General features: G+C 30.2%; 25 protein-coding genes and 1 long non-coding RNA gene across 30 annotated transcripts; 4 read left to right on the forward strand and 22 right to left on the reverse strand.

Moving 5' to 3' along the window:
- The first annotated feature begins 45,982 nt into the window (after positions 1-45,982).
- LOC114929163 (zwei Ig domain protein zig-8) lies at positions 45,983-126,612 on the forward strand. Its single transcript, XM_029300590.2, has 6 exons — positions 45,983-46,809; positions 103,241-103,352; positions 106,896-107,068; positions 119,971-120,126; positions 120,912-121,245; positions 123,555-126,612. Exons 2-6 carry the CDS (start codon positions 103,295-103,297, stop codon positions 123,692-123,694), a joined length of 861 nt encoding a protein of 286 aa, XP_029156423.1. The 5' UTR covers positions 45,983-46,809; positions 103,241-103,294; the 3' UTR covers positions 123,695-126,612.
- Positions 126,613-147,703: 21,091 nt separating this feature from the next.
- SpdS (Spermidine Synthase) lies at positions 147,704-152,426 on the forward strand. Of its 2 annotated transcripts, XM_029300719.2 has the most exons (7): positions 147,704-147,839; positions 148,128-148,388; positions 149,970-150,140; positions 150,239-150,359; positions 150,974-151,220; positions 151,349-151,578; positions 152,114-152,426. In XM_029300719.2, exons 3-7 carry the CDS (start codon positions 150,010-150,012, stop codon positions 152,264-152,266), a joined length of 882 nt encoding a protein of 293 aa, XP_029156552.2. In that variant the 5' UTR covers positions 147,704-147,839; positions 148,128-148,388; positions 149,970-150,009; the 3' UTR covers positions 152,267-152,426. The 2 variants fall into 2 exon arrangements, with proteins under 2 accessions (XP_029156552.2, XP_085340527.1); XM_085484401.1 differs by lacking the exon at positions 148,128-148,388.
- Positions 152,427-168,816: 16,390 nt separating this feature from the next.
- On the forward strand, positions 168,817-425,691 carry Dop2R (dopamine D2-like receptor). 2 transcript variants are annotated; one of them, XM_029300702.2, is made up of 8 exons: positions 168,817-170,285; positions 182,577-183,640; positions 382,627-382,736; positions 384,215-384,467; positions 412,944-413,044; positions 418,786-418,980; positions 422,354-422,844; positions 423,243-425,691. In XM_029300702.2, exons 2-8 carry the CDS (start codon positions 182,921-182,923, stop codon positions 423,449-423,451), a joined length of 2,079 nt encoding a protein of 692 aa, XP_029156535.1. In that variant the 5' UTR covers positions 168,817-170,285; positions 182,577-182,920; the 3' UTR covers positions 423,452-425,691. The 2 variants fall into 2 exon arrangements, with proteins under 2 accessions (XP_029156535.1, XP_029156543.1); XM_029300710.2 differs by having other exon boundaries at positions 418,804-418,980.
- Positions 385,222-389,196, reverse strand: LOC114929208 (uncharacterized). Its single transcript, XM_085484238.1, has 6 exons — positions 389,053-389,196; positions 388,341-388,790; positions 387,867-388,016; positions 386,054-386,245; positions 385,754-385,945; positions 385,222-385,646 (listed from the first exon to the last, which is right to left on the reverse strand). Exons 2-6 carry the CDS (start codon positions 388,661-388,663, stop codon positions 385,454-385,456), a joined length of 1,050 nt encoding a protein of 349 aa, XP_085340364.1. The 5' UTR covers positions 388,664-388,790; positions 389,053-389,196; the 3' UTR covers positions 385,222-385,453.
- On the reverse strand, positions 389,476-396,453 carry LOC146722567 (uncharacterized). The gene is made up of 5 exons (XM_085484400.1): positions 396,166-396,453; positions 391,447-391,525; positions 390,737-391,180; positions 390,239-390,388; positions 389,476-389,973 (listed from the first exon to the last, which is right to left on the reverse strand). The coding sequence occupies exons 2-5, from the start codon at positions 391,503-391,505 to the stop codon at positions 389,523-389,525; spliced, it is 1,104 nt and encodes a 367-aa protein (XP_085340526.1). The 5' UTR covers positions 391,506-391,525; positions 396,166-396,453; the 3' UTR covers positions 389,476-389,522.
- Positions 396,639-401,700, reverse strand: LOC114931002 (uncharacterized). The gene is made up of 8 exons (XM_085484399.1): positions 401,620-401,700; positions 400,295-400,373; positions 399,591-400,034; positions 399,112-399,267; positions 398,400-398,849; positions 397,926-398,075; positions 397,039-397,228; positions 396,639-396,929 (listed from the first exon to the last, which is right to left on the reverse strand). Exons 2-7 carry the CDS (start codon positions 400,351-400,353, stop codon positions 397,144-397,146), a joined length of 1,344 nt encoding a protein of 447 aa, XP_085340525.1. The 5' UTR covers positions 400,354-400,373; positions 401,620-401,700; the 3' UTR covers positions 396,639-396,929; positions 397,039-397,143.
- Positions 401,833-409,899, reverse strand: LOC114929171 (uncharacterized). Its single transcript, XM_029300655.2, has 12 exons — positions 409,856-409,899; positions 408,498-408,576; positions 407,793-408,236; positions 407,313-407,468; positions 406,601-407,050; positions 406,126-406,275; positions 405,419-405,862; positions 404,945-405,094; positions 404,233-404,679; positions 403,523-403,672; positions 402,489-402,680; positions 401,833-402,377 (listed from the first exon to the last, which is right to left on the reverse strand). The coding sequence occupies exons 2-12, from the start codon at positions 408,554-408,556 to the stop codon at positions 402,182-402,184; spliced, it is 2,838 nt and encodes a 945-aa protein (XP_029156488.2). The 5' UTR covers positions 408,557-408,576; positions 409,856-409,899; the 3' UTR covers positions 401,833-402,181.
- A 10,855-nt stretch (positions 425,692-436,546) lies between the features above and the next one.
- LOC146722568 (uncharacterized) lies at positions 436,547-437,003 on the reverse strand. Its single transcript, XR_014925086.1, has 2 exons — positions 436,737-437,003; positions 436,547-436,635 (listed from the first exon to the last, which is right to left on the reverse strand). It is a non-coding gene; the product is annotated as an uncharacterized LOC146722568 (long non-coding RNA).
- An 18,035-nt stretch (positions 437,004-455,038) lies between these two features.
- Positions 455,039-479,456, forward strand: LOC114929261 (1-phosphatidylinositol 4,5-bisphosphate phosphodiesterase). 3 transcript variants are annotated; one of them, XM_029300744.2, is made up of 20 exons: positions 455,039-455,322; positions 463,378-463,432; positions 465,509-465,737; positions 465,868-465,927; positions 467,238-467,375; positions 468,847-468,926; positions 469,361-469,496; positions 469,585-469,685; positions 470,158-470,324; positions 470,682-470,892; positions 471,360-471,618; positions 472,217-472,417; positions 472,525-472,723; positions 473,148-473,305; positions 473,391-473,597; positions 474,319-474,691; positions 475,054-475,212; positions 475,285-475,462; positions 475,835-476,285; positions 477,594-479,456. In XM_029300744.2, exons 3-20 carry the CDS (start codon positions 465,567-465,569, stop codon positions 477,663-477,665), a joined length of 3,321 nt encoding a protein of 1,106 aa, XP_029156577.2. In that variant the 5' UTR covers positions 455,039-455,322; positions 463,378-463,432; positions 465,509-465,566; the 3' UTR covers positions 477,666-479,456. The 3 variants fall into 3 exon arrangements, with proteins under 3 accessions (XP_029156577.2, XP_085340676.1, XP_085340677.1); XM_085484550.1 differs by having other exon boundaries at positions 472,217-472,411; XM_085484551.1 differs by lacking the exons at positions 455,039-455,322; positions 463,378-463,432; positions 465,509-465,737; positions 465,868-465,927; positions 468,847-468,926 and having other exon boundaries at positions 467,270-467,375.
- On the reverse strand, positions 478,649-479,991 carry LOC114929215 (uncharacterized). Its single transcript, XM_029300715.1, has 3 exons — positions 479,766-479,991; positions 479,239-479,512; positions 478,649-478,918 (listed from the first exon to the last, which is right to left on the reverse strand). The coding sequence occupies exons 1-3, from the start codon at positions 479,775-479,777 to the stop codon at positions 478,812-478,814; spliced, it is 393 nt and encodes a 130-aa protein (XP_029156548.1). The 5' UTR covers positions 479,778-479,991; the 3' UTR covers positions 478,649-478,811.
- Positions 479,992-481,076: 1,085 nt separating this feature from the next.
- LOC114931911 (uncharacterized) lies at positions 481,077-482,910 on the reverse strand. The gene is made up of 2 exons (XM_029304096.2): positions 482,654-482,910; positions 481,077-481,845 (listed from the first exon to the last, which is right to left on the reverse strand). The coding sequence occupies exons 1-2, from the start codon at positions 482,666-482,668 to the stop codon at positions 481,165-481,167; spliced, it is 696 nt and encodes a 231-aa protein (XP_029159929.2). The 5' UTR covers positions 482,669-482,910; the 3' UTR covers positions 481,077-481,164.
- An 831-nt stretch (positions 482,911-483,741) lies between these two features.
- Positions 483,742-485,568, reverse strand: LOC114932386 (uncharacterized). The gene is made up of 3 exons (XM_029304585.1): positions 485,489-485,568; positions 484,499-484,783; positions 483,742-483,975 (listed from the first exon to the last, which is right to left on the reverse strand). Exons 1-3 carry the CDS (start codon positions 485,498-485,500, stop codon positions 483,832-483,834), a joined length of 441 nt encoding a protein of 146 aa, XP_029160418.1. The 5' UTR covers positions 485,501-485,568; the 3' UTR covers positions 483,742-483,831.
- A 2,647-nt stretch (positions 485,569-488,215) lies between these two features.
- Positions 488,216-489,630, reverse strand: LOC114928943 (uncharacterized). Its single transcript, XM_029300309.2, has 4 exons — positions 489,583-489,630; positions 489,160-489,286; positions 488,796-488,965; positions 488,216-488,616 (listed from the first exon to the last, which is right to left on the reverse strand). The coding sequence occupies exons 1-4, from the start codon at positions 489,592-489,594 to the stop codon at positions 488,473-488,475; spliced, it is 453 nt and encodes a 150-aa protein (XP_029156142.1). The 5' UTR covers positions 489,595-489,630; the 3' UTR covers positions 488,216-488,472.
- Positions 489,631-494,226: 4,596 nt separating this feature from the next.
- Positions 494,227-495,509, reverse strand: LOC114930635 (uncharacterized). The gene is made up of 5 exons (XM_029302516.1): positions 495,498-495,509; positions 495,144-495,273; positions 494,823-494,942; positions 494,479-494,588; positions 494,227-494,409 (listed from the first exon to the last, which is right to left on the reverse strand). Exons 1-5 carry the CDS (start codon positions 495,507-495,509, stop codon positions 494,227-494,229), a joined length of 555 nt encoding a protein of 184 aa, XP_029158349.1.
- Positions 495,510-497,148: 1,639 nt separating this feature from the next.
- Positions 497,149-499,337, reverse strand: LOC146722569 (uncharacterized). Its single transcript, XM_085484299.1, has 3 exons — positions 499,279-499,337; positions 498,450-498,912; positions 497,149-498,104 (listed from the first exon to the last, which is right to left on the reverse strand). The coding sequence occupies exons 1-3, from the start codon at positions 499,288-499,290 to the stop codon at positions 497,806-497,808; spliced, it is 774 nt and encodes a 257-aa protein (XP_085340425.1). The 5' UTR covers positions 499,291-499,337; the 3' UTR covers positions 497,149-497,805.
- Positions 499,338-501,578: 2,241 nt separating this feature from the next.
- On the reverse strand, positions 501,579-504,524 carry LOC114930717 (uncharacterized). The gene is made up of 4 exons (XM_029302595.2): positions 504,461-504,524; positions 503,614-503,684; positions 503,273-503,514; positions 501,579-502,249 (listed from the first exon to the last, which is right to left on the reverse strand). The coding sequence occupies exons 1-4, from the start codon at positions 504,476-504,478 to the stop codon at positions 501,915-501,917; spliced, it is 666 nt and encodes a 221-aa protein (XP_029158428.2). The 5' UTR covers positions 504,479-504,524; the 3' UTR covers positions 501,579-501,914.
- Positions 504,525-510,502: 5,978 nt separating this feature from the next.
- On the reverse strand, positions 510,503-512,009 carry LOC114930810 (uncharacterized). Its single transcript, XM_029302688.2, has 5 exons — positions 511,992-512,009; positions 511,468-511,701; positions 511,145-511,341; positions 510,757-510,994; positions 510,503-510,595 (listed from the first exon to the last, which is right to left on the reverse strand). The coding sequence occupies exons 1-5, from the start codon at positions 512,007-512,009 to the stop codon at positions 510,503-510,505; spliced, it is 780 nt and encodes a 259-aa protein (XP_029158521.1).
- A 2,016-nt stretch (positions 512,010-514,025) lies between these two features.
- Positions 514,026-515,463, reverse strand: LOC114930890 (uncharacterized). Its single transcript, XM_085484501.1, has 5 exons — positions 515,333-515,463; positions 514,887-515,120; positions 514,588-514,784; positions 514,267-514,504; positions 514,026-514,118 (listed from the first exon to the last, which is right to left on the reverse strand). Exons 1-5 carry the CDS (start codon positions 515,348-515,350, stop codon positions 514,026-514,028), a joined length of 780 nt encoding a protein of 259 aa, XP_085340627.1. The 5' UTR covers positions 515,351-515,463.
- A 732-nt stretch (positions 515,464-516,195) lies between these two features.
- Positions 516,196-519,497, reverse strand: LOC114931042 (uncharacterized). Its single transcript, XM_029302995.2, has 4 exons — positions 519,492-519,497; positions 517,833-519,147; positions 517,134-517,628; positions 516,196-516,782 (listed from the first exon to the last, which is right to left on the reverse strand). Exons 1-4 carry the CDS (start codon positions 519,495-519,497, stop codon positions 516,196-516,198), a joined length of 2,403 nt encoding a protein of 800 aa, XP_029158828.2.
- A 1,618-nt stretch (positions 519,498-521,115) lies between these two features.
- Positions 521,116-528,142, reverse strand: LOC114931746 (uncharacterized). Its single transcript, XM_029303929.2, has 2 exons — positions 527,984-528,142; positions 521,116-525,506 (listed from the first exon to the last, which is right to left on the reverse strand). Exons 1-2 carry the CDS (start codon positions 527,996-527,998, stop codon positions 521,511-521,513), a joined length of 4,011 nt encoding a protein of 1,336 aa, XP_029159762.1. The 5' UTR covers positions 527,999-528,142; the 3' UTR covers positions 521,116-521,510.
- Positions 528,143-530,323: 2,181 nt separating this feature from the next.
- On the reverse strand, positions 530,324-536,489 carry LOC114929684 (uncharacterized). The gene is given in 4 exon segments (XM_029301361.2): positions 530,324-531,757; positions 532,528-532,717; positions 532,719-534,149; positions 536,429-536,489. Coding segments are annotated over 4 exon segments (2,238 nt in total). The 5' UTR covers positions 536,450-536,489; the 3' UTR covers positions 530,324-531,161.
- A 1,907-nt stretch (positions 536,490-538,396) lies between these two features.
- On the reverse strand, positions 538,397-542,670 carry LOC114929764 (uncharacterized). Its single transcript, XM_029301465.2, is given in 9 exon segments — positions 538,397-539,038; positions 539,124-539,347; positions 539,970-540,362; positions 540,572-540,810; positions 541,140-541,410; positions 541,748-541,990; positions 542,506-542,573; positions 542,576-542,628; positions 542,630-542,670. Coding segments are annotated over 9 exon segments (1,602 nt in total). The 5' UTR covers positions 542,656-542,670; the 3' UTR covers positions 538,397-538,953.
- An 8,103-nt stretch (positions 542,671-550,773) lies between these two features.
- Positions 550,774-552,930, reverse strand: LOC114931116 (uncharacterized). Its single transcript, XM_029303108.2, has 2 exons — positions 552,913-552,930; positions 550,774-552,222 (listed from the first exon to the last, which is right to left on the reverse strand). Exons 1-2 carry the CDS (start codon positions 552,925-552,927, stop codon positions 550,774-550,776), a joined length of 1,464 nt encoding a protein of 487 aa, XP_029158941.1. The 5' UTR covers positions 552,928-552,930.
- A 3,331-nt stretch (positions 552,931-556,261) lies between these two features.
- On the reverse strand, positions 556,262-559,577 carry LOC114929547 (uncharacterized). The gene is given in 3 exon segments (XM_029301141.2): positions 556,262-556,909; positions 556,911-558,092; positions 559,496-559,577. Coding segments are annotated over 3 exon segments (1,350 nt in total). The 5' UTR covers positions 559,508-559,577; the 3' UTR covers positions 556,262-556,753.
- A 6,102-nt stretch (positions 559,578-565,679) lies between these two features.
- Positions 565,680-568,472, reverse strand: LOC114932246 (uncharacterized). Its single transcript, XM_029304435.2, has 2 exons — positions 568,324-568,472; positions 565,680-567,705 (listed from the first exon to the last, which is right to left on the reverse strand). The coding sequence occupies exons 1-2, from the start codon at positions 568,348-568,350 to the stop codon at positions 565,804-565,806; spliced, it is 1,929 nt and encodes a 642-aa protein (XP_029160268.2). The 5' UTR covers positions 568,351-568,472; the 3' UTR covers positions 565,680-565,803.
- A 3,311-nt stretch (positions 568,473-571,783) lies between these two features.
- Positions 571,784-573,310, reverse strand: LOC114929627 (uncharacterized). The gene is made up of 2 exons (XM_029301232.2): positions 573,106-573,310; positions 571,784-572,258 (listed from the first exon to the last, which is right to left on the reverse strand). Exons 1-2 carry the CDS (start codon positions 573,118-573,120, stop codon positions 571,995-571,997), a joined length of 279 nt encoding a protein of 92 aa, XP_029157065.1. The 5' UTR covers positions 573,121-573,310; the 3' UTR covers positions 571,784-571,994.
- Positions 573,311-576,201: the final 2,891 nt, after the last annotated feature.

Consider the following 576,201-nt stretch of genomic DNA (forward strand, 5'->3'; position numbering starts at 1 on the left):
GGTTTCCGCAGTTTATGCGGGTATGAACGGGTAAAGCGAACTTCAAATGTCACTAATACGTCAAAGATAGGGTTAATTTGCTCCAGAATCTCCGTAGAACGAAATTATAGAAGTATTATAAATATTCGATTATTACGGTGTAAGAATATATAAAAATTAATTAAAAATGGACATTATATAATAAATGTTAAATGTTATAATAAATATTTTTCTTCTTTGTTCAATATGTCACGAGAGTTTTTAGTTAAACCTTGTTATGTATTTTATTAATACTGATTCATTATATTTTACAGTCGTACATGATACTTATTAATCTGTTTCGTCTAAAAAAAATAGAGGCAAGGAAATAAAAGGAATAAAATATTTATTTGCATATTTAATAGCCTCAGTGTAGAATAGTTATATTTATTTTACAAATTTTTTATCATAAAATTATATCTAATAATTTAAATTATTTAATTAAAAAAGAAATTTACAGGCCATTAAATTACATTTTATATAATGAATATGCAGAAATGTAGAAAGAAATTATAAATCGAAAAATTTTTTTTATTTTATGACTTCTGTCGCCATGTAATCTACGTAATGCGGTATTTAATTTCGAAAGAGTGTCTATCTATTTTATGAAAATGAATTTGAGTGTCAACGTGTACTTAATATAGCTTAATAAATTAAAGCTTCGATTAAATCGTGTAAATAAGCGAATTACGTTTTTTAAACAGACAAGAATGCAAATTTTCTCTTCCTTAAACGAGATATCATGGATCATGATTTCTTCTTTTGCGAAGAAATTTGTTATCAATAACGAGCTAGATGTTGCAGACATTTACGATCCAGTGAGATGTTTTCTATTCATGCTCGTAACAATATGTTATGCAATTGATGTTATCTTTTTTATTTCATTACATTTACATAACTTTTTTATTGTTTATTGTATCACTTGACGTAACATGTTTGAAATTTAAAAATATGTTTTGTAGGTGGCATATTTTAATATTTCTTTAGTCTACTCTTTTTAAAATTATTTATTGCGAAAGTAAGAAAATAAAAATATCTATCATAAACGATACGATCTTTTTCAAAAATATGTAGCTTTGCAGTCAATTTTTTTGAAATTTAAATTTAAGAAAAATTTTAGTTTAAGTTTAAGAGAAAAATTTAAGTTTAAGAGAATTTTTTTTATTTTGTTATCAATTTATTCACACAAAAAATAGTATATTTCTTCGACAAGAGAAATTTTTTTCCATATTTTCGTATAAATTAAAAATTTTATACATTTTTTTCTTATGAAAAAAAACTAAATTTGCATACAAAATATAAGAATAAGAATGTAACGAAATTTTTCGGGGACAGTTTTTTCGGGAACTAACGTATGCTCGTAAACTGCAAGTGAGGAAAAGTGTGCTGTTACGTGCAAAAGCGAACTCGACGACAAGGTTTTTCGGCGATACCGTAGTAAAAGATGTTGTAGACATTTACGATCCAGCGAAAGAAAAAGCGCAGTAGGTGATAAAAAAATTTCACATAAAGCGGTAGTTTATAACACTCATATTATTCTCGCTTGCATGCGTTTCAGGAAGATGTCACAATGATCCGCTGCACATGAAATAGTAAAACGATATATATCTCTTCTCTGAGAGTAAATCGTTACGTCACTTAGATAATTAAGAGACGTAGTACATGCATAGTGTACGTTCCTTAATTATGTAAGTCCAATAATGACTTAATTAATCTCGCTGATACCCCGTATATCGACTATTTGAATAAGCTGCGCGGATGTTTGAACAATCATTGAGAAATGAAAACATCGTCGATCCATATAGTATCGGAAACTGAAATTGTCACAATAATACGATATGATACGATATTCGATTAATTTATAAAGATATACAATTTCGAGTTTTACTGTTAAAGAAGACTTTGGTGTTTAAGCGAAATTTATTGGTATTATTCTTAAGTTCCGTATAATTTAATGAAATTACCTGAGAGAGTCGAAGCAATTAATGATAAAAAGTCATGATCTCTATTGCAAACGAACATTAATACTTCTTATTAAAACTGGTTTTTTCTCATTACGAATAATGTGCTAATTAGACGCGCATAACAAGAGCTTGAATTCGCTTAAACTTTTAATTTTATGAAGCTTTCATCTTTTATACAATATACAATAATATGGAAAAAATACGTATATTAGAATATATATATAAATAATTAAATAATACAACATTATATGTATAAATCTGTATAAAAATCGACAATTCAGTAATAATATCTATAATATATATATATATATATATATATATATATAATAATACAAAGTCGTGCCGTATCTTTTACAAATCTTTAGAATAAAATTCTACAAAGACTGAAATTATTAATTTCAATGTAGGGTCTCTCTCCTGAATATTACGTAATTTTTTGCGAATCAATTTCGAATACTTTGACTGATAAGCCACATTAATTAATCTGACGAACAAGTTGCTGGTAAGATCTTTCGCGGGGAGATTAACACCGAGACATTGTCCGCACTATTCTCGATGCCAGCAAAGGAACGACGTCTGGCTGTGTCTACAAGTGCATTTGTGTTGTTTCGATAGTGGTAAAAGGGACAGGAGAGAGAGAGAGAGAGAGACTGGTCTTGGAAACCACGATTGCCACAGATAAGTAAATGCAACGGAGGAGACTCAAATACACTTCTAAACGGAACCTACACACTCCAGTCTCTCAGTCTCCTTTCTTTTTCCTCTTGTTTTCGAGACTTGTTTACCGGCATGCGGTTGAGGGTGCAAGCTGGGAACGGCGGCTTTACTCTCCAACTTTACAGTCTTTCCGTTTTACTCGCGATGCTCCGTTGCCGGTGAGCTTCCACTCGTAATTATTCAACGTTAGAACTTAAGGAACATTCGTTGAATTGTAACAAATATTAAATTTACCTCTCGCGAGAGCTTGCATACCGCAATTTTTCCTCGCGAATAATTGAAATCGTACTGATTTTTCTCATTATTTAATTTCACGATTTTTCATGTTGTCATTTTAGAATTAATAAATGTCATTGATATAAGTAACATATTATATGAATGTATAAGTATTAATGGTAACCATTGTTATAAAAATGTCTTAGGTATAAACCTGAAAAGAAGGTAAGAAATTGATAATATAGAATAAAAGATTATTTTATTGAACCGCAGATTTTTTTAATATCAAATAACAAATATTAAATTTATCAAGTAACAAATATGATTTTTTTCATTATTTAATTTCATGATTTTTCATGTTGTCATTTTAAAATTAATATATGTAATTGATATAAGTATTATATGAATGTATAAGTATTAATGGTAACCATTGTTATAAAAATGTCTTAGGTATAAACCTGAAAAGAAGATAAAAAATTGATAATATAGAATAAAAGATTATTTTATTGAACCGCAGATTTTTTTAATATCAAATAACAAATATTAAATTTATTAAGTAACAAATATTAAATTTACTTTTTGCGAGAGCTTGCATACCGCAATTTTTCCTCGCGAATAATTGAAATCGTACTGATTTTTCTCATTATTTAATTTCATGATTTTTCATGTCGTCATTTTAGAATTAATAAATGTCATTGATATAAGTATTATATAAATGTATAAGTATTAATGGTAACCATTGTTATAAAAATGTCTTAGGTATAAACCTGAAAAGAAGGTAAAAAATTGATAACATAGAATAAAAGATAATTTTATTGAACCGCAGATTTTTTAAATAAAAAATGCGCGAGATAGATTTAAAAATAAAAAATAAAAAAAAAAAACAATATCTTGAAAATCTGAAAATCATAACAAAGCAGCAAATTTGATTATATTTTTCAATCTTTTTCTATAGAGAAACTTGCTGGGAGAAAAAAGGAAGATACGACGACATAAGTGCTGTGCCAAGATAGTTTGGGGAGAAAAGGGGATACGCACACACACACACATACATCCACATATACGCGCGAGGGAAAACATGACAAAATAAACTTCACCGTAACTGTTATACCCGTTGCTGTTCGCCAACGTGTTAAATATGAGCAAAAGTCACGGCATCGTTATCGTGTATATGCAAATTCGCTCGGCGGAATAGACGAACGCTGGGACGTAACGGCCAACATCCGGTTCCCTCATCTCTCGTATTGCCGTATACATACATACATACATATGTATATACACATACGCACATATACATGCACGCGCACATATGGCGCAGCTTCCACTCGGCCACGCTGTCTGCATTCGCACGATTCGCCTCCGCTCGTTTCGTCAGAGATTCCTACAACCTCCGTTTTTCCGATACACCGGATATGTCACGCTCCGGTATCGATTTCCTTCGTCGGTCCCTCATGATCGATCCTTTTCACCGTCGCCTTTCCTGCTCCTTTCCCTCGTTATGTCATCTACTTTTCTTCTTCTCTCTTTGTCTGTCTTTTGTGCCGGAATTCAATATAATCAAATTAGATCTCTAGATGGTACATCTGTCTCTCCTGTATCTCGTCCTAACACGATGGCAATAAATCGGTCGTTACCGAGAAAAAATTCGGAATAAGTGGCGAAATTACATTATTGTTCGTTCGCTATTCGAATTTCGAGCGACGATCTGAGACCTTGGTGACGTTCTCTTACGCAATCTTCACTTGACTTTGAAGACGAACTCTCGTATCCAAGAGTACCGGGGCAATTGAGGAACTCTCGAGACGTCTGAGCACGTTTGAACGATACTAAAGTCGGATCGTAACATACAGTCGAGCTTTAAATGCCTGGCATGAAAGACAATAAAATAAATCTAAATAAATTACAGAGAGTGGTTTTACCAATTTTCCAAGAGTAATAACGGTACTAAGTGAACGATTGGCTGATTTGGGAGATCCCTGAGTTTATCAATAATTAATGATAATTAGGCGCAGAATCACGTCGCGTGAAATAAGATTCTACTGTACATACAGATTCAGCAAATGTTCACAGGACGTTTCTGAACTTATGTTAGAGATTTTAAGAGCGTATTCTAGGAATTAAAATAAAAAAAAGAATTCCTATAAACATGGATCCAAAAATGAAAATTACCACTCCTCATATTTCCCTCTCAAAATTGGATTAAATTGTCAAAATCACATAAAAATGAAGTATTCGTTACTAATTATTATGTTGTGCAAATTTCCACGATTTGTCTCGGTCTGAAAAAGTCTCCAAGAGCGATACAATTTTAGGAGACCATAACTCGGAGGAAAAGCATTTTTGGACTTATAAGAACTTTTTCTTATTTTGACCCCTAGAACACACTCTTAAAATTTCTGATATAGGTTTAGAAACACCCTGTATATAAATACAAACAATTCTTTTCTTTCTGGAAGTGAAACTTTCGAATTTATTTTCTCTGTTATAGAATTTATAGAGCAATTTATAATAGTTTAATTCACAGGAAAAATTAATCGATTTTGAAAATGTAATCTAGAGTTGAATATATAATGCGTTTCTTCGTATCGCAGATATACATTTGTCTTGTTCATCCGTCGTGTCGGTTAAATTTTTTGACAGTTACATTTTTGCGGATATATCAAACCCGATGTCAATTCCATGACGCTGCATATTTTCGTGTTATCTTTAGGTACAGTGTGGCGAAATATTATTGGTACCTTGCAGCTTAGTGACATGTGTGCGGAAAGTCCCTTGTTGGTTGACCATGCATGCGATTAGAATATGCCCATCATATTGACGTTTTCAATGTAAACTCCGTTATATGCACAAGCGCCTTTTTTTAATAATAGAAGATACGGTGAGAGAGTAAAAAAACGCGATGATGTGTATGCGGTATATTTTCATTTATTATCCGACGTGTAATTTTTTTCAGTACAGAGTAAAAATGATGTAATTACTTCTGATACAAATATTTTTCTTTCGGTTCTTTCTCAAGCTTAATATTTTTACCTAACAAATTTAACCATGTTTACAACTTCTTTTTGATATTAAAATTATACAACAAAAGATATACTTAAAAGATATAGAACACATATTGAATAGTCGCATAAGAGAGGGATGAGTTTTTCTCTATAATAATATTTATTATTTCAATATTCAGATTTTCGGAACAAATTTTTTTCATATAAGTATCTATATCGCTATTTTGAATAGCGATGAAGCTTGCAGCTCTCGTATATTATAGAGGCGTATAATTATAACCACGAATATACATTATGAATGACTCAATCACATTCATTTCATCTCCATGATTGCGTGATAGCTCGTAACAGTAATAACAAAGCATGTATATGCGATCAAAGCTGTGTGATATACGAGTTATATCCGTTGTACACAAAGATATGTACATCGGCATATTGTAACACAAGACACATACTTATTTAACGACTAACGTACTGTCATACCATAAGAATGTCTGCTACACCACGCTGTGTTGCAGTTTTGGACTAGGTCATGCAGTGTAATATGAATTATACATGACGGATTATACAGAACATTAGAAAGTTCCATAAATTTATCATTTTATATAAGATTGATAAGTTACTAGGTGCTGCAACTTGGAATAATAGAATTAAATTGAATGAATTATTTATATTAATTTCTATATTCACAGTTTCGATTATGGCGTGAATAAAAAATATTATAATTTTGGGGGACGATGGTGCAAATGTTATTTATATAGGGTGTTCGGTAACTAACGGACCAATGATTAAGGGCGGATTCTCTGGCCAATTTGGAGACGATTTTTCCTTAGCAAAAATGTTGAGAAGTCAATAATTTTTGAGTTATAAGCGATTGAAAAAAATGGATTTTTTGAAAACTAAACGTTTTGGAGTTAAAAGTCTAACATAATTACATTCTTCAGTTAATTTCAGGTAGAGTTTACTATAATAAAATTTTAATTTGAGGCTTAGTTATAAAGATATATAATGACAAATATTGGAAAGTTGTAAAAAATGATGACCTTTTTCGACATTTTCGCTGAGGAAAAATTGTTCCCAAATTGACCAAAGAATCCATTTGTGATCGTTGGTCCGTTAGTTACCGGACACCCTGTATACTTAATACGATATGATAAAAATAACAATGTAAAGAAATATTATTGATTGACCAGTATATAGAACAAAAAATTAAAAATGGAAGTAGAAAATAATTTTAAAACGACGTGTAAATATAATTTTGAAAGAAGTATGAGAATCTGCAAAACATTTTGCGATGATCATTCGTGCGTGTATGTGTCGTAATCGGGATCGATGCATGCGAAAATTCCGATCAATCTCGACGTTACGTTTAAAATGCGTGCAATCCGGCAGATGCATTGACACCACCGTTCAAATCCGTTGAAGGATCGCACATATATGTATGCGAGATTCGCGCATCTTACGATCGATAGGACGAGAAATTCACGAGAAGGATCCCGTTTCAATACGCGCAGACTCAATCATGCATCATACAACAACTATCCATATCCTTCCATCTCCATCGTAAATCGTGCGCGCGAATCAATAGTTTTGCATACTTGACGAATAAATAATACGACGACGTCGACGCGCGTTAAAATAGCAACGAAACAATAGCAAAATTCGACGTGCAATAATAATTAATTTTTATTACGGTAATGTCAGTTTATGAAACCGTTATTCAATTTTGAAGAGTCACGGTGTATATGAAAAAATGATTTCTCTAGTCTCGCGAGAAAAATATGTTCTCAATTTTAACCTATTTTTTCGCCAATTTAGTCCGTTTTCTAAATTCAAAATTAAAATCAAAATTTTGTAAATACTAGAAAAAATTAATATGGTGAACTCGTTAAATAAATATTACTTTGAAACAATCATTTATTCAGGGGGATTATATTGTTATATCTTATTGTCAGACGTTTCAGCGTAACTGAATTGAATTTACGAAATTGAATTTTCTGCAATATTATATTATCATTGTGATATGCATGTAGAAAATTTGTCAGTTGAGTTTTTCATTTTCTCGTTGGTAGAATTCAACTTGCGCTTGTCAGTCGTCCGTTTCTTTCTCTTGATCACTCTGAGCGACGTGATGAGCAACTCCAAGAAAGTTATTCGATCCTTTCGCGATTCTGCTCATAAACAAAGAAGAAATACAGCCGGCAGCAAGAAGATAGAATCTTTGTTTATTTTGCCTTTGTGTGGCGCAATTACTTAGTAGCATCCCGAAGTAATTTAAATATTTTTAACTATATATATGTCAGAGATGATTATTTCGAGAATTATAACAAAAGAAAAAAAGAAAAGATGAACAATAAAGAAAACAAAATATAGGAATAAAAAATATATAATATAATTTGTAACAGCTCTTTAAAAATTAATATACATATAAAAGGCAATAAGAGTTAATTAAGTTCTGTTATTAATATTTATTTGTGGAAAAAAAATTTTTAACATAGAATATTAGACAAAAAAGTTCGAACGTTTCAGTTGCCTTTTTCAATCTTCTTCAGCGCATCATTTAAAATTAAAGATTAATAGAAATTAACAATAAATATATATACAGTTAAATACATACAAAAGAAATATATATACAGTTTGTTGTATTAGTATGAAATAAAGGCTTCTATAAAAGCATTAATTGTCAAAAATTTTGTATTTTATGAGGAATTTAAAGGGACAATTAAGTCGTATATTTTTTAAAGCATAGAATTAAAATACTTCGTCTTTTCTTTTTCTCTCACACATATATTTCTTAGTTGTATCATGCCCCTCTTGATTTTCAACGATGTTATTGACGACGATATATGTAGTTTGATGCTTGTTATTGACTTTTACGGTCAACTGTTCTTTTCTCGATGACTCGTGTCGTGATATTGGACGATGATGTTATATATTCCGGTTAGCTTATTCCGAGCTTCCTGCAACCGTTTTCGTTCGAGCTCATTTAATAGACCTGTTTCGTAGATTCGCGTCATCAACTTCCTGTCGGGGACTCGCATACGCTCCTCAGATCCGTCCTGCTTCTATCCTCGATGATGAAACGCGACGAGGAAAAGTTATCTGATCTCTTCAAGACGCTCTTGTTGCAAACTAACGATTCGCAAAATGTGTGCCGCTTGCCGGTGGAAGTAAATATTTCCTCGCGAAAAGCAGTTTTCCCTCGCAGACGTTCTTGCATCGTTTATCATTTGCCCTTATCTCGTAATGGATACTTTTATTACTGCCACGATTCACCCCGAGCGATTTAGGATATATATTTCATGAATCCATCAACACACCTGATATTATATTGTTCTCCGATTATAGGAAGATTCAATAAATTATAAACTCATTGATATAATTAAAACAGTTATCAAATTCGTTTATCAAATATATTTAAATATATAATATATTTTGTAATAAATTTTAAATATATAATATATTTTGTAATAAATTTTAAATATATAATTCAGATATATATTTAAATATATAAATAATTTTTAATTGTTCTTTATTTAATTTAAAATAATTCTTTAATACTTCTTTAATACTGCTTGTCTGATAAAATTTGAAATAAAATAAGTGAAGATAGCACGTGTGCAATCTTTATTATTACTGCCACGATTCACCCCGAGCGATTTAAGATATATATTTCATGAATCCATCAACACACCTGATATTATATTGTTCTCCGATTATAGGAAGATTCAATAAATTATAAACTCATTGATAATTAAAACAGTTATCAAATTCGTTTATCAAATATATTTAAATATATAATATATTTTGTAATAAATTTTAAATATATAATTCAGATATATATATATATATTTAAATATATAAATAATTTTTAATTGTTCTTTATTTAATTTAAAATAATTCTTTAATACTTCTTTAACACTGCTTGACTGATAAAGTTTGAAATAAAATAAGTGAAGATAGCACGTGTGCAATCTTTATTATTACTGCCATGATTCACCTCGAGCGATTTAAGATATATATTTCATGAATCCATCAACACACCTGATATTATATTGTTCTCCGATTATAGGAAGATTCAATAAATTATAAACTCATTGATAATTAAAACAGTTATCAAATATATTTAAATATATAATATATTTTGTAATAAATTTTAAATATATAATTCAGATATATATTTAAATATATAAATAATTTTTAATTGTTCTTTATTTAATTTAAAATAATTCTTTAATACTTCTTTAATACTGCTTGACTGATAATATTTGAAATAAAATAAGTGAAGATAGCACGTGTGCAATCTGTGAAATTGTTATTTGCTGTATTCCTGAATAATATCTTCGTTATATATTCGCGTTGCAATACGACTACGATTGCCGAGAAAGCTCTAACAACGTGGATCTTCTTTAATCAACGCATAATTGTAGCATAATTTTGGACTCGGGAAACTCTCGGATGTAGTCCATTGCAGAAGGATTCATAAATCAACCTCCCAGAGAATTCTAAAGCAGAAATTTATGGAACAACAAAGAGGAAAATGCGTCTCTTACGCTCTTGCTAACGTATTGCACACAAGGAATTATTGACACAGACGAAGCTTAATTTTCATACGAGAGATGAGGCTCTTATTGGACTTCAAGAGTGAGACATTTAATTCAATAATATTTTACGTTTTTTAGTTTCTCTCTGTTAATTTCTCCCTGATTCCTAATTTTTTTTTCGAGAAAATTTATCCAAACTATTTTTTATTTATTAATTTTCGAAAACATGGCTTGACTGTTGCGCAAATAACAAAGTCTCGATTGCATTAGGAATTGCAAACTGTGCTCGTGCGGAGAACAAAGTCGCAAAGTTTGACCGGACTTTTTTTTACACATTCGCATTCACACTCTCTAACTTCCGATGACATAGTCTCGAAAAAGTTCTAGGATCTTTTGAAGATTATTCGTGGATTGATCGCTCATGAAACCCGTATTCTACAGGTGGTAATATATATATATATATATATATATATATATATATATATATGTGTGTGTATATGTTAAAAAAAAGTTTTGGCAACAATTTTGTCTTCTTGTATTTTCATCTACTTTATCATCTCGCAATATGAATTTATACGTTTCCTCTGTTATTTATTCTCTCATTTAAAATTTTCAATATACATAACTCGCTGCAAAAATTTTTTAAATATAAACAAGAGAGCTTTATTTCTGAATAACTTTTGTTTGAGAAATTTCAAGTTTGTACCAATAAATCATTTCTGTATTAAATCATAAATTCGCATATGATATACGGATCGGAATAAACACGTTGAAATGCAGAGAATATATTTTTGTTTACCACGTAATCACGGATAGACTCTTAAAAATCTCTGGCTCTAAGCCCGAATTCCAGAATAGATATACTTAATAGATATAAGTAGGCTTGTCAAGATAAGGAGCGATTCTCGTTCGTTTTACGATACCGCGATTTGTCATAAAACACACGCATAGTTGCTGTTTGTCGTTTCAGCCAGGTAATAACGTGATTTTTCACTGATCGATCTGGCGTATATTTTCGCGCACGATTCACACTATCTGAGCGATCGCACAATTTGGTCGTTATAACGTTTCTCTTTTTTTCGCTTCTTTCTTTTTCTTTTCTTCTTCTCCTTTTTTTCGTGTGAATAATATTGTATAGATTTCCAATAAACATTTCGTGCACGTTTGTATCGAGACAATTGGATTTTTGCGCTAAATAACTTAGTACTCGAATGTTACACATTATATATAGTTTTTCAGATATAAAATTTCTCTTTCTTTTTCTTCTCTTTTTTCGATTGTACCTCGGATCAATGTTTGGAGTTTCGTTATTTATTAGAAACTTTAGTTTGATAATTTGTGAAGTATGTCGTTTGTTGGTATCATGATAAAACTCAAAGAGTGAGTTTTATCATGATACTAAAGTTTCATTTGTTGCTTCATTTAGTTCAGTGTGTGTTAGAGGCTATAAATATATGTACACATATACACATACGCATATCTACTAATTGTAAAACAGATATAATTATTCTTCTCATCTATTTATGCTATCGCATCATATCATCTTTTTTTATCGAAAATACAATTATCTTAATAACTTTATTTTCGAAATAACAAATAAGGAAACACTATAACATGAACATTATAAATATTAAATAAATAATAATTATTATAAATATTAAATGAATAATAATTATGCCTATTTCTCGTCATATATTATTGGTTATTGCAATAAGTGCTATTTTAAGATAACATAAATATGAAGTAAAATATCTGCAAGGTTCAACGTCAAGGAAATTATTAATAAGAAACGATCGCGTTAACGAGATAGAAATAAAAATATAACAAAAAAAAAACAATAATCGAAAACGTAGGTATTTACATCTCTTACTCTATTTATTACGCTATTTTATGAGACATTTTCACTCGTATTTTTATAACTTCTACTTTTCTAAATTGAGACATAAATATCCACAAGACACAAATTCTCCACGGTGTGTCGAAAATTGTATCTGAAATTGTACTTTTAATCGTCAAACAAAACCTGGATGAATACATCAAAATTTCGTTACGACAATCAAGTGAGGTTCGAAGTTGATCGCGAATGTCGAACAATCAATCGGATGCTGACTTTCGGGATTGGCGAGTTTTTCCTCGAAGAAAAAAAGAGCACGCGCCCCCGGTGATGCATCGACTTTCAAAGAAAGCCCTCCTATTTCGCTTCCGGTCTGCGTGAAAAGGCTAAGGGATGTCGCACTTAATAAACTGCGAGTTAGAGTAGAGAAGGAGAACGGGTGGCCAATAACTTCCGGTCGGTCGTTTATTTGCGTTCGTTTTTCCACCACCGTGAGAAGGAAACAGCGCAACACCCCGATTTTTCTCCCTCTTTTTTTTCTCTCTGCCTCTCGCTTCCTCTCGCGTGTGTGCTTTGAGTTTCCGCAATGTAATCTATGGGGCGTGGCGAAATAGTTTTCGATTTCTCGGCCTTAGAACGACGGAATTTACGACGCCCGACGTTTTAACTTCCAGTTTCTTCCCGCTGACGGTCGGCCCACATCGTCCACCTCTATTCGCCCGAGTGTGGGGGTGTCCTGGTCTTATCCTCTTCCTGGCGAAGAAAAAGGGAACAAGCGCGCGTGTGTACACACGTATATATTTGTGTGCGGCGAAGCTGAGCCGCCACCGTCTGCCATAATTCTAAATTGTATCGAGGCGATTTAACCGATCTACGAGCCTCGTAATTTTAGGATAATGTACTGCGCATTCATGCCCTTTTATTGCTTCTCTCTCATGTCTGCCTGACGTCTTACGTGCAGCTGCGTATCTCTTTTGCAGGAATAATAATCTCCTGACCTCACTCTAATGCAACATGATAATTTAATTTTCCGCAGCGTAATCAATATTTGGATGGTAAATATGTATTTTAAAAAGATGTTGGCAATATTTCAGTATTTGTAATTATATAGAGAATATAGACGGTTGCAAAAGTGTTTTTTTTTGTAGAAATTTAAATAATTGTTTGAGAAAATCAATACCCTTTAATAAATATTGTATAAAAGATTTTTATTTATTAATTTAAAGAATTTTTTTAATATTTAATTTTATATATATTTGATGCTTGGCTTGGATCAAAATAGCACATCATAAAAAAAAAACAATTTTCTTTATCCTTTTATCAAAATTAAATTTAGATTTAGTATTAAATATTTTTTTATTATAGTAAGCTTTTTTAAATTGGCTTTAAAAACCTTTATTTTAAAGCTTTTTATTATCTATTAATATTGTTGATGCTATTAATTTATATTTCAATATAATTATAGAAATGTAGATAAGTATGTAACACATGCTATTTCTTACTTTAGAATATGTGTGTCCACTTTTGAAAGTGCTCATATAATATTAGAAATTAATCTGTAGGAATTGAACATGCAGATAAAAATTTATTTTATAACATGGTAACGTTTGCTAAAAAAGTTGCAAAAATATGTATTTATTTATGGACGTCAGATCTGACAATGTAATGGCAAGATAAAATAGCTTCTTTCAAAGGTAGTCAAGCGGAAATCCGCTGATTTTGTCAATTTTCGAATGTAGTAAATAGGTTGTAGTTTGAATTTGATCTTTCAAAAAGCATAGAGGAGATATATCCTTTGTCCATAGACGCGGTATTCTATTTCCTCGTAAGTTATGTATATCGCTGTGGATGACGCGCATGTATCCATATAAAACGGATTGCACTCGAAGTTGACATGGCAAAAATAACTTTCAACTTTGAAAAATATTTTTAGAAACAATAGTTTATATAGATCGTTTTGAAACAAAGGATTTTTGAAATAAAGTAAAAATAGTCACAGGAAGAATTTCAGGGGATGAGCGAAAATCAATCTATTTTTTTAAGTTAAAAAAATTACAGAAAATTTATATTTTTATAATAAATTTGATAAAAGGCTGTTAAGAGCAGTAAATATAAAAATTCAAATTATGTTAGAAAGTAAAGTCATATATAAAAATAATATTTTTTAATCTAATGTCTACTAATGAATTACAATAAAAGGTGACAAAAAAGAATTAAACCTGAGTACTCTTTAAATACAAATATAAAGCGAACGTACTATATTTTTATATTAATTTTATACTAATTATTAATTTATATTTTAATTTTACAATTTTTTGTTATAAAAATAGGTTTACTGATGATGATTTTTAACCCTTTATTTAATAAGATTATCGCATCTCTACTTGTGTTTATAATTGTTATCAAATTTTGGTTATATTATATTTAGCGCTAGCGCTTATCTATTGTTATAATCTAATTTTAAATCAAATATTGTAATAATTTTATTTAATTAATATATTGCATTAAATATAATATATATCAATTTAGCAAATATCAATATTTAGATAGTATTTTTTATTTTAAATAATTTTTAAATATATGCTATAATATATTATATTTATTTAAATATAATTATCAGTTGTTGTAATTATTTAACAATTCTATTTTAAATAGATAAGTGTTAAATAAATAAAAATACTATTGAGCGCAGAAATATATATGTATTTTTTATTGTTAAGCTCGTTTGTTGAAACGATTGACAAAACTTTTAATTAAAACGAAAAAACAATATAATTGACCCGCTTTTCAATTGAATGTTTGCATAACAAGACAAGGATTTAACAATTGCTGTATAATTAACTTTGTTGATAAAAACATAATTTTTTCTTTTTACAAAGAATTTTAAAAAAGTTAGAAGTCTAACTGAATTATTATATTTTAAATAGTTTTTTGAAATGCCTCGTTTAATGGATATAACCACACGTAAAATTATTGCTACAAAGATCGAACAGTAATTATATATCAAAGAATAAAAGTTTGTTATTCGAATGTGTTCATGCGTAAACAGAGAGAAACATAACATAGAAAATAATTTCTGCTGTTTCTATCTATATTTTTTACTTATTGCTTCATTCCTGTTTTTATATTTCTTTACTTTGCTTTCTTTGAAATTAAGTCATTGTAATATTCTTACATCTCGATTGGAATCTAGGACGACTTATTGACACTAAAGACAATAAAGAAATATAAATGGTGATATTATTGCACATTGTTTGAGACGATGAGAACGTCCCTTTATTTGAGATAGAATCGTTTGTTGGAGAATGCTCAAGCAGAATACACGATAGCGTTAGATTTATGAACGATCAAAATTCAGTGTAGCACGTACATATAAGTCCGTAAGCTCGTAAATCTTAATGCAATTATCCGGATACAGTTTTCAATTTACACGGTAAGAAAATTGCATGGTAAGATGTATCACATAAATAGATTAAAGTTTTTTAGAAAAATTATATATATAAAACTTGTACAGAACATTTTGTGTGAGAATAGTACGAAAAATTGGTCAAGAATAAAATGTAGTGTCAATTTACTCTACTTTAATTAAAACCTGTAATAAACAAATGGCAAATTCATGCTACTTCTTCTGTATTACTTTATTGTATAAAAAAGTATATAACTATTCAAATATAAAATGAGAGAATTTTTATAAAAATATTTATTAAAATTTACTATTACTAGTTTTAACGGTTTTTATTTTTAGCTTCCAGAATTAATGAATGAAACATTATGTCATTCAAGTCTTTCTTTAAATTGGCTTCATAATTTATTTAACCAGATATTCTAATATTATTATATTCAGCTATGCGATCTTTTTTTATCGTTTTCCGCGAATATTTTTATAATCTTCATTTATAAATAAAGTATTTTTTAAAAGTCTCTTTTATTGAAATATAAATATTGATACATAGTATAAATTTGCCTTATGTCATGATACTTTTATTTACAAAATCACTTTAAATAAAAATAATCAAGACATCAAATTCACGCGTCTGTTTAGGAAACTGTCATACAAGAACATATTTCTTTAATGTACATTTAAAACCACTTAACAACGAAAATGTGATATATAATATAAAATTTCTTTTATTACACATATATTACTATCAAAATTGTTTATAAAATTTTTATATATATATATTACTCACGTGTATACATGAATTAAAATTTTTTCATATACTTGCTACATTTTTCCATCTTCCCTTAGAACATATTGTTGCATTACTCTATATGTGGCGAGCTGTTGCTGTAGGAATTAAGAGATCATCCGGACAAGGCAGGTGATATGAAGAGTCTAAGTACTCCTGCTTTAATGGACAAGCTGAGTGGAGGTGAATATATAATTAGAGCCGCGAGATTAGCCGCTTTTTTTCAGACAACAAATTTTACGACGGCGAAAACTCCGGCGATGCTGGCGATGACATCAGCAGTAGATATAAAAATCCACCTTTCTGAGATGTCTTATAGGAACGATAGAGAACGTTTGGCAATGCGCCCGTGTTTGTTGACTTGAAATTTAGCGGCCGGCGATTGTTTTGGCTGGATGCCATTATCTGTTACGCGAATCGATTCGCGCGAATACTATACGGAAAGAGAGAGAGAGAGAGAGAGAGAGGGAAAAGGGAAACTGGACAAGCTAGAGAATCTGCCCTTTATGTCTTTTTGGAACGGGAAGAATGTTAAATCGCATTAGCATCCGGCATGGCGACATTATTCATTTGCATTATTATTTTTCGCTCGAAAGACTCCGAGATCACCCTTCGTCAGTGATGCACAACTCTCCATAGTTTGTGGCATTTTAATAAACTATTCGTGCAAATTGCCCTATCTTAAACATATTTAATAATGATAAAAAGAGCGTGCAATCATTTCCAATTCTTTCACATCCTGATCATCAAAATGTTTGAAGTTTGCTTAGACGTTCTAATCTTTTGACTAATTTTTTGTATCTTTTTTCTAGAAGTAAACTTGAGAAGAGATATAATGAATGAAAGCGATGAAGTTGGACTTATCTTTTTTCGAAATCTATAAAGTATAAAGATCTGGAACACTCTGACATTTGAAGGAGACTTAATGATTGGTTGGAAGTTTCGCGTCACTGCTTTATATTCAGCTCCATTTCTTCCCTATTGCCTGGCATGTCGTATCGACAATCTTAGAGTACTCACGTTTTCAAACTTAACACATTGCGACAAGGATAGATTTGCGGCTTGAAAGCGCGTTCCCGGCTTCGTCTGTAATTTTTCTCGAATATTTGTTACACCATCTGCGGTACCACGCGTAGATCAGAAATTTTCTACCATCGATAAAGATTGAAAAGCAAAAGAAAAAGAAATTTTTTTCGCAGAATAATTACAAACAATTTATTACAAGCTTTACTAACGATTCTGTGATAAATAAAAAAATCGAACAGTTCACGATCTCTATCGTAAGTTTCATATTTGCAGATTAAAGACTCTATTAAACTATAAACAAGGTCCCTCCTTTTTTAGGGGAAAATCGCATAAAGGTTTCGCTTTATAAAAGCAATGTGTGATTTTTCACGCGTCATTCTATGTATAAATACATTTTTACGATGCTTATTATGCTCCCCTTTCGTAATTTACGCGTAAGTTTATCGGATCTCCTCGAATATATCGGTGGATTTTCTACCACGTATGCCCGATGTATGCGGCACGCGTAGCGCGATAATGTTTCACGTATCAATGCAATATAGCCCGGTGGTCCTCGCACGCTTCCGATCTCTCGCTTCAACCGCGACGGCGACGTAAATATTAAAGATAGCGCGCTGGCGCACGAGGCGCGCCGTCTGTCAAGATTAGACGCCACCCTCGGCGCGCTGAATATAATGCTGCAAAAAGCAGGGGACCCCGGCGCGTGTAAAAAGGGCGAGGAGAGACGAGATCCTACAAATTACTTCTCGCCTCGAGATCCGCCGCGGCGGAGCGAGCTCGTTCGTTTGATTTCATCCTTGTCTGGAAAGCGCATTTTTTTGCCCGCCATTCTCTCTTTTCTCTTCGTTGTGTCTCCCTCGACACTTCGGAGAGGGTTACGACAAAGGAGCACGTTTGACGAGTCGCGACAGACGTTACCCTCTTTTTCGAGAACTTGCTTTCTTCGTGATCTCGTCGTACTCCGACACGCTCGGATTATCGGCGTTTCAACTAATAATTTTCTCAGGAAGAAATATTTTTATCGGCTCTCAATATTAAGAATATAAATATGATGATTTTTTAAATCGGCAAACAGAGCCAAAGCACGAAAAATTAATTATTCGGAACTGTATCTCTTGGTTTGAGATCACTAAGTTTCATATATAAATTAATCTCGAAATTTACATATGGAGAAATAGGCGCGAAAAATATAGGTCCGAAAAGTTTAATAATTTTCTACCCAATGCGTTGCGCGAAAACGGAAGAAAAATTCTTGAAAATAAATATTGTCGAGGTATTAAATTTCATTTTTTACAAATCAGTTAATTGCATATATCTTGATTAACTTTGAATTTGCAATAAGTGTGATATTTCTTATTGTCTCTTCTTTTCTTAGTTATAATTATAAGTTAAAAAATCGAATTGAAGATAAAATGATAAATTGATCGATATCGGTGAAATCAATTTTTAAAGTATTAAAGACAAGAGAAGATGTTGTAGATGGGAAAACATCAAATTTATATAAAATACGTAGAAACTATTAGGTGATATGCATTTATAATATTTATATTTTTAATGTCTCACAAAACCCTTCTTTTTTATTACACATTGTTAAATGTGAAAGGATTACATTTAAACCAATTTCTTGAGTTAAATTTGTTTAACTACCATATGTTTCAAATTTATTATTTTAACGAAAAGTATATAGTTAAAATCATTTTCTATTAAGTCAAAGAGTTACATTAACTTATACATTAGTAAATAATAAACTAAATTTTAGTCAAATTTAACACATTTTTTAAATTGAATTATTTAACTCCATTGTTTTAGTTAAATTAACAACATATTGAGTAAGAGCAGTGACGACCTGTAGGGATGGTTAAAAATAACTCAAATTAGGTGAAATTTAACACAATAAATTTAACAGTGCACTTCTAAAATTTAGAAGAGTGTAAGAAAGTTAAATTTTTGATCAAGAGATTTTACACATAAGAAAGAAAGAGAGAGAGAGAGAGAGCCAAAAATATCTTTAAGCGACAAATATTTATCGTGTGTCAAAATGATATAAAATGTCTTTCCGTTAAGAGACACATTGTTACGGAAATTATGATGCCCAATGTGTCGACGCATACAAATGAAAAGTTGCTCTCACTATATATTTCAAACTTTGTGCAACATTGATGCACACGTCAAGGCGAAGTTATATCGAGGAAAATGTCGCTATCGGTTTTGCCCAGGAATGACTTGGAAAGCTCTCTCTCAGCGGATTTCAAAATCGTCTTCGGATTGCGGCGTGAAATCCATTACCGTCCTCATGAGGTGGCGTCGCGTACATCATATTCCTTTGAATTTCCATAAGTGCGGACACTTCTCAACGCCGCAGCTCTTCGGACGAGATGCAAATGGCTGAGTACGTAAATGCAAATCTGCGAGTGCATCGCACGGACACAACGAGGGAGATAGCGCTTCCTCGTTCGATGTAGATTCTGCTACGCTATTACGCTAGTTTGCTGTCATTCCACGAATGACTAATTCGTCAAATCCTCCCTGTACTCGCGCATACCGTAATTAAGTTTGTTTTAATAAAGCCAAGAGGATGAAAATTATATTTTAAAAGCTTCTACACAGATATCATCATTTCTATCTAAAAAAAAATAAAATGGAATTTTTATTTCGAATTAGCTCGAAAAATCGTTCTGTATATACATTATTTTAGAGAAATATTTATATAAAAAAAATTAATTTTTTTATTGAATTATGTTATTTTAATACGTATTGTGTCATAAATTTTTATACATTTTTACAAAGAAATATCAATTCTACATATAATAATCTGCCAAATGCATTGATGTAAAATTATTGTTTGTGCGAGCGCTTTATAAATTAACTGTTCAAATTATGCTTTTATAAAAAACTTACAAATTTTTGTATTAATTTTTTAAATTACAAATTATTAGATTATATTTCTTTATAACTTATATATAGCAGAATTTTATTGTATAATCTTGTAAAATAATTCAATTTTTCGAAATTATTTGCAACATGTTTGTGAGAAACACGTTGCGTTATTAGGGATTCTTTTAGCCGAAAGCGAACGCGAAATTATTATTCGCATGAAAAATGGAATTTTAAGCGCCGGCAAGATCGGAGGCTCGCAGAGAGTTCACCTCAACTTGTAAGTCATTGCCAACAACGCCAGGCATACGAAACTACGAAGGCGGTTATATATGAGCGATGTGCCGAACCACGTTGGATCTAATCCAGCGTGCATGCTGAGGCATACATCAGTGACTACTAATGTACCGGCGTATGCACATGCCTGCAGTATGGGAACTCGCGCACGTATGCATGCGGTAATTCCGATAACTCCACTTTGGAGGTATCCACGGCTTGTAAATGGATGGAACGATCGGGTGCTGTCGTTATTAGGGTACTCGTGAATCTCGTGTTGTCCGCGATAATCAAATGTTAAGGGAATCGACTCTCGAACGCGTCGAACGCTTCCCACGCTTTGCATTTTATCTCCTCTTTATATAATGTATATATATAATATATATATATATATATATATATATATATATATATATATATTGTTTATTTGATATAGAATATATAATATATAATATATTATATATATAATATATATATGAATATATATTAAATTATATATATATATACCTGTATATATATATTTTTTTTTTTCTCTTCTTTTTATAATTATGTGTCCATAATATTATATATTTTTGTTTTGTTAATTTAGACTACAAATGTAAGAAATTTTGAAAAGAATTTTGGTGCAAAAAATATTTCCAAAATAGCTAAAAGTCAGTATAATATTCTTTTATTACTTATAATTGTATATAATGATGCTATTTTTTCTATTTCAATATTCGACTTTTATTTAATCATTTAATTTACTAATCAATTTGTCGTATTTCAGATGTGATTTAAATTCTCTATATTTCTCATCTGTCAATAGTAGTATTAATCGAAATAATTTAATTTGTAAACGTGCCGTGCAACTCGGTTTAATCGATCGTCTAGAATAGTGAAGCCTTCCGTATTGAATCCGGAAACGGGTTTTACGGGTTTCCTCAACAAGTTTAACGATACTGCGGTCTCGACACATGAACGGAAACATCTGGCATCATGTAGCGAGTATAAGAAATACTATTGTTTGCGCGCCGTAATAATGGAACTCCATATCATTTGCGTATAAAGGGATATGGGAAAATACGCGATCTTATAGCAAGTCATTGTCGCACTTGCGCCCGGAATATTTACTACCTTTGCTTTCTCATAAATCTTCTCGGAAAGGTTAACGATCCTCTCTGCTATCTCGTGAAACTGCGAGACTCTTGATATTGCTCTTGATATCACACAAGCTCATGATTTATATATAGTTAATTAATATCCTCTTTTATAATTTTATTTTCATCTAATATTTGTTCATTAACGTTTCTATGTATTTTATATGTCTTCGAGTTTATTTTCGTATATAAAATTAAATATAATTTACTCAAATCAAGACAAAAATTTTATACTCTGAGTGTAATTTAATATACTTTGCATATTATTACGAGAAATTCTTGTGAGATTTGCCTTTATTTTAAAGATAGATATTTTAAGAACGATAGATATATTTTTCTCAAGCCATTTATATTGGAATAAGTAAATTATAGAAATAAAAACAATACCACAATTTACAGAGAAATATTTAATTTAAAGGGTCTTTGAGAAAACAACAATTAAAGAATTTGAGCCATCGCAAATGATGACATAAAGATTTGCAAAAATATTTTTAAAATTTATAAAGACATAGATCTACATAATTTCTTGTTATTTTTTAAAATTTATATTAATAAAAAATTTTAGTACATAAATATAAAAGAATGTATTAGATTGATATTCTACAATAGTTTCTAATTCCAAAAAACAAATAAATATTAAATATTGTTTAAAATATTGTAAACTGCATTCTTAAATTATTATATTATAAAAGCAGAAAGTCTCGAGTAGAAGAAGACGTTATTCCAACAATGACGTTAATACATAATTTCCGAATTAACGCATTCTCTATATCGCCATAATGTTTCCTGGATGTTACATTAGCTTTAATGATTTACGATGCGCCATACATCTTACATGTGCTCGCTCAAAGGAGGATCGATGCAGGCGCATATAACGTCGCGTCCGAGCGGTGTCGTAAACGAGGCAACTGTTTAACTGCAAGATGCGAGTTGTGTATCTCGTGTTGTGCAACATACTTGCAGTCAAAGTGAGTCATTATTGGACGCTTTGTCCCACACGACGAGAAATCCATGGAACTTTACTTACTTAGGTAAGCACTCTTCCCCGTGGAAAGTTTGCGCTCCTGAATGCGTCAGCCCGCGGATTTTTTTATTTTTGCCGCGCTGCCGCAAAGTTGAGAATTCGTTATTGATGCATAAACTCGACGGGAGTTTACTGCATATCACGGAGGATAAATAAACTGATGCAAGTATAGTTGTGCAAGAACAGTGATTCGCGTGTCTCATTATTCCGATCTTGTAACTAAATTTTTGCAATTATGTGTGTGTGTGTGTGTGTGTGTGATTAAGTATACATATTTAAAAAAATATATGATTGTCTTTTCCAACACAAATAAGTTTGTCAGAAATACAGAATGAATTGAAAAACGTAGCCGACCGAACGGAAGATAATTTTCATGGAAAAAGTCGAGAGTGTAGTATACAATTTGAAACTTTCTTTTCGACAAACTTGACTTTAAAAATTGGAAAATTTATTTATTTATTTATTTGTTTAAGTTTAAGTGATTTCTTAACTTTTTATTATATATTATCGAACTTATCCTGTGAAAAATAATCATTAAAATATGTATAAAAGGATACCTGTTTTTTATTAAACAAAAGTTTATCTTGATATTTTCAACTTTTTTAATATATCCGTAATTTAAATTATTTTGAAATGTTTTACTAAATAAAATAATATAAATTAATATATAATAAAATAATATACTTTTATATTTATAGTCGCAAGACGAATTGGAAGATTATTTAAACTCGAAGAAACTTTTTTTTTTTTAATTTCAAAGTTTTTTCCTTCAATTTTTGAGAAAAATTTAATTCTACATTCTTAAAATTAATTAATATATGTAAGAGTTGTATCTGGAATTATATCGTCGATTAGAGAAAAGGTTAAAATGTACTTAACAATTGTATATAATAGAGAGAATATTGTGCGGTATATTAATAGTCTTTATTTCTCTGTGAAAAGATTGGGGATAGCGGGTGAGAATTGCTTTCGGAAACGCAGCGCACGAATAATCCTTCAGCGTCAATGGATAATGATGATGCCGGTGTACGCTGACCCGCGGAGATTTATCAAGCACGCAAGTATAGCGCGGCGGGGCCACTCGGCCATTTTTTGAGACTTTATTTCGCCCGACCGGTCTCGGTAAGCTCGATATCGCGTGACGAAACTTATTGGAAAAGTTTTACCCACCTCGCGGGAATTCCGCAGTCGCGGAGGTACGATCGCGGGGATTTGCCGGTTGTTAAGGAATATATAGCCGGAGACGGTGAAACACTTGAAATGTACAATGTCGCGGTAATAAAGATGGAGCGTCTCATAATGAAACGTTTCGTACGCATACCCGATTTCTCTCTCTCTCTCTGCAAAAGTTCGAACCGGATATTGGAAAAGTTTACTTTTCGCCGAACAAAAACCTCTTAATTTTCGCGGTGATTTTTCATTGGCAGGTGCTAACTTAATAATCTCTCTTCGGCTTATCGGAATTATGATATGGATTAAAACATTAATTCCGACGTATTGTATCAACAATAAGAAAAAGTTTGAAATACGATTGTGGCTGTCCAGCGGAAATCACTGAATTCCTTCTCTCTTAACTGCTAACAGTTTCATTCTATTCTCCATCATTAATTTTTATATCTCCAACATTTTTTAATGGTTTATTTTTTTCTCCTCTTTTTATTACTCACACTAAGGAAATATTTTTAAATGTAAAATTTGATATATATTTTGTATTCATCATTAAATGCAAAACATGAGAGAATGTGCAGTTGTAATATTTTTACAGACACTTGTTCATTTAAATAACGTATCGACTCTTGTAATTATATATCAGGGCAACAGCGAGACAGTTTTCTTCATAAAATAATCATCAGAGTTTTGTGGAATCTCTATTCAAATTAAATTAAGATCGCGTGGAAACATAGAAGTAATTTATTGTGGTTTACATCAATATTGCCTTTGAATAAACATTTCGCGGATTTGGAGTAGACGAAGTAAGCAAACTTTATAAGAGATGATGGAATGCAGACATCAAAATAACAAGTCGTGGTGTCGAAATGAAATTTGAATCGACGGATTGTTGGAGATTATAAAAAAATAAAAGAGAGAATCGCGTGTGTAGAAGAGGAAAGATATCCGCGACTATTGCGAGGATAGTTTGGACAACGCGCGAGGGAATATTAATGCGTTTTAGGTCGGACTTGGCCGGAGGGAGTGAGCAACGCTAACCGAACTTCAATCGAATTAACATACTAATGGCGCTCGAACCAATTGCAAAACTTTCATTTTAGTCGAGCAACATCCAAAAAAAATATCAGTCTCTCTTCGTTTTCTATCTCCACGAATACTCCGTTGCGGAGTTTTGTGTACCAACTTCACGATCGTTTGCCAGGAGACATTTACTTAACGCGTTTCAACACGAATAACGCAAAAAGTATAACGCATATACATATATACATATACACTGAATATTGGATCAGTCTACACAGATTGGAGGAATAATAGCCGATGGGATGATCATTAAGTACATTTTAACCTTTTTTTTCTAATCGATGATATAATTCCAGATACAACTCTTATATACAAAAAAGAAATAGAAAATGTAGAATAAAATTTTTCTCGTAAAGTTTTTGAAAAAAACTTTGAAATAAAAAAAAAAGCTTCCTTTAAGTTTAAATAATCTTCCAATTTGTCTTGTGACGAATTTTATTGAGATATAGACGAAATACGTATACTTATTAAATGATAAAAAATAATTTCTATTGACAAACTGATATCGAATGTCTATTCGAATAGAGATTCGATATCAGTTTGTCAATAGAAATTATTTTTTATCATTTAATAAATATACGTATTTCGTCTATATCTCAATAAAATTCGTCACAAGACAAATAGGAAGATTATTTAAACATAAAGGAAGCTTATTTTTTTTTATTTCAAAGTTTTTTCAAAAACTTGTCAGTTGTTATCAGACGACAAACGGATATTGAACATATACATTTTTTGTTCTTCTCTAATAATGAGAGATCAAAGTTGCTAAATACCGTTAGAATAAGTGTGGATAGAAGCAATAAAAGATATAAGTCTGATACTAGTCTGAAGAACGAGCATACTACGCAAAATAGATGGCCAATACTGACCAGAATTGTGGCGAGAAATAAAGTATCTTTGAGGACAAAGTACCTTTTCTCGTATTTTATATTTTATCTACCTGCAATAACACGTAATCGGAAATGCTACTGGTGCATTCATAAATCGAGATTAAGGTACACTCCACAAATCTCGGGTGATTGTGGGTTTCCGTTGGTTTAACCAGCAAGTAGAGCAGGAGATAGTAAAAAGGTGTATTGGAGATAGTAAAAATATATAGAAATATAATTGAACGATATTGATCGATTAATGGATTACTAACAAGTCGCCTCGCCCTAAATATTTGATTCACTAATTAAAGTAGTTAAAGTTAATAGCGCTTTGCAATTAGATTGTAATATAACAATTCTTTATTCAATAACATTTTGTTTTTGCGATGGAGTGCAGGTATGTAATCTCTATTTTTAACTGCAAAATGAGTCATCAAGGTTAAGCACGTGGATCCAATACCGTCTTTTTTTCTAAAAATGGTGGACGCTTCATAAACAGAAAACAAGTCTTTTACAAACTATCACATCTTTACTGTCCGCGATGTACAATATATATGACGGCATCAAGCTAATGTTCTGTATTAAACGAGCTTATATGCGCGATAAAAATAGCTTACGCGCGAAAAACAAAAACTTATTAAACGTGTTGTACAGGACAATATCTTCGCTGTTTTTTTAAAGCGTTCATGAAAAAGTATTCATGCTCTACTGTTCGAAAAGAATTTGCAAATTACATTATGATACAAGTTAAAATTAGAATTTAATATTTATACTCTCTTTTGTTAACTATATATCAGTTTTATATCGAATTAATGTAATTATATATATTTGAAGCATAAATAAATAATGCATATTTAAACTGCAATTACAATCCCGCAACAGTTAAATTTTCCCGCGTATTATATAATAATTACCACATAATAGCGAATTAAAATCGGTTATTCCGTATTAGAGAAATCGATATCTTAATAACAACATATGTGTATATTAAGCAAATTTGATAATTAATTTAGTTAGTTAATGAGGTTTACTAATTGACATATTAATGTATTTTCATAATGAAACCAGTTTACTTTCTCTAATATAAGCATATTTACAAATTGATATGTGGATACGTTTCTACGTTAATCAAACTAAACAGTGAGAACTGAAATTTTATCAAGGTTCTTATTGGTTAATTTTATATATTGATAGATCATTGTGTGTAAATAGCGAATATATATATTGGTAATAATTTTGATTAATATCATCATTATTTTTATATTTTTCAATATTATTTCATGTTATTCATAAAATCAGCAGCTACATTCTTACGTGACGTAATTTTGATTAAATCGGTTTTTGAAAACCATTTTGTCGCGATCATATCGAAAATCTCACTTACATATATATGCAAGTAAATAAACGTTTTAGACCGTCGGAAATATCTCTTTGATATCTCGACAAAAAATTCAATAAATTGCATTTGATGCAATATCCCTTTGTTTTTGTCGCTTAATTGTTAACCGCATACTATGACATATCGCTGACCAGAATATATACGTCTGTAACTCATATATTGTTATTTAAAAAAACATTATTAATTTTTCTTACAAATAAAATTGTAATTTTTTAGAGGATATTTGAAAAAATCATTAAAATATATTTCTCGTCTATTTTAATGCACATGATCTGTTTACACATTCTGTCTTAAGCGTGAAAAGCAATTTTTAATGAAAAAAATGTGTTAAACACGATTTATGACTGCTCGATACTCTAATAAATTTTATCATTTTAGGACGAAAAATATATCATTGCTACACCAGTATCGTCGTATTTACGGGTTAAGAAGGGACAGAAATTATTCAAATCCTGAATGGGCTTTGTTACATCTCCTCTGGGTGAAACCTTGTTGTTGGGCTCTCAGAAATTCCGTTATTGACGCGAGCGACGTGCGAACTGGATCGTCGACTCTGCAATTTCTTCTTTCATCCTCATTAGCCTTTGCTCGCATAATTTACACCGCGATTTATTTAATCCGCATTAACGAGCGCATTATTAATCGCTGCTGGCACGGCGCCACCGTTTACCGCTCGGCATGTTTTCCTGCCGGCATGTAAATCCTCTCAGCTTGTGGCTCTCTCTCTCTCTCTCTCTCTCTCTCTCACTCTTCTCTCTTTCTCTTTCAACGCGGCAGCGCGAAAGAGGGTGGGAAACAATGGAAATGCATGAGCGATTTTTCGCGACGCAAGCCGGGGCGAGCTCGCAGGATTTGTGACACTAAAAGGATTTCATTGATATTAAATGGCCGCTATACTTGCATTTATTACGCGCGCACACTTTTCGCTCGCGCCCGCGTCGACTGAAAATTGTCCGTCATTAATAATTCGGTCGGGCGTCTGTGCGTAAACGGAGAATAACTCTTTAAAAAAACTTTCTCTCCTTTCTCTTCGATACTAATTTAATTTGTGCAAAATTAATTCTTTCATTTTTAGATGCTTTTTTTCGCGAGAGCGTTTCGCTTTCACGACGCTCGCGACAAAAATATCCATCCCTCAGAAATTATGCGCGAAATTAAAGCAATTTACTCTAATTACATTGCCATTTCTGTGAAATTTAACGTCGGAAAAATCATAGAGTCATGCTACTTTTCATTTCTTGAAAAGCTTGACTGTTTAAGATATATCTGTAATTAAATCTCTAGAAGCTTAATTAAATTAATTAATTGATTTAAGATAATAATCCTACTTTTCATGTTTTAAATAATTTAATTTTTCAAAAAATATTCACAATACATATTTATATAGCATAATATATTGCTTAACTAGACGTAAAAAATAGAAAATAAATAATATAAATTAATAATAATTAATTTATATCAATATATTTCGACAATATGTTTTATTTTCAAAGAGCAAGCTATAGATGCATATTTTAGCAATTGAATATGTCTGCGAGTTCGCTTTTAATAGAAGGTTGTTATCCTGTATGAGAAAAAATTATCTCCGATTTATTATTCATCGATAGCTGTTTATTGTTGCGGTTTGTAAGCTCGAAAGCGAAATAGTCAAGTGAGTTAGACTTTAAAATCGTACTTTTAAAACTTTATCTTCTCTTCTATCTATATATATATATACGTATCGAACGTAGAAAACGTAGCGAGAAAAAATTGCTCTCCGTGCGGCAGCGTAACCGGAGACGCACACGTAGCGATAGATTCAGTAAATCTCTCCGCTACCATTACAGTCTCCCGCTGTATATACAAGCGTGGAACGTGCGCGTTACGATTTAACGATCGCAAGAAGTGCGCGCGGAAAGAAAGTTGCTCCTCAAAACTTTCGACGAAAGTCGACTGCAACTCTATCACGGTCTTACCTGTCCATTCGACGTTCACACGATACGGGGTTATACAGCCCGGAACATGGATATACTCTTCCATTATTGCGCAGTGGTTTTTGGAGCTGAATTTAACTCGAGGGATCTCGAATCGCGTCGTTTAGCCCGAAGATCGGATCTGTCCTAGTTTCGAGTCTTGAGTTCTGGGTATTATAGGGTATCGTGGCTTTCCGATTTCAATCTTTAGTTGGAACTTGTAGAGAAATGATGTGACTTTGAAAGCTGTTGTATAACATGAATGATTAATCGAATAATTAATCATCGAATATGGTCAACGGAAATACAAGATATGTATTATTTTTTTTTTAATGATAGACCGATTAAAATAAATCAGAATTTTTAAATTAAAAATTAAACAGATTAACTTTTATTACGCTCCATCAAATTAATACTTCAATTATTAGCTTTGTATTCAATACATAATTGCGGGTAAAATTTAGATAAAATAAGGATAACAAAAGATTAATAATAATATATGCATTGTATAGTTTAGGTAAATATTGAAGCGATTTAAAACACGTTTAATTCATATTATAAATATTTTATCATTATTGTATTATAAATTATGATTTTCTACAATACTAAACTACGATAGAATATTCTAGTATTTTTTTGTCAAATACGCACTAACTACATGTTTATATATGAAAATCAATGCGAGAACGAAAACACGTTCTCATAACGACAAAATAAGAGCGACCCGCGGCCATTATTCCGGCAGTAGATGAAATTAGGAGCGGTTGCCGTCTCGGAGCAAATTCCAAGACGGGATTCCTTAGAGAGGTACCCTTCTGCGGTTGTGTTACCACATAAATTCGTGTTCTGGCGTAGATGTATTTCTGGTTGTTGGTGTGTGCGAGAAACGTAAAAGCCGAAGCTATTCACGCAGACGTACGACTTGCGAAATCCGTTCGAATCTCACGATGATCTGCAACGAGTTTCGCACCGTTTTCAGGAATTCTTGGCACATTCCAAGAAGCGCCATCATTTTCATGTAATATATATACATACATACGTCCACATACATACATAAATACATACATATAAATACATGTATATAAATATTATATAATATGTACATGTAGGATGTATGGCGGACAAATTTGATTTTTTACTATTTGACTTTGGAACGTCCGTCTCTTAGTTAGAAGCACCACCATTTTGATGTAATATATACATATATATACATCTACGTACATATATAAATATATATGTACATGTACATATATTTAAATATTATATATATGTATGTATAGGATTATGGCGGACAAATTTGCTTCTTTACTACTTGTTTCAGAATGTTTGTTTCGTTACTTATTGTTAGTTAAAAATGCTACCACTTCGATATGATATATACATTTACATACATACATACATATATATAAATAATAAATATCATATATGTATATGTAGGATACGTATATGACGGACAAATTTGCTTTTTTACTACTTGTCTTCAGAACTTCTGTCCCTTAGTCAGAAGCGCCATCATTTCGATGTAATATGTGATACATATATATACATCTACATACATAAATATGCACATACATGCACATATATTTAAATATTATAATATATGTATGTATAAGATATGACGGACAAATTTGCTTCTTTACTACTTGTTTCAGAACATTTGTTTCTTTACTTACAAAAAAATGTCACCATTTCGACATGATATACATATACATCTATATACATATATAGATATACACATACATGTACATATTATATATAAATATTACATATATGTATGTATAGGATATGTGGCGGACAAATTTGCTTTTTTACTACTTATCTTCGAGATGTCCGTTTTCTTACTTAGAAGTGCCGTCATTTCGATGTAATCTATAATATACATACACATATATATATATAAATATATATATATATATAAATATTACATATACACATGTGTAATATATATGGCAGACAAATTTGCTCCTCTACTACTCGTTTCAGAATGTTTGTTTTGTTACTTATTGTTAGTTAAAAATGCTACCACTTTGATATGATATATACATTTACATAAATACATACAGATATATAAATAATAAATATCATATATGTATATGTAGAATACGTATATGACAGACAAATTTGCTTTTTTACTACTTGTCTTCAGAACTTCTGTCCCTCAGTCAGAAGCGCCACCATTTTGATGTAATATGTGTATACATATATATACATCTACATACATAAATATGCACATACATGTACATATATTTAAATATTATAATATATGTATGTATAAGATATGACGGACAAATTTGCTTCTTTACTACTTGTTTCAGAACATTTGCTTCTTTACTTACAAAAAAATGTCACCATTTCGACATGATATACATATACATCTATATACATATATAGATATACACATACATGTACATATTATATATGAATATTACATATATGTATGTATAGGATATGTGGCGGACAAATTTGCTTTTTTACTACTTATCTTCGAGATGTCCGTTTTCTTACTTAGAAGTGCCGTCATTTCGATGTAATCTATACTATACACACATATATATATATATATATATATATATATATAAATATTACATATACACATGTGTAATATATATGGCAGACAAATTTGCTCCTCTACTACTCGTTTCAGAATGTTTGTTTTGTTACTTATTGTTAGTTAAAAATGCTACCACTTTGATATGATATATACATTTACATACATACATACATATATATAAATAATAAATATCATATATGTATATGTAGGATACGTATATGACGGACAAATTTGCTCTTTTACTACTTGTCTTCAAAACTTCTGTCCCTTAGTCAGAAACGCCACCATTTCGATGTAATATGTGTATACATATATATACATCTACATACATAAATATGCACATACATGTACATATATTTAAATATTATAATATATGTATGTATAAGATATGACGGACAAATTTGCTTCTTTACTACTTGTTTCAGAACATTTGCTTTTTTACTTACAAAAAAATGTCATTATTTCGATATGATATATATGCATATACATTCATATACATATATAAATATACACATACATGCATATATATTTAAATATTATAATATATGTATGTATAAGATATATGGCGGACAAATTTGCTTCTTTACTACTTGTTTCAGAACATTTGCTTCTTTACTTACAAAAGTATCACCATTTCGACATGATATATATGCATATACATTCATATACATATATAAATATACACATACATGCATATATATTTAAATAATTTAATATATGTATGTATAAGATATGGCGGACAAATTTGCTTCTTTACTACTTGTTTCAGAACATTTGCTTCTTTACTTACAAAAAAATGTCATCATTTCGACATGATATACATATACATCTATATACATATATAGATATACACATACATGTACATATTATATATAAATATTACATATATGTATGTATAGGATATGTGGCGGACAAATTTGCTTCTTTACTACTTATCTTCGAGATGTCCGTTTTCTTACTTAGAAGTGCCGTCATTTCGATGTAATTTATAATATATATATATATATATATATATTACATACAGGTATATCCATGTGTAATATATATGGCAGACAAATTTGCTCCTCTACTACTTGTCTTCGAGACGAATGAGTGTTCCTTCCGACAGAAAGCTGGACGTTCCGACGCTGGCGGCGGTTTATCAAAACGGAAATCTCCGGATGGAGCCGTTTCTTCGAGTCTGCGGGTTTTGAAACTTTGATCGCTCACGGCTTTGTATAAACTACGCAAAGTTCGCGAACCGCATAGAGCGCGGCGTAGATATGAGCGGTGCATTTTGAGTTAAATGTAATGCGGAAAGTTGAGATGCGAGACGGATTTAAGTGCAGAGAACACTGAAACGGATGAGAAAGAGGGGGAACAGATTTTCCCCTCGTATAATGAATCCGGAGAATTCCGAAGGGAGTGTGTAATTAGACATGTACCTGATATTTAACTCTCTAGATGAGACTGAATACTTGCGGACCAAATAAAGCAATATCCGGGACGTAACGTATTCTCAAGGAACTAATCTTTCATAACACTTAAGTGCACTCTTAAGAGCTCCAAGAAGCTTGTTTTAATCCTATTGATCTCGCAATATTATAACTATATAACATACAAACCAGTTAAAAATATTGTTAAAAGATATAAAAATATAGAAATATAAAAAGTTTAGAAAATAGCAAGTTAATTACACAAAATTACATATAAACTTGAGTCAACATTTTTCTTTTATTTTTTATTTCAATTTTTTAATATCTTTTTGATCTAATATTACTTTTAATCTAATACCTTTAATAATTTAAATAGTGGGATCATCCTTTTCTGAAACTACTTTATACATAATTTTGCTAAAAGTTTCTTTTTAAATTTCTAATTGAAAAACTGTTTGTTTGTTGTTTACTTAAAATATAAAACAGAAACTTTAAAACTGAATATAGAATACCTTCAAAAATTTTACAACTCCTTAACTTTAAAGTTAACATTAATATTAATAATATCAATATTATTATTATTTAATATATATATTAGATTGGCTGCATCAATTTTATCTAATAGTTTTTGGATGAAAAGGATTAAAAAATTCTTTTCCTACATTTTTATGTAATAAGTTATGTTGATTCTTCCGTTCGAAAACGGATGCAGCTGTCGGTTCTCCGCGAAATTTCATTTTAGAATACCGCGACTACGAAAACAGAATTCTTCAAAAATAAAAATATTGGAAAACCATTTGTAGCGAAAATCCATATTTCAAGATGAGATTTGAAGATGGAACTGTTTTGATAAAGTTACGTTTGATGGATTTGACTTGACATAATAGTAAATACACCCACATTTCTATATATTCTATTAATAATTTCTTCGTAAAAGAGTAATTGTGATTTCAATATAATAATATTATATTAATAATTTATTTATAAAATATAAAATAATTTATAAAATATTATTTTATAATAGGATATACCGTTTCGGAATGTTTCAATTAAAATAAAAAATTATACACAACACACACACACACACACATTACGTTTATATAATATATGTGCTTTAAAAGTTTTTATGGTTCTCTTTGCGACAGACATATTTATAAAAAAATCAAAAACAAGTTGAAATATGATAAAAAAAAAAATATATATTATTATTATTCATTTAATGACGCGTTAAATAAAATTATAATACTACTACGATCACATAACATATGATCACTTGGTCTAATATCATTCAGTTATCAGCGCTAATGGAAATAGGGAACGCTATTAACTCGCTGTCTTTCTCCCTCTCCCTATCCTTTCATAAAAGATTATGCGATACGACGATATGGCGCGATCTATTTTCGGAAATTCTGCATTTGCATATTAACCATAGCTATTTTCATCGCCGGTCACTCGTTCTTGCTTTACGATAACGTTCCGGTCGTGCCGCGTGATGCACCTCATTAGTAAAGCAAAAAAGAAGAACAAAAAGTTGAAGGGTGAAAAAAAAGAACAGATACGTGGTTTAGGAAGCGTTGTAAAGCTGCGAATACCGCCGGCGCTCGCTTGCATACTGCATTAATGTCTCCCACGTGTTTAGCCTTCCATCGATCAAGCCACGTTGCAGTTTCGCGTGACAATGTCCTCCGCTTCAAAGGGTCCTTTGCCAAAATGCGGTTACCAGTTTCATCAAAACTTCGGTCCCCCTCCCACTGTCACGTAGTCGTGATAGGACCGCCGGCGGTTTTATAGCGCAGAGACATTGCCTTCCTCCGGGATGATAGTTTGGAAGATGCGCACATCACCTTTAATATCGTACATTTTAATACAGCCCTCCTTTCGCGCGGGCTTGCGCCGCCGTTAATGAACGCGCGCATGTTTTATAGGCGAACCTTCTCCCTCCCACTTCCACCTCGCACTTCCGGCGCGCGCGCATGCCCGAGAAGAGCCGCATGATTAATTTTGCGTCAGACGAAACCCCGATCGTACCTCCCGAAAATTGCTAATTAACGATTGCGAGACGTAGCCGGCAACGAATGGGAGAATTTCGCGGTGGTGTAAAACATATTATATACGAGCCTGTTTAACATTCGTGATTATTGCTCAAGTTGTCATGAGTAGTCGCTTGAATCTTCTGGCTGTAAGAGACAGAATTCGATTATAATAATATTATTCGCTTTATATTTGTATTTAAAGAGTACTTATGTTTAATTCTTTTTTTGTCACCTTTTATTGTAATTTATTAGTAAACATTATATTAAAGAATATTAATTTTATATATGACTTTCTGTCTAACATAATTTGAATTTTTATATTTACTGCTCTTAACAGCCTTTTATCAAATTAATTAGAATTTAATAAGAGCCTTGACTTACTACGATTTAATATTATTTTAGTTAGTTTTCAAGTATGACATTCGATTTTTTTTGCTAAAAAATATTTATTGAATAAGTATTTATTTCAATGCTGCTAAAAACATTATTTATTTGAGACTAATAATATTGATTCAATGTGAGAATATTTATTCGATATAAGAAAATCTTTTTCAGAACAAATATATATTTATTTGTTTCAAATAAATGATTTATTAGGCAATATTGAAATAAATATTTATTCATTTAGTTATTTTTTTCAGTGCACAAATGTAGATGAGAACGATTTATATAGAAAAAAAGAAACAGATATAATAAAAATCGTTCTTTATCAATAATATACATAGAATATATATATATATATATATTTATATCAGTTTCTCTGCCAACCAATATACGTTCAAGTAATATTTTTAATCCCTCGGAAGAGTGAGAGATTATTCTGACGGAAAATCGCCGTGTGCCATTTATATATAATCATTCGCACCGTAAATAATTTCGACATCAAAGTGGGCGGCCATATTTCGCTAATTCTCCGTGAATACGTCAATCCACCGGGAAAGCCGACCTCGAAAAAGACCGATCCTTAATTCTGATAAACTGGAAAGGCGGACCGAGTCGACCGGGGGTCGTTCTTTCAAGGATGGTACCGGCTCGTTAATAAATTTGTATTTACGATGTCTGCAGTTCCTAGCGTGGGTTATTTTTACCTCACAACCGTGCAATTCTCTGTTGCGGGCATAAATATTCTGTCGCCGGCGCGTCGGGAGTGGTAGAGCTATAATCTCGACATTATTCGCAATCTCGGTGAACGAAATAGCGGTTCAGCGGAGTTTAATCACGCTACTAACAATGAATGACACTTTTATACCCTGTACGCGCGGCTTTAATTCTTTTCTCTTTACTTGTGATTTTACTCCGAAAGATGTTGCTTTCAGTAACTAATTGAATTTAATTGGATAATGTATTAATTTTTAATTCCGCACGCAATTAATTTGAATGGAAATACGAGATCTTTATACGCTAATAATTTATTCATTATTAATACATTTTTTTAAAGCAAAAGTTTGATCGTATTGATAGATTGGTTGGCCGGAAGCTGATCGTGCAAATTTATATAGTAGGCTAAGCATCAGCGATATCGTAAAGTTTAAGAGGCTTAACTCGTATCAGTTTTAAAAGTTACTTAGGTTAGAGGCTTGTAAGTTATATTCTTGGATGATGAGTTCGTGCTCTTTCCCCTTGTTTAGTAAGAAAGCTTAATGCGCGCGACTTTATATGAATATGTATATGTATTCTGTATACGCGTATGCAGGAAAAAATGTTTTACAAAAGAATAATATGTCGTAAGCGTAGATGTGGAGAATGAAATTTTTTCCAGTCGAATAATTTAGATTTACGTTAAATATTTGCGTTTTATCGCACTCATGCACAGTATTGTCGGCCAAGTCGCGCGTATAATTGGGAAAACGTACAATTATGAAATTGTGTTATCAATACACACGCTCTTCTTCATCTCTCTCTTCTCCCTCGCCCATTTATTTAATTAGTCGAAATCGATTGGTGTCGTAATAGGTCGTGCAATATTGCGTTTCGTTAACTACACTCGTCCGAATTTAATGGTGAGTCGCATGAGGCATAATTTTGCAGTTATCGCAATATGCCCCCTTTATCGGGCATATCGAGCCGCGATAATCCCGACTCGTTCGAAATGAACGAGGTGGACGAGCCCGAGATTCCGCAATCGCGAATCTCGACACCGCCGAGAGTCCAATCGTTCGCATCCTTTGCATTGCGAGCGAGTTAATGCTCGAAGTCTCGCCGCGAATCACCATCTGTCGACTGGTTAGGACTTCGAATTACAGTGGAATAGCACGAGAGACAGCCAGACACGCGACACGGTTGCTTAATTGATCCATGCAGCGAAGTGCTCGCGTCAGGCATCTCTTTGTGTGTTGCACACTTGCTATACGTAAACTGTCGATTCCTCCGGTAACATTTGAATGCGACGTCGCACAATAGTTGCAATTTTTTATAGGAAAATTATAAAATTATTTCTTTCAAAAATTATATTGTTCAATTAAATATTATAAAATATATATTATATTATATTAAAAATTAACATTATATTTTCATACAATAATATAATATGATAATATAAATAATAAATATTTTATTTATAGAAAAATTATAAAATCATTTCTTTCAAAAATTATATTATATTATATTATTCAATTAAATATTATAACATATATATTATATTATATTAAAAATTAACATTATATTTTCATACAATAATATAATATGATAATATAAATAATAAAAATATTTTATTTATAGAAAAATTATAAAATTATTTCTTTCAAAAATTATATTATATTATATTATTCAATTAAATATTATAACATATATATTATATTATATTAAAAATTAACATTATATTTTCATACAATAATATAATATAATAATATAAATAATAAATATTTTTTATTTACATATTATATAACATGCATAGTTGTGCAGTTGTACGAGTCGAAGATAATGTACGTGTTACAAAACATCTCGATTGATAAATGTTCGATCAGAAAACGATCGACTTTATTTTATTTTGCAAAAGGACAGCTGTATGTAAGAAAGAATGACGCCTATCTGTGAAAACCAAGCCGTGGATCAAAACTATCGATCAAAACTGAACAGATGAAATTTTTCATCGAGCCCTTTTGTTCCTACGATCATCGTAAAGTGACCCATCTCGTGTAAGAAACGACGGAAAAACGTGAAAGGAGAGTGACATTTATCCTACATTTCTTATTTTCTGACTGGAAAAAATTAACATTGATAAATATCTGAGTCAAACAGACTTTTATTTGTGTTTTCACGCGCTCGATGCACTTCGGCGAGATTTTACGAAAACTTTTTCCGAAATGTAAAACTGTCGGAATCACTGAAAACAGATAGTATGGATACAAATAGTTTCCGCTATAATGCGATAAGATAGATAGTTTGCGTACCAAAGTTCCTCCGACTTGAATGTCAAGCAGTAAAACAATTCGGGCAAACACCTATTACCTTAAGCGCACTTTAACTCATATAAAATAGATAATTTGATGATACTATTGTGAAAGTTTGCTGCATCCGCTTCACCTGCTCCAACCGATATACTTCCGATCTGTGCGTAACTTAAGCTCATAGTCTGCAATGTTTAGATTATGTATAAAGATATGAAGTATAAATAAAGTTTGAGGGAAGAGAAATGGAGAATATAAAAAATATGTATATAGTATATTATTCTTTTTAAATTCCTTAAAATTCAGTTTCAGTGTTGTGCTTAGATAATTTAAAAATTAGCTCGATAAAAATGAGATAAAAATATGTAAATTCATCTTACAATTAGATAAGATAAAAATGATTTTGTTTTAAGTATATCTACTTCAGATAATATTATTTAAAAAATTCTTATGTAAACGCAATTCTAAAAAATGTAAATTATATTGTAAAAGAGATATAAAAATATATTCTTTCATTTATACTTAAATATATTTTTATTTATAAATCTTTATCGCTTACTACTTAAGTTTTTACTTATATATTTTTATGTGCTAGGCTCTAATCAATATTATCTGAACATTATCCTCGATACTTTATTAAAGTTAACACTTTTGATCTGAGACGCAGATATAGAATACATATTTTTATTATCTACATAAAGATAAGAGGACGCCAAAACTTCATCTGGAAAATCATCTCTATAATTTTATTTAGATACCAGCAAACACTGTTCAGTTTGTACATTTCATATATATTAATATATTAAACAAATGCGTGTACAAATAATTCTCGTACTTATTACGTGTCAATCACGGTTAATTTCAGCATTCAATCGACTCTTTTAAAGATACGTGATTGATGATCTCATTCTCGTCGAGAAGAGTGAGCTTTAAATCTCCAGTGTTCCATGAAAAAAATTGATCAGCCGGCTGGATAATCCGTTGGCTTATGCGCGACGTATCGTCGACTGCGGGAAAGAACCAAATTGGCCATTAGTATCGCTGACACAACACACCGTCGCCATCGAACGTCTCTCCCGCGAACGTCTTCGAATCGGTTCGACACTTTGATTTAGAAACTCACCGCCGCCTGAACTTTCCCATTAACCAGTTAATTTGGATCCGTCTCGCGCCGTGGCACATGACTAACGATCGAGCTCATTGATCTCGGTCTTGACGCATCGGGCCGTTTTAAATGCATGAGGATGGCACGACCTAACCTAGAAAAGAAAAACGCGCGACGGCCTTTCTCCCACTCTGCCTTCCTTCCTTGACTCTTTTGACATTTCGGGGAACTTTGAGAATTTTCTTTCGCAGCTGTGTTGACTTTTAATTAACGCTCGTCGTCGGATGATTATCAATTATTAACAAGTACATTTTTCCCGCCAAATTTTAACTACTTCTATGCACACTCTGGTTTCTCACCAAAAATATCTCTCTCGGAGAGCTATTTATATGAGCTTTATCATCAATTATTCATTCAAATAGCGCTGAATAATTGATTGTGAATATTCCTGCCATATTTTCGGCGTAAAATTTATTGTTACAGCTTGCAAGATAGCAAACAATAAATAGCAGTATGTCATAATCAGATAATTACCGCATTATATTTATATAATAACGAAATTTCAGTTCGGAGTTTGTCCCAGTGTTGATAATCATTGGAGTATCGCCTTCATATCAAATTTATGAATTTTCGGCCGTGTTCGGCTACGTGTTTGTTAAAAATGTTCAAATCATCGAAATTATCACAATGGGAAAGTGATAATAAGCATGTACGCAAATATTCACATGTTTAAATATGCATATAAACTATTGCATATAAACCATATGACGTGATGTACTGATAAATCTATTAAATTCAATGCGATAAAGTTACAATAATATTTTGTTAGAAATGTAAAAAAAAAATTCTATAAATAAGAAATATATGTCGGCTCTCAATATTATTAATAATAATAATACATGAATTTTTAAATCGGCCAATAGAGCCCAAGCGCGAAAAATTAATTCTTCGGAACTGTATCTCTTGGAACTTCCATATGTAAGTTCGAGATTAATTTATATATGGAACTTAGTAATCTCAAACCAAGAGATACAGTTCCGAAGAATTAATTTTTCGCGCTTGGGCTCTATTGGACGATTTAAAAATTCATGTACAATAATTCTATAAATGTTTAGCATTTAAATAAATCTTCACTCGCGCAAATTCAATAGAGAACCAATATATCTCAGATATTAAAGATTTGCTAATGCGCAGAAACAACGAAAAATCTCTATTTCCTAATCGTGAAGTTGCGAGACTAAGACACATGAATCAGTTGAGTAACATTAGATACATGCGAGTTCGAGATTGGACTGAAAACACTCGCTACGAAGGTGGCGTGATAATGAATTCGATCATCGTGAAGAATTTCAATGAGGAAACGTAGCAAAGGTAGATCAGCCATGTGAGAAGGAAACGAAGATAGACAAATAGAGAAAGAGAGAGGCAGACTAACGTAAAAGAACTTTTCAATCTCTCTTCGTGGTCCTTCGAAGAGTGAAAGGATCTCGTAAATCGTACGATTCGTTTTGCGTCCTTCGGAGCCTAATGTTCTGCCTCTCTCTCTCTCTCTCTCTCTCTGTTCCCTTTCCTTAGTCATCCCATCCTCTCGGGAGAACTGCAAAGCCTCGCTCGGTGTCACGCGAGGATAAGAAGGGTAAATCAGCCCCAGGCACTCACCTTAACGAAAGTAAACGTGCTCATTTTCCAAGTACAAGATGTCCCTAAAACAGCCTCTGTTCGGCTATTTTCGGTTGACTGTAATATGAGAAAGTCATTAAACCGATTCGAAATTTTATGGGTCCTTGAAACTTTAGAAACAGATAATATATCTCATTTATATATTTGCATATAATTTCCATAAAATTGAAGGTAGAAGTGAAATATGTGCATAATTTTTTTTTATTATACCGAATCGATTATTAAAACGTTTTATATCAATTTTATTGAACAAAGATATATAAACAAGGGAAATTACTGTTGGAAGAATTTATATACTAGGAGAGTTTTTATTATAATAATTGTGAAAGAGAGAAACAAGGTATTCCTTATATAAGTTGTCACATTTTCCTTTCTCTTTTAAATTAATTTTTCTGATTTATATACAATATATACATATATAAAGTGTTTTTACGAACATTGCAAAGTGTATAAAATATAATACGATGTGGTGCGTAAAGTGTAACAATGTTTTTCATTTAAACAAAAACCTTTTCTATCTCATTTTTTATAATAATGATATCAATACATCTCTTTTGTGAGATGATGCTAAATTAAAGGGAAGCCATTAAATACAATAGATAAATAGTAAATAGAATACATTTAACATCCAGCAGCTGACGATTTTACTTAAAGAATTGCTTAACGATTTACTTTGTTACGATCTCGGGATGAGAAATGATCGAGGGTTCTTTGGTCGAGAAGAGAACAGAGAGAATTTAGTTAATCGGGGAAGAAAAACATGTCGAGCAAAGGGTGAAGAATAAGTGCAGACGGAAAGAGATAGAAATACAAGAGAGGCATCTATTACTAATACTCGCAGCGAGCGAATCAATAGGCTCCTCGTAAAGAGATCTTCAGTAAAAACACGTCGAAAGCGAGGTGTTATTCTCCATGATCTCGTAATTGGAAGAGAATTGCGGCTCTCGAGCGCAAACTTCCGATTTTGAATTATTCCGGAATAGAGTATATAGTGACGGCGTATTAAATTCCTCTTTAATCCCGTGTTTTCTCCCGAGTGTAAGAGCCTCGCATCGCGCGAAAAAAAAAAAAAATATATATATATATCGACGATAAAACGACCCGCCGTTCATTCTCGTTATCCATGACAAATAATAATCCCGTACCGCAATGTCCGATGTATAAACCGAGAAAAAGACCGCTGAAACGAATATATATATCATATATATATATGTATACATATACATGCCATATCCGTTCTATATCGCGCCGGCGTTACCGAAACACGACACACGCTGCAACCCACAATCAAACTGCGAAGGGAAGCGCCATCGTAAGAAATATTAAGGGTCGGTGAAAAAAAAAAATAGCTCGCGCCGGATATTCGAATGGTTCATAAAATACGATGGTTGAATTGGCCCGAATTCTATGACGCGCGCCGGAACGGCGATGTGAAAAATGTTCCGCGCGATCGAAATGAAACGATCGCATTATTACTTGGGTGTGGTGGAAGTTATGCCGGGAGAATTTTGTTCGGGTTCGCCGCGAGAGAAGACTTTTTGCTCTTACGAAGCTTCACGTTCGATCTTTAGAGTTTTCCGTCTTGACGAATGTATCGATGACTTGTCAATTTCGAAATTTCGGTACAGTTTTTTAAAACAATAAAAATACAAATCAACGCGCTCGTGTAAAATTTAAAATTAATAAAACATAATGTCGACATATATGTCTTTAAAAAAAAGAAAAAAATGGCGACGTAGATTTAATACAATATATTTTTTAAAAAGGTCGAATTGCGGTTATAAAAACAGAATCTAAGAAATACATAATTTCGTGCATATAGTTTTCATGATTTGTTCTGTTTTCTTCCCGTTAAAAATTTGAAATATATAAATTTCAATCAAATATTTATACCAAATATATGTCTTTAAAAAAAAAGTAGGCCAAATATACGAGTCAGAATAATTTAGATGTAAGAATAATTAAAAATTATTTATTCATAATATAAATGTAGACGTTTCGATTTTACTAACAAGTCTTTATCAATACAATTAACCGCATGTATAAAATTATAAAATATAAAAAAGAAATTTGGATTGTTTAGAATTTTAAAACAATAAAAATACAAATCAACGCGCTTGTGTAAAATTTAAAATTAATAAAACATAAAATGTAGGCCAAATATACGAGCCAAAATAATTTAGATGTAAGAATAATTAAAAATTATTTATTTATAATATAAATGTAGACGTTTCGATTTTACTAGGTCTTTATCAATACAATTAACCGCATGTATAAAATTATAAAATATAAGAAAGAAATTTAAACATAATCTCGCAAGCTATGTAAAGACGAAACTTCGATTATCATTCGATTTAATTACAATGGTTGAAACAATTATTCTTAGATGTCTAGTAAGGTCGAAACGTCTAACATTTATATTATGAATAAATAATTTTTAATTATTCTTACATCTAAATTATTTATTCGTATATTTGGCCTACTTTTTATGTTTTATTAATTATAGAATTTTAATTCAATTTTTATTTCCATACCTCAATTAAGATAATATTAGGAAATATATGTCTTTAAAAAAAGAAGGAAAAAATGGCGACGTAGATTTAATACAATATATTTTTTAAAAAGGTCGAATTGCGGTTATAAAAACAGAATCTAAGAAATACATAATTTCGTCTATATTTAGATATATGTCTTAAAAAAAAAAGAAAAAAATGGCGACGTAGATTTAATACAGTATATTTTTTAAAAAGGTCGAATTGCGGTTATAAAAACAGAATCTAAGAAATACATAATTTCGTGCATATAGTTTTCATGATTTGTTCTGTTTTCTTCCCGTTAAAAATTTGAAATATATAAATTCCAACCAAATATTTATACCAAATATATGTCTTTAAAAAAAAAGAAAAAAATGGCGACGTAGATTTAATACAATATATTTTTTAAAAAGATCGAATTGCGGTTATAAAAACAGAATCTAAGAAATACATAATTTCGTGCATATAGTTTTCATGATTTGTTCTGTTTTCTTGCCGTTAAAAATTCGAAATATAGATTTCAACCAAATATTTATACTGGTAACCTACTGTTTGCGAGCGTACGCTGAAAAATGAAAACTTGTTTTAGTTTATCCCGTACAGCACAGCTTTTCTAGCCGTATGAGAAGTATTTTCCTGGGAAGCGCGACATTTTCAAGAAATTACCCTGCGCAATTTTCTATCTTTTGCTCGTATTTTTTACTACCTGGACGGAAAATGTTTTTATATTTTTCTGACAAATTTATGCTACGACATGGACTGATACAATGTCAGCTTTATTCAGTATTGGATGACGATAAAGTCTATAAATTCCATTCATAATAAATATATCTTCAAACAGGAGTATATTTATACTTTTATAGTTATATCATTTACCTAGATTTTATTTAGTTATAATTTATTATTTATATCTTAATTATACGCGATTTTTTTTCTTACAAATTTAGAATAACATTTTTTGAATTCGTTAATTAGTTTTGATTAAATACAATTTAATTGCTTTGATTTGATTATAATATTAGTTTTAAACTATCAATAAATAATTTATGAAATGTATACTTACAAACATATTTATTAATTACACACCTATTTAGAATATTGATTATAATAACCTTAATAAAATATTAATGATTTTCTAGAAATAGAAACAACAAATATACTGCAAAATATATGATTAAGTATATTTATATTATAATTACGTTACATCACATCTCTTTACTCCTCGTCAGATATAACATCTTTCGAAATTTCTTTAACGCGAGCATAGAAAATTGCGAAGCTATATATATTATAGATCGCACAACTCCGCCTTTAAATTCCGCAACATATTTCGTGAAAAAGTCATTATCTGTTATACAAATTTTTGCAATATTCAACATAAATTATCTTTATACCTGAATCTCAAATTGAAGTTCTGAAGAAAAAGGATTACTTTAATTTAAGCGAGCAAAAGAGAGTCATTCTTTATTCATTTCAGAAGAGTGATTAATTAGAGAAGCTTTCTCTACTTTCGCCGCGTAATTCAGGAAAAAAAAAAAATATAAATGCGATTGAAAAAAATTAAAAACCAAAAAAATAGAAATCAAAAAAAATTCGACGCAATCTCTTTTCGAGAACACGGCGAAAATGAAAAAACCGAAAAGAATTCTCAAGCATACCGCGCATACTAATCCGAAAAAGGCTGTTACGACGCAAAAATAGAAAGGGGTGGAGATAAGTGGAGATGGACGGTGTTACATGCATACACGGTATATAAGGACGCGAAGGAGCGCGAAAGAAGAGTGGCGGTTTCCACCCTCGTCAAAAAAGATGAAGTCAACGCGGTTTTGGGGAAGGGATGAGAGCGAGAGAGAGTAGCTGCACAAGCCGCGAGGACTCGAACGGGGATGCGAGAACGGGGGGTGGTTGGGGGGGAGGGGGAGGTGCGTTCTTTAAGGTAGGGGGCATGCGCGGCGTCCGGGGGTGCAGAGCGGTTCTCGGAGGTTAGTCGCCCGCCAACATCACGACGTGTCGCTCGCGCCTCGCGAACGTCGGATTTACACGCAACTCACCCTACCACCCTACGTCGCGTCATCGCGCTGTCACTCGTCGGTGTCCGCGTCGATTCCGATCGAGAAGTAAGTCGTGAATCCGGAAGTGAATTTTGCGAATTTTTTGCCGGTAATATAATTCGGGTTTTAATTTCAAAACCCCGTCACAACATTTGTATTTTTTTCCCGAAGTGCGGCATTAGTGTATTACTCTAATAATGTGCTCCGATCGACTCGTTAAAATACGGATCGCGCGATCGCGAATTAACGACGATTGATCGAATGGCGGGTTCGTTCGATTTTTGACGTGTCCGATCGGAGCGAGACGTTTCTCGCGATCGATGGAGCGGATCGAAGTGACTGATCGTTGTACTGACGTAATGATACAATAATAATAAACGTGCGTGTCCCACTCGTGATTCCGGATAAAAGAGCGGTGCCTGGTGAGGTGCTTCTCTTCTCGACGAGGAGAGGCGCCGTGAGATACCCTATGCGACGGGGACATGGACCGGAAGTGACTGCGTGTCTCGCCGTCATTGCGGTAAACGGCGCGTAAAAGTGCGCGTAACCAGCGAGCCGAGCACGAGGTGTATATTTGGGGGTTTTCCCGAATCTATTGTGTGCCGCGAAGAGAATTCCCCTACGGGAGAATCCGCCGCAGAGATTTCGGAGAAGACCGCATTGCATTCGCAGCGAGACTCGGATGCATTTCGGGGAGCGGAATCCCTCGTCCTGGGAAATTCATACGCAGTGTGTCCTTAAAGTGTAGTTCCGAGATCGAGTAAGTGAAATTTAATCTCGCTTTTTCTTCATGTCGCGAATATATGTTATGTGCGCGAATGATAACGTTGAGTATCTTCTGTGAAGTGATAAGGTATACGCAAGTAGAGGGATCTGTACCCTGAATAATTTACAATGGAATCATGGGGTACACCATGATGGATTAGCTATTACTTAAGTCGTACTTTTAGCAAAGCTAATCGACAAGTTTTATTTGTGAATAATAGCTCCGCAATTTTTTCTCGTGAAAAATTAGATCTCTTCGAATGTAATAATTCAACTGGCGCGTGAAAACCGATTAAATGGAATAGAAGAGAGGCGAAACGAAAAATTCTCTAATTTGATAAATGAACATACAAAGATAGTTTATGTTTTATTGATTTTTTAAGTGTTAAAGTCAAGAATTTCTTATGCAATTAGAGTATGAAAAATTAAACAGCATATTTATGACTGATAAAGCTATAGAATATCAAAAATTTTCAACTTTCGATTAATTCTGATATTATTTATATTTTGTTTATAATTATGTTACGTGTTCTTATACAGTTCTTCTTATACAGTTTATAATCATATTTTATAACAAAATAAATTTAATCAATATAGTTTAATTTTGTTTCACCTAAATAATTTTATTAAATCTCATCGAACTCTTTATAAAACATTATTTATTTATAAATACACATATTGTAAGACTATAATGAAACATGTTCAGTGATTAATTAATAATTAATGAAGAGAGTGCAATTGACGTTGCTAATAACCGTGCAATGAGCGTACATATATATATATATCCGCATAAGGGATTAACGTGTGTGCTTAACATCGCACAATAATAGTAACACAATAATTTTGGTGGCATTTTGGTCATAATAATAACAGTAGAAATTATTATATAATAACTTAGCGATGCCAGACAAACCGGCCGATAAATCGAACATATACATTATTTTGTTATATATATTATCGCAAATATACAATGAGCAATAACGGAAAATTTTCGCTGGATTTTCTAATTGGGACGACGAGATGATGAGAGAGTAGGAGGCGAAAGTAGGGACTTCGATTTGCACTCTAGACAAAAAAAAAAAAAACGTAATACAATTTATTAGCGATGCCGCGCGAATTTTGGTGCCGAATATGCAATCGACTGTACACGCTGAATATGCAATGCGTTCTCCAACTTATATATCTCTGACGGAAGGATTTTTATTGGACGGTAGCTCTCCCGGACGCTTTTGCGCTCTGTTAGGTAATAAAAATGCTCAAAGTTAATCGATTATCCCTATCGGGCCGAGTTGTAGGGTCTCGTTTTTAGCTTTAAAGTTTAGTTTGGGAGTTTACTTACGGACTTTTTGCGTAAGCGATACGCTGGCTGAAATTATATCAACTGCGCGCAGAGGAAAACCTAGAATATTCAGGACAGGACAGTCTAAAACTTTACTTGGTGAACGTTTGTTATACCAAGTAATCTCTACATTTATTTATTAACGTAAAAAATTTTTTAGTTTAGTACCATAAAGCTTAACAGATCAAGTATTCTTCTAGTTCATTTATCGAAATAACATATTTGCTAATAATAATTAACATCTATTTTATATTTATATTTTTTTCAATACACACATATATATTTAAGAAAAAATAATATTTGATAAATAAAAAATAAACTTTATAATATAATTAATAGCCTTTAACGCACATATCATATTTGGAAAAAATATTTCACACATGCAGCTCGAAGCGCATTTCGGAGCACTGGAAATAGGTTGGTGTTTCAACGACACAGGATCATGGTTATTGTCGCAATTGCGACACGTGTATAGGAGTTTCGGCTCTCGTGAACAGACGCGAAATAGACGATATTCCGGTAGTCAACTATTCGTCTTCATTCACGAGGCGTAATTTCGTGCGAATTGCCATCAATCGATCGCCAACTGTTCCATTTCGGATTTACGCTCCATATCCCGGAGAAATGGTCAGTTGTATTTTTTTTTTCCGACGCAGATAGAGAGAAAAGAAAAGGAGCGAGACGCGGTGAATTCGATAACGCGGTTTCAGTTCGCGCACATTTGCGTGAAACTTTTCCGTCGATTCGTCCACTTTTCGAGGAATGTTTCCGTAATGAATCGTCCCGCTGGGTGTCGCGAATCCATCAGCGACGCGCGGCGGACTTGTTAAATCGAGTAATTAACAGGTACCCATTATCGGCTTGTTGTGCGGCGCACTCTGGGATGTCAGCGATTCTTCAGCGACACAATTGAATCATCCGCATTACATGCTTTATTCGTTGCCCTTTCTATCGTAAAATAAATCAATTTACGTAACCCATAGGCCATATCCCATAACGCTTGGATTAATACTCAGATGGTATAAAGCGTGCTCATCAAATCGGTACAATTTAACGAGTGCAAATAGTATAGGTATGTATAGACGTGTGAGGGATTAGTTTAGCTTCAATAGAATTTTCGCTTTTCTACGAATATACCTATATATTTTATACGTATCGCTATAAGCAAAAAATTGTCATTCATATGTGTTTCTATTTATCTGATGAAAAGCGGTCGGCGAAATGAATGGATTTGCGAATTCACTGCGGAATGAATACTTTCCGGAAGCCATTGGTGATTCAATATTCTGGAAACGCATATACAGGGCGCTGATGGAAAATTGCGTGACTTCATTAATTTATTTTTTTTCCCAGTATCCGGCAAAAAATGAATTACTGATTTAAAACAAAGTACGTTAAGCATTATTATTTTCACACAAAATGTTTTTTTTTTCTCAAATAATAATAAAAGTTATTATTAATACTGATAAAAGCAACAAGACACATTTTTTAAAATGAAAATGAAAACTCCATACAACGGAACATTTTAAAACTGAATTAAATTACACACGAAGAAACTAAGTTAATTTACTAAGTAAAAAGCACAGTTCTACTATTTCCTTAAGACGTGAAATATTTAAATACTAAGAATGATAGAGCATAAAATTCCAGCTCTAATTTGACTTACGTTAAAGACGTACTTTACATTCTCAGGAAAATCTCTGACTGACTAAAAAACTCTTTTCTTTTTTTACATTATTCTACTCACTTTGCCGTGCATTGCAAATTGAATTAATAATAATAATACTGCAAATCTACGTAGGATCATGATCTACTTGTTTCGTAGATTTCGTAGGTCATACCGATGACAATTTGTGAGAACGGATAGCGTGGAAGGCAATTAATTACTTTGATTATAATTAGTCGTGCGTTATGCAAATCGCTTAGAGAGGTCGATGCGCGACCGATAATCGGCCACTTCGCTAATTGCTCTTCGATTTGTTAGTGGTTTTAACGCGTGTGAAATTACGCGAATATAAAACTTAGTTTGATTCTATTAAGTGTGAACATTATATGTAAATGATCATTGAAAATATAATCGTCACTATAAAATCATCACACCGAAAGTACATAAATTGTGACACTTGATGACTTTATTAACAAATTTTACAATTTAATAGTTATTCGATTAAAAAATATTTGATTATAAATGTTATATGTATATAATATTTAAATACAATAGCTGCATTATTCTCACTATGCATATTTGTAAAGATTAAATATCTATTATAAATATTTTATTTGATTTGTTATATGTTATTTTGTTAAAATAACATTTATATTTATAAATTTATAACACGCAATTATATTATTTATATTCAATTAAAAGATATATTAATTCAATGGGAACAGAGAATATTTTAGACAGATTTATACAGATTATTTATAAATGACATATATTTTCGTTGAGCTTTGTATCACATTGATGTAAAGACATTTTTGGAAATTACACAAGCAACAATTAATAGCAAGTAATTTAATCTCAAACAGTTATAATCCGACATTTCATAATTCTATTTCGATCCCCTCATGGTTAATCGATTATTCACTATAGGTTGCTAATCCCATTCAATATGTATATATCGTTGTGATTATAATTCAAAGCATTATCGAGTCGCTGAGCGAGTAACTTACGGCATGACAGCCAAGGTAATGCAAAATGAGGAGATGATCGATTAAGCTATTTTCAAGTTCCCGATATGGGAGCGCTTGGCAATTCAAATTGCGCGAGATGCCGTGTTTCGTTCTCCAGGATATTCGATGATGATCGACTGTGCTCTGCCATTTTCCTTTATTTGTTAATTCTCGTGCACGAGTGTGTATATATGTGCCAACGGACCGCTATATATGTGTTTTCCTGACCGAATTAGAATCTGTCCGTTCTTCCAACTCGACACGAATATGCGACCCACAAGGGTTGCCTGTGTGTCATAAAAAATTCCATTTCACGCTGGCACGAGAGGAGCAATAATGGGCATACCGACTCCCCTTCGCGCGGATTTCTTTTTTCTTCTCCTTTTCTCCTTGTGACGGAACGGATAAATTACAAGAGTGTCCGTTTTTATACGACATTCCGTCCTGCCCGTCATTTCGATGATCCGCGAGATCGCGCGAGGAATGTCTGTCATTTTCATTAATTTAATGCGCGACTAAATATATATAATCGGCGTTTTATTTATAAAAAAAGTTTACTATATAGATCCTTGATATTTTATTATTCAGCATAAAGGTGGAGACGAAATAGCGTTGCCAACAACAAGAGCAACATTCGTGACATTTTTATACGTACAGTCGTTAACGCTCTCTATTTTTTTTTTTTTTTATAATAGATAGCTATACATTAATACATACATACATCGTGTATCATACGTTAGCGAATATATATACCGACAATGTAAACGGGGATGAAAAGTTATCGCAATGAAAAAGAGAATTCACTTTTTTTTACATCATAAAAATAAATTTACCGCGAGTGAGTGCACAGTTTGCAAATTTATTCGCTTTATGAAAAATCCATAAATTCTGTATCATCGTGATATATCATGTTTCCGACCGCTTGTTTGTGCGTTGAATATTCGTAGCTAGTTAATAAACTAACATTTGATATTAAACAGCAAATATAAACTCAAAGTTACAAACTACATATATATATATATATATATATATATGCGCATGTCAAAATTGTCACGTGCACTATAAGCAATTTCGACCCTCGATACATTTCCGTGTTTCCGCGCGCATTCGACATTGAAATGAAAATCACCAAAGTCGCCAGCTCCAATAAAGTAGAGCAGGGATTGAGCTTCAAACGGTATCCCGTCGATGAGAGTGCCGTGTATGTCTGTCGTTGGTACTGAATTCCTAAACAAAACAGAATTCCGCTGGGAAGAGCGGAACGATAAAAATTACAATACATGTTGGAACATGGCGCGACTAAAGTTTGCCGCGCGGACATGTTAAAAATTATACGATCCGCGCAACGTTGCAATCCTTTAGAGGAAAATTATCAAGAATAATAGCTTATTCGTATATAATATTTATGTAGTTTGTGTTAGTTTTACGCGAGACTATTTCTTGTTCTTTTGCATCTTTAAAATACGCGAACATTCTCTTCGTTGACGCAAATACAATTATATATTTGTAATCGTTAAACTTATATTTGTTTAAAAGTTTACATAAAAAATTGAAGAATTAATTAATTCACTCCTTAGTCGTGTACATGTTTTGAATAATATGATATATTCTCAAATATTTAAACATTAGAATTAAATAGCTTATTAGAATAGCTTATTCGTATATAACATTTATGTGTATTATAATTTGTGTTAGTTTTACCTGCGAGATTACTTTTTATCCTTTTACATTTTTAAAACACGCAAACATGATTTTCTTTGTCGGCAAAAATATAATTATATATTGTATAATCATTATACTTGTAATATTTGTTTAAAGTTTAATATATTCTTAAATATTTAAGATTAATGTATTCTTAAATATTTAAACATTAGTACTTATTTGAATAAATTAATTGAACAATTTTCTAAATTCAAAATGACATTTTTTAGTAAGAAATTTTCCAAGGACCGTAATATTCCATTTTTATCTGACAATAATTCCTTCTGAACGAGTGCACACAAATATGTTGCAACTTCTACATATATTTTATATATTATATTTGGTCGATTGAATTATTACCATTTTTTATATATTATATTATATGTAAGCGTACTCCAAATGTCATAATTCAATTATCGAAAGTCTCTCAGTAACTTAAGCAAAATTGTTCGCAAAAGTTTGCGTTTAAAGTTTTGTCATATTTTTGTTTTATACCATAAATTCTCGTTTCAGGTTTTCAATACATTGGCATTTCAAGTTACATTCCTGTCTCGCTAACATAACATGTACTATTAACTCGACATAATTAACCTGTAATTGCAACTAAGTTAGATATCTATCCAAAACATTAGGTTTGCATATTTAATTAATTAAATTACTGCTTCTACTGAACAATCTACTGCATATACAGAATTCCCTATAGGAAGCAGAATATTCAAAATAGCGCTGAAACATACGTTTCACTGTATTTGTCAGATGGATTCTGTATCATAACAAGTATTTAAACCAGTGCTTAGTTTCTAGGTTGCATAATATTTACCATTGATAATGTAGAGATTAAATTTTTGGCAAGAGTATTTGAGTTCAGATATGAGAATTAAACTTTAGTAGTAGTACCTTTCCCGAGACAACATTATTTGCTTAAGCTTTTCATAGGCATATACTAATGTTTACCTCAATTTTACGCTTTTGCAAGAGAAACACCGGAGACGTGCTCTCAAATTGAACAGAAAAAAATATTGTATATATAAATACATACAATTATTTGATTTCATTTTCCGATCATCATTATTATTCATGCATTCAATTAATTTAAAGTAAAAAGTAAAATAATTTTTTTCGTATTCCCGCGCAATAAATGATCGAAATTATTGAACAGAAGCAATCAAATCCGCGATTCCTCGGCGATTATTCGTCGAAGGCTGACTATTCGTTCATTTGTTCGCTCGCAAAAGCAGGCAACAGCCGGTGTTAATACTTACAATCCGGACTAAAGCACGATTTAACAATAAAGATTACCGTTAATACACATTGAGGGTAGGGATTATAGTGCCGACTCATAAAACGGAATATTCAGAGTGGGAGGACAACGTCGAGTCGTGGGGCGGAATTGCTCTCGTCTTTGTATAATCAAGCTTCGTTGCCTGAAGCACTCGGGAGAATGCGCTGCGGTCTCCGAAGTAGTGGGGTGCTAAAGGGGGATGAAATGGTGAGCGGAAGGGGAGAAAAGGAGAATGACTTTATCAAAGGTACATTACTTATTCCTGGCCCCATTGAATTAAACGCTTTGGACGCGACGCGCCCAAGTTGCGACACTCTCGGATGAAACCGCGGTGTACCATTTGTCTCTCTCGGGAGAAGAGAAATATCTCCAATCTTTCGTTAGTTTGCCGCACGCAACTTTCTTTTAATTGTCGCGAAAAGTACCGAGGAAGAAGCGCCGCGGGAATCGAATTCGCGAGATAACACGATTATTGTGTACGTCAAAGCAAGTTAAATTCGCATAGTCTCTCTAATTCTTATCGAATCTTTATTGTTATAGCACACAGCTTAATTTCTTCCAGAATAGATGGAAGGATGCGAATTGTAGACAAAAGAATCGTTATAATTATCATTAATAAAAGTGCAATTTTATAGGCGCGATTTTATATATTGTTAGATAACCGTCAAGAATCAAATATCAAGGATTCTTAATGTAAAATTTAATAGATTCGTCCAAAAGATAACGTGTTCTAGTAAAAGGCGAATCAAATTCTATATCGAGCAAGAGAATCGTTTAAAAGCGGGGCGAACAATTGCCGATGATAATCGAAACTAATCGTTATCGAGCGCAATAACAATTCAAGATTTCAACGTCATTTTCCATGGGTTCATAGCAATATTGGGTTACTTAAAATATTTTTATTTTTGAATTAAAATAAACACTGAAATGGAATACGAATTAAAATGTGTTCTGTACATTGCAAATGTTCTTAATCATGTTTTAACAAGTTAAAAATGTTATACCTGAGATTTTCAAAAAATAAAACGTTTTGGAGAGACATGGTAGAAATATTTAATATTTTTTAAACATCGCGAAATTTATATTAGAGAGAAAATAAAATATTTTATTCTGTAAAATAATATAAAATATGTTTGAATGTAAAAAAATTAGTAAAAAGTTACACAAAAAAATAAAATAATAATAAAAAAATAAAAATTAATAAAACAATTATTTTTTCTTAAAAAAAAAAAAATCATGATTATAATAAAATTATGTCTAGATTGCAAAATTATATATAATAGGTAAACAATAAATTTAAACATCTCTATAGAGAAATGAATGTTGATAAGCAAACGTTTTACATTCTTTTATTTTGATCGCATCGAAATTGGCTCATCTGTTTTGCGTTAACATGAAACATGAAAGAAAAAAAATTCCAATATTGTACATAATTGATCATATGCACTGAAAGCATCAACATCTCTAATGTACAATGAGCGTCGCACGGATTACGGATATAATTTAAAATTTCTTTGATTTACAGCAACAGTATTTCACGTTGTATTTACCAATGTCCAATAACTGATGACAAATGATTCTAAAATACGGCGATATTTCGTTCCAGACATATTGTTTGTAATTAACAATATTGATCGATGTATCACTTGTGTTGATGTATTACGTGAATTCTTTGACCCATGTAAAACGTTAATCGTAAACGTATTCTCAGCTAATTGATTTAAAAAGAGTTTAAAAACAATATACGCGAAAAATTCCATATTATAAACTGATAGAGATCAACTCTTTCTTTCTCTCTCTCTTTCAATCTTAGAAAAAAATGAAAATTTATCAAGTTCAAAGATTACGTCACATTGCACTGGATATATGTATATTTCATTATATAATTCATTATATAATTTTATGATAATGCTAAAAAATGTAATGACAAATATGACGTACATATTAATTATTAAAATTAAATTTATTAATGTTTACCTTAAGAAGAGTTGGATCTTTAATTACTTTTCTTTTGCGCTAACGTATTCGCGGAATGACTTTGTGTTTTATTCATGAAAGGTACTCGCCACTCACATTGTAGGCGTGGGAGGATTTATACCCGAATGAAGCATAAGTAAAGGAGAACCGGATGACGAAAGAGGGTAGAATTTATTATGCTCGGACACATCCGGGCGCCGCGACGTGTCCTCAAAAAAAGTGAAATATATAGCTTGTCCAACCTCGACCGCTGATTCTACAAATGGAACGACGGTGTTACAGTTTTATTTTAATTATCATGTTGGACGATCCGCATGCATAGTTAAATGTAAACTCTTGGGAAGAGAAATTTGGTAATAACGATAGCAGCAATTTAAATTCTTGAAATTGAATTATTGAACAATGCAACATCTCATTGTCAATCTTTCACTAATGGTATCGTATTCGGGATTGGAAATAGCAGTATCATTACGTTAATTGCGAGGCAAAACGGAATTGTAATATTAATTATATAATAATAATTTTATGAAAAAATCTCTGTGTTATTAAACTGTAAAAATAAAAAATTAATTTGAATCAATGGTACCAATCATATGAGACGAATAATATTTTTGCGTGTATGTACATATAACAATACATGTATACATATGATAATAAATAACAATTTGTTCTTTAAAAGCTTGACAGAGTTTCTTGAAGCACTGTTCATGTTTGATACCGCAAGAGAAACACGAGTATACTCTGTTTGTTTACACGGAAATGGAACACGGCACGATGTTTGCGATTCTATTTGATCTGGGCTTTGCTAAAGTGTATTTCTAGAAATTCCGTTCGTAAGTGTAAAAAAAATATTACAGCATGCGTAACGCGAAACTTTTATTATTACATTATTAATAGCGGATATTATTATTACATCATTTCTGAAGGATACTCGAATGTACGAATCGCGTTCAATTTGCAGAGTATGAAGATGAAGTTTGCTCTCGTGTTAGGTATTATAGTGCTATTGCACGTTCGATATTCTGCATTCGCTTTATTAGTTGTTGCTCTAAAACGGGAACTCTTCGATATCGTTCGTACATGGATTAAATATTGCAATTAAAATTAAAGTATAGGAAAACGATAACTATATTTGTAGTGACGTAATTCAAATAAACGAAGCTTCAAAACTTGATTTCGGAATTTAAACAAATCACGTTCCAAATTTAAGATTAAAAAATTTAAATTTACAAATTTCAATAACATTCCGATTTATTAATTTAAATTTCAGATTTATTATCAAACAAATGTTTATTTCCTTGATTCTCGCAAAATTATATTGATACATGATTTATCTTGATTATTCCAAATGCACGGTTGAAACATATTTTTCACATTAAAATACAATTTACAATTAAAAATAACAAATAAGTAGCATTTTCTAATTTATAATTTAACATTTTTTTTAAACGAACAAAAGAAATATAATTATACAATTTTAAATTTAGATTGTATATAATAGAGAAAACAAAATATTTTTAAATGATATTATTTTTTTTATTATTTAAGTATAAACTAAGATATACAAATATGTATATATTATACAATATTGATGCTTATACAATACATATGGATAAATCAACATATTCTGTCAAGCTTATATAATCGTAAAAGTAAAATATAAAGATTATAAAACGATTTTTTCTTGTTATATACTTTTCTCATTTATTGAATGGCGCGAGGTATGTATATTTTTTTTCATATTTTTATTACACTCCTTTTTCTTTTCTTTTGTAGTCTACATTTCATTTTCTTAGTTTGTATAAATTCGCAAGACATAAATTTTTTGAGAGCTCTGTTTACAAACAAACCAACATAAAATGCGAACACTTTCTTTGTTCTAGAGAGAACAGCACGATTATCAAAAAACACTCGTCCTTGCTACCGTTTCAGTTGGAATGTCACGTATATTTATGCGACTACAATTTCTTTGTACTTTTTGTCGACGAGTCGGAGAATAATTTTCTTTTTGGTTTTGTCTCTATTTTACTTTTATATGTATATGTTTTACGTAAAATAAAAAAAAACAAACAATTTCATGGAGATTGTGTGTTAAATTATGTTGAAATTTATAAGCAGCTTTAGTTGTATTTCTGTATCAATAGAATTAAATACATATTAATAGTAACGTAGACATTGTAGGCGTTTTACGAAAGCAATTATAATGTTAAATGAGCTAAAGAGAACGTAGCCTAGAAAACATTTAATGTGCTTATTTCTGCAAAATAGGATTTAATTCTTTTTGCAAATTTATTTTTCTGAATATTCAAGAAACATATTTTATAAATGTAATTTAAAAATGCACTAGAAAATAACTCTGTAACATCATAATTTCTTATCATAAATCTCTTTAATGTTGGTATTTTCGCAAATAAAACGTGCTTGAGTTAAATATAGCAGTTTAAAGCGTGCTGCAAATTTCATTATATATCTTCCAAGAATTAATAAGGATAGTACACGATTAAAATTAATATAAATACCCGCTTTTAATTTTTACCTCTGTTAATTAATCTCAGTTACATCTGAAAATTTCGGGACGTTATATAGATATGTAGAAAATTAAAGGAAAAGTTATCAAAAATAATGTATAAGTTTTTATGACACAATAATTAAACTCGTTCTTTCCGTAATTATAACGATTCCGTAATTATAACGATAAAATGATCTGTTTTAATACTTTTTATGCTAATTTGTTCAAGAAATATTGCAAACTGTAAAAGTAGTTCTTTCTTCTCTTTTTGCAGAAAAATTCCTATGCGCAGCTTCGATTTTCTTTCTATTCATTTGATATTTTAAATTATATTATATAAATCGGTCCCGCTAATGCTTTAGCAATACTTTATTCTCTAAGTGAGAGAAATTGTCTTATATTTGCGCAGAAAGAAAATAAAATTCACTTCGAAAATTTTTTATCTTTTATACTACGTCCTTTAATATCCGATTGCTATATTTGCATTTGACAAGTTGTCAAGGGAACTTGAAATACTTTCTTATTCGCTTCGTTTCTGTTAAAACGATAAATGCGGCAGTATCTAGACATAATACTGAAGAAGCATTATCACATCTATCGAAACATAAATGCAACAAAAAGTCTTGCAAGGATAGGGGAAAGTTTTTTTTCAGATTAAAATAAAAATGCGTGAATAACTAGCTTTTATAAACTTTTCTTGCAGAGATAGGAGGGAGATTTAATTATGAAATAATTTTATATTACTTTTATTATATACAATCATTTTTGCGATTAAATATAGATATTAATAAAAACGTGTACAATATTAATATACCTATAAGTCAGATACTAGACGCAAAAATACGTTAATTATCTGACAAATGCAGTATTATAAATTTTATTAAGAGATACTAATTTTTCACAAAATACAAATAAATAATATGTTGAAAATATATTAATATTTTAATAAATAACAAGAAAATGGGTGCACTTAAATCATTTTAATCTTGATAAATAAATGCAAATAATTCACCATTTTCTCTCTCTCTCTCTTTCTCTCTTTATCAAGCAATATTTTATATCTTTATATATCTATTATTATTGAACACAATTCTTTTAATCATGTAAATTATTCCATTTTCTTAAATAATCGAACGCAAAGCAAACAAATGCATTCAAATAAATATGTTCGACATAGCATATGTTAATGAATACCGATAATCGCAAGGGAGACAAACAGCATTCGTAATTACAAATTTGCGGTTGAGGTATGAATGAGTGAAAACCAACAGACACAAAATTGTAGTGGAAAGGAAGGAAATTGGATTGGGAAGAAGACGGGAGCTAGCATCTGACAATGAGAGAAAGAGAAAGAAAAAGAGAAAAGGAGAAGGGAGAGAAAATATATATATATATAGAGAGAAAGAGAGAGAAAGAGAGAGAGAGAGAGAGAGAGGAAAAAAGAAAACTGACCTCATCGTACGTAATGGGCAATGCCGTTGTTGCGAGAAAGAGAACGTAACGCAAAAGAGCAAAGGAGAGAGAGAAAGGAAGTACGGAAGAGGCTGCCCTTTGTATGGCCCTGCTTGCCCTTATAGCGACCTACGTGTTCGCCAGGAAAACGTATTATTGCAATTTCGCATGCAAAAGTTATTACACGAAATTGTCTGAAAATTGCGCTCCGGTTCAGCTCTCGCGTCCTCTCTTCGTATCCGCCTCTTTCCAAAATAAACCGCGCTAACGTCGGTTTATTTTGGAAAGAGGCGGGTTTATCTGCCTGGCTTGTAAAATATACATGAAACAGACTTATCTTGCGAACTTACTGCGATTCAAGTCGCGCTTAAATCCGGCGGGAAATACCACCGCGCGAATCTTCTATGATGACATCCGGTAGCGAGTGACGTTTACAGGAATGGATCTTTTGTTCGCAATAATTCCAGATTCATGGAAAAAGTGTCTCGCGTGTTACACAGAACGCAGTTACATTATTTAAAGCAGCCGCTCGGCGAATTTGATCTATTTAATGCAATATATTTGATCAAGATACAGAAAGATTATATAACATTAAAAATGTGTGACGTGAATACAGATAGTCGAGATTCCGAGAATATTTTTGTACGTATGAGGCAGATTTAATTTAATAAAAAACGCGATATTATAATATTACAAAATTTATAATATTTTCACAGTCGAAGGTTTGATGATGTAATTTCATTAAATTAATGAAATGATAGAATTTATATTCGATGCATATATATAAGGTAATTCTGACAGATAAATTGCATCAAAGAGACTAAAGGGAGTACTAGAAGTACTAGAGTGTTCTTAAAATATGACACAGATTGCATCATTAATAGGTTTATTATTATTTAAATTACATTTAATTAATTAAATATGTTTTAATATTGCCAAGTTTTATATACTATTATAATGTATAAAATTAGTGTTTAAATCACCCAATGTTTAAATTTTTCACAATAATAAAAGAATGAAAAGAGCATTAAATCATATGCATTGTATTTTTTATAATATATATTATTAAAGTATATTAAATGGTTTAAGTTCAAATAATTTGACCACTTGTAATTAATATTATAAATATTTTAAAGCAATTTATCTATCCTTTGAAAATTAGAAAATTCAATCAACTTCAATTATGATAGAATAAATAAATTAGTTTTTAAATAAATTGATCTTCTAAGTCAATTATATTAAAATATTTTGTATAGAAATATAAATATAGTATCAATAAAAAATATCTATCAAGAAAGTATTCATATCAATAAAATGAAAGTAAAAGAGGCTTGTAGATATTTTTGGCATATTTGTAAATTCTAAAAAAGAGATATTTTGATAATAAATAATAATTTATTTTTTAATATAAAAAAGTTATTTGTGCACTTAAAACTAATCTATTGAGGATTTTATTAAAATTTCATTTTACTTTCTTTCGAATAATTGTGTTACAATCAAGTTTACTGTTAAATTGAATAAAATCCGGTAGTCTCAATGTACAAGATAGAAGTCGTAATATTTGCACATATTACGTCCCTTGCGGCATCGATTATTTTCTTGGTCGACTTGACTTCGCGGCGCTATCTTTCACGAGGGGGATCTGAGATATAGCAGATGGCGTGACGAATATCGCGTTCGACTTGTAATTATGAGCACCGGGGTATAACGTGGATAATCAAACGGTCAGACGTTCCTATTCCCAGTGGAAAATCACCCTTTCGGCGCTACCGCCGAAGGCAGCATACACATGACGATTCCATCTTCTAAATCAATGGGAGGGGAACAATTGCATCATAGATCATTGCTGAATATATATATATATATATATATATATATATATCGGAGAGTTATATGTCTCTTTTATCTAAACATTTTGATCGAATCGCTATTTGCCGTCTCGCACTACGTATATAATATAGTTTTTTTGCGTCATTAACATACATTATTATGGATTCGTGGTAAACTTTAAACGACATAAGTGATGTAGCTGCTTGCAAAAAATATAGGCGACTAGGGTACAATAATAGCCGCGCGATTCTTATCAGTCCTTCATGCTTAGTTGCCCGTACGCAATAGGCAATTTGGTCTGGTCCCGAGAATATTGTCTTCTTATACAATATGTTGTACACGAAACGGCTATTTCGCAGATAAGAGCACGTGATAAACGAATTACCTCGAATGTTTTTTTTTCTATAATATTAAAAATAATTTTGTCTCTCTTTCTGATAGAGTTATCAGGGTTATTAAATATTTAAAAACATTTTTTTAATTGAATATTAATCTGATATAATATTTTCGTGCTATTCGAATTGACAAAAAATTTTGACATATTTTATAGTCGAGAATTTTATATATTTAATCATTTTATCGCATATATTACGCAAAATAATACACACTTTTACAATAACAGTTTTACATTAATGCAACGTATACATCTAATATATATATATAAATGGTGTTGACAATAATAAAATAATTGATAATCATACTTTATTTAAGAATTGCATGACAATCATTTTTTCTTCGCGATGTATAGCTATTATATTGTAGGACAAGTAAGTTGTAGTCTCTGTGCATGTTTTATTTCAGTACACTGTACAACTCTTCTCCTTATATCGTAATAAAAATAGACTTTACAACACTTAGATCATCTAAGAATAAACATGTTGCAGAGAAAAGAAAACATTGCACTATATAACGTAATGGTTATGCAACGCATTTCACATATCGGGAAATACTCAAACTTTGGCTAGAAATATGGATATGTCCATATGAGTACATCCATATGTCTATGGGTTTATCCATAAATATTGATTGCACATAGCACACACGGTAGATCAATGTAAGGGCATATGTTGTAGCGATATTTCATTTTATGTCATACAGTCATAGAGTCATTGCACCGCAAGGTTGATGAGTATAGTTAAATGATATTCATTTAGTTCGTGTCAGATTTAATAATATTAATTATAAATTAACAGAGGATTATAAATTACATACATTATATAAATACAAATAAATTTTTAACATTTTGCTAAAGACACAGCTTTAGAATTGATATTTTTCCGAAGCGATTTCATTAAATTAAACGTTTCTATTGAAACATTTATAATGGAAACATATTCTTAAAATTTTGCGAAAGGTAACTATTACATAACGCGTCTATTTTTATAATTTTGCACTTGTATTTTTATATACATTTTTTGTGAAATATATAGATTTAATTTGATTATTTTTTGGAAAAAACCGAAAATTTAAAATTAAATAAAAATAAATAGAAATTACAATAAATATAGAATTTATTCCCAATTCAGCGACTTTCGAATCTATATTTTTCTCTCGCATTTATTTCCTTAGGGGGAAAGAGGGGATGTATGGAATTAAATCTCTTGTAGAGATTATTCCAATTTTAAATCTTGACTGTGACCAAGTAAAATTTGGTGCCTTGTGCACAGGTAATTAATTCTAACGGAAAAAAATTTTAGTTTCGTTGAGATAACGCACTGTCATTCGCGATTTGGCTCTTATTGCCTGTCTTACACTTTAAATTTATAAAATTTATTGTTGACGTAAACTTTTAAACTTGTGTAAATAAGTCATTTGCATTATTTCAAACATGAAAAAGGAGATAGTTTTGTTAATTCGAAAAAATAAAAAAATTATTGTAAATTCTGCTATTTATAAAACATTTTCCCATGAATTTTTTGTAAACTTTATGAGATTTTGAATTATTGTTAATGTGGTTATTTTGTCGGCACACAAATCAAAATGATAATGCGCAACGTGTGAGCGATAAACGATTACATTTGGCAATAAATTATTGTTTTGCCTGCTCTAATTTTCCGGTTGATGCACCCGTAATAATTCGCGGTGTCATGACTACTGAAATATGAACGCTTAAGTATTTAAAGACTCGTTTAGATCGCAATAAAAGTATCTGTCACATTCAAAACGGGAATTACTTGACATGAATTCTCCAATTATTTAACGTTTAAAAAATAACCTGAGTTGGAAAAGAAACACTGGTAAAATTGCTTCTATGTTATAAATATGTGATCCGTGAAAAAATAAACAGGATCATTCAATAAGAGTTATTTGTAAAAACACTTCTCAATTATCATTTTAATTAAAAAAAATTTGTAATACTCAATATCAAAAGACTTATAATTTTGCATAATTTGAAGAAACATTTATAAAATAAAAAAGCTTTGAAAATTTACTTATTCGGCTTAAGTTTTATGGACGGTAGTTTATTTTCTTTCGCATTTTGAGTTAATCTTTTAGAAAAAAATTATCATAACTCGTATTTTACGATTTTTTGAATTTACATAAAGGAATGACCTAGTTTCTCTTGAAAAAATTGCTCGAGAATATTTTATAAAACAACTATTCCATAATACATAATTAAGGAATTTCCTGATTATTCGCTTTATTGAAATCAAAAACACGTATAATGTTCAATTAAACAATATGCAGCGTTATAGTTTAGAGGAACAATAGCAAGAAAATGATTAGAAAGCAGCTGTAAATGAGTAAATATCAGGTTGCAGGGTTGGATACCGCGCAACCACAAACACAATTAATAGCGCAAATGTGTGAATGTAGCAAATTTTCCGGTTGCACGCACATAAACAGGGCAGGTTTCAACATAAATAAGATATTCATAAAGGAATCATAGTGAAAGAGCATTTGTGTAATGCACCTATGTATAGCGGCTGCTAATTATCCGGTCGACGATTTTTCTCTTTGCCCCCGCGTTATTACATTTCTCCAACATACGCACAGCATAGTAGTCCGTTGAATTAATGCAAATTTATGCTTGCACGCTTACGCGCAGATTCCGTTGTAAGCTGATCGGCTTATCGTGGAGTTACGGACCGTAGGGACAAATAAAATGCGAAAATTAGCACAATTGTTACTTGTAGAATCGCGTCCTTCACGGTGAAAATTTCTGTGAATCATAATCTTTACTTTCGAATTTGAATCACTTGTGAATGTTCATTTATCGCACATTTACGTATCATAAAGTTTTCCTTAACATAATACAGACTATAGTTATTTTTTAGGATATTTATGTAATTTTTTATCTTAATTAAATTTAGATTTATCAAAATTTGTTTAAATGTTTATTTTATTTACAGCTTTTTATGTGCGTGTATGTATAGAATTTAATTCCCAAATTTTGTTGTGATTTAATTAAAATAAAAACAATTTTCGCATTTTCAATCGTACATACATCAATTGCACTCATAATTGGAGAACTAAAAATGATCATATTCTAATGCTCTTTGAACATTCATTCTTCAGTGAAGAGATCAAAATAGTTACCAATTTACGTCGTCAGAGATATCAAAATTATGCCAATAATTTCCATACTAATTTTCAAATAATATTTAATGGAGTCTCCTTCTATTCCAGTCAGTACCACATTAATGTACAATTTCATTAGCAAAGAATCAAGAATTTACAACTCTCTCTCTCTCTCTCTCTCATCAAAATGCACTCATATAGACTCCGGCCATAAAAACATATAGCCGCATCAATGAGAAACGAGCACAGGAGAATATAGTTGAAAGCACACGCGACGTACATATCATCGACGTATCATCAACATGGGAGAATCTAATTCGTTGCACGGTTCGACCCGAGTTTAAGTTCTCGGTACACAATCACACGCGTCATAAAACGCTCCCGGGATCGTGCTCGCAGTGGTTAATAAAACGACACGCGCGGGCTGGGATTTTGTGTATTTAAAGGATAATCCGCGAGAGCGCGCATCTGTCGGCCTCATAAAGTATTCCTTGTCGCCCCGTGAGGGCGGTAAGCCGTGATGCGCGAGAGCTGCGGTTAGTCATCCGTGTCAAATGGGCGAACCTAAACAGATTACACGCTGATTGGCCGCCGCCTTGTCGCGACCCTTAGAGAAGCTACCCCTCTATCTCGCGGCGGAACGCGAAGGGACGACAGATGTGCCGGCTAATTTCATTCTCTCTCTCTCTCTGGCTTTTTTTTCTTCCTCGCGACCGTGTCATGTTTCTCGCGCGTGGTATGCATTTAATGGCGCACCGCGACGGATTCCGCAGGGGTGGATATGGGGTGGGGGTTGTGACGACGCGACGCCGCGTTCTTCGCAGGCCGTTTATCGCAGGGGGCGAGGTTATTAAGGGCGAAATATTTGCGTATATATCTTCCGCGTTGCTGCTCCCCCGACGTACGATATTGCACCGAGATTCGAAGAACGAAGACAGATTCTCGCGATTTTGTTTAAACCCGAAGGGAGACAATATATCGTATCACGCACGCCTTGTCAGATTTTATGTAATATATATTTTGGCTTGAATTCGTATTAAACATTCTACGAAACTGGGTTTTAATGTATGTTTATTAAATTGGAAGCTTTAAAAGCTATCTCGAAGTGAGATAGATTTTATATTGATTTAACGCGATTAATAATTCATGGAGCGAAGTGGTATATTTAATTTAGCGCCACATAGGCTCCGCTTAAGTGAATAATGTATTATTGCGATACGATTATGATGGTTACGTTTGTACAATTTTATTTATATGGGATTCGCAAAGCGTCACATAGTTGTTTGTTAGGTTGTTAAGTAATTATAATAGAGGCGTTAATTTATAATGACATGCAACAAAATCTAGGCATAATGACATTCAATTATGTTGACGCTATTATTTTATTAATATATATTTATGCTGGATAATATTTTGGTGAAAATAACGCATATATTTCATAATACTTTTATTTAAAAAAATAATAATAATAATGTTAATTTTTTAATTCATTCATTTAATTAATTGCTTTCTTTCGTTGAAATGTTTGTGGAAAACACAAAGGTTAGTTTAAAAAAAAATTTAATTAACCAAAATTTTTCAATTATGTTAATGCCATTATTTTATTAATATATATTTATGCTGGATAATATTTTGGTGAAAATAACGCATATATTTCATAATACTTTTATTTAAAAAAAAAATAATAATGATGTTAATTTTTTAATTAATTCATTTAATTAATGTCTTTCTTTCGTTGAAATGTTTGTGGAAAACACAAAGGTTAATTTAAAAAAAAATTTAATTAACCAAAATTTTTATAAAGAAATGTTCCGATACAAACAATGTTATTTGTAATCTGAAAATATTACAAACTTTATTTCTATTTTTGCTGATGCAAAAGTATAATGCATGTAAACATAACGTTATTTTTAAAAAATTCTCATTTTAAACATGTAAACATAAAAATTACACAATTTAATTATTTAGAATGAGCGAAGAATTATTCACTGTTAAGCCCCTGAAGATTCGAATTGTCAAAATACACAATCTCTGTAATGCTGGGTATTCATTAATGTAAATTCAACAAGAGCGTATTACGTTTGTTTATGTTCTCTCAAAAGCAATGATATTATACACGTATCAAATAAATAAATTTACTCACACATATTATATTAACCTATATTATATTAATTACGCTACTTTTATGCAACGATAACTTCCCCTCTCACTCCTTCTCCCCGCCTCGTCAATGCATATATATCAAGATAATTAATTGACATTGCAGAAAAGAGGTAACAATGCAAATAATAAAGTCTTTATAAAACAAATAATTTTATAATAATATATGATATTTTAAACTTGGTTTGAGATTACTAAATTAATCTCGAACTTACATATGGGGAAAATAGGCGAGAAAAATAATTTTATATTTAAACTCTATGTATAATTTATCTCTCTCTCTCGACACTTATAACATTTCGTTAAATGTATCGCAAAGAAAAACCCAACATATTTTAGAGAAAGGACATCGGACATGGTTAAATTTAGAAATCTCATAGGCAACCCTACACTCATGTAATATTAATGATCTCATTCCTCTTGTCCTTTTACTCCAATTTCTCCCTCCCGGGAGTCTCGTCGGACCTGCAGTTAAATTCCCAAGATATTCCCAAGGATTTCTTTAGGAATTTGATTCCAATGTTGGCGTGCAATGTGGCCGTACTTTTGCTGAATAATTTCTGAGGCGGAGTTAGTTGATGTCTGCTCGGGTGAGAAGAAAGATGTTACATCTAGCTCTCCGGGCCTCATACGATATTCTCTTTGACCCCGCTCGTGATACTCTCGAAATATAGGCAGCCTCGAGTACTTTCGTGACATGCGCGACGCGCACATACATATCCGTCAGTTACTTATGTAAACGAGAAGAGGACGGTGTGCGCGCTTCGCTTCAGGATCAAATGGGAGAGAGAAAACTACGAGTTTTACTGAGGAAGACAAGAGAGTGAGTTGCCGCTTTGTTGGGCGAAACACTTACAAGTAACCCTACCCAAGTGTTACACTCCGATCTTTTTCAAATTTGGTACAAATGTAGTACTATCAAAAATAAGTTATAAATTAGAAGGCGAACTTAACGAGCTAATTAATTAGGTATTAACAATTTATTCTACGTCATGAAAATAATACAAATGATAATTAGTAAACGTTTCAACTGTACGACAGTCTTTTTATCAATACAAATATCGCTTTGCTAACGTATTTATAAATTAAATAATTTGGAAAGACAGAACTTATCATACATGTAAAATATATAGACTTATAATATGAAAAAAACGCAGTATAACATATTATAATTGTTGGCTTGAATTACGGCTGATCGTTCTATCAAAAATATTTGACCCGTATTTTTTTATTTGTGCCCATACGCAGTTTTACGAGTAGTTCACAGACCTTTAAATTCGAAAAATATTAAATTTTCTATTTTTATCTCTTTATTTTTTTCTCTATCTTTATAGGTATAACAAAAATAATGTAACATGTAGAAGCTTTTTGGATCGCAAATTATGAGTGTAAAGTAAAATTTGTAAAATTATGTTTACAATGTAGAATAGAGAATTGTGAATGTTTCCGTTGCTCATTACATATATTATTGACACACACACTATATACATTTTTCTTTAATATTATTATATAACATACTAATTATTTATATATAACATATTATATATTATTTATTTTTTTTATTTTATTAAATAAATTTTTTGTTTTATATTTATATTTTTTTGTAAGTTTTTAAAGAAAGAATTCTTTTATATCTTTTTTATTCTTATTTTTTTCTTTTAACTATTTTAAATCTTAAATTTTGAATTCCTCGAAACATATACATAGATAAAAATATGTCAATAATATATATGTCAATAATATATGTAATGAGCAACGGAAACCTTCTCAATTCTCTATTCTACATTGTTTTTTCTATCTTTTTGCTATTTTCTTGTGTCATCTTCAATAACTTTTTCAAAAAAACGTGGTTAAAATTGTCAGGAAGAACGATGTCAACGCCTACGGAACGTATTAATTTCTCGTATATTAACGATAAAACTTTTCGAGATTTGATTAAAATCAAAGATCATATCGAGGCGAACATTTGTTGGATATGACGGATTGAAACACACTTTAACTGCTCATGCTTTAAATTCTCAACTCTTATTGAAGAACTAACATTAATTTTCGATATTATGTGGAATTTTTGTATGATTTTGTATTTTTTAATAATTACTGTAATATAATACTGAGGAAGACCGCGTGCGGTTGAAACGTTTATTTTATAATAATTGTAATTTTCGCTTAAATTTGAGTATAGAATGTTTGTAGTTTTCACATAATGTTTTATGTTTAGTTTATACATGGAATAAATTTTATTTGACAGAACAACTCTAATAATTGCTCGATAAGTTGGCCTTTTTATCTATCACTAAAAAATAAAAAGATAAAGATAGAAAATTCAATATTTTTTGAATTTAAAGGTCTATGAACTACTTATAAAACTGCGTATGGGCATAAATAAAACACGGGTCAAATATTTTTGGTAGTACTACATTTGTACCAAATTTGAAAAAGAATGGAGTGTAACACTTGTTACTTGTTAGATTTGATGGGTAATTTACGTGCCGACGCCTCATCCCGTGGAAAGACGTCCTTCCTCGGATCGATGATAACGATTAATTGCTATTTATCGTCGTTATTGGCCCCGTTGTCGTCTCGGGGCGATTCATAAAGCAATTCCCGCGATAGGCGAGCGTGCATTAAGTGTATCGATTCGTTTGATATACCGGCCTAGAGATGGAATACAAGATTGCGGGCGAGTGTTCGCGATCGCTGCGAAATTAAAAAATACGCTCCACGAACGATTATGAGCGACTATTATTGCTTCTGGAATTTATACGCGATGCGAAGCTTCCTCCCAGGATTTGCATACGCGATATGTATCGATGCCGCGCCACCATTGTCGATTGTAATCGTTTTTTTTTGTGTTGGATGGCGTTCCTATATTATCATCAATCAACGGTCTGTATCAGCAAATGAATATGCAAAAAAATAACAAAAAATAAAAAAACTGCAACTATGTGTCGTAAGCATTCAATGCTAATTAACGAGCGAGGCCGGCCTGTCGCGTTACTGTCATTACGTTGCAATTTTCAGCAGGAGAGTTTGCGGCGAAACCATGGAAGTCAAGTTCAACAACTCGCATAAGACAGTGTCGTAAAAGCAGATTACTATGCGATTAAGTAAATTATTAAGTGCACGCGTAATGTGCATTACATTGAGATAAAAATTATATAATTAAATTATATCTTTTTATTATTAAGTAAAATTTTTATACCTTTGTGTGTGTTTATAAGTTTTAAAATATTATATTACATAGGGATGTGCCGGATATCCGGTAAATATCCGGTATCCGGCCTATCCGGTTCTATTTTTACTATCCGGCAATTTATCCGGCAAAAATTTTATATGAAGTATTAACTGTTTAAATTTTGAATTTTTGATCAACTCTCTAGTGTACGCTACATTTGGGGCCCTGTGGCACTCATACATGTGTTGCTACAATTAGTTTATTCTGATAATCGAAATAAACTATCTCCGCAAAATGCTGAGATGTTATTATTTATTATGAAAAATTTATTAATATTAAATTATAACTATTAAATTTTAACATTTTAAAATTTTAACTGTCTAATAAGCAAATATATAATAATAAATAAATATTTAAATTTAAATATGTTTGTTTTTTATGTTCCTAAGAATGTTTCCTAGAAATAGTTTTTTGTTTCCTAGAAATTATTGCCAGATATCCAGCCAGATATCCGGTATCCGGCAAATTTAACATCCGGCACATTCTTAATATTACAATCGCGTAAGGTATAAAATTATGTGTTTAAATTATATTTTTAGACTAGTTTAATTTATAAATGGAAAAATTACGCGCTTACGACAATTATAAAAATTGCAATAAAAACAATAGATTCATTATCAAAGTGCTATTGTTTGATGAAATAAATGAAACATGAATCAATGAAACATATGGAAACGTTTGAAAACGAGTATTTGTCATCATAAAATGACGCTTCTATTTGATCACGGGTTCGATATGTCGAGCAATCCGTCAAGAAATGTACGAAGTGAGAATGATTTGACACACAAAATGGATTTGCGAATCGTGCGTCTTATTTGGAACATTTCGTTGGAAACGAGTTTTGCCGCGACATAGTATGTGTTTGTACCATATATATGTATACACGCACATACAGACACCTGTTTTCTCTCTTGATTTTTCTTTTTATTCCTTTTACTTTTTTCTTTTTTCTACAGTATAATAAAATATTTCGCCAAATATTTTCTTAGACACAGAAAATATCATACATTCTCATTTTTTAAAAATATATATTAAACTATCGATAATTTACCTAATTTGACGTTAAGATTTTTTAAAAATATATATTAAACTATCGATAATTTACCTAATTTGACGTAAAGATTTTAACACAAAGCAAGCTTTAATAGATTGTAAAAGCACTTAATCTTAATTAATTTTAATATTTATTAAATTTAATATAAATATAAATTCTACTTGTAATATAATTGCTGATTAATTAATAGAAAGTTATTTAAAAAGTTGTTACAAATGATAATTTAATTTTATTTGCTTTTACAGAGAAAAAACAACTCGATCGAAACATTTGATTGAAAAGAGAAATACGTTTAAGCGCGGCTTAAGACATTCTGTACATAAAAAAATATAAAGTAAAATATATATAAATAATTTTTTTTCCTCTTCGCTGCTCTCGAATTCATGTGATTAAGGAGAGAGAAAATTTTTGCGGTTAAAACACATTGGAGAAATTTTAATGGCTTCCCGTAAGAGCGAACCTTTCGGCGAATATGCGGCGAAATTGATACTCGTTCGTTACTGTAATTCGGCGTGAAGAATGGACCAAGGGGAAAGAAAGGGAGGTGGCACTGACGATAACGAGAAAAGGCTCGTTGAGCACGTCGGTCTGTTCCAATTATGTAAAAACAATCCCGTAAATTCGAGTTTGCCAGCAATCGCCGAACGGGCCGACGCGCTCGGAAAAACGATAAAATTCGCCTCAACGATCTAACCGCTGCAATTTTACTCTCAGACTCTTCACTTTACGAATTCAGCCACTTCTGGTCTATCACAGAGTGTCCCTTTTAATGACGGATTCTTTGGCCGATTTGGAATCGAATTTTTCTCGGCAGAAAATGTCAAAAGAGATCATCATTTATTACAACACTTTTCAAACTTTTGCATTCTTGCATTTTTGTGACTAACAATAAGTTTTAATTAAAGTTTTATAGAAATCAGAGAGAACAAAAATATAGTTTTGCTGTTTACTTGACTTCTGAAAATTTAATTTGCGAAAGAAAGCCCTTTTGTTTTTCAATCGCTGTCATTCGAATATTGATGCTTCGATATTTTCCTTAAAAAAGACTGATTCTATATTAGCGATTAAAAAAACATTTAATATGATAATTTTAGGAAATCATTCTTAAATCGATAGTGAAGAAAAACGTATTCTTAATATTATAATGCATTTATTAAGTTAAATAGAAAATATTAATCATAATTGTATAAAGATCAATATTAAACCCTATTGCCACATTCTGAAAAAAAAAAAAAAAAAAAAAAAAAAACCAGCAGAATTTGTTTTGTATTCTTTCTTTAGAATTAAAAATTTTCAGTACAGTGTTTAAAGTACTAACTCGCGGAAAAAAACGCCGTTAGAACATTAACAATAATGTCACGTCGCAATAATGGTTCTATGGGGTAGGAAAAGGAGGGGACAAAAGAGAGATAGAGACGAAAAACGAAAGGTAGGAAACGTTCAAAGGATTTTCATTTGGTCGTTGAAAGGATTCGGCGCCCACCTGTGCATCCCTGAAGTCGTTAAGTACCACCTCGGGACTGCGGGAAAGTTTCGAGAGCAATAAGCGAAATTTGCCCGAAAAGCGCTCCCTCGAGCTCGTTGTAAATAGAGAAACTGTGTCAGTAAAACAGAGGTAGCGTTTGATAATAAGTAAAAGTGAATTTTACTGAATATAGAGCGAGTCTCTGTTACGCGGTGCTTTTGTAAATCAGATACTGTACATTACATGTAATATACGCGGATATTCGATTTTTATATATGATATAATAATAGCATAGTTTACAGGAATGCGATGCGGATATTCAATTACACTCACATTTGTTTAATTAACTAATATATTTTAATTTCTTTCTTTAGTTGATTGTAATTTAATACAAATATTGCGCGGTAAAATTTATTTCTGTTTCCTTACGCTTTTATATATTTCTTTCTTCTTTTTAAATAAAATCAAGTAATTTTAAAACACACGGGTGAATGCGAAAAAGACGCAAGAGTTTTACAAAATGTAACTTTTATCCGTCCATTTTAGCTTGAGACAAATTACATGGCGACGTGACTTAAATTACATGACTGAGATTATGCTTAGGATGAAAAAAGTTACGTCTTTTTTCTTAGCTACATTGCATATGGTGTGTGTGTGTGTGTGTATCTTAAATAAACAGTTAATATATATAAAGATGTCCCAGTTTTAATCATTTCACATAATTATCTCCCCAAGAAACTAAATTAAAATGAAAATATATTTACAAACACATATTAAAAAGCATTTAACAGTATATCTCGCGATAATTCATAATTTCAAAAATGTTGATCGTGATTTCAGAGAATATGCAATCATTAAAGAATCCAAAAATAGAAAATAATAATATTAGAATTTAATATAAAAATAATAACGATAATGATAATAATAATAATAAAAAATATGAATAGTTGATCTTATGTAAGATAATCTCATGCTGGGTTTCACAACGGAAGCTGCTCTTCAGCATCTGACATTATGTAACGAGTAGCGCATAACGATGTGGTCAAATATTCTGTATTTACGGAAGACAAGCATCGTTATCATTATGTGTAATTGGGAACTGTATGCGGTCCGAGATTCGAGAGTTCAGCAACTTGACGTAATCGGTCGCGTTATGTGAGTCTATTCGACGCGTTGACGGTTCACCGGCCAATTATCGCAATCCTTAATTAACGATGGGGCGAAACAAGTATCCAAATGAGAGGGAGACGACGTTGAAGCTAAGTGTTACACGGATCTAGAAACTGCGCGGAACGTAAAATCGGCACTCTCGTGAGATGAAATCTATACTTTTTCGTACTACTTACAGTTAAATATCAATCATTTTTATCAGTATTAATCATAAAACTATTGTGTATTATGATGCCGATTTTATTTCTGACAATGACAAATTGCCATAATTAATTGGGACTTGGAGTTTTACGAAGTTTTCGATTCGTATGAAAAAATGCTTTCACGTCATTGAAAGGAGAAACTTGTCTTGGAATCGGAATAATTATCGCGCGCGGTTATAGTTATATACCGGTTCTCCAATAAAATAGACGTTTAAATTTTTTACCACAAACTAACGAACAAAACAAACGTAACAACTCTTCTTTAAAAAAAAAGTAGAGAAAGCATTTAAATTCCAATTATCCTGGCGAGGTTTAATGAATCACTACTTTACTTTGACGGAAGCGCATCATTAATTAATTCCCCGGCAGCTGCAATTTCCGGAATGGAGCAACATCGGGGTTTTTTTTTCGGGACCAGACCGACTCTCTCGAAGTGTCATGTCCAGATATGGATAATGAAAATGGATCGTCGCGTGGCGCGAGGTTTCCCGCAGAAGCGGAGAAAAGGCGGAGATGCGCAAACGTGAGAGATCCGGCAAATCCGCCAACAGAATCTTGTTAATTGAACGCTTAAGCGACCCATCGTGCCAGCATGTGCAGCTGGTCGAAATCGATCCCGGGACACGGGAATTGAAGTGATCGCGTTCATTTCGTTCTGATTCCTAGCGATCGGATCCGCGCGACTCTCATGTTCGTCGTTTCTCCTCGGGGCTGGTCGACACACACTCACACACACATGTAGATACATATATGTATATAGATCGAACTAATCCCGGAACGGGTTACGGGTAACCGAAACGTGCCGCAGCACAGGATCGGTGAGTTTATCGCGTTTTCTTGCGCGATTTCTTGTTCTGCGCGCGACGTCCATAACCCCGGAGCCATGAAAAATGTTCCCCAAATCTCGTAACGATCTCTCGGAACGTGCACATTGGAAAGCTGTAGATATTTGGAACTTGGGAATGTAGAGCTCCGCTCGCTTTGTACGTTCGGCGAGATATACTCGCTGTTCAGACAATTTTCACAATCGAAGATCGAAAAAGGCGACGACGCGAAATCTTGCCGTTTCGTAAGAAAATTTATGAAGAAAGGGCATCAAAGTGTTGACACCATTTTATTTTTCGATTCTTGCTTCTAGTTTCTTGGATCTAAAAATTTAAAGTAAAAACGTATGTATATTTGTAGATATTTGTTAAATCCCCGTCAGATTGTATTATAGATCTTGACAGTATTGTTCCAGATTTTCGAGCAAACAATTCTTTTTTTAAAGCAAACAGAAATTGAAGTCTGAAAAATAGCTTTCTAGAATTATGATATATTTACTGAAACAGAACTATAAAAACATTGATATGTCAATAAAAAATAAAGGAACAAATTAAACTGATTTAAAACCTTTCTATATCTTTTCTTTGTTATATGAAATATAATGCTGCATATTTTTACTCGGGTGATGTTTGTGAATTTTGAATCAGGTTTTCCTAAATAAATTATATAAATATATATTTATCCTTAAAGAAAATATCATATATATGTGTACGTGTGTGTAACAAAATAAAAGCTGCCGCATTGAATACGATTTGAAATAAAATTCAAAAATCAATATCTGCATGAGAACATCATAATAAATACATCGGAATGTTCTGTTCATTAAGCTTCACCGAGCAACTTCCCAGACAATGGTTTACGTGAGCTGGTTGATTATAGCAAAACGCGAGCGAAATTTCGCATAGAACCTCGAAGGCATAGTCGACGGTCCGGCATAATGACATCTCTATTAATCGGATGCGGCGCATCTCCCGAGTATTTGCTCAGTCGCGGGAAACCGAAATTCTCTCAGATAATCTCGAGGATAGGACTTGGAAGTTTCGCCCACCGCATAGAAATCTTGCGAGAGCGAACGTAACCAGAATCCGGCCTCCATCTCTCGTGGCTTATGCCGTGACAAATGGTAAGGTTCGTAGATAATAGGTAGTGCCTCTCCGGATTCGTATCTTGGCGACGATCGATCGGTTTCAATTCGAATCCTCGCTGCAGAAAGACCCTGTCTTCTCTCTGGCTCTTATCGGCAAATGGAATGTATATATATATATATATATATATATATATATATATAACATAAATACGACAAACACGTTCGCTGAAGCACCAACACACTTTGTGTGTGCGCGTCAGTACGATGGTATATTCGAAAATGCCAGATTGGAAAGAAATGTTCTGGGAAGAAATACTTATTTCTCGCTTCCGCGAGAATAAGGGGCTTGTGCGATATACATTATAGGAATTTGGGGCTTAGGGACGCTCGCCTCGATTAATTTTTTTTCCTCGGGATTTCAGAAATCCGGCCTTCGGTGCAACAGACATATTTGACAGAGGCGAAAAAAAGGAGTAATTCTAATAAAAATGTTATTTGTTCGATATGTTGCAAAAATCATAGAAACTTTTATTAAAGATCTATTGATTTACATTTTAATATGCACGTATGTTATATGTATATACATTTTTTTATTCTATTACATGTATAGAAAAACTGTGTAAAAAGGGTATAAAGTAAATATTGGTTTTTAAAAAAACATGTGGTTATTTATCAAATAATTCCGATTGAACGATCGGATTAATATTGAAAAGTCTGTCAAGAGAGAAAAATTAATGCCTGATTATTTAAAGCTGATTTTAAACATTTGGTCTTCAGTGCAACAGACATATTTGATAGAGGTGAAAAAACTAAGAAATAAAAAAACAATTCTAATAGAAATATATCATTCTTTCAATGTGTTGCACAAATCATAGAAACTTCTATTATAAATCTATTGATTTACATTTTAATTTCTTTTATATACGTACGTAATATATAATTTTTTTATTCCATTACATGCATAGAAAAACTGTGTAAAAAGAGTATAAAGTAAACACTGGTTTTCAAAAAAACATGTGATTATTTATCAAATAATTCCGATTGAACGATCGGATTAATATTGAAAAGTCTGTCAAGAGAGAAAAATTAATGCCTGATTATTTAAAGCTGATTTTAAACATTTGGTCTTTAGTGCAACAGACATATTTGATAGAGGTGAAAAAACTAAGAAATAAAAAAACAATTCTAATAGAAATATATCATTCTTTCAATGTGTTGCACAAATCATAGAAACTCCTATTATAAATCTATTGATTTACATTTTCATTTTTTTTATATACGTACGTGATATATAATTTTTTTTTATTCCATTACTAATAGAAACTCCTATTATAAATCTATTGATTTACATTTTCATTTTTTTTATATACGTACGTGATATATAATTTTTTTTTATTCCATTACATGCATAGAAAAACTGTGTAAAAAGAGTATAAAGTAAACACTGGTTTTCAAAAAAACATGTGGCTATTTATCAAGCAGCTCCGATTGAACGATCGGATTAATGTTAAAAAGTCCGCCGGGAGAAAAATTAATGCCAGGCTATTTAAGGCTGATTTGTTTGCAAAACCAATCGCACGATTTATTCCCATCGGATACTAAATCGAACGTTTCACGTAACCCAGCAGAGGGCGAGCTATCCGCTTCTGGACGACCTCGCACTATACTTCGTTATTGCTTCACTTGTAGTTTAAGCCGAAATTTGTATTGACCGTTAAGCGGGTATTACGAGGGTGGCTTATCGTTTAGCTGTATTTAACGAAACGGCTAGCGAGAGGCCAGGCCAGACTGTGTCTGGTCTGAATCGACGGAGGAAGAGGATCCGGTTGTAAAGGGCTTCCACATTCCAGTTATTAGACCGTAACATCCGGCGACTTAAGTGCCTCGCGCGGCATAATTCACTTCTTGGGAAAGCTTGGATTCTCTTCTCTCCCAGAGGTGAAATTTCTCCGTGTGCGTCTTCTTTTACTATCGCCTGGCACCTCCTACATACCTCTTGGAATTCCGCTGATGCGACATATCGTTTCCCCTGCGGATTCCCCGGCGAATTTCATACGTGACGAGCGTAATTGCACGAGCTCCTCGCGTAATCCGAAATAATCCGTCGGGAGAACACGATTCCGTGCTAATAGAAACCTAAGATTGGCCTCGTTGCCTCCCGAGTAAAATACTTTCCAGATGATCGTTCGCCCGCATCGATCATCTCGAGGTGAGTTTGCGTTTCGATATCTTACAACTACAATCAAATAATCTGTTGTAGATTTTGAGGTAAAAAACAGAAAACGAAAAAACCTTTCTTTTTCCTACAACTTCGGTATATTTTTTTTATTTCCAAATCAGAGAATAATATCGTCGTTCTTGTTTAAAGCAATTAATTTCATTCTCGTTTGATCCAATTTATTAAGGCATATCACCGTAAAATACCTTTAATATATTGTCGAGATGTGAAATTGACAAAGTATTTCCGATATTTTATTTTAATATACGATTTATTTTTTAGCTAAAAGGTTCAGCAACATATTTAATTGATATATCTTTAAATTCTTCTCTCGTATTAAGTTCATAATTGATCGCATAAATATTTCAAATATATAAAAAAAAATAATACTTACATAAAATGTAAAAAAATATACTAGCTAAATTTTATTCTATAATTTATAATGCTTATGGTATCTTTTATAAATGCGCTCGTTAACGCAATGTAATGCTTTACGTGTTACGTTATTTAAATTGCAAGCGGCGTCTACACCAAAATTGCTTTATCACGATGCCAAGCTTAGCCTAGATTTCTTGTCTTTCGAAAATGAGAAGTGACATTCTTAATTGAATGTCGAAGGGAACGATCATTCCTTAACGATAGAGAAATACCGGTGTGAAGAAAATTATTAATCGAAAACTGACACTTATTTTCGTAGTTAAATTTAAAAAAGCTTAAATATGTTATTAAAAATTTTTAAGATCAATTTTCTTAAAAGCGAAAATAAGTCTCTAAATTTTTCTTCCATGATTTATAATTCTATATTAATTTTTTCTATATTTTTCACTTATTTTTATACGAAAAATAATCTTTTTTTTAATTGCATTATATTTTTTGATCTATTATCTGTATATTATTATAAAAAAGATATGCTATATGAGCCGAATATTCTGTTCCCACCGTTCAAGAACCTATTGATTTAGATACTGGTTTCAAGAACCGATAACTATCGATGAAGCTATGCGAACATCTACACCACTCCAAGAGTGATGAACAATCACCGGCTAGCTCTCGTGACACGTCATTAATTGCGCGTAGTTCCGGCAACGAGAGCGCGTGACATCAATCAATGAACGTACAGTCGGACAAACGTGAAGATAAGAAATGTGTTCGCAGTTCGTGTGCTGGCTGGAAATCTATTAAAATAAAGATTAATCTGCGTGATTGAAATACGAACGAGAGAGAGAGAGAGAGGAGATTCGTGACGATCGTTGGCGAAATTGAAATTGGCGTGATTTGTCGCGACAACACCGGTCTACGTCGTGATTTCGGCGATTTCATTCCATGAGTGAACAATCGCAAGCAAGCAAGCCGTGTACTTCCTGCTGCTGTATGTTATGAAATATCGCTTTAATTTTCTATTGGAATCGATGCGAGTAATTGTACAGCGCGTTTTCTGGCAAATCGACATAGACGAGAGATTATAGCGAAAAACTTAATTCTGTATTTTCGTCTACTTATTTGACACATAATAATATAATAAATGAAAAAATGTTTTATTGGATATTTAAAAAAATTTTTTTTTCTTTTTACATAACAATAAATTATTATAAATATAATGATTGCAAGTAATAATCAAATCGATATCTTATTTAGCAAACTGCGTAGCTAATATATATTTGGTTATATTTTTTAATTAGATATAAAATTTATTACATAAGACTCTCCTAGCCAATTTTTATAAAATTCAAGAAGACGCTATACTTCAACCGAAACCAACAATTCCTGATTGAAACGTTACATGTTTCACACGATTGATAAATGACGTTCGTTGATAAATGTCGCTATTAATTGATTATCTCTCTTCATGCTTGTCTCTCTAGCTTGTCAAATGTCGACCCTGAAAGCGATTGATTGCAATCGTATAGAGATGAGAGATGCACTCTGGCAATTAGTTTAAGACTGATTATACATTGTTATAGTTTGATATATAAAAAAATGATAAATCAGAAGAGTTTATTTTAATTGCTTTACAAAATTGTTATTTAATTCCTCTGCTGTTTGTAGTATTAGGTCAAAATTATTTGTATAACGTGTTCTCGCATTTAAAGTTTTTGTTACACTGGATATAAATTGTTGAATTTAATATCTAGCGCGTGCTACGTGGTTAGCAGATATGAGCAAGCTATAATAATAATTTATTAAATATTTCTGCGGTTCAAGTTGTACACATCGGAAAAACTGAAAGTATCAGGACTGCGATATTTCATTTTCCATAGTTCCAAAAACAATGGTTCAAGAATCTGAGTAATAAAACAAATTCCAAAGTGGTTTACAATTTAAAAAATTATCAATATTTATGAACAAAAAATTGCAACACCTTATATTTGAGTAACTTATTAGAATAAAGTCATAAAAACTCAAATAATTCAATATTTTAATCGTTAATATTAATTTTTATCATTAATATCAAAAAAATTTTAGTATTTAATAATAATAATAATGTTCTCCACATCTTTTGTTAATTTTATCTAATTATATATATATAACTTTAAAATTATATAACGCCATATAAACACAAGTCATTGATTTACAAATAAATAATGTCTGTCAAAAAATCTGATAAAATTGATTTTGTCACCGGGTAACTAAATCAAATAGATCGAGTCATCGGCGAAAATCTCGGATCAGCTTTGCGTCCAAAAAAAAACGCGGGCTTAGCGTCGCGTCAATTCTACAGCCGCGCTACTCGCGGCGCAAGTAGATAGATAAACGGACAGTCAGACATCACGCGCGCGCGCGCGCTCGCGCGCGTGTATACATATATTCGCGCGCGGAAATAGTGTACGAGATTACGGGAGTCGGTCCTCTCTCGATACTCGATTACGACGCAATCTCTTCTGCCTTTGTCGATACAATGATCGCGCCGTGTACGCTGTCTGTTCTCGGTGTTCGCCGTTCTCGGTTACCGTTTGTGCCAGGTCGTTCGCACAGATTCGAACGTAGTATTGCGGGAAATACGATGATTAATAACGACGACGGGGGGCTTGAAGGAGGGCGGGGATTTGTTCCATTGTACCCCCGCCGGGGATTTTCATTCTCCGAGGGATGCAATAAAACCTATTAGAGCCTCCGGTGCTTACAGCACCGCGCATGATCTGCCTTGTCGCGGTGACCTGCATATCGCTTCGCCCAATCTCCGTTTTTGATCCTATCACTGGCTCCGCGATAGCTCTATTCTCCGCTGGCGCGACGCGCGATACAATGACGCCGGGATGAAGACCTCGTCGATGGATTATGAGCGGGAACGGAATTTGAAATATCGGGGGAGTAATGCTGGCAATGATGGGAGGGTATGTAAAAAGATGCATCGCGTCTCGTCGAATATATTTCGACGCGTCGCCTCGTCTGCATTTAATCAATATTATATGGTACACAAAAAGATTTTCCTCGCTTTTTTTAATATATTTTAATATTAATTGATTTATGTATTAATTTTAATATATATGATAATAATAATATAGGTACAATATATATAAATGTTGAATATATAATCGTCGATGACTCGATCTATTTGATTTGATTACCTTATTAGGTAACAAAATCAATTTCATCAGGTGACAGGTACTATTTATTTATAAATCATTGACTTGTGTTTAGAATATAATTGTCGATTTTAATTTAGTTTCAAAGTTATATGGCGTTATATATTTGAAAGTTATATGTTTCTTTTATAATTAGATAAAATTGATAGAAGATGAAATTTATTACTATTAAATATTAAAATCGAATATTGGAATAATAAAATTATTTAATATTAAAATATTAAATTATTTGATTATATTGCACAAATTGCTGCAATATAAGCTGTTGCATTAAAAGTATATATATGTATATAATATTGGTTTAATTTATAAGCAGACGACGCGTCAATATATTTAACGCGACACATCTTTTTATATTTTTCATATTTTTATTTAAATTGTAGAAATCTGAAAAAACTTATTCTAGTCTAGTTAAAAACTGGACAAATTTTGAAATTCTATATAAATTTTATACAAAAAAATATAATTAAAAAAACACGCAGCAAACATTTAACTTGAAGATTCAAACGAAATATATAGATATAATCTGATTTCTGTATAATGATAATATTTCAAATAATTTGACATATTTATTGTACTGTTAAATTTCTCGTGTAATTTCTCATTAAATTTTCGAATGGAATTACATAAGTTGTAAAAAGAAGGATAATGAATTTAACTATGCTCCTTCTGCGCGAAATGTTACGTGATGCTTAATATATCCTGGACTGAATTAAACAGCGAATATACGCAATTCACGCGCACAGTAGGTGCCTCTTTTCAAAGAAACTCGTTTGAGTTGCTACGCTGCATCAACTTTGCGTACTTGATCGTCGTGTTTCAATATATATCCACATTTTCAAATGCAAATTTGTAATAACGAGCGCTTATCGCCGATTATAATGCGCCAACGTCGGATTAGACAACACGTTTGCAAAAGAGAAATGTAAATTCGTCGTAGCATCAATGTAAATGTTATTTCCGTCATCAGACAGTTCCAACAATTTTCTTCATCTGTATGTTTATATTTCAAGATTCGAACCGCGAAATGTCAATCCTTTTCTTTATAGAAACGCGAGATTAAATAATTAAGATTCACAGCACTATTCAAACAAGAATCAACGTAACAAAATTAAGAAATAGTAAAACTATACATGTAAAATAAATTTTAGCTTGTTTATATATAAAATAATGAAATGATTTTATATATAAAATAATGAAAAAAATAAATTTTTGCTCGTTTGCTAAGTGAATATAAGAATATATATATATATATATATATATATATATATATATATAATGTATTAAAAATAATGGAGTAATATATGAATAATATATATATTTATATGCATATATATATGTGTGTGTATAATATAGAATAATATATTATATTATAATTCGCGCATAAAACTGTAATTTTTCCTTTCCTACCTTTAAGCATAAAACAGTATTTTATCGATCTCCTTTATCTATCCGACCCAGATTCAGGTTTGAACGGCAATTTTGCAAGGCCGGACGCATCGTTCTAAAATCGTCAAAACGTGCAAATCACGTAGGTAGTTATCGATAAATTCGACGACATCGGCACGCGTTCATCGATGAATCAACCCTTTATAGGATCGCATGATCCTAAGTGCGTTCGCCTGCCTAAGCGGCGATGGCCATCGCAAACTTCACGCGATCGCAGGCAGTCCGCGACCCAGCGAATATATGAATCGTTTTTGCGTGCGCGACCTCGCCGTGGCACCTTCTTTCATAATGGATGAACTGCACACCGAGACGAGTTTGCCCGAGAATACGGTTAGGTAAAGTGCGACCTGATTTTTTTTTTTCTCGAAAAGTTTGAGTTTACCGAACGCGCGACTAGTAATCAAATTCAGTATCGCGCATTGCGATATGTAATTGTGTGTCGCGGTCATGTGTTGTGTGTGTTTCATTATGTCGCGAAGTAGTTTTGATCGCGGAACAGATACTTTTCTAAATACATTACACGTGTAGTAAACTCGCTTGAGCAGAAAGGGCAGGAAATGAAAGCGGACTATATCTGAACATTTGATAAGCAACGCAACATATGTATACAGATTGTTGTTTTAATAGGTCAGTAGATAACAACGTAATATGTCATGTAAAAATGTACAACGGTGTGCGTACACATATGTATCACTTGATTTAAATTTATTCGATGAAAAAGTTTAAAAAAATTAAAGTTGGATAAAAAATGATTAAAAAGATGCGTTAGTTGATACAAAATGCTTGATGCGAGACGCTGCGTCGCTGTCTCCCAATGACAAAAGAGTTTAATAAATGTTTAATCGCGTTTAATATGGCGCAGCATTTTATGACATTTTGTTCCTATTGTCGTATGTGTCGAAAAGTCATTAAAAAGTTATTTCATTATATTTAAAATGCAGCATAATAGATTACATTGTCCCCTTCATAGATTTTTGCTGCATTAATTAAAATTTTTAAATGCTTGACTATTGTTTACATGTTTTTTCTTTTATTTGTGAATCAATATAACAGGGCGAGTGTAGAGCGGGTAGACCTCACGGGACTGTTTTTATAAAATAAAATGTAAAAACGTCATCAGGTATACAATTCTTTATCAACCAGAATTTCATAAAGCTGGTATTAAATAAAGCGTGTGCGTTATAGCGAAGATCAAAGAAATTATTATCTAAAAGAGGCCTTTTTTAGCCGGTTATATTAGAGATTTTTCATATGTGTGTTTAATAAAATTGCTGACAGGGCTTTTGATGTCTCCATCATTTGCACGTTTGTGTCAGCATGATAAATGTGCATTGTAAAATCTCTCTCTCGTTCAAGCACAAAGGTTGAGAAATTCTATATATTTCTATGTTTTATAAATTTGAAGTCAAAAATATACACAGCGCAAAAAAAGATTCTATAATACAATAACATTTAAATATATCTCTTTTCCCTTTTTTTTGTCAAGCTATTTTATCTAATAATCTATATATATTTATTTAAAAATATTACAATTGAAGAAATTTCAATGTAAATATTATTAAAATTTCGTTGTGAGATATCTTTACTTTTTACTATAAATTTCTGGATGAAACTGCTCGCACAATGCCCGTGCCGATATTTGGTATTCGAGTATCCGAGTGGTATGTTTCAATGGAAAACCACTGTCAAATCTTGCGAGGCGGCAAAAGTTTGCGCTTTACAATAAAGTTATAGATTCATATCACGCAGAATGCATTACGTGCATTCACCGCACGGCGCGTTTTCTCATGCGCTACGAAGAGAAAATATCAATACACTCGATGTATCGGTCACAAGTATCGCGTACGTGTGCGATAGGAACATTTCAAACTGATTTACAAGAGAATCGTGCGATAAAAGCTTTCGTTATAATCTCTTTTCCCTTTTTTTCGTTGTTATTCAGGCTAAAAAGATTGCTTGTTACGTAAAATATTTGCAATATGTGTGCAATATGCAAACACTTGCATATTGTATCTAACTACAGCTTCAACTAAATATGTAATAATATTTTTTTTATTACAAATACATGTAAATATATTTATTTATTTATGAATATTCATATCAATTCTTTGAAAGAGAAAGAGAAAAAAAAATATATTCCCGTTTTTCTCGATCGAACTGTATCACTATTAATTATTTGTCGTTCATTGGAAGTAGAATGACGTAAAAGGGTAGACATTTGAGAGAAAATAAACACACAAGTAGAGACATTCGAGCTGAGAAACCTCAAAGTGTTAATGTAATTAAAGTCCTAATCGCATACGGATTACATGATAAAAGTTCTTTGCAACGCGCACACCTTTATCAAGATAGCGTCATAAAGCGCAAAGTGCCCGACAATCCCGAACAGTTATTACAGCTGTGAAAGAGTTAAACACAGAGACGTGGCCTCATCCAGTCCGGCGGGGATCTTAACGGGGGTGTGCTCTGGTCTCTGTGTAATATATGTCACCAGCATGCCAAGAGTGCAAGTCACTTAATCCGGACGCCTCGTGCACTAGTCACGCGGATGCAATTAAAGGGTGATCTTTTAAGTCGCGCGCGATTTTAGGGGGAACAAAAATTTGTCAGGTCCGCAAAGACAGTCGCAATATTATCTCTGATAACAACGAGATCGTAAGATAATGTTCGGAGCGACAAATGTTATCCTGACACGCCGACCGGTTGTTTCACTCAATTAAGCACTTTCTACAATTCACTAATTAATCCTCTAATTTCTGAGATTTGTTTTCAATTTGTTTTCGTCGCACGGAATTTACTTCTCTACAGGATACAGATAAATCAACAGTATACTTTTCTTTTAATAATTAATCTTCGTTTTTCTCTCCTTTATTTCACCTCTATTTATATTTACTGGAAATATATATATATGTATATATATATATATATTTTTTTTTTTCGAATATTGTGATTTTGCGATACTTTTTATTTTATCGATGCATTGTCAGATTTTTATTGTTAAAAACAACATTGCATATTGAAAATATTAAGCTTTTAATTTCTGGGACGAATCGCAACAGTTTTTTCTCTCGTCGTATTGAATTTACTTCGTCATTGAACAGATCAATACTTTTTTTTTTAAGAATTATATTTACTCTTTTTACTAAAAACGTATATTTTTCTATAATTTTGCAAAACTTTTTTTATTTTGCCAATGTACTTTCACGCTTTATTCCGTTAAAAATAACATTAGTATATTGAAAAGATTTTTAAACCAATATATTTTCTCTATGCATGTCTACAATAGCATTAGGTATAAAATTATCATTACTCGCATCTCTCTCTGTCTTTCTTACATATCCTAATTCCTTTGTGGATATAGGCTTATGAACGTAAGTGATTATGACGACGCGTCATTCTCCGTTGCAGTTAATTGTCACACGTCACAAGTAACAGGCAGGACTGGAAACGCGATATGAGCCTTGTAAACGTTCCACATAGACGTTGACGTCGGTCTAATGCTTGACAATCTCCTACGGAAAACACACCGGCAGGCATTCCGCGCTTTGCGATCGCGCTGTGCTTTTGCCGGTAGCTTGGCGTAAATGCGCCGTCACAAGTAACGTATGCAAGTCCTGGCTTGTAATTAGTCCGCAGGATATCTATGTCGGTCTAAGAGCCGAGGCAGCGAGAGAACTGTAACATTACGCGCGTCGTAAGTGTGTAATATGTATGTGTGTGCATAATACATATATATGTAATATATGTAATATGAAGAAGTTATGTGTGCGCGCTAGAGATTTTCTATTACTTGACAAGGATATTTAGAGAGACGGTTAAGAAGCGAGAAATTGTAGGTATGTGTCAACTGTGGCGTTCGTTTTACGAATATTATGCGTTGGAGAAAATTTCGATTAGTGATATCAATAAATTATATTTGTCTCATAGGTATATATTGTAACCAAAGAACTTAATATTAATTAAATATTTGTTTTTTTTTTTGCTAAAAAATAAGTATTTTTATTCGTGTAACATATAGCAAATGAAATATATTGTAGAAATTTAAAATGCAATAGGGACAAGGTAGAAGCAACATAACATTATATCAAGGTTGAAATTTTATTTCTTCCTTTTCTTTTCTCTGCAGAGGATAAAACATTTTTTCATTGTTAATTTTTTGTTTCCTTGACATGATAGTACGATTAATATCACTTTGTGTCACATTTTAATTTTTATTTCCTAACTTACTTTAAGTCTAATATATATCTCACACATTTAAAATTACTATTACAGTATAAGAAATGTCTCCAAAAGGAATCTGAAATGTATATAATTAGCGATGCTTAATGTGTGATAAAGTTTTCATTCTTTTTATAAAATTAATATTTGATAAAAAAGAACATAGAAAAAGTCGCTGCTACAATGTTTTTATATTTTAGTTTGTACGAAACAACGATAAATAATTTATAAGTCTTTATAGAATATCTTGAATGCAGTTTTCAAGCCAAGTCTCTTATTACACAAATCAAGATTTGAACACTCAATAGCTCATTCTTTCGCTATCAGCAGCCGCGTCGATCGGGATAAGACTCCAATTAATTTCCTCCTATCATTTACTCAGAAGAAACACAAAACAATGAGCTGTTCACGATTAGCTTCTTGGAACTTCGTTTTTTTTATTCCTCTTTTTATCCATATCGAAATGCTCCAGAATAATTTCCACTAGAAATAAAAAGCTATTAATCAGTTACGATAATCTGTTAGATTACCATCACGAGAGCAATATATATATATATATAATGTAAAAATTAATTAATATTTTATAAGATACTCTTTTCAAGCTTGTTTAGAAAGACAAAACATTTCAAGAGGCATTAATTTGCACCCCTGAACATCGAGTTCTTAAAACAATAGCACGAACGAGCATATTGCCTCCCTGCTGAGTTATTTAAAAATTGTATTATAGCTTCCTGTGCTTATTTTCCCGAAGAAAAAACAAACACAACGGCGATATTTTCTTGTAGAGCGGACAATTTGCCGATAGCGGCTGAAGCAATTCCGGAATTAATTAAATCGCGCGCTCTATCTCTTTCTCTTCGGTCGACTCGGTCACTGGAAGGAAGATTCTCTCCGAAGTTCACCTATAGCGTCCGCAAACTCTTTGCTTTCAATTCGCCACATTTTGTTTCCGCGCGGAAACTTGTCCCTTTAATTACGAAAGAGAGCGCAGAGGATGAAGGCGAACCGAACGCGCGCAAAGTTCCTCTGCAATTTCGAAGTCGCGGGCAAAGGTTCATCAGCTTGAGATTAATAGCCCATCTGTTTGTTTTACTTCGCCGACCCCGCTCAAGTACGATAAAGTTCTTCCGTGATTAATCGTGCCCGAGTCCGCGAATTTAAAACCCCCGAAGCGCCGTCGTCGACGACATTCCGGTTGTTTCAATGGTACTGAAGAGGCGTGCGGCATTAACGTGGCCTTAACGAATTTTCCACTGGGAAAGATAACGAATTCAGGGCTTGTTCGAAGAGAGCCCCGGTTGGCCCCTAAGTCTCCGAAGGGCACTTAGAACTTTCCAGCGCGAGCGCGCGACCAGAAGTTCGCGTTCCTATTTGCGAGGACATTTTAATTCTCGTGCAGGTTTATCTACGACGAACGGAACTGCGACTGTACACAAGTTTCTTATAGATATTTCAAAGCAGCCCGTACTTTCGTAGTTCATTAAACGCGAAGTCAAGTTTATTATTCTCGTCTTATGACCGCGATATTCAAATAGGATAAATAAAATAAGAGAACATAGATATTTGAGAATCGTCAGACAGAATTGAAAAAAGGTAAGAATCTTCTCTCGACCGTACTGGCAAATATTTTTTATTCAATCACAACGTTTCGACCCTTCTTTGAGTCTTTATCAAGTGATCTAGATATACATGGACAGAGATTAATACAATGAAAAAACCAAAATTACTTCACTAACAATATTACAAAATGATAAAAAGAAGCGAAACATACTTGTAAAAATAAAAATCAAATTATAATTTTAAGATGTCAAGAACGAACATAGTGTCGGTTTGACAACACGTCAAGACTCTTAGACGAGTTATTGGAGACTAAAACGACCTTAGGATAAATAAAATTTAAATTCAAAATATTAAATAATAAAATGAAAGAGCGTATAAAAACGCGAATGGAATAAGATATAGAAAATAAAATTTAGAATATAAAAACTGATGAAATATTTAATTAAGTAGGGTGATATATTTTATTGAATGCATACAAAGAGTTTGGATATCTTTATTAAAGTGTAAACGTTTTCGAGCGCGTGATGAAACTTTAGACTGTAAACGTATAGGAAGAAAAGTTTATAGCGAAGAAGGTGGAGGAAGCGGAATATAGATGAGGACAAGGACGCAATTTACCGCTAAGATAGACTAATAAATATCTATCATAGTCGCGAACTGGTGATCTAAAAAAGCAGCGCAACTGCGTCCTCCGCGATAATTTGTCGTCGTTTTCTTTTTCGCTTGCACTTTAATACGTGAGACCAATTCTAGTTTATCATCTTTCTCATGCCCGTGCTCGCCATTTTGCTCTTGAAATATCTTTTTGCATGTACATGTTTAAAATATAGAGATTTTTAGTAACGAGATGTCATATTTCAACAAATAATACGTACTATTCTTCCTTCTATTTTATTCTGCTCATAAAATATTCTTTTACACGTGTAATAGGAATAAATGTTTCAAAAATAAGAATTTCAGTAACAAACATAAGCGTCCGCAGGCATAATAAAAATTTTTTTGTTTTTTATTTCTTGTTCTTCGTTAATTTTTTTTAAATTTAATTCTTTTTTGTTATTTTATATTTTAATTTTTTTATATTAAATGTGCAAATAAATTCCAGTGTTTATTCAGCAAAAGGAGGGCAAATGCTTCGTTTTTTTTACTGATTCCAAGAGAGGCAAACGCCCCTTCTTGCCTTCCTTTGTGGACGCTCATGGTAACAAAATACATATATTATCATATTTTAATGCAGCACGTATTATTTCGAAATTTGTATTATATGCAGATATTAAATATTCCTCGTAGAAAAATTTCCCGAGTCTATATCACACACACGTAATACAAAAAATTAATATTCTGTTTTAATAGCAATTAGTTGTTTAATGATAGAAATAAAGCGATAATTTTTTCTACCTCTTCCGCGTGCGACCCCAGCGTGATTCTCTCGCATTAAGAACTTCCTGAGGAAGCTCTCGGCCTTTTCGCTCCGATTTTCGTGCAACTCGGAACACGGATTAAACCCGCACGCCATCACGCTCTCTCCGATACACGCGGCCAGATACGATAAATAAAATTCTCGGTAAAAATCGCATGTGCGAATTTAGCGGGAAAAAGGAAAAGTCACACAAACAAACGATTATATATATATATATATATATATATATACCGTCATAAATCTCGCGATGTATATATCCTCCCTGTCATCTTATTATATATACGCGTCCATCTTCTCTCGCGCTTCCATCCTTCCCATCTTATCGGAGTCTAATCGCGGGATATAGGGAAACGCGCATCCATCTGGCTTCCCTAATCTATTAAAGTACATCTCCCTCTGCGCGCGCGCAGTTTAAGCCCCATCGCTAACCCAGCATTTCCTCCCCTTTTGCAGTCAGCCACTTCGCGCACGCGAGGTCATCCGACAACTTCATCAGCTCTCTCCCGGTTGAAGTTGTCGGTACGCGCAGGGCTGTTGTATCTCGTTTACGGCATCTGCGGATCGCATGACGTATACTCTCTGCCCTGTTTTCCTCTAGCCGCGGCCGTTACCAATTTCATATCCGCCGTTCCGTGAAAGCGCGCTTGGCGAAACGCGTAGCATGATAATGTTAGCGAGAGAGACGAGAACTCAATTTACAAGAAACAATTTTACGCGCGTTTTTCCAGCTTCAAGAGCGTGGCAAACAGGAAATTGCCGCTTAGGGTAAAAAAAAAAAAAGAAGTCTCGCAGCAGTATCGCCTAATTATTGTTTAGCGTACTCGGCAAAAAATAGAAGAAGAGCCAAGCGTGTGTGTTTTTTGCTCGTGCAACGACTGTCCCGAGCGTAAACTGGTAATATTCGCAAAACAAAATTGTGTTTCACGTGTGGCGTGAATTGCTCGCTTTTTATAAACGATGCAATATCCTTCTTCTTCAATAATTGTTTGTTAATATAAAGATGTAATTATTTCCTCGTTTACGAGACTACTATATCAATATTTTTTCGATTTTTTGTTCAAACAATTTAAATTTAAAACTTTTTTATATTACTAATTGTTTTATTTCTATCTGTTTTTCAATGTAAAACATTTACAGATCTCTTTTTATTTCGAAATTATACTTTTGAATATTACACATTTATGAAGAATTCGAATAATGCGTGATTATACAAAGTGGAACGAACGAAAGCAGATTCAAGAGCGCAATCACGGTGATTTACTGAAATAAAATGTAATTAGCGCAAGCAAATTTCGCACTATGTATATCTGGTGCATATGCAAGAAATTTAGGATATTGCGCACCGCAAGATATAATATCCGAGAGCGTGAAACGTAATCTTAATAAACGATAATAATTATAAAAGAGCTGACAATTGCACCGGTTTCGTCTGTATTTGCCGGGATACACGTTATTTCGGATGATACCTAGATTATGCCGAGGTATGCACATACCGACGCATCATTCTCTGAATTTTGTACATCTAACGCGCAAACTGCTGAATTACACAGGCAAGAACAAATTTAATTAGCTCGCAAGAAGCGTAAAAGCGCAACCAACGTATGTATAAACCCACGTTTCTCAAACTTTGTTTTGTACGTGTTGGTGAAAAATTTGTACATTTTAGATTAATTTTCCTTCACATAAAACTAATTATTTTCTTATAGTCGAGAAACTTATCAGAGATCAAAAGAGAAATCTTATCATTGTGCGAATTATCCTATAAAATATTTTGCACCTGCATGGATTCACAAGGATGTCTCTATTTCGATCAATTCAGTAAGGATGATCATACACAGGATGAGTAGAGAAATGTAGTATAATCATTAAGTGATTTCTTGTACAACATATAATAAGTGGAAAAATATTAAACCATATTTTTTATATGATTATTTTTTGCAAAAATTAATTTCAACATTTGACTAATCTCTAATATCATACATTGTCGAATTCATTTAGACAACCATTATTGTATAAATATTAAAATGCAACATACACATATTGTAATATATATATATATATATATATATATATATATATATATATATATACAGAAAGAAATTATAAGGAAAAAAATATAAAGACAAATAAAGACTTATATAAAATAAATTTTATTTTCTAATGAATATTGTAACTTCTTATCTACATATTTTAGTAGTTATTGCCTAAACATGTCATATAAAATTATTAGAGATTATTTAAAAAGGCATAAATTAATTATTAATCTAATAATCCAATTTTTAAAGTCAATGTTTTTCAAAAATAGAACGTGCGAAAAGATATATTATGACATCTTTTTAATTTTTAAATTGATCTTCCAATTTTTGTGAATGTTCTAATTGTATTACATTTCCTGGCCTAAGTATGTACTTGTAATTTATTAACTTCTAAATTATGTCTTCTGGGAAATTTGTTCAAGTAGATTTATCGATTTCTCGCAAAAAAAATCGACTTCTCTCAGAGAAATTAATGGAAGATAATAATTTGTGGAAATATATATAAATATCGACTTCTCTGAAAGAAATTAATGGAAGATAGTAATTAGCGGAAATTAGTGAATCGATACTTATCAAAAAGATAACACGTGTGCGATATTTTGCGAGGCCATTTATCAAACCAGTTATTATAAGCGTTAATATTAGTCCTACTAAAAATAAATGCAAAGTCAAACAAATTTAAATTTTATTTCCATTTTTTGATTATATTTATTTAATTTATTAGTGATTTTAATTAACAGTTTTTATCACTCACAGTTACAGCCGAACTGATTGAGTAAAAATATATACAAATTAAAAGTTTGTACCGTAATTTTTAACACGAAAGTTTGATAAATGATTCGCACACATATGTTAATGTTACTCTCTCTCGACTATTATTAGGTTGTTCGATGTTATATATGATGGGTTAATGAAATATCGGTATTGCGTAATGTTATTAACAGTAAAATTTATTATTCATGATGCATTTATATGCAGATCTATAAATCATCCGCGCTCTATGGCTGTGGAACTGTTGGGGATACATTGCGGAAACAAACAATTATGATAAAAATAGAACTTAATATTGTCTCATACAATATGCATTGTGTGTGCGAATTCGCACAGCTAATACTCGGTTTGCACTTCCGTAATAGCACTGTTATACTGTTTTATCAGACTTTAGTCTTAATCTCTTGTATGTACATAGTTCTGCAAGTGAGATTTCAATGGAATATATGATGACACTATAGATAATCCAAGAAGTTCACGCAGACAATACACAGGTTTAAAACAAAAAATGCATGAAAATTTAATTAATTAATTTGTTTGATCTCTAAAAATACTATTTAATTTACATTACATTGACATTTTGCATTGTTCTTCCATTTCTTTTCTTTCTCTACTTTGTTCCCGTTTCATAAATTCAGCGTTTGTAATTTTTTTTCTTTTACAAACACTACGTAATAAATAATAATTTATTTATTTTTAATTTTCTATTTAAAATATTTTTGCAAAAATATATATTTATTTTTATAAATATGTCACATATGTCGCGCGAAAAAGGACGACGTGACAGTTACATTGGTCTAAATGGAATTAATGTTTTCTCGTCTGCTCCGACTGATGATCCTCGCGATAAATAACGTATAGTGTTTTCTACCCCGAGTAGATCTATCGGCCAGGATTATTTAAGGATGATTATCAAGGAATATATCTGACACAGTCCCGATAATAGAGAGACATCATCCGTGGTAGTAGTGCGAACATAATATCAATGCGCGGAAACCGCACAAAAACCTTGCGGATTTCCGCGGGGTTGGGGAACCAGAGAGATTAAGGTAATCCCGTCTAACTGATGACGGTAGTTCCAAAGGCTTCAGCAGATTAATTGGAAGATCGATCGACACTTCTTCCCAGGGAAAAAAAACGTAGCAACGTTGGCGAGTGCGCAATATAATGTTACTTTCTAAAGAGCATTATAGAATGTTGCCGCACGAATCATGAACTTGTATAATCTGTGTTTTGTGGCTTCCTAATTCTTCTTTTGACGTTATCGAGTAGCACGATGAATAAATATTGCTATCATTATTTTTATATGCCTCAATAATATTTATGGAATTTTTGCTGTGTATTAAAATTTAATACCTTGTTTAATATTTGGCGAACAAGTATGATATGACTAATTGAACAAATGTCACTTGCATACAAGCAATGGATTTTACATAATCAACTTTTTTCGAGGTATAGGACAGCACTCTCTGCTTTTAATCATGTAAAGTATTTTCCAGGATTATGTAAGCATTGTACGAGCAGCGTGTACACGTCATTCGAAAATTGTCTTCTATAGAAAGAGGGAAATAAAGAAAGCAATTTATTTTGCCAAGCGAAATGATTATATAGTAAGCCACTGACACTACTAGGCTATTGTAATAACGATATAAATGTCAGAGTTTGATTTATGGATAACAATATTACGTTACATTATCGTAAAAATATTGTCAAAAAACAAGATGGTATAGATATCAAATTTGCATGAAAGAATTGTAGCCCTATTGTCGCGACATAATCGATTTGTGTGTCCAACATCTGACTAATTTTATTTTCTATTAATTCCATCGAACGTCATTGAATATAAAAGAAACTAATCTACCAACAAAAATGTATTAATTATTATATAGATATACAATTTATTTTTAATGCTAATTAAATAATAATTAATTTTTAATTATATTAAAATATTGAAATAGTTGAAATACATGAATGACGTACGTTAATATTCCAGCTAATTTTTATATGTAGGACAAATTGAGAATATAATATTATTTCACATCAATTAATTTAAGCAATTATTAATTTTTATATTAATTAATTAAATTTTGATTTTTATGAAATTAAATATTCAGAGAAAAAGAGAAATTAATGAAATACTGTTTTCATAATACAAAAAAACATTGCGATAAAATCAATCATTTTGCAATTATTTCTATGTGTGTAACTTTTGATAATAATAAATATACATACAATGCTGATAATAATAAATAATAAATATAGATATGTTATAAATTGTCTTCAATCGTAAAAATAATATTTTTAGAAATAAATCCAATTTTAAAATTGTTTTTACAGAAAGAAAGTGAAATGATAAATGAATATATTTTTGTTTTTACGATTTGACTAGACTAATCATAAAATATTAATGGTTTGTTTCAATTGTTTCTTCACGAGCTGACGTTTTTAAAATACATCACTTCGAATCTTTCGTTCCATTCCAGACCTCGCTTAAATTATTCAACGAGCGAAAGAAACGAGGGGCTAATCCGAGAGGTCGAGAGAGTCGCAGAGGGCGACGAAAGAAAAAAAAATAAAATAAAAGGACGCAGCTGTTTAGTCTGAAATCAGCTTAGTTCGCTCTCGCATCTTTGTATTTTTTCGCAAATCGTTTTTCTCCGTATGTTACACATGTAAAGTACTTCTCTTTTGCATCCATCGTGTAATTTCATACGTGATTCTCTTCCTCTCGTTTTTCTTCGCAACGTGATGATTATAGAAACTTTCATAATATTTCATATCAGTGTAAAAAACGAGCGATTATTTTTTGTTCGACTTGATGCACATGCATCATTCCTAACGTTGTTTAAAATTTCGATGGTAGAATGTACGCGAAAAGTTGAATAGTAAAACTCCATAAATCTTTCTTGCATACATACCAAAAATAGCGGGAATCAAAATTACGGTACATTAACTTTTGTGTAACAGACATAAAAGCGCTCGATTTTAAACAGAGTGTGATTATAAAGAAATTCTTAACAGATTATTAATACATATATAATTATAAATACGTGTTTAACCGGTTATTAATATAAATGAATATATTAATATAAATAAATTTCACTTTTTTGCGTAATACTCTTAATTTAACTCTAATTTCTGTCTGCTGTACGGTTGAAAAATATTTTCTGTTACAGTGACATATTATTTTCTGATGAAAGATCTATTATATAAGTGATAATTTCGTAAAATGGTCATAAAATGGGTCGTCTCTTATGAAACGTGGAAAAATATCGAAAAATATAGACCAGCCAATTCTCGTAACCTCGAGCTATTTTAATTTAGATTGTGCAAATTACGCTGTTATATCGCGGCGTAAAAACGTGGCCGTGAAAAAGTAATTTCAAGATTTACGCGCTGATTCCTAGATACATTCAGATAAAATGTCGCAAGCGCGAGCGAAATGGTAATTAACATAGTTACAACGCCGCGATATGGAATGAAATGGCCTTTGGTATAAATTTGAGATCGCGCACAAGAATACGCGATAATGTGAAAAAAAAATGAAACTTATAGAAAATCACAATAAAACTTATTAACGGCAGAATATTTCCAAGCATCGATATGGCAATATTTGCTAAATCGTCGACGAAGGAAGAGAGGTGGAAGAAGAGTTTTTGTGACGATATAAAATCAAAGCTCGAAATTGATTATAAAAGCGAAGCTCGAAAATTGTTTTATCTCTTCGTTGCACGAGAATATCGTAATGCACGCACGTTTTCGATTAAATATATGTATGTATGTTAGCTCAATGTTGCGAAATGTGTGACGTAAATAGCGCTGTGTTGATTTATCGTTTAACGTCGGCGGCGGTGATAAACATATTAATTATCATTACCCTCATTTTCCGAAAGATATATAATGGCAGACTATTTGAAATATGTCGCGGTTCAATAGGCCCTCGAATAGGGATGGTTGAAGTTGATTATCCACAATCTACCAGTCCCTCGCGAGAATTGGAGCGCATATCCCGTAGAACCGTGAGCAACATTTCATCCGACCTATTTTCCAATTTCCCGGCCACTTAAAAACAAAGAGAACGCGTTTAATCACGTGCTCCCTCGACATACGGAGGGAAAATGCCAAGGGTTTCAAGTAACGGCTGTTCCTAAAGCCTCCATTACGTGCTGCTATTAAAGATTTGCGCTTGATTCAATCGGTTGGATCAAATACGAGAGAAACGTTGCGCTCCTTTCTCGCGTGATATCTAAAATATCAGTTTAGCTTCTGCGCGAAAGAATTTCCATTTAAAAAAGCTCAATCAGCGAGACGTTCCGATTCGCGCGTCTAGAGTGAAATCTGCCATTGAAACGCTATGTACAGCCGATTCCATCGATTTGCATATAGCTTTCTTTCTGCCGTTCTGTTGTTGTTGTTGTTGTTGCATTCATTCCTTTGATTCGCGCAATTTTACTCGCTTCTTTTGCCTTTCATTGTCGACTGTTCTTGCTTTCCAGTGAAACCGTCACATTTCTGACAATGCCGGAATAATTCGGTCCTCGTTGCGCACAAATTTAATAATGCATTCTGTTGCATTTAAGCCAATTTAATGCGGATAAAATTTATAAAAAGTATTATTGTTCCATGGTATTTTCCTGTTCTTATAAACATGCACCTTTATTGGATAGGATTTTATTATTCCGCTTATGACATTAAGTTATCTAAAATGCTAATCGTAAAAAGTGTGATAACTTTATTCTCTTATTTTGTCACTTTTTTTCCGTGTAATTATAAATTTAAATTGTAATTTTTATTTTAATGTTTATATCTAACATCTTTTACAAAGAATCGGGTTTTGATAGTTTAATACTTGAATATTTCTGAATTATATGTAAATTTTAATTTTGCTACAATTGTATTTATTATTTTAATTATTTATTGTGAATTTATATTTTTTCCATTCTATTGCCTTTCGGCTATTCTCATTTTATAGACGGATTTAAAAAAAAAAACGACGCATTTTGTCGCACATACAAACAACATACATATATATATATATATAGTTGGCTGAGTAAAAAACATAAATTTTTGTTTCACTAAAATTAAAAAATTTTTTTATTAATACTTGAATATTTCTGAATTATATGTAAATTTAATTTTGCTACAATTGTATTTATTATTTTAATTATTTATTGTTAATTTATATTTTTTCCATTCTATTGCCTTTCGGCTATTCTCATTTTATAGACGGATTTAAAAAAAAAAACGACGCATTTTGTCGCACATACAAACAACATACATATATATATATATATAGTTGGCTGAGTAAAGAACATAAATTTTTGTTTCACTAAAATTAAAAAATTTTTTTATTAATACTTGAATATTTCTGAATTATATGTAAATTTTAATTTTGCTACAATTGTATTTATTATTTTAATTATTTATTGTTAATTTATATTTTTTTCATTCTATTGCCTTTCGGCTATTCTCATTTTATAGACGGATTTAAAAAAAAAACGACGATATTTGAAAAGTCAAAAAAGTCGGTTTTGTAATCTGTTCATAGATGAATACGTTGAATGACTATAAGTATAACATATGGAAATTTATACTTTTATTATCCGGAAGTAAGATCTAAATATCTGTATGTATTTCGGGAGATTAGTCGCGTATTCGACTTTAAATAGAATCCATTAATGCAGAAATTGGATCGCGGTCTAAAATCTATCTAACTTGAAGTGTAGTTTTAGCAAAATATGAATATCCTCTCCAAATATACTCGGGCGCGAATCGCGTACGTATCAAGTCTCGATATTCGTTACACTGTTTGTTGACGAACCATGACAGGATCGACACATATATACGTACGTGTATATAAATACTCGTCGGACAACTCGAGTAATCACGTACGATACTCTAAATAAGCGCGAGTGCCGGCTTCGAGGCACGCGATTGTATTTTCGGAGCGCCTGTTAAATATTGAAATGCCGAAAGCGGAAGCGAGTCGCGTATTTCGGGAACGGAAGAGTGTTTTGAAGAGAGAGAATTTCTAAGATTTCCGATCCGCTGCGAGCTCGCGTGACTGCCTCCGCGATTTTGTCCTCTGGAATGTCGGCCGAGAAGAAGGAGGTGGATGTCGCGCGTTCCATAAATCCTTTATCGATTATAGCTTTGGGGACAAATACACTCGTGCTCGTTAACCTGTCCGAATAATGAACTTCCCTAGTATGACAGGAAATAACACGGTCGTTTGTCTGCGAGTGCGGCTCGTCGTAAGCGAGACACGCATGCGAGGGTGAAACTACCCTGGCTTTCCTCTCTCGGCATTGAAACTAAATGTCAATTTTATGCATGAGATGAAGAAAACATTTGTCTTCATGTTTCGCAGCCACTTTCCAACAATTCTGCGCGCTAAATAAGACTGCATTGAATCTTTGCTCTTACACGACGAAATCATTTATATAACTTATATATAGATTTTTTGCAATAAAGATGTTTAAAAGATAACATTTATTGGTTAATATGACATATAAAGAGTTATGTGTTTTTCTACGTTAATAAATTTCATGATTATTCGTAAATTAAATCAAGAAGCAACACAAATTATGTCTCGTATAAAATTGGTATAAATAATACATTCACTGTATACAGAAATTTCAGTCAAATGAAAAAATTTAAAATATATTTTTTACTTGTCGATTGGGAAAAACGTGCGGGCGCTTGCTTTGAAAATTCTAACATATATGCCGACTGGGAACATATGGCGTTCGTGGCTGGTTTACGAATGGTCGAATCACAATCTGCGAGGAGTGTAACGTATCGTGAGTCTGTAGTGGTAGAAGAAAAACGTGAATATCGAATAGCGTTCGTGAATTAGAAAACTTGCCAGTCTCGTTTTTGCAAAATCGATATAGATTTAGCGGTGCGTATTGCGCCTAAAATGATCAAGATCTTCTTGTTGGTTGGTAGAAAGCAATTTATATATTATTGGTTGAGAAGTAAATTTAAATATTGCATTTAAATGCAATTCAAAAAATAATATATATATATATATATATAATATTTTGTATTGCATTTAAATTTGTATATATATATAAATGAAAAGTTTAAGAAGAAATGTATGTAAAGAGAAGTACCACTCTACTTCAACTTTATTTTTTATTTTTTGGGATATTGATTGACTTCTTCAATTTTAGAAAATTTTCATGCTTTATTTATATCAAAGTACCTCTCAAATTATTTGTTACAATTGAAATAACTAACACTGAAAATTGAAGTAACAATAATTTTCCAGAGTCGAGAAATACTGTTAATGCTATATTTATCTTTTCAAATAATAATCTTGTGTTTCATCGTTATGTACAACGATCCCCACACAATAATTATGCGAATATACAAAAGCCACTTCGGAATGTTTCTACTTCGACCATCCCAGGAGATCGCGGCGAATCGCGATACGAATAATATTCTGGCCGAATATTTATTGAACTGACAGGATCCAGCGAGATATCTCGGCGAAATATTATCATGCTCGTCCGACCATTGTTTCGTCTCGGGAATTCGTCGAATACTTTCGAATGTTTTCTCCGGTATCTCCCGCGCGATCGCGAATTTCCATCTTGCAGAGTCTTCCCGTTTACATGTATCTGTTTCGTCATTGATTCCCAGTGGCAACGCTCAATGTTCTCTCAATGCTCTTAGTTTTTCCGCGAGCCATTCTTCCCATCGCGTGCAAACTCCTTCTATTAACTTTTTTATCGTTATTTTTATTCGGTTCGTTCAAACTCTTGGATGCTTGGCTCTAATGGCGTTTCACAGTTCATTTATTACAGATATTTTGATGTTACAAAGAAGCAGTTTTTTAGCTGGGTATCTTTCATACTATAAAATTTCAGCTTTTAACTTATTTCGTTTTTAAAGAAGCATAGATCCTTCTTTATACATATATCTTATCTTACATGTAATTAATCTTTACTTCTTTCTTAATTTTTTTAACTTTTATATTATTTATACAATTTATTTTTATATAATATTTTTGTATATCTATAATTGATTTATAAAAGAAAAAATAAAATATATTATAAGAAAGTGCATATAAGGACAGAGGGTTAAAAATGGATAAAAGTTTAAGTGAAGTATATTATCCTCACGCGTACACAATGTAATACCATATATCTTATACAATTCAATAAAAATGGATAATCAAGGTGCCAAGGGGTGTTAAGAAAAACTTGCACGTAATCTCGCAAAAAGCCCAACATTTTTTATTCAAGGAAACTAGTTAATACTACGTTAGGGGCACCTTGCGCATAGTTTTGGAACACGCTACAGTTACTCCCGTTTTCCGCTTTTGGCCTTAATTTCTCTCGCAAACGCATATGGTTTCGCAGGCTGTGGGTACAAGTGCCAAGAAAAAAATGTATAAAAAAAAAAAATTTTTTTTAAATTAATGAGAAAATATAATATTTTATATTGAAATAAAGAGATAGAGAGAAAAACGCGCGGAGGAAGAGAGAAAATAAAACTTTCACGGAAGGAAATAATGCGATTGTGGTGTATAAAAGGAATAAAAGTCGATCTTTGCAAACGGTTGCTTCAAGAAATGCTTCGTTTAACACAATTTCTTTAATTTGATTTTTTTTGTATCGTATTTGCTTTACAAAAATTTACTGTTATTTTATATTTATATCTACTGCGCATTTTACGAATTACGAGCGTAGTTCATAAATGAAAATGTCATTGGAGAGAATTTATTTAAAAGCACCGTAGAAATTACAATTTTCCGTTCGCATATTTTTGATCACGAATTAAATTCTTCAGGTCCGTTAGTACAATTTTTGATCGAAATTATTAGTTTGTGTTTGGCGACAACATGCGAATAAGCAAAGAGAATCAAATATGAAGCAGAAAGCAAAAAGCATGGATAAAATCGAATCGCTGGCGGGATAAAAAATCGATCAATTTCTTATGTTGTATATACATGTGTTGTACATTTCACAGAATGTTTTAGTATTTGATTATTGTTATTTTTTAGTTATAATAATATTTTCTTTGAAAATATTAAAATTTGGAAATTATATATAACGTTAAGAAGCTTAACATATGGAATATTATTGAATATTTTGAATAAAAAAAGTCAAATATATATAATGTACATTTTTGCATAGTCCCTATTATACAATAGGACACAATACTTCGCAATTTTCTTTTCAAACAATAGCATTATTTTATGCAGGGCAAATCACTTTTTTGGGGTCATAGATTTGGATGCAAATAAAATATGTTCATTGTGTAAGTACACGGTAAAATTTTAAACGGTTAATATAATATTTTATTTGCATCCAAATTTGACTTAACTTAAAAAAATAACTTTTTTGGAATAAAAAGACTTCTGTAAGTTTGTGCCTATATTTATTTAGATATTTTGTAGACTTACGTATAAATATGATGAACAATTAATTGAATTAGTGCAATATTCTGTACTGTATGATTTATCACATTCGAAATGTATGGACACTTCTTTCATACTCATTTGTTTCCTCTTTAACCAAAATTATAGCAATTAATTCGTCCGTATAAACTAAACTATCTCGAAAAACACTGAATCCAAACTGTACGAATATGTATGTAAATATCACTGATGTCGCTGATACGTCATGGATATGTGTAAATAAACTTTTAATTTTCATATTTTTCTCATGTTTCAGATATTTCGAAAGAGATGTATGTCTAAAGAAAGGGCTCGAGTCTAACTACTCATCATGAGGATACTCTGGATCGTGGTGGGCATTTTATTCGAGATACACTTGTACTTTACAGGTGAGTTTGGAAATAAACTCTAAATGCGTAAACTTGCTATAAAATATTTGTAATATTTTCGTACTATTAATCATAGGCGAACAAAATTTAAAAAAACTCTTATTTTTTTATTTCCGATGAAAATTTAATTAAAACACATTAATCCGCGTTTCTAAAAAAAAAAAAAAACAAAATAAATATAAAACAAATTTCACCAGAAAATATAAAATAATCCTTTCAACAAACAACACTTTTTAATTCTCAAAATGTTACTCTTATTTTACATTTCTAAATGATCTACATTCATAATTTTATTTAATAACAATAAATACTGCCCTTCAGTTTAATATCGTCCCTTCGATGACATTTTAGAAGCTCTATATGACTAGCGTTAGAAACTGAGGAAATGACATTTCTCGGCACCTCGCACGTTTTCGTCTCGCACAAATCACGCGTTTAAGTAGCGACTCTTCTCTTAGCCTAAATAATTTTGTTCGTAATTTTGCTACGCTTCTCTCTCGTCGACATTCGCATCACGGCGGCATACAATTTGCAACGGTAATGACGCTCTGCCGCCTGAAGAAACATAAGCGTTTTCCCTCTCGCGCGTTTACTCGCGGCACGCCACGTTCTTCCGCGCGAGTTATTTTCGTGCCGGCTTAAGGAAGAAATACTTAATTCGACGGCTGACATGTAATTTCCGGTTATCGCGTTACTGAAAACTCGCGGCGATGCTCTCGCCTCGTTAGCGTCGAACGTCTCTCGACGGGTGTTGAAACGGAGTCGATCACCGACCCCTATCGTTCCGTCTTATACACCTTGACGATTCTCTTCTCCGGAGGAGACGTTTCTCGGCGAGAAAGTCGTCGACGCTAATATTGTCGGCGCGACGGACGAATTCGTATAATGTCTTCTTCCCGAACGAGTCGCGATGCGGTACTGAAAATTTAGGTCGTCGTTGGCCGTAACACCTCCGAAGCTTTAGATCTAATTGAAAGTTTAATTAAATGCACACCGGCCCCCTATTACCAGGCCGTTTTACGATTCTCGATTCGGCAAACTTTCTGAAATTGTGCCAGATTAATCTCCGGTACGTGCTAGTACTAATCACTGGTAAATTCAATTTAGAAAATTGTGTCAGTTCCGCGAGAGGTTTTACACACACACACACACACTCTCTCTTTTTCTCTTGCTCTGTGTCGTCACTTAAGTCGAAGACAAGTGTCTCAGATTTTACAGGTTTATGTATAATAAATCATGTTCATTTCTCATTACGATATTCTGTTGTGCATAATTTTCGAAAAAGCTTCTCGCGCATGCCGTACAGCTATTTCAAATATTCATAGCTTATATTTAGAGATTTCATCATTGCAACGGAATAGTTTCGTATTTATGTACGTGGATAATTCTAGACATTTCATTTTCGGAAAAGATATTTCATCAAAATAACGAAATCCGGATTTTTCACTGAAATGCTGAATAAATCATATTTTAATTAAACGGTGGAATCTCAGTACACGAATGCAAAATATTATTAATATTGTAACACGACAAAATCTATAATTATTTTTATAGTAATTTTTAATGCTCTATTAACTTTCAAATTTTATGTTTACAAATTTTACGTGAAAAAGTAGAAAAAAAACATGAAATTTTATTATCGTATTTGATGTAATATATACACAATTTTTTGAATTTTATATTTCGTTAAAATATAACATACATCATACAGGTAGGAGATATAAAACTCTATAATTTTTATGCAAGATGGAAATACCCTAATAATCTCAAGATGGTTTATGCTTTTTTTTTATTAATTCCGATCACGAAAAATTCCAGTATTTTACCAGCGGAAATTTTTGGTAGTAATCACTTTGGAGTACCATCGATGGCAACAACAACGTTAATTCATATCGACAAGAAATTTCAAGTACGATATTGTCTCTGATCAATATTGTTTGTAATAACCTCTTGTGACAAGATTTATTCTCTCTTATGATCAAGTATTTTTTCAATCTACACAAAAAATTATTGTTTTAAGCATTTATCAGTATCGCTTGTTATTGTAAGTTAATTAAAATAATTTTATTAAAATAACATATATAAATTCTCTTCTGCTTTCTTTGCGAGGGCGATGCTAAATAGAGAGTAATGTATATATGTCATAATGCAAATTATATCTTGTAATTAATATTAAACAGAAGTTCTGTGTAATATAAATTAAGTAAAGAGACAATATTCAAATAATATAATAATATTTTGATAACTGATTGATTTGCATTGCGATCAATTAGAATACAGAATTAGGTCAAATCATATATTTTCTTTTATACCGTGAAAACGTGGATAAAAAAAATGCAAAATAAGATTTTATATTCAGATGTAATTAAAAATGAAATGCAGCTCTGACCTTTAAGATTCAAAATATTCATACATCGATAAATTGGATAAATTTAGATTTGCATATTTATAATTATTCATTATTTGAGAATATTTTTTCGTTTTTCCGACCTAGCGAAATCCAAAGTAAAAATTGCGCTTCCTTCTGTGAACGAAGGTCGACGTAAGCAGCGAATATCACCGTAAACATATTCGCTTATGTTTTAAAAATCAACTTGAGAGCGCATGTATCTACTAACAAAGTATTCTACTAAACATCGAGAGTTTTGAGAGAGAGAGAGAGAGGGAGCTTTCAATTCAAATAAAAATAAAAACGAGGTGCTCTCGAGAGAAATTTTTTCCGCCAAAGTTCGGCGATGCGCGCAGAAACGAGCGAATGATTAGAGTTCTCTCCTCTCGAGCGAGAGAGGGCAAATGAGGGCACACACAAGGGGAAGAATTTCCGGTTGAATATCCGCCGGAATTCGCCAGGTTTGGCGCCGGTAAACGCTCGGGCCGAACCATCGTAATTGCCGTGACTAAGTTATTCACTTAAGCTACTCTCGAGCGACGCGAACCCGGGTTATGCGTTATCGTCGCGATAGCGGCTGCATTAATCTCAGAACCTGGGGGACGATGCTTCTCTCGTCGTTCTTCGTAGTCCTTCGTCGACCCAGCAGCCGTAGAGAAATTGCTTTTAATCTTTGATTATAGCCGGTTTTATATACAATAGAATCTCCCTCACTCCTGCAACAATTTTCGGAGGGATTTATTATAAATGCGAGGGAATTTATTATAAATACGGTATCGAATTTTCCAATTTGTGAGAAAATATGCCTTACATTTTTCTATAGCGTCTTTTGACGCAATTTTTATTTAATTAAATTCTCTGAGAAAGATAATTGATTATATTTGACAATTATATTTTTTGAAAAATTGTATCTTAATTTTAATTTTATTTTAATTTTATCTAAATTTTATCTTATTTTATTTTAATTTTAAAACAACAATTGATTTACAGAATATTTTAATTAATCATAGTCCAAAGAAAAACTTTTGCTTTACAACGCTACGGGAAAAATTGTCATTAATTTGTTGACACGACACGTGTCGTATACAGACTTGATTTTATAAATCGAATAAAATGGTTCTTACCTTTAACATTGTTGTAATTTATGTTCTCAGTAAGCCAGGCCAAGCATCAGCAGAACTCAAGTGCCAATAATGCAATCGCCCCATCGAATCTCGCGGAGGGTAAAAATGAAGATGTTCTTGAAGGACCAGTTGGAGAAGTGCTCGCTCAAAGTGGTGGCACGGCAGTTTTGCCGTGTAAAATCACCGATCCTGGAGCTGGAACCGTAAGTATCTCACATTGTAGTTCATTAAACTTTTGGAGTGCCACACTGTTTACACGTGTCAATTGTCTTTTCGATTAAAAATATTACGATACACATAAAACAATTTATTTATCTATATTAAAAAATAGAAAGACAGTTTTACTACTCGCTTTGTATTCCTGTCGTATTACTCATATATTAATATTATAAATGTTTAAAATAATTTGTATTGTACTTTATTCTAGCATACAGTTCGAAAGACAATATATGAATATTACGATACACATAAAACAATTTATTTATCTATATTATCTATATTAAAAAATAGAAAGACAGTTTTACTACTCGCTTTGTATTCCTGTCGTATTACTCATATATTAATATTATAAATGTTTAAAATAATTTGCATTGTACTTTATTCTAGCATACAGTTCGAAAGACAATATATGAATATTACGATACACATAAAACAATTTATTTATCTATATTATCTATATTAAAAAATAGACAGTTTTACTACTCGCTTTGTATTCCTGTCGTATTACTCATATATTAATATTATAAATGTTTAAAATAATTTGTATTGTACTTTATTCTAGCATACAGTTCGAAAGACAATATATGAATATTACGATACACATAAAACAATTTATTTATCTGTATTATCTATATTAAAAAATAGAAAGACAGTTTTACTACTCGCTTTGTATTCCTGTCGTATTACTCATATATTAATATTATAAATGTTTAAAATAATTTGTATTGTACTTTATTCTAGCATACAGTTCGAAAGACAATATATGAATATTATGATACATATAAAACAATTTATTTATCTGTATTATCTATATTAAAAAATCGAAAGACAGTTTTACTACTCGCTTTGTATTCCTGTCGTATTACTCATATATTAATATTATAAATGTTTAAAATAATTTGCATTTTACTTTATTCTATCATACATTTTTAAATACAATATATGAATATTATGATACATATAAAACAATTTATTTATCTATATTATCTATATTAAAAAATCGAAAGACAGTTTTACTACTCGCTTTGTATTCCTGTCGTATTACTCATATATTAATATTATAAATGTTTAAAATAATTTGCATTGTACTTTATTCTACAGCATACAGTTCGAAAGACAATATATGAATGAAGAATATGACTTACAAACGCAATTATCAATATCACATATGTTGTATAATACATTATAACAGAAGGATTAAAATTCTTGTGTCTGTATGTTGCGTATAAATGCGCTACTATAAAGAACAGACATTATTCATACGGAATCTTTGATGCTTCGTAATATCAATTAAAATACAGGAGTGAATAATTTTAGACACTAGGGGAAAATTATTTCTCTGGACGCGCCCATGTATTGAAATATTAATAGCATTTCTCTCTTTAGTCCCACTTGATTCTTCTCTTGTACCGTTTCTCTGTTCATTTCAATGCCGTTTGACTTTTTTCCATTCACACCAGATTTTCCAGATTTTCATTTCCGTTAAACGGACTGGTTCGAGCGATTTTCATTTAATTTCCGTTTCCTATCATGCACATGCCACGCGCGAGTGATCCATAAAGAAAGGAATATGTGCGCTGTTTCTAATATGGTTGGCTTTCGTGTTCTCTAGCGTTGAAGCGACCATTCAAATGGAAAACGTTGAATGACAAGCGGGGATCAGATTTGAAATATCAAGGAAATTTCTTTTGCCATCACGTCAGCCCATATCTTTAAAGATTTGAAGTTATAAATTTTCTTTGTAATGTGAGTTTATTTCTCTCGACATCGCATGCGCCAATGATATATTCTCGGACGCGCGTTTTATCTTCATCTCACTTGTGCTTCGTATGAAAAAAATAAATTACACAACGCGCTAAGACAACGACATGCGTGACTAATTTCAGCGTCGAGCGATGATGACGTTGATATATTTTCCTACACGTCCGCAGATGTTCTATTCAATGAAGAATTACATAATCTTTGTCTTTTTTTCTGTCAAAAAGAAAACAGGGGATTATTCTTACTAAAGAACTGAAATATGAAATCAAATGATTGAAGTTTTAATTTTAACGCAAAAATTGCTTCTTTTATAGAAACATCAGATGTCATTTTCTTATGCTTACTGCAACAAAAAATGTATAATTTCACATTGCAAGTTATGTATTGTCTTCATCGTGTGTTTTTTTATCTTGAAAAATAGAAATGATAAAAAAATTAATAAATTATTCATTTTATGAACGAAAGAACAATAGGACGAAAATTGAATTGGGCAGAGGTATCAACAAAATTCGGAGCATAAATAAGAACATAAAATGAGATGTAAAAGGGAAAGGAATGGGAATCAACGAACGATCGGTCATCTCGCCCGATTAAGCCCGGATTTTAATAACTGTTTGTAAAGCCCGGTGTTTCCGATTTGTCGAGTTTGCGATTGGAAGTGCAAACAGATGCTTCGTCTCTTACGAGGATAGAGATCCCTGCGTAAACCGTGCAAACATACGCGCTCTGAATACCTTCGCACGCGATATTGAAAGCGGGAATGAACGCGATGCGTCACACACAAACACACACTAGGAGATACAAATGATAGATCGATATAGTATTTTTGCACACGGGGATTGCACACACAGGTTGTTTGTTTTTCTCTTTTTTTTTTTTTTTTTTTTTTTTTTTGCGGCCCTCGCTATATACGTACTTTAATGCTATAGCCTTCGGTCCAGCAAATTGCCCCAGTTTACGATCCGCGATGGCGCACGCTCATCCGCGATATGCCGTTATGCTTTTTGTCTTACTTATCAGCGCAGCAACCCCATCCTACTCCGGAATGGACGCGCGTGGAAAATTAACCGACAATCTGCGTAAACAACGAACGCGTCTACATTCGAGTGCCGTCCCGAACTATTTCCGTATCGTCGATTTTTATCGCCGAACGTAAAAAGCTGATTGCGAGAAAGATCAATGCATATACAACGTTGCGTGCGCAAGTTGGAATTTCACCCTCAGTGGAGGGTTATGACTTTCTCTCTCTCTCTCTTTCTCCCTCGCTACATCTTTCACGCTATAACTCGGTTCTTTTTCTCTCGTCGGAAAAATCCAAGATTATATACCCTGCATCGCACCAATCGATTCGTATATTCCGAATATGTATATATATATATATGTCTTTTTGCGCACAACGTCGTTGAAGACCAGATGCCCATTACGCATCCTCCTTCCGCGAGAGAATGTCGAAGTTCTCTTGGGGAATATTTTAGAATATTTTAGCGAGTTTCAGCGTTAAACTGACGCGCCAGATGCCGCGTGACTGTATACTTTTTCTTTTCCCCGGGAAAAGCGGAGTAGGAAGCGAAAGGGCAATCCGTATATGCGCGCTATCGCGAGATGGCGAAAACATTCTTTCTCTCTCGCTCTCTCGATACTCTCTATGGAATATATATATATATATATATATATACTTGAGAAATCGGAATGGAATTCCGAGAGTCGACAGATTCTCTTCGGGCGACAGGCAATACACGTTTCCATGAAATTCCGACCTACGGGTTTCTCATACCGACGTGAATGAGACGTAAGCCGACTTTAAATGCGCCTTTTCTGACATTCTGGAGCCTCTACTCTGGTCTGGTGTCGTTTGAACACGCGGCACTTCGGCTGTCATATCTGGATTTTTTTTCGCACAAAGACATATTAGAAAAATTATATACGCCACTATCTCGTATTAAAATTACGGATGTTTGGATTAAGTATCGTTGTTGCAAATACACTCGCGGCACTTCAGCTGTCATATCTGGATTTTTTTTTACACAAAGACATATTAGAAAAATTATATACGCCACTATCTCGTATTAAAATTACGGATGTTTGGATTAAGTATCGTTGTTGCAAATACACGTATATATATTCTTTATTTTACTAAAATAGAAATATACGTGAAATAAAATGCCTCCTCTGCATTATAATTCCTTTGGGGGTTTTCCGCATTTATAAACATATATAATCCCCTTGAATTCTCTCGCGCGCGACATTTTTCTTCAGTTTTTAATAAATTACGTTTCTGTAGCGTCGGGTAAGAAGAACAGATGCCGCCGCTTTGACATAAATCGTAATCGCGTTTCAATAATCGTTCAAGAAACAAATCGATACACCAGACTCGACGCTAAAGTCCGCGATTGCTGGAAAAACGGATGCGAATACTTCGAAACGCCTTCGCGGGAAAGCGCGGCATGTTTATGCGAACATCAACGGAGAAAGGTTTACCTCTCTACATTTGATTTCTGGATTTTACAGCTCCGCTGGGCACATAGAGTTCGGGGGCTGTAATTTACTTACGACGGGACTATTTCACGTCTCTATACTCACTTTACGCATCGAGCGGAGAATCCCTACAGATATATAAGCAAAGATTCGCTTTTATTTTCAACGCTTTTATTTTCCCTTCACAGGACTTTCATTTTAATAAGATTATTGCTTTCGGTGGAATCAATTTTTCTCGTTCCCTCTTGCTCGGTTACACAAAACAAGTTGTATCTCTCGATTGGAATCTACTTTAATTAAAATATCGGTGTTATAAATCAAAGTTTTAAATGATATTTGATTCAATGATATTTACTCTCGATTGCTTATTATTTCTCTCCCCTATGTGAATTTAATATGTAGATTCTCTCACACACATTTCCGTATCTTGACGTATTTATTTATATTTGTGCACACATATAAATTTATTAATAAATAAAATAACAAAATTTAATATTATTAAAAATAAATATAAACGTATAACAATGTATGAAGAATTTGTCAATAAAAATATATAGAAATTAAAAATAGAGAAAAATAAAAATATATATACTTTACATATAAGCTCCTTTAAATTTTCAATTCCGGAAGAATTAAATTAAAAAGTCGGGATATATCCCTCGAGTGTTGTGGAGAGGAATCGATAGCTTTTTCATTTATTTTTCCTCGCCGCTCGGTATCGAATGATTGTTCGCTGGCGAAATTTTTGTTCTGGACGATACGAAAGTTGCAAAATCTAAGGCCACTTATGCAAAACTGTCTGTCACGAACCGCATATAACCTCGGCGGATCCCGCACCGTCGCTGACTATGAATAAAAGATGAATTCATGCGCGTCTTGTGTACTACACAGAAATACAGAAACAAGAAACAAGGCCTCCGCCTTAGGCTTCTTCTTTGCTGCGGCCGAGGCAAAAACAAGTAAAAAAGTGCAGCTCGGTTACCGAGGGAAGAGTAAAAAGGGTAGGAAACGAAGAGGGAGGGCAAAGCGCATTACGTATCTTGTCTAAGGTAACTGCTACCACACGGAAATTTATTCTTTTTATGATGAGATAATATTTCATGCACTTTTACAATGGCAACTTTCCCCCACGTAAACGTTATAAAATGTTTACAAGAAACGAGTAGATCATATATATCTACACGTTTACATATAAGATATAATTTACTAAAATAATATTATGTGACGTAATAATGACGAATGAAGAATATAGGTTGGTCTTTTCTTTTTTTTTTATATAAATTGAAATTTCACATATAGAGATTCATTGCTATTTTAATCTGATTCGATTCCTATATTCTATTCATATGATTTTATTACGTTAATATTATACGAAAAATTGATAAGTTTTATATCGGAGAAGACATAGCAGATCTTTCCGTCAAATAAAGCTACATTCTTTCTAAGAGCACACTTTGAGATAATAAATTAAGAATGAATCTTCTTTTATATTATAGATACTCCTCGATATTCATTTTATATATTTTTTGATATGTTTAAGTGCAAAACTGGATCATAATAACGCAGTATAAATTCTTACACGTAATTCTACTTATAAAATATCATATAAATTATCAGCAGACTTCCTTTCGTGTTTTATCAACGAGAGCTCGGATTCCTCAATTTAAAACGCCATTTATCTTCGCCCGGAGCACGCCGAAAAAGTTTCGCGTAAAAGTTGCGCGCGCGGAAATATTTAAAGTCGTTTTTATTCCATATATAAGTCTTTTATTCTTCATTCTCTCAAGTATCCGGTTTTAAATATAGAGGAAGCCTGAGATAAAGAGAAAGAGAGAGAGAAAGAGATATCGAAGAGCGAACGCGTTTCCTCTCTTTATAGCGATCGTATCTATGGTTGGTATGTATTTAAAAGGAAATTAATCTTTTCTTCGCTCGTGATTAAAAAGTACCGGAAGCCGAGTAGTTTGATCGTGAATTACCAACTGTCGAGAGATACAATAATTCGTTTTATCACGGAAGGAGAGATCCCTCTTAATATTGCTTCCTCGAATGAATTTTACTTCGGACATCAGACGTCTTCAGACCTCTTCGATTAATTAATCATTATGCCCGGAAGTTGCGCTATTCACGCTCGGAAGGGTCAAACCAGGTTGACCAGGGGTCAAACGCGGCTCATATATAACTGCGAGCCTCCGATTTTTCGCTGGGTGTCGTCGACGTTGAATTTGTGCCCCGGCTAGCAGTTTGGCCATATCAATTTATGCGCATAATGTTACGCGACTTTGTATAATGGAATTAACTTATTCCGTCCGGATTTATTCGCGTATTGAACGTACGAAATATCTCGTTCCGCCTCGAAACAATGCGTCAACGCGCGTTATGCAGATATGTTTTCGTGTATACGATGGAAAATGGAAGAGGAAGGGCAGATTTTTTGCCGGATCCTCTAGAAACGCGAATGCGAACGAATTGCGATTGTAAATCACGCTATAAATGTCAAATCGTGCGACGAGACCTTACGACGTTTTAGCAATGCGTGATTCCTTTTCAACTTCGTCTCGCTGAAGAAAATAAATGCGTGAGTTATCGGTTGAAAAGCAAAATCCTTTTCTTCAGAAAAAAAAACCGTTCTCGGCCGCACGATGAATCTTATAGGATAAAATGAGCAAAGGTATAATGGAGGATATCCGGATAGTGAGTAAAAGAGTAAAAGTCCTTTGAGAATACAGATGGAGCGAATGAGAGAGAAATTGGAGGAGAGCGGAGGAAGAATTATCGGAAATGAAAAAATTCAAGAGAAGAATTCTCTCTCGTAGGATCGAGACATTAAATTTCTCTTCCTTCTTAAAGCATCTCTTCAAGTATTTGATTGCTTCTTCGTTCTCTGTAAAGTTGCTCCTTATCTCGCGAGATGATACGAGTCATTTTTCTGTTCGGGGCGTCGAAATTGACATCCATTAATGAAACAGAAGGCTTCGAAAAAGCTCCGATCCTTTCTCGATGCCGAAAAGCTTTCGGTTGCATTCCGTTTCCGTCCTGTGCACGTGATATAATTTGTTCGGGCGAATGTCTGTGCCGAATCGAGAAAGTACGTTTCAAAAGCGCCCTTTTGTACGCGAACTAAATGAAACGTATCGCGGTGAAGCGCGATTGATATCACAAATAGATGGGATAGATTGAATGGCGCGTTGGATGGAATCGACTTTATCATGAAACGATGACGCGATAAATTAATGCTTTCTCATCAATATATATATATATATATGTATGGAATTACGGGATCTATTTAGGGAACTAATATAAACCGTAAACGTAATATCATCATTTAGCTTTCAATTTCTTATAAAGTATCTTGATGTTTTGTCGAGCAAATTGGAATATATTCATACATCGTATCTGTTGAGGAATGAATAGTTTGTCAAAAGTGCCAATGCAAATTTTCAAGTTTTATCGTTCACGCTGAAATATTTGTTTGCTGCGAGGAAGAAACCATGATGCGCATTGATTTGTCAATTATTTCTGAAATGATAACGTCACGATTAGAAGTAACAGTTACAGTGATTGAGCGATGGATAGCAATTGACCATCACTTTTTACACTTCAATGCATCAAAATCGACATACCGATTATAATCGTTTTCAAGCTAAATCTGATCAATCGTTCTATTATTATGTTATATAATTGATATACAAACTCACTTGTACACATGTCAAGCTTTCTTGCAAATAATTGATTTTTATAGTCATACATCATAGAAATTAATTGGAATAACTTTACGCAAAAATCATATCTAGATATTTTGAAATTATAAAATAAAGCTAATATAAACATAAATAGTTTTTAATAATAAAATGTATGCTTTTATAAAAAAGTCTATTTTCAATTATTTAATTAAAACAATATATATAAATTATTCTTTTTTTTTATTTTTTTCTTCTCCCACAGAAAAAAAATGACATTTTATGTTTTTATTTTTCCCACTCTATCTGAGGAAAATTCGATAAAATTATTTGATAAAATTAAATCGTGATATTTATGAAGCAAACTTTATATGCAATAATATACCATATTTGCATTCACAATTGCTCTCTGCGGAATATTCAGTAATAAATCTTCACACCATACACATTCTATGCGAACTAAATGCTAATTAATTATCTTAATGCGTTTAGAAAAGCATTATGCAAGTTATCCCAATTCTCCTTCGTTCTGCGAGTAATATTATTCCTATATAGCTATTAGCTTTCGAAATTACGCATATAAAATGCGACGTACGTATATAAAATGTGATATCGTATAGTGATAGATCTGCTTGATTCCCGCGAAGCGCGAATAGGGTGAAGGAACTTTCCTCATTACAAGAATACTTTTAAAACGGTTCGCTTGATAAACGAATGAACTTTTGGCGTTCCTTATCAACCCGATACTATATCGAGCAAGAGTCGAAAGCGATCGTAGCAGGAGCGATAGAGCAGGGCGGCCTTTAATTTCCTTCCTACCTTCGTTGCTGGTGTGGCTTCGTTAATACTGGAAATGTTCTTATCGCTGCGAAACTTCGCTTCTTTCTTTTTTTTTTTTTTTTGTTAATCGAGCAAAGTTTTTATCCATAATGAAAATTTTTGTAACGCCCGCGCGGGATTCTGTAATTGTGGAACGTTCCCTTTTATTTTGCACGCGAGTCCCCATTAATCGTTCCATTAACTCCTTGTCCCATGCATTTGTGTTTAAACCCAGCTTCTGCGTCTCGCTGCAGCAAACTTGTATAGGAGTATCCACAGAATGTAGCAGCATAAATTACCGATTGCGGCAATTCCCTTGGTCGACAGACAAAGAATGCATGCGGTGCGGGTCGCTTAGAGAGAGCGCCCGGCAAACCGGGATATTTCCCAATTAAGCTCTCCCTACGAGCGAGTGGTGCATCTTAGCTCGTGTATACCGCGTGTGTTGATGCCATTACTTGCTCGCTACTACTGGTACAAAGTCTTTCTCCCGGGCCACAGCGATCCCCACGAGGCACGATTTAATAGCTTGCTCACGGGAATTCTCTGGGACTATCGGTTACCCAACACGCGTCTAATAAGACTGATGATGATCGAGTCAGGCGAAACAACGTAAGAGGAAATTAAGTACGTAGGTCCGACGCGAGTCAGACATATGCTACTCCAATTTGCATTTCGTTCCAAGTTCTAATTGGTTTTAATCCTTTGCGGCCCGCCTCGCGCTTCGTACGAAACTTTTAACCCTTTCCACTCGAAAGCCAAATAGACCCGCCGCCCACAAACTTCAACAGTTTCGCTCTAAGCCAGATATACTTTATGTGTTTAAGCTAAAAATAACTTCATTAGCATCTTATCTAGAAATCTCGGAAAACTTCTTTTTCTCTCTTTGTATATATTATATCGAATTTTACTGAATAAGTAAAATATTATCATGAAAATTATATAATAATGCACAGTGCAAACATTTTTCGTACAATTTGCTCATCAGTAGTTAGTTTTAAAATAGTTATTAAAAGAAAGAGAGAAATGATAATAATTGGAAATAATAAATCGATAAAGCAATCGATTATATTCTCGTTTATGCACTTAAATCTCTGATTTAATTTAACTTCGCAAACGAGAGAAAAAAGATAAAATATTTGAACTTAAGTATGCTAACTTTATTGACAAGAGTTTTACTGTGGCCTCAATCTTGTTTAAACTTTTTTTTATAGACGTAGAAGTTTTTTTTTTTTTTAATTGATCGCACAAGTATCTCGAGAAATAAAAACGCTCTGTCTCTGCGGTGTAAGACGAAGAAATACCACTCGTCTTAACAATCCACGTGTGTCCGTACCTGGAGTTGGCTGAAACTGAACGACGAATGTCCAAGGGATTTGAGTGTCCTTGTCTTTCCCGACTGCTCGCAAAGACACCGCCAAGTTCTTGTAACTTCGTGCCGATTGCGGCAAACTCCACCACCCGATAACTTATACCAGTCAAAGGCCAGCAAATGCGCGCGCGCACACACATGCACATGTACATCGTACTCTCTCACCATATTGGATTCGCCATTATATGTCGGTGTGCCGACTAGATAGGCCCTCTTTTCAGAATTGGATCCAGGATTACAGCAAGTATCCTGGATTACTGGGTTTGGCAGTTACTAGAGATGTCATATCCTGGGGAATTGGTTTCGCTCGGGATATATTACGCGAAATCGGCCTAATTACGTTCTGTTTGGTCGCACTAAGACATTTATGATGAAGCTTCTCTATCTCGGATCAAGAGGTAAAAAATTATTAGTTTCGTGATGTGACGGATCTTCATCCGTCAGTTCGAAATACTGGAGATTGATAATCTTTGTTACATTTTATTTTTAGCAAACTCTGAAAGCGTGAAAGAATTTAAAACATTTTTAATATTCTTGACTTATTGAGTCTTATTAAAAGTTTTCCGTTTCTCACAATCAATCAAATTAAATATCTTTCTGCATTTTTAATATTTTCACTATTTTAAAGAGATATTTCAGAGATGCAGCTAATAAAGACATAGGTCTATACATAAATTCATAGCTAATTAATCAATATATTAATTAAGATTTTTAATTATAGCTCCGTTAGATACGACACATGGTTTAATATTGTGCGCATTTTAAGCAAAGTCCTTGTGACATTCGAGTTTTTGCATTAGTTTCATGTTCCGAGAGTTTCTACTCAACTACTGCATAAATCCTTTGTGGTTCCATGTCGAGGTTGACTCGACATATTGTTTTGCGGCGATCCTTTACATAGTTCTTCAAATACCCTTAGGTAAAGCATAATTGTAATCCGAAAACTACATTTCTGTAATACGAGAAACTGCATCAATGTAAATAAATTTATCTGATACTTATTAAGTTATATTTAGCTGCTTTTTAATCTACGCTATTTGATCAGATAAACAAAGAATAAAAAATTGATATGTATATACGTATGTAACATATTTAATTAATTGGTATTTTATTCGTTGAAATTCATCCGAACTGTGAAGTAATAAGATCCACGCGATTAAGAATACGTGCAGCGAATCGTTATGCAGCTCTCCAGATAATTCAAGTGGCAGCAATATTCTGGCATCTTGCTTTGAGTATTTACATTGGCATAAAATATCTACGGCTTTTAATTCAAACACGACAACTCGAATTTAGGATAGGAATTTCCTAATTGGAAGCGAGTTTTACTATAAAAGCTGCAGGTTGAAAAGGCGAAATAATATTTTCGTTATTTTTAGAGAAAATGTAATTATACGCTTATTTATATGTCCTTGTAACAAATGAGAAAAAGCATTTGAATGCTGTATGCTCGGTAATAATAATAATAATTGTTCACATTTAAAATGTGTATTTTTGACGCTCACATAATGATATTTTATAAAAATATATTTGATAAAAGTGGGAAAATGTAAAAAGGAATAAATTGATAATCACGAAATATATATGTGTTATGTGTGCGCGTGAAACGAAACGTAAAAGCAATGTCTGGTCATATGGCCAATTTGCTATAGGTTTCTAAATATAGCTACGATTCAGATAGGCGATAAAATATACGTAGTTTATTTATTCACGTGCATTATATATAGTGGCCAGCAAACGAGAAAAAATTGTTGTTAAAAATATATTGACAGAAAAACAATTAAAAAATTTTGAAACATGTTAAAAAAACAAATTTTTTAAAAAGATATTCTGAACAGAAATTTTGAAGAGTATATTTGATATAAATATGAAATATTAAAAAAATTTTAATTAATAATAATTTTTTCATTCAATTCTCTAATTTAATTACTTTTAATATATGTACGTGCAGTTCAAACCTATGTAAATAATTAGACAAATGTTTTTTTTATTGTTCAAAAATGGAAATTGATAATATCGCTATGTGATTAAAATACCATGTGATGTAGCTACTAGCCAATATATTGAGCATAGTTTCGTGGTTAGCTCGCTGGGGAACGAAAATTAGCTTGAAATTAGGGTACTCTAATGGCCGTGATAATTGATATTCGATGCGTGTGTCGAGGCTTCGCTCTCATATAACACATACTGTTGTTTCCTATATATATTGTTAGCGTCAATGGCTTAATTCAATGACTGCTTTCAAGCCATATATATCATGCAAATACATAACTTTCATTATTTATCATTTGTTTCTACTTCTTGTAATCAAGGTTACTTAAATATAATAATTATAATTATATACATATACATATATATATATTTCTGCGAATTATAGATATTAGATATTTTTTGATATTTTATAAAATTACATAAGGTTTATAAGTTCTCTTTTTTTGCACTTATTTTTGACTCTTGTTGTGTACTTTGTTTATTTAGAAATCGACAATAACATTATGTAATATTACTCAAATGCAAGCAATCTTTTAGCTAAATTTTAAATTATTTATCCAAATATATATCTCACACAAGTATAAAGACACATGACATACAAATGGAATTTATACAATAATTTACTGCTTTATTACGATTATACGTTCTTTAATTTTATATTTATCCGATATTTTATGATGAGATAACATATAATAATATAAATATTTTCTTTTATGACTTATTATCAATTATTCCTTATAAAATGTTGACAAATGTTCTTATATTTCTCGTTCTTCTTTTGTTATAGATTACATGGGTGAGGAGAAGAGACAGGCAGTTGTTAACAGTTGGTACCAGCACGCATTCCATCGACAAGAGATTTTTCGTTAGGCACTCAAGCACCGATTGGCAGCTCTTGATACGTACCGTAACAGTGGACGATGCTGGCATCTACGAATGTCAGGTATTTCGACGCAAATCGGTTATTTCTCCTATAATACTTTTAATTTTTGTTTTATGCACGGCCGAAAGATGTGAAATTAAATGTTTTTCACTTTAGATTGATTAAAATAATATTTCGTTTTCAACTATATCTGGCAAATCAATTCCATAATAATATGTAGTTTCGTGACACTTCGTTAAAGGTTTCACATGTCGAAAATGTCAGTTGAAATGTCAAAGCGGTCGACTACAAGCCAATGCTTAAGGTCTGCGCCCTGATTAGCCACGTCTTTAACCACAATAGGGTTACATAAAGGATAATCAATGTAGCCTGTTCGACAATGAATAGAATTTCCAATATACCTATATTATAATATAGATTAATGGAAAATTGTTATAAAAACTGGCTATTATATTTACAAAAAATTGTAATAATCTTTCTTTTTAATATTTTAATATTAAAATATTTTTCATATTTCAATGTTATATCATTAATATATTATACTGTACAATTTAATATTATTATCTCGTATTGTATAATTTATTAATTCTATACGAGAGATTGTTTCTAAATTATTTTAATTAAAAAAGAAACACCATGTTTGCTTGTAATATTTTCTGTTCCGCAATATTCTAAACATTTAAAAAATAAATTTATTACATATGAAGAGAAAATATAACATATGGATGATTACTGTAATCACATCGGGAAATAAAATTACTGAAACATTTTATCTCTCCTTCGAACTGTCGTTCCCCCCTAATGTATCACGTTAAGTTAAAGGTGTTGTTATATCATGATCGCAGGTGACGTCGCATCCGGTGCAGCAAAACTTTGCTCGCCTGAAAATCACGGAGGCGTACTCGATAATACCAGGTGCACCTGATCTGCACGTGAAGCAAGGCTCGAGTCTCAGCTTGGAATGCCAACTTATGGCGGCCACGGAAAAGCCTCTTTACGTCTTCTGGTATCGTCAAGGCCGTATGATAAATTACGACGAGGAGCCCGGTGTCGACGTCAAGCTCACGCCAAGCGGCTCCATTTTGACGGTGAACAAAACGAAGCTTACGCACAACGGCAACTACACGTGCGCGCCTAGCAACGCCAAGGCGGCGTCTGTCATGGTCCACGTGATTGAAGGTGAGAGAAATGTAGCGTCATGCTGTGGAGTTCCGCTTAAATTTAATTCGAGACTTGATGTTATTGAAAACAATCTCTTTTCCCTCTCTCTCTCTCTCTCTCTTTTAGCGACCAAGATTAATCCGAAATGTTATTTTGTAGAGATGAAATATTTTCTTGTATATAAACTACAATTTAATATTTTAATAAAATAATATATACACAAGAAAAATATCACATATCCTTTAATTATTAGTTTGGTAAAATAAATATTTATTTATTTTAATTAAATATTTTAATGAAAAATATCTTCTCTCAATATTGCTAAATAAAGCTTTTTTATAAATCTCGTATTAAATATGAATTAGAAATTGGAACACTGATAAATTAAGCCAAATCATTTTCTCTACATCTAATATTTGAGTAAATCGTGGCGGTGCACTTAAAACGATCGATCTGAAAGCAAATTCATCAGATCGCAAATAAGTCTGTCATAAACAGGATCTTACGATTCTGGGATATAATATGATAGTAATTGACTCGCTTCAGTTATGTCGGCAAAGATCGGTGCCGATCAGTGGTAGGAACTTCCGAAACTTGAATATTCATCAGAGTAAAAGCCGAACAATTAAACGGTTGTAGGAAGCTCATTACGATCGGATTTAGCGGCTCTCGTAGACGCATTCATTCCCTGGCGTAGCTCGGCCGCGATAACGACGAGAAGGGCGATTCAAAATTGTACGACCGCTTCACTAACGATGGAACTTTTACCCTCCGAGTTCGCCGCGAGGACGAAGTTCGAGACGCAATTTTTCGAAAGTACGGCGTAACTTTCTCTCGGGCCGGCCTTACCTATACTTTAACGCGCTTAGTAACTACGTAATAACGCGATAGTCTGCGAGACATTATCAAACTTATCTATTATTTTCTCTTTACAAGACGATACCTGATGATTTTATTTTAATTTCTTTTTTTTCTTACGCTCGTTCTACGACGCCTTCGACATCGCCGGTCGTTGAAAGTTTCCCCGAGGCATTAATGTGTACATATATATGCCGTATCGAGTCTAAAGTTTTACTTATTCTGTTTTTATGAAAAATAAAGAGAATAATGTATGTCGAGCGCTAAATAAAATTCAGTAGATGAAAATTCTTCTTGTTACATAAATTCAAAGCTACTGCTATATGCGATTAATATTTGTGGGTTAAATATAAAATTTTGAAAACTTGCGTTATATAATGTAATACATATACAAAATTTTGTTATAAAACAAATGATTTATAATTCCAATTTTTCTTATTCTCATAAATGACGAGATAAAATAATTTTTTAAATAAAAAAACTATTTTTTAGATTATTTTAGATGTTAAAATATTACTGACTATTGATTTATGTTTTTGTGGCAATTTATTGAAAGGCACGACATAAAATTATAAAAAATTAACTTACTAGATTATTATTTAGTTGGAATTAATAGATTTGTTTAGAATTAAATTTTAGTATCAGTAGTAAAACTTGTTTTAACGGATTGTAAAATAATATAAATATAAAAAGAGACGGACGTCTTGGGAAAAATTCGACAAACATTTATCCAATGTTTGCCATGTCTCTATTGACGTGACAACTAGGAGAGCTTCACGAACGTGACCAGATTGTCAAGAGGTATTTTCTACAGGAAAAAGTGCGAGAAGCGTTCCATCTTATATCTCAACTAGAAACGTCGGACGGGCTGAGATAATTTAAAACATTGTTTCTCCTCTCACAAAGGGGAAGGTTTTTTTTATTATTATTATTCTATTTGAGGGAAACACACTATCTTGCTTTTCTCACAACGTAAATTCTCTCTACGATCTGATATGTATTCATACAGGGCGTCCCAAAATTAATATAGTAAACCTGTTAATGGTAGATCATTTGGAGATGATTTTTCCTCAGCGAAAATGTCGAGGGAGGCCATCATTTTTTTGCAAATTCCTAATTTTTGCCATCATGTATCCTCGTAATTAAACCTTAAATTAAAATTCTATTAAAGTAAACTCTATGAAATAAATAAAAAAATGTGATTTTGTTAATATTTTATTTCGACACGGCTTACTTTTATTTTCAATCGCTTATAATTATCGATGTCCCGACATGTCTTTTCGTTGAGGAAAAAGCGTCTCCAAATTATCGTAGGAATCTGCCATTAATAGGTCTACTAATTTTGCGGCGCCCTCTATACACACGCAAAGTAGAGAGCTAATGCAAAACGGAGCGTCCTGCACACATTTATTCATCGTTCATCTCCTGCCTCTTCATGATGAAAACGCAGCTTTCTGATCTCGTTCCAGAGGAGGAGAAGCCGGCGGCGATGCACGGCGGCGACAGGAGGAATCTCAGCCCGGCAATTTTGGCGAGCAACTTTCTAGTGTCCCTCCTAGCGGCCGTCAGTTGGAGGATACCGAGTTTCACGAACCTTTACCCGACGTGAATTACCGCCGTCCCTCCGGCGGCGGCGCTTTACTGTCCCTCTGCGACGAGGGTTCCACCGTCGAGGAAACGAGTTCCCGGGTCGTCCTGCCACGCGGCGACCTCAAGAAGAAGTTCCCGTTCGCGGGGTTACATGTGCGCAATGTGGTACCCACAAACTCGGCGATACCTCCTTACTCGGTTTACCTTGTAAAACGTGTGTTTTTTCTTGCGTATATTAAATAAACGCAGTTCGCGGCGGTGTTTCTTCGTTTTCCGACAGTGTCCCGTGTGAGCTCAAAAGGTTGTCAACGAGTCTGTTGGTTTGTTCAATGCACGAGAGAGAAACCCTCTCTCGATTCAAGCTCCCTCTTTCGTTTCTTTATCAACTTGGCCCGTTCTCGCGCGCGAGTGCCGCGTAAATGTGCTTGGCCGGACTTATAATCCGTTTTGGAATTGAGCTAGCGATTTACGTAGGGTATATTTTATTCTGACACACGCATACATACATATATACACAGACACACAATTTCTCGTGTAATCTCCGTCTCTCATTGCGTGCGGGTTTACAATCCAAGCTCCTGTCCACGCGACATTTCCATAATAAAGATGGCAAGTAAGATTTGCAGCATATGTAAATACGCGAATGCAATTTCTTCTGTTTTATAGATTTCTTCGAGATGACATCTTTGTATGAAACAACGATAATCGAAAGATCTCTCAACGCTTTAAGAAGTTGATCCTTTTGATTAACATACGTATATGTGTATTGTACGAGAATATATAACTTCGTATATAAATTTTATCGCGTACAATATATCCATATTTTTATTTCACAAGCAATAATATTCTGTTTTTGAAATCATTGTAAATTTGTCTACGGACAGCGTGAATCGCAATGAGAGACGAGAAGATTATCGAGCTATGGTACTAAGGTACTTTGTAAGGTACGCGTTTGGTGAAAAAAAAGTTCAGCGGAAAGGAAATATATATTGTCTCGGTTTACTTGGACAAGAAACTCGGTTTCTCGCAGGAAATACGTTTTCCCGATGAGAACCCTTCCGCTCGATATGCAACTCGTCGATAACTTTGAATGTGCGTGAGTCGGCGAGTCATGCATTTCTTCAGTATGTGCATTCTATACATAGACATACATATAATACATACACTTATATATTCGTTACGTACACAGAAATACATATATGTATACGGCGGGAAACTCGATTTATCGTTCTTCCATTAATTAATCGTTTCGTGTATACCATTCATATATTTTTCGAATCCCCAAAGTGATTTGTATCGCTTATCGTTTGCCGCGTATTCATTAATTGCGCTGATTGTTTTCCGTTCGGGTACAAATATCCCCCGAAAAACGGTTCGATCGAGTTTTCGTACCGTATACGATACGTTATTACATAACGTAGAAGTTGTTGCGGAAATCGTGTTTGTCGTGACCAGCACACACGCGGTATAATAATAATAATGGCGAATTGTGTTCTACGAATAAATCGTCTGCTATCAAGACCTTCTTTACTTCATAGGACGGTTCGATAAATATAAAAGAAAAAAATCTATTAAAAATTTGTACTTAAAAAATAGACGACTAAGCACGGAAATTTGAATAAAAAATAAATTCTATGTGAGATTAGTATATATATATATAAATAGAAAAATACACACACACACATACATATATATATATACATATACATATATATTTCGAACGAAAGAGCTGATTTCGCATTCAATGTAATTTCGTTGTCATCGGTAGCAGAGGATTTAAATAAAAATGTTTCTCCTCTCTCGAAAGTCGGATATATGCGCCACTTTTCGAAAAATCACGATGGTAAGACACAAGCAAGGATTTCTTGCGACAACTTGATTACGCGAGCCTGAAGTGGATGAGCGACGTTCTTTCCGCGCTGTAGAAAGCCTTATACCTCAATTCCCGTCGACTCTCACAGTGTCATTTGTGAAGAGGTTCTTCCCTCCGCGATCTCTCTCTCTCGAATGGGTATACATCGAGCACCAGCCTCGCAGTGTTTGTTCGTTCGCAGTGTACACCTATCTTTAAATAAATGATAAACGCAAACGTTCGAATGTTTGAACGTGAGGAAGGAGACTATCTCGCGATGGGTTTGCTCTCTCTTTCTCTCTGTTCGTTCGATCGTTCTTCTTTCGCTCGGTGTATACCTATGTATACTTTCGTACGTCTTCAAGATTGAAGAACGGTCCAAAACCTTTCGGATATACGGTGCGTCAAACGAGTGATCAAGTCTTCTTCGAGAAAAAACGCGTAAACTACACACTTCTTTTTCTCAATTTTCAAATCGGAATCTATTCGAATATATTCCAACGACATCACTCGACGCACACCTCTGTATACACGCGGCTCCATTTCATGATTAGTAAGTCTCCGTCTCTAATCGTTCTCTCATTTCGTTAGAACAGCGAAAACGTAACGTAAATAAGTTCAGAAGTTCTCTAAAAGGTGTCTACTGGAATGCTTGAGAAAAAAAATCTCTTCCAGACATCTCTTTTAGATACTTGTCGTATAGATATCGAGCACCAGGCTGTTTATGGATTGTAAAGTAATGAAGATAAAAAATAAAAAAATAAAAAAATAAAAAAAAAAAACAGAGAGATGGCAAGAGAATGAGAGTGTAAGAGGTTTTCGGAAGGATTCTCCTCCCGTTTGCACGACGGTTCGCGATGTTTCAGCGCGATCAACCCTGATTTTGTGACCCTTTCGTGCCCGACGGGAAGAGAAAACACGTGAGCGTCACGGTCTTTAAACCATACATCGAGTTTTATGCGCGGCACGCAGGCGATGCGGCCGCGGACACGCGCTCATCAACGTTATTTATCTGGATACGTGGAATCAATGTAAATATTAAACATTCTAATTACGCATTCAATAAAACATTAATCGTGACTATATATACGAACATGATGATTCTCATTTCCTGTCTCTCGAGAGAAATGTATATCCCCAATTGATTATTATTATTATTGTGAACAATTTCGAGAATTGTGTTATTCACATACAAATTATAATGTTTAACAAATATCGTGGAATCTTAAAAAAATACATTTTTGTAATTAATAGTACGAGTTTTGAAAATGTTGAAATTCTATACACATGTATACATATATGTACACGTAAAATATAATATAATTAGTATTATTTATGAATTCTAAGTTTTAATGATTTCTTTTATTGAAATCTCATATGATACCAAAAAGCTAAGTAATATTTGGAAAATAATTGAAGAGTTTAATCTTTATGTGAGGCTGTTAAATATATCTTTTTATAATAATTCTTTCTATATGTTTCATAAGAAAATTTTATTGTATTTATAATAAGATAATTTTCTATATTTATGCGCATGTAAAGTCATACATCAACAAAAAACAAACATATACGTAATTATTTAAACATACAATAATTGGTCTATTGATAATTCTAACAATAACTTATTTTTTGTACATTGCACATTTATTTTATAATTTATTAAATATATCTGGTGAAAAAAAAATTTTACGGAGCAGAAAAAGTTATTGCGTTCATTTATAACCCATTGATTTTTCGACGATGTCAAAAGTTTTACGATACAGGTAAGATAAAATTGTAGTTTTATCGCATCCATACATTTTGACAGATTATTTAGCATTTCTTTCTATAAAAAATGGAAGCAATAACGGGGATACTACGTATATTTTTAACGTTTTGGCTCACATGCAACACATTACATATTACGACATATTGTGCATGAACACGTACGTTCGCGTGTTTGCTGTCTAATCATTTGAACGATATCTGTGTAAACGTAAACGCGTGTTTTTATTATATTTGTTGACTTGAGAACGTTTGATTTTATTATATGTATCTAAGTATCATTACCAACAAGAATTTGTTAATTAATTGTGTGTTATGACTGTTATGCTATTTTTAATATTTTTAATAATAATGAACGTAATTTACATGCTGTTAGAACAACGAGCAGTTAAAAGAATAAATTGTAAATAGAAGGATTTATATTTTATATAACTTTGAATATTTTTTAGAAATAATTATAGAATAGTAATATAAAATTATATATAACATTTAAAAAAGATTGTATCTTTTAAACATCTCTTTTTTCGAAATTTATGTTTCATAATATATATTTAAAAAAAAAATTACTTTTATTTATGAATAAAACATGAATTCTATTCCTATAAAATGTTCTATAAAATATATTAGTTATTGAATTGCTTTAATAATACATTTTATTTTACAAAAGTGAGTTCTTCAAACAACTATACGACTAATATGAAATCTTTAACAATTTTTATTCAGTAGTCATATTCATTGTTCGAATATAAATAGACAACGGAAAACGCATAATGCAAAATGAAGCAATTGCGACATCGATAAACTACATCTTTCAGAAATATTCTGTATTTTTATTTTATGTAATAATCGCAAATCCTATATATTTTGATCTCTCACTCGACTTATATCCGTCGTATCCACTCATTGAGCTTGACACGACAAAAGTTAGCAAGAGAAGGTTAAGATTAAAACGAAATAGGATTTGATCCACGTTCTTGATAAAAGGAAGGAAAAGGTGAGAAATATAAGGACAAGATAAAATCATCGACAAAATTTCACGTTAGTTGAATACAGAATCGTATACGACAAGTCAGTGTTCCATTAATGTAATAAGAAGTCAATTAGTTGACGACGACAGAGAGAGATAATGGAATCCCGCCACTGAGAAGAAATTACGAATATACTCAGAAAGCCCTTTTCTCAATTATATTAGTGTCAGCTAGAACGACCCGAGTGGTCTCGGCTGAAAATTAACGTAATAAAAACTTAATTTAAAAGAACGCTAATCAACTCGGAATATAATACGTTAGCACTTAAATAAGTTTTTTTTCTGAAAGTCAACATGGTAAGATTGCTTTCTTTATCTTCATAACTTTTTCTAATCTTGCTAAACATGCATCTTTTTTAATCTGCCATTTTTCAGATTTTACTCTGAGAGACATTATTAATAAATTTAAAAGAAAGAGAGATCAACACGTAAAAAACTAAATTATCAGATTTAGTTGAGAATTATACAATTTAAGTCGTAGTTACAAATTATTCGGATGTAAAATTGCTAAAAAAAATTGCATAAAAATATTTTATAGTATACATACGTAGTAAGAATATTTAGAAAAATAATATATTGCACGCAGCTGTTTATATTTAAATTCTGATCAATAATATACGGAATGCAATATTTGTAATTGATATTTTGTGATATGTTGTGACAGCTCTACTTTTCTATATTTCACTCGTTATTTTTCCAGGGCTGCTTCACACGTCTCCAATTCATCCTTCTTTTATTTTCTACTTTCGCCGAATAAAAGTTGCGTGATAAAAGTTTCGAAACTCTCACACAGCGGTCGCTAAATTGAAATACTGTCGAAATAAAATGAACGTTCTTATTTTTGCAATTCACGGATGCAGATATACCTCTCTTATGCTCGTACATATACAAGACACGCTCCGATTTGTAATAAAGATTCCGACTTCTTTGCCGTTTCGTGGCTGCATTGCGTACATACATAACGTACGTGTACTCGTGTATTTCATGGGAATACAACCGATGAAAAGAACGTTCTTGCACTCGGGGAGAAGAGAACAAACAGGGAAAGAAGAAAAAGCACGAACTCATTACACGGACGAAATTATTCGGTGCTTCTGTTGCGAAATAAAAAAGACGAGAGTATGTACAATTTTAACATATGTAACATATACATGTATATCATGAATTTATATAATTTTTATTGTCATCAGTATCAATTAGTCACAATTATTAATCCATATACTTTTTTTTGTATCACAACCATTTAAAAGTAATTTTAGGTATTAATATACAACTAGTTATATACTAATAAATACTTACAAATCCAAATAAATAATACATTTTTAAAGAAATTATTCTATAATTTTATAATTCTTTTTTACATTATTGTTTAATAATTGACATTTTTCTGAAATCACTTTTTTATATATGTTTAAAGATAAGGCAGAAGCTCTATGTATGCCGACCTTTTCAAAAAATTGGAAATAGTATACTTTATTGGCAGAGTATATTGCAGGATCAATATATCGTAAGTATGTTCATTCGCATTCTTTCCCTTCCTTTCTTTACCAAGCATAGAAGGCTCCTTCGCGTTGAAAGAACGAGGAGAGCGAGAAAAGAGTAGAAAGAAGACGTAAGAGGGATCAGCGCATAAAGCCGAAAGGATATGACGATATCAGATGGTAAACATGGCGAAATAGGATGATCGATGTAGTAATCTCAATGGATAGCACGTTCCCATCTATACTCCAGTCATTATTTTCTGACATGACTAAACACAATGCAAAATCTTCACTCTAATTTTATTTTTACCTCTAATCCTACTAGTTTTTTTTTTTCCATACCTGTCCTCGTTTATCATAGAACGTGTGTACTTTCATAAGCCAGATCGAAAATCACCATCTATTCCGATATAAAAAAATAAATGAGATCGATTGTTTTTCTATGAATAATATGTACGAATAATATCTATAAATAATATATATAAAAGTTAGTAAAGGATAGTTATCATTTTTGATTAAAGAGCGTTTAGCGATCGATTCGGCAGATGTAAATCAGCGTTTGAGAATTGAATAGAACGAGCTTCTTCCAGCTTCCATTTATAATGAGCCGGAATATCTTATAACGCCAGAATATAATCGCCATCGCGGCCGGGATATTTCTTTCCACTGAATGTTCCTCGTCTCGTTTGATTGCAGAGAGAGAGAGAGAAAGCGAGAATTATTATAGGTGTGTAACTTTTGTATTTGTCGCGACCTATATTCCATTCTCGAATAAGCACACGATGTTCGCGGTCTCGATTTACACAACGATGGTACGTATATAGGGAGCAGTAAGCGCTTTATAGCGACAACTAAATCTTGTACGTACAAACGAGTCGTCGAGTGCTATGAGAGATGACGTAGTGTTTTGGCTCACTGGCATCCCGCGTTTGCCAAAACTTTCTTCCGTGGACGAGGAATACAAGGAGCGCCAAGTTCTACGCGTCTCCTTCTTGAGAGTCACTCGTTCCGGTCGTCTGCACATAATACATATCCGTTGATAGGCTCATTATGGAATTCAGAATTCTTGCTCGCGAGCAATTCCACGGTTCTCGACAAAATTTTACTTTCAGAGAAATCAACGAAATTTTGTGCACTGAAACGCATACATGCATGTATACTAGGGTGGTCGTTATATAGGTTTTTTTCAGAATTTTAATGTTGGATGGTCGTAAATCAGCTCTAAATGTAGAAAAAAAAAATCTCTAATTTTTTCAGATTTTTATTTTGAGTCCTGAGTCTCCCTGTTGGCATGTAATTTTATTAATAATTTTATTAATACCACAGTTCTGCAGCTGCTTCTGTCATCAATTTTTGTTGTAAATAGTTTGAAATTTTAGTGAAAAAAAGTTGAAACTATTTGAAAATACCGAAAATATAGTATAAAATAATATAAAATAGTTAAATAATATAAATAGCGGAATAGCCCATATAATATTTATGACTATCTTTTATGAAAAATTAAATAATTTTGTTCACTACTTTTGCAGCTGACTCCATCTAGAACTGAAGTAAATTAAGTATTTTTTCAAATTATAAAAAATATAATATAAATAATATTTAAATAACATATAATTAATGAATAAATAAATGAACTGATATAAGAATATAACATAACACGTGTAAACAGGGAGACTCAAGGCTGAAAATAAAAATCTGAAAAAATTAGAGAATTATTTTTTCTACATTTGGAGCTGATTTATGACCATCCAACATGATGTTCAATTTAACGACTACCCTAATGTATACGTTTCAGAAATATTCATTTGTGAGGAGACCGTTTTTTTAGCTGGAACGAGAAAAATCATCGTAACTTCTTGTTCCAAACAAGTCGCAGTAATAAACCTGACTTTTCTCTATTGATCGCTTCTGTCAAATGTTACGAAAATTGTTCCGCGTTTTATTCCGCGAAAAAAATTGAACCTGTCGCCGCAGAAAAAAAAAAACGGAATTTTCAACGGCAATTCGAGAATCGTGAATATATATAGTATATTGTGGCGATATATTCGCGAGTTAAAAATATGCTCGCCCAGTTTTTCATAAATTCAACGATAAATGATTTCACGCTTTTCATTTGATATATACATATGCAATGTGTGTAAAACGCGAGATCCTCGAGAATATATAAACATCGCATCTGTAACGAGCGAAGCGCATCAAAGTCGACGATGCAATTTAACTTCACCGTGTGTTTGCTAACACGTATATATACGTATGCTACATCGTGTCGCGATTATACAGATAGATCCAGTCGGTATTTTGCGTGACGAGATGTGAGGGGAAAAAAGCGTTGTTCATTCGTGCCACATGACTCGGTCGTGTTGAATCCAGAGAGGAAGCCCTATGGCTATCAGCGTTGAAAAAGTGCACGTAACAGCCAGATCGTAAAAACGCCGCAGGTCGATTGCGGTTGTAACGTTAACGCAACGATTTTGTTCTGTATTGATGGCTTTAACGCATCACGATATTGTGTTTTGATGACGTTTTATAAGAGACAAAAATGTTCGCTAAATATGAGTCTGCCCATTTATTTACAATGTCCTCATTTTCATTCCTAATTGAATTTCGTGCATTCTTATGTATGATTCAAAGAGAAGCAATCGTTTTGCTAAGAATAAAGTTTATATTTTCTATATTTGGTAATTTTTAAATTTTATTGATACACTGAAAAAAAATGGGTTATAAGTGAATTTTTTAATCAGAAAGATATATATGGTAATGTAGAATAATTAAAAAGTTAAAAAGTTTCTTCTATAAAAAAAATTTTTCCATTTCTAAAAAAAAGTTTAACAATTATATATTCTAAAATATATTTTATATGACATAATTTATTCGAGCATAGAGAACTATATTTAAGTATGAAAATATCTAAGTGTATTCTTTTGTTTTACACTTTTTTTAATAAAAAAAAAGTTATTTAATATGTCCGTGAAGCACTATAATAACAATTGTGATGCTCTATTTAAAAAATTTGTAATGCAGATAATGTGCATATAATTCAATATCTCTCTAATATGAATGGAATGTAATTTAAATTCTATGAATTTTTCTCACTTATGTATACAAAGTAGCGGCGCTCACGCAATATCGAATCTGATAACGCATTCATGTCGAATGATGGGAATATTCATATAAAGAAAAAATAGTGCAAAATACCAAGATACAAAATACGAATCTTTTGATGCTGGCGGCATAAATACATGGGAGACCACAAATTTTCATCGCATCGAAGAATTCTTATACGAGAGATTACATTCATTCGCGCCGTTGCAATGAATAAATCCCGATTTGCCAAAGTAATAACGCCGTTATATTTACATGTACTTGAGAAAACGACAAGAGGGAGATTGAGTGTCGCGTAAAAGGCTGTTACAGCGTTTATATAGCGCATGAAGTTCCGCTCGCATTTAGCAACTTTTAATGGATCGTAACGCAGACGTCGCACAAACGATATCATCGAAGAAACTTGTGCGACGCCAGAAATAAATTGATTCCAAGTACCACGCTCGTTTATGAAAAACATCTACTCACGAAGTTATGTATACGCACTTATGCGGTATTAATAAATGATATGATGAGAAGCGCACGCAATCCAAAATGTGTTAATTTAAATATATAATATTGTGAATAGTAATAAATTTGATAATAGGCTGTTAAGAGCAGTAAATATAAAAATTCTCTATGACGTTTTTGATTATGCTTGATGTATATGTTACCGTTTATTATTTTTTTAATTCAGAATTTAATCAGCGTTGATAATAGTCAAAATAGTGACCGAAACGTTCGCTTTGTATTTGTATTTAAAGAGAACTTATGTTTAATTCTTTTTTGTCACTTTTTATTGTAAAGAATATTATCTTTATATATGACTTCACTTTTAAACATAATTTGAATTTTTGTATTTATTGCTCTTAACAGCCTTTTATCAAATTTATTATAATTTAATAAGAGCCTTGACTTACTACGATTTAATTATGAATAGTATTAAATATAATAAAATGTGTTAATTTAAATATATAATATTATGAATAGTATTAAATATAATAAAATGTGTTAATTTAAATATATAATATTATGAATAGTATTAAATATAATAAAATATAATTTCTTATGATACATTTTTTCATCTATTTAAATTCTATTATTTTCCAGCAAAAATATCGCATCCTTAATTTAAATTTTTCAAAATTTTTATAATAATTATTTTATAAATCTTAAATTAAAATCCCCTAGATTCAAATCTTTCGTGATATGCATTTTATATTGGCAGATTGACATGATTTCTTGGAGAAATTACTATGTATAAATTGAATTCTAATATTACACATATAGATTCTTTTATTGGCACATTATTGACATAAATCACGGGAAATAAGAATTTTTATTTTTACTATAGTTAATACATCAATAAAAATAAGATTTCACAAATACATATGTATTTCTTCTTTCAGCTTCTTAAATTACACTAAATTATCCGAAAACGATAAAATGCCTCAATATCTTTATTGAGAAAAGATCAGCTTTAAAATAATCCAGTGGAAGATACCGATGATATAGTCAGACGTGGAAATCAATATGCGCTATAATATATACCTAATCATGAATCAATCTAAAAATTTGTCTATTTACAGTCCACAGTTTTCACTTCACTTTTCGGACTTTAAACAATATATGTCAATCTCTAAATGTGAAATTAAAAAAAAAAACTATTCATCTTAGAGCTTTGATTATAATCTCGAATGAAAATTTGATAGACACGTGTACGGACGCGAGTGTATATAAATTATCGAAACGATCGCGCAATATGTCAGCTTCCCATGGAACAACCTTGGCCGTTATCTGACGGACGAGAGAGACCCCTTGTCATTTTAGCGTTACCGCGGGCGCGAATATTATCGGCGTGTCACGCATATCTCGGGCGTAACAGGCGGAATTACGATGGGGGGCACCGGACGTCGTGGGATTCCGCTGAGCTTTCACTTTCGACGCGTCTATATAGCGAGCTATCGTGTTAGTTTTACGGGCATCCGTAACCATCCCTCCGGTAATGCGGTTTATCGCTCTCGCGAGAATCCCGCACTTTCGGCGAACGGAGTTCGTTGGCAACTTTGAGATCATCTTTCAACGTTGCACGTAAAATGGCGTGAAATATGGCGTTGGAAAATCTGTTTAAAGATTGCGGATCAGTGGATACATACCGCATATGTGTCTCATAATATAATAAATAATTACACAAACTACGCTAAAATTTTGTTATTCCTCTTTTTTATTTTTCATCTATGAAAAAAACATTTTTTACGCGAAATATTAATAGGACGACACGAAGGTGACGTTTTTTTTGTTATAAAAATACAGAATGGGTTTTAAAGTTTAAAAAGAACGAATCGGTAACCGTGAACTATCCTGGGTAAAGTGAAACGAAGTTGAATTCATCCTCTTGCCCGGCCAGCTTCTGCACTATCGAGTACTATGTATCACGGATTTTCGAGATGAGAGATAGTCGTTTATTCCGACGACGCATGAAATTCGAATGTGTACCGAATTATCGAAAGACACGCGCTGGTGTTTCTTTCAGATACAGGACGTGATATGCTTAATTCGCGCTGCTTCGGATGATTGTTCAACGACGAGATAATCCGCTATGGCTTGGAAACTTATTAACGAGATAATATTGTACACGCGTGAGGCAATCATGTGCCGTATATACATATACATATATACCAAACGTGTATATATATATATATTGTATATACATATATATATATATATACAGGTCGTGCATTTTCGGCGAGGAAATTATTTAGATCGCCGCCTGACACCAATTATCGCGTAGATCATTAGCTCACGCATATTAATCTTTGTTACAGCGGTATATCTCATTGCCGTTTTGCGCTACAAACACACACACAGGCGCAAAATACTCTGTGATAAATTTATGAACTGACGAAGGGATTATGTGTAACGTGAGCGTCATACAGAGAGAGAGAGAGAGAGAGGGACAAGAGTGAATGTGAATTGCTCAAATAATTACGGTTCACCCAAACTTCAATTACATCCCGTTTCGCTGAATTCCGTGGTTATATAATTTTAACCAAAGCCGTATCTCAATATTAAGTGTTGATTTATATATATCAAGGAAAATGGAATTTCAGTTATCCAATAAAGATAGGATTATATCTATATTTTCTTTCTTTTCGCTGCAAACAATAAAATGGAAACAATGAAAGGAAAGTAGTTGAAAAGACACTTGAAATATTAAATTAAAATACCTGTGAATAATCGAAAATATTGCAGTATTAATTCTCGAGTATAAAATTATACAGGTTTATAAATATTATAAATATGTGACTCGCAAAGAATGTAGGTATGTATACATAAGAAATATAATAAATTGTTAAATTATTGTTACATTACATTAAGAACGTAAATGTTAGATTCTTGGAAGAAGCCATTTATTGATCCTTTAATTTAGTATCGAAGAATCTTGGGTCTAGAATAAGTAACGTTAAATAACGTCGTAAATAACGAGGCTTTTTATGGAATTAGACCTGAATCCACGGACGTATATTTGTACAGCAAGAGTATGTGTGACACTACAACATTTTATGATGAAAGATGTCTTGTATTACTTGGCTGCCAGGATAGTTTAATACAGTGAATCATGAAACGCACGTGAACGACTAGATTTTAAAACGTCAGAAGACTGACGATAAGTCCCAGTATTACAACGTTGAAAAACTTTCTTTTCAACGCAATAATGTTCAAAGAAATTTATGATGTACTGACGGATCTGAATCGCAGTAATTTTTGCATTGTTTCTTGTCAAGAAGATAAAAACAATTGTTAAATAATGCCAAAATAATCCTAATAAAATACCATATAAAAAGAATCTTTATATTCAAATTCTTTTTCCATAAAATATGAAACATATTTTATGGAAAAAGAATTACATTAATTAATAAAATAATACAAATACAATAACATTAATGCTACGTGTAACAATAATTGATAATTAATTAATCGTTTCGCTCACTTTGTTCAAAAATCGTGGGAATACAAGATGATATATGTGAAATAGCTGTTACAAGAGTATTATTAAGGCATGTTACAATATATTATATATTTCCTATATATATTTCGTACGTATACATGTTCCCTTTCCGTACGCGTTCATCGAATATCAAGGTATGCATTGTTTAGCATCATTCCTGAATGTAGCTGACTATACAATAGTAATTACCTTTCATGCAAACTATGCGCTCCTACATACAAAGGCACGTCCGTAATCAATAGCTTCGACTGCAACAAGTAGATATATACAAGTCAGTTGAAAACGAGAACGGCAACTTTCGTTCCAATTCACTCGAGGATCGTTACTATACGGGCAATCTACTTCCGAAACAGTAATAGCCGCGTACATCTCGATTGTTCAATTGTCACAGACCGGCCGACCATGCGTAGCTTTTTCTACTCGCTGAGTAACGTTCCGATCATTGTCCTTACGAATTTGTCTGCAAAATTGCAAAGCACAAAAAAAGAAGAATAAAAAGATATTTATCTATTCAAGTCGTGCAAATCACGTCTGTTAATTTTAAATTTTTTGTAATGACAAAATTTGTCTTTAGTAAAGTCATCACTTATTATATGTATATATATCATTTTTTAACTAACTTTCTTATATTAAAATTTTAATTCTATACGTAGAATATATACGTATAATCATGAGCGTTCGCAGGATTTTTTTCAGAGAAGGGGCGTGATTAAAATTTTTTTCTTTCTTATTAGGTATTATTTGTCTTTAATTTCTTTAATTTAATTTTTTTATGATTTTGCTATTTTAATATTTTTATATTAAACACAAGTGCAAATAAATTTTAGTGTGTACCCACAAGGAGAGTGCCCCTCTGGATGCGTATAATATTGAATATTTCTTTTAATACTTTATAATTTTATTTAAAAAGAAAACTTTTCATAGATCGCGGAAACATGAAATATCCCATTTGAAATAATATTATACATATCATGAGATGAAACTTTCCAAACCATATGAAACGCGGTTTCTATCTACCATTCTCTACGAGTAAAATAATATTAATGTAAATCGTAGATAATCACCATAAGTACCTCGTCTTGTATATCCTGCTTACGCGTAAAGTAAAGTGCAGAGAATCCCTTCGTTGGAATTTAATGCATCTCTCTATAAACAGATAAAATCCAACGATTGCTACGTAACAGAAAAATTTAAATGAAAGTCTCTGAAAAAACTTTCCGCTTTCGCTGCATTCTGCGCGACTGGATTCATGCCTTCATTTGATCCAAGCTTTCTTTCAGATCTCATCTCCTTTCAATGTCATCGCCGTCGCAGTTAAGCGATATTTATTATAGTTCACTACTTCGGCATAATATCGCTTTTCAAACATTTTCCCCCGTGGCCTCTTTCAAAACACATTCTCCAGCCGAGCAATTAAAATACGCACGACCGTCACCGGATTGTCCTTTTTTACGACTAACCGCTCGTCATTACTGCGATTCTGCCCGAACGGCCGCCATCGCTCCGGCCGTCGACGTTAAGCCGCGTGTGAAAATGGCTTTTCTTCTATCTCTCGCCACTTCTCCCGACTTACTAATTAAATAAAGGGGTCGACAGGAGAAAGGAATCCTGCTTTGCCAGCCATAAGCGTGCACATGAAAAGAACTTAAATGGGGAAATATCTATAAAGACGAGACTTATGCCTCTTCTGCGCTTTCCTTCTCTTTTCTCATATTTTTCTCCCCTATTATTCTATTTTCTCATCGGGCAAATAAGTTCGCGCTAATTCCTTCTAATGCTCGAAATTCTCAAGCGTGTTTGAATAGTTCGAGCGATTCAAATTTTTAGGAGAAATTTTAGGATTAAATCTTAAATAATTTTTAACTGTCTTAATTGTGCGAATCTGTCCAAAGGGACGGTATATGAATATTAATACGTAAATGGAAGCTTTTTATTTTTCATTAGCAATGACCATTATTTCTGTTCAAATATTTCTTTATGTTCAAACGGCTCGAAAAGTTAAATTTTCTATTTAATCGAATCGATCAAACAGACTGACAATTTATTCTTAGTGTTTCCTCTATTGGTATTGAAAACTTTCCATCTTTCTCTTATCATTCATATTCATTGCCTTTTCATTCAATATATTATTTCTAATGTGTTCACATGTTATTTTAGTATATTATTTTATATATCTCTGTAACAGTAGTGTATGTGCTGAATACTTTAAATCAATTGTTATTATAAATTAACATTGTTTTTATAATTGTAATTTTTATATTAACATAAAATACTTTTGCCGTTGATTTATAAAAAAAGTCACAAATATTTATCATATCAGATATTCTTTAACAAATTTCTATATTAAAAAATAATTTAACCAAGACATTTTATTTAACAAATATCCAATTGTTGAACAATTGAAGGTGCTGGATAAAATCGAGAAATAAAACTTAATTTCCACGAAAAGCTCTTTGTTATAATAAAATCCAGATATTAATTTATTCATATTATTTTATTTACGCATCTGGACCAACAAATTTGGATTGTCAGATATATTCGAAAGAATTGAGTGGGTAAAACACACCGTGCAAAATACGGTTTAAAATATCATTTTGTAATATATTTTTATTATTATTTTTTCTTCTAATTCTCAATTGCGCGCGAAGATTTTTACATTACTGCATCGAAGGACGAGAGGAACAATATATGAATTGTGGCGCGTTTAATATTCATGGTATTTTCGCTTAGTAAAGTGTAGAGCTTACTTAGAAGTAATATAAATGAAGTAATATAATTTGCGCCATTGTTCTTACTTGCCGACTCGCAGCATTAACAATCATCAATATCAAATGAGAAAATCGCACGTGATTCTGAGCAACCCTTGTAGGAGAATATCATTCCTGTAAAAATATGAAAATTCATATATACGAAATTAATTGGGCGACAAATAGTATCTAAGAAAAATATCGCTACTGCGAACATGGTGAGTATTTTCTTACTCATTAAGAGTTTGCTTGCAATCTGAAGTTGCGAGAAAAGCGTGTTTTTAAGTATTTGTTTGTTTGATTATATAAAGTATCAAATTGCACAAAAAGGACAGTAAATATGAAATTATAAGCGCAAATTTACAACATTATTATGACTAAATATAATGTGCTGTAATAAGCAGCTGTATATGTAAATTGAATATATTATGCTGTTTTTCATTTGATATTTATGTTGCTGTTTAATTTAATTTATAAAAATATAATGTAAAATAAAAATTAATTTATTGTTGTTGCAAAATATTTAATGCAAAACAGAATAAATTTATGTGCAATATTTTATTTCCTATGCACTTAATATTTAAATTGAAAAATTTAATTATTAAATGATTAATATATCACTACTTTGTGTTATTCTTTACTTTTTTATTTTTTATTTTCGACATGAAAGAACTGTGTCGCGTTACAATTATTTATCAAAAATTAATTAATCATCAATTGTAATAATTATTGCGAATTATTTCCCAACATTTCTCGTATTTTTGGAAAGGAATTGTACAATATATAACACTATAACTTTATTACTCGAGTGTCGCGAATGACAATATACGCTGAGCACCTATTACATAATAACACATCGTAAAGGCCAAATGTTACACACGAGGCCATGTGTTGCAGTTAATTTGCTGTTGTTTCGAAATATTTACAACATCTTATATATATATTACATCTATAAATTAATGCTGAATATTGTGTATTTTAAATTAATGTTTCACCTTGTATTGTCCATTAATGTAATTAGGCTATCATTGCAAACAATATTTATTTTATTAAGCAAGAAAAACATTTGTGTAAATTTAATATTATTATTTTAATATTATTATTTAGCTTATTAAAAATTTAGTTACCGACAAGATACTTATAACTCAATAATATACTTACGATTGGACGGCTTTAGATATATGTACATATATTATAATATAGATAGATTCATTGCTGCTGATTTAATAGTAAGACATTATACGTTGTCTCTTAATATGGAAAATATTTCGCGAGAGTTTTATTGATAAGTTTAATAAACGAAAAAGGATAGGAAAAGTAAAATTTAAAAAATTAAAGAGTTCGTGAACTTAAAACGTTTGTTATATCGAGAGCTTCGAGCAATTCGCTTTGCAGGCTATAAAATGTCCTATTAATTATAAAATAAATTACAAATACATACGTATAACTATATAAATATCTAACATTTGAAATAGAAATAAGTATTTCGAAGTTCAACGTATATCTCAGATCAACAAAATAATAAAACGTTGCGTGTGCAATTAGTAAATATAATTCCACGTTCCTAAATCTTAAAAGCCGCTCAATTTACAAAGTCAGATTAGCTCAGCGACATTGACCGCATGTCCGATCGAAAGATCAGAGAGTATTAATTATATTCCCCTCAATTCAAAAGCGATTAAGGATCATTGCCATAATCACGGTATTACCCCTAGATGCTGGTCATATACCAGCTCTTCCAGAATGCCTCACGATCCGACTCTTTTTCTTGAAACAACTCTCTCTCTCCCTTTCTCTTTTGTCCTCAAATAATTCCTTCCAGTTTGGGCGAAGTTAATCCCGCGGGATCATATCGTATTACTTCGCTCGAGCTTAAGGGAGTGGCCCGGTGCGGACCCGGTGACAGTGGTACCAGAATATAGGGAGAGAATCGAGGGAGGGAGAATAAGGGATGAGAGGGAGAAGCGAAGAGGGTAGGCAGCTGAGGGTGACGCGACGGTGGAGAATTCCAGAAGATCCTCGCGGATTACGTACGTGATTGTACGACAGTGACGTCACCGCGTGGCCATTGTTCCCGTCGTAATATACGAGCGGGAGTAATCCTCAAATTACGTTCCCGTAACGCGACGCTTCCGTCCATCCGTTTGCCGCCCGTCCAGGTTGCGTATACGCGCGCACGATAATAGTTTCCTGCATAATAGTTTACTAATGACGCCTTCATTATCATATGGGCCATCGTCGGACGCACATATAGCTTGATATCTATAGATTAACGCGTTTCGACTCTCTCTCTATCTGTCTTTCCGTGAGCTTCTCTGTAGCTTCATCCCTTTCTCTGATCCACCATACTCGCGACGATCTTGTTCTGGACATCGTTGCCAGCAGTTTCGTATCGCACAGACGTATGTAAATCCACGGAAATCCACTTGGACGATTATGAGAAGTGTCGCTGTAATGCCCGCAGCTTCTGATTTGCTTATGGTTTATACTGATCAAAGTGTCAGCTTCTATATTCATTCTTTAAATATATTCAAACTGTAAATTTATTACTATAATAAATACTATAATTACTATAATTATTACTATAATAAATACTATAATTACTATAATTATTACTATAATAAATACTACAATTACTATAATTATTACTATAATAAATACTATAATTACTATAATTATTACTATAATAAATACTATAATTACTATAATAAATTTACAGTTTATGACCAAAAAAAGATAGAGATAGATGAAACAATTATAAATAAATTTAAAATTAATTAGAAATACAAAAAGTTTTAAAATATAAAAACAAAAGCTAAATTTTAAATTTCAAACTAACTTGAAAACTAGCGCAATTAATATTTTATTTTTCTCATTGAATCTATTATTTCCGATAAATCTTTGTACGGAATGAGTACTCTTCAAAGCTAATTGTAAAAGCTGTCTACGGCAAGGGTTGTATCAATCACGTGGAAAAGTGCTCCAAGCATCGATTAATGTCCATAGACTTTTATTTTCTTTTACTTTCTTCTACCTCGTCACTATCAGTGATTTGTTGTTTCTATAAGAACAAGTGCAATCTATGTCACAATCAAGGATTCATTGATGAGTTTTTCATTGCAAAACGTAATTTCTTTTGCGGGAAGTGTAAAATCATACGTTGAATTTCCAATAGCGAAAACTATTTTTTTCACAAGTCCAACAGTCCACTTCAACAATAGAAATTGTTAATGATACATGAAAAATAATCTTAATCTTTTTTTTTTAATTAAAATTGATCGTAAATAATCTTATATATGTATATAATTGATATGAGAATGAATGAGATACTCTCTAAATATTTTTATTTTCATACGTCGAGCTCATATACCCCTAACATGATATAATGGGCGCGATAAAACGGGCCATTCGCGATTTTACCATCCGATGCCCATCGATGGCACGTATTCGGACAGCTGGTTGATGCGTAGCAGCACGCTTTGATAAACGTCGCATCAAAGCGTTTTACGTCAAGAGTAAATCGACATTTTCATCGAGAGAGCGCGGACATCAGCTTTTACCATAAAAATTTGCAAATATATATATACATATATAGACGCGCGCATATATATATATACATATATACACACGTACAAAACACTGATACATTCATAACGCGCCACGTAAAATTGCGTGAGGGAGAAATTTGCGTTCCGTAACACTCTTGCCTCGTTATTGTCTCACGAGAGCTTTCCGCTCCGGATAAAACGGCGTTTACTGATAACGAGGCGCGTGATTGTGAGATATTGTCGGGCTAACGCTTTTTGAAGCGCGCACATATTTCACGTACGCCGACGTAATTACGATCGACTTTAACTGATGTATCTAACGTCGTTTCTCCGCACTCCGGATAGCGTAAATCTGATAGCGTACGTTTCCGACGTATTGCTCGACGTATTAGTTTCCGCGCGGAAATATATTGATGCACTGCGCGAGCACGAAGGGGATATTGATAGCCGTAGGAAAAAGTCGACATTACCTACCTATTGTTATTAAGTTAACGTTTCTCCAAGTCTTTTGCGGACCTTATCGATCTCAGGGTTAGATGTATTACATTATTATATGACATATACATTCTCTGTTCAATTTTCGAATTTTAAAGGATTAAAATAAGATAATCTCTCATTTTATTAAATTTAAAATTTTATCTTCCTAAACCTTTTATAATATGATTTTATATCGTAAATATTGCAGATTATATTTAAGATATATAGAAACATTTAAATTAAATATTGAACAAAATGTATATTTAATTTAAATATTAATATATAATATGTTCAATTAACAAAATACTAGTAATTTAGTTGAACGGTTTAGTCAAGTTAACAATTTTTTCTTTAGTGTACAATTTTGAACAATTGATTTACTTGTGTCTTGGCGAAATATACAAATTTTATTTGAAATATACGAATAAATGCGTCATTTTTGGTATCAAATTTATTAATTCAGAATCGGTATAATCGGATAAATATAGAGAATCGGATTATATATCAAATTTAAATTGTAAAGATATAAAAAAAAAAAAATATTAATTTTAATCTCATTGATCTTTATGTCATCGTAGATTTGACTTAAAAATATAAATGTTTTACGCCACTTCCCGCCCGAAAGAAATGGCAAATTCAACAAGCGGATCTGTGAGAAAGTCTTAATGGGGAAAAGCTTCGTTTAATTTTTCCAATACCTGGTTTATTAGTTACGCAAGGAAGCAGAAACCAGGCCGGGTTGATCGCGCGAGAAAGAAGAGGGAGAAAGAGAGCGAAAGAAAGCGAGATTATAATCTTGGTAGTGCCTCTACTCACCTTTGTAATTTCATAAAAGGAGGGAGAAATCGGTGGCGCCACTCCCTCGTTGCTCGAAGAGGAGGGTTGTTGAGATTTCTATCTTTGTTTTCGTCTCCATTTACGTCGATCCTCGCGCAGTCGCCAGATCGCAGTCGCATGACCTAAAAATAAGTTGAAAGCGTTGTAAACCATGCAGTAGGTTTTCAGTCTGTAACGTACGACAACCGGGTTGTGGGGTTAATGGAGTGCTTTGATCCTTTGACCCTGACGCACTCAGCGCGATGCGTTATTAAGAGTGCAGTCGCAATTCGAAGATATTTCGCGTTTATACAAAATACGTTCCAAACTTTAGCAGTATCGCGTGATCTTTCAATAAGAATTAATAGAGATAATGATTGACTTGTGATTACAAAATCTGCAATATTTACGATATAAAATCAGATTATAAAAGATTTAGGAAGATAAAATTTTAAATTTAACAAAATGAGATTATCTTATTTTAATCCTTTAATATACTGGTTCATTTTTAATATTGGATGTGTGCAATCCTTATTATTATACGTAGATATTTAAGAATACTTTAAACAGAAATAAACGAGTACAAAATATTTTATGTTTACTTAAAAATAGTAAAGATTTATAAACTGTTAATAGCACGTTAGAAATAAATTGTTGAAAATCGTAAATTATAAAATTACCGAATTTGTTTCTCTGAAACTTAATACACTGAAGTAAATGCTATTTTGTTAATTGAATATATAGAAACATTTAAATTTAATATTGAACAAAATGTATATTTAACTTAAATATTAATATATGTTCAATTAACAAAATACTAGTAATTTAGTTGAACGGTTTAGTCAAGTTAACAATTTTTTCTTCAGTGTACAATTTTGAACAATTGATTTACTTGTGTCTTGGCGAAATAGACGAATTTTATTTGAAATATACGAATGGCTTACGAATGTCTGAGGAAACTCTCAAGCTAATACGGCAACACTTGCAAGTGGTATTCTGCAGAGGTATTCTAGTGAGATACATAACTAACTTCGAAATTACACGACTAGTCGGATCCTTGATTTCCACGGCCTGAGTTCATCTGGAGCTACGCGTATCTAGTTTAGCTTTATCGAGTTGTAACACTTTTGGCAAAATAGCCAGCAGTTTTATACATTTTTATTTATTTCTCATCTTTATGCATTCATTGTTAGTTAACTCTCTTAAATTCAATATACATAAAGATATTTATTTTTTAAATGTAAACCGCTTGTGATTTTATGCATTAATCTTGGCAAAAAGTTAAAGCAAAATGCGACTTAATTAAATTTATTTTTAATTTTAATACATTTTTTAATTTTTTTATTAATTCTTTTATTAATATTGTGATGGTTATTATTGTTATATAAAATGGTTTAGAAATGTTATCTATTTGAGAAAATTAATGGAAGAAAAATAACTAATGCAATCATATATTTTAATAAAATATAATACAATGTTTTACGATTTATTTTAGCATAAAAATATAATTGTCAAATAAAAAAAGAATAAAAATATATATAAATTGTATTGTATAACAAAGCATATCATTTTCAATAAAATGTAAATAATACTTTGTCTTCAAATATAAAATCAATTTTTAATATTAATTAATTTAAAAAAATTATAATTTTAATTATTTTTATTACTTTCTTACTTCATATAATAATATAAGTCTAATCTTTTTCAAAGATTTTATTTTACAATATTTTTTTTATAATAAGATGTATAAAGAATGTATAGAGACGATTTTATATATTTCAGAAAAAATTTATGTACAATATATTGATTATTTAAATAAAATTTAAATTTAAAAAATCTAATAAATTGTGTGATCTATTCGAACAATTCAAAGTTAAATGTTTGCCTTCCAAATTCAGTTTTCATAAATTTAATGATCGATCTATGCTATCAAATCGCTTTAATTCATTTTCTATTTACAATATAGTTAAACTCTTTGTAGGTATACGTAGCCTGAAGTTAGTTAAAAAATGGATCTATTTGTGAGAAAATATTTTCAGGTTTGAATAATTTTAGATTCAATCTTGAAATTCAAACAGCTCAAAGTTTTTGATCACTTAAACTTAAAACTTTCGAGCATTTATTTTGAAAGATAAAGTATGAAAATATTTTGAATTCTGAATTCTAAAAGTAGCTTATCGTCAGATGAAACAACAGATTTCTATTATAACAATAGCAATAATGTAGGAAGCAAGAAAACAACGCAAGATAAAAGATATTATAATTATCAAAAATTATAGTAACCGTGAATAAATTGTCGTTAGACAGCTAATATAGTTCTCTTATCTTATTTACGATAACGAATAAATTTAATAAATCACTACATTTATTATGGAGTAACTTATTATAAATATTTATGGATTAACATTATTTATGAAAATTATTTATGGAAAATCAGGCAAAAGTATTTACATTTAATTTCTAAATTCTTTGCAATAATATAAATAAAAAATTATAATTAAGAAAACGTTTTTTATAAGAAAATTTTATATTAATCTTCATGGGTAAAACATTAATTATATAATTATCTGAAAAGTGAGAAGAAATAAATAAATTTTTTTACATAACATGGTAACAATTCGACAGATCGACGTTACGACCCGAGGGTTAAGTAGATACGATGGAATTCCAGGGATAACTCAAAAACTGAAAATCGATAGTTGGTGACTAACGCAGTATTTCGAACGCGTATAAATAAACTCACACTTAAACATATTTTTGAAATAAAAAATTATATTGTAAAGAGATTTTATCTTTTCAAAGCATATAAGACTTCCTGTTTGCAGATTGTATTTGTAAATTTTTTAAAAATGATATTTTTCTCTTTTAATAATGTTATTTTAATCATTATTTTTACAAGAAATTTTACTCTTGTATTTACATAAGTTTAATTATTATTGTAAAAATTCTTTAATTTTAGAACATTTACAACATAGCCAATGGCTTGACTTTCAATTGAAATAGAGTATAAATTAAAATCTACCTGAATACATGTAGAACACAAAAAGCAATTCGTCAAGAGTCCTAACTGCCTAACTTCGAATTTAAAATACAAAGGAGGCAGGTAGCTGAACATCCGCCCCATTTCTCCTATACAATAAAAAGGATTTGATTGCATTCTGTTCCCAGTGGCTCGCTCTGTTGGGAGCACGCATTTCTTTGGAAAGAAAGTGTAAAGTTCAAGAATATTATTTATTTTCTAGTGATCCGCGTTAAAGGTCTCCTCATACTAGCTACGTTGTTTCTCTTGTGAGAAATATTTTTCAGTAAGATCTATGCAGCAGAGTGATATACACGAGAGAAAAGCGCTACATTTTCAGCCAGTAAGTATATATAATAATTCTGCATTAATTCGATGCATTTGTATTTATATGAATATTTTAGACACGTGTCAATTTTTTCTGTTTCTTACAAGAAGCGCGTCATATGGAATCGTATTGTCTGTACATAAAAAATAATTTTATTCTTAAACATTACAGAGAACATTTTTATAATGCAAGCATATTTAACATCATTATAATGTATCCATGTTTAAATCACGTGAATATATCTGTATGTAAACATGTTGTTCGTCTAGTGTGAATAAACCTTTATTCTCATCGCATTATCAGGCAGCGTGTTAGCAGACGATAAACAGTCCAAACAGTTAAGTTAGTTATAAAGAGAAACCGTGGGGCCTTCGTCTCAGTTTAACTCAAACTTCCTTCGGGCGAGCTACGTTCGTTAGACAAACAATCATTTCGCATGCTTGGAAGTAGACATACTGCATGCGTATCATGAGAAAATACGTCGCAAATCTCTTCAAACTACGTACAAATCTAAAGGATACCTCTTAGACGTTTAATATTAGCACTGTATCATCGATAAACAGAGTAAGTCGTAATATAAATTATATTGTGCGTTGTATTCTCAAACACGTGGTCTGTTAAATTTACTAACTGTTAGGTAAAAGTTAAGTTTCTATTATTTATACCGTACATTTACTACCTCCTAAGTAATTTAAAAATTTTTGTAATAAAATTGTTATAAACAAATTTAAACATTTATGCAAAAAAATTTTTAAACTACGTTTGAAAAACAGATTTGTTAACGAACATGTCACAGATATTATTTATAAAATTTATTATTTATAAACTTCGAGAAAAGCAATATATATACATATAATATAGGTTAATGTAAATTTCTACTAACAAAATAATTACCAGAGAGAGAGAGAGAGAGAGAGAGAGAGAATTAAAAATGTTATAAATTACGTGCCAAAAGTATCATATATATTATGAGTCAAAATTTAAATATCAAATAAATATTAAGAGTCAAATTTTAAATATTAAATAACTATAATACAGTAAAATTCTTAATTTAATATTTTAATACACAAAAGCATAATTATATATTTCTAATTATTTATCGTAGGAATTATACAAAATAAATATTTTATAAAATCTTTAATTTATAAAATTATATTGTACAATTATTTACTTATTAAACAAGAAGCAATCGTAATTTAAGTCTGAGATATTTTATATAACAATAAAAATAAGTTTTATGTCAATATTTCGTTATGTTATTTTTGCTATTTCAAGAATATTTTTTAAATGTTACATATGTGACCAAATGTTATTGCAGAAATATATAAAAGAAAGAAAGTAGTTATTTAATAATAATGTGGTTTAATAATAATTGTTGTTGCCTAATTTTAAATTAATTAGTAAAATCAATAAAATTATATAAAATATAATTCTTAAAAATTGGAGTATTGGAGTATTTTTTCCGCATATTATTAATTTCAATAATTTGCCTCGTGAATATATGCTTGTTAGTTTGTACTTATGTCAAATTAAATTTAAAAAATTATTAAATATAATCCTATGAATATAAACATCATAAATATATCATTACAAAACTTATGATATGGTTTTACGTAACAATCTCAAAATGTAAAATAAGTATTACTGGTGTATATAGAAGAGAGAGATTATATTTATCAAGAATTATTTTCATGAAATTTTTCGTTTTAGTTGCTTCAACAATTTATTCACTCTTGTACATATACTTATTAATATTTTATATTATAATATTTGCCAAAAATTAAGAATTAAATAATTTAAATAAATTAGATTACAATGTAATGTAGAAGAAATGTTTTATTATTGTAATCAAATTTATATATATATATATATATATATATATATATACATTAAATCATACATCGCTGTATTAGTTTTAAACAGCTCTATAACTTTCAATATATTGAAAGTTATAGAGCTGTTTAAAACTAATACAACGATGTATGATTTAATATATAATAAATATTTTACGTATTATATGAGTTTTATAGGCTTGAAATATCGCGGGTAATATGACGTTTCCGGAATCTATATGCGCTTTATCTTTATGTACACATTTGATGTTTGTATTAACTTAATTCTCACGTTTTGGATTTTTTCATGCAGAGCATATTTGTGGGCAAATAATCAAACAAATTACGCCAATATGAATGTTTTGAAATCGGACTGGTTCAGCGAAATAAGCGATCTTTGGCCTGGTGTTGCACTTTCATTGAAGGTAGAAGAAATTCTGCATTCCGAGCGTTCTCAGTTTCAAGAAATTCTGGTAGTAAAAACGTGAGTAAATTTCTTTCCTTTTGGTAGCGTAAAATAATTCTTAAACTGGACTTTCAATATAAAATAAAACTCGTTAAATAAATATGTTGCATTTACAGACAATCACATGGGAGGGCTTTGATGCTCGACGGCGCGATACAATGTACAGAGAAAGATGAATTCTCCTATCACGAGATGATATCATATTTGCCACTCTGCAGTCATCCTAAGCCTAAAGACGTTAGTTGGCACGTATTCATTTTTTTAGTTAGCTATACACATACACGAACGAGGAGAAAATGTTGCATTAATTTTACACTCAAAAGCATTATCTAGATGATAATAGTAATGCATGATAAGAAGTAATACATATGTACATAAGATAATGCTGTTTTTTTGCAGCTCGTATGTAATTAATCTTGAACTTGCCATATTACATTTTAGACTTACAACTATTTATTTAGAATTTATATTGCGTTTGTTTATACACAGAAGTAATATTAGACAATCAATAACCTTTTATTGTTAATTATTAATTCTCACGTATTATTATTATTAATATTAATTAATAATTAATCCATTATTTAAGTGCAATTAATGAATAGCGGAGTTACATAAATTATTTGTCGTTTTTAATAAAGATAAAATAGAAATAAAATTCAGATAAAAATTCCTTCTGTGCCTTATAAAATTGATTATATAAATGATTACATATTAACTCAACTATTATACAATTGTATATTACATATTATTTATTATTAATATTTTAACTGTATGTAATAAGAAATGTCATATATATATAATTGATATCTTTAGGCAAATAAATAATTTTCAATTTCTCTGTTACATTATAGATTTTGATAGTCGGAGGTGGCGATGGTGGAGCTGCTCGAGAAGTCGCGAAACATCCGGATGTGGAACGTATTACACTAGTGGACATCGACAACCGAGTTATCGAAGTGTGCAAACAATACTTGCCTCGTTTGAGTCTGGGTCTTAATAATCCTAAAGTAACCGTTTCTGTTGGCGACGGTTTCGAATTTCTAAGAAATCATTGTGGACAATTCGATGTCATTATCACTGACAGTAGCGATCCCGTAGGCAAGTGATCTCATAATTCTCGTGTCTCTCTAATATTTTACGATGGAAAGAAGTGCATGATTTCTTAAAGAAAAAATTGCACATTATAAATAACAGTGTTACAAACAAATTTTTAACATTTTATTTAGGTCCCGCCGAGCATCTTTTCAAACAACCGTACTATGAATTATTAAAGGCTGCATTGAAACCTGATGGAATTATTGCCAGCCAGGCTGGCACGGTATGGGAGAGCATGCAACAAGTACAAAGTACATTCCAGCATTGTAAAACCGTGTTTCCGGTCGCCTCCTACGCAGTAACAGCTGTACCGACATATCCCACAGGTCAAATCGGTTTTGTCCTTGGGAGCTTAGACAGCGTTAGTATTAAATACAGTATAACATATGACAATAAGTGAAAAAAATTTTATTTTTTCTATTTTTCTATAAGGAAAAAAAAATTTAATTGTGAAAGTGATTAATAAGGAAGAAAGAGGAGTAGGAGAGAAAATCTGATGCAATTTTTGCAACATCTGGAAGTTCACATGGTTTTTAACATGAATTTATAATAATTTTATAAATGTTTACGACTATAAGATCGATTATAAATGAGCCTTGATCATTCGAGTAAAATAATAATTATAAAAATTATACAAATATAATAAAATTATTATGTTTCATTAAATATCTAGAAGACTTAGATGATCGGTAAAAAATTTTTAGTACATTCGTATTTTTTATCTATATGCTTAAATTAAAGATTTTACCATTTATAAATACATTTCTTTCATTAGTAACTTCACAAATTTCTTTTTATATCTTATGTTACATCAATTTTTATATAATACAAAAATAGATTTACCATTGATTAAAAAAAAATAGATTTAATAAATTTTTAATTGTTCTTTTTTTCAGCAAAAAAATTTTGCAGAACCGATAAGGATATTCAACGATGAAGATCTCGATCGAATGGAAATAAAATATTATAATGATAAGGTACATCGGACTTCTTTTGTTTTACCAAGATTTGTGGAAAAGAGTTTACAAATTGCTCAACGTACTAACTAAGTACTTAGTAATATTTACTTTAAATATTTAATTTCAATTTTCAACAACAGAGCTTAAAAAAATTTAATTTTTATAATTTTAGATTGTAAGTAATGCTTCCTATTTTTTGTAATTTCTATTATGAAAAAAAAAAATAATAATAAAAACATAATTACATATATTTATGTACAATATATTATATGATATGAATTGCATATGCAATAACCCAAACTAATTATACTGAATAGATATAAATAAAATCTTTTATGCATGTATACGTTGATTAATTTCTTTATAAATAACCTCACATAAGTACATTTTCATGTTTTATACATACATACATATATATATATATATATATATATATATATATATACAAAATTTTATTTTTTATATTAGTATACAAAATTATATTTTCCATATTTAGGGAATTATTAGCGCTCTTTAAATTATTTCTGAACCTACTTTGTTATTGAGACAACAGTTTATCTAAAGTCGGTGGTTTTTAATATATAGCTCATCGATGTATGATATTATTTTATATTTTACCAGCAATAGATAAAATCAATTTAAATTCGAATAGCTTTTGTATAAAAAGAAGTGGTTATTATAATAAAATAATTCAGAATTTTGCAATATAGTAAATGAAGTAGAATTTAATAAGCTTTATAATGTAATTTATGTACTTTGACTTTTAATATATTACTTTATGGTATATGATACATCAAAATAGTTCTGCACAACCGATTACTGCTAACATGTCGACAGATGTAAAACCTCAGAAAATAGGATTCAATATTGCAGCGTAACAGAAATAATATAAAAATTATCAAATATGTGTGTATTTCTTTACAGAATTTATGAATATAAAATATTTTAAATTATTGAGTATTTTTAAGATTCAGTAAAATAAAAAAAAAACTATTCTTATTCATATACAAAAACAACACAGAAAATACATTTTCTAGCATTTAATAGTCGAAATATTTATGTATATATTAATGATAAAGCATTTAATAAAAAAAATGTATTATCTATTATTAGTTGTATTAGAAGAATCAAGAGATTTTATCATTTTTCTCTTCTTTTTACAAAATATTGCTTTGAATAATTTTAGTATATTCCAATTTTTGTTTTAAATTTGAAATACAATTTACAATTAGCTTTTACTTTTTTAAATTTTAGATTAAAATTTTCGAAAACTTTATTTGAGGTCTAAAAATAAACAGAAATGATTAAAGTTTAATTATTTCGGATTAATACAGGAGAAAATAAAGTTGGAATGAATAACTTTATCCTTGAATTGTCACGGCTATCCGTTTCTTCGAAATGAAATAAAATAAAATTAAGGAGTATAAAAAGGCTTGTAAAAGCTGTGTAAATGGCAATTAAGTTTACTAAGAATCGACGCATATAATAAGAAATTATAAGACACAAGCAAAAAATTAAATAAAACATGGATAATCGCATATATGGAAATTAACAATTACCATAAAATAAATTAAATAAATAGACTCATAGCGGAAAGTTAGAACGAAGTCAGAACGGACGTTTCGACTTGATTTTTCAAATCGTCTTCAGCGCAAAATATAAATAATTACAAAAAAAATCAACTAAAACTCCGTATCAAAACTAATAACCTACAGGAGTCATAATGTGTACAAAAATATTTTACAATAACCAGATGTTAAATACGTTAGCAATAGACAGTCAATTATGTTTAAAAAGAAGTTATAAGTAAATAATTATTCAAAAACTAAACGAAAAAGTAAACCGCAAGCGTTGTGGGAGTCGTGAAGGTATCTGCTCTGTGCGTCATCTCATGAATACTTATTTCACCTCTAATTAACTGATTGGGATGAAATAAAATAAAATCAACCTGTATTAATGTGAATAATCTAAATTATTACTTTGGACACGATTCCATTAATTACATCAATTGCTGGTTGCAAGTCGAGAATAAATAACGACGGCGGCGCAAAGACTCTCCAGCTGCAGAAACGATGACGGTGCAATCGTGGAGATTTTCTCGCGATCTCATTAATTCTCGGTTCTCTATCGGATCTTACAATTTCGACAAACGCGCGGAGAACGACGACGCATTTTCCCATTATCAGGAGCGTCCGCGGAATCGCACGATAATCAGCATATTCATGAATTAGCTCGCGCGCGCGAGGTGGCTCGACTGGACATAGCAGCAGAGCTATTTCAAAGTAAAATGAGGCGAGAGAAGCGAGATACATTCGGAGTCCTCTCTCTCTCTCTCTTTCTCCCGAAGAGAGGGAAACCCTCTGTAAACATCCGATTTGCGGATTTTATTACGCGAGAAGGGCCGCGCGATTGCGAATTTCGCAATTCCGAGATCCGATGCTCGCGATATCCGAGCAGAAAGAGCGTCCCTTTAATCCGGCGCAATCTTCCCTTCTCGGTTAAAGCTGTGAGATTGAAAGAATATTTAGCGCTTCCTCCTACGAGGTGCATCCTCTCGCTGATGCACTCCCTGGAGCGCATTCACTCCCTCGCATACGTCACACGCCGGTGAGATTAAAGAAGCCGTATACCAGGTGTTCATCGACGACTCGGTCGGAATGATTATACCAGGTGTAGGCGCAGGTATTATACGCGTCATCCATATCGAGTTGCTGGCTTTTTCTTTTTCTCCCATTCTCTTTCGCTTTTCAGAAAATTGTATTCGCGAGAAAATGAAATATTGCTCGCGCATTTGATGTACATATATATATATATATATATATATATATATATATATATCTACGCGTGTATATATATATGTATATGCAACGCTTGCGTCACAGCTTCGCAGCTCTCCCGAGTTATTCAGGACCCCGGTACACTTCGGCGAACGCGATCGATTTTTTGGACATCCGACGCTTTCGATTCGCACAGAATACCCGACGCAGTAGAATGTCAGAATATAGGTCAGACGCCTATATCGTTAGCGATATGGATTACAAAAGAATGCATAACTCTCACTGTTGTTTACATGTCTGTCAAACGTGACAAGTTTTTTTTTCCAAACTGATTGGAATTACCTTATCGCATTCAGATTGTCCGTAAAATCGGCGATTGACTTATAGCAAAAAATTTTTAAAATAGAAAAAATAGATGTGCGATACACGATATTTACAAACGGTTCTTTCTTCTTAATCATTGAAACTACGCAAACTGATTGATTATTTATATGTAATTTGATACTTTTGTTATACAAATCGCAAAACATATTCCCTTTGTCAGTTTACTTGTGTCGGCTTTTTTTGAAATTTCTTAGTGATGCTGATGAAAATACGACGTATATACGCAACAGGCAGCGAGCAATACTAATATTCCGTTTTATTCGACAAATGATATGACACAAACGGCATCATAAAGTAACAAAGTTATCATATTCTGGACCCAAGCCACTCGGCACGTGTGTTTGAAAATGGATGTTGCGTGCCAATATTACTAACACTGGCTGATCATTATATGCAGATTGTACGTGTTATGCGTGTTTTGCATTCATCTGCAAAATTTGATTATGCCAATGCAAGTATCGGCCATTAGGACGGAATGAAATGTGCGGTCGCGCTTGTTTTTGACATGACACACGCAATCACGCAAATACTTTAATACATATTAACAAGAAATATTTTTTTTATCAATTTCTATTTCTATATCATTCCCAAAAAAGAAAAATTGCCGTTTATTAATTTTCCGGTTTATATTGTGCGAATTTTTTAAAATAAAATCAGTCTACATCGTAAATAAATGTATATCGTATAAGGATACCTGTAATGATATGACGTATCTATCAGATTGAATCAAAATCCAACTAATTATACAATTTATCAAAGCAAGTTTAATTATAGCGACTTCGCGTACACTGGTTACTTCAGAGAAGCTTATGGATCGTTAACTGCGTTTAATCTCCCCAAACGATTCCTCCTCGATGTTCCCAAACTGCATCTCGCAAGCCGCAATGGTCTGACCGTCTGTCTGTCTATATGGCATTGCTACTTATTGGTTAACGTAGAGCGAAGCAGCGGACCACTCGCTCTCGTGGGATCCATAAATTATTGTTCCCACGAAAGTTAAAAAGTCTGTTCATAAATCGTGTTGTGCATCAGTGTTGTTTAACCACCAATATTTTCTGCTAAATCTCTGCTTTATTTCTTCAGGGACCTTTGCAAACTTTTTTATAATTTTAGACATTTCACTTTGACATCTTATCCATTACAATATTTAATAACTAATATATCATAATTTATGAAAAATATCTCGATAATAAATTTTAATCGTATCGTAACATTAATTAGTAATATAAAAAAGATATAACGGAAGAGTAAGGACAAATAAATACATTGCATAAATACAAAAATATTTATCGGAAACTTTTTAAACAAAAAATACAAAAAATTTACATGTCATTGCATCACAGACAAAATGTATAAGTATTAAAATTATAGTTTCTTTTTTTTCTTGTCGTTGCATATTGTCTGTATCAGTGAGACGGAGCAGAAGAACGATACTATGGCTCAGATATTTTCAAAAAGTACACATCTACGGACAATTTGTAAGTTTAGGGACACGATCGAAGGTTATGAAGTGATTTTCGAACGAGTTCTAGGAAAAGTCTGGAATTCTGGCGAAGAAAGTAACTTTCCTATCTACCTTATAAGTTCTATTACAGCGCCGCGAGGCTATATCGTCCCCTGTAACTTTTCAGATCGCACAATACGCGTTGAGGTTGCAGCCGAATTTATTCGTCGGAATATTTTCTACCTTGCGAGAAACTTTATCCCGTAATCCGTGATTGACCACAATATATTTGGTGAGGATTGAAAATGACAATGAATTATATTGTTAAGTAATAGTTTTTTAAATTAATTATAAGATTTCGGACCTGATACAAATAATGATATGAATATAATATTGTAGTAAAAAAAGTAATTTTGGTAGATTATAAAATTGTTACATATTTTTGTTTTAATTAAATAATTTATGCGTTAAACTTTCTTAATTTCCTAGATTGATTGTATTGAATGTGACAACTATGACATTTCTCAAAAATTTTTGAAATAAATTATGTTACAGATGGAAGCATATTTTATTACGCTTCACTTGTTACGCTATTCCAATTATAAAAATGAGGATTAAAATGACAATGAAATATATTGTTAAGTAATAGTTTTTTAAATTAATTATAAGATTTCGGACCTGATACAAATAATGATATGAATATAATATTGTACTAAAAAAGTAATTTTGGTAGATTATAAAGTGTTACATATTTTTGTTTTAATTAAATAATTTATGCGTTAAACTTTCTTAATTTCCTAGATTGATTGTATTGGATGTGACAAATATGACATTTCTCAAGAACATTTTTGAAATAAATTATGTTACAGATGGAAGCATATTTTTATTACGCTTCACTTGTTACGCTATTCCAATTGTAAAAATGAGGATTGAAAATGACAATGAATTATATTGTTAAGTAATAGTTTTTTAAATTAATTATAAGATTTCGGACCTGATACAAATAATGATATGAATATAATATTGTAGTAAAAATAGTAATTTTGGTAGATTATAAAATTGTTACATATTTTTGTTTTAATTAAATAATTTATGCGTTAAACTTTCTTAATTTCCTAGATTGATTGTATTGAATGTGACAACTATGACATTTCTCAAAAACATTTTTGAAATAAATTATGTTACAGATGGAAGCATATTTTTATTACGCTTCACTTGTTACGCTATTCCAATTGTAAAAATGAGGATTAAAAATGACAATGAAATATATTGTTAAGTAATAGTTTTTTAAATTAATTATAAGATTTCGGACCTGATACAAATAATGATATGAATATAATATTGTAATAAAAAAAGTAATTTTGGTAGATTATAAAATTGTTACATATTTTTGTTTTAATTAAATAATTTATGCGTTAAACTTTCTTAATTTCCTAGATTGATTGTATTGGATGTGACAACTATGACATTTCTCAAGAACATTTTTGAAATAAATTATGTTACAGATGGAAGCATATTTTTATTACGCTTCACTTGTTACGCTATTCCAATTGTAAAAAGGATGAGGATTGAAAATGACAATAAATTATATTGTTAAGTAATAGTTTTTTAAATTAATTATAAGATATAATTGTTACATATTTTTGTTTTAATTAAATAATTTATGCGTTAAACTTTCTTAATTTCCTAGATTGATTGTATTGGATGTGACAACTATGACATTTCTCAAGAACATTTTTGAAATAAATTATGTTACAGATGGAAGCATATTTTTATTACGCTTCACTTGTTACGCTATTCCAATTGTAAAAAGGATGAGGATTGAAAATGACAATAAATTATATTGTTAAGTAATAGTTTTTTAAATTAATTATAAGATTTCGGACCTGATACAAATAATGATATGAATATAATATTGTAATAAAAAAAGTAATTTTGGTAGATTATAAAATTGTTACATATTTTTGTTTTAATTAAATAATTTATGCGTTAAACTTTCTTAATTTCCTAGATTGATTGTATTGGATGTGACAACTATGACATTTCTCAAGAACATTTTTGAAATAAATTATGTTACAGATGGAAGCATATTTTTATTACGCTATTTCAATTGTAAAAATGATCGGCCGGTCGGCAATAAACCTACGATCCATCGGATTCAAATCGGTTTCAGATCATTATAATCTGCACCATATTAACCTGAGAGAGACACTCACCCGATCCATTTCTGGGTTAATGAATTATCGATGAAATAGCAAATCGACACTGCTGCGGGGAATTACGTTGAGATCGATATCTTCGCAAAACCCGAATCCCGCAATCGCAAAATTCCAGACGGATCTAGCGAGCGGGAAACGCTGCATTGCACAACGCTGCGTCTGATAAGCGCGCGTGTACTGACATTGCGCCGATCAGCGTCGAAAAATTTGGAAAAGGAATTTTTATAGTTGGCCTCCTCCTCTCTCTCTCTCTCTCTCTCTCTCTCTCTCTTTCTCTCTCTCCTCTCTGTACATCGCGCGCGTCATCCGATTTTGATGGATGGATTTTCGGGTTGACGAAGATTTTACGGATATATGAAAGCTGCTAAAATCCGTGGAGCGTCGATCAATTTCACGGTGTTAAAAGGAAGAGGCTCGAATATCAAGCGCTTTAGCTAACGCGCCAAGTTGTAGCTGCACCACCGGAACCTTACTTTTCGAGACACGTCGACGATCGTCGATGACGTTCAATGGCAGATTATGCTATTTAACAAAAGTGCAATTTCCTTTACTGTTTAAGTAATTTTTAACTCGCACATGTAGAATTCTCATTCGCGAATTTATAAAATTAAATTATTAAAAGATACATCCGCAATAGCGGAGGATCTCTAGAGAGAAGAAAGTTTTACGTTCTCTTCAATAAAAAAAATCTTTAATAAAGAGGAATATATATTTCACGTATTTTACGTAGGTTGCATTATGTTTAACAATTTTATTTAAATTTTAAATGCCATTTTAATGTAAAATTCAAAGTTTTTTAATAGAAATAATTCAATAATTTAGCGGAAAGAATTAAATATATATTTCCGCTGGTAAAGCTTTCAGAATTTCAGGAATGGATGATATTTCGTCGCGCGATATTCGTAGAATATAATAAAGCAAAATCTCGCATTTGTCTGTTGTGTGATTTCTATTAACATATGCAACAATTTACAATTTAAAGAAAAAATTGAAGTTATATAGAAAAGATTTTTTACACATAAAAAAAAAAAAAAAAATAAAAAAGATCTCAATTATACCATTAAAATTTTATCATTTTCCAAATGAACTGCCAAATGCTTTCATCTGATGGGACATATTTAAAATGATCGATAATCGTCATTCTTCAACAGTGGTCCACGTACGAGTTCCATTATAACGCACAGCCAATAACGCAAACAAGTAATAATCGATTTAGCGGTGGTCAATGACGCCGCCTATTCGCGATGCCTTGCGTGCGGGAAATATTAATCGAGACATAGAGAACCGAACTGACCCCCCCAGGCAGTGTCAAGATTTAGTTAACGGCTAACAGGCACTCACCGCGTGCTCTAAATTTAGATACTCTCTCTCTCACCTCGCGATTGACCGTTATCAGCGCAGCCATACATTATCGATGCGTGCAAGCTACTGCAATGGCATATGTCGCGATGAATATGTTATTAATCTATGCCGCTATCCGTGTTGAGAGTAGCAATTGCGTACAAGACTAAATAATATATGTCCGATAAATTCGTTGATTTTCTATTCGAATCTATATTTCATTCTCGAAATCAAGATGTGCGACAGCATAACGTATAGATATCTCGAAATCCATTTGTATATCCTTTGCGATTAAATGTAAATGATGGATTAATGCTGAACATCAATGCATCATACAAATTGTTTACTTGACGGATCGTTTGTAGACGGCACGTGCAAATAATATTGCATTATATCCGCCAATATTGTTAATATTGACTAATAAGCATACTTCGATTGCCCAAGTTTCGGATCATATGAAACCGTAAAATGCAAGATTATTGTGATAGTAGACACAAGTGATGATTTTAATACATAAAATATACTATATGTGCAAATAATTATGCAAACTTTTTCGATTAATTATTAGTTCAGATTTATTATTATATGCGAATAAATATTTGAATTTTTTACCTATGTTATACTAATAAAAGTCAAATTTTAGAGTCAGTTAAAATAAAATTTTATACATTAATATCGATATTTTTTTTTCGTGATATTGTCTTTATTTGTCTAAATTTACCTTTCGAATTATATTTGTTAAATCTTGCGTATTAAACTTTATTTTAAAATAAAATTTTTTTTGTGGATGATAATCTTAAAAAAATAGAAAAAAATATAATTAAGCGAAAAGCAATGATAAATCGCAAACTACATCATGATATACATTTTTCATGTCCAACTCTCGTTTATGCTGTTTAATGACGATAGTTTAATCAAGAAACCTCCGCTTCACCACATGAGCAGTTTACGCGATGAATTAGTGAGGCTGCACCTTCCTCAAGGCTATCTGTAAATTGTAGCGGTATACGACGGGATGGGCTTAACTAAATGAGGATATCTCAAGGGAGGATTACCCAACTGTCTGTGCGCGACCATAAGCAACGGTATTAAGATTCCCGATTATATATATAATGTTCATATTGTAATAGTAAATAATAAATAAGTCGCACACATACACATAAATCTTAGAGAACATTGCATGAATACATGCACATATAGTGAGCGAATATATTATTATCAGTTATCTATTTATTTGGAATATATTTTGGTATCTGTGTCTCGAGACTCTTCAAAAATTTGAACAACCGAAGATAGTAATTTATTTGTCTAATGCAGAATTAATAATTTTTATATAAGTTTTATTTTTTTCTTATATATTCTGCAAATTTTTTAAATACTTTATTTAGATACCTTTAAATACCTTTTCACAAAAATTGTCTATTACAAATATTATTATCCAAGTAATGTAAAATAATAATTCGTTCCATTTCCCGGTAGCATGTGAAATCTAGATAAGATTCGAAGACTATATATATTATTTTTCTGCATGTATGATGAAACAAATTGAAACAATCTAAGTAGGAAGACGATTTTTTTTCCGACGAATGTCGCGGTTGCAGGATAAGCGGACGGTTTCGTCTGCAGCTATTCTTCATCGGATGACCGGAGCGCGCAAACATACACCGGAGACAAAATCCATGAATATGCAAGCTCGATCTACCGCGGCGCTGTTCATTTCTGAATATCCGATGAATTTACGCGTGAGTGTTTTCCCTGCATCGCTCACGACTGTCTCGATGGAACCGCGGCGACCACGACTGAAACGAGAGCGGCGCGAACGTTGGTTACGGGTATGTTGACCCGGAGCAAAGCTATGGGGAATATACGAAGGCGTATGTCCTCGCCAAAAATTTGGCTCACGTGAAAAATATTCGTCAGAGATGGAATGAGAAGTACGACACTAGACGATATTAATTTTTTTCCAGACGACCGACCCACGCTCTTTTATTCCGTCTCTGTAATACGCAATTGTACATATACAATTAAAGTTCGTAACTCAATATTATTATTTCCATTCCTGAAAATATTTTCATTCATATTTAATTATATATTTCATTCAAATATGTATATTGATTTTTATATTTAAATATTGCAATATTCGAGAAGATTCGAAAAATTCTAAAAACATGTAAACTGAAAATAATAATAATTCTGTCATTTATATTTCTTTATTCCTCGATAAACATTTTTCTTTACCCAGTTACGTGTATATTTTCAAAAACTTTATAATACTGATTTTCCACATTCGCTACAATTTCCCAAAGTTCGCCCGTTTCATCAAAACACGATTTACATTACCAGTTTTACTGGTATATGTGCTTTGCTTTTTCAACTGCGAGGTGATTGACGTATCTCGCGGGCACGGTCGAAAATATTGTATGTCGTTGCATTACGTATCGACGTATCGTTCCCTCCAGCGCGAAAGCGCGGAAAACCTCGAAAATGGGGTAGAAAGAAACGAGTTTATTTAAGCGTGAGCGAACGCGCGCTTCTCTTGCCGCTCACGTAAGTCGATTATCGGTATCGACAGAGCGATACGGATAAGTATCGACGCGGAATTCCAAAACTGCACAACGGCAGAATCTTCTCAGATTCTCTCTGGGCAGACAAATATTCGTGATGTCTCTTCCTTATTGAAAGACGGCACATGTCTCGCGAGTTTGCGATGCCTGAAACGAGCCGTGAAGGCGCGCGATTCTCTTTGACGAAGTCTGACTTTTGTTGAGTGAGTAAAATGGCAGCGTATAGAACTAAGAAGAGCTATACAGACGTGTTAAATTTATTTATTTTTTTTTTTAATTATGCTTCACTGAACAATGATAATTGTAAATATAGCATATGTCATTTATATAATATCTGTCTGTGAATTCATTATTTAATTTCAGATTGTTAAATTGTTTTCACTCAAAGTACTAAGGTACATCAATCTTTCGTTTGATGTTTTATATTTGAAACACGAACAAGAATGTTTTTGTTCCTTTTTTTTCTACCGAAGAATATTGAAGTTGAAAGAGTTAAAACAGAAAATGCATACATCTTCAGTTCGAAATTTGTCGACAATGGATAATGCACCAACGTTCGTGGGAATGATGGATGATATTTTTTGCACAAATTATGCGCATGTAATAAGAAACTCGCGCCAAGGCACGGTGAAATGCGTCAATATTTGAACCGGATTGTTGATACAAGGATAAACTGAGTTCCTTGTCATGAATCGAAAATAGAGATACTCGCAAAACGATCAAATACAAACGTTTAGACGTTTAAATCGTGCAAACAATTTATCTTGCTTATTCTTGATGCAACCGATAAGAAATTTGTAGTTGAAAAACAAATAAATGTACAAATTTCTGATGTATCACCATTAATTCACATTCATAAAGAAAAATAACTTATATTCTTATATTCAATATTTGTTATTTCATGCATCAATCAAATAATGAAATATCTCTACACTGAAAAAAAATTATTGCTCTTAACAAAATTTGCGGTCGAATACGTGCAAATAAATATCAATGTAATAAGAACTAAATATTTTGTTTTTTTTTTCAGTGTAGATATTATATCTTAAAAAATATTTGAGATTTTATAAATATAATTTGCATTAAACTTAAAAATCTTAAATAATATGTATCTTCCACATATAAATGATGTTATATAAATTGGTCATCAATTTACTCCAGATAGCATACATGCGAAAACATTGTAATTAATATTTCAGATCTTACGAAATGTACCAATAATTAGAATCTACAGCAGAATTGACAGTGGCTTTCCATATTATAATGGAATATATATCTATATTAACGAACTCAAAGAAGTATATTATTAAAGCGGGAGCTTTTAGTGATTGTCGCCAGTTGTCACAATTATCATTCATCTAATCCATTAATAAATACAAATGATTACATCTGCGTCTGGTTTTTCGGCATTAATATGACCATGTCGCGATATTGCACATATAACGCGTTTATATATTACTTGCATGAAGTAAATCGCGTTTTATCCAGGCGCTTGATCTGGTCCACACGTTAATACATGCGACGTATAGTAATTATAACTTTATTAATCTAGACGGTCAATCATGGGATAATTGCTGGCACAATATACTCTAGTGTTCGTATACGACGCTGAAACTCGATCATTCTCGACAGATTGAAAGCATACCCTGACTGTAACTTTGAAATAGACTTCCGTCTCTATGTTTGAGGAGTGAGACTCGAGATCAAGTGAATCAAGTTCTGCCGAGTTGTAAGCAATAATGCATATTAACACATTCTGTTACTGGTCTCCTTAAATATATCTTATTGCTCATGCTTTCTCATTCGTTTGATAAAAAAAGAATTAGAATTTTATAGAAACTAACTATTTCGTAACACTATTTGTTTATTTAAATTTGTTGTGCCTTTGTTTTTTTTTTATCATAATTTACTATTTATTTGTTTAAACGGATGTATTTTTTAAAATTTACGTCATTTTTATATAATTTGAATATCGGTACGCGTTTGTTTTAAATTAATGCATCTGTTAATTTACTAATTATTATTCTTCAGCAATTTAATTATAACACGTTCTCAAACAATCTATGGACATTTGATGCTCCAATTGGATCTTGTGAATGTATAATCCATCTAATACGTTGTATCGTATGCAATGATATGTAAATGAGCAATCATCAAATGTTGACGCAAAATGTAGGATTTCTGTGTAAGATAATGTACCGCTAAATGTGCATCAATGTTGATTATTGTATAGCGAACGAGTTAATTTGCCTAATTGATTTTATTCGTAATGACAGTAAATGATTTTTCGTACTAATCTGCTTATTTCGTATGATTGAATCATAAGATATCGGATATTTTGCGTTTCATTGCATCACTACTTCATTGACTTCACTGGCTAATCTCTCCAACAGAAGAGCGACCAAATTGCGTAAAATTATATCATACAAATTCGACCGATTTATCTGCATTTACAAATGGACATGTGCTACATTCGATTCTTGCCTTGACACGTTGTAATAATTGATTAATCGCTAATCAATCCAACGTATCGACGCGACGTATCGACAAATAAATAAATACACTGATGGCCTTTCTGCTGGCATAATTGTATAGCATTTGAGGGATGTTGAACAGCATTGTAGGATGAAACAAATTATATCAATGTCAATTTGTAACAGTAAATATATTATTTACATCAGTTCTCTTGTGTAGAATTAGGCGCAGTCGGGATTACCAGTCTTTCATCCGTTAATCAATATCTGTTTTGCTAAATGACGATTTATCTTTGTCATTGTCCAATATATATATATATATATATATATATATATATATATTGTATAAATTGGGAAAGAGTGAGACAAAAATAGATGCATATAAAATTGCTATAGAGATATTGGAGAAAGTAATCAATCATTTGATACATACATATATATAAAACTTGTTTTGAGGAAAACATCTGTATTTTGAGTCATGTATGGAAAACGTTATACACGTGCCTGAATTTATAATTTTATAATTTCACGATAAATCACGAGGGATCATAAATCTTTTAAAATTGTCTTCTTTTGTAAAAAGGAACTTGGGAGTTTCTTTTCTAATTTAGGCAGTTTTCATCGTGCCTGCCTCGATGGAGTTGCCAAACAAAGGGGTCAGTAAGAAACTTTTTCTTTAAAGTAAGTAAATACAGAATGTTATAAAATGCGAACGTTTTTAATAAACGCAAAAATGATAAAATATCAATTATAAAATATAAGCGTTCCCAGAATGCAAACGCATGTCAACACATAACACGTGGCAAAAGTAACAATATTAATTGGACAATAACAATGCAAGCAAAATTTCTGTTTATTCAAATAGAAATGTAACGTTACCATTCATTACTCTTTCATTTCGATGCAAATAAATATTAATTTTAGTCTATCTTTTGTAAAAGTTTATTACGCTCTAAAAGATTGTCGAATACGTTTCATTTGCTTCTGCTGTGCAGTGACATGTACAATACAATCGTACTACGTTATCGGGAGTCTATGGTCTATCGATCATTGATGATAAAAAATCTTCGTGAAAGAGAGAGTGAACGTATTTCATCTTTTTTCAGGAAGCATGTCATATTGGACGAGTTAAATGAGAGAATGCCTTATATACGATTGCGTCCTGCGTGTCCAGACAGATGGAAAATTGAAAACTATAAATTTCTTTGCTTTCTCCCACCGACATTTCCCTTTTCCTGAACGTCGTTCAGCTACCTGCGGGATTCTGGCTTTTATAAGACAACTTTTATGAACTTGTATCATTTGAAATTCAAAAGAGAATTCGACCTGATGTTATTTAAACACTCTTTTTAATATGACGAGCAGTCACATGACGATATTGCGAATTCTGTCATAAACAAAAATAAACTTTTATCAATATATAAGAATAGAATCTCTCTTTCTTGGTCTCAATTTTTTCTTTCTCAAATCGCGTAAAATGTGGACTAGTAACAAAATTAAAACAATAAAAATTGCAAAGTATTTATTAAACGTAATATAATAGTATTATTATTTTGTTTTTTTTTCTAAGAATAATAGATGTTGTTTATTATTACAAAATTAAGAAAATTTTCTCAATTAATAAAAATATATATCGCTTATATGTGTATAGAGATAAAATGTATGAAGCAATTTTTTTTCATCAATAATTATAATGTTGAAGTGACACTGAATCATGCGCTTTCTGGGCATCACAAATTTATATTGTTAAATTAATTTTTTAAAATATATAATATATATGTATAATATATCACGATACATCTATTTGACATAAATTACGAAGATATTCCGTTTTCGTTATTCTAATATATTAACTGTAATTGACGTAATTCTGACGAAGACTGATTATAATGTTAATTTGATGTGTTCAGAAAACAAGCATGTCGATGTTACTTCATCCATTATGAAAATTATACGGCTAAAAAATTATATAGGTCAAGCGATCGCGAATCAAGGGGATATGACTATAGATTATTGATTTTTGCTGCAGCTTAAGCTACTACGACACTTTATTATCATAACTGTAACTTGCAGAATAACGCGGATGATTAATAACAATTATATACGATAAGTATCTGCATAGTAATAATACATAATTTCAATGTTGTGAGCATTATGCTAATTATTAGAATAAATTTAATATAATTTAGCTTTAATTAATTAGTTAATAAGGCAGAACAGAATATCAAAATTTCCAGCTAGTATTTGCGTGGAATATATTTCAATATATTTAGATGTAATGTTAATTAAACATTAAAATTATTTTTGACGTAATTATTTTCTTTGACAAATACGAAACTTGAGATATTATAAGCTAAATATATGTATGTCTGCGAAACATAGAAATGTAAAATATTCACGTACATGTAAATAAAATTTTCAACAAATTTTTTGTTGCACTAGTTCTATGTTAAACTGTGTACACGAATTTCCACGTCATGTTACGAGTATGAATAACATTGAAATAATCACAAACTTATATATAAGCGTTTTTTCTTTATTTTAAATGAAAATTTTAAGTTATAATAAAAAATTAATAATACTTCAATAATAATACCAAAAATGTTATATTTCTAAGTTTTATTTTATTTTAAATCAAAAATAGAAAATAAACTCCTCTAGATCTGTATAATTACTAATCACATTTTGGCAAACGACAATTTATATTTAATTTTTTTATTTTATTTTATTTTGATTTTTATAATAATAAAAATATATAATATATGTAAGAAGTTATAATAAAGTTCCTTCGTTAAATTTCCAAATTGTATTTGAATAAATATAATAATTAAACTTCTTCAAAACCTTCTTTCTTTCTCCCAACCTTAATATTTGCACAATATCATGTGAAGAATCCACCAGATTGTGAAAAGAAAAGCTCCAGCGATAAAAAAAAAAAAAAAAAAGCAGTCGAACTCATTAAAGCAACCGACAGTCTTCTTATAACGTGCAATTCCCTGCGCACTAATAGTATCAGATAGCACGATACAGACGCGCCGTAATCAAAGCTTCGGTGTCGTTACAGCTACCTGGAGTAGAAGCAACCTGAGGAAGACCTGCGCTAACATATTTAGGCGGAGTCGGTCAGGCAAGGACTGCGAAAAGGACGTCGCGAGGAAAGAAAAGAAACGGAATGGAAAGGACGAGAACGGCCGAGCGCCGTGACAGAGGAAAGAGAAGTAGAAGAGCTGGACGGAAGGAGGGCTGAGAATTAGGGGTTGGTCGCAGGCAGCGTGCGCGCGAGAGGGCTCCGGCAGTGAGGGAAAGGGTGGAGTCCCCTCTCGCGCCTTCTCTCTTCCACTCGCACCCTCTCCCTCTCTTTCTCACACCCTCTTCTCCTCCCTCGCATATCTCCAACCCCTCTCGAGCGCGCGCGAGCATTTGGGATGGTGTGGAAACTCGAGCAGACAGCCAGTCGCTCGCCGTACGTTTCACGACGTGGCTCGAAAGTGCTGCCTGGATCGAGAGATCAGCGACGACGATGATGTGACGCTACCTCCTGGACAACGTCGCCAGTCCACGTTGAGACCAGCCGGCAATAGACACTTGACACTTGGCGATCATCGCGCCAATCGTGTTCGATCGTCGTTCGCCGGAATCCACAGGTATCTCGGGCAGCATTGCGAAGGTTCGACTGTTGGTTTTCGCGCGACGTGTTGCAGGACCTAAATCTGGATGATCGTTTCGTGAATCGATCGGGATTTCGAAAGATGTTGTAGGATCCCTCAGAGATTTCATCGTGTGTCGTGCGCGTTTGTGCCGAGTAGAGTGATCCCGAGAACGAATATTAAGACTGGACTATATAGATCGGAATCGACTGGTCTCTGAACGGTGATTCGATCAAGGACCCGAAAATTGTTCGTCGATCGGTGACACGCTTTTACGGTGACCAGCGTGCGTGCACGCGTTTCACCGTCAGGACTGAGTTTCGATAGTTCCGCGAAGGACCGAATTTCCTGGCAGGAAATTTCACGTCGATCGAACGTGAGCCAACGACGGGGCGAAATTAGCCGGAAGTATCCGGTGGATCGGATTAATCGTGGTGTCGTCGTTCGTTCGGACCTAAACTGCAGTTACCGCTTAATTGAAAAGGGATCAAAGAACGGCGGTGAATTAATCGTGAGAGGGAGGATATAAAAAGAAGAGAGCAAAACTGTGAAGAGAAGAAGTTAGAGAGTGCGATCGAGCATACGTAAACAGAGTCTACGAGAAAGATCGAGGAAACGTTTCCTGAAAGAGAACCAAGGAAGGAGCACAAGTGCCGTTTCTATGGGGAATTTAATAAGCTTCTGCCGGTAGAATGCCGTCCCGCAGATCGGTTACGACGTCGCCGGGGTTTCCGATGCCGTCGCAAAATATCTCAGCCAATCCGCCGACGTTGAATGACGTAGCTTAACGTGGCTTCTTGTGTGTATATCACCGTCGCATGACGCGGATAATCCAAACAGACTGAAGAAGAAGAGGTCTTCCCTCGTCGCGTGGTTAGGTTGTTGCATCCCCACTTTCTCGCGTTTTTTCCATTCCCCGAACATATCCTCACTCTTGCTCTCGAAAAGTCCGCTCGATTTTAGCGATCACGAGAAGCGCTTCGCCATGTACGCGTGACATCATGTCGACGACGTCTGTGCGTGACACGTCGTTGGGTGGTGACTACGTCGAAAGTGACGGTATACTTGCGTCGAGGGGTGTCGATGGATCGGGTACACTCCGATATGCCGAGTCCAGGACAACGCGGACGCGGAACCCCATAGACCACCGCGCGACGTCGCGATTCGATGGATCGATCGCGCGCAAGATCCGCCGCGATCTGGGAGCGTCCCGTCGCGGATAATCGTCGATCGTCGTCGCGCGACCGCCGGGATGGACGGTAAGTCGGACGTGTTGCTGGCACGCCAATTTCGTTTTGGACCCAAGGTCCTTCATGTCGGCGGTGTCAAGGGTGTAGTCACGTGTGCGATTTGAATTGCTAAGCAGGCCTGGATCACCTGATAATTAAAATACGACGCGAGCGAGAGAGAGAGAGAGAGAAAGGCAGCGATTTATTATCTACGAGGGAAATAACGCTTGAGACTAGCGTCAATTTTATGCTTCGCCTGCTTTGCGAGCCATACGTTGGGTTTAAAAACATGCCAATTTTTTTCGAATTTATTAAAAGATATTTATTCAAGATATAATAAAGTCGGATTAAATCTAAATCGTAAAATAAGATTGAAATCAATTTCTATATGTATAATAATTTTGCTTCTCTTGTAAAAAAAAATACAGAAATTTATATATATACATATTTGTGACACGTAAGCAATAAGTTGTCGGCATATTTTTGAGTGTTAAGTAATATTGTCACAAGTTTTGTTGTTTACTTTCCTTAGCATGAAATGCCTTTTTTAATGTGCTCGTAACAACGATAAGGCAATTTCACGGAGATAGACAGATGCTAGGCTTCAGACTGGTGTCGTGTCGCACGAATTAAGGGCTATAAATGAGGAGACCACGAAGAGAGTACAGGGGGATGGAAAAAGGATTCTTTTACTGCCCTTTTACCTACGTTCCGGCATCGACTGTACAGCAAGTTTTTCCTTCGTTCCTTTCTCCCTCGTTCTCACTTTCCCCTCCACCTTTTACATCATCCCTTGATGTATTAAAGGGGCACGTGAAATATTCCGAAGGCATTTTCATTACCGTCCTCTCTCGAAATGCATGTGGGTTGATAAGCCTTTCTGTACGAGGGTGAGTAAGCAAAGTGGATTGCGAAGAGGGAAATCAAATGTATTTTACCAGTGTGTTTTTTTATATTTTTTTTTGGCAGAGGGAAAATTACATTATTTTTATATTAAATTTATGCAGAACACAAATGCTTTTATTCAACGTTATAATTAGAAAAAAAAAAAATGTTTTTCGCGGTATGGACACTTTTTAGTAAAATGCCCATTAAATGCAAAATTAATCTCGACTGTTATCAATGTTGGTTTTTGTCTAATCTATTTCATTTAAATTGGCTTTTAACCGAAGCGAGTAAATAATTACGCACCAATTACAAATAAATAATTTAGATTGGATTCTATGCATAATAATTACAATAATATTTATAATTACAGATGTATGATTAATTAGATGTGAACACAGAGAAATAAATTTATATCTATTATCTTTCATGACTAATTGGTTTTTCTTAACTACACGTCAATCTTTTCAGAATTAAAGAATTACATGTTGTAAAAAACTAATTTGGTTTAACAAAAATATAAAAAAATATATCTTCTTTGTTATAATTTAAATATACAGTAACAGTTACTTATCTATTTTTTAAATTATATAAGAAAATTTGTAACTCGCAATAATTTGCAGGCAAAATATGTTTATGACAATTGTAGAACCAAAAATAATTTCCGCGTGTCCATCACAAAAAATGCAGACTATATGTTATAATTTTAAAAAAGAAAAGAGCTGTAATATCTCTCTCTGAATATTTTTAAAAATTTCATGTACCTCAGAGATAAACTAACGTAGCAAAATATTAAATACGCACACATGTATACGTATGCACGTATTTTATCAATTATACTATACAAATAAAATGCTGCATCTGAATATTATATGGAAATTTATTTGGATAACTAAATAAAACGATTATGAATTGAAATCATGTAAAATGACTTCATTTTTTCGGGCAAAGTTATTATTCGCTTATTATGTTTGCGATATCGCGGGATAAGGGCGTTTTAAACCGTCTTCGATGTTTCGAAATTACACGGTAGCATAAGCTGTAGGACTAGCAATCGGAATTTTGTGCAAATGGGTTCTCGGTAGACCACTCTGCTTTTTTAGGCGCAATTGAATCTGCTCCGGCAGTTCTCCAATCCACTAGTTGACAAGGTAATTTCAGTAATTCCCCGAATGTACGGTATTTTACAAATTCCTGGCTACATTTACAATCTGTGTATTTAGCCTATTGAATCATTGCTGAGCAGATCTATCCCGCGATTCTTTTTTTAAAGGTAAATGAATTTTCCTCAATAATTAAACGTAACAAAAATTAAAATATTGTAATTAATCTACATTTTTTGTTCTATAAATTAATGTTAAATTAATATTAATAAAATAGCAGTAAAGAAAAATGCTCCCTTATTATTTATTTAAAATAAAAGTTTAGAAAAAATATCGAGTCATAAATAAAATTTAAAAGTTAATAAAGATTTTAATAACTTTATGTAATTGCTCAAATAATTAGCTAATAATTGCAAGGACATTTTGTAAGTGTATTTTAGTCATCTGATTCAAGTATGTAAAATACTCTTTACTATTATTCATAAATATGTTTGTTCCATCCATATTGACAATTTTTTCATATTATAGTTATACTTAAAAATTTTTAAATATATCATTAATGCATTCATATCTTATTGTTAGTCTTACTCTAAAATAAAACAGATATTTCTAAAATTGTTTCGTTTTTGTAAAAAGTACTTAGGAGTTACGATATATACAGAAATTTCTACATATCTTTTTGCTTTTTTCTTTAGAAACTTTTATTAATAATTTTTAAATCAAATGAATATTTTTTTATTTGCATATTGTACGTAATTTTATATATGTCACAAAGCCATTTTTCAAATTATCGCTTTAAAAACATACGGTTTTTCCGACAAAAAATCATATTACAAAAAAACTTTTCTATTTGTGCTTTTTTGTGGTAACGTTATTACATATTAAATATCACTAAAAAATTTATTAATGGTATCGTTTCACACACGCGCACCCTAAAATTATATAAAAATTCGATACAGATATAGCTATAACCAGAAAATATTCAATTAAAAATCCATGCTCTATAGAATTTTTTAACAAAAGAAACAAAAGATTTTTGCGTATAAACGATTAATCAGAAATTATACAGGTCACTTCTTGCTCGTTTCGCGCTTCTATGATGTGAGAAACGAAAAGTTATCGGAAACAGAGAAAAGAAACTGAAGCAATTCTCAGATATGTATGCAATTTTGTAGCATTATTAAAGAACTTGATTGAATGCGGCTATGCAATAGGAAAAACAGAAATCTTTTTCAGCTAATTTAATAGAGCATGTTTTGCTACCATTACCTGTTGCGTTATTATATGTGTGTCAGTATAATGTTGACGAAGAAAAATGATAATTGTGTCGACCGGAAAGAAACATTTCTTATTTATCTTGTGTTATTATGCATGTCTCTTTAATATAAAACATAGCATACGATTATAATTTTTGTTCAAGAGAAGATAAATATTTTGAGAATATTAATTTTAATTACTATTAGTTTTTCTTAATTTAAAAAATGTCAATTACTTTTAACAAATTTGTTCCAATTTCATATATACATATATACTATTTCATAGTTATATTATTTGATTGATGAATATATAAATAGTTATATAAATATATAAATTATAAAATATAAAAATATATTAAATATATCATATATTTTATGCGAAATGTTATATTTTCTCTTCAAACAATCTTTATCTATTTGATTAAAAACAAAATCACTAAACAATTTGAGAGACTGATATTATATTTATAGAGGCTGATATTAAAATCACAAGCTGTTTTATCGAAAGTTATGATACATTTATTTATAGCTTTTGAGAAAATAATTTGTTTAATAACTTGTATATAACTAAGATATATTTTTATTCAAATAATAATTATTCACAATTTATATGTGATATTAAAAATTATTAGCATGGGTCAAATTTTTACTTTTTGGTTAATTTTATTAAATTATATATTATTTACCAATACCAATATTTAATTGTCACATACGAATATTTATTCCGCTGTACATTTACAGTTAATAATTAGCACGTATTATTCCAAACTAAATTATAATTATTCAATAGGAGATGGCGTGTATAAAGTTAATACAACAGTCTTTTATAATTGTAAATTAATATTGAAAATTCTATTATGCCGCAAGAGACAGAATTACATATTTACAGACAAATGTTATACTGCACACACACACACACACACATACACTATTACAATTTTTGTCATAAGGTATAAAATTAATTTTCGTATATCGAATATTTTATTTTTTATCGAATGTAGTTATGAATTGAATAAAATAATATTGATACCATGTTTGTAATTATAATCGGTTTTATTAAAAACTAAAGTCCTTCTATCTCAATATATTGTAAATACGAAAAAACAATTTAGACAATTATTAAAGTTGTTTGAATTATTTATTATATTTTCAAATTAAATATTAAAAATTTTCATCTTTAAATACATATTGCAATACTCGAGATAATTCCTCTAGATCATTTCTCATCCAAATGGCGCACCAAATGTCTAACAGAATAGCAGGCAGGAAGGAGTCCCGCATTAGCGAAGTTCTGTGCTAATTGTACGTAATTAATTATATCATTATTTCGCCGATTAATCTAAGTCATTCGCCGGTGTGCATGTGTGTGTGTACTTTTAATATCATATTTTTCTCTCGTTCTCTCTTTCACTACAATGTATAGTATTCTTTACCGCAACTGCTGCACAAGAACGATCAATCTAGGGCAATATGGTTTCATTTTTTGAAAGACAGAAAACAACGTTATGTACAAAGGAGAAGAGAAAGATGTTGCCTTTCTTGGCAAGATAAAAATTGCCAAGAATATATTGCGGGAATATTTTTTGGCGGTATCACGAGAGAAACCATTACTTGTGACGATTTAATATTTGAAAACAATTCCAAAATTTTTTCCCTATCCATTTGAATATTTCATAGAGTGTGGAAGCGCGTCTTGACAAATGTGAAATTGATAAAAGCATATTGAAAATTTATAAATAGCAATGTGTGCGTAGAATATCCATTTTATTTCTGTGCAATCCAAATTATATATGATGTAATTCGTAAAGAATGAATCGTGTAATAAATCGTTCGAATTTAACTTTAATTGCACTTTTTTTATACAAAAGCGTAATTGACCAGGTAACTAATAAACTGTGAGATTCATCGAACAAATAGTGCAGCAATATTCTAGCTTTATTAAACAGGCGGCTTTTAGATATTATCTTTTCATCAAATTGGAGATTGCAGTCCTAATGACGCTTTAAATATCAAATAGAAAATTACAAGTGAGATCACCGTATACATCGTACGGGTCAATTAGCGCCGATTCACAATTAGCGCGACATTTTCATTTCTCAAACTCTCGTTCCACTGATGACTGTTGCGTGCAAATAGGATCGTTCATTTTTCATTTATATACTATATTCGTGTTTTATATTATTGCATATAACTATATATAACTTTCAATAAGCTTCATATAACACACGTCACACGAACTACTATATTACATTTATGAGAAAGAAGGGTAAATTGTTAGAATATATTGAAAACTCGCGTGATATACGATCGAGTTGATGAATTTAACTCATTGTCAATTCTTATAAAAGAAAAGATTATATATTTTACTATGCTACGTTCCAAAATCAATATCTAGTTTTTATTGCAATCTCAACTGTTTATTTTATTCATTATGAATGCAAGCGTAGTAATGTCTTCTCATTGTCAGTCACAGATTTCAAAAATTTATGTTGCTTTTCGCAATAATTATATATCTTGAAATATTACATGCTACGTGATATTAATATTGTTTCATACTTTATATTTTTATTTTTATTATTTAAGAGCCGTAGAATAAAATACCTATTTAGATATGTATTCCATCGTTGACATTTTTACACGCGCATTTTAAATCTACCGCGCGCTGCATTACACAACACGTTTGCAATCAACAACGAATAATAACGTTCTTACGCTTAATTCTCACAGAGGGACGGATCAGAGTAAAGTTGTGCTGAAGGCATGTTTGCATGCTCGCGAAAGTTAGCTCGCTGACAACAGAATCCTTTGAGACTAACCTACGCGAGTGTGGACGAACTCGCATTACTCACGCTTGCGAGATTTCCTGCGTACACGTATCTTTTTATATATTCCGCATGTTCTTCTCTCTTGTGTGTAGCATTCACCTCAAAACTGGATCATTTTTTACTAGAACGCACACGTGTGTATGCATCTCTCATAGTTGAAGCGTTTTTTTTTTTTATTTATATCGCGTTGTCATCCAATCTTTCTCGATTGGATAGATTTAACATCAAAGCATAAATTATGCCATGCGTATGCAATTTTTGATGGAAAAATTTTAAAGTAAATTTATGATACCGAATAATATAATACATCACAAATATTATAAAACATTTGAGATTATTGAGAAAAAAGTTTAAAAAAAAAATCAATTAAATAAAAAATTAAATGCAAGTTTCAGGACAAGATCCAGTACAATTGTTTTGATCTGGAAAATGGTTAAAAATAATATGTATAATCTATTTTCAATGATTTATGTAATTAACTTTAATAGAAAATATCGAAAAATTGTTGCTGACAAGGCAGCGTTAATTGAACAAAATAAAATAACTAATATGACATTTCAGCTTTTCTAATCAAATGTGAGATGAATAGATAATATTGTCAAATTAATAGAATATATGCAAATGTCATTAAATTAGTAATAACGAATTAATTAGTTATAATATATTTGCCTTCAATTATATGAATCTATTTCTATCTTTATTTAATAATAATAATTAATCTTCTGATTGACTATTTGCTCTTGTCATATATATTTAATATATATAATCCATTATGTAATTAATCTGAAAGACAGAAAAATAAAAACTTTTGTATTACTCACGTTTAGCGCGTGTAAAATTTAAAGATATTTATAATATAAAAATTTCTGTAAAAATGTGCGGCATTTTTTAATTAATTACGTCAGTTTAAGGCATTGGACTGTATTTATATATTTGTAACATATTTCTCCAGGTACTTTTTCGTATGCAGATAAATATTACTGAGCTTAAATTTTGTTCTTGCTCAAGTTTTATTAATTTATTTTTTCTTTATATATTACTTTTTTAACGTGACCACAAGTATAAAATTTATCTACACAGAAGCTTTTACTTTAATATTATAATTATTCATACACGGGATTATCTAATAAAGAATTGAGAGATAAATTCTAATAAATTGTTTCCTTAATTTTTTGTAAAATTATTTAAACCTGCATAATTTTTTTTTTCATTTAAATGTAAATGCTTCTTAACACTGAAATATTTTGAGACTTATTTGAATTTGTAGCATCCATTTTTTTCATAACGCGCATAGTACATCACCTTTTGAGGAAATGAAATGTCAAATTTCGGTACTTTTTCTTTTCTGTGCATCAGCGCGGAATAATGCATGAAGTTTTATAGAAAGGAGCAGCGGGTAGCAACAACGACGCCAAATGTCGAGAACAAAATTTCAACACTGTGTTCTCTTCACTAGGGATTAATATCGCTTTGCATATTTGCATATTCAAGTAACGCCGCATTTCTTGTCGGAACAACGAAAAGAATATCATTATTAAATCCACTCATTATGCTTGAATTGGCGTTAATGGTTGATGCAATAATTATGTGTAAAGATTTAACAATATGCAATTCTTATTGTATAACAGATTCAGTATATATGTATATTTTTGTAGCATCAAGAAAATTTGTAATATATACTATATGTGTAAATTTTGGGGGAATATATCTTTAAATCGTTTTATACGGTTTTTTATAAATATAAATATTTCAAAAATATAGTTTACATTCAATTCATGTGTGTTTGTTTTTATATACACATATATATATATATATATACATAAATAATAGATATAAAACAATAGATACCCAGCCAGAAATGATAGTTGAATCGACGTCGAATCGATGGCGAATCGATGGCGAATTGGTCGAATCGATATCGATTCGACGTCTTTTCGACCGATCTTTTCTAACGGTATAAAAACAATATAAAATAATGGATATAAAAACAATATAAAACAATATAAAAGTATCTAAAAAATTTTATCAATAGAACATATAATGCCAGTAAAAATAATTGTGTAAGCCTTTGTCATTTAAGATATTATAAAGAAAGCTTTTAACTTCTTTTTAAGCTCAGAGATTGCAAAATAATACACAAATTTATAAGAACATTTATTTGTAAATATTAATTATAATTATTAATTATGTGAAAGATAAAAGAAAATTAAAAATATTATCCTCAAAATGTAAAATTTATATGTAGCTTGGAATTAAATCGCCGAACCACCAATAAATTAAATATGTTGAATTATGGGACATTATATTAAGAAGAAAAAGCAAGCTTTTAAAAGCAACTTGTGTCATCAAAGCAATTTTACAAAATGAAAACAACGAACGACGAGAAACAAATACCGTTTTATGGCGTATATAAAACACTAGCGACGTGGCATTTCGTTTATTTTCTTTAAATTCACGGAAGAACGGAGTTAGGAATGGCATTCGCGAACATTTCCAGAATGTCGATATCGAGGAGACAGTCTAAAATGTCGGTGGACTCGGAACGATGTTTGAGATCTGACGTTCGCAGTAGGTATACATTCCTCCTGATAAAATTCAGTCACCCTTCTTCAACACTCTTACATTTTTGTCGTATCCGCGTGTTGCTCGAAGCGCGGATAAGTATGAAGGGTCGCGATACACGCGCGAGGCAAAAAAAAAGCGAAGGATGAAGGATAGCGTGCTGACGGAGGAAGGAAAGAAGAAAGAGAGAATACGGGGTGAATTACAGGATGCGTGACTGTTTCCCTCCGGCTCGTCTCCGTTCCACATTTTTGTCCCAATAGCTTTTCACGAGGCCAGATACTGTATTATGCGCGAGTATCATAAAAGCGAAGAAAAATCTCTGCCGTTTTTGTTATTGGCTTTAACAAAATTGATAAGTATATTACTTTTCGTCAGAGATTTGATAAGCAACGAGTATTAATGTAAATATATTATCGAATATATACACGCAACATACCAAGCAAATACTTCAAAAATACATCGTAAAACTTAAACTAACTTGATAAGTGTTTATAATGTCAAATCAAATAAGTATCTATTTAATTAAACTCGTTTTTAATTTAAAATTGTTACTTGTAATTAATTTAAAATCTAGAAATACATATATATATTTATTTATGTATGCAACAAGTGAAATAGTGAACTTAAAAAATTGTTGCGATAGATTTTAGCATGTTAATGGCATGATCAAAGATTATTTTCTTTTTGATGTTTTCGTTTTAAATAGATTTCTCGTAGTTTCTTATAAATATGTATACAGTAGATAGTTACTTTTTAAAAAATTCTGCCCTTAATTTCCTTTTATTCGTGTCGGTTTTACAAAATATGTCAGAAGTTCTCATAAATATGAATTTCATATAAATGCAACTTTTTATAAAAAAAATATAGCTTTTTCCCAGTTGTTTCCGGTTACTTCCGCATTGTTGTTTCCGGTTATTTTCATTCTAGTTGTGTTTATTTATTCATTTATATTATTGTGTTTTACACTTTATTTCTCTGTTTTTATTTATTTGTTTATATTCAAATAATTACAAAATTCAAAAAGTTGCGCGTAACTATTAAAATACTTTATCAAAAATGGATATTCTCTGTTTGAAACAAAAAAATAAGGATTAAAGTTTACGTCTTTAATATACTTTCTGTCGCGACTTCTACTTTTCTCGATATACAGAAGTATGAGATTTCGAGATTATTTACAACCAAGTTTATACAATCTAAACAGCTCTATGTTCAAGCAATAATTTACGAAACGCGCGTATAAATCCATTTTATGGATATAAGGCACTTACTCCTATAATACGGCAAATATATTTCTTCATATTTATACGATAATCGTCATTTCGCCATCCCATATATTTTCTTGCATAAATTACTCGGAGCGTGAGTAATAGAACGATTTAGGCTATTTTTATATCACAATAAAAATATAATACAAAATCACCTAATCTGTAACAATGTTTAAGCTCGTATATAAACAAACACAATGATAACTTATTAACTATTACGAGGCCATGTGTAACGAGCAAATAAAAAATTATTATAAATCTTGGAAAAACTTTAATTTAAAAAAACCAATTACAAACGTTTCGAACTATACTCAGTTTTCTTCAGTGCGCAAAAAAACATTATAATAAATAAATAAATATAAATAAAAATTCTAGTAAAAAGTCGCAATACAATGTCAAAATAAATTAAATAATTATGTCAAAATTAAAAGGCGAAATAACGCTAACAATAAATTTAAATTATTAAAAATAGTTCAACCCGAACAGTCCCAATTAGATGCAAAAATCGAATTAAAATAATTTATCCGGCTAATCAATATTATTTTAAAAATTATTATTGAGAACTCGGAGTGGCACTTAGACATTACTCCAAACCAACCGCTCATCGTTAGTCGGCGAAAGGCTATCAGTTCGTATTTTTATATCGCTGATATGACGCGATAAATAAACGCGTTAGAGCTTTCTGCGGCGCATTCGCGCGATCACGTGCGAGGGAAATAAAAAGTCGCGCATTTGCAATCCAAAACAGTACAAGTTCGATACGTCGGTTCGGCATATCCGGCAAACTCACTCACTCTCTCTCTCTCTCTCTGCCGCGTTTAATGCATTAAATGGGCGAATCGCCGCGGTCGCCTGCAAAACAGCCGCCGCAGAACAGAATTCAATTTTCGCAGACGTGAACACGAATAGCCCGCGTCAATAAAGAATAGATGGATGATCCGTCCGTTAGCGACGGATGGGAAGGAACGAGAGAGATGAACCCCAGGTTTCGGAGCACTGTTTTGTCTCCCCACGCTTTCCATTCCTCAGGTGCAACTCTCTCCTCTGGTACATTGCCTGCGCGAACTCCACGACCGGGAATTTAGATAGCATCCGGATACCGGATGCTATTACGTCCTCTCTCTCTCTCTCTCTCTCCTTCTATATGTAGATGTATGTATGTATATTCTGCGAACTTTACAGCCTGTAGACTGCGATACTTTGAGAAATTTACAGTCTGAAAGATATTGCCGCGCGATATATACCGACCTTCCAGCTTCTCGTTATGTAGAAGAGGGAATCAGCGAGGACGAAAGGTCCTTCTGGGGATAAGAAGATGATTTCTGTTCTCGAGAGGGTCCACAGAGGGTAGCTGGCGGCTTTCGAGGCCTATTCCTTCTCTCTTTTTATTTCTTTCACCGCTCGCGCCAGAGGAGAGAAAAACATTATAATGCTTATCCATCTGTCAATCCAATTCTCCCTCATGTATACCTTCGATCTTTTGTCTACCAAGAACGAAAGTATTCTATTTCATTTTAATCCGTAAATGGATTGGAGTGGGGATAGTCGTGAGTTTTCGCTTAATTCTGAGATTGCGCCAACTAGACACTCTTTTCGAGCGGCGCGACGATCGCAGATGGGACTCCGCGAGTTTTTCCTTCCGTGTTTCATTAGAAAGGAGATACTCGATAGCCCGGATGGTTTTCTTGCGTAAATTTATCGCCCCGCTTGGAAAGTTTGATCGCGATTAAAATCATCGCGCGAACGCGAGAGTAATGGAGCGCGTTTGTTTTACTTAAAAGAGAAAGAGAAAGAAAGAAAGAGATTGTATTTAAGAAAATCGCCATGTTGACATATTTTATAGAAAAGAAAAATGATTTTATAATTTATGATCATCAAACAATTACGCCAAATTTTAATAATAAATATTTTAACTTAATAATTCGGGATAAATATTACTCAAATAAAAATTTTTGGAATATTATAGAAAAAGATTTTCAGTAAATTCCTATCATTTCAATTGCAATTAGATAATAGAATTTCATATAAGAATAAACAATAATTTTTTAGATGTTAATTTCAATAATGCAACACGAAAGATGATAATCTTTTAAGTTATATCTAAAGAAATTTCCTCAAAGTATTCTACTAGCTTAAGCGACGAATAATCCACCGAACGTCATTTTGACAACTAAAAGTGAGGTAGTTCTATATATTGCTCGTGCCTTCATAAATATTTAAATTAAAAAGTTAGAACCGCGCCTAATTTAACCTCGCGTATATATTCTCGGTTGAACGTTGTTAGTTTCGAGTCGCATTTTTGAAAATTTTCGTTCAACGTCAATTTGCAAAAATTTGAAAACAAATTTATGCTCCCGTTATTACACATTCTTTCGCAGAAGCGAACGCTAATAGTAACCGTCAACCTTTTTCTCCATTACAGAAATCCTGGAAGAAGAATTCAACTGATACGCGTCTAAGCCAGGGGATCTTAGAAACTGGGTGACCGGCCAAAGGGCCGATTAGAAACAGAACCTCTCTTCTTGCTCAACAAAGAGGATCAAGAAGCCTTATCGTACTTGCTATCCAATTGACAAAAAGGATCAGAAAAGAGGAGCAGAGATAGAGACGGAAAGCGGAAAAGGTCGCGGAACACTTAAACGTAGCCGAGAGTACATAAGTCGAGATGTCGAGCGCAGGTAGAAAGATGGAATTCCAGGCGAGACGCTCGAAAATCTCGTGATCGGTGTTAGCGCCTGGCCGAGGAGATAAGGAGGCGATCGACCGATGATGGAGGCGAGAACAAACGGTTCGTTCGTTAGGTCGATCTTCCGGAACCTAACCTCTCGCGAGCACCGAGCCTCGAACGAGGCATCCGAAAGCGAAGAAGCGGATCCCAACAACGTTATCAATGTGGTCAACGCAATCGTGCGGGAGGAAAAGATGGCGGACCTTCTGGATGACGCTCTTTCGAATAATAATAGCGACGTTATTGACGGCAGCATCGAGTCGAGCTGGTTCAACGACTCGACGACCGCCGTCTCGACCGTGTCGGATTCCTCCTCCTCTTCCTTTCTCGCGGAATCCTCATCCTCGTATTCTACCCCGAGCGTGGACAATTACACCGGCAGCGTGTCCGATCTCTTTGTCTTTGACGATTTGAACGACTACATCAACCGGCTCAACTACAGCGTCTTCGTGAACCTGACGGCCTATTACGGCGACGGGCTGAACCTGAGCAGTGTGAACTGCACGTCGTCGATAATCGCCGGAAATGCTGTCAGGGGTGAGTGCGATACGACCGGCGTCGACGAAAAGTCGAACAGTTGGTGGGCCCTGATACTCGTGATCGTGCCGTGTTTAACGCTCTTCGGTAACGTGCTCGTTATCCTGGCGGTAGTGAGGGAGCGGGCCCTGCAGACTGTCACCAACTACTTCATCGTCAGCCTGGCGGTCGCCGATTTACTCGTGGCGGTGCTCGTTATGCCGTTCGCGGTCTACGTACTGGTGAGTCGATTTCTCTTTGCAAATTCCTATGTAGACATGGGCGTCCGCAGAGGAAGGCAAGAGGAGGTATTTACCTCTCCTTGGATCAATACACAAATTAAACATTTGTTCTCCTTCTTAATAAACACTGGAATTTATTTAGTTGGCATATTTAATAGAAAAAAATGAAAATAACAAATAATTTCATTTTGAAAAATTAAGAAAGGATGAATGAAACAAATTAAACATTTGTTCTCCTTCTTAATAAACACTGGAATTAATAATTTCATTTTGAAAAATTAAGAAAGGATGAATGAAACAAATTAAACATTTGTTCTCCTTCTTAATAAACACTGGAATTTATTTAGTTGGCATATTTAATAGAAAAAAATGAAAATGACAAATAATTTAATTTTGAAAAATTAAGAAAGGATGAATGAAACAAATTAAACATTTGTTCTCCTTCTTAATAAACACTGGAATTTATTTAGTTAGCATATTTAATAGAAAAAAATGAAAAATAACAAATAATTTCATTTTGAAAAATTAAGAAAGGATGAATGAAACAAATTAAACATTTGTTCTCCTTCTTAATAAACACTGGAATTTATTTAGTTGGCATATTTAATAGAAAAAAATAAAAATAACAAATAATTTAATTTTGAAAAATTAAGAAAGAATGAATGAAACAAATTAAACATTTGTTCTTCTTCTTAATAAACACTGGAATTTATTTAGTTAGCATATTTAATAGAAAAAAATGAAAATAACAAATAATTTCATTTTGAAAAATTAAGAAAGGATGAATGAAACAAATTAAACATTTGTTCTCCTTCTTAATAAACACTGGAATTTATTTAGTTAGCATATTTAATAGAAAAAAATGAAAATAACAAATGATTTAATTTTGAAAAATTAAGAAAGGATGAATGAAACAAATTAAACATTTGTTTTCCTTTTTAATAAACACTGGGATTTATTGAATAAGCATATTTAATAGAAAAAAAAGGAAAATATTAAAAATTTTTAAATTTTAATCATGTCCTCTTCTGAAAAAAATCCTGCGGACGTTCGTGTATGTAGGTATCTAATTACACGAAGACGATTTCCTTCTAATCAAACATCTACTTGTACTCCTCGATCGATATTTCTCTTGTTTCTTGTTATTTCTTCGAAGGGACAATTTAGTTTGGATGCGTAACATATTAATCAATTAAGTGCAACGATAATTATCAAACCTGATGATAGTTACACAGTTGTAAAATGTTACTCATATTAATTATCGCGCTTGATTAATGTAATTGTATGAACATGAGTTACATGCTTTCACAAGACACCCAACTCTCACTCAGTATATGTAATTTATCGTTCACTTGATGTATTTATTTATTGCGAAAACTTTAGAACAGAATTATGTATCTTCTACAATTAATTATAAAACATTATTAATTATAAATGTTCTATAATAAAACCTGAGGATTAAGATGTTCTACTGTACTGACATTAATTAATCGAGTTAATACTAATTATAGACTGTTGTATGATTTGTGTAAATAAGCTAAGAGCTCCGAGAAGGGAGCCTCGCATCGATCGCGAGTTTAGCTGCTAATTAAACGCTATCATTGAACAACGTTTGCATATGTGCTCAATTATCGCCTTCATCTTCAAAATAAACAACAAAAAAATGTACATATAAAATGAGAAGAGTTTACATTTTTTCCCCTAAAATAATTCGATCTCTTTAATGCATGTATCGGCTATCGAAAAATGATAACCATTTTTCGTTAATTAGAAAACAGAGGATGAACCTTCACGCGAAAATCGAAACGTCAGCTCGACGTCTGCGAGAACGAATAATTAAGGTCGATCTGTCTATCATACATAAGAACACAGAAAAAAGGAATCCTTGATTCAAATATATTTTTATTCTTGAACGCTATTTGATTGATTTAAGCATAGAATGCTCTTTGTAATCACAAATTTTCATTTGCCTTAATAATAAATAAGTTTGTGTAAAGTATATTTTATCCTTAAGATATATTCTTGTTTTAAAAATCTTATATGGTAAAAACAAACTTAGTCACATTTGAACTATGAATTATTATATATATTTGAAAGTACCGCTTATATCCGATGCTCACTTGTCACTTGTCCTTGCAATATTTATAAGTAAATTTCAGCTTCAACCAAGAATATTTTGCACTTTGTTTTAAGGATAAATTATCCTTTATCCAAAATTATTTATATTTGTCGCTATTATAAGGATAAAATATACTTGAATCAAAGCATATTTGCATTCTTTCAAGGATACTGTTTTTCCGTGAATACATGAAATTTCGTCTAATAATTTAATGGCGCATCTATTCAGTACACGTACTCATTTAACCAAGCCAACTGCGTTCGAATGGAGAATGCTTTGAGATTCCTAAACGGGCACAGTAATTGTTCATATAGAACATTCGCGGAACAAACGAGACTGTTATGTTAAGGCAGTTCGATTCAGCGCGACAGTCGGAGTACATGCACGTGAATGAAAACAGAATTAGTCAATTAAAGCCATATCGGATAATTCTGCGGGTGACTGCTACCGGTGCGGATCGACCTGTTGTACGGACAATTATGTTAGCTAATACAAACGTTTCTGCGAATACGTCTACATCGCGATCACTAAAAGCGTTTCGGTATATATTGTGCATAATGCGCTTTATTCGAAGAAAATTTCGAACGCTATACGATATGACTATTACATAAGCAAATTATCGATTATCTATAAAAAGTATTTGTTCAATGTCTCTGCTTGCGTAATTATTAAACACACGTGTGTAATATTAATCATTACAATCACATTTGTTACGTTCCAACATGTATATTTAAAAAATGATATTAATAAAGTAAGTAAAAAAGTGATTGATGACTGCTTGATGCGATAATAATCAATGTTTCGAGTTATATATGAGAGCAAGCAATTGCTATTATTAAAATGTAGTTGTAATAAATCAATAAATTAATTAAAGTTGAAGAAAAATACGAGTATGCGTTTATAAAAAGAAAATAAATTATCATGCATATATTTGAAGAAAATGATCAACTTAAATTTATTACAAGGGTTGTGTATTGTAAAAGTGAAATGAAAAAAAATGTCACGTGAAACATTGAAATATTGCCAATTATGTAATGGCGATGAATGACGCGACAAAATAAGATCTATAATGGTTGAATATACATGAACAGTATAACGCCGCGACTATCCACATTGAATGTTAGTTTACCCAAAGGACTTTCATGTAGTCGTCGATTTAATCGACGATTAAATACGCGCTTCACGCTACGACAACAGTTAGAGTAGTTGCAATTATGAAAATGATGGCAAAGCTGAATGCTATTTAGACGTGTCTATAAGAGCTCCCAGGAGTCGAGAACAATTTTTATTAATTGTGATGGTATATCATGGTATGTTGTAAAAATATATAGATTTTTAAAGGTAAATTTCTTATTGTACTTTTAATATTGCAATAATCAGATAGAGGAAAATAAAAAAAGTTAATTAATATGATCAAGATAAACAGAACATATAAATATGATTAAAGAATGTAAAGAAATGAAGCTCTGCGATATAAAAATAACAAAATAATTATAGATATAAAATATAATAAAATCTAAACAGATTTTTCCTTGAATAAAATTAATATTTTCAATAAATAGAAAATTATAATTATATTAAGTCTTAAAAATGTGTATTTTAATGTAATATGTATTATAAAAATAATATGATAATTTGTATTTTCAGTCCTGTGCGTTAGAGTTTTAGAATTCGAAGAAACACGTGAATTAAAATTGCACTAGATTTTTGTTGCCATCGTTAGCAGGTCGTTTGCTTATCCCGGCACGTCCCACATAAATTATATATCACAACGTCCACACACGTGATCTTATTTTAAAATCGTCAACGGTGCCAAAAGAGTCGGACGATGTATTTCGTTCCCGATGCGCGTTAGACTTTACAATTGTGACAGAATTAAAGCAGAAGGGATGCGGGTTACGAAAAATCACCACTACGATTTTTCATGAAAATGCAATTTCAATATGGTCCCATAAGCTGGTGGCTCGGTTCGAAACTGGTACGAATCGATCTCGATTTCGATAGATCGGACGGGGCACAAAAGTACGATCGGTCAATTAGGATTGCGTACGTAATCCCGGACGTGTGAACGCCCGTCAATGCAGTTTTCATGCACGTCCGCATATGTCCCACATTTCCTATGGCATGCAACTTTATCGTGATTGTGTGCAACGGTATTGTTGACAAAGATTGCAAAAAATCCCAGATGAAATTTTCTCAACCGCGTCGCACAATATTCCTAAATTACCTTGTTAACTACAGTTAACCGATTTTATAGCAGTGTTTTATTCAAAATCCTTCTAATTATTCTACTACATCACAGAAAAAAAGGAATCCTTGATTCAAGTATATTTTTATTCTTGAACGCTATTTGATTGATTTAAGCATAGAATGCTCTTTGTAATCACAAATTTTTATTTGCCTTAATAATAAATAATATAATTCTTGTTTTAAAAATCGCATACGGTAAAAACAAACTTAGTCATACATTTGAACTATTAGAATTATTATATATACTTGAAAGTACCGCTTATATCCGATGTTCACTTGTCACTTGTCCTTGCAATATTTATAAGCAAATTTCAGCTTCAACCAAGAATATTTTGCACTTTGTTTTAAGGATAAATTATCCTTTATCCAAAATTATTTATATTTGACGCTATTATAAGGATAAAATATACTTGAATCAAGGCATATTTGCATTCTTTCAAGGATACTGTTTTTTCTGTGATAAATTAAAATTTAGTTAAAAAAAGACTATGCATATTATATATATTACACACACAATTATTTATTATCTTCTTAATAAGATAAATTATTACAGAAATAAATAGACCATTTGTTACAATTAAATGTATACGTCTCTAATTGTCGCAAATAGTTTACTTATTCTAGGAAACTAGGATTTATCTTGTTAAAGAGACAATATAGTATTTCGGTACGCGTGCTAAGAGCTTAAGAGAAACTTAAATTTCGTCTCATGTCAGCTTCAAGCAAATAATTCACGTGTTTTGAGATTAAGTTAATACAAACTTTAACTATAATTTTCGCGTTAACATGAGCGCGCTCCCGTAATAACTGGACGCTATGCTACCGAGAAAGTTCGCGACTATAATCGATAAGTTTCTAATCGTCGTCAGCGAAGAAACGTGTTCGCTCCACGATTGTATGTACGACTATCCGTTAATTCCGCAAGGAACGGGAGATGGGTGTTTTAATTACACCTTAAATAATCCTATCCTTGACATCCGACGGTGCCAGCTGGAGCGACCAGAGTCGCTCCAGATTACATCGGTATGATAAAATCCAGATGCATCTACGTTCTATGTAAGTGCAAACACGACGAAACGTGCCGAGATCATCCTTCGGCCGCTTAAACGATCGTTCTGGAGTTTCGCATTAAACGATTCCCTATAGTAGTGTATGTGTGCCGTGTGCGTGCGTGTGTGTTTGTGTGCGCAACGAAAGTGTCGCCATTGGGTCAGAGCACTTTACGCTCTCTTTGCAGTGTACTTGGCGTGGCAGTGTCATCCTCCCTTTAACGACGAGTGAAAAATGGTTGCTCTCTCCGCACGTTTATACCACGAATTCCTTCAACTATGCTCTTTTACGACGAAATTCCGCGAGCTCTCAGTAACTAAGTCGCAAGTTGCGACGTAAGCTACCGTATTCAAACAATCTTGCCATATCTTCCAGCGAAAGATATGTGCTCAAAGGAAATTTAATATCTCTTATGCGAAAAGATTACTTTTTAAGAAAAACTGATACATATTAAAATTATTAACAAAGATTGAAAGGGAGAGAAAGAAAGACACAGAGAGAGGGAAAAAGAGGGAGAGAGAGAGAGTAAGATTAGATTACATGAACTATTGATTACACTATTTTTATATAAAGAATTTTATATTATTTTTATTTATTATGAAAAATTTACCGTTATCGTATTCTGTCATTTTATTTAATAATACAGTGTAATATAATGTAATACGTTTTCTAAATATTAAAATGTATAATCTTTATTATTAGGATTTTAATTATTTTCTTTTCTATTATATCTTATATTTTCATCTTACATTTTTTTTTTTAATAATTATGTACATTTTCTTGAAACTTAGTTTAAAATTTACTTTCCGTAATTGCAGCAAGATTTGTTATATGTCCATTATTTGTAGAAACTGATTAACGAACTTTTGCAAATATGCAAAATGCTACTTGTTAAGTTAATAGTCTTAATAGCCTTGCTTGATTTCTCTTCTTACCTATTTTATCAAATTACGTTTTTTTTTTCTTTACGACTTTTATTGCGGGCCTTTACGTTCTTATTTAACGTAAAATGAAAGGCAATGCTTGCGCACGTTTATGTTTTGGAATCAGCGGGATATTCGTATTCTTTGCGAACAACCCATTCCTGCAGTTTCCAGCTGATGACGCGAAAATTTGCATATCCGCTATTATTACAGACCATCTTGAATCGGCACACACACACACACACACATACACACAGCATCTCTCTATCAATATAAAGTTCCCCGTCTTATTTTTATATCTTGGTTTCGCGCGCACACCTGATTCGATTTTATATAGCGCCGCTACCGTTTTTACGATCTCCTAAATGTCGCGGTAACTCTTTTTGCCAGCGCGCAGAAAGCAAATTGCACGGTTCCGTCAGCGTTGCAAAGGAGTTGGCGTGAGCGGAAATACAGGTTCGCCACAATATCCTAGTGGCACACCGCGAAATACTGAATGCCGTGAAAATGGTATACAGTATACGCGCATCGCATATGCAAATGCACTTGGCACCGCGTCGAGAGACGAACATATTTATATGTTTTGAAATATTATTATCGTGTTCGCAGAGAATTTTGTGGTTTGAATATATTTTAATTTTTTCAAGGAGAGAGAGAGAGAGAGAGAGAGAGAGAGAGAGAAGTAAAAGAAAATTTTTGAAATTTATCGCGAGTTGCTTCTTTTACGATTGTGTAAAGTTTTAGATAAGTTTTTTTGGAATGATTATACTTTTCATGTTGAAGATAGAATTAATAAAAAAATTAAAAAAGAAAACATTTTTATTAAGCTAAAATGGTAATATTGTTTATGTTGTAACAAATGCATCGCATCTCTACTTCTTTTTTTGCACAAACATCTCTAATTATTTTTTATATAACAAAATTGTTATTAACAAGGAAACTTTTTTATATTTGATGCAATATATATAATAATTTTTGCAACATTATTTACAACACACAAAAAAAAAGAGAAGAAAATCGAGTCAATACTAAAATAACGTTGCATATCAACATTATGTATTTTTGCGTGCAAATATCAGTCACGAATAAGAAAGCCGTAACGTCATTGTAATTTCACACGCAAATACGTTATATATATATGGATATATTAATATTACAAATATCATAAGGACAAAAATAAGACATTTTGCAACGAGTATGTAATTTTATACCTCCACAAAAATTTATACAGCTTAGTATTCTTTAAATTTCATTAATTTCCTTTTAAGCATTTAAAATGCACGGAATTTAAATTTGTATATATTATAAAAAAGAAAAAATTTTATGTTTTTTAAATAGAATACATTTTAAAAGTGCGTGTTTATTTCTTTTGACAAGAAAAAATTTTTTTTTGGTTATAAAAAATTAGTTTTTTTTATTATAAATATATGTATATATATCTACAATATGCTTGATACAAATAAACTTGAAAGAATTAAATTATTAACATTAATTACTATTATTAATATTATTATGTTAATAATTAAAATAACAAAGCGCAAAAAATGCAGAGCTATTATTATTTTAATATAAATATATAGTTGCAGAATATTTTTTTAGAAACTGTAACTGGACATGTGCAACACCTTTATATTTTAGGATTTTTAAAACTTGGAAATAGTTTTCATTAAAATGAGAAATTTAGTTCAAAAAGATTAAGACGTGGCAGTCATTTTTGTAAAGTAAGAAAAGATTAACTTTTATGGAAATAGAAAGAGACAAAAAAGAAAGCGAGAGAGAGAGAGAGAGAGGAGAAGAAGGGGAGGGAGAGAGAAAGAGAAAGATAGTTACTTTGAAAACATCTTAAAGCAATTTAAAAATATTATTTTTCAAAACTCAAGTTATGTTCTCGTTTTAAAGAGACATTTTAATAATTTTAATCCACAAAAAAATAATTTAATAAAAATATGTCGAAGATAAATATTTTCAAAAATAATTGGGAAATAGTAATATTTTTGGAATAATATTGCAATATTAAAACAAACATTGAAAATATATTTTTACTTAATGTAAATCAATTAAAAATTTGATTAAATATTTTTTTCGTTTTTTAACTGTTTAGTTTTTTGTATTAAATAATTAAATTTTTTAAAACATTGCTAACATATATAGTTAATATTAAGACATTGTTAATATAAAATTTACTTAAGATTATATATGCAAATGCAAATGCAAAAGATTTGTCATCTACTTCTATTCTTAAAAAGCTTAATCGCAAAAAATTGAGTTTTATGTTCTTGTATAACACAATTGTTGTCAGCATTTTTACTAAGAAAAAATGAAATTAAAAAGAAAGATTACAACTACACAAGAATATCAGAAACATAATGTATTTCGTAGACGAAAGAGAAATTCATTCAGTCACGATCATTCATTTCTAAGCACTTGAGCATGCAAATTTAGCTCGTCATGTATTTCCGTACAGTGTTTCGAGTGCATGGAAAAGTAAAGAAGGAGCCTTTATATTACAGAACGAATCGATTCGTTTTGGTAATTTAGTTATTCTCTACGCGACACAAAAGGCGGCAAAAGTAATAAACCATGCATCTAACACGTTGCATTCCTATTGTAAAGCTCCATTAAATTTCTTTTACGTGCCGGTAAAAAGAAAGGCTAGATTAAGATGTGATTTGCAAGTGAGATTACTTAAAGACCAACAGAAATTCGATACACGAACCACACTACAATTTTAACACACTCGACCCTGTTAAAGTTTCACTGTTTGAGATAAAAAACGAAATATTTATATTATTCGGGGTAATTTTTTACTTTTTCTAATAATATAATCTATTATTAGAGAGTTCAACTTCTAAAAATTCTACCGAATTCTCTGTGCATGATAAGCTACTATTACCAAAATTGCTATATAAACATAACTCAAAGGAATAAATGGGAGTATAACAGCAGTTGTTCGAAATAAAAAAAAAGCGAGAAAATTCAAAAAGTTTGTTAGTATATCAGTTACATTATTTCTTCACAGAAAAAAATGAATCCTTGATTCAAGTATATTTTTATTCTTGAACGCTATTTGATTAATTTAAGCATAGAATGCTCTTTGTAATCAGAAATTTTAATTTGCCTAATAATAAATAAGTTTGTGTGAAGTATATTTTATCCTTAAGATATATTCTTGTTTTAAAAATCGCATATGGTAAAAACAAACTTAGTCACATTTGAACTATTAAAATTATTATATATATTTGAAAGTACCGCTTATATCCGATGCTCACTTGTCACTTGTCCTTGCAATATTTATAAGCAAATTTCAGTTTTAACCAAGAATATTTTGCACTTTGTTTTAAGGATAAATTATCCTTTATCCAAAATTATTTATTATTTGGCGCTATTATAAGGCTAAAATATACTTGAATCAAGGCATATTTGCATTCTTTCAAGGATACTGTTTTTTCTGTGTTCTTGTCGACATATCGAGGAAGTAAATTTCAGTTTCAATCAAGAATATTTTGCCCTTTGTTTTAAGGATAAATTATTCTCTATCCAAAATTATTTATATTTGGCGCTATTATAAGGCTAAAATATACTTGAATCAAAGCATATTTGCATTCTTTCAAGGATACTGTTTTTCTGTGTTCTGTCGACATATCGAAGGATTCTCTATCCAAAATTATTTATATTTGGCGCTATTATAAGGATAAAATATACTTGAATCAAAGCATATTTGCATTCTTTCAAGGATACTGTTTTTTCTGTGTTCTTGTCGACATATCGAGGAAGTAAATTTCAGTTTCAATCAAGAATATTTTGCACTTTGTTTTAAGGATAAATTATCCTCTATCCAAAATTATTTATATTTGGCGCTATTATAAGGCTAAAATATACTTGAATCAAAGCATATTTGCATTCTTTCAAGGATACTGTTTTTTCTGTGTTCTTGTCGACATATCGAGGAAGTAAATTTCAGTTTCAATCAAGAATATTTTGCACTTTGTTTTAAGGATAAATTATCCTCTATCCAAAATTATTTATATTTGGCGCTATTATAAGGCTAAAATATACTTGAATCAAAGCATATTTGCATTCTTTCAAGGATACTGTTTTTTCTGTGTTCTTGTCGACATATCGAGGAAGTAAATTTCAGTTTCAATCAAGAATATTTTGCACTTTGTTTTAAGGATAAATTATCCTCTATTTTGTCTGTGTTTTCTTGTCGACAATTTCGAGAAGTAAATTTCAGTTTAATCAAGAATATTTTGCACTTTGTTTTAAGGATAAATTATCCTCTATCCAAAATTATTTATATTTGGCGCTATTATAAGGCTAAAATATACTTGAATCAAGGCATATTTGCATTCTTTCAAGGATACTGTTTTTTCTGTGTTCTTGTCGACATATCGAGGAAGTAAATTTCAGTTTCAATCAAGAATATTTTGCCCTTTGTTTTAAGGATAAATTATTCTCTATCCAAAATTATTTATATTTGGCGCTATTATAAGGCTAAAATATACTTGAATCAAAGCATATTTGCATTCTTTCAAGGATACTGTTTTTTCTGTGTTCTTGTCGACATATCGAGGAAAAGAAATTTCAGTTTCAACCAAGAATATTTTGCACTTTGTTTTAAGGATAAATTATCCTCTATCCAAAATTATTTATATTTGGCGCTATTATAAGGCTAAAATATACTTGAATCAAAGCATATTTGCATTCTTTCAAAGATACTGTTTTTTCTGTGTTCTTGTCGACATGTCGAGGAAGAGAGTATCGCTGAAAGATGTCGATCGGAAAACGCGAACTGCGGCGGAATATTCGCAGCAGAATTTCGGCGTAACACGTGCGTGATGATTCGCGAAAGGAGGGCACGAGCGCTTCTGACGAGTGCTTTCGTCGAGAGGCGCTGGCGTGACCGCGGGTAATTTCGAGGGACTCCTTCCCTCGTGCGCAAATCGTCGGTGGCCCTCAGCCCCTCAGCTGTTTCAGCCGAGTGGAACAGCACGGCAAGATCGCAAGGCGCTAGGGGCAAGGTCTATGTTAATAACAGAGATCACTTCATCGCATGCATGCTTATTATTTAGCCATGCCAGGCCCCGGTTTTGATTCGTGCCGGCTGGCTAAACGCGACCGTAACACCGCTAACATGAATATTAATGGTCGGCCCGCATATGTGCGCGCTCGAGGAATGGTCACTTATTTCATCCAGGAATAGTTACACCCTCGTCCGATCTTGGGAGCAATGCCGGAAGTACGCTCGTCCTTGACGGGGATTTGATTGTCTCCTTCTTGGTGTCGACTGACCTTGACACTTGCCCTAGAAAGCATGGCATCGTGCCCCTGATCGCACATTGAAGATTTCTTCTATCGCATCGTGAACGCGAAGAGAGAGAGAGAGAGAGGGAAAAAACGTTTGTGGAAAATGATCAGAATCTAGTCTGTAAAATGAGATAATCGTTTTGTCGTTTATCGTTTAAATGAATTGTACTAGATTACTCTCGTTGTGCAAGAACGAAGGGAATAACGTGTCTTTAATGAATTGCGAATTACTTTGGTAATTGCGGTAATTTTCTTCAATTTAAGCTATTAACTTATCAACATTAAATTATCATCTTTTCTCGCGTACGTCAGCACACACAAGTCTTTTTTTTTTGTTACAACTAAAGTTCTCCGTGAAGGTCACTACGTAAAAGTCATAACTTTATTAGACAGCAAAATTGCTAATAACTTTTTTCTGACGTACATAAGTTAAACTGTGTGTATATCGTTGATATTGAAAAAATGGGTGATTGCGTGATTGTTTAGATTTATACTTTTTTAATTATACTAACTTTATTACGAAACTCTCACTTTTATATATCGATTAAGCCTTCCACTTTTCTTGTTTTTATTATATTAGAACAAAATTGCTGGCAACTATACTTTTACTTATAATTTATTTAATACCCTTGAAATTTGATGGAAAAAATTGGACACATATGTTAATTTCATTTTTTTAAATTTACATTAAATTCTAGTATTGGAATAAAAAAATATTTTTTGTATCTCTTGCATACAATTATATCTAAATTTTTTCTTTTTAACAGTTAAAATTTTTTTCATAATTATATATAATTGTACATTTATTCATTTCATAAGTAGATGCATAAAATGTAAAAGTTTAAAAAATGCGAAATCCCTTTTCATATCACAGAATTTTTTTATCAAAAAATAAGTACATAAATGTGCTCGCTTTTCTTCCATCCACACAGAAATAAACCATTAATTCGCTATATGTAAATAACGATGATAAGATGAGTGCTGTTAAATTCGTTGAAACATACATTTCACATAGTGCATTTACAAGAAATACAACACGAAAAAGAGGCTATTCATGAAATTAAGACCGTTGCTATCCGATTTTCTTGTGCGCGAGCATTTCTAATAGCACGAGCTAAAGCTTTTATAGCGAATTAGGTACTTATGGGTGATTCCTTTGCTGATCCTTTCGAAAGTTAGTATTTTGTCAGAGACATGTAATTTCACGATTATAATAGAACTACTTGGGCACTGCTTTTGATCGTTCAAGAAAGCACCAACGAGCGCGATTGAGAGAGAGAGAGAGAGAGAGAGAGAGAGAGAGAGAGCAGTATAATTTACTACTCAGAGATCTGTTTAATCGGATTCAAAGAACTTTATAGATTCACCGAATATATATAGAGATTTTGCAATCGTGTCCAACCAACTGTCTCCAAAATTTCAAATTACATATACACGATTTATTAATGTAATGATAAGTGCAATTATAACTTTAGAAGGTCATCTGTTTAATTGAGAGAGAAAGAAGTTTTTAATAAATTATGCTGTCACATTAACGCAATAAAAGTTTGAAGAGCTAATTTGATCAAAATTGCAGATAATATCGCAACTTAAAGTGCCATTGATTATACATAAGTGTCAAAACGACCTTAATTAGTGGCATTCAAATGCCGTTTCAGGTCGTATATATTAATATCAAAATAGCTTGCGTGACAGCTTCGATTAGTTACCCTTACTTGTCATCAAAGTCTCATTAATCTCACCACTTGTGATGAAGAAAGCTCACCAAGTAAACTTATGAAACGAGAGTTGAAGGAATCAAATAAACTTTTGAAAAAGTTTAGAATCTTTACTCGCCACGTGCGAAAAGCTATGAGACAAAAGAAAAGACTAAATCTTTTATAATTATCTAGCAATTTAAACATTTATAATTATTCCAAATTTTAGTAATAAAAGTCGACCAAACTGGCAGTAATTAAGCATCTTTAATAAATTACTGCCAGTTTGGTCGACTTTTATTATTGAAATTTGGATTAATTATTACTGGCGATCTTTACAGTTTATTATTTAATTTATAATTAACTTCTATTAAACATCTGAGATTTTAATAAGATTCTTAATGTGAAATATATATTTAAATGAGAAAAAGCCAGATACGGATAGTAGTGCGTCAGTTTTAAGAAAAAATTAGCTTTTTATTAAAACTAATTACAGTTACACACAAGACACAAATTTTCCTTGGTACGATACCAAATAATTTAATGAATCTCAATTCGAGATTTCATTTTTAATAAACCGTTCTCTATTCCTCCAATATTTTTCTCGCCCACTGCTTTAGAGGCTACATAAAGAGGTTCATTAAAAGTAAAATCTCGAATTGAGATTTATTAAATTACTTGATATCATACCGAGAAAAATTTGTGCCTTGTGCACAACTAATCAGTTTCAATGAAAATTAATTTTTCCTCGAGACTGACGCACTACCATCCTCGCTCGTCCGGTTTTTAGTTAAAGAACCTAAAATGAACAATTATGTATTAATGTCGCGTTTCTTCAATTTCAGATTCTCATTCGAGATAAACGATTTATCAAGCATTAAATATTGATTTCATTAACGCGTCAATTTACTTAAACCGTACTTCAATTTACTCTATCTTCGGTCTCCCTCGGTCCCTTGTGAAAAAAGAAGCAAAGAATGAGTTAAATTAAAGTTAAATTCGACCGACATCGGAGAGAAAAAAGGGAAACTTTTTTCTTCCCCACAGCATAATCTCATAGTTTCAATCTGCCTCGCGCAGTAGTACAAGTCAATGTCTCGAGCGCCGGGCAAATAACGTCGTTCGCCTTTCACGCACGGCGTCGGGATAAATCACGGGGCCTCGTTGACGTAAGTAACAAGTCGGGTGAAGGAACGAGTGGCGTAAAATTCGTCAGTGACTCGGTCGCCGCAAACGGGCGCGGGCGAAAGCTCGCGTTAGAAGAAAGGGGTTCGCGCGCACGACAGCGTTACGTCATAAATCATCGAGGGTGGCGCGACGACGACGACGACGACAACGATGGGGAGCCCTCGACGTCGCTCGCACAAGCTGTGCAATGCCATCGAGTCCGCCGTTCTCTCTTTCGCCCCATTTCGCCCGTTTTCGTCCGTAGCTACGTTTGCCGCAGCATCTTGCGCTCCATAATGACAGGAGATACGTCCTTCTATGTCGCACGTAGCCGTCATAATTTTCAACCTCTCTCTCGTCCTACGACCTCCATGACTTTAAACTGCCTCGCCTATATCCGCCTTTCTCACGCGCACTGTCAAGACAAGTAACAGTTTACCCCGACGTGATTCCTCTTTAGTCTCTTTTCTTTGTCAACTTTGAACAAGAAATTAAAAAGGAGAAAAAAACGCGTATAAATAAAACGAGATGAGTCTGAGAATAATTATACAATCAAGTTACATTTTTCTGCTGCCTCGTTTCATTATTTGTAATTTACTTTGTTCTAAAAAGTTCTATTTAATGTTGCAGATATATATTGTATATTGCATACTTTCAACAAAAAGAAAAACTTACTTTTAAAATCAAGAAGAGAAAAATTCATCATTTTCTTTTTTTCATTCCATTTTTTACTGTTGAATATAATTTTAATTTTTAAAATAATTATGTCATAATTTAAAAAAATTGAAGATCAAAGTTAGTCTGTTTTCAATCAAAATGTCAAAATTTAAAAATTTCTGTTCTGAAATAAAATTCTGTTGACCGAATCGAGAAAGCTCGTAAATCTTTTTATTTACAATATCCATCGTAATCGAAGAAGAGAATATATATAACGTATAAAAAATAATAATAATAAATAAATCTGAACAAAACGTTTAGTAGGAGATATAACTACGTATTATTTCTTAGCACGACCATTGCAGCGAATATGACCGAGAGTATTCGCGCGTTTCACTTGTAGTTTCCTATTTCTTCGAGTTTATTTTGACAACCGCAAAAGCCCGTGTCGTCTAAAATGGAAATTCCTACGTTCCCCTAGCACGTTACAGTGCTTCTAAAGCGTCGAGAGGAAAAAAGCAGAGCTCTATACACGTTCGTCGGCGTCGTTGATCGGGCGTGCTCTCGCGCGCGCAAGGCAGACACGTGCATACACGCGGGAAGCGTTGTCGCGTACATTGCATTGCGCGATGGAGTGTAACGCGATCGCCGTGCGATAGCTCGTTCGAGCATGAAACTCGTGGACGTCGCGCGCGCGTTATCCCAGCCATTGCTTTAAATGGTACCGTAGGGCACGTATAAACAAATATCGTTCGCTAAAATTGATTTCTTCCTGGTACTACGAGAGCTCTACGAGAGAGCGATCTCTGTCGCTGCTGTTGCAGCAGTCACGGATCAGCATTGGTGTTTCCAGGTGTGTATATATTGTATATATATATATAGATATATATATGTGTACGTTTGTGCGCATGTGCGTACGTGAACGCGTTATATGCGAGGTATCGATGGATTCCGGTTATGGATGCAATTCCTGAGGCCGGGAGCAAATTTGAGACTAACTGGAATTTCGGGGAGCGCCTGCTAATTGGCTACGTAGAATTTTCTGATTGGCTAAGTGAGACGTAGTTACGCGTTGCGGTATATGCATTCAAACGTTGCACACCAACATGATAATAGGTGGTTTTGTACAGCGATTACCGGAATGCCAATTACATGAATTGTAGCTTCCTCTCTACGTACCTGTGTAATACGTTTAGGTTGCGAATCGTAAATGATTTGAGAATAACAAAATCAGTCAATTTTATTTCAACTTTAAGAAAACCAAAAGATAAAATTTATATATATTATATATTATCATATTTTAATTATATTTGTTAAATTAGACTCTAACATATATGTATGTATAAATTTTATAATATTTATATGCACATAGATAAATATTTGCAGAACTATATTTGAAAAATATAAATTATAAACTCTATAAAAGTTTGGTAATTTAGATGTTTGTAGATATATATCAAATTTATAGTTCAGGTGTTAATAAACTTTTCTATTTTTAATTTGAAATAGCTATGCATTCTTTTGTACACACACACACACAATTTGTTATCAAAATATAATTTCGGAGCAAATAAATTCTACGTGAAGGAAGGTAATTAACAATTTGTTATATCCTTTCTCAGCGATCTCTATTATTGCTACTTCAGTGCATATGATTTACTATACTAATTCAGATGCACAAAGCCAGTCCATATGTGAATATCTTAATTTCCTGCCAACGAACATAATCGTTCGTAGCGATAACAAGTTCAATTTTGACGTGGAGTCAGAGCGTATTCATCTGATTAGAATACCTAGACTACTCTTGGCAGACAACCCTCTGGTCTTTATTGTCGCTACGTTAGATAAAGACTGACAAAGAGAATGTGAAACCCTTCAGAATCGTACATTTCGCTCCTAATTAGTCAAATACACACTTTCGTAAATTATACTAATAAGGTTAATGATTTGTTAATTATTCATTTCTATTAATAATTCATTTTGACTTTTAGTGAAATTTTATATTACCTAAATTTTATATTCTATAAAAATCATTAAAGTATTACTATTATTTTTAATTCCATGTACACGCTTAATCTCTTTTAAAATTTCCTTTAACACTTTTCCTTTAACTCTTTATTTAGCATCTATAGTCAGGGGGAAATTTTCTAATTGTGGAATATCTCATATATATAACATGAACTATTTTTTTCAACTAAGAGAAGATTTATGTTCATAATTTTTAAATTATATTAAGATGTTTGTAAATTTTAATCATTTTTTATTACAAATAAACTCCATAAATAATTAAAATTTGTATTTTACGGTGAATATTCTAGGTGAAGGATTGGCCTACGATAAAGTGTCATGGTTAGATTCCTTATTTATTTATGTCACCTTTGCGATCCTTATAAGATGCACACTGCACACTCACCCTCCTCGGTTTCCGCTCAATGCGCCATTGAAGACTCGTGCTATAGCGTGCAAACTAAAAGCCCTCGCCTCGGTCGATGGAATGCGAACGTATATTTCGCATTTGCACTCAGATAGTAGTAAGCGTTAGTTGTCCATCACTTTCACAAAGTACATTTCTAGTGCCTCCATCAAACTTTCTCAACATTTTCAATAGAAGTTTAAGCATTTAATAATTGTAAAAAATATGCTTTAAATATATGTATTATATGTGTATGTTTTTTAAATCACGTTAAAAATATTAATAAAACAATTAATAAATTGTTTGTTAAATATATAATTAAATGTCAAGTATATATAAATGTAAATATACAAATAATTTAGAAAAGCCGACTTATTATAGATTAAATAAAACATATTTTTAATAAATATGTTATAATTCATTGCAATCTACTTTAAAATTATATAATTTTATATGTAATCATTTTTACATGAAATATTCCCATGTATGTAAATATATTTCTCTATGTATTAATAATGCTAATTTTATGTGATAATGGCTTTACAAATTACATAAAATATCCTAAAATATATAAAATATTTTCTTCGGTATATATCAGATACTTGATTCTAATATTAAATTTACATATTTGAAATATTAATATTTACATTTGATACTAATATTTAATACTAATTTGTATCGAGCATGCTATAAAAGAGATGTAGATATACTGCAGAGTACAATGCAGGTATACATTAGTCAAGTTCACGAAGTCGAATGGAATGCATTTGAGAAAATAAAACCCCCGGCAATGTGGCGCAATGCAGCAAACATTTCACGTGTATCGATAAAAACTGATAGGAAAAAATAGCAGAGTTAGAAATTAGATAGATAGATGAGATTTTGCGTTAAAATTTATATAACTTGCTAATAAATCACTGAAAATCGTAATAGTGAAATCAGTAATGAATATGAATCAGTAATGAATATCGATTATATTGATTATTATATTATCTAACGCGACTATATATAATAAATTATATTATTATAATTTATTTAAAATATTATGTCATTTATCATTTTAGAATTTTGGAGCTGCAGCTTTTTACTTAAATAATTTTTTATCGAGAACTATTAAAAGTATAGAGATCCATTAATTTTTTTCCGTGAAAGAAATAAAATTATTTGTAAAAATACTTAATGCAAAATTCAGTTACTTTATGATATTTTAGTTCAGAAGAATTGTAAAATAAGAAAAATTGTAGAACAAAAAATCGAGAATGTTAACACTTATTTCTGCAAAAATATTTACTGTTATTTTGTATAATTCATATATCAATCATATAATTATAATAAAAAAGAAAAAAATTATTTTAAACATTGCACAAATATAAAAATCGTATTTATAAAAATCTTAAGCAGTTGATGATTGTGCTAGTAACTCGCTTCTAATTCGAGTCTTAATGAGAATTTGCTTTTTTAATTTTTAAAATGTTTTCTTTAACTACCGATCTCCTTTTTTTCAGATTATGTAGAACTTGGACAAATCGCTACAATTGTAATGAGATATGAAAATATAATGTTTAAATTCATGCTCAACTTGTCTCGTTGGACATTTTAATTCTCTAATAAGTATCCCTAAAATGCGATATATTCATGCGAAATTACTTGTCATTTTCCTCCATTTAGTTTCAATTTTGCGGTCTCCAAATGTAAACTAATAGTATGACAAGAATTTGGTAATAAAGAACAAGAATGTTGGACAATATTCAAGCATTAGCCGTTCATTCGGTTATCAATTTGAATTATATTGTAATTGATCGATCGAACACACGTATTTGCATATAAAGCTGTATATATTATTCGCGATGTAGCGGACAATAAATAAATTTTGTTTATAATATAAAATCAATCTTTTTTCCTAAGTTATTTGAATATTAGCAATTGCAAAATCTAGCTATAAAAAGACACTTTTTATACATTTGATTAAGTCAAAAATTAAAGTACCGTTAAAACAATGTAAGCGTGTGATAAAGGATTAAAATAGAATTTGAAAAGATATTTTTTTATCTTAGCAGAATAACGCAGCACACGTTTTTACATACTTTAAACTTATCCTTTCTCGTTTTGTAAAACTTAAATTTACATGTGTCATTTTATTTTAGAAATAAAAACCTTGATTTTTTTTCACGACACATTTATCAAAATATATATAAAAAAAATATTGTAACACAAACTTATTATATCAATTCTTTTAAAAATATCATTCTTTCGTATTTATTTTAGACGTCTAACTCACTTTTAAAATTTTGTTACGTGATATGATTGTACAATCTCTTGTGTAATCTCTTACAATGGTTATATAATGTCACTACGTGAAATTGGATTGTAAGTTATTCTTTCATTGTAACTTCGTTTCTATATTTGTTTCTGCTGGTTCTGTTCTATTACACTTTGTTTCATCCTGCCCAGTGTTCATACAGACACACACACTTAAACAACACATACACGCACATACAGAGAAAGAGAGAGAGAGAGAGAGAGAGAGAGAGAGAGAGAGAAAGTTGCGCATTTCATAATAATAAGTTTTTTGTAAAATTTAAAATCACATTTTTCTTAGTAAACGTTTGAATATGAGTTATTCTAATTATTGTTCAGAACACTTTTTAGTTTTTAATTACTTATTAAATACTTAAACAATTAATAATAATATAAATATGATATTTTAAATCGGCCAATAGAGCCAAAGCGCGAAAAAAAAAATATTTCTTATCTGATTTTAAACAATTAACTCGATAACTAAAAGTTTTGCAATAGAAAAATTTGTTTGAGATTAATAAAAAAATAAATGAAAAAAGATTTCAGATTTACTTATTGCATTTAATATTATTTAATTATCACCGTTTTGATATTCAAATACATTGTTTTTAAGTTGATTAAAGTGAAGAAAGTATAATCAAAAAATAATTGGCAATTTTTGTACACTCTGTCGCTTAATTTATCGACTTCTCTTTTAAATTTGTTAAATGTTTTTCTTGAAAATAAACAGTTACTTGATATTCTACAATTGCTTAGATTTCGAGCGCTGCTTTCAAGAACTCAGCTTGTTTTTCTGTTCGTTGAATAATTTAAGATAACTTTGAGTAGAGTAATGAGAAAACTAAAAAAACTCCTGAATTATATTGTTTCAAAACAGTATTTTGTAAAACATTAATGTAATTTAAAAAAATATAAATTCTGTGTAAATCCAAAATAACTAATCTTATTTAAATAACATAAATAATATATTTGAATATGTATAAAGTTATAACTTTTTGATATGATTAAAAACATCTTTTTATCAAACTGTGTAACGTAGAATATGGTTGTACGTCAATCCATTTTTTAAAATTTATTTTACATATTTTAAATTTTTACCGTATTTGTATTATATGACACAAAATATATTTAATATATATAAATTGCATTATCAAGAGAATTGTCGACGGTTGAAATAAATCTAATTTATTATTACTTTATATTATTAATTAACGACAATGCATCACGATAAACGCAAAGCACGTATCAAAACAAAATTACTATGACACAGTAGTATTAAATTGTTGCTAAATAAATTAAATGAACAATTAACTGTTTATGTAAAGTGTCCTAAATCTACTGTGATATTCGTTAATGGTAAATTTTTGGAAACAATATGATTTTGTGGCTCTTGCTGTTTATTTGTTTTATGTGTAAAACCGCCATACTATATAATGAATAATTATATTGCGTTGACTGACGTTCACAATGGTAATTAGGAGCGGTGCTTCGAATACATTGTTTGGAAACGAGTAATTGACTTGCAACAATATTTGGAAGAAAATTGCAATGAATCGTCTGGTGAATAAATTTATTATATCTTTCTCGATTCGTGTCCGGATACTCGAGATAACATTTTTCCTAAACAAAATATTTTTTATTTGAATAAATTAATAGAATATATCTGCAAACCCTTTTACTTAAAAAAGAGAGAATAAACCCCGTATTTATAGTATATTTATACTGAATTGTTGATGCAAACTCGCTACTATAAAATCCCTGAAGCACTTTTGCGGATCACCGGATATTTGCGAATCGCCAGAATATTATATTTTTGTAGATACTATATTTTGCGCATATTATAAAATGTACCCGTGACATTTTCTGACATTTCTCGTAGCATTTTTCGTCCAATCGAAGATTATAACGTTGACGCAATGGTGAAGATTACAATGTTGACGCAATGTAAAGATTACGGCTTGTTGACGCTATATTGAGGTGCATTTCCTGATATTCATATTCTAGGTATATTTTATCGATTGTACAATCTCTCTCTTTCTCTCTCTCTCTCTGTCTCATTCCCGTCCATCATCGCAGAGATACAAAGATTTTTTCATCTCCTCGCACTTACCCTTCATATTATACGATCCATCTCTGCCCACATTAATTATTTTACACCATCCCGTCCTAAAAAGAATCCACTCATGCGCCACGTGTTCATTATTGTCCTTTTTTCAGTGGCGGCGCATGGCACTCGGAGTAAGATTAACGCTTCTCGAGATTGCACTTTTTCCCGCCTGCCTACGGTCCTCTTTTCCTCGTAAAAGGACTTTTTTCGCGGTTATTACTAGTCATTAGTGTTGGCGAAATAACTAACTGCCCATGGCATAATTCCACCATAGTTATTATAGGATTAAACTAACGTGGCGTTAGTCTTCTACTCGCGCCGCATCGATCAGTGTTTCGTTGTAATGCGATTACACGGGATCTATATGAGATCTGGTTTGTTTCTTCTTTAAAAGAGATGATATTATAGAAAAAATATAGAGCAGGCTGTTTTAATGTGATGTCATCTAGAACTTATTTTTTATAACATTTTTCTCATAAAATCAAATTGAATACTTAAAACGTCGCTAGTGGTATTTAAAATAGGAACGATATATTTAATTCGACCCAAACTAGCCAAGAAAATTTTTATTTTACTTCCACAACGTTTCGACCATCTGTTTTTGGTCCTTTTCAAGTAAAAAACTAGAATGATACAATTAATTAAAATTAATAAACATTTTTGATGTTTTAACATCAACAAATTAATTAAAATTAATAAACATTTTTGATGTTTTAACATCAAAAATGTTTATTAATTTTAATTAATTTTATTAATATTAAATATATCGTTCCTATTTTTCTCATAATTGGAAAAGTATTACTTCCATTTTTTATGATGTGTATATTCTTAATATTTGTGCACGATTTTGTAATTAATACTACATTGATTTAATTAGCATAATAATTTGAAGAATATTTTCCAATTTCGCCATATTTCGTAAATTCAATTTATATAGTCTTCCTCTTGTCAATTTTTTCTAAACACGAAATTTATAGTTATTAATTGAAATAATAGATTTTCAAATTTGTAATAATCGTGTAATGATACAAATTAAATTTGGGAGGGTCGTAGGTAAATTAATTACGAAATACGCGATTATAATCCATTTCATCGGATCGCATCGAGTTATCGCGAATGTGGGCGCAAAAGTATTTCCCGCAAATTTGCAAAACAATTATTCGTCAATTTTGCATTCGCAATGATGGTGCAGCAAGCTGCTGCATAATTGAGGATGCAATGGCGTATTATTTTTTTTTTTTCACTTTCGCAATACGTAGTGGTTACAATAGTTACGGGAAACTTGCGCCGTGGATTTGAATGCACGTTGTTTGCGACGGCAGTTAAGAGTTTTCGCGACGGAGGAAGCGCGGTTTTGTAAAATTAAAGCGTTTTATTCAAATCGAATGTACTCGTACGGAGATGGAACGAGGGAGAAAGAGAGCGAGAAAAGCGCATAAAAGTAGGTCGCAAGAATCCTTTCTAACCGTAGTATTTTTCTTCGCGCCAGTATAGATACAAACTATTTGTCAGTCCCGTCGCGCCAATCATCTCCTTTCATTGATGAAATTCTAGAAGAGAGTTGAAATGAGAGAAAACAAGAGAAGCAGGATGTTATAATTTTTCTCCCTGAAAACTTGTCCGTCGTATTTTGGATCAAGTGCTTTGAAGGGACTTATAATTTAACAGAACGTACATTATTCATAATGTAATCCACTTAAGTATTCATGGTGAATCCTTTTAGAAGAATGGCTTAGAGAAGAGCACTAGCACTATTTTCTACCGTATATGATTTCTTTCTTTGTATCTTGCAATATGAAGAATTTTATATATACCAAGCCTGTGTAATATATTATTTTGCTATTAGTTTCTACTATGTATATACATATATATTTCTACGTGATACTTAAAGAATATGATATTATATAATGTGTACACAAATACAAGTATCTTTATCGCGTTACATAGGATATTTGTTATGTAAATTAAAAATTTTAATTATTATTATTATAAAATTATTTAAAAATATAATTTTAAACTCCAATATAAAATTTTAAGACACAACCAAAGACACTTTTTTATTAAAACTTTCCTATTTAAAATTGCTTCAAAGTTGGTAATGCGTATTATATGACACGAAATATATTCAATGTATATAAATTACATTATCAAGGGATAGAAATCTATCACATCTCTGTTGTACGAAAATTAAGGCAACGTTACTATCTGCATACGAACACATATTTGATATATATTGCTTATAAATCTGCCACCTTAAAATAAAATAAAGGTTTATCACTCACCGATTGATGTTCAACAGTCGAATTGATTCGAAATATCTACGTTGACCTGTAACATACAAATATAAAATTCAATTTATATCTAAAAAAATAATATTTTAAGAAAATATATATTATTGTACATATGGAATTTTAAATTTATTTAAACAGATTTTATTTTATAAAATTACGTAATATTTAAAAGAATTATTTTTTTTAAGTTTAAGTTTTTATATCATATAATTTTATCATATGTAAATATATTTTTCTCTAAAATTCTTCTTTAATTATATAAGTCATTCAAATAAATGAATTAAATAAATAGAAATGACACATATGTGCAAGGGATAAAAAATATGCAAGTAAAATAAATTATTCACTACAAGGTTGCTCTACCATCGCTTGATGCCGTCTAAGCTTCCTTTTTCTCTCAAAGTCTTTAGATTTTTCAAGATGCAAATCCTTAGAATCTATCTCTTTCAAGTTCGTCAAGCATTAGCGCATTGCATTCATTCGTAAAATTGCGTCAACATTAATGACGATCGCATGCGAATTTTCGCGCATATATATGTTAAATACCGAAGCACTGACACTTTGCGCTCCTAAACTAATTAAAACGAGATAGACTGTTCGCGACATGATAAAAGTGAACACGCGACAATTTGCACGGCACTCCCGAAATTTAAACCGATTAATGTGCGACAAAATGAAGTTTTATCTTTGAAAAAGATAAGCACTGAGTATTCGATTTATATATTTGCTAGCGCAATTTTATATGAAATACATGATTGAGAAAATAAACCAGTCAATATTCCGCTTTACTGAAAGATCGTATTTCAAATCAATGAGTCGGGATAGCAACTTATTGGAGCAAAGAACTAAAACTTGAAGCTGAAGAAGACAAAATTTATCGACGAAATCGATGTAAATGGGATTTGTTCGCACTTTTGTTTTCGAGTGTGCTCACAGTTATTCAAACCTTTTCAGCCAGGACTTGTCATGAGACACTAGAGTGTTATAAAACATGTGATATTATATCGATAAACGTGACGAGAGAGAAAAGTATCCATTTCTGATGCTAACAATCTAGGAAACGGGGGATCAAACTATCGTCATATACGAAATTCTGGCTAAGTTGACCTGGTTTACTTGTCGATAATATATATATATATATATATATATATATATATATACATAACATCAAAGTGTATAGGGATATAGTATACTGGCACCATCATAGCTGGTAGACGAGATAAGGGAAGGAACTCAAATGCCATCGATCTCAACTGCATTCATTAAGCAATCGACTTAACTCTAATCAATTCAGACCGAGCTTTGTCAAAACAAAACGTTTCTTATTGAGACATTGGTTCAGTTACATCTCAATGAGAAACCTCATTAATCGGATTAAAGGTGTGACTATCGTAATAATCAATAAAAATATAAAAGGCTATAAAAAATGGCCCTTATAAACTTTAATAAAAAGTCATTATAAAAATCGTTTTAGTGTACTTATAGTTTAGTTTCTCCTTCAGGATAAAATTTCAAGGTATTAAGCCCTTTATCACGTTCATCAAGTACCCAATGAGAGCGTAATGTTATATTATTATATAATACAATTTAAAATTTATTTTTAAGAAATGATATCCTTCTATATTGAATTTTTCTCGCGCGCGCCTAAAATTATAAATTAATATTATATAATTATAAGCTGACTTTACATATTTATGATATATAAATTAATATTGATTGAATATAAATTTATTAGGAGCACGGATATAAATTGATCAGATTATATATATATTATTTCCCTAGTTTAATTTTGAAGTTTAATTGTTCTATCTTTAAAGCACTTCGGCATAAATCGATACATTTGATCGACTTGATAACAATTTGTTTGTCATCAAAAAAAGCTAACCGGATTAAGTAAAAACAAATTTAATAAAAATTTTAATCTCTCGCGTATCAATGAAGTTTCTTACGATAAAAAATTGCAATTTTATTACATTTCTCTCATAAATACGAGAGTAGAATAGTTACCACATAGTTATCAGTCTAGTCGTTAAAAACGCAAAGGCCTTTGATCTAACGTAATTGTTGCTCGCGTTTAATGGCGAGATAGTATTAAGTTGCACAGGGGGTTCTTGAAACTTTGCTTAGGCGAAACAGAATGGGAGAAGAGGTGAAAAAAGAAGCAGCAGCCTCTCTCCGATCTTTCCGATAACGTTGTTAATGCGAAACTTTATTGGGTTTAACGCAGCGACGTTATATACTATATACATACGTAGGTTATACGAACGTGTTCACGTTACCGTATTTACATATTCGCATTTCGCACGCGAATCTGATACGACGATGTTGCCGATTCGAACCTTGCATCGTTTTCTGTATTGATGAAGTTGTAATATGCTTATCTACGCTCGAATGGCCACGCTGTAAACGGAAACAAAGAGTGTGATTTTGAAATTTGCCGGTTGCGCGATCAGAAACAGCAAATCAAATTCGATTCACAGCGAAAACGACATTATAGAGACCCTCGTTACTCGCGATAGAATGGATTTCAGTTCTTACTCCATAATTTTCAATAGCCGTATTCACGTTTGTACAATGGGCACTACATCGTATTCCGACCGATGAGTTTATTCATAACAATCTGATGATATTTATCCGTGATTTTAGAAAACAATGAAAAATAAAAGAGCGGGTAAATGATTGCAAGATAGAAAAAAAAGAGAATTCTTCGATGCCGTCAGCAGTATTTAAATCGATATTATCTCATTTCTTTTCAAGTCGATTCGTTTCTTATCAAAATGTCAAATCACCACTAACTTATGAGTTTTAAATGAGTTAAAATTTAAAAGTATAATACGATTTGAAAAGATAAATATATAAAAGAAAGATAGCTTTTTCTCTGTTTTCTCTCTTTCTTTAATCAATCTAAAATGAATTTTGCTATAACATTGAATATAAAAAAACTATAAAAAAGATAATACCTTGCTAAGAAAGAATTTGAAATGCATTGAAGTACCCACAGCTGAAAGATAGAGCAGATAAAAGTTCTGTAATACTTTTTGTGAATTTTGAGAGAAAATTTATGTATATAAACCACAAATAATTATTAAAAAGCGTAAATTATTTTATTTTTTATATTTTGAATGATTTTAAAACACATTGTGACACTTATCCGTATAAATCGACAACAATGACATGTTTCATGAAGCTTTCTCAATGGCAGACAAAATAAATTGAGTCGTACTCATCCCATGCCGACCTTTCGTACTCGACCAGATTTAATGGGACAGTATTCAATTGCGTAATCGCCATTAAGCTAAATGGTACCATAATAATATGACCAATATGCGAACATAAGTGAATGCCAAGAGTTTTTCTAGCGTCGATAATCTATCGTTTACTGTCGACAATTTTCCGCGGTGGACTCACGTACGTATCGACGAAACGAGCCTTTATACGAGCGCTGACGTTGATGGAAAAGCACTCTCGGTATGTCAGGCTAATCCCATTTTTGAGACTGATTTATATTAGACGTAGAGATTCAATTTTGCGTTTTTATGCGACATAAATCAAAAGCTGAATTTTCTAGCCGCAAGAGTTACAAGCTTTACTTGGTAACGCAAAATATATCGTTATGGAATCGGAAAGCATAATTTATAGTCATGCGATATAACCTGCGAGGCTGTGCGCGACTCTTATTTTACGTCGGTCTCTATAAAAGGTTGCATATTTTCAAAAAATACATTTTTTGGTATCTCTTTCTTCTTGCTTTTCCATCTGTACATAAAAAAAAATCACAAAATGCTCAAATTACCTTAGAAGTATCTTTCACATATTGCTTCGAAAAAAGCGGATATATAACATATATATATATATATATATATATATATATTCCAGCTATATAAAAGAGCGTAAAGTAAAAACAATGATAAAAGAAAAAACTGATAACTAAACTAGAATTTTTTAAAGAAGAGATTCTCTAGACTTTAGAGAGACACACAATTTAATTTCTTTATTTTTCTAATTATTATATTATTTCAGTGTATATGTAATTATTGTACATTGTATTAATATAATTAAATTATTTTTGTATGTACAGTTTAATTTATTTTCTTGATATAATAATGGAAACGCAATAATAAGTATAAAAAGAGAATGTAAAATTATTTACATAAAATATACATTTTTTAATAATGTTAAATTTTGAATTGTTTTAAAATTTACCAAAAAATATTTTTTATAAATATAAAAATGTTGTTAATAATATAAATCATATATCGTTTTATTATCGAAACGAAAGTCTTCATAGGTTACAATTTTTTTGATTCATCGATATTAACAATTGTATAAATTAAGAGTTTAACAAGGCTCTGTAATATAAATATAAATTTAAAGTGTAAGACAGGCAACAAGAGCCAAATCGCGGATGACAGTGCGTTATCCCAACGAAACTAAATTTTTTCGTTAGAATTAAAAACCTGTGCACAAGGCACCAAATTTTACTTGGTCACGGCCAAGATTTAAAATTGGAATAATCTCTACAAAAGATTTAATTCCACACATCCCCTGTTCTCCCCTAAGGAAATAAATGCGAGAGAAATTAACAATTGTAATTTCATGCTCGTGTTTTTCTCTTTTTTCTGTCACAGAACATTTTATGCAACTGCATGCGGCGGATGTCGCATCAACAAACGATTAACTCACGCATTGCGGGAAATTCGGTCGCATGAAAACGCGATACGCCATAAAGTTTGCGGGCAACTTTATTTTCCTATTTAAAGCGACCGTTTCGCGATTCCGCCCGCAGAACTCTCTTTTTGCCAAGTGTCATGAAATTATATTGTGTTCTTAGTTCAAACTCGCGTTGACGGCATGTGCGATAACTCCCAGGTGTGACTGCAATCATAACCGACCAGTCAAACCCTCGAGTACATAGTAAACTCGGTTAGATTCTGAACGTGTCGATACAAATGAATTTCTATTGTACGCCGCGCGACAACATTTGCCATCTCGTTGCATCATTCGCGCCTCGTGTGAGGTAAGTTAAATAACGAGAGACTTCACCTCCACTAAATATTGTATATCCACTAAATAATTAGGTAATGCAAAAAATTATATTTTACGAGTTAAAATTATTTTAAAGATAATTCGATTCTAAAAATTTAATTACAAATCTATGAGTGCGGAAGAAAATATGTAATGCTTAAATAATTTTTCTATTGTTACTTGATTATTCTATGAAGCTAGATAAATATATTTAATAATAGCTTAATTTATAGTAAATATTTGAATTAGAAATAGGAGATTAAATATGTATAATCCGGAGATGAAATTAGGAAATTATATTTTTTTGTGTTTAATAAGAAACTCGATAAGAAATATATACTTTCGAGAAATAAGCAAAAAAATAATTTATAGAGGTAAAAAATAAAGATTTGAATTCAAGTGATTATATTTAAGTTTTTATATTTTAATTTCTACTAAATTTTTTTTATATATTTGAAGAACTTGTTTAATCTTTAAAGAAATATATGTTCTAACTCGTAAACTGAAGATTAAAAGATCTCCTATTTCTAATTCAAATATTTACTATAAATTAAGCTATTCTTAAATATATTTATATAGCTTCATAGAATAATCAAGTAATAATAGAAAAATTAATAAGCATTACATATTTTCTTCCGCACTCATAGATTTGTAATTGAATTTTTAGAATCGAATTATCTTTAAAATAATTTCAACTCGTAAATATATGTTGAAAGATCCTCAATATCATATTTATGTCTTGCAACATTGAGCGATTAGGCGATTCTTCAAGAACAATACTTTTAGATACATCGTGCGCCATTTCACGAATTCACATAAATCTATTCAAATCTATTCTCACAAAGACGATTTTTATTTTAAGGCCGATGTATCTTTGGCTTATAAAGATAGAAGGTCAATATTGGCTTTCAGACATTGCATTTTAAAATAAGGTTACGTCGATAAGATTGCAGCGAGCTGTTTCGGGCGAGAGTCTACATCATCTTTGACGAATAACTGATTCGCAAAAAACGAACGTAAACGTGAACACGGATTCGACGCAAAATGTAGTCGAATGTAATGGTTTCGAGAAAAAATCGATCGTTTGCACTCAATCGGATCATGATAGGCCGCAATTTTCATCCTCGCCGTCGCACGATACTTTCAAGACTAGGCGTCAGAAATATCGTCGAGTAAGGAAAAAATATTGTTTCAAATGGAACGAGCGCTCGATAAATTTCTCTCGCGGAACTTTGTATTTTCTTGCTGCGCCAGGAACTATGCTCAATTGGCTTCTTGCAGTTCTTCATGACAGTCAGTATGCAAATGGCCACATTTCCATGTCTCGGCAGTATTATATATCTTCGCGAATATAGCGGCTTGATATATTGCCATATTACACGATTTCTCGATTCCATATTTTAAATTTGAAAATATCATTATCGAGGCGCGTACGTAATAAACCTTAATCATCCGAGTATATTAAAGGAAAAAAGCGCGGTAATGTCGTTTTTCAATTGAATCATTTGAACAGAGTAACTTCATGAGATACGTTCATATGCAATCTCATCCGTAGCGTCGGTTACTGCGCATATAAATCTCTTCCGTAAGATGAGCAACGGTAGTTTGTCGCCTCATCCAACCTGACTTTATAGTTGTGCAAGTTAGGCCGAGAGTTTCAGTTTGACAAATTAACAATGAGTCCCTCGCTCTAAACTTAGTCCCGCGGCTCGCAAAGTAAGTTAAGTTAATGTTTCTAGATTTCGCGCGCTCACGTCGCAAATGTGAAGAAACAATTTTCAATCTCAATTAGAGAAATTACACACACACATATAGATATACATATATACGTATATTAGAAGAGAACTTTAAAACATATTATTATGTAATCTTATTTTTTAATCTTATTAAAAATATGTGCTTTTATTAATTCTACCATGCATAATTTTTATTTTTATACGGAAAAATCTTTATGTAAATGTTTTAAAGAAAGAGAATTTTATAAATTTCTTATTTTTTATCATTTTTGAAAATTATAACTTTTTGAAATGCAATGTAAAATTGTTTATAAAATATTTAAAAATAAAATATAAATTTTATCCGTATAGAATATTCCGAAAAAATTTTGTTATAAGTCATTAAATAACAATTTCTACTCTATATAACAGTGCACTAATAATTGTATAAGAATGCAGTATAAAAATACATTTTCCAGAGTTATGATCTAAGATTTTAAAGCGAAAAATAAACAAGAGGTTTCCTGACTATTAATATTTGTAAGAAAGCTTTGAAAAGCGGAAGCTTAAATGAAAATTTCGTTTATGTACAGAAACTTAGGTGGATTATACATATTTAAATGTTATGTGAAATTTTAAATGTTACTTATGTGAAACAAACTCGCAACCAGATTAAGCTTATATTAAAAGATCGAGGTATACCGTATTTGTGTTGTTTGCGTGGAATGTGCGGTATTCTTCTGTTAAAATGTAATATCTTCTATTGTGTTCGCAGCTTGTACACTGCAATAGACACATACATATATGAAAAGCGCAGATACTTTTAATATTTTCAACGCATCCTGGTCGCATCGCGTGGTTATTAAATCTTCTTCCCGCAACATACACCACCTTTTCATTTTCCGCGCCAAAAATAAAGTAATAAACGAATATCTAATAAGCCGACGATGGCTTTTATCCAATGTATCTCTTTCCGTGCCTCTATAATATATATTACGATATCGAAGGTGCATCCAATGCATTCTCCGCTTCAATCCACGGCGATAAACTGAGAAATAAGCTTTTGAGCAAGCCCAGGAATTAGGTCAACGAATGAAAACAAGAACAAAGAGAGTTAGTTTGTTCCGTTACCATTTCTGGTTATAAATACCATGTGCCGTGATTTTCTTGCGGCATAAATAAAAGTTACAGAACGTAGCAACATTTGTTACAGTCACGAAACAAACAGATAATCGCACATAATACGTGTATTGTACAGTTTCACGGAGTATTTTTTCCTATATATACAATCTTTAGAAAAAAGTAGCATTAAATTCAACATTATACTAGCTGCAAATATATATCATGATTTTTTTGTGACAAAACTGTTTAATCATAATACCGTCGAAAATTGTTTTAATTAACATTCGCGCAATTGCGTATCAATTTTGAGATGTGATCGATAAATCGTTGAAGCATCATAACAGTAAATCAAGGAAATAGCATACGAAGAAAAAGTTTCAATTTTATCTAAACGTTTGTGATCAATAAAATATATAGCTCTCGTAAAAAAAAAAAAATTCCGGCGTACAGCTTTTTGCTGATCGACGAAATGCAAGTTTTCATCTCTAAGCGAACAATCGTCAAGAAAGTTGAGACTTTTACGAGCACGTTTGAAAGACAGAAGTACGAACTTGATCCTTTAGTTCTATTACTGTAGTATTGTAGTATACAGCAATTTCTTCAAGAGATTGATTAGCTCTAGAAAATTTCATAATAAAAATGATTATTAATTTACATACTATAAAATGTTTGAGATTTAATTTTAGAACTATTATTCATTTTTCCTATTATCCAGGACAGTTTCTATTTTTTTTTAATTATGCATATTAAAATATTTGGCGATATGTATTGCATAATACATTATTATATACACAAAAGAAAATATATATCTATATATTTATTTCATATATATAAGAAAAGGAATTCCTGACAACTGAAAACTAATTAAATGTAAAATATTTATAAAAAATCATATTTTCACATCTATATTTATATACATTATATTTGCAGTTAATATGTACATGTATAATATACTTTAAATTTAATTATTTAAAGTTTAAATTATTATTAAAGAAAAACGAATTAATAGAAAAAGATGAAGATTATTTGCTTTTTTAAAAATAATTTTTCTTAAAACAGAATGTTCTATATAATTATTATTTTGTTTAAAATATTATTTAAATTTTAATCTACCATATATGAGTAAAATCTGAATTTTAATTGACAATTAATATTTAAAAAAATATTAACATATTTATAGGTTTAATATAGATGTTGTGTATGCAAAGTGCAAATTTCAGTATATAAATATATGTTATTTTATATTCTGATTGCAGCGCGATTTTGTGTTTGCACCATTAATAAATGTTCGATCTATCAAATAACATGGATAAGATCAATGATAATTATTTAGAGATATTGAGATTTATTTACTATCATATTGAGTGTAAACTGCGTGAGAATAAACAAAGTATGATCAAACAATTGAAGAAAATAAAACTTTTGTGCATATACTCAATGTTTGGATGGAAAGCTTATAAACACATATTATATTGGAATATTGCTTTATGCTTTGACGTTGCTTATTTATTTGCAAATAATTTTCCGACGTAATTTTTAATGTGTGTACACTATACAATGTATAGCATTGTATAAAGGTATTCTTGTATGCATAACGTATAATTTATAACATTGTTGTATAATTATAAATCTAAATGCGTCGTATAATACCTATTGTCCATTTTCGATCAATACATAAATGAAAATTAATAATATATACTCAAACCTAAATTACACATTGTATAGACGGCTCATGCAAATAATTAATTAATTTTAATATTGTAAAATCATGTTTTCAGTCAATTTTAGTTAAACTTTAATATTAGTTCGAAATTTCAGTTCGAGAGACTTAACTTGGTCGAGATTATTGAAGCATAAAAAAATCTTTAAGAAAGTAGCGACTTTTGATCAAATTTATCCTAAGAAGAAACCAAATTAAAATTGTAGAAAAAAAAAACATCTTGAGCTAAGAGAAACTAACTGTTGCTGAGGAGCAAATTGCAGTAATTCTACAGCACGACATGAAATCTGATAGCATTGCAACTACAAGAATATTTACGTTGTGTGTTTGCGGAGAGGAAGATGGAGAGAGTGGAATGGCGAGATTAGATTGGCTGCAACTCGAAAAGCGATGCAACGACGCGCAACATTCTGACCAGAGAGAATTCACGAAAAGAGCAAGGCGTTACGCAAAAGCAACCCAAGAACCCATGTCAACCTGAAGCAGAATCAAAGGACTCGAAAATCATGTGGACTGGTTGATATCACAGATTGAAATGGGAAAATCGTGGAAAATGTCGAGGTTTCTTCTAACATACGCCAAAAAAACGAAAAAAAAGGGAACAGAACTCGAGGAAAGGTTGCGCCTGTTTGGCCGCGTACCTTTCAGCGAATAACTTCATCCTTATATGTTTCCTAAGTGGTAAAAAGTCAGTTTGTTACAAAATCGTATTTTTCAGTGCGAGATCTCTCTTACGTAGAAACTTCGATCAGCGAGAGAAACGATACTGTGCAAAAGCATCAGAGCAAATAGGTCATGCTACATTTCCGCGCAAAGCAACCTTACTTACTACAGCGACAATATTGAACATTTCAAAAGTTTCTCTTTTTTCCATTAGATTCACCGAAAAATATTAAATTGTAGCGAGAAATTTCATTATTTTTAATTAATGCGTGCGCGACGCGTATATTATTCGCGACAAAAATTTCTCGCAATTTCTTTTCTTGTAATTGTTATAATAATCAGTTATTATCTAGATAATACAAAAGTGGACTTTTATATACATCGTCTGTTTTACATCGTCTGTACTATTCAATTTACTTCAGCAACCCAGTTTTATTGCATTTTGCTTGTTATATTCTACTGAAATTTACTCTTTGTTATATTCTATCTTGCGATTTTTTTATGAGTACTTATATTTTTTAAGGCAGATCGAGCGCTGAAACAAATCATACTTTGCGCTTTTTCAACAAAACAATTTTTTTAAATCGTAAAAATCGATTTCGAAGAACGAATAAACGTACAAAATTAATTAGGACAAAACAAATGAAAACACTTTTTTAACAGATGCACTGACTAAATATCTAGTCTAGAATGTGATTGAATTTAGTTTAGGCCGAAACTCGCATCTATGCCACTACAAATATTCGTAAAATCAGAGAGATATGTTTATGTTTCTTCGGGATATTTGAAATTTTTCCGGGCTTTATTCTTATATACATGTAAAAACAGTGATGCATAAATATATATATGTACACATAAAGATATATATGTGGATTATACTTCATACTTTTTCTATTAGCGAGAATATATGCGCCGAAGCATGTGAAATTCTGATTAAATTGCTAAGTTAATAGAGAAACAATTTATGTATATATGCTATCGTATTATTTTATAGAAATTTAAAATATCTAAAAATTCTGATTTTATTTTCAATGGTTCTATAGTTTTTGGTAATTAAATTAAATAGATTTTGCCATTAAAACCAAAGAAAATGCCTCACATTGAGACACATTGAGACGTCAAATTCAGCATTTGTCCTGCGATATTTTTCTTCTCCTTTTATATCATATTTTCAAAGGTGTATGATTTTACAGAAGATTTAGAGTTCTATCTTTTAACAGCAAAAAACATTGAAATAAGTACGCTCAAAATTATACAAGAATTATTTTAAAATAGACGGAATCCTCGAAAATTGGATATCTTACATAGAGTTTTTATTTTCTTTACTTTAATAATCAGAATTATTTATTCTAAACTGTCAAGAAGTTTGTCAAAGTTCTTAAGTATTTATGTACTTCCATAAAATGACACATCAAAAATATCAAAAACATTTGACATTTGAGTATTACTAATATTAATAATTTTTTTCAATTTCTATTTTTTTTTATTACACTGTTCTATTTCTATACATATATATTTTGACAAGACATAAATATAGATAATTTATATATATTACTATGATTTACAATTGTTAGTTTAAAGCGCATTTTTCACTGCTTATTCGTGCGGGAATATCTGACTGCGTTTATGAATTGGTTCTCTCTTTCTCTGTTTGAACAAATTGCTTCGTAAGCGTTACAGAAATGCGATCCGATGTATCGGAAAACGAGCGATAAGTGTAGTTGACTAGGATGGAATTAGTTATATATCGAGAAGATATACGCACACATTTTCGGCTCACCTACTCTCTGACCTAATTAAATACGACGCGGTCGCGGCTCGTCATTATTCGTGCGAAGTCTGGAGAACGGCCAAAATATACGTAGTATATCCGAGCGAGACACACTCGGGGAAAACTCGCGTCCCAGCATCCGGGGTCGCGCGATACCGACACGTTATCTTTCGACTTTCACGTGCAATACGATAGGCTCCTACCCCCAGCTTGCTTGAAGCCGATCGAATCGGGAAGCACTTTCCCGTGATCATGATATATCCCGCGCGCATCCGCCTCTCAATACGTACTTGAATTACAGTCGCCGCGCTGTAAATATCGACATTTCCACAGCATGTACGTATAGCCCATCCAGTCCGCTAGATTATACGGTCGGCCGTATCTGTATCAGACCGCGATCGGGTTTCCGCGATAGACTGGCGATGGGTAACTTGTTAATGAAGTGGTAACATCCAATGCGTACGAGATGCACGTGTGCCTGGTATATATATGCATTCCCGAAATCAGGGATCTACGTAGGTACAATACTATAGATGTGCGAATCAAGATTTTCTAATTCGAATCGAATCGAATCAAATTTGCAAAAAAAACAACTCGAATCGAATCACCCATATTTCGAATTCGAATCGAATCAACGCGTATAGAATTAAACGGGTTTGAAGTCTTCTTACGCGGTTCTTTGATTCGAATTCGAATTGCAGTGATTCGACGTTATCGAATCTTTCGATTTCGAACTACGTCGATTCGAATTCGAATAATTCGAACATCTCTAGTAGGTACTACGTGAGGTGCACCTTTAATGTAGCTATGGGGAAAACGGAAGCAGCAAATAACTCAGAATTCGAAGTTATTTATGAGCTCTTGATAACGTTTCAATATTTAAGTTTGTTCTCCTTAGGGAAACCGAAATTTGATTTTTTCTTTACCGAAAAAAAATTTATTCTATTCGAATAAATATTTATTTCAATACTGTCAAATAAATCATTCATTTAAAACTATAATAATAATATTTATTTAATATGAAAAATATTTATTTGATATATAAAAATCCTTTTCAAAACAAATAAATATTTATTTGTTTCAAATAAATGATTCATTTGGCAATATTGAACTAAATATGTATTAATTTAGTCATCTTTTAGTGTTATAGTACGAATAAGGGATTTTCAATAAACGTTCATCAAAGTAAAAGGATTAAAACGGAATTGATAGCACAATTATATAAGAGATATAAGATGATATTATATAGTATTTCTCTCTTCGTTAACGGAAAGAATTTTCGCTTAAAGAAAGGCTCTCTTCCTTTTTACACTGCAAAAGAATCTATAAAACTTTAACATCGAATATTTGATCTATATCTGACACTCTAGCTTTGATGTCAAAAACTGTTCGCTTTTATTCTCTTTTACTTGTTCTTGTTCCGAGCTCGATCTTCTTCTGGATAAACCATCAGGAAAATTTATGAGAGTTTCTAGAGGTAAATGGGTCCGTCACTTAACAGAAACGATCGGTACCTGAACACTCTTTTCTTGCTAATGAGACTATAAGTTAAACTTTACATTTTGAAGCTGCATTTTCGAAAATAGTCTAAATTATTTTAGCTTAAAGAGAGAAATATATTAAACACCATTTAGTATTTTCTATATGCTGCGAATAAAATTCTATGAATAAATTCGCATAAGATTATAAGATACATACGTGCGCTACGAATTTTTAGTTGCAGCTCTTTGGCAAGAAGATCATCTTTTACTGCCACGATACGAAAGAGAACTGCGCTTAGAATGCAACAAATTTACTATTTCACGCATGAATACTTATGCTTGCTAGACTCGCGATTTATAGTACGTGCATTCCCCTCGAGTTTTAAGCTGCAATCCCTCTGCGGAAATATCATCTCTCGTCTCGACGGTGCAAAATGAAGCTAATATTTACAAAATAATAAAAAAATCCATTATTTCTCGGCGAAAAGATTCATTATAGATTTATAAATTTATAAGATTTTTAAGCTTTTCCGTTTGCAAAAACCTGCTGATTTAAAGTAACAATATGTTGATACTATCATCTAAATCAACAAATTGATAAGTATAAGACGCGCTTTTTAATAAATATATATCTTTATGTATTTTTGGTACTATATATTCGATTTATTATTATATGTAGAACATGATGTAAGATAATTTATAATTTTATAATAGTATACATCTAAGAGATGAAATATATTTGGTATCGCGTTTTCAACTTGTTACGTTTTGTTAGTAAATACAGTCACTCTCGAATAAATTGCATACGATTAACTAAAGTATTATCTCTTTTTGAGTTCACTATACATATACGTATAGTGGCGCAGAATGTTTGGTATTTTCTGGTCGAGAATTTTCACTGAAGTTGGGACGACATTCCCGTCAAAATGTGCGTCCTACTTTCAAACTACTGTTTGCTCTTCCCGCATCTATTTTTCCATCTCTGTTTTTCCTCTCTGATTGTCTCTCCGATCTTTTGACCGCGAACGACTGAGACTGTTGTTTCTATTTGCTATATATATATATATATATGTATGTATATCTCTCTCTCTTTTTCTCTATATTACTCTCAACTCTTCATCATTTTGAACGGCGCTCTAATGATGTCCACCAATAAATTTTATTTAATCGGTACACTATAAAAGTCCGGAATGATTTTAATGTTTTATACCGTAATTCAATTAGCTAAAGGAAAATGTCGATTAATCGCGAAATATCTACTGTTGCAGCAAAATATAAGGCATGTTTGCAATATCTATAATCTATAACTTTCCTCAAACAAAGATGGTGCTGCACAAACAATTATTCCGAAACAATAATTTTGAGAGAAAGCTTGATTAAGCGTTTACTGGTTATGTGTTACTGAAATATAAAGTAGCATAATTATATATAATAAAATAATAAACTTTGAATAGAAATTTTGCATCATAAAAATAGCAGTCGTAAAATTTTAAATTTTGCTGCAATATAAATATTTGCCAAACCAACAATTGTTATTATACACATAATATTATTATTTTTTCTTTCTCTCGTGTCAGAATATACATATAATTATATCTTTTATTTATGCTATATGTACATTACTTTTTTTGCAACACTCACAAGTTATGTATATTTCATGTTTTTTACGTAATAATAATAATAATAATATAAAGAATTTATTTTATTATAACAGTTATATTATTTTATAATAAGCATACTCATAACACGTATTATTCAATACGTTGTATATAGTGTTATAATTCATACTTTGTATTTTCTATACAGCTCGAGGGAATTGTAAATTTCTAAAATACATTATAGCGAAACAAATAATTTTCATTAAATGAAATTTCGGCGCAATTCCAGAAGTTGTAATGTACATCTGACTGAAATGCGTAATACGTCTATCTCAAGCATAGTTTTTCATTAGACACACTATTTACGTGTTTGATAAAATGATAAATTGCTGCAAGGCTATCGTTGATCTCTCGGGAAATATTCGACAATTGACGTAACTTTGCGCAACAGAATTTTAATTATTGCGGCTTTATCAGTTGAAAAATCGTGCTGCTGCGCTTTGGATGCATTTTGATTCAACAAACACGTTTTGTAAAGCAGTCAATCCATTTCAGTTGTTTCTATTTATTCGATATAAACATTCTATCCACATTTGTCTCATTTGATACGACGCTTGATTGTGCAATTGTTATAAATTTACAATACATCCATTGTATAGTTTACACAATAAAGTTTTATGCAAAAGTTAGAATTAATTTAATTTTGTAAAATTTTGTTTAATTTAAAAGTGTCTTAATTATTTTTCCGACAATATTTTAAACATCTTTTCAAAATTCACTTCTTTTTATAATCGAATATGGTACTTCTCTTAACGATTAGATATAATTTTTTTTTGTTTTTACTGAAGTAAAATAGAGAATGATTTTGCATGATAATAACAACGTTCTAGTGCCTTTTAAGATAAGTTTACGCATTTAGATGGAGCTTACATCTGCTCCTCGTATTTCTCTCCCTAATTTCACACTGAGTGATGAATGGAGACCTAAATAGAACTGAGAGAAAGTGTCCGTAGTTCAGGAAACTTCCGAGACCCTTGAAGGACAAAGGACGCGCGTTAGAGGCGATGACTCAACCTAACAGCCGTGCAAATATCCTATTAGGTCATTTATAGCCTGCATTCAATCACGCTTATTGCGAGTAAAATTGCGTAATAATAAGAAATAAGTGAAAGTCTTTGCTATAGAAAGTCACATTTGTTTTAGGGGGTTATTTCGAAAGACAGTATTTGTTCAAAACTATCTTATTTAAAGTAAATTGTACTACTGAATATATACACAATATATACGTTATTGTGGCTGCAACAAATTTTTTTTGTAATTTCTATTAAGTGATTTTAAATATTTAAAGCTTCTTATCCAAATATATATATATATATATATATATATATATATATATATATATATACATTTGGATAAGAAGCTTTAAATATTTAAAATCACTTAATAGAAATTACAAAAAAAATTATATATATATATATATATATATATATATATAGTAATAAATAACTATTATTTATTCTATATATTAAATTACTATTAGTTTATTCTACATTTCACTCGATTGTACGAGATTTACGAGATGACATACGATGAGATCAAATATCGCTGAAATTATTTGTTTGAACAAGTATAATAATGTAGTAGTCTTTTCTGAGAGAATTCAGAGAGCGCTCGTGAGAGAAAAAATTTCGTGCAAGCGAATAAAATGTTGAATAAGCGCGGGGATCGATCTAATCAGAGATATTCTCGCGTTCTAGGCCCCGGGTCACGCCTCACGGGAAGGAAGCCTTTGGTATTGAGATTCGGAAGTGGTTCCGAGATTGCCTCTCGAAGAGCAGTCGAAAATCGTTTTATAGACAGACGGTGATATATAGTACATTTTCAAATGTTATTTCATTGGTATATTTATTATTTTATGTGCTGATAAAATTATAGATTATATTATGTATTTATTAAAATTGATACCTACAAGCTGATACACACAATTAGCTTCAAATAATATATAATCAATTAAATAATAATTATATACAATTTATTATGTACAATTATTACAATTATATACAATTTATTTATATACAATTAAATACTAAATTGTAATATAGTATTTATTCTATGTTGAAACTACTTTTAGAAGTAAAATATTGTTAGTGCTTTTTTTTTTAAATGCAAAAAAATAGAACAACAAATTCAAGTTTGTTGAGAACAAAATACTTTAATAGCTTTAATAACTAACTTTAATAGCTTTAACAATTAACAGAACATCAAATTTTCTCCTATCCGCAAATTGATGTGATCTCAACGTCTAAATTGATGTTATCGATACCTACTTATTATAGTCTTTAGCTGCAATGTATCAATCAGGCGCTCTACTATTAAACTGTAATCTGAACTTGATCAATCATCCACGTTGCAAGCTAACCCCAGGAAATGAACTTGCCAGATCTTAGGTTTTGTAAGAAAGAAATGCCCCTAGGGATCGATCAGGTATTCTCCGCCCTGATTTAAACTACTATTTATCGATTACCGAGATATGTTTAAACGAAAAAAATAAAGGAGTCCGTTGAAACTCGCGATATATGAATTTCTGACTTTGTGAATTGCAAATCATATTACAAATTTATTAATTAAACCATACGCCAAATAATAAATTCTTTAAAAAGAATTATTATTATTATTATTATTAAAAAATTTAAGATACATTTTTTACTCATGCTTGCTAACGATGAAACAAAAACTATATACGATAATAACAAAGTTGAGAAACACAATTTTGCAGTGTATAAATTAAACGTTAAATATAAATATTCATTTCTGTTAATTTTCTTTCTATAATATATAATTTATTTCTTGCAAAAATAATAATGTAATTAATTTTAGCTTAAACGTTCTTATGTGAAGAAAACAATTTTTTAATATATGTATATAAATATATATGTGTGTGTGTGTTTATGTGTGTACTTATATTTATGTAATTATGCGAAAAAGAAAATGCGCGCAATTGTACCTCATACAATTTTTAAACGCTTATATAAATTTTTTTATTAAAAACGAGCTCTAATATAATAAGTGGAATAAGTGTTGAAAAGTCTACAAAATATGAGATAAGTGGGATCGCTCGGAATCAAGATGCGGATTAATCAAACTTTAGATCGACTCCACGAGCGAAAGGCACGTACGCCACTCACTTCGAAGCGTTTTAGAGAAAATCGCTTGTGTTTCATAAATCCTGTTATACCGGAGCACTCGGTTCGCAAGGTACATCGCAGAAGGGTTCTTTGGGAAAAGCTGAAGATTTTAGGGGAGCGTGAGAGTCGTGTGAATTTCGTTTGTCGGCTCGTTAACCGTTATGAAAGATCGATATGCTCTTTCACTAACGCTAACGTCAGTAATTTAATTAAGTATTTAAAGTACAGATTAGAAATTATATATATATTTTTTTACAAAATCATAATAATTAAGATAGTGGAAAAAATAAAAAAGATTTGCTATTAATGTATTTCTATATAAATTGTAGATTTAGACCAACATTTACAATTATTTTATCTGATTCATTTCAAGATAATTGATTTATAAGATATTATTTCAAACATTATTGTATGTTTATCTATCATATATTTTAACTTTAAAACTATATATATATAATGTATGAATTTAGATCAAAAAATTTATAATAGGAACTACAAACCTTATACAAATGTACAAATATATCCAAATTATATATACATATTATATTAAACAGTGTCTAAAATAGTTAATATTTTAATAAATAATATTGTGTAAATAAATTTTTTTATTTGTTTTCCTTAAATAGATATTTAATAAAACAATTAGATCCAAAAATTGTGCATATTTTGTATCTAAACTTTTATAAGACGTAATGAATAAAAATTTAGTCTTTATATAACTAAATATTTACAAATCTTACGTGTATGTAAGCAATGTTTTAATATTTTATATATATTTATAAAAAAATATTAATTATTACAAATTTTTTATTAAATGCTTTAAATGATTTAATATAAAAATTTTTAGATATTCTATATATGTACACAAATATATGTATATTATATTATACGAATAATGTAAAATGGATTACTATACCACGGAAAAATATGCGTGCAATTAGTTTTATATTTAATAAATAATAAATTAAAAATATTATGAATTGCTCACCTTTGATTGCTTCGCCGTCACTCGAAGCCTTCTCTCTCTCTCTCTTGTTCCTTTACAATTTCTTCATTGCACCAACACAACACTTATAAGACACTTACGAAAACTGCATGATTAATTACGATATTGTGCGTATATTAATTAGTAGAGTACGATAATTGTGCAACACTTTGCACTCCCGACATTAATCGTGCGACGCGCACTTTATTATATAACAATAAAAGAGCAATTAACCTACAATCCGCTCGACATTCGTAAGTTTTATGCAGCGAAATTCACTCGCCAGAGCAATGCTATTTTTCTTGTTAATACGCTTGCATTTTATTGTTAAAATAATTTTTCGTTATAAGTGGATAAATATACAAGTTAAAATGAAAAATATACATATCTGCAGACAATATTCGGAAATATGTGTGTTAAATTTGTCAATCGCTCGTACAGTTTTCGATTGAATCTCGCGATATTTCGCGCCTGGACAAATTACCATGATGTATGTACAAACGCCGAATTTATATGATATGGATTAATAAAGGTTAAAATACCGAATTAATAATAACCGCATTTTATTAAATTCTGATCAAATTAAACTCCGATTATAACATTATCCGACTGGGAATCTGTGCAGCACTCTATACAGTACAGTGCTTCATAATTGGAAAATAATTGGCAAAAAAAAATGTTATATATGATAGCGGCTTCACGCGCAATATTAAATCGAGTTGATAGATTAAGGCGCGATATGGGCCGTTAAGAAATAAATAATCGGAATCTAACATTGCAAAATCTAATAAATTTTGAATTCATAAATCTCGCAAAATGTAAGACGTGTTATTAAATGTACACGTTTTATTAATAAAATGATCGATATACATACCGTGCTTTTTTCGTTACTTGAATGAAACAACTGTCGCCGCCACACACTTACGTTTATCGCGAGAGTCATCATTGTCGCGTGCTGTTAACTGTTAATTGTGATATAATTATATACAAAAATATCGCGTTTTATAAAAAATAACAACGACAACACGGAGCGATTCGCGCCGCTGCCTACCGGCCCGCACTAGCCCGCACGAATGACAAGCTCACGTGTCACATGTCACCTGTCATGTAGTCGCGTAGTCGCGTAAGTAACAGCGCGCTATATACGAAAGACGCAAACAGCGCGAACAATATATGATGGTTAATAAAGCGTCGATGTTAAATTTGTTGCCACAAAATATTTAACACAATATAAAATAATGTATATGCAGAATATCCTTCTTTCAACTTTAATTTAATTATTTGTATATCATACGCGCATCATTTCTGATTGATAAAAATAATTAGAAAATGATATACATAAATCGGAAGAGAAAATTTAAAGCGTCAAACACATTTGTACTATATTTAAAAAAGTAATCATAAATATTCCAAGGAAATACTGATCAATAATTCCCTGTCATTTTGATTTTTATTTCAAATAAATGCATCACGAAAAATATTTATTCTGATAATTATTGTCGTTTCAATACAGTTATAAATTGTTATCAATTAACTAATTGTTTGTAAGGAATAATCGTGTCTAGGAACGATCTTGTAAATTACGTACATATACATATATGAACTGATAAACTTTAATAATATAAAATAAATTTCAAATTTTACTACGTGTGCGTAACGTTTTATTATATTCATATAATGTGTTGTTGAATTATGTATTTCGTAAAATATGATCGTGATAAGTATTAGAAAGTATTAAGTATAATTAGTTGTTAGCAACAATTAAAGGTTATTTTGCATAATTAATTTTCATGATTAATAACTTGTACTGAGGCAACAATTATTTATCAAAGCAAATATTTCTTGTGATATATTTATTTAAAATAGGGATCAAAATGACAGAGATGGACATTACAAATCAATCTTTCTTTGCAATATTTAGGAAAAATAATTATTTTTTTAATTATACTTGAATTTTTAAATTTATCTTGTCTTACATTTAAAATTTCTCATTTGGTAATTTGCTAATTATTATCAAATCAAGAAAATAATACTATAATATGATAATTCATAAATTACAGAATCGTAATAAAGAAGAAAATGAAAATACTGTTTTATAATTAAAAATTTATTAATAATTAAATTAAAATTGAAGAGAATTCTGCATATAAGTATTTAATTTGTATTGTGTTTAATATTTTCTCACGACGACGCAAATTGACTATCACATATCCATATCATATATTCGTTATATCAGCTTTTGAAATTTATTTTTTTCTTCCGAGATTTGTGCAAACAAAATTTATTATAGTTCTAATTTTAAATTTTAATTATTTATATATATTTATTATTATTAAATTTAATTTATTTTCTGATATAGTGTATCGCGTGTTAACTTAACATTAACTCAATTCGTATAATTGTGTAGTATCGGAGTATAAAGCTGTATTATATTCATACACATATATATATTCGCGTTTTTAATGATTGTATGCGGTACGGATTAATTCCAAATCAAACAATGTTAAAATCGATGTTTAATCATAAAGTACGATAGTTATTAATTCCACCTCGTTATTATTTTATTATTTATCAACTACATACCACATAAATTCGGCGTTTGTACATAATTTGTAATGTAGAACGGTGCATTTCTCGCGAGATTTAATCAATTGAAATATGCTCTATATGGACAATTAATAAGTATACTATATATATATATATATATATATATATATATATTTTCGAATATTGTCTGCGGATGTATATTCATATTTTCAATTTTGACTTTATATTCACTTATGTATAACGTAAAATACCTTAATAAAATGCGAGCATATATTCGCAATAAAAATAACATTAATGTGACGAGTGAATTTGATTGCGTGATTTTCAAGTGCCGAGCAGATTGTAATAGCTCTTTTATCGTTATATAATAAAGTGCATATCGCATGATTAATGTTGGGAGTGTTGTACAAAGTGCCGCGCGATCGTTATATTCTACTAATTATAGTGTACGTGTGATCGCATAATTAATCATGCAAATTTCGTGAATGTCGCATAAAGTGTTATGTATGTGCTATAAAAAAGGTACAAAATGAATAAGAGAGAGGTAAGAAGCTTCGGGATAGTTTCGAGCAATTTGCGAAACAATCAAAAGTGTGAGCAATTTATAATATTTTTAACTTATTATTTGTTAGTAAAATTTATGCATATTTTTCTGCAGTAATAATCCATTTTATATTACTATATGTAATATAATATGTATGTGCGCATATACAAAATATTTAAAATTTTTATTTTGAATTTAAAGCATTTTAATAAACAAATTATAATTAATATTTATATATATATATAATATTTTTAAACATTACATATATGTGCGTGTATATATAAATATATATATATATACACATACACACATATATAAAAGATTTATAAATACTAAATTAGTTATATAAAACTTAAATTTATATTCATCACAATTTTATAAAAAGTTTATGTTCAAAAAAATTGATATTTCAAAAATTATATAATTGTTTTATTAAACATTTGTTTAAAGAGCAAATAAATATTTGCGGGCAATAATTATTTATTAAAATATTAATTATTTTGGACACTTTTTTATATAAAACTTGGATATATTTATATGTTACAGATCACAACGTGTGTACTCCGCTATTGTGCATTAAATCGGTGAGTGTTAAATTAATTTTTACTTTATAAACTTAAAATAATGAGTTTTTAAAGATTATATATATATATAACATAAAAAAAATGTGACAGAAGTGACAAAAAATTCTCTCTAATTTATAATTTTATGTTTAAACTAGTTTTTTTTTTTTTTTAATTTTATAGTTTAATTGCACTTGTGTAGATCGTGATTGACAGCTGTAAAGTTTGTTGCTCTTGTTGGATATATCCGATTTGTATAAAGTTTCAGATCAAACATTGCAACCTCTGTACACGTTAGTACGTTAGTATGTCTTTTATATTCTATGAAAATCGATACTCCTATCAACCCTTTGGCTGTCATCAAAGGCGTGGTGAAGATCGCATTTCGAAAGCGTAGGAAAAGAGGATGCTGTCGTAACAACCTACTTTCTCGCAATTAAGAATAATAGCACTATATAATATCGTCCATTGCGCAAAAACGACCATGAAGGCAATATTAAGATGTAATGATATTATTAGTTACTAGTATACGCAAGAACAATTTGACCTATATACCACATCATATAATCGCATACAAATACATAATTAAAATTCACAAACTTTGCCAGCAAGATAGCCGACTAAGCTCGTGAGATAAAATGATGATGTGAAGTCTCGAAAGTCTAATGCAGTAAAATATCTAGGAGCATTCTGTGAAATGTGGTGAAACATTAACTAACGTGTCAGTTATAAACGACTGATTTTGCAGCCTTAAGTATGTGATTAATTATACAGTTGCAAACCTAGATGGCTGTATAATGAGTGGTTAAAATCACGATAGTAAATTTATAAACTGATACTTTTATATAATAATATGTATATGTGTGTGTGTATATGTATATTATTAAATATTAACAAAAAATTTTACATATTTTCCAAGAAATGTCTTTAATGTCTAGCGGCATAAAAACCATCTCTTTCTTTTACATTTAATTTTATAGCTTAATTATTTATTTATTCACAGTATGTGTGTGCTTGAAAAGTTTTGTATAAGCCGATATGTTAAAGTAAAGTTTAAAACAGATATTATATAAAAATATCGATTTTTCAGAGTAGTTAAATAGTCTCATTTATCTCTAAATTTGACAGAATAATGATTCTTTAAAATATGTAATGGAAAGGAATAAATGTATATTTTCAGCTTTCAATATTAATTTCGCAAAAAATTCTGTAACAACGCAAATCAATTTTATAATATTTCAATTCAGAAACTGTCTCTTTAGGCAGAGCAATTAAATCATAGAGAATTTCGTCGAGAGTAATCGCCGGCGCTATTAAAGGTTAAAGGGACCGGTTCGCAGTGCCTGGGGTGGCACGGTTAATGCGCGTCTGTCCAGCTTGCCAAAATGATGTCCCACAGGAATCGATACGCGGTCGTAGCACCCTGCGACCATCATCAAAGGCATCGCATTTCGGATGGCAAAGGGAAACCACTGTAACCATTACTATAGCCGAAGGGGACAATCCGCCGGATCCGTCCATTGTTTTCGTATACCGCGGTGTTAAAAATAACACACGTGTAACTGTGCGTGTATGAATTTTTTATTTTCGGAGAACGAGACAAGGGTTGGAAAAAGGAAGAAGAAGAGACGGAGTGAGAGAGAGAGAGAGAAACGATGTCTTCTATGTATATCTCGTGCCGCCGACTAACCCGTACACCTGTTGATGGACGTTCCGCCTACAGGATCAAAGGAATTCCATTGCCGTTGCCGAAATAGGCTCCTGGGAGGATTTTCAACGCATCTCCCACGAGTAGCGAGGCAACCTGTACTCCTCCTTCTCTCAAAGATCGGCCACTTTGCTCGGAAATTCGAGCGACTGAGAAATCTTGTTAACACCCGGCAATGCAAATGTCTCGGAACGTTGACAAAATAACATTTCATCATTTAAATGTCAGAGGCTTGGCAACGTGCCGATATGACTCCCGTGTCTAAATTTTAGATTTAGATCGCCGAGCTCTCGCAGTGGCAGAGTGTCAAGTGGATGACATTGCGCTTTGACATACTAAAATTCAGTTACAAGCAGAACGCGAAATGCAATTAAGCGATAATTTAGTAGTAGTTTCCGATTTATTTCAATGTTCTGCGATAAAAAAATTTACTAAATAATTATAAGATTTCGCTGTGACGACGTGCGACAATTAATTACAATATTGTCGATAAACACTCGTATACATATATACATATTTGTGTAAAAATGTTAATTGAAACAATTCTTTAAACAATTGTTAATGCGTTTCGTTAATATGAAACATTTCGGAGAATTTCTCCGAAATCAAAATTAAAATATGCCACCAACAAATTTAGCAAGTAATCAAAAATTCCGATAGTGGTAGCTAAAAACGTATCTTGGAATGAAGTTTTCCATATTCTGCTTTTTTTCTTACAAGATATTACCCGCGAAAAGAAACGTTAACCCGATAAAACTTTATTGAGTCTGCACGTGGATAAATCTTGTACGCAGGATAAAAGAAAGAAAGACATAAGGAAGAGATCAAGAGATCATTGGTTGTAACTGGTCAAAGACATTTTCATTTTCATGATACAGGCAAAGAAGTCTTGTAATAAGCCAGATTGAGAAAGAGAGAGAGAAAAAAAAACGAGAGAACGGGAATGATGAAAATTAAATCTGGCGACTAGACGTTCATTGCACAATTAAATCCGGCAATATATTTCCTCTAATTGATTTCTTACTTGACGCTGGAACTTTTCGATTGATCTCCCAAAGAACTTCATAAGTGAATGTCGACAGACTTCTCAACTTTTCATAAATCACGAAAGTAAAGTTCCGAAGATTTCATTTTTCCTGCAATTTTATAAGTTCTATTATGGAACGGAAACTTTATAAGCCGATTGTTTAATAATATATAATAAATTCTTCGTGAAAGAATTACCGCGATCAATTTTTCATAAAAGTCTGTTTTACGTAAAATTATGGGGACAATCTTATTACTAATCTTGATTTATAATGCGACACATATGCAAACGTAAATTTTTTTTTATTTATCGAATATCGTAATGTTATATTTTATCCAACTTTATTTACAATAATTAAACAATATAGATATATTGAGTTTGCTTCTTACAAAGTATACATTGTTTATAATGTTTTTCAACAAGAAGTATTTTAAAGAATCTTTATCGTCTCGACATAAATTTCATTACATATCATTATTACATTATGGATTACAAAATTAGACGTTTATTTAAAAAGAACTACAGAAATCTGATGTTCGGGGTTAGATATTTTACATGTATAATATAAGTTCTGTTTTTCCAAATTATTTGATTTATGAATATGTTAGCAAAGCGATATTTGTATTGATAAAGACTGTCGAAACGTTTACTAATTATCATTTGTATTATTTTCATGACTTAGAATAAATTGTTAACACCTAATCAATCAGCTCGTTAAGTTGGCCTTTTAATTTAAAACTTATTAAACAATATTGTTTAGTGTCGCGAATTTCGCAGTATTTGTTATACGCAAGTTCTCTAAATAATTTATTAATTGAAAATTTATTTATAAATAATCAAACATTCTCCCATAGATGCGTTTATAATTATTTAACAGTTGTTATAATTTATGGCAAATAACTTTACACGGGCGCTTTAATTATTTATGTATTATATATAGATTATTGAACGTTCTCGTACCTTATGTTACCACAAAGTTCCCTCGAAGCTCAAACCCATAAAGCCATCAGTCACACGGATTAGACGAGACTGAAATCTAACACTAGAGCTAATACCACTCCGGTGATGTCCGACAACGTGACTGAATTTCCTGCGGCTTTCGGATCTGGTCACGCAAATGTTTCTACGTGCATCGCATGTCTACGCAAAATGCATGCAGTTTCATGATTTTTCACATTTATATATGTATATAATCTATTAATTAATCTTTAGTGAACAATTAGATTTGTAAAAGAATAAAAACATCATAAATTTTCTCCAGAATATAAAATTAAATGATTTTTTAAGAAAAAAGAAATGCAAAAAAAAAAGATAATTAAATTCCAATCAAATGTTATCATATTTTGAAAATTTTCTGTTATTAATAATCTATTAAAGTATCTAATCAAGTAAAATAATCTTGTTTATATAACTCTCTTTTTCTCTCTTCTTATAATCTATTTAATAAAATAATTTTATTAATTGTTTTTTAAAAACTGTGAATAAATATTGGAATACATTTCTCTGAGTTATTAAAATGTACTTTGTGATAGAAGAGCTAAAGTTTATTGCTATCTTTTCGAGAAAGTAGTTAAAAGTTCCTCGGCACTCTTTTCCCGTGAGATTCTTTTTTTATATCGAATTTCACCCGCACCCTTCAATAATCAATTGCACTTAGAATCTTTCTCGACCTAAATGGGATCGGAATTATAAGTCCTGGTAAAATCGTACTATTTGAATTTTCTTTACCATTGCCGTTTCTCGTCTGAGTTCAGTTATCTTCATTTTTACTCAGCCGTTCTTCGCATTTCATTCTTGCACAGGAAAGTGCTTTTTTAATAAAAAAAAACTGAAGCAAAAACAGACTGCAGATATAATTTTATTTTTTGCTCAGCAAAATCAGCTTTTGCTTAATAGAAGAACAAGATAATATTAGATTACATATATATATGTGTATCGCGTTCTTCGTGTATAGAGATATCAAATTAAATTAGTATATATTAATCGCTTGCGTGAATTCCCACAATTTCATTTCTTTTTCAATTTATACAGATATTATCTTTAATGGAAATATTAACGGCAGCGTTTTGTAAAATATAATGATAGCATTTTATTTCAACATTATTAATTTTCATTCTCGCATGATCAACGTGTCTAAGAAATATATACACGTAAATATCTAGACAAAAGTATAGAGGAATGGCGGCCGGTGCTACGGGGATTTCTGTTGAGACAGAGATTGATGAGAGGATATAAATACCGGCGAGGCGTATTATTACGCGGATACGAGAGAATGCTGTCGCGGAATTATTTTATGTGCAGAACTGTTCGATCACACACCTCCGCGCGGCCTGGCTGTATTTCACAATATAAATCAACAAAATGAGATCGCGGCGAGATAAAGCCTCCTCGATGCACAAGTGAAGATCGTGTCAATAAAAACGAAGTGGAAAAAGTCTATGTCGCCCGCGTGTAGATATTCTTTATATTTCGCATCGTTTTTTTTTTTTTTTTTTTATTTCTATGCGAAAGAGAGAAGCAGCGATTCCGATTACACAAATGATTACTTCGATCGATAAAGGTATGCGATTACAAAGCGCAAAAAAGCATCCAATTATTATATACGAGTTTTCGTAAAGAAATAAAGGATGAATATATTTAAAGATAAAAAACGTAAAATTATATAGGAAGCTAGCGAAACTTATTTATTTTATGTTTTTTCTCTTCTTTTTATGCGGCACTATTAACAGTAAAGGTGTTGAAAAACGAAGAAAAGAGACTTTTTTATATAATTTATTTTATATGCGAGTCGCTATTATATATCGCAACGTGTAAAAAAAGCATATATTACGGTTAAAGTTAATCGAACAAAGAAATGCTTTTGATGGGGCGTATAAAATCACAATACAATTACGCTTACAAAGAGTCCTTTATTCTCTCCGATTAATATTTCTCAAGGGAATATCATTTAAAAAAGTGTGTCAATTGCATACGCAATTTTAAAAAGTATGAATATGTTAATAAATTTGATCTTTAATCTAGAATTAATTTATTAATGAAGCGCAAATATTATATACCAAGTTCGATCCAATTTTTTCGACAAATTAAAACATATATATATATATAAGTAACGCGCGTATATAGTTTTTATATATCATTGTGTAATTGTGTGTGTGTGAGAAGCGAACAATTTCTTAAAACGGTTCGCCATTTCGAAGAACAACTTTTTCTATTTTTGTCATCCAAACTTTGCTGTCAAACTTGGAAATTTCGGAAAGTACCGAGTTTGTGCTCTCACTTCATCCTCCTTCCACAAAAATCTCTGGATACGACTGACAGAAACATTGCCGCTATTACACGAAGGTGCGACGTAAACTCCCAAGGTGCACGGTATGTGCCCATGAATCCACGTGTATATAGGATCCTCTATCTCGTTCCGAAAAAGTTTAAATACGGTTACGTGTCGTTTCTCGAGAAGCGGACGATGGGCGAGCACGTTTGTTCTTTTTCCATTTTGTTCCTCCCTCTTCAGCCCTTTGGAATATATCGCCGGTTGAAACCGCGAAAAGCAATAAGAAGGATCCAGCAAATGAAATTTATGGACACCGAGGAAAGAAGCGCGCTTCCAGAAATTCCGTCGTCCAGTTTAGTGGCCGGTCTCCGTCCGTTTTCCACCTGGGAGCGAAACAAGGAGCGTTATATAATCTCTCTCTCTCTTTCTCTCCTAGCGTATCTCCTTAAAGTTACATCGTTGGTGCAACGTGCCATAAAACTGCCTGTAAAACTCCGATGAGATATTTCGGATTCTGCGACGCTGCTATCAAAATTAAAGCCGAGAGATCGCGGTGAAGGAATTTTTATCGTCGCGCATCTTTGTCGCATTTATTATTGATTCCCACGTGTTTGCATTGAAAATTCGATTAAGGAAAATTCTTATTTCTTCTAAATGTCATGGCTATTCTTTAAAATATACAAACGCGTATGCGTCATATATTTAAGAAACAGGCGATATTATTTTTTTTTTTTTAATTTTTATCGACGTATTTTGTTTAATATAATTTTAATATAATTTTAAGAATATATGTGTGCACATATATCATGCAATTTAATAGCTTGCAGAATAATTATTGATATTGCATAATCGCGGACAAACTATTCACAAAGTTCCGAGAGAAACGTTCCAAGATATTATAAATTCCATTGAAAGATACACATCAAAGGCCGATGGCTCGCTATACGTTGACTCTATCTACTTAATAACTGAACTTGGGCCAACGACTCGCTATACGTCGACTCGATCTACTTAATATCCGAGGAGATTAATCTGAAGCGATGATACTACGTTATATACGACGGTCTTTTTCGCTGCTCTATCTGTTTTATGTTCTAGATTATACAAATAATCCAGAAATAACGAATGTCGAATCTTTCAATCCGCTTAAACTTATGTAGCTAGAGATTAATAAATTGATAAAAACTCTTCTTTTGTTGAATGTTTCCTACAATTGCTAAAATGTTTACTTTTATGTGCTGAATGTAATTCTAAACGTATTATAACTGTTAATTTGAACAATTATTATTATTATTAACTTTCTAAACATCCACTGAAAAACATTTATTGAAGTCAAATAAATATTTATGCCAATACTGCTTTATAAATCATTCATTTGAAACTAATAAATATTGATTTGACGTGCAAAAATATTTATTTGATATAAGAAAATCCTTTTCAAAACAGATAAATATTTATTTGCTTCAAATAAATGATTTATAAGGCAGTATTGAAATATTTATTAATTTAATAATTTTTTTCCAGTGTATTTATATGTGCTTATATTTATTTATATGCCGTATCTTTTATATTTTATTTTTTTCTCCTATTTCTTTTAATTATTTATCTGTTTCATATTTTTTAATTAGTTCATTATAATATTTATTATCATTTTTGACGAATTATTAGTCAAATTTAAATTGAAAAATAGGTAATTATTGACAAAAAGAAAATAATGATTATTTAAGCCTTATCTACTGTTCATGTTCGCGAAAAGCATTGGAACTATTATAATGAAGCTATAATTTCATGCTTGTTCGCAGCTATAGTTACTGATTTTAGTACTTCGTAATTTTCCGATAGATTTAACTGGGTCTTTTCGAGCGACCATCCATTAAAGGCAGCAAATGGAGGCGTAGATTAAAATGTGGCTGTGTATGTGTTTGTGCTTTAACAGCTGTTTTCTAGGAGAATCCGACATCCAATAGCACGGGTGAGACCGGTGTTTCGGTGCACATCGTAAAATTTTCTACCGCCGAAAACAAGAGAGTATAGTGATCATTTTCCTCTCGAAATCCGAAATGTTGTTCTTCTCGTCTATAAACGACGGCGCGTATCTATCTCGACGCTGATCGATATGGAGAGCGTAATATACGTTGAAGATAAAATAAAATATAAAACTTCATCTCTGGCTCAAGGAATTTATATATCGTTGATTTTTTATGCGCTGACACGTAAAGGCGAGATTACACTAGGAGAATTCTCGTTATTACTATGATACATAATACAATCCCATCTCACAAAGGGTTATTTCAATAACCTGTTCATGTCTCCACTATGTATGTACATCGTCATTTATTCTTGTCAATATAATTTTAGCTAGGTGCACAATATTTTTAAATATATATGCATATAATAATATAGTTATGCAAATTATAATTAAAATAAAAAATATTATATTACATAACGTTTTGCAAAATATTTTTTGCAAATAAAAGCAGCACATGATTACATCGATGAAATATTCTTTGCAATAAAAATTATTAGATTTTATTACTTTGAAATAAATTCAAATTTTATTTATTGCAAATAAAGTTATTGAATGATTATCGAATAATTTAAAAAGCTTATAATGAAGTCATATTACATGTATGATATTTGCAACAAAAAATATATATAAGTTATTGATTTATATAAAAAACTTAATTTATAATTTACATTTTTAGATATACATTTAATAATATCAATCATATATAAAAATTGATATTACACATAATATATAGTACTCAATATTTTACAAAATATATACTGTTAAAAAGTGCATAATCATAGTAAAGATTATATCAATGAAAGCCTTTCACATTCGCTCAATACATCGTGTTGTAACGAAGCAATAATGTTCCTATTCTTGTACAAGGGATGATTAATATTACCGTGAATTTATCATATTAATGTGCGAATATCGTTAAGCGAATAATTTCGCGCAGTTCTATCATTCCTCGTCGAATTTTAGCGATAGCGAAGCGACGATTCCCGCCGACAAGTGTCGGTACAAGGTTTCTGTTAACAATACTGTCAGATTTTACGGTGGCGCGCGTTCGTATGGTAACCGGTTAATAGTACGTTATGCTAATAAGATTGAAGTTTATACAAGATTTGCTTTGTTAGCCATCACGCTCGTCTACAGGCCGATAGTTCGTGAGACTTCTTCGGGAACTAAACGCGTGCATTAATAAGGATCTTCTCTTCTGGCAACTATGGCGAGTTGACGCAAAACGTAAGTTAGCTTCGCGGTCTAAAGTACCGCTTAGCACGCTCGGGGGACGGCCTTGTTACTTTAATCTTTCTTGTTCTCTTAACGCTTTAACGCGAAAAGGCTTTAAACCGAGTACGAAACTTCTCTCGCAGGAGCAATTTTTTCAAGCTGAACTTTTATTGATCTAATTACGTCGGTTCTTTTTTCCTTCACTATTTTTTTTTCTCTCATTAGTATCAATTGCGCTGTAATTTATTAACGTTTGACAGGGGATGTCAATTGCTTAAGAAGAAAAAAAACGAGACCACGACCCTTGTTTGAACTCTCCTTTTGTAAAAATTATATATATATATATATATATATATATATATATATATATATATATGCGTATATAGACAGAGATCTGTATTGCGGCAAGCTTGGAAATTCGAAGCACGTTCCGATCAAGTTAGCGATATATGTCTGGAATGATACTCGTAAAAACGTCCAAAATTCTGATAAAAGTCACTGTCGCCTGAGTTGCTAGGTTTCACAAGGAAAAATATGATAAAATATTAAAGATAAAAATATAGTGAGTAATGATTCAGACACATTAAATAAGCAAATATGCGAATGACTTTTTATAATTAGATATTTCTTTTAAAATTATGAATTTTGATCAATTTAAATTTTATATTGTCTAATTGAAACTTAATATTAAATAAAACTGCAAAGATACAGAAATATTAAATTAATAATTTAAATTATAAAATTTTTTCTATTACTTAACAATTATAGCTACGATTGTTTTTGCAATAATTGCCTTGTCCGAAGTTGTGAAATCACGCAGACGTGTAAAAAAACGCAATACATATTTGATTGCAAAATTGTTGAACTCTACATACATATTGGAAAACATGTAACAATAGGACGAAACAATCCTAGCAAACTCAATCTATGCTTTGTTCAAGCGTGTGAAAATTATACATGCAAGCGTCCACGAATATCATGTTTGAGAATTCGAACAGAATACGCAGACGAAATTCTATACAATATATTCTCATAGAAATTCTCGTTGAAGAAAAAGATCAATTCTTTCGAACACGTGAAAGATGATACAATATTCCGCCAGCGTGATTTTCATCTTCTTCATGTAGACAAGATTTTTTTCACTGATCATATATGCAAAATCAAAAAGGAAAGCAATGTTCAATATCTTACGTGTCTACCTAAAATGTTGATGTAATAAAAAGAGAGAGCGAACGAAACTGATTCTCTGATTTCTTTGTCTTACATATATGTATGTATCGAAACATCAATAATAAGATTGTTTTCCTTTGCTTATAACGCAAAGTTCAATATTATTTACGATGCTAAAGTTAAATATAGAAAAATTGTTGAATTTTTCACGCTGAAGATATTATTTTTGATAAAATGTAAATATATGGTAAATATATATTGTATATACACATATAAAATATATATTGCCAACGTTGTATCTCTTTAATAATAATTTACGTTGCAATAACATATTATAGGAATTTTCCATCTCTTTAAAGTATTACAAATTGTCGATATATATAACAATTATTTTTAGTCTATCAGAACTATTTGCGTTGTTTGCGTGATATATTTATCTTTTAAAGCGTGCGCTTTCACGAAGAGGTTTCTTTCGTTACGTTAGAATATTGCGGGATTTGCTGATAAATATGTTTGCCTGTTTTTAAACCCTCAGAACAAAACGTTTGGTAATTATGGTAGATATTTTTAAACGTATTCCTTTTTCACGAGAATACAAACCGACTGTATACATAATGCTACATTTCTTTCCTCTCCACTGCAGCATCTATTACTTGTAATTTTTATTATTTTTTACCTTCAATAATACTAAATGTAACAATTTGTAAAATATGCGCTTAAAAATTAAAAACAACACATGTAAAAATTAAAATCAAGCAACTAAGAATTTTAGAACTATAATGTTTTAAATATCCGGAAGGATTTTAGAGATATTTGACAAAAAATCGTCAAAACTCAAAAATAATAAAGTTTACGCATATTAAATTTTGTGCAATTCGTGAAACTAATTTTGTATTAAACAAATAGAACTCTGTGTTGGTGAATCAAACTTTTGATTGTTTTCAATACCGTTGAAATCCGCATGAATGCACGTCGAGAAGTCGGGAGATAGTGGAATGGAATAAGGCGGATAATATAACTCATGATCGAATGAAGTTTCGTGTGAGCTGACGAAAGTTAATATCGGGTGAATTTGATTAAAAAGTTCCACATAGATAAAATCTGCCGGTCGATAGAGGATCTTTTAATCTTGCGCGATGCTTTCTTTTCTCTTTCCAGGTCTTATATATTTTTTTTTTAAGAAAGGGGGAGATATTATGGACTTCGTTCATTATGAATCAACAGAGATACTTTTAAGTAGCGTAAGTTTCGCGAGTAAGTTCTATTCCGATATCGACTAGACCGGTTTAATTCCCCGGTAGATTTGCGCTTCATTCTCCCGAGACTAAGTAATAGCACCATTAAAAATGGCGTCTCTCTGAATGTAATTTATGTCGTAGAATCGATGTGCACCATATATAATTGATTTTAGAAATTGCAATTTATTTTATAATTTATTTTGCTGTCTAACTTCGTGCGTCAATTATTATGTATGTAACATATGCCATAGCTGCAGATATATGCTCCTCTTTTTTATTCAGCAAAGAAACACTCTGCTATTATCTTGAAGCAATATTTAGAGAGACGTCTTGTTAGATTTAAGCGATGTGGTTTCCATTTTTCTGTCAGAATTGTTTTACAGTTAAAAGTGGAGTAAAGTGTTGCGAATGGGAAAGATTAGTAAGAAACTATTTGCCTTAAAACATTTGGCGGAACTTGGTGGTTTCTTCAGAAATGAAAAATGTTATTTGTTCTTTCACATGTTCTATAAGATTGGTCCATAAAATATGCAGTTTAAAACGAGTCGGTGGTACGAGACTACGAGACAAGTTTACATATAGATTGTGTATTTCTGAAATTCTCATCAGATAACGGTATTGATATACATAAAACATAAGTAACGAATTGTACCAAAAGATCAGAAATATTGAATAAATACTTGTTGCAATCGCATATACAAAATTCCATATTTTTACGTAATGAGGTCACAATTTCTTGTCAATTTATCTCATTTAATTTTAAAAATAAAATTAAACAAAAAATAATTTGACGTTTTACGTTAGAATGTAAAAATTCTTACTAGCCATTTATTTATGTATTTTCATCATTTTGATTCGCATCAGATAAATCTAGCGCGATTGCATGAATTTCTGATCGATATCGGTCTCGCCTCTTGTCGAATTTGTTACAAAGTTCTAAGTGTCCTTGTCGTTTTAAATTAGTCGGGCAGCTTTAAAACGCTTCGTTGCCTCAGAAGCCACAAAAAATAACCGCGCAATGAGAAAAAAAACGGAATTTTTACCCCGCCTGTTGTCAGTACCTGAGGCATGCTTCGAGGAGCTTTTATACGCGGTTGTAGCTTGGGAAATAATGTTTGCGACGTGTTCGAGAAAATTGGCGGCATAGAGAGACGCGAGAGGCGAAGAATTCAAAGGCTCTTTTCTTTGGTGGGGAGAAAAAAAATGCAGAGCTAGTCGAGGGACGCATAAAAGATGCTAATGCTTCGCCAAAGTTTTCGCCTGTCGTCGTTTTTCCGCCGCTCTGCGAGGGAATTTAGACTTTTCTAAGAGTTTCTAAGCGAACAGCAGTGAAACGTGTCGGGTTTTTTTCGGCAGTTGAATAAAACGAGATCCGCAAGCGACTCCTTTTGTGCCAGACTTCGCTCCTGTCTGTCTGTCTACACTTACTTTATCCATTTTTCTTCACCGTTGTAATCGAACTTGACTGAAATGCATAATGTACTCGGGATGCTGAAAGCTCTCTCTAGAATTCATCTTCATTACTAAATAGAAGAAAGAGATCAAATTTTTTTTACAAATGACATTGATTTATCGTCAATGAATAATTATAATGGAACAAATTGGAATTTATATAAATTTCGTTAATTATCTTCCAAGATTATTTAACTAAAAGTTAAATTATTTATTTTTATATATGTATAATATATATCTGTTTTATATATGTATACCTAATTAATTCATACATTTTTGATAAATAGAAACATATAAATTTTTATTGTAATGAATAATAATATAACAGTTGATTGTAATCGATAGATAAAATAATTGATAATTGAAACTTTTTATATTATTAATATGTTTAAGTTTAAAATTTAAATCAATTTTAAATAATTGCAAACGATACACATAATAAATGTGTTATTTTTTACAAAATAAAATAGTACACTTTTCGTTGCAGTTTAAAAATGTGACTTCTTTAGAAATATATTTTGCTTGAAATATTTGCTTGAAATATTCGATGGAAAAATCTTTGCGAGTATTTCAGGTTGTGAAACAGTTATTACGTATAGTTTGGATGACGGATAAGTGAATGCATATTCGAGGCAACACCCACGTACCATATCATCCGTCCCACCGGTATATCGAATATCTCACAGTCAGTAAACATACAAGATTGCGGGTCGCACATTCAAGTCGCTCGCCAAGACATCTCAATTCTGTCATGGCGAAGAAAACGAGAGAGAGAAGAGTAAGATCCACTGAAATTCATATCCTCGAACAAATACTTTAGTATTTTTTAACAAAGAAAGAAGGAAAAAAGAGAAAGAATTTTCCCTAGTTTTTATTTTAATAATTATAATTTTACATTTTATTTAGAAAATGCGATTGTTCCTTTATATATATATATATATATATATATATATGTAGAAATTTTGTGAATGATTTGTCAAACAAGATTATGAACGAAAAAATAGACCTAATAAATATAAATATGACATAATTTTTAAGGATTAAATCAATTTGAATTCCTTAAAGTTTATTAATGCTGATGATATATATAAACTAATAGAAGTAAAAATGCTATGCATCAAGAATTAGATATAAACTTTACTACTGCGACTTATTTGTTTACAGTCGCGCGTTCATCAATGTGAGCGAACAGACATTGCATTTACGTTATACATTTATTCCTATCGTTTATTGCTATCATAAACGCCGCGAGGTGTTTACTTCCAGAGAAATTTAAATTACAAAGTCAAGTTACGACCGACTAGCCTGTGTACGATATAATCCACTTTTTTTTATATGCGCATACGCGTTGGTTTGATGCGTTGGCATTATTAAATCTATCGAATAACATCTATGTCATTTATCTCTTCGGCTTCTGCTTACAACGAGATGTATAAAATTTTTACAGTTACGATTCTCACACTACGTAGCAATAAATGAAACGTATCACGATTTAAATTATTAACAGAAACCCAGTTACTGATAATCAATTTTATTATTGGTTTTCGATAAGTGTGATGATTCACAATTATAAAAATTTGATTTATATAATGCATTTATAGATTAAATAAAATTACATAAATTCGTTGTGTGAGTTATTGTATTTAAGATGATATTCTACATATATACAATCAAATGTATATATTTATATATTGTATATAAATGTATATATATAAGATATCCAGTTGCCTCACTTCTCATAGGAAAGCTTCTATCGTTTTACGATCTTTGCAACATAATTGATGAGAAATTAATTAAAAAGATTGGCCAATCAGCGTCAATCGGTCATCGACCAATAATACGCGAAATAATAAATTATAGAGTATTGATTAATTATTTATTAGACGGTTAATATCACAGAACTTATTCTCATTTTATGTATAATCGCGCGTTCTAAATCCGAATTAAATTTAGATTGTTGAAAAGTCAAACGATAAGTAATCAGATGAAATATATTTGTCTCTATAAGTGTCGAAATAGATATGTACAAACATTTTTTTATATATACATACATCATATCTTATGTATAAACTGCTAATAAGATATTTAACATTGCAACTTGAGAAGTTATACATACAAAAATCTACATAATTATTTTTTATTAACAAAGATTGATAAACATGTTTATAAATAAAAACAATTTCAAATGACTGATATAATTGCATACTTTTCGTAAAAATATATCTTGCATGTCAGTATCGTTAAAATGACAGTAAATGTGAGATACATATATGTATAAATACATTTGCATATTTTGGGAATTATGCGCGTAACGGAAAGGTATTCATCGAATCGTGTTTTAGATAAGGTCGTTGGGAAAAAATAACGCTGACTAATGAAGAATTAACTAACGCTGACTATTAAATCGATCCGCGCAAAAAAATGCTCTCTCGCGCGCGCTCGCCTCTGACACGTCGGAAATAGCCAGTGCGACCGAAATGTTCGCTGGCTCGTGAAACGTGTAGACGCGTCGATCCGTTCGAATGACGAATATTTACCGCCCATTCGTTTTTTGGTCTCGGAGCGTTTATCAGAATTCGACATCTTTCCCGTGATATAATGATGCGGCTGATGCGCCGCGCCCGTCCACTGGCTAATTAATAGTAATCATAGTGACATTTGCAAATGACCGTGCGGTCGTTAGATATATGGAAGGTCTATCTGAAATGTAATTTCCGATCGGGGGAAATTTATTGGGGTGTGAAATAAAACAAGAACAGATGCGCGAACTGACAAATGAGTGTAATAGATAAAGTGGGTCATATATGAATAAAAGTAAAGTAAGCGCTTTTAGTAGAAGATAGTAGGTAGAAGCACTAGTGCATTTTAAAGTAAAAGCATAAAGCAAAAGCATATCCTACTTTTAAAAGTACATACTATACACGCATGAATGATCCTTTGCATTTATATACTACGAAGTATTTATTTCAAAGAAATTGTTTGTGCTAAATAAAGCAGCAGCTAAATGCTGCTATCATCGTAGATAATTAATATTAAAATGTATCGGGTTAAACGCGAGAACAAATATTATGGATATACAAATAATACTGTTTATACATACTGCTGTTCCACTGCATATTTTATATTAGCAGCTATTCTCATATTTTTCGCAATATAAAAATGAATAAAATTATTATTTATGTGCTCCATTTTTTATTCATACGATCCAGTAATTTTCTTTCTTTTTTTAATTCTTTATTATAGTAGCATATAACTCTTTGTGAAGCGCAATCATAATTTTATCTTTTTTTTTGTAACGGATAAGCAAAATAACGTCTCGCTCGTTTAATAAAAATGTCATCCAATTACTTTCGATTTTTTTTGTCGCGTTATATATACATATATCATTCGAGAATATAAAAACTATGTACAAAAAACGCTTATTATTTAAATTGATAATGGTTCCCCACGGAGCTCGTTGTACGGCTCGCACTTACGGTGATTACTGCAGGAGCGTTAGTGGTAAAAGAAAAAAAAATGAAATCGGTATCAGCGTCGCACACCGCTCCGTTAAATCTTTACAGTTGGTTGTAAAACTCTGCAATTATTGATCCCGACACCGAGATATTAAAGCACCGTAAACACACGTCGGCTAAAGAACAAGGAAATTTTCATTACACCTACATTACACCTTGTGCGAGACAGACGGAATTCGTATTATTAACATTCTAAAATTACAACTGTCTTAAATATTCGTGTCCTTACAATTAAATAAAATCAGTTGTTCTTAGTTTTTTCTTTACGAATTTGCCAGATATAATTTAATATATTTTAATGAGTATTTAATAATGCAATACTAACTTTTTCCCAAGTTGTCATGATTTAAAAACTGTTTCGAAAATTTGCCAATTTCTTAAAAATCTTGGATAGTATGATAGATAAAATATTAAATATATGTGAAATATATTAATTACCCCGTTTCTGTGAGGAAAAAAAACTGAAAATGATATTATTTTTATCTTACATAAAGAGTTCCAACAAAATTTGAAACAAAAAAGATTTTGTTGCCTTTTGTAATTTTTGTTAATAATTTCTTATATAACAGCTTGTAACATTTTATGATTCATTCTAAACAACCATAAAAACTTAAATATATTAATACTTTAAATAACTATTAATCAATGTTAGTGTATAGTTTATAATATTATAAATATTAGAATATATATATATATATATATATATATATATATATATAATATTGGAATATTATACATGTTTAAAATCAAATTAATTATGCATAATTATTCGATTAGCTATAATATAACTGATTTAAAACAATTATAAAAAATCAAGTAAACTAACTAAAATTAGCGTATGCGTTTGGAATTCTATTGAAAATGTGCAATAAAACAAACAAATTGGTAATAAAAAAATACATTACATACACACGCACACAATTATATTAATAATACAGCTATTAAAATATACACATAATAATAAATTGTACCTTAAAATCATTTGCAGATTACAAAAGTAGCAAGCATAAATTCTGCATATAAATCGAGCCGTTAGCCTAACTACATAATCTTCCAGTTATACCTTTTAACCAGCACCTTATTCTCTTCGGATGAAATTGTAACGCTTCTTAGGAAATATCCTGGCAAGTACGTGATGCCTAAGCGTTTGTAACTGAACATTTGCCGAGATTATCTCTTGGCACTCGATTTCGTCGACGACTCTCACGCTTATCTCTATTATTCGAGCGTACCTCGAGATAAGTTGTCAATGGATAAGTTCGAGCTTTCCTTTACGCGCAAGGTATTCAGGGTGCCTGCTCGATTTGCTCGCCAACCGAGATTCCCGTGTATATCGCTCAAATCCTTCCTTGCCTCACGACGAAATGGTAATCGTCGAGCGTCGCAAGATTCTCTCAAAATCGCGTCCGGAGATCAGAATCGCAGAGCGAGAATATTCAGCCACTCGTTCGCCATGGTGACGAAGTCACGAAAAGCACTTCCTTTAGAGTATCGTAATGTGCTGCTGCAAACATTAAATAATTTCATGCAAATCGGTGATTTATGAATTTAAACATTTTTGGGGATAATATTTCATCTTTTTCATTTTAGTGTCCCATTTAATGCGCGAACCGGCGAGTGTATAAATATAAATGGAGATTAGGTTTATTAAAAGTCATATCAGCACATAAGATAATTAAATAGTCCATGAATAATAATTTTATTACGTTCACATTTGAATTTCTATTAATTTTTGAACGTAATTTAGCAAATTTGGAATATGTAATCTTATTTATAAATAATACATACTTAAAAAATGGATTCTAATATATTACATTAATTAATCATAGCTGTATATTTTCAGAATATTATTTTTAGAAAAAACTTTGAAGAATAATTTTTTGAGGATATATTAATAAATTGTAAAATTTTTAATTTTTTTCAATATAGAAAAAAAATGAACAGAATCACTATGTGTCAAAAATTCATAGCTCGAAATGCGTCGCAAAGAATTAATTAAATGTCTATGTATCGGAAATTTGTAGATCCAAACACGTCGCAAAAATTATACGTTTGGAGTTAAAGCAGGAATGATATGCCGCTGTGACACTTTAATAGGAATTTCAATTTCGCACATTTCAATTGTTTTGATAGAAAACGTTCGTCAAACATTTTTTCGTTTCGTTTTGCACGCGAAGTATTTCGTTATTGCGCGCGTGTTAAACGTAAATTGTGCTTTTATTTAATTATTTAGCGTTTTTTCGCAGTGTTATGAGAAAGACAGCAGATATAGTAAGCCGAAAAACGGATATTTTTCTGATTAAGTCAACGTAATCCCTTAAAGTAAACGCGTTATCCCTTTAATATTGGCGACAGAAAAGAAAAGCGTATAAATCATCAATAAAAACAAATATTTCCAAATACACAATTTTCTTTCGAAGAATCTTTAAAAATATTTACGAAACATATCAGTACGTCGCACATTTACAATAATTTATAATTTTTTGTCGAGAATTGCTGCAAAAGATAGATCATCGTCTAAAAAGAAAAGCAACGTGGTCGTTTCAAAATCAATTAATTGTTTCCAGGTATTTCCAAGACACCCGTTATATATGGATATACATTCCTGTCATAGTTATGGTTAGCCAAACATACCGCATATTGTTTTAACGACCAATTTCGAATTCAAACGTGGGAATAATTTATATCTCCGTCTCGTAAAATCGAATCGACGCGTGCAACTGACTTTGCGGACTATCCATGAATTTTGCAGCTTCAACCAAGTTTAATTTGTCCCATGAATTAAATAAGTTTTCTCTTCAAAGTAACTTTTTACATTAGTTATTCAAATATCGAATTGGATATCTGAGCTCATACGATTAATTAATAAGTAGGCTATAAATATTTCACCTGTAGCCATTTAATTTATGAGTCGAGCGTATAAATTAGTTCTTTAGTTAAATTCTTAAAAAATTTTTGTATTATATTTCAATACTTATTTTCAACGTCTATTTGAATAAATTTAATATTGTTAAATTTATATATACTTATACATATATATATATAAATTTATTTGTGAAATTTAATTTACTAATAAGATTAGTAGATTTATTTTTTATGAAACGCGCGCGAAAGAAAATGTATAAATATCATTGGAGATCAGGAGTAATAAAAGCAATTCAGATATATCCATTCCCCCCATATTGAATTCCGACTTTAAAGTAGCTCTTGAGAAGTTTCAAGAGAGATATATACATTTGTTTCGCTCTATCAAAATAACCAACAGTTACTTGTAAATATATTTACATATTTAGAAAAAAATAATTTATACGCATCATGTAAAAATAGTTTATTCGTATTTTAGATATATATCGTGCAAGTTCAATAAAGTCTTGATGCCACGCATCGTATGTTACGTAATAAATGTTTCCGGATTCTACGATCCAGATTTTTATTTTCAATCTCCGCGAAACAGTATCCAATTGATTGAGACGGAGCTTGATAGCGTCATTTATAGCGATCAAAGAAACGTCTAAGACAAAATACCATCATTTTTACACAAAGTGCAAGGAGACAAAAGACTTGTTCGAAATAAAGGCAACCGCCTTTAGTCGCTTCGCCAAGCAAAGTACTGCACTTGTTGCGCTTATCGTTTAAACGGTGGCATTTTTCTCTGATTTTAAATTCTTAAGAAATTATAGACATTTCTTTTTTTCAAACACAATATGAGTTTGTTTTTTTATTCGCTTAAAAAAAGATGTTATAACAAATGTTTGAAATATTATGTCAGTTTGAAAAGGATTTAAAGATATATATTATATATCACAAAATATTTTTTCAACGATGTACTCATTCTAATAAATAACTCATGTATTAGATTTGTCAAAATAATTATAATCTCTTACTATTAAAGTGAAAGAGAGAGAGAGAGAGAGAGAGATTGAAAAAAAATTTTAAGGTAAATTTATTCGGGGATCTATAATCTATATGTAAAATATGTCTTCCACGCGTAGCATCGATTTTATTTTTTGACAGTTCCGAATAGTAAGATCAACGGGTGAAGCTGCACAAACTGCATCGGGTTGCCGGCCAGTCAAATGTCAACTTTATATATGCTTTCCTGATCCATATGTCGACATGAAAATCCGTCGTGCGTCAGGTTGGAGTGATTGCAGGATGCTCGTACGAAGGTAGAAACGCAATGAAGCGTCACGCTTCGATCGAGTAAAAACAATAACAAAAAAATTTTCGAAATGACTGATATTCGGTTCAAGTTTTAACACAGCGCGTGAAGAAGAACGAGAGAGAGAGAGGGAGAGAGATAAAGAGAGTCAGAGAGATAAAAGAGAAAAATATGCCCGTAGGAATTTGCATTTCGCAGACCCAGCCCGATTGCTTTCTCCTCGCCAAAAGTTTTTTGGATATTTCGGGATTTGATTTAAACGCCCGCGCGGCGAAGCTACGGATTTCGTTAAAAGCTCGAAATACAATACGTGCCCGAGATAGATTAGTTCAGTAAACGTCAACGCCGGATCTGCAAGAATTTGGAACGGATAGACGTGTTATAGCGTACATCACACATTCATATGTACACACATACTCGTATACATGCACGCGCGCAGGTTGAGAGATATAATATTTATCTTCGAGAGAGCCGGAAATTTCGTTTCAACGATGCACTGCGACGGAGAATACCTGGTAGAATACAAAGTGAATTACAATAAATGAATTTCGTTGAATATTTTTTACTTTCTCATCCCCTTTGTCCCACTACTCGTAATCATTTCACAAAGAATTGTGAAATTTTTTTACATATTTCTATTAAAATGTTTATTTAATTTTTATATTATATTTACATGGGAAATGCTTATTTTGCTTGTTTCAATTTTAATCGTTCAATATTTGCGTAAGGTCAATTTGATCTTCAAGCAATTTTTTTGCTCGATATTGCAATCTGTGTTGGACTTTGCTGTTCTTTTTGTTGACAATTAGTTATTATATACTTGCCACAAGTATAAGATTTTTCTTCTTTACGTTTATTTCCCAAATATTTGTTGTTGTTCTAATATATTTTTCATATCGGATATATGAGGCTATCTCTTGCAAGAGAGAAAAAGGGACCGTTTATATCTTCTCTCATAAGAAAACTGAATTGGAAACCGTGGATGAAGCAGTTCCTTTATAAAAATGTTAGTATTCAACTCGGTAACTTTGGTTCTTTAAATCTATGATATTAGACTGAAATAAAATATAATCCTTTTATAACATTTCCTTTAATACAAATCATCTGATAAAGGAATCTCCAGCTTTCTTGAAGAATTTTTTGATAACAAAGATATGTATAATAGAAAATAAAAAAAATTATGATTAACGCGTTTAAATTATTTAATACAAATAATATCTTATTTCTCGAAACAGAATTATATTACTTCAAATTAAAATAAAATATATCTTTATACACTTTATACCGACAGAATACGCAAGAGCAATAAAATTGTAAATAATAAATATAATTATAACATTAATCTAAATATCAAATATATTTAAATTATATGTCAAAAATATTGATGTCAAAAATTATTACAAGTACTAAGTTTTTCGAGTAGATATTTAATAAATCAATTAAGTATTTTTTAAAAATACTTAAATATAGAATTTCTCGAAAGTAAAATGATTATACGAAATTTTGTCCGTCACTTTTAACGTTAATCATACATGACGCGCACTTTCATCGAGATGGAAAAATAAGGCGAAAAAAGCAAGCAACGCGCAAAATTACGATTTTTTTCCATTCGCAACGTCTTGCAGATTAACGTAAATGGACAAATCTCAAACGATGGGGAAAATTTGAAAATTATTCGGTTAAATTTATACGCTAGCCGCTGTGGTATATCATACCTGTTGCTCCAGTCTATATTTTCGTGCACCAGAACTTTGAATAAGAAATAGTATACGCTCGCGTTTTAGAATGATTACTATCGTGTGATATAAGTGAATAAATGAGTTAAAATTGAAGATAAGAGTATGCACAAAAATGAAATATTCGGAAATATACTGGTAATTTTCCCTGTTCTCACGTTAATAAAATACAATCAAGTAAAGAATATAAAGCTGAATAAGGCAATGAAATATATGATGAGTTTATTAAGAAAATAAATATATAATTTTTTTACTATAACACACACTTGTATTTTTTATTTTACAAATAAAAATGTACATATATTTTATATATAAGATATTCAAATTATTTTCTTCTTTTTCTTTCTTGTTGCTTATTTGCAGACCAAATATGTCGATACAAAAAAAACGTATAATTTCAATAACTGGAATTAGTGAATATTTCATGAATAATTCACGTAAAATGAAGGGTATTGAAAGAGAGATGGGCGTTTTCGGAGCATTAGATACATACATACATATATATATATATATGTAAAGATATACCTCATGCTTTTCTGTGAACGAAATCTGAAAAAAGAACAGTTGAAATTCTTCTACGGAAAGCTTTAGTTGCTTGCTTCTTTCATCGAAATTTTTCTCTTTCAAAATTACCACGCACTTCAATCGTTTTACAGAGAAGTTCGCCTTTCTTTCTCGCTTTTCTGCTAACACTCGTGAACGGCATTCCCAAGTAATTTGCTGTAAAGCTGTTTTCCGTTTAACCGCCAAAGATAGTTCCCGGGGATTCCTAATACCTCTTCGATGGAATCTATGGTAATGCCAAAATTACCTTTTTCACCCATTTTACTTCGGAAACGTGCGCTTTATACGCTTTCTGTTATTCTTAACTCTTACCAAAGCCGATCGTGATTTTTGACAAATTAAAACTGAAATAGTATTTCCGTGGTGTCTACACGGCAACTAGCATTATTTATACAAATAAAACATTTCACGGTATTTTTTAATTATTTTTTATTATTTTTTTAATTTATTATTTAATATGCTCTTGTGATGTGCGCGCACTTATAATGAAACTAAAAAACCTAGAAAAGAATTATACGGAAATTACAAATGAAAAATGTAATTCCACAAATTTGAAGTTCTTTAGTTCCGACAACTGTTTAAAGGAAGAACAAGTTTAACGAAAGACTGGAAGAAAGTTGATAGAAAGAAAATAAATAAATAAATTTCCACATATCTTTTATATTAAAAATGTTCCTGTCACGAGATGTCCCTGAAACTTCTGCGCTGCCAGCAGGATCCTATCACTTCTTCTTGTAGCAAGTTGCCATTTCTTCAGCAAAATGTATCTCGAAAGCTTTGCGAACTTTTCGCGTGTCTTCCATTTATCAAACCAACTCGCGTTATCTGGATACAGTCTCTGAAGTTAACTCACGCGAGGCGTTAGAAGCTTGCTGGTAACACTGTGACAAGCGTGAATATAAAATCAATATACGCGCGCGTTTCACACCGAGCAAAACCTTTGTGGCATGGCGACGAATTTTCGACAAAATACATAGTTCCGCCGTACGTGACTGTGCGTATTCTTCTTTCGTTTCTCTCTCGCTTTGTCTCTACATCAAACAAGTATTGTACATCGGTACTTGTCGAATCGACGTACCGATTCGATCCTACATATAAACTTCGCTCACGTAAATACACGTAATCTTGTCTCATATTCATGCACAAGCTTACAATTGTATTTTTTTTGACTCGGGATGTTTCATTATATATGATTTAATTATAAATAATTTTATATTATTTAGTAAATATTTTTTTATAAATTTTAATATATGTACATATATTTATATATGTATACACATAAATCATGACTTTAATTTAATTTGTTATACAATTTATGAAAAGAACAAATTATAGAGAATTTTTAAGTAAAGAAGACAAAACAATCTTTATTAAATTACAAAACCTACAAATGTATTTTTTTGACTCGGGATGTTTCATTATATACGATTTAATTATAAATAATTTTATATTAGTAAATATTTTTTTATAAATTTTAATATATGTACATATATTTATATATGTATACACATAAATCATGACTTTAATTTAATTTGTTATATAATTTATAAAAAGAACAAATTATAGAGAATTTTTAAGTAAAGAAGACAAAACAATCTTTATTAAATTACAAAACCTACAATTGTATTTTTTCATTATATACGATTTAATTATAAATAATTTTATATTAGTAAATATTTTTTTATAAATTTTAATATATGTAGGGTAGATCGGGGCTAGTTGAGCCATGGGGCAAGTAGGTCAATGGCTGTTATTCAGAAACAAAGATGCGTACAGGAATGAGCTTGCACGTGCAAGAGCGTTTTATAACGATGATATCGCGCATCTAATTTAGTCGCGTTCAGTCATTCGAGACGGACGGACACACGACATATGTTTTTATATCTTGTTCGTGAACTTTTTGTCGTTATTGAGTTTTGATCTCAAACGTTAACGAGAGGGTAGAAAAAATTGAAGTAAGTAATTTTAATATTTGTTATTATTATATTATTTGAGGCTATTGTACAAATTGCATATTTTTAAACAATATGCGAGTTATAAGGATATATATTGAAGAATTCATAGACGGGGCTAGTTGTGACAGTGGCCCAACTTACCCCACATGCATAGTTAAATAATGTAATAATTTAAATATTAATTTTGCTGTTTAATTATTTTAGAATGCGTACATATAAGCGAAAGACAAATAAAGCTTCTACAACACAGGAACAACTTCAAACAGCTGCAAATGCCATTTTAAAAGAAGGAAAGAGTATAAGAGCAACAGCTGATGAGCTTTATATTCCAAGAATGACTTTATCCAGATATATGGAAAAATTTAAGTCACATTATAATAATGTAAAGAGTTAATTTCATTAAAATTATTTAATAATATAATTATTTTTCAATGATTTCCTATCTAATTTTAGTTTTTCAGCTCATTGACCAACTTATTTCACACGCTGTCTCAACTTACCCCACTAGTGGGGCACGTTGAGCCACTTGTTCTGCCGTCATTTGAGACGTTTCTCCTTTGTTGTGATTACATATTTAAAATTTTTTTGGTTATAATTAGGAGCTCACATGTCAAGCCTTTCATTTGATATAATCTTCATTTTTAAACTATAAATAGATAAATATTTATATGACTTTAAACAAAAAGTGGCTCAACTAGCCCCGGTCTACCCTACATATATTTATATATGTATACACATAAATCATGACTTTAATTTAATTTGTTATACAATTTATAAAAAGAACAAATGATAGAAAATTTTTAAGTAAAGAAGGCAAAACAATCTTTAAGTTACAAAATCACTATAGCAAATTTAAATAATCGATGTCTTATAAATTGAAGATAATAAACACGATGTAAAATTGCTTATATATATATATATATATATATATATATATATATATATATATAATTGCGCTATTTTTAAGTCTCACATCAATAATCCGAAATGCTATTTGCGTGCCTTTTATTTTTAATTACGTACGATATTTAAAGCGAGATTTAACCCTTGTTAACATCATGTTCGTACATTTGAGTGACATCATAGCAAAATGAAAAAGACTTCGTTGTGGCGTGGATGAAACAGCGGGAAAGATGGAAAACGCGCGCGTGAAGAACCAGAAATTGAGTTCGTAGTATTTTGCATATACCAGAGTGCCGTTTTATCATGGAGAATCGTCAGCCACGGCGTGCGTTTACACAAGAATCGTCCATCCGTATGTACATCCACCGCCGAGGGAGCAAAGAAACAAAAAGGAATTAGGAGAAACATTCCGACGCAATTCGCTCCGCGGTTAAGTTCCTTTTTTCCATATCGCCATGTTTATTCCTCGACGGGTTTTCTGCCGTTCGTTGTAAGCAAATTTCGTCTGTGCTTTTTCAAGGAAAAATTTGAAAAGTCGCTTAATTTTCTAGGGTAGAAAAATAATTTTTTGGGGGTATGGCTACACTGAAAAAAATATTTATGTAAAATTACATGATTAAGCTAGGTTTTTTCCGACCCAGCATAATCATGCAATATTGATACTTATATGGAAGATTACAGATTATATGTAATTTCATATAAAATATATTCTTGAATATTTTTAAGATTAAAAATATTTTATTAAACATATAATAAAATAGATAAATACTTATAAAATAAAATTCTAATAAGGTAAAAATAGTAAATTTAAAATTACATATGATTTTTGCATAAAAATAGTAATTTTACCTATATTTTACATGTATTTTTACATTAATATGTATTTTCACTTTAAAACAAATGGAAAAAAAATTACAGTGATAAGCAAATAACTTTTCCAATTCTGAACTAGTAATTTTCATGTAAAACATGGATTTTTTTCAGTGTAAATATAATAATTTAAATTGCATTCTAATATGTTCTCAAAGTATTTTTATCTGTGAAATTATCAAAAATTGAAAAATCGCTTAATTTTGTAGGGTAAAACAATAATTTTTTAAGGATATGGCTAAATATAATAATTTAAATTGCATTTTAATATGTTTTCAAAGTATTCTCTGTGAAATTATCAGATGAGAAATAGCTATCAGAGAATTTGATATTAAAAAAAAATAATAATAATATTCTGTCTTATACAATAATATTATTCTCTTGATAATTAGAAAGATATGTAGACTCTCAAATTATTTGTTCTTATTATTGTAGATTAGTAAAATTAATATCGAACGAGAGAAAATGATATACAAATTTATCTGTGATGGAGTTAAAAGTAGGTCAATATATAATTCGTTCTTTTGAGTTTCTACGATATTAATATTATGTATTTCAATTTATATATTGTATATACATAAAATTTGTCAACGCTAAAATAATAATTTATTTTTTAAATTGCCATTTTAATTGAAAAATAACGTCTGCCTGCGGGGTATGCTTGTTCCATTTGCGACAATAATCCAAACTCACTTTGCAAGGAGTGCAGAAATGAGAAGAAAAATGAGACTTTTATAATGATATTTACGATTTTTTATTCGCGATAAAATACGATGTATATTATGCCAGCCGTTTTTCTTCTGATTACCCACATTTTCCGGTTCTCCATATTTTTGTAAGGATATAAGATGCGCGCGTGAAAACTAGAAGAATTTGCATCTTGACGATGCGGCGGAAAGATGATTTAATAAACTGGAACAATTTCGAGACACAAGCAAGAGAACAGACGAAGATTGTGCAGAGAAAAAAGTTTTATTTGATCTTCGACTATATCGAGACTTTCTGGGGAAATCCCAGAAGAAATATTCCGTCCGCAGAAACGGAACGAGGAGTGCCGTAATAAGCAATGAATTCTCATCGCGACTCTCGGAATGGGTCCTCTCATGACAACAGAATCAGTGATGCGGAGAGAAATTGCTGCAGCAATCAAATGACGCGAACATCCAGTACGTCGATGCCTTTCGGGCAAAGACGCGTGTAAATTAATGTGACGAAGAACATTTACCGAGCTAGAGATACTTGTATAATTAGCAATTACTAGCTATTTATATTGATAAATTTTAGATTGATTACGAAAGACGAATATATACAATGTTAAAATTCATAATTGCCAAAGAATATTAAATTGCAAAACTTGAAATAATTTTTAGAATTGTTTATAAAATAATTTGAAATCTAAGTCGATAGATTTAATAACATCTAATTTGAGATATTTAATTGATTGTTCAAGTCAAATGTTAAATGTAATGTTTGTTTGCTCTAATGTTCATTCATAATGCTTTATTTAGGTTGCAAGCTATACCGTTATAAGCGACATTAAGAAATAGATACCAGATAAAAAAAGAATCGAAACGCCTGCAAAAATGAAAGAACAGTGATTGAAGTCTTATCGAATATCCAGTTTTCGCTAGTAACGCTACACAGTTCTTTTATGCGGAAATTTATTTTGCTCGAAGATCTTTGTTCTAAAATGACAAATGCATTTGATAAACGAAGAAAGGGGAAAATGTATCAAAATAATTCGGTCTAATTTTTATTATTAATTATACGTATTATATAATACATTTTTTCTTTTTATGAACTTTGTCAATTTAATCGAACATATTGGAACTTTATTATTCAATTTTGCATTTTTATCAGAAACAATAGATTTGGTTGTTATTGTTGCGTATATAAAAAATCATATTTATAATATATGTACATTTTATTCTTATATATGTGATATATTATAAACTTTTCTAATTATTATTGCTAACAAATTCTTTAAAAATATATTTTTAAATGTATTATTAAATTAAGAGATAATTATAAATAGATGATATATATAACATCAAAGATTTAGAAGGATGAAGCTTAAGAACATTCGAAAATATTGATTTTTTTATCGCTTGATTTATTCTCAAGTATTGCGAGGGTGGTGTGCATGTTGCCTAAATCTGCTAAAGATTACTCCATAGTATCTTCTGGCACAAAGTTCAGTGATGTGAGAATTCTCGACATTTCGAGACAGTCCAGGCTTTCTTATCGAAGCCGCAATGGCAGCAGCCGTTGCTAAAGTCGGGCTTGTTCAATCTCTCAGCTGCTGCGGGATGATTAATGACCTAATAAACTATGATAGCAGTTTGTTCGAGGTGCCGAATAAACGACGCCACGATGAATCGCTTCATCATGTGGTCGGACAAACAATCGGGATGCAATTGCGAGAACGCAAGGGAAACGTTAATTTAATCACTTGCAGGTGAATTCTCACGGACGACTTGCAGTAAGGCGATTAAAAGTCGTTGGATGAAAACGAGAGGCGCAGACTTTCTCTTTAAAATGATAGTTTTCTTTCTTCTCTCTCCCTGGTCTCTCTTGGCTGCGTTTCTCTCTTCAGGATTTTTTGCATTTTTTTCTATGTTCTCATCCACTCTCACTTTTTTTCTCTTCTCCTTCCAGTGGAGAAGACGCGTCAAACATCGATCTATAAAAGTAACTTTTGAGTGATTAAATAGTGAAGAAGAGTGATGGAAAGTTGTTGAAGTTATAGCAGTAAAGACAGGATTATCAGTGTTATTTAATCGGATGTTTGCTGATTTGTAAGCGTAAAAACTGTATTTTTGTATGGGTACATCAAGATTTTGTACGACAGGTAGACATTAAAGGTGAACAAAAAATGCTGACGTATAAAGTTAAAAACAAATAAGATAACTGATAATTTTCGCTGATATTAACGCTTTCGGTCATTAAATTGTCACTATAAAAGAAAAATATAAGAAAGGTATAAGAAAAGTATAAGTATCGGTGCTCGGTATGAAAGAAAGTAATAAAAAGGCAGTTTGTGACATGCAAGACTTGTTAAACTTTTTTATTATCGAGGATGTGTAATTAAGGACAAAATTTATGATAGAAACCAGGAATTTGTTGTGCTTGGCTTATCTCAGTTTATAATAGAAAATGATAAAGAAGCAGTGATATATGAAGAAAGAAAATCGACATTGACAAGGAAATTAATAGGATTTCCAGGATTGATTATGACATAAACAATGAAAACAGAGCAGCAGACGTAATTGAAGCATCGGATATTAATATAAAAAGTTTATAATGTAGATTATAAAAATGATGAAGGAAATGAAACACATTACATAAGAAGAAAGTCAAGATAATGCTTAAGAAAATTGTTCGAGAAAAATTAGAAAATATTAAACAAGAACTGAAAGATTTGAAAAGAAAGATACAGGAAGGAGCTTGTGAACCATCACGAGAAATTCAAAGAAGCTATAGTAAAGCAGTTAAAAAGAAGAATAAAGAAAATGTTTTAATTAGCAAACCGGAGATGTAACAGGAGAATAAAGTTACTAAAAAATTGGTAAAAGAAGATGTAGATATAAATATAGCTATAACGAAATTAAAAAATATAGAAGGTAAAGGAATTCTGGAAGGAATAGTTTCTTTTATGAAACTGGAGAAGAAATAGTAAAATTAAAAACCGTAGAGTAGAAGCTAAGCTCGAGAATTTTAAAGATATTCAATCACCGCAAATAAAACCTAATTTAAAAATTGTTAATATTGGCAAAGAAGAAACAAATTAATAATAATGATTTAATAGTTACAATCAAGATGATTAGAATCGAATATAATTGCAGTGAATAAAGGAATTTATATATGAAAGTAAAAAAAAGTAAAAAGGAGAGGAATATTAATTGTCAATTCGGAAATAGAGGAAAAAAATAAAAGTTTCGTAATTAAAACAGATGAGAAGCTCGTGAATTAATGTTGAGCAAAAGGAAATTGAATGTGTATGTATGGTGGAAAGTGTTCAATATTTAATCATATTAATGTTGAAAGATATTTTAATTGTTGAAATTATTATTATATTACAAAAAAAACAATACACACAATATTTTAACATATCTATCTATTTATATATCTGTTTATCTAGCACATTATAGTAAAATTAGATAAGGCTGGCTAAGTAAAACGGTTAAGTAAACAAATAACTGCAATAACACAGACTTTTAGGCAAATACATCCTTAGTGTTTTCTGTAGCATCAAATGAAAAACATCGTTCACTGAATGACAAAGAACAAATTTGCTGCGTTTGAAGAACATTGTTCAACTAGACATCTTCCTTTGTGCCCATTTTCCGAGGAGTTCTAGATGCATCTTCCTTTTTCTTTATTATACGAGTAGATACCATCTGCCTGTCTTGGGTCGTTGCATTAGAAGTAAACAATTGATTGTTCCAGCATCAAAACATATATATATATATATATGCGCTCTTTTCTCTTCTAAAGGAATAATTGATGCTAAATATATTTACGATCGAAGCCTGCAAAGAGAATACACACGCGCAAGAAACTATTTCTGTTTACGCATAGGTCCAGAAGTTGTAAAACTATCGGTATTATAGAAAAAAACTTAAAAGCGCAAGAGGAACAAACAACTCCGCAATATTGTCGCCGCTCGATATTGAACTACGTACTAAGCTCATCGAATTCGCAATCGCCAAACGGCGCAATACAGTGCATTCGCTCTTTTTATCCGGTCTTTCTCGTCAAGAGTTTCAGAGAGCAGCGAGGAAGGGATAAAGAAAACGGGATAAAAAACTTTCTTTATGGGAAAGCTTTCGAGCAGTGTCCAAACAACGCAGCCGCCCGATTTTCCGCAGTGTCGTTATTTGCTTTACCATCTTAGGGAGTTACGTGCCATTTCTCGGATGGTTTCCCGCTCTCGTCTGACTCGCACGATCGATCTCTCGATATTCCGTAGGCGAGACGCCTCGAGCTCCGATGTTAACGGTGCGTGAAACGCAACAAGCGCCAAAAGCAAGATTAATGTGCGACAGGCTCAAGATACACCCGTTAATTGTAAACCGTGACGATATACTTTATAATCAAAACTTTCGTCACTAATTCCATAATATTCCACCGCAATAATCGAGAGGTAAAACGTTTTAATTATTATTATTTTCTTCTGATACAAAAAAGCAATTTCTTAGTACAATAAAATCATATATAAGTCCAGAAAGATTATAAAGATCAAATACAGTTTTGTAGAATAGAAAATATATAATTTTCCAAGATTATTTAATTTTTGAGTAAAAAACAAAAAATAAAATTCTTGCATCAACAACGGGTATTTTTATCGGGAATCTAACAACATCAGTGGCGTACATATATATTCGAATAACACGAAAACTAAAATATATAAGTTTGCACGCGCTCGTAAGCCATCGTTTTTCTTAGCTTGCATGGCAAGCGATAAACGAAATTACCCTTCGCGATTCCGTTCCGGTTAAGCGCAACTACCGTAAATCTAACGGCAACCTTTAAAGTTACCGGCAGGTTCTAAATAGAAAATTACAGCCCCATCTCTTCACTCTATTCGAGCGGATTAACTTTGACGGTGCTTTAGCAATTGTGACGCTTGTGCGTCACTTCTACGCGACTTATTTATGGGTAGATAAATCTAGACGCGCGAGAACGATGATTTCTACTGCATTACGGGCATTATTGGTATCCTCGTGAGCGATAATCTTTTTTCGCGACAACTCGAGAAAATACGATATATTTTAGATTTATACTTTGAGTACTTTTTTATACTCTGCAGCGATAAATTAACTTACATTATTTTATTGTAAGATCCTTTTTAAAATAAAGCTTTTTAGTTTTAATTAAAGAGAAGTTAAATAATTTTAAATAACAATGGTTTATATAAATATTGATTTTGTTAATAAATTGTTTATTTTGTATGAGTACTTTACTGGAAATATTTATAAATAAACTTTATAACTTATACATATTATAATAAAATGTAGTAGTTCCTGATTTCTATTGCATTATGGGCATTATTGGTATCCTCGTGAGCGATAATCTTTTTTCGCGACAACTCGAGAAAATACGATATATTTTAGATTTATACTTTGAGTACTTTTTTTATACTCTGCAGCGATAAATTAACTTACGTTATTTTATTGTAAGATCCTTTTTAAAATAAAGCTTTTTAGTTTTAATTAAAGAGAAGTTAAATAATTTTAAATAACAATGGTTTAAATATTGATTTTGTTAATAAACTGTTTATTTTGTACGAGTACTTTACTGGAAATATTTATAAATGAACTTTATAACTTATACATATTATAATAATTGAATTATGTTTTCACACAATATATATACATAAACAATGTAAATTATTCATTTATGTAAATTATAATAAAATGTAGTAGTTCCTTTTGCGAATTCTTAGCAATTCAACTCAACGTAGAGGATAATACTTCCGGCTTTATTACGACAATAACCGAATAGTTGAGAGGAACAATACATTCTAATACAGGAAGTTGCGGTATACAACTTATACATGAACTTCATTCCACATGAATGATATTGCTGGGCAGAGGAGGAAATCAAACGATCCCTTATCCAGGATGTTCGGAAGCCGATTATATACATCCTGTCGATCTCCAGTATCCCTGTAGTCTTCATAGCTTACGTACGCTAGGTTGATTTTTTCTCTTAAGGTATAATCTAATCTGAGAATAAATTTAATATACGAATTAGATGGACGTTTACGGAAGGACTGGCTACGGAATATTATCCTGTTATCCTTTTCTTTGTTAATAAATTGTACAAAGTTTTTTTTTCAGTTTATATATTAATGTTGTGAAAATCGATGTAGCAGATGTTACAAAAATGTAATATAATACAAAATAATAGTTCAATTTTTTTTATTATACTACATTCTTGTAACATTTGCTCTAGCAATTTTCATAACGTTAATATATAAATCGAAGGAAAAACTTTGTACAGTTTATTAACAAAGAAAAGGATAATCAGCAGCAAATTCATTGAATTATAATAAATATATAGACACGTATAATAAATAGAAAATATAAATAAAACGAATAATAACAGAGTTAATTCGAATTGTAGATTAATGTAATATTTTTAATTTTTACACGATTGTTGTTTACTTTATAAATTCACAACTTCATTACAAAAATATTTCAAAATCAAGATTGTTCAGAATGTTTATACCACAAAGTTTCCACAATTATTATATCATTGCAGTGCATTTATGTGTCACTGTTGATCCTAATATTTATTTTGATTTTACTCTTATTACTCGCTTAAATAATTTATTTTCATACATTTTATTTTCAATTAATATTATATCATTTATAATAAATAATGAAGATACAAGCATAATTGCGCAGGTATATTTTTGAGACGAGCACTATAAAAATCCACGGATTAGAAACTAATTTTTCACGATCCACTCGCGATATTGATGTAACCAATGCATTTATTATGGTATAATGACATCGTCGCTTCATCTTGCAAAGATTTCCCAAGAGCTCGAAGCTGTCGTTACGTCGCCTCCTCCCCTCTCCTCCCCTTTCCTTTTTATACTGTTACATAGCTATTTCGCTGTTACGGTGTGTGCGTCGAATTGTATTTGCAACGAAGTTGAACAGCAATTTTCTGTCAATCGACGCGCGCGTCCATCCTGCGAGAAAATGCATTATCCGTAACCATGATATTGTCCAACGCCCCATATTGCGATGCATCACGCAGACATGTACTTAAGCGTACGTTCGTCATGAATAAAACAACTATAGCCACATTGAAACCTTTATGAGTTGAATAGTATCTGTAGCGGATATGTTCACATATTTCATAATCTATTATTCAAGCATTATATTAATATATAAATTATATATTTAAACTAATATCAATTACATGAACATATAAAATACTTGAAATACCGATGAAAAATGTCGAGAAAATTGGCAAAATTTTATAAGCTATTAATTTAAAAAATTTTTAATTTATACAAAGATTATTAAATAGCGAAAGATAATAAAGAAAACCGCAAAATACGGATTAAAATAGATGACATATATATATTTTTGTGAAAAATGTGGCCTACATTATATTATTTTTATATATTAAAAATTCTTTAATGTTCTGAAACAGGTAAGCTATATTTGTAGTTGTCAATGATTGATAAATCAAATTAATAAAAGTAAAAATTAATTTGATTTCAATAGAAAGTACGTCCGCAGAGATTTCCGCAATATTTTTTATTTATTTACCTATTACAAAACTTATAACAGAACACTGTAAGTCGCATATTAATGTAACAATAAACGCCATATTTTGAGTAAAACAAGAACTTATGCGTCTGGCTACAGGAGCCTTTTTATATACTACTTGTAAACGAAGCACTTTGCACATATTGTGTAACGTATCTGTTAATAATTTTCCTTTATAATATATGCGGAAACTCAGGCGCAAAACAATATTGCGGCGCGACAGTCGTCGCATCGCTTAAGTATTCCATGACTTTTTATGTGTCACGGTACGTTATACACGTTATCTATAGCTACATATACAACTGTATGTATATACACGCCTACTTATGTCATTTTAAAATTTCTCTTACTTAACCACATAGTTACTCTAAATGTATTTTTTGCCGCAAGATCAATTTAATCAAGAACTTTGTGTATTAAATTAGACATTTTTGTAGTCTGCAATATTAATATCTGAATCATTCGTTTTTCTCCCTATTATCTTAGCTTTTCTTCTTAATTAATATAATTACAAAATTCGTCATATAATTTATAGAAACAGTAATAAATGGCGCAGTAATGTAATTGGAACTTGTGTGACAATTAGACAAAATACCTTTCCGAATTTTGATCTAAAAATATTAACCCTCAATCGATCTTTGAACGAAACTGCACTTTAACGAGCCTTTCGGTCTGTCACCATAAGTCATTAATACCTGTCAACTAGGCGGTATATGCAACACGTGCGACTCTCCGTGTACCATGATTTATGCAAAGCCGTGCCAAGCATTACTTTTACCGCTCTGATTTATTTCTCCGGTCCTTTTCTCTTCAGGTAATAAAGGCTCCTGCATCAGTCTTCATGAATCATGCACTATATATATATATATATATATATATATAGTGCATGATTTAGTGTGTTTTATAGTATATATTGTTTAGATAATGTGTGTGTGTGTGTCTGTGTTTAATCTGAACAATATATCAGTCTTATAGAAGGAATAAAATCGAACACGCACGTGCTCTCAATACATCGTCTCGTTGAACTTCTGTAATACCTGTTGAAATGTCTTCAAAGTCATCTCTCGCTTCTATGCTGTGCACACGTGCAACATGAATATTATGTGTTCGCCTTCAGATTTGTCAGAAACAAGTGTGTTTTGTGAGATCATTGAACAGCGTTCAAGTAAAGGAGGATCTTAGCTGTTAGATGAGACATGACAAGACACGGGTGGAGCATGATAAATGGGTCTTAGAATCTTCATGGTCATGTAAACGTTTGACGAGAAATTTGAGATGCGCTATGAACAACAGAAATGATCTTGTACTTACTTCTTGTACTGTCTTCATATATTTTGTCAAAGGATGCGCGACAAACTACTTTGTACATAGATATATGTCATGATGAAATATATTCAGTTATATTTAATAGTGAGAGGAAAAGTTAAATATTTAAATGTCAATGTTGTAATGCGTGAAATAAATTTCTATTTTTAATCTCTTTAGCATTAATGCTGTGATTCTTTTAATTCTAGATGCAATAAATCAGTTTTGTCTAAAAATAAATATACAAAATTAATTAATCAACGTATCGGTTTCACTGTAGTGAATTTCCAGCTGATCAATGAACAAGATACGATGATTATCGATCACACAGATGCTTTGAGATGCTGAGTTACTACTTATCCAAGAGTGAATCAGGTGGCGTTTGATTTGACTGACAATTACATTTCAAATTGCCCTCTCCAAATTGGCCCGTGTAATTGCACCCTGGAGATGTAATTAAGCCGATAACCATTTCTGCGAGCCACCAGAAGATCTGACAGTAATCTCATGCTAATGCTGTCAGTGAACTTTGATTCGACGATCGTGAAATTACTGTTTGATTGTACACACTTACGTTCATCTATTGAAAGTATAATTTATGTATGAAGCAAAAAAAACAGACTGTTGAATAAACCAATAATATAATAGCATTTATAAATTAGAAGATTTTCAAATCTTGTGTACAGATTTTAAAAGTTAATTATAAAAATAATAAATTTTAAAAAATTATTTAATATACAGGAAAAATTTACAAGTAAAAATTGGGTTCAGCCAAGTTAACAAAGCTGATTTAAAAATTGAAATTAAAAATAAATAATCAGAATATTATTCATGTGTGTGTAACTGCTTTGTAAACTATAATTTCCATCGTTATATCCATTCGTTAAAAATGTGTAAGAGAATTTAATATAGGCTTTACATAACTTTTACCGCTTCTACATTTTACTTTATTCTGCTTTTTGATACAGTTATACATATAATCTTGTTTTATAATATCCAGACATGCATAGATATTATAAGTATATATACATATATGTATATAAATTTTCATATACACAACTCTTAATATTAGAAAAGAATAAACAAATAACGTAAAGCTACACTTTTATACGATTTTATATTACGTTTCTCGTCTCTGCATATATTTATTACTTCCTTTTCCTGCGCAAATTATAAATATATACATATATATGCAGTATTCATTTATACATCTCTTTGTCTCGTATATAATGATGTAGCATAAAAAGCTCTTATCATAATATTTTACATATAAAAATATTTTAACACAATATATATATATATATATATATATATATATATATATATATGTACATACACATATTTCAAAAATTGAGTTTGCCTCACATTTTCTCAAAATTTATTAATTTACGATTCTCTTTCAAATAAAAGCAGTTTCCAGCGTAAGGGACGTCATATTAAGGTAACATTAATCTTACATTCTGAATACATGGCATCGCGACTCTCCTTATATGAACTCTTTAAACAATGATAACATAGTTGCGTTTGACATAAGCTTATATCATTCAACTATATCCTGGATAATCACGACGTTTAGAAAAACACAAAGGAGCATTTTATATCATTAAAATGATGTGCCATATTTCTCTTGAAGCTGAAGCATTACCCTCCTGCTCGAGCAAAAGTACATTATCTAGTAAAGCGTATCTCAAATAGCTCGTTGATGAATTCTTTCTACAGCGGACAATAACTCATACATAATGGCCCAAATGCAACCCAGAAAAGCGTCGTTGATTCTAACATAAACAAGCATCTCTCCAGCCAGTATAAGATCTGTCGTATAAGATCGCGACGGAATCGTTTGGTAAGCAGAAAGACTTTACCTTTTCACGGAACGAATATGCAATTTGTCCTTTTCCCGAACAAAGAGGTCCGGATTTCTTGCAACTTATGCGCCGTTCACTGGAAGCCGCGACGATATAAATGAAGCAAGAAGCACCGGCGGAGGAAAAAGTAGTACAGGAACATTTGTCTTTCCGGATAAACGTGAGCGAGGGAGACAACAGTGACTTGTATCCCCGTGCTCTCTTCTTTCACTATATATAAATTGCTTTTTCCTGCCCTTCCCGCAAGCGTTTTCCGTATATATAGAATGTTTCTAAACCTATATCAGAGATTTCAAGGGCGTATTATAGCGGTCAAAATAAGAAAAAAAAATCCTATAAAAATAGCTCCAAATAAGCTTTTTCTCTGAGCTCCCTAAAGTTGGGGAAAAAAATCGAAAAATATATTATATAGCTCTCGGAGATTTTTTAATAAATTGCTGAAATTTTGCACAGCGTAATAATTAGTGAATACTTCATTTTTATGTGATTTTGACAATTTCATCCGATTTTAAGAGGGAGATATGGGGGTGCTACTTTTCATTTTTAGACACATGTTTATAGAAACATTTTTTCTTATTTTGACCCCTAGAATAACTACTTAAAATCTCTGACATAGTTTTAGAAACACCCTGTATATATTAAATAATTATAAATAGAAATTTTTCACAGCGTAATAATTAGTGAATACTTCATTTTTATATGATTTTGACACTTTGATCCAATTTTGAGAGAAAGATATGGGGAATGCTAATTTTTATTTTTGAACCCATCTTATTTTGACACCTAGAATAAATCCTTAAAATCTCCGACATAGTTTTAGAAACACCCTGTATATATTAAATAATTATAAATAATTATAAATAGAAATTTTTCACAGCGTAATAATTAGTGAATACTTCATTTTTATATGATTTTGACAATTTCATCCGATTTTGAGAGAAAGATATGGGGAATGCTAATTTTTATTTTTGAACCCATCTTATTTTGACACTTAGAATAAATCCTTAAAATCTCCGACATAGATTTCGAAACACCCTCTACGCGGTCCGTCGCCAGCTACCCCTTTCCACGTCGGCGACTCCTTTTCACCTCTCTGACGTAAACCTACCAGGACGTTTGATAAGAGGCCAAGGAAATTTCGTCTGACCTCGTTCAAATGAGATCTTCCCATTTCTCCGACCGGATCGGCCGCGTGTCGTGACGAATACCGCCTTTTCATCGCGGTCGGCGGAAATGGCGGCATGGAAAATCCGGCGTAAAGCTTTATGCGATTCCAGTGTCCTTCGGATAGTAAGAATAGCGTGTGCGCTGGTGGGGTCGAGAAGTGTCGCGGGTAAAGAATCGGCGACACGTAAGAGGATAGCGTGAGATCGGACGTCGCGTTGCAACGTGCGCGAATACTCTGCGGGAGATGAAAGGATGAGAAAGGGGTATATGGGGAGAGAGAAAATAATGGCGCGAAGAAAATCGAGAAAGAGAACCCCGAATGGGAGATCATCGTTGCACGAGAAATGAAATCCGGGTGAAACGCGGAAGCGTCGAGAGAAGGTGGGATCGATCGAGAGAGAATCGGTCAAAGAGAATCGAAGGGGAAAAATATATTCGTGTAGCAGCGCTTCGTACGATATAGCATATCCCGACATTTTTCAAGAAAACGAGAAGAACATAAGAAAATAATCTGCGAATAGAAAAAGCGGCTTATATAAGTGAATAAAAAGAAGAAATAATCGGGAGACCCTCTGTTACAGAGGAGATTATCAGAATTAATGCAACAAAGTTATTTTCAGGATTTTTTTTTTGCGACAGTGTATATAGGATAGTTCTGAAATAAAGTGCCCATTTGAAAATTTGTTCTAATTACCTTGATAATGAAAAGATATAATAATAAGCTCGGAATAAACTCTTTCGTGTATAAGTACTTTATTAATTAAAATACGCTAAAATTTGTTAGCGAATCATCTCGAGGAAACTCTTCATTGTACGTTAATTTTATCAAGCGTATATTAACATGGATTCTCGATATTATTAAATGTTTGTAGCGTGTTTTCAAAGTATGCAGACAATGCTGAATATAGATTTTCGATAGGTACTGTCAAACGAGCGAATATGGTTTATATACGAAGACACATGTTTATATATGCGCCTACATAGCTCGATACGAGGTATGCTCGAATATGTAGAACATACACGCGCAATCTCACTTTTATACGTATTTGAAACCTATTAGAAATACCGTCTGTTAGCATAGTTCGATCATCGTGGCAACATACACATATCCAGTTAAACACTTTTCAATTCAAGTCGTATTGTTCGATTGTAGAGCAAATTGGGTGCGATATAACCGTGCCAAGTCGAGATTCCCAGTTCGAGGATTATTCAATTATTCTTTAATTAAGGCTATTATTGTACGTGTCACATGTGTCGCGCCATACGATATAATCGTTATTATAACGGGATAGTTTTTTTCGGCGAAATCATTTGCAAAATAGGCTAACGATTACGATTGGTACGTACTTATGAAGTGCTTTAGCAGGGCGAGAATTGCAAAGAAAGCAAAGAATTGCGCGATATCACGTGTTCACATGTTATTACGGCAATTTATTTCTACGGTAACTTCGCGCCGTTATCGAATGTAATAGATTTCCTGAAACTTTTCGCCTCGATATGATCGTGGCAGTTATCATAAACTTGTTGTAAATTTTCCATATCGAACAAGATAATTAGATTCGAGTGTGATATAAAGTTTATATCAGAATCTTCTATTTATTTGCATTTATTCCAACTCTTTTCCATCTCTCTCCCATTCTTACATTAATAAAATCAGACTTGCGCTGCTTATTTTTCTTTAAACATTAAAATAGTATAACAATTTTTAAAATTTAATTTTTATTGGTATATACAAAAAATGCTTTTGTTTTATATACATGGTATATTATAAAAAAAAATGTCATATTGTTCTTTAGAGCTGATGGAATTATGCAATTACATTTTATATAATGCATTTTACATCGTATACACCAATTATTATAATCAGACTATCGTTGTACTACTTTGCAAGCGGTAGCGAAATTGATCAGGAAGATGTTTACTTTCATAAAGGAATAATTAATATGCAAATGCATGCTCGAAACTTACCGTCATAAAATATGAAAATAACTTTCGTATCTTGAGATATTATAAAATCATAATTTAATAAAGACTTGTTCGCGGAATTAGACTCAAAAGATTAAATTTCAATTTTCTAATTATTCAACTCTGATTTTATAAGACAAAGCATTTCCGTTTATTGAATAATAAAATAGTATAAAATAGTAAATAATATTATAATATATTATAATATTTTTATTGTAATATAATAATATAAAACAGTAAATTATTTCTTGAATTATTTATTTGTTTTCTTTCATAAAAGATTTGTGAAGCACACTTACAAAGTTTTTATTAACAATATTATTATATGTGTAATATTATATGTATATATTCTTCTGAAAATTATATACACAATTTATTATTCAAAAATTCAAAGTTTATTATTGCCTTTGTTTTATAACATCAATTGTTAATTTCACGTTGTGCGTTATTTCATATTGATAAGATTTTTTATTATAAATTGACAGCTTAAATTTTGAAAGGATTAATCTGGATAATTTTATTCGCGTTTTATATTATTGTTTCTGTGAAACGGAGAAAATTATAATATATCCTCTTGAGTTTGTAGTAATATGTTGAAAAGTTAATATTATGTATTTTGACAGCTTCCTTAATATCAAACCACTAATTATAAGTTCGCTTGCGTGTTGCTTATTGTAAGAATTATTAAAATAAAAAATTAAAATTGAAATAAATAAAAAATAATTAAAAAAATTTAACTTATAAAAATTATTATAATAAATCTTTATGCGTGTCTATATATATATATATATTTTTTTTTTTAATTTAAGAAACAGTATTTCGACAGTCAAAATACTTGAATAGTGTGCGCTGTATGTTAGTTACATTAATGAATTAAACTTAAAAAGTATAGAAAGTTTTGTTTGTTTCGATAAAAAATGGTAAGCGATTACACGGTTGTTAATTTCACTGATTCACAACCGTTAATCTCACGTTATGATGCAAGACGATCAAACTTTGAACGTCTGAACTTTTTCCAGATTCTGGCGCATCACATGCGCAGTCTCTACTACTTGAAAGTAGTTATAGTAGTAAAACGATACTTTTTTGCAGCTACTTCTCTCGCTTTCCCGCGTAACTGCATCAGATTTAGCAGAAGTGAAGCGGCACTTGAGCCTTGCAAGCGTTTCCGTCGTTCGATTTTCTCTCTCTCCAGAGAACTATTTGCTGGTGATGTACTTAAAGAATGTTATGCGATCGCGTACACGAGAAAATAGCTGGGACTCGATCTGTGTGACGGTAAGCCGGCTGCCGGAAGGCTGGTGACGGGACATACGATCCTTGACAGGGCGATCTTCGAGTCTTTGAAGCAGGCACACGATCGAAAGCCATCGTGTCTCCCGCCTGCTGCCTCAATAGCGTCGGATTGGATCAAAGAGGTTCCGCTCGCTGAAAATAGGCATGTTTACGTACATACGTTCGCGCATATACCTGCTCGCGGTGTATTCGAGCAAACGGATCCGCATCGATATCCGGCGATGCTTAAGAGGATTAAACGCTATTGGTGCTCGTGATCTCTCTCTTTCTGTCTGCTCCCGATTTTCCTCCCCTATTTTCTTTTCTTATACCTCCACACTTCGGATAGAAATCGTACCGAAATCTCCTGTGGTATATGATTCTTTCGTAACTTAACATAGTTGTATAATACAGGAAAGAATGCTCGAAAATTTTTGTAATTATTTAGAGATGTCATTCTTGGACAAATCAAATTATTTAATTTGAATTGCTAATTTATGATTATCTATATGATTTACAATAAAAACGACACAAAATTGTTTTTTTAATATAATTTAATGTAATTAATTAATATTATTAATATAATGTAATTAACTTGTCCGTTTCTTTCATTTCAGGTATGTACCGAATCACAACTTTGCTAAATATGACGCAGTCCCATCTTCTGGTGAGATATGTCATCGTACAATTTTTATTTATTTATATATATATTTGACGCTTATTCATAAAATGACATTGATCATTTGATGTCATTAAAGAAGAATAATCAATAAAGATTTATAGAAAAATAAAAGAAAGTGCAACACAATAATTATAGCAATAAATGCAACAAACTCACAAAAAATAAGACAAATAATTTGTTTGAAAAAAAATATCTAATATAATTACTACGTTTCTTCATTTATATTTTTGTGTATTATATACATATAAAAATGTGTTTTGATACAAAAGTAAAAAAATTACCAATAAATTTTTTATAAGAATGTGTAATATATCATGGATTAAACATAAAAACCTAAAATATCGCAATTTTCTTATTTCAAATTTTTTTGAAAAATAAGTCTAACTTGATAAAAGTGAGTAGATTTTTTAACTGTAACAAGAAAGCGCAGTCGCGATGAGGCGAGAAAGTTTGACTACCACGCTAGTCATGAAACGAGCAAAAGTTTGATAACCACTGATGGCGAGCTCGGTTGTCTTCCAACAAGAAGTGTTTTACGAACCTTCATCAAGCGTCGAGATCAAACGCCAAGCATCGGCCGTAACACATATTGATTTTTCTCCTCCTATCTCGAATCCTTCAGCTTTCTTCCCACTACCTACTTCCTCGTACATGTTTTTCTCGTTGGCTTCCTCTGATTGCCGGTTTTCAATTCCACGTCGTGTTTCCGTTCACTTAATCAGTTTTAATTACGGTATTAGGCAGCTGCGGCGAAGAACCGATCCTAGTTAGGCCACTATTCATCACGAAGCGAAGCTGATTTTCGCTTCATTCTGGCGCATATTAGTTTTCACGTCTTGTCGATCCGCTGTTCATCAAATTGATTACGATTTCACGCATCCGCAGTAAACGTTTGAACATTTATCTACATACAGAATCCGAAAGAGAAACCTTTCTAGAAAATTAACGCGAATTCACGGAATAAAAATCTCTTTCAATTATAAAAAGAACGACGAAAAGATAGATTAAAATAACTTTTTTTTTCATTTTACCAATTATCCTTTAAACTTGTACGCTGAAAATTAAATGACATTAATTACGTCGCGTCAGTAATAAAATATATTTGTAAGAAAATAATTGTATATCAAAGTAGAAAAATTTTATTTCGATATTTATAGAAATGACCTTTAACAGTTAGTCGCAGACGACGGTATATAGATAACAAAGTTTAAGATTCTACTTTAGAGATTTAGAGATTTAGGTATAGTAAAGTTTCTTTCATATATTTACTTTTAAATAAATAAACCTTTTCTATTATATATCCATTTTAATATTAAAACAAACACGTAAAAAGTAAATAAAGGAATAAAAATAATAAAAAAAACATGTATTTTATTTGTATAAAAGTGATGCGTTCGTTGATTTTTCCATATAACTTAAATAAAAGTCTACGCTAAAATATTAGTGATATTTTCGTTTCTTTGAAACAATCAGATTATTATTAATATTAAGAAAAATTCCGTGAACTTTTGACAAATTCGTCAAATATACATTTTGAGCGTGTATTTTTGAACAACTAGTTTTTGCCTATCTCTCTGCGATATGGAGAATGCCATACTTTTCATTTAACAAAAGCTATTTTCTGACGCACGGCACGACTGAACAAACGTTTGACAAACGTTTTATTGGATTTTTTCACGTTTGTTTCGCTCGTTTTGAGCGAGCTATTCAGCCCTGCCTGTGCTCTCGACCTCCACTGTACGCGATGACGACTTCATGATTCGCGCAATAAGATAAATAGCAGGCTAAATTTTTTGCTCGCGTATAGTGCATCAACATTGCATAGCGAAAAGAAAGGATGAACTGAATGCAATCAAATTTTATTGTTTTTTTTTTACTAATACTGTTTGTGTGTCTATGTATGTATGTGCGTGTGTGTATAAATATGTATGTGTGTATGGGTATGGATGTGGTATTAATGCTATTTTTATATATATAAAACATATTTTTCACACTTTTTTCATAATTTATTATATTAAATGTATTTTACATGTATACGATGTTTCATAAGAGAATTTTTTCGAGTTAACAAGCTGGATTATTTTATTGAAAAAAGAAGCACACGGATATCATATGCGATCGTATGTATTCTCTTTTTATATTTCCTATCTGATGTTCGATGGCAATTTGCTTGAATTTGCTTTGATTATGAGTCGAATTCGATAATTATACTCAATGATTTCAGATTATTCTTTCTGATTGTATTCGTGCGGAGTGTAAAATAAACTTTTTCTACCTGAATAACTATTAGGATATTGATATTTAAATATATTTTTAATATGATATATCGCGAATATATATGAAATCAAGAAAGCGACAATTGCTTTCAATATTAGATATATCAATTAATCGAATCTATGTGCTTATGTTTATTGCATATTTTAAAATTCCGATTATATTTTTAGTCTAAAAATTTCAGTTCGACTATTATTTGCTTTCTGCGAATATTTTTAAAATAAGAGATGTAAAAATCTCTGAAATCACCAGATGATAATTAAAAAATGGTAGTAATTTAATCAACCAACTCTGGCTATTTAATGATCTTTATTTAATATTCACGACGTTTCGGCTATGGGTTTTGGCCCTTATCAAGTGCTAAAACACAACTTTCTATATAGAAACTTAATTTCTGATCTTAACATGTGACATGATATAATGTGAAACAATTAACTATGATTGATGTTAATTGTTTCACATTATATCATGTCACATGTTAAGATCAGAAATTAAGTTTCTATATAGAAAGTTGTGTTTTAGCACTTGATAAGGGCCGAAACGTCGTGAATATTAAATAAAGATCATTAAATAGCCAGAGTTGGTTGATTAAATTACTACCATTTTTAAAATAAAATACCAAAATTTTTTCACGAATTACATGTTACGCGTAAGCAAAATTCTCCTTTGTTACGTGTCAGTTGTAAATTTGCAACGAAAATTTAGTTAATGGTAATTACTGTTAACTAGCTTGATGAGTTGGTTTGATTCCATTGCCTTTATTCGCACGAGTATAATCAATTCACGACACACCCTTTCACGTTTGCTTTCGCAAACATTGTATTTGCAGTGTTGTATTGCGGCATTGTACGTACGTTTTAGATGTATAATGTAATATATGTACTCTCGGAGTTTAATGTACGACGAGTATACAATATTGAGCATTGTTTTATAAATGCGCCTCGAAAATTATGACACAAGAGCAAGCCATTTTTCTGTTCGCGGTCGGACAGGAAACATTGTCGGTCGATGTTTTCGCTCTCTTTCTCCGCTTCTAAAAATCGGGCACATCACAAATCTCGCTTGCCTGGCGTAGCACTTTTGATAAAAAAAAAGAGGTAAATTGAGAACTGCCAGTGCACGCGACGATTTTTGCCCAGCGCCGAATGTCTGCACAGTGTTAACACTGTGTGAAAATATATGTTTTCCACAGTGATACTATGGAGGTTTGTTTTTCATCATGAAACAATTTACTTAAAAATATTATATAATAAAAAATTGATTATAAATCTACATTTGATAGAACTATATTCAATAAAGATGAATATATACTATATTTCTATATGCTGCAGCTTGTAACTAATATTGTTCTGTTTTTTGACTAGTTTGTAAAATAGATTTTTTAAAACTTATTAGTTGTAATTCCTTTTTTATATTGTTTATCCATTTCAAAACTGTTATAACTATATATCTGAAAGTTATTATTTTGTTACTATTAATACATTATTATACAAATTATATATAAGGGTTGTATTGAATTTATTATCGGTAAACTATTTACTAAAATATATATAAATTAAATAATTTTAATTTTATAAAACTTTTGTGTGTAATTTTATTTCTATTTGTATATAATTAATGTTATAATATAATTACATTTGTGTATAATTTTCTATATAATTTTATAATTAAGATATTTCATACTATTAACTATTACATATTTAATAGATATGCATGAACACTCAAAACAAATTTGTTGAATTTTAAACTTTTTATGTTTTCTATTTTTTTTTTTTACAACACACACTACTTTTAATAATTAATTGCAACCAAACTGGTAAACACTTAGCCGTGGTATTCATGTTATACCTAGAACGGAAAACGGTGGATTTGATGCTTCAGGTAAACACTATCGATGTGTTTCGCGTAAAATTTCGTTACTCAGCAACTTTCGTTTAGAGTATATCGACGACGAATTAGATTGCCTGTACTTCGTTAGCAGTTCGCAAAATTGCATTTCTCAGGATGATATATATACGAGAGTGCTACATCGCTACCCAATTTGAATCGATCTGTTACGGTCGAAACGTGACGTTTTCCGGTTAACATGCGAAAATGTTTCCCCAATTGTTCCAAACAATTAGCATTTTAACTTGATTTTGCACTAAACCTGGTTTTGTGGCATACACTGAAAAAGATTTTAATAAACTTACTTTTTCCAAGCGAGTTTTATACGAATCTCTATTTAAACGTTTATTTCAAACAATGAAATTGTAACAATCCCAAGATTAGAGAGAAAAGTGTCAGAAAGATTTCATGTATAATATAAATCTTGAGACAGAGAAAGAGAGTAAGGGATCATATTTTTAGAGCGAGAGAAAGTGAACATTTTATATATTCTTAAATAATGTGTTTCTGTTGGAAATGTGGCCAATAATCGATGGGAGTGATACCGATTTAAGTCAAATTTTATCAGATTACGCGCAAGGAAGGTGATACTTTGTCAGCATTATTCGACATAGCGTCGAGGAAATCGATAATGGCTGAATTCAAGAGACCATTATCGATTCTTAACGCTGACAAAGAGTATTACGTTTTTTTATTCACCGTTTCCTTAGCCTGCTCCTTCTGAGAGAGAGAGTCTTGAGAGAGTCTTCGTTGATCCAGCCTAGCGGAGCGAAACGCGCAGCGACTTTCCGTGGCGGCTTGCATTATCGTATTCTTGTCCGCTACCCCTGAAGCCACGCGTGGAATGATATTGACTACGGTAACTTTTCCCCCAGCGTTCGTAAACTTTCGGCCCGCGTAGCTTAAAACTTTTTCACGGCGGCTATCTTGCGAGGGCTTCAACGCGAACGGGGCGATATCCACTTTTGATCTTTTGAAGGAGATTCTCTTGTGCGCGGGACGAAAACTTTGAGCCCTAGCGATGTCAGTTATAGGAAATCCATTAAGGCACTGCAGTCATTTTCGTCAGCTCGTCGATCATCTGGAAAAACGCTGCGTCGTCGTCGTAAGGACAGATGACAAGTGCGATTAATAATGACGGCAATCAAGAGATTTCTGATGAATATTATTACTCCAAAATATGAGTGTAAAATAACACATTTATAAATTTTATTAACGCATTTTTATATATTATATAAATTATATGCTTAATAAAGTATTTAATAAATAAAAAGATATATACAATTTTTTACAACAATTTTATGAAAATTATTTAAATTGATACCTTTAATGATGCATAAAAGCCCTCTGTAAAATCGTGCAAATATTTCGGTTGAACAAAAATTAATTTTCCTTTCTTTTTTTTACTAATACATACAATGATACTACTACAGATCTCAATGAGGCCGTAATTAAAATAAACGAGTTTTATGCGCAGCATCCTTTTTCGGCGAATGTAGGACAATAAAGTGGCGTAGTCGCGTTACACCATCATTTTCATCATTTTATTCGTACGCGTATATCGTACAACATATGCAATATACCGTCGTATAACGTTACCAATTTTCAACGTATGCTATTCGCGCACAAAGCGACAGATCTCCCTTGGAATTTAAAACGCACTGCGGATTTTCGCATTAAAAATGAAAGGGAATGGTCTATGGCGGCGAATCGGTCTGACAGATTAATTTCATAAAAATGAATGTAATAGGAGATACGCACCAAAGTTAATGCACCGTCCGACACGAAACGAGAAACGTTGCAGAATTGCAACGGAAGAAAAGAGTGTTAGATAACGGAAACGCTCTCTATATTTGGGGATATTTGCTGTTGTCGCAGAAGTATAGGAAAAGAAGTATTAGTGAAAGACTTTGAAATGACAAACAATGGAACGAACGAAAGATAAGTATTTACAAAATTGGACAATGTTTGGATCTGATTGGAAAGAACGCACGTAAAAATCTGGAGTATAAAAGCTCAAATTTATATTGAAAGTAACTACTAAGAGAGAAAAGAGAAAAGTTAGGAGACAAAGTTGAGTCTAATTTGTTTACTGAAATAAGAAACTTTATATTCCAATGTGCACTTTGTTACACGTATCGTTGTATACGTATGTAGCTTTTATTTTGTAAAATCAGTGTTTTTTTTATAAAACGCCGAAACTCTTTGTAAAACTTTTATAAAAAGTGTGTTTAAGAAAGTTTATAAAAAATGTGTTTAAGAAAGTTGAATTTATAAAGAATCTGCTTTATGTACATAAAAGACAATATTTGTTAATAATTTACGTTGCAATAACATTAAAAGAAAATTATATTTTATATAAAAATAATTTTGTTATTATTGTTTAATGCATTTATTAAGAAAACAGGGGAAAATTGAGAAGTAAGCACATAGAGATATCTATTTCATGCTTTATCTTCTAGAAATAGGAAAGCGACATAGAGATGTGGAAAGTTTAACAATGCAATACTCATGCATATGCATCGCGATAGTTTGGCATCTAGTTACATTCAATTATTCATACTCTATTTTTTTTCTCTAAGCTACACAACTCAAACTACCGATATAATTCCGTCGCCGTTATATGTCAATTTGCGAGTTTCAACATTTAATAGGATTCCACTAGTGTTCGGATGCAGTGAATACTTAGCAATGAATATTCTGATCTGTATTTAGTATCGTGTTTACAGGTAAATATAGTCCCCGGAATCTACCTTTGCATAATAGGAAAATTAGTCAATATCAGAGCGACGCATTTAGAACTAAGATTGCCGATCAAAATGTATATTAATAAGAATATTTTTTAAGTCAGCTCCTTAATTGTAAAATGTATATTACTTATATATTAAAAATGTATATTACTGATATTTGTGCGCAGCTGTAACCTTGCGATTACAAGACATACATTTCTTCGAGATTTTTAAGAAAAAGTGACAAGGAACCGAGAGCTTTTCTGGAACAAGTTTTCTCTAGCTAGTTTTCACCTACCTACAATCCAGTGTGAAAGTCTTTGAAAGAGTTCACCGTTCCTTACAAAAGTGTAAGGATACCCTGGTGAGTAATTTCATCTATCACAGAGCACCATGACACACGACGATTACGAAGAAACTCCAAGTGTACGCGTGCCAACGCGAAAAATCGTGAAACTTCTTGCGAGTTGGACATCATAATTCTCCGAGATCTCGAACATCTTCGCGAGATATTAGACGGGAGACAGCGCAATTGTCTCGGATTTTTTGTTGCTAGAAATAATAAAAATAAGAAAAAATTGTTTCTACGATCGAAGGATAGTTGTATCGTCGCTTGTGGAAAAACACGGAGGTAAACGGAAGCAAGAAGATGGCAAAACTTTTGTCCGTTGTCAACCACCGGTGCGTTATGGACCATAAATTACTCGTGAGCACCCGCGAGTTCTCAGCGGCACATTCTTCTATGCTATTTCAATGGGTGTCGTCGAATTCTTTTGGCGCATTTGCTCCCCCACGAGTCATAACTGAAATTCACATTGTTCAAAATGAAACGTCAATACATCTAATTCGATGCACATAATTCATTTTTCAAAAATGTCCTTTGCAGGCCCAAAACAATAGTGTGAATTTCCTTAATTTATAGCTTTCATCAGACAATTTTTTATATATATTTTATGTATACATATAAAGATAAAAATTCTTAATAATAATTATTCTTGCATAGATAAACATTCTTTCTTTATTAAAACGTTTAAAAGTATTATAGAGATTGTAAAGAATCAAAAATAAATAACAAATTATACTTATATAAAAGTTATATGTACATGGATACATGTGTAGAAAAATTTATTATACTATTTTGAATCTATACATATTGTAAAATTAACAAAAGCAAAATACAGATGCAAAAGCAAGATACAGGAAATTTGCACATTTGTTTAAAGAAATGATTCGAAACATTTAGAAGCAATTTAAAAATATTTAAATTTTATTTTAGTTATATTATACAGAAAAAAATTAATTATTTAATTTTTTCTGCGCATTTTGATTATATATGGTATATATGACATATTCAATTAATTAACATCTTTTATATACTACTTTAATAATTTATTTAGTATTTTTATAATTAATTGAAATTAATAGTCCTACCATTATAGTTTAAAGTTTAAATAATATTTATTTATATAATTTTAAAAACAAACAAGTAGACTTAAATTTATTTACAAATTTAAAATGATTAAAATAAATAAAGATTAAATATGTATTCTGCACATTCATATTTTACTTTGTAATTACATATATACACATAGAGAAAATATAACTTAAATTTTAAAGAAATGTTATAGATATAAAAAATATATTTAATTTATTATTACACTAGATCAAGAAAATTAAAATTTCTTGTTACATAAAATATTGATCTATTTTAGTGCAACTATAAATCATGTTGTTGTTAAAATCTGGTTATTTATATCGCGAGAGAATTATAACTAACGTTGAAATTATGTATAATATTCTTGTGTGTGATTTGATCTTTTTTTTCCTATAACGCAAACTTGCTGCTAGCACGTTATTTTTTCCTTTTTTTCACTTCCTTGAAAATGAGGTTTTTTACGGATGTTAATACATGCAAAAAAGCTTTTCCAATCTCTTCCCGTTTCTGGTACGATTTCATCGTACAATTCTCCCCTCGCCTTCGAGCATAAGCACGCGTTTATTTTTTATCTCGTCAGCAGTTTCTTTTGTTAATAGCTTGCGGCTTCATACATTATTTTTCCATTGATTATACTTTATATTATGCTCTAATTCAATATTTGCACAAGTATTGGGAAAGAATAATGTCTATGAGAAATATTATTTCAATATTCTCCAGAGTTTTCCGCTTAACATTAAATTTTCAATATTATCGTTTTGTTTCTTTTAATGTCTGTATCTGTTATTATATAAACTCGACTAAGAAAATACTTTGCATGCACTTGATACTTTACTCAACGATTATTGATTTATATATAGCGGTATTTTCAACGAGAATAAATTTAACTCATTATATTGCAGTTTATAACAATAATAAAAAAAAGTTTATAATATAATAATAATAATAATAAAAACATTTTTATGTTAGAGTTTATGATAGTCGAGAGGATTGTTTCGTCGTTTCTTCGACAAATTTCTTCTCCGATTACAGGCATCTTTATCTTCTCGCCAACTTTTCCGAGATTTATGATAAGTTACACGTCTGTTATACGCATCCCCCATCGGTTCATCCTGGTGCGCAAGAATCACCGTAAAATCGTTTCCGGCGTATCGATTTCCGGCGAACGTAAAACTTCTTCCACGCTGGCTCTTTGCGAGGATATACCCGGAATTGTGGGCCAAATTTAATCTCACCAGCCAACGGGTGCGGGATTTTCAAGTGCTGGCTGCTGCAAATGCAAGTGACTGTAGCGAAGATAACGTACATGAAATTCTCGCTAATTTGATAACTAGTTATTTGCATAATTTTATGCAAATTAGATCTCGGAACACGCTATTAAGATGCGTGTACACGAAAAAATACACGAGATGGTTAGTGCTTCAGTCCACATTGAGCCTCTCTTTTGGAATTTTCGCCTACAAAATATATAATTTTTCTATTTTTTTTATAATAATAGATTTAGTTTTCTCTCGCTTTCTCTTCTTTTTCCTTTATTTTATTTTCTTGATACTATAACGCTATCCATCTTATTTTTATCTGTTCTTTTTATATTATATGTTCTGAGGGAGAGCTTACGTCCTAGGATATGAAATAAATCCCTGTTCTACTCCATTCTCTTTCACTCTTTTGCGAAAGCTAGTTCGATGAGAAGAGAGGATCTGACGGTCTTCCAGCGACACAATTCGATACAGATGCCTAAAATAGAAACATTCATGATGGATCGTCACTTTGACGTTTACATCGTTTTTATATTGCAGGTGATCAGTAATTGTAACAGCAAATTATTATATGCATTATCAATATTACATTACGCATATAGCACATTATGTATACGTACACTTATGTGATTACTTTTATTTCACTGGCACAGAATTTTGTGTGTGTGTGTGTGTATGATGATATACTATTTGTTACATATTATGCTATGGTTTTTCTACTTAAGAATCCTGCAATGATGACATATTTTATCTCATTTTTTTTATAAGAATATACTTCAAAATATATTTCTTTATATCCTTTAAATTACAAAAGTAAATTATATATTTTGTGACGAGATTTCATATTTGATGATACTGTCCGTTTTATACTATTGTTTCTCTACTTAACAGGGCTCTGCATTGACGGTTTATTTTATTTTTCACATGTTATTATTTAAAAATTTATAATACATATTATGAGAATATAAATACATAAATATATATTACATTTCTCTTGTATCATTATAATTAAAAAAATAAATTATATAACTGTGATATTAAATTTTATACTTAATGCTGTTTACTTTATGCTATGGTTTCTCTACTTAACAAAACTCCGCGATGACAGTTTATATCATTTTTTACTTATTACTTAATAAAAATATATAATATATATTATGAGAATAAGACTATTTAAACATATATGATATATTTCATATATCAGATTTCATATTTAGTAATACGGCTGTTTGCTTTATGTTATGGTTTCTCTACTTAACAGGACCTTGCAATGTTTATTTCATTCTTTTACTTATTATTACATACAAATTAATAATACATATTATAGAAATATAAATATTTAAATATATAATCAGAATAATGTATTTGATACTGTCCACTTTATGCTATGGTTTTTTCACTTAACACCTTGGAATGATGGTTTATTTATTTTCTTTACTTGTTACATATTTTATAATATATATTATAAGAATATAAACATATATAAAATATTAGATCTTATTTTTGGTACTGTCGGCTTTTTGCAATGGTTTTTTTCTACTTAACAGGATACTGCATTGATAATTTATTTTATTTTTTAAATTATTTTTACATAAAAATTAATAATGCATACATAAAATAAACATGTTATAGGAATATAAATATTTGAACATATATTATATTAGATTTTATACTTGGTACTGTCCGTTTCTTGCTGTGGTTTTTCTACTTAACAGAATCCTGCAATGACGATTTACTTGCTCTTTTATATATTATTATATATAAATTTATAATATATATGTTGTAAGAATATAAATATTTAAACATACATATTAAATTTCTCTGTACATTTTCAAATTGTAAATGTAAATTATGTATATTGCAATACCAAGTTTCATATTTCGTGATACTGTCCGCTTTATGCTATGGTTTCTCTACTTAACAGGACACTGCAATGGCGATTCATCTCAATTTTTTATTTACTAAGCAAATTTATTTTATTTTATATAAAAATACTATTTATTTTACATAAAAATTAATAATACATATTATGACAATATAAATATTTAAATATATATTATATAATACCAGATTTCATACTTGGGTACTGTCTATGCAATAGTTTCTTTACTTAACAGTGCTCTGCAATGACAGTTTATTTCTTTTTTTTTTTTTTACATATTATTACATAAAAAGATAAATACATATTATGAGATTATAAATATTTAAATATACATATATGTGTGTGTGTGTGTGTGTGTGATAAAAGATTTAATACTTTGTGATACTGTCTGATTTATGCTGTGGTTTCCCTACTTAACAGGACACTGCAATGACGGTTTATCTCAATTTTTTGCTTATTATTACATAAAAATTAATAATATATATTATGACAATATAAATATTTAATGTATAATATCAGATTTTATACTTGGATACTGTCCGCTTTATGCTATAGTTTTTCTACTTAATAGGACTGCAATGACAGTTTATCTTTTTTTATATATTATTATATATAAAAAATATAAATGCATATTACGTGAATAAAATTTAAATGTACATATAATATCAGATTTCATATTTTGCGATACTGTCCGCTTTATGCTATGGTTTTTCTACTTAACAGGACACTGCAATGGCGATTCATATCAATATGTTGCTTACTAAGCAAACTTATTTTATTTTATATAAAAATACTATTTATTTTACATAAAATTAATAATACATATTATGACAACATAAATATTTAAATATATATAATACCAGATTTCATATTTGGGTACTGTCCGCTTTATGCAATAGTTTCTCTATTTAACAGTACTCTGCAATGACAGTTTATGTCTTTTTTTTATATATTATTATATAAAAAATATAAATGCATATTATACGAGAATAAAATTTAAATATACATATAATATCAGATTGCATATTTTGTGATACTATCCGCTTTATGCTATGGTTTTTCTATTTAATAGGACACTGTAATGACTGTAATCTCAATTTTTGCTTATTATTACTACATAAAAATAAATAAAACATGTAATATAAATATGTAGTATTTAAATATATATAATACTAGATTTTATACTTGGATACTGTCCGCTTTATATTATGGTTATTCTACTTAATAGGATTCTGCAATGATTAAATTTATTTCATTTTTTTACATAGCATTACATATTAATTTAAAATACATACATAATATAAGAATAAATTAAATATATATTATATTTCTCTGTACATTTTAAAATTGCAAAAGTAAATTTTATAATATATTGCGACTCCAGATTTCATATTTCGTGATACTGTTCGTTTTATCCTATGGTTTCTCTACTTAACAGGGCTCTGCAATGACGGTTTATCTTATTTTTTACAAGTTATTATTTAAAAATTTATAATACATATTATGAGAATATAAATACATAAATATATATTACATTTCTCTTATATCGTTATAATTAAAAAAATAAATTATATAACTGTGATATTAAATTTTATACTTAATGCTGTTCACTTTATGCTATGGTTTCTCTACTTAACGAAACTCTGCGATGACAGTTTATATTATTTTTTACTTATTACTTAATAAAAATATATAATATATATTATGAGAATAAGAATATTTAAACATATATGATATATATCATATATCAGATTTCATATTTGGTAATACGGCTGTTTGCTTTATGCTATGGTTTCTCTACTTAACAGGATCTTGCAATGTTTATTTTATTCTTTTACTTATTATTACATACAAATTAATAATACATATTATAGAAATATAAATATTTAAATATATAACACTAGAATTATGTACTTGATACTGTCCACTTTATGCTATGGTTTTTTCACTTAACACCTTGCAATAATGATTTATTTATTTTCTTTACTTGTTACATATTTTATAATACATGTTATAAGAATATAAACATATATAAAATATCAGATTTTATTTTTGGTACACTGTCGGCTTTTTGCTATGGTTTTTTTCTACTTAACAGGATACTGCAATGATAATTTATTTCATTTTTTACTTATAATTACATAAAAATTTTAAATATATATTATTTATATAAAATATTACGTAAAATATATATTAGTTACACACATACTTATATAACATATGCATGTGCAGCGTTATAAACTGCTCTTTATAGAGGCAAGAGTTATCAACGAAGCGCAGGATGACAGATTATTTTGGCCATCTATGAACTTAAGTGCTTTTGCGTCGTTCACTGTCAGTAGAATGAATGATCACGAAACATACCAGTAAGCGCAAAACAAAGTATGCGAATTTTTACTTACATTTTTCATTATTATTAACATCTTTGTTAGAAATTAAATAATGTTGTATTCTGTGGCATTATATTACATTATTTTATCTTTTCTCATTAATTATATCATCATATATTGCGTTTTATTGTATTCCATAAGATTTTTTAATATAATTTGTACATTGTACATTATTATATAAAAGAATGTATTACTTATAAAAAATATATACGGCTAATCTAATTTGAAACTATTAATGCCGTTGTCGTAAAGAATTTAAAATAAATATATAATTGAATATGGTAATGATTTAATACTGTATCGATTAAATATCATATTTATTATAGTAGGGGATACAGATTTAATGTAACAGGATAAATTGAGGTATAAGCTTAAATACTACAACATCCTCTTTACTTGAATTCTATATAAAGCTTACCGTGTGGGATTTAGGTAATCTATGCAATTAAAAATGGAGCAGAGGAAAAGAGAAGAAAGAGAGGTAGTAGAATGTCGAGATAGGATACTCGAATCTGATCGAACAAATCGAATGACCCTTTTATCATAGGTGGATATGCGGAGAATCGGCTTAACGGCAGATCAGGTAGGAATATATTCTTAACCGTAGACGAGATAACCTATTGCTAAAAAGGTGGGATAGAAAAGACTACTAAAACCGCATGTTTTACATGATGAGCTTTATTATCAGCTATTAATAAGAGCTTAGGAGTAAGAAATTTTATTATATAATAAATGTCACAACATGTAACGTAGACCTATAAAATGTAATATTTAAACGAATTAAATTGTGGAAACAATATATAGTAAAAATATAAAGAAAAATAAATATATATACCTATATCTTAAATTAAAATAATAAAGAATATGCCGTTGAACAAAAAATGTTATTATAAAAATTTTGCAAACGTGCAACAGCAAAATTATAAAAACTGCGTTCCGACATTTTCACTGCCATTACTGAAATTCTATAATTTACGTCACGTACACTGTAAGTTTTCAGTGGTTGCAGTGAATATCGGAACGCAGCCAATATGGAGTTAAAAAATCGACAAAATCAACTTGTGATATTCAGAACATTGAGGAATATTTTAATGGAAGAAAATATGCAAGAAATCTCGTACAGATTATATAAATTGAGTATGTCACAATTTTCAATACCGTACTTTTTTAACTTTAATTTTTTCAGAAAATATAATTTCATATTATTGGATTACGACGCCGAGAAATAGAGAGAGAGAGCAAACAGGAGCATGTGTAACCATGATTTGCGAAAAGACCGAGGGAAAATACGCATTTGCGGGAAAAAGCAGTAGTAAGCCTCGGGTGGAAAACTGGCCTTGGCTAGGCGTCGCGAAAAATACGAGAAGCGAGGAGTTTAAGTCGGAGGAGGGTTGAATCGCGACTGAAAACTCCATTATCGTCACGTGAACCGAATAGCAATGTACGTGGAAGGAAAAAAAACGAGGGAGAAGCCAACAAGAAGACGCGCACAATGTGTGCGCATTTATAAGTAGATTGGTTACGCTAATGGCGATTTAAATGGGAGGCAATTGAAGTTCGTCGGGAGCATTAGACCTTCGATTCCGATTTCAACTCTAATCTGCGATACCGATCCGTGCGCGGACATATATAAGAGGGGATTTAATGCCTGCGATTCGGTTCAAACGCGAACCCCTGAATAACGAATAGTGAATAATGATTTGAACGTACGGTGTCCCCGAGTAAATGCGAAAGTTGGAGTGGATTTGTCGATGGATTAATATCATCGATAGCAAAACGGACGTGCTTCGTATAAACTATTCAGCTAACTTTCTATAGCTAGGTTATAGAAATATATTGCAACCGTAACTTGTTGCATTTCAATATTATGTAACTTTCAAAGAACGAAATACTGTGTGATTTTTCAATAATCAAATTATACATTATGTTTCAGATAAAAGTATGTTGAATGTTTATTTATATAGATATAAAGAATATAATTAATTTAACATAGTCATTTTTAGCTTATCTTTAGTCTATACCTAAATGCATAAATTTTTTTGAATTTTAGATTAAAAAAAAATATTTTGTGATTTTTTTCGTGTCATAAAACCAGAAACCACAAAAAGGTTTCCATTTCAATTTTTGTGCCATTAAAGTAATTACTGTTCAAATCTCAGGAAGAATGAAATAGAAATGTAGCAGCTGAAAATATAAAGAAAAGGAGTAGCGGCTCGTGAAATACCCTATGCTCGAACAAGAAACTCGAAAAGAAGAAAGTAAAAAATAAAAAGAAAGCAACGAGAAAAGAATGGACAAGACCAAAAGTGCTGAAGGAGCCAAGGATGTTCGTTATGACTTTTGGCAAAGGCGCGAAAAGAAGCAGGAAAAACAAGTAACGATAGAAAAGGGATGGAAAGATGTGTTACGTAAGCATAGAGTCAAGAAGAGAGAGAGAGAGAGAAAAGAAAGTCATAATTGCGTTCAGAGAGGAGCTCGAGAAGCAGAGTTAAGAATTTATCGATCGACGTCCAATTCCTTTCTTCCTCGGCTTAATTTTTCTACCGATTATCTCTCTGCTCTTTTTTCTTCTCTTTCTTATTCTTTTCTCGCGAGTACCTTTATCGCCGTACCTTTTCGCAGGTGCGCATTCGCGAAAGGGTACGACAATATTGCTAGCCATTGCACTTTGCAGACTCGTTTCGTAACTGCAGCATGCAAGCCGCATTAAACTGATTGCGATTTACGGCTACACGCCCTCGACTCTCCTGTTGCGCCGCATTAAAGTAGAGGCAGAAAGGAATTTACCAGCCAACGTTAGCTGTCGTTAACTTTGCGGTAACAACAGCGTGAAGCCAAAAGAGAGACCTTAGGATTTCCGCGTTCCAGCTTCAACAAGTTTTAGAATTAATAAATATCCGATATACGACAAACGCGAAAACAGAAATCTTAATGTCGAGAGACTTAAATGTTTTGAATAATTAACGCAAAGAATTTCTTCGAAAAAAAAAGCACTTGAAATCAGAAAAAACAGATGACGATCATAATCTTTAATTTTGAATATATTAAATTATTTTTTATTTTTATATTTGTTTTAACTTACAATAAGTTACAAAGAATTATATTGATAAATGGAAAATAATGCGATAAATATAATTTTCTCCTTTATTGGACATTTTGTTATACAAGAAAATGTAAAAAAAATTATATAAAATTTACAAGAAAATTATCATTGAAAAACATTTCGTGATTCAAGAACACTATAAATAATATTACGTAAGTATAGAGAGATGTTTTGATACATTAAATTTGTATATATTTTTATAAATTTTAAAAAGAATAAAATATTTTACGTATACATAAAATGTTTTTAGACTAAAATAGGAAGCTTCAATCTTGTAAGTTTTATAAGCGAAGAAATTTCTCTCAAAAAGATCAATTTATGTAAAGTAAAATATTATATGCATTTATGAAGATTTTAGACATAACATTATTACAAAAATAAAGAAAAAAATTTTTTTTAATATACCATCAACTTGACCCACTGCTGTTACATTAGAGTTTTCGCTTTTTTTTTTATTTTGAAGCGTCGTTGGAAAACGAGCTGGGTTAAAAGGCCTCACGAAAGTGGAGAAAGGAGGACCGCAATTAAAAACTGTATTTTTTCATGAAATTACTTTAAATATCCGTCGCTTCAAGTTATTTCAGGGTAAAAGAATGTTATTAACAGGGACGTATGAATTAGATTTAACTATATATCTTGTTAATGCAGTCTTTGCGAAGATCATGTTCAATTACATTTTCCGCGAGAATAAAATGGCATAAATCTCGCAAAGCGGATATTTTATGTAATTAATTCGTTAAATATATGGGAAATAAAACAAGGACGATACAATGCATATTATATAATTATTAGTAAACATCTCTGACAAACAAATAAAGGAAAATCATAATTAATGACAAGAGAGATTTAAATAAGCGTAATGCTCCTTTCATTTAATTCATTTTCAATAGCATACTTAATTGCAGTAAATTGAATTATTATTTATTATGATTAATATTTTAGTAATATTTATTTTGAATCAAATTTTTCAAGCAATCTTAAATGTGATTCATTCATATATAATGCTCTTTTAAAAATTCTAATAATGGAAATAAATTAGAAAAATTTTTAAACAATTATTTTATCCGAAAAAATCGTATTTTTTAATAAAAATGTGAGCTGTAAGTTGTATTACAATAATTTCGCTTCTTATTAAACAGTTCTCGTGAAGTTCTGGGGATGTGCAATGCTTTTTCAAAGAGTTCTGATTACAAATATAATTCATGAACTACAGAACTGTTTAATATAAGAAGCAGAACTTTCGAAATACAACCAGAAGCTCATCTTTATGTTCAAAATTATTAGTTTTTTAAATAAAATAATTGTTTAAAAATTTTTTTAATTATTTCTATGTTCAGATCTCTTTGAAAGAGCATTGTACATGTCTAAAACTAATTAATAAGATAGTATTTAAGTAAAATTAAATAAAATTATTAAATAAAATGAGACAATGGCGCGCGCGCAGCGCTCGCTTGTTTTACCTAATCCATTATTAAAAAGTGCATGTAAAGTCGATTATTAGATTGTATCGAAGTTCGTGTCACCGCTTTTTTACAATGTTGATTAGTCCTCCCGATGTCGAATAATCGCGCGATGAAATTTTCTGATTAACACTATTTTTTATTATTTCCGAGTTATTCCGCGTATACTCGTAAAAAGTGAGACTGTCTGAAACATGACCTCATTGTTTAACAGCTGTCACATTTATTTCAGATGTCACTAAATTTAAGATGTCCGACGTGAAATTTGACTAATAATTATCGTGCTTATTTCAAGATGTTATTTTTTGTTATATTAAACTGTCATTGCTATTATCTTATTGACATTTCGTATAAGGTTAAAAATTGCGAGTATTAAAAGTTGTATTAAAAATGTATACATATATATATATATATATATATATATATATATAGAAAGTACACAATAAATGTACAAATAAATAGCGCGCGCATGTAATGCTTTAGTGTTTATAAAAGACTTGCGTCATTTAATGCTAGAAATATCTGTAATATTATTTTATAGCATATTTGAATAATTCGTACTAGTTTCAGCGATATGGTGGTTGAGTTATTAAACTATTCTTTATAATATATATATTCGATATTTCCATTCATCTGTAAAGCGTCATTGATTTTTCTATATAATTAAAAAAGTTGATCAAATTATCGAAAGAATCTAGTAAGTAACTAAAATATTTCTCGTGTAAATGAGTTTTCTTGAAAAATGCAGTATATTCAAACTTTACTGAAACTGCAGATAAAATATGGTATGTCAACAATTTTTATATAATCACGCTGCGCTGTTCTTATTTGATTTCCATAAAACTTTGACACTTGTCTGATGTCAATTTGCTTCTATAAATTATATCAGCTTAAGCTATTGCATTTTATATTGCAATGATGTATTTGAATTTGAACGATTTTGCGATTTGAACAATTTGTCAGCGGCTTAAACATGATTAATCACTTATATAATTTTTATTCTATCAGATAGTCTTCAATAAAATTGAAAAAGTCTAACAGTTCAAACAAATAAATATAGTTTTTCCAGGAGCAGTTTAAAAACGATGTGTGATAATAAAAAAAAAGATGCATGTTGCTAAAGCGAAAAATAAGTATCGTATCAGATTATTTTCCAATTTGAAAAGCTCTTTTATAACTTATTATTTTGTGAAAAGATTTATTTTGAGATGAGAAAATTTAATTTCATTGACAATTTGCGATAAAAACTGAAAATTCAAAATAATCGAAAATATTGAGTGATGTGATACGTGACTTTGGAGCAAAATAGCTGAGTTGGCAAGAAGTATCGGCAAACCCGATGCTTACTTTTCTGCAAGGTGTGCGAGTGTCAGGAGTAATTGATAAGGAATTTGGTTTGGGTGTACCTCTCCAGGGAAATTAACGATAAGCCATCAAACTTCCGTCGATGTCAGCTAAGTGTCTGCGTTCCGCAGACTGTAGTAACATTGTTAAAGACCTGTGCTTCTTTAATTATTCCTTAAAGACGACTGATATGTTGCACGTTAATTAAACTGTCTTAAACTCAGAGAACGCTGCCATAATATCATTATCATGTCATAATAAATGAAATAGATTGATTATGATTAAATATTAAATATTAAGTATTTAAGAGATTTAAAAAATAAATAACAATTATTTCAACAAATGTAATTAATTAACTTCGTGTAAACAATACATTTATGCGGAAATGTAAGTACTTAATTTTAATAAATTATTTTATTTAATTATTAAGAAAATTTCTTATTTAATGTATATTAAAATTTATACAATTATTTGCATTCTTTTTTAACGATGACAACTGATTAACTCGCGATAAGATCGATAAGAGCATACTTGTAGAAAAAATGATTACGTTAACGGAAATGGCGATGATGTAAATCACGTTAGGTTAATATATCGAGAGGTGCTAATAACGAAGGGGATAAGGGGATAAGGCCGATCAATATGCAATTTTCTTCATACTTTATATTGACACTAATGAAGAGTATAATGACAGCTTTTTAATGAGTAATGACGGAGAGATGTAATATTATACATTTTATATTTTAATCTAATTTTTTATACTACTTATATTATTAATTTTTCATTAAAATAATGACAGCTATTATTATGTATCTATACATCATGTCTAAATATGTATATTATTTTAGTATTTTTATTTGACAGCTATTATTTTTTGAGAGTTTCTTTTTGAAGAGTAATGTGAATATCATCTGCTATAAATATCGATAAAGATTCAAGAAAATGTCAACCGTAAAATTTAAACTTTCTTATATGGATTTTTTACAAAGAATGTTTTTCACTAGGAATGTTAGGCGATTAGAGAATGATTTATTTAGCTAGGTCGTTCTCGCTGAAATTTTTCAATAACCATAACGTCATTCAGACGCGTATGTGCTTTATCGCTTAGTAGTGCGCACTTGTTGGCACACATATAAAAGGAGTGTACATACACATATTCGGCTATAATCTCTCTATTGCCGTTCCCTTCAATAAGGGTGCTTGCGAGATGCTGGCTTATCACACGCAAGCGAATGTATCGCCCTGATAAAATCGTTTTTGGATATACAGATAAGCCAAAGAAAAACACGTTTGCGAGCAACAAGATTATATCATTCAAGTAAATTTATTTATAAAAAAATGAAATTAAAAATTTTTTTTGGATATTTTACCTATTTTCTAACTTTAAATTAATTCTAAATATAAGTAATATTAGTTTTCATTTTGTTAGTAATGCATATATTACACATATATACATATTCATATAAAAAATAAAACTAGCTTGCATAATATACATATAATTGTTTACTGCTATTTAACAAATTCTGCTCACGATATTAAATAAACCTTATTTGTTGCTATTAATCTAAATAACTTTTAATAAAAGTAATTATTTATATATATATATATACATAAATTAATGCAAGGATTTTCCTTATACATATATTATTATTGTAACATAGTTTGTTAAAATCTCCATATTTGCAATATTCATAAAATGACATAAAGTTTTTTGGATATTTTTTATTTTTGATATATATATTTTTACATATATTTTTATACATATAAATATTTAAATAAGAATTTATAACTCGTATGGGTCGTATAATATTTATTAAACTGAATGAAGAATGCTTAATCGATAGGTATAGATTGAAAGATGTACAAATATGTATAAATATGTGTAATATTGAATCATAAATAAATTTTCCGAGATATCTGCATATTTACATAAACATATAAATTTATATAAATATATAAATTTATATATATATATATATATATATATATATATTATATAAAATATATTATTATATAAAAAAGTTGATAATGATTATATTTATTAATTATTTTTGAATCTTTAATTTTTCTACGTCATTGTATAATCTAAAATTATGTCTATAATAATGATATGAGGAATTTAATCTTTTCCTACTACTGTGTTATAACGCTATGTCACAAAATGTTAAACACAAAATTTATTGCAAATAATCAGACAAGATTATTATTTTTTTCCGCAAATATTTTAAAGATGTTTTTTCTTATATAAATAGAAAGCATATATATATTACAATTAAAACAGAAAGTTAAGCTTTTTAATTGTATTTAGTTTTTACACTAAAATTTACAAAATTACAAAAAACGATGTTTGAAATAATCTATTTTCCAGTTTTTGAACATATTTTAAAATTTATCATATATATTTATATATTTCTAGATTCACAAATTTCTTTGGTTACAAAACATAAATTTCCAATTTTTATTGTAAAGCCATACAGAAAAGCTGCATTCGTAATAATTTTAAAACAGTCAGCAGGGTTACTTGCGTGCGCAACGAGAATCAAGTTCGCGAAATTGTGTTACGCTCATTTCTTTTTCCAATTTGTGTACGAACGAATTCATTGGGCTCGCGTATACAACGCGGGCTTTTCTCGAAAATTAGTTTCGTCGACAAAGTTAAATAAAAAAAAAAAAAGCAGGGCGTCGGGTCGTGTTAGAGACAACACACCGGGCAGCTGAAAATGCGTAATAATTCTAATTTCGCACTCGAGCGGGAAATTAATCACGGGCGAATATTTTCGGCCGGTCACTCGAGTACATTTTCTACTAATTAGTGGGATGAATTGTTAAAAGATATGAGATTGTAAGATTATTCTCAAGACCCACTCACTCTTCCTCCTTCTCGCCCTTTCTCATTTCACCGATACGCGTAATCACAATTGCAATGCGGTGCGTTTAACGGTGCAAGGTATAATGCGGCGCGCCGTCCTCAGGTGCATCCGCAACCCGAAATTCGCAACTTGCACGCCGCATCGACCGCGTTGGATGGCTTGGGTGATAAATGGCGATTAGATCTTGCACATCTCTAATAGACGTATCACTGGCGTGTTACCCACGTAAATCCTATTATAAAGGTCCCGAACTGATCTCTCTGATAAACTTCTAGAAATCGGTGCAAATGTGATCTCGAAGAGCACCAAACTTCCATCGCGGATGGAAAACAAGCGGAACGTGATCTCTGTATGGATCGCACTTTATATGTTTGTTTAATTAATTTTATATACTCACACATTATATTATAAATATATAATTATAATGTTATCTTTCGACTATATATATTGAAATATTAATGTTACTGAAAGCATTTACTAAAATGTAAATTGGAAATGTAAAAAACTAAATATTTAATATTATTTAATGCAATGTTTTTTTGAGAGCTTTTTTATTTTGGATTATTTTAATTATAATCACGAAGAAAGTCACATCACTATTTGTTTTTTTTTTTTTTTTTAACTTCGACAATAGGAATGAGACCAGATAGTGGTAGCTTTACTGCCGATGCAGGATTAACAGCATATGGGGATGCGCAGGCAGCTGCGTGTGACGCGTGATTGATCGAGAATGTGTCAACTTCACGTTACAGTACGACGCGTCAACACCTCGGCCCTACTATTACGAGACCGACATAATAGAATTATAGTCGACATCCGAAGCGAGGTGACGATGCTGAAGAGAGTGAACGCCATTGCTAGTCGCGACAGCAGAGTCATTTTAAGGAGATTCAAGCCGGTATTTATGGTCGTTACTTGAATCTCATCTTAAGATATATTCTGAATATCTCATCTGATACGCGTATTGATGTAAAGTTACAATTATGAGTTTAACAATAAAATGGAAATGCGTTCGTTCAATTATTTCGTGTCTATATTACATAAGAAATTTAAGAACTTTAGAAATTAATTTTTACTTACACTATAATAAGTAATAATAATAATTTAAAAAATTCTTAGTATTATGTATATATGATATTGCAAAATTATTAATGTGTATGTTTGTTTATAGCTTTTTTATAGATGTGCAGTCAAATTACATGCATATCACAGATACATACTTCTGCTTCGCAGTGATTACACTAATTGTAAGTAAATCACTTGTTTGCATAGTTATTATTATAACGCAAACATTTGCGAAAACTGTATTATATAAAATTAGGGTGGTTGCTCAAGTTCTATTAGGAATACGCCACTTCCGCTTCAAATCAACAGCTTGACCTAGTTTAAAATATCTTCTTTGTATAAAGTGAAAACTATCTTAGTTTTATTGCTCTCTATAAATATTTCGACAAAAATCTAAAATAATCACTATTTATGTTAGTCATTTAACATATTTTATTGTTAAAAGTTTATATATAATCAGTAAATGGTTTCTTGATCAAATAATGCAGCATTATATTTTCTCGAACAACACAGGTACAAACTATGCAACATTAAATATAATTATGTACAATAATTTCATAAATGTTTAACAACATTGTTAGCGATATTAAAAAATGAAATAAATTATTTGTACGTTTTTATGCTGAAAAAACGATGCACCTATATTATTATAAATCTATCATTTCAAACTTCTTTTCTGACATATAAAATTAATTGACATCGTGTATACATGGCGGAAAGAGAAAATTTTATTGCAAATTACGAAGCATTTATATGCTTAGCTCTGACTTCTCTTTCTATCTTTATATTTATTTTTCTAGAGTTATATAATTTATACATCGTATTCGAAGTACATTATATTTTAATACATAAAACATATAAAATCGGCGTGATAGATAGCTCTTGTTTAAATCGCGCGTGATGGAAGCGTCGTTCCGATGCTGACTCTGATATTTTACATAGCCAGCTGGCGAATAGGTCAATGTGATGCGTCATTGATCCATGGTCGTCCGCATAAGCTACGGTTAATAGCATGATTTTTCGGTACATTTATAACTTGAATAATTTATTTGTGGTTCTCTTATATTAGCGCGTGATATTTCCTCATACATTGTGCATACATTTTTTTGAAAGATTTCAAAAATATATATATATATATAATTCGTTATATAATCTATAATATATTTAAAAAATGGCATATATAATATTATACTTATAAAGATATATTTTTAAGATAATACTGTGCAACAATATTAAAACATAAGTTATTGTTTTATTTATATAAATGTTTGCGCTATGTGTTATATATCTCTATCTTTATGCACAATTTATTAATTTAATGCACAATATCTAATTTTTTTATGTATCTTGATATATCTTTATTTCATATGATGTATGTTTTATTTCAAATTTTACGAGTAATATAAATCGCAAGAATTGTGGAATAGAGAATAAATATAAATGATAATAACTTATAAGCTCTGTGGTGTATATTGTGAGTATATAAAGAATATATAGAATATATATACATATAATACTGCACAAATTACATTACTTGTCTTCAATATTAAAAATTTCATTATTTTTAATATAAAGATATGGATATTTATGTTGCAGAATCTTTGTGTACAAATTTAGTTTTCTTACAAGACTAGAATACTTTTTAAAAAACATTAATTTATAAAGATTCACTTTATAGATATTAAATTTTTTTGTAAAAGACTGATTTAAAAAAAAAAATTTAATAAAACATACATTTATTTATATATACACATAACACAAAAACATATATATAAAGATAATTTTTATTTAAATCTGAATTTACATATATTTTTTGTGCATTAGTTATTTTTCTTTTAATTAATTTAGAAAAATATTATATATATATATATATATATATATATATATATATATATATTGCGTACAATTCCTATATACAATTTCTATTAAGAAACAGTGCTTTTCAATATTGCAGATCAATAGAAAATTTCTAAGAGAAAAACACGTGTTCCATAAAAATATCAAACGTAAAAGTATAGTTTCGTGGATGCGCATTATGAAGTAACCGAAGACTTAATGAGGCAATTTATCTCGCTTACTAACGTATCTTCTTGCACGCATTAAGTCCAAGTTAATAGAAAGGGCGAAAAATAAGAAAGGGCGACGAAAGCAGGAAAGAAAGAATAAGGGATGGGAACACGGGGATTGCTTTTATGACATAAGTTTGCCCATGAATAAAATATCAAGAAACTTTTGCGGCAGCCATCCAACTAACCGACTTCCCTGTCCCCGACAATATGCGAGTTATCGTGCTAGGCACAACCTACCGATGAGCATTCCGCGAAAGATCCCTCGTCGAATCAGGTATATTGCGGACGCGCGATGATCTGCCATATCGTGCACACTTTCCAAAAGTAAATTTCGCTCTTCGTGCAATAGCATCGCGTGATATTTATAGATATGTGCTTCATTATTATTTTTTCCATTATGATAATTTAGCATGTCTTTTATCGTTAGCTAAGAATGCCGTCCAATTTTACTATTGTCTTGATATTTATACGTTTGCAATCAAATCGACTTACATGCTCGACATGCAACCGAATATTCAAAGTAACATGCTATGTTGGGATAAATAAAGAGGATTTAATTTTTCTCTTTTTTTTTCTCTCTCTTTAAAGATACTAAAAATAAGAGTAATTATTGAAAATAATGCGCGTGCGTAAAATGATAATTTATTTTTTGACATCGCAATAGTAATAGAACTAATATCTTTTGCATAATTTGTGTTGTAACTCTCTGTGATTGATTTTTATTCCGTGATTTTATCATATTAAGTAGAAATAGAAGTTATGAAAATGATTTATGTAAAGTAGAAATTCTCCGACCTTGACCACAAGATAAAAATAAGTATTTAAAGGAGACCATCTCATTGTCAGTAAGTATTTTAAGTTTGACGAAGTTTTTAATGCATAGCTAGAGATGACTTAAAAAATGTATTAAAATTTTATAAATAATTTTTCAAGTTTAATTTTTAATTATAATAATGTGTTTTGTGTTTTAATATTTAAATTATTATATGATTAGAAAATAATTGTATGTTTATTGAAAGTACAATCAAACATTTTACATAAACAGAATAATATATACGTATATAAAATATGCATTAAACATATATAATAATTACACTATTTGTTTCTAAAATGATTAACATTTAGAAAGAGTACTAAGAAGGGAAAGTAACTATAAATTTGTATCAGTGTAATTGTGTGTTAAAATGAGGCTTATTAAGACAGACGCCAAATCTTTTTTATTGCAGTAATTTGGCATGGCTTATTTTCTTCCTCATGGTTATTTTTCCGTTTTACTGCTTCTTAGAGATATATTTAAATCCTGGAGATATATACGTATGTTTGAATCAATTTTTGGTAGTGTTCCAAACCTATAAATGATGAAAAATATTTCTTTACTTAAATCTATTTTTTATAAAAAAAATTTGCTTAATTTTCTATATATATACATATATAAATATGTTAATAACGCATTATTACAAATGCATTTTATCAGCAATATATTATGATAGAAATGTAAGCTTATATATTATGTATTCATAAATATTCAATAATGTTAAAACAAAACTGGAATGTTGGAGATTTGGAATATTGTGTAATCTAAAATATTTAAAAAACGACGCTTAATTTTAATAAAAGTTTCATAATTTTGTAGATTTGTACTAAATAAAAGATATAAATTTTTTTCGGGAATACATGCTGATATGAATAAATTTGAGTATTGAAATTTTAATCTTAAATATGTGATTAAAGAATCATTTAAATATGTAATATATATTACACTGCAAGAATTCGCGTAATCAATGCACTAATTTCCAAAGTTGCAACGTTCTTCGTCTACAAAGACTTTTACTTTAGAATCATGTTCTCCAAGCTTTAACAAGTTTTCGCTAACAATTTTCTAACTAAAGCAAGCTTCAGCTATATAATTATGTTCCCCAAGAAATAATTTACTGAACTTATTAAAAACGTGCATGCTAGAAAGAAAATTTTAGAAGAAGAATTTTAAAAAGAGAGAATGAGTGATCTGTGTTGAAATCGCTTTTATTTTATCACCAATTTAAACTGAGTGATTTATTATGGATCAATGTACAATAAAATCGTACTAAATGGACCATATTCAATATGTGATTTAATCAATTATTAATATCGTTGTATTAATTAATAACATAACAGATTTTAATTGAAAAGCACAATGAATCGATCCCAAAGATTTTAGATAAAACATAACAATTGCAATTTCTCGTTATTATTAGGATATTAATTGCTCTTCAAAACACACCTATATATTTATTACACACATACAAATATACAGTGCGGCATAATTATTCGTTTAAAGGCGCTGTTGATTGTTCCCTCCTATTATATTGTGCACTTTACTTATTATAAAATTTTTAACAGTTTCCGAATATGTTGGTAGGACACTAATGATTTACACGATATTGCAAGCATTTGGAAATCGATTCTTTAGTACCTGCATACAGCGTCAACCTGCAGCGCAATATGGCTTCTAGGAAAATGCGCGCTTTATACTCGTATGTGTATACAAGTGAAATACACATGTAAAATTGTATGTGACCGATGATAAATTCAAACGCATCTGCACGTATGCAGTTGCAAGCGCAGTTGAAATTTACACCTGCTACGCTGATAAATGTCCGATCCTATTCGTTTCACATAAAATATGTAAATCTATACGCGTGTATATTGAAATATATGATACATCACGTCATTTTCATTTTTATAAGTCAAGCATCCCTTTCGAGAACGCTCTTATTATTATTTATGCTGACGCAATTTAAATGCGCTTTAATACCATATATGTGCATGTACCGCTGTTAAATGTACTTAAGAGCCCGATGTTAGAATTTGGATAAGAAAGATGAGATGAATTGTAGTTATGATTTGCTGGCAGTCGCTTGAATTATTACTGGAATATTCACGTTTATAACAGACGGGAGAATCTTATCGCGCGCAATAGCATTACGTATTCTGTCATGCTTGTCATCGTGTGCACTCTGCTTCCATCCGCGCGACCCAGGTTCCAGTTAGTAGCTGCTACTAGCAGCTTGCACCATTATCCTTTTGTTTCGCCATCTTTATTGCTTTTTCGCTTCTCTCATCCGAGCGGGCTGACTTCCTGAAGTCTGCTAACTCAATACCGTGAAAGGGATCTCTCACTGAGAACTTAATAATCCAATTATCATCGTGCTTCGTCGTTTACACCTGCCACTGTCGTTATTCAGTTCATATATGTACGAGTAATTTTTGCATTTTCCCTATAAGTCTGATATACCTATTCCACTTGTATTTTCTACTACTAATTTACTGATTTATTTCTGCAACATCACAGAAAAAAAGAAATCCTTGATTTAAGTATATTTTTATTCTTGAACGCTATTTGATTGATTTAAGCATAGAATGCTCTTTGTAATCACAAATTTTCATTTGCTTTAATAATAAATAAGTTTGTGTAAAGTATATTTTATCCTTAAGATATATTCTTGTTTTAAAAATCGCATATGGTAAAAACAAACTTAGTCACATTTAAACTAAGAATTATTATATTTATTTGAAAGTACCGCTTATATCCGATGCACACTTGTCACTTGTCCTTGCAATATTTATAAGTAAATTTCAGCTTCAACCAAGAATATTTTGCACTTTGTTTTAAGGATAAATTATCCTTTATCCAAAATTATTTATATTTGGTGCTATTATAAGGATAAAATATACTTGAATCAAAGCATATTTGCATTCTCTCAAGGATACTGTTTTTTCTGTGATTGTATGAGTTAAATTTGTCAACGTAAATAAATAAATTTGTGTACGTCTAAATATATATTCTAATCAGCAAGTGCGCAGTCTTAAATTAATTTTTAGAAAATATTTAATTTAAGACACTGTGATTTTTTAAATGATACATTATAAGAATCATTTTTCTTAAAGCGATATTGAAAAAGAGAGGTTAAATGCTGTTATAATCTAAAGTTCAATATCCACAATATAGAAGACATTTAATGGACTGCATGTATGAAATTATTTCGAATATCAAAAATCTTGAAATTTTTTTAATTTTTAATTTTATTAAAATTAAAAAATATTTTTTTAATTTTGAAATTTTTTAAATATAAAATGTTTTGAATATTGATAAAATTAAAAAAATGTGACACACACGAATTAATATCATATTTCGTTAAATTTATATACAGAGAAAATATTAATAGAAATTTTCAAGTATTAAAAGAATCGAAATTTATATGATACAAAATAGGAAGATTTGATTTTGGATAGTTTTAATAAGTGCGAAGAGATTAATTAAGTGATGACGGGCAAGCAACAAGTTCTCGTGAACTTGGAGGGATGGGCATGTCGAGTCGAGTAACTTAACGAAACTGTGATTTAAATTTACATTTTTATTTCATCGCGATTCAATTTTATGGTAGTCTTAATAAAGTGCCGTAAAAGAAAATATTATCTTGGGGATCAAATAATATGAGTAATCTCGATCTGTATAAAATCCATTATTAGCAATTTTTAGACGGTCGAAAACACGCGTTGCATATGCAGGAAAGTTGACCTTGTAATACAAGGTAAAGTAATGCAAATTATATATGCATATGTCTTCTTTATTTCATGGTATAACATTTCTAAAGGAACGACACAGGAATTTTCGCTGTGATATTTTCATTCTACTAGCAGCGCGTAAGTACGTCACTTCCGTCTCCTTGTCTTCCTCTCTCTCTCTCTCTCTCTCCTTTTGCCTAACGAAACTGTTCTCTTTGTTAGACGTATTATTAATTAAAAAATTAATTACATGCTAGAATTACTGTCGAAAGGCTGTTGTCAGACTTGCGGCTTGCAAATGCGTAAAATATAATGGCTAAAGACGCTTTAAATGTATTATACATACAGGAAAGAACGTCTCTATGCGTGTTGGCCACGTATAAATTTGCTGAAAAAGATAATATTGCGAAATAAACGTATATACAATAATTCATTGTCAAACGCTGTTGATAACCAAAGTGATATATTTAACTAAACTTATAATTATAATTATTAAACTTGACAAAATATTGATTAATTTAATTTACAGTTGTTAAAAGCTCATCAAGATTAGAAATTTTCTCAATATTTTCTATACCGTTATTTTATCTTTATTTATAAATTATTCTTATGGTTTGCGGATAAAAGTTCTTCTATCTCTTATGTGCAAGTTTATGAATTTTGTTTATCTTCCATGCTTGTGTGGCAACTATTGAATAAAGTTTCTGAACTTTTTTTTTTGATTAATCACGTTTAGTAGATTACGGATACTTGCTTAATGTGTTTAACGAAGAAGAAAAAGAGCTTCCCACAAATAAAAAATTTCTCTTAACATATACATATTTCATATTTCATGTGTATTTCAAGAATAGTTTGCATTTGGAGAGTTGTAAAATAATAAACTGCTTCACAAAATTTAAATGGATTTTTGCTAGAATTAATAAATGTATTATAAATAAAAATATTACACATATTGCCTTTTATTTTAATATTTTTTTTGAAATCTTTTATGAATGTAGTCGCGTATTAATATTATACAATAATCTAACAATAAAAAAGTATACTAAAAGAGGAATAATTATTTCATATATATATTCTTTTTTTCTAATAAATCTAATCTTACAAATGTTTTATTACGCAATAATTTTGGAAAATTAAAGTTATACAAAAAAAATTATAATTTAATATAAAATATATTAGGAACGATATATTAAATTCGACCCAAACTAGCCAAGAAAATTTTTATTTTATTTCCACAACGTTTCGACCATCTGTTTTTTATCCTTTTCAAGTGAGAAATTTCTTAATAAAAGCGCAGTTAGTTGACACTATTGTTATTATTAAACATGATTATCGGAATTTTTTAAAAACATTTGAAAAAACTTTTAAAGAAATTTTGAAAGAAAGTAACCGCATCTTATCGTTATGATGAATCGTCAAAAACATAAAATATATTATAGCCACAATACAAGCAGTGTTAGAATGTATAGCTTTAAAGCTGAAAGAATATAAAAAATGCTATAACACTCTTTAGAGTTTTCTTGAAAAAATCAACATTAAATTTAAGTTTTACAACATCTTCTGCGTACTTTTTACTTTTAAGTCTTTTTAAACTAGCCCAATTTAAATTAAATTGTTCAGTAACTTTTTGCATTTGCAACGTCTTTCCTTAGTTCATATTAATATATCTCGATGTTGGGCACATATGGGCTAATGCTTCGGCCCAAGTTACTCTACGATGTACTTTAGGTTCATCAGTACATTCGTATCCATTACTTTGAGAACTCGGTGTTTCGAGAGTCCACTCTTGGCCGTAACGAAGTTGTACATCCAGTAGTTTACTGATACACGGTTTCTAATTCGTTTTCAGCGATGCGCATCGAATGTTCCATCTAAAAGATAAATATCTTTGGAGATTTTTAAAGTTCTTCAAGTAATTCTGCTTAATGTGACTCGGTGCATCGCGTATAATATATTTAGTGTGTGCACATGTGTATATAACTACTGCAATCGTATAATATAAAGCTGATTGAAATGACTGATGTTATAGCAATCATTAATCATCGTACATATACTCGTAATAATTATCATTAAAATTAATTAATTTTTTGATCAGCAAAAATCTTCATTTTTCATCAAAAAGTTTATTAGTTTTTTTCATAGAGATAAAACAGATATAGATTTTATAAAAATTCTACAAGATATATTATTTGATGATAATTTTTCAACAATGCTATGATGACTGTTATATGTATCTTTTTTATGAAAGGTGATGCATTGAAATTGTATGAAACATTTAAATTTAATTGTATAAATTTTCTAACAGTGTATTATTCCATGATGGACGTTTATATATTTTTTTTATGTGAGATAGCAGAGCTGGAAACTAAACCCGGCATTTTTCGATGATTAAGTATCCACTCTCTTATGAGAAGAGCAATAAACTATAAAATAATAATAATTGTAACTTGTTCAGTTTTAAAACTTGATAAATCGAATCAATACAATTATCAAAATGATTAAAAACTGATAATTTAATACCACTACTATTCAAATAGTATCTTGCTTGTTAAATTGAACTGTTAAAGTCAAAGCGTTTCATTGCGTCTCATTCGATTACACAATAGTTCGAAATTCATGAGCACTTTGCCAGATGACAAATCGCCAATGTGCTCCCAGCATCTCTCCTAACGTTGATCGGAACAAGTTATCTGATTGAGGTTCTGTTGTCCTCGACATAACGACACTGTCATTCGCGCTCTCATTTAGCAACAGAAGGATGAATTCACTCTACCAAGACTTCCCGATAGTTTCGGCAACTGTAGTTACTTCCTGTTGTCGAGACTCCGGATTACTTACTCGTGAACTCGACGCAATCCGGGTTGGTCTGCACTTTGTTAAGCGAGAACGAAGTTGGCCGCGAACAAGTTCGCTGCAACGCGCTGTGTGCGGCTGCTAATTTATTCTGATATAGCGCAACAAAGCCTAGTGGGTATTGAATTTGCGGCCAACAACTTTCTCTTTCTCTCTCTCTCTCTCTCTTCCTTTCTTGCTTTCTCTATCCATTCATCTCTTTTCTCTATTCTCTTTATCTTCTTAGTCTTTCGTAGACTGTCGGATATTACAGCAGTCACGTTCTCTCTCTTCGTTGCGTTGTACGTCCTATATCCGTCTCAATATCCGCAAAGATATGGCGATCTTCGGGGTCGAATAGGGGAACCGGAAATTCACGAACCAGTCAAGCACGAAAGGCTTTGTGAATCGGCATTGAATCACGGATCTCTGCGGACTCTGTCACCGGTCGAAATTTTCATTGATCCATGACGACTGACTTATGTGTGTTCCTCTGTACGCTCACGTCAGGTGTACAAGTGTAAGAAATGCGTCATATTAGTACAAACGCATTTTTTTAAACCAAAGAAAATGATGATATTAGATTAATGAATAACAAATTTGTGGCAATCTACACACAGAAATAAATCACTATTTTTTAACTACCATGAAACACAATCATATTATTTTAGATGAATAACATTTCTCTTTATACTTTTATATTGATAAAATTTTAGATAAATTGAGATATTTTGAAATTTCTTTGAAATAACAAAATGCCAAAAAGTGCATTTTTTAAAAATTTATATATATATAAATTTATAATTTATTAATTAAGTATTTTTAATTTATATATTAATTATTAATATCTTCGTAATATCAATACTATAATATTAAACAGAGTATTATATTTTACTCGTCGATCTTTGAATGAAAAAATATTAAATAGTTTTGCACATTTTTTAAAATTAAATTTATGTTTTAAATTAAAAAATCTTAGCACCACAAAGATTGTGAAGCAACGCTATGTTCGCGTTCAATGAAAAAATTCCTTTTGAAACACAGCGCATTTTTTCCCGCACTATCGTACTTTAATTTCCCTTTATATTTTTGACTACAAACAGTACTTGCAACTTCGAATCAAGCGAAAGAAAGGCTATTGATTTGCCGTGGTCGCGCAAGAGGCGTTTCTAGCAACGCTTGATTATGTATGCTTGGTGCTGAATAAAAATTCAAGCGGCGAATGTGTTGCTGTCCCAATCCGCTGCGACGTGCATTACGTGATATTTTTCTTTTTGCACAGTCACACGGTCCAACTTTGTTTTTCAACGTGATGCTGCGAGATAAATCTCACCACTTACATCTGCATAAATATACAAATATTTTGATGCTTCTTGCGCATGCAAACTAATGATATCATATTAATTTTGACAGTATCAGTCCTACCAAAAAATACTCATAAGTATATCTATGAGAAATATTTCATTCCTTTTATTAAAAATATTGATACATAAAGAAAATCTGATCGTAGATACTGTAAATATAATATTAAAGATACGAATAATGAAAATTTTTAATTAAATTAAAAAATTAAAATAAATGTAAAATTTAAGGTAAATGTGTTATTAATACGTGCGTATACATAATTACAAATTTTAGCGTACGTAGTATGTAGTTATTAATAATTATTAGCTTGAAATGTTAATAATTCAGATTATATTGTGACCTCAATATTTTTGCATATTAAAATTTCAAGCATATGTCATTACTAGAAAAGCATTATATAAGTGGAATATAAGTGAATTATTAGTAGTCTGTCATTTTTATCTCTTTTTTATTCTTTTCATTATCTCGTCGTTGACCTGCAACCACGTGCACACAAATCTATCACTGGATTGAATTTCCCAGTTCGAATTGGAGAAACGCGGATCAAGGAGTCACTTTGGGATAGAAACGTGTACGAGTACGAGAGAGAGAGAACAAACATTCATAGCGCGTTGGATTTCACTCTTCGTATATTTTCGATATCCTTGTTCGATATCTAGAAGCATCATACTAGCGTAGATACCTACTCAAGATACAATTCGGAAGTAACGCGGAAGAAGCATTGGATATTCGACAATGCACTTTTAGTATGTCCGATAAAAAGTGTTGATTTCTTTTAGTTATAAACCAATTTTTATATTTAAATTGAGATATTTTTTGAGACATTTCTATACACATTTTATTAAAACTTAAAAGATTTTATATGTACTTAGATAGTTTATCAAAATAATAAAATTTTTACGAGAGAAAGAATGAAATAAAGAGATTTAAAATAGTTATTATTTAAAAATTAATGTTAATATTTTTTATAATTATGTAAGTGTAAATAATGATTATAATTATAAAGAAATTAAAGTAACTTTTGTTGTAGAAATAATTTTCATAACATACACACACACACATACACATACGTTTATCAAATAATGTAAAAAAGGCTCATTTACAATTTATCTTAAAATAATCTCGTTTTAATAATAGGCTTATTGCGTATCATATTTTTACAAACAAATTTGCAGTAATTAAAGCGCAACAAAAAATTGGGAGCTTTTGAAGACAGGATGGTTTATCTTCCATAAATCAAGGTGAAACAGCAGAATTTAATTTTAAGCTCCGACAACTGGGATAATAAGGTTTCGAGACCAAATACACTCCTATTCAATTCCACAGAAAGTCGATACTTTTCTTTTCATGTCAGCTATGAGTTGAGCTATCGTTATAACTATTATTTCTTGTATATATAACTTTTAAAAAATATTTTATTTTCTTTTTGGTAATTTCTTAAATTATAAAAAGTTTGTTTTTTAAAGCGCCGATGTTTTATAATTAATGAAGAGAAGATAGCATAACTTATTCTCTTTTATGATATTCTACGATTAACACATGCAAAAATAAAAAGAGTAAAAGTAATCAAAGGGATGTAAAAAAACGGATACATTATAAAAAAATTGCATAAAACGTTATTAATGTTATACAGAGAAATCATATATATATTCTAATAGCTTCATTTTCTGTTATCGCAGTACACTCTTCCGGTGTTTGTAGTTTAGACATTTTAATATAGATGCGATAATGATTGAAAGCAGCGTAATTGCTTCATTATACATGCATAGGATTCATAACTAGAACGCAAAAGATCCATGCACCAATAAATTGTCATTAATCAAAAAATAACAGAACAAATTAACTTGATACTTGATCTGTCAATATATGGAATAATTTCATCATAAATATCTCTTTTTTTACTTGAAATTATGTACATATATGCATAAATATTTAAAATTATTTTAGAAATTATTCCAATTAATGATTTAAAATCTTATTTGTTCTCCTATGTGTTTTGTTGTCTCAAAGAGAAAATATAAAGAAGAAGAAAGAGAGAGAGAGAGAGAGAAAAAGAGAAATCAATACTACGACTGTCGTCAATCTTCGATTAAAGTCGTACGTGAAAGACTTGAAGAATTGAACGTATGACTAGGCGTCATAAAACTTCGGAAAGATATTGTTGACAGTGAAATCCGACAATCTGCTGCTTTCAACACGAAATTTCGTGAACAGACAGTTCTACTAGACAAGCGTACAGATAAATCTTTTTATTGCGTGCCGCCTTATATATCTCTACTGAATTTTATGCGAGAATTGTTTGATGAAAAATTTTAAATAACATTTCTATGGTTGTTTTTTATTTTTACAATTCGTTAGATAGATTTTTGCGTAATAATTTATAGCAAAAGAAGGACGGTAATTATAAAAAATATTATAATATGTATAGACCATATTAAATAAAAAAATTAGGTTCACAAATGCTCTTTTATATATAATTTTCTGCTATCTATTTTTATAAATCATCTATTTTTCTGTAGAATTATATTATATAATAATATAAGCATTTAATTTTATTTATTGCTTAATATAGTATAATCAAATTTATTAAATATACGTCTTAATATAAAACTATTATAATTAAACGTTAACACATTGAATAGCACATATGAATAATCATCTAATCGTTAGTGTAAGACATGTATATAATTCTAATTATTAATAAATTGAGATAAAATAAACACGAGTAGTTTTTTTATATTATTGTAAAACTTGCTGAAACTTGAGCGATCGTTGCTAGCTTTTTACTTTTTTAAGGATCTCAAGATTTTGCAGATAACGAGTCAATTAGTGCACTCTTTTTTTAATCCTATTTCTCATCTCTCAATCTTTCGAGAAGTCCTTAGAAATCCCAACAAGATTTACCGTAGAATATCGAACTTAGTCGCAGACGTTTTCTTCGTTTTACGAAGCCAAGACAAGACGGTGGAGCATCTTTCACATGTCGGAGCGCAAGATAAGAGATACAAGCAGATAGAGAGAAAAAGAGAAAGGGAGAAAGAGCACCAATAATTCTATTAATTACTATATTTATTGGTCGCTCTCACGTTGGCGTCGGCCTTATCAAATGCCATCGGGAATTTTATCCCCAGTTCCAGTTGGATTATGTACTGCTTACGAGTTTTTCGACCGAAGCGTTCGAACACGGAAATCGAATTAAAACTGCGACACGGAGAGCCGTTTTCAGCCTCTCTCTCTCTCATTGCATTTTTATAATCGGGTTGGTGGATGGCGCATGGCGAGAATACGCGATGCGATTCGGCCCGCCATTCTCCTGGTTGGTGTCTTTCGAAAACTAGGTGAACCCACTACTGACTATTTCACGCTGTCAGTTTCGAAGAGCAGTCCTCGTATTCGGTGACCTGGTGCCCAGAAGAAAATTCCGATTTGAAACGTTATCCCGCGTTTGTTTACTGCGTGACTTTTTTCGAGAGCGATTCGACGCGCGGATCGGAGCGACAGCGAATTCTCTTTCGAAAAAGTAATTCTCTTTTCGAAAGATGAGAAAAAGAAAGCGAGAGAAAACCAATCATCTGATCTTCCACGAAGGAGAAGGTCGCGGCTCGTAGAATTGCGGATTTCATCAACTTTTCCGCCATAGCTATTCCAACGGTGCACGTGTCACATTAGAAGTGTCACTTCGAAGATTACGGTTGGTCAATTTTGTTGCTAATAATAAGAACCTTCTAACGCTTCTAAAAACCTATCACGATTCCTTATTGGAAGAAATTGCAGATGCATAGAAACTATTTTTTAACATTTTTTTTTTCTATCATTTTATGTGTGATTTTTCTCTTCTGTCACACTTTTTTCATATCCTATGATTGTTAACAAAAAAAAAGAAGATGATAAAAAAATCCAACTATATTTTCTCATTCGATGCTTAATTCGAGACCGCACGTTTTATTGGGAATAAATGAACTGAATGAGATATAGATGAAATCATGGCAAATCGTAACCTTGCGAACGAGAATTTGATATAATTAATCACGATAATGATAACGATAAGAAAACCGTACGTGGTTCAGAACAACAACTAAATTACTCGACAAGGATCATTTCTTCGGAATGTTATACTTGATGAGAAAAACCGGACAAACGTAAGGAAGAAATGATCCGGCGGGAATAGAACGAAATGTGTGCGGCGAGTATATGGCGAGGATTTGATCGTGAGAGCGTATCTCTGAGAAAAATCCTCTTTGTTGAAGAACACTGACACAATAAGCTCCACGTAAGCAGAGGACGACAGTCCGAGAGCTCCAAAAATCCGTAAAACGAAGTGGGAGAAGTGAAGTGGATAAACGTAAAAGTAGGAACGCTTGTACCGGAAATTCAAACAACGAACCGCTAACGAGCAGATCGGGGTCTGACAAAAAGTATTATAAAAATTTCGATCGTCCGTCTCTCTCGCGAGTATTGAACACTGTACACCAGTATATTCAATATTGCTAATATATTATTGCCACGTATTACAAGAAAAAAATAGACTTATGAAGAATTATCAAAGTAAATCTTTTATCTGAATCAATATATCAAAAAATATCAAGAAACTAGAGAATCAACTTTGCTTCCTCTCTCTCTTAACTTCACCAATACGTCAATTAATTATCGCATTACAGAACTGATTAGCTTTCTGTAACAACACATGCACAGACATGCAGAGAATTAGAAATGGACGAATGCATTATTTAAACTGGAGATGAAATCGCATGTATTGAACATTGTACACCAGTATATTCAATATTGCTAATATATTATTGCTACGTATTACAAGAAAAAAATAGACTTATGAAGAATTATCAAAGTAAATCTTTTTTCTGAATCAATATATCAAGAAATATCAAGAAACTAGAGAATTAATTTTGCTTCCTCTCTCTCTTAACTTCACCAATACGTCAATTAATTATCGCATTACAGAACTGATCAGCTTTCTGTAACAACACATGCAGAGAATTAGAAATGAACAAATACATTATTTAAACTGGAGAATTATGAAGAATTATGAAGAATAATCAAAGTAAACCTTTTATTTGAATTAATATATCAAAAAATATCAAGAAACTAGAGAATCAACTTTGCTTCCTCTCTCTCTTAACTTCACCAATACGTCAATTAATTATAACATCACAGAACTGATCAGCTATCTGTAACAACACATGCACAGACATGCAGAGAATTAGAAATGGACGAATGCATTATTTAAACTGGAGATGAAATTGACCGACATTGGCGAAACCGGCCGTTAATGTATCGCATAGTAAAATGTCCAGCGGACGAGGCACTCAAAGGTTAGCCAGACCAGATTTTCCCTCATTAGGTCGATGCCGCGTTCTGTCCCTCGGCTTCGATCGTCCACTCAGAGCGGCCGCCCGCAGAGGGTTTCGTTCACGAGAAGGGACAGCAGGGATGAACAGCTAGGGGGCTTTATCTCGCCGATAAATTTCGTAAATAGCGGGTGGCGAAAAAATTGGGTTAAGTCGCGCGGCCGTATATCATCGATTTTCTCTCCGATTCCTATTATTCCTCTACGCGCATCCATATAACGCCTTGTCCCTTTTTTACTCCTCGAGCCTGCACAAACCTTCCTTTATGAGACTTTGCAGACTTCATCGCGCGATACATCTCGCAGCAGCTCCGCCAAGGCGGCGAGTAATATTTTTGATAAATTAGGGGCCGTGTAATCGTTCGCGGAGACTGCTAAAAATATTTACCGCATAGATATATATCGCGCGAAACGCGTAAACTTTGTAAACGAGCTATTCTTTTTCGAAAGCATCTTGTGGACTTAAATAGCCGCGATCACGCTGCGCGCCTAAGTCAGCTTTTAAATTGCGTTTTCTTAGTATCTGTCACGGTGATAATATTATTAATAGGCGCTGCATTTACACTTAATTAGAAGATGCTATATAATTACATATATTTTTCGCTAATTACTAATTTTTTGCACCATCAGGAAATTAATTTTTCCGCTAAAAAGTGTAATGTAGCGTTAAGACTGGTTAATGTTGAAATTTTATGAAATTTACATTGTATGTTATAGACAAAAATTGTTTAAATATCATTTTTACTCATATGCTTTTAATTCGGCAAATAAGAAAAAAGCTGTAATAATACATATATATTCGAAATTTTACGGACTTTATACGCGCGAACTTCTTTTGGTGTAAAATAAGCTATATTAATCAAATTTCCATCTGATGTATGTGTATAAATTGTTAGTCTTTTCTCTTGTCAAAATATTGAACACAATTTTTTGTTTGTATTGTAACAACTATTAATTTTATTAAAATTTTTATAATAAAAAAGAGCTAAGGTAATTTTTTTGCACAAAGAAAATACAATTTTCTTTGTCATTATGACGGTTTCACGTAAAATTAACTTTTAGGTGCATTTAGTATTATATATCATTGTAATTCAGCCAAAATTATATTTTCGGCTAAAGCAAATAACAATGTGAACTAATTAAAGTCAGATTAAAGCCTGTGTTTACCTGGTAGTTTATTCGTCAAAACTTTTTTGATATGCACTTTTGTAATTAACAAACTTTGCTGACAACTTTCCGCTAAATTAAATCTTTTTACAATCAAATATTGACGATAAAAACAAAGAATTTGTATTACTGAATGTATTTTTTCAAATAACACGCGCTTTTTATATTCTTTTTATACGTGATATTAGTTTTACACTTGATCATACACATACGTATATTTTTCAGGAAAAAAGTATATTTCGCAGGAAAAAAGTTTCTAGAATTAGTTTTTACTGCAGCCATTAAGTCAGTCGGGTCACATTCGCCTTTTTACGATTTCACTTGACTGTGCACCCGATAAAACGGGAACGGGTCTTTACACGGACATTACTTGCCCCAGTGAAAGACGTAACTTTCATTTGCGCTCAATTCTTTGAAAGCATCCTCGACTTAAGCGCAGTATCGTTCCACAGATACTGTATTGAAGATACACGTATAACTCGATAATTGTAAATTCACTCGTTCTTACTGCTAACTGTTAACGTTAACGACTCATTGATAATGCGCACTATGGATATAAAAAAGTTATGTATAATATAAATTAAATTTTTTATTAACTTTGCGATCAAATTAAAAAATATTTTAAATAAATTAAAAATTATTTTCGCTCATTATTTTTCGCGACTATATACACGCAATACTACTATTATACATACACATACATATACACAATATCATCTGTTTATTCATTTATATATTTACAATCAACTAATCTTCAAATCAAATAATTCTATTAAAACATATTTTAAATTAATGACGATATTAGAGAGCGTTTTCACGTGATATGCAAATAATGCATTAGTGTACTTGTATAATTACTAACAAATATAGAGAGAACGGATTGATGTATAATTCTATTTACTTTGTATACTTTGTATAATATATAAGATTATAACTCAGGATTTTATTATCACTAACATATATTATTACGTAAATTACTATAACATTCTAAAGCAGCAGAGTGGGTCAAAAGGTTATTCGACCTTAATGCGATCTAATTATAATGCTTGAAGAGATTAAACTTGCAAGTATATGTGTGTGTAATTGTGAATAATAATAATTATTTTCATTTCTCTCATTCTCTCTCTTCCTGTTTCATAAGTTTTTCATGTCTTGAAAAGACTTTTTTAAAAAGGCTCTACATTTTGTCAAAAAATTCGCTATTGTGCGCAACTGATGCTGTATAATAATTTTAAAAATGTGTATATTTACAAAAATTCGAATCTTTTGTGTTAATATAGAAGAAATTATATACGTCATTAGGTGGCCTGGCCACTGGTTTCTGACCTCGTATCTCTCTTGCAAACCGACACATGCAAACGTAATTTCACGCACTGCTAACGTTAACAGTGAGAATGTACGATCTCATTAATGGGGAGATAATTTGTGACTGCACGAACGCAGATGAGATATCAAAGATTTTGTTGCTTGGCCCCGTAGCTTTGGCTCGGCGATTTCCTCTGTGCATCTCATTAGCTCGTTGCGTTTTCTTTTTGCTGAGTTTTTATAGTCAAACTGAATCAGGGAAACGAAACGATGAAGGTGCGCGAATTTAAACGCGCGTTTTGCAAACATAGATATAATTTCATTTATATTGAATACACAATAACGTCAATTCTATTTAGCCGGGTTACAGAATTTTTTTCATTAAAACGCTCGAGCGATAAAATGCAAGTATATATTGCGCGATGATGGAAATATATTTATCATTTCCATCGCAGTTACAGATCGATTAAGTTTGCGTAGAAATTTGAATTTATCTTGTCGATAAGGCGCTTACGTGAACTTAATAATTTTAATCGGTTTAGTGGAATTGCATATTGTATAAGTAACTATTTTACATTAATAAAAATATTGCACCAGCATAAACGTCAAAATTACATAATCGCATTATACAATCATGAATATAGGTATCTATTTGTAAATAATAATACAGCAATACTTAGATGAATTATTTTGCAAATTTATTTAGCGCAAACATTATTTTTCTTTATACGCGCACGCTTAAGCTTGTCCGATCTAATTAATCAACATTGAAACTACGGAGCAGAGTTGAATAGCGAAACTTAGTGCGAAACATTCCCTGCGATTCCATTTTCATGACCGATTGCCACGAAAGTTTCGACAGCGATATGACTTTCACGCTGAATAGTCGAGAACTCATCGCGTTTACATTACTTTGCAGTATTCAAGATAACACATGGACGTCCAGTGGATATCCATCGAACATCTACTTCTGAACATCGTACATCAATTTTCGATTCAAAGAGGTTCCGTCGGACGTCTAAGACGGACCATAATATAACTTATATGTTTGACATAACTCGGGAGTTCATAAAATATTCGAAATAAGATCGTTTTTGACTTTTAATCTCGTTATGGACTTATCTAAGATAATCTTGAATTAATTACTAATTACTATGTAATAGAGATGTGCAAATCAAGATTTTCTAATTCGAATCGAATCGAATCGAATTTGCAAAAAAACAACTCGAATCGAATTGACAAAAATATCGCCGAATCGAATCGAATCACCCATATTTCGAATTCGAATCGAATCAACGCGTATAGAATTAAACGGATTTTAAGTCTTCTTACGCGATTCTTTGATTCGAATTCGAATTGCAGTGATTCGACGTTATCGAATCTTTCGATTTCGAACTACGTCGATTCGATTCGAATTCGAATAATTCGCACATCTCTACTATGTAAAATTATAATATTGCTGCAACACAATTAAAATGTTCCGAGTTGTATAGGTCAACATTAAAATTGATTATGACATTTGAAAAACTTTTAAAAAACTTTTTGTAACATTAATTACACATTTTTTCTCGACAAATATAGCTTATTAAATATTAAAGTATGTTATTCAATATGTATAACAGAAAATATTTAAAAAATGTTACCTTTTATGCACATTTTTTATACAAAAGTAAATATTAAAAATGTTTGTTGTAACGTTAATGAAATATTTTTAATAATAAAAAAGTAATAATTTTCCTTTTTTTTTCTATATAAAAGCGCTTCGAATAAATGTTCCTTATTTTTTATTTTGTCATAAATTTTTTATTAAATCGAGTAATTAGCACATTTTCTTGAAACTATTAAAAACACATTTAGTTTTCGTTTTCAAAGAAAAGCGTATACCTTTCTTGAAACAACGGTCTGAGCATGACAGCTCTTTTGATAAAACCGCCAGACTTAAACCATCTCGCTGTTACAACACGGACAAACTTTTGTCCGCAGAAATTACTATGCGGATGCCATCAGTCTTGTCACGAGGAGCTTTCGTCTTAAACAAACGATACGATAAGATGGACGAAAAAAGTGAAAAATTCACGGCCGCGTCTTTAACGAATAAAATATCTATATTACGATCTGTATTTATTGGCGATTTGCGATAATGGCTAAAAACAAAGCACTGAGACGAAACGTTTAATCTTAGAATCGTTAAACGGCTGGCTAAGTCCGAAAATTACTTTCTTTCAGGCAGATAATGCGCTAGCTTCTCGAACAGGAAAGTTCTCGTTTCGGCGACAATGGTACGCGGTTGTTGAAACTGTACAGCACTGCCTTGACGACGATGTTGACGACGCCGGTATAGCTATTGTTGCAATTCTTCTTTTAATTAAACACGCCATCTATCACCTTGGATGCTGCAGAAACGGATTATCCATTAAAACAACGTCCCTTATTCCTTATCTTCTTGTTGGAAGTTTCTGTAAAAAAGGAGCATTCTAATAAAATACAAGAGAGAGAGTTGCATCTCGTCGATTGACGTATTCCGTTTGCAATTACTGCAATTTGCGCGTCACAACTTTTCCAAGTTGAAATTTTATTACGTTAGAAGACGGGCGTGACTGACGTTGAATAATAGAGATATTTCTATCTTATGAAAATAAACATTATTAAATTTTTATTCATTCATTATAATATAAATAAGCAATAAGCGTACGGATATATTAGTACGAAATCTATATAATTAAATATGAAAAATATTTTTTGCGATTATTCAACATCAATAAATGTGCAAATATTATTTAAAAAAATATTAAAATAAATCTCTGTTATATTTTATATTAAAGGTTAATGTTGATTTTTACATTATTTGAATTTGAAGTATGTATTCTCAAATAAATCGATAAATAAAAGGAGGAGCAAATGTATAAAAAAAAAAAAAATGAAACGAGCAACGCAATTCTTCATTCTGTTTTATGTATAAGCGACACAGTCCGTGGGGTTGAAGTTCGCAGCACGAATAAAATGGATTACATTATTTTAATTGGTTTCGTACGGTTTCCACAATTCGCACCTTTGCATTACCGGAACGCGAGATGGGATTCCCACGATTAAATAAACGGTCACGATGCAAGAACAATTACGACGAGATATAAGCTACAAGCTACGCGATGTAATCCAGTGAAATAACTTTTACTTCATGTTTGCGGAGAAGATTAAGCTGCCGACGTTTTTTTTAGCAATCTTTTTATTAGTCCAGCTAAATTATCTTTCTTCATAAAAGAATAAATGTAGTGCGGTGCGCATGCATTCGGAAAAAAGTTGCATAAAAATGAGATCATTATGCAAGAAAAATGTAATTAACATTACAATTTAAAATTACAACTTAAGAATGTCAATGTTGATACTCAAGATTATTCAAAGAATTTAAACATTTTTAATACTAAGTTTCTTTATATACATATATATATATATATTTTTTTTTATTGTTATTTTTTTTTATAAGTCTGACAATTTTTATCTTCTGAGCAAATTTATTATTTTTAACGAAAGTTAATGGCATACTAGATGTGATTTTTGCAGAAATATACCTACGTTGTGCGCAACATTTGTTTCTCCTTCGTCGCCAGGTTTGTACATGTATAACTATAATCGGATCTACATCCAGCAGCGGAAATTACCGCTTGCGGCGTCGTCCGGAAATTTGCGAATGAACCTGTCTAATAGTAATAAGCGGTACTGCCGCTTGATAATCTTACGAAAGAATCATTTTACCGAACGGAAGTTCCAGTACATCAGCTTAAATTTGCACAGTTTGAAAAAAATAAATTCCATAAATAAATGTTTAAAAAATTTTTTTTGAATCAATAATGTATTATCGCAAGATCAAATAATTAAAATTAGAAGGTTTACAATTATAAAGTTTGAATTAATTATTAAATATATTTAATATAAATAATATTAATAATTTAATATATATACAAAAGAGAAACAGAGGAAAGCAGAGAGAACGAAAGAGATTTTTGATATTTCTTCGTTACTATTACATTAGCAGAATTTATTTAATTAAAATATCATAATTATTATTACATTTTGACATATAACTTTACATTCCGGAATGTAAAGTTATATATCAAAATGAACACTGCTGTTCTTTTATTACTTTCAAGTTTGTCATATTCTGATCGGTTACAACAAACAGACACTATGATCATTTAGTTTACCATGTACTTTAAATTAACAGCCTAAAGAGGACCCAATTCAGGGTCGAAACGTTGCGTCTTTTTTAATAAAAGATTTTTCACCTTAGCCAGTGTCGGTCAATCAATTCCTTTTTATCTCTATTATATAATTATAATCAGAATTATACGATCAGCAGTAAAGTTTAGTTAATAAATTATAACGCACAACTTTGAATTATTTCTATATATTTAATTATTTAACGATAAAATTAATGAAGTCGCCAGTGATGAGTAAAACCATACAAATTTATTGAAATTTCGACCTAACTGGCCAGTACACTTTAATTAGAAACACTACGTTTCGACCCTTAGGTATGGGTCCTTTTCAAGTGTAACTTTCAAGATGTTGATTCGACAGCAGTAAAATTATTAATGATGGTTAGTAATTTTACTGCTGTCGAATCAACATCTTGAAAGTTACACTTGAAAAGGACCCGTACCTAAGGGTCGAAACGTAGTGTTTCTAATTAAAGTGTACTGGCCAGTTAGGTCGAAATTTCAATAAAGTATGATTTAATTATTTATTACTTATTTTTGTTCTAAATGTATTCATTGATAATTGTTTTCAATTTTTAGTATATCTCAAAATTTATACATAATAGCTTCTAAAAAATGGATCTGTTGATTGGTTCGTTATTTATGACAATTTTATATGTTATCTAATCGTGAAACATTTAATTAATTTTTTGTTTTTGTTCAGATATATAACAATGTTTTTCAGGTTTCGTCGAGTCTCGTAAAATCAACGATAATCTGCAGCTGCATAAATTTCTAGTCGCCGTGGCGTTCTAGAGCGAATTCAGATGGATCAGAAACGTGATAATCGACCGATGCATAAATCCTTCAAGTTGAGCAAAATCGGAACGGCAAGCAAGAGAACGTCGCGTGAAAATATTTACCTCGCAAGCGTTACATATCGCTTTAGCATGTTTTTATTACGAGTTTCGAAAATATCTTGTTAATACAGATTTAGATATTCGCTAATTTACAGAAAAGCATATTACGTTTTTTATTTACATATATATAATGAAATATTTATTGCAATATAATACATATACAATATTTAAAATTTTTACAAAATTATTACAAATAACAAAATTAATTATAGTGTTATCTTACATTTTAGATCTAAAAGTTCTAAAAGTGTTATCAATATAATATACTCTTAGTTTTTCAAGTTTTAAAATATTAAGTATAAAAGCTCTAATTAATTTAGTTTAATTAGGATTCTGATTTACGATGTAAAATGTTTAACATGATAAAATATTAAAAAGCTGTAAATTTGTAATAATTTAGAAAGTTGCGTGAAAAAAGAAAGCTTTTAAGTAAATTTTTATCAAATAAAAATTTAATCTCAAATTTTGGCTAAAAAAATAAATAGCCAATAGAATATAGATGCAAAAAGTACAGTAAAACTGTATGATTTCGGTATAAAATTTATGTTTGAAATAAGAAATAGAAACTTTCTGTTTGCATTTTGAGTACTTGTGAAATCAATTGCAATATGAAAGTATCAGTTTCTACTATCTTTGTTGAATAAGTAATATGTAGAGTTTGTTCTTCAAAGAAAAAAACAAAATAAAACAAGTTATTTTATCAACAAGCTTTATTTTTGCCAAAATCTTCCGAAGAATAGTAAAGAGAAAATAGAAATAAAAAAAATGGAAAAAAGCAATAAATTGAGAAATTAAAAGATATAAAACTAATTATTTATAATATATTTATAAAAGAAATATTTTAAACATTTGTGCTATATTTAAAAGAGCGGCGCATTTGTTATATCATATCTTTACAACTTTTTAGAGGATATGAAATATATAATTTCAAGGTTTTCAAAAAATGAAGATAATACAGAATGAAAGATGAGAAAGAGAGTGGCTGGACGAAACGTGATAACAAAAAATCGAGTGATATCCGTGAGATAATCGATTATTTAAAATTGGGTAAATGCATCACAGTCATGTACGCACTTGAAAATTGATTGTATGCGTAACGCCTCGATAATCGAGTTTACTTACGTTGCGCTTTTCCAGAGCACTTGATGATGCATGCACAGCAAATCTTGCACAATTCTGAGAGGAATATGTTGCGATCTGCTAAATTATTCGAAATCCAACAAAGTTCAATAGAATATTCTTTATAAAATTTTTAATTAAATCTGAAAAATTTTTATTTTACAAATAAATTATTCGATTTATAGCAATCGTTTCATTAAATTATAATTTGTAAGAAATTTTCACATTATACATTATTTCTATTTATTTTGTAATTGTTAACGATTGACTTCTCAATTTATATTTGCAAATAACATGTCACACGTAAAACTGCGTATAAAGTATAAAACGCATTACAAACGTAACGGCGTACAAGAAAAAGCAAACGTTAAATGTAATTGGAAATGTTTCGTATACGAGGAACGTAAACAAGACCAGTGATATCGTAAAAAAAAGACAAGCAGAAAAAAGTAGAGTAAAATATCGTTGAATCTAAGGACAAGTGATGTAATTAAATTCGACAAACCTTATTTATAGATTGCAAGATCCCATCGACCCTTCCCATAAAAAGGCAACGTTGAAAAGCGGAGAACATATCGACAAAATACCAGAGATATAACATTCTGTAAATTTCCAAGCAAAATATTTCTCAAACAAGTAATTTAATTAAAAATCTTATTGTTGACTGTCATGGCTAAAGCAAAACTATCTCATCTCTTTTATTATAAACGCATTATGCTCACGGATCAGGATTTAATATATAAAAAATGTGTCAAACATTTTATTTAAAATTATATTTTCACGAAATATTGACAGTAACAAATATAGCATCAACCAATAATAATTCATATACAAATATTTTTCAAATATTTTTTTAAACTGGTTTTTTATTGCATTAATTATATGTAAATTAATTATATTAATTAAATTGATTAACTTTGAGCAAATAAATAAATATTAATAATAAATAAATATTAATTAAATTGATTAGCTTTGAGCAAATAAAATGGAGAAAGAGGCGAGAAATTCAACTAGTAGAAGATGCACGTTGCATAATTACTTAATGATGATAATAATTAGTAGATGTACACTTGTATTTTTTGTGAAATATAACAATTTGAAGAACATATGTTCGCACCACAGTTGCGAATGCTGTGCGATAGCTGTGTAATATTCGACATAAACGCTTGAATGCTCGAAATTCAAATACTCAGATGGAACGCTCAGGCGCAATTCGCATCACTTTTCACCCTTTCATCTGCCTTGCTGATGTTACCACAGTAAGTTGTGAGGGGAATATTATATAATTGCGCACCACATGTGGTATGAAACACGTCACGAATGCCAGGGTGCGTGTGTGACATAGGTGTCCCGGCATGTGGTTTATCGAAACCGCGAGTCGCAGAGCAACGCGAATAGACATGCGACCTGCATTTGGCGCAATTCACGAGCGTTCGATCGCGTACAAGTTTGCACGATGATTCAATGGAAGTATCGACATTTTACATTTGATACTCCACATGCACTCTGATATAGAATGAATAAACTTGTGGAAATAATTACGAATACAAATAGATTTTTCGTATTTCAATAACATGCTTTCAAGACAGAATATTTCTTAAAAAAATCAGTGATTTAAAAGAATTACTTAATATAAATATCTCTAAAAAATTTTAGATAACATTAAAATTGTAAAAACTATTTTATGTTATATACATATATATCGGACATAAACATACGTATAAATGCAGCAGCCAAACATTATTTTAAGATATAATGTATTGCAAATACGATTGTTTATTGTTTATTATTTATTTGGATTCAACTAGTTTTTGAAATAAAAAATTCTTCTGGAATATTCATAGATATCAAACACTATACGTATATAAAAGCAAAATAAATTTTTAACTGCAACTAGGATTACCATAGGTATTAAACTACAATAGATATATATTTTGTTATTTTATTTTTATTAGATTGCACACAATAAAAAAAGTAAGATAAACAAACTGACTTTTTTCCATATATTTTTTTATGTTTACAATGTATAATTGAATTTATAATAATGCATTCATTACTTATCCATAAAAAGTATTTTTTACTTACCAATTTTTTTCTATTTTACTTTGTATACAAACAAAAGCATGTTGATCATACGTTGGTCAGACGAGTCATATGTTTGTCGGATAAAAAGATCATTAAAAAACAGAATATAAAGAAAGCTAGAGTCAAAAAAAAATCTAAGAAAAACTAAACAAGCAAACATCAAGTATATAAAGAGTGCGTCTAAAATTGTATGTGTAAAAACATGAGTTAAAAAAATTAACAAAATTTAAACAAAATTAAGTATTTTAAAACAGGTATAAAATCAATGCAAGCAAGAATAAACTATGATAATTAAAATATTAAATTAATCTGTACTAATGTTGTTTTATTTACTTATTTTGAAAACATATGTAAGATGTAATTATTTTAATTTTATTAATAGTTTTCGAAAAATGTAGTTTTTTATTGAATGTCGCAAATCCAAGTGTAATCATAATTAATCTTCGGCAGCGGCGCTAACAATATTAAAAAAACAAGTAAACGGTTTAAACGTATATCTCACGATATCGTTTTTAGATTAAAAGATAAGTAATCTTGGATTATTTCGGATGTTTTTTTTATAAAATGTGACCAATAAAAGAGACAAAGAATAAACTTATACTATATAATCTCACATATCGTTTTTACAATCGGTAAAACTGTGTACGAAGAGATGGGACTTCTTCGCGAAGCATCGCAAATTATTTTCGTTTATGTGGTCAATTTCATGTTCGTACAGCATCTACATCGAGTAAACACGCGCACATATTAACTATACGCTCTGTAAACGCTACATTAATCCTTATATAAACGAAGGTAATGTTGACGCGACATACCGTGAGCAAGAAGCTACTGGTTATGTTTAAACAGATTTAATGCATGCAATTTCGACGTGGAATATTTGGTAGAGATATACGAGAAAGCTTACCTTCAGCTTTTAAATTATTTATATTATACAAGCTATGCGTCGGAACGCAAAATTCAGAGGAAGTATGCTTATCCGAAGTATTAGAGATTACAATATTTGAATAACTGAATCTTTCAAAAATAATCACACAGATATTTTACTTTAGTATGAAACTCTTGACAGCAAAAATTTACAAAGACGTAACTTTTAAATTGATTGAAAATTAACATTCTTGGGAAGATGGCAGATAAAGTTTTTGTTATTCAATATATAGAGTTAAAATTATTATCACAATCTATTGACAAAGATTTTTGTCGTCAAAAGATATATGCGGTCTATTACATCAGCATCGCATAGTTCGATCACTTTTGCACTGCAATCTCCTCGTTAGAAACTTTGCTTCTTTGCAAAAGTTTACGCGTCCTTCCTTTTAAGATGAGTTACATAGTAAAACAATGTAATTTTATTATATTCGCGTAACATGCGAAAGATAAAAGAGAGTAAACCGTTAATAATTTGTATCGTCTTTATTTTCTTCGCAGCGCGGCAGGATGAGATATAAAGTCCCTAATCAATGAAAACATTCTTCTCAGAAACTCGCGTCAAACGTTCCTCATGAAACTATGTAACGTCTGTCAATTTTTTGTTTTATTAAAATTTTTTCAATTAAACTCAGCCATTTGTCCCGTCATTGCACGCTTATCGCGCAAACAAACAATCAATATATTACCAAGTGTTTCGTTACAGCGAATTTAATAAATGCTACCGATCGAGCATAAAATTGATCAACACGTATTTCAATCAGGAGTTGAAATTAATTTTGAAACGGATTAGTTTGTATTTTGGATACTCAGATTAATTTGTTTTAATAGTCATTTAGGTGTTTCATTTTGAAACTTTAATCCTGCTTTAATAAAATAGGATTAAGCAATTCTTCTCCTTCTTCCATGCATGAGCGCCCTAATAAGAGTCTGTATGTTATTCAATTAAATTAAAGCTGCTTATTTGTAAAAACAAGTATAATATTTTTAACAATAAATACAATAATTTTAAATCGTAAGTAATATTATTAAAATGAAACGCTGCAATTTGGGTTCCTAATTTATATAATATTTACGAGCATTATGTAATACAAAGTAAATTTTTGTACAGTTTAATCTATAAATATAAAAAAAAATTAAATTGATTTTATTTAGATAATATTTTTATATTATAAATATAATTTTATATCATTTTATAGAACAAAGCTTTAAAATAACAGATTTTAAATATGACTTTATCTGCGATTAAAAAATAATTTTATCTCTTTTTGCGATTTTATTATATAATGTCAATATGGCAGTAAACTAGTTATTTATGTTGAAAAGAACAAATACACACAATTGAAATATCGGTGCATTGCTGTATCAATCACGATTTTCCTCGCATATTCAAAAGCATTTCGCAGACATTCGAGTTAGTCGTAAGCTGTACATTCCACAATCTTTTTTCCTTTCCAGGCTATCTTCTTCTCCTTCGACATGTATATACGACAGCATATACAATTCTTACAATGTACCGGATGGAATTTTTCTTCCCTACGAGTCTTCAATTTCCTAGTCTAGTTTTTTAAGTCAGTGAGCACCGAAAGAACATTGTGCCCTTTTTATTCAACCTTTCTTCCAAGACTTGCACAAAAAGAGATTTTTATGCAAGTCTGTGAGAAAAAATTTGCGATCGGAGTCTCCCTGATATTACATTATCAACAACTTGACAATTGACATCGCATTCGCACCAATTGATTAATCCTAAAATAAGTTTATTGCATTAATTAATAAACGTAATTATTCTTAAGATAAAAATTCCGTAATAAAAAATTAACATTAAAATTTAATATATCGCATAAGGATAGAATGCAACTGCATTAAAATGCAAATATTATATAATGTAATATTATTAATATAATAACAAGTATACAAATATAAAAGAGAATGCTGCTATCTTGTAGGCACAAAATTTCAGAATGATAATTTGTTTAGATTATACATGTTAGTATTTCAGAATATCGAATTACTGTAATATTTGATGAACGATAATTAACACTTAAGCCTAAAGCACATCGATCTGATATTCCGGTTAAACTTCATGTTTCCAATAACGCAAGCGTATAGATGTATATCAAACTATTTATAAGTAAATTAATTGGAAAAATAATTCCTATTAAGCATGTCACAAAACATTGTAAATAAAGTATTTCTAATTTTTAGATTTTGAAAGCTATTATGATAATCAAAGATTTTTGAATGTAAGTTAGTATTGTATAATCATTATTTTAAATAATCAAAGTCACAAATTTAAAATCAATAAAACATATATATATAAATATAAATTTCTTATTATTTTTTGACCCTGAATTATGCCTTACAGAAATACAAAAATATTGTTTTATAGTAATATGTGAAACATATATAAACGTAAATATGATTTTGTTCTGATTGTCCTGTTTATCAATTCTTAAATGCGTGCTACTTACAGCACATAAAACCAAAAATATTATATGTGAAAATTTATATCCACAAATAAAAAGATATATATATTTGTAAAAAAAAATATATATATACATTTTTTAATAGAATATTTATCCAACATAAATAATTATTTAACATAACAGAACATGCTAAATATTAACTAATACTGACTGAAAAACATATATGTAAAATACTTTGTAACAATTTTGTAATATTTTATTTAAAGAGCGCAGGATATCGTAATTTATTGTAGACACACAGTGCGTATAGAATGCATAGTGTGTAGTATTTGATATATTAAAACGAGTTCATAAAGTTTCAAAGCGAAACAGACAAACTTATAGTATCGATGCAATCATATTTTATTACACGCGATAAACTGAGAATGCCCTAATACACCTATAAATTACGAGTGTAACAAACATGCATATAGCAAACCGCGAGTTGCATTGCTTAAAAATTTTATTAGCGCACGCTTTAATATTATTAGGTTGCGTTGCGTTAGCGCGATAAACGTGAATTTTATAGTTATTCGCAACGCGGCGATAAGACCAAGCAACACGACGCGACAGCGCAGATAGGCAAACGACAAACGGTAGTGGATTATCTCGCTATGAGATGAAAATTCATTCTCGTTGGGATTACTCGCTCGCTTTACGTGCAATGATTACGCGATGCGACTTTCGGAGTAGAACGTGCGTAGAACATTATTCATGATACTGCTGTAACTTTTTTTATCCGAAATCGCGACACGCGACGCGATCCGCATAGCAGCAAAATGCAATTTCGTTTCGCGCGATCCCTCTTTCTCTCTTTTCCCGAGTGCATGAATGGTCGGTTGTAAAGTAACCCTTGCGCCACTTCGAATGCACGTTAATTAAACGCCGAGGTAGCTCTTGTCGTTGCAGGTACTTTCCCGCCGTGGCTTTCACAATAATGGTACAGACGCCGTTGCAGAGAACTTCTACCTACTAATCGAGTTTTGTCTAAAATATCCTGCGGCAATTTCGACCTCGCTACGTGAGGCATAGAGAGGGGCCGTTATAATATTAAATTCAACCATCTTAACGCAATCTTTTTATTATTATATTCACGTAGATACAGCGGATGAGATGCGCTATGAATGTTGAATGTAAGTGTAATTACAAATGTTCTTGCACAATGTTGCAAAAATATTTTTTTTACAAATATATATCAAATTAATTTAGCTGATGACATTAAAATATATGCAAAAATATCGCGCATATTTTTGGAGTTCTTTATATATAGATGTAGAATGTATTTCAGAATTATGTGAAAAAGCCAAGAAAAAAGAGCCTGGAAAGAATCGATAAACCGATGCAATATTGGAGAATGATGATATATGACAAAATTTATAAAATTCTGGCTTTACTTACCTCAAAAAAGCTTTAATTTAAATCTTAGCTTGAAGAAATTTACAAATTTTTATTCTGTCCTCAATCCAGAAAACAAAAAGATCTACAATGATATTTACCACATATTCCCTATTTCTCAATTTATTTCTAATTCAAGGTTCATAATTTTTTCCTTATCATTTCATGTAATGCAAGTTGTTAAATATCCAAGGATAAACGATATAATAGCAATAACGTAAAACAATAGAGACGCTAGAATTATGGATTTGACAGGCGCTTTAAGAACCAAGTTCATTAAAACGACGCCTTTTGTTCTCCGAGCAAACGGCATTAAATTTTCCATATGCTTGATGCACGCTCGCAAAATAAATCCGATATCGCAATAATCTTGGCCGCGAGCGCCGTTTGACATAAAAAATGGTTGCCGCATCTAAATCCTTCGGCACCAATTGTAATATATGCTCGATTAAACATTTTTATAGCATCGTTCTTTAGAAATAACTACGTACGCCGAGAATACGTGTATTGAAATGTTCTCTGTTTAAATCAGTTCAAATGCTATTTCTGTTTTATTTCGTTTCGTCTACATCCATATTTTCATTTCTCCTTCTTCTTCTTCTTCTTGTTGGAATAAAATTCTCATTCCGTAAATTAGATTCCGCTATTCAGAATAATTATGTATCTTTTTGTAGTTTTGCATGACATTGTAAAATGATCAATCTTTTAAGCAGATTTTCTCTTTACATAATGAGACATATCTCTATAATAAAACATGTGTTTTTTTTTATAATGCATACAAATATGGACTTACCATAATTACAAAATAAATACAAAAAATATTTTTATTAAAATAATAATTTATTATTGTTGTGCAACATTAGTGTTAATTTTTTATACATAATACTAAATTCGAGAAAAGTGTTTAAGAAATAAATATATATAAAGTGCACGATAAACTGTTGATTGTTTTAGATTTAAGTGATGAAAATAGATTTCACAAAAATATTTGAACTATTTCTCCAACCCATTTATCATTAGTAAGCTTTTATTTGGTTTGGTTTATTTTTCATGATATATCCTGTTTACTCTTCTGATTTCATTTTGCACCACGGCCGAAAACATGTTTCGCCGGAAATAAGCTTGAAACAGATGTACGTGCTAACCGCAACAAGTTCGACCTACAATCTCGCGAAACAAACACATATATATATATAAAAATGTGTATATCCCACGTACACGAAACTCAAACACACAGATACGGCAACACGACGATCTACTTCGCAAAACAGATTTCTTACGTCAAATGTATCTAGTATTGCTCCGGAATCGAACCGTGAAACTTGCTAAACGCTGGGAGGCGGATAGGGCGTGAACCTCTTCGCGCAAATCTCTCCTGGTCTTAGTTATTTACGACATGCACACCGTAGAGCGACAATATCTCGTCGATCCTTCTCTCTCTCTCCTTCTCTCTAGGTGCTATTTACGCGACAGTTTTGCTTCACGGGATAGGTACATATATTTACCGGCATATACAAACTTATACATACACGTGTGCTATCGCACGTATAGGGTGAGAATGTCTTGGGCTCTTTAGAACCAGGGCATAGATGTTGCGCAGCCATTAGGGTAGCTTTAAAAGGAGATTAGTGCGTGGATGATAAACACAAGTTCGACTAATCGTGTGGAAATCTTCAAACTTCTACCACGTTCTCGTAGCACTCGATCTGCGATTACGAAATAATATTATAGTTTGTCGTATATAATAAGTTGTCGAAATTGTCGGTTGTTATCGGATGCAAAACTTTCAGGGGAATTCTCTGCGGAAACTCCCAAAAATTTCTCGTCGCGGATGGCCAATTAATAATTATTTCCAATAAAATCGTCGTACGGCAATTGTAATTGTCGTATGATAAATGGCTGATTAATGCGACGATCAATTTGCAGTTACTAATTAACGTGTTTCATAAGCTTCCGTTATTGTATAGGTACATAAATACAATTTCTCTTTTAATAAAAATTTCTTTTTTCGTAATTATTCTCTTATGTATATTGATCTATTTATATTTAAACTATATTATGTGACAAATTCTGTGACTTCGCAGTTATTCTTAAAATTGCTATTTTTTTTATTAATTCTTTCTCGATCTGCAAAATTTATTATAAAGTTAAAATATATCATATGTTAATTGATTAATATAAAACTAGAGTCGCGTGGTTACTAGAAACAAATCTCTTAACTATATTTAAGCTATAAAACTTATTAATTTTGGATCTATTCAAGAGATCGAATTATTTTGATCTATCGCTAAATACGATCTGTTTTTTTCTTGCATTATCACGTTGACATCTTGACCTTTCATCTCAGTAGAATAGCGTGTTCGTGCCCATGCTACGAAATGAGAAACTCAAAGCTGGTACGGAGGCAATGTGGTGAGCTAGGATTTTAATTAAGGAGCCCGCGCGCTTCGTGCAAATGGCAATTTCTGTCTGCTGCGGGTAACGACGTTTCCTCGTAGGAAGAAAAAAAGACTCTTAAATCGTCTCCAAGTTGAACGCACTAGTTATTTTTAGCGAAGTCATCATCTTTCTGAGAATACGCGAAAATACTTGTTTTAAGATCGTTACAAATTAGTAAGGAAAGTAGAATGAGTTTATGAGACTGAAGGACGAATTAAATCGCTTTTCATAAAGTTTCGTGCAGATCTTCAATTTCGCTCTTGCGCTTCACTTTCATGCGATTAGAATTTCGAACACATCGCTTTCTATATATATATATATGTATAGGTATATATTTATTGTGACCAATACCATGTTTTACGTTCATCATCTTTAATTAAATCCAACTCAGAGCTGCGTCTTTTTTATGCGAGATATCAAATTAAATTTGCGTATTTAGTAAGAACATTTTCGATAAAAGTTTTTTTTATAATTTTAATATTCAAATAAAAATGATATCCAAACTGTTAGTTAATTAAAGTAATAAGTACACAAAAAATAATGAGCAATTCAAGTTATATAAGCATTGAGCAAATTTGAATTTCTTCATTCATTTTTTGTAGAAGAACATTATCGTCATAGATTTGTTGTGTGTAAGATGTATATATTAATAATATTAAATTATTAATTTACTAAAATATAAGAAAAATGCAACTTTAATAAAAATTTTTATTTTTACATAATATTACATAATATAAATATATACAGTACCCTCCATAAGTTTGGAAACACCTTACATTTTACAGTTAAAGAATTGCATAGCAGCGATCTGTTATAAATAAAAATGTCATATAAATATTTTACGTTTATTTTATGATTTATTTATACAAAAAATCTGCACAGATCTGTCGAAAGAATCCTCTTAATTTAAGAGAAAAATTCTCTAAAGAAATATTTTTTAATTAGATATTTGTAACATGCAAGAATATAAATTTAATGGATTTTTTATCAGTATATTATTTGAAATATTATTAATCGTGATCAAAAAACAATCTTATAAATGGACATTTGTTATTTATTGCATACAGTACCCTTCACAAGTTTGAAAACACTTTACATTTTAAATAATAGATAAAAGAATTACATAAATTACAGAAATTACATAAATAATAAATAAAAATTACTTTTATTTAACTATTTGAGTTAAATATTTAATAATTCTATTTTCTTAGCCTAAAATTTATTATATATCGGTAATCAATACTAAGAACAATGGAGATAATAAGGACGAGAAAAAGAAGCAGGCAATCAGCCCCAATTGGTCAACCTAAAGTTTTAAAGAAATCCTTCTTTAGAAAGCAGCTTTAGGCGGAAGATTTTGAACTTTGGCCAACTCCATGGCATCCTTATTTTCTTATAGGGCAAATACGCTTTTCAAAAGATTAAACCTAGTACAAAATGTATTATTTTACAATACAAAACAACAAATTGAAAACCCGTGAGGATATTAAGAAATATGATTCTATAGTTATAAAATATCCTAGACAAAAAATGGTATGTTATTACGTTATATAATCTTTGAAAGAGAATTCTTATCACGTACGTACATATATTAATGATTCAGATATGCAGATATATTATGCTATAGTTTAGTACTTACATCACTCATCTTGACATTATTCATCGTTTATCTAAGTTATCCAGCGAAGTCTTATTTGTACGCCGTAACACTCTGATTGATTGGGATCTGTCAGCCAAGTCTCGTCCCGATCTGTATAATCTAAGCAAACACCTTGTATAATCAGGAAGTCAATTACCAATATATTAGAATGATAGAGATAGTTCTTAATATAAAACAGAGAACAATTATCGAATATTGCGTTGGTATCGTAATAAATAACGTTAATACTACTAGACACTTTAATAAAACTTTATTTAAAGTTGTTAATAATACATTGCGAATTAAAAAGAAATCAAATAAAACTTGATAAAACAGTTTGCAAGTTTGAATGTAAGTTTTTTTGTTGAACAACTGCAATTTTATCAATGTAATTTATTACAAGAAAAATTGCAAATCTATAACGGGAAACATAACTGCATGTATAATATTTATCTCGTACTGTGAAAGAATTATTTTTAGATAAGAAAATTACATAATAATCGGTGTGAAATTACATAATAGATGCGTTCAAATAATGCTAACTAATTTTAAATGCTAAATAATTTTAAATCAACGAAGTATTTATATTAGACAGTGCATTCGGAAAGCTGTGAAAAATAAAATTCCTAACATCGCAAGCGTGATCTTCTGAACGTTGTTCGATGTACTATCGAGATTGTATTGGTACTTTTTGGAATTGTTCCACAGACTTTTCGTAGAGTTTCTTCGTAAAGTACCGTCTGCCAACGCGACATGCGGCAGTGAGTATATTGATTTCTTCACCTTGTCGAAAAAGTATACAAGAGTCATTTGCAGCTGATCGTGCAATGCTTCCGGATATCGAATAACAATGCAATGGAACAACTAAAGTGTTACAGAAGCACGTGCTTCGCAATATTGATTTTTAAACTTACGTTGATATGATTTTGATGTATTAATTTTTATTTCTCAATGATTTATTTACGATCTCTCTTCCAATTAGAAATATATATAAAATATACAACACGTGTAATAAATTTGCATCAATCAAGGCAATTAATCTGTGCAAATGTATAATGATAAAATATCATGGTTAATAATAATTCTACGTATTACATTAATTATTTTACACACAGAATGTTGAACAGTTTGATGTATTGCAATATAATTATATTAATTAACTGATCAAAAAATTTTATAAATATAAATTTTATAAATTTAATAATTTTAAAAGACTGCTATACAAAAACTATGCAAAGAAAATTAATACAGATGACAAGAAAATTATCTTTAAGATGACAAATTGTTAACAAAAAGAAATAACAGATCTGTGATTTATAAGACTGAATGTGTTATTATCTGAATCGAATTACCTGAATACTAGATGAGAATATCGCAAATGTAATTTATTATTTTAAAGTTGTGAAATATTTGTTATTAAATATTTATATGATATTTGTAATCAATATTCTGATTTATTCCGTGAGTGTCACAAACGCGAATAAATAGATGCATAAACGTGATAAACCACAAATGTAATATAAACTAAAGACACGTATTTTTGTCAAAGCTGTAATCTCTCAGAATATATTTTCATAAATATGATTAATATTTCTTGTAATATATTGTCTTAAATTTTATATAAAATGTATATTTAATATTATTATTACATATTTGTTTTGAATATAAAGAAATGTTTTGAGATATAAATATTTATGATAAAAAAATATTAGAAAAATCGCAAAAGAGAATAAAATAACACTTCACATCTGCACCAATTCGATTTCGCTCTCTCTCTCTCTTTCTCTCTCTCGAACAATGTGATTATATACCAGGTCTGTCATACGAAGATCAATGCATAGGTAGATAGAACATGTCATGGGACTTGTCACTTGTTGAATCAATAAGTGTTGAATCAAAATCGATTAATCTGTTCAAACATGTCAACAGTGCCGAAGATTTATCTAAAAGCATTGATGCATCATTCCTTATAAAACGTGAGTGACAATTAAATAGAGGCATTTTTTGATAACTCTTTTTTTATTTTATATGCAAACGTGAGTGATATCGCGAATTATAGAATAAATGCGCAAGAATGATGATTACAAGTGTAAAATAATATATATATATATATATATATTATTTTACACTTGTAATCATATATATATATATATATATATATATATATATATATATATATATATATATATATATTAATATTTAATTCAGACCGAGAGAAGACAAAAGCAAGTCTTTGATAATGCATTTCTCTAATGATTATTAATGACGTAAAAGGTAACTCTGCAAAACAGTTCCGCAGTTTTAGTCGCTACAAATAAATACCAATTGCGCGAGACACAAAGTTTAATAAATTGCTTTTCCTCTCCAGGGGACCGGCACTATTCCCAAAATCTCGACGTTAATGCCCGCATATTAATCATATGTTTAAACGAAAGAATAACATATCCAGGTCGAAAGTTGAATCCCTCTCGTAAATCTTCGCGCGTCTCAAGGACGCAAAGAACGCGAACATAGCCGCGAATTCTACGATTTCGTATTTGCTCACGTGACGGTAAAAATCCCATGACGACTATCGAATTCGATATCCTTCGACTTGCTCTCTTCTCGGACGTGCTTTATTTTCCACGTTCGATTCCGTTAACGTACTCACTGTTTTCCTTCGGCGTCGCTCGACGGTAGGGTGTTTTCATTTTCATTTTCCTGGCAATTTCAACACTCGCAGACGTTTCTCTCTTTCTCACTCTTTATCTATCTATCTCTATCTCTCTCTTTTCCTAACTTTTCGCTACTCATCATTTCTGCGCGCGATAACTCGTTCGATGCAAGCGATGCATTCTTTGTCCTCTGTCTCGCTTACTCTGAGATTGAAAACCAATTCAGTCGAGTTGATTTAGTTCATTCTAGGAAATCTCATATATATGTCGACCGACCGAAATACGTTCTCATGATGCCACCATCTGTCGCAATCCAAAAGATCCTTCGCGTCTTCTTGTTTGTGTCTGCGCTGACTTCACAGAGAAATATTGCACATGGAATGCACGAGTGTAGAGTCTATATTTGTCTCGTAACACGTTATTATCGATTGTCAGCAATATTGCAGTAGAATACGAAATGACCCATCAATCGTTGTATTATGATAAAGATATTTGCGAGTATTTTCAGTTTATAACATTTATTAGAAGACTCTGCACATATCTTTATTTCTGAGATTTAACATCTCTCGTTTATTTATTTATTTGCATAATGTAATAAGTGTCAAGTGTGAAAAGATTTTTAATGTATGTATAAAGTCATAAAAATGAAAACAAATAATTGTAATAAAAATACAATGTCTCATATAAATGTAACAGCAAACGATAAATTCTTTTTACAATACATTCTATTTAATTTTTTTCATTTTTTATTATGAGAGATACAATTACTTTTTTAGAAACTAAAATTATATAATTAATTTCTTGTTATGTAGTTTTCATATTTTTGGTAGAGACGGTAAAGTATAACATTGCATTGTGTTTTACGTGTCGTTTTGCGTCACGGATAATAATATGATTAATTATTCGTAAAAAGAATGAACGTGAGATATATATTACAGAGGTAATGTAGCGTCTCAGAGTGGCTAATTTATGTGCAAATTAAATATTTTAATGATTATGATATTAGTTATTTCGTAAATTTACAAGACTTTATTATAGAGTATAAACTATTTTATTAACAAAATTTAATTTTATCTCTCTTTTTGGCACTCTTCTGAAATTAGCAAAGTTACTTAAAAAAGCGCCATTCAACCCTATATTAAACCGTCTCCTGAATATTATTATTTAGCAGTATTGTAAATAATGTTATTTATTGTTATGTATTACATAATATGCAGGACATATTTACTTAGTTATTACAAGATATAAATATTGATTTGGGAACTAATGTTAACAACAATATATACGCTTATATATAATTATTACAAGAGACTACGTTATTTTTGTCGATATTTGGTGATATATAGATGCAATAAAAAATATTTTTTGATCAATCTTCTTGGTGGAATACAATTTTTTTTTAAACGAAATAATATACCACCAAATACTGACAAAAATAATGCAGTTACTTTTATTTTATCGCAAAAATACGCTATTTACAAGTCAATTAGCGTTTAACGATGTAAACGACATGACGTGTATCTAAAAAAAAAAAAGAGAGAGAGAGAGAAAAAAAGGGAGGTCGCCGTTGTCTGAAACATGCGCTGATGCATCCGTGGCTCTACGTCGAGCTGCAGCGTAAATAGCACGTGCAACGTAATCGCAAACGCGTCAGTCCGCGAGCAACAAAAAGAGCTTTGTAAAAGTTCAGTGCGCGAGCGTTTTCCCTATACCGCAGGTCGTAACACATTTCCTGGAGCGCGCGAGACAGATTCGGCTTTCTCTTCGGCGTCCTTTCCTATATACATATATCGTGTGTCGGGCCGAAAATTAGATTTAAATTGGAAAAATTACATGGTCCAATTGTAAATCGCATTTCCATTTTTCGTCGCCGCAATTCCTCTCGTTCCGTACACGCGTTTTTTCATCGATGTGCCACTGCTGCAATTTGCACGGCGTCACGCGCACAGACGCGCATTGATAGTTGAATTTAATTTCATCCAAAAACACACACAAACAAAGAGTCTCTACGTTTCGAAATTTTCGCATGATTTCACTCCAGTTAGTGAATTACATTGAAGATGAATGTAACGAATACCGAGTAACAATGATTTATTTGTTCCACTGTATACATTGCTTACCAGCATTACAGGAAACTTTTAAAATTAAAAATTTACTGGATTATTAAATGTAAATTATAAGAAAATAAAATATATTTTTTATTATGTTAAAATATATATGGTGTAATGTATAATTAGTAAAATTTGTATCTAATATTAAGAGAGTACAAGATTTTGAAAAAATGTTATTATACATATATTATATTTTTAAAATAAATGACATATTCGCTATATATTAACGCGTTAATATTACGCATATTATAGTTTACATCACAGAACTTTAAAGCTAAGTATAATTTTTATATATCAAAATTATTACAAAATCTGTTTTTTTAAATTTGTATTCGCAGGTTGTGTCTGACCCTACATGATTTTATACTACTTTGACGCGGATACAACTTCTTTAGTAAAAACACACAAACAAAAAGTCTCTACGTTTCGAAATTTTCGCATGATTTCACTCCAGTTAGTGAATTACATTGAAGATGAATGTAACGAATACCGAGTAACAATGATTTATTTGTTCCACTGTATACATTGCTTACCAGCATTACAGGAAACTTTTAAAATTAAAAATTTACTGGATTATTAAATGTAAATTATAAGAAAATAAAATATATTTTTTATTATGTTAAAATATATATGGTGTAATGTATAATTAGTAAAATTTGTATCTAATATTAAGAGAGTACAAGATTTTGAAAAAATGTTATTATACATATATTATATTTTTAAAATAAATGACATATTCGCTATATATTAACGCGTTAATATTACGCATATTATAGTTTACATCACAGAACTTTAAAGCTAAGTATAATTTTTATATATCAAAATTATTGCAAAGTCTGTTTTTTTAAATTTGTATTCGCAGGTTGTGTCTGACCCTACATGATTTTATACTACTTTGACGCGGATACAACTTCTTTAGTAAAAACACACAAACAAAAAGTCTCTACGTTTCGAAATTTTCGCATGATTTCACTCCAGTTAGTGAATTACATTGAAGATGAATGTAACGAATACCGAGTAACAATGATTTATTTGTTCCACTGTATACATTGCTTACCAGCATTACAGGAAACTTTTAAAATTAAAAATTTACTGGATTATTAAATGTAAATTATAAGAAAATAAAATATATTTTTTATTATGTTAAAATATATATGGTGTAATGTATAATTAGTAAAATTTGTATCTAATATTAAGAGAGTACAAGATTTTGAAAAAATGTTATTATACATATATTATATTTTTAAAATAAATGACATATTCGCTATATATTAACGCGTTAATATTACGCATATTATAGTTTACATCACAGAACTTTAAAGCTAAGTATAATTTTTATATATCAAAATTATTGCAAAGTCTGTTTTTTTAAATTTGTATTCGCAGGTTGTGTCTGACCCTACATGATTTTATACTACTTTGACGCGGATACAACTTCTTTAGAAAAAAAATGCAAAACTTGTGCATAGAGCACAAAAGAAATGTGGCATGGAATAAAAGTACGATGACCAAGCGCGAGAGTGAAAGGTCGTGGAGAATGACCTCGGAATAATTTCGACTTTAATTGCCTTTGCCGGTAAATATAATGCGCGCACACGTAGTAAAAAAAAGCCTCGAAAATATCCATAATCCTGAACGAGAGCAAATGAAACAAATAAAAATACAGGAAAAATGTCCCTGTTAATGTAATCCAAAATGCTTAGCAAGGATTTGGATTAAAAATTAAAGATAAGTATAACTTTGATGTGCATATTATGTATAAAACCATAAAATTTAATTTTTTAGCGCTACTCGATAATGACGACAATTATTAATTATGTTTTTGTCTTATATATTTTGCGATATAATATGAGTTTTTTTATTTTGATTATTATTACTATATTTACTTGAATTTTATCGCTATACGGAAATTTCAAGTTTCGTATTATACAACAATGGTTGTAAAAATCCAAGAAAATAATTAATTATAGAAATAAAAAAGCAGAAAAACTATATATGATATAAAGATTTAAAATTCAAATTTAATTTATTTAAGAAAGAAAAAATTAAATAAAGCAAAGAAACAAATAACTTATATTTTTATAAACAGTCTCACGAACTGAAGTTTTTCTATTATAAACATAATCAAGTCTTACTGCAATTTTAAATAAAAATGTTAAACAGAATTTTTCATAACATTTTATCTATTAAAGTTTTATTAATACGTTAATAAAAAATTTTATTTATCTACATAACAATTTTTTTCATTAAATTTGTTAATATAAAATGCTGCTATATAAAAACAATCTTACATAAAAATTAAATAAATTGTAAACTAATCAAGTAATTGTGCATAAATTTCAGATAAATATATCTATAGAAAAATAATAAAACAATAATTTATAAAGTTTTTATGCTTTTGTCAATGTTTTGATACATTATGGTGTAATACATACATACATATATACATGTGTTATATATGTCTTTTATAATTAATATTTTGTAATTAGAAAAACAGTAATATATATATTTAAATAGATTAAACTAGAATTAATTAACATCATCTTTTAGCATACGTAGTAATGCGGATAATTCTATTTTATATGCAAAAAGATCTGAATAAATTTTATCAAATTATATATGCAAGTTATATATATCATATTACTGTAAGCTAATAAAGTTTTCTTATTATATTTTTAATAATTGAGAACAATGAGATGAGATTTGTACGTCCCTAAAATATAAAAGCATAGCATAATTAAGAAATCGGGTGAGACCAACTTTGTTCTAAAATATTTATTGATTTTATTCTTTGACTTAAAACTTTCGTAATATTCTAACAATATTGTACAGTTAATTTATAATACCGATTAAAATTAATTTCATTATTTTACATTATTACTTTTTTATTTTTTGTATAAATTTAATTTTGATTCTTTATATATTTTTAATTCATGAGATAATGGAAAATAAGAATGCTGCAAAGATATTTTAAACAACAATTTAAAAACAATGCAGATATTTTTGCATTTATGTTTATCTAAAATTCTTTTAAATTTCGTTTTCAGTTAGTTAAATAAAATTGATATAGCGCACAAAACATTTATTTGTATATGTTTTTTGATATCTTGCTTTACGATACTCTACAATTTTTTAAAAATACAGATATTTTTGCATTTATGTTTATCTAAAATTCTTTGAAATTTCGTTTTTATTTTAAATTTCGTTTTCAGTTAGTTAAATAAAATTAATATGGCACACAAAACATTTGTTTGTGTACGCTTTTTGATATCTTGCTTTATGATGCTCTAATTTATAATTGTTTAAAATATTCCACAATATATTAAATCGTTTAAACTGTTATTTACTATAAAAAATCTGTCTATCACTTATTCCTCTATTTTACGATATTAATTTTAAACGAAACTGTTAACCATAACAAACTGTTCTTTCAGTAACAGGATTTACTTTTAATTCGAGATAAAGAGAGCAAAGCTTATAAGAAACACGTCGAACACGTATAGGTATCTTCGAAGAAAACGATTCGTGACTAATACAAGGATTCGCGCGTCTGTAAGCTGGCTTACAAACCTGATACTCTCATCTATATAATATAAACTTAAAAGTTCGAACTATCTTTAAATGAAAAAATTCTTTTACCTTTACCAAAGATAGATCAATAAAAAAGGTTATTTTGTTTTTTACTATTTTTATAAACAAAAAAAGTTTGATATTTTTTTTGTAAATATTGTTCACAGATCTAAAAATATTTATTTAACTTTTTTGCAATTTTAATCAATTAAATTCATTCTTATTTAAAAACAAAACATTTTTTAAAAACCTGAAGAACTATAAATATAATATTTTTTTTAGAAGAACACTTCTTTTATGCTTAAATATTAAAATATTACTATAACACAGATAGTTTAGTTTGAGATCTTTGCTTGAATCTGAATTTTTATTTACATCCTATTTACAATATAAATAATAGTAATAATATTTGACATTCTTTAGTTTTAAATGTTCGGCATAACCATCAACAAAAAAACTTAAATATATTTAGTGTGTAAATCATATTATAAACAATAAATAATTATCTAGACTTAATATATTATTTTTCCAATTCGTCGTTTTCAAATTTTTTTTTATATAAGTACTATAAAAATATCAATCTAAAATACAGTCATTGATTATTTTTATTTATCATTATTGATTATTATTTACAAAAATAAAGCGAAAAATACCTTTTTTGTGAATTTCCGTTTGATTATTCCGAACTCTCATACTTGGAAGATACTTTTCCGTCTTTACCCACTTTTACTCCCGCAGTTATTGCTTCGGGCAAGCAGTATATATATGTATATTCGAAGTGGAATAGTCCGACGTGATATGTACACGAATTGCACATCAGCCTTATTATTATTTCACCTGTAGCATTAGGTGCTACGTTGAGACTCCTCGACCGGGGATTTCGCGCTCCCGGGAAACTCTGGCTTGTACAAATTTGCACTTCGATCGAAAATACGTGTCCTTGCGCAATGAGACATCAAGCGAAATCCTCACCGAATAATTACTTCGATACAGATCCATCGTGTCCTGCTGAATGAACTGTTCTAGAACATAACTCGCGTGTCCCAATTTCACTTTGACGTTGTCGTTAGTGTCGTACCTGTTGTAACTAATTAGATTATTCAGTAGAATAATATATTTTAACGTACGATGATTTATATTGTAACACATATGCTTCTATTTCAAATATAATAAAATAGTATGACAAAAATGACCTGATTTAATATCTTAAAAGTGTATGTTGTTAAATTATTTCAAAGTGTATTTTCTCAGTTCATAGTAGCTAAAATATAAATTTTAATTTTATAGTGTCGATATCTTTGTTATCTTTATAATCAATTAATTTAAATATTCTACTTTTTATAATAATAAATTTATAATAACAAAACAATAATATTTATTAGCATAAAATTTTATTACAATATAATAAAGATAATATTTTATTAATCTTATATTATTATATTATATAAACTATTATTATATTATAAACTATTATATTATATTATATATTATTATATATTATATTATATTATTATATTATAAACTAATTAAGTGAAATTTTGCATATTGAGCAATGATTTTATCGAAGAATATTTCCAACATTTATTGATATATACACACGAAGAATATACAGTTATGCTAACGTACAGATTATTAAATTCATCCTTATGATATTAATGTCAGGTCTCTGATTTTCATTTTGCTTGCTAGCTTTTCAGCTGCATGCGGCGATTTAGATAAATTTTTCATTCAGCGAATTTCCAAGAATTGCGTACATATTTCCTATGGGACTTCCAGAGTCTCTTTCATGCCGGGCCTATCTCACGATATAACAATGTGGCTCTAATATGATACCCTATACTCGCGTTTAAGAGCCCGATAATAGGACGCAACCGGCATTGTCCCATTCACGAGAGATTTAACATAATATTTGCCATTGAAGTCCTACTCCGTCTATTCAATGCGTCAGAAATTGTTCCTGCACCCATCCTGAACACTGTTGTGCTTCCGCTTATTCCTCAGTATATACCATCCCACTCTCTCCTTTTCTCCAACGGCCAACTCGAAGTTTCGCTATTAGAACACTGCGGAGAGTATCTTACGTAAATGTGCCGCTCGATGGCACACCTTTGAAATACCGTCGGGCTCCAAAGCTTGGCGAAGTATATAATCCGCGCGAAGAGAAGGGGTAGAGCACAAAAGCGAGAACATAAACGTACTTATGCGACAGATGCGCCGAAATTTGCGGTGCTTTCAGCGAGCAGAAAAGTCAACGATAAACGGGATGAGCGAATATTGAAATCGAAACATTCACAAATTAATAATAATAAAGTTTCTAGTAAATAAAGGCATTTAGAATTTTCAAACTTTTTCACGAAAAGTTATATTTATATAATTTAGTACTATATGTATAAAATTAATTTTTTTTTAGAGAGAGAGAGAGAGAGAGAGAGCGAGAAAGAAAGAAAAAATTTTTATTAAATTTGGAATTTATCAAATTAAAATTTTATTAAGATTTACTTAAAACTGCAGCTGAAAAATAATATTATTATATATGTTTTAAATGCTTAATGTACTAAAGAGGAAAAAAGGGAAAGAATAATAATTTTTATGAATTCTTATAAAAACTTAAAAAACTTTTAATGTTACTTTTCATAATATAGGTCAGTATAATATAATAGTATAATTTGTTTTAAAAGAATTTTATTTAACAATTCAAGATATGAAAAAGACAGTACATTAAACACATTTAAAAGACTTAAATAAAGCTTATAGTTTTGTTTGTTATTGTTAAAGTTATAATATATAGTTTTTGTCACAGGTAATATAGTCGAAAAAGTAAAAGAAATACATATAATAATATAAAGTTCAGTTTTAAACTATAGAAACACGTTTACAAAAGCGCGATCTTCTAAAGGATACAATTTTATGTAAAAAATATGATTATGAAATATGATTCCGAAAAAAACTATTAAAAAATACACAATCTAAAAATAAATATAAAAACTGTAAAATTTGTAATTCTCTATTGAACACAAGAGCAAACTTTATTTATCAAATACAAATATAAATATTTGATACTGATAGACTTTTATAAATTTAGTAAAATATTAGATTTTTGTGTTTTGAAATATTTTGTTTTGAGTTTACTTACTCTCAGTTTTATATTTTTTTTTACCTTCCAACAGTTTGTATATTTATTATGTCTGTTAAGTAAATTCGCAAAAAGACCGAAAATATTTTTACTAATTCAAAGTGCAAACATAGAAGAATGAAAGCTGAATTTCTCGCCGAACTTTTGGTCATTTCTATTCGTCTCGAATGCTAGCTATCGTTACAAGTTTCTCTTGAACGGCTTAATTTTCTCAGAAACAGATTTAACCCACTTTCCATTCATCCGGCGATTATCTCAGTGGAGGAAAGAAATGCAAGTGTCGTTGAAAATGGGATAGAAGTCAGGAACCGGTCTTATAAATCGTTTTCGACGTCTTTATATTTCGCTGTAAGCGAGCGAACAATGCATCGCAATTCGTAATCAATCGATCGATCAAACGAATGAATAAATCACGAAAATGATTTCGTGAATTTTTGCATAAAAAGCAATCAATCTGACGAATTTCCGCCACATTTCTCCCGTTTTTGCAGACCATATTATTCATGAAACGGAGCATTTTATGATATTTCACTATAGCCTTACAATTCATATAGCAATAACAGCGTAATAATGTTTGCTTCCGTACGGTATCAATATGTGTTTCGCGATTGTAACTCTAATTCTTGCACATTTGATAGCGTAATAATGCATGTTCGAAGATGAGACGCCATTGTCTGTGTAGACTCTGTTTTTAATTGCACAGTATATACATTTATTTTGATTGTCATAGACTAATAAAGTAGCTTTTATTCTTATACAAGTTGATTATAATCGAAAACTATTTTGCATAGGGCAAATATTTTATTTTACAAAATATACGTCTAATTTTAACTGGTAATATTAATTGTTCAAACAAATTATATGATTAAATGAAGAATATTAAACGATGAACATTATACAAAATATATAAAAAATAGAAATATTATATAATATAAAATATGTTTCCGATAATCATAAGCTTTCATCTAATGATGAGCTAATAAGATTAAACGAGCACAAACATTAGCACATGAGCAAGAAACTCTTTGCATTTTACTTTATCGTAGAGACTCTAAGAAAATGTAAATACGAATTTTATGTAAAGAAATAAAACCTATAAACAATGAATTGTTGAACAAACATTTAACATACATTAAATACATAAAATACATTTTTCTGTAAATTTATGTAACATCACAATGCACGTGGAGGACCAGCGCACGCTCACTTTATTGAGTGACGACCACTGTTTTTTACGTAATAACATTTTGCAACGCTAGTACATTTGTCATTCAAATATACATATAACAAAGTTTTTTGTAATACATTGTACGAGAATTGCTTTTACTACGCTTAACACAGCCAATAGTAATGTTCACGAAGAGCATTTGCGATGCATTCGAATATTTCCAATGTGCGTGGACTGTTAAATTTTGTAAGCTTGTGATCCGGAATGTAATGGTTTTATTTAAAACAAAAAACAGCTTTTAATAGAATAGAGAAGATAAATATTGCTACATACATATGTTTTCGTATATTATGTATATTTTATAACTTTGCAATTTACTAATCTAGATTGCATTTATCGAGCAATATGTATCTGCGAGCAAAATCATGTTTATTAAAACGAAATTGTCGTTACATATCTTTTTCAAAATATAATATTAACACATTATATTAGATAATCTAAGAATAAATTATATATTTACTTTTACATTTTTATCTAAAAAATTAATTTTCTGCTCCACAATTCTTATCTTTTAATAAAAGTAAACTATATAAATACCATAAATAATATTAACAATTTAATTTGATATTATATTATACAGTAATATAGTAGTACAGTAAAGATAGTAGTACAAGATATTTAAATCCTGATAAATAATGGATTTTCTAATGCAATTATTGAATAATTATAATGAATATATTATATAAACAAATTAATATTACATAATGTATACATATATTAATTTTACAATTATAATAATTATTATTATTTTAATTGTAAGTCATTATAAGTTATTACATAATACAATTTTAATTAGGTAATATACATAAATATTACAATAATAGAGATATTTAATAACAGAACATATTTTATAATTAATAGAAATTAAGTTACAACTACTAAATATTTTATATAGAATTTAATTGACAGACAGAAATGTGTGTTCTAAAATGAGATATTCTAGCAATATAATCTGTGCTTCCTTAATAATTGAGCTGATTCTCTAATAACTCGCTGAATGCAATTACGAGTCGGATTGCGGTAAAAAAAGTTTCTTTTATATCGACGACTAATTTATTATGAAAGACTATCTTTATGTAAAAGAATTCTTTCCGGCAATTTCCATTGAAACGATTGCGGCAATGTTCAATTTGTCGGGGCTTTTTGTGGCAGAGACTGCCCCAAATGTGAACGTCGATATCTCGACGCGAATCACTAATGAGAACGGATGATTATTCATGTACAACGAGAAGAATTTTGGACGTGAAAAATTTATAATAAACTCGACAAAAAAATTTCGTGGAAATTATTCTTACAAAGTTCATCGTTTACTCTATGGCACAATCAGTTGATTTGTTCTCTATGTGCTTCAAGTTATAAAAATATATTCAGGCTGTTAATCAAACCATTTTTGCACGAACTTTAATGCTTGGTCGGCACGTTCTCTATTATTGGTTTTTCTCTCTGAAAAATTTCACTCAATAAATTAAAGTTTTCGAAAGTATATGCATATTAAACTATGCACACTATAGTATATAAAAAATTTCTTTTTTCTCAAAAAATAAATGATCAAAAAGTAAATTATGTATCAGTTAAAATATATATAATAAAATAGATTTTAAAAAAATAAGAAAAAACGATTTTACAACTAATCTAATTTAATACAATAAATTTCTTATTATAAATATTTTAAGAAATTATAAATGCTTTAGAAATTTTATATAATTAATATTAACAAACTCTCAAAAATATCCTACAACACAATTTTAAAAAATTTCTATAAATGTGCCTGTTTTTGATATATTTATGTAGAATATAAAATGTATCTTATATTTATATAGAATTAGAATTTTATAAAGTTAATTATAATGGAATCTTATAAATAATCTAAAAGATGAATATAATTTGAAAAATTTGAACTTAATAAAAATTCTTTCATGCTAAATTATCGCGCAGTCTGCTTTGCAGTGAAATCCGGCTTTAGGGTTTTCGATTCGCGTGATTGATGATGTCCAAACATACGAGTGACGCGTGAAGGAATTTTCTCTTGTGAGGAATTAAACGAGAAAATGCGACATGAAGCATAACTAGACATAAAGCATAAGACTTATAACGCTCAAGATTTCGAGGTCGGAAATATACAAGTAGAGCATTCGAAAGTAGCTGGTGACATTGGTGTATTGATAGATACAGCTGGTGCAGAATTGCCGCGAAATGATACAAATTTATTTCAGTGACAGATCATAAAATATAATATTTTGAAAAGAGCCGATAAATTTCTGCAATTTTTCTTCGAAATCCGCGAAAGAGAAGTAGAAAGTGAAAAACTTGGACTATTATAGCAGATGCTTTGCATGAGAGATTTTTAATATTAATATTAACAAATTAAAAAAAATATATAAAATAGATCTAAACATTTTTTATAAATAAATGCGCGGTTTTTTATATATGTAGAACGCAAAATGCATTTTATATTTATGTAAAATAACTGAATTATACACTTATAATTTAACTAAATTATATAATTGATATCTTGATGATTTTCGTATGAATTAGGTCAACTTGCGATTAAGACCATTTATACATTATAATGCCAATACTATAGTATAATGCCAATATTACAGTATCTAATACCATAATTATGTAATTCGCAGAATCGGATAATTATTTTATTCGGCCGATATAATTTAATTGTATCTTAATGCAAAGGAAATAGTATCTATTTCGTATTATACCAAATTCTGTAGGAATCTTTGATATAATTAAATTTATAACTATTATATTTATGATATTTCTGCATTATTTTATATTATTAATAGTTATGTGTGTATTATGATTTAGCAATGTTATTATACATTTTTTATCAGCTTGAGTTTCAATTGAATTAATGCAATTAATCCATTTTTAAATAATTTTTTAAATGCAATTTTATTTATAACTAGGATTATTATTATTAATTATATTAATTAATATTATAAATATAAATTAAAAGACAAAGGGCTAAAATTAATTTATATTATATTAATTATTTTATATACATATAACAAAAAGATATACATATACAATTATAAGTAATGTATCGTAATTAATTGTTCATAAATTTTGGTGCACTTTTGTTGAAAGTTTTGCTGAAATTTTGGAGAAAATATATAACAGCAAAAATATCTGTTACTGAAACCATATTTGATGAAAACAAAGTTTTCAGATTAACGAAACCAATTTTCATGAGAATAAAAACAAAAATAAACGAATGCGTTGAAATAGAGTGGTATAGAAACACAGTCGATTTATGAAAACTACTTTATTACACTATACATACTCGCAATGAATATTGAAAGTGGTGCATATGAGAATAAATTGAATTTTTGTATCGAATCGAATCTCGCATAATCTAGCGATATTCGTAATCAGCATCTAGCAATTTGCGGCTTTTTCAAATCGCGTTATAATATCGTTGAGTACGAATGACGAGTAATCAGCGTTAATTTGCGTCCAACATACACAAGTAGACATATTTCCGCTTTATCGAATAATCTAATCCAAGTATAGCTTGCCGCGATTGCCGCAAATCATGTATGTTACAGTGCGAAAGCGTCTATTTTGTGCAATGAATTTAATCTGAGATTTATGTTCTCCCGCTGCGAGGGAATAATATTTTTTTATTATACGATCGTATTTTTATTATTTGTAACCAGACGTTCGGCAAGATGATAAGGTACATTCTTTTTTGTATATCCTTGCATATCTCTTGAAAATATATAGTTCCCCGATGGATACTTTCCGCTTAGAGTTGTTACTGATAGCGAATACATATACACGGAATATAACATTGAGTTTTATATTAATACATAATGTACTTGCTTCAACTATATGCAATATTAAACACAAGATTAAACTTTGAACTTTAAAATAATTTCGGATATATAAAAATTAATTAAGATTCAATTTATTTGTTTTTTTATAAATAGTATTTAAAATAGTATATAAAATTTTATATATGTAAATATATACATATATATTTTAATAGAATAAAAATTTGTACAATCAATAATTTTTAAAACAAATATGAAAGAGGCAAATATTGTGCTTTAAAGAGAAAATAATTTAAAAGAATAAATTGATTTTGAACACAATAATATAGATATTTTAATAAATATTCTTTGGTCGTAAATTAAGATAATAAAATTTGATCGGTCAATTTTCCGCAAATACTATAACAAATGACTCTGTTATCTTTTGTAGCAGTTTCACATAATTACGTCTTTTTCACGAGGATTCTAATGAAGGATTCTAATTAAACTTTACGTGTTTCAATCACTTTTATCAATATATAGATTATTTCAGTTTCAAACATGAAGATTAATTTTCAGTAATAAAGTTTTTTCTTTCGTCCGATCTTGTTACTTAAAAAACAAATTTGTTGCTTTTTAAATAATTATAACAATTGTCTCGCTCAAGTTTAATTTAAATTATTTAATTATCTTACTTTTGATGCATTTCATATGCAGATAAAATACATATAATTACCTACAAAATAAATTTACTTTTAATTTTATTCTATCAAGAATCATAATGACATAATAATTTAATAATTTTTCTCCAAGTTTGTTACTTTAAATTATATAATTTTATCGTTGTCAATGTATAAATAAGTATGTCATTTAACATTATTGATATCTTTTATGCTTTTATGCTTAATAGACATGCTTGAAATTACAAAATAAGCATTAAAAAACATTCTGGATGATAATGCTTTGAATGAGTTTATATAAATAATAATCAGAATTTTTTATTTATATTTATAACTAATATTTATAGAATTGATTTATACATAAAGCACATATTTTACTCTTCAACCTTATATCTCTGCAAAGATATCTCCGCAATATTTTAAATGCAACTCGTTACGGTATCTCACATATCTTGCAGCATCCATCTGCTGATCAATTTAATCAAGAGTGTTCGAAAGCGCGTGATAAAAGCGACAGGTTCGAATGTTTCCGTTCATTCACCGATTGCGAATTCATTGGTTTGCATCCTCCGACCGTCGCGCAGAGAAACTTCGGTGATTTATAGAATCAAATTAACGCTAAACAAAGTTTCATACAGCACGTCAAATCTTAAAGTGGTCTCGCGGTCTTAAAGAGCTGCAAGTTCTAAGTTGTTAATTATCGTGCAAGCACACAAGGAACCACCGGGCAATCTTGCGACTCTCCTAATGTAATATGTAGGTTTCTGTGCATAGAGTTGCATATATAGATATGCGTGCGTATTATAATGAATCTATGTGAATACTAAAACGGACGAATGAGATCCCAACGGGTGGCGTAACAAGCTTTTGTTGACAATGGCGGACGGGATTACAAATCCTCTTGCATCAGACACGATTTCATAAGTAACTCATAGCAGAGAGAGTAGCCTCTCCGAGAGAGCTAACATTATTCACCACCGGTATACAGTACTTGGAATACGTAACACCACGGACTGCCATGTCAATTAATTACTTTGATCCTTTGAGAGTCGAAGCAAACTCCGACATATGTTAAAAGTGACGCGACTGAAATTACGCGATTAATGGTTTTGTTTTTGAATATTTCAAAAAATTGTTTACAATAGAAATATATTTTGCTTATTGGAGCATTATTTTAATTATTTGTATTACTCACCTAATAATTATTTATCTGCGTGACTTATTTTATAAAGATGTTAAACCATTTTTTGTAAGGCTTGAAATTAATTTAGACGATTAAATATATAACAAATTAATATTTTTTCCTTCTTTTTATTTAAAGCAAATATATTTTATTAATTATTTTAATATTGACAAAATATTGGTTTACACTGTTGTGATTTTTTTTCTTTGTCATGATTTTTCCTATATTTTAGCTAGTAGAGCGAGTTGTTTGTTTTATGTACAAAGTGTGTATTCTACACACTTAGAGAAAGATTTATTTTTTTTTCTCGCAATCTTTGCACAACCACTTGTCGCAACAACCATTACGGTCGGCTTACTTGGTACGCCCTATAGTATTTAAAAATTAATTGTCAACAAACTGCTTCGCTATTCTTTCCTCTGTTAGAGAGAACGTAGAGAGTGCAAAAAAGAAGATATAAAACCACAAAGTACCAAAGCGCGCAAGAAACGGTACCATGTCAGAAAAGAAAAAAACTTTCAATTTTTTCTCTCTTATGCATCTTCTTCTCCTCTATCTCCGCGATCTCTATACAAGCTTTTTCTACTGTTACATAAATAACTCATTGCTAATAGTTAATGTTTATCGCTATTGCTCGCAGCTGAGTTTCAAACTTGTTCCCTAGAAGTGAAATCAATCGATTCCGTACATGTGTGTCCCGAGAGAATGCAAACTGATATATCCAAGAGACCAAGGGAGTTCTCTTGAGCGAATTGACCGCTCAAACTATTTGGGGACTAGGCAAGGAAAGGTCGAAGAATCGATTGGTAGACTACTTCCACGGAACACAACCCCGAAGCAACGATGCGATGGCTAGTGAATTTCTAATGCGACGAAACCTTGAAACAACATCGAATCTTCAATATTTCTGTTTTATTTAACGTGAAGTAGGTATAAATTGAATTTTGGGATGGTCACATTAAACAAACACTACTATTTGCCGTGACTAAAAGTGTTCTACATTTTCAATAAATAGAAAATTAAAAAATAGAAATAAAAAGGAAGAAAAATATACAGAAAATAATTTTGTATTATTATACAAGTTATAGTAAAAAATTATTGCATTTCATGTTTATACGTTTTTATCTCTACATCGAATTGTAATTTAGTATTTTGGTACAATACAATAACAAAACGCCATGAAAATTAATATTAATACAATACATGTATTACAATTTCGATATAATTGTTACAATTAGCAAGAACATGAAATGTGTTGTATGTGTGATTAATGTTATCTCACTATGTCTATAATAACAATTCCTTGTGCCGATATATAATAGCCAATGAAACGCACAGAATTGTTCGTATTACTTTTTAAAAATAGAAATTAAAATATTATTTACGATTGTGCATGTAAAAAATTGATTTCATAAATAAACAAAACTAAAGCACTACTTACAGGGATTACTTTCTACATTACACGCGTTACATTAAATTAACATTTAAAAACCTCGAAGAGAGCATCGGTTAAGATGAACTCTCTCGAAACGTTTGATATCATATTACATGTAATGCAGTATATACAGTCCGCAGCATTTTCAAAGATTTAAGAGGGCCACGTCGAAGAGATCCGCCAGAAGAGCTACTTACGATTTTAAATCGACATGAGAGATCTACGATGTATTTAAACCCCCACGGAAAAATCGAACGGTGTTCGCGCGCGAGCTTCTCCTTTAATACGGTCGTTAGACTTCGACCCCTTCGAAGGAAAGTGCCTGCGAGGAAAAATCTCTCCGTCCGCACATCTTCCCTAACGCATCTTCTCTTGCGCGAGATAATGTTCCTCTGGGAACACGCGACTCTCTTTCTCTCTCTAGCCAATTCGGGCGCAATCCTCCGCGTAGATCCATTTTGTCGTATCACATAAACCGAGAGACAGAGAACGCACTTTCACGTCACGATTTATCCCGCAAATATAAGAGTTCCGTCCTGCGGACGTTTCTGAACCGGTCCGATATCAATATCGAGATCGGCGCTGACCTATCCCTGGATACGGGCGGATATGATACAGCAGGATTTCTACTGAATGATGGAGGATGTGTATATACAATACGCAATGTTCAAGGAGAAAGCGATACCTACCTACCTACGTCCGGTCAATTTGCGAGTCAAATGGAATTGGCCAGCCGTCCAGCGGGTTTGTTTGCCGTGACTGTTCTGTGGACTTGGGAGGACAGCGATATATATAACATCGGAGGATTATAGCCCATTAGACACGTACGTAGTCAGTACAGCCGGTTACTCGGTTGCCTGCATAAATGTCGAGCAAAGTCGTTCTATGGTAATAAAGCCAACGATGTGAATGGATAACGCGGATAAGGATGGATTGTTATTTCTCTTTCAAAAGTGAAGAGGCATCAGCTAGTCTTCGATCTGTCCTATCTCTCTTTAACTGAATTTTATAATTAACGAGCAATGTGTAATAGAAAACAAAAGAATTCTTATATACGCGAAAAGAGATATTTTTATCTATAATTTTTATTTAAATTTATATTTAATTTTTATATCATTATGTAATTTATATATAAATTATATATATATATGTATGTATATTTCGTATATCTCTATTTTGTATATTATACCTGTGCATATATACACAGAATAATATTATATAATATCAGAGAAAAAGAATACTTTTGATTAAACTCAGAACTGGCAAACATTTGTAGACTGATTGATAACATTTTTCGCAGCATTCTCGCAATGTTTGGTTGTCAAATATACGATAGATTGTGACAATCCCTTTTGTCCTATATATTCTATTTATCAATAAACATACAGTGACGTTTATTGATATTGATACAGAAACAAGAAGAGAGAAAATAAATTTTATAAATATGTCATTCATTTTTATCTCACCAGAATACGTCTCTCTGTGAGTTCACAGAGAAAAAATTAATTAAAACTCTAATTGATGAGATAAGAATCGATTAGAAAATACAGAAAAATGAATATTGAAATGCTTATGCGTCTTGGAGTTTGCGATATTTTCGGTTCAAAGGGTACACGCGAATTTAATTAAACGAATAATGCGCGAATAATAGAGATCATTAATTAAACCGCTCGCGGTAAATCCTAATATTGCATTTATGTTTAAACATTTATGCTGATCGTGCGTCATCGCAATCTGTTCGGAGAGAGCGTTTTGTTTAACATGCCATTCTTAATCTACGTCACAATTTTCAGCATTTGTATCCGTTCGATTATATTTCATCCTCTTCTCTCTTGCCACTCATTTGATTCGTTTCTCTCTTTCTCTCTCTTGATTTCCGTTATGAAGAAACAGAACCACTCTTCTTGCTGCGGAAAATCCCAGGATGAGCAAATGAATTATTCGATCCGATCGATCCTAGGAATCGAGAAAGAAGTAACCGTTCACGTTTTTTGCTCGCACGTACTTTGTTCATGACCTACTGAATGAGCCTGCAAGAAATCGCTTTTCTTGCTTTTTTTTTACTTGGCGAAACCGTGTCTCTTTTCTCTCCAACAATAAATGAAACGCTTACTTTAACAACAATTCGGAAAACCGTAAACCACATTGTGGCTTTTTAAAATACAATATTTCGAAAAATATATCATATTTTCTCAAAAATGTTTACATTGCATACAAAAACGAAGTTAATGCTTATTTATTTTAAAAAATCTCAATAAATGTCGAAATATAAAATTGTTATAACAAAAAATATCATTATTCTTGCAAATTAAGATTTGAATAACTTTTATTAATAAAGATATAAGTATAACATCGTATATATGTACATAAACTAATACATACATCGTATATACATAATATATTTAATAAAAAAAAAATTTTTATATATATGTATTGTGTGTGTGTGTGTGTGTATGTAGAGAAAGAAAGAAAGATCACAAATAAATATAGAGAATATAAAAATACTTGATTAAGAGTGAGATAAAAATAAAAAATGAGTAATTTTGATTGCAATTTTTATAATTAGAAAATAAATTGCAACTTGTGAAACTCTCTCGAGTTTCAAGCTTATCAATAATATTAAATTTAATAAAACAGAAGGTTAATAAGACACATATAGTATTACTACGTCTCGCTTGTCTCAAGCGAGAACATAAATTGAATCGAATCTCGAGTGTGCTGCTATTGAAACGGCATTTATTCCTGCAGCTTCGTCTGAGATTGAAATTGCCTTTCTATGATAATCACCAGACATAAAATAGAAAGTCTTCTCTGCCAAGAGTATAAAGCGTCTTCACTTCATAATAATCGACTTTTCTGCTTCCATCTACCACCTCTCTTCTCGATTTGGTACGCTTATATAACGATCGTGTAACAAAAAGGTCGAAAATTACTTGGGATTTATACGGACGAAAATCGCTTCCATCAATGGGAAAGGTACACTCTATAAATCGCGTATTGATCCACTATGCGAATTTTGAAGCCATTTCGTTGAATAATCCATTCGTTTTAATACAGTGTGGGCTCAATTGCCTATCGATTTGCAAGTCACAAGCCGCCATATGTTATATGTTCATATCGGTTTACAATTAGTCGTTACTGTTCAACAACAATTATCGTAACAAACGTGCTACACAATATTATTGGCTAATTATAACAATATTAATTTCGAATAGCCTAGTTAAAATTTATTACTATCGCTATGGTCATATTGACTATTCCTAAACTTGTTCTGTTTCAGTAACCTTAATGGAGATCTCAAACAAATAAATTAAATTACGTTTGGTCATATTAAATCTATATTAAAATCTTGAAATTGTTTATGCAACGATGTCTCTCAGTTATAGATTATAACAAAATTTGCTGCTCAGTTTTACTGTAACAAAATTATTTTATGAAGCAATACAATTTTTATTTCAAACTGCACAAAGTTTTCACCTTATTTTTAGAATTTTATGTATGTATGTGTATACACACCACATAATTTTTTTTTTTTTAGCTGAAACAGCCTCATTAAAAATTAATAAATTTATGCAGCTAATTTATGATGCATTTTAACTTATTTTTTTGCTTTGTTGCATTTTATTATTGCGTAACAGTATGCTATGCTGTGCGTACTGCGCGAACATTCTTTAACAGGAATCGGATAATGAAATAAACCGAAGATGATAAAGATAAACAATTTCGAAAGTTTTGTGATTAAAGCGCGCGAACTAACTTAGTTTCGCTGCAACGTCTCTCGAACGCAATTGGTAAAGTTAGAATCTCGATAGAAGAAGGATCGTTAGACAATTGGTAGACAGAAACTCGATTCTCAGTTCTATTACTGTGTGTCGTTCTATTGATGATAAAAATCCAAATAATACTGGTAGTGATAAAATAAAGTGAAGGTTGATTAATGGCGCTGCAAATATATATATATATATATATATATATATATATTGTATGATATATGCGTATGATACATAATATGAATAAGCATTAAAACAGCCGCGTTAAAGAGTGCCATAAGGGTATCAAATATTATAAATATTAATGAATTTTATTTTTGTACATTTGAATATCTCATCAAATATTTAAATATTTATGCATTTATTTAATACATAAAATTGTAAATAATGTAAAAGAAATTAACGCAACATATTAAACATATAAAAAAATTTTGTTATTTATGTTGCCTATTTAATATTAATATGGTATGTAATAGAATAAATCTTATGCTCTTTCTTTATTATTATAAGTGAATTTAGATAATTTAAATTATTTCTATATATATATATATATATATATATATATATTAATTTATATATAATTTAAATAATTTCAATAACTTCAGATTTGCAAAGACTTACATTATATAAGAAAAGATTATTGTAAATAAATATAAGAAATTATTTATATGTAGTATATACATATATACATATATGTATATCTTTATAAGTCTCATCTATTCGAGATATGAATCATGTCTTTTTATGATGCAGAGTTGAATGTTGAAACAAGACTTCAATAGTTCCCGCAGTTCGCTATGTATCGTGATATACGAGCAAATTTTATATCCAACACGTTCCTCTTTGAAGAATCTGCACACGTGGCCAATAAATTTCACATTGTGTCGTCAGTGGTTGTCCTGACACTCAATTCCTGAGTGTCAGCGGTACTCTCTACACGTTTGAATACCGCAAACACAACGTACTCGTATAAAATAAATAAAAAAACCTATAATCTGTATGACATTTTGACTAATGGAAAATTTAATGGCAATTAAAAAGAAGCAAACATAAGAAGAAGGTAATAAAGTGCAAGATTACCCTTTTAGATTTTATTCTAAAATCTAAACAAAGAAAAATAAAACAATTTTATTTAAAGTACCATATATATTATTTAAAAGTTTACGAAATTATTTATATATAGAATATATATAAGTAACACAAAAATCTATGAAAAACATATTTTATATGTAGGCATTTTATATATACATATATATATATATTTCCTTCTTTGAAAATTTTACTTATATAATTATGTGTAAAATGTAGTTAGTTATATTTGATTTTCGCATGTATATATATATATATATATACATGCAAAAATCAAATATAACTAACTATATTTTACACATAATTAAAAAAAATTTTAATATTAAATATATATATATATATATATATATATATATATTTAAATGTAATCCGATTACAAATAATTATTGTAGTATAGAAAGAATTACAATCATATCATCGAATTTATAAACAACTATATATTGTAAAATTTGTTTCCGCATACATGTTAAGGATTTAGTAGAATTTGTCATAGAGGATAGCAATTGTAAATAATGTTTGTGCGCGAATGTTTGCGAAGAATTATGGCTAATATAATCTGCATGTAAAAACGTGAGATGGAAAATTACATAAAATTTTGCAAATTCTGTAAGTAAATATTTCTTGAAATTAATGTAACATGTATAATAAAACACGCACGTCACATTATATTTGTTTTGTACCAAAAAAGCATATATTTATAGAATTATTTGCATTTGTATATATATAACACGGGCTTTTTTCTGCTTTAAATTAAGAACTTTATATATTGTGACGCGGTCTAAAATTTTTAAACAAATTTTTTCATCAAGATATATTACCTAGTAAATACGTTTAATGCTTGCAAAAATTCCTAATAAACTTTTTTGCGCGTTGTCATTTAGAGACGACATTGACGACAATAAATACTCATTCGCCCGTTCTACAGGTTTCCGTAAGCCATGTTTCCGAAATTCTCCTACGTGATAGAAGATCATGCATAATCCGCACAATAGCAGGCACGACAATCGGAGATTAAGGGATCTAGGGGCATATTCATTGCGATATGTCGTACATGATCAACAGCGTGGAAATGTACGTCTGTATTGTTTTACTAATGCAGGATTTCAAGTAGAAAGCGATTGCGAAACGAAAGAATAATACGAATGATGTAAATGTAAATTGTCGGATTAAGTTGCGACAGTGACCTTTCTTCATTATTACTCATTATAGAAAGCACACAAATTAGTCAATTATTTCATTTTCGAAGGAAAATGACGAATAAACTAACATGAGTTTTGTATATGTCCTCTATGTTTATTTTATTACGATTTGTGAAATTTTTTTTGCGCTCAATTTAGTCTCGACTCAATTCCATAAGCCCTAAAAGAATCGAGCCTCATTTATTCAATACTTTTGAAGAAATAGATCGTTAAAACAGCGTCCTTAGTCATTACTTTGCCGCACAAAAAGCTGCACAAAAGCTGCATTTATTCCACTTTCAAGGAGTTCTCCTTGTCAGAGCTTTACGCAGCACAATTATATTAAATATCCTTTAATTCTATTGTGTGAATTATTTTGCAGACATACGCAAATGTGCAAAATTTAAACTTTAACCATTTGTATTATATTAAAATCAAAGCAAGCTTTCTTTTAATGATGATCAATTATGTAAATTTTATTTGACATGTCAATAATAATATTCAAGTAATCAAAAGAATTAAAAAATTATTTTGCTATGTATTTTTAGCATATGGATTTTATTTTTCCATTAATATTATCTCATTTATGCATTTAATAGATATTCTGACAAAGTTCTACATTCAATTCCGAATCTTCACAAAATCTATTTTTAATCGATAAGAATGAAAAATTAGACATTTTAAGAAAATTCTAAAATTATTTTCCTATAATTAATTATAAAATGTTATATAATTATAAAATTATTTTTCTATAATTAATTATAAAATTTTAAACATTTTTTTAATTATTAATAAATGATGTTTGTTCTTGATAGAAATATCCACATTGCGATGCCCGAGGGCGTTCGCGATCTTGATTGGTATACACTACAGATTGCTCGGCACAAGAGAACCAAATTGGATGCTTTATTTTTATTCTGCTGTTTGTGTTCGACCGTACTTCACAAACAGGACGTCTGTCGCAGGCGGACAGGGACATATTGACCCCAGCACGTCGCGCGGTTTGTGTTAGGTTTTACGGCAAGGTGATTCTACGATACGCGCAGATATCTGTGAGGCATCCCAACGCCCTCGTTAGCATCGGCAACCAGAAGGATAGAAGTTCAATAATTGGTATCCGCGCGGTGCACATGTATCAACGATGAGCTTCGCTATTTCTCTCTCCGATATTAACGTTTACATCGTTATAAATACATGCGTGGCGTAGCGTAACTTGGCGTGGTATATTCTCACAGGTGATTATTGGGTTTCCGTTGATTTCGCTAACATAAAAATCTGAAAACATTGTAAAAAAATCATAGAAATTTCGCTTTACACCACAGTAGAAACAAATGTATTTGAATCGTATTTCTGCGCTAAAATCAATGTTGGGCATTTAGAGTATAAATATAGTCTACATTTGTCGGTGAGAAAGAGAAGAAAGGGAATTACGTTTATTTATTTTTTTTTTCTACTCTCTCTATATTAAAAAAATTAAACTGTTACATTAAATTGCACATTAATATTTGAATTTCAAAGTCTATAAATTTATATACTAATTATAAATTTACATACGCTTTATCTCGTGAATGGATTTAGGTTACGCTAGAGGTTCTATTCATATGTGTATATGTATATTGTGATAATGTAAAGTGTAATTTACCCTTTGTACGATACATAACATCACACAGTTTAGATTGCGTGCGGAAGGGTATGTGCTTTAGTTTGATATTACCCACTCTATGAAATGAGTATGACACGTGTACGCATACAGATGCTGATAACGAAGTTGCTGACGCGTCTTATCTTATAATAAGGCGCAAGGAGACGCAAGACGCGTTGTTTAGAAATCCTTTGAAAGGATACGTCGATACTTCGTAATGGAATATCCAAAGGAAGACCTAAGAATTCTACATTCCACCGTTTGCTAAGTCGTTCAATCGAATCGTCGGAGAAAGTTCGAGCGGAACTAGTTTGATGAAAGCGGAAATTGATGCGTCAGAGAAAGCTCCGATGATCTTTGTAGTGAAGTCAGGCGTCCACGCAAATCCTCAATTCAGCTTATCGATCCATCCAATTTACGAGTAATATTGAAATCGTGCATATATATTTTATAAGCCAATTGAATTAATTTCGCGGGCAAATTTGCGTTATTATAAATTGAGATTGAAGCAGAATTCACCCCTAAAATTTATTATAATTTTGCAACCTTAATTTACTTTGTAGAACATATATGGTTTTTATGAGAAAAAAATTTTAGTAATATTATATTATGAGTCTTTATACATTATGCAATATTATATTATGAATCTTTATATATTATAATGATTATATGTGTTCTATTAATAATTTTGCTGAATCTCAATTACTTTATTTTATTACAATAATTGTTTTGCTTATATTAGATTGAGTGACGAAATATATTATATTTGTCAGAACTAAATTATTTTGCTTTAGTAACAAATTAAATTTGCTTCAAAAGTTAATAGATATTTCTATTAAAATATTACGCATAATAAATTAATTCTAATTTTTAACAAAACAGCTAGATTGTGTTGTAATATTAAGTAATTAATTGGGGTAATTGCTCTTACATCGAACATACAGCAACAGTTTTGTTGCGATAGAGAGATCCTTTTCCGTGTATATACGTAATCGTGTATACGGCATATTAATCAATAGATATTTAAATTGATTGGTTATTATTGTTTGCCATGTCATGTTAACAAGAGAGTGTCAGAGTAGAAAGCTCGAACTGCATTTGTGCACTGTCACGAAAACTTCAACCATCGTGATGCATTATTTAACAGACGACACACCATAAATGTTGAAATGTACATCGCGAACATGTTTCCTTCGAAACACACAAGGAAACGCACTGCTATCTCAATGAGTTCCTTTAGCAAGCTCTCGACTCAAATGCACCTAAGAGAATACTTCCTTCTATTCACTTACGTTAAATGAACGCTCGATAGAATGACGAATTTCTCGAGCAAGAAATTCTGCCATTATATTTTGCAATAGCAAAATTGAATTAATATATATATATATATATATATATATATCTTTTATATAACATATATATGCATATACATATACAAATTTATAACTGGCAATGTTATAAATAATAATATATAATTATAAACAGCAATATTAATGAAATATATAGTAAAAGTTAATTATTAGTAATTGCGCGCAAATGCTTATTTTGTATGCTAAATAAAATATTAGCTTATTATATTTATTATAAAAACTTAAAAATATATTTGTTTTCTAAAAATTATTTATAAATTAGTAAATTTTATATTAAATATAAAAAACATTGTATTTAATAAACTGTAATTAGTTCTTATGTTATATTTAACAAGTAGACGATGCAAGATAAACACACAAATATGAGATTGCCCTATTGCTCGATGATTGTGTATTGTATGTTTGCCGGGATGTATATCCTATTCACTGGTTACTCTGTGTACAGTGTTTGATTTGAATCACCGATTACGCTGGATCGAGGAAACCCCCGGGACGGTTTCTCATAACATGTTCCAAGTTAAAGGGATGTACATCATATCGCTCATGTGATGTCCTCAATAATTAGTTTGAAAGTGAATAATTAGCACACAACTTTATCGTGTTATCAAATCGTGGCAAAATAAAGTAAAATACGCAGAAAATAATTCTAAAATATGTTGCTAATTTTTATGGGGATTATTTAAGCAATAGTTTCTATTCATAATTATATTAGATATCTGCAATCCATTTCGTTAGTACCTTGCAAATGTAAATTATATGAGATACGTAAAATACATTTTTTTATTATACATTTTGTCGTTAATTATTTTTTTCATCTGTAATTAATAAAATGCAGAAAATGCATTTAAATCATAAAATACTATTATTGTATATAATGTACTTCCTTAAATGAAATCAACATTATCGCTAATAAATGCTACTTTTAGTTGTAAGTATAGCCTTAAAAAGTGTAAAATCTCATTGAAGAGAATTAATTAAAATGTCTTTTTTTCAGCGAAATTTAACTACTATTATCAATAAAACATAAGGTGGAAACGAAACATGTGAGGATTTTTACTAAAAAATATCAACGAAATACTAATTGATCTTTGATGAAATCTTATCACTGCTTTAATTAATAACATTTTAATAAGAATTTAATTATATATTTAGTGATTGTATAATAGGAATTTAGAATCCGGCTTTAATAAATTGCAATACTTATGATGGTTAATTGTATCCCAGAAACTTAACTCTCAAGAAAGTTTGCTTTGTAGTAAATAAGTATTTCACGAAAGTACGCACCAACGCTTTCAACATGCACGTTAAATTTCCGCGGCAGAAACTTAATCAGTTCTAAGAATCTTACATATTCTTACGAAAAGAAATAGAATATACATATTGTATATTAAGAAACTTTGTTCATATGTGGTAAAGAAAATTTTCTGTTCTCGCGTTTTTTCTTTGTTTTTTTTTTGCCAACAGTATCTAAATTCTTTGTAGAGAAGAACGGAAGGAGCAGCTAGAGATATATGAACGAGGAAGTAAGAAAGTGCTGCATAATTTTCAAATTATTCACCAAGGGTGCTTCCAACGCGTCAAAGGGATTTGTGGCTATTCGATATTCTTCAGCCGACCTTGCTCAAATATATTGTACATTATAGTAAGGTAGTGAGGGTCCAGCAAAATTCTGGCATGGACAAATGAGAATCTTTCAGCTGTCGCTTCGCGTGATAAAGGTCTCAATTATTAACGAGTGCCATTAAATACGTATTGTACTACATAATCGTTTTATACTCGCATAATACTATGGCCTTTATAATGTTATATTATATGTTTTGAATTCTACAACATAAAAGGTACTGACAATGAGGCAAATTTTTGGTAAAATAAACGATGAACTTGTATTTCTTTTTGCAATACCGCAATATATGTATAATGCGTGTTCTACACTTAAAATGATTGTTTGCAGAAGCAAATGTAATAGAATGTTATTAAAAATTTGAGTTACATACAAAATATAGGCGAACAGCGGCATGTTTTTCGAAATCTTTTTATGAAAAAGAGCAGAAAAAAGAAAGTGCTAATAAAGATGAAAAGAGAGCTATTTATTTCGTACATATACATTTTTGATTGCAGAATTAAAATAGTAACCAATTGTAATAAAATTTTAGACTTTGAAAGTTTAATCCAACTATTATAAATAATTTTTATTTAAAGATTTATAAGATTAAATTTTAACTTTTTATTCAATCTGTTCTTTCTAATCAAAAGTATTACAATAATTACGTATAAAACTTGCTTGATTTTAATTTTACTAAGTAATTATTATTTAAATATTTACAGTAATAAAATTAAACTAGAATTAGCGTCAAATTCATTAATTTTTCGAGAGATTGATACAATTTTTTTTAAGTTTTAAGTTTTAAGTTTAACATATATCTTATTATACAAACATTGAATTATGAATGAAATAAAGATAGAAGGAAAGAGAAATTATATTTATACAGTAACGCAATATGCTCAAATGTAAAAATCGAATAATATGAAAAAAATGAATTAAAATACAAAAATGAATAAAATTAAAATAACTTAAGAAACCACAAAATTTCCTGAAAATTGAATATGTTAAATTAGTGGTTGCCAGTTAGCAACTTCAACAACTAAAGTGCACGTTCGATACAAACTACTAGTATGAACAGAGATTACCTTAATTTTGCGCTTTCCATAGTGCCAAGTAGAGATTATAACTTGATATATAATACCTCTTTCCTACGGAAAGAATGCAATCTGAATCTACAACTAACAAAAATTTTCCAATATCAACTTCAACCGATTTGTTTACGAAACTCATCTGTTAGCAATAATGAAAGTCAAAATTAACGTAAATCTACATATGTTCTGTTTGATATACATATATTTTCTTGTACAACTACACATGAATATATGATAGTAAAGATAACGCAAATGCATTAACTATTAATTTTATGCTTTTTGGAGAACATTAGTATAATATTATTTGATTATCAAGTTGCAACGTATATTATTGCTCTTTGATATAAATATAATTATATTACTATTTTTTTATAGATCCTATTATCATTTCAAAAAGTATTTGATAATATCGCTTTATAAATAAGTCTTTGTACATGCAATAATAATTATACTGTAAGTTGCAAGATTTTACTGCTGTCAGCGTAATCGGTAAAATTCTGCCATTTCAAACACCATCGATCATATACGCCATCTCTATCACCCCGACCCATCAAATGGCAACGATATCCGCAGTAATAATGCCAGATCAGTACTAACGCTGAACTATGCGAGAGTTTCGTGACCGTCTGAATTTGCGCCAAGTTAACCAAAGTACTTCGACATTTCCAGTCGCTCAGTCCACACGGATTCTGCTATCCGCCTGCCCACTCTTCTCGCCTTACCACGTGCTACTAGGTGGATAGGTAAATTTAATCTGATCCCATCTCCAAGTCCTAACTGCGTATTCGAATCTCTGAGTTAGCCTGATCCGTCACCCGCGTTCCACGATACTTGCAGAAAGGACCGCGGCGTGCAATTATTTGAATTACTTCGAGTTACCTCGTTCCTCACTGCGAAAATTAGAAAGCGTCTCTACTGACGTTTTACAAGAAGAAATGACATTTCGCCGCATCAGATATTATAAGTTTCTTATGAAATTATAAATGAGTAACTATATTATATTCGTTCAAAACTTGAAATCGCTAAAAAGTTTGTAAATATAATTTTATATTTTAAAAATTAATTACTTAATATATTTACAGAATTTATTTGACTTAGAATAATTTATTTCTATAACAATTATATATATATTCATGTGTGCAATCTACTGCCGTAATCTTATAATATTATAATATATTTATTATATCATATTTTTCATGTTATGATATATTATTATTAAAAAGAATGTGTGTGTGAGCTTTTATAATCTTTATTATATAATATGAATAATTTAAACATTTTTTTATCTTGACAAAACTTTTATAAAACCTCTGGATATATTAACTGAATGAATTTAATTATGATATATGCACGAAAACGACTAGTCCACAACGAAGCCATTTCATCTAATTAATATTTGTGCCCGATAGTGATCCTTAGAACGTGCCGTACTTGCACGATCTCTATATACGACTCACGTGTATGCAATTCGACACCACCAAAATTGGCACTGCTCTTGACAGATTTAACCTCAGCAAGTTTAACGACCACCATCATTCGGAGCCCGTTTGCATCATGCAATTTTCAATAGGAACGATATTTACTCTTCTACATACACTTTTGGCGTGCGGTATGTATGCCTGAAATACCTTCCGACGCAGAAGTATCCTCATTTAAGCACTTTGCATATTTTACTGCACTTATCTACAATCAGCCCTTGGCAAAGTTTCCATTCGTCAAGTGCATGCCGAGTCGTTTTGCGCAGGAAATATAGAGTCTGCATAATAAACTTAGGTAAAAATGAAATTTAAAACCACTCTGCTCTCATCAAAAAACAATTGATAAGATTAATCGCAGGAAAAAATTGTATGATATACGACTAACTGCTCTTAATATTTTATTATTTTCGTATAATTTTTTAGTTTATCTTATTTTGATATTTATATAATTATGCACATTTATATTTTATTTATATTTTATATTATATTTATATATTTATATTATTTCTAGAATTTAGTTGTTAATTATTTTATCTTCTACTTCAATTTTGTATTCTTTTATTTGTATAACACATTTTTATAAACTTAGAATTACATAATTATAAAAAAATAAATAATATTAATATTATATCTAACAAATCTGGTGTAATAAGTTCGTGCTTTTTTCCCATTGATTTTTTTCTATTGATGATTTAGAATTGCAAAGTTACAAGTGCGAAAAATATTTCATTATTCGTATATCATTTATTATTTATATATATATTTAGTTGTTATAAAATTAACAATTTAATTTGCGTATTTTAGCTGACTACTTCCAATTTTGATGACTTGAAAGGTATTGTACATCGGGTAATCTTTTACAAAGAAATAAAAAGTTGCAGAAACAAAAGAGTAGAACATCCGGTACATCTCGTATTTTGCTTACTTATAAGTAATATAAGAATCACTGATAAAGATTACTATAATCTTAAAAACTCGTTCTCTCTATACAGTTTCCTGTGCCCATCAGTTAAAATGTCACAAATGATTTGAGGATATAAAATTCACCATCATTCCGCTTAATGGCTTTTTAATGTCGTTCTCGGAATTTCTGACGGTAATAACGATCACGTCTTCAGACTGTTGGTTGCTTTGATAATGTCGTAAAAACTCTTACTTCTTCGTGATTTTTAATGAGGCTGTATTATTCTCAAATCCACGCGCTAATGAAGACATATTAATTAATTCCTCAAGAAATAAAAAGTTCTTTTTTCTCTCATTAATTTTAAATCTAATATAAAAATTAAATGACATTTCCCTATATTTATTTTAAAACAAATAGGAATATTATGGAAATTATTTTTATTTGTATTAAGATTTTCAACATTAATATACAATTGCGAATAAGAAATATACAATTCCAATATGTTACTTTGACAAAATGAGAAGAAAATCATTATTTTTTCCTAATCCCCTTGTTTAAAGAATTATAGATATTTTATTTTTATTTTTTTATAAAATTGTGAAAAACAAATTTTATTAGCGTTTCATGACTGACACGCATTTATGAAGAAATTAACTTTAACAGCCTCATATAGTGACAACATACATTTTATGTTATTTCTACGTTTATTTTTTGTAGTATATTTTGTAGTATATTTTTCTGTATAAAACCAAATTACAAGATTCCGAAACGAAATGCGTTGCATTAACTTGCATCATATTTCTCTACTAGCACAACAGATATAAAATGCATAAAACATAATCGTATTAGTGGTCTCTTCATTTTCAACGAATAGTACGTTTCTTATTCAACCGAAACTACTCTATCTTACATCTCGTAAATGTATTTCCCGGATGTTTACAACGTATCTCTCTAGGCGAAACGCCCATGCTTTTTAAAGCATGCTGAAAAAAAGAAGCACGAGGAAGAAGCAAGAAGATGAAAATGAGATAGAGAATAAGAAGTACGTATCTTTTAAATACACTTGTATCATCTGTCAGTCGTGAATCGTTGATAAGTCTCTGAAAGCAAATTAATTTACCGTATAACAGGATCGAAAAGCTAAAGCTTAATTTCGACTACCTTCGATCGATCATTCCCTTTGCGCGACTAGTCTTAATGAAAGCCATTTCCCTCATCTTTCTTGCTCGTTCGTCCTTCTTCTCGTTCAACTATCTACAATCCCCGATTGATTCTTGAAAAGCTCGCACGAAAAACTCTCATTCATTTACAGAACAGATTCCCACACTCTTTATCGCTTTTCGTCTTTTACTTTCGAGACTTTTATTTTCGCTTCTTGCTGCGTTTCTCAACCTCTCAGTATCTCCATTTAGGTTTAACTTTGGTGATTATATCAATTTCAAATCAATTTTACCAACAGCCTTCGTACCTCCACCGCCTTTATCCCACCGCTGTCGCGTCATTGAATTACAAGAATCGCTTCGAGTACTGCAGCCGCTCGATACGGGAATTAATGGAAGCGCCGTTACCCATTTAAGTGCTCGATATGATAGCCGACGTCGATGGAAAATATAGTCACTAGAAAACTATACCGCCCTTGACATATATATATCGATGATCCATCTTGCCGTTTTAGTATTTGCTATTATTCCTCGGGTGACAATACGTGCTGTCACAAGTGTCGAGTTACTTCTCGAATGACATAAAAAGCATGTTCACAAGTTTAATATCGCGATACGATTCTTTTTCTTTCTCTCTCTCTCTCCCCCTCTCTTTGTCTTTCTCTCTTTCATTGTAACAAGAATACATTTCCGACTTAATACACTTGCGAGAGTTACATGAACAAAATAAAAGTAGTAATAATGTGCTTTATAGCGTTACATTTGCTGTTTTCACTTATGTTTGTTCATCTGGTTTAATTAATTTTAATACACTGACTTTTATTTTTGTTAAAAATTTATAAAACTAGACAACACAAGCGCGCGCTTCTTTGATATCATTTCTATATTGTGTTTATTTTACAATTGTCAAATTGTTAATCTTCGCAATGACAGTTGTTTAATGCTATGATCACAATTTTAATTCGCCGGATTACTATTAAATGTACATAATATTAATTCCCAAATTTTTATTAGGTATATAATTTTTAGTACAAACTATTTTGTATACATATAGATGTATTTCTTTATATTTTCTTCATTTTGTTTAATTTAATCGAATGTAATTACGTGCGCGAAGCAAAATTATATTATTCTTTGATAATAAAACCTTGAAAATTGCAACGCATGTATAAAATTATTATCGCAATGCATGCATAGAATATATTTATTAATTACGTGATTTATAAAAATTCAATATATACATTTTAAACAGAAAAAAATATAATTTTCTACAAGAATCTTTTGATCAAAATATCTGCGCTTACATTAGATTTGCACGTCCATACGCATACGCTACGCTGCACAGCTCTGCGCGCTGCACGACGAAAGCAACTCTCTCTTTCTATTATTTCCATCAGATTAATACATCCCATATATCCGTCGCGCTGCGCGGCTCGCGCAAGACTGATTTTCGTACGGGGTATCGCGAGCGCGGGCCCGATGGTCACGTGACCATTGATCATGTGACTACTGGTCATGTGACCACTGATCATGTGACCACTGGTCATGTGACCATCGGGCCCGCGCTCGCGATACCCCGTACGAAAATCAGTCTTGCGCGAGCCGCGCAGCGCGACGGATATATGGGGTATAGTCTCGCGCGGGTCTAATGAAAACGTAGATATTTAATCACAAAAGATTCTTGCAGAAAATTTTATGTCTTTGTTCGTATTTTCTGTAAAAGATTTAAATATTGAACTTTTATGCGTTGCATAATTCATTAATATATTTTTAATGCATTAATTGCAATAATAACTTTTGTATGCATGCGTCGCAATTTTTGAGATTTTATTATCAAAGAATAATATAACTTTGCGTGCGTAATTATATTTGGTTAAATTAAACAATATATATATACATATATATATATATATATATATATATATATATATATATATATATATATATGCTACATTTTAGTATTTATAAGCAGATTTGTTAATACAATAGAAATTTTAATTATAATAGCAAATTATTGTTAGTATAGTAAACTGATAGTAGAATACTAATACAAATTTGAGAAATACAATTCAATAATTTTCTAAAGTTTTTGCATGTATACAAAACAAATTGCTATCTGTAAAAATTTATTTTAATTGTTTTACTTTATACGACAGTCGTTACACTGATGTTTAATATAGTTGAAATATTTCACGTAAATCCATCAATAAAATCAAAAGTCAAGTGTTACATCTAGATAAGGGAATAAAGTTATATATAAAGTGTACACACACACACACACATATCGGAAAAATTTATCATATTTATCGTAAATTATTATCAGATGTTTCATGATCATGAAAAACATAGTTACATGTACATATATGTATACATACATACATAGACATATTATATATTTAATTTATATACTAATTAGTAAATATACTAATATAGAAGATTTTAAAAAGTTAATTTTACTATCGCAAGTCTTCTACTAACAAATTTCTAAATCATCTCTCAGTAGAACTTAATTGCATTTTCGAGATAATCCGTCAAATCGAGATAAGCTATCACAGCGCTTATCATTGCATAGAATCAATGCAAACTAATTTAGTGTCCGAGCTTATATATCAGTTGAAACCAAACGCCTATACACATTGCGTATATATTATTTATTATATACATATATATTATATATGTATGAATGTACATATATAAATAATATATACAATATATATTTGTCTTCTATGTATTATATCTATCATATAATATAAATTTATTTCAAATATCGTTTTAATAAATAATAAATATTATTTATTAAAAAGAATTTCTTTTATTATACATTGAAATTTAATAAACTATTCTTACTTAAATTGAAATATCAAAAATTAATTAAGATTTATTTGATTGAGTACCTATAATGGCTTGTGCTATAAATAATGAAATTTGCAAAATATATTTCAATTTATTTATTTATTTGCATATAATTTTGATAACAACGTATGTACAATAAAACTGTATATTTAATTAGCGCGGAAAATAATAATTTACAAAGTCGTAAGCAAATAAGTTGGATTAAAATTGATTAAAAAGCATAAAGCATAGATAATTCTTCGCATGTATATAATTCGTGGAAAATTAATAACATCATTACCCGCTAAAGACTTTTGACATCGTGTGTTCAACTATAGTTTAGTACCTTATTCGTGTGTCCTTATTCATGTCTGATATACCATATGTCGTGTGTTCTCTGTATATATTGCACATCGGTCGATCGTGTTATGTACGACAATCGAGTACATTACATCGAGTGTGCGTTAAAGTGAATGTACAATGATACGATGCGTAATAAATGCGCCCCTAGTTCAATAATTTCACTGTAGATTTTCCTACTTGCGCGATGCTTTTACATTTGCGGTTACATTTGCACGATCTAACCACTAAGTATGCCAAAAATTTCGGTTAATTATTAATAAATAACTGCCAAATTAATATCGCATGATTCGTACATGGATTGTCGTTTGCTGTATTCGTCACAAGTATCCTGTGCGGCTTAATGTTAAATTCCATTGTTCGGTGTCGCTATTGCTAACCATCCATTATTGACCGCTACTCCACTTTGTGCGCCGCGTTTCCGCATTCACTCCCGCGAGAGATAGGTCATTCTGTGCGACCAGTATATAATATCCGGATCTCTCGCGATGAAATATTGGACTTGTTTTTTTAGTCGGATGGCTTACTTGATATAGAGTGGGAATTACGGGGATAATTTTAACAAACGTTACATCACGATATTCTTTGAAGAAATGATTAATAACTTTTCTATAATATTTATAATATAAGTATATGATTTTTTGTAACAATTTTGTAATATGTCTTACTATCGAAAAAAAGTGTACATCATTATTGCACATATGCACATGTGCTTGATAGTAAAAAATGACATTATTACCAAGAATATGACACATAATAAAAGTCGATTAAATTCACTGGAGATAAAACACATCTAACGTTAATTAAGCATGGGAATTTCTTGTGTTACCCCTTTCTATCTAATTATATCATCATGCACGATGGCCACAAGTGACATGATCACAAATATGCACATTATGAGGGTTCAATCAAAAGTGTTATTATCTATGATCCCATATAAAATTACACAGAAATTTGAAATGTAAAATGTATGCAATCTAATTGCACGAATTCTCTGATTATATTAAATTTGTTACCTAAACTTATGCTTACTTTTGTTAATGCAATAAAATCAGAAAATATTACTCTCTTTAAAAGATTATTTTAAATTATTATATATATAGTGTAATATTATGATAAAAATATTTAGCAACTTTAATTTTACATTACATTATTTGATTTAAATCGTAAGATATAAAGCCTATACACGCATATAACAAATTTAAATACATTTGATGTACATATTCATAAAATGGTCTGCATTCGTTTACACACGACTTATTTTGAATACATTATGCATTGTGTCGAAGTCGGTGGAATGTAAACTTCTACTAGCAAGGTTTTTGAGATAATATGTACCTCTGGAAAATAAGTTCAAATGGTCTAAAACTGAAGGAACTGCATCCACCCGTACGGTAAAAATTTGCAAACTTTATAAACAAAAATTCTCCTCGTGAAGTAATTTACGTGATCATATGTGCATATACACAAATAAAGAACATATATTATCTCTGTAATGAGCAATTTAGTTCGAATTATAATTTGAATTATCATTTAAAGTACACTCACGGAGACGAGGAGAACCAGCGTTGCGACATACATAATAAAGAAGTCGCTAAGATTGACAAGAAGAAACATCAGCGTGACGATGTCAGTGACTACATTTGTGACTGCGGAAGAAGATTTACGAATATGCAGAAGTATGTAGATCACAATAATTCATGCGTACGAAGAAAAAAATATACATGCAAACATTGCGAGAAGATATTTGATAATAAATCGCACCGAGATGAACACTTGACGAAGCACACAAACGTAAGAGATTATAAATGCCAATGCGGCGCAAACTTCAAATCGGAAATACAACTCAAACGTCATAAAAGCGACACATCAAAGTGTGCACTCTCACTTATAAAATCGAACACTACACCGAATTAAAATAAAATTCCGGATATTTTGAATAGTCTTGATATCTAAAACTGAAAAATTATTCTTCTGTAAATCATTTTATTTTTGTGAGGCTTTAATCGTTATTTTTAATCGTTTCGCGATTTTTCAATCATATTTATTGACATCGAAAAATCTGAGCACGTGTTAAAACTTGATGATCTTATTAGGTTTTTTAAACTTTTTTTTATTACACATTTTTGCACAATATTTCTTTGCTTCATAACCATCACACATACGGTGACGAGATGTACTACACATTTATGCAAAATTTTATAATGAGAATCGAATATTATCGAATATGTTTTTAAATATATATTTTTCTATAGGGATAGACAAAATAATGTTCATCTTTACATTATGCACTTTTTTTATCCCTTCTAACCGCTTTCTTTGACCGTAATCCATAGCGGTTGGGAGGGTGCGCACGCAACTTGTCATAAAGATTGTAATTTTTTATATGCATGTACTTAAATATGTAACAAATAAAGTAAGAAAAAAACTTTGCATGAATTACTATGCTTTTTTATTAAGAAAAAATTCTCGAAAATGGACTATGCGTGCGATCCAAAGGTATGTAATCTCATTAAAAAATATAATTTTTTAAAGATTTTTAATTTGCTATAAAAACAACACTTATACATACACAGAAAAAATGTTTAATCTTTTTTTTACAAGCAATGATACAGCATTTTATACTTCTTGCAACAATTAATATGTAATGTCTTATTATTATTATTCAAGTGGTAATTCTAAATTGAATAAATAATTCCTCATATCATTACGCTTAATGTCTCGTCAGATTCATTAAAATGTTAGTATGTTTGCGTTTCCCATATTAGTTTCGAGAGGCATCAACACGTAAACATCATATAATTTCTACTGAACGTTATAATAACAACTTCGCGCGTGCGTTATTCCTACCTAGATAACAATATATTGAACGAGGCGTCATCTCGCTAAGCGAGACACTCGCTCATGCATTTCTCCTTCAAGATGAACGATTTATATCAGCGTACTTGCTAAACTAATAGTTACAAGTTAGTTAACAATTACAGTCAACAAGTAATGCAATTAATTAAATGACGCGTTTATTTCATCGTACAACGTTTCTGCAACTACTCTATTTCGTCAACTTACTACTAAATATTTTATCTCAATATTTGTCATTTTTCATATAAATTGTAGTTTAATTGGTACTCAAAAATAACAAATGATAATTATATATATATATATATATATATATATATATATTGCATTGAACAGCTAAAGCAGATTCTATAAAACAAAAACGTTAGAAAAAATGGAGAAAATTTAGATTTTTGTAAAAGATATGTGGTAGTCTGTTTGCTGTAATGTTACAGCTGATTTGAATATTTATAAAATTTTATGTGTTTTTAAAATTTAAACCGACAAAAATTTACTACTGTATTAATACATATTTCTCAATAATTAGGGGTATTAACAAAGTTTTTAACATAAAGTGTAAAATTCGTAATATAGCAAGTTACAAGTTGTATCAATATATAGATGAAATTATTTAATATATATACGTATACGTATATGGACAGTAACGAGAAAATTATAATATATTCAAATTTGCACTACTTGGTAAGCTTAGAATATACACAAAAACGCATTATATTAATACAAGTTACAACTAAATACTAAACGCGTAATTTAATATTGTCTACAATACATGCTTTAAGCGATTAATTGCGTCTGTTTGCTTTACACGCAGTGTAAAGGCAATTTATTCGAAAAACATCTAGTGTGTTCGCATAACATGAAAACGATTTATCCAGATAACTGATTCCGTTACGCTTAAAAACATTTACGTCATATTGTAAAAATAAATATATAAAAAGAAATACAAGTTTTTCGCGCTTTATATTTTATAAAATAGAGAATTATACAGGATAGAATTTTGTCAGAATAAAAGAAAAAATTATATTAAATATTGTATCTGATATAATTACAATATAAATATAAAAATAACATTGTTTTTATGTGTTGTAGAATCTGCATGAGAATCAATTTAATTAATAGCTTTTTATAATAGATATATATTTCTTTTCTTTCTTTTACTTACGCGTAAATATGTTTTTATCACTTATGTCAGAATTAGACTAGATATAAAGTAACTTAAAAACATTTTGATATATGCTAACATAAAAATAATAACATCGAATTGCACACAATTTTATTTATTCACATTATTATAGTAAAATTGTCACAACATTTATAAATGTTCTTGAAAGATTTCAATAGATTCACAATATTGCTAAATTATAGAAATATCAAGATCTGTCACATGTTAAAGTATGTCTTGAAAAAATTATCGTAAATAAAATTTTTTTTAAAGCGTGTTTAATAATTTAATTGCATTTCTTTCTAAATGTCTTTCTTTCTCATGTCTTATTTTGTTCTCTTTAGATTAACTTAAAATACAAATTAAAAATATTCCTGCTTATTTATTGACTTCTTAATTTTCATCAATGTTTTCAGTTTAATTGTTTCTCTATTTTATATGTCTGTTCATACTGGTCTTCATTTTTGTTAACTTTTAACACATTTAATTTATACGAAAAGCACTTTTAATATAATTTTACTACGTTTCAAAATTTGTCTAAAACGAAGGAATTTTATATCTGTATTATGGCTAGAGAATATATAAATTAAAATCGATGCCATTACAGAACTTTTTTTGACAGCAAACTACACTCTTGTCAAAATTAATGTGACACGAAGTTTGAAAATGTGATGAATCTCGTGTGAACTTAAAAGCATCAACGCAGGCGAGCGATTTTGACACGTCGAACGGATGAAATGCGCTTAAATTACTTTGGCCTAGATGCTCCATTGACATTTTGGCCGCGATTCAACTTCGAACGAGGACACACTGCGACATCCGGCAGCCTATAGCCATGTTGGGATTTAAATGGCGGTAGGGCTAATTAATAGCACGCCATCGGAAATTTATTACGTCAACGGTTATGTTTCAAAGAAGCACGCTCGTTCGTAACGGCCATCGTTGACAAACTTAACAAACTGCCGTTGGCAAAAGGGACTATACAGAAGGACTCGCATTTCAAGGCGGCGCGGCGACGAACAAAGTTACAAACTGGCGGAACTTCATGCTGACGAAGCCGCAAATACTTTCGTTGGCGTGTAACAAAAAAAGTTTAATTTCGTGAGCTCGCCAAAACAAAATTTGCGGTGGTTGAGGAGTTCTTCTCGCCGAAGTAAAGAACTACGCTAAATTCGTCGTGTTTTTTTTACAACAATTGCGCACAAAACCAAGCACATACTGGTATGACAAAATTTTCGTACTTTTCTATAAAGAACGTTGTCATGTTTTTTATAAGCTGCTTGTATACTTGAGAGTTATGACATTACGTATCTCTCTCGTAGTTATAATGTTATATGGTTTTTTTAAATCATATACACATAATAAATTAATATAATATATGATATATAATTATTTATATACATTTTACACGACAAGAAACAATACTATCTCTCATAAAATATGCGACATTTTGCCTCAAATAATATATATTGTTTATTATATTAATATTATAAAAAAACCCAGTAGTTGCATAATAAAAATGATAAAAATAATGATAGAATTACCTTCTTTTAGAAAGAAAATTTTTTGTGCTGTTTTCTGTTTTCTTTCTATATAAAATGCATAAATATTAAAAGATGTAAAAAAATATTTGAAGAAAATCAGAATGTAACAAATTTAACGTTAACAAATATACATAATGTGTGTGTGTGTGTGCTCTACTATTACTATATTATTTCTAATATCATACTTTATTATATACTACTATATTAAATTGAGAATTTTGTTATTTTTTTTTTGGAAACGTTCCATATGTAATTTTCTTGTGTATACGTCAGCTTAATTTTGGCTTTTACATCTTTTTATTATTTTTTACCTCTCTGTGTAAATACGAAGTCTTGTTACTATCAGTTAATGATACCACAAGGGATACAGTTCGTATTCCATATGGACAAGAAAGTCTACGACGAGTTTCGATTAAATGTGGTAATGAGGAATGTGAAATATCCCTCGAGGCACCATTATTCCTACCTTATATAACTGCATTCTGAATATACTTTGTTATGTCTTTATCGAAAAAAGTTCATATATATTATATAGTGAGCTATTTGTTTCTTTATGTACATTTCCATATTTTCATTTAATAGCTATTGCTAATAATTAATATAGCTTGATATTCGATTACATATATTTTGTAATATAATCAAAGCACACAATGCATTTTATAAAGAATATTTATAAAACTCTTTGCCAAGAGAATAAAAATATTAATACTGACAATGAAACAAAATTGTTACACAAATTTAACAAATTTTTTAATTAATTTTTTAATTAATTTTATATAAAATTATTAATAAATCTAGTAAAGCCTGACATGCATAAATGATTACTAATATTAAAGCATAAAACTGTTATTTCTTATTGAAATTGATAAAATAAAGATTTATATATATTGCAGAGATAAATATGTAGGTCGAGAGTTTCAATAGAATTCCAGAAGCGATTCACGCAGTAATTTGAAATTATGTGGGTAATTAAATAATTAATCATGGTAAATGGCATAACATGATATGGGGAAACAAGTTTTGTTGGGTTCGCATGTAATTCGTGGCACGGCATCGCATGTGGCTGGCTCTTTCGTCATTGAAACTCTGACACGCTCATAAACACGGAGCTCATTCGCTCATAAACACCGCATGCTTATCGTGTAGACCTGTTAGAACCCAATTATATGGATCCGATCGCAATCGAAGGCTGCATTCGCTAAAAACATGCAGAAACTCACTGATCTTAGATGGAAATATACCGCTTTTACCGCAAACGGTGTAACGCTCTGATAGGGGTGTAACAAGTAAAGTTACAGCGAAGGGCGATAATAATTATACTTTGTTGTACATTATCGCAGAAATATTCGTTCGCGCTAACTTTTAGCGCAAAAATAGTGTGAATGCAGATGTCAATTATTTTTAATGCAATATATATATATATTGATAATACTTCTAATATATGTATATATAATTATTTTATGTTAATTTACTAAATTTTTACTTATTTTATTTATATTTATTTATTAAAATTTATTAATTTTTTAAAATTAATTTTTAAATAAATAATTTGTCATTGCGAAAAAATGTAATAGAGAGATTGGAATAAAATGCGAGAATAACAAATAATAGAATGTACACATAAATTATTCATTGTTTGAGTAATAGCATAAAAGAAAAATGTGACATTTAGACAGTATCTAGACAGTATTTAAACAGTATGATAAATATTTAATATAGAGTCATAGAGGCATAAATAATGAAATTAATCTAATTATTTAATCTGTAATACGTTAGCTTATAATGAACATTGTAAGTAAATAATTTAGTAAGTTTTATTAATTATTATCAATTAAATTTTGCCATGGAGATTGGAGTCTATAATTTTATCTTATAATTCATACTTTATTAAAATTGATACTGTACAAAGTATTTTTGCATGTTATAAATAACTCAAAAAAGGAGGGAAAAAGAAAATAATAGAAATGTTAAAATAATAAATATTAAAATTTAATATTTCTATTATTAAAACAATGTTAATATTTGTACTTATTATATATTGTAAAATTAGACTAATTGACAGCACAAAGATTCAAGTTGAGGACGATTAAAACGGGAGCAAACCAAAGATCGTGATATAATTATTTATTTATTTAAAATGATCCATTCGAAAAAGACGAAAAAATATGTGTCACACTTTTGAGTCGTGAACAAAAGACAAAGGTTGTTTATAAAACATGACTAACTCGTTACTAAAAAGAAACACATAACGGCTTAATTCACAGCAAAAGTTAGACTAACTCTTTAAATACAATTACGCGCCAAATACATCTTACATAATATATACATGTGTATATATATATAAAAACAAAAACATTAATCTTTTATAGAATATAATTTTTATATAGCTTTTTTATAGTTTTATATTGAAAATAGTAAATATTGCGAAAACTGAATGCTAGGGAAAAATAAGGTTAACAACATTATATAATATAGTATATGTACAACTAGGTAATTCAAGTTTTCCGGAAAATAACAGTAATAAGCAGCTTGGAATATGCAATTCATGCGATTCATGCGTGTATTATGGCATGTGGGAATATACCTATATTAGCGTCTGTACTAATGCATACCATCACGTGTATAAGCCCTTGTGTGTAACGGAATATTATTCCATATTCACATGTGTGTGTTTACCGCGGGCCACATCCTGCGCTGCATATATAACCGAGAGTTACAGAAGCGAAAATTTCCCGCTCTGTGTATGCCACGAAAGCGAAACATGTTTATACCATTTTTCTATTTCTCTTACCGAGAAAAGAGGCGACATTACGTGTACAGATTGCACATTTAAATGGTATAAATTAAATCTCTCTTTCTTCTTTGCTTGGGTTTTGATCTTTTACCTCCTTTTACTTGCTCTTTTTCACACATGTCTGAACACGTAAGAGTTGTTAAGTACAATTTCAAAGAAAGTAATTTTAAAATACTTAGAAATGTTATTTCAAATTATTTCAATGTACATATTATGTCAATAATATAAACATATTTTAATAAGCATAAAAATCTAATTTAGTTTTGCTTATTTGCAAATAAAATATCATGTATACATTAAAAAAAATTTAGTAATGAAAATAATATTTAGTTAAACAAGCGTCATTAAATCAGTAAATATGTAAAAATCAATATAATAGTAATCATATCTTGTCAGAAGTTTTCTATTATCTGTCGAAGCTGCTCATTCAAACGCTTTGCGAGTAGAAATTTACAGAAACGTGCAGACATATGCGATCGAGTGTTTCAAACGGATTTCAATCGTAAGTTATTTTACACACAAGACACGAACGTTGCATATAAATCAAGATTCCTCCAGCTTTCGTAAAAGATGTTCGTAAGTGCGCTTTTTTTAATAAAAAAAGGTAGAACTATAAAATGGAAAAAAAAATCAGTGTAAGATGCTAAAAGAATAAAGCTCACCTTTTATCTATCGACGATATTTTGATTTATAGACTGGAATATTTTAGTAAATTGTTTTTCTGTTATCAAACAATTTTTCAAAATAAATATAGAAAAGAATACATTTTACAATTAAATATTATAGATACATCATAAATAATTAAGTTATTTATCTCACTGTATTTTTGTGTCTAATTAATTACGATAAAAACTAATGTATACATCAATATACGTGCAGTTTACATGACAAATTTTGAATCAAATTAAAATCTGCGTTTTTCCATTTTTTTTAATCCACAAACTTTATACTTATATTTACATGAATAAATAATAAAGTGCAATTTATATTATCAATTGGATAAATTATCAAAAATCAATTTATTAATAATCTAGCTTTTGATATTGTATACATTTCACATGAGAAAATTTTATGGAAAAGTTGAGCCAATCTTATCGGATAAGATACATTTCGTGAAACATGGAACGTACAGAAAAGTTGAAATAAATAATCGGCATCGTAATGTAGGCCGCAACGATAAACCGCATCGCACATATTGCACCAACCAACGCGTGATGTAATCGGAATGCAGCGGATCGTCTGTTTGAAAAATGCATCCGGTCCTCGTCTAAATTCGTTGGTAGCCGTGCACAATGTTTGTCCAGTGATGTGCAAAATCGCGCACAACATACTATCGTTTCGTGAGCGCGTGATTTTTGAATGAGATTGCCACAAGAAATGAATGGAGGAGAATATTTTTGAGAAATATACGAATGTACCAAAGTAGCTATCATAAATTTTATGAAACTACAAAAATTTTGCAAAATCGCTGGATTTAACTATTCTTTGGTAATATTTAAGTAGCGGGTTTATTACTTATTCTACTTTAGTAACTTACTATTTATTATTTACTTTAATATCTCTCTTTTAAATTTATTATTATTAATATTATATATTATTTTAAGATTATATAATATGTAAATTTTTAATATAATTCAATATATTAAATTTAATATAAATAAATTAAAATTTATAATATATATAAATAATATATAACATGTATTTTTCAATATTTAATATAAGATAATAATTTTATACAACATATTAATATAATTTACATTTTAATATAATTTTATTTTACAAAATAAACATTTATAAAATTTTTAAATATTTTAATTTAAGATTTGCACGCAAGTGCACATAGATTAAATTTTTAATTTATGTTTATAACTACATATTTTGATCTTTAATTTAAATTATTTTAAGCCACAATAAAAAAATAATAATAAGCAAATAACTAAAGTAGAATAAATAAAAATAAGTTAAATTATATACATATATTTAAAAAATATAATTGGACAACTTATATTATACATTTGATAGATCAATTCTTATACAATAATTTTATAATTTTATAAGTTTTACATTTAAATTAAAGTTTTACATTTACATTTAAAAAATATTTTTAAAATATTATGCAAAAATATAAATTTTTTATTCTAATTTTTATAATATATGATATATATGTATATTTTTTCATAAAAATTGATCTAATAATTAATAATTAAAATACAATCTTACTATAAAACAAATTTGTAATACATTAACATTTTTTATATATATTTCGAAATTAATTTTTTTTATTTAACTTTGCAGGTGAACGGATCCTGGAGTTTACCTGGGTTTGTTTGTGATTTTTATATCGCAATGGATGTAACCTGCAGCACGAGCTCTATATTCAATCTCGTGGCTATTTCGATAGACAGGTAAACATTTTTCTTTTGTTTATACAAAAATGAAAAGACCAATGTAAAAATATTGCGTGTATATGTGTTTAGAAAAAAAGTTTATTTTTCAAATAAAATCTATGTTTCTCCACATATAAAATATATTCAAAGTTAATTTTGTAAAAATTAAAAAAAAATTATTAAACTTAGCTACATATATTGATTAAGTTTACTTGTATTATTATTAATACTGAACCATTATACAGTGTAGTATTTTTGACAAATTATGTATATTATATAATACAAAGTAAATGTAAAATAAAATTATATCATGAAGAGGATATTGTTTTCTAAAATTCAAAAATTTTAAATTTTGCATAAAGAGAATAATGAAACAGATGAGTTTAATATAATAAACCAAATTAATTAATTATAAAATACATTACAATTTTGTACATTCTTTATTAAATTTTAATAGTGAAGGATATTATAGTTCTTGAAGAATTGTGGTAATCATCGAGAAAGTTCGAAAATCAGAAAGAAGTGACGTAGGTTGATTTTATTGGTTTACGTGCTTTGAATAGAATATGGATAGTAGCTACACCTCTGCTTGGACTTATTGATAAGAGAATTAGATGACTATTAAATGTAATTATTTTTGACAAATTAGTATAATCTTATTTAGAGTAAAAGATAAAAATTATTATATTTATAAATTCTATAAAAATTATATTATTAATTAAGCTGCAATAACAAATGTTTGCTTCTGCTTGGACTTATTGATAAGAAAATTAGATATATTAAATGTAATTATTTTTGAAAAATTAGTATAATCTTATTTAGAGTAAAAGATAAAAATTATTATATTTATAAATTCTATAAAAATTATATTATTAATTAAGCTGCAATAACAAATGTATAAATGCACAAATTATTGCATTTAGACATTTTTCTATTTGGAAGTAAATCTGTATAACTGTAGATTATTACAAGCAAATGTTTTTAAAGAATGTTTTACAAAGAAACTTCAAACTTTAAGATTGTTTGATAACAGTTTTTCCAAACTTAGGAAAATCCTGATTACAATGACTTATTGAAAGTTTTTATAGTCTTTTCATTCTTTCATAGAAAGTCTATATAATCAATATATATATATAATAAAATCAATAATAAAATTTTGCGAGCAATAAAAATATATATTTAAAGCAAAAACGTTAAAAACTAACTTTTCATAAGGCTTATGATTTTAAAAGTTTAAATTAAGTATATTTTATTTTGTACATGTTTTAAAGCAGAGGATCGTAATATATATTTGTCCAAAAAAAGCATTATTTATAATAATAATTAATTGTGACGATTACGCGCGGCAAATACAAACGTTAATCGCATGAAATGCGAATTCTGAAAGATGAACGAGACAAAGGTGTTGTTAGATCCGCGGACACGGTTTTACGATGATATAATGCTCGCCGCGTGCGAGGGAATTGCAACGCACACAAATCGAATTTGAATTGCAGATACATAGCGGTGACCCAGCCGATAAAGTACGCGAAGCACAAGAACAATAGAAGAGTATGGTTGACGATACTGTTGGTCTGGGCGATATCGGCCGCGATCGGTAGCCCAATTGTCCTAGGCCTGAATAACACCCCCAATCGGATACCGGACCAATGTCTGTTCTACAATACGGATTTTATCATCTACTCGAGCCTGTCCAGCTTCTACATACCCTGCATCATCATGGTATTTCTCTACTATAATATATTCAAGGTGAGAACATTATTTTACCTTTTGTGCACAAATATGTCATCGTGCGATCTTATATTTTCTTCATGTGTAAGAACGAGTTGAGAAATGTGTATACATGGTGTTATCAGTATACTTTTACGATAAACATGTTAGCACGCACGTAACAGTTATATTCATCTTCAGATTTTGTCATAAAAAAAGTTATATATTGCTTTTTATTCAAGTTTTTATTTGATAAAATTTTTTATCGTAAAATCGTTATTGTAAAATTGTTATCGTAAAAACGTGTTATTTTTATGCACGCATAAAATATATAAAAAAAATTTTTTCTCAAAAAAGATCGAACAAACCCTGATATTACTAAGTAGGTCAAGAGTTAGTTAGCAAACATTATAGGATCATATTAGTAATCAAAATTGCATATATTGTATATATATATATACAATATATATATATATATAGTGATATCTGCTTTGTATCGTTGATCGTGCACTACTGGATAGAAAGAATTATTTAAACGAAAACTGTACGAAGAATATAAAATATTATTAACAAAAAGGGAAAGGTTGCCGGAAAATGTATGATTTGTTATAGGAATGTAAATATTGATACACAGTGTAAATATGTCTAACGTCCTCATTTTTATCATTAAAATTATTTAAAAATGCTACTTTCTTTATTATGTTGAATATTTTATAACAATTATTATCAAAATGACTATCAACAATATATTTCAAAACAAATACAAAAATATGTCTGATTAAATATTTTTATCAATACAATACTTTTAAAATTATTCTTGCAGAATTAATAATAAGTTTATGTTTTATAATATATAATGTCTTATTATAAATGTAAAAAAATTATAAATATGAAGAATTTAAAAAAGCAACTTGATAACTAACAAATTGCCTGATAATTAACAAACTGTATTCGCAAAATAGTTCATATAATTATAATTTCATGTTATTTTGTTTTATATTACATCGAGAAAAGAGTATAAATCATTAATATTTATCAAACGGGATAATTGAACTTTCTTCTTTATCATACTCCAAAAACTTTTCCACTTCTGTATCACACATATCGACACATTCTTCAAAATCAGTAAGGTCAGTACTGACAATTGACTGATAAAAACTGCTTGATGTTGCAGTATCGTTACCAGAACTTAAAAGATTGCTTGAAGTATTTGATAATCTGCACAGAATGATGAAAATATAAATATCTTGAATTAATATCTTAACGTTTTGCTTGTTAATTATATGCACATAATTGTACAAATTATATATATATATGACCCATACAGAGTTACGACCGGGATAATTGAATAACTTTCTTCTTTATCACACTCCAAAAACTTTTCCACTTCTGTATCACACATATCGACACATTCCTCAGAATCAGTAAGGTCAGTACTGACAATTGACTGATAAAAACTGCTTGATGTTGCAGTATCGTTACCAGAACTTAAAAGATTGCTTGAAGTATGTGATAATCTGCACAGAATTATGAAAATATAAATACCTGAATTAAAATATCTTAACGTTTTGCTTGTTAATTATATGCACATAATTGTACAAATTATATATATATATGACCCATACAGAGTTACGACCGGGATAATTGAATAACTTTCTTCTTTATCACACTCCAAAAACTTTTCCACTTCTGTATCACACATATCGACACATTCCTCAGAATCAGTAAGGTCAGTACTGACAATTGACTGATAAAAACTGCTTGATGTTGCAGTATCGTTACCAGAACTTAAAAGATTGCTTGAAGTATGTGATAATCTGCACAGAATTATGAAAATATAAATACCTGAATTAAAATATCTTAACGTTTTGCTTGTTAATTATATGCACATAATTGTACAAATTATATATATATATGACCCATACAGAGTTACGACCGTTACTCTATAAAAGTAATGCGTTACCGTTACTGTTTATAAAAATTAACGCGTTATCGTTACCGTTACTCAAAAAGTAACGATTTGTTACTTTTTTGTTACATTTTCGGTGTTTGTAATGCTAGAGCTATACTATTAAATGTACGATATGTATAAGTTTCTTAATATAAATTATTACTTATTGCACAATCTTACACTATTATCAATTTCAATTAATATTAAGCTCAGATAGACTAAAAATGACTGATAAAAAACGGCTAGATCGTTAGCGTACTGTAACAGAAGACGTTACCGACTTGCAGATAGAAAAAGTAGCCGTTCCGAAAAGTAACGTAAGTACGTTACATATATAAAATATAAATATATAATATATATGTTATAAATATTTAAAAAGTTTTGTTTGTCGATATGCATATTGATAAATAATATACAATTGCAAATAGTCCATAATTATAATTCAATTAATTATTTAACTTGACTTTTGTACAACAAATACTTCATTCTTATCGCAACAATAAGTCGGAACTATCCTTAAGGAAGTCTAACGTACAGATGACTGATGAAATATGCTGTGTTGGAGTTCGTTCCCAGAATTAAAGATTTGAAAGTATTATTTACACAATTATAATCAATATAAATACCTGAACAACAAATTTAATTAGTTGTTAAACCTATGAACCAATGTGTACAATGAATAATATTAATTACATAAAATTTTTCTATGGTAAGAATCTTTAAAAGTTTAGTTCTATTCATTTCAAATTTTTTCATTCTAGATATCCCAATTGACACATTCTAAATCAGTAAGGTTTTACTAAAATTATGATAATCTTATGTTGCATTCTGTTATTACAACTTAAAAGATTAATAAAATAGGAAATGAAATTATGAATAATTTCTTACCGTAAATTAAATTCTTAAGGTTTGACTTGAATTATTTAAATGTACATAAATATAAAGGTGTATATTACAATTGTTTCAAGTTCGACCGAATACTATGAATAATGCCGGTTTGAGTTTTTTGTATTAATTTATAAGTTATGCATTCTTACTCAGTACTTTATGATTATCTTTTATACTGTTCGATTTTATCGCATAATGGCATTTTAATTTATGAATGTTATTTAATGTGCAATTGTTTGTTAATATAAATTGAGTTTGTATTTATTGTGCTATTACGTTTATATGTTTTAATTATCAAAAACCAATGAATTGAAAAATACGACGTTATATAGTAAGTAATGCTAGACGACGTCAAAATTGAGGTTCTTACGTACAGATAGACAAATGTGAATTTGAACAGTTATCGAAAAGTGTACGTAACGGTGAAACGTATAATTATTAATACAAATATAATTAATATTAAATAATATATTTTAATTTTGTTATTATAAAATTTATTTGTGATGTATCTGAAACGATAATTTAAAATAGTCCAATATAATTATAATTTCATATTATTCCACTTTATGTTACATCGACAAATTAGTGTAAATAATTACTCAAATGTATCGGAAGAAATAAAAGTCGGATCATAATCCTTAAAGTAAGTTCTAAGTATAGATGGCTGCTGATGATTATTGCTGGTTGATGTTGGAATGTTTTCAACATTTTTACAAGGATTAAAAAGATTTTTTAATCTAATTGATAATCTGCATAACAAAATTAACAACAAAAATTATAAATTAATCAATGTTATAAGACGCTTGAACCATGTGTACAATGAATAATTATTAATTACAATAAAATTTTTTTCTTATTTAAGCAATTCTTATTGAAAAGTTTAGTTTCTATTTTTTTTCAATTTTTTTATAATTAAATTAATACAATTTGAATACTTATTAAATATTTTAATTTTTCTAAAAATTAAAATTTATTTTTTATTTATTGTACACATTTCTGTTCATTTTGTACATAAAAAGACATATAAAAGATAAAAAACATAGCAATAAAATTTTATCGATTATTCTTCTTACCTCTGTGGTATGAATTCTTGAGGTACAATGACATCATGAACTTTCTTTAAATGTATCATAAATATAAAGGCATGGTATTTACTAAATTGTTTGCAAATTTCGCATTTCGGAATAATGAATTGATCAATCACCCAGGTTTGGAGTTTATTTGCTATTTCTTTATTAAGTTTATGACTATTTTTTATGTGCTTTATCATATTATCAGTTCTATATACTGGTTCATAAGTATTATCACAATAATGGCATTTTAATTTGTGATTTATTTTAGAATGTGTCCATTTTGTTTCTGAGTTATTATAAATTGCAGAATGTTGTGATCTCATATGTTGCTTTAAACCGTGTGTTATATCGTTGTTGAATACATCAAAACAAATATTGCATTTGATAAATTCGCCGTTATATATTGTAAAGTAATGCCATGACCACGAGTCACGAGACCTTGAGGTTCTGCTTAAAAAATAAAAAGTACATATTGCTGAATTAATCAATATTTTAAAGTTTTGTTCGTAATTCTTGTGCATAACGTATAATTATTAAATACAAATAATAGATGTCAATCATTTGAAAAAAATTTTTTTTAATTTTGTGTTTATATATCGATGCTTAATATGTAGATAATTAACAAATTGTATGTTCGTAAAACAGTCAATATAATTATAATTTCATATTATTCCACTTTATGTTACATCGAGAAATCAGTATAAATAATTACTCAAATGTATCGGAAGAATGAAAAGTCGGATCATAATCCTTAAAGTAAGTTCTAATTATAGATGGCTGCTGATGATTATTGCTGATTGATGTTGGAATGTTTTCAACATTTTTACAAGGATCAAAAAGATTTTTTAATCTAATTGATAATTTGCATAACAAAATTAACAACAAAAATTATAAATTAATCAATGTTATAAGACGCTTGAACCATGTGTACAATGAATAATTATTAATTACAATAAAATTTTTTTCTTATTTAAGCAATTCTTATTGAAAAGTTTAGTTTCTATTTTTTTTCAATTTTTTTATACTTAAATTAATACAATTTGAATACTTATTAAATATTTTAATTTTTCTAAAAATTAAAATTTATTTTTTATTTATTGTACACATTTCTGTTCATTTTGTACATAAAAAGACATATAAAAGATAAAAAACATAGCAATAAAATTTTATCGATTATTCTTCTTACCTCTGTGGTATGAATTCTTGAGGTACAATGACATCATGAACTTCCTTTAAATGTATCATAAATATAAAGGCATGGTATTTACTAAATTGTTTGCAAATTTCGCATTTCGGAATAATGAATTGATCAATCACCCAGGTTTGGAGTTTATTTGCTATTTCTTTATTAAGTTTATGACTATTTATTATGTGGTTTATCAAATAATCAGTTCTATATATTGGTTCATAAGACTTATCACAATAATGGCATTTTAATTTGTGATCTATTTTAGAATGTGTCCATTTTGTTTCTGAGTTATTATAAATTGCAGAATGTTGTGATCTCATATGCATCTTTAAACCGTGTGTTATATCGTGGTTGAATACATCAAAACAAATATTGCATTTGATAAATTCGCCGTTATATATTGTAATGTAATGCCATGACCACGAGTCACGAGACCTTGAGGTTCTGTTTAAAAAATAAAAAGTACATATTGCTGAATTAATCAATATTTTAAAGTTTTGTTTGTAATTCTTGTGCATAACGTATAATTATTAAATACAAATAATAGATGTCAATTATTTGAAAAAAATTTTTTTTAATTTTGTGTTTATATATCGATGCTTAATATGTAGATAATTAACAAATTGTATGTTCGTAAAACAGTCAATATAATTATAATTTCATATTATTCCACTTTATGTTACATCGAGAAATCAATATAAATAATTACTCAAATATATCGGAAGAATGAAAAGTCGGATCATAATCCTTAAAGTAAGTTCTAATTATAGATGGCTGCTGATGATTATTGCTGGTTGATGTTGGAATGTTTTCAACATTTTTACAAGTATCAAAAAGATTTTTTATTTCAATTGATAATCTGCATAACAAAATTAACAACAACAATTATAAATTAATTAATGTTATAAGACGCTTGAACCATGTGTACAATGAATAATTATTAATTACAATAAAATTTTTTTCTTATTTAAGCAATTCTTATTGAAAAGTTTAGTTTCTATTTTTTTTCAATTTTTTCATAATTAAATTAATACAATTTGAATACTTATTAAATATTTTAATAATTTACTTATTAAATATTTTAATTTTTCTAAAAATTAAAATTTATTTTTTATTTATTGTACACATTTCTGTTCATTTTGTACATAAAAAGACATATAAAAGATAAAAAACATAGCAATAAAATTTTATCGATTATTCTTCTTACCTCTGTGGTATGAATTCTTGAGGTACAATGACATCATGAACTTTCTTTAAATGTATCATAAATATAAAGGCATGGTATTTACTAAATTGTTTGCAAATTTCGCATTTCGGAATAATGAATTGATCAATCACCCAGGTTTGGAGTTTATTTGCTATTTCTTTATTAAGTTTATGACTATTTTTTATGTGGTTTATCAAATAATCAGTTCGATATATTGGTTCATAAGAATTATCACAATAATGGCATTTTAATTTGTGATTTATTTTAGAATGTGTCCATTTTGTTTCTGAGTTATTATAAATTGCAGAATGTTGTGATCTCATATGCATCTTTAAACCGTGTGTTATATCGTGGTTGAATACATCAAAACAAATATTGCATTTGATAAATTCGCCGTTATATATTGTAAAGTAATGCCATATCGATTCATCAGACCTTGATGTTCTGCATAAAATAAAAAGAACAAATTGCTGAATTAATCAATATATTTTAATGTCTTGTTCGTAATTCATGTGCATAACGTATAATTATTAAATACAAATAATAGATGTAAATCATTTGACAAAAGTTTAAAACATTTTGTGTCTATATCGATGCTTAATATATATGTATTGTAGATAATTAACAAGCTATATGTTCTCAAAAAAGTCAAAATAATTTTGTTATATTTTGTTTTATGTTACACTAAAAAAAGCAGTGTAAATAATTACTTATTGGTAGGAACACAAGGTGGATACGATGAACAACTTTCTTCTTCAGTAATCTCCATTGTCCTCTTATAATTATAATCTGCAATAAAATTTTCATGGTAAATTCAAAAATAAGTAAAGTTTGAATGTTGAAATAATTATGAATTATTATTATTAATAAAACATCTATATATATATATATATATATATATATATATATAGGGTACAACATTTTAATTTAATACAACATTTTATTAAACATTTCTCGACAAAAATTTAAATTTCAATCTTTTTTTACTATTTTTATAATTTCGACATACACTTATTATTTAAATACAAATATTTTTGCTTAATTATTTAATTATTATAAAATTAAACAATCATATATAGTAGGCCAACTAAACGAGCAAATAAATAAGATGTAAAAATTTTTTTATTAATAGTTAAATCATTAAATTAACATTCCGTTACAGAATCGACATAAATTGTAAACGTTTCGACTGCACTACAGTCTTTATCAATACATAAAAATTAAATATTAAAATATAAAGTTAGATGTTAAAAATACAAAGTTAGTTAAATATTAAATATAAAATTGAAACGATTCTTCGCTGTTGACCAATAGATATGCAAGGCGATTGGTCTGAGATGCCAAGTTATGCGACATTTGAGCATGCTACGGATATAATACGCGAATTAAATCAATGTCAGAAAATATTAAAAAATCTTTCAACTTACATTATCGTTTTAACAAGTCCTTTTCCCCGATATTTCAAGTGTGTGTTGCGAAGTCTGAATACCAAATGTCAAAATAGAGAGCGTGATGTATTTATTTATTACCAATGTTTTTTCTAAATTATGATTCAGCAAATTTTTTGAGTATGTCAAAATAGCTACTGTCTAACAATTCGGTGTCTGTATTTAAATTAATTCCATTTTTCTGTTCTTTAATGTGGATCATTTCGGATATTAGTCTTTTTTGGTAATTCTTTTCATGATCCATAATTTTAATATTGTCCCAGTCAAATGTATGTTGTTCGTTTAGAATGTGTTCCGTGATAACCGAATGTCTAGCAGAGTCTAATTTAATATTATTTTTATGTTCTTTAAGTCTCGTTCTTAGCTGTCTTTTTGTCTGTCCGACATATGTGGCGTCACAATCGTTGCAGTTCAATTTGTAAATAACATTAGAATTCGTGGGGCAATTATTTTGTCCTTTTGAACTCTTATGAAGTCATTTAATTTTTTAATGCAACGATATCCTACCACTACGTCAGGTCTTCTTATTGCTGAAGCAACTTTCTCAGATATTGGTTCTATATATGGTATGACAAAATATTTAATGTTAGTATTAGTATTATTGGTATCTGTTATATTGTTATTATTAGGCTTGTTAAATTTTTTAGTTGAGAGATTTTTAATCTGCGTTTTATTTCTGTGAAAATTAGATCAAGAGGATAACCGTTGGATAGCAAAATGTTAATAGCTTTCTCTATATTTTTTTGTGAAATTGCGGATGTGATAGTAATAAAGCTCTATCTACCAAGTTATAAATTGTTCCTATTTTATGACAAGTCGGATGATTTGAAAAAAATGAAAGTAATCTACCTGAGAATGTCTTTTTGTGATACCAATCTAAATAAATTTTGTTATCTATTACTTTGATCATTATGTCTAAAAAGCTTATACAACGATTATCCTCCTTTTCCAATGTAAATTGTAGTCTATCGTTATAATTGTTGAATTCGTTCAAAACATATGTAATATTGTCAGCGGAAGTGCACAAAATAATGTCGTCTACATAACGGAAATAGAAAGTCATTTCGCAATTTAAATTACTAATTACCAATGTTTCCAAGTCCTGCATGACTATATCGGCAATGATCGGAGAAAGTGGGGAACCCATAGGAGTCCCATAAATTTGTTTGTAAGTTATGTTATTAAAAGTGAAAAATGTAGAAGTTAATATAAATTTATCATACCTATGAATTCATTTTTGGGAATCTTTGTGTGTGACTCTATAAAATGCCATCTATTGTTGATGCCGTTTAATGCAAGATCTACGGAAACATTAGTAAATAATGAAACAACGTCCAATGAAGCTATTATGTCGGTGTCTTGTATTGTTTTCCCTGATAGAATGTTGCATATATCAAAACTGTTATTTACAAAACTGTCCGCTCTAGGAAGGCTATCTTTTAAAATTTTATGAAAGAAAGAAGCAATATTATATAGAGAAGTATTTATTGAGGAAACTATTAGTCTAAAAAGGAATATTTTCCTTGTGGATCTTGGGGAGCCCATAAGCTTTAGGAAGAAGAGAGTCGCTTGAAAATAAATAATAATATTCTTTTTGTTGATGAAGTCTTTTTTCAACCATTTTTTTAAACAAATATTGAGGTCTTTTTCTATTTTTGTTGTTGGATTGTTTTTAACTATGGTATACGTAGAATCGTCTTCTAGGAGACTCTCAACTTTTTTATATAAAATTCTTTTTCTAGTGCGACTGTAATGCTGCCTTTATCTGCTCTGGTAAATAAAATATTTGATCAAAGTAATAGATAACAAAATTTATTTAGATTGGTATCACAAAAAGACATTCTCAGGTAGATTACTTTCATTTTTTTCAAATCATCCGACTTGTCATAAAATAGGAACAATTTATAACTTGGTAGATAGAGCTTTATTACTATCACATCCGCAATTTCACAAAAAAAATATAGAGAAAGCTATTAACATTTTGCTATCCAACGGTTATCCTCTTGATCTAATTTTCACAGAAATAAAACGCAGATTAAAAAATCTCTCAACTAAAAAATTTAACAAGCCTAATAATAACAATATAACAGATACCAATAATACTAATACTAACATTAAATATTTTGTCATACCATATATAGAATCCAATATCTGAGAAAGTTGCTTCAGCAATAAGAAGACCTGACGTAGTGGTAGGATATCGTTGCATTAAAAAATTAAATGACTTCATAAGAGTTCAAAAGGACAAAAATAATTGCCCCACGAATTCTAATGTTATTTACAAATTGAACTGCAACGATTGTGACGCCACATATGTCGGACAGACAAAAAGACAGCTAAGAACGAGACTTAAAGAACATAAAAATAATATTAAATTAGACTCTGCTAGACATTCGGTTATCACGGAACACATTCTAAACGAACAACATACATTTGACTGGGACAATATTAAAATTATGGATCATGAAAAGAATTACCAAAAAAGACTAATATCCGAAATGATCCACATTAAAGAACAGAAAAATGGAATTAATTTAAATACAGACACCGAATTGTTAGACAGTAGTTATTTTGACATACTTAAAAAATTTGCTGAATCATAATTTAGAAAAAACATTGGTAATAAATAAATACATCACGCTCTCTATTTTGACATTTGGTATTCAGACTTCGCAACACACACTTGAAATATCGGGGAAAAGGACTTGTTAAAACGATAATGTAAGTTGAAAGATTTTTTAATATTTTCTGACATTGATTTAATTCGCGTATTATATCCGTAGCATGCTCAAATGTCGCATAACTTGGCATCTCAGACCAATCGCCTTGCATATCTATTGGTCAACAGCGAAGAATCGTTTCAATTTTATATTTTAATATTTAACTAACTTTGTATTTTTAACATCTAACTTTATATTTTAATATTTAATTTTTATGTATTGATAAAGACTGTAGTGCAGTCGAAACGTTTACAATTTGTCGATTCTGTAACGGAATGTTAATTTAATGATTTAACTATTAATAAAAAAATTTTTACATCTTATTTATTTGCTCGTTTAGTTGGCCTACTATATATGATTGTTTAATTTTGTTGAATTTATACGAGCCTTTCATTAATTAATTTTAATTATTATACTTATTTAATTTAATAAAATTATAAATAGATATTACAACAACCTATTTAAATTGTTATAGATTACAAGAGTATAAAATACAACAGATGGCATATTTATACGATCGCATTTGAATATAATATTAGCTATATTAATAGCCTCAAATATTTATATCTATAATAATAAGCACCATCTGTCTGTATGTCTGTCTAACCGGTACTTTCACATTTATGGACCGATTTTCGTAAAACAGGTACTAAAATGTTGCAAATTTTTCGGGGATGGATGTTATGTGGTTTTTTTTAAGTTTTACACCTCCACCCACGCACCCACCCACGCAATTGCATATTTATGGACCGATTTTTTCGAAATTGGTACTAAAATAGTATATATCTAATATCTGTGACAAAATTACATTTTTCAAGTCTGAATTTTATTTCATTATTTATGATACATATACTATTCTGTTTAAAACTTACAAATGTACGTAAACACAAACAACACAAAATATAGATATACATATAAATGATTAAGAAAAACAAAATTATAATTTAATTATGTTATTTATTAATATTCAATATATTCTTGTGTGTGGTTTTAGGGTCAGTTTTATAACAGAACTTTTTTTGATATTTTGTAATTCATTTTTTTGTAATATAGTTTATTTTGTAACGAAATATTTTAATAAAATTGCTAAATTTTTTGTGAGTGATTTGATGATGAAACATGACTTTGTTAACCATCACTATGTATACTTTTTCAGGATTTTATTAAAATTTAATTTTGTATTCGATAGAATTAATAAAAATTATTACAAATATTACATGAACTATTGTTTTTTGATAGAATTCTATAATCAGTTTATTACCTTCGCTCGACGTGGCTATAATGATATCTGCTTTGTATCGTTGATCGTGCACTACTGGATAGAAAGAATTATTTTAACGAAAACTGTACGAAGAATATAAAATATTATTAACAAAAAAGGGAAAGGTCGCCGGAAAATGTATGATTTGTTACAGGAATGTAAATATTAATACACAGTGTAAATATGTCTAACGTCCTCATTTTTATCATTAAAATTATTTAAAAATGCTACTTTCTTTATTATGTTGAATATTTTATAACAATTATTATCAAAATGACTATCAACAATATATTTCAAAACAAATACAAAAATATGTCTGATTAAATATTTTTATCAATACAATACTTTTAAAATTATTCTTGCAGAATTAATAATAAGTTTATGTTTTATAATATATAATGTCTTATTATAAATGTAAAAAAATTATAAATATGAAGAATTTAAAAAAGCAATTTGATAACTAACAAATTGCCTGATAATTAACAAACTATGTTCGCAAAATAGTTCATATAATTAAATATAATTTCATGTTATTTTGTTTTATATTACATCGAGAAAAGAGTATAAATCATTAATATTTATCAAACGGGATAATTGAACTTTCTTCTTTATCACACTCCAAAAACTTTTCCACTTCTGTATCACACATATCGACACAATCCTCAGAATCAGTAAGGTCAGTACTAACAATTGACTGATAAAAACTGCTTGATGTGGCAGTATCGTTACCAGAACTTAAAAGATTGCTTGAAGTATTTGATAATCTGCACAGAATTGTGAAAATATAAATATCTTGAATTAATATCTTAACGTTTTGCTTGTTAATTATATGCACATAATTGTACAAATTATATATATATATATGACCCATACAGAGTTACGACCGGGATAATTGAATAACTTTCTTCTTTATCACACTCCAAAAACTTTTCCACTTCTGTATTACACATATCGACACATTCCTCAGAATCAGTAAGGTCAACTGACAATTGACTGATAAAAACTGCTTGATGTTGCAGTATCGTTACCAGAACTTAAAAGATTGCTTGAAGTATGTGATAATCTGCACAGAATTATGAAAATATAAATACCTGAATTAAAATATCTTAACGTTTTGCTTGTTAATTATATGCACATAATTGTACAAATTATATATATATATGACCCATACAGAGTTACGACCGTTACTCTATAAAAGTAATGCGTTACCGTTACTGTTTATAAAAATTAACGCGTTATCGTTACCGTTACTCAAAAAGTAACGATTTGTTACTTTTTTGTTACATTTTCGGTTTTTGTAATGCTAGAGCCTATTACTATTAAAATGTATAATTATATGTAGGAAGCGTTTCTTAAATATTAAATATTTATTTGCATTTATTGCATGCAATCTTTATTATTTATTATATATTAATTTAATATTAACTCAGATAGAACTAAAAAATAACGATAAAAGTAACGGCTAATTCGTTAGCGTTACTGTAAAAATGTAACGACGTTACCGTTACCGTTAGAAATAGAAAAAAGTAATGACCGTTACCGAAAAAAGTAACGGTAACGGTAATGACGTTACATATATATATATATATATAGTATATATATATATATATATATGTTATAAATAATATTAAAAAATTTGTTTCTGTCGATGCTTCTTGATAAACAGATAATAAACAAACTGTTCGCAAAACAGTCAATCTAATTATAATTTCATATTATTCCACTTTATGTTACATCGACAAATCAGTGTAAATAATTACTCAAATGTATCGGAAGAAATAAAAGTCGGATCATAATCCTTAAAGTAAGTTCTAAGTATAGATGGCTGCTGATGATTATTGCTGGTTGATGTTGGAATGTTTTCAACATTTTTACAAGGATTAAAAAGATTTTTTAATCTAATTGATAATCTGCATAACAAAATTAACAACAAAAATTATAAATTAATCAATGTTATAAGACGCTTGAACCATGTGTACAATGAATAATTATTAATTACAATAAAATTTTTTTCTTATTTAAGCAATTCTTATTGAAAAGTTTAGTTTCTATTTTTTCTCAATTTTTTCATAATTAAATTAATACAATTTGAATACTTATTAAATATTTTAATTTTTCTAAAAATTAAAATTTATTTTTTATTTATTGTACACATTTCTGTTCATTTTGTACATAAAGAGACATATAAAAGATAAAAAACATAGCAATAAAATTTTATCGATTATTCTTCTTACCTCTGTGGTATGAATTCTTGAGGTACAATGACATCATGAACTTCCTTTAAATGTATCATAAATATAAAGGCATGGTATTTACTAAATTGTTTGCAAATTTCGCATTTCGGAATAATGAATTGATCAATCACCCAGGTTTGGAGTTTATTTGCTACTTCTTTATTAAGTTTATGACTATTTTTTATGTGTTTTATCATATTATCAGTTCTATATACTGGTTCATAAGTATTATCACAATAATGGCATTTTAATTTGTGATCTATTTTAGAATGTGTCCATTTTGTTTCTGAGTTATTATAAATTGCAGAATGTTGTGATCTCATATGTGTCTTTAAACCCTGTGTTATATCGTAATTGAATACATCAAAACAAATATCGCATTTGATAAATTCGCCGTTATATATTGTAAAGTAATGCCATGACCACGAGTCACGAGACCTTGATGTTCTGCTTAAAAAATAAAAAGTACATATTGCTGAATTAATCAATATTTTAAAGTTTTGTTTGTAATTCTTGTGCATAACGTATAATTATTAAATACAAATAATAGATGTCAATCATTTGAAAAAAATTTTTTTTAATTTTGTGTTTATATATCGATGCTTAATATGTAGATAATTAACAAATTGTATGTTCGTAAAACAGTCAATATAATTATAATTTCATATTATTCCACTTTATGTTACATCGAGAAATCAGTATAAATAATTACTCATTGTCAAATGTATCGGAAGAATGAAAAGTCGGATCATAATCCTTAAAGTAAGTTCTAATTATAGATGGCTGCTGATGATTATTGCTGGTTGATGTTGGAATGTTTTCAACATTTTTACAAGGATCAAAAAGATTTTTTAATCTAATTGATAATCTGCATAACAAAATTAACAACAAAAATGATAAATTAATCAATGTTATAAGACGCTTGAACCATGTGTACAATGAATAATTATTAATTACAATAAAATTTTTTTTTATTTAATTAATTCTTATTGAAAAGTTTAGTTTCTATTTTTTTTCAATTTTTTCATAATTAAATTAATACAATTTGAATACTTATTAAATATTTTAATTTTTCTAAAAATTAAAATTTATTTTTTATTTATTGTACACATTTCTGTTCATTTTGTACATAAAAAGACATATAAAAGATAAAAAACATAGCAATAAAATTTTATCGATTATTCTTCTTACCTCTGTGGTATGAATTCTTGAGGTATAATGACATCATGAACTTTCTTTAAATGTATCATAAATATAAAGGCATGGTATTTACTAAATTGTTTGCAAATTTCGCATTTCGGAATAATGAATTGATCAATCACCCAGGTTTGGAGTTTATTTGCTATTTCTTTATTAAGTTTATGACTATTTATTATGTGGTTTATCAAATAACCAGTTCTATATGCTGGTTCATAAGTATTATCACAATAATTACATTTAAATTTGTGATCTATTTTAGAATGTGTCCATTTTGTTTCTGAGTTATTATAAATTGCTAAATGTTTTGATCTCATATGTATCTTTAAACTGTGTTTTATATCGGGGTTAAATACACTAAAACAAATATCGCATTTGATAAATTCATCGTTATATATTGTAAAGTAATGCCATATCCATTCATCAGACCTTGATGTTCTGCATAAAATAAAAGTACAAATTGCTGAATTAATCAATATATTTTAATGTCATGTTCGTAATTCATGTGCATAATGTATAATTATTAAATACAAATAATAAATGTAAATCATTTGATAAAAGTTTAAAACATTTTGTGTCTATATCGATGCTTAATATATATGTAGATAATTAACAAGCTATATGTTCTCAAAAAAGTCAAAATAATTTTGTGATATTTTGTTTTATGTTACACTAAAAAAAGCAGTGTAAATAATTACTTATTGGTAGATACACAAGGTGGATTCGATGAACAACTTTCTTCTTCAGTAATCTCCATTGTCCTCTTATAATTATAATCTGCAATAAAATTTTCATGGTAAATTCAAAAATAAGTAAGTTTGAATGTTGAAATAATTATGAATTATTATTATTAATAAAACATCTATATATATATATATATAGGGTACAACATTTATAGATGCCTATATATATATAGGGTACAACATTTATAGATGCCTATATATATATATATATATATATATATATATTTATATATATATATATATATATATATAGGCATCTATATATATATATATATATATATAGGGTACAACATTTTAACTTAATAAAACATTTTTATTAAACATTTCTCGACAAAATTTAAATTTCAATCTTTTTTTATTATTTTTATAAATTCGACATACACTTATTATTTAAATACAAATATTTTTGCTTAACTATTTAATTATTATACTTATTTAATTTAATAAAATTATAAATAGATATTACAACAACCTATTTAAATTGTTATAGATTACAAGAGTATAAAATACAACAGATGGCATATTTATACGATCGCATTTGAATATAATATTAGCTATATTAATAGCCTCAAATATTTATATCTATAATAATAAGCACCTTCTGTCTGTATGTCTGTCTAACCGTGAACTACTTTCACATTTATGGACCGATTTTCGTAAAACAGGTACTAAAATGTTGCAAATTTTTCGGGGATGGATGTTTTGTGGTTTTTTTTAAGTTTTACACCTCCACCCACGCACCCACCCACGCAATTGCATATTTATGGACCGATTTTTTCGAAATTGGTACTAAAATAGTATATATCTAATATCTGTGACAAAATTACATTTTTAAAGTCTGAATTTTATTTCATTACTTATGATACATATACTATTCTGTTTAAAACTTACAAATGTACGTAAACACAAACAACACAAAATATAGATATACATATAAATGATTAAGAAAAACAAAATTATAATTTAATTATGTTATTTATTAATATTCAATATATTCTTGTGTGTGGTTTTAGGGTCAGTTTTATAACAGAACTTTTTTTGATATTTTGTAATTCATTCTTTTGTAATATAGTTTATTTTGTAACGAAATATTTTAATAAAATTGCTAAATTTTTTGTGAGTGATTTGATGATGAAACATGACTTTGTTAACCATCACTATGTATACTTTTTCAGGATTTTATTAAAATTTAATTTTGTATTCGATAGAATTAATAAAAATTATTACAAATATTACATGAACTATTGTTTTTTGATAGAATTCTATAATCAGTTTATTACCTTCGCTCGACGTGGCTATAATGATATCTGCTTTGTATCGTTGATCGTGCACTACTGGATAGAAAGAATTATTTTAACGAAAACTGTACGAAGAATATAAAATATTATTAACAAAAAAGGGAAAGGTCGCCGGAAAATGTATGATTTGTTACAGGAATGTAAATATTAATACACAGTGTAAATATGTCTAACGTCCTCACTTTTACCATTAAAATTATTTAAAAATGCTACTTTCTTTATTATGTTGAATATTTTAATTCTTATCAAAATGACTATCAACAATATATTTCAAAACAAATACAAAAATATATTTGATTAAATATTTTTATCAATACAATACTTTTAAATCTATTCTTGCAGAATTAATAATAAATTTATGTTATATAATATATAATGTCTTATTATAAATGTAAAAAAATTATAAATATGAAGAATTTAAAAAAGCAACTTGATAACTAACAAATTGCCTGATAATTAACAAACTGTATTCGCAAAATAGTTCATATAATTATAATTTCATGTTATTTTGTTTTATATTACATCGAGAAAAAAGTATAAATCATTAATATTTATCAAACGGAATAATTGAATAACTTTCTTCTTTATCACACTCCAAAAACTTTTCCACTTCTGTATCACACATATCGACACATTCCTCAGAATCAGTAAGGTCAGTACTGACAATTGACTGATAAAAACTGCTTGATGTTGCAGTATCGTTACCAGAACTTAAAAGATTGCTTGAAGTATTTGATAATCTGCACAGAATTGTGAAAATATAAATATCTTGAATTAATATCTTAACGTTTTGCTTGTTAATTATATGCACATAATTGTACAAATTATATATATATATATATGACCCATACAGAGTTACGACCGGGATAATTGAATAACTTTCTTCTTTATCACACTCCAAAAACTTTTCCACTTCTGTATCACACATATCGACACATTCCTCAAAATCAGTAAGGTCAGTACTGACAATTGACTGATAAAAACTGCTTGATGTTGCAGTATCGTTACCAGAACTTAAAAGATTGCTTGAAGTATGTGATAATCTGCACAGAATTATGAAAATATAAATACCTGAATTAAAATATCTTAACGTTTTGCTTGTTAATTATATGCACATAATTGTACAAATTATATATATATATATGACCCATACAGAGTTACGACCGTTACTCTATAAAAGTAATGCGTTACCGTTACTGTTTATAAAAATTAACGCGTTATCGTTACCGTTACTCAAAAAGTAACGATTTGTTACTTTTTTGTTACATTTTCGGTGTTTGTAATGCTAGAGCCTATTACTATTAAAATGTATAATTATATGTAGGAAGCGTTTCTTAATATTAAATATTTATTTGCATTTATTGACTGCAATCTTTATTATTTATTATATATTAATTATATATTATTATATATTAATTTAATATTAACTCAGATAGAACTAAAAAATAACGATAAAAGTAACGGCTAATTCGTTAGCGTTACGGTAAAAATGTAACGACGTTACCGTTACCGTTACAGATAGAAAAAGTAATGACCGTTACCGAAAAAAGTAACGGTTTTTCGGTAACGGTCATTACTTTTTTCTATCTGTAACGGTAACGGTAACGTCGTTACATTTTTACCGTAACGCTAACGAATTAGCCGTTACTTTTATCGTTATTTTTTAGTTAAGCATAGACAGAAACAAATTTTTTAATATTATTTATAACATATATATATATATACATACATATATACATGTTATAAATAATATTAAAAAATTTGTTTCTGTCGATGCTTCTTGATAAACAGATAATTAACAAACTGTTCGCAAAACAGTCAATCTAATTATAATTTCATATTATTCCACTTTATGTTACATCGACAAATCAGTGTAAATAATTACTCAAATGTATCGGAAGAATTAAAAGTCGGATCATAATCCTTAAAGTAAGTTCTAAGTATAGATGGCTGCTGATGATTATTGCTGGTTGATGTTGGAATGTTTTCAACATTTTTACAAAGATCAAAAAGATTTTTTAATCTAAATGATAATCTGCATAACAAAATTAACAACAAAAATTTTGAATTAATCAATGTTATAAGACTTGCTTGAACCATGTGTACAATGAATAATTATTAATCACAATAAAACTTTTTTCTTATTTAAGCAATTCTTATTGAAAATTTTAGTTTCTATTTCTTTCAATTTTTTTATAATTAAATTAATACAATTTGAATACTTATTAAATATTTTAATTTTTGCTTTTTTAAATATTTTCATAAATTTGGGATATACAAATATTATTTAAATACCATATTCCTTGTCCGATTATTTAATTTTTATACTTATTCATAATTTCTACTTAATTAAATTATTAAACATTACCAATTACAAGAAATACAATAGAGAACAAATTTGTGTAATTACATTTATATATAATATATATTAGCTACATAAGTTATATATTGACTCAAATATTCATATTCCTACGCATTTTATAAATTAAAATTTATTTTTTATTCATTGTACACATTTCTGTTCATTTTGTACATAAAACAACATATAAAAGATAAAAAACATAGCAATAAAATTTTATCGATTATTCTTCTTACCTCTGTGGTATGAATTCTTGAGGTACAATGACATCATGAACTTCCTTTAAATGTATCATAAATATAAAGGCATGGTATTTACTAAATTGTTTGCAAATTTCGCATTTCGGAATAATGAATTGATCAATCACCCAGGTTTGGAGTTTATTTGCTATTTCTTTATTAAGTTTATGATTATTTTTTATGTGTTTTATCATATTATCAGTTCTATATGCTGGTTCATAAGTATTATCACAATAATTACATTTTAATTTGTGATCTATTTTAGAATGTGTCCATTTTGTTTCTGAGTTATTATAAATTGCAGAATGTTGTGATCTCATATGTATCTTTAAACCCTGTGTTATATCGTGGTTGAATACATCAAAACAAATAGCGCATTTGATAAATTCGCCGTTATATATTGTAAAGTAATGCCATGACCACGAGTCACGAGACCTTGATGTTCTGTTTAAAAAATAAAAAGTACATATTGCTGAATTAATCAATATTTTAAAGTTTTGTTTGTAATTCTTGTGCATAACGTATAATTATTAAATACAAATAATAGATGTCAATCATTTGAAAAAAATTTTTTTTAATTTTGTGTTTATATATCGATGCTTAATATGTAGATAATTAACAAATTGTATGTTCGTAAAACAGTCAATATAATTATAATTTCATATTATTCCACTTTATGTTACATCGAGAAATCAGTATAAATAATTACTCAAATGTATCGGAAGAATGAAAAGTCGGATCATAATCCTTAAAGTAAGTTCTAATTATAAATGGCTGCTGATGATTATTGCTGGTTGATGTTGGAATGTTTTCAACATTTTTACAAGGATCAAAAAGATTTTTTAATTTAATTGATAATCTGCATAACAAAATTAACAACAAAAATTATAAATTAATCAATGTTATAAGACGCTTGAACCATGTGTACAATGAATAATTATTAATTACAATAAAATTTTTTTCTTATTTAAGCAATTCTTATTGAAAAGTTTAGTTTCTATTTTTTTTCAATTTTTTCATAATTAAATTAATACAATTTGAATACTTATTAAATATTTTAATTTTTCTAAAAATTAAAATTTATTTTTTATTTATTGTACACATTTCTGTTCATTTTGTACATAAAAAGACATATAAAAGATAAAAAACATAGCAATAAAATTTTATCGATTATTCTTCTTACCTCTGTGGTATGAATTCTTGAGGTACAATGACATCATGAACTTCCTTTAAATGTATCATAAATATAAAGGCATGGTATTTACTAAATTGTTTGCAAATTTCGCATTTCGGAATAATGAATTGATCAATCACCCAGGTTTGGAGTTTATTTGCTATTTCTTTATTAAGTTTATGACTATTTATTATGTGGTTTATCATTCTATCAGTTCTATATATTGGTTCATAAGTATTATCACAATAATTACATTTATATTTGTGATCTATTTCAGAATGTGTCCATTTTGTTTCTGAGTTATTATAAATTGCTAAATGTTTTGATTTCATATGTATCTTTAAACTGCGTTTTATATCGTGGTTGAATACATTAAAACAAATATCGCATTTGATAAATTCACCGTTATATATTGTAAAGTAATGCCATATCCATTCATCAGACCTTGATGTTCTGCATAAAATAAAAAGTACAAATTGCTGAATTAATCAATATTTTAAAGTTTTGTTTGTAATTCTTGTGCATAACGTATAATTATTAAATACAAATAATAGATGTCAATCATTTGAAAAAAATTTTTTTTAATTTTGTGTTTATATATCGATGCTTAATATGTAGATAATTAACAAATTGTATGTTCGTAAAACAGTCAATATAATTATAATTTCATATTATTCCACTTTATGTTACATCGAGAAATCAGTATAAATAATTACTCAAATGTATCGGAAGAATGAAAAGTCGGATCATAATCCTTAAAGTAAGTTCTAATTATAGATATCTGCTGATGATTATTGCTGGTTGATGTTGGAATGTTTTCAACATTTTTACAAGGATCAAAAAGATTTTTTAATCTAATTGATAATCTGCATAACAAAATTAACAACAAAAATTATAAATTAATCAATGTTATAAGACGCTTGAACCATGTGTACAATGAATAATTATTAATTACAATAAAATTTTATTCTTATTTAAGCAATTCTTATTGAAAAGTTTAGTTTCTATTTTTTTTTCAATTTTTTTATAATTAAATTAATACAATTTGAATACTTATTAAATATTATAATTTTTCTAAAAATTAAAATTTATTTTTTATTTATTGTACACATTTCTGTTCATTTTGTTAATAAAAAGACATATAAAAGATAAAAAACATAGCAATAAAATTTTATCGATTATTCTTCTTACCTCTGTGGTATGAATTCTTGAGGTACAATGACATCATGAACTTCCTTTAAATGTATCATAAATATAAAGGCATGGTATTTATTAAATTGTTTGCAAATTTCGCATTTCGGAATAATGAATTGATCAATCACCCAGGTTTGGAGTTTATTTGCTATTTCTTTATTAAGTTTATGACTATTTTTTATGTGTTTTATCATATTATCAGTTCTATATGCTGGTTCATATGTATTATCACAATAATTACATTTAAATTTGTGATCTATTTTAGAATGTGTCCATTTTGTTTCTGAGTTATTATAAATTGCAGAATGTTGTGATCTCATATGTATCTTTAAACCCTGTGTTATATCGTGGTTGAATACATCAAAACAAATATCGCATTTGATAAATTCGCCGTTATATGTTGTAAAGTAATGCCATGACCACGAGTCACGAGACCTTGATGTTCTGCTTAAAAAATAAAAAATACATATTGCTGAATTAATCAATATTTTAAAGTTTTGTTTGTAATTCTTGTGCATAACGTATAATTATTAAATACAAATAATAGATGTCAATCATTTGAGAAAAATTTTTTTTAATTTTGTGTTTATATATCGATGCTTAATATGTAGATAATTAACAAATTGTATGTTCGTAAAACAGTCAATATAATTATAATTTCATATTATTCCACTTTATGTTACATCGAGAAATCAGTATAAATAATTACTCATTGTCAAATGTATCGGAAGAATGAAAAGTCGGATCATAATCCTTAAAGTAAGTTCTAATTATAGATGGCTGCTGATGATTATTGCTGGTTGATGTTGGAATGTTTTCAACATTTTTACAAGGATCAAAAAGATTTTTTAATCTAATTGATAATCTGCATAACAAAATTAACAACAAAAATTATAAATTAATCAATGTTATAAGACGCTTGAACCATGTGTACAATGAATAATTATTAATTACAATAAAATTTTATTCTTATTTAAGCAATTCTTATTGAAAAGTTTAGTTTCTATTTTTTTTCAATTTTTTCATAATTAAATTAATACAATTTGAATACTTATTAAATATTTTAATTTTTCTAAAAATTAAAATTTATTTTTTATTTATTGTACACATTTCTGTTCATTTTGTACATAAAAAGACATATAAAAGATAAAAAACATAGCAATAAAATTTTATCGATTATTCTTCTTACCTCTGTGGTATGAATTCTTGAGGTACAATGACATCATGAACTTCCTTTAAATGTATCATAAATATAAAGGCATGGTATTTACTAAATTGTTTGCAAATTTCGCATTTTGGAATAATGAATTGATCAATCACCCAGGTTTGGAGTTTATTTGCTATTTCTTTATTAAGTTTATGACTATTTATTATGTGGTTTATCAAATAATCAGTTCTATATATTGGTTCATAAGTATTATCACAATAATTACATTTATATTTGTGATCTATTTTAGAATGTGTCCATTTTGTTTCTGAGTTATTATAAATTGCTAAATGTTGTGATCTCATATGTATCTTTAAACTGTGTTTTATATCGGGGTTGAATACATCAAAACAAATATCGCATTTGATAAATTCACCGTTATATATTGTAAAGTAATGCCATATCCATTCATCAGACCTTGATGTTCTGCATAAAATAAAAAGTACAAATTGCCGAATTAATCAATATATTTTAATGTCTTGTTAGTAATTCATGTGCATAATGTATAATTATTAAATACAAATAATAAATGTAAATCATTTGATAAAAGTTTAAAACATTTTGTGTCTATATCGATGCTTAATATATATGTAGATAATTAACAAGCTATATGTTCTCAAAAAAGTCAAAATAATTTGGTGATATTTTGTTTTATGTTACACTAAAAAAAGCAGTGTAAATAATTACTTATTGGTAGGAACACAAGGTGGATACGATGAACAACTTTCTTCTTCAGTAATCTCCATTGTCCTCTTATAATTATAATCTGCAATAAAATTTTCATGGTAAATTAAAAAATAAGTAAAGTTTGAATGTTGAAATAATTATGAATTATTATTATTAATAAAACATCTATATATATATATATATATATATATATATATATATATATATACATATATATATATATATATATATAATGGTACAACATTTATAGATGCCTATATATATATAGGGTACAACATTTATAGATGCCTATATATATATATATATATATATATATATATATATATTTATATATATATATATATAGGCATCTATATATATATAGGGTACAACATTTTAACTTAATAAAACATTTTTATTAAACATTTCTCGACAAAAATTTAAATTTCAATCTTTTTTTACTATTTTTATAAATTCGACATACACTTATTATTTAAATACAAATATTTTTGCTTAATTATTTAATTATTATACTTATTTAATTTAATAAAATTATAAATAGATATTACAACAACCTATTTAAATTGTTATAGATTACAAGAGTATAAAATACAACAGATGGCATATTTATACGATCGCATTTGAATATAATATTAGCTATATAAATAGCCTCAAATATTTATATCTATAATAATAAGCACCATCTGTCTGTATGTCTGTCTAACCGGTACTTTCACATTTATGGACCGATTTTCGTAAAACAGGTACTAAAATGTTGCAAATTTTTCGGGGATGGATGTTATGTGGTTTTTTTTAAGTTTTACACCTCCACCCACGCACTCACCCACGCAATTGCATATTTATGAACCGATTTTTTCGAAATTGGTACTAAAATAGTATATATCTAATATCTGTGACAAAATTACATTTTTAAAGTCTGAATTCTATTTAATTATTTATGATACATATACTATTCTGTTTAAAACTTACAAATGTACGTAAACACAAACAACACAAAATATAGATATACATATAAATGATTAAGAAAAACAAAATTATAATTTAATTATGTTATTTATTAATATTCAATATATTCTTGTGTGTGGTTTTAGGGTCAGTTTTATAACAGAACTTTTTTTGATATTTTGTAATTCATTCTTTTGTAATATAGTTTATTTTGTAACGAAATATTTTAATAAAATTGCTAAATTTTTTGTGAGTGATTTGATGATGAAACATGACTTTGTTAACCATCATTTTGTATACTTTTTCAGGATTTTATTAAAATTTAATTCTGTATTCGATAGAATTAATAAAAATTATCACAAATATTACATGAACTATTGTTTTTTGATAGAATTCTATAATCAGTTTATTACCTTCACTCGACGTGGCTATAATGATATCTGCTTTGTATCGTTGATCGTGCACTACTGGAAAGAAAGAATTATTTTATCGAAAACTGTACGAAGAATATAAAATATTATTAACAAAAAAGGGAAAGGTCGCCGGAAAATGTATGATTTGTTACAGGAATGTAAATATTAATACACAGTGTAAATATGTCTAACGTCCTCACTTTTACCATTAAAATTATTTAAAAATGCTACTTTCTTTATTATGTTGAATATTTTAATTCTTATCAAAATGACTATCAACAATATATTTCAAAACAAATACAAAAATATATCTGATTAAATATTTTTATCAATACAATACTTTTAAAATTATTCTTGCAGAATTAATAATAAATTTATGTTATATAATATATAATGTCTTATTATAAATGTAAAAAAATTATAAATGTGAAGAATTTAAAAAAGCAACTTGATAACTAACAAATTGCCTGATAATTAACAAATTGTATTCGCAAAATAGTTCATATAATTATAATTTCATGTTATTTTGTTTTATATTACATCGAGAAAAGAGTATAAATTATTAATATTTATCAAACGAGATAATTGAATAACTTTCTTCTTTATCACACTCAAAAAACTTTTCCACTTTTGTATCACACATATCGACACATTCCTCAGAATCAGTAAGGTCAGTACTTACAATTGACTGATAAAAACTGCTTGATGTGGCAGTATCGTTACCAGAACTTAAAAGATTGCTTGAAGTATTTGATAATCTGCACAGAATTGTGAAAATATAAATACCTGAATTAAAATATCTTAACGTTTTGCTTGTTAGTTATATGCACATAATTATTAAGTACAAATAATATATATATATATATATATATATATATATATATGTATATATATACATATGTATATATATATATATTAAAATATATAAATTAAATAAACCATTATCGTTGTTGTATTAATTGTTGTTAATACACATTATAGATGACGTAAACGAAATTTAATATAATAATTAAAAACCTTTGTAAATTAAATTAATAATTACAATATTTTAATTTTAAAAGAATTTTCCAACTTTTTTTAAATATAATTGCGATTTTTTGATAGGTAATAGATATTAAAATATATTTCAAATTAAAGATTAATTAACTTTGTAAATAAGTAACATTTTAAATAAAGTTGTCAATTAAATTATATTTTATTTGCAGCTTAATTTTATTTCTACTAAAAATATAATACAATTATGTTGCATATCAATTGTACAAAAAGTGCAATGAAATTTATTTCAAAGATTCTCCTTTAAAAAGAAGTCTATATTGCTGTCTTTGTAGTTGAATCAACGCACGCACGCGATGACAAGAAGACGCAAAAGAAATTATCTCTTGCTCAATTACAAAAGGGCAAAAATTTATTCGCGCTTCTTTTATCTCTGTGATTAGTTCAGGAACGTGAACTGATCGCAAAATTGGCTGCTTCCATGAAAGCTCTTGTAAAGGCAGGTCCGCTGTCTTCGTAATTTAATTGTCACTTATATGCTGCGGCACCACTAAAATTAATTCAGTTCTGTTACTGACAAAGAAATTTTTTAATTGCGCCTTGAAAATATAAGATTGAAAAATATAATATAATATATAAAAATTGTACGTAATATCGTAATATTATCTAAATATTTTTTGGTATGTCAGGATTATAATAAATATATACATATATCTATTATATAATTACAATGTGACCACATACAAAAATATATTTCGAAAAACAAAAAGGACATAAAGGTATAGATTAAAATATGATTACACGAGAAATATTGCTGTAAATATACTTATAAAACCAATTTTACATACCTATCTGTCGAATGTTTTGTATTTCATATAAATTATTTTCAAATTTTATATGAGTAATTTCGAACACGAACAAAGTATTTTGTGGGTGTATTTAGCGATTATTATATTGCAGTTGATCGCATAAATAGTCTAGTCATCAGACTAGTCTGATAATTTTCATGTTTATAGCGCATAGAATATTTGCATTGAACTGTTAATTTCATACTTGTGGCAGATAATGTATGTGAAATGCCGTAATAATATTGATAGTTTCTGTTTTGAATGTGACCACATATCATTTGTGCAATATCATGAGTTTATATCAGATAAAACGCATCTTTGATGATTATTGTCATTTGCAAATTTTCAATTTCGTAAAATTTGTAAAAAATATAAATACATAAGTTTTTATCTAAATAGAAAATAAAAATTATAAGAAAATAAAAATATCCGATCATTTCTGTGAGCTGTCAAGATAAAAATCTAATGAAATTTTAGTAAAAGAACTTTAACAGAATTGTATTAATATTTTAGTGCAAATTTATAATACAAGTCTTATTTCAATTATATATATATTTTTTTAAGAAATTTTACAAATAAACGTGAAATAAATACAGATAAAATGTAAAATAAATACAGATATATAATAATGTTTATTGAATCTTAGTTGTAAATACAGATATATAAACAGATATATTTATTAGATAAAAAAATGTTTCATATGTATATAGTAGTTTATATGTTAATTAGTATTATGATTTGAGCAGCACTACATTAGCTTAAAAAATATATATATATATATGTTTGACTATAATTTTTGTCCTATTAATTTTATTAAAACTACAGAGAATTTGTTGTCTAAAAAAATGATTGTATAAAAATGTTTTTTTTTTCAAGTTAGCGTATATTTATGTCTCTTTATGTTTTCGTTATGTTACGCAATTATGTATGTATATTATCACAAAGAAGTTTATATCAAAAAATATGTATAATTCTTCTTTTAAATTTACTAAAGAAAAAAATTTAATTCTTCTCGATGTAGCTAAATCGACAACAAAATATTATAATGCTTTCGCAGGACGGATATTTTCTTTCCTAAAACTGTAGAAATAAATCTTGTTATCCATAGATAGGTACTCAATAACACGTCTCGGACGTTATCTGCAAGAATCTCACGCAAAGATTTATGTTATATACGTTTACGTCTTGTGTTTGCAACCCCTCATTTGATTTATATTATAATGTAAGTTTTCAATTGATCGTTTCAGGCTCTGCGAAATAGAGCGAGAAGAGCACGTGCTAGCAAGAAACCGAATTTAGGCGATATAAAACCGGGGAGTATTATTGAAAATATCGCGCACACGCGTAGGTGAGTATTTGATTGCAAAACGCTCGCTAAATATTTATTATCTTGTTATACTGTAAAAGTTACAGCAGGATCTATTTTAATAATTTTATTCCAAACGTCTTTCATAATTAATTTGTGCATATTTAATTTTGCAATTAAGTGTTTTTTATTCAAAACTGAAAAGAGAGCAAAAGAGAGAGAGAAAGAATATTAGAATTTGACTGTACATTATTTCAAAATTGCTTTTGCAATAATGTTAAACATTTCAAAAATAAATGCAACTGTTAAATAGATTTAATTTGAAATGTATCTTTTATTTATCATGTATATAAAATATGTATATACATATGTTATACATATACTACGTTATGCTGTATCTTTTACATCTTTAATAACATTGCTGTTTTGCATGTGACGCATGTAAATACTTGTGTATATATGTATATGTATGTATTTATGTATGTATACATATACATGTATATAAATATAGATATATATACAATTTATTGTCGTTTGCTTAATTTCTTATTCTGACATTTTTATTTTTATGTGACTTTAAAAACAGACGCAGTCTTAATATAGTGTGTATGAAAATAGCGGAATTGAAGAAATGTCTCTGTTCTCTTGATTTTACGCATTTATATTTGATGTCTTCTGTAATACGAGTTGCAATCTCAAATTTTAAAAAATTAAATAGTGTACGATTTATAAACGTACACATATACTTCCATATATCCTTGAACTATTGCATTTCCGACCTCCGTGTCTGTTTAGGTCTATAAATTCTTGAATTTTTAATTCTTCCTGGATTTTTAACGTGTGTATGTCCTCACTTTTTCTCTAATTATTGAATTCTTAACTTCACAGACGTAAACTACTTGGAATAATTTATTAGAGTATCATTTTCTTTTTATTTTAGTACGAATAGAGTTGTCATTATATTACCTAAAAAACTATAATTTCATATACATATATATATATAAATATATAATGTACTATTTACATATATAAATATGTACATAAATATATATACAAGCTATATAAATTTACTATTACTTATATAAAATATGCTATTTTATATATAAATCTTTATTTATTAAATTGTGAATTCTTTTTATACAATGTGTCTTAATTCTACATTCTTTAATGATTTATATTAATTTTTATTTAAAAAATTTATAATTTCCATGTAATGTTAAAACTTGAAAGTAAAAAGAATTTAGAATTTTAATTATAATTTCTAGACAAATTTAATGACTAAAATTTCAAGTAAATTAGTTATCAAAAAATATAATCCTAAAAATTAAAAATGAATGATGATAAATGATCACTTTTCTTTCATACAATTTCGCCGTGAATAAGTCATCTGAAAATTGAGCTAGAAAACTGTAACTGAAAGCACTTTCTATAAAAGATCTAATCAGAATTGATTCGCGCGATTCCCAAGTCTGCGACAAATTGTCCCGCGGAAAGGAAATTTATTCATGCGCCTTCCAGGACGTTATATCCGGCCCGTTTGGTGTGATAAGCGCGAGGACAGGCTGCCTCCACTTAGAGCTCGATGCGCGACGATTCTTTTCAATTTTCGCGACCACGTAAGGCTTGCATTCCAACGAGACAATTTCTCGCAGAGAGAAATGGCGCCAGCTGACAGAGCGCGAGACGAGAGACGGTTTGGACCGATGGTTAAGTCTTCGGGCATCTCCGGATAATTCGCTTCTCTCGCACGCCTCCGCTCGCACGTGCTTTCATTTCTGTCATGCTGACGAGGGCGGCCTCACCCTGAATAGCCAACTACTTTCACGCGGTTTAAACGCCAGCCTTTTTGTTTTGCACCCTCTTTAAAATATGCATCTCGTTATATCTTCCTTGTTCGTTTCCTGCGTACACTCCGCGTCGAAATTCACGCAAATTAGAAATGCTTTATTGGAAAAGAATTCTTTGTCGACATTTAATGTTTATATTTGAAAAGCTGATGACAAAAAAATTTGATTAATACATGTATAGAAATATAGAGCAAATTAAACGATTGAAGATTAATCGCGTTAGACTAAAAAGACTTGAATAAATGCTATGTGTTATAAATAAAAAGATAAATTTATTCTTTTGTATTATTATAATTTGTTTTATTAAAATAAATAGCATTTAGAGTAATGATTATTATGTGTTTCAAAGAAATTAAGTATGATACGACTATTATAAACGCATAATTTGAAGCGACAACAGATATATTTAATCACGCAAAATGAATAAATTCGAGGATAATTTATTTCGCAAAGAGTTTAATTATAATAATTTTAAAAAGATATTCTATTTTAACATTCGTTTGTTTTTATCCGTGTTTTCTCATTTATGATTCAATAAATACATAATATGATAAATATGATATACCTAAAAATACGTACATACAATTATTTGTGTGTATTTTGTAAATAATATAATATATTTAATTTAAAAAAATATTTGTTTTAATATTAAATTGTAAACTTTTAATAAATTTAATTTTTTATCGATAAATAACAAGATTCTTATATCTCGATTAACTGAAATTGATTTTTACTTCAAGAAAGTTGTAATTCTTGGCTTAGATAGAAAGATATTCAATATTGAAAATTGAAAAGTTATTTAGGCACAGATACTCAATTAAAGTTTTATTTAAGTGAATTTAATCACACAAAGTAAATGGTTGTTTAATTTGTAGATGGAAAAGGAAAGTAGCGAGATACTTCTTTTAACAGTTTATATAGAGCCATAGAGCTTAATATAGACATATATGTTCGTAAATATCCAACATCTCTAGTTATCCAAGAAGATTTTCGAAAAATATTAAGGTACTTTGTTAAGTACTTGAGACCTACCGACGAGAAGGTATCGTGAAGGTATAAACGAAACTTCTCAACAAACTTCTATTTACTTTTATCCCAACGAAGAGTGCAGAAAATCTAAGTATTTAAGCGCTTAAACGTAGAGAAAGCACGTACTTGGAGAAAGCAGAGCTGCTATTTAACAACGTCAAAAAAGGAATTTAAGTTAAAACGGTAGTAAACGGTATCGAAATTCTTTATTTTACTTTGTATCATGTCAAATAGGAACATTGATATTGATAAAAAACTTAATATTACAATAAGAGACAGAATATTTTATTTATTAATCAGTTTATTTTAATAATATCGATTAATTTGAATAAACTAAGATATAATTATCTTTTAAACTAATTTTTTTCTTTTCATAAAATAACGCTTTGCCTACAATAATATAAAAAAAATTTTTTACGATAAATAATTAATATAAAATATTTTAATTTAACTTAATGTAATAATAATTTAATATATAAATATATATATGTATATATGTATTTATGTATTAATGTATTATTTATATATATGTACATATATATGTATGTGTATGTATATATAGTTTTAATTACAATAGTTATGAAATATTTTATCATTGCTGATTATCTTTTTTTTAACACTAAATGGTTCTTCAGTTTTTAAGGACTTTTAGAGAGAGAAAAAGACGTAATTGCATATATTTAAAAAAATGCAATTTTATTTCACATTATATTTTATAGGCGGATGTAATCATAATCAACTTGTACTTAAATATTTATATATGCGTTGGTTTTTACGAGATAAAAACTAATGCGTGTCGAGATGTTAGATCGATCTAACATCTTTACTTTGTAGCTTAGCTAGTTTTTATTATGACGGAAATTGCATTTATTACAATGATGCGCATGACGATACATATTTTCAGATGGCGTTGACAAATTAAACTTAGGTGTTTACAGTTGCAATCGCAATGCGGTAACTTTATACGTATTTTGGTATCTCTCTGGGGTGCAATGTATTTAACGTAATCCGGCATCTCGGTTAATCCCCTATGTGCACCCATGCCTGCCACGTTGTCCCTTTATCGACTTTGTTATCGCATAGACCGAGATTTGGCCAAAAGTACCGAAATTTTGATATTTATCTTGGCAATTTAATTAATGAATGTTGTTGCCACGGCATGCATATCTTATCCCGAGGCTACTTTTATCTGTGTACATGGGACTTTTATTGGATTTTACTCTAGCAATTTTCATAATTAATAATTATTCCATACGATAACACGGGTTGAAATTGCTTGCTCTTGTTATAAAATGGAAATAAATGAGGAATGTTGGTTTTAATTGAAATTGCACGTAAATCTATAATGTTTCTTTACTTTCTCTGTCAGATAACACGTATTATATACAGATGACGGAAAATTATATAATTATGTAAATTAATCATGATTTTAACACTTTTTCAATAAAAAAAGGAAGCAGTAAAATTGTCTGATAATTTGTTTTTTGTACTCTATGTATTATATTTTTTAAATGTTTGATTGTTTGTCTAATAATTTGTTTTTTGTACTCTATGTATTATATTTTTTAAATGTTTGATTGTTACTATTTAATGAAAAATAAAAATTAATAAATGTAAATATAGGCCATTTTATAATGTAAATGAATGTATAATATTTTGATATATCTCTTTATAATTTTTTAATTTTCTCTATAATTTATTATGTAAAATATAGCATCTCAATTTAAAAACAAACATAGTCTGAGATTTATTTAAATCACAATTGCAAATTCATTGTGCAATAAATTTGCATAATTTACATGTAGAAATAATTTTTTACATAGGGAAGACACTGCTTTCTCGCGGGAAATTTATTCGCGCATGAATGTGTCTTATGTATGCAGAAAATTTACAATCTAAAAAGTGCAACGTCATGCTTTAAACAATTATTGAATATATCGTTTTAAAATATATAGCGGATTATTATTACCTTGTTTTAAAAATTTGATAAAATTGCAAATTTTAGGACCAATATTTTTAATTTACAGATAGGGATGTTATTAAAACTTATAGCAACAGATTAAAATTGTGATTCTTTTTGCTAAACGTGAAAATTATTTTGCAATGCAAAGCACGAGATCTGCGTAAATTCAAAGGGATTAAATATACACACATTTTAACGCAATTCCGCATTAGTTGAACAGAAAATTCTGACAATATTATTTAGAGAATATTCAATTTTGTAAAATTCGTGAATTTAATTGTAAAGAAAATAAAATTAACGATTGCGAATTTTAGTTAAAATATGCATTAGTGCGTATTAATGTAATGCTAAAAAGCATTGGATAAATTAACACAATAGTATGTAAAAATATAATAATAATGTAATAAACGTAACTTACATTAAATGCAAATATTAGCTTAGTACAAGTTATTATATTATTTAGCGGAAAATATTTATCAAGAATTTTATTATCGAATAAAATACGTTTATATTACATGTTATAGTATCCACAGGGTTTACATAAATTCTTTCTTTTTTTTATATATTTTGATATAATTCTTCATGCTTGTTAAAATTTTTCTTGTTTAAATTTAAAATAATTTAAAAAGAAGAAATAAGAGTAGAAAACTTGAATATTATAATACAGTATCTATTACACGAATGATATCTGAAATTTGATCGTCTTAATTGTTTCATAGCAAATTAAAACAAATTAAACAGCAATCGTGAGACCTTTGTCGTGAAAGAGAAACAGCGACGCTCTGTCACTCAGGATCTTGCAGGTGCTGTCAGAAAGCGTGTCGTCGCTTTGTGCATGGTAGATACGCTACTTGCCGGATTAATGCTGAGGGATGCCGGAAAAACAAGGAAGTGCATGATAGGTGTAGAGGCTTTTCTAGAGGCTTTTGACTAAGATCACGTAGTGGATATTCTGTGGCAAGGTTTGCGGAAACGGCGCTGGGGGCGGCCGCCCTGGTGGCTCCTGGGATCGAGGAACCCACGAACACCGCTTCCGGCAGCAACGAGGACGAAGACGAGACGCCTCTCGATCCCGTCGTCGTCATCTCCAACGACAAGAGCACGGAATTCTTTTTAGCCACGGTCGTCGAAGAAGCAGCGTAAGAATTTCATCATATCTTCTTATCATTCGTCCTGCCATAATACGAGCAAAAGAAGGCTCTCGGAATTTTCTTTCTTCTATCGGATCGCATTGTCATATTGTTGCGCGACGCGACTCGTCATGCTTATCATGAAAGGCAAAAAAAAAATGCATTATTTCTTTTTTAGATCGCTGACGTATATTTTTTTGCGATAGTAATAATACGAGATAAAATCAAACGAAAATATCGTAAAATGTGTAATTAACAAATGATTAATTATATTGCATTGTATTTGTCTGGTATCGATTGTTTGTCTCAATTATCAGCATTTAATAGCAGCACAAATCAGTAAGTGAGAAATACTGCATTACAAATTATAATGGAGAGTTTACATAAATAAAATAGTTACTTTTTAATATGAGATAAAGTAATAAAATATATATTTAATTTTTTCTGTGTATGTAGTGGGACATATTAAAAATTTAAAAATTGTTCACACATATACAGATTACATATATTAAAGAGCACGAAAAAAATACAACTTTTCTGCCGTTTCTAGCTTAGCTTTAAAAAAATGAAATAACCTCTTAAAAATTCATGAATGCCCAGAAAACAAAAGAGCCATATGTGATGTTTCATTTATCCATGAAATACAGAGAAAAATACAATTTTTTCGCGGTTTTTTTATTACAGACGTTTAATATATTGTAAATTTCCAATATTTTATATTGTTATTATATACCTAATTTATAAGATAATTCCTTTCTTATCTAATTCTCTACAAGTTAAAAGAAACACGAAACTTGAAATTGAAATAAGTTTATTTAACATTAAATTAAACTTATTTTGGATGACTTTTATTTTAAATATTTCATCAAACTACTATATAAATTTTTCAAGAGATAAATAATAATTTTCTCAATATTAGTAAATAAAATTCGCAAAATTTCTCAACAATAATTTTTTTTCTCCGAAGAGTTTTAAGCAACATAAAAAGGCTTTGAGTCAATCAAAAGTTTCAGTCTGCCCTTTAATTAGCCTATGGGCAAAGAGAAAGAGAGAGAGAAGGGTTTCCAATTAAGAGGGTATTATTTCTATTTCGCGTGCAGACCAAAATTTGCTCTCATGAATCTCTTTTTCTCATTTCAAATTTTTTCCACACTTAATGTTAAAATTAATATGAAATTACCAATCAACCAATTTGCTTGTTTTGTATTGTCTAAATTTTTTAAATGTATTTGCAGTAATGAGATACATAACAGACAACATATTATATTGAATTTTATGAAATGGTCTTATTTTAAATTAAATATACGAAAGTAATTTGAATGAAAAGTAATCTTTGTATATTTCATAAATAATTATTTATAATACATATAGATTTTTATTTAAGTGTAAAGAGAGTAATTATTTTTACGCTGCTCTAGAATAGCACTTAATATGTAATTTATTTATTTATGTATATTTTCTAGACATGCAAGGATAACTTTACAATTTTGTTAAAAGCAAGTTATAAAGTAATTTTAAATTTCTTACGAAAATGTTTCTTGAACACATTTTTCTTGAAAAAACTGCAACTCGTTATTTTTTTATAAATACACGTTTGCACTTTAAAACAGAATATTTTATTGGTGTCTTACATTTTAAAATAAGCTTCTTTCGTATAACTTGTCCCATATGACAAATAAAGACGAGGACAATTCAGGACAACACCGGAACTTTGTCTAATCAAAAAACTCGGATAAAAAGTCACGATATTTGCGACGACTGACAAGTTGAACGTTCGAAAGTTCGAGGCGGCGTCGGGCAATTGAGTGAAGTAAAAAAATTCATGGATTCTTTCGCGCATGCACGAAAGATACAATGGAAGTGAATGGCAAAAAGCCGGTGATCTCGCGGTCCATTCAATTTCTTCGTTCTCTTCACAGCTGCGGTACAATGATGGCCACTCGCTCTGCGAGAGTCTGCGTGCCTCTCTATTTCCAAAACCTCGTACAAAGCCTCGCGTATAGTACTCGTTTAATGGAAACTCGTCGCTCCGATAGTAATTCGGAAGTTCGCCAGCTAATCGCGATAGACGATCCCTTTGTACCGGCGTGCGTGAACAATTTGCATTCTAACTATTTGCTAAAGAGAGAGAGAGAAAGAGAAAGAGGGAGAGCAAGAAAGAGAAAGATTTCTTTGAAAATGAGCTAATCATTTTTTTATGTGCTTGGGCATTTCATAATTATTAAATAATATATATTTTCAGTATTCGATTGTCAGTGATATTAACATTTGTTTTGTCACACGAGGAATTTTGTGTTAAATATATATAAAAAATTTGGTATACATATAAAATGTAGATAAATAAAAATCCTAGTAATTATACAGTTCTGTTTTGTAATTATAATTTTTTAAAAAATTATGAAGATTATCTAACATTGCATTATAATTGGCTTACGATGAAAAACAACGGGATTATATAATAATTATAAAATATATTATTTTCAAATACATATAAACATTTATTTCATATATTGAAATATTTAATTAATATTTGAGTATATGAAAAATATTTTTTAAGAAATTTATTTAATATAATCTATATAAAAAATAAAATTGTATTATTTATTTAGAAGAATTTGTTTTCCTTTGTGTTCTTTTTATTATTTGCTGAGGGATGTGCGACATGTTGTCACTTGCATATTTTAATAAAAATTATTAATTATAACTTCTGATTCATATATTAAACTGTTAAACAAATTAATTTTCCATAAGATATTTTCTTTGATTTTCATATTTCAACTGTACAATACACAAATCAATTTATCAAAAATTACGTTGACCAAAATGTATGTGGTCCAAAATGCAGAAATATATTATAATTTATTATTCACAAATATAGAATCTAAAGTAAAATAATTATTATCAACAGCTATCAATAAATATACCAAAAAATACATAGAAAACATTGTTCAAAGATCAAAATATATAAAAAATTTTCTATTCGATATCTGTAAAATTGAGAGATAATAATAATATACAAAACAATATATCGAGCAAGAGTAATACGTATAAGATTGTGTTCACACACACAACAATAGTTTTAAATCAATAGCTTTTCATTTCTTGCTTTGCGCGGTTCTTAAAAAAATTTTCTATTCGATATCTGTAAAATTGAGAGATGATAATAATATGCAAAAAAATATATCGAGCAAGAGTAATACGTATAAGATTGTGTTCACACACACAACAATAGTTTTAAATTAATAGCTTTTCATTTCTTGCTTTTGAGACCTCGAACTTTATAAATTAGCAAAAAACATCACACATCAAATCATAAAATACATTAAAAGTTAGTTGCAGCAGGGTGTATATATCGAGTCTCTTTCTGACACTCGAATCGCAGTTGTCGTTTCAGCGCGGTGGCGCAGGCTCAGCTGACCGGGACACCTAGTGTGCAGTCTGTGCAGCGGAACGACTCCAGCAACTATGACGGTGCAGCGAGCAGCACGATGACCCACGAGCCGCTGGAGACGAACTCCAGTCCGAGCCCGAATCCGCGAATCACCTCGGGTCCACCGTCCTCGTCGACCTCGTCATCGCCACCCCCGGCACGAGGTGCGACCAGCGTTTCCTCGCAAACGAAGAAGAACGGCAACAACGGTGGCGCGAACAAACAGGAACTGAAGCGGCTAAAAAGCGCCGGCTCGCTTTTGCCGCTGCAGCTCGCCAGGACGCCCAGCGTGCTGTCATCCTCCGGCAAGAAGGACCGGAAGAACGCGTCGTCCGGGTCAAGGTTCACGATATACAAGGCCAACAAGGCCAGTAAGAAGAAGAGAGAGAAAAGCTCGGCCAAGAAGGAACGCAAGGCCACGAAGACATTGGCGATCGTGTTAGGTAGGTTGCTCGCGTGCAGCTGCATTGATAATCAACTCTGCTTGCATCTGTTATTGATGAGTTTAAGCTTGCGAATTAAAGAGAGTGAAAGAAAAAAGAATGGAAGAGAAATAACTTAAAGACTACTGAAAGATTAGAATATTTTTTATACTGCAGCATGGCTTAATCAAACTGAGAGATATTTTAAATTAATTTATTATGAATACTACATCAGAGTATAAATAAATGTTGAAATAAACAGAAACAGAATATATGACATAAAGAGTGAAATATTATAAAGTTGAAAATTAAAATAGTAATTAAAAATATTTTTATATCTTCAAAAAAAATAATTTTTTTTTAGACAACATAATTTCATATCTTTATTAACGTAATATACGTCCTTATTAACGTAATAGGTGTCTTTCTAATATGCTGGGTACCCTTCTTCACTTGCAACATCATGGATGCAATTTGTACGAAGCTGACGAAGGCATGTCAGCCTGGTGTCACAGCCTTCATCGTCACTTCCTGGTTGGGCTATATGAACAGCTTTGTGAATCCTGTAATATACACTGTGTTCAACCCCGAATTCCGTAAGGCCTTCCGCAAGCTGATCTGCGTGTAAATGAGCGATTCGCACCTCTTAAAGGAGAGGATCCGGAACAACAAATGTGACTAGGTGTGAGTCGTCGTATTTGTGATGTAACGAGACTGTAAGCTTTCTCGACAAACTCGCAACAGGTACTGTTGTTCTTGTATTTGGAACTGTAGCAGCTGCGTTTGCATATCGATTTTCGCATTCAGTTGCGCGTCGATCGTTTCCAAGTGAAAGAGGAAAGCTAAGTATTTCACGGAACTTTCCTGAAATTTGGAAAATATATTATCCACTGCTCAAAAAAAAATTAACGAATTATTTTCGACAAGCGTCATGTGACTTAATTAAATTAAAATAATTTATAAAAATTAGAAATATAATATAATTAGTAGAAATGTTTATTTGTGTTTAATACATTTTTCTCTTACGCATATACAATATATACATATGTTCTAGATTCTAGAAAAAATTATTTAGTATTGTTCACATTGATTTTTTCTTTTAAATGCATAAACCTAAATTACTGATAAAATTTTTTGTACATACATATATTATATTTATATATACAATTTTGGTGATCAACTTTCCTTAAATTTTAATCAAACACACAAAAGAGAGGTGTAAAAATAAAAAATAAAAATTTATATCACATGTACGCGCTTGACGGAAAATAAAGAAAGGATTCCTGAAAGAGAGAATTCACTTGGTTAAAATTGACACGCAGGCAGCGGAAACTGTGTTCGCTGGTAAATTTGTTGCTATCGAATGCAGCAACGAATCATCATCTCGCGTCCACGTGCGTGAATGCGTGCACTGTGATATCGAACTATCGTGACGTGCTGACAGAGAACAACACTACGGTGCACTACTGGTATATATGTATATGTATATACATGTGCACCGACAATGGAGCTGAATTTTCGTGCGAATAGCTCAAATAATTTTGCTAAGTGAGACTACGCGAAATATAAAAAAGAAATATCGCGACCAGACGCACCGTCGCGAAATTAAAGCGAGATGAACTTTAGGTAATCTGTACAAATCGCGCTTGCGCGGCATCATTCGAGGGATGTCTCGGCAGAGACTAGCTGTTAAGATGTAATAATCGCGCATTTCGCGTATAAGGGCGAATTCCCCTTGAAGATAATTTCACGAAAGCAGATAATAATGAAGATCCAAGAGCGCGGAGGATTAAAGTTGTTGGAGGTGTATTTATTACACGCGCATATATTACACGTTTACATACCCACACACACACACACACACACGTACGCACGCACACACGCACACACACGTACTATACGTCTCCGTGAATAATTAAGTGCGCCGTGACAGTATTAACGTAGAACGTAAGGTATAGCAATATTTTTTCGCTCAAAGCAAAAGCAAATCCGAGACCGCCGTTTGTACGACGATACATAGGTACATATATGCTATACATATTCGCGAGTTGCAGTGTAACTATATGTATTTATACTTCGATACAACACAAAAGAAGGAAGAGAGAGAGATTACATATACATACACGATATAAATGAACTTACGCCGTTCCTTCAACGATATACAGGGTGACGCCAAGCACGGGAAGAGGCAGAAGCTTTAAGGACAACATGGAGAAAGATTAATTTTTGGGAACAGCAAACCTTGTATACACTAGTTTGAAAGCTTCTTAATGAGTTATATTAAGTTAAAAGGAAATGATCGTTTTTGAGTTACAATAGCAAGACACTAGAATTAAAACTTGTGTATTAGCGTATTGAGAATATGCTATTTTTTCGGAGGGTAAGACTATACATATTTAGGAAGAAAATTTACTTTATTTAATTTTTTTGAAATAATATTAATTTCTATTTTTGTGAATTTATCAGAGAATAAGTTAAAATTTGCTGTTGGATCGTTCTTCAAAAGAGATTTTAGTATGTCGAAAAGTTTAAAGTTATATAGATTATATACGAGAATCTCAGGGTTTCTCAATTTTGTTTTCGTGAGTTGCTTGTATTTAATTTATTATAAGAATATCTTTAATTTAAGCAAAGAAATAATTAATGTGCACAATTTTATTAAAATTTTCAAATAATTATTTACAATCTATATTCTTTTAACAAGAACAACTATATTAAATACTTTGTAGATGTGGACAATAAATCTCATATATTAAATCAAAGCTGCAAATACTTTTTAAAATTAGATTCGATGTTAACTGTTACACTTGTATGCATAGTTTCTAGATATAAATAGAAAAGTAAATTTGCATAATATGCAATATCCATTTTATATCTATTTTTAACTATTAATTTTAATCATTAATTATATTAATGAAGCATATAAATAACAAATCTCCTTATTATTTATTACGTTTATCAATTTATTTTCAAAAAAATCGTAAAGCATTAGGTTTATCATCTGCAAAGTATTTATGTAATAAACAAATGAGTAAATAAATAATAAATGTAAAATACAAAAATTGAGAATCTCTGACATATATATATATATATATATATATATATATATATATATATATATAATTTTACAATTCTGCTATCACATGCAAATTTTATTCGCAAGCATAGTACGAGTTCGATCGAATGACGAAGTTTCGGAACTTGTTCCATCCGCTTCGGTGCTTTGATATGTAGGATTTGTCGCATATTCCGATATCAATGCCACGAGCTACAAATCGTGTGAATAATCAGGCGGTCTTGAAACAATGACAATGTATACACGAAGATTGAAAACACAGTTTTCGATATCACGATTTGTTCGAGCGTAGAACAGAATATCACGATTTACAGTCTCATGGTCTCATAATATTTAATTTTAATTTTTTATTATGCTAATTTTTTTTTTATTAAAGGGAAAAAAGGAAAAGATAGATCAGAGAGTGAACAAAATTATTATATTCTGAAAGAAATATTTTATTAAATAAAAAAAATCATAAAAAAGAGGGAGAGAAAGAGGTCACTCAAAATTTAGCCAGCGGGACAATTGCAATGAAAGAGTAGTACACATGGAATTCATTATCAAATTTTATATCACGTTCTGCGGAAAATTTTTGTTCCAGAGGCTCGATTGAGAGTTGTGTCGAGTAGTTTCACACGACATCGTATACGACGTACGTGTTCTAAGTTTCGACGATCCTTTCGCGTCCTCTGTTCGCGGTCAAGCATAAAGTTCGTCTCGTGACCGAATTACCAAACATATCAGTACGAGTTACACGGCGCGATAGCTGTCCTCACATCAATTTCCGAGGTGCATTTCCGCGCATTACGTATGATGGCAGACTAATGACAGGAGCGAATCAATTCTTTAACGGAGCAAATTAATTCTACACTGTGCTATTTTTTTCTTCTTGTTTCGAAATAATTATCGTTGTTACACTTCCCAAAACTTTTGTTGTATCAAACTGTGAAATGATGTGAATCAACATTAACGTTAACTTCTATTGGATTCAATCATGGAGTTCGATAGAATTGACTTTAGAAGATGAGAATTAAAGTTTTTCCAAAGTATTTGATTTATTTTTTTCTTTTTAATTCTACTGAAATTTTGTTGTGCAAAAGATATATATTTCTTGGTGATAAAACATATAAGTTTATAATTTTGAAAATATTTAGCATTACTGTTTTAATCTATAGATATTTATTAATATTTAAATTATTATTTAATTCTCTTTTAATATCACATCTTTGATTTTAATAGAAAAAAATTATAATGTAATATATGCTGTAAAATCTTGTTGCAAAATATTGATAAATATATTTTTTGTTTATTTTAAATACTTATGAAAATCATAAAAACAGGGTTTAAAATTGGATAAAAAATAATTGAATAAGTTGCGCAAGATAATATTTATATTTAACAATAGAAATCATTAAAATTTAATATAAAATATATTTTCTGATATCTGTCACATGAAAAATGGAACCATCAGTTTTAACATGAGAGAGAAAGTTAAATATTTCAAATTTTATTTCTATGCGAGAAAGTCGCGCAGAGAAATACAAAGTATAATCTGTGTCCTATGTTTGATTAATATTCGCAAAGTTTCACAATCTTCATCGCAACCGCGAAGTTCACATTTCAACTAATATTTGATCGATGTAATGTGAGCATCTCAAATCCCGTTTACGTTGAAAATACAGTGATTGCCTAGGGTTTCAAATCTAATCAAAATGACTAACGCATATCTGAGAGATATTAACGTATGATAATCTTTTAGAAACTCGTTGATATTTAAGAATGTTTTATTTATAGCACATAAATAATGATGTCAAATAATAAAAAATTATAAACTCACATATAGAGTTATATCATGTAACGTGACAACACGTTTCTTACTTCTTTAATATTAAATTGTTGACAAAAGATCATATTAGATCATCAAAAGATGCGATAGCATCTCGACATCGGATGCACAAAATCAATCAGCCGAATGTAAGTAAATGTCGAGCGATATTATTTTCCATTATCTATAAAAACATGTTGCATGTTTGTTGATTAAATACTTTCAGAAACAAACTTCTTACTAAAAAACCTAACAATATTTGTTTTAATACGATTATTTTATTGTGACTACTCCGAATAAGATTGGTACTCTTAATTTAAAAATCCGTCATGCTAAAAGTGATGACCTTTTTATTTTTTCGATTTTAATCGCATGGAAAGCGAGTTTGTCCTTATAACCGCAACATGTAGTGCGATATATTGTACATTTTGGTACATGTCGGGACACATAATAATTTTATTTCTCAAGCTGCATTCGCGCGCGCGCGCGCGCAACTGCACTTTTTGACATTTATTGCGCTTACATATTAAAGCAATACTTATATTAATAATGTTTATATATGCAAGCAATGCTGTGTATCCCCCTTTCTTCCTATGTTACAACGTTGCATATAAATATAAATATTACAAATATATTGTTATATAAAGATATTTATATTAATTATTATTTTGTTTCCATTTTTATAAAACAATAAATTTAGTATTAACTTTATATATATTTTTACAAAGATTTTATTTCATAAAGTTGATTCATAAAAATAAAACATTTTTTCCAAGCGTAATACATTTATAATGCGATTGTGTCGACAAAAAAATGGTACGCATACATATAAAATATTTATTTTTAAACCAGATATTACACATTTTCCACACAATAAATCTTATGCTGATAAAAATATAACATGCAAAGTACACATAAAAAATTTCAAAAAATGTAAGATTAATATTAAAAAAATAGTTTTTGGAAATAGAAGTAAAATCAAATAAAACTGCCAAATAATTGATCCATTGTTCTTGCCTTCAAGTTAAAATTTATTATTTAGAATCTTTAATTTTAATTCGATCGACGCCCATAATAAACAGATAGCTCGCTTAGCTTATACAGCATTAAAACAAAATTAAAAAACTTAACGTGTCCAAAATTGAATACAAAGTAAAAGATTCTAAGTAATAAGTTTTACTTTATGAGAACGTTCATTAATGTTTGGCGGTTTTATCAGCATTCGCGCTTTTGTTTCTAGAAACTATTAATAAAACTCTGAAAAAAATATTTTACGTATACCTGTAGTGTATTTTTTTTTACTTCCTTCTTGTAGAGATTTTCGTAGAATATTAGATATTTAAAATACACAGTGCGGGTGTTTAAATCTAATCCAAAGATGCAAGTTTCTGCGAGGTCCGAAGCGTCGTAAGAAAAATAACTGGATATACCGAATCGCGATTGTTGGATTCGATATATATTGCGTTATGTGAGTCCTGTGCTGTTGCAATAACGTCTACAATCAAAGCTTTTTACTCTATGGGTTTTCGAACGCCATGCGATGGTAATTTTTAAGCTTCAAATGTATATTTGTAAATATTCTACGAAAAAAAAAAAAAAATTACGAGCGATGCCGTCAATCGTATCGTTACATATAGCTTCGTGTTACGCATGGCGCGGTTTACGACGAGATTTATACTTGATTTAGGTGAAACAGCTCGCGTACGTTACGTGCGCGTAAACTCGAACGAGTCTGTCACCCGCGATAAATGACGCGAATTCGAGCTTGACGAACGTTTAACCGCAAAGTCGAATCATTTGTCGTGATTGGTGAGTTTTTTATGCGAGTTGTTTCGCAAAAGCTGAAAGATTGCTCTATAAACAATTTTTTTATATATATATTGTTACCTCAAATAAATATCACTTTGTTTCTCTCGAAATATAATACTATTAACATTTGAATTCCCTTTTAATCCGCCATAGTGCTTCGCATTTTGTTATTTTGTACACGCGTCGATGAGTATACTTTTATTCATGGTTGAAACAATATGGTACGATAAAAATAATGAATTTGTAAAGTCTTCCTGTAAAAATGAGCGTCATAAATTACTCCGCGATTGAAACTTTTTGTATAATCTTACATTCTACTTCGTCGACTACTTGCTTAGTTTCGTCGGCTACTTTCAACTTTTTCTTCTGCAAGACAAGATAGCGGTTTACTTCGAACAACGCGCAAGATAATATTCGAATTACGATAATTCTAAAGTCTCTTGTGGAAAAGAGTATAAGAATGAGGATCGTTAAAATACATTTTGCTGAAGTATATTTCATACCGGAAACGAAAGTTCCGGTTTAAAGATTACAGCTTTTAATTCGGATAAGTCTTATAATTTATGTAAACCTTTCGAAGAAGTGTAGCCTACTTCAAAGTCGCGCTTTCCACAATAAATTCGCGCAAACCGACTGTGAAAAGTTTAAATCCTTTCATAACTTTAACTGGGAAAAGTTCACCGGCTCTCTGGCTCTTGGACCGATCGCGATTCATCCTCTTTCGCGTCTACCTAACTAAACCGTCTATCTCGTCTTCACCTGCGTAGATCGCACCACGTGTCACTTAGCGTTGTCGTTAAAGGAGACTTCCAGGTGAAGTCAATCTCTTCTTAATTAGCGAAGTTTTCACGCTTTTCTTCACTAATGAAGCACAGGGGATGACTGTAAGCGTAATCATGTCACGAATTGGAATATGTTATCTGCGAAATTCTCGCATTCTCACATCCGATCTCAAGACCCATATTCTCACTTCTGCTCGAGCATCGTATTAAACATTAAACTATATTTACATATAATTATCTGATTCTGAGTCTAACTATCAGGAGCCAAAATGTTAAGACCAATATCAGATGATTATGATATTTAAGGCTAAATGCTAAATGAGAATATGGGTCCAAGTGATTCAAAAAAGTAATGTGCAAGGTTTGTACGTGAAGAATCACATGTGTAAAGTTCGAATGATCTCTACCAAAAATATGAAATATAGCCAAATATATTTCTGAGCAAAAAAGAAACAGAGAGAGAGAGAGAGAGAGAGAGAGAGAAGTAAGCCTAGTCTTCTGTTATAGCGTGATACTTCGAAAGATGTTAGAAAGTTTCTTACCATTCTGAGTAAGATGGCTGTATTTTTCTAACCTGACTACTTTTCCCTCTGTACATATATGTGCGAAACACATGTATATGAGTTGTATCAAATATATATAACGAGATATATATGTATATATCTTATGCGATATGTGATGCGTGAAACGATATCACAATTTGCGAGAGCAAGTAAACGTAGTACTGTATATCTATGTAAATATACGTCTAATTGGGGAAGCACGATTGCGTTTGTGTTTTTGCTCGCGCGCGCGTGCGCGAGTGTGTGCGTGTTTGTGTGTTTGTGTGCGTGCAAGATATACGACGGAGTTTCTGACGATTCCCAATGGAATCCGAAAACTTCTTGTTTCCGTTCGCAAAACGATGATGTTGTCTTTCGAGGATGAAAGTGTTGAGAAATGCTATAATGTTATAAAATGAAACAAATATATAGTATATTATATGTGACACAACAAAAAAAAAAAAACGTGTGCGCGTGTTATGTCGATGCGTGAGATTGAATGCTGTTTTTCTTATGGATTTCTTATTTATTATCACCAATGGTCTATACAGGGCATAGGTTTAAGGGAAAAAATATCTTTAATTTGCTGATAATTATTAAGCTGCGACAAAACAAAGAAAACATTTAAAAAATGCTGTATGTACTGAAGGCAATACCTATACATACTTAAGTAAGCGCGAAAAACACGAGACACACATCAACACGCGACATACATACACAGAAAAAAAACACACTTGTTAAAAGTAATAAATTATAGTATAAATTAAAAATGTGGATTTTGTAATTTTTACCTCATCATATATCTTTGATTACCTCCCGATTATTTATATTATCAAGAAAAAATAATAAATAAATGTAAATATAATGTAAACTAAAATCTAATGAAATAAGCATGACTAAAATTGAATAAATGTTCCAAATTGTAAATAAACGCATCTATACATAAGAGTATCATTTGTACAACAGATATCTCGTTTATTAATAATATTGCGTAAAATAACATTGCTAATGAGTTTTAGCAAGGCACGTATTAAAATGAGTTTCCGATTCTACGCTGAAAATGCACGATAAAAGGACTTTGTAATCGCAAGAGTTTCAATTACGGTTAAAATAATGAAAAATATAATGAAACCACGAGGCGAATTCAATTCGCAATTAAATCGTTCATGCTATCTTCATAAAATGCATGAACGAAGTAATTTAACGTAATCTGACAGTAGATTATTCACTCTTTCTCGCGCGAAGAAATTTCAGTAGAAAGGAAAATAAGATAAACTTGTATTATTCTCGCCAGATTGTAATTAAGCGTGAAGCTTACGACGATTTTAAGGCAAAACCTGCTACAAAAAACTAATAAAACGGATAAATATAATCTACCAATCTAACTCGTAAATCATAAAATAAATATATGATACTGTTCATTTATCAACAAAACAAGAAAACAGCGAAAAATTTAATGACAAATATACTTACATAAATTTAACATAAATATGCATTAAAAATATATTACTGTGTTACAACTTATTTTTCATATTTAATATGTTTAGTCCTTCATTTCAATCTGAATAATTTTTGACAACCAAATGTGCGACAACTTTTTCCAAGATAGCTCAAGTCCACTACACACCTGTGACTACATTGATTCGGTTCAATGCAATCTGCAGTGACAATGGTCCTGGCCAACTACTACGGCCGCCAGCAAAATTCAATCTGCAGCAAAATCGTTTGGTGCCAACTTTTACGGACGTTTGAGGAATAAAGGGTATCCTGGGACTTCAACCATTTATACCTCTTTGAGCATCGAGATGCTTGGTCATGTGATGAACAAAAGAGAAAGAGAAATAAACGGTAATAAATAAAAAGCGAATACAAAAATATAGCAAGAAGTAAAAAAGAGTAACGAGAAAATAAATTTAAAATAAGTTTCCATAGCAAAGTTGATCTGCTTGGCATTTAAAAAGAATTAATTCTTATTCACATAATATTTTTAAAAGATATAATCCTTCGTATAGTAATAATGCTTCCTTTGGTAATTTTTTTCTACGACTATAGCAATTATTTGTATTACGTACGTAAATTTTTAAACATTTATTTATATATATTTCAATAAAAGTTTGAATGTTACATACAATTATATTTAATAATAGTTATTCTGATATCTAACTTCAGTCTGAAATAATATTTTACACGTTTGAATTTTAATAGATAATAATAGAAAAACTTAAAAATAATATGTTACATATATGTAGAAAATTATTTCATGATACGATATTTAATAATTATTGTCGCTCTAAATAATAAAAATAATAAGTAGGTAGCTTTATAACAATTTTTATAAAATATAACAAATGAATTATAAGAATGATATAATAGATATATTGAAAATGATTAATTGTAATTTTTGTGTAATTAAAAAAATTGCACAAAACTATACTATAAAAATATTCTTTCTGCATAAATTTTATAATTTTATCGTTATTTATGCTCGTTAATATAATTTTTATATTATTCTAAATTTTATGTTTTAGTTAGACTTCTATTTAGAATTTTATTTAAATAATCCAATGTGTATATATAGATATATAAATTAATTTTTTAAATTAAAATTAATTAAATTTTATAAAAATATAGTGCTCAATTTCTCCTTCAAATTTGTTTTACGCAATTTTAATTAATTTATTAATTTTAATTTGGTCTTTAAGTAAATATTTTCTTAAAGTAATGAAGATATATTACAACATGGCGCATAACATAATTATATACGTTCGATAGTTCAACAACTATAATCTGCTTTCTCTGATGTCGAATCTTGTTTTATCTTTATGTATACAATGTATATGTATACATACATGCGTGGTGCATGAATTGGTGTTTGTTATGAAGTGGTAATTATTTTTACATTTAGTAAATTCTGTCACACTTAATCATATTTACAGAATGCAAAAATAATTACTACCGTTGCATAACAACGGTTGGTACTACATGCCTCGTTCTCTCGTTCCAGTCGAGAGAGAAACTTCTTCAGTATTGAAATTAATGTAAAATAAAAAAACCGAGGCGACTACAGACGAGACGTCTTATTTCTCTTTGCCTACTTTCTTCGTCTTTTCTATCTTGCAGCTTTGCGAAAAGGGAAACAGCACCTGGTACTCGGCATGCGAAATGGCAACAGTCGTATTATACGATAAATTTTTGAAAGATTTACGAGCGACATTGTACGTGAATGAAAAGTACGCGAAACATTTTATTTGTGCTTTTGCGCAAATGGAGAATTTTCATTCTCAAAAAGCTTACATTTCAATGTTTGCCACAAAAAATATAATCTTTCTTTTCTTTGGTTTATATTTTGCAAAAATAACAATCGATAAGAGTGCAATATTAAATATTCATTCTTTGATATGTAATTTTTTGACGCTGCAGTTATATGTGTATACACATAAAATTTGAAATCTTTGTTTTGTAATATGTTATAATTTTTTGTAACTATTTTGTATTATATATTGCGAAATATTTTTCAATTTTATGGTAATTTTGTAAACAATTAAAAGAATTGACAATAAATTTTTTATATGATAAAATATTTTTATTACAACTTTAATCGGATATTTAAAAATAAAAAAAAATATGTAAAATTTTTTTATATTGAATCATTTATTTCTATATTAATTCAATATTCAACAGAGAATTGATGCGAGATATGGCCCATTCTAATGTAGCACTGCAATAAATTGGTTTTGCCTTTCGACCAAACAGCCAGAGTTTACGTATGCGGATGAACTAACAGAATTGTCAGGCACGTGTATGATTAACAAAATTGGTTTACTAATTAATATCTCGTGAATACGTTTTCCATATTCATAAGCTTCTGCCAACGAACTTCCAACATTCGATGGCTTTTGCTGAAATGAATAGACGTACTTCCAAATGGTAATTAGGAATATATTATATAGAGTAAAATATTGAAAATATGCTCACTTTAAGATATGCATAAAATAAATATTTATTATTAATCAATTTTTTAATTACTTGTTTATATGCGTAATGTGTTTTTTTTATTTTAATAATTAGAAAAACTAAAAATATCTTAAATAAAATTAATTTAAAAAAATATCTTTCTTTTTAATATCTTCTTGTAATATTTATTTTGTTCTGTTATTAAATTATATAATGTATAACTTTTATCAAACTTTATTTATAAAATACAGAATTCTTTACTTATTGTTTTATTTTTATTTATTCAATATGTAATAGTATATATAATATTCTAGACATAAATAGAAGTTAATATAAATATTTTTGCGAAATAAATCTAATATAATTGCAAAGGCAAATATTGTATAAAAAATATTATGAATAATTTTCAAAAATATTTTAATATTAAACTTTTTTTCTAGTGCAAATTAAATATTTAAATTGATAAATCACAAATTAATTTAATTATTAATGTAGTATATAATAAATGTTAAAAAATGTTAAATTTATTTTTGGCAACTTATTAATTTGACAATTATGTATTATATATATATATATATATATATATATATATTATAGAGTATCTTTTAATTTTATATAATTTTATATTTATTCAATTCTATGTATATTTTTTTTTGTTTTTAATGACATTTATGTTTTATATAATTGAATTAATTCAGTCTGTTAAAATAAATTTAGCGAATTATTGCCTGGATAGCAAAGCTGCAGAAATATGAATACACTAAAGTTAATGACGAACTCCAAAGTGATATATGATAATTTCGTTCTTTTAATACTCGCCTTTCGTTCGTATTTCAAAAGGTGCAGCTACTTCACCTCAAATAACATCAAAATTTATGTTTATTCAGCAAACTACAGTTTGCTTAATATATTTGCTTATGGAAATATAAGGTAGTCCGATATCGCGTCATAGATGCGAAAGAAAATATGTAATAAGGCAAAATAAGATAGTAAAAAATAGTAAAGAAAATAGTATATGCAGAGATATTTTAAAAATGTATAAATTAAGGTATAGGAAAGATGAGAAGAAATAAAAAATTAATGCTCGTAATTAACAGACACGAAAAAATTTTAAAATAATATTACATATTGTTAAATTAGAAGGATATAAAATTCTCGAGCGATAGAAATATCGTATCTTGAAACTCCCAATCAGATATTGAGAAGACTCACTTTTGCAAATGCGAGAGTGTGTGGTTGTGGTAATTTCGGTGAAGTTAAGCCTGCTTTCGTGATCCCAAGCTCCATCGGCCTCGTGGCCGGATTACCCGTATGTAACGTGTAATTTATCCCGCCAAAGCCGCCTAGTTGGAGTTGCAAACCTGCAAAGTACGTTAATTGCGTTACGTTTGCCGACTGCGCAAAAGAGTTGTTGAACAAACGGATTCTTAAGCGTAATCAGCAGATCAATTATTATAAAAGGATTTAAATTTACATTTTGAAGCTTGCACGGGAAGAGAAACTAGAAATGCATATAGTCATAATGTTGTTTAATGTAATTCTAAAAGTTCAGATTTTAATTTTTTTCATTACTTTTATTATTTATAGTATATATGTGACTGTAGAGTTCTTCTATAAACTGTAGACAAAAACAAATTATTGCTGAAATTTATATATATATGTACATCTAATATATTTAATTTTAAAACAATTTAACATTTTTAAATGTGATAATCTAATAATATATTTAAAATTAAATGTGAGACGACCCAACTGGCTTAAATTAATTCTTATTATTATTCGTTTGATGCCATGTACAAGAAAAGACAACGTTTCGACCTTAGGTTTAGGTCCTTATCAAGTCTAAAATTAACATTAAAAAATACAATAGATGTACATACAAGAATTTTGATTTTTAAGAAAGTAAAGCGCAAACCAAGATTATAATAACAATTTAAACGTACCTTACAAATTCTTAAGTGCAATATATAATTAATTTTGTTCCATTTTACATATTTCAATATAAATATTGTGTCACGTAAACGTTCGGTATGGATGGTAAAGACGAACTAAGTTAAACAGCTTTGATTATTCTATCATAGATCGGATTCAAATTCTCTGTGTCTTTCTGTAGGTTGATCGTGTTATTAAATTTTTTTATAAAAAACATTTCAGCAATCTCTCTTTTCCTAGTGTTTGTTTCTCGATGTAAAATATTTAAGTTTGTCCATTTGAAGTCATGCGAAAAATCGTTTCTATGTTTGCTTATAACATTTTGATTGCTGACATGCATTTTTATATTATTCATATGTTCTTTAATCCGAGTATTAAGGTGTCTTTTAGTTTGTCCGATGTATGTGGCGTCACTAATAATATATATTTTTGCATTAAGATTTAAGATTTCGCTATAATAAGTCTTGTAGAATTTTGTAAATATTGCATAAAGTATTTTTAATCTAAGCTGACATTATATACAAAATTCTTAATTTTTCAAATGTAATAATTTTTATTTTATTATTAAAAATTTTGGAAAAATTTTACAGAAAAACTCTTCTCAAAATTTGAATATACACTAAATTATATATTCCGTTAATTATTAAATTCTAACACAAATAATGAATATATGAACTTTCAAAGAAATTCGTACTGCGTGAAATATTATAGTACAATATCATGTCCAAAATCAAAGAGAGATGTAAGACTCACTTAGCGTATAGCTAAGATACCTGTGGGATACCAGGGATTTCTTGCCTCTTGAGTTTGTTGTAATTGTTCTATACGATGTAAACTTTGTTCGAGGTTCAAAGTTGGTATGCTCGCAGGCATGTCTGCCATCATTCCACTAGGTATGCCTGTTGATATGCCACCAGTTATGCTTCCAGATATAGTATTAGATATACTTGGAGTCAGACTATTTGGTATGCTTGTCATAGAGTCCAAAGGTAGGTTTACGCCTGCGACAAAATATATAAAATTGTAATTATTGACGTTACAAACAAAATCTGAAGCATAAAATTAGGATTTGAAAAGAAATCATCTCTTTTTCTATTACACACATAACAAATAAAAAAATATTTAAAATAATTTAAAATAATTAACACACAAAACAAAAAGTGAAAAAAATTTATAAATATAATTAAATTTACTTGGACAATAAATCTTTGTCATCTAAAATGAGATACGATAATGAGCTACGATCATACTTGGTAATTGCGGTATATTGTTATTTATCGCCGTGTGAGATACTGTGAGCTTCAATGGCATCATTGGGGCAAAGTCGCTGCTAGTTTCCATTGGCCAAGAAATAATTGGAATAGGTGTGGTAGACATGTTCGATAGAACAAACTTTGTGTTTCCGTTCAGAGATAATGGAACTATTGACATTTCTGGTTGTGAGAATTGTTGCAAAGGCCAGCCGTATTTAAATCCCTCGGGCAACGCGTAGTTTACGAAGGAGTTCTGAATACTCTTCAACCCGGTCTTGTACTCTTCAGAGAAATAGCCCAATGTAGGACTTTGAGTATTAGTTTTAATGTTGTTTTTCGACGCATCTGGAATTGGGAATTTAAATTTGTTCTCATTGATCTTGAAACTGTTCTTCGGCATGTTCAGGAAGGCATGTATGTTGCTTTTTAACTCATTCTGGGTGGGAAGAGAAGATGCTAAGACAGCTCCATGTTTAGTAGCGTAAAAATGAATTGGTTCAACAGTGCTAAATCAAACAAATCAGATTTAGATGTACAAAGTAATTAGAATATTTCATAAATTATTCAAAATATTACGTGCTAATATATGTATACTAATATATCTTTTTTTTACAATTATATAAATTCTATAAAGATAGAAATAATAAAAAGTAATAGCTAATAAAAAAAATATATTATCCCATGATTGAAAATTTAAGAATTTTTCTATTACTATTTAAAATTTATAAATATTTATGTATACAAAAAAGAGTTAGAAACCATAACCATAGTGAAATTATAATTACACCAAAAATCAATACGCAAAACATAATAATGAAATAAATATAATATTGAAAGCTCGTTTTAATAAATTAATAATGAACAAATTAAACAAAAGCTGTTTTACGAGCTAAGTATTGGATGAGATTTATTTTAAATTATACATCTATAATCCTGAGATGTGAGACGTTTCGGCGCTAACTTGCGTCTCTTCAGCCACAATATATTAAATTTACAAAAAGTTGTTACAACATCACTTCTTCTTTACAGTGTCAAACTGTAAGTGTTGACATCACTTCTTCTTTACAGTGTCAACACTTACAGTTTGACACTGTAAAGAAGAAGTGATGTTGTAACAACTTTTTGTAAATTTAATATATTGTAGCTGAAGAGACGCAAGTTAGTGTCGAAACGTCCCACATCTCAGGATTATAGATGTATAATTTAAAATAATTTCCATCTAATACTTAGTTCGTAAAACAGCTTTTGTTTAATTTGTTCATAATAATAAAATATTTCAATTAAGATAATATTAATTATATCATTATTATGTGCAATTTGCAGTAATACGACGACACACTCTAATAAATAAATCGAATAAAACTTTAATAGTATTCGAGTGAAATTCTCGTCATGAAATTGAGTAACTTTACGAGTTTACACTGTATAGTTACAATGTTGTATCAATCGAACAAGTAATAAAGCTCTGGGGCAACCATTACGTACTTTTCAACGAACGGCGCTATTGATGTTGTATCCATGACAGGTGAACTGGGCTTGGTTGTTAAACTCGTTAAGATATGACCTACAATCGAGGATTGGTTTGTGCTAACTGAGATTGATGGTACGGTTGTTGGCGAGCTGTCGACTGGCTAAAAGCAATAATAAACTTTTAGCCCGTTGTTAATTGACATCAAATATATTTTTTTTATACAGGTATTCACCTCTCTCTATCTAGTGCATTCTATGTGTTCCTTATTCAATTGTGTATTACATACATTACAATTATTAATATTAAATTATAGATATAAAAGTTAATAAACTTTAAAAATTTTAGTTAATAAATAATAAATAAGAATATTATCCATTTTTAGCGAATTTAAAATAAGAAAAAAATTAAAAATAAAATTGCACTAACAAACAATAATCTAATGTTAATTAACAAGTAGTTATTATTATTATAATAAAACTTTATTGTAACGTGTATTAACATTAGAATAATAGGCCAAGTGTAAATTAATGAATAATTAACGTAAATTACAAATATTATAATGTAATATAAAATTTTATCTAAAATTTTGTTTTACATTAATATAAATAAATACATATATATAATGAAAACTTGATAAAGAGCTGACAAGTTTGTGACGGCTTTCATTTTACGAACAGTAATTATTCGTAAAATTGCATATGTTAAAATTGCCACAAAATACGTATCATTGTCTGTCCGGAATTAAATTCAATAAATTAAATTTTAATTATATAATATTTTACTTTGTGTAGAATCAAAATATCAGCTGTCATAGTAAGTTTTGCTTACCGCATTACAGTTACTGCCCGATAATGACATAGTCGACTCCGTTATCGGCATTGGACGAAACTTCATCTTGATAGCTTCTGATGAATAAATTTCGTCAACACTTGAAGGAATAGGAGACATAGAAAAGTCAGGTCCATGAATAGACGCTGATGGCAACGTCCGGGGCATTTCGATGTTCGATGGAGAAAAATGTTTGAAAGGCGAAACCGTCGGCATTGAAGACAATTCAAATGCGTGATTATCTGTAACCAATATATTATAATGAGTATTCTTTGAATAAATAATATATTGTAAATGAGTTCTTTAATATATTGGTAAAATAAATATTTGTACTGGAAGAAACACATTTAATCTCTAGAGAAACTTACTCTAGAGTTACTTTAATATTTTTAAATTTGCGCGAACATATATGTATATTATACATATATACATATTAAGTAGATATTATATCTCAATAGGCGATTTAATATAAATAATTTAAAAACTAAAATTTATTGTAAAAAATAATTGATATAATATGATTAAATTAAAAAGACCGAGAGAACAAGCTTGTTTAACGCTCCAATTAACAACCATTATATTAACAAACTGTTTCCTGTTTTAGTAAAATAATTTCAATATTGAATTTCTCACGAAACAATTTATACAATTTTTTTAAAAAGAGAAATTAAATTGCATGTCCGTTATTAAAATTGCTGACGTAATGTTATTTAAAAAATTCTAATATCAAAATTGTGTATGTATATATGTATGTATGTACATGTATGTGATATACATAAATTTACCATGTTTAGTGTACATCGAAAATCCCCCTTTATTGGACAAAGTTTGTATATTCTTATGTCGGCCATACAAATCGATCAATTTATTGTAAGACTCATCTTGATCCAATTTGATCGAATTGGAAATGGAAGGATATTCGGCGAAAGCCGTTTGCTTCTGAAACGATGTTTGTTCACTTGAAGGCAATTGTTCGTAATGTAAATTTAATGGGTTTTCAATAAACAATTGTTCTTTAAACGGCGTTTGGCTTTTATATGTTGACGCTTGTCTGTCAAAGATTTCGTCTGATGTAAACGATTGCTCGATAAAAGGATTGTCTCTGAGAATCTCTCGTTCTCCTCGTAATTTTTGATTTCCTAATATTGCTTCTCTGAACAATGGTTTATCCTTAAATGACGTTACCCTAAAGGAATTCTGTTCAAACGGTTTGTGACGATGAATTGGCAATTCGGCAGGTGGATAAGTAATATGACCTTTCAAGGGCAGATTGTGAAGAGTTTGCTGATTGGTAATTTGATCTCTCACTGCTATAGTAGGCGAATTTTGCTGCTCGATAAATAATTGATCAAAGAAGAAATTTTGTGAATCAGGTTTGCGATAAGACGTGATGTCTCCGTTGAAATAGGAAATATCTCTCTTGCTTTTGTATGCTTCAATAACTACCACCACGACGAAGATAATCTGAAGGAAGAACACACTTATGTTTAGAAGTATCACGATCACGTTGGCGATATTTATAACAGACTCACCAGGAATCGCGTATGGCACATTATAACAATCGTTTATATAAACTCTATTTAATTAAACTTCTTTTTTTCTTTATAATTTATTATATTTTTAGAAATGCATTAAGGATTTGATATATTAATTATAAATTTCACAAATTTTAATGAGTAAGGATCGATCGCAGTAACTGTAGTAAGTGTAAGTGATTGAGATCGACAGTCTTATATAGTGATGAGATCTTTCTTCCAGTTCTTCACCCTTCCATTGCTAGCATGAGACTAGTCTGGTAAAAACGTACTCAATATCTTTCTCTTTCAGTATGACACTGAATTTAAAATTATTATAATTTTTCTACAAAAATTGTTTTAACGTATTAAATAATTTTCTAATTATATATTTATTATAGTTAGCAAAAATATACTAAATTTTTTCTTTATTGTATATATCTTTTGTATTTCTTATTAAAATAGTTTTGCACTATTTCAATAATATAAGAATATAAAATAGTTATCTAATAATTAAAAGAATCTGTTCCCAATACGAATGCGTTAGAAAAAAACAAAAGTACATTGAAAAGTTAACTATTCGTTATATTGTGCGCTTGTAAAAGAATCCATCCCCTTCTAAAAAAATTACTTACAATTGAGGTGGCCAATTGAAGAGCTTGCTCTTTACGCGTAGATGAATGAATTACAGTACGAAGAATGTAATTTCAAAGAAACTCGTTTCACGCTAGCTTCTTTCATAGGCTTTTACATAAAGACAAATCGGCAAAAATGAGAGAAATGAGATGTACGGAATTTTGCGAGATTCCAGAATTGGAAAATGAAAAAAAGACAAAAGAAATAGATCAAGTAAGTATAAGCTATTGTAATTATAATTAAGACTAATCAAATTCAAATATTATATTATATATTAACAAAAATTCATTACTTAAAGATAGACAAAAGAACTAAGAAATAATTTAGTATTTTAAATAATATATTTTATGTAATATGATAAAAGCGTAATACGCGATAAAAGCGAACATTTTTCATGTAGTGATAGCGATAGAGAAAGCAGAAATTAATCTTGTTTTCCTAACTTGGTAAAGAGTGATGTGTAAGTGAGTATGAGTGTGCATATGTATATGTGAAGTTATTGCCTTGTCGGTTCACCGAAGAAAGTAGTAATCCACATCTATAAAGATGGAAGTAAACTGTGAATGTTGAAATGTAGATACATTTTTTACACTGAATAAAATGAAGGGCATACTTACGCTTGATTATTTTCTTCTTTTTTTTAAGACTCATATTGTTAGTTAAGAAAATTATTATATATCTGTATTGTATGCACATAAATGTAGATATATATTTATAATATATAAATTATCGGCTGTTTATTATGTTCAATATAAGAATAATAATAATATGCACATATATAAAAAATGTCACATATCTTGTTCAAATACATATTTGGAAAAATAAAGAAAAAAATTAATTCTTTATTGTGCTAGAAAATAATCTAAAATAAATTGTAAAATAAAAACAAAAAGTGATGGTAATAAATATAATAAAGTTTTTCAATTAAAAAAAGGATCAAGAAGAAGCTTCTTCTTGATGTCTTTTTTAAAACATTGTATTAAAAAATTTACAAGCATGAAAGGTATTATTAAACTTTTTTAATAAGTCTCATTTATTTTATTTAAAATGTTCCATTTTATAATTGTTCCATTTTACATACAAACTCGAGAACTACATTGGTATAATTTTTATTGCTCTCGTACTGTGTTGCTTCTGTGAAATGCGGATGTGTAAAACCTCGTAGCCATCCCTCCGTCAAGTGGAAACTTTAAGACGATCGTATTTCACGCGTTCATGAGGGCTGCTGCTCAGGGATACTAAAACATTACCGTTTATCGAAGGTCGACTGAGTTAAAAGCGCGCTATGGAAAATATTACGACCGTCTCTCGAAATGTTCTCTTTAAATCGTAAAAGTGAGAAGCAGCACTCTTGATATAGCCATACGGAGTTGTCGCAAGTTTTTTTCATGTTTTCACTCGCGCACTTCAAAGAAACCTGAAAGATTCGCATTAAAAGCTACGATACATAAAAGAAGTAGTAAGTAGTAGAATTTAAATATAGTAAACGGATCGACAGTTTTAAATATCAAATGATTTATGTTCTTCGAGAGTGATCAATCGCGTAGATAGATGAACTTGTTTACTGCTTCAATTTTTTTTCTATTTACATAAATTTATAGAATATAAAACACATGGACAATATACTATAATTACTATATAATGAGGATTATAATTGCTTATAGATAAATATAAATAGTTATTAATTATATAAAAATATATTTTATAATCTTCTGTAGGCGGATATTTTTGTTGATTTTGTGCACAGTCGAACTGGCAATCAACACGATAGTTTACTATGAAAGCTTTCAAGTGAATTGAAATTTTAGATTACGCACTGTTCGTTTAGAAACAGAATTGTTACAGAATATATGGCTGCGAGACGAAATAAAGTCGTAGGTTTTTAGCATTATTGCTTTCACATATATATAGTACAAAAGCATCAATATTAATGATTTATGTACGTTACCTTAAAAAGCTGAATTAACAGGAAAAATAATAAAAACTGCTCTAAACAATAATAAAATTTTTATTTTAAATAAAAAATATATAAAAGATATATTATATGTAACTTTATATATTTAATAATAATTTTTATTTTATGTATATCATATGTATAATTCTGCTAAACAAATGATATTTTTATTTTTAATCAAACTACCATGCATTTATATTATAATATTTTAATTTTTGAAAGTATTTTGATTAAATCCTTCTTTTATTTGTATTATTATATAACTTATACATTAATTTATTATACATATGTATATATTTATTTATATTTAAATTGTATATTGTGCGAATTAACTTGTAATATTAAAAACTTATCTTTCTCTTCGCTGTCGCTATGCTTAATTTGTTTCTAATAGAATTTTGATTTAATAACAATTCCAGTCTTCAATTTGCAGAAACTTCTTTTACATTGGAAATGCGTTAATTTATTATAGATTTGTATTATTCAGCTTTACACGATTTTAGTTTCAAAACCAAAATTTACTTAGATGCTTAAAGCAATTTATTGTCCGTTTTCACAGGTAAATGTAGCTCTCAAGGGACAAAGTCAACGTGAAAAATAATTGGGAAGGGTATTACACGAGCGTTATCACGCACGGCCATAAAGCATCATGAAAGGCTTTTTGCGCAATATGTACTAACATTATCACATGATAACTAACTAAGCAAAATAATATATTGCATTTGTTAAATATTTCTGATTCTGTTTATAGATTAAAAAGTAATCGGTAATAAAAATTAAATAGTGTACAATATCTTTTTCATATAAAACAAAACTTTATGTAATTCCAAATACTGTATTTTAATATAATTATTTTTAAGAAACTCTTTCTGTATAAATATTTTTAGAATACAATAATGATTAGTTCAATGAAAAAACACGTTTGATACTTTAAAAATATATAACGCATATTATAATATATATAAATTTAAATAAAATTTAATTAGCAAATTAACGCTTTCATCAATTGTCTGTCAATAAATATTAATCAAATTTAAACAAATTTTATATTATTTTCTTTAAGATATTCCTTTTAATATAAAACTAAAAAATGGTGCGCGCGTTTGTACCAATATGATTAATATATAATATATAAAAGATTAATGTTCCAATTGCTTGTACCATTATAGTTACTGTTTAACCAACATTGATGCGTTTTTGTTTGATTCAACATATTCCGATATTTGTGACCGGAAAATTTAATTTAGTTTCACGATATCGACATCCGAATCCAATCAATTGGCGGCCGAACGGGCGACAGAAAGTCAAAATAAATTATTGAGGATTAATTTACCCAATCAGAATTTATCCATCGTGTCGTTTTTTAAGAAAAAATTTACAAGTAAAAATGTGTATTACAAATAAACATATTTACGTGTATATTACACTAATAATATATAAGTTATATATTTTATTAAATAATCAATTTAAAAATTATGATTTTTCTGTATATTCTAAATATTATACAATAAGTTAAATAATAATATATTTCTATTTTGTAAAAATTAACAAATAATTTGTTAGAATGTGTTGTAACGTCAGCAATGTAGCTCAAATTATATAAATTTTAATTATTTATATTGCAATGCAGATGTAATGATTTTATGCAATAATTCTATAATCTATAATGTATATGGTAAATTATCACAATAATGCATATTAATGCAATGTAGAAAAAGAATGATTTAGTGATACTATTCTTGACGTTTTCTAACAAGCTCATCTCAGGTGGAGAACAACTAAAACACAATCAATCCTTTCTTATTCACACTTTCACACCAAATAAGCTTGCGCAAGTTTCGCCTCGTACTATAGTAATACGCTAGAAATTGCAAATTTTATCGTCGATCTCTGTACCTACGTGACAATAGTGATATACGAACCATTTAATTGAACGTTTTCGCCACGAGCAAAATTAGCCGATTATGTCATTGTCCATGCCATAAGCCTCTGTTCACCAAACGCAACCTGTCGTCTATCTTCTAATTAATGCTGCGTAATTCCATGTGACGTCTGTCGTTGTCGGAAAAACTATACGAAGAAAACAAAGAATGCATTTTCAAACAATACAACAAAGACGTTTATCTTTTGTTCCATTAGCACTCGCAGCATATTCGCAATTTATTTGAATATAAATAATAATATAAACAAAATTATACAAAATATTAATTAAAAATACAATAATTTATTTAAAAAATAAAATTATTTATTTTATATAATTTTTAGAAAACTAGACAACACAAGCGCGCGCTTTGCGCGCTCCTTTGAATCATTTCTATTGTTCATTTTGCAACTGTTAAATTGTTAATCTTTGCAATAACAGTTGTTTGATGCCATGACCATAATTTTAATTCGCCGAATTACTATTATGTACACAATATTAATTCCCGAATTTGTATTAGGTATATAATTTTAAATTATTGAATTTCTATTATGTACAATACATTATTTTAATTCGCGAGTTTCTATTATGTATATAATTTTAATTTATTGAACTTCTATTATGTACATAATTTTAATTTGCCGAATTTCTATTGCATTGTTTGAAAACTATTTTGTATACATAAATGTATCTCTTTATGTATATTTTTCTCATTTTGTTTAGTTTAATCAAATATAATTATGTACGCGAAGCAAAGTTATATTATTCTTTGATAATAAAACCTTGAAAATTGCAACGCATGTACAAAATTATTATTACAATGCATGCATAGAATATATTTATTAATTACGTGATTCATAAAAATTCAATATGTAAATTTTGAACAGAAAAAAAATATAATTTTCTACAAGAATCTTTTGATCAAAATATCTGCGCTTCCATTAGATTCGCACGTCTGTACGGGTCCGCTACGCTGCACAGCTCTGCACGCTGCACGACGAAAGCAACTCTCTCTTTCTATTATTTCCATCAGATTAATACATCCCATATATCTGTCGCGCTGCGCGGCTCGCGCAAGACTGATTTTCGTACAGGGTATCGCGAGCGCGGGCCCGATGGTCACGTGACCATTGGTCATGTGACTACTGGTCACGTGACCACTGGTCATGTGACCACTGGTCATGTGACCATCGGGCCCGCGCTCGCGATACCCCGCACGAAAATTAGTTTCGCGCGAACCGCGCAGTGTAACGGATATGTGGGGTATGGAGTCTCGCGCGAGTCTAATGAAAGCGTAGATATTTAATCACAAAAGATTCTTGCAGAAAATTTTATTTTATTGTTCGTATTTTCTGTAAAAGATTAAAATATTGAATTTTTATGCGTTGCATAATTCATTAATATATTTTTAATGCATTAATTGCAATAATAACTTTTGTATGCATGCGTCGCAATTTTTGAGATTTTATTATCAAAGAATAATATAACTTCACTTTTAATTATATATTTAATATATTTTATAACAATAAAAGACTTTTAAATTTCTTTAATGCATAATAAATTAAATATAATATAAGATAAATTTGTACATGAAATTAAGTTTTTCAATTTTAATAATTGTGCTGTTATTATTATTTTTATTTCTGTAAAGTTGTATAAGATTTTTTAAAAATGTGTTTTTACGTGTTATGCAAAAGTTTACATAATCATAAAGATTCATAATATATTAATTTGCAAATACTTTAATAAAATAGATCAATCGCGTTGTTGACTAACTGTGTCAGCATTTCGTATAAACGCATCATTCGGGATATAAACGAGTTTGCGAACAGCCGCACGACACTTACGTTCTGCTTTGGAAAGTTCGATCTCGAGCAATCTTCAACCTACCTGATGAGAATCTAAAGCGGCAATATAAAAGCCTACCATCTCCTTTTTTTCAATCAAGCTCGTTTTTTCTTTACCACCTTGAAACATTTCATTTGCATAGCATTTAAATTATGTAGTAAAAAAAATGCTTTCCAAAACTATTTTATTAAAATTCTTTATTGCTATTGGTTTTAATTAGCGTAAATATAAAAAAGCTAAAGAATTACTTAACAGTGCGACAATAGACAAAAAGATTTTATGGTTACAAAAAAAGAAAATTACAGGATAAAATAAATAAATAATAACTTTATTCTCCCTATAAAGTCGAATAAATTAACAGAACTTTTATGCATTAAAAAATAATAATATATATTTTTGTAATATATTTGTTATTTAGTATGTGTGTATATATAAATTAATAAATATATATATATATATATATATATATGTTATTACGTTATAATAAACTTTCATTGCTCTAAATATTAAACATTTAATTGGAGGACGTCCAAATGCTTTGGTGATATATATGGGGATATATATATAGGTATTAGGTATGTAGTAAATTTTAAAAGAGCTGCAACAGTTTTATGAAAAAATCAAGTCTACTGTATAATTAAAATGTAATAGTTGTTGCTGTTGTTCAAAGTGATATTAAAAAATAAAAATAAAATTACTAGTTAATATAAACGTATTCATACGTCGAAAATCAACAATCCACATATAATGGACATATAACTGCTCTGCATATTAATAACGACAAATACAAAGCACTGTATCTCCGTAAATTATATACGATAGCAATGCATCATGAAAAACAATCGACATCACGATAGCAAGAAAACAGAACATGCTTTTATATGCAAGCTGCATTATTTCGATGTATGCTAAAATGAAAAAAAAAAATACAGAGAGAATTATTGCAATTGACTGTAGAAATGTATATTTTTTGTACAATACAGTCATATATATTTTTGAATTATAATAATTAACCAAATTTCCAATTTAGAATATGATAGGTGAGTATTACGTTAAAATATTTGGCATCAGTTTCTGCATTAAAATAACTTTGACGTCTTGTTTTTTTTACTTACGTACACACATCTGGTACGTTCAAGTTCAAACATATGTTTATACATTTTAACATAACTTTGATCTAATATAATCCCTTTTCTGTGTATTGCGAAAAGAGCTATTTAAGAGTAAAAATTGTGAAACTTATAAAATTTTAAAATGTTAGGAGAGCAATATTTACAGAATTCTCATATTTGAAAATAAATAAAAAAATACATGAGTATTTCATTAGTATTGAAATAAGATACAAATAAAAGATTAAAAAAAATTAAATTTAAAATCTAACGAACAAATAATATTTTCTAATATTATCTTTTCTTCTAAATACAAAACCTTAATCACTTTTGTATAGAAGTAAGACAATTAATAATACAACGTAGAAAATAATCAACTCTATATATATAAATATATATATAATTGTTTTCTCTAAATTTTATCACGCGCGCGTTAACTATCATACACTTTTTCCTTTGCACAAGATATATAATTATGCAACGAGAAAACATAGATAAAAATGAAACTGTGATACAAAACGCGATCTTAAAATAATGTTATTCTACGAATAATACCACTCTACGAAGAATCATCAAGCCAGTCATGTAATATCTAGTGCAGTATGATTCATTTATAAAACGTATGCATATAGTATGCAATAGTACATAAGCAGAACTGCCTCCTACTAAATTTTAATTTTAATAGTTTTAATTTTCATTTTTTCTTTTGGCGAAATTACAGACTGCGAAGCAGTTGTGCAAATAATGTGTGTTTTTAAATTATATTGTGTTAAAAATACAACTGTGCATAAAATATGTAACTAAAATTGCATATAAAGGTGCCATAAGCAGAAATTCTCCGCTTTGACACTATCAAAAGTATTTTTTTTCCAAATTATATCTTTTCAAAATTTAACTTTGTGATTATAAAATGTTCACGTTTTTATCTTTTTATGCAAAATTTTATATTATTTTATTCTTTATTTATTATTGTTAATAATTATGAAAAACTCTCCTCCAATTTTAAAGTCGACCAGACTGGCAAAAATTTATTTTAAATAATTAGTTTAATTTACAACGTTTCGGCTGTCATTGCAGCCCTTTTCAAGTAATCAGATTAATACAATAAATCATATTTACAGCAAACCCCCGACAAAATTAACCATTGTTTTGATGAACAATGTATAACTGACAGAAGTAAGCCCGAAATAAATAGATGTTGACTGTTAGCAGGAAACTTAGTCACTGTTAATAATTATGTAATTTTATTTACAAAGCTTGATTAATGTAATTAAATAAGAATCAGAATGTTTTGTTATAGATATAAAGGCTTTATTTTAAAAAATATATTAAATATATTCAAAAATATATTTAAAAAATGTAAGCATTTGAAAATGTTATAATTTAAATTTTATTAGATACAACAAGGATTTATTGCAACTTAACGCGTAATACGGTGCAAACCAATAAAAGAAAACATAATTTTGCGTTTTATGTAATAAACTTTGAAGTATAAAGTTTCTTTTAATGCGTATATTTTGTGTATTAGTTGAATCTCGCGATTTAGCATATAAGATATGCAGATCACGAATAAAATTTCCCTTTTCGATAAAATGATCATGCAAAAATGTTTGAGCATTTGGCATAATGTTGGACACAATGCAATTCAATAGACCATGTGTGTTTTCAGTATAGCATTTGAATTTAAATTTCATCCATAAACACATATCCCGATATGACTTTCTGAATAGAGAATTTCCACATTGCAGTTCAGCAAAAGTTATTTTAAGCATTAATGTAAGTTGTTATTTAGTTTGAGTATAACTGAAAACATAACAACATTAAAATCTGGCAATATTAATGTAACTGTTTAAAAAAAATTTGGTTTTAATAATATAGTAAAAAGATATTATAGTAAAAAAAGACAAGAAATTTAATATTATACTTTTGCATAACTCTAAAGAAATAATATATTTATAAAGAAATAATCTATACATTTAATTTTTTTATTTTGAGAGAAAAGCATTTCTGGAAACCATCAGAATTTCCAAAATCATATTATTTATTGCCGCTAGAACTTGAAGTGATTGCATTGGAACAAGGAAATCGTGCAAAATCGATGATATACGGTCTCCACCAAGTTTCAGCTAACTATGAGCTATGTGCAAACTGATGGCGAGTTTACAGTCATAATTTTACGAAGCGCTCATGACAGAGAAATCACCAATCACATTTTTTTTCAAACTCGGATTAAAATAATTATTACTTATACTATAATACTATATATACTTGCATAAATCACATTCTGTTAGAAGTATAGGATAAATGCATAATAGTTTATAAAAAGAAATTTTTTGTTATTATTACATGTGTGCGGAAGCCTATCTGATCATCACACATATTCTCACAAATTTATTTGCAAGTGTTCACTTGCAATTCAATAGACCACAAGTTTTATATATCTCATACGTGAACTACAAAATAGCTTCACTACGTTGAGGCGGCGAAAATATTATGTAAGCGAAATCTAACACGCTGAGGAATATAAGACCACGTAGCGACAGTGTTGGGTTGTCAGAGCAAACCACAATCACACACAGTTCAACAATACGATGACCACATCACATCACACTGCTAGAGTCAGTCCCGACCAACAATCAACCTAGCGATACATAGAACACATTGCTGGATCCAGCAGAGCGCATTTCGCTTCTCCTTGTCCTGCGAGTCACAGACTCTCTAGGGCTTACATACAACTAATCACGACGTTATTCTTGCATTACTACTATTTGACTTGCAGAATCAACGGGATGTGGCGTAAGATACAAATTAATATGCAGGTATATACATCACGCATGTATGTACAGGTCCAGATACACAATACACTATCTTCAGCAGGACAAACAATTCCCTGCATGACATTATCATGGCACCAGAGACAAGTCTTCTTTCATATATACAGTCATGATATGTGCGCAGACAAGGTGCAGGTCAAACGCTCGTCAGCATTCAAATTCTGCTTCGAATATCGCGCTGCTTACTTTGATAAAGAATAATCGTCTCAATATCTTTAAGTCATTAATTGCAAAAGTTAATTAATCAACGGACTAATCATTTTTAATTGTTTGTGGAAAATAAACGCATTTGATATCTCTTAGTACATATCGCAATTTTCTTGTAAAATTAATTAGTTGATATTTTTGTACAGTTGCAATAATTATTTTTACTTTACATTATTAACTCTAATGTAATATATGTGCGTATTAAAAAATGTATTTTTTAATTTTTTTGAATTATTTATATATATGATAAAAACATTTATAATAATAATATAATATATTTTATAAACAGATTTTGCAGAGTTCTGTGAAAAATATTTTAACATTATGTTTAAAGAGATATATTATTATTTAAAGTATTGATATCTATATTAATAAATCTTTAAAAAAATTTTATATATTATATAGAGTGTGAAGTACAGTTTAAAATATTTTCAGCCTTCTTAAAAAAATCTTATATTTGTAAATTTGCTGAATAACAATTAACTTGACTTTTTTTTTAATTTATTATTTTATATATAATAAAATATATTTACGTAAAATATTTTATATAGATTATCTTGTTAAAATAAAGAAAAATAAAATTATTTCTACTCTTTTTAATTTTGTTAATTTAACAAGTGTGTTCAAATATCTAATTATACACAAATAAAAATAACAATTATCAATTACACATTGTATCTAAATTTGCAATATTACCGACTACTACTCATCGATCTACATCTCTCTCTCAGAAATGTTTTCAGAGAGCGCAAATATATTATTCCTTTCCATACAGCCTCGAATGATAACAGATGTTTCTTTGAAATAAAACATTTCAAGATAATACAGTCTTGATTACTATTTATCATTAGATAAAAATATGAAAATATAATTTGTAAATATATCCAATCATGTGGAAAATTATATTTGTTTTAATTTTTAATTTATTTTTATACTAATTAATACACATAAAATTTATATACCTAATTATTACAATATAAATATTTTAATTTAAATTTATTTAAGTTAATTAAGTTTTTTTAGTTGATAAATAAAATATCATGTATGTATATCATTAATCTTAGCACGCACTTGAGGCAAATTTTATTTCTTTAGAGAGTCACCTGTCATATACTTTCTGATTATGTTTCTCTTTGAATATATTTTTGTATAATTATTTCATTATACATATAAGCTAATATCGACTCTCGTGTCATTTTGTTACATATATTTAAATTTAGAATTCGTATGTTTTTCGATAATATTATTGGGATCTTCTGATGTTTACTGTGTTCTTTTTATTTATTGCGTGCGTAAAATATAATAGATAAATTGAAATTAAAGTTCATATAGATAAATTGAATTTAAAGTTTATATTTAAATTAGAAGTGTTGACTTTGATGCAACAAAATATGAATCAAATGTTTAAGTGTTTAAAAGTTAATATCGAGATTATATTAAATAATATTTAATTTATAGCAGTAAGATATCACATTAAATAGAAGTGATAAATTGGATAAATAATAAATAATATTAATTATTATTACAAATAATTTTTTACGTTCTAACAAAAATTGATTGTGTATTATTTGACGTAATTTTATGTTGGATTTCCGTTATTTTCATTAATAACTTTTTAGATATAACTTGTTTATTTACGTTCATTACGATTTGTCTGCGTTATGCGAAGTGAGATATTTCTATTCGATGACTCACGAGTTCATTCTATGTTGGAATGCGATTGAGTGCTCTCTCTAAAACACGTGTTTTTAGATATTTTTGTCTATTTTTGCGCATCAAATGTGATACGCAAATCTGCTTATCAGTACCACGAAAGTTAATATTAGGTCAAAGACTATCCGACATTTACATTTGTTCTCTAATCTCTGATTTTTTACCGGCTTGCCTTATCATTATCGAACTTGGGTTTCGTTTTCATTACGCGCTTGCAAAATAAACAAAAGTGTATTTCGGTTTTCATCGATTAGTCGGTTTCTATCGTTTACGTGATATAAATTGAAATGAATATGTATTAATCAATTATTTGTGTCATACGTTAAAGTTCAATTTCAACATTCTTATTGAACATTTTATAAACTTTGACCTTTGTAAATAATTTCTTCCGATAATTAAAGAGAAGAAACATATTTGTTTCTTTTGTAAAAGACATAAATAATATAATTTTATTTGCTGATATTGATACACAGTATTAATTATAGATGAAGTATATTCTTATTGTGACAATTAGTATTTATTTAATTAAAATCAAAATATAATTCTTTTTTAATATAATAACAATTTAAATAATAAATCAACATATACGTAGGTATACATATTTGTGTGTATATGCGTTTCTGTTTAAAATAAAAGTCAAAACACAGCCAAACAGTCTAAGAAGTATATATATATTGTTATTGTGAGAATTAGCATTTATTTAATTAAAATTAAAATATGTTAATAAAATAAAACAATTTTTTTTCAATATAATAATAATTAAAATAATAAATCAACATACACGTGCGTATATGCATTTTCGTTTAAAATACAAAGTTGAAACAGTCCAAGATTGAAGCCGAAAGTTCAAGTCGTTCGAATAGGTTCGATCGCCGGAATATTCCGAGAACTATTTACGACGGTACGATACATTCCGTGCTCGTGATGTAATGGCTTTAGTAGATCTCGTTCTTGCCGATGAGACCGCGAAGTGGAAGCTGAATGACGGTCACGGACGGCACATGCGCGCAAGGGAAAGAGACAATATCGAGCCAGGCGGCCTGGTGTGCCCGTCAACAGAGACGGCAGCGTCAGTTTCTTCCGTCGCGCCTGGAAGACGTCCGGCACCGGACCGTGACATTACATATACACGCATAGACAACAACCGTCCGTGTCCGGGTGTTGCTTCTACTTCCTCGTCGGGATGTTCTACGCACGTGTGTCCCTTTAATTCGTGCACGCCGGAGAATGAGATCGCTGACCGAGGAGCCGTTCTCATCGCACGACGGATAATTACGCAAAAAGGCAGGGAACACCGATCGAACCATTGGTAAGGCCAATTTCGCGTTAAGAGAATTCAGACAAGGGGCGCAAAGGTAGGTGCACATGCTCGCGGATATATGTACAATCGACGTCACCGATGTCTGCTCCGAAAAGCACGGTCACGAGACGGGTCACGCGTGCCGCGTTTTCGGAGCACGCACAATAATCGGAGCATTGTATTCGATTAATCCTCATCTCGATCTTTGCAAAAGGTCATCTTCTTGGCTTTTGCACTAATATTATATATATATATATTTTTTTTTTATTCCTCTACGCTCGCTTTTCTGAAAGTCCATCTTCCAGAATTGCGTTATTTAAGTTCAAAAATTTACTCGATAGTTATAATTCGATATAGATACATATTCCAACTATTATTCTTAATCTCTTCAGGGTCTCTTTCGATTATATTTAATATTAAATGCCATTATTTGTTTTTTTATTATTATCGTTGTTTACCAGAAAAATAATATAAAAAATATTGGTGTTACAAGCTTATTGAAACCAATATCCATCTGAACGACGAATGCTTTAAATCGAATGGCGCCATACTTTAATGTTCTGCGTGTAACTAATTTGTTGCATATAGAACATACCAGAGGATAATAAGCTCTAGGCGCCATGCACCAAAATGCATTATCGTTTCCTACTTGACTAGTATTAACCACGCTCACTAATTACTTAGACCATTATGAAGGTCGATGGAAGATGACCGCGCTTGTAATTCACTTTCTCTGGTCGCCCAGAGTAAATTAAAGCGTTCCGCTACGTAATCTATGATACCAACAATTAAAACGATTTCCGCGAGGAATAGAGAAATGTCATATGAAGCAAAAAAAAAAAAAAAAAAGAATTCCCCAATCGTTCAACGACTATCTACCAAACGCACTGTACACTCGCAATATACGAGCAGTGTGCCACGCGGTTCTCGTTCGTCTCTCCTTCTCCTTCTTTCTGCTTTTCTCTCTCTTTCTAACCCTCTCTCTCTCTCTCTAGCTCTGTATTTTGCACCTTCTCTCACTTCTCTGATGGTCACCGCTCGCTTGTGTATTCACGTACGTGACATACACGAATTATGCGCCATCCTACGCACACATATTTCCGCACACAGACCGAGCGAAGCTACAAGCGATGACGACGATTTGCTAATTAGCAGCGCCGTGTGCTATCGCGACAAAGAGATAAGGCCGCGAATAAGGCGTAAGATTGGTGCGACTGGTGGTGGTAATGGAACAACGGGACACGACCCTGACTGCAAGACTTCCCGAGGGATTTTCGAGGTCAAGGGAACCTCGAAGGCGCCGCTCGCGGCGATGAGATATGGTGGGAGAGCAGGAGACAAGGTGTCGCTTACGACACTCGTTCACGCGGTCAGGTCGAATCTCAATCATCGAGCTGACACCTAATCTCCATTTCCCGGATTTTTCAACGTCGGTAGACTCATTCGTTGAAGAGCAAAACAATGTCGCAAATACTTCTTCTCGTATTCTTCTCATAATCTTGGCGCGATAGTCAAAGTGGAAGTCCAACAGTTCGAGGATATTATTGTAATAATACGTAACAGAGACGGTATTTTTTGTATAAATGCGTTTTATAAGCAAAAACGAAAGAATAGTTTTATCAAAACGCTCAGTTTCTCGATGATGAATACTATTTTTAAACAAATCGCAATATATCATAGGTATTAATCTCAATCAATCCTCATTAACCTTTTAATATACATATATTGCGTTGAAGATGCATAAAGTAGTCAGCGTTTCTTTGTCGAGTTTAATGATTGAATCATTCATTAAGAATTCTTTTTTATCATCTTTACTTTCAAAAATTATCCAGTTTCTTCCAATCTTTGCATGACTGTATAAGAACGTGACGGATCTTTCATAATTTTATAATTTCGTTACAAAATACGTAATAACAGTTTGAAGAACACTGTAGCGCAATTTTTTAATTAAATGATAAATTTGCAAAATATTACATCATGAAGCAAGTTTTAGTTTTGTCAGATAAAATGTGAAGTTATTATTTTACATAACGACGCAAATATTGGTATACTGCGTTTGAAAAATGCATGTATAATATTTATGAATATATGAAACTGTGTCTTGAAATATTCGTAGTTCTTTGGTGAGTTGCATTCAAGAGACACGTGCTCATAAATTTCGACGATAATATGAATTGCGCGAATCATCAGTTTTCTCTTGCCACATGGAATGCAAATACGATGTGCATCGTTAGGTGTGTTAAGGTCGTAAACACATTGCATAATGCATTTTTTTATCAGGAGCTATCTGTTGTATATTCAAAATCGCTGAACAGTCGCGCGATATCAATGGAAGACATAACAATATTGGGGCTAACAATAACAAAGCCATGTGGCTTTTATTGTTTGTTTCAAGAGTATAAATGAATTGATTAGAATATTTTAATAATTCATCAAATATCGTGATATTAAAGGAAAGAATTATATACAGTCTTTCTCTCTCTCGATGTAAGATAAAATATTTTTTTCCACAAAATTGCGAAATATTTATGATAAATCATTTGACAGCTATAATTGTGAAGAAAACCTTACAGTTTATTTAGTTTTATCACTATTATTATACACATAACATTTATTTTTAATTGAGACTAAAATAATTTAAGTGTTCATAAAATATGCGTAATCGTTTGTTGGAAGAAACAATGACTCACATCTCTCCAATTCTCGTAATCTCATTGTAGATAAAATATGTGAATTTGAAATTAATTTAATATATGTAAAACATACAAATACGTATATTTGTAAACACAAATATATTAAAATAATTAGAGAAATAATAAGCAAAAAAATACAAAATAAAAATTAAAGCACTCATTATTACAAATATGTAAAATGCATAATATTTATGAGACACATTTATAAAAAAAAATATTAGAAAAAGTGTGCATATATAATAAACAACAGTACTTTTGGCATTAAAAATATTATAATGCGGCTTTTAATTGAGCACGTAAATACATTTAATTCTACCACAACATATTTCCTATTAAATTTAATAACACATATTTTATTAAGATTAAAAAATCTGCCGTAATAAAAAACGTAATGAAAAAATAAACATGCAATATGTCTATTAAAAATAACGATTGTCAGGTCATAAGCCTCATTTACTTTCATTCTGGCTAAAGTGGCCATTAGGTGTATTGAGAGATTGAGCGGTCAATGTCACTATGACTATGTAATTTAACTTCCAAAGCTCCGGAAATTATCCATCAATTATAAAATTATCAACTTGCATTAGTTAATTTATCATAATCATAGCTATTTAGTAACAGATTATCTGCAATAGATGTAGTTTAATATGCTTTTTTGCTGATTATGCAAATCTTGACTTGAAGTATTAATTTTACGTCCATGCTTTTTACACTTTATTAATATGTGGCTTCGGGCAGATACATCTGGTTATTAAAACATCTGCGGTTATTAATTTTTAAACTCTATATCATTCTCAAAGTCAATTTTATCTTAATTAACGATGCAATATTATCATTAAAAATACAATTATTTTTGTCAAGAAAATTTTAGATTGCGTAAGCATTGTACATTACATTATTACATTATAAAGAATAAATAAAATAAAAATGAGAAATTATCGCAATACATAATAATTGCGTAATATTGTAAGAACAGCTTATATAATTAAATAATATATATGTACAAAATGAAAAAATACTTATTTTAAAATCAAAGTAAAAATATAATAATTATAGTAATTTATTTATTAAAGTCATGGCAATTAAACTTTTTGCAAATTTACAATCATAATTGTATTATATTCCTAAAAGTTAAAGCTTTTATGCTAATATCATATAATTATATAATAGATAATGATACTATAATACATTACATTTTAATGAAAATTTCCAGGAGCTAAGGTCACAAACATGCGCACAATATACAAAGTATATCAGATAATATGAAATACTTACAATATCATATCTGACATGAAAGAGAATAACATCAGAATATAAATAAGAAAATAAGTTAAGTATAAAGATATAAAAGAGAGAGAGATAGAAAGAGAGAGAAATAGAAAGAGAGAGAAATAGAAAGAGAGAGAAAATTAAATATAAAAAATAAAATTAATATCTGTTATTTATGTTTTTTATTATATGCGTTATTTCCGTATTCTCTCTTGTATAAGAATAAACAAATACATTTATATGCTCTCTTTCTCTCTTTTGAATATTTTTATATACATCTAATAGTATACAAAATTAACAGTGAAAAAATGTATAATTAAATAAAAATGATATCCTATAATAAAACCTATATTATTTATTTTTTAGAAATCTTAGAAATATTATTTTTTTAATATCACAACCAAATTAAATGTAAAAAAAATTAATATTACCGATTAGCATATCGCAAATGTCTAATAATAATACGAAATATATCTTGAACAATCCATTTTCTCAGTTTTACTGTCACCTGTTATTTTAACGCTATCCATACTTTTTTAACAAATTGCGGTATAATATTATAAGGATTGTGATAATCATAAAAGTTATATCACAAATCACAACATAATAAAATTTTTTTATTTCTCTGTTTAAATGACAGAACTCTTTTTAAACTGAGTTTACTTTAGAACTCTTTGGAACTTCAATAAGTTTTTATATAAAAAAATATAGGTTAATTTTACAGAGATGAAAAGAAACAGCACATTGATAGGAAAATTGCATATATATTTTCGTAACGTTGGTCTGTTTATACGACCAGAGTATACACACTATGTTTATATAGACAGATGCTGTATGCCCACGCATTTGTAAGATACATGTCGATTATGTGCACTTTACAGATATCTAAATTAATGGTTAATATTCATTTGCGTTCAGCGAATATCGAACATCGCCGTCGATATATTTCACTCAATATCAATGTGGACACTGTGCACCAGTTTACATGTTTGTAATATTTCGAAAATTGTTATTAACAAATTTGTTCGCGAGTAACGTATTGCACGTGGACAGTATCAGCGAAACTATGATGTTAACTAATTACTTGGCAACTCTCTGACAGCAATTGAATTCTTCCCTCGTAGAAGCGCGATGGTAACTGTAAATATATATCACAAGTAAAAAACATCCGGGAAGATGTGGTAATTCTCGGAAGATGTGGTCAATGTCACAATTTGGCAAGATTGTGCATTTACTTTTAGAATTTCAATGTATACTCTTTCCAATATAAATTAAAAATTTTAAATATACATATATTTACATATGTAATATAAAATAATGCGTGATAAAATTAAAGTATATGTAAAATATGTATATATTATAAAAGATTACTATTTTGTTTCTTTTTTAATTTTAATATAATTCCAATCTATGAAATATTATTGCATTTTTTTATATTGGAAAAAATGTTTTGCAATTTGATATTTTAATAATTCAGTAACATATATAGTGATCTTTTTTAGTATATTATATAACTTCTTAACGTTTAAGATTTACTCGCTATGATTTTATGATTCACCATATCTCGGATGCTAAAATGTCAGAGATAATTTAATGGTTGAATTATCTTTAAATTCACAGCTCGCGAAAATCATAGGTCGCTATCTATTAATAGTTCAAAATTCAAGCATATCACATTTTTAGGTTCTAGAAATATAGTAGAAATATATGTATATCATTGCCGAATTTGTTAAGACAAATATATTTTGCGTTGTATAATATGATTAAAAATACATTGTTAGATTAAGCTAAAAATTCAGTAATTATAGCCGCTATTACACAACACTACACAGATTTGTAAGTTTAAATTCATAATTACTAATTATTAAAAATCACTAATAAATAAAATCAAATAATTATTGTAAAATTTATAACTATTTATATATATGTATATACTAACAAATCTATAAATTTGTTACGTAAACCAAATATATAAAAACTTTATTATAATAAAAATTTGCTAAAGATTATTTATTTTTTACGAGCAGATAAAAATTAATCACAAATTGTTGATTGCAAATATTTTTACCACCATGATAAAAAATGTGTACTTAATTGTGAGTGCCTTCTTGTGTTAGCACACAATATGTAGGTGCGGAATATAACGTCCGGCAGCTTCCATTTCCTGGTATACCAATTAAGATAAGTCACGATAAAATTTAGGATATCCGTTGATAATATAAATATTAATATCAACAGCATAAATAATATAATTTTTTAATAAAATTGCGTAATATTATGTTAGCACACAGTAGAAGGTGCAAAATATAACGTCCGACAGCTTCCATTTCCTGGTGCATCAATTAAAATAAATCACGATAAAATTTAGAATATCCGTTAATAATAGACATATTAATATTAACTGCATAAATAATATAAATTTTTAATAAAATAGCATTAATAATATTATCGTATTAAATATTAAATTATAAAATATTAAATTATAAAATATAAAACAAATTATATTAATTATCAATCGATCGTGCATACATATTTAATAATTATATAATATATTAATATTTTTATTTTAAATATTTTTTTAAAATAATTATATTGATAATTATTTTAATCATAATTTAGTAGTTTCATAAAAATTTAGCATGCAACTATAACTTTGCATAGTCATTTTCTTTAAGAAGTTATGGTAATCAGTGATACCATTGATATCCTTTAACGATTATAGAAATAATAAAATATTGCTGATATTTAAGAAAATATTCAAAAAAATAAATGATACACTTTTTATATATTTGCAACAATTTTAGCATTTAAAAAAAATTTTTTACACAATTCATAAATTTATTTTTAATATATTTAAAAGTATAATATAGTGTTTTACGTAGATGATTGAAGCTATTAAAAGATATATTAAAGTGGCCTTTATGTACATATAATGTTAACGCCATGTCACCTATTAATAAAAATCTTAGAAGCAATACGTCACTCGTTGTTGTTTTCTACCCTTTGCAATTACTTTAATATATTTTTAATTTAAATAATTAAAAGAGCAGTTTATTATATTTATATATAATTAATATTTATAATTACCGAACTGATCTTTTCAATAATTATTTTAATCTAATTGTTTAATAGTTTAATAAAAATGATTTAAAGAAACATTATTATAATTGTATCAATGATATTAATCGAAATAAAATTATAATTATATTTTTATCAAAAATATTTTAAGTTACATTTATTTATAAATAATTTTTCTCTCTTAAAAATAATACAATAGTAACTAATCTATGTATATAGCTTTGCGTTTATTAAATATCTATTTTTTATTATAAATCAAGAAAGAAAAATTAAGAAAAAAATTATAGTGCAAATAACTAACGATAAAATTTTATTGTTGCAATATTTTTTATTAATGCTATCGGTGTTATCTTTCTTTATAGCGATAACAAGCTATTCCGTTTACAATCAAGATGCTGAATGAATAGACTTAATGACAAGAAGGTTATTATGTAGGTTTTTCATTTCACTAAAATGTTACGTAAACTGTTACGTAAGTCTATCGTAATTATATGAAGATATCGATTAGACCATTTAATCAAATAGTGAAACTTATTTCACAGAAGCATATGTCTGCTCGTAGATATAATTAACACGTTGCTTAATAGGATAAAGTGGCGTAAGGGAAATAACTATGCGGAAAATGAGTGTCATCTGGCATGCTAAATTGGAAACAATTGGATATCTTTTCAACTCCGGCATTTCTGTTAAAGAAACTTAAATATAAAATAGATAAATTTTATTTGCATAGAATAAATAATTTATATTATAAACCGATCAAGATTCTAAATAAAAGACTACTACTAAAAATAAAAAAAAGTTTTAAGTAAAAATAATATTTATACATTCCATTATAATTTATATAACAATAATACAAATATGTAAATTATACGTATATATTTTTTATTGCTTTAAATGTGCATGTAATAATTGTTAAATAATATTTTTATTCAAATACATATACACACACAAACTATAATTGATTTTTAAGGGTAATTTTTAATTATTAATAATTATTAAAATTTATAAATTCGTTTTGTTGTAGGTGCAACCGCGAGTTAAAATGAGCAAGTCAACCCGGAAGAGACGCTCTTAACATTGTAAGTATTTCCACGATTAACTGTTATTGTTAATATAAATTTTTACTTATTTGTTGCGTGTTATTATGACATGTACGTATTTAATAAAATTTTCTTATATATGACTATTTTCACTTCGCAACATTTACGTGTTTCATCCCACATAGTGCAGATTTGCCGTAAAGTTTAATCGGTGCAACGACGCTAGAAAACTCCCTGTACCGTGATGAACTATCGATTATCCAAAATCCAAAAGCCGATGCAAAGAAAATAGAAAGTAATACAAATACTCTACTTTTAAATGCGAATAGCATATGCAACATGCATCAAATACAAATAAGTGTGATTATAATGTTAAGTTATTCTTGTGTGTAATGTCAATCTTTCTTATCACAAATCACATATCACATATTGCAACCATAGTTAAGCACAATACATAAAAAATATACACAAAAGGTATTTATTTATATCATCAGAAAGCGTTTCATAACGCTACGCTGTATGTAAAAAGAAGACTTAACTATTTTAGTCAGACTATATTTTCAGAGAGAGTATATAAAGTGTACAACAACGTTTTTTTTTCTTTTCTACTTTTGTTAGTTTCTTGCAAGTTTCTGCACGAGTGCTGAAACTGCATTGTAAATTCTATTGTTTCAATTTCCTTAGACAGAATTTGCTCAAAACTAACAATAATAGATAAAAGAAAAGATTTACGAAGAATGTTTCTTTTAAATTATCTTTATAAAATTGAAAAGGAAACATTTACAATAAAACGAAAATAATTATTTATAAATTATTTATATGATAAAAAAATAAAATATAAAATGTATAAACAGGACTTCTGGTAATGATAAAATTTTTCATAATTGAAAGATAGAATAATTTTTAATGATTATGCAACGTTTCGTTATATAAGTATACACTTTTATTTTTATTTTCCAAAAAGAAAAAAAGGACCTCGGTAAAATGCATTTAAAAGATCAAAGCTGAACATAATTTTATGAAAAAAAATTATATGTGCGCAGTTTAACATATTTCCAGTTAAAATATGTTTGCATTTATTTTCAAAAACATATAAAATAATTTTTAAAAAGTAATATAAATTGCATTAATATGTGCAATACTAGAAATAATTAATCACTACACCAAATCTTGCATTTGAATAACGAAATAATATACGATTGTTTTAGATTCTTACTAATGTATTTAGATTCTGACTGATTTGTAAAAAAGCGAACGTGAGAATTAAAATAATTTTAAAACTTTTTGATTATAACATTTTAATTTAAATATTAAATATATTAATTAAATAAATATTATAATTTTGACAGCTGTTATTTCTCTTTATTGTTTTAATTTTAAATGATGATATTTTATAATTAGAGTTGCTTGCACGTCACTGATTAATAAATTAAAGGTCGAAGAACACGTTAATGCTTCATTTTCCAGAGGGGTTAACACCCGATTAAAGTTCAGATGATTCCTTTGAAGTATTACGTATATACGTTACTTATTGAGGCCACAGGTCGGCTAATAACTATCAATTAAATATGACTTCAAACGAGTTCTCAATAAGAGAATTGTGTGTCAATGCAAGGATCGCAAAATCAAATTATTGGAGAAAAATATTATTTATTTGCAAATAACCCTTTCTCTACAATTAATGATAATTTTTTTTAATCTAATTATATACACATCCGGCCTTCGTGTATGCCTTTATACCAACTAGTTATGTTTACAAAAACTCAGCTTGTACGTGTACAGTATAAACAGTGCAAACTGTACACTGAATAAACATCGATGCTTAACTTTAGAAATTTATAACACCGTGTAGTACAAACGCATAGTATCTTACTTAAACACAATCGAGTTGCAATCCTAACTCATCAGCCAACACTATTTACGCACCAAGGATATTAAAAATATATGTATGCAAGGTGTAAATATTGATTTTCGAAGCCATGAACACGAAAAAAGTCATATCTACGATTTATGTCGTAAGAAAAATAACATTTGATAGCATAATCGATATAGAAAAGATTGATGCGATGAAGAAATCCGATGTCTTTAATGGCGACATTGATCCCTTGTTGACAGAACCGGAAAACGCCATATCTAGGCTGACTTTGCCGGAAGTTGGTGGAACGTCACGGAAATGACGAAGAAGTTTGAGTTCAACTGGCAGATCGAGGTGCCGGAAGCACTCCGCACTGGCTGCGTCTTCGATCGTTGGACGGAGGAGAAAGATAATACTGAAATCGAGCTGAATTGCTTGTTCAAGGTCGACGAATATGGTTTCTTTATTTATTGGCAGAGCGAGGGAAAGGTGAGCTTTTTCTCCCGTCGTTTGTGCCATTTTGTTCGTTTTGGATCAAGAAACGAGGTGTTTCTAAGATCTTTAGCGACCTACGAATAGAGACACCTTCATTCTTATCTTATCTCTCTTCCCTCTCCAGGATGGTGATGTTATAGAATTGTGTCAAGTGAGCGACATTAGAGCCGGAGGTGTTCCAAAGGTAAAGGAATGCTTTCATTATCTTCAAATAACATAGCATTTAATCTGTCAGAACTAATTGTAATACACATTCAAGAATTAAAATAATATTTTATAAATTATTGATTTGTGTATATCTAGTTGTACGAGAAAATGCTTCGCGATATCCAGAAATGATGTCGAATCAACGTCAATTCGTCGTCGAATCGATGTTGATTCGACGTCGATGATCTTTATGAATATTAATCCTTTCAACTATGCTAAAATAATGGTATAAGAAAATATTAGTATTATATCAATTTTGTATTTATTACCTTTTTTTTGGTTACATTATTCAATTATTCAATTATTAGTCAATTATTTTATATAGGTACCTTAATTTTGTAATAATACAAATTTTTTTTCAACTAACTAAAATATTAGCAATATAACAAGATTATTAAGTAATTGATCACACTGACTGTAGAAGGATATCTTTATTCTAGCGACTTTTCGACTTTAAATTGGGTCCGTTTCCAGCTACAAAAATACAAACATGAGAGTAATCACTCGGTTAGTAACCATAGAACAATATATAATCATGAATTTAATTGGACTGTTTCCATTTTACATAACGAATCTAATTTAAAAAAAAGAGAAATCTGCGAAATGATATACATTAAAAAATATAAGGACGCGATTAATCTACAGAGAGACACAGAAAACTTAAATATTATTTATGACAATATTTTTAATGTACTTTAATATCCTTGACTGAGTTATTTGTTAGTGTATTGTTCACTGTGTTATCTCTGTGTTTCTCTACTATTTTGATTAGCATCAGTTTATGTTAATCTCTGATTTTGCGAACATCGTTAATGACGATCGAATTTTTACTTGAATTGGTCATTTAACGTTTAATAATTTTTAATTTAAAGTACCTTCACAAATGGACATATCTTGAAACACAAATATGTCTAACAAATAATTTTCTATATATTAGAACAAACGTTTGTTGATTGTCTTTATTAATACAGCATTTTTCTCTTTGTATCAATGTTCAAAAAATTTCTTTATATTTTTTGTATTTTTATAGCTGAAAAAGGATCCAATTTAGGGTCGAAACGTCGCTAGAATAAAGATATCCATCTATAGTCAGTGTGGTCAATTACTTAACAACCTTGTTTTTAATTTAGACTGACAATTAACAATTTATCTTGTTAATTAGCATTATAAGTCTCAATTTTATTGCTAAAAGCGAAGTCACAAGCGAAATAAAATCTATCGTTCAAAAAATAAAAAAGGTAAAAAAAAACATGTTAATAACTAATACACTAACGTATTTTCAAATAGGATCCAAAACTATATGACAAGCTACTCAGCAAACACGGTGAACAGTTGGACGAGAAAAGTCTGACCATTTGTTCGGGCGTCGATTATACCAACATCAATTATCAACATGTCGTATGTCCGGATCTTGCCACAGCTAAGGTAAACGCCATATACTAATCATGATAGCAACAGAAACAGGGCATCCACGCATTAAGCTTATCGGTCAAATAAATTATTATTGACTGATTGATATGATACCGATATAGCATTTATGATTAATATTATCTTTAATAAGACTATAATTTTGTGATATTTATTTTATAATAATAAATAATATAATTAGATTACTTTTTAATAATTGTAATTGTAACGCATAAGGTTTATTTATCATGATAGTTCTTGTGATAAATAATACGGTAACATTGTACGTAATAATTATAAACGAAACATATAAGCGTGAATGCGCGATTGAATCGCAAAACTTTTTTATCTGATTTGAAAAAGTTTTTAATACATCGTTCGCTTATTTACATTATTACGCTTATTTGCGCTTTTATACCTTTCATTTTCAAGAAATTTTATCACCAATTATCGCTAAACCAGGTGATACGAAAATAGCGTGAGTGCGTCACACGCGATTTTATACATGATCCAATTGATTTCTTATCGTATTGTGACCTCTCCGTCGCATATATTTGTTGTGCTAAACTATATATAAAATATACTATAAAAGCCATTTGCTATTATAAAAATAATATCATTTAACGAAATAAATTATAAAAATAATATTATCTAGCGAATCTTTATATTTGCGTTCTAAAATTATTTATTTTAGATATCATGTAATGAAGATTGTTGAACAATATTTACTTACTCTTTATTCCAAACTTAAACGCATATTACTATACAGGGTGTCTGACGTAAAGTGTCACACCAAAAATATACAAGTAGATCTCGTTATTTGGAGATGATTTTTCCTCAGCAAAAATGTCAAGGGAGGCCATCATTTTTTGGATGTTTTTAATTTTTACCATCATGTATCTTTATAACTGAGCTTTAAATCAAAATTTTATTAAAGTAAACTCTACCTGAAATTAATTGGAGAATGTGGTTTTGTTAATATTTTATTTTCACAAGGCTTAGTTTGCGAAAAACCCTTTATTGTCAATCGCTTATAACTCGAAAATTATTAATGCTTCTATGTTTTTGCTGAGGAAAAATCATTTTCAAATAACGAGATCTACTTGTATATTTTCGGTATGACACTTTACGTCAAACACCTTGTATATTTTAAATGTAATATTATTATCAAATTAATCAGATCGGAATAATACGTCGAATAAATTTTGCTGTATTAAATAATCTATTAACAAAGTTTGATCGCTTTGATATCAATGTATATATGTAGCGATAATATCGTTCTGATAACAGATATCGATTTTTTTATTGGTATTAATAGCATTTATCATTATAACAATATACATATATGTTGCGGATTGCAATGACTGATAGATTTAGTGACTTAATAATTTTCATGATTATAGTTTGTATCCATCTACTAAATTTGGTACATATTAGTTCTACAAAAGAAAAACGATCTACATTATGTCATTTATATATGTCGTCACAGGTATGGTTGGACGGCGTTCGATCGATTACGCACAACGTCAAAGCGAATAACGTTTGTCCGCTTACTTGTTTGAAGAAACAGTAAGTTTGCCAATGCATTTATATACGTTTGCACTAACGTACGTCAGTAAACAATAACACTGTTTACCTTTATGAAATTGGTCGTAAATTTTACTACATAGAACGTATTTATATAAAAACTTCGCATTTCTATTTTATTTCTGATGCAAAAGAATATTTAACTTAGAACGTTGAACAAATTCGATTTAAGTCTTAGTATTTCGTTGGTCTTTTCGGATTCTCTTTTTAAAGTTTCTTGAATCTTTCATCTTCTCATAATGGCATTATGTAAATTTCATGATATCAGAAACTTACTACTAAAGTACATGATAAAAATTAAAGTTGACAGGAATTTGTCCTATACTGTGTTTGTGTTGTTTGGATAAGATTTTTATTTTTTAAATATCTAATATATGAAGTAGATGAATAAGACAACGATTCTTATGCTATTTTAGTTGGATGCGATTGAGAATGTTGGTGGATCCTAATGGAAAAGTTCCAGTAAAGGTTGTCGCGAGAACTTTCGCGTCCGGCAAGACAGAAAAACTCGTTTACCAGTGTCTTTCTGAATTAGGCCTACCTAGTGGAAAAGTATTTTGATTATTATTACAATAAATTATCAACAATATATTTTATCTTTTGTCAAAATATTGCAAAAACTTTTTTTTTTTATTCCTAGAATGACGTCATAGAACCTGATGACTTCACCTTTGACGCATTTTACGCGCTTTATCATAAAATATGCCCGAGAAATGATATAGAAGAATTATTTCAATCAATGTGAGTATACTTATTTTGAAAGTATAATATATTTTAAATATTTTATATACTTATTTTAAAAGTATAAAATATTTTAAATATTTAAAAAAGTTGGGTATATATTTTTTGTCTGTAAAAAAAAACAATACCTTTTTTTAACAAGGACTGCTAATTATAAATTTAAATTACCTCAATATTGAAAATCCAATAGTAAAATTTTACTAAAAATTGATATAAAACAAATTTTTTTAAGTTTATAATATTAAGAACTTTACAAATGTCAAAGCATGCTTAATAAAGAAACATAAACAGGAAAAAGTTTTACATATATTATTTATATATGTTTTTTACACTTTATTTTTTATTTTTTATATTTTTAAAATATATTTTATTTTATATAGTACTTTATAATTTATGTTTTATTCAAAATAAAACAAATTTATGTACAGAAGAAACATTTTATAAACGCGATTATTTATTTAAAAAATTCCAGAACACAGGGTAAGGCTGATACAATTAATCTGGAGCAACTGATTACTTTCCTCAACGAAAAGCAAAGAGATCCGACCCTGAACGAAATTCTCTATCCACTTTATGACGAGAAACGGGCACTGGAGATCATCAATGATTACGAACAGAACGAAGTTGCTCGCAATGAAAGTAAGAGCTTGATATATAAATAAATGATGTATAACTTTGGCAAAATGTTTCTCTCGACTTTTCCAGGACCCCAACCAAGCCTAATCAATTTCCTTTGTAAAAAATATTATTTCCATAGATATTCAATCTGCTTTTACGTATCAAATACACGCATATACGGATATATTATATTATTGTGATTATATTTTAAAGATATAAAAGAGTAAATTTAAAAAAAGATTCAACTTAATAATGTAAAAATTAAATTAGCTCGATCGATCGAATATGATTTATTTTTGCTACAATTAAAGAATTTATGAAGATACTGACTTAACTTCCAAATCGACTTTTCTTTTAAAAATAACTGCATATTTTCAGGAACGATGACGAAAGACGGCTTCATAAGGTACCTGATGTCCGACGAGAATGCGCCAGTTTTTCTCGACAGGCTTGACGTTTATATGGATATGGATCAATCTTTGGCGCATTACTATATCAATTCGAGTCACAATACATACTTAAGCGGACGACAATTTGGCGGAAAGAGCAGTGTCGAAATGTATAGACAAGTTCTACTTGCTGGATGCAGGTATAAAATATACTGCTGTGCAAAATACAAGAACCGATTACATCTGATTTATGACATATATTCTGACAAATCTCAATAACTAATACATATTTATAGCTGGATCGATTGCGCTAGCTTACCAAAGCGTTTATTTGAATACTTGATATTATATCTGGACGTAAAATCGATATTCGTGACATGAAACTAATGAATATTGATTTTCTTCTACTTCATAATAATAACATGCAGTTAAAAATATATTTAATCTAATTTTATAACAGATTAAATAATAAATAATAGTTATTAGTAATAAATAATAATTATACTTACAAATATAAATACAACTTTAAATAATTCATTGTTGTGATATTTTGTTTAATTTTAATTTACTAATTAATTAATAATATAGTTATTGTGCTTCATTATCCTATGAATTAACAAAAAATTATTTTACATGATGAGAGTTATAGTCTTTTTTGAATTTAAAGGTGCGTTGAATTGGATTGTTGGGATGGCAAAGGAGAAGACGAAGAGCCGATAATCACTCATGGCAAAGCCATGTGCACCGACATTTTGTTCAAGGATGTTATATACGCGGTCAGAGACACGGCCTTCGTTACATCGGAATATCCAGTGATTCTCAGTTTTGAAAATCATTGTAGCAAGAAGCAACAGTACAAATTGTCCAAGTATTGTGATGAAATTCTAGGTGATTTATTATTGAAAGAGTCTCTAAAAGAATATCCCGTAAGTTGAAAATGTTATAAAATATTTTATAGACTTACGACAAATCAGTTTACAAAAAAGAATATGAATTATTTATTGCAAATTAATCATTACTCAGCAAGAAATAATTAATCAAAGTGACGTCGATCATTTTTTGCTGGATTAGATTACAATATATTATACACGATAAATTATATAGCATATAAAATATAAAAAGAGAAAGAATTTCTTGCATCAACTCGCTTTTACAACAAATCGATCGTACAAAATTTTGCGGCTCTTTCTAATTCTAAGAATAATATTTAAGAATATATTATTATATAATTATATTTATATTTATTATTAAATATATAATATATTATTATATAATTATATTTATATTTATTATTAAATATATAATATATTCAATTAATATATTTAATTTAATTATTACATTTGACTGCGTATATGATGCATTCAATCAAATATAGTTTGTTATTAAAAATTATATATAGAAACAGATTTCGCCAATTTCTTCGATCTCAAAAATCAAGTTTAATTAACTATATACTTGGAATGTTACAACTGTTACATCTTTATCACTTATATATCATACTAAATATTCTTATCACTAAAATAGCTGGAGCCAGGAGTACCGCTGCCGCCGCCCAGCATGCTGAAACGTAAGATTGTCATTAAGAACAAGCGCTTAAATCCCGAGGTCGAGAAGCAGGAATTGGAGCTCTTCAAACAAGGTCAATTCGTGATCGAGGACGAGGTCAAGGAAGACGCCAGCGCGCCGCCGTCCGTTGCCGCCGTCGTGGAACAGCAACCGGTAAAGGTAACCTTCATTATAATCCTCAGATTGGATGGTAGTGCCCCTTCACTTTAATTCAATTAAATGGCCATGGTTCCTATGGTAAATCGACGATATACTGTTACTCTCAGGAAGAAATCTCTGATGTTGTAATAGCATCGGTAGGCATTCAACAACAGCAATCTAGCAGCGGTCCTAGTCTCGGCGACAGCATAGAACTAGTAGCGGCTCAACCTTATACCGGAAGTACTACCAATGTACATCCGTGGCTATCCTCTATGGTTAACTATGCACAACCCATCAAATTCCCTGGCTTCGATGTTGCCGAACGTAAGCGAGGTTTTTGCTTTATTAAACAAATTAATTATGTACATATATCTTTATTCACTATTTTTTTCTGAATATCATTGTTTAAGATATACATATATATATATATTAAAAATGGTGTATTAATTCGATATTACTTTTTCTTATAAGAAAAAGTAATATCGAATTAATACACCATTTTTAATTGCAATACGTCAATGCTGATATTTTATATATTACACATTGCATTAATATTTCTGTTATTTTTAAATATTTGTTTATATGATTACAGTGCTTTCTATACAAGATATAAAATAAAATTCACGGATATAATTTTTATTTAATGTTATAAATACGCTTTATATTTTTTAAAATATACGATTAAAAATTGCAACTGATGTAATGCTAGTTGATTGAAATTAGAATTAAAAGCAAATTACTATTTCAGAAAAAAATATTCATCACAATATGTCTTCCTTCGCGGAAACGGCTGGTCTGAACTACTTGAAAACGTCGGCTATTGAGTTCGTAAATTATAACAAACGGCAGATGAGTCGAATTTATCCGAAAGGCACACGAGCCGACTCTTCCAATTATATGCCACAGGTAAATACATGCTCGTAGAGTGCAATTTGCGCTACAAAGAACACGAAGAAAAGAAATCTCTCAATGATCGATCGTTGCGAAACAGGTCTTCTGGAACGCTGGTTGTCAAATGGTGTCGCTGAACTTTCAAACTGCGGATCTGCCTATGCAACTGAACCAAGGCAAGTTCGAGTACAACGGTTCTTCGGGTTATTTGTTAAAGCCGGATTTCATGAGACGAGCCGACAGGAGTTTTGATCCTTTTGCTGAAAGTCCTGTGGATGGAGTAATCGCCACACAGTGTAGTGTTCAAGTACGTCTTACTTTTTTAAATGATAAATAACACTCAATTTCGTATTCTAAAATTTTTTCTTCTTTATTTTTGAAATCGAATAACTCACAGAATTAATGTGATTTTGATATATTATTTTGGTTTCTTATTATGTAAAATTGTGTATTTATACATATATACATATATTTATTCCATTTTTACTTTAAAAATATGGTACTGTTTAAATTTAACTTTTTTTCACATTATATAATGGTTCATAAATTTTGTATAAACATACATTATGCATATTAGATAAGATGTATATTTTATAATACAACTGACTTTTTTCATAATATTTTATATATGTATATTTAAATATGTATTAATTTATTATATTTGATAATGTTAAATTATTATTGTATTATTTTATTTTTTATCTTTTATAGGATCTTTGTTCTAATAATAATACAAATTGATATAAATTGCTCAATCACATAAAAAATGTTAAAAATATTAATACAATTACAATTTTTAATAATTTGTTATGTATCAAAGTTGATAATTGAAAAATAAGATATATTTAAAGAAAAAATTGTATTGCATATACATATGTTTATATATATACATACATATATACGTGTATAATATACAACATACAATATATATATATATATATATAGAAAATTATTCGAAAAAAATTATTAAAATTATTATTAAAATGGTGCCTGGTATTTAATGATTTATTATTCTAATATTATCATAGGTAATAGCGGGTCAATTCTTGTCCGACAAGAAAGTCGGTACGTACGTGGAGGTCGAAATGTACGGCCTACCAACCGACACGATACGTAAAGAATTTCGCACCAGAGTGGTTCCCGCTAATGGTCTGAACCCCGTTTATAATGAAGAGCCCTTTCTCTTCAGAAAAGTTGTCCTACCAGATTTGGCTGCTTTGAGATTCGCGGTATACGATGAATCAAACGGCAAACTGTTAGGGCAAAGAATTGTTCCTTTAGACGGTTTGCAAGCCGGTTATCGGCACATTGCATTGCGAACCGAAGCCAACTTTCCGATGTCTCTACCTATGCTGTTTTGTAACATTGACATCAAAATCTATGTGCCAGATGGTTTTGAAGGTACGATTAATATTACACGTTGGCTTTATATTTTAGATTTTTATATAATTATAATTTTCAATCGTGTAATTTTAAGTAGAAATATTTCTTGTTCATAAAAAATAAACTGTCTTACATATTTGATTCGACAATTATGTAAATACGTAATTTTAATAACTTTTGTTTTTATCTTTGACTTCTATAAAAGTCAACGCAAAAATCATTCAAACTTTTAAAATGAATAATTATTAAAATTAATAACTTTGATTTTTATATTATGTGCATTTAATAATATTTAATAATAAATGTAATTTTGATTATTTTTAATTAAATTTTAAATAAATATTAATTGATTGCTTTAATACTGTTTACAATTTTTTTAGAATTTATGGACGCTTTAACGGCGCCACGAGCATTTAGAAAGACCGAAAGTATGTCGCAAAATAAAATGCGGGGCTTGGGAATTGAAGAGAGTGACAGCAAAAACAATATAGACAGCAAAAATAACGTATCATCTCATTTCGAAGCAGCTAAACCAAGAGGTAAATCGTAAATACAGGAATTGTGTTATTAATCAAGTACTTATAAGTACTTGTTCCATTTTGTTTTTACAGAGGAAATGAAGTTCGATCCAATTACTTTGGAGACTTTGAGACAAGAAAAGGGCTATCAGAAAGTATTACGGAAACAACAAAAAGAATTAGAATCTTTGAAAAAGAGGCATCACAAGGAGAAGTTGACTGTCCAGAAGCAACATTGCGTTGCTATAGAGAAGATTTTCAAAGGAAAAAAGTTAGTCATTTTTACACAATTTAAATCAAATTTTTGCAAAAATATTTGTGTTTAATAAATCAATTAAATAATGCTTATATTTAATCGAAAGAGTATAATTCGATGACAAAATAAAAACTTGAAGAAAATGAAAAAGTAAAAACGTATTTAAAGAAAATAAAAATTTTTTAAATATGTAGTATAAAATAGTACATATAAAGTAAAATAATTTACGCATGCAAGATTAAAGATTGATATAATTAAACATGATTAATTGACAAAACATTTCATGATTAATGATTAAAATAACATATACATACATATATAATATATAAAAGAAAAATATATAATAAAATATATAAAATATATAAAAATTTTTAAAATTTGTTTCAGCAAAGCGGAGCTGTCAAGAGATCCTATCGTTCGTCGCGCTGTTTCCGAACAGACAGCCCAATGGTCGCGTCTCGCTGACAGACAGCGTCGAGAGGAACGCGATCTGGTCCGCGGACACCTGGAGGAGCGACGAGCGCAGCTTGTCAAATTATGCCTAGCCGCTCAGTTCGCTCAGCAGAAACAACAAACTGCACGACATGATCGCGATATGAAAGATATGACTGCGCGACAAGCAAGACTTTCAGTGGAAAGCGCAAGAGAGGTGATGAATGACAAGACTTTGAAAACGAAAGGGATTAAAGAAGGCAGACTCAGGGAGAAGCAGCAGAATAACACGAAAAAATTTATGGAAGAACGCAAGGTCGGACAGATGATACAAAACAGGGAGAAGGAGAAGCTTAAGTTGATCCACGAGAAACAACTGGAGGAATTGCAGAAGGATATGAACGCGGTAAGCGAACACATTCTTGCTATGTTAAGGATTTTTCCGATAGTATAATTTGCATTTATATATAGATAGTATATTTAACATAATTTATGTAATTATCAACTGTAATTATCAAAATTTATTTTAATTATTAAAAAATTGAGGAAAAATTTTTTTTTTTTAGATTTATTTATTTTAATTGCTTATCGATGGATTATCGATATTTTTCCGGTACTTCTTCCGAATATATGTATTACATATATGAATATATGTAGTAGATTTAATTTATTAAAAAGTTGAATTTCTAATTTATTGTATATATTTGATTTGCAATTGCATATTTTTGTTTTGCAATTAAGTTTAATTTTATTTATTTATTATTTATAATCTATGTTCCTCTTTTGTTAGTTTGTTATATCACGTTATGTGTTGTTTTATTTAATAATTTTTAAACTTTTTTGTTAAAAAATATTTTATATTTTATTTTTCCTCTAATGTTCTTTTCATTACGTTATATTTCAAAAATTATAAATTGTGAATTATAAATAGTTATATTAATTCGAAAAAACGGTATTATAAGCTTAATTATCAAAAAATAATTTTTGATGTAAATGTGAATTATTATAGTTGAAAATCTGGAATAAAAAAACTAAAAAATTTTTTGCTGATTTTTTTATTAATGCTGTGTTTTGTTATTTATGTGTAAATAATATATAAAAACTCTTATCACTGAGAAAAAAATGCTGTTGATTCAATTAAACGTGACGTTACGAGCTGCCATCAACATATGCAGTTGATTCATCAGTATATCAGTTTAAACAAAGGTATGACATCTTGATTTGATTAATAATGTCATTGAATTAACAAAATACTGATGAATCAACTGCATATGTTGATGGCAGCCCGTAACGTCGACGTTTAATTGAATCAACAGCATTTTTTTCAGATAGATTATTCGATATATAAAAAAGTCTACTATACTATAGAAAAATATTATTTGAGTAAGTAAATAATTTTTCTAAACAATTATTTGTTAATCCTATATTGCATATTACATTATCTGTTAAAACTAAACTATTCATATATGATATCAATATATATTATTCATGCATTGTAAAAAATATTAAGTAAAATCAAGATTTGAAGGTGACTTGAGGACTTACTCTAATTAGTAAGGATAAAGTAAAAATAAATTAATCATTTCATTGAAAACTTACTGAAAAATCTAAATATTAAGGAATTATTTTACATAATTTAAATTTATAATTTATATAGAGATAACAAATTATTTTTTTAATGTAATTGTCTTAGTTATACAAACAATTCTTCCAGATCATGGATATGTACAAGAACGAGGACATGGATTATGAGCTGGCTAAGATGTTGGCTGAATTCTACGTGTGATGAGCCAACCGAGTTTCTCCGCAATTTACCTCCAATGCGCTATGAACGAGGACTGTTTTCAGACACACAATTTACTATTATCGTTAATTATACTTGAAATTGGGATCAAACTTTGTTAGCTATCATTCTCATATCTGCCGACAAATGTCGCGCGTTGTGAGAAATCAGATGTAAAACGAGCAACTACAGTAACGTTTCTAATTCTTATTCAGCCAAGTATTTTTTTATAAACAAACATTTTGTGTCTCCATATAGTCTCTGAGTACCTATAGACTAATGAGGGAGTCAATAAAACTAAAGTGATCTAGTCAAGTATTAGATATATATAAAAAGTATATCACACATGATCGAGACTGATCAAACGGTGTGATCCACCGCGCGATTCGTCGAAGTGAATATTTTTTGATTGTTAACACTATTATCGAAGTCTATCGAAGTGGAAAAAATGTATGCATGTATGTGTGCGTGAGATTGTTGTCTGTATTCATGAGTCGATGCCTAAAATATCGAGAAGGACTCTTGCTGTTATTGTGACGATTTCTAGACCATACATACCTTTGAGTTGAGAGAGACGCTTTCACGGATCTTAGCCGATAGTTCTCGTGACTGCTGATAATGATTAGAGTATTAATACATTAGAATCTCGAGAGATCGTAATTTTCAGTCGATACTCTTACACGAATATTCACACAGATTTGTAAATAAATTTTAAACGGGAGCCTAGTATAATTATTATCATACATTGTTGTTTTCATTATATAATATAAAATGTTATTTACATAAATTATTATATCATTCTACATATATATCTATATATTAGATATAAAGGATGAAATAAAAAAAAATATTACAAATTATGTTCGCGATTATTTCTTGTTTATTAAATTAGAGGCAATTATTTTCGTAAGGCATGTATCTGTACGTCGATAAAAATTATGGTACACAGTAAAAATTATATTACAACGAACGTCGAAAGATATTTTACATGAAACATAATAATTTATTTAATTTTATTATCATAAACAATGGAATGAACCAGTTCAATACCTGAGATATTTTATTGGTTAGAATTAATTCTATAATTAATCACTTCGAAAGAAATAGTATTTTAATATATTCTATAAATACATATTTTCTTAATTATCATTATTCATAGATGTGGAGATCATAATCATGTGTCTCGTCGTCGTGATTAAAATAATGTTCGTATACATCTGAATTGACATCAGCGATAATAAATTCTTCATATGGAGCTAAAACAAATAATGTAATAATTTCTTGATATTTACCAACAAAGTACAACAGTATTTCACACTGATTTTTTTAAAATAATGTTAAATAACATTTCTTTAAGCTTATACTACTTTTAAGCTATCGAAAATGTTTCTAATTCAAATCGTTAATGTGTTTTATATATCTTCTCTCTTTTTCAAACATTTTTAATACAATTTTAACTGACGAAAATACATATTATAATTTGTATGTATTAAATAGAACATTTTAATTAATATACTAATTTTATACGTGTGCAAAGATCAGACAACTTTCTACAAATATTTACATTTTAATTTACCTGAATAAGATATATCTGAATGAGAGATGTCATCTATATCGTTGTGAGTCTCCACGAATTGAATAATTGGTTGATAATATGCATGGTGCCCCAAATCCGCAATCTCCGCTTGGTCTCTGTAGTTCGCGGGTATTATTATACTATTGTGATTATCGATCTGTACATTTTGATAACTGGTAGCGCCATGGCCGTGATAAACCGTCTGAAGATTTGTGTAATCTATACCTCTTTTTATTATCCTCGCCTCGCAAATCGCGATTACCAATAAGAACAACTATAAAACACAATAAATTATAAGCTTATTTAAACACTGTGAAGAACCATCTTATAAGTTATGCATTAACTTTTCATGTTGATTTTGCTAATGGTTTTGCTAAAATGATCATTTTTAATTTATACGACTTTTTTGGCAGCCAAATTAATTAAAACTTAAATAAAGATATTGTATATGTTATTAAACTGTTTTTTTTTTTTTTTTGTTTAATTTACAGACTCACTGTTTTTAAATTTTCTAAACATTCACTCACATAATATCTCATAATGAATTCACTTCAGATGTGCTCGTTCGTTTGTACTGAAGATATCTTCCCATGAAGGCGTATTTTATACGGCGGACGCCGCATAGACTTACGCAAGTTCATGCGAATATTATGCGCTAGCAGCGGATGTTTACAATTTGTGCTTCATGGTGTAGATTCGCGTGGACGCGTTGTGGCGCGCTTAGACATATGGGAAAATCGGTGGGTTACGCTCGTAAGCATGCACGTGTGTATGCTAGTTTCAAAACCGCGAGATCGTTTCATTGCCGAGTTACGCAATTCAAGTTGAATGGTGTTGCGCGTATGTGACGAAACCGTATGTGATTCTTTGGAATCCTTGGGAAAACTCGACGTCGATCCGTCATTCCAACCTTAGTAGTATATCGGTTTCGTGCAGTCAATTTATCTTTGATGCGATAAGAGGAAGAAAAACTTATCCGCCAGCAAGGACACGTGAAATTGCGACGATTATTATATATTCTTTGTTCGAGAATTGTTATATAAACATCTGGAATTTTCATTTATAAATGATCTTCCACGCTGATACTCTATTCATGATTGAAATTAAAATTATGTAATTATATATTTTTATAATTTTCTGGAATAATAATTTAAATTTATAATATATTACGCATATTTTGTGTGCATAATATTTAACAATGTGATGCACAATTTCTGGAAACAATCGGAGAAATTCCATAGCAATGAGATTTCATAGCTCGAAGAATTGAGATCTCAGGAGATGCAATCTAGATAAGTATATATGGTAGAAGATGTCCGCAACTCTGTAACATAATTGTAGGCTATACCTATGCTTATGAAATTTATATGCATATAATAGTTTTCTGGATGAAACTTTGAATAAATAGCAAAAATTTATAATTGGCAGTAAATTTCGACATTAATTTTTAAAAGTCAAATTTTTTTCTATTTGTAATGCTATTACGTGATTTCTTTATTTCATAATATTTCGTACATTTTACATGTCTGTGTTTTTATATATCTCTATGATTTTATATTTTTTTACATTTGTACATTTTGCACTCAAAAAAATGAACACTTGATTGAAAAAGAAAAATAATTTTATTATACATTCCAGATTAAATCTGTCATTTTTGACAGTTTGTAACGTGATTTCTTTTAGTAACTTAATAATTTTGACATTTGACGAGAGATGGATATTCTGTAGAAACACATTATATTATTGTGCTAGTTTTACATACAATATTTTTCTTTATTACAATCGACAAAATATCTATCGAAAAAATCTATCAACTTTTTATTTTATTTAAATACCAATATGTAAAAAAAAATGACAAATGAAAATGCTGAATATTTAAAAGTTTTTACATTCTGCTTTATTTTACATTGCGCGCGATCGAACGATCTATACACAATCCGGTTTAACTATGACAGAATTGTGAACGGGTTGTGGGGTATATAAAGGTGATGGAATATGAACCACGGGTTTGGCGTAAGACAATTGCGGCGCTTGTATCTGCACTATTTTCGGTGCTGCATACGGTACGGGAGTGTGGACCAAAGGCTTCTCATAGGTGATTTGAGCGACAGGCGCATCATACTTTTTGAGAAAGACTTTCGGCATCGCATCGTGATACATGGGTGCATAAGGGTACAAGGGTTTCTGATAGATTGGCGCATATGACAGTATAGGCTTCTGGATGGGCGTCACGGGCTTGATGTACTGTATCGGTTGATGTACCGTGTGATAATTTAACGCAGGTGTCACCGGCTTCACATATGTGATAGCCGGTTTAATAGAGGTATAAGCAGGCGGCTGTTGAATGTACTGCAAATGAGCTAATGGTTGAGCTATCCCCAATTCCTTCTTCAGATAAGTCGGCTGAACCAAAGGTTTAACGTAAACGGACGGCGGCGAATAAGCAGGAATGTGCGAATAAATTGGATCGCAAGGTTGATGAATAGAACCTCTCTTTGCCTTTAGCATCGAAGTGTCCAATGTTCTGTCCATCAGCGGCCCATCCGGCATATTCATCTGCATCCCAGTTTCCGAACGCACCGTTGACAGCCATATTAGGCACGGTATCTAGGAATTAGAATAGGTTGATTAATTATTACGCCAGATCGATGACGGAAAAAAATTCACTAATTGTAAAAGATAGAAACTATATTATGAAATTAAATAGGAAATTTATTTAAACTGTATTTAATGCATCTAAAATTTTAAAAAATGTGTAAATTTATATATTCGAGAAATATATAAAATGTCATTATTTTAGTCTAGTAAAATATATATTAAATATAATAATTGTAGAATGTCTAAAATATTTATTTATAATTTTTACTGAAAACATAATTTAAAAAATTCTAAAAATAAGTTAATGATAAAAATACTACATGAAAATTTATATGCTCCACTTTTTAAAGAATAAATTGATTAAAATCGATTTAAGATGTTTACTATACGTTATCCTCTATTAAAATATAAACACACTAATACATGCAGATCAGATAATATATGCAATATATATGCAAATATATGCAGTTTTTTTGAACGCATGCTAAATTAATATTACACCAATCTGTGTGTAACAATCAATATGTTAAAGAAATTATGGAATATAAAATGTTATCTTATAAAATAATAATGCTAATAACAAAAAGAAGATGTTTATGATTCTAAAACATTCTATCAATGATTATTTTTAATAAACAGAAAAAAGATATATTTGTTTATATAAATTTGACATACATATATAACAAAATTGGCATATCTTAAATAGTTTTTAGAAAAAATATATTGCAATATTTATTTTTATTAAAATAAATTCTAAAATAAATGAATCTTTAGCAATCGCAAAATGACTATAATGCAATCAAATCGATATGCTTACCAATAATCTGAGCATGATTTTCTTTCCGTCAAATTGTACCAGGACCAATAGATGAGAAGTTCTGGACCAAACTAGAGTCGCGTCACTTGCAGTCCTCGGTTTTATAAACTTTTGCTCCACTTAGAGAGGGCAAATTTCTTGCCGAGCCCAAGTCGAATGTGATTCCCTTAAGCGGCGTAAAAAGCGGTCACCAGGTTTACGTGATGCAATCGCACGTATCTCGGTATTTCCTGAATAAATTCTGCGACGGCGTAAGAGAATGCCCCCGTCGGGCACAACGACACATTGCATCGTTGACATTATTCGTTGTCGTTTGTCGCGCTGCAGACATGTTAGTTTGCTACCGACAATCTGGACACCATATCGCGACATACAGCCCGAGGTGTCGCCTATGGGAATAGTGACGTATATAATTTATGATAATTGTGTGAATGCATTCTCTCTTTTGGTTCTGACGAAAAAACCAAAGACGTTGAAGTTATTTATTGCATACAAGTCTATGCATAACAGCTAGGGGCGTTAAAATAGTAAATTAAAAGTTATTAAGAAAATTACTATACATACAAGGAAGCGTTAAGAAAATATATTTTTATAAATCATATATGCATATTTATTATCACGTATGTATATTTATTAAACCAAAATAATTTATTTTTATTGTTTAAAATTTCATGATACATATATGCATTTATTATATATGCATAGTATCTTAATTATTTTTTATATAATATGTAATTTCTCGAAACAAACATTTCGTTTATTAAAAGAATTGTTTAAAAAAACTTTTTTTAATATAATTTAATTTAAAATTTGGTAGTTTTCTTATGAAATTCATGCATGTAAAGATTGATTATTGAACAAACTAAATATTTAAATTTAATTTTCTAGAATTCTCTATTTAGATTTCAATTATTCTTAACATTCCGCTGATCTAAATTAGCCACTTTATTTTTCAAAGAATAATAGCCATTAATGATTTGTATATGTGACAACAACAATTTATTTAAACGAATATTATAATAACAACAAATTATATATAATATTACATATGTATATAACAACAAACTATATACAATACATCACAACATCATTATGCTTACAATCTATTGTTGCATATGTAATGCTTTGTCATTAATTTTGGTATAAAAATATTTTAAAAAATCATCCAGATTTGCGAATCAATGCTTCCAATTATGTCTCATGCTCTTATGGTGGAAAACATGTTTGTAGACCGGCACATGAACTGGATATGGTTTAGGTATTGGTACTGGAAAATGCTTTTCCACAGTCACCGGATATGGTTTCTCGACGACGTATGGTACCTGTAACATAACAAATTTATTAATATTTAAAATGTTTAATGCTACGTTAATCTATCTATATTATATAGCAAATTTAGAATAAAAAATTTCGAGATATATTTTTTTAAACAATTTTTGGTCTATCAATATTGATTAATAAAAATGTTGCTATTATATTATTATTAAATTCATAATTGTTCTTTATATTCAAAAATATTGGTAGTCTTTTAGAATTAAACAATCAAAGTTACAAATAATTAAATTGTTAAAATTTACATTTGTTTAATAGAAGAAAGTGTGATCAATGGATCAGTATTACAAATATTTTAAAAAATATAAACTACATTTATTATATTTATTTGATGTAAATTTAAATTCAAAAAATATAATTTAACTTTAAGCATATAATATTTCTATACGAATTCACGTTACTTGTTGGAAGATGATAGAGCTTTCTATAATAAAATATAATAGAAAATAATTAAAAAATAAATTTTTTGCAGATTTTAATATGTAAAAATAAAAATTTTTATAATAAAAAAACCTTTTTCTCCACGACGTACGGCTCTGGCTTTTCAATAGGTATTTCGACGTGTTTGACAACTTCCACGGGAACTGGATGTGGAACTGCGACTGGGACTTGATAGGGCTGAGGTATTGGAACCTTAATTTGTTGAGGCACCGGGACAGGGACTGGATGCGGAATTGGTATCGCATATTTCTTGTAGATCGGTATCTCCACTGGTTTCGACGTTTCGTGATAAGTGGTACCACTATCATAATTCTCCTCATAAGAGGCCCATACAGTGGCCACCATGATAACAAAGATCTATAAATAAATTATTCAAATTATTGTTTCTCAAATATCATCGAGATAGGGCTAGCTTTAACCGCTTTCTAAACACGATTCCGAACTCTTCTTCTGACAGTAGTTTCAGGAGAAAACTCGGTCAAATACTTCACGCAGATCACTCGCTCTTTCTATTCGTTTGAACAAGCCATATTCGGAATGGTGTCACGCAAAGCGCAGCAATTTCGTAATAAATAACTAATTGCAGCCTTGTCTTGTTTGCAGGCTTAATTGCTTTTCGTGAGAAAAATAAGATCTGCTTCTATTTTTTTTTTTTACACGAAAAGGTAATAATTGACAAATTGTAAATTTAATATAGATTTTAATAGAAAATCATATTATAATACGTGTATTAAATTTAAAGAAATAATTTTTTATAGTTTAAGAAACAGATTATATATCGTGTTTGTGAGAGAAAAAGAAGTATCAATAACAGAATCATAGATTTAATTACGTGTATTTGTATAAAATACAAACCGAATAAATTAATATAAAATAATTATATAATTTAATATATTATCCAACTACAGTGTTCTAATAAAATTAAATAATTTAATTTTATGTTAATAACAGATGTGAGAATGCTTCTATAACCTAATTCTATAATTTAATTCATGCAATAATTATATTAAAGACATGTTGTGTGCGAACAATGTAATATCAAATTTTTCCAAAAGTACTCACAAATAGCCTCATGATCTGCGAACTTGCGTGATGAAAACACTATCGTAATAATTGATTCTGCAATATCTGCCCGTGAAACGCACAACAGATTCTATGATGCTTTCAAAGTCACGGCCAACTCTTTATATACCGGTACTACTTTCTCCCTTCTCCTCATTACATTAAACTCTAGCAGTTCGCTACATCAGGTGCACGCTTGCACGTACAAATGCCGTTTGTCTGCACGACGGCACTTAGAGTGGTGTGGTTATCTTGATCTTCCTAACGTTCATCAACTTTGGAATGCGCAAGGTAAATTATCCGAACTCCACATTAGATAGATGAATTATGATATACGATTATTAAGAAACCGGATGAATAATAAGCTGTTTGTCCGCGTATTAATTATCCTCGTTATGCTCATGCCAATCATATACAGCAGAGTAACGTGTTATAATAATAATTCATATTGAAGAATATAAATGGACAAGATATAATAAAATGAAAATGTAAAAATGGATAATTAAATATGAAAATAATTTTTTTGTATCTTATTATCTAGAATTACTAAATCGTAATATAGAATTTATAATGTTCCGATAATAAAATTAATGCTGATAAAAAATATTACTACAAAATTTTTTCATTTTACAATTAATAGCTATTAAAACTTTTTATAGGCCGGAAATCATAAATTGAATAGAGTTAATGACCTTAGCATTCGAGATGTAGCAGAAGTCATTATTGCAGACTTCAGCAGACTTTATATAAACTTCTATAGAAGTCTATATAAAACTAACTGAGAAGTAATAATAGAAGATAAAATGCATAGTGCAATAATAATCTGTACGCTTTGTCACTTTTATTACCATTTATACAGCTCTCAGCGGGATATTCTTTTTGTAATAAGTCAAGTGATAAGACATTTCTTAGATCTGAGACGAGAGAGACAGTCTTTCTCCAATGTATTTAATGCATGCAATAATTTCTCAGAAATGTCAGTTTTTCACGAGCATGTATTGCGTGTAAATTAGCGAGAGGTAAAGATAAGTGATCACATAGCATAAATGTAATGTTATGGCTTAGTTTACTTGTTCAACAATCTGTGAATAAATGTACGATATTGCAGTTCACCGAAACGCCAATGTTTATGCAATATTATACAAATATATACTTTATCTCTAATGGATGGCCAAGTGCTTTTCGATATGCATCATGTTATTTACATTTTACAAGACTTGCGTCATAAATACGGTAAAATAAATTCGATAGATTAATTAATTACAACAAAGCAAATCTATTATTCTTATGTATTCTATTTGTATAAAATGTTAATATTTATTTCTCTAATATATATTAGAAGAGTGCGGTAAATACAAAATTATATAACGTAGACAATCGAAAAATTTATATTACGCACACATAAAGATGCTAATTTAATAAAGTTAATAAAGTTATATATATTTAAAAGCTATATATAAAAATATAGAAAAGAAGTAATAATATATGTTATAGATTCTTGAAATTTATACTCCCTATTAATAATATAGCAGCGTAAAATTTTCTGAAGCATTTAAACCTATTGCTTTCACGCTATAAATATCTATAGTAAAAGCTATTTTGCGTACATGAAAAATCGGACGTTCAATAATATTTGCGTTAGCAATATTACAAATCACTGGCACAAACGTACAACGCACAAAAAGTATGTCGTAAGCGCTTGCAACTCTCGGACGAACTCTCGTTTTAACGTAGCTGCATTTAGATCAATATCTTCGGAACGATTTATGAAAGGCACTCTCATCTCTCCAGCGGGTGTGGTCGCGCGACAGCAAGAGGGAGTGGACGCGATGAGAAGAGACTTGGAATCGTGCTCGATGTTATCTGTATCGCGATGAGTAGAACAGTGAAAGTGCATCCAAGTAAAAGTGGTTTCTCACACGTCGATGTAAGAACGCGCGCGCCTCATTATGGCGTATCAAGACCGCGATCACGATCTCCCTCTTCTTAGGGTTACAGCCAAGTTCGTTTTAGTCGATCGTAATTAAGTCGTTAACGACGAGGAAACGAAACAGTAGATTACATACTTTTCGTACGGTCTCTTGTAGAAAGGATTTATTCCAAGCCGGATATAAGAGAATGGAGTTAATTATTGTTATTATTATTATCATTATCCGCAATCACACATATATGACAATAAGGACCATTGCTATATATTAGTTGGATTTTATAAAATTTTTTTATTTTTGTATAATTAATTAGATAATAAAGAATAATTTGTCTTATATCCAGCGACTCGATTTTTGATAATCTAATAATATTTAAATACTATAATTTATTATATTTTTAATATTTTATTTTTGCATCAGATTTCTTATTTTCTTATCATGCATTAAATAATGAAATGTAGGATAACATAATATAATTATATTTATTACATAATAATGCTGGAAAGATTATAAATTACTTTTCCTTTATTAATATATTATTCATCAAAAATGGAAATTTAACCTTATTTAAAAAGAAAATTACTTTTTATGTTGTATAAATACATGGTTTTCATACATGGGAAGTGAGGATTAATTTATGTAATTTATTCGTTGCATTTAGTTTATGCTTAGTAGCGAATAACAAAACATTTATATAATTAAAGTTGTTTATTAACAATTATTTATATAAAAACATATATATATTTTACAAATCAATGAAAACTTAACAATATAAAAATATGTAACAAAACTATCTATGGTGACTTGCCAGAGTCAATCCGAAAATCAATAAATTATCTATCACATATTCGTAAATATTTTATGTCTACATATTTCAGTAAGCAATAAATCTTAAGGAAAGATTTATAATTACTGAATGAATCTTGCAAATATATAAATTCTAGTACTGCGACAAACAATTTTTTAATAAATGATTATCTCTATTAAAATTAAAAGGCTTTGTGCTCCTTTGGCGCAAGCAATTTAAATTTAATATTTAATATCCATAAAAAAAGTTTAATGCTTTTTACCCTTGTGTGATGATGTAGAATGAAACACGTGTTTGTAAATCGGGACATGAACGGGATATGGTTTTGCCACTGGTACAGGAAATTTTTTCTCCACATAAACAGGATATGGCTTTTCCACAATATAAGGAACCTATAAAAAAATATTTGCAAATATTTTAATACATATATTTCTGTTGTAAGATAATAAAATTTATTTGTTTTATATAAAAAAACGTCTATATTATGTGTCCTTATATATTTGCTCTATTTCTGAACTAATCGTAGATTACATAAGCGTAAAGACATTAGATCGAGATATTATATACTTACATGCTTCACAACAACAACAGGCTCGGGTTTTTCAATGGGTATTTCGACATGCTTGACTACTTCGACTGGATACGGATGTGGAATTTCGATTGGTACTTGATAAGGCTGAGGAATTGGTATTTTAATTTCTTTTGGCACTTCATAAGGCACTGGATGTGGAATAGGTATGGCTGAAACAAAATAAAAATTTTTTGAACGGTGATATTTACTATAATATATAAATAGAGGAAATATGTATAATTTTTTCTTTCTATAAAAAATTATATTTTATAAAAATTATACAAAACGTTACACAAAAGTAGAATCTAAAAAGCTTGATATATGTATATAAATTTTAATTGATATTCTGCAAAAATAAGCTTACCATATTTTTTAATAATTGGTACTTCTACATGTTGTGTTTTTTCTTCATATGAAGATCCACCTTGGTCCTCATCATAATGGCTAGCCAATACCAGGCTGCTGAACGAGATCAGACTTAACAAAAGAATCTGCAATTTAAATTTTCTTAATACATTTTGTTACATTAATATTTTTATATTTTAAATATACATTAACAAAGTAATGTTACAGTTTCAAAATACCGTAAAATTATTATGTTAAAAAAATTTTAATAAAAATTTATAAAAATTGTAATTTATTTTTTATTATATTATTATTGGAAAATATATATATAAATATAATTTTCTATTTTTATCCCAACCATATTTACTTTATTAATTACATTAACAGTTAACACTATTTAACACAGAAAACACGTATTTATTAATGAATAATTGAATCTTACAATTTTACTCATATTGCTCGTGTAAAATGAATGATGGTGCAAGCACGAGGAAACAAGCTTAAGTGACCATATACGACTAAATATCGACCTTATATACTAACTTCGATTCCTCCTTTCACTAAAATCCTGCGAGAGTTTCAATCCTTTCCAGGATACATCACGTTGCAATTCGTATCGCATAACGATATTCAATATTTTGGCACAGCAATGTCGATATGATAAAGTAAAATGCTAGGATTATTTTACTTACACATGAGATTACATTTTTTTATTAATGTATAATTTTTTACACTAAAGTACGGAAGTCTCGAGTATGTATATTATACATATATAAAACGTTCAGAGAAAGCGTAGATAGTAATTCATGACTTAGATGTTTCATTTTTATCAAAGAACTATCTTTTGTGCAAAATAAAAGCACGTATCCAATGTTCGCAGTTATTTTCATTTACAACCTTTTTTTGTAATATAAATAAAATTTTATTGCAAATATGCGATATTAAGATCTAAATTAAATTAGATTATATCTACGATAACATAAAATTCAGTTTTAAAAAGAATGTTTATTTTTTACTCACGTATTTTTCTTGTACGTAAAATCGTTTTTTGCGAAAAGATTTATAACTTGTAATATTTTACAATCGTAAAATTTTAAATGCTTTTTTAAGATTTATGAAATGTTTCTCGAGAAAAGTTTCGAAAGTATAACAATTTAAAATTAACATTGCGCGAGACTTAAATTGTAAAATTTGCGACTTTATCAAATTATCTTACATGACATAAGATTTGTATTTCAGCATATATATGGTATTTTAATTTTATTATTCTATATCGTAATAATAAGAACATTGTTTTAAATAAAATTACCAATACAGTAAATCTGTATTTTCTATATTGGATTACATTTGATTCCATTGTTTAAGAACATAGTATATAATTATATTTCTTCTTTTCTAATTTCTATCTATATATTTTTAAATCTATATAAATCAACAGAAATTTTTGTTGTTACATTGATAAATATGTAAGAAAGGACCCAATGGATGCACAAAAATTCAATCTTATATAAATTCAAACCATTTCAGTCGTCTAGCAGCAAGATAGTTTCTTCTGTATGTAGCTTTTAGACCGAATAGGAAGTGAACGCGAAGTACAGTTTTGCTTGGAAAGAGAAACGTTAAAACACGATACATTTTTCGATATATCAGAATGAAAGTACGAAATACAACTCCCCGTGAAAGGGTTCCGGGCGGAACACTAATCGAAAGACATCCGCCTGTGAAAGGCAACGTAAAACCATGTTAAAAATCGATTAGTATCTGACGATATTCAAAAATAAACAAAAATGTATATATACGAGTATCTGTATAATATTGTAAACTGAACTTACTATATATTTGCTATATTAACAACGCGCGGAAGAACTAAATAATTATATTCTATTTGTTTTAAATCTCACGTTTTTCGAACTTCCTATTTTTTTAACTTCCCTATTCAATTAATTGTTAGCATAGCAGGTCGTCTACGGAAGGAAATGTATGCGTTCCTAATGCGTGGAGAAACTCCGAGACGACTCTGAAAGATCATCTCAATTAACGTCAGTGGTAGAGCGTCGTCGCTAATTTCTTCTCGTGAAGAATTCAACAAACCTACGATCGTCATTGTCGCAGAGACTCACGATCTGTCACTCACAGGACTTAGCGTCCGTCTTCCGATGCGATCTGAACTGTTTTCGGTGTATGCTAATAGCGTAAACGAGAGCTCTGATCTACAACCTCGACATTGGAGAAAGTAATGAATCAGAAAAATGGAATCGTGTTCCTTGACATTGACAGAATTCTACCATTTAAACTAATCGATTTGCCTTTGAGATCTTTCTTTACTGTTTCACGTAATAAAACTGCAAAACACTTTAATTTTTTTATATTTAATTTATTATTATAATATATTAGTTTAGAAAATTTGCTAAAAAAATACAAATAAAAAATAATAAAATATATAATACACAAATTAGAGTAATAAATATTATCCAAAATGTTCTAGAATATATAATTCGAGTTTATTTTAGGTCTATAAGTGCTGTTCTAGGGATATAAATTTATTGTATATGTATTTGAAAAATTAATTCATTTAAATGCATGGAAGCTAAGAAAAGTGTTATTTATTTATGGAAAATTTAATATTGTAAAATTATTGAAAAAATAATAGATTATTAGTGAAAAGAAGAAGCTTTGCTTTGTGCAAGTATTTCAGTAGAGAAAATTGGAATACAATTCAAACATATAAAATGGTTCCGAACAGAATAAAGATTCCACCGAATAGAGAAGTAATGCGTCAGAAAATTTCTTATAATGATTGCTTATGATGATAAAAGACCGTTATGAGTTCATAATTCTTCTCCGACGTGGAAGCGTCGAAATAACGAGCGTAAGTCAACGAATCCGCCGGTAATGTGGAAAAAGGAAGCTAGAGAAAGAAGTCTGCGCCGAGAAAAAAAGCTCGCGGCGAAAGTAAAGTTTAAAGTCGATTTACTCCCGACAATCACCGCGGTCGCGCCGGTATAGTGATTGTGTATTAAGTATTAAAGAGCCTTCCTATGATTCGAACCACCCCAGGTTATACTTGCTTTTACATATACGATGCACAGACAAATTTGCCTGTTCGATCAGCTTTCTCATGATTGAGAGTCGATTTCCTTCTCTGCGCTTTAGCAAACGTATATTATGGTATAACGTGTTTATAGTGTTAGAATAATGCAAGTCAAAGACTGTGTTTACTCAACAATCAGAGAAGTTGAAACGGAACGAAATAAATCGAAATCATCGTTTATATTCCGTTTCTGCGTTTGATATTTTGACACGTCATTAAAACATGAAGATTAGGGCGATTTAATGGGCGACATTATAGCTTAATTCGAGATGCGGAAATGAAAGACTGAGATACGCGACCGCAATTATTTCGAGCACATATACACACATTTCCGACCGCAATATAATATTTTTTACGTGAAATTGTTGCAATTGCGAAAAAGAGAGGGACTCTTCCTCCTTTTACGACGGTCAAAACTACTACGACCGGAGAAACAGCAGTAGTCTATTTCCGATTTCCCTTTCGCTATCATTTTTTGCCGTTGCCATATATTTAAGCTCCCTCTTTCTCTTTTTCTATCGTCCTTTTGTGTTCTTCAAACAGAGCAGGAAGACATTGTTGTTGCATAATTTTTTTTTTTCAATTTAAAAGCCTTTATTTATTCTGATTTCACGCTCGCCGACTCTCTTTGCTTTGTACCGGGGTGTCATAATTAAAATGTATTGTTCACTGGTTCAACAGCCTTTTCACTTCCAGCAATGTCAAGGCAAAAGAAAATAGAATTCTCGCGCTCTTCACTTTTGTCATATTCATCTCTTTCGCGCAAAATTCTCTGTTAGTTCTATTTGGCTTTTGTAATAAAACCATTGTTACATAATAATGTTTATTGTGTAAATATAAATAAAATGACTGTGCGAGAAATAGATAAAAGAAAAAAAACGTGTTTTTTTATTGCTAATAATTTTATTTATATCAAAAAGATGAAATGCGAAATATAATATACGAATATATGTTCTCATAAAATTTTATTTAAGCACTTAAGCTTAATAAACATTATTAAGCACAGGAAAATATTTTACAGATTATTAAAATCTGTATTAGTAAATCATAATTCTTAATATATAAATATATTTGTCTCACACACCAGTTTAATAACTGAATTTTTCTATTAAATGAAATAACAACTACTGTGAATAGTGCGAATCTATTGATTATGGAGATTTAATACGCATTCTCTAACACAAAGATTATTTGAACGATCAAAGTTTATTGCTTGTTATATTGTAATTAAATTGTAATCGCCACGAAACATTTATTAGCGAGCAGCAAATTATTTTTAAAAAATATAATTTTTATAACATTACGATATTTCTTTTTTATCTTTTTCATATTTAAAAAATTTATATCATACGCGGTAACTGGAACATCATATTCGAAAAATAAACGTAATATTCAAATTGTTAATATCGTATTTTAAATTTGTTATAAAAATGTTTAATAGCGGAATCAAATTATTAATGCAAATTATAATTTAAATTATAGTAACACAATTTTATCATTTATTGATCTCGGTTTTTACGAAAAACTAAAATGTTAAAAAATGGAAATTGTAACTATATAATATTAAGTATAAAATAGTTATTTACAGCTTCATGTAAATTTATTGTCACAAGCTATAATATGGTAAGCATTTTAATAAACTTACATATAAATGTTTCTACATTGATTAATAATAATTGGCTAATTTAAATCTTATGATAAGAAATATTTAATAGAATAATTTGAAATTAGTTTTGGCGCAAGAGAAATTAAACTCAGATATACAATATTTTATAAAAATTAAATAATAACTATTTCTTAGATAAGAAATAAAAGAACGTCTCTTATGTTGTTAGTGCAAAAAACATTTTAATATACATAAATAGCTTTAACGTAATATGTTATAATAAAATAAAATCTTTTCTTTTCACATTGTGCATTTATGCGTTTTTCGAAAAAAGTAAATATAAAAAAGTAATAATAATAATAAGAATCAGCTTCTGTAATGCGGAGAAATTAATGGTCTTTGTGTATAATGGTCTTGTAGATCGGAATCTTGATCGGAAATGGTTTTTCGATCGGTACGGGCACATGTTTTACCACATGAAACGGCACCGGTTTTTCGATGGGAACCGGAATTATTTTCTCGACAGGCGTTGGTATTTTTTTCTCGACTGTCTTAATTATTTGTTTTTCCACCTAGAAAGACAGAATGCCTACAATGAGAAGAGAAAATGACAATTGATTAGCCAACTATCGCGCAATCACCTGATATGGTACGGGCTTTGGTATCACCACAGGAACGGGATAAGGCTGCGGAACTGTCTCTATATCCGGATATGGAATCCTAATAGGGACCTTTTTGATTGTCGGTATCCCTATTTTCATGCAATAAACATAAATAATCGGAATATGTCCAATAATTAATTAATGCAATTCAAATCTCTTTTAATTTATAAAAAATTCAATTCTTTGATAATTAAAAATTTTTCAATTACTTTTTATTTTTATAAATTAATAAACTTCTAATATCTTTTTATTAAAAGGCAATTTTCTTTAATATAACGTTAATGTAACAGTAACGTTAATAAAGTCAATTTATAATATATTACCAATGTGCTTAACAACAGGAATTACATTAGCTCCATGGAAACTGTTAATGTTCGAGTGCCAATCACTGATTTCGTTTAAAAGTGGCGAGTAATCTCCCAAAAAATTTAAAGAATGGCTTTCTAAAAAATTGAGAATCATTTTTCAGCATTTATACATATATCGAGATATTTAAGTGAGATATTCAATAAGTCTTATTGTCATATACTATAATAGCTAAAAGTTTTATATTTAGCTATATTATCAATTTTATATAAAAATACACATACATATGTGTATATATAGATCTCAGAGAGTGTGCAATTAATCAAACCAATAAAAACCTGTTTCTCCCAGATTAAAAGTTCCCAAGTCAGTTATAGAGATTTCGCCCAGTGTAAGTCCACCTCCGCCATCATCTCCAAAGCCCCAATTGGAACCATATGAACAAGCAACAATTCCCAACAGCACAATCTTAAACATCAAATAATAAATAACCACTATTATAAGAAATACAAAACATATATTATATTATTACGGATTTCTAGATTAAAAAGAAATTAATTGTATAAATCGCACAAAGAAAACACGTTTTTCAATTCATTTAAATCCAAATATAATTTTAAAGCTAACTGTTAAATTCACACACACGAGCTTATTCATATTGTACTACTTAACCGAGACGAGTTTTTGCATACAATTTTTTCCATCGCTTAAGATATTTATGTCTCTATCATCTATGAATAGGTAAATCTACTTGAGACAGATTCGTTTCCTCGTCACTTTATATACCACCTAAACAGAGCAATAAGCAACCCCACTATTCTTTGGTATCCCATACCTTCACCGTACAAAATGCCATGGATAGCTTGATTATAAAGCTAATCAGTCGTAGTAATAATTGCAAACGTTACGTAACGTTTAATATACAATTGATAATTACACGTATACACTTTCAAATACTTAATTTTTTTATTGACATTCTATGGTAGATCTTATCTTATATGTTGTTAATCATTACTGATATTAAATCACTAACTTGTTAATAAATCAACTATATATAATGTTTTGCAAAAATTCGAAAATGTGAATTAAAAAATCTGACAAATAAAAATATCTTTTCTACGTAACAACATGAGTGTTATCTGTTTTATTTAAATTAATGATAAATTATATAATTAATCATTTCCCCATAAAATGTATTTAAACTTAATCAAAATTTTTTTATAATTAAAAAATTATTATTTTTACCCTACTATAATTGCACAATTACATACAATAATATTATGATACATTAATAAAAATCCTACTATTATATGGCATTATAATAATAAAATTAATAATATTAAAGACAAAACATTGTCATTTTTTATAATACTTTTATATTTATTTAAGTAATGTTTTTTTATTTTTGCACTCTATAAATATTGCATAATTATTTGTTAGCCTCTAATATATAGACCATACATAGTGCAATAATCATTGAATTCATCTTGTTATATCTATGCACATCAATGTCGATGTCATAGATGATTCATTACATGCGATTATAATGATTTCGTAAATAAACATCGCAGGCAAATCAATCTATCTAATGTTCACTTTCCATAAGAAAATTCTCAGTGCTTTTATCGAAAATTATAATAAAAGCCTATTATATAGTTTCTTTCACTCTACGATGCGCCTATAACATGCAAACTAGCTACTAATACTTTGACTAATTATTACATTTAACACAGTTAATATTTTTTATTAAAATATAAAAAATGTAACATAATGATAATATTAATATAACATATATAATAATATTTAATAAGTTGGCAAAAAATAAACATGTTTAATTTTGAAAATATACTTAGGTAATAGATAAATATAATAATTCAATATTAAAGAGAAATATAATGAGTGATATGATTCTTATATTTTAAACATAACAATGAAATTAAACAAATAATATATTTAAAAAAACAATTATTAATTAGAACTATGACATATTTGTGTCATCTATGTATGTACACATAAGTTACAGTTAACCGCATAAAACTCATTTTTAAAACCCATTTTTGTTGTTCATTATTATTAAAAATAATGAGAATAGTCATCTTTAATTACATTTAATTACAAAATTTGTAATAAAGTATATTATATTTATTATATTCATTATATTTATATTATTATTTAAATAATATATGTATATATATATATATTATATTATATTTTATATTATATTTATATTATTATATAATATTTATTATATTTATTATATTTATTAAATTATACTCTAGAGCATTTTATGTACGAAACAATATATTGGCAATAAATGTGTACTGAATAAAAACGACACAAAAATAATTTTATAAACATTTTATTCAAAAACAACAGAACATAACAATTTTTAAAAATACTAGTTTAACAATACACTAGTTACGCCGACGCGACGTTCACACAATGCTTGCTTAAATTTATATATAAGAAATAAATCGCAGTCGATAAATATTCGATCAATGGAACGAAACATGAATTGTTTTTCGTAAGTTTTCTCTTATTAACAGCGGCATCATTTTGTAAAAAAGTTAAAAATAAATATACGTGTCAATATAGTACTTCATTTCAATCTGATTCAATTGGTTTTGAAGAAATGATATTTTCTCGACTACGAGAAAATAACATTTTATCACGTAAATTTGAATGAATCAGTATAATAATGCGATTAGAGTAATCTTAAGCAATCTTAATATTTAAAATATTTAAACATTTATAATTATTTTTCAAGGATTTCAGATGACGTATATATTTTGTAGACAAAAGCAAGTTTGTCCGATAAAAATATTATTATATAGACTAATTATTTTTTTCGTTCCTTTTTTCATCACAATATTTTTAAAATAAATATTTTAACACATCTAGAATTTAATCTACAAAAAATTATTGGAAAGCTATGGATTGTTAAAGATTACTTCTAAATTATGTGTAATATATTGTGCTTCTTTTTCCCTTAGACACATATTAATGCTTTTTCGCGTGATGATAAATGGTTTTGTAGACAGGAATTTTGATGGGATATGGCTTCACTACTGGAACAGGGATATGTTTCTCGATCGTAATAGGAACCGGCTTCTCGACAGGTACTGGTATATGCTTCTCAACAGGATAAGGGACCTTCTTCTCTACTGGAATTGCCACCGTCTTCACTACCTGTATAGGAATATGTTTCGGTACGGGAATATGGACGGGATAAGGTTGCGGAACACCAACTGCTACCGGATGCGGCACAGCTATCGGTACTGATTTTGGAACCGGGACACCTAAAAGAAATTTATTCAAAGTTATAAAAGAGTGTTTTTTTTTTATAAATGATAAAGCAAGCAAAAAATAATATTTAACATTTTTTTATCTTTTAAAATTCATGCAGAGAAAAATTTAAAAAAAGACACAATATATTTATATAGCTTTTTCTATAACATCAATTGCATCTTTTGCAATGTCACTCACTAGCAATACCAAAAATTATAATAAAAATTATGGGCTCAAAAATCTTGTTCCATATTACATATATCAATAAACAGACATGATTTTTCTTTTATAGCATTGTAACTTTTGCAATTTTAAATACAATGTGCAATCTAGAAACAAAGATAGGAATACTTTACCGATGTGTTTGTAAACCGGTACAGCTACGGGTTTTGTCACTTCTACATGTTCGGAAATGGGAACACTGTGAACGTAATTGTGCCCGCTGTCTAGTGAGATTCCTTGGCTGCCATCATCACTGCCATGACCAGCATCATATCCACCACCACCGGAAGAGAAATCTTGATGACCACTGTCAAGATCGCTGGATGACTCTAGATGCGCACTGGAACTAGCACCGTAACCACCACCGCCTTGACCGCCTCCATAATCACTACCCCCGTAGCTACTTCCATAGCTACTACTCCCGTAGCTGCTACTTCCGTAACCACCATCATAACCGCCGCCGGAAGTACCAGAGATCTCCTGATCGGATCGATCAATTGTGTGCTGGATGCTGAATAATTGCATCACATATTGTCTACCGTCTTGGTCCACGATCACCGGCATGGCCGCAGCCAAAGACATCAGAGAAAGAAACACCTGTATTCCATACGAAGCATTCAAAGATAAGAAATACATATTAATTTATAAGAAGTATGATAAACTTGCAAAAATAATTTGTCATTTTAGAATATAAATTTAAAGAAACTTTTCTGGTATCTCTTACATTCTTTGATTAATTTTACCTTCTACAATTTCTATTTGTATTAATATTTTAATATATAAAATATTATTTGTTACAAAAAAATTATTAAAATCTGAAATTAAGAAGTAATTAAATAAGATCAATGCAAATTGAATAAAAGTGTTGAATAAAAATATCCACGTAAATTTATGATCCAATTTTAATCCGACATTAATCTTATCACATTTTTTAACTGTCACTACAATCTATGCCATACTTACGATTTTATTCATGTTTGGGCACGTGTATTTCGACTACTGCTGATAGTGGAAGTCTCTTGTGCGACTGATACATGTTCGACTATTCCTCGTCTTAATATACCATGGGGCCTTTCACTGTGATTTTGTCTCACTTCGAACTACGGTGAATTACGCCCGCCAGGTGCAATTGTCTACTTGATGGGCGAATGAAAATAATTGACCATGTCCTTGCGGCCTTAACATTGACAATGAATTAGACATTTTTTATTCCGTCACGCAGTGAGTGCCGGAACAGATTTTCACATTCGTTGCCTTTACTGCAATACTATTGCATTAACACATTTCATATATGAATTGTTTTTTCACGTCATTTTTCGCAAGATTGCTACCCTCTATTTAATTATTTTAAATTTATTATTTTTATTATAATTATTTTTACTGTATTATTAATACACTTTTGAGAAGATACATGTTTTGCAATTGCCAAAAGAAATATTTATACAGTTTATTTGTAAGAGATGGAGAGAAAGAGAGAAATATATTAATACTTTTATAAAACTATGTAACTAACTATTTGACGAACAATATTTATTATTTCGATTAAATATTTATTGTACACATATAGTGTTAAAACTGTGATATATATGTGAGAATGTTTTAATAAAATTTTTATCTTCTAACAAAACAATCATTTGTGCATATTTAATTTAAAGAACATATTGTATATTGCAATAAAAAAATATTTATACTTAATATAATAAAAATTATATGTACATATCTGCGTTTCATATTTATTTTTAATTTTGTAAATTTTATTATTTTTTTTTATTAATAACCGTTAAGTGACAAATAGCGATTTTATCGCAAAACACGATAGACCTATTTTAACATGTAAATATTTTAACATGCATGTATATAATTTTTAATCGTGAGAAGAGAGCATAACGAATGTGTGGATGATACGTCCAGATGCACAAGGTGCACTAATTTTTTATTATTATGATAATTAACAAGATAAGATAGACCTAAACATACTGATGATCTAATGCATGCGATTTTCTCTGGGACTTCAAGAGATTTCATCACTTAATTTTCTTTTCACACAAAAATACATATAAATATTTATAATGAGAATTATTTTCATATTTTCAAATTTGACATAATTGAAATATAATTTATATTATCATATTGCCATAAGTAAATGTATGATGTCTATAAATTTGTAATCAAAACTGAATATATTAAAATATATATATATATATATATATATATATATATATAATACAAAATATAAAATAAATGCTTTCACATATTTTATTTTAGTCGAGCTCAAAAGAATAATAAATTTGCTGGTTTACGGAACTGTAACCACTTCCACAAAGAATCAAAACTGCATTACAGTTTATTTAATAATATAAATCATGTAAATTATTTAAAAACATAATGATAAAACATATTAAAAACATATTATAAAAATTTTATAAAAATCTTTGGCCAATTGTGCTGACGCTTTAGTTAATCGCCAATTTAAACAGTCTTTATTATAATCTCATATGATAATACGTCTGCGGAAATTACGCGGAAATGAAAGGAAGTGAACGTCCACATAATGCGCGTAACGTACATTATACATCACAGTGCAATTATATACAAATCTACTATATACAGACCCAATAACTTTCTATGCGCCTTTCAAATTAAGTATAAAACAGTAAAAAATTGGCAAAAATAACAAAAAATTATTGAAACATTTTGTAGATTATATATACGTTAAGAAACAATGTATGTAAAAATAAGTCAAAAATAAAAAATATAATTTTTTTGTATAAAACATTCTGAGAAAATTTATTTTTTCGATTTTCATAAATAATGTGAATTAATATATGTATATTAGAAAATGTTAATGTAAAATAAAAATTAAAAATAAAAGGCATAATTTAGCATTTAATTATTTATATTCATGAAACGTTATATTGTTTTTTAAATAGAGCCTTTTTTATAAGTAAACAAAATCATATTAAGAAGAATAACAGAATATATTTGATGCATATATGGATTCTGAAAATACATAAATGCTCTTATACACTTTTATAACATAATCTTTTAATAATATAATCGATTACTCTATGATAAAAAATGCAATAGTTTTACGTATAAGAGAAAAAATGCACGCAAAACAGAAACGAGAAAAATTTAATATAAAATTTGAAGTAATTATAAAACTCTTTTTACATTTTTTAATTAATTTATATTAATAATTTGTATTTTACTAATATTACAATAATACATATTTAATTTAACAAATGGATGATCATATATAAATAATACCTAGTGGATGTAATATACGACAAAATTTTTTTATTAAATAAGATGATTATTTATTAATAATTAAACAACGTATATCAACAACTATAACAAAATTAGCGCTATAAAAACGCGTAAACGATAAAATAAACTTCATTCTCTAATATTCAACAACGTCTTATCACCAATAACGACAAATCTCTTATTTGGCACAATTTATGTCAAGAGAAGTAATCATGGTGAGCTCTTGATACAACATCACATTAAGCGTCGTCTTCAATAACTATTCACGAACGTCTTCAACAATCATTCGTGTCTCTCTAAAATCTTATCTAATCATTATAGTATTTTTCTTAGTATCTTCGACTGCGACCGCGAGTGCGGCGGTATTTTTTTTTCGTTCTCCGATGGAAAATATGTTTATAAACTGGTATATGAATCGGGTATGGCTTCTCTATTGGAAAAGGTATGTGCTTTTCTACAGTTATTGGCATCAGCTTTTCTATGGGCACTGGTACGATTTTCTCGATCGGATACGGCACTTTCTTCTCGACTGGAATCGCGATGGTCTTCACAACTGGTACGGCGACGGCCTGGGCAACAGGAACTTGAACAGGATAGGGCTGAGCAACAGTTACTGCTACAGGATGTGGCACAGGAATTGGCACGGGCTGTGCTACTGGAACTCCTATATTTTTGGAAAAAAAAATTATTATTTACCGCATATTTTTTCTCTGGTCTCTAAAGTTGTTAGGAAAAAATCAATGTTATTAAAAAAGGAATAATAATTCCTTTTATTACATTTTGTTACATTTACAATAGACATTAATGGGGATGAAAGTTGTATCTTTGTAGAAAATTAATTTCTATCATTTCTGAAAGAATAAATGACAAAAGGTGCTACACAAGAAAAGTAGTGACATAATATCATATAATGTTTTTCATTGTACAATATAAGTGACAAAGCGTGACTCAATTGTGATACGAAGTTATATTTAATTTTTGTAATAATGCATAATATTATCTAATATTCTTTCTTTCTTTATCTCTCTTTCCTTTTGTATCCATATTGTGTATATATGTATTGTATAAAATTAAATTTAAAAAAAATTGCGCAATCTTTAAAAAAAAGTATATTGCGTGCATTGCAAATTTGAGAAAATAGAAAGTGCATTGTAAAATTTAAAATTTATAACAAAGTTTCATAATGTATTTTAGCATTCGAACGGAATTTTTCTTTTGCGTGTAGATAAAGTAAGGATTTTCACGTAAATACTACTTTCATAGATAATTCAAAATGCATGATTAAGTATCTGATATAACACATTTCCTTCTTTCTTTTTTAATGAGATTTATTTATTGCATAAATTGCCGATTATTGATCAATGTACCGATGTATTATTTTTAACAATTTATTAGCTTTAATAAAATTATACTATTTGCATCTAATTGTTTATACAAAATACATTAAACTGTCATATAGATTTATACTATTGATTATGATTAATTATGTATCAAATAGCATTATTAACGACATAAAAAATATTAATCTGTATTATTATTATAATATTTAACAATTATTTGTGCTATTATTACAAAAAGAGATTTATAAATATAAATTCATCAATTTTTAAAATTTTAAAGAATTTATTATTTGATGAAATATTTTATTATTTATTTTTCACTGCATATATAATTTGTAAAATCTTACCAATATTTTTTACAATTGGCACTACCACCGGCTTCGTAATTTCCACGTGCTCACTAATCGCTACAGGTTGAGTGAATGAAGTCTGAACATTTCCAATATTTAATTTCTGATCTAAATCTTCTTGAAAACCGCTATTGCTTCCATAAGAGGAAACCGGAATATTGCTTGCATAGGAAGCATCATCCTGACGAACTTGTGCGTTATCAATAGAGCCATAATTCGTAGGTCCATAACTAAACACTCTATTAAAATATAATAATTAAGCAACATAATGAGACAAGTGTAATTGTAGAAAATTATAATTGCAAATACTACAATTTTTTTATTACGCGCTTACTTACCCATGCCATCCAGATTCATTCTCTGTGTAACTAGCAAACGTTGTTTTTGTTAATAAACATATAATGACTACCTATATGGAGAAAGAATAATTAAATTAATATTTTTTAATTTAATCAATTTCTATTTTCAATACATCAATTTTCTACAGATTATTAAAATCAAAGGTCATAAAAAAATTAATTAAAAAAATTTTTGTTTATTAATAAGAAGAGTTTATTATATAAAAGATTATTATTATATAAAAAATTATTATTATATACAAGAATAAAAGAATTATTTTTTTACAAACACAGTTATATTCATTTTTCTATAAAAGATAGTAATCGGAATACATAAATAATGAGATTCCAAAAATAAATTTTAAGTATACAAGATTTATTCAATAATTTCTTCATTAATATCATTTAACATACCATATATGTATTATAAATATTAAAAATTAATAATAAATATTTTGAGAGATACAGATGATATAAACATAAGACTTCTCTTTCTTACCACGTTTTGTCAAGATTTTCAAATAACTTAGTTCTATGATAAATGCGAGGACGAGAAAAATAAAAAAACATATTTATCCGCGAGTAAACATTTCGAAACATCTGTCAAAGTATTCTTTTCTTCTTTCGAGGAAAGTGCTGCCGGTGACACGTCGGACTTGAATCATCACTTGCCGCATCGAGATATCCGATATCTATAAAGTGCTACCGTTGTATCCGACGAAAGTATGGAAATATCGACAATCACTTTCCATCGCCTATTGTTCGCCGTAAAGCCGGAACTCGCGCGCGAGTCGCCATGAATCTCCGCTTCCGGCCGGGCGGACTATATTCGTCTCTTTCTACTTACTGAGGGCAGACGGCGCATTTTTCAAAATACGTCGCGATGAGATAGGAGCGTGAACGTGACAACGAATGGAATACTGCGGATTGATTCTGATGGACCGTCCGTTTTTATACGTGACGCTTTCTCCCTCTCTCCATACTCATCTCGAGATATGAGTCCACGAGAGATACATCTCGTGGAAACTGGACTCGTGTGCCCGCGCCTATATCCGATTAGCAAATCAGAAACGCTGCTTGAGCTTACTAGATCGAAACTTGACATTAAATCCAGTCATCCGAAGTAAGAACATAACATGTTTTTGTGATAGGATCGCGCGGACTACATATTACAACGGATGCTGCGAGGCATTATATACCAGCGATCCTCAATCAAACATCTGTCATATTTTGACATTATAACTAAAAGAGAGGATCAATAAATATATTATTATTGTAATTAATTATAACGCATAATTGAATATTAAATTATAATTGAATATTAAATTTTAATGTTTGAATATAATTATTGATCATTTCTGAAGCAGAAAAGCAGATACCTATATATACGATAATACATAGTTTAGAATATTATGAATACCGAAAAGTAATGAATATTAAATTATAGACGATATTACATTTTATAAAAATAATAATATATATTTAAATAAAATCAAAATATATCTTTTCACAGAAATAAATAATCAATATAGTGATAGCATAAGTATACATATTGTATATTTCATGTATGTGTAAAAATTCAACGATGATTAAACTTACAAATTAATCTCGGCTAAAATTTGAATTAATAAAAAGAAATGTAAATTGGTTAAAAATATAGATAGAACCCGCAAATTATTATCTATCAAATGCATAAGTATTTCAATAATTGACATTGTTTACGCAGATTGAATAAAGCGTGATTCGACAATGCTTGTTGATTTTTTCTGTACATTATTTATTTTGATTATTATAAATCTGACAGGTAAAGACAATAAAATATAATAATTTGTTATCACATCATCAAATCTGACAGAAAAATGCAGCATAAATAACGGTTGGTGAGCACGATGATTGTGTGTCTAAATAAATGTCATTTTATACATGTATGTTTGCAAACGTGTGAAAGTAATTTTCTTTTCGTTGAGCGTTTTGATTCCTTCTTTTGCATGTAACCACGTGCGGTAAAATAAAAATTATGAGCGCACTGACTTTCTGCAATAAAGTGCAGCTCCTGCACACTGATACGCACTTACGCGTCTTATTCCACAATAGTTTTTTTTTGTATATAAGCAAAAGAGAAATTATTTCTCTTCATAGAAGTGAAATATATTCTGCCAATTATGAAGATTGATGTTGCTTTTAATATGTCAGTGCGATATATAATTGTGCAAAACTTTCATTTATAACTGTAAAATGTTGTTATTAATCTAACTACATAATAACTAACAATAAGTAATGTTGTATTTATATGTACGCATATATTATTATTATGTTGCATATATTAAAATTAAATTACATGAAATTTATCAAATTATTTTATAAATTGTGTAATAATATATATATAATGTTATACATACAGGGTGTTTCTAATATAAACTTATGTCGGAGATTTTAAAGGCATATTCTAGGGATCAAAATAAGAAAAAAGTTCCTATAAACATGCCTAAAATGAAAATTAGCACTCCACATATTTCTCTCTCAAAGTCAAATCAAATTGTCAAACTCACATTAAAAGGAAGTATTCTATTAATTATTACGCTGTGCAAACTTTTTGTGAAAAAGTCTCCGAGAGCTATAATACATTTTTCGATTTTTTCTCCCAACTTTAGGGGGTTATAAATCGGAGAGAAAGCATATTGGACTCATGTTTATCGGATCTTTTTTTCTTATTTTGACCTAAAATACGCCCTTAAAATCTCCGATATAGGTTTAGAAACATCCTGCGCATACGACTTTTACAGTTTACAACTTTGGAATGTAAAAAATAAATTTGATTTTTTTCATAAAAAATCTAGAAAAGCCAGAATACCTTTGCACATAAAAAATTGATGGCGTTATTATATGTATATAAATTCCAGAAATACGAACAAAATTACATATTTGATATATGCAGCATATCACGGTGGCGTCTTGTCATTCACTTAAAGATATTAATAATCGTATCGCCTGGCTTTTATGCAAATATATGCTATTAAAAATCAGGCTAAATTCCAGTGAGAGTAGTTCGCGCACGCAATAGCAAAGGAAAGCAAATAAAACTGGGTGAAGGAGAAGCTAACAAAAAGACTGCGTAACAGCGAAAAAAAGTGCAACAGATGAAAGTATTATCCGGTCTAGTGTGAAAGGTATATAGATCTCGATCATTATAACGGCATAATCTTTTCTAACTTCAATAGTGACGATGCCTAACAGATAACTGATTGCGTTTAATCGAGTCGCACTCTTTGTGTTCATTGAATGATGCTTAAAGGTCGTGGGTCATCCAACATTTTCTCCAATTTTAATGATTTGAGTGTTTTCTCAAAGTACGCAAGCAACGCTTTTCACATCACTTAATCTACCACGCAATTTTACAAATAATTATATATCAGTCAAAACGGTCGTATATTTATTTTAGTTTTAATTTTATTTTAGTTATACAGTTTACGCTTCAAAAATAAAAAATTAAAAAATTTACATTTCTCTGATATAAATATCGCCTCTTACGCTCGGGATAATTTAGATTCTAGATCATAATGTAAACATACAGAATTTTCATATCAGTTAAATATATTAATACAAAATAGAAAGTTCTCTATATATAGATATTATATACATATTGCACATAAAACACACACATATACACATATACATATATAATATGACCTACATATTATTATTAATTATTAGAAATTAATTCGTAATTAATTTGCTTGCTATCAATCATAATATTGATTTATTTAAATATTTTAATTTTTTAAAAACACTATTTATAATATTTTTATTACAGTAATCTTTATTCAATGCTCCAATTGACAGTAAAAGTAACACGTGCTAGTGAATTTAGTTGTAAAAATAAAATTATACGATTTTTGCTAAATGATACGAGATCTTCAATAATACGTAATGTCGAAATAATCAATCAGCATCATGATAAAAAGGCAATAAATTTTGAACACAACTTTTGAGTAATTACTATACATTTTTTTTATAATAGTGAATTTCTTAAAAAGCATTGATATATAATTAGAAATTTAAACAAACATAAACAATTTATGACTATTCTAATTAAAATTATATGAAATAAATTTGTCATACAAAATGAAGATTATGTATAAAGAGATATAAATTAATAAAAAAATAAGAACGTAAATATTTGAGAATCGCCAGACAGAATTTAAAAAAGGTAAAAATCTTCTCTCGACCGTACTGGCAAATATTATTTATTCAATCACAACGTTTCGACCTTTCTTTGAGTTCTTATCAAGTGATTTGTAAAATTAAAAATAAAATTATAATTCTAAGATGTCAAGAACGAACATAGTGTCGGTTTGACAACACGTCAAGACACTCTTAGACGAGTTATTGGAGACTCAAAGAAGGGTCGAAACGTTGTGATTGAATAAATAATATTTGCCAGTACGGTCGAGAGAAGATTTTTACCTTTAATAAAAAAATATTTTTATTGGCACTACAAGTAAAAAACTAAAAATAAGTAGAAAACTGATTAAAATTTAGGTCTTTAACACAATAACATGTTCAATTTATCTTTACACATTCCCGTGTCTTTTTTCTCTTTTTTTTTTGCCAAATCGTCATTAATATAAAATTTATTAAAATGTAATGTTATCCATTTCTCCACGCTACCAAAAATTCGAAATAGCAGTTAATTATTCTTGTAAATAAACGAGAAGTTTATTGATACTACAAGTAAGTAAAAAACTGATTAAAATTTAGATCCTAACATAATAACATGTTTAATTTATTTTCACATATTCCCGTGTCTTTTTTCTCTTTTTTTTGTTAAATCGTCATTAATATAAAATTGTCGAAATGTAATGTCATCCATTTTTTCCTAGTGCCGAAAATTTGAAATAGCAATTCATTACTCATTACTCTTGCAAATGAATGAGGAGTGAGGAAGGAATATAACAACCCGAACAACACGGAAAGAACGTGATTTTGATCGAACAACTTTCTTCCATTGTAATTGCATGTGATCGATAGGATTGTGGTACCGTAAGGATGACAGTCAACACGTGAGAGAGAGAAAACTGTGACTAAGAAAGGAAGAGGCGAGTGAAAGGATCTAGATATTCTTCGGATGCGTGCACTCGCGTAGATTTGGCGAGAAGGAATACGCCCAGATACCTGCTGTATGGCAGGATGCAATATATAGGGTGTCCGGTAACTAACGGATTCTTTGGTCAATTTGGGAACGATTTTTCTTCAGCAAAAATGTCGAAAAAGATCATCATTTTTTACAACTTTCCAATATTTGTCATTATGTATCTTTATAACTAAGCCTCAAATTAAAATTTTATTATAGTAGACTCTACCTGAAATTAACTGAAGAATGTAATTATGTTAGACTTTTAACTCCAAAACGTTTAGTTTTCAAAAAACCTATTTTTTTCAATCGCTTATAACTCGAAAATTATTGACTTCTCAACATTTTTGCTAAGGAAAAATCGTCTCCAAATTGCCCAGAGAATCCGCCCTTCATCATTGGTCCGTTAGTTACCGGACACCCTGTATAGATACTTGATTTCAACATCATGTTCTACATATAATCGAGCACTCAGATTTTACTTCCATTGTCCTACCAACTCTTTTGGAAATGATACTGAAACTTTCACACTATATGTTTCCGAGAGAAAATACATTTTTATTGAATGGAATAGATTAGAAATTTGAAAAGCGAATCTTTGCAGCAATCTGCGCAGCTTGAGATATTCTAAAAAAGGAAAATAATTATACTGTATTTTTAAGTGTCTATTAAATTAATTAAGTAACTAAAAGTTGTGTTATTCTTTAAGCTATTGTATAATAAATATTTGCAATATAATATACCTTTGCATTTTTTGCAATGAAAAGGAAAAGAGTATCATAATTTTTTTTAATTAAACATCAATATCAATAATAAAGTTACTTTAGGAGGTAATACTTAAAAATCTTTGTCTTTAATTAGAACTTTATCGTAAAAATTTTAATTAGATAATTTAATCCGTTTCAAGCATTAATAATGTTTGCTATTTTGACTTGTTTTTATTTTAAAATGAATCAGCAGAAAAAAAAGATTACATGTTACATAAATATATCTAAAATATAATGCTTAATTCGTTTATATATTTTCGAAAGCTCAGATAATATTTTCAAAATATTTACAATATCAATATCCCAACATTCTTCTAATATATAACGTATTTGGAAAATTTTATTTGCCTACATGCAACAGCAGTTAGCTGTAATAATACATATATAGTATGCCGATTAATTTAATATGATGATTACTCTAGAGGAGTATAACGCGAATGGTAATCCGCGTTTTTCACCTTCGTTTTTCAATGTAAGAGAAAATTATGTTTTTGTCACGGTCGTCGCGAAGATTTCTCACGCTGTCGTTTTCCACGATTCGCATTTGTTAACACAAGTATATTCTTTAGATTTCTACAAAGAAATTACATATATTGTTTGATTAATGCAAATGTATTAAACATATATATTATATATATATATATATATATATATATATACATTTGTATAGATTATATAATAAATATTACATACATATATCTAAAAATTTGAAATTTATAATCGCAAATTAATATAAACATGTATTTATTGCTGCATGCTGATATAAATATAAACTTCAAAAAATTTTTAAATTGGGGAAGTTGATCGATTAAAAACTCATAAAATAAACTGTGTAAATAATTTTTATTGATGAAGAATCTTTATGCATAAAAATTTCAACAAAGAAAAAGAATATATATATTATAAAACTATAAATGGTTGTTTATGTATACCTTCACCATAAATGTATAATATATGCCCATATTAATACATGCCACGTTCTAAAATAATTTCAATCCCAGGGATGAGGAACTGATTTTTGTAAACTTGCTTGCTGAACCGCAGCTGCTATTGCGTTTTCTTTTGCAGCTAATATATTCTTTTCCTGTTTAAACAGTTAATTGTAAATAATAATATTACGAATAAATATTAATTAGTTTATAATAGTTTATTATATTATATAACAAATAATATAGTTTCTGTAAAGTTTTTAAATTTAATTTAATATTTTAATTTAACTTTATACGTGCATTTTTATAATACTACCTTAGCTTCCTCTTCGCTCTGGCTAATCTGTTTATCAACGTCCTGTTTCTGTAATTCCGCGGCAGTTTCAGCTGCATTTCTTTGGATTGCCACAGCTGCAGCAGTTTCTCTAGCGGCCGCTACTTTTTGTGCAGCTGCTACAGCTGCTTTTAGGGTTGCTAATCTCTGTTGCAACGCTACAAGTTGTCGAGCACTGGCTTTAGCTTCGGCTTCAGCGTGTTGAGAAATTTTTTGCGATCTACATGAAAAAATATGGAAACATATAAGATAAATACAGTTGATATAATTTACCATATATTTCTATAGGAATACGTATGTCAAGCATAACAAAAAGAATAAACAATCATTAAGAGTACATTAATTATATGTATATGTATAATATATATACCTGGCAGCAGCTTCTTTCGCTGCTATCTCCTTTGATAAAGCAATTTTCTGCTGAAGTATCGCAGCTTGCTTCGCTTCTGCAACTTTATGCTGGGCCAAAGCAACATTATTATTCGCTTCTTTTGCTTGCTGAATCGCTCTCAAAACTTCAGAAGGGTATGCGATGTTGGGAGTACCAGGTGTCGGATCCTTCAATGCCTGTCAGGCAATAATAAAAATATATAATGAAAATATATAATAACAAATGCGTTTTATAAATCTTGTGTATATATAATTACGAAGTAACATATAAATTATGTGTTGCTTAATAATAAATGCACATACCTGAAGTGCCACATTGTGTGCGGCTTGAGCTTCAATTTGCGCTAACGCGATATCTGGAGTGTTTAATGGAGCCCAGGCTGAAGCTGCAAAATTTGTGGGAGCCCACGTAGCAGGACTGAATGCTGGCACAATACCAAAAAAATCAGGCGGTCCAAAAAATGCCACTCCGCGCTTTTGCTTCTTTGAATCTGATTTTAGTTCCACCACAGATGCAACAGCGGAGAGAAGTACAATCTGCAAATAAATACTTGATTACTTTTCATTTTTATTCTCAAAAATATAAATTTTGCGAAAGAATTGCATGTAATATTTTAATATATGTTATAATCTTAATAAACTATATAAACTCTTATATGTCTCTTTATTTCTTTTCTTTTCTAAATTTTGAATTATACGAGTAACAACAGTTTAAAAAATATATAATTAATTGTAATTATTATAATACATATATATATGTTATAAAATGTAAAACCTATTCATAGAATTTGTGCTAAACAAAACAAAATTTTTCAGCGTCTAATTACCGTTACCAGAGTCTTCATCTTGCTCAGAATACTGTTGATAATACTGAATCTTTCACGATAGAACTCCTGATATATATACAATCTGTGATACGAGAGAGAATGCTATAGCGTCTCCAAGATTCATCATAAAAATAATTAAAATTATTAAAGGTGTACGTAAAATTTCATGTAATCGAAATCAGAATTATAGGTTCTTATTATCTAATGACGATTTTTTTTTAAAGGCGTATACATTCACTATACACAGGATCACTTACGGTCTGAAAATTGATAGACAAAGATCATATCTTGTCCTCAAATTCAGGAAGTAGTTATCCAATAGTGAGTATATAGCAAGTACTTCCGTCATTGTGAACGTAGATGTTAGATAATAATTAATTGATATTGAAAGTACTTTCAATCTTTTTGATAAGTATTGTGTACGTTTGTTCTTCGATATAGCTCTATGAAAGTGATGCTAGAATCTCGGTAATTATACAATAATTTTATTTTAATTTTAATATGACATTAATAAAATTAAATTTTTTCTTTTACAATTTTTTCTTTGTAAATAAAATAAATTATATTATAAAAAATGTAATTGTTATTAAAATAAATTATATTATAAAAAATGTGTAGATAGACTGCATAAATGTATGTATCATAATGTATTATTCTATTTCTTAGCGAAGTGTTAAAATAAGACTATAATATATTTAAATAGAGAGGGAGAAAGACATCAATTATGGCATAATTATAATATTAACGATAACATACAAAGAAGAGATAATACTAATTTTAAATGATTCTTAAAAGAATAATATTACGCTAAAGTAATGAAAACAACCGAGGAAGAAATGATGGTCAAATCGACGTCGATTCGACCAATTATTTCTCGTTCGGAAGACTTATATTTAAATTTATTTTAGATTATTTATAAGTATTTTAAATTTTATTTGGAATTATATATATTTAGTTTCAAACTGTTTTGGATTTAATGCACATTTAATTTAGAAACTGTTATTTTAAATAAATTTTTACATATCTTTTAATTGTGTTTACGAGAAATATGAATATAAGAAGAATATAAATAGTATATAATTTTTTTTATTTTTCGGCCATTCTCAGAACTTTTAAATTTCTAATATATGATGATGCGACAAAGATAACTATCCTTTTTAACAATTTTTTTAACGAGTGAAATACTGCTCAATTAGAATAGTTTTGGTTTCGAGAGTCTTATTTTTAAAATTCAATTATCCTATACAAATCTATACAATTAACTAATTTAATTTAATTTAATTTCTATTTCTATAGTTTTTATGCAATGAAATAGGAACAAGACATATATGTATATATAAAGCAATTTATCAGTTACACAACTTCAAAGTAAAAGACACGTATCTCTTCTTATTTTAGAAAGTTGTGGTATTTTTATAATAAATTAATTTTTTGAATTTATATAAGGATAACAATTTTTTAAGAAAAAATAAAAAAGAAAATAATAAAATAAAAGATTTTAAATTGCATAATTTTTTTCAAGTTGCATTTTATTTAAAACAATTTTTAAATTTTTCAAAAAAAAAACTTTAATATAAGTTTGAGAAATCGACACACAAGTTTGACATATTAGGATTATTTTTGTTTGTACATCGCTATTGGGAATTAATTCTATAATCATAATCCTTAGCCACTTAAATTGAGATAATATATTTTAATTTTATTTGTAAACTATATCGTATACAGATAAGGTATAAAAAACTTGTATGTAAATAATAAATTAAAATTGTATATATATGTAATTTTAGATGCAAATTAAATACGCATATTATTAATATAGACTGAAAGAGTGTAAATATAATAATTTACAAGAAAATAAGTAAGGTTATTGATTAAAATCCACAAAATAAACTGTAAAACTTTTATTGGTAAAACAATTTTAATGCATAATAATAATACAAAACATTCATGAAACTCATGTAGATGTCTCTTAATATACCGTCACCATAAATGTATTCTTATATTGATATGCGCAAATGTAACGTGAAATAATTTTCAACCCCAAGGATAATGCAGCCGCTTTTGTAAGCTCGCGTGCTGAACCGCAGCTGCTATTGCATTTTCTTTCGCAGCTAATATATCTCTTTCCTGTAATGAAACATGTCTAAATTAAGAGTTTGATGAGATTACATTAATAAAAATTTTTTTAATAATGTAACATATAATGTAATAATTTTTTTATAATAAACAGAGAAAGAGAGCACAAAAATATACATTAAAATTTATATATTATTACCCTAGCTTCATGCTCGCTCTGATGAATCTGTTTATCAACGTCCTGCTTTTGTAATTCCGCAGCAGTTGCAGCTGCATTTCTTTGAATTGCCACGGCTGCAGCGGATTCTCTCGCTGCCGCTACTCTCTGCGCAGCTGCTGCAGCACCTTTCAGGGTTGCTAATCTTTGTTGCAGCGCTACAAGGTGCCGAGCGCTGGCCTTAGCTTCAGCTTCGACGTGTTGGAAAACTTCTTGCGATCTGCATAAAATATAATAGTGTAAAATGTAGCATCACAGTTTATGAGGATATGTCAAAAAAAAAAAAAAAATTTGTTTGTATACCTTGCGGCAGCTTCCCTTGCTGCTGCCTCTTTCGCTAATGCAATTTTCTGCTGAAACGCCGTAACTTGCTTTACTTCTGCAACTTTGTGCTGGGCTACAGCGACATTATTATTCGCTTCTTTTGCCTGTTGGATCGCTCTTAAAACTTCTGGCGGATATGCGATGCTGGGTGTACCAGGTATTGGATCCTTCAAAGCCTGTCATTAATAGCAGATTAATATTTAATATATTTTTTAATGTTGAGTATACATAATGTCTTGTATAATTATGCAACAACGTGCAAATATAAATGTTCATGCCTGGAGTGCCACATTGTGCGTGGCTTGAGCTTGAACTTGCGTGAGCGTTATATCTGGAATGCCCGATGGATTCCAAACTGGAGCCGCAAAATTCGTGGGAGCCCATGGCGCAGGACCGAATGCTGGTACAATCCCAAAGAAATCGGGCGACCCCAAAAATGTCACTCCGCGTTTTTGCTTTTCAGAATTTGATTTTAGCTCTACCACAGTCGCAATAGCAAATAGGAACACAATCTAGTAATAAATTTTTAATTATTTTTTAGTTTATTAATTAAAAACACATTTTTTTAAATTTATTAAAATTTTAAAATGTTTTGAAAATTTTTCTACCGCTAGTATTACAAGTGTAAATTAACTATAAAAATATATATTATTTATTCGTTATAATATACGTTTAAAATATTTTATAATATGACAGATTTGTAAAAATATGTTTATAAGTTTACCTTTACCAAAGTCTTCATCTTGCAAGGAATATTGCTGATGATACTGAACCTTTCATGATAGGCCCCTAGTATATATACAACTTATGATACGCGAGAGAATGCTCTTGCATCTCCGGGGTAATCACAGAATCAATTAAATTATTATAGGTGTACGTAAGAAAGATGTCTAATAATGATTTTTTCGGACAATATATGCTATACAATCATTGTACGTGAGGCTACTTACGATCTGGAAGTCGATGGACAAAGATCATATCTTATCTTTAAATTCAGGAAGTAGTTATCCAATGATGAGTATGTAGCAAATACTTCCGCTCTCTTCATAGATGTTAGATTAATTATTTAACAGATATTGAAAGGATTTTTTATTTTCTTCAAAAATAGTATTTATACAGTTTGTTATACGCTTACATTTTTTTAATAAGATTGATACTAAAAATGAATAAAGCATTTATTTTTAGCATATAAAAACACAAATAAAGAAATTATAATTAATTTTATAATAATCATTAAATTTAATTAATTTATAATAAGAATTCTTTATAAAAAAAAACTATAAAAAAATACGATATGTATGTACATATGTATATAATTTAATTGTTATAAAATCAATATGGTAATTATAGAAGTCAAAATGTGTTAAAGTAAAATTACAATACGTTTTAAAAACATAAACATGATATAATTATTATTGTATAAAATAATGAAGTAAAAAATAGTAACAATTACATATTAACAATTGTGTACTATATAAAAAATATTTAAGTTTTTCTAACAAAACAAAAATTTAGATTTTCTCGTTTCATATGTAATTTTGCTAAGAAATTTGTATTATTTCTCAGCTCTTAATATAATATCATCGCTTAGATTCCTGTCAGATCTAGAGTTTTTGCGTTCGTAAAAGAATGTATTTGTTTGCTTACTACATTTGGCCCATAAAAGGGGACTGTACTTGGTATATCTGACAATTGCTTTACATTCGATCTAATTTTTTCAGGCGCATATTTAGCTGATTTCTGAATGTTTATCGGAATATTTTCATTTTTAAAAGCAAGTTTGCTGTCAATTTTAGGATGTTTAACTTTGTAATACTTAGCAGCGCGAAGATAGCTATCTTCTTTCTTAGGCGAATACTTCTCAATCGCAATAGCTTTAGTTTTCGAATGCTTAGAATACTTCTCAATCTCGGGATTCTTATATTCAAAATATTCTTCATAAATCATTTTCGGCGCTTTTTTAGCAAAAACATCTGAACTATAAGCTGTGTTGTCTTTATAACCTGCCTTTGGTATTCTGCGATTTTTACGGGAAGCTTGAAATTCTTGATTTGTCGATTCTTGAAATTGTCCGTAATTTACATGAGATTGATTATTATTTTTTTGTTGTCGTTTAGAATATATTGGATTATTATAACTATCTATTTCTGGCACTTCCTTTATATGCACATATTCTGTAAGTAGAAACAAAATTATAACTATTGTCGATAAAAGCTAACACTGTATTGATATCTTAATCACACGAATAAAAAAAAATATAATTTAATATAAAAATCTCTTTCTCTAAAAATTAAAGAATTTATGCCTATATGATTTTTCTATTAATAGATAATAATGTATTATTTTAAAATCACACAGAGAAAAAGAGATTTCAAAGATAAAACTATTTTTTGAAAATAAAATTTAATAAAAAATATTTGAGTAAACAATTTTAAATAATATTTGTAAACAATTCTAGGCAATAAATTATATGCATGTGTATAAGTGTATGATTTTATGTTGTACTATTTATAAATTCTACATACTGTGTTTTGGTAGCTCCTTCCGATAAGATTCTTCAAATTCATGCTCGAAATCTTTTCCATGATATTTAGATTGCTTAGGTTGCATTTCATCAGAGTCTGTGGCTTCTTCGCGCCTTTGGTGTTTAATGCTTTCTTCTTCTTCTTCATCTTCTTCTTCATACGACTCATTCGATGATTTTGGGGAGTCAGTGTATTCAGTACGATATTCTGATGATGAATCTTCTTCTTCTTTTTCTTCTTCTTCTTCTTCTTCTTCTTCTTCGTCATCGTCCTTTGAATCATGCTTATAACTGGAATGTGGCTTGTCTTCGGAATCGTTGTCATCGATTTGTGCTTTATATTTCCCGAATCTTTCGTCGTACTCTTTGAAAGGGTAAGATGACGAAGGTTTAAAATCACTTTCTGTCGGTGGTTCGTTGAAATATTTTCTTGGTTGAGGCTCAGCATCATCATCTTCAGAACTGTCTTCATTTTCCTTATCCGGATTTTTATATTCTGTGGAAAAACATTTCTTATAAATATTCAATTTAATCTATTTTATTTCATTTTAATTTTAAATTTTTTAAATATTTCTGTACTTTAAAGTACTTTAAAACTGTAAGGTTAAAAAAAATTTGTTATAAATATTATTATAATGTATATCATTTAACTAAAAGTTTATTTTTGAATTAATAACGTGATTTATAAAACAGTACAAACTTTTATCATCTCTATCATCATCATCATCACCATCATTTCTATCATCATCATCAGATTGAGGTGTATGCGGTTCCGGATTTTTTTTATTGATGATCTCTACATCGTTTAGAATACCTTCTGTTGACACGGGAGGATGGACAATGTTTTGCTGCATCTTAATGGGCTGTACATTATTACTATATTGCTGGCCAAAGTGCAATTGTGGTTGACTATAGAGGGACTCGTAACTGCCTTGCACTTTAGGAACATTATTTGGAACTGGGTAAACTTTTACACTGGCGCCTTTATATTGCGGAAATTGTGGACTATTGTTAGCCGTCTGGATTGGCACAATTTGACCTTGAAAGCTCGACAGAGGCGACAAAAATGGCGAAACGTTTCTCGATTGAAGAGCCATGTTGAGCTTTGGCCCAGTTCCAAAGTTAAATGCCAAATCCGATTCGGTCGGATAGTTTGCACTTAGAAAGAACGGCTGACTCCCGAAGATGGGTGAAACTTCAGAGAAGTCTGCATTACTCTGAAATTGAATGATTGGGGCTGAAATCTTCTTACCATTCACGTCTGTAGTAGCTTCGTCTTTCTGCTTGGAGTTTTGCGACGTTTTATCCAACGACGGAGAGACATTTAACACCGTTGGAAAATTCAATGTGTATCCATATGGGTCTTCGATAACTTTTGACAGAGGATAATTCGTTTTGTACGTTGGCACTTGTATAGTCGAAGACGAAGCGCCGTTTTGTGCGTCCTGAGAGATAAGCTTGCTGATACTGGCATACGAGGGATATTCGAATTCGGAGAATCCAATAGACTTTTTTTGATGAAACGCATTTGGCAAGTAAATGCCTTGCAGTTTCTGAAGCGACTGCGATGCAGTCGGTTTGGATGCATCTAATGGTTTGCTCGTTGTAGTCTTGTACAAATTGGAATTATTCAATATATTGAAATACGAAACAAGAGGATTATTGCGATAAGATTTGGTGTGATCAACAGACAAAGGAACGGAAGTAGGAAGCGGTCGCCTTGGTACACTGCCGTATGCATGAGAAGAGTCTTGCTTTGAATTAGTGTAAGAAATCCGCTTTGGTTGCGATGCTATGGCACTTCCATAACTAGACAATGATCTTGTGGTAATATCCTGTGGCAACGAAATTCTCGATGTAGTTCCTCTGAATCGCTCTTGATTATTGTGAACTTCATGGCCAGAATTGATAATTGCGCGTTTTGATCTGGTTGTTAGTGATACAAAAGTGCCAGTCGAGCTTGCAATGTTTACGGTGCAACATATCGCACATATAAAGAAAATGATGTTTATAATCTGAAATATATTTCGTGTATGCATTAAAATCATATTACATATTTAATATAAATAGTTTAATTATGCAAACGTATAAATATGACATCTAACAATTTAATTAATCTGCTATTTTTCACATATTGCAAAAACAACTACACACAATTAAATGTAAAATAATTTATAATTTATATAAATTATGCAATGTATAACAATAAATAACGTAGAAAATTTTATTTGATACAAATAATATTCATAAATAAGTCACTATATTATAACAATATTGCGATGTATATAAAAATGCATAAAAATTGTTAATGAGCAAAGCGATAATTGTTTAAAATTATTAAGAAACTGGAGGAACGTACCAACATGAGATTTGTTTAGTAAAGTACAAGTAGATACCAAAGTTTAATATTAACTGGCAGCAAGACCAACATTCTCTCATCTTTTATATTCGACGTTTACTGATGCGAAACAATAGAATAGGTTGGACTTTTCTAAATCTGACAAAAAGCATATTAAGAAAAACCGAGTCAAATCACTACTTCTCTGATCAGTAAGACTATAATCATAATCATAACCATGTCATTGATCTGTCTTTTTATTATTAACTCATATTTCTTTCTTTATAATTTAATAGTTAAAAATATAAGTACAAAATTTTGTTAATTATAATATAATTTAACAAGTAAATATAATTATGTAATAAGTAATTTTTGTTATTAAAAGAGAGAAAGAGAGAGATTATTTTTTTCTTATATTGTATTATAATTATACTTTATTATTCTGAGAAAACGCATAATACATGCGAACGTCATATAATAATAACAGAACTCTCTCGAACTAATTTGTGGCCAATTCTTTGAGTATTTTCCGAGAAAGTGACAATTGCATAATAAAAATAGTTTAATGTGTATAAGCCATTGAGTAAATTTATAAACTGACTGTGTTACATACTCTGACAATGAGATGAATACCTTTTCTTTCTCTGAGTTACGGCTGAATTATTATTTCAATCAAATGGAAAGAATGTGATTGTATGAATGTGTTTTTACATGTTATGTTATTAATATATTTTTTAAACTTTATACAGTTTTTACATATTAATATAAAGTTAATATTTATTCTAAAATATAATTATTAATTTATTTGACACTCCTGGTTGATGTTATTCTATTCAAACACTTTCTATGTGAAAAGATTTATACTATCTGTAAGAATGACTAATCTTATTATATAAGAAATAATATTTTGCACATAAATATTAAATTATTTAATAATATTTTTAAATAGTATTTAATTAAAATATTTTATTATTTAATTTAAATATTTTATCATTATATACTAAAGAAAATTATAAAATTAAAGATTATAACACAAAGCCTTTTCAATTTTAATAAAAAATACTTTCTCTTTAAGACAGTATGTTAAATGTTTTTCTTAGCCTAGTTTTATAATAAGACTCAGATTCCAATCTGATTTTGTCACAGAGAAATTGGAAAGAACTACGTGAATGTTAATGCAACCATGAAAATCTCGTCTTGAAGCTGTTAATGCACAATCTTGATTCTTTTAGTTTGCTTTTATTAAAATAATTATTATGTTTTTATTTAAAAATTTTGAAAGCAGTTGTAAAAATAATAATATTAAAAGTATAAATAAATTTATTATATTTTTATATATTTTAATTTAAAGAAAAACGATTTATTAAAAAATATTAATATACATATATATATATATATATGTTTCTACAGTTATATTTAGTTAGTTATTATATTCAAAAATCAAATATTACTTACCTTTCTGTTGCAAACATTTTTTATTTTTCTTTGATATAGAAAAATTGTATCGATTTTTTAATTATACTTTTTATATAAATTTTTAGACATAGATAAGTGAAAGATATATCATATCGGTGGAAAGTGAAAATGAATAGAACGTAAATGTGGGAAACGCAGTACAAATTACAAGATATATATATTTCTCTGTTTAAGTTAATATGTACATATAATACTCGCTAAAGCGTCTTAAAGATGAACGACGAATTTCCTTTTCCCTCGATTCGAATGTTTCGTACAAACGCGTTCGATACTAACAATTAAGTTAACAACTTCCGTATAAAATGTTACTATAATTAAGTACTATATAATTAAGTACTCATAGTGCGAACAGCGCGATCAATCGCAGACACAATATATTGCTTTCATTGATGCGTAATACGGATAAGAAATAAATTGTCTATTTTTATTTTTTTTTATCAAAAAAGAATAAATGTACTTATTATTGAATTCTAGTCCTTTCACAAGCAGATTTCCGAATCACTCGCAGATACAACAAACGCATCTCGTGATTGAACGTCTCGCTTGTACTTTTGATTACGGATTTTACGCGGTACCGTTCTCCGAATAGACTTTTCTGTCGATATCCGAATCCGATTGCGACCTGTTCATGTATTCCCTTAGGGCGTCGTTGACAAATTGCTGATGCAGCCGGCGTTTTTCGCTTTCGAAAAATTCTCTCACCTGATCTTTGTCACGAAAATAATTCTGTGTGCTTCTGGTCGGCAATTGTTTATTTTTCATCAACAAACCGAGAAGATTATGCATTCTAGGGTGATTGATATCATAATTCTTGTTATTCGGCGACTTGATCTCTCTCAAAATTTTAACAATTTCTGGTGTCGCCGTGGTGAATGATGTCGAGCGATATCTCTCAAAGGACGGCTGAGGCCTAGCATCAAGACCGAACTCTTCCGGATCTACATATAAATGTATATCGCTCGAGGACGTGTCTAGCCCGCCGGATTTAGGCGGCAATTTTCCCGGTCTTGAAGGTCTTCTCGAATTATTTTTAAATCTTACGGCTACCGGTCGTTTCTTCGGCTTTTCATGGAAAGGGCCTTTCGAGTGCAAAGGCTTCGACTTGGGTGGCGTGAGAAATTCTTTCACGTGACTTCCTTCCTTTAACTCGTCGAAATCGAAGCTTGGCTCTTCCGGTTTACGTTTATGTTTAACAGGACCGTGATAAATATGTATGGGTCCACGAGGCCGAGTTTTCAGCAAATGTTCCAAGGTCTCTAACAGAGGATCTCGTTTCTTTTTATCGTTCGAAAGCTTTGGCGGCTCAGTCCCGCGCACACTATGTATACTCTGCTGCGCTTCGAGAATGTCTTTATACTTCGACTCTGTCAAAGCTTTCAATTTTTGCATTTCGATTCTCAACTTTGCTAAATCATTCGTTTCGTAATTACTCTGAACGGTTTCCTGTGGTTTTCTATCATTATTCCACTTCTGCGAGTTGTACATCGTCTTCAGAGATTCTTTAAACATCTCCTCGGCGTACTTCTGCAAATCCGAGGCCAGCTTCGGCTTCACAGCTAATTCGCTTTGCGCCGCGTATGACGGTTTGAAGAAATTACCCCCGGGCATGACGGGCACCAAGTTCAAACCTTGCTGAACAGGTTCGTTGGTCGGCAACTTATTGTTAAGAGTATTCTGATCTTTAATGATATCAACGTTTGGAACAAAGTTGATGGGATTGTACATCGGTCGTTCGTGACTTTGCACACCTAGTTGCTTTGCTTTTGCGTTCTCTGTCAGCGAATTCATAACATAACTTTGAAGATTAACAGTCTGCGGATTAATCGGAGTCATTGTACTGAAAATTGGAATAGGCGTCGTCAGAACAGCAGCCGGATAGTGTATCGTCTGATATGTCGGGTCGATTGAACTCTGCTTAATATTGGGATTCAGGATCTCCACGTTTTTGGTGCCCACGTTCGGAAGATGCGCGTTCACTGATGATATTTCGAACGCATTTGATTGACTAGTCGTGCTATCAACATTCTGCAGTGTAAGGCCGCCTAATCTATGATTTTTTAACTGTTTGTTCAGTTGAGCCTGCAACTGCTGCATAGCATCCACGCCGTTATTCTGTAGCTTGACATATTGTTGCGTCTGATCACGCGGGCGATGCAAGATCAGATTGCCATTTTGTTGAGGAATTAGTTGCTGAGTGTTTACAGTTATACCGTTTAAAGTCGCAGTGGGGTGCAGTATAGTCATTTCTTGAGGTTTTTGATTATGCACGTAGTATGGGTTGATGTTAGTCGACTGTTTCTGCTGTTCATTCTGACCAACAGCCAAACTCGCGGAGGCTATAAAGTTCGTGCCGGGGTACGTCTTTTTATTGTGCGAGTCCACGTTGTTCCTGCTTTCCGGCACCATCTGACCGGACAGCAGCGTGGGCGTTGTCGGGGAACTTTGTATCTGTAAATTACTGTGTATTAAATTTTGACCCTGCAATCCGTGAGGATTTACCTGGATCTGATTCGTCTGAAGTGGCGTTTGCAAAAAGTTCGGGAATGTTTGAAGAGTCGGTTGCGGTACTATCAGCTGCTGCACGTCGGAGTGCACTTGATTTATCGGTATCTGTTGAACAACCGTGGAAGTCGGCGTCACGGCAAAGGTCGTTCGCGGCGTTACGTTGTTACTCTGAACTCGCACATTCTGCAATGCCGGGCTCAGACTGGACGTCAAGGCAAACAGCGGTGTCATAGTACTTGACACATAGGTTCCCTTGTTCTGTTCGTTCGGAGAAAGTAGAACCGTATGCACAGGATTGTGATAAGTGTTCTGACCGACGATTATATCGGGCATCGGCGTGGAGACCGCCAAATTCTGCAAGTTCACCAAGTTCTTTGATAGTTGAGCCAAATTCTGAGCGAGGATAGGCTGAGAAGTGCTCAGGAGAGGAGCAGTCGTGCCAAATGCTCCGATTGGCGCGGCGGTGGCGACGTTTTGCAGGACGTTGGACACGTCAAAACCTTGGCTATTGCCTAACGCGGTAGCGTGATCGAAATTCGCCACAGGTACGAAATTAACCAAGAACTTTGGTTTCTCCATCTGATTCACTTCGATTCCGTTGGAATGAGAGACCTCGAGATTCGGAGAGATCTGATTCCACGAATTGACAACTTTCGGTCTGGATCCGCTGTGTGCTTTGGAGCCTTTTGTATCCGTATTACCTTTGAAACCGTATCTATTATTTTCGTCGCCTTCGTCGCGATGATTCGTAGCAGGGTCATTAAGCCATGGATTCATCTTCATCTTATTGTATCGCTGCGATTTCAGTTTTGAAGAGCTGTATTTGTGCTTATCTTCTTCCGTACTGTCGGCCATCGTGTTGCGATGTTCCTTCGGAAGTTTTCTAGTAGAATCAGGATACAACGGACGTCTTCGAATCTTTTGCACCCTCACTCTTGGTCGCTCGACCGCTTGGTACTCAGAATAATCCGCACTCTCGTCCGAGAGATTCTTGAGTTCCTCCGGGCGATGATAACTGCGCTGTCTGTTATTGTCGTTATAAACTTGGTAATGACTTAATGTATCTGAGCTGGAAGTTCTCAAGTTCATCAAGTCCGAGCCGCTCTTATAATTGTTCGCTTCGGCAACTACGACCGGCTTAGATCTATAGTGTGCCCTCGACGGTTCCGCCACATTGTCGTAAGTTCCGCTTTGCGTGAGTTCGTTGGCCTGGTAATTCGTCCTTGACGAGGACGAGTCCGTCGCTGTATTCTGCCCATAGTTCGCGGTGTCCTGGTGAGAATAATTATCAGCGACTTTCTCCTGCTCATAATTAATTTTCTTCGTATCCTGCACGCCATTGTGCGAGTATTGCGCGTAGGAATCTTCATCATTGGTTTCCTGCGACTGCTGACTGTAATTATGGGCATAGTTTTCGGTTTTCTTCTCTCTTTCGTCGTTCGAACTCTCCGAAGAAGACGTGTCCGGTTGGTTGTCGGTCTCGGTGTTCACCGTACTGCGCACGTTATCGTAAAATTCCTTGTAATTGGCCACCGCAGGAGTGTCGTTGTTGATCTTCAGCAGCTCGAATTCGTTCGATCGGCCGTCCTGGAAATCGAAAGACCGACGATTCGTCAACGATCCAGGATAATTCAAAAAAATCCTCGCTTCCGAGGAATACGCTAAGTCTTCCTCAAATTTTTTCACCCTCGCGGCCAAATTGTCTTCAGCACTTACGGCATATGTCGCGTTGCTCTCTTCAGACTGGTTCTCCCGCTGTTCGGAATCATTGCTCTCTAACGACGAGTCGTATGAATCAGGATCGTTGTTGTACGACGAAGAGCCCGATGGTACTATAGGCACAAAACCGTTGGAATTTTCATAGTGTATTGAGCCTCTTGACGACGATATGCTCGAGATTTGCTCTTGAGAATTTTCTGAACCCGCACTCGAGAGTTTTGCAGCCTCTGCTATATTTTCCGACGCAGTTGCGAATTGATCTAAAAGCTCCTCACTTTTCAAGTTGACATCCTCCGTACATCTTATTTGAGACCAGCTGAGAACCACCAATATGACCTACGAAAGATAAAGTATGTTACTAAATTTCAGTTGAAACTTAAAATAAATATACTATCAATATATAACTTATAATTAATTTACTTAAATAAAAATATCATAAATATTATACGTGACACATAAAATTATTAAATATAACGTAAAATGTACAAAATAAACGTAATATAATTATCAAAGTTATATTTTTAATTAAGAAATTAGAAATTCCAGTTTAAAACTTAATTAAGTGTTATAATACGAATATATATATGCATATATATGATATGGCTTAATTTTAATATTATAATAGATGACATAAAGCAGATAATAAACATCGAAAAAAATATTACTGTAAAAGGATATAAAAAATTGTAGAGATACATTTCGAATATTGCACATTTTTAAAGAAGAAAGTAGCATATGCATTGCAAAGTTTGGATAGCAGCTTTATGATAGCAAGCAGTGTTAATTGCTGTTTCGTCAAGGAGTTGACCTAGAAAAGAAAAGCAGAGTAGAAAAGTAAAATGCTAGAGCGTGTACGATAGAGGACTGAATGTGCACGGAAGCAAATCTTCGTAGACTTTCTCACCGATTCATGAACATTTGAGTCGATTTGACAGTAATAGGCCTCCCATACAGGTATGATTGCTAAGTTAATAATTTTAAGTAGCAAAAAGAATTATCAAAGCTCAGAATGTACAATTGTATGATAAATGACTTTTCCTTTACAAAATACAGAAACACGAACAACTAACACATAGCTCGACCGTTTAGAGAGTGCCGGTGAAAAGTAATTGCGGAGAAAACACAGCCAATTTAAACTATGTAATTCTTCATGCCTATCGTTAAACAAGTCGGTCGAAGTTGTCGATTGAAATAAATGCCGTTAATATACATGTCTTTATCTATTTGGATGCAGTCTTGTCGATCAAATTCGAAAGTGTTTATTAATATATGCATACGATAAATTTTCCATAATTTCTATTATAATTGATGTTGTGTAAATTTTATTTTTAATTTACAATTAAATTTAATTTTCTAATTGAAACATTGATTGTTAATGTATATAAAAAATTTTTATATTAAAATATATTAAAATTTTTATATAAAAATATATTAAAATACATTTACAAAAGTTTTAATACTGGTCCAATAAATTATTTTTAAAGGTATACCTTAATTTGATATATTTAATTAGTTTGATCTTAATTAATTTGACATAATAATGCAACAGCTTTATACAATTATAGCTTAATTGTAATTTATCTTTATCAAGATTTGCAATATTTAGCAATAAACATTTAATTTTAAACATTAAATTATTATTTATAACTATTACTTACAAGTTGACAAGCTATTCTTTATTAATTTAATCATTAAAATGTTTAACTAGCTATAATGAAAGTATTTACTAATTATGTCGTAATTAGTAGACCATAATACTACATAAGATAACTAAGTAAAAGCACGCAAGTAATGAAAAGAAGTTTCTCTGTCATGCATTATATTATTTTTAATTTAATATAAAGCAGCATTTCTAATATAATAAGCAATAGTTTTTTAAATAAATAATTTACAAGAAAACAGGTTTCTATAAAAATATACAAATAGGGAGAGAAAAAGAAAACAGAAAAAAGAGAAAGAGAGAAAGAGAGAGAAAAAAAGAGAAAATCATATGATGATGAATGAAATCAAGTGTTTGCTATAAAACAACGTATATAATCAAGAAAAAGTATTTTAGGAGCATAAAATAAAAGTATATATATATGTATATAAAAGAAGATTTTCTATTATAAATTAGTTGTATTTATATTTTTATAGTTTACAGAATATTAATTTCTTTTATTTGCTATAAACTAAATTATTTATGTTATATCAAATATAAAATATTATGATATATATTATACAAACATCCAAATGCAAAATAATAGAAAGTGAATTTTAAAGCAGTTTTTAACATGGATTTATTTTTAACAAAGTTTATAACAATTGTTATGCGCTAAAAATTAATTAATTAATTAAAAAATATTAATAAAACAAGAAGAAAGTTTAGCATACAAAATAAATGTTTCAATTGATTATACTAACGAAAGACAAAATAGAAGTACATTTTTTTCTGTACATATATCTTATATGTACAATACATTTTTTATAAATTAATATTTTATAAATCAAATAAAATACAGTATTCCTTTAATAATAATAAAAAAATTAAAAAAGAATAAAAATAATAAAAATAATAATAAAAATAATTAATTAATTAATTAATGCAATATTTCCTATTTTATAAATAAATTAATGTAATATTCCTTAAATATATATTACATATATATTTAGCATTTTATATATAAAAAAAATCTGTCACTTATATTAATTCATATCAATTTTTTTATATAATAGATTCCTTACTATTTATCCACACAGAAATTGAACAATTAATTTTGTCACTACACAATGAACTTCACACTTGCACAAAGTACTTTAATCCAAGTACTTACATAATATAGGATCATTTTCGTCGAACGTGCTGACTCTTTGAGGTTCCTCGAAAAATCAAACACAATCAGAAAGATCCCTGTGTCGCACTATACTCCGCGTACACATTGATTGCAACCATTCGTTTTCGTATCCTCGCCTTATAATTCCAAGGACCTTGCGTGGTGAACTTCCACGCGAGAACTGAGCTACATAGTAGATACGCGATTTTCTTTATACAGTCTGATGGTTAAGTGAAAAATATCGTTCTAAATATTATCCTGTACACCAGACGGCCGTGGAGGATACTTTCATTCGCGACACGCGAGCGAGCCGGGAGAAATGTTGACCAGTATATCGCAATATGTGATGCCACTTTTCATTATTATGGAACTCGAGCAATCGAAGCATCATTGTGCGGAAATTGAGATGTTAGCAACGAGATGGTGTATAAAATGGAGCAAAATTATCTTTCACTATAACATACATTTTTGCAGAAAAAAATTAATTTGTAATCAAGATCATTATATCTCAAGTTCACGCAAAGGATGCTGTTGGGGAATCATAAATCAGAAGAAGAAATTAGAGGTGTCAATCGCTGTGATTTTCTCAACGATGTATATGCAGGGAAATGCATAAGAAATGCATTCAAAAATCTTGGATTGCAATTGCGCATCGATCGCGAAATCCATTTCCGGTACTTCTCAGCCTCCCGATGTTTTCAGTGTTATCGACCCTGACAGGACCCAGCGGTGCTTGTCAATACTTTTTCCACTGCAGTTTTATGCGCTCTAGAACACACGCATTACGCCTGGTACGGCTCCTCCCAATACTTCCCGCGAACGTAGATACACGCCCGTGTGTAACATGGGCCGATCTTTTCCCTGCATGTATGTTTTGTGCTCGAGCGTTCAGTTTAATGTCTTGCGTCTAATTGCCGTAGATGCAACGTAGATATCATCGGAGCCTCTCGTTGTGAAAACGTAGAATTAATAACTACTGTGTAGCACGGGTTTGAATATCTTTCTTAGGCTACCGTCAGATTCAGAAAGACGTTAATAGTAGATAATTAGTAGATAATTAATGTTAGTCGTATTATAATATTAATAACAGATAATTAACGTTAATTGCTCGCAGTTCAATGACACTGGTTAACATTGTGTATATGTATACATATCACATATATATATATCTTTGGATATGCGTATACTTGTGTATCCCGTCATTGTGTATTTTTGATGTGTCTTATTACGTCGGAATATTATTATATATATTATCACGCATAAAGACACGCAATAGAATATATTCACACATTGTCTATATATCGAGTAAATGCACGATTACATTCAATGATCGCTAATCTGCAGCACGTGGTTCGATAACGATTACTCTTGTTAAGACGGAAATTTTTATTTTACTTATATGCATACATCGTATAATTATTAGGAAAAGTTAATAACTGTGTTTTAAGTCTCAAGTGCATCAATTTTTTGCAATTAATGATCAGATAATACATACCTATGATACTCGTGCAGTATATCATATCGTATAGGATATCCTTTGAACTACATAAAAATTGCTTTTTAATCAATTTCTATGATCAATTCGGAAATAACTTTCTTTAGCAAATTATTGAAGAAAGTTATATCTTTAATCATATAATTATCTCTCTAGTTTTTTTATTTTTAATATTATTCATTTTTGTTAATTTTAAATTTAAATTATATTAAAATATTTCAAATTAAAAAATATAATATCTCTTTTATCACCTATAGTTTATATTAAATTTTTATTACCATAGTTTTTTCATAATTAAATACTTTAAAATTATTCTCAATTAAAACTTTTGAAACTAAAAACTATGAACGCTATGATAATAATTAAAGAAAAATCAATTTCACATCTGCCAAAATAATATTTTATAAAAAGGAAATATATTAATAAATATATTAAATAAAAAGATACTTTTATAAGTAACTTGAGAGTTTTAAACAGGATTAATATTTTTTGGATTATGTGGGTTATTTAACCCATTATCTGCGGTACATATAATAATTATTAGTATATATATACAATATTATTTGCTTCTAATTAATCTTTATATATGCAACTCTATATTCATTTAATAAAATATATCACGACACGCACATCTAAAAAAAATAAGCTTTGAAATAAGATAGAGTACAAAAGTTTTTTAGACTAAAAGTTTATTAAGGAACAAACAACTTCCAGAATATGTAAAATAGCAAAATTTGACAGTTAAAAATTTAATTAATAAAAAATATATCCTAATAAAAAATTAATCTTTTTTCTTAGGAATAATTAATTAGTATAAAATTTAGGCACAAATAATAGCAACATAATTTGTATAAAAGTTATTTCTTGCTTAGTTTATTAGTTTACAATAACCCAATATACAAGTTTTATATATATGTATGATTATCTTAAATTGTATATGAGAACTTAAGCGCTAGTATTCAAAAGGTACCTTTTTGAAGTATGAAAATTTGGTTAATATTTCATGATCCATTCGTAAAGTCACAAATGTGCTTCGATTACTACTGCTTTTCTGAGAACAAGAAATATTCATACCAACAAATTGCGGTTATCAGCAAATCAGTAGCGCAGGTACATATTGTAGACATTATATAATACATTGCACAATCCCATTAAATACTATCACTAATGTCCGATTATCTTATCGTTTTTAAATTGTTTCATGGCACGAAATATTTTATTCGAGAGACTAAAATAATAAGGTGCCAAATAATGTACATTACAATTGTTCAATATTTTAAGATAAAAAAATGTTATAGAAAATTTTGCACTCGATATTGTTGGTAACTAATGTCGTATCATCATATTAATCAGTCATTTGGATTTAACTTTCGTGTTCTATATTGTAGCGTGCAGTTATTTCCATATTAATACCCAACCTTTTCAGCAAAGCAATATTGATTCTTCTTATTTTAATTTGAATAGAAGAATAGAAATTTTATCTCTTTCAAATTGTTATCTTTACAATTATTATGATGGTAATTAATAACATGATTATTAAGTTTTAAAATTGCATCTTTTTTTTAAGTATAACTCAACTAGCAGAAAGATCGGATTCTGCGATAGGACACGAAAGTTAAAGATTTTTTCTCCTTGCAATTTTTTCTTCTCTCTCTCTCTCTCTCTCTATCGTTTATGCATAATTCAGTTCTTAATTCTATAATTCCCGAACCTCGGATCCTCGACAATCTGCACGCTCTTCACTTTCGGCCGGATCGCCGTGCGTTCGCCGTATTTCACGCTCGAGAGACTTTTCTCGACATCCAAATTACTCGTCTCGTAACTCGATCTGCCGACGTAAGATTCCGTAGGATTAGGGTCCTGATCTTGGTCATTGCTATTTTGTATCAATTGTGCCAGTTTTCGCAGCGAATTCGTGGAAAATGGATGTTGATCCTTCGGGAGTTGATTACTGTCAAAATCATAATTGGTCGGTCGCGCCAATTCTTCGATACTTCTAGCATACTGAAGGAGATACTGTTGCAGAAGAGCCTTCAGATTCACATTAGGCGAGGCATTGGATTGAATAGGCGGCACGCCGTCTACTCTTAGAATAATTACGGGTATAAGCGAGTCTCCGGCTTGCACAAAGGTCGGCCGTACGTTTAAAATGGACGAAGGATTCTTAATGTACTGCGATATCGATGGATTATAATTTAATAAGTCTCCGTACTGCAGATTCGAATAATTCTCTAAATTCTTGTTATTCACGTTAGTTTTCTTGGCTGAGTGCCTTCCAGCTGGAAACATATAATTCCCTTAAATAACATCAGAAAATAGAAAATATTTGGAAAAGGAACAATCATATCTTGTGCTTTTTTTATATTTAATCATTATTTTTGAGAACTCTTCAAATTTAAATAAACGAATTAAAGTGAACAATGTAGAAAACTATTTAATATACACATGTTTGTTAAATTATCATCGATTGATGAATTTGTCATTATTCATAATTTCACAAAAATCACAAAAATGTTATTAATTTTTATAATAAATTTATCTTAAATATTTTAACAGCATATCTAATTTTGAAAAAAGTGAAACTTTTCTTAGAGCAGATAGTATTTTTTACAATTTTAACTAATTTCTCTAAATCTAAATTATAACATAATTAAACTACCTTTGAGACCAAATTTGCATTCAATAAAAAACCCATAAAAAATAATTATTTTTTCAAAAATCAAAAATGTTATTAATTTTTATAATAAATTTATCTTAAATATTTTAACAGCATATCTAATTTTGAAAAAAGTGAAACTTTTTTTAGAGCAGATAGTATTTTTCACAATTTTAACTAATTTCTCTAAATCTAAATTATAACATAATTAAACTACCTCTGAGACCAAATTTGCATTCAATAAAAAACCCATAAAAAATAATTATTTTTTCTTCCGAATATATTTTTTTACCAACTATTATTATTATTATCGGGCATGTTGCAATAAAATTACAGAGCTATAAAAATATCTCTTTATAATATAAAATAATATAAAACAAAATACAAACTCACCTGACGACATAAAAGCTCTGCTAGGTGTCGTGCTTCTCGGAGTGCTCTCCGTGGTATAAGACTCGACATACTCCGCATTCGGGCTGTTCACCATATATTTCGAAGTCGGCCGTCTCGACGTCTGCTCATATCGATTCTTTTGACTCTTCCTATTTGACTTCCCATTCGAATTTCTCAACTGCGAAGAGGTTCGCCGAATACGTGGCGGAGACTCCGCTGCCGATTCTCGCCTGTTGTGTCGGACCGATCTGCTTCTGACCCACGAGATTCTGATAGCTCAGCCGATACGTCTGCTGATGCGGCAGTCCGGACTCGGCCGAGATGAAAGGATTCGGGGAGCCATTCGGTCCCGGCGATATCGGAAACTGCATTGGAGCCTGCGACAGAACGGAAGTATCCATGGAGTCGGAAGAAGACTCGTCGGTCTGCGACGTGTCCTGGGACCTGGCTGCCTGTAAAGCATCCAGCGACGGATAATCGGAATAAGTCTCGTACGTCATGGGCGGCACATCGGACACTCTGCCATCTGGATATTTCCAGAAGACTTTGTTTTCGTATCTGACGCCGTTCTCCACCGTATACTTGGGCATATTGGCGAACGATCCGGCGTTTTCCGCGTAGCTGGATGCGGAGGTCGAAGATTCCACCGAAGTAGGTCGAACGTAATCGTGAGAATTCACCTTGGACCGAACGCCGATAGTCCCGAGGTAAGGATTAGCTGTCGAGGATTCCACCGAGCTTTGCGCCGACGATCTCGGGTAATCTTGCACGTTTATCGCGTGCTGACTGCTCTGTCCCAAGTATCTCTGAGAATTTATTTCGTCGTACGACGGCGGACTTGGAGTGACGTAAACGTATTGACTCGAGCTGGAGGCCGTGTAACTTTGCGGGCTCGGAGTTACGTAATCCGTCTCCGTTTCCGCGGAATTCAGGGATTGCGGCGTGGTGGATGTGTAAGCACTCTCTCGATAATCCACGTTCGGATACGTATCGATAGGAGGTCTCGCGGACGGAGAGAAGCCTCTGTAAGGCTCGGACGTCTTCGTTAATTTCGTTCGCAGCCCGAATACGGGCTGAGATATCGTCGCGGGATTATAATACTGATAGCTCGTCGAGCTCTGCGAGTTCGACCTAGTTGAGTCGCGGGTTCCGTATGACCCGGACTGGGACCTCAGATCCGCGACCGGTTTCCGATCCGTCGATGGCGGCACTTTCTCAATTATGGTCCTCGGCAGAAACGGACTGATGGATTCCTCTATGGTCACGGTGGTTCCGGTCTTCCCGGCGGGAAAGTAATAATTGTACTTCCGTGGGGCGTGTAGGACGTTCCGCTCGAAGCCGTAACCAAGATTGTTGTTCACGGTGCGTTTCGACTTCTCGTCGACGGTCGCGTTCGTATCATCCGAGATTGTGCCATTGTCGAAATCTAAGAGTATTATCGGCGGTAAAATCGGCATGATCTTCTCGGTGCTGTCTTGCTCTTGCTCCGAGTTCTCGACGTCATCGGCAGCGTCATTGATAATGACACGTTCGGCGCTGTCTGAGTCGTTCACCTTGAGCTTCCTGGTTCCGCTGGTCTCCGCGTGGCAAAAAATTCCAGACGCCAAGAGGAATGCGGCGATCTGAAAATCAGGGGCACGTGTAAAAAATCGCGACGCAACAATGTGTTGTTGGTCATCGATCTCGATGCTATACGGTAATGGCGATCTCGCTTTCACTCTTCTTCCTTGTCGAGTAAGTACGATTGCTTCGAGGAAATTCAAGCGGAATTTCCTCGAGCATAATGAGGCATAACATCTTGAAGAATGCGAAATGGCGTCCGCGTTTTATTTCGCGATATATCTCGATAATCTAATTATACATATAATTGCCAAGATAATGAATAACACAATTACGATCTTAGAGAGAAACGGTCAGAGCTGGGCAGATAGCAAGATATTTCTGTAGGGTCAGAGTCAAGTGTGTCGGTCAACGTCGTTAAAACAGGTTTCATTCGCAGCGCACTTGCAATTTTCACCGCTTTCTTTAATTTAAACATACACATCGCAGCATGATGCGTAGTTAAAACATTATGCTTTCCGTTCGAGTGGTTTTAATATAACTGTACAAATAAATGTAAGTCGGAATAGGGAAAATCTAGTTAACAGCTGATTTTAAATGACATAGAAAAACATGTAAATACAGTGAAACAAGAAAATTGATGAAAAAAGATTTATAAAGAATGTATTCTCCACTAATTTTCATTTATTTATATTTTCGATATATTTTAATATACTAATAATTTAAAATTGAAATAAATCGAAAAAAAAGGAAAATTGATTAAAGAAGAGAAACTAAGAGAGTTAAAGTAAAATAAACCTGCAAATGAAATTTACATAACTACCAATCCAATTCATAGCATTCTTATATAATAATAAATCTCTTCCATGATCATAAATCATGTCTATTTTCAAGCATCGCAAACGACAAAGTATGTTCCCAAACAAATCGTATCGATCAATTCCCTTCCCATTTTCCAAATGTAACCACGCCGGCTGCTTCTAGCGCTGCAATTCCGACGTTAATGACCCAATAAATATTCAGCACGCGACATGAATGAAGAAGGATGCGTGCGCGACGCAGCGTCGAAAGCAGCCGTTCATCAACGACGCGGCGTCGATCGAATCGAAATTGACGACGATTGAGATGTAAAAACGCGAGCATCGCCTGATGTCGCAATCGCGGCGAGATGGCAGATTTCACGCCGATCTCGCGACGTCTCTCTCGAGATCGTCGTTACGTCGACGCGAAACCGCACGTTACCTAATGCCGAAAAGTCCGACCCCTTCGCGATGAATAATCAAGAGAAGGAATAAAAGAGAGAGATGATGCACACATCCCCGCGTATACGGACTTTCACTGACTTACTCAAGAGCACATCTGCTGTGGCTACTTTATCATCGCCTCTTCGTATATCGTGACCGTGGATACGAGAGAAAAAAAATCCGAGGCACTTTCACCGCAATTACACGTCCGGTCGAGTCCAGGAAACGTTCATGCGATCGAGAAAAAAGAATTTTTCGACGCTATTCTATATATACTGCGAAAAATGACTGCGTATGCGCCGCGGGATCGCCAAATATATCCGTTAAAATATTTCCCATGGATTTTCAGTATTGAAGCTTCAATCAAAGAGATTAATAAATTCGCGTAGAACAGCTGCAACAGGGATTTTACGCGATCAATTCTGCCAATAACGTGTTATTCACGCGCGACCGTTTCAGTTTTTCGATTATATGTAGAACGGCGTTAGTAGCGTTTATCATGAAAAATATAATTTTGTTATTACAATATAATTATAAAATGTTTTATTATTAGAGATTAATAAGAGTGCTCGTATCACAGGTAGCGTAAACAATGCTGTTTTTTTAATTATCCTTGCTTTAATAATTTTTATGTAAAAATAGAGAAGAATATAAAATATTAATACAATGAAAGAGACAAGATATATATTACAACAATGGTGTAAAAACGTGAAAAATAAATGCAGCCTTATTTTTATATGATTTTATACATTAATATAAATGTTTAAAAATATATATTTTTTGAAAAAAAAAAAAAAAGGTTATTAATTAAAATAAACTAGCGGAAAGATAACGTTAAATTTTAATTTTATTAATCAAACATAAGGTTTGATAGTTTTTAATTACTGAAAGGTACAAAAAATAAATAGATATAAAGAATGATATTTATACTAAATATAATTTTTATAGCTTATGATACACTCTCACACACATAATGGAAATAAATTTACATACTCAACACTAGTATTATTTAATAAGATGCAAATCGAGGATTTGAAGGAAGAGAAGTTTCTATAGGGCGCTAAATAGTGGAGGCAACTTTTGGTTCAAGTACTTACGTATACTTTAGCAAGACTCATGACGGCCGACCTTAAACCTGCTGGCTTGGCGAACTTGTCGTGTATGTTTGATACTGATGAAGCTGAGGCCAGAACATCCCACCTTATATGCCCTCGCTCCTCGTGTGAGAAAGACACCATCATTATAGTTTCACTACAGCGAGACGAACGCTATTCGCGTTCGATACGGGAAGACACCTGCCAATAGCGTAGCGACTTCTGACAGATCGACGCACTGATCGCGTAAACCTTCTATTACGCAAATAAATCTGCGGCATATGTGTTATGCTATAATTCGGACTATGAAAGTCTCGGATCTTGGAAAGGAAAATTCCAGATTGTTCGTTAGCAAAGTGTCAATCGCGAACACACATCCCCGTGAAAAACATGATTTAACCATCTTCGAAAAATTACGTTATTCATGACGCATACAGCCCATGAGAATATATTATCATATATTTAAAAGTATAATGTGTACGAAATGCGGCTCACATTTGATTCTATTTTAGCTTGGACAGATCGCGAAATGCGATCTGCAGAAAAATCCAGTAAATTATGCATTTATGAAAAAGAAAGCATCTACCGTGCGCATAATGCAGAATTAATGACGAAATGGCAATCAGAATTTTAAGTGATTAATTTCGGTGCGCCTACACCATTGGACTCGTCTCCGTGGCATCAGCTTTCTCGTATGAAGGACTCTTCTCCGATACATTGCGCTCTCATAAATACTTACATACATGCGTTCTCTGACGTTAGATATTTCCCATGACGCACGACTTCCTGGTGTCAACAAAGTCTCAATATTAAGTCGCAAAATAGTCATAAAGTGTCATAAACTGTCAACACTAATCAATAATTTTACACACTCTTAGATGTATTAATCGATAATTAACTTTGCCGGTTTATAATTTTCACTCGATGTAATAAAATTCTTATTAGTTATACAAGCTATATCTTATCTAATTTATCTTTTCTAATAATATTCTAATAAGTAATTAACCAAATATATATTACTCTTTTTGAATATATTACTCTTTTAACATTAGAAAAGAGATAAAAATATAATCGTGTTTCTATTTATTATAATTTACGAAGAAATATTGTATATTCTCTTGCTCTTTATTTTTTGCGCGTTTCATTGTTATTTTGATAATTGTCTTTATTTCAATAATTTTTTTATTAACTTAACGAAAGTTATAAGCCGACTCTTTTACACATATACATTTGTTTGGTCTTTTTTTGGCATAAAATTAACTTGTGTAAAAATAAAATTAATAAAATCATAAATTTAAAACACATTAGACTGTGGAAAGTGACTTAAAATTGCTGATAATTTTTATAGTACCAGAGAGAATTAATTATCTGATATTTTTTATGTGCTCAATGAATCAGAAATTTAATATAGATCAAATAATATTTTGTAACTAATATTATTTAAAATCTGATGTAAAATTTTATAAAATTTTAGAAAAAATATATAAAGCTTTAGAAACTTCATAAAGAATTTTTCGAATAAAGTTATAAAAATATATATTTTTACAATAAATAACAATATTATTATTTATTTGTTAATTTTTAGATATGTTTGTTCTTAAAAAATTATTTTATATACAATTATGTAAAAGACACAAACCTAAAAGTATATAATAATAATGACATAAAATCAATAGTTTAATTAAGCAAAATATAATTAATAGATGTAAAAAGAAAAAATAAAAAACATTTTACTTCAAAAAATAAAATTGACAAATATAATAGTTATATATGTGTGAAAAAACCAAAAAATTTAAATAATTAAATTATAATGATGACAGAACTTCCTAATAATCTTCATATTAAAAATTATTTTAGATTTTATTTAATTATGTAATTCTGTTAAAATGCAATTAAAATGTATATTAATAAAGATAAAATAATAGGATGCAAATAATAATAAACAAAAAATGTAGTAAAAAAACAATTCAATTTCTTACTTAATTATAATTATATTATACAATTCATACATATGTTATTTTTTCATCACATTATATTTTATTAAGAAAAACATACAAAACATATCTGTATTCCATCAAATTAAAAAGCATGGTATATATTTCAACGAAAAATAAACAACCGCATCTAATTAATTACATTATGTTATTCCATAGTAATTATATAAAATAATTATTACTATACATTTTCATATGTTTCTGCAAGTCTACAACCTGAAGAGAAGATTTTATCAATTTTTTTTTTCATTTTAACTTTTATTAAAAGAATCGTAAACACAAGATACGCTGTTTACTGAGCGCATCTTTATACAAACATAAAAAAAGAATAGTATAAAAAGTTTACAAAATCTTCAATGAAAGACTAGATACGATGATGCCGCTGATTTCTATCTTCAGTCAGCATATCTTCGATATCGTCGAGTATGCCTCGGTCGTCATAATTACTAATAATCATCTTTTCATGCTGTACTGACCCTTGTGTATGTTGACATTCGTCAATCATACCGCTAACAGCGAATTCGAATGACCTCATCATTCGGTTTTACGTTTCTTAAGCGCAAAATTTACCTTTGAAGGAAGAAAACCTCCTTCCAATTTTATCGGTCTTTCTCTGTACCTAGAATGGTAATTTAATATAGTAATGCAGCATGTGAATACAGTAATAAGATAGTATTATAGTATTTTAGCACGTCTGATTATACCTGGCGGTATCTTGCGCAGCGATGATTTTACTCGGAATATACGTGTCAAGTAGCGACCTTGGCTCTGTGGGCAAGGAATGATCTTGCACTGACAGAGATTGATCTTGCGCCGGCAAGGAGCGTTCGTCTTCGAAAGGAACAGGTGCCAATTGCGTAATACCGGATTTGAAGTCCTGCGAAGGCAATTGCGGCGGCACGAAGTGAGTCTTAGGTTCTTCAGGCATCTATCCAGAACACATTTAAATAAAGTGAACTTTTATATCGTATAAAAATTAAAAAAAAAAAGCTCCGGAAAAAAGCTTACGAAATATTGCAGATATTTTTAAGACAAAATTATGAAATAATAAAAAATGTATATCGCAAACAAAGCATTTTATGTTTTATATTTAAAAAAGCAATAAATAATTCAATAAAAAATAAAAAGCGAAATTATTAAAATAGCAAAATATATAATGATTCTCATTACTTTCATAAAAGAGATGTTAAAGTATTTTATAAATATAGAGTGCACGCTTTTTGTCCATTAAAATGGAAAAACGTTAAAGAGTAAAAACACAGATAATATGCGACACAGTGTCACACAGCAAAGAAACTAATTAAATTATGCTAATTAGTTGGCAATATTATCCCGTTAATGATGTCGCTCTCGTAATTTGAATCTGTAATTACAGGAACCTCGATGGTTAGTTAAAGTGTTATTTTTATGTAAAAAAACTATATCAATTCCATTATAAAATTCTGATCTTTGATCAATATAATGTAGTCACGCGAGTAAATTATTTTATTCGAAATGACAGTTTTATGACAAATTTATTATATGTATTATTACGATCGTTTCATACAAACCTTAACATAATTTTGTGGAAGATCTTGGCTGATTTGTTCCTGCAAGATGTTTTTCTGTGCTTCGGGGACAAGCGGTGTAATGTAGTATTGTTGTTGGGTTTGATATTGATTTATTTGCCCGCGAAGAGAATTGTCGTCAATGTATGCTGGTAAACGAGCGTAAATATCGCTGTAAGCAGCAGCGGGATCGGTGTAAACTATGCCAGGCTGCGTGTAAACTAACTGCTGCACATATCGCGGTTGCGACGGCGTGATGTAAGCTTGCGTGTGTAATAGCGTCTTTCCTTTAGTAAGGGATTGTTGGGGTTGCACGTACACGGGCGACGTCAGCAGTGTGGACAAATTAATCTTCTTCGACGTAATTGGGAGAGTATAGGCTGATCCTTTCGAGGCCTGAAACATTTGTAATTATATAACAAATCGGATAATTAACGTACCACAATAGTTTCAAATTTAAATACCAATTTTTACAAATTTATTTATTTTTATAATGCAGAAAGAATTTTTCATTTTTTCTTATCTTGTTAACATCATTATTTAATCTATTATTAATTGAATCCACAATATTGCAATATTGTGATCATAATTAGAATTTAACTTACTTTGGTTCTAAATGTTCCTGGCACAACTGTAGAATAAGCTGTTTTTGCCGAAGGGACCAGTTGTTTTTGATTGTATATGGGAGCGTACACGGGTATGGAAAATTGTTGAGCCGCGTTATTAGCTGACTGATGTAACGAAGGTTGTCCCAATCCGGCACTTTTTCCACCTAAAGAATTAATATTCACTTGGGGATAATAAGAAAGCAGCTGAGTCACCGGAACCTCGAGATAAGCAGGTTCTGTAAATAAGAAAGCTCATTTAAATATCACATATTCGTTTGCAATATATATGTATAAAATGAATTAAAAATCTTTTTATTTTATTTTCATTAAATAATTTTACTTTTCTTTTAAATAGATCTTCTTACTTTAATATTTCGTTTATTTGTTTAATTTATTTTTATTAACATACAAAATTTTCGATATAATATAATTATAATTAAAATACTTCTTATTTTTTATTATGACTTCAAATATTATATATTCTATAGTCAATAAAATAAAATTAATAATAATATATTATAAAAATATTTTATATTTCTTAAATTTTTTTCTATTCAATTTTTACCTTTACTGCCGGCTTTTATGTACTTTTCTGTGGCTGCTTTTTGTTGAACACTTTGAATATAATTGCCTATCGGTATTTCCGGTTGATAGCTTAATTTTTGAGATTCAAAGACAGTGGAAGCACCGGCATTTGTCGGTATTTCCGCTTGCTGTTGATATTCTCTGTAATATTGTATTGATGGAATTTGCTGTGTCAAAATTTGACTTGGCTGCTTGTACTGTGCTTCGTGTACCGAATATTGGTTAGGTTGATTATATCCTTCAGGTGGTAGCTAAATAAAATAATAATAACAAATTAAAGAAATAAAAATTATAATAAATAGAAAGCAATATGAATATATTATTTTATAATATGTGTATAATACGTCGTTAAAAGTAAATATATATTATTTAATATTTATGACTATTTTATGTATTATATAAAAATATTATATATATTATTTAATAATAATAATATATATATATATATATATATATATATATATATATTATTAATCCATTTATTATAATTTTTATAAGAATCTTTAACGAGAGGACTTTGCAATGTTCTAAAATAGAAATAAATAAAAATTTAAATATATGCGTTCCAATATTGAATTAATGTCTTACACTATATTTTACATCTTGAGGATAGATATAGGGATCAGAATTACTATTCAAAGTAGTATATTGATTCGGTATTTGATATTGCTGCTGATTGGGTTGGGCGGCATATTTCGTTTCATCAGTCTGAATGTTCTCGTTCTTGACTTTATTCTCAGCCTTTAGATTATCTCTTTCTATATCTTCTAGATTAATTTTCTTCTCGGCACATGCAGTCGTTACCAGCAGACCCAATATTAAATAGACTTTCTGCAATCAAAAGAGAAAGTTAAAATTGCTATCGATTATCAATGCACTCTTCTCTTTCTCCTTTTTTTTAAATTTAATATCTAATTGTGCATAAACCTGCAATAATGTCTAAATTATTATGTACAAGATTACATATACAAAGATTAGCAAAAAAATTAATTTTTTTAAGGCAGAAGTAAGTAAAATTATTCTATTTAAATGTTTTAAAATGTTGATAATATTTATATTACTTTAATATAATATAAACTCAATTAATTTTAATATAATTTGCCATCGAAAGAGACTAACTCTCGAAAAATATTTTTTTTAATATTTAATTTTATATAATTTTTAAAATATTTTTTTTTTTTATTTAAATGCAAATAAAGTATTCTTTTACAATAAAGTTGCTTTGCAAAAATATGTAACACAAGGTAAAATTAAATATTAAAGACAATGTGTAAGAGAAGTAACAAAAACTAGTTTACAATCATATACTATCATTCGTTATCGATTGATTACATCTGTTCGTTTACCATTATCGTTTCCGGCAAAAATGTATTTGCACCGGGCACACTTTCACTGCACGCAAAGTTCTGGGTCAACATCCGGTATGGACCACTCTTATATAGATTGTGCTGCCCCGCCTTTCAAAGGCACACTCCCCCCGACAAGTGTATCATCATACTCACACAGGTATACACATCTTTCTCTTTTTTTTTTTATTCCCGGCAACTCAATTTTCACACATCTTGTAAGCGTGCCATACTATATATCAAAAAGAAGCTATACATAATAGCCATTTTGGCCATACTAATTGTGTCATTGCTAGTGAGAAACGATTATTTTATGTCTTATGTGATCGCAATAAATGTAAAAATAAAAATCGTACACAAATCATGTTTTATAACAGAACCTATTAGGTTTATATTTGCAGTTATGTTTTATATAATACATGATTTTAATTTGAAATTTATATTGTATAATATTACTGATATAAAATAGTTTATAAAATTCTTTTGTGTAATATGTGAAAACATTAATTTTTATATTAGAAGTTAGTAATGAAAATAATTATTGTTTTATTTTATAATGTCTAATAATTAAAATCAATTTACAATTTAATTTTTTTTTCAGAAAGGAAAAGGATTGTTTACGAATATCAAAAATTTAGTTAGAAATTTTTTATTTAGTTTGAAATATTTTAAATATAATTTTATCTCTCTCTACTTTTACATACTAAAGAATTTAATATTTATTTTGTAAATATAAATTTAAAGTGTCAAACAGGCAATAAGAGCCAAATCGCGGATGACAGTGCGTTATTTCAACGAAACTAAATTTTTTCGTTAGAATTAAAAATCTGTGCACAAGGCATCAAATTTTACTTGGTCACGGCCAAGATTTTAAAATTCGAATAATCTCTACAAGAGATTTATTTTGTAATATTTTTTTGAAAAATACACGTTTCAAAAATAAATATAAAAAAATATATTAAAGAAACATTATGCTCTTACTGCACATATTAGTTAGTTTACAAAAATATTAAATTTATAATATATATAATATTTTATAAATTAAAAAAATTTTTGATAAAATAATTTATTTAATAAAATAATTACATAAAAATGTATATTATGTAAATAAAATTCTTGTTTTTATTTTATTGTAAAAAATTATATTTTATAAATATAAATTTCCAAAAAAAGTTTATCGTTACTAAAAGTTACGTTTTGATCAATAATTCTATTACAGAATAAATAACCCTGTGTCAGAATCCTGTTTCCTCTTCATTGGCATTATGCAATTTTTTTTGCAACAATTAGATAATATGTAATATTACACACTTAATTATTTAAGTAGGAACATTTAAAAAGCATATACTTACCATGTTGTAAATATACCAAAAAATATAAACACGACACAAGGACCTAGCTCTACTCTATAAAACCGAAGCAAATATGCGTTCTCTTTATATAGCCTTTACCCCTACTCGCTACATCCCCTGTCGAGCAACACTTCACTTCTTGATCAAAGAGTGTGTGATAATCCGTGTCGGCTGTGGATCACGTAGAAGAATCGCGATTCGAGTAAAAGTGTGAAGATATTCACTGCTTCCTCGCCGTTTCAGAACATGTAACTAAATCTCTTTAAGGAAAGAGAGAGAAACAGAGATTGATATCTTGAAAATCTAATATCATAGATATTAGCAATGCTAGAAATTAATTTTTGCAATTATTTACAAAAATGAGATAATATAAAACAATTTAAAAAATTATTACTTTTTAGTCAGATATGTAATTATAGAAATTCCAAAAAAGTTTTTGGAAAAAAAATATATTTATTAGATTTATTTAAATAAATTAATAAAATCGAGTGATTTTCAGACATATTCCTACATACTTTCATGTGCGAAATACGATTTAAATATTCTCATATTGCGCAGTGCTTATAAAATAAAAATCATAATTTAACATAATTGATAAATAAGGAAATGTTATTTTACTCGAAACGTTTTATTTTACATTCATCAAATAGGTAGTGGAAAACTAATCTTTTCATAAAAAGAAAGACACGGCGTCTTCGACGCGTCGTTAGAACGAAATTAACGAGAAAAATAAAAAATTGGTTATTAAATCGCAATCTCCTGAGAACGTGATATATCATCGAAGAAATCAAGCTAGAAACGAACTTCACGTTTAATCATTATCGTCTTTCTATATACATTCCGTTCGTACAATCGCAGCAGGCAGTAATCTACAGATTGCACTGAAGTGTGTTAATAAACTGACGATAGTGGTAGACCCATTCGGCCTTCATAATCTTCGCGTAAATCGCTTGTAGTTTTTTCATTGCCATTAAACAGTGATAATTATCGCTCTCACTTATTCAGTGCATTAAATTGCTAATTGACCAAGTCAATGTGTTTTAATTTCTACATTTAGTAAACAAAACTTACTAATAAAATGTAATGTATCTAATATTTCATTAATTTTTAGAGAAAGTACGAAAAAAACTTTCAATTAATTGATTATCTTTAATTAATTTTTTTAATATAATAATGTTTTTGTTTAAGAATATTATTAAAATTTTTTAATATAAAAACTTAATTATAATATTTATTAAATTTAACCCAATGAATAAGAAGCATATTAAATGTGTGATAAAACATTGTTTTTAAAATAATTTTAATTAATAAAATGTGTAATAGAATTCGAATTCGTCGCCATTATTAACATATGCAACATTGCAACATTTATCATACATTTTTGATACAATCTATTGTTTATTAATTCAGACTTGTAATGAGAAACAAACGTTAACGTCGGTGTTGAACAATGGAGGGAATGATCGATGTCTCGCAGGAAGCGGCGGTTTCCGATTATTGAACGATATAATAGCGTACGCACTTGTGGAAAAGCGGATTATTCTCACCACTGCGTGTCTAATAATCGCATGCGAGATTGAGCTGTGAGATCTGGACATGCAATCTCATTACTCAATTCAAAAACGTTGATAAATCTTTGGTATTCATGTCAAGCAGACAAATTCCATTATAACTCATTAAAAATTATGCTGATAAATTTACACGTGTTAATAAACTAGTATATATTTCTATATATATTATTACATCATTTTCTTTCCAAATTTTTGATAACTGTAACATATTACATTATATAAAATATATGTCAATATATTAAAATATTAATAAATAAAAATACACATATTAAAATAAGTTATTAACCATGGCAATCTCTTATCTATAGAATTTGCTGCCTCGAGACAGACACATTTTATTTTAAAAGATTCGAGCGATCGTCGAAGCTTATTTGACTCACAATTTGCAAGGTTATCTAACAATGAATCATTTTTGCAATAAACGATGTTATTAGTGAAAGTAATCTTGACAACAATACAACGTGGGACTATATTACAGAATAATGTAAAAGATTGCATTGTATATTCAAGTAGTTGTACACCGTGCTGTTTATTCGATCGAAATCAAGTGATGGTGGTTAACCGACAAGTCATCCAAGCGGACTATCGCTTATCACGACAATCGCGTGGTAAGATGTTCCTGAAAATTCATAAACGGAAAGTCTGTTCCTCTCTCAACTCTTTCTGCCTCTCTCTTCTCGTATTTTATTCCGTTGCAGACAATGGGAAATGGGGAACCTGGAAGAATGAGAGGAAAGAGCGAAGAAAACCGCTTTTCTTGCACAGATTTCTGACAAAAATAGTTGATCGATGTAGTCGGGAATCACGGAAGGGAAAGGATGGCGAGGATGGAAAGGAGATCTCGTAATGACTCGCGATCTCTTTGTCGAGCTCTCTTTCTCTTTCTCTCTCTCTCTCTTTATGCAAAAGCCGAGACGTTCCGTCATCTCGAATCGCACAAAGGTGAACCCTTTTCTCTGATATTCTCGAGTATATTTCACCTACCAAAGCGGAAGCAAAAGATGAGGAAGGAAGGAGAACCTAACTGCACCAGGACTTTCTATACGTTGACCATGGGTGTGGATCACATCCATATATACCGATCACGCATTACTTGCAGAAACGATCGTCGATGCGGTTGCGCTTAAGCTGAAAATTAACTGTAATTAAAACGGAAAACTTTCTCGACCGGAATTGTATACCGCTTCTACGAAACACATCCAGAAAGAAACGCACGAAAAACGCAAATTAGATCAAAGCGACGATTAAATGAGCGTACTTTTGCTTCTGAGAAGCGACAAATAAAATGCAAATATTTGACCTTTCCGGTTGATCGCTTTCTCGAGTTCAGTCGCCGGGTTCAGTTCGCCTACGATCACCTGTCTATCGAGTGATCTGTTAAAATTTTTTACACTCATCCAAGTTGACCACACTACCCAGTCGCTTTCGAAACTCATTCAATTGATTATACGGACATAATGTGCAAATAAAGATGGCAATTTGCATATTTCTCTCATAAAATAAGACTGGGAAATCGATGGCTAGTACTACTAGAAAGCACTTATTCCCTCAGTTCTCAATTAACGAAGTACACTTTCCTTCGTGTACTTTTTGTTGTAGACGTCTTGAAGATGCTGTATTTAATTATTTATTTTATTTATTTGTTTCATTGCTCACAATTTTTAGAAAGCTAAAGGTTTGAAACTTTCTATCGATAGAATTTTAATATTGAATGTGTGTATGTTTTTGTATATATGTATGTATTTTAATATGTCATTCTAATAAATAAAAAATACGTATCTATATCTTCATGTTATGCTATAGTCAGAATCTTAATAAATATTATAAAATTAAAATTTATTTAATAATAATGTATCAATTTATTAAAGAAAAAAAGTACAATTAAAACTAAAACAGAATATTAAAAATTGTAGTAAAAATCAATATAAAACATTGTATTTTGCGTGTAACTTTTTGTCAGATTCAAAGAAATAACCATCGAATGAACAACGTCGAGAAATACCAGATAAATAACAATAATTTTCTCATATTCCGCATAAATTAATCTGAGTATTGTAATACTTTTTCCGATACAATACGTATTTCCTGAACTCGAAATGCAGATAATGCTTGTCACGACGCGTGACAGCTCGTAAACATAAAGAGAAAATAATGCTTTAGTTACAGTAATGTGTATCCCGGTACACATGCGTGCGTACGGGACTTTCTACCGTACATTGCCAAAAGCTGCAGCCTCGTTTTCCAGAATTTACATCGAGCGTACTCTCAGAGTACGTCCAGTCGACCGTAGCTCTCTCGAACTTTCGGGTCACCGTGTATGTTACCGATCGATATCAAGTCGCTGCGAGAAAGTAACGGGCTTGGTCCATCCGATTTTATTTTAAACCATCGGCATACTTGCGCGCGCACGAGAATGCACAAAATAAAGTAAAACGGTGCGAAGCTCTCACCTCACCTGCTGCGATGTACGTTCACGCCAGGATTGGCAATAAGATGCATTGCACCCCGCATAAATTCTACGCAATTCTGTCAGAATATATCGATTCTCTTTATATAAATGATATATGGAAATTACAAGAGAGAAACAAAATTCTTAATTATTTCGGGGCCATAATAAAAAAAATATCCAAAAATTAAATAGAAAAATATTTAATATGATTTCTTTAAACATTTTTTTATATAAAAGATAAAGAAGAATTTCTTACATTGGTGACTCCAAATTTACAATCAAAAATGTTTAATGTATATTTATAGAAAAATCTTATTTATATAATTTTTAGATTATGTAATTTTTGATAGACATTTCATAATTTGACATTTTACATTATGTGAGAAAACGTAATATATAATTCTTATATATATAATATATATAATGATAAGAATATATAATTCTTTTTATCAGGAGTCTTCCTATTTTTTAAGGTAAAAAAATGTCTGAAAAATCTTTATTACATCTGCAAAAAAGATGTGGATGAACAATTATTTAAAAGGCAATAGTTTCATAAAATTAGATAATAAATAAAACTTTATGAGCAATAAATCCATAAGATTATTTTATCTCATTTACGGCTTTTTATTGCGCCGGACCTGATTCGAATGTCTGACTGTCTGATCTCGGAATCTCACTTCCCCTTTCCTTTTGCGACCGACACGCCTCGTGTCGGACGATCAACCGGACATTGCCGTGATCCGGATCTCTTCCGCTTTCGGATGCCGTGACCGTGACTCATGCGAGTCACATTAAGATGAGAGGCGACCAAAATTTTAAACAATCATTAGCCTCGCGCTAAGAAGATGCGTCATATAATGCAGAATTAATTACCAAGTGCAAGATTAATTAGTAAGACGGCCAACAGAAAAATTGCGGCGCATCCTTCGATGATCTTGCAAAATTTCGAGATAAAATTGGGTATTGTTATATTGTGATTTATCTAATTACGTTTTTTTCAAATCAACTTTCAATCAACTTTCCATGAATATTTCTAAATTTCTAAAGCATTGTAAAAGTACAATACTACATTTTTCGTTTAAATATATATTTTCTTTATATAAATCAATAATAATTGAACATAATTATCCATAACCATTTTATTATTTGAATAAATTATTTTCCTAGAAAGCCTGTGTATATCTGATAAAACTGATCAATATCTTCAATATTACAAACATAAAAATATGAAAATACTTGCTATCATACATGTATTAATTATCAAGCGCATAAAGCGTATATAATCTTAATGATACGGTTAATTCTTGAAGCTTCCACATCCGTATCTTAATTCGCAAAATTTCCATGCGCGTCGCAGTTTATGATGACGTGTGTGTATAATTACATCCAAAAGAACATGGCAGGAAAAGAGTCAAGAACCTGTCGCTCATCAAACGAAAGTAAAGTACGAAGATAAACGCAAAAGGAAAACATTGGTTCGTTGTACTTGCAACGGAGAGAAAGGAGTGCAAACATTAAATGAAATATAAATTTATCGTCGTTTATTATAGTGATTACAAAATGAGTGTTTAAAATTGCTACGCGTATGTAGGTCATAAGGTTCACACATAGATTCGCATCGTCAGGTCACACCAGGTCAGATTCGACGCGACATCACAATTTTCTGACTTCGAAACAAATTCGTCATGCATACAAAATACTAACATCATTTTGTAAGAAAAAAAAATCAGAACTTTTTGCATTTTATTTTTTTTACGCTTCATAAAATTCATATCTTTGAACGTTTGCATTTTCGCCGATAACATATAAAAGTGACATTCGCCTCAGAAGAAAGTATCAGGACCGAGAAAGGTGATATAAGCATAATCGTATCAAGTGGTAATCTGTACACCTGCAGGCAAGCCTTTCATTTAGCGGCTAACGCGAAAGTAAATCATATGGAACGTCGGGATCTATTAGAATGTCGACTCGCAGCTATCAATAATATTAGACATCTTTTTAATTTAAAAAATATATTCAATTTAAATTTTTAAATAAATTAATGAAAATATACAAAGTATATGTATATGCAGGTCTTATATATATGTATATATAAATGTAGTATATAAAGAATATAATTTAATTTGTTTTGTAAAACACGTGAAAACAACGCAAGATTTATCTTTATATAAAAGTAACAAAGAAAGAGAAGTAAACATTTGAAAATATCAAGCAAAGTTTCTGTAAAACATTTTGCTTTGCAGGTTTAATTAAATTTAAAATAAAAACAGATAAATATAAAAAAATCTACAATATTAAAAATAAAATTAATTTTGCAATTGTGCAATTTTAAATATATTACTTCAATAATAAGTTATCATAACTTTTAAAAATATCTTTCAAGATATTTAAATTCCAATTTATGCAGTATTTTTTATTTATAATTCTCAGCTTTAAATTTTTCAATTGTAATATCAATATACAGTCATAACTTTATAAAGAGAGAGAAAGAGAGAGAGAGAGAGAGAGAAAAGGAGATATGTTTTTTTTTAAATATAATAATAATATTTACTATACAGAACGTAATTTATGATTATAAAATTATTATACATTTTGATTTAAGCTTCCTGAATTTTATTGAATAATAAAATTTAAATAATTTAGTAATAAAATTAATATTTAAAAATAGGAAAATAAAAATTGCAACAAATTACATTTTCTTATTAAATTTTTCCACTGTAGTAAATAGTTTAAATATAAATATAAAAAGTACTTATATATATATAAGATTTTTTTCTAGAGTAAAAAACTGCGTCAATTCTACAATTCTATAACAACACACAAAATAATTATAGCAATCTTACATATAATAGCATCATTTATCGCATTTGTAGATCAATACTATGTATATCATTCCTTACTGTATTTTTTTAGCTCCAAAATTGCCATTATTCGGACTGATCTTATCTTGTGTCTGCTGCGTCTGACCTGATTCGTAAGCAGAGTACTCGTAATTATAAACTCGGGGCGTTTGAGATGTGACAGCAAAATCTTTATTCTGATAAGAGCTCGATGGATTCTGATAATTTCTGTAACTCTGCTCCTGTTTATTACTGGACTGACCGTAGATGCTACCATAATTACTGTATTCGTCTCTTTGTTTTGTTGGTCGACCATTGATCACATGATCGCGATGCTTGCCGCGAATATCAGATGACGTGTACGTCTGCAACATCGGTCTTTGAACATAACGAACGCTCGAGTATCTCGTATCCTTATTTGAGGTCTTCTGAAGCGCAGAATCGCGAAGATTCGTGTGTCCCCCGTTGGTTTTGGCGGTACCATCGACATTTATCACATAAGTCACACCAGTTTTAGTTCTCGGGCCCAAAAGACTCATGTATGACGGCGTGGTTTGACTATAAACGTCCTGGTTCGCGTACGATCCATCGTTGACACTGCTTAAGACGTCCCTATTGTTCTCGTAAGACTGATCGGCTTGTTTCTGCGCCAATAAGTTGGCCAATGTTTGACTCATCAGTTCCATCTGCTGAACTTTGACGTACGACTCCGGCAACGGGTAATCCGGGCCGACTGGCTGTCCCCCTACGCTGATTACTCTGTACGTCGTTCTCGGCAAGGGAATCGGCAGGCCCTTCGCTTGGCCATCGAGTTGATTATACGGACTGGCTATCTTATACGTGCTAGATTGCCCGTCGAGATCTCTCAAGTTGCCGGATATGTAGTTTCCGCCGTCCACGAATTGGCTCGTCGACGCGTCCTGATTTGTCTCATTCTCCTTCGGTTGTACGCCTTGCTTGTCCTTGTTCTGCTTGTCGGTCTCCGCCGCCTCCGTGGAATCTTGCGATGTCGTCTCTCGATAGTCGACACCTGACAACGACGATGGCGACGGCGAAAGAGAAGCGTGATTGAAATAATGAGGATAGTAATAGGACGGCTGGTAATAATAATTCGGGTACGATGGGGATGAATATGACGCTGGATTCACCGCGTACTGCGTAGAATAGGGATTATAAAAGACGTAAGGTATATTGGTGTAAGTATACGCATTGTTAGAATACGGAGGATACACGGACGTAGGGGAGTTATTTTTGGGATACGAATCGTAAGAGGAATCTCTTTGATCATTATTACTATAACTGGAACTGTAAGAATCCTTAGCGTCGACTTTCGGCGCGTACAACTCCGGCGTTAATTGCGAAGTTGATTCTGTCTCGATGCCTCGTTTAATTAGTTTAGGGCTGTAAGGGTAGACGGGATGTATTGGTAAAAATGGTTCATCATTAGGATCCTTCGTTTTATGTAGCTGGCCGAAAATTGCCGGTGACAGCATGCAGAGCAAAATCTGTAATTAGATTTATTTTTGTTTATAAAATATAATCGCTTAAAAAGAATCTTACATGATTATATTAATTATGTATCTGTAAAGATATACATATAATAGCTATGTATACGTATAATTTTTTTTTGTTGATAAAATAAAATTTTTGATAAAGTTTTGTATAATATTTATAACTACAATAAAATAGAAATTACAATATTTTAACATAGTCACTATAAAAAATTAATTTGTATTAATAGTACGTTTATAAGAGCTATATTTAAAAAAAAATCATGTTTTTTTTTCCATTTTTATTAATAAAGAACTCTATATACTTTTATGACATTAATTTATGCAAGTGTGTTTACTACGTACATACACAATTTGTATTCGTATTTCGTATTCCATATATCCATAATTTGTTTTACACATCAAAATATATTTACATATACATGTTTAAATAAAATAACTTTTGCAACACAAAAATAAAAATATATATTTCATAAATTTCAAATAAAAATTCCCGAACTCTTGAAACTATTTAAACTGCTCAAAAAAAAAAAAAAAAAATTCCTGAAAAAATAACTGTTTATAAGTAGACCGTGTAAAAGAATCAGACGTCAAGTTTAATTAGCACTATGCTATTAGCAACGTTGGATTAGCAGCATTGAATAAAATTAATTATTTTCCACTAATTAATGAATTTGTACCAACCAGCTGATGCACCATCTCTGCTATAATTTGCTTATCGTCGGATGACTACAAAAGCTTTCTTCCACAGCTTAATCGCTCTCTCTCATTCGGCACTTCGTCCGCTAACAATTTCACAGATCAGACCAACGCGACGGTTCCACCTTTAATAACGTATCTGCCGACATTGAATTTCTCCTTTATACTCAGTCACTGGAAAAATCACGGAAACTAGTTTGACATTTCTCTGCTCTTATAGGTGTATAAGTAGAGAAGTGATAGTGCACGATCCAGTGGCTCAGTGAAAATGTAGATAGAATGTCGCTCGAGCGTCATCAAATGGCGAACGATCACTCTATAGTGACGGTCATTAGATTGTCGCATGTAGGTTGAACATTATGAACTGATGCTGCCCTTCGCTCGGTACAGACGATCATTAAACAGGCCGTAATTGCCAGTCGGCTGCGTCAAAGAAGGAGTTTGCGAACTTATTTGGCAACGAGTGATTTTCGCGAAAGTCCGGCACGGTGCCCGGTATATCTTAAAGAGAGCTAGCCGGAAGACAAAAGGTGATGGTCGTAAAGGATCGAACGGTTTAGGAAGTTGAGTGCCCTCCGGCATCCTCGAAGGATCTTTTTATTCTTGCTTGAACGATGTCTTTCTCGGTGACGTTCTCAGTACCTTTGAAAACGTCAAGACTTGTTTTACTTTCACCCGTGTGTCTGTCTCCTCTATAGACAAATCCTTACTGCCACACCTATGATAACTACATGATTGATTTAGAATTCAGGGAGAGTGAACATTATGAAAAAAAATGTATCTTTAAATTACTATATACAGTCATTGGTTTTTCTTTCATTAGAGATAAATAAAAAAGTGAGGTAGAAGAGAAAAAATGTTGCATTTATTATTGACGCTTAAGTTGCGATGAGCAGAATAAATATTTTTTTTTTTAAGTTGAAACGCAATTTAATATTTATGAAATAATGCAATTTTTATAAAATTATTTTGTAACTGTATATACATATGTGCATGTCCTCTTTTATAAAATTAATATAATAATATATTAACCTTATTTTTATTATAAAAAAAGTATGTGTTTTCATAAATTTATTATTTAAAAGTCCATTTTTTAAGAAAATAATAAATATTAACAAATTTTATTACGTTTATATAATATTATTATAAAATATTTTTCATATTTTATATTTTAAATAATCTTTTATTATATCATTACCGCTCAAAAGAGAGAACTTGGAAAGAATTCTATTTCATATATATTTAGCTCTGAAATTTTATTTTCTATAAGCTCATATTGTATTCAAAAAATTATCCTTACATTTTCATACATCTACTTTAATGCCGTCTCGTCTTCCGCAAAGTCCTCAATTGCTATACTCGAGGAAAAATACCAACGTTCCGGATCGATACGTCACGAAAGTGAATCTGCGAGTCGTCGGACAAGAGAATCATTTGCAATCCGCGATCAAGGTAAAAGTGCATGACGGGGTCCACCCAGAGAACGCCTTCACGAAGAGTAAGAGCGTATTTTTTTCCGCTCTCCCGGCGTGAGAGAGTGAAGCACGAACGTGCCACTCGTAAAACCAGTCGGAAAATAGTGAAACGTACATTTTCTATATTTGCAGGATATATATACATATTGTATAGGCGGTGTATCGGTTGGATTGTATAGCGCATCCATAGAAGAATCAAGGAATTGCGTGCAGCTCTCTCGTTTCGTCTTTCGTGCTCGCGTGCGTAAGTGCGTGCATGTTCAGGGTCCACACGCGAACCTGACGCAGAAACTAGGTCAGGTGCGCACGAATAAGAAGTAACGCGCGATCGGCATCTTATTAAAATCGCTTTCTTGCATGAGCGTTTGCATATCTTCGTGATCGTAAAATCAAAAGATTCGATTAATGAAAGCAATCAATCGCTTCACGAATTTATTCATTTATAGATCGCGAACTCGATCTTTTAGTAATCGACGTTACTTTATCAATGTAAAATTTAAATTGATATCAATAATGTACTGTATATTTCCGTCTATTATATAAATTATACACACAGAAATGATATCTTTCATACGTACCTTTTATTTTAATTTTTATTTATCGCATAATTTTAAGTCATAATTTCTTAAAAATATGTACATATAATACTATATAAGTTATTACAATTAGTTATATTATTTTAAATTAAAAATAATGTTTTGAGTATCTTATAAATATTTGCTTTCGAAAATTAGGTAAGCGTTTTCACATTTAATAATTTAAGCAATTACTTTTACACACACAGATGCAAACTAATACATATATACCATAACAAAATATACTTTTATTAAAAATATATGATTACTATAATACACTTCATATTATACTGCGTAGCATTTCGCTCTTATGGTTAATATAATTATTCATACCGTCAATAGGATTTTAAATAAAAAGGGACTCCGAAGATTGCCGGTTTCTACATTAATCACGGTAAACCTGTTCGATAAGTGTCCGACTAGTCAACGTTCTTGTTGGTCAGCAAGCACTTTCTCAAATAAAATAAAGATTTAGAAAGGTATGTACTCATCCCGATCTGTCCCGGCCTTGGAGTAAAAGTGATCCCGTTTTTGCTCGTCGGGCGAACTTGCTTCATTATTATATCTCTCACACTTGTCGTTCATGCGGTGAATAAACTTTCATAGTAAAAGCAAAAGAAGTAGCACTAACACGTCACGTTGTTGCTAAATACATCAATTATCTTGATGAGGCAACAATACCAGGATCTATTTAAACGTCCAAACTCTTCAAATGTTTTTCAATAGACGCTTTTATCTTATACCTCGTGCGTTTCAAATCAATTACTCGTAAGTAAATTAGCAAATGTGGCTGCGAAGATAAATTTGACGCTCTATATATTTAACTGTAATATTAATTGCAGTAATTAAAATTATTAAAATAATTATATTGTTTATTGATATCACCACATTTTTACTTTTTCAATTTCTTTGACCACAATAGTCAACGTGCGTTTTTAATCTTTTTTAAAAGGCAGAAAAAATTAGAGCAGAACATCTTATGCACGCAATCTGCGAAATGCGAGCACAATTTAATGATATTCTTTGTAATTCCTAATATTCAGATTTACGCTTTTAGAGATTTGGTTGTTCTCTAAATTAATTATTATCGATCACAATGATCATCGCTGTCATAAGATAATTTGAAGATTTAAAATGGGTTTTTGTGTATTATTGTAGTAAAATTAACTTTTTTTATTACAAAAAAAAAGGTTGTTCTCTAAATTAATTATTATCGATCACAATGATCATCGCTGTCATAAGATAACTTAAAGATTTAAAATGGGGTTTTGTGTATTATTGTAGTAAAATTAACTTTTTTTATTACAAAAAAAGATATAAAACTAGACAACAAACATCACAATTATCAGTGCTACAAGAGATACACAATAGATAGAATTATAATATTTGCTAGTCTTATGTAAATATATAACAATTTGAATTAAATACAATTACAGCATCAATTTGTCTAAATGTGTACAAAATTAAAATACATCCAGACAACTCTTTGAAGAGAGTCTGGGCTACTATTTCTGCCAATATACATGGTCCTTCAATCTTTGAATAGTAATCGAAAATATTTATACTACTTCTCATGGCAAGAGATTTAATCGGCGTTAAAGTCACTTAACAATTGCGATCATTTTTGGCGCTTAGTTCATTCGTCGCAAATATGTATTTCATAATTATAACTTTAAGTTGTTTATCGAAACGATAACATTATCGTATATATATATATATATATATATATATATATATATGTGAGATGCGAAAAGCCTTATAAAATTAAACAATTTATTATTTTCCGTGAGCAGTCGAATACGAGATCGTGTCGTACTTTTCGCGTCCCAAGTCCGCGATATTATGCGACTTTACGGTGGCGAGTCCTAAATATCTCGGACTCACACTGGAATAAGATCCATGGGATTCCGATGGTGTCCCGTATGAACCGGAATGGACTTAGATACGTAGGTGTGTAGCTGGTGGCTCCGACATGAGCCATGAGCGGGCTGGAATAGCTCTGACTGGGACTCGCGTAGTTCGAGCTACTTTGGGCGGAATAGCTGGCACCAGCACCGGAATAACCGGAACTGGAGGAACTCGGGGCTGCGTAAATGAGGGTAGGACTGGAATAGCTAGGACTGCTGCCGCTGGACGAATGAGATGGCAGGTAATTTACGTATGAGGAACCGGACGATCCGGAATTCGAGTAGGAACCTGAAGAAGGCGACAGTTCGTAACTGGAACTGTCCGACGACGAACTCGAAAGTCCAGCGTGAGAATTCGAGGAGTCGTAAGATCCCGCAGAAACCAGTGCGGAATAACTGGGTGATGAAGAGCCGGAGGATAATGCGGAAATTCCGTGAGATCCGGACGTTATTGGAATGGAATACGTAGGGGATGCGTGAGAGCCGGAAGAACCGCTGAGGGCGGAGATGCCGTGAGAGGATCCGGACGTCGGGAGGTTGTAGTTGGAGGAACCATCGTGCGAGCTGCTAGCAATGATTAAGCCGCCCGTTACCGTGTGGAAAGGACTCGAGGAAAGAGATTGAATAGGAGGATTGTAGCTCGATGAGGAACCATGCGACGTTCCAAGTACGATTGGAATATTAACGCCGGATCCTCCGCCGTTGTAAGCCGAGAGCCCGTGTGCTGCGGAAGCGTAAATTGGCGCGGAAGAATAAGAGGAACCGGTACCGGAAGTGTCGCTGCCGCTCTGGGAGCCGAAGGTGACGGGACCATTCTTCGACGACGACGGGATGAGATTGCTTCCTAAACCGATACCGGCTACGCTGGGTACAGAGTACGTGCTCTGACCCGAGTATCCATGCGGAGAGATACCCTGAAGACTCAACGAGTTGTGGCTTGGTCCAGAAGAGAGATATCCAGATCCGGTTGAACCTAGAGAGTATCCGATTCCGTGGCCGACGGAACCGCTCAGTCCAGAGTGTCCGAAGGAGAAACCACCGGATGGTCCTCCTAGACCCGAACTCACACCCGAGGGAATGGGTGCCGAGTAGGAAGGAGATTTCTGAGATGGATAAGACGTTGAAAGACCGCGTTTGTTTGGTGGTATTAGAAGCTGATGCCGCCGAGTTTCACCGCCACAGATGAGAACCAGCAGCCCCAGAAACACCTACGCAAGTAAAATTAGTGTTATTCTTATTTTTTTCACTTTCTAGGATTGGCCCACTTTCGTCGGTTTAATCTATTTGTGTGAAAGTGGAATATGATATTATTTATAGTTGGTAACCTGATTTATAATTAGATTACTCTAGTTATATTAATTAAGCGAAAGAATACATAGATTAAGCAGCGCGCGACTTAATTCGGTCAGTCAAGTATATCAAAATATTAATTGGTTAGTCGATCATCTAATTCTAATTGTACCGCTTTCCAATATTTACTCATTAATATGCTTCAAAGAGTTAATAATAATAATAATTAAATAATAGCTAATATTTATATTAATATAAATATCTTATAATATTTATTACTTCTTCAAAATATTAAATCTGGATATCTCAAAACTTTTGCTCTTATTATTAATTTTAATATCAAATTTTCTAGTTATTTTAGATTCAATTCTTCTTTATCAAAAATATCAAAGTATTAACTACGTTCAAATTATATAGGATTATAAAAGAACTGATTTACACAAAATAAACTTAAAAGAGGACGATTTATATAATAAAATATTAATCTAAAGCTAATCTGAAAGAGACTTTAACTTGAAGTTCAATCAAGTATATATATTTAGTTTTATAATTATTTAATTATAAAGGTGATCACATTTATTTTCGAAAAAATAAAGTTCAAAATTAAAAGATTTAATGTTAAAATGTAGATTGCAATTGTAGGGCACACATTTCATATATTACATATTTAATTATTACAGTCTATTAAATAAAATAATCTATTAATTACACAATATTGAGTATTTTATTTTAATCGCACTAATTAATATTTAATTTTAATTCTAAGCTGTTTTACTCTATAAAATAAAAATTTTTTAAAATTACAATTATTATAAATTAATGTAATTATTATTAATTTGCTATTATCTTCTGTAATATTTCATAATAAAAAATAATAAAATGATCAAATATATAATATACGTATAAACATGATAACTACGATGTTTATATTTTAAAATAGAATTCTTCTTAATAAAAATTTATCAAATTATTGTTATATATTCATTATATAAATTTTATTATATTATTTATTAATGCTCTAAAGGCTTTTTAATATTTTAAATTACTTCGTAATTTAACAACTATCAACATTTCTGCAAAGAAAAGAAAATAAAAAATAAGTTCAATTATTATTGTCATTATTAATCTTAATCACAGCTTGCATAAGAATTAATTTTTTGCGTATATAATAATAGTTTATTATAATCTCAGTTAAATATTAGTTAATTATAATCTTAATCACAGCTTGTATAAGAATTAATTTTTTGCGTATATAATATTCACAAAACACATAAAGGCAAATTGTCGATGTAGATAAGAAGAAAAATTCGTAGCAACTTACAATTGACCGCATGCTTGCCGGAATGGGGTTACTTTCGTTACTATTTCTCGCAATCGGGTGACAGTCGAGAGTGGTTGAGTGATATCGCGGTTCTTGATGCCATTGCTACCAAGAAGAGCCTTTATATGTGGATCCCCTCTTGCACGGCGAAAGAAAGGTCTAGGTGAAGGTAAGAGTCTCCCCGTGCTGATATATCGAGCGCAACGTCGCGTTGCTTCGTCGAGGCGCTGATAGTGGTCAACCAGTGTAACGCGTGTTTTACAAATCGAAATCTATTTACGGTAATAGCGGACCAATTCATCGATTCTCGATTCTATTACATCTTTTCTTTCGTTAAGCATAAAAGAAAACTGCAATCTCTCGGGGAAGTTAACAATCCGCTTGAGAGAGAAAAGAAGACAGACAACCTGAACAATATGAACCGTGCGAACATGAAAATCGGAAAGAGATTTATCGCTTCCCTCTCACGTAATAGCGAAATTTCGTCCTCGCCTTGTTGCCTTTGTTCGCAAACCGTTTCGAGAAAGTGTACAAGGAAGGTCAATTACCTTCCGCACAGGAATTGCTCAGGATATTCTTAATTAAGATTCCTTTACTTTTTCGTATGTACATGCGGAAAGATAGCGATTATGAATTCTTATATTGAACGATCGCGCAATATTCGAAGATCAAAAAAATTTCAGTAGATTAGCTTGTGGTAGAATATGCTAATAAGTAGATTTTAATTGCTATGTTCTCGGGAAACCAGCAATTTAATTCCAATGCGATCGTGCTTATAACGTCAATATGCAATATTAAACCATATTGTTTTATTTTATTGCTCAATATAACTGATCACTTACAAATAAAAAAGCTATCTTGTCACGCATCAGGTAAAATGCAATTATTTTTCCGATTTGTAAATTTTTCCGATTCCTAATTTGTTTTGCATTCTTTATTTATAATTTAGAAGCATGAAGCTCTAAAAGAGGAAGTATTGTGCATCAAGTGTCACAATTAAACCGCAATCGCAATTTAAACATCAACCGAAACGTGTGGCTGCATGCATAAATTCTAGAAATTATCTTGCTACTAATTATACAAGAGGAAGGAAAGTAAAATCATGAATTTTTTAAAAATTAATTATTTCTATACATTTCGTGTATCCGGATATACTTCCGAAATTTTCACTGTGTCGTAAGAAATGTTTATTTCATGCAATGAAAGATGCGTGGCTTTTTGACTCACAAATGTTCTAGCGATACACAAATGTTTCTTGCCTCAACGTGGTGAAAACTTATTAATAAAATAACAAAACAACTGTAGCGTAAAAAAATCAAACAGTTACGCTTATACTATTTATTTTTCAACAAACGTTTTTTTATTAAACTTCAAAAGATTTAATTACTTGTTTTATACCGCCCATACAAATATCAAACTAAATCAGATGAATTTATTAATTAATTAATCGTAAAAATTTATCAAGTTTCAATCATACCTTTTTAATAAAATATTAATGTAAAATATTTCATAAAATTTTTATGTATTTTAAATTATTTTATACAATTTTTGTAATAATCTAAAATATTGCGTTTTTCATTCGATATTCTAGATTTGATAAATTACAATTTTTATTTTCAGCTAATTTAAAATTTCTATTTTTAATCAAGAATGTAGAAGTATGTAGAAGATAAACATCTTGTAATGCTAAATATGTATATATTATGCACTTATGTTTAACCGTCTCTTACGTGAAGTGTAGCACTTCTTGATTTAACTAAATTAAAATCAAATGTGTACTATGCTTTATATACTATAAGCAAAAATAATATCTGAATGTTCTGATATCGTGAATAAAAAATAATTTCCCACACGTTGAAAGTCAATCGACATTCGAAAGTGAAATGAATGAAGAACCTGATAATATCGTGTTTCTCGTTTTTGTGCCTACGTATAATAAACATATCTTCATAAAAATAAAGCTCTATAAGAAATAATTGTTCTTCGAGAATAAATGTAACTATAGCAATAAGTGTAGTCATAAGAAGATAATCGCGTTCTCCGAGAATTCATAGCGCTTCATAATAATTTATTTGACTTCTCCCAACATACCAAACTAAAGTAATTGAAAATATTTAATTGACATCATTTCACTTTCACTCGTGAAATAAAGAAAGGAACTGTGCCCGCTTATTGTTCAATTTAAAAAGCGACGAATTAGCGTCTTAAGAAAGATGATTGCCGCGATTTATTTTCAAGACAGAGAGATAAACGAAAAATAACGGATAAAAAGAATACACACACAAAGAAATATCATTTCATAATTATAAGTTTGACAAGAAAAATATTTACAATTTATGTACAATTTTTATTTTAATGATATTATAATATTTGTAAAAAAATATGTTGTACATATGTGAAAAATATAACAATTATAACATAAATAATATTCTACACTTATATAAACTGATTACCATTTACATTTGTTTACATCTTATCAATATTCATTAACATTACTGATATATCTTATTGATGTAGATATAGCTTTACTTGAGAGTTATGTTATTTAACTATGTATATTTATGCAGTACAACAGGATATTTTTAAACATAAGATATTATCGCAGCTTTTGTGTGTTGCGAATAATACATCTATCACCTTGTTAATATCTTGATCAAAACTAAGTATACTATGAGCAAGATACAAAGCATTGAAACGAAGCATACTAATACATCTTATGATATCATTTGTCGCTTTTTATAGCAAGAAAAATATGTCCAACATGTAATGTTATAATATTATTACAGAAAACAAACATGTCAATGAGAGAGAACTATTCTCTGTCATTTATCAAAAGGACCAGTTAGAATCGCAATACTATTTGGAAGTGTGTCAATATCAATTAATTATCACACTTCACGTACCTGGTTTTGAATAAAAAATATTGAATTAAAATTACGCTTCTTTTTCATCATTTAATTGCTATATCCATCATTATATAATATAATTAATATAATTAGATAATTAATTTATAATTAGATAATTTGTACCAATAATTCCCGATTTTTCGCTTTCCGATATTTCTGCCTTTTTCAAATTTGTTGAGTTTTTTATTTTTTTTTTAAATCTTTAATTTGTTCTTTCCTTTTTCCTGCACGTATAATAAATCTTCTCATATTATTTTTATATCTTTCGATCTATTATAAATGACAACTATGATTTAATTATTCATATTATTAAAAAATATTGATTATGATAATATTATAACAATAATAAAATGTAAAAAATATTATTTGCGAATAAAAGCTATTCTGCCGACGTTAAAAAGTTTGGATCTAAAATTTCTCAGATAAAAATATATAGAGAGCGCATCTGAGAAACCTTAATTAGACAAGTTTGGAATAAAAAACCGATAAAAGTGACCGGTAAAATAAAATGAAAACCGGACAGTAGAATATAGGTCACTTGCGGAAAGTGAGTTGATAAGTTTAAAAGCTAATTGCGACGAGGAGGTTCGTTAGGAAGAGACTCAAGTCACGCTTTTAGAACTTCATTACCCTATAGGCTCGATGTATGCTCTGAGCCTTGAATTATTTTGCAGTGGCGTTATATAAGTCTTTGTTTTATAACGGCATGAGTTTATCATCTTTCTTAGAAACTTGTTTTCCCTACTGACAAATATTTAGTTATAATTAAAATATAACGTGCGTGTACTTTATTGCTTAAGCAATTTATTTAGAAAAACACATTATTTTAGATTTCACATTTTTGATTGCGCTTAATGTACATCTTAATACATTTTTGTCATTAAAACAAAAATAAACAGTATACTTGTAATAAGATATTTTATAAATCATTATTTGCAATTAACTCGATCGTGTTTTAAATTCTTCTTAAAATTTATGTAAATTTAATTCATTGTTTCTGATAAAAATATTTTATAAAAAAAAAAAAAAATAGGTTAATAAAGAAAAATATCGTATATAACTTATCTTATTATTTTGTTTTTAAAAATCTTAAAGAGAGAGAACGATCAAAAGCAATGTATATTATTGAATTTAACAAAGGAGAAAAGCAATAATTTATATTTACGAAAAGTCTCAATAATATTAACAATTTTTTAAATATATACATCATATTATTCAATTATGAATCTCCCACTTAGATCTTCTAGATTTCGACGTATAAATCGATAATATTAGCGATTCATTTTCTTTTCTCTCATCTTGTTTAGTGAGAACGAGCTCAATGATTACGAAATCATCTGGGAGAATCATACACCTGTAAACAACGATATATTATGCATGCTTAAGATTGCTTGGATAATCCGGCTGTGTTAACCGTGGTTAGAATTATCGAACGACTTTCGAGGTCAGCATCAAGTAACGTGGCGATGGTCCGTGCGCGATCACGAACGATGGTCACGAGTGAGAGTCTCTTTGTGTAGATCAGCGTTCTGGGCCGGAAGTGGCAGTAATCCATTTTCTTGCGACTTTCCATTCCATTGCGACTATATAGAATAAACATCGTGGTCGCATGCGGTTAACGTTATACATGCATTATGAATTTGAATCTTGAGCTAACCCTACGTAATTTCTTGAAACACACATAGTATATACAGATATGCTCAGATAAATATGGAGAAAACAAATTATATTTAAAATAGAAAGTAAAAATATTTATATTAATCACTACTTTTAATCCTGCAGCATAAATAATTTATGTAAAATAATAATTGCATATTTGTATGTTGATTAAATTTTTAATTATTTTTTACGAATCAGGAAAATTAACATTTTTTTATATTTTTTCGCTCAATTAATTAAAATAATTATTTATTTATTACATTGTGGCAGTATTTAATTAACATAATTAAGTGACTATTTTCAAAAATTTGTAACTGTATTTAGTACCCATTAAAGCTGATAAGATAAAATCTTTGCAAATGTGTATTTTATATTAATTTTAAACAATTATAAATATTCAATTAAAAGTAAAAGAATGAAAAAAGCATTTATTCTTTCTTTCTTCCAAGTAAAAAATATATTTATTTGACAAAATAAATAAAACATATATTTACATATGTTCGATAAATCTATTTCAAAGATAGAAAAAACACATAAGTTTTTTACGATCATCATACATACTTTGTTCATCAATTCAACATTCACAGATGATTTATTCTCTCTTACTAAGTATAATATAATATATATATTAATCTATAAAAATTGAATAAAAAAATAGAAAGAGTACTTTTTTTACTCAGAAAATCAACAAGAATTTATCTCTATTATATAAATGTGTGTGATTGACAATTTGAAAACAACCTGTTTTTTTATTTTCGCAATAAAATTTCAATGTCAATGAAATAACTGCATTTAATTATCACAGTTGCTTTCTTGAAAACGTTTTGACATGTAATAATAGATGATGTAGGATAATTGATATGTATATATATATATATATATATATATATTAAACGATTGTAGTAACTTTTCAATAGCAGAACATACTAATTGTAAACGCTGCAAAATAATTTCTTTGTTTTCTAAAGTTTATAGTGCTCGCAGATAATGTAATTTTCGAATTTGTCTTTTACACAATATGATGTGAACTGCATTTCTGCAATATATGATTCTGTTACTGCAATGTATGATTATTTATGGATTGTGGAAAAATTAAGATATGAAAATAATTGCCACTATAACATGGAATTTTTCACAAACTAAGAGATAATAATTTTTATATTATAGATATAACGAGCGACTGGATCGAGAACAAAATTTCAAATAAGTATTCTATTAAAATCAATTAGATTCTCTAAATAAATATAAATCACTAATTTATATATGACATTGTAATTAGAAAAAGTATTATAAATAAATCAACTGCGCGACAAAAATAATTAGTTTGATTAAAACTTAAATTAAAATATTTTTTTAACAAGAATAATTTACTCTATATTACTTTCATTTACATTATCGTTCATATGTTATAAGATAATTAAAAAAAGGAGGATAATATGTAATTGTGTATTTAAAATATTTTCGTGATAAAAATCGCAATAACGAAATCTTTCTATTAATAAAAGCAAACAAATTTTCGATTGGCAAAGCGTAATTCTTTTTATCAATTTGAAACTCTAAAAGAAGAAAACGAAATCATTTCTGTGAAAAAGTCAATAAGCAATGAGGTGCAGCGTTATTATTGTAGCATATGAAAATCGCGCAACTGCAATATAATATTTCTTACAGCACTTTCTTCTTCTTAATCTCTCCCTCTCTCTTTTCCGCACGAAAACACAATCAGTCTCGGTACAATAGAACAACTTACGATCCACTTCGTAAAGAATAAGAGCGTCTCATTATTTGTGTCGGTTTTGTCTGCGGATACGAAGGCGCGTAATTCCACGGATAATTCGGCAAGGCGGGCTTTTGCAGTTGATATGCGACATTGGGATAATAATACACGGGATAGACTGCTTTGACTGGTTTATAAAGAACAGGATTGATTAATGCGGTTTGCGTCCCGTACGTATGCTGCACACTAGACGTTACAGCAGGGCTGACTTGCGCAGGATATACTGGAACGGGATTTGCAGGCAACAAAGGACTGACGACTGGATGTACGGACGTGAGAGGATGCAACGGAGTGGCAATAGGTCGTATTGATTGAACCGGCAAAGTTACCGGCGTAAAAACGGCTCCTGGCTGATTAGCAGAAGCTGAAGGTGTCATCGTTGCTGGAATTGATGGCGCCAATCCTGGTTTCTGGGACGGTTCCGTAGGAATCGGTATCCCGAAGTGAGTGGGCGACGTGTCGGAGGATTGCGCAGGTTTGACAGGTGTAAAGATACTGGTGCTATAACTAGGAGCTAAGTTGGTACCCGCGATAAAGGTTGGTACGAATCCACCGTAAACTGGGATACCTGCGAGAGATCCAGCCACGGCTGATCCAGGTTGCGATGATGCTGTTTGAGTAGTATCATCGTTTTTGGATGATTGTGGAGATGGAGTGATCGGCACTTCACTCACCGTTGTCGTCGGAACAAGTGGCGTGGTGGTCGGACCACCGTAGTTAAAAGAAAATCCTTTCAAAGGATTGACCGTGGTTCCTGGTAAAAAGGGCGACTGGCTGAAAGCGGTATTTTCAGAGGCAAAAGCTGCAGTTTGCGGCATTGGAATCTGCGACTTTGTTTGTTGACTTAGAAGCTTTAGAAGCTCCTGATTCTGAATAAAGCTCGCTTGATTTTGAGCGTACCTTCCCACCGCTTCCGGCCTCAAGGTAGTCTGCGTTTGAGCGAGAGCTTGCTGTAACTGCACGATCAACCGATCCTTTTCGAAAGACTGAATCTGCTCCAGAGTCTCTTGATTGAGCGTTCCCGATGCATACGACGGCAACGAGCCTCGGAATTCCTGGGAGTCCTGTGAAGTACTCTCGAAGTCTCGAAATTGACTGTTCTGATTCGGAATCTGATTGCTGGTACCTTGAAATTGATTGTTGTTAGGCGCGAAATCCTGATTGTTCGCGGGTGCGCCGTAAAGTTGCTGAATCGCTTGCGCGTTTTCATACAGGAAGAGCGCAGCGTCGGAGATCTGATTCACTGGGTGCACCAAGTTCTGATTCTGCGAATTCGCGCCGTGATTCAGAGGACTCTGCGATGACTGCGGAACAAAATTGTCCGTCGAAGAGTAGGCTGGAAGTTTTTGATTTTGCGGTGGTAAATAATTGGCCGTGTGCATTCCAAACGGCTCATTATTTTGACTGGCGATCGGATTCATTTCCACGAAATCAACGTTTCTGATCGGGCTTGGTATTTCCTGCTCTATCAATCCGTCATTAAAATTGCTCGACTGTTGTTGACTAACGTGATACTGTAATTTGTTTCGATGCTGTTGAGCATGATATCCTTGTGTGATTGGACCGGAAGTCGAGTGATTCGGCGGTCCATATTTCGTGAACGGTCTGTTTAATTGACCGGGAAATTTAGATGCAATTTGATCTCTAGACTGATGCCCTGGGAAGCGCAATCGAGTACTTGAAGAAATACGATTCGATTTATAAATGTATCCAGTATTTCTTTTCCGTTGAACATCGGATTGCTCGGAATTAGGCTCAACTTCACTCTCGCCAAGGTCCACTATTTCTAGCTTCGTAATTTCTGGCTTTTGAACTTCATCTTCTTGCTTGGCTTGAGTCAGCAAAAGCACCAGTACAAGAATATAAATAACCTACAAATTACATTTTTTTTTAAATAAAAATAGCTAAATGTCGTGTCGAATAAAAATAAGAATATAGAGCATTTTAATTAAATTATAAAATATATGAGAAATAAGATTATATTGATTTATCATTTTTCAAAAAATTGTATACCCTTATTTTATAAATACATTTTTTTTATTTATTAATGTTCTAATGCAACTAAATATTTAATTAATTTATTTTAATTATAATTATTTATTTATTTAAAAATTATTTATTTTAAAAGAAAATTTTTATTTTCTTACATATTATTTATTTACAAGTTAATTTGTCTGTAGATACTTATAAAATATTGTACTGACAAAAATTTACAAAAGAAATTCATAGTTACATAAAATTATAAACGTAATAAAAGTTTTATAAGAATTAAAATAAGCTTTCAAGTTTTAATATGTAATAAGTTATAAAATAATAGGCCAACTTAATGAGCTAGTTAGTTTGGTGTTAACAATTTATTCTTACACGAGCCGAATTTTAATTCTCAATATATATATTTAATATGTAATATAATTTTGTATAATATACTTAAATAAATCTACGGATGAACATATAGTAATATAATTCAAGATTGTTACTTTAATACTTACCAGAACGAATCGCATTTTCAAACCCATATAATCCTTATCACACTTAACACTGCACTAAGAAAATCCAATTACTTTTTTCTTAAGACTATTATTTTACATAGGATCTTGACATTGAATTAGACCGCACAAAGCTAATTTGTTCAAGGATGAACAGGTCTGTACTGACTAAACTGCGACCATACCTGCACATGTATAAATACAATCGGGTCGCGACCATCCACGAATTACAATAGACTTTCTTACTGGCTTTCATCGATCGACTCTTAAGCAACACTGTTACGGATTTGTGATGTTATACATATCGATATAAAGTACATCGTATATTCCATCATCGAAATTTCGTGGTCGCTTGTTAAATTTATTATTCTTAGAACATATATATTTATTGAGAGCAACAAGATGTGAATAAAATCATGAAGCAGAATTCGATTTGCTATATAAAACGAGTGTAAACATTTTGTTTTAAGTAAAATGCTATTCAATAATTAAAATTATAATATAATAATAGAAACAATTATAAAATTACGAACAAATTATAGAGAAATAGAGAATTGCGAAAAGAATTCATAATATGTATGTATTTTGCATTATAACAATCTTTATTGTAGCATACATACTATTTACATACTTTTTTTAAAAAATATATTGTGCATTTTTTATTATAAATAAATATATCTTTTAGAAAGCATATTAAATATAATTAAAAAACATACTCGTTTGATGCAAAAATTGATGAAATCGCGCATAACTTATCAGCAGCATTTGAGCTAAAAGGCATTTTCTGTTATCTTGGAAATCTTTATTGAATCTCTGCGAATCTCTTGTGAACAAAGAAATAATAAAGCGCAAAAAAGTCTGTAAAAGTCAAATTGACCTATTAATTAAAAGCAAAAAGATGAAATTATAATATTTGCTTTTAATAAACACTACGAAAGCGACTGCAAGAGTAATATTTCATGAAATAAGGAAATGTTTGCAAAATTCTTTCTTCGCTACCTCTGCGAAAGATAATATATCGTATATAAGAATAAAAAGCTGAAACTTCCCTAACAGCAGAAATGTTCGAAAGATATTCAGAGAATATTCATAGAATGTTGCAATATTTTAGGGATATTCTCTACATATCTTTCGAACATTTCTGTTGTTAGGGTTACATTAATTATTTTATTACCTCTTGATCGACTTTAAATTACGTTATTCTTAATAAAGAAATGTGAGATGAGATAAAGGAAATGAGTGTCATCGTGAACTTCCGACGAGATCACGAAAAGTGTTGCATTATCACGTGAAAACACAGCGAACTCATCTATATAAGATTCTCATCACGTTTGTCCGGTTCCTCTTCAAGTCTTCCAGTGAAAGTCGCAAAGGTAAGCGAAGTCTCGGGTCTCGCAGAATACGGAATAAGTGCTCATTTATAGGGATATATTCGTATTGTGTAATGTACGATTACGTGTAAATCAGAATTCGCATGTGAACATCCGAATGTCCAAAACACCGATGTCTTTTTAAGACATGTATTTCAAAAGCTTGTATTGGTATCCCGTGAAACTGAAATAAAAAATTGAATAACATCGAGTGTCATTCGTTCATCGCTCACGTGTCCTTCTTCGATGATGGAATTCGTAAATAGACACATGTAGCAGTGAGAGTCACGTCTTAATTATGCATAAAAACGACATAAACGCACGAAATAATGTCGTAACAATGCTATAAAATATTAATCTAATATTTCACACGTTTCCGACAGTCTTTCGACATCAATCGAAACTTCGTATTTTTAATTAAACATCTCTAAACGCAAGGCCTTTAAATTTTTTATAAGTTGTAATGGACACATTTCAAATGCAAATGTTTAAAAATGAGTATTTAAATACATAGTAATTTTTTTAAATAAAACATTAATTAAAAATTTTTTTTTTGAAAGGATAATAGCTATAAATATTTATTTTTTTCAAACACTATTTCCAATAATTATTTTAAATATTTTTTGTGTTATATTTTAAAATATTATATAATAAGCAAAATAATTAAAAAGTTATAAAACAAATATTTTGTTTAAAAAAATAGATACATTTATGCTAATTTGCAAAAAAAGACAACCAACATAATTTAATATAAAACATGACAAAAATTCCGTCATATATTGCTTTGAAATATATATATCCGAATTTATCCGAATAATTTCTGTTTACATACACATACATACACACACATATGCAATTGTGTGTATTACATTTTTTAAAGAAAAATATACACAATAAAATTTATATTTTATATTTTACGATTTATTCTATAAAATGTTAAAATAATAATACTTTTGATAAAAAAAAATTCAAATTACACAAGTGTTCTTGAATATATGTTATAATTACAGTAAACAGTGAAAAGTATATTGATTAATATTTGATAAAAGAGATTGTGCTTTGTTTTCTATATAATATACACAAATTAACCTAAGGAGGCCGTATTACTTCCGATTGTGCTTTCCTACTCTCTTTGTGCCAGATATTCTAATGGAATTCATAGGTATGCTACATTAGTGAAACTGATGTCAATGTCCACAGCTGGAGGTGAAGCATGACGACACTAATGCAACCCCATTTACGTGCATACGCGTTCCACGAGCGTCAACTCATTTTGTCGCAAGTAGCAACTTAATAATGTCAATCGCTTTCGCTCTATGTCTTTTTGCATGAATGTCTGAAAATCCGCACTGCAGTCCGAAACAATACATTATGCATCCGCATTAAACATGAAGAGCAAATGTATGCGCGATGAATTTGCCGAATCTGACTGTGAAAATGATGTACATCAAATATATGCGTGCGATCTGCGATCACACAAATTTCAATCAAATTAATAAACTTTTACATAGTCATTGAAATTTGTAATGTTTTCTGGTAAATTAATTATTCACCGCGCTTACATTGCAGACCGTTTATTTTGTCATGTGTGTCTTATGTGCATGTAAAATAAGCAAATTTATTTCTTTGATGTAATATCTATAAATTTCTTTTAATAAACTCTTTTGATAATTCAGAATAGTGTAGTTTAAAAAAAAATATATTATAAATTATTATACTTTTGCAAATTATAATAAATTATAATAACTTGCAATTTAATAGCTTATGATTATAAGATATAATATTATTTTTTAAAAGTTATTAATTAAAAAATTATTAGGTTTTAAAGAATTCATTCATTATAAATCGCTTTGTCGTTCAACAATAAAATTTAATCTTCATTATTACGACTATTGAAATAAAATAAATGCTATTGTTAATCAATGATTACTAATTTGAAAGACAATAATTTGATATTAAAATAATTTTGTCAATATTCTGTTAATGTGACAATGGTTCAGTATACATAATTTCACAATAATAATCGAATAATATTCAAAGTTTACAGGAGGGAAAATTGGAGAAGGAAAAATTCGTAGCGAAAGAAGAAGTCATTTTTTTATATACTAAGCGTTATTTTATTATTACAATGAATATAATGATGAAAATTATCGGTAGCCAAAGAACTCAACCTCACGTTTCTGGTTACCAAAAATTTGAGGGACGATTAGAAATTGAATGAATGCATACAATTTGAGCAAAATTTTCCGTGATTTCCATGATTTGTCCTGCATCTTGGCCTCACCGTAGATTCCAGCCACCGTCCTAGACTACTATGTAGGGAGAACTGTAGTAAGGGTAGCGATAATAGGAAGGATAGGCGTACGAAGAGTAAGCGTACGGCAAGCTGTACGGGTAGCTGTATGCATATGGTGATGCATATGAAAGTGGTGCGTATGCTGAGCCGTACACGAGGCCTCTTTTATCTCTGGCTGCATCGGTGGTCTCTTTCTCTGTGGCAACCTTCTTGACCTCAGGTGCCTGCTCCACCGCCATGACAATGGCGAACAGAGCCACAAGGAGAACAGCCTAAAAAATAAATCGATTAATCCATAGCTAATGTTTTTATCGAAATCGAGATGAAACATTTCATTTTTATAAATCTTTATATCCGTATATCTCAATCTAGGATTTTTTAGTATTTACTATAATTTTAGAAAATATATAACATTTTATATAATGTCAACTGATTCAGAACTATTTTACAATTGTAAGTAGTATGACATAAGAATGTGGCATAATTTTGTAAGATGCATATATGCATAAAATAGAGATAAGATTTTATGGTCATTACCACATTCTCCGCTACATATAATTTTGAGTAAAATAAATGTGTAAATATATAAAAATAATATGTAAATATACTCATACTAAATAGGTAATAATATAAGATTAAAAAGGATTGGCAAAATTTTAAATACAAACAATTTACATAACATTACGGTATGTAGAAATTAATAAGTTGCAAATATAAAAATGGATGTTATTATTGATGCTTATTTTGAGTTTTAAAATATAAAGGAAAGTGAATTTTTGATAATTAGTCACTATCAGTAACATGAATATTACAATATCATATAAACATAAATACCAAGATTTAAACTGAAATCATGTAATTGGTCAAATCGGTAGATTCACACAGATAATCGCACTAATGATTAGATGATTAGGCTAATCATGGTATAGAATGATCAGCTAATCAATTAGTATCTATCGGAATATTTCATACAACGCATGAGTGCACAGACTCGATAAATCACGTCACCATGTACAGGACCATAAATTTTCCAACATTTTCAATACCTTTATTTTATCCAGCAACATCAGAGAATGCATACAAATAAGATACCAAAGAAGATCTATCGAAAATACTTACAACAAACCACTTCATGGTTGATTGGATTGCTTTGGGGAGAGATCAGCTGCTGATGAACAGTTACTGAATGATGCTCCTGCTTTTTGGCGGATTGCTTATATACCCGAGAATTCAAGCGTTCTATCTATACGCGTCACTAGCCTGATTGATCAATGCACGAGGACAAGCAAGTTGCGTGTGTAACACGTTGCGTGTATCTGCGAGCCGTTGCATGAGGGTTGTTATATGCATATATTGTATACGCCTCTTTTTTATGCGTAATCTGTGGGCGTGTGTTGTATGCCATAAGTTGTCGTATAGACATCATCGTAGAGGTTCGCCAAGACATCCCGTATTCCGCGATGTACTCGTGCATCTTCGATGGATGGAACTCGGGTGAGGCAAGGGACCTTGGCAATCTGCCAAACACGGAGGAGAGTGTTTTATAACGCTAGCATAATTATTACTGCACGTGTTACGTACTCGTCTTTACAATACGAACTTGGTGAACTTCGCGCAAATTAATTACTACGTAGCAGCAAAGTGCAAAATTAAAAAATTGTAGTCTTAATTATGTGAAATATATACTGATTTGTGTTCAGAAACTAAGTATTCTGCGATGTATTTTTTCAAATGTATTATGTGTGCACATATTTTACATAAATATGCAAAAATTATTGTAAAGTTTACAAAACTCTGATCACTTATTTATTATAAAAAATTATTTAGTAAAATAAGTAAATATTTAAAAAATTTTGAATACATATTTTTAAAGTTATATCAATGAATTGACTCAAAAATTAAATTAAAAATTAATTTAAATTTTAGTAAAATTTCTCGAAAATCAATATTATGTAAATGTAACTGATATCAATATTAAAAATCAAATATTTAAAATATTTAACGTTATTAGAAATATCTATGTATATGTATAATATATGTATGTATGTATCTTTAAATATAAAAAAATTAATTGATGTACTCTATTTATTTTTAATTAATAACAATATCAGTTTTATTCTTAATAATAATAATAGCTCTGTGTATCTGTATATGTAACTATATTAATTTGTTTATCAATTATCGTATCAATACGAGAATAACAACAGTAAAATTTTTATATAAGTAGATACCTAATATCCAATATTAAGTGTTATATTTTTATATAAGTAGATAATATTCAATATAGGGAAACCTAATTAGGGTATTACAAATATGATTCTGCGATTATACTAGTTCTGTGACTGAATTGTCTGAAATATAACGGAATAAAACATATATATATATATTGACAGAAGGAATTAAAATAGAATACACAACCAATCTTGATCAAATGAAATTAATTTATGATGTCTGGTAGCTAGTTCACTTTGTGTCGTCTTTTTAGTGATGAAAATATTTGTGGAATGCTATTATAAAGAGACAGTTCTCTATAATTATCGTGGTTCTTGAATTATCTTCAACAAAATAAAATGTACTAAAAACATTCGGAATTTTGCTAAAATGTTTATCGTTTCACCGTGATTATTTCAGGAATAATTTATAAAACTTTTCTATATTTATATCGAAAGAATGCGATTTTATTGGACGCGACAAATTATTAACTCCTGAACTTCCAACACACAGAGTGGTCTACGTATTGTCAACTTTGCTATATTTTACTATACGGAATCGTAAATTGCAAATTCTGTTATGTCGTTGTTCGAATTTGCGTTTATAAAAGCTAATTAAATATTTAGTTCACATCGACAAATTTAATTAATCATAACGTACAAATTTGTCTCAGTTTGAAATCGTCATTACCGAACACGTGCGTTTCGCTTTGACTTCCGTTTACATAAACATTTATGCTAATTAATTAGTAATTCAAAATATAAACTCTCTAACAACATAATTTTGAGTAAACTTGCATTGTAAAAAAATGAATCACTTTATATACTTTTATATTTAAAGATTTTTATATACTTTATATACATTTATTTTTACGTCAGAGAAAAATTTTTACATTTGCATTAATTTTATTTAATTATATTATATTATATTATATTTTTAAATGCGAGAAAATTTCTCGTATAGGCTTTTATTATTCAATGAAGAATTTCATATTTATATTTATGTTTCGAACTTATCATGACATAATATCGTAATCAATTTTGGAGCTTGTTCAACCTAAAACAGATTAAATGTTTTCATCTGACATCTGACATCTGACAGAAAAGATCAAGGATATTTGTCGGTTCGTGAAATCATATGAAAAAGTGCCATTCTCGATAATTCTTAAATTTAGACTTGTGATGTTGTCGCAAAAAATTGCGTTTGTAAACTAGAGTGGCCAATTCCATGACCTCAATCTTAAAACCAAAGTATCTTTTTTCGACATCGATTGCACTGAATTTTGTTAAAATTGTAATTTATACGCTAACAAGTCGACATGTTTGCATAAAACAGCGATTAATAGTAGATCCACGCTTATCACCTTCCTCGTTACGTTTTACATTTCCATATAGAAAAACATCAACTTGTTAATGTATTTTAAATCATAAAAAATTTATATATTTCTTCTCTAAATTTTTGTCAATACACTTTTATTTTCATATTTTTGCATAATTCTTTCTACACGCTTTTATAATCGCTGATTTATTAAACAAAATATTTACATGACGTAAAAGAATAACTAAAATGCAATTGTATATTCATAATATTCACATTATTATTTCGAAAAAGAGGATATGTAGCTAGTTTTTAAATATTTTTAAATTATAATTTATATATATAATTATATTTAAAAATTTAAATTTAACTTTATGTTGTCTTTATCTCAAAAATAATAATCAATATAAATAAAATATAATGCTATGTTGTTTTAATCGGTTTAAAATTTTATATTAATTTAATTAAATCTTTTATTGTTAATTAATAAAGTGAATTTGTGAGTTTTCCCCAAAATAAAATAATTATATGTATGAAAATAAAATGACAATCTCCCGCAATATTGCAGATAGTTTATTCCATAAAATTACTTAAAACATGCTATCATAATTTACTTAATTAATAAGTGCGATATATACAATGTTCTTAGAAATATTTAAATAGTTATATTTATAATTCAACTGATTT

The sequence above is a fragment of the Nylanderia fulva genome, unplaced genomic scaffold (assembly GCF_048542155.1).
Source record: "Nylanderia fulva isolate GAGA-0341 unplaced genomic scaffold, ASM4854215v1 Scaffold3, whole genome shotgun sequence".
Taxonomy (NCBI): Eukaryota; Metazoa; Arthropoda; class Insecta; order Hymenoptera; family Formicidae; genus Nylanderia; species Nylanderia fulva.

What these genes read in the sequence shown, in the direction of transcription:
- LOC114929163 (XM_029300590.2), top strand. Translation starts at nt 103,295, where the DNA reads ATGAGGATACTCTGGATCGTGGTGGGCATTTTATTCGAGATACACTTG. An exon ending in CCGATCCTGGAGCTGGAACC is followed by an intron (nt 107,069 to 119,970) that starts GTAAGTATCTCA and finishes CTTTTGTTATAG; the next exon opens with ATTACATGGGTGAGGAGAAG. An exon ending in CATGGTCCACGTGATTGAAG is followed by an intron (nt 121,246 to 123,554) that starts GTGAGAGAAATG and finishes ATCTCGTTCCAG; the next exon opens with AGGAGGAGAAGCCGGCGGCG.
- SpdS (XM_029300719.2), top strand. Translation starts at nt 150,010, where the DNA reads ATGAATGTTTTGAAATCGGACTGGTTCAGCGAAATAAGCGATCTTTGG. An exon ending in GAAATTCTGGTAGTAAAAAC is followed by an intron (nt 150,141 to 150,238) that starts GTGAGTAAATTT and finishes TTGCATTTACAG; the next exon opens with ACAATCACATGGGAGGGCTT. An exon ending in TGACAGTAGCGATCCCGTAG is followed by an intron (nt 151,221 to 151,348) that starts GCAAGTGATCTC and finishes CATTTTATTTAG; the next exon opens with GTCCCGCCGAGCATCTTTTC.
- Dop2R (XM_029300702.2), top strand. Translation starts at nt 182,921, where the DNA reads ATGATGGAGGCGAGAACAAACGGTTCGTTCGTTAGGTCGATCTTCCGG. An exon ending in CGTTCGCGGTCTACGTACTG is followed by an intron (nt 183,641 to 382,626) that starts GTGAGTCGATTT and finishes TTAACTTTGCAG; the next exon opens with GTGAACGGATCCTGGAGTTT. An exon ending in GTGGCTATTTCGATAGACAG is followed by an intron (nt 382,737 to 384,214) that starts GTAAACATTTTT and finishes TTTGAATTGCAG; the next exon opens with ATACATAGCGGTGACCCAGC.
- LOC114929208 (XM_085484238.1), bottom strand. Translation starts at nt 388,663, where the DNA reads ATGAGATCACAACATTCTGCAATTTATAATAACTCAGAAACAAAATGG. An exon ending in CAAGAATTCATACCACAGAG is followed by an intron (nt 388,017 to 388,340) that starts GTAAGAAGAATA and finishes TTTGTTATGCAG; the next exon opens with ATTATCAATTAGATTAAAAA. An exon ending in ATTTCTTCCGATACATTTGA is followed by an intron (nt 386,246 to 387,866) that starts GTAATTATTTAC and finishes AATTCTGTGCAG; the next exon opens with ATTATCACATACTTCAAGCA.
- LOC146722567 (XM_085484400.1), bottom strand. Translation starts at nt 391,505, where the DNA reads ATGGAGATTACTGAAGAAGAAAGTTGTTCATCGTATCCACCTTGTGTT. An exon ending in CCTTGTGTTCCTACCAATAA is followed by an intron (nt 391,181 to 391,446) that starts GTAATTATTTAC and finishes TATTTTATGCAG; the next exon opens with AACATCAAGGTCTGATGAAT. An exon ending in CATTCTTCCGATATATTTGA is followed by an intron (nt 389,974 to 390,238) that starts GTAATTATTTAT and finishes TTTTTTAAACAG; the next exon opens with AACCTCAAGGTCTCGTGACT.
- LOC114931002 (XM_085484399.1), bottom strand. Translation starts at nt 400,353, where the DNA reads ATGGAGATTACTGAAGAAGAAAGTTGTTCATCGAATCCACCTTGTGTA. An exon ending in TCCGATACATTTGACAATGA is followed by an intron (nt 398,850 to 399,111) that starts GTAATTATTTAT and finishes TTATTTTTTAAG; the next exon opens with CAGAACATCAAGGTCTCGTG. An exon ending in ATTTCTTCCGATACATTTGA is followed by an intron (nt 397,229 to 397,925) that starts GTAATTATTTAC and finishes AATTCTGTGCAG; the next exon opens with ATTATCACATACTTCAAGCA.
- LOC114929171 (XM_029300655.2), bottom strand. Translation starts at nt 408,556, where the DNA reads ATGGAGATTACTGAAGAAGAAAGTTGTTCATCGTATCCACCTTGTGTT. An exon ending in TCCGATACATTTGACAATGA is followed by an intron (nt 407,051 to 407,312) that starts GTAATTATTTAT and finishes TTATTTTTTAAG; the next exon opens with CAGAACATCAAGGTCTCGTG. An exon ending in CATTCTTCCGATACATTTGA is followed by an intron (nt 404,680 to 404,944) that starts GTAATTATTTAT and finishes TTTTTTAAACAG; the next exon opens with AACATCAAGGTCTCGTGACT.
- LOC114929261 (XM_029300744.2), top strand. Translation starts at nt 465,567, where the DNA reads ATGACGAAGAAGTTTGAGTTCAACTGGCAGATCGAGGTGCCGGAAGCA. An exon ending in CTTCCAATTATATGCCACAG is followed by an intron (nt 473,306 to 473,390) that starts GTAAATACATGC and finishes GTTGCGAAACAG; the next exon opens with GTCTTCTGGAACGCTGGTTG. An exon ending in TGCAGAAGGATATGAACGCG is followed by an intron (nt 476,286 to 477,593) that starts GTAAGCGAACAC and finishes CAATTCTTCCAG; the next exon opens with ATCATGGATATGTACAAGAA.
- LOC114929215 (XM_029300715.1), bottom strand. An exon ending in TTCAGATATATCTTATTCAG is followed by an intron (nt 478,919 to 479,238) that starts GTAAATTAAAAT and finishes TATTTGTTTTAG; the next exon opens with CTCCATATGAAGAATTTATT.
- LOC114932386 (XM_029304585.1), bottom strand. An exon ending in CGTACGTCGTGGAGAAAAAG is followed by an intron (nt 483,976 to 484,498) that starts GTTTTTTTATTA and finishes GTTATGTTACAG; the next exon opens with GTACCATACGTCGTCGAGAA.
- LOC114928943 (XM_029300309.2), bottom strand. An exon ending in ACCAATTATTAAAAAATATG is followed by an intron (nt 488,966 to 489,159) that starts GTAAGCTTATTT and finishes ATTTTGTTTCAG; the next exon opens with CCATACCTATTCCACATCCA. An exon ending in CTGTTGTTGTTGTGAAGCAT is followed by an intron (nt 488,617 to 488,795) that starts GTAAGTATATAA and finishes ATTTTTTTATAG; the next exon opens with GTTCCTTATATTGTGGAAAA.
- LOC114930635 (XM_029302516.1), bottom strand. An exon ending in TTTTAATCTGGGAGAAACAG is followed by an intron (nt 494,943 to 495,143) that starts GTTTTTATTGGT and finishes TCAATTTTTTAG; the next exon opens with AAAGCCATTCTTTAAATTTT. An exon ending in CAAAGCCCGTACCATATCAG is followed by an intron (nt 494,410 to 494,478) that starts GTGATTGCGCGA and finishes CTGTCTTTCTAG; the next exon opens with GTGGAAAAACAAATAATTAA.
- LOC146722569 (XM_085484299.1), bottom strand. An exon ending in ACCGGTTTACAAACACATCG is followed by an intron (nt 498,105 to 498,449) that starts GTAAAGTATTCC and finishes AATTTCTTTTAG; the next exon opens with GTGTCCCGGTTCCAAAATCA.
- LOC114930717 (XM_029302595.2), bottom strand. An exon ending in AATGAATCTGGATGGCATGG is followed by an intron (nt 503,515 to 503,613) that starts GTAAGTAAGCGC and finishes ATATTTTAATAG; the next exon opens with AGTGTTTAGTTATGGACCTA. An exon ending in GCCAATTGTAAAAAATATTG is followed by an intron (nt 502,250 to 503,272) that starts GTAAGATTTTAC and finishes CCAAAAATATAG; the next exon opens with GAGTTCCAGTAGCACAGCCC.
- LOC114930810 (XM_029302688.2), bottom strand. An exon ending in GCGAAAGAAGCTGCTGCCAG is followed by an intron (nt 510,995 to 511,144) that starts GTATATATATTA and finishes TTTTTCATGTAG; the next exon opens with ATCGCAAAAAATTTCTCAAC. An exon ending in AGAGCGAAGAGGAAGCTAAG is followed by an intron (nt 510,596 to 510,756) that starts GTAGTATTATAA and finishes CTGTTTAAACAG; the next exon opens with GAAAAGAATATATTAGCTGC.
- LOC114930890 (XM_085484501.1), bottom strand. An exon ending in GCAAGGGAAGCTGCCGCAAG is followed by an intron (nt 514,505 to 514,587) that starts GTATACAAACAA and finishes TATTTTATGCAG; the next exon opens with ATCGCAAGAAGTTTTCCAAC. An exon ending in AGAGCGAGCATGAAGCTAGG is followed by an intron (nt 514,119 to 514,266) that starts GTAATAATATAT and finishes GTTTCATTACAG; the next exon opens with GAAAGAGATATATTAGCTGC.
- LOC114931042 (XM_029302995.2), bottom strand. An exon ending in TGATGATAGAGATGATAAAA is followed by an intron (nt 517,629 to 517,832) that starts GTTTGTACTGTT and finishes GTTTTTCCACAG; the next exon opens with AATATAAAAATCCGGATAAG. An exon ending in GAAGGAGCTACCAAAACACA is followed by an intron (nt 516,783 to 517,133) that starts GTATGTAGAATT and finishes TTCTACTTACAG; the next exon opens with AATATGTGCATATAAAGGAA.
- LOC114932246 (XM_029304435.2), bottom strand. Translation starts at nt 568,350, where the DNA reads ATGGGTTTGAAAATGCGATTCGTTCTG. An exon ending in TGAAAATGCGATTCGTTCTG is followed by an intron (nt 567,706 to 568,323) that starts GTAAGTATTAAA and finishes TGTAATTTGTAG; the next exon opens with GTTATTTATATTCTTGTACT.